At 39.2% G+C, this 576,716-nt stretch overlaps 1 annotated feature.

Moving 5' to 3' along the window:
* Nucleotides 1–576,716: part of a centromere (Linear centromere model derived predominantly from reads generated in PMID: 17803354. This region does not represent an actual centromere sequence, as long-range ordering of repeats and unmapped WGS contigs is not provided by the model. For details of model production, see http://arxiv.org/abs/1307.0035.) that runs on past both edges of the window.

The following is a 576,716-nucleotide window of genomic DNA, read 5'->3' on the forward strand; positions in this document are numbered from 1 at the left end:
GTTTTTGTGGAATTTGCAAGTGGAGATTTCAAGCACTTTGGGGCCAAAGGCAGAAAAGGAAATATCTTCGTATAAAAACTAGACAGAATCATTCTCAGAAACTGCTGCGTGGTGTGTGCGTTCAAATCTCAGAGTTTAACTTTTCTTTTCATTCAGCGGTTTGGAAACACTCTGTTTGTAAAGTCTACACGTGGATATTTTGACCACTTAGAGGCCTTCGTTGGAAACTGGTTTTCTTCATGTAAGGCTAGACAGAAGAATTCCCAGTAACTTCCTTGTGTTGTGTACATTCAACTCACAGAGTTGAACGTTCCCTTAGACAGAGCAGATTTGAAACACACTTTTTGTGCAATTGGCAAGTGGTGATTTCAGCCGCTTTGAGGTCAATGGTAGAAAAGGAAATATCTTCGTATAAAAACTAGACAGAATCATTCCCACAAACTGCGTTGTGATGTGCTCGTTCAACTCACAGAGTTTAACCTTTCTGTTCATAGAGCAGTTAGGAAACACTCTGTTTGTAAAGTCTGAAAGTGGATAATCTGACATCTTGTGGCCTTCGTTGGAAACGGGATTTCTTCATATTCTGCTAGACAGAAGAATTCTCAGTAACTTCCTTGTGTTGTGTGTATTCAACTCACAGAGTTGAAGGATCCTTTACAGAGAGCAGGCTTGAAACACTCTTTTTGTCGAATTTGAAAGTGGAGATTTCAGCCGCTTTGAGGTCAATGGTAGAATAGGAAATATCTTCTAATAGAAACTAGACAGAATGATTCTCAGAAACTCCTTTGTGATGTGTGCGTTCAACTCACAGAGTTTAACCTTTCTTTTCATGGAGCAGTTAGGAAACACTCTGTTTGTAAAGTCTGCAAGTGGATATTCAGACCTCCTAGAGGCCTTCTTTGGAAACAGGCTTTCTTCATATTATGCTAGACAGAAGAATTCCCAGTAACTTCCTTGTGTTGTGTGTGTTCAACTCACAGAGTTGAACTTTCTTTTACACAGAGCAGATTTGAAACACTCTTTTTGTGGAATTTGCAAATGGAGATTTCAAGCGCTTTGAGGCCAAAGGCAGAAAAGGAAATATCTTCGTATAAAAACTAGACAGAATCATTCTCAGAAACTGCTCTGCGATGTGTGCGTTCAACTCTCAGAGTTTAACTTTTCTTTTCATTCAGCAGTTTGGAAACACTCTGTTTGTAAAGTCTGCACGTGGATACTTTGACCACTTAGAGACCTTCGTTGGAAACGGGTTTTTTTCCTGTAAGGCTAGACAGAAGAATTCCCAGTAACTTCCTTGTGTTGTGTACATTCAACTCACAGAGTTGAACGTTCCCTTAGACAGAGCAGATTTGAAACACTCTTTTTGTGCAATTGGCAAATGGAGATTTCAAGCGCTTTAAGTTCAATGGCAGAAAAGGAAATATCTTCGTTTCAAAACTAGACAGAATCATTTCCACATACTGCGATGTGATGTGTTCGTTCAACTCACAGAATTTAACCTTTCTGTTCCTAGAGCAGTTAGGAAACACTCTGTTTGTAAAGACTGTAAGTGGATATTATGACATCATGTGGCCTTCGTTGGAAACGGGATTTCTTCATATTCTGCTGGACAGAAGAATTCTCAGTAACTTCCTTGTGTTGTGTGTATTTAACTCACAGAGTTGAATGATCCTTTACACAGAGCAGACTTGAAACACTCTTTTTGTGGAAATTGCAAGTGGAGATTTCAGCCGCTTTGAGGTCAATGGTAGAAAAGTAAATATCTTCGTATAAAGACTAGACAGAATGATTCTCAGAAACTCCTTTGTGATGTGTGCGTTCAACTCACAGAGTTTAACCTTTCTTTTCATAGAGCAGTTAGGAAACACTCTGTTTGTAAAGTCTGCAAGTGGATATTCAGACCTCTTTGAGGCCTTCGTTGGAAACGGGTTTTTTTCATATAAGGCTACACAGAAGAATTCTCAGTAACTTCCTTGTGTTGTGTGTATTCAACTGACAGAGTTGAACTATCATTTAGAGAGAGCAGATTTGAAACACTGTTTTTGTGGAATTTGCAAGTGGAGATTTCAAGCGCTTTGGGGCCAAAGGCAGAAAAGGAAATATCTTCGTATAAAAACTACACAGAATCATTCTCAGAAACTGCTGCGTGATGTGTGCGTTCAACTCTCAGAGTTTAACTTTTCTTTTCATTCAGCGGTTTGGAAACACTCTGTTTGTAAAGTCTGCACGTGGATATTTTGACCACTTAGAGGCCTTCGTTGGAAACGGCTTTTTTTCATGTAAGGCTAGACAGAAGAATTCCCAGTAACTTCCTTGTGTTGTGTGCATTCAACTCACAGAGTTGAACGTTCCCTTAGACAGAGCAGATTTGAAACACTCTATTTGTGCAATTTGCAAGTGTAGTTTTCAAGCTCTTTAAGGTCAACGGCAGAAAAGGAAATATCTTCGTTTCAAAACTAGACAGAATGATTCTCAGAAACTCCTTTGTGATGTGTGCGTTCAACTCACAGAGTTTAACCTTTCTTTTCATAGAGCAGTTAGGAAACACTCTGTTTGTAAAGTCTGCATGTGGATATTCAGACCTCTTTGAGGCCTTCGTTGGAAACGGGGTTTCTTCATATTATGCTAGACAGAAGAATTCTCAGTAACTTCCTTGTGTTGTGTGTATTCAACTCACAGAGTTGAACGATCCTTTACACAGAGCAGACTGGAAACACTCTTTTTGTGGAAATTGCAAGTGGAGATTTCAGCCGCTTTGAGGTCAATGGTAGAAAAGGAAATATCTTCGTATAAAAACTAGACAGAATGATTCTCAGAAACTCCTTTGTGATGTGTGCGTTCAAATCACAGAGTTTAACTTTTCTTTTCATATAGCAGTTAGGAAACACTCTGTTTGTAAAGTCTGCAAGTGGATATTCAGACCTCTTTGAGGCCTTCGTTGGAAACGGGATTTCTTCATATTATGCTAGACAGAAGAATTGTCAGTAACTTCCTTGTGTTGTGTGTATTCAACTGACAGAGTTGAACTTTCATTTCGAGAGAGCAGATTTGAAACACTGTTTTTGTGGAATTTGCAAGTGGAGATTTCAAGCGCTTTGGGGCCAAAGGCAGAAAAGGAAATATCTTCGTATAAAAACTAGACAGAATCATTCTCAGAAACTGCTGTGTGATGTGTGCGTTCAACTCTCAGAGTTTAACTTTTCTTTTCATTCAGCGGTTTGGAAACACTCTGTTTGTAAAGTCTGCACGTGGATATTTTGACCACTTAGAGGCCTTCGTTGGAAACGGGTTTTTTTCATGTAAGGCTAGACAGAAGAATTCCCAGTAACTTCCTTGTGTTGTGTGCATTCAACTCACAGAGTTGAACGTTCCCTTAGACAGAGCAGATTTGAAACACTCTATTTGTGCAATTTGCAAGTGTAGATTTCAAGCGCTTTAAGGTCAATGGCAGAAAAGGAAATATCTTCGTTTTAAAACTAGACAGAATCATTCCCACAAACTGCGTTGTGATGTGTTCGTTCAACTCACAGAGTTTAACCTTTCTTTTCATAGAGCAGTTAGGAAACAGTCTGTTTGTAAATTCTGTAAGTGGATATTCTGACATCTTGTGACCTTCGTTGGAAACGGGATTTCTTCATATTCTGCTAGACAGAAGAGTTCTCAGTAACTTCCTTCTGTTGTGTGTATTCAACTCACAGAGTTGAACGATCCTTTACACAGAGCAGACTTGAAACACTCTTTTTGTGGAATTTGCAAGTGGAGATTTCAGCCGCTTTTAGGTCAATAGTAGAAAAGGAAATATCTTCGTAGAAAAACTAGACAGAATGATTCTCAGAAACTCCTTTGTGATGTGTGCGTTCAACTCACAGAGTTCAACCTTTCTTTTCATAGAGCAGTTGGGAAACACTCTGTTTGTAAAGTCTGCAAGTGGATATTCAGACTTCTTTGAGGCCTTCTTTGGAAGCGGGATTTCTTCATATTCTGCTAGACAGAAGAATTCTCAGTAACTTCCTTGTGTTGTGTGTATTCAACTCACAGAGTTGAACTTTCATTTAGAGAGAGCAGATTTGAAGCACTGTTTTTGTGGAATTTGCAAGTGGAGACTTCAAGCGCTTTGGGGCCAAAGGCAGAAAAGGAAATACCTTCGTATAAAAACTAGACAGAATCATTCTCAGAAACTGCTGCGTGATGTGTGCGTTCAACTCTCAGAGTTTAAGTTTTCTTTTCATTCAGCGGTTTGGAAACACTCTGTTTGTAAAGTCTGCACGTGGATATTTTGACCACTTAGAGGCCTTCGTTGGAAACGGGTTTTTTCATGTAAGGCTAGACAGAAGAATTCCCAGTAACTTCCTTGTGTTGTGTGCATTCAACTCACAGAGTGGAACGTTCCCTTAGACAGAGCAGATTTGAAACACTCTATTTGTGCAATTTGCAAGTGTAGATTTCAAGCGCTTTAAGGTCAACGGCAGAAAAGGAAATATCTTCTTTTCAAAACTAGACAGAATCATTCCCACAAACTGCGTTGTGACGTGTTCGTTCAACTCACAGAGTTTAACCTTTCTGTTCATAGAGGAGTTAGGAAACACTCTGTTTGTAAAGTCTGTAAGTGGATATTCTGACATCTTGTGGCCTTCGTTGGAAACGGGATTTCTTTATATTCTGCTAGACAGAAGAATTCTCAGTAACTTCCTTGTGTTGTGTGTATTCAACTCACAGAGTTGAACGATCCTTTACACAGAGCAGACTTGTAACACTCTTTTTGTGGAATTTGCATGTGGAGATTTCAGCCACTTTGAAGTCAAAGGTAGAAAAGGAAATAACTTCCTATAAAAACTAGACAGAATGATTCTCAGAAACTCCTTTGTGATGTGTGCATTCAACTCACAGAGTTTAACTTTTCTTTTCATAGAGCAGTTGGGAAACACTCTGTTTGTAAAGTCTGCAACTGGATATTCAGACCTCTTTGAGGCCTTCGTTGGAAACGGGATTTCTTCATATTCTGCTAGACAGAAGAATTCCCAGTAACTTCATTGTGTTGTGTGTGTTCAACTCACAGAGTTGAACTTCCATTTACACAGAGCAGATTTGAAACACTCTTTTTGTGGAATTTGCAAGTGGAGATTTCAAGCGATTTGAGGCCAAAGGCAGAAAAGGAAATATACTTCGTTTCAAAACTAGACAGAATCATTCTCAGAAACTGCTCTGCGATGTGTGCACGTTCAACTCTCAGAGTTTAACTTTTCTTTTCATTCAGCAGTTTGGAAACACTCTGTTTGTAAAGTCTGCACGTGGATATTTTGACCACTTAGAGGCCTTCGTTGGAAATGGGTTTTTTTTCCTGTAAGGCTAGACAGAAGAATTCCCAGTAACTTCCTTGTGTTGTGTGCATTCAACTCACAGCAGTTGAACGTTCCCTTAGACAGAGCAGATTTGAAACACTCTATTTGTGCAATTTGCAAGTGTAGATTTCAAGCGCTTTAAGGTCAACGGCAGAAAAGGAAATATCTTCGTTTCAAAACTAGACAGAATCATTCCCACAAACTGCGTTGTGATGTGTGCGTTCAACTCAAAGAGTTTAACCTTTCTTTTCATAGAGCAGTTAGGAAACACTCTGTTTGTAAAGTCTGCAAGTGGATATTCAGACCTCCTTGAGGCCTTCGTTGGAAACGGGATTTCTTCATATTCTGCTAGACAGGAATAATTCTCAGTAACTTCCTTGTGTTGTGTGTATTCAACTCACAGAGTTGAAAGATCCTTTACAGAGAGCAGGCTTGAAACACTCTTTTTGTCGAATTTGCAAGTGGAGATTTCAGCCGCTTTGAGGTCAATGGTAGAATAGGAAATATCTTCTTATAGAAACTAGACAGAATGATTCTCAGAAAATCCTTTGTGATGTGTGCGTTCAACTCACAGAGTTTAACCTTTCTTTTCATAGAGCAGTTAGGAAACACTCTGTTTGTAAAGTCTGCAAGTAGATATTCAGACATTCTTTGAGGCCTTCGTTGGAAACGGGATTTCTTCATGTTCTGCTAGAAAGAAGAATTCTCAGTAACTTCCTTGTGTTGTGTGTATTCAACTCACAGAGTTGAACGATCCTTTACACAGAGCAGACTTGAAACACTCTTTTTGTGGAATTTGCAAGTGGAGATTTCAACCGCTTTGAGGTCAATGGTAGAAAAGTAAATATCTTCGTATAAAAACTAGACAGAGAATCATTCTCAGTAAACTGCTGCGTGATGTGTGCGTTCAACTCTCAGAGTTTAACTTTTCTTTTCATTCAGCGGTTTGGAAACACTCTGTTTGTAAAGTCTGCACGTGGATATTTTGACCACTTAGAGGCCTTCGTTGGAAACGGGTTTTTTTCATGTAAGGCTAGACAGAAGAATTCCCAGTAACTTCCTTGTGTTGTGTGCTTTCAACTCACAGAGTTGAACGTTCCCTTAGACAGAGCAGATTTGAAACACTCTATTTGTGCAATTTGCAAGTGTAGATTTCAAGCGCTTTAAGGTCAATGGCAGAAAAGGAAATATCTTCGTTTCAAAACTAGAAAGAATCATTCCCACAAACTGCGTTGTGATGTGTTCGTTCAACTCACAGAGTTTAACCTTTCTGTTCATAGAGCAGTTAGGAAACACTCTGTAAAGTCTGTAAGTGGATATTCTGACATCTTGTGGCCTTCGTTGGAAACGGGATTTCTTCATATTCTGCTAGACAGAATAATTCTCAATAACTTCCTTGTGTTGTGTGTATTCAACTCACAGAGTTGAAGGATCCTTTACAGAGAGCAGGCTTGAAACACTCTTTTTGTCGAATTTGCAAGTGGAGATTTCAGCCGCTTTGAGGTCAATGGTAGAATAGGAAATGTCTTCTTATAGAAACTAGACAAAATGATTCTCAGAAACTCCTTTGTGATGTGGGCGTTCAACTCACAGAGTTTAACCTTTCTTTTCATAGAGCAGTTAGGAAACACTCTGTTTGTAAGTCTGCACGTGGATATTTGGACTTCTTTGAGGCCTTCGTTGGAAACGGGTTTTTTTCATGTAAGGCTAGACAGAAGAATTCCCAGTAACTTCCTTGTGTTGTGTGTGTTCTACTCACAGAGTTGAACTTTGATTTACACAGAGCAGATTTGAAACACTCTTTTTGTGGAATTTGCAAGTGGAGATTTCAAGCGCTTTGAGGCCAAAGGCAGAAAAAGAAATATCTTCGTATAAAAACTAGACAGAATCATTCTCAGAAACTGCTCTGCGATGTGTGCGTTCAACTCTCAGAGTTTAACTTTTCTTTTCATTCAGCAGTTTGGAAAAACTCTGTTTGTAAAGTCTGCACGTGGATATTTTGACCACTTAGAGGCCTTCGTTGGAAACGGGTTTCTTTCCTGTAAGGCTACACAGAAGAATTCCCAGTAACTTCTTGTGTTGTGTGCATTCAACTCACAGAGTTGAACGTTCCCTTAGACAGAGCAGATTTGAAACACTCTATTTGTGCAATTTGCAAGTGTAGATTTCAAGCGCTTTAAGGTCAACGGCAGAAAAGGAAATATCTTCGTTTCAAAACTAGACAGAATCATTCCCACAAACTGCGTTGTGATGGGTTCGTTCAACTCACAGAGTTTAACCTTTCTGTTCATAGAGCAGTTAGGAAACACTCTGTTTGTAAAGTCTGTAAGTGGATATTCTGACATCTTGTGGCCTTCGTTGGAAACGGGATTTCTTCATATTCTGCTAGACAGAACAATTCTCAGTAACTTCCTTGTGTTGTGTGTATTCAACTCACAGAGTTGAACGATCCTTTACACAGAGCAGACTTGAAACACTCTTTTTGTGGAATTTGCAAGTGGAGATTTCAGCCGCTTTGAGTTCAATGGTAGAATAGGAAATATCTTCCTATAGAAACTAGACAGAATGATTCTCAGAAACTCCTTTGTGATGTGTGCCTTCAACTCACAGAGTTTAACCTTTCTTTTCATAGAGCAGTTAGGAAACACTCTGTTTGTAAAGTCTGCAAGTGGATATTCAGACCTCTTTGAGACCTTCGTTGGAAACGGGATTTCTTCATATTCTGCTAGACAGAATCATTCTCAGAAACTGCTCTGCGATGTGTGCGTTCAACTCTCAGAGTTTAACTTTTCTTTTCATTCAGCAGTTTGGAAACACTCTGTTTGTAAAGTCTGCACGTGGATATTTTGACCACTTAGAGGCCTTCGTTGGAAACGGGTTTTTTTCCTTTAAGGCTAGAGAGAAAAATTCCCAGTAACTTCCTTGTGTTGTGTGTATTCAACTCACAGAGTTGAACGTTCCCTTTGACAGAGCAGATTTGAAACACTCTTTTTCTGCAATTTGGAAGTGTAGATTTGAAGCGCTTTAAGGTCAATGGCAGAAAAGGAAATATCTTCGTTTCAAAACTAGACAGAACGATTCTCAGAAACTCCTTTGTGATGTGTGCGTTCAACTCACAGAGTTTAACCTTTCTTTTCATAGAGCAGTTAGGAAACACTCTGTTTGTAAAGTCTGTAAGTGGATATTCAGACCTGCTTTGAGGCCTTCGTTGGAAACGGGATTTCTTCATATTATGCTAGACAGAAGAATTCTCAGCAACTTCCTTGTGTTGTGTGTATTCAACTCAAGGAGTTGAACGATCCTTTACACAGAGCAGACTTGAAACACTCTTTTTGTGGAATTTGTAAGTGGAGATTTCAGCCGCTTTGAGGTTAATGGTAGAAAATGAAATATATTCGTATAGAAACTAGACAGAATGATTCTCAGAAACTCCTTTGTGATGTGTGCGTTCAACTCACAGAGTTTAACCTTTCTTTTCATAGAGCAGTTAGGAAACACTCTGTTTGTAATGTCTGCAAGTGGATATTCAGACATCTTTGAGGCTTTCGTTGGAAACGGGATTTCTTCATATTCTGCTATACAGAAGAATTCCCAGTAACTTCCTTGTGTTGTGTGTGTTCAACTCACCGAGTTGAACTTTCATTTACACAGAGCAGATTTGAAACACTCTTTTTGTGGTATTTGCAAGTGGAGATTTCAAGCGCTTTGAGGCCAAAGGCAGAAAAGGAAATATCTTCGTTTCAAAACTAGACAGAATCATTCTCAGAAACTGCTCTGCGATGTGTGCGTTCAACTCTCAGAGTTTAACTTTTCTTTTCATTCAGCAGTTTGGAAACACTCTGTTTGTAAAGTCTGCACGTGGATATTTTGACCACTTAGAGGCCTTCGTTGGAAAAGGGCTTTTCCCTGTAAGGCTAGACAGAAGAATTCCCAGTAACTTCCTTGTGTTGTGTGCATTCAACTCACAGAGTTGAACGTTCCCTTAGACAGAGCAGGTTTGAAACACTCTATTTGTGCAATTTGCAAGTGTAGATTTCAAGCGCATTAAGGTCAATGGCAGAAAAGGAAATATCTTCGTTTCAAAACTAGACAGAATCATTCCCACAAACAGCGTTGTGATGTGTTCGTTCAACTCACAGAGTTTAACCTTTCTTTTCATAGAGCAGTTAGGAAACAGTCTGTTTGTCAATTCTGTAAGTGGATATTCTGACATCTTGTGGCCTTCGTTGGAAACGGGATTTCTTCATATTCTGCTAGACAGAAGAAATCTCAGTAACTTCCTTGTGTTGTGTGTATTCAACTCACACAGTTGAACGATCCTTTTCAGAGAGCAGACTTGAAACACTCTTTTTGTGGAATTTGCAAGTGGAGATTTCAGCCGCTTTGAGGTCAATGGTAGAAAAGGAAATATCTTCGTATAAAGACTAGACAGAATGATTCTCAGAAACTCCTTTGTGATGTGTGTGTTCAACTCACAGAGTTTAACCTTTCTTTTCATACAGCAGTTAGGAAACACTCTGTTTGTAAATTCTGCAAGTGGATATTTTGACCGCTTTGAGGCCTTCGTTGGAAACAAGTTTTTTTCATGTAAGGCTAGACAGAAGAATTCTCAGTAACTGCCTTGTGTTGTGTGTATTCAACTCACAGAGTTGAACGATCCTTTACACAGAGCAGACTTGAAACACTCTTTTTGTGGAATTTGCAAGTGGAGATTTCAGCCGCTTTGAGGTCAATGGTAGAATAGGAAATATCTTCCTATAGAAACTAGAGAGAATCATTCTCAGAAACTGCTCTGCGATGTGTGCGTTCAACTCTCAGAGTTTTACTTTTCTTTTCATTCAGCAGTTTGGAAACACTCTGTTTGTAAAGTCTGCACGTGGATATTTTGACCATTTAGAGGCCTTCGTTGGAAACGGGTTTTTTTCCTGTAAGGCTAGACAGAAGAATTCTCAGTAACTTCCTTGTGTTGTGTGTATTCAACTCACACAGTTGAACGATCCTTTACACAGAGCAGACTTGTAACACTCTTTTTGTGGAATTTGCAAGTGGAGATTTCAGCCGCTTTGAAGTCAAATGTAGAAAAGGAAATATCTTCCTATAAAAACTAGACATAGTGATTCTCAGAAACTCCTTTGTGATGTCTGCGTTCAACTCACAGAGTTTAACCTTTCTTTTCATAGAGCAGTTAGGAAACACTCTGTTTGTAAAGTCTGCAAGTGGATATAGAGACCTCCTTTAGGCCTTCGTTGGAAATGGGATTTCTTCATATTCTGCTATACAGAAGAATTCTCAGAAACTTCCCTTGTGTTGTGTGTATTCAACTCACAGAGTTGAACGATCGTTTACACAGAGCAGACTTGAGACACTCTTTTTGTGGAATTTGTAAGTGGAGATTTCAGCCGCTTTGAGGTCAATGGTAGAAAAGGAAATATCTTCATATAAAAACTAGACAGAATGATTCTCAGAAACTTCTTTGTGATGTGTGCGTTCAACTCACAGAGTTTAACCTTTCTTTTCATAGAGCAGTTAGGAAACACTCTGTTTGTAAACTCTGCAAGTCGATATTCAGACCTCTTTGAGGCCTTCGTTGGAAACGGGATTTCTTCATACTATGCTAGACAGAAGAATTCCCAGTAACTTCCTTTTGTTGTGTGTGTTCAACTCACAGAGTTGAACTTTCATTTACACAGAGCAGATTTGAAACACTCTTTTTGTGAAATTTGCAAGTGGAGATTTCAAGCGCTTTGAGGCCAAAGGCAGAAAAGGAAATATCTTCGTTTCAAAACTAGACAGAATCATTCTCAGAAACTGCTGCGTGATGTGTGCGTTCAACTCTCAGAGTTTAACTTTTCTTTTCATTCAGCGGTTTGGAAACACTCTGTTTGTAAAGTCTGCACGTGGAAATTTTGACCACTTAGAGGCCTTCATTGGAAACGGGTTTTTTTCATGTAAGGCTAGACAGAAGAATTCCCAGTAACTTCCTTGTGTTGTGTGCATTCAACTCACAGAGTTGAACGTTCCCTTAGACAGAGCAGATTTGAAACAATCTATTTGTGCAATTTGCAAGTGTAGATTTCAAGCGCTTTAAGGTCAATGGCAGAAAAGGAAATATCTTCGTTTCAAAACTAGACAGAATGATTCCCACAAACTGCGTTGTGATGTGTTCGTTCAACTCACAGAGTTTAACCTTTCTGTTCATAGAGCAGTTAGGAAACACTCTGTTTGTAAAGTCTGTAAGTGGATATTCTGACATCTTGTGGCCTTCGTTGGAAACGGGATTTCTTCATATTATGCTAGACAGAAGAATTCTCAGTAACTTCCGCGTGTTGTGTGTATTCAACTCACAGAGTTGAACGATCCTTTACACAGAGCAGACTTGAAACACTCTTTTTGTGGAATTTGCCAGTGGAGATTTCAGCCGCTTTGAGGTCAATGGTAGAAAAGGAAATATCTTCCTGTAAAAACTAGACAGAATGATTCTCAGAAACTCCTTCGTGATGTGTGCGTTGAACTCACAGAGTTTAACCTTTCTTTTCATAGAGCAGTTAGGAAACACTCTGTTTGTAAAGTCTGCAAGTGGATATTCAGACCTCTTTGAGGCGTTCGTTGGAAACGGGTTTTTTTCATATAAGGCTAGAGAGAAGAATTCTCAGTAACTTCCATGTGTTGTGAGTATTCAACTCACAGAGTTGAACGATCCTTTACACAGAGCAGACTTGTAACAATCATTTTGTGGAATTTGCAATTGGAGATTTCAGCCGCTTTGAAGTCAAAGGTAGAAAAGGAAATATCTTCGTATAAAAACTAGACAGAATCATTCTCAGAAACTGCTGCGTGATGTGTGCGTTCAACTTCTCAGAGTTTAACTTTGCTTTTCATTCAGCGGTTTGGAAACACTCTGTTTGTAAAGTCTGCACGTGGATATTTTGACCACTTAGTGGCCTTCGTTGGAAACGGGTTTTTTTCATGTAAGGCTAGACAGAAGAATTCCCAGTAACTTCCTTGTGTTGTGTGCATTCAACTCACAGAGATGAACGTTCCCTTAGACAGAGCAGATTTGAAACACTCTATTTGTGCAATTTGCAAGTGTAGATTTCAAGCGCTTTAAGGTCAATGGCAGAAAAGGAAATATCTTCGTTTCAAAAGTAGACAGAATCATTCCCACAAACTGCGTTGTGATGTGTTCGTTCAACTCACAGAGTTTAACCTTTCTTTTCATAGAGCAGTTAGGAAACACTCTGTTGGTAAATTCTGTAAGTGGATATTCTGACATCTTGTGGCCTTCGTTGGAAACAGGATTTCTTCATATTCTGCTACACAGAAGAATTCTCAGAATCTTCCTTGTGTTGTGTGTATTCAACTCACAGAGTTGAACGATCCTTTACACAGAGCAGACTTGAAACACTCTTTTTGTGGAATTTGCAAGTGGAGATTTCAGCCGCTTTGAGGTCAAAGGTAGAAAATGAAGTATCTTCGTATAAAAACTAGACAGAATGATTCTCAGAAACTCCTTTGTGATGTGTGTGTTCAACTCACAGAGTTTAACCTTTCTTTTCATAGAGCAGTTAGGAAACACTCTGTTTGTAAAGTCTGCAAGTGGATATTCAGACCTCTTTGAGGCCTTCGTTGGAAACGGGTTTTTTCATATAAGGCTAGACAAAAAGAATTCTCAGTAACTTCCTTGTGTTGTGTGTATTCAACTGACAGAGTTGAACTTTCATTTAGACAGAGCAGATTTGAAACACTCTTTTTCTGGAATTTGCAAGTGGAGATTTCAAGCGCTTTGAGGCCAAAGGCAGAAAAGGAAATATCTTCGTATAAAAACTACACAGAATCATTCTCAGAAACTGCTCTGCGATGTGTGCGTTCTACTCTCAGAGTTTAACTTTTCTTTTCATTCAGCAGTTTGGAAACACTCTGTTTGTAAAGTCTGCACGTGGATAACTTGACCACTTAGAGGCCTTCATTGGAAACGGGTTTTTTTCATGTAAGGCTAGACAGAAGAATTCTCAGTAACTTCCTTGTGTTGTGTGTATTCAACTCACAGAGTTGAACGATCCTTTACACAGGGCAGACTTGAAACACTCTTTTTGTGGAATTTGCAAGTGGAGATTTCAGCCTCTTTGAGGTTAATGGTAGAAAATGAAATATCTTCCTATAGAAACTAGACAGATTGATTCTCAGAAACTCCTTTGTGATGTGTGCGTTCAAGTCACAGAGTTTAACCTTTCTTTTCATACAGCAGTTAGGAAACACTCTGTTTGTAAAGTCTGCAAGTGGATATTCAGACCTCTTTGTGGCCTTCGTTGGAAACGGGATTTCTTCATATTCTGCTAGACAGAAGAATTCTCAGTAACTTCCTTGTGTTGTGTGTATTCAACTCACAGAGTTGAACGATCCTTTACACAGAGCAGACTTGAAACACTCTTTTTGTGGAATTTGCAAGTGGAGATTTCAGCCGCTTTGAGGTCAATGGTAGAAAAGGGAATATCTTCGTATAGAAACTAGACAGAATGATTCTCAGAAACTCCTTTGTGATGTGTGTGTTCAACTCACAGGAGTTTAACCTTTCTTTTCATAGAGCAGTTAGGAAACACTCTGTTTGTAAAGTCTGCAAGTGGATATTCAGACCTCGTTGAGGCCTTCGTTGGAAACGGGATTTCTTCATATTCTGCTAGACAGAAGAATTCTCAGTAACTTCCTTGTGTTGTGTGTATTCAAACTGACAGAGTTGAACTTTCATTTAGAGAGAGCAGATTTGAAACACTGTTTTTGTGGAATTTGCAAGTGGAGATTTCAAGCGCTTTGGGGCCAAAGGCAGAAAAGGAAATATCTTCGTATAAAAACTAGACAGAATCATTCTCTGAAACTGCTCTGTGATGTGTGCGTTCAACTCTCAGAGTTTAACTTTTCTTTTCATTCAGCAGTTTGGAAACACTCTGTTTGTAAAGTCTGCACGTGGATATTTTGAACACTTAGAGGCCTTCGTTGGAAACGGGTTTTTTTCATGTAAGGCTAGACAGAAGAATTCCCAGTAACTTCCTTGTGTTGTGTGCATTCAACTCACAGAGTTGAACGTTCCCTTAGACAGAGCAGATTTGAAACACTCTATTTGTCCAATTTGCAAGTGTAGATTTCAAGCGCTTTAAGGTCAACGGCAGAAAAGGAAATATCTTCGTTTCAAAACTAGACAGAATCATTCCCACAAACTGCGTTGTGATGTGTTCGTTCAACACACAGAGTTTAACCTTTCTTTTCATAGAGCAGTTAGGAAACAGTCTGTTTGTAAATTCTGTAAGTGGATATTCTGACATCTTGTGGCCTTCGTTGGAAACGGGATTTCTTCATATTCTGCTAGACAGAAGAATTCTCAGTAACTTCCTTGTGTTGTGTGTATTCAACTCACAGAGTTGAACGATCCTTTACACAGAGCGGACTTGAAACACTCTTTTTGTGGAATTTGCAAGTGGAGATTTCAGCCGCGTTGAGGTCAATGGTAGAAAAGGAAATATCTTCGTATAGAAACTAGACAGAATGATTCTCAGAAACTCTTTTGTGATGTGTGCGTTCAACTCACAGAGTTCAACCTTTCTTTTCATAGAGCAGTTGGGAAACACTCTGTTTGTAAAGTCTGCAAGTGGATATTCAGACTTCTTTGAGGCCTTCGTTGGAAGCGGGATTTCTTCATATTCTGCTTGACAGAAGAATTCCCAGTAACTTCCTTGTGTTGTGTGTGTTCAACTCACAGAGTTGAACTTTCATTTACACAGAGCAGATTTGAAACACTCTTTTTGTGGAATTTGCAAGTGGAGATTTCAAGCAGTTTGAGGCCAAAGGTAGAAAAGGAAATATCTTCGTTTCAAAACTAGACAGAATCATTCTCAGAAACTGCTCTGCGATGTGTGCGTTCAACTCTCAGAGTTTAACTTTTCTTTTCATTCAGCAGTTTGGAAACACTTTGTTTGTAAAGTCTGCACGTGGATATTTTGACCACTTAGAGGCCTTCGTTGGAAACGGGTTTTTTTCCTGTAAGGCTAGACAGAAGAATTCCCAGTAACTTCCTTGTGTTGTGTACATTCAACTCACATAGTTGAACGTTCCCTTAGACAGAGCAGATTTGAAACACTCTTTTTGTGCAATTGGCAAATGGAGATTTCAAGCGCTTTAAGGTCAATGGCAGAAAAGGAAATATCTTCGTTTCAAAACTAGACAGAATCATTCCCACAAACTGCGTTGTGATGTGTTCATTCAACTCACAGAGTTTAACCTTTCTGTTCATAGAGCAGTTAGGAAACACTCTGTTTGTAAAGTCTGTAAGTGGATATTCTGACATCTTGTGGCCTTCGTTGGAAACGGGATTTCTTCATATTCTGCTAGACAGAAGAATTCTCAGAAACTTCCTTGTGTTGTGTGTTTTCAACTCACAGAGTTGAACGATCCTTTACACAGAGCAGACTTGCAACACTCCTTTTGTGGAATTTGCAAGTGGAGATTTCATCCGCTTTGAGGTCAATGGTAGAATAGGAAATATCTTCCTATAGAAAGTAGACAGAATGATTCTCAGAAACTCCTTTGTGATGTGTACGTTCAACTCACAGAGTTTAACTTTTCTTTTCATAGAGCAGTTAGGAAACACTCTGTTTGTAAAGTCTGCAAGTGGATATTCAGACCTCTTTGAGGCCTTCGTTGGAAACGGGTTTTTTTCATATAAGGCTAGACAGAAGAATTCCCAGTAACTTTCCTTGTGTTGTGTGTGTTCAACTCACAGAGTTGAACTTTCATTTACACAGAGCAGATTTGAAGCACTCTTTTTGTGGAATTTGCAAGTGGAGATTTCAAGCGCTTTGAGGCCAAAGGCAGAAAAGGAAATATCTTCGTTTCAAAACTAGACAGAATCATTCTCAGAAACTGCTCTGTGATGTGTGCGTTCAACTCTCAGAGTTTAACTTTTCTTTTCATTCAGCAGTTTGGAAACACTCTGTTTGTAAAGTCTGCACGTGGATATTTTGACCACTTAGAGGCCTTCGTTGGAAACGGGTTTTTTTCATGTAAGGCTAGACAGGAGAATTCCCAGTAACTTCCTTGTGTTGTGTACATTCAACTCACAGAGTTGAACGTTCCCTTAGACAGAGCAGATTTGAAACACTCTTTTTGGGCAATTGGCAAGTGGAGATTACAAGCGCTTTAAGGTCAATGGCAGAAAAGGAAATATCTTCGTATCAAAACTAGACAGAATCATTCCCACAAACTGCGTTGTGATGTGTTCGTTCAACTCACAGAGTTTAACCTTTCTGTTCATAGAGCAGTTAGGAATCACTCTGTTTGTAAACTCTGCAAGTGGATATTCAGACCTCTTTGAGGCCTTCGTTGGAAACGGGATTTCTTCATATTATGCTAGACAGAAGAATTCTCAGTAACTTCCTTGTGTTGTGTGTATTCAACTCACAGAGTTGAACGATCCTTTACACAGAGCAGACTTGTAACACTCTTTTTGTGGAATTTGCAAGTGGAGATTTCAAGCGCTTTGAGGCCAAAGGCAGAAAAGGAAATATCTTCGTTTCAAAACTAGACAGAATGATTCTCAGAAACTCCTTTGTGATGTGTGCGTTCAACTCACAGAGTTTTACCTTTCTTTTCATAGAGCAGTTAGGAAACACTCTGTTTCTAAAGTCTGCAAGTGAATATTCAGACCTCTTTGAGGCCTTCGTTGGAAACGGGTTTTTTCATATAAGGCTAGACAGAAGAATTCCCAGTAACTTCCTTGTGTTGTGTGTGTTCAACTCACAGAGTTCTACATTCATTTACACAGAGCAGATTTGAAACACTCTTTTTGTGGAATTTGCAAGTGGAGATTTCAAGCGCTTTGAGGCCAAAGGCAGAAAAGGAAATATCTTCGTATAAAAACTAGACAGAATCATGCTGAGAAACTGCTCTGCGATGTGTGCGTTCAACTCTCAGAAGTTTAACTTTTCTTTTCATTCAGCAGTTTGGAAACACTCTGTTTGTAAAGTCTGCACGTGGATAACTTGACCACTTAGAGGCCTTCGTTGGAAACGGGTTTTTTTCATGTAAGGCTAGACAGAGGAATTCCCAGTAACTTCCTTGTGTTGTGTACATTCAACTCACAGAGTTGAACGTTCCCTTAGACAGAGCAGATTTGAAACACTCTTTTTGTGCAATTGGCAAGTGGAGATTTCAAGCGCTTTAAAGTCAATGGCAGAAAAGGAAATATCTTCGTTTCAAAACTAGACAGAATCATTCCCACAAACTGCGTTGTGATGTGTTCGTTCAACTCACAGAGTTTAACATTTCTTTTCATAGAGCAGTTAGGAAACAGTCTGTTTGTCAATTCTGTAAGTGGATATTCTGACATCTTGTGGCCTTCGATGGAAACGGGATTTCTTCATATTCTGCTAGAGAGAAGAATTCTCAGTAACTTCCTTGTGTTGTGTGTATTCAACTCACAGAGTTGAACGATCCTTTACAGAGAGCAGACTTGAAACACTCTTTTTGTGGAATTCGCAAGTGGAGATTTCAGCCGCTTTGAGGTCAATGATAGAATAGGAAATATCTTCCTATAGAAACTAGACAGAATGATTCTCAGAAACTCCTTTGTGATGTGTGCGTTAAACTCACAGAGTTTAACCTTTCTGTTCATAGAGCAGTTAGGAAACACTCTGTTTGTAAAGTCTGCAAGTGGATATTCAGACCTCCTTGAGGCCTTCGTTGGAAACGGGATTTCTTCCTATTCTGCTAGACAGAAGAATTCTCAGTAACTTCCTTGTGTTGTGTGTATTCAACTGACAGAGTTGAACTTTCATTTAGAGAGAGCAGATTTGAAACACTGTTTTTGTGGAATTTGCAAGTGGAGATTTCAAGCGCTTTGCGGCCAAAGGCAGAAAAGGAAATATCTTCGTATAAAAACTAGACAGAATCATTCTCAGAAACTGCTGCGTGATGTGTGCGTTCAACTCTCAGACTTTAACTTTTCTTTTCATTCAGCCGTTTGGAAACACTCTGTTTGTAAAGTCTGCACGTGGATATTTTGACCACTTAGAGGCCTTCGTTGGAAACGGGTTTTTTTCCTGTAAGGCTAGACAGAAGAATTCCCAGTAACTTCCTTGTGTTGTGTGCATTCAACTCACAGAGTTGAACGTTCCCTTAGACAGAGCAGATTTGAAACACTCTATTTGTGCAATTTGTAGTGTAGATTTCAAGCGCTTTAAGGTCAATGGCAGAAAAGGAAATTTCTTCGTTTCAAAACTAGACAGAATCATTCCCACAAACTGCGTTGTGATGTTTTCGTTCAACTCACAGAGTTTAACCTTTCTGTTCATAGAGCAGTTAGGAAACACTCTGTTTGTAAAGTCTGTAAGTGGATATTCTGACATCTTGTGGCCTTCGTTGGAAACGGGATTTCTTCATATTCTGCTAGACAGAAGAATTCTCAGTAACTTCCTTGTGTTGTGTGTATTCAAATCACAGAGTGGAATGATCCTTTACACAGAGCAGACTTGAAACACTCTTTTTGTGGAATTTGCAAGTGGAGATTTCAGCCGCTTTGAGGTCAATGGTAGAAAAGGAAATATCTACGTATAAAGATTAGACAGAATGATTCTCAGAAACTCCTTTGTGATGTGTGCGTTCAACTCACAGAGTTTAACCTTTCTTTTCATAGAGCAGTTAGGAAACACTCTGTTTATAAAGTCTGCAAGTGGATATTCAGACCTCTTTGAGGCCTTCGTTGGAAACGGGATTTCTTCATATTCTGCTAGACAGAAGAATTCTCAGTAACTTCCTTGTGTTGTGTGTATTCAACTGACAGAGTTGAACTTTCATTTAGAGAGAGCAGATTTGAAACACTGTTTTTGTGGAATTTGCAAGTGGAGATTTCAAGCGCTTTGGGGCCAAAGGCAGAAAACGAAATATCTTCGTATATAAACTAGACAGAATCATTCTCAGAAACTGCTGCGTGATGTGTGCGTTCAACTCTCAGAGTTTAACTTTTCTTTTCATTCAGCGGTTTGGAGACACTCTGTTTGTAAAGTCTGCACGTGGATATTTTGACCACTTAGAGGCCTTCGTTGGAAACGGGTTTTTTTCATGTAAGGCTAGACAGAAGAATTCCCAGTAACTTCCTTCTGTTGCTTACATTCAGCTCACAGAGTTGAACGTTCCCTTAGACAGAGCAGATTTGAAACACTCTTTTTGTGCAATTGGCAAGTGGAGATTTCAAGCGCTTTAAGGTCAGTGGCAGAAAAGGAAATATCTTCGTTTCAAAACTAGACAGAATCATTCCCAAAAACTGCGTTGTGATGTGTTCGTTCAACTCACAGAGTTTAACCTTTCTGTTCATAGAGCAGTTAGGAAACACTCTGTTTGTAAAGTCTGTAAGTGGATATTCTGACATCTTGTGGCCTTCGTTGGAAACGGGATTTCTTCATATTCTGCTAGACAGAAGAATTCTCAGTAACTTCCTTGTGTTGTGTGTATTCAACTCACAGAGTTGAACGATTCTTTACACAGAGCAGACTTGAAACACTCTTTTTGTGAAATTTGCAAGTGGAGATTTCAGCCGCTTTGAGTTCAATGGTAGAATAGGAAATATCTTCCTATAGAAACTAGACAGAATGATTCTCAGAAACTCCTTTGTGATGTGTGCGTTCAACTCACAGAGTTCAACCTTTCTTTTCATAGAGCAGTTGGGAAACACTCTGTTCGTAAAGTCTGCAAGTGGATATTCAGACTTCTTTGAGGCCTTCGTTGGAAGCGGGATTTCTTCAAATTCTGCTAGACAGAAGAATTCCCAGTAACTTCCTTCTGTTGTGTGTGTTCAACTCACAGAGTTGAACTTTCATTTACACAGAGCAGATTTGAAACACTCTTTTTGTGGAATTTGCAAGTGGAGATTTCAAGCGCTTTGAGGCCAAAGGCAGAAAAGGAAATATCTTCGTATAAAAACTAGACAGAATCATTCTCAGAAACCGCTCTGTGATGTGTGCGTTCAACTCTCAGAGTTTAACTTTTCTTTTCATTTAGCAGTTTGGAAACACTCTGTTTGTAAAGTCTGCACGTGGATATTTTGAACACTTAGAGGCCTTCGTTGGAAACGGGTTTTTTTCATGTAAGGCTAGACAGAAGAATTCCCAGTAACTTCCTTGTGTTGTGTGCATTCAACTCACAGAGTTGAACCGTTCCCTTAGACAGAGCAGATTTGAAACACTCTATTTGTGCAATTTGCAAGTGTAGATTTCAAGCGCTTTAAGGTCAACGGCAGAAAAGGAAATATCTTCGTTTCAAAACTAGACAGAATCATTCCCACAAACTGCGTTGTGATGTGTTCGTTCAACTCACAGAGTTTAACCTTTCTGTTCATAGAGCAGTTAGGAAACACTCTGTTTGTAAAGTCTGTGAGTGGATATTCTGACATCTTGTGGCCTTCGTTGGAAACGGGATTTCTTCATATTCTGCTAGACAGAAGAATTCTCAGTAACTTCCTTGTGTTGTGTGTATTCAACTCACAGAGTTGAACGATCCTTTACACAGAGCAGACTTGAATCACTCTTTTTGTGGAATTTGCAAGTGGAGATTTCAGCCGCTTTGAGTTCAATGGTAGAATAGGAAATATCTTCCTATAGAAACTACACAGAATGATTCTCAGAAACTCCTTTGTGATGTGTGCGTTCAACTCACAGAGTTTAACCTTTCTTTTCATAGAGCAGTTAGGAAACACTCTGTTTGGAAAGTCTGCAAGTGGATATTCAGACCTCTTTGAGGCCTTCGTTGGAAACGGGTTTTTTTCATATAAGGCTAGACAGAAGAATTCTCAGTAACTTCCTTGTGTTGTGTGTATTCAACTCACAGAGTTGAACGATCCTTTACACAGAGCAGACTTGTAACACTCTTTTTGTGGAATTTGCAAGTGGAGATTTCAAGCGCTTTGAGGCCAAAGGCAGAAAAGGAAATATCTTCGTATAAAAACTAGACAGAATCATTCTCAGAAACTGCTCTGCGATGTGTGCGTTCAACTCTCAGAGTTTAACTTTTCTTTTCATTCAGCAGTTTGGAAACACTCTGTTTGTAAAGTCTGCACGTGGATATTTTGACCACTTAGAGGCCTTCGTTGGAAACGGGTTTTTTTCATTTAAGGCTAGACAGAAGAATTCCCAGTAACTTCCTTGTGTTGTGTGCATTCAAGTCACAGAGTTGAACGTTCCCTTAGACAGAGCAGATTTGAAACACTCTATTTGTGCAATCTCCAAGTGTAGATTTCAAGCGGTTTAAGGTCAACGGCAGAAAAGGAAATATCTTCGTTTCAAAACTAGACAGAATCATTCTCAGAAACTCCTTTGTGATGTGTGCGTTCAACTCACAGAGTTTAACTTTTCTTTTCATAGAGCCGTTAGGAAACACTCTGTTTGTAAAGTCTGCAAGTGGATATTCAGACCTCTTTGAGGCCTTCGTTGGAAACGGGATTTCTTCATATTATGCTAGACAGAAGAATTCTCAGTAACTTCCTTGTGTTGTGTGTATTCAACTCACAGAGTTGAACGATCCTTTACACAGAGCAGACTTGAAACATTCTTTCTGTGGAATTTGCAAGTGGAGATTTCAGCCGCTTTGAGGTCAATGGTAGAATAGGAAATATTTTCCTATAGAAACTAGACAGAATGATTCTCAGAAACTTCTTTGTGATGTGTGCGTTCAACTCACAGAGTTTAACTTTTCTTTTCATAGAGCAGTTAGGAAACACTCTGCTTGTAATCTCTGCAAGTGGATATTCAGTCCTCTTTGAGGCCTTCGTTGGAAACGGGATTTCATCATACTATGCTAGACAGAAGAATTCTCAGTAACTTCCTTGTGTTGTGTGTATTCAACTGACAGAGTTGAACTTTCATTTAGAGAGAGCAGATTTGAAACACTCTTTTTGTGGAATTTGCAAGTGGAGATTTCAAGCGCTTTGGGGCCAAAGGCAGAAAAGGAAATATCTTCGTATAAAAACTAGACAGAATCATTCTCAGAAACTGCTCTGCGATGTGTGCCTTCAGCGCTCAGAGTTTAACTTTTCTTTTCATTCAGCAGTTTGGAAACACTCTGTTTGTAAAGTCTGCACGTGTATATTTTGACCACTTAGAGGCCTTCGTTGGAAGCGGGTTTTTGTCATGTAAGGTTAGACAGAATAATTCCCAGTAACTTCCTTGTGTTGTGTACATTCAACTTACAGAGTTGAACGTTCCCTTGGACAGAGCAGATTTGAAACACTCTTTTTGTGCAATTGGCAAGTGGAGATTTCAAGCGCTTAAGGTCAATGGCAGAAAAGGAAATATCTTCGTTTCAAAACTAGACAGAATGATTCTCAGAAACTCCTTTGTGATGTGTGCGTTCAACTCACAGAGTTTAACCTTTCTTTTCATAGAGCAGTTAGGAAACACTCTGTTTGCAAAGTCTGCAAGTGGATATTCAGACCTCTTTGAGGCCTTCTTTGGAAACGGGATTTCTTCATATTATGCTATACACAAGAATTCTCAGTAACTTCCTTGTGTTGTGTGTATTCAACTCACAGAGTTGAACGATCTCTTACACAGAGCAGAGTTGAAACACTCTTTTTCTGGAATTTGCAAGTGGAGATTTCAGCCGCTTTGAGGTCAAAGGTAGAATAGGAAATATCTTCCTATAGAAACTAGACAGAATGATTCTCAGAAACTCCTTTGTGATGTGTGCGTTCAACACACAGAGTTTAACCTTTCTTTTCATAGAGCAGTTAGGGAACACTCTGTTTGTAAAGTCTGCAAGTGGATATTCAGACCTCTTTGAGGCCGTCGTTGGAAACGGGATTTCTTCATATTATGCTAGACAGAAGAATTCCCAGTAACTTCCTTGTGTTGTGTGTATTCAACTCACAGAGTTGAACTTTCATTTACACAGAGCAGATTTGAAACACTCTTTTTGTGGAATTTGCAAATGGAGATTTCAAGCGCTTTGAGGCCAAAGGCAGAAAAGGAAATATCTTCGTATAAAAACTAGACAGAATCATTCTCAGAAACTGCTCTGCGATGTGTGCGTTCAACTCTCCGAGTTTAACTTTTCTTTTCATTCAGCAGTTTGGAAACACTCTGTTTGTAAAGTCTGCACGTGGATAATTTGACCACTTAGAGGCCTTCGTTGGAAACGGGTTTTTTTTCATGTAAGGCTAGACAGAAGAATTCCCAGTAACTTCCTTGTGTTGTGTACATTCAACTCACAGAGTTGAACGTTCCCTTAGACAGAGCAGATTTGAAACACTCTTTTTGTGCAATTGGCAAGTGGTGATTTCAGCCGCTTTGAGGTCAATGGTAGAAAAGGAAATATCTTCGTATAAAAACTAGACAGAATGATTCTCATAAACTCCTTTGTGATGTGTGCGTTCAACTCACAGAGTTTAACCTTTCTGTTCATAGAGCAGTTAGGAAACACTCTGTTTGTAAAGTCTGTAAGTGGATATTCTGACATCTTGTGGCCTTCGTTGGAAACGGGATTTCTTCATATTCTGCTAGACAGAAGAATTCTCAGAATCTTCCTTGTGTTGTGTGTATTCAACTCACAGAGTTGAACGATCCTTTACACAGAGCAGACTTGAAACACTCTTTTTGTGGAATTTGCAAGTGGAGATTTCAGCCGCTTTGAGGTCCATGGTAGAAAAGGAAATATCTTCGTCTAAAAACTAGACAGAATGATTCTCATAAACTCCTTTGTGATGTGTGCGTTCAACTCACAGAGTTTAACTTTTCTTTTCATAGAGGAGTTAGGAAACACTCTGTTTGTAAAGTCTGCAAGTGGATATTCAGACCTCTTTGAGGCCTTCGTTGGAAACGGGATTTCTTCATATTCTGCTAGACAGAAGAATTCTCAGTAACTTCCTTGTGTTGTGTGTATTCAACTCACAGAGTTGAACGATCCTTTACACAGAGCAGACTTGAAACACTCTTTTTGTGGAATTTGCAAGTGGAGATTTCAGCCTCTTTGAGGTCAATAGTAGAAAAGGAAATATCTTCGTAGAAAAACTAGACAGAATCATTCTCAAAAACTGCTGCGTGATGTGTGCGTTCAACTCTCAGACTTTAACTTTTCTTTTCATTCAGCCGTTTGGAAACACTCTGTTTGTAAAGTCTGCACGTGGATATTTTGACCACTTAGAGGCCTTCGTTGGAAACGGGTTTTTTTCATGTAAGGCTAGACAGAAGAATTCTCAGTAACTTCCTTGTGTTGTGTGTATTCAACTCACAGAGTTGAACGATCCTTTACTCAGAGCAGGCTTGAAACACTCCTTTTGTGGAACTTGCAATTGGAGATTTCAGCCGCTTTGAGGTCAATGGTAGAATAGGAAATATCTTCCTATAGAAACTAGACAGAATGATTCTCAGAAACTCCTTTGTGCTGTGTGCGTTCAGCTCACAGAGTTTAACCTTTCTTTTCATAGAGCCGTTAGGAAACACTCTGTTTGTAAAGTCTGCAAGTGGATATTCAGACGTCTTTGAGGCCTTCGTTGGAAACGGGATTTCTTCATATTCTGCTAGACAGAAGAATTCTCAGAAACTTCCTTGTGTTGTGTGTTTTCAACTCACGGAGTTGAACGATGCTTTACACAGAGTAGACTTGAAACACTCTTTTTGTGTAATTTGCAAGTGGAGATTTCAGCCGCTTTGAGGTCAATGGTAGAAAAGGAAATATCTTCGTATAAAAACTAGACAGAATGATTCTCAGAAACTCCTTTGTGATGTGTGTGTTCAACTCACAGAGTTTAACCTATCTTTTCATAGAGCAGTTAGTAAACACTCTGTTTATAAAGTCTGCAAGTGGATATTCAGACCCCTTTGAGGCCTTCGTTGGAAACGGGATTTCTTCATATTATGCTAGACAGAAGAATTCTCAGTAACTTCCTTGTGTTGTGTGTATTCAACTGACAGAGTTGAACTTTCATTTAGAGAGAGCAGATTTGAAACACTGTTTTTGTGGAATTTGCAAATGGAGATTTCAAGCGCTTTGGTGCCAAAGGCAGAAAAGGAAATATCTTCGTATAAAAACTAGACAGAATCATTCTCAGAAACTGCTCTGCGATGTGTGCGTTCAACTCTCAGAGTTTAACTTTTCTTTTCATTCAGCAGTTTGGAAACACTCTGTTTGTAAAGTCTGCACGTGGATAATTTGACCTCTTAGAGGCCTTCATTTGAAACGGGTTTTTTTCATGTAAGGCTAGACAGAAGAATTCCCAGTAACTTCCTTGTGTTGTGTGCATTCAAGTCACAGAGTTGAACGTTTCCTTAGACAGAGCAGAATTGAAACACTCTATTTGTGCAATTTGCAAGTGTAGATTTCAACCGCTTTAAGGTCAACGGCAGAAAAGGAAATATCTTCGTTTCAAAACTAGACAGAATCATTCCCACAAACTGCGTTGTGATGCGTTTGTTCAACTCACAGAGTTTAACCTTTCTTTTCATAGAGCAGTTAGGAAACAGTCTGTTTGTAAATTCTGTAAGTGGATATTCTGACATCTTGTGGCCTCGCTGGAAACGGGATTACTTCATATTCTGCTAGACAGAAGAATTCTCAGTAACTTCCTTGTGTTGTGTGTATTCAACTCTCAGAGTTGAACGATCCTTTACACAGAGCAGACTTGAAACACTCTTTTTGTGGAATTTGCAAGTGGAGATTTCAGCCGCTTTGAGGTCAATAGTAGAAAAGGAAATATCTTCGTAGAAACACTAGACAGAATGATTCTCAGAAACTTCTTTGTGATGTGTGCGTTCAACTCACAGAGTTTAACCTTTCTTTTCATAGGGCAGTTAGGAAACACTCTGTTTGTAAACTCTGCAAGTGGATATTCAGACCTCTTTGAGGCCTTCGTTGGAAACGGGATTTCTTCATACTATGCTAGACAGAAGAATTCTCAGTAACTTCCTTGTGTTGTGCTTATTCAACTGACAGAGTTGAACATTCATTTAGAGAGAGCAGATTTGAAACACTGTTTTTGTGGAATTTGCAAGTGGAGATTTCAAGCGCTTTGGGGCCAAAGGCAGAAAACGAAATATCTTCGTATAAAAACTAGACAGAATCATTCTCAGAAACTGCTGCGTGATGTGTGCGTTCAACTCTCAGAGTTTAACTTTTCTTTTCATTCACCGGTTTGGAAACACTCTGTTTGTAAAGTCTGCACGTGGACATTTTGACCACTTAGAGGTCTTCTTTGGAAACGGGTTTTTTTCATGTAAGGCTAGACAGAAGAATTCCCAGTAACTTCCTTGTGTTGTGTGCATTCAACTCACAGAGATGAACGTTCCCTTAGACAGAGCAGATTTCAAACACTCTATTTGTGCAATTTGCAAGTGTAGATTTCAAGCGCTTTAAGGTCAATGGCAGAAAAGGAAATATCTTCGTTTCAAAACTAGACAGAATCATTCCCACAAACTGCGTTGTGAAGTGCTCGTTCAACTCACAGAGTTTAACCTTTCTGTTCATAGAGCAGTTAGGAAACACTCTGTTTGTAAAGTCTGTAAGTGGATATTCTGACATCTTGTGGCCTTCGTTGGAAACGGAATTTCTTCATATTCTGCTAGACAGAAGAATTCTCAGTAACTTCCTTGTGTTGTGTGTATTCAACTCACAGAGTTGAACGATCCTTTACACAGAGCAGACTTGAAACACTCTTTTTGTGGAATTTGCAAGTGGAGATTTCAGCCGCTTTGAGTTCAATGGTAGAATAGGAAATATCTTCCTGTAGAAACTAGACAGAATGATTCTCAGAAACTCCTTTGTGATGTGTGCGTTCAACTCACAGAGTTCAACCTTTCTTTTCATAGAGCAGTTGGGAAACACTCTGTTTGTAAAGTGTGCAAGTGGATATTCAGACTTCTTTGAGGCCTTCGTTGGAAGCGGGATTTCTTCATGTTCTGCTAGAAAGAAGAATTCTCAGTAACTTCCTTGTGTTGTGTGTTTTCAACTGACAGAGTTGAACTTTCATTTAGAGAGAGCAGATTTGTAACACTGTTTTTGTGGAATTTGCAAGTGGAGATTTCAAGCGCTTTGGGGCCAAAGGCAGAAAAGGAAATATCTTCGTATAAAAACTAGACAAAATCATTCTCAGAAACTGCTCTGCGATGTGTGCGCTCAACTCTCAGAGTTTAACTTTTCTTTTCATTCAGCAGTTTGGAAACACTCTGTTTGTAAAGTCTGCACGTGGATATTTTGACCACTTAGAGGCCTTCGTTGGAAACGGGTTTTTTTCCTGTAAGGCTAGACAGAAGAATTCCCAGGAACTTCCTTGTGTTGTGTACATTCAACTCACAGAGTTGAACGTTCCCTTAGACAGAGCAGATTTGAAACACTCTTTTTGTGCAATTGGCAAATGGAGATTTCAAGCGCTTTAAGTTCAATGGCAGAAAAGGAAATATCTTCGTTTCAAAACTAGACAGAATCAATCCCACAAACTGCGTTGTGATGTGTTCGTTCAACTCACAGAGTTTAACCTTTCTGTTCATAGAGCAGTTAGGAAACACTCTGTTTGTAAAGTCTGTAAGTGGATATTCTGACATTTTGTGGCCTTGGTTGGAAATGGCATTTCTTCATATACTCCAAGACAGAAGAATTCTCAGTAACTTCCTTGTGTTGTGTGTATTCAACTCACAGAGTTGAACGATCCTTTACACAGAGCGGACTTGTAACACTCTTTTTGTGGAATTTGCAAGTGGAGATTTCAGCCGCTTTGAAGTCAAAGGTAGAAAAGGAAATATCTTCCTATAAAAACTAGACAGAATGATTCTCAGAAACTCCTTTGTGATGTGTGCGTTCAACACACAGAGTTTAACTTTTCTTTTCATAGAGCAGTTAGGAAACACTCTGTTTGTAAAGTCTGCAAGTGGATATTCAGACCTCTTTGAGGCCTTCGTTGGAAACGGAATTTCTTCATATTATGCTAGACAGAAGAATTCCCAGTAACTTCCTTGTGTTGTGTGTATTCAACTCACAGAGTTGAACTTTCATTTACACAGAGCAGATTTGAAACACTCTTTTTGTGGAATTTGCAAGTGGAGATTTCAAGCGCTTTGAGGCCAAAGGCAGAAAAGGAAATATCTTCGTATAAAAACTAGACAGAATCATTCTCAGAAACTGCTCTGCGATGTGTGCGTTCAACTCTCAGAGTTTAACTTTTCTTTTCATTCAGCAGTTTGGAAACAATCTGTTTGTAAAGTCTGCACGTGGATAATTTGACCACTTAGAGGCCTTCGTTGGAAACGGGTTTTTTTCCTGTAAGGCTAGACAGAAGAATTCCCAGTAACTTCCTTGTGTTGTGTACATTCAACTCACAGAGTTGAACGTTCCCTTAGACAGAGCAGATTTGAAATACTCTTTTTGTGCAATTGGCAAGTGGAGATTTCAAGCGCTTTAAGGTCAATGGCAGAAAAGGAAATATCTGCGTTTCAAAACTAGACAGAATCATTCCCACAAACTGCGTTGTGATGTGTTCGTTCAACTCACAGAGTTTAACCTTTCTTTTCATAGAGCAGTTAGGAAACACTCTGTTTGTAAATTCTGTAAGTGGATATTCTGACATCTTGTGGCCTTCGTTTGAAACGGGATTTCTTCATATTCTGCTAGACAGAAGAATTCTCAGTAACTTTCCTTGTGTTGTGTGTATTCAACTCACAGAGTTGAACGATCCTTTACACAGAGCAGACTTGTAACACTCTTTTTGTGGAATTTCCAAGTGGAGATTTCAGCCGCTTTGAAGTCAAAGGTAGAAAAGGAAATATCTTCCTATAAAAACTAGACAGAATGATTCTCAGAAACTCCTTTGTGATGTGTACGTTCAACTCACAGAGTTTAACCTTTCTTTTCATAGAGTAGTTAGGAAACACTCTGTTTGTAAAGTCTGCAAGTGGATATTGAGACCTCTTTGAGGCCTTCGTTGGAAACGGGTTTTTTTCATATAAGGCTAGACAGAAGAATTCCCAGTAGCTTCCTTGTGTTGTGTGTGTTCAACTCACAGAGTTGAACTTTCATTTACACAGAGCAGATTTGAAACACTCTTTTTGTGGAAGTTGCAAGTGGAGATTTCAAGCGCTTTGAGGCCAAAGGCAGAAAAGGAAATATCTTCGTTTCAAAACTAGACAGAATCATTCTCAGAAACTGCTCTGTGATGTGTGCGTTCAACTCTCAGAGTTTAACTTTTCTTTTCATTCAGCAGTTTGGAAACTCTCTGTTTGTAAAGTCTGCACGTGCATATTTTGAACACTTAGAGGCCTTCGTTGGAAACGGGTTTTTTTCATGTAAGGCTAGACAGAAGAATTCCCAGTAACTTCCTTGTGTTGTTTGCATTCAACTCACAGAGTTGAACGTTCCCTTAGACAGAGCAGATTTGAAACACTGTATTTGTGCAATTTGCAAGTGTAGATTTCAAGCGCTTTAAGGTCAATGGCAGAAAAGGAAATATCTTCGTTTCAAAACTAGACAGAATCATTCCCACAAACTGCGTTGTGATGTGTTCGTTCAACTCACAGAGTTTAACCTTTCTGTTCATAGAGCAGTTAGGAAACACTCTGTTTGTAAAGTCTGTAAGTGGATATTCTGACATCTAGTGGCCTTCGTTGGAAACGGGATTTCTTCATATTCTGCTAGACAGAAGAATTCTCAGTAACTTCCGCGTGTTGTGTGTATTCAACTCACAGAGTTGAACGATCCTTTACACAGAGCAGACTTGTAACACTCTTTTTGTGGAATTTGCAAGTGGAGATTTCAGCCGCTTTGAAGTCAAAGGTAGAAAAGGAAATATGTTCCTATAAAAACTAGACAGAATGATTCTCAGAAACTCCTTTGTGATGTGTGCGTTCAACTCACAGAGTTTAACCTTTCTTTTCATAGAGCAGTTAGGAAACACTCTGTTTGTAAAGTCTGCAAGTGGATATTCAGACCTCTTAGAGGCCTTCGTTGGAAACGGTTTTTTTTCATATAAGGCTAGACAGAAGAATTCTCAGTAACTTTCCTTGTGTTGTGTGTATTCAACTCACAGAGTTGAACGATCCTTTACACAGAGCAGACTTGTAAAACTCTTTTTGTGGAATTTGCAAGTGGAGATTTCAGCCGCTTTGAAGTCAAAGGTAGAAAAGGAAATAACTTCCTATAAAAACTGGACAGAAATCATTCTCAGAAACTGCTCTGCGATGTGTGCGTTCAACTCTCAGCAGTTTAACTTTTCTTTTCATTCAGCAGTTTGGAAACACTCTGTTTGTAAAGTCTGCACGTGGATAATTTGACCACTTAGAGGTCTTCGTTGGAAACGGGTTTTTTTCATGTAAGGCTAGACAGAAGAATTCCCAGTAACTTCCTTGTGTTGTGCGCATTCAACTCACAGAGTTGAACGTTCCCTTAGACAGAGCAGATTTGAAACACTCTATTTGTGCAATTTGCAAGTGTAGATTTCAAGCGCTTTAAGGTCAACGCCAGAAAAGGAAATATCTTCATTTCAAAACTAGACAGAATCATTCCCACAAACTGCGTTGTGATGTGTTCGTTCAACTCACAGAGTTTAACTTTTCTTTTCATAGAGCAGTTAGGAAACACTCTGTTTGTAAAGTCTGTAAGTGGATATTCTGACATCTTGTGGCCTTCGTTGGAAACGAGGATTTTCTTCATATTCTGCTAGACAGAAGAATTCTCATTAACTTCCTTGTGTTGTGTGTATTCAACTCACAGAGTTGAACGATCCTTTACACAGAGCAGACTTGTAACACTCTTTTTGTGGAATTTGCAAGTGGAGATTTCAGCCGCTTTGAAATCAAAGGTAGAAAAGGAAATATCTTCCTATAAAAACTAGACAGAATGATTCTCAGAAACTCCTTTGTGATGCGTGCGTTCAACTCACAGAGTTTAACCTTTCTTTTCATAGAGCAGTTAGGAAACACTCTGTTTGTAAAGTCTGCAAGTGGATATTCAGACCTCTTTGAGGCCTTCGTTGGAAACGGGTTTTTTTCATAGAAGGCTAGACAGAAGAATTCTCAGTAACTTCCTTGTGTTGTGTGTATTCAACTGACAGAGTTGAACTTTCATTTAGAGAGAGCTGATTTGAAACACTGTTTTTGTGGAATTTGCAAGTGGAGATTTCAAGCGCTTTGGGGCCAAAGGCAGAAAAGGAAATATCTTCGTATAAAAACTAGACAGAATCATTCTCAGAAACTGCTGCGTGATGTGTGCGTTCAACTCTTAGAGTTTAACTTTTCTTTTCATTCAGCGGTTTGGAAACACTCTGTTTGTAAAGTCTGCACGTGGATATTTTGACCACTTAGAGGCCTTCGTTGGAAACGGGTTTTTTGCATGTAAGGCTAGACAGAAGAATTCCCAGTAACTTCCTTGTGTTGTGTGCATTCAACTCACAGAGTTGAACGTTCCCTTAGACAGAGCAGATTTGAAACACTCTATTTGTGCAATTTGCAAGTGTAGATCTCAAGCGCTTTAAGGTCAATGGCAGAAAAGGAAATATCTTCGTTTCAAAACTAGACAGAATGATTCTCATAAACTCCTTTGTGATGTGTGCGTTCAACACACAGAGTTTAACCTTTCTGTTCATAGAGCAGTTAGGAAACACTCTGTTTGTAAAGTCTGCAAGTGGATATTCAGACCTCCTTGAGGCCTTCGGTGGAAACGGGATTTCTTCATATTCTGCTAGACAGAATAATTCTCAGTAACTTCCTTGTGTTGTGTGTATTCAACTCACAGAGTTGTACGATCCTTTACAGAGAGCAGACTTGAAACACTCTTTTTGTGGAATTTGCAAGTGGAGATTTCAGCAGCTTTGAGGTCAACGGTAGAATAGGAAATATCTTCCTATAGAAACTAGACAGAATGATTCTCAGAAACTCCTTTGTGATGTGTGCGTTCAACTCACAGAGTTTAACCTTTCTTTTCATAGAGCAGTTAGGAAACACTCTGTTTGTAAAGTCTGCAAGTGGATATTCAGACCTCTTTGAGGCCTTCGTTGGAAACGGGTTTTTTCATATAAGGCTAGACAGAAGAATTCCCAGTAACTTCTTTGTGTTGTGTGTGTTCAACTCACAGAGTTGAACTTTCATTTACACAGAGCAGATTTGAAACACTCTTTTTGTGGAATTTGCAAATGGAGATTTCAAGCGCTTTGAGGCCAAAGGCAGAAAAGGAAATATCTTCGTATAAAAACTAGACAGAATCATTCTCAGAAACTGCTCTGCAATGTGTGCGTTCAACTCTCAGAGTTTAACTTTTCTTTTCATTCAGCAGTTTGGAAACACTCTGTTTGTAAAGTCTGCACGTGGATAATTTGACCACTTAGAGGCCTTCGTTGGAAACGGGTTTTTTTCATGTAAGGCTAGACAGAAGAATTCTCAGTAACTTCCTTGTGTTGTGTGTATTCAACTCACAGAGTTGAACGATCCTTTACACAGAGCAGACTTGTAACACTCTTTTTGTGGAATTTGCAAGTGGAGATTTCAGCCGCTTTGAAGTCAAAGGTAGAAAAGGAAATGTCTTCCTATAAAAACTAGACAGAATCATTCCCACAAACTGCATTGTGATGTGTTCGTTCAACTCACAGAGTTTAACCTTTCTTTTCATAGAGCAGTTAGGAAACACTCTGTTGGTAAATTCTGTAAGTGGATATTCTGACATCTTGTGGCCTTCGTTGGAAACGGGATTTCTTCATATTCTGCTACACAGAAGAATTCTCAGTAACTTCCTTGTGTTGTGTGTGTTCAACTCACAGAGTTGAACGATCCTTTACACAGAGCAGACTTGAAACACTCTTTTTGTGGAATTTGCAAGTGGAGATTTCAGCCGCTTTGAGTTCAATGGTAGAATAGGAAATATCTTCCTATAGAAACTAGACAGAATGATTCTCACAAAATCTTTTGTGATGTGTGCGTTCAACTCACAGAGTTTAACTTTTCTTCTCATAGAGCAGTTAGGAAACACTCTGTTTGTAAAGTCTGCAAGTGGATATTCAGACCTCTTTGAGGCCTTCGTTGGAAACGGGATTTCTTCATATTCTGCTAGACAGAAGAATTCCCAGTAACTTCCTTGTGTTGTGTGTGTTCAACTCACAGAGTTGAACTTTCATTTACACAGAGCAGATTTGAAACACTCTTTTTGTGGAATTTGCAAATGGAGATTTCAAGCGCTTTGACGCCAAAGGCAGAAAAGGAAATATCTTCGTATAAAAACTAGACAGAATCATTCTCAGAAACTGCTCTGCGATGTGTGCGTTCAACTCTCAGAGTTTAACTTTTCTTTTCATTCAGCAGTTTGGAAACACTCTGTTTGTAAAGTCTGCACGTGGATATTTTGACCACTTAGAGGCCTTCGTTGGAAACGGGTTTTTTTCCTGCAAGGCTAGACAGAAAAATTCCCAGTAACTTCCCGTGTGTTGTGTGCATTCAACTCACAGAGTTGAACGTTCCCTTAGACAGAGCAGATTTGAAAAACTCCTTTTGTGCAATTTGGAATTGGAGATTTCAAGCGCTTTAATGTCAATGGCAGAAAAGAAAATACCTTCGTTTCAAAACTAGACAGAATCATTCCCACAAACTGCGTTGTGATGTGTTCGTTCAACTCACAGAGTTTAACCTTTCTTTTCATAGAGCAGTTAGGAAACAGTCTGTTTGTCAATTCTGTAAGTGGATATTCTGACATCTTGTGGTCTTCGTTGGAAACGGGATTTCTTCATATTCTGCTAGACAGAAGAATTCTCAGTAACTTCCTTGTGTTGTGTGTATTCAACTCACAGAGTTGAACGATCCTTTACACTGAGCAGACTTGAAACATTCTTTTTGTGGAATTTGCAAGTGGAGATTTCAGCCGCTTTGAGGTCAATGGTAGAATAGGAAATATCTTCCTATAGAAATTAGACAGAATGATTCTCAGAAACTCCTTTGTGATGTGTGTGTTCAACTCACAGAGTTTAACCTTTCTTTTCATAGAGCAGTTAGTAAACACTCTGTTTATAAAGTCTGCAAGTGGATATTCAGACCCCTTTGAGGCCTTCGTTGGAAACGGCATTTCTTCATATTATGCTAGACAGAAGAATTCTCAGTAACTTCCTTGTGTTGTGTGTATTCAAGTGACAGAGTTGAACTTTCATTTAGAGAGAGCAGATTTGAAACAGTGTTTTTGTGGAATTTGCAAGTGGAGATTTCAAGCGCTTTGGGGCCAAAGGCAGAAAAGGAAATATCTTCGTATAAAAACTAGACAGAATCATTCTCAGAAACTGCTCTGCGATGTGTGCGTTCAACTCTCAGAGTTTAACTTTTCTTTTCATTCAGCAGTTTGGAAACACTCTGTTTGTAAAGTCTGCACGTGGATATTTTGACCATTTAGAGGCCTTCGTTGGAAACGGGTTTTTTTCTTGTAAGGCTAGACAGAAGAATTCCCAGTAACTTCCTTGTGTTGTGTACATTCAACTCACAGGGTTGAACGTTCCCTTAGACAGAGCAGATTTGAAACACTCTTTTTGTGCAATTGGCAAGTGGAGATTTCAAGCGCTTTAAGGTCAATGGCAGAAAAGGAAATATCTTCGTTTCAAAACTAGACAGAATCATTCCCACAAACTGCGTTGTGATGTGTTCGTTCAACTCACAGAGTTTAACCTTTCTTTTCATAGAGCAGTTAGGAAACAGTCTGTTTGAAAATTCTGTAAGTAGATATTCTGACAGCTTGTGGCCTTCGTTGGAAACGGGATTTCTTTATATTCTGCTAGACAGAAGAATTCTCAGTAACTTCCTTGTGTTGTGTGTATTCAACTCACAGAGTTGAACGATCCTTTACACAGACCAGACTTGTAACACTCTTTTTGTGGAATTTGCAAGTGGAGATTTCAGCCGCTTTGAAGTCATAGGTAGAAAAGGAAATATCTTCGTATAAAAACTAGACAGAATGATTCTCAGAAACTCGTTTGTGATGTGTGCGTTCAACTCACAGAGTTTAACCTTTCTTTTCATAGAGCAGTTAGGAAACACTCTGTTTGTAAAGTCTGCAAGTGGATATTCAGACCTCTTTGAGGCCTTCGTTGGAAACGGGGTTTTTTCATATAAGGCTAGACAGAAGAATTCCCAGTAACTTCCTTGTGTTGTGTGTGTTCAACTCACAGAGTTGAACTTTCAGTTACACAGAGCAGATTTGAAACACTCTTTTTGTGGAATTTGCAAGTGGAGATTTCAAGCGCTTTGAGGCCAAAGGCAGAAAAGGAAATATCTTCGTTTCAAAACTAGACAGAATGATTCTCAGAATCTCCTTTGTGATGTGTGCGTTCAACTCTCAGAGTTTAACTTTTCTTTTCATTCAGCGGTTTGGAAACACTCTGTTTGTTAAGTCTGCACGTGGATATTTTGACCACTTAGAGGCCTTCGTTGGAAACGGGTATTTTTCATGTAAGGCTAGACAGAAGAATTCCCAGTAACTTCCTTGTGTTGTGTGCATTCAACTCACAGAGTTGAACGTTCCCTTAGACAGAGCAGATTTGAAACACTCTATTTGTGCAATTGGCAAGTGGAGATTTCAAGCGCTTTAAGGTCAATGGCAGAAAAGGAAATATCTTCGTTTCAAAACTAGACAGAATCATTCCCACAAACTGCGTTGTGATGTGTTCGTTCAACTCACAGAGTTTAACATTTCTGTTCATAGAGCAGTTAGGAAACACTCTGTTTGTAAAGTCTGTAAGTGGATATTCAGACATCTTGTGGCCTTCGTTGGAAACGGGATTTCTTCCTATTCTGCTAGACAGAAGAATTCTCAGTAACTTCCTTGTGTTGTGTGTATTCAACTCACAGAGTTGAAGGATCCTTTACAGAGAGCAGGCTTGAAACACTCTTTTTGTCGAATTTGCAAGTGGAGATTTCAGCCGCTTTGAGGTCAATGGTAGAATAGGAAATATCTTCTTATAGAAACTAGACAGAAATGATTCTCAGAAACTCCTTTGTGATGTGTGTGTTCAACTCACAGAGTTTAACCTTTCTTTTCATAGAGCAGTTAGGAAACACTCTGTTTGTAAAGTCTGCAAGTGGATATTCAGACCTCTTTGAGGCCTTCGTTGGAAACGGGTTGTTTTCATATAAGGCTAGACAGAAGAATTCTCAGTAACTTCCTTGTGTTGTGTGTGTTCAATTCACAGAGTTGAACTTTCATTTACACAGAGCAGATTTGAAACACTCTTTTTGTGGAATTTGCAAGTGGAGATTTCACGCGCTTTGAGGCCAAAGGCAGAAAAGGAAATATCTTCGTTTCAAAACTAGACAGAATCATTCTCAGAAACTGCTCTGCGATGTGTGCGTTCCACTCTCAGAGTTTAACTTTTCTTTTCATTCAGCAGTTTGGAAACACTCTGTTTGTAAAGTCTGCACGTGGATATTTTGACCACTTAGAGGCCTTCGTTGGAAACGGGTTTTTTTCCTGTAAGGCTAGACAGAAGATTTCCCAGTAACTTCCTTGTGTTGTGTGCATTCAACTCACAGAGTTGAACGTTCCGTTAGACAGAGCAGATTTGAAACACTCTATTTGTGCAATTTGCAAGTGTAGATTTCAAGCGCTTTAAGGTCAATGGCAGAAAAGGAAATATCTTCGTTTCAAAACTAGACAGAACGATTCTCAGAAACTCCTTTGTGATGTGTGCGTTCAACTCACAGAGTTTAACCTTTCTTTTCATAGAGCAGTTAAGAAACACTCTGTTTGTAAAGTCTGCAAGTGGATATTCAGACCACTTTGAGGCCTTCGTTGGAAACGGGATTTCTTCATATTCTGCTAGACAGAAGAATTCTCAGTAACTTCCTTGTGTTGTGTGAATTCAACTCACAGAGTTGAACGATCCTTTACACAGAGCAGACTTGAAACACTCGTTTTGTGGAACTTGCAAGTGGAGATTTCAGCCGCTTTGTGGTCAATAGTAGAATAGGAAATATCTTCCTATAGAAACTAGACAGAATGATTCTCAGAAAATCCTTTGTGATGTGTGCGTTCAACTCACAGAGTTTAACATTTCTTTTCATAGAGCAGTTAGGAAACACTCTCTTTGTAAAGTCTGCAAGTGGATATTCAGACCTCTTTGAGGCCTTCGTTGGAAACGGGATTTCTTCATATTCTGCTAGACAGAAGAATTCTCAGTAACTTCCTTGTGTTGTGTGTATTCAACTGACAGAGTTGAACTTTCATTTAGAGAGAGCAGATTTGAAACACGGTTTTTGCGGAATTTGCAAGTGGAGATTTCAAGCGCTTTGGGGCCAAAGGCAGAAAAGGAAATATCTTCGTATAAAAACTAGACAGAATCATTCTCAGAAACTGCTCTGCGATGTGTGCGTTCAACTCTCAGAGTTTAACTTTTCTTTTCATTCAGCAGTTTGGAAACACTCTGTTTGTAAAGTCTGCACGTGGATAACTTGACCACTTAGAGGCCTTCGTTGGAAACGGGTTTTTTTCCTGTAAGGCTAGACAGAAGAATTCCCAGTAACTTCCTTGTGTTGTGTACATTCAACTCACAGAGTTGAACGTTCCCTTAGAGCAGATTTGAAACACTCTTTTTGTGCAATTGGCAAGTGGAGATTTCAAGCGCTTTAAGGTCAATGGCAGTAAAAGAAATATCTTCGTTTCAAAACTAGACAGAATGATTCTCATAAACTCCTTTGTGATGTGTGCGTTCAACACACAGAGTTTAACCTTTCTGTTCATAGAGCAGTTAGGAAACACTCTGTTTGTAAAGTCTGTAAGTGGATATTCTGACATCTTGTTGCCTTCGCTGGAAACGGGATTTCTTCATATTCTGCTAGACAGAAGAATTCTCAGTAACTTCCTTGTGTTGTGTGTATTCAACTCACAGAGTTGAACGATCCTTTACACAGAGCATACTTGAAACACTCTTCTTGTGGAATGTGCAAGTGGAGATTTCAGCCGCTTTGAGGTCCATGGTAGAATAGGAAATATCTTCCTATAGAAACTAGACAGAATGATTCTCATGAACTCCTTTGTGATGTGTGCGTTCAACTCACAGAGTTTAACCTTTCTTTTCATAGAGCAGTTAGGAAACACTCTGTTTGTAAAGTCTGCAAGTGGATATTCAGACCTCCTTGAGGCCTTCGTTGGAAACGGGATTTCTTCATATTCTGCTAGACAGAAGAATTCCCAGTAACTTCCTTGTGTTGTGTGTGTTCAACTCACAGAGTTGAACTTTCCTTTACACAGAGCAGATTTGAAACACTCTTTTTGTGGAATTTGCAAGTGGAGATTTCAAGCGCTTTGAGGCCAAAGGCAGAAAAGGAAATATCTTCGTATAAAAACTAGACAGAATCATTCTCAGAAACTGCTCTGCGATGTGTGCGTTCAACTCTCAGAGTTTAACTTTTCTTTTCATTCAGCAGTTTGGACACACTCTGTTTGTAAAGTCTGCACGTGGATAATTTGACCACTTAGAGGCCTTCGTTGGAAACGGGTTTTTTTCATGTAAGGCTAGACAGAAGAATTCCCAGTAACTTCCTTGTGTTGTGTACGGTTCAACTCACAGAGTTGAACGTTCCCTTAGACAGAGCAGATTTGAAACACTCTTTTTGTGCAATTGGCAAGTGGAGATTTCAAGCGCTTTAAGGTCAATGGCAGAAAAGGAAATATCTTCGTTTCAAAACTAGACAGAATCATTCCCACAAACTGCGTTGTGATGTGTTCGTTCAACTCACAGAGTTTAACCTTTCTGTTCATAGAGCAGTTAGGAAATACTCTGTAAAGTCTGTAAGTGGATATTCTGACATCTTGTGGCCTTCGTTGGAAACGGGATTTCTTCATATTCTGCTAGACAGAAGAATTCTCAGTAACTTCCTTGTGTTGTGTGTATTCAACTCACAGAGCTGAACGATCCTTTACACAGAGCAGACTTGAAACACTCTTTTTGTGGAATTTGCAAGTGGAGATTTCAGCCGCTTTGAGGTCAATGGTAGAAAAGGAAATATCTTCGTATAAAGACTAGACAGAATGATTCTCAGAAACTCCTTTGTGATGTGTGCGTTCAACTCACAGAGTTTAACTTTTCTTTTCATAGAGCAGTTAGGAAACACTCTGTTTGTAATGTCTGCAAGTGGATATTCAGACCTCTTTGAGGCCTTCGTTGGAAACGGGAATTCTTCATATTATGCTAGACAGAAGAATTCTCAGTAACTTCCTTGTGTTGTGTTTATTCAACTCACAGAGTTGAATGATCCTTTACACAGAGCAGTCTTGAAACACTCTTTTTGTGGAATTTGCAAGTGGAGATTTCAGCCGCTTTGAGGTCAATGGTAGAATAGGAAATATCTTCCTATAGAAAATAGACAGAATCATTCTCAGAAACTGCTGCGTGATGTGTGCGTTCAACTCTCAGAGTTTAACTTTTCTTTTCATTCAGCGGTTTGGAAACACTCTGTTTGTAAAGTCTGCACGTGGATATTTTGACCACTTAGAGGCCTTCGTTGGAAACGGGTTTTTTTTCATGTAAGGCTAGACAGAAGAATTCCCAGTAACTTCCCTTGTGTTGTGTGCATTCAACTCACAGAGTTGAACGTTCCCTTAGACAGAGCAGATTTGAAACACTCTATTTGTGCAATTTGAAAGTGTAGATTTCAAGCGCTTTAAGGTCAACGGCAGAAAAGGAAATATCTTCGTTTCAAAACTAGACAGAATCACTCCCACAAACTGCGTTGTGATGTTTTCGTTCAACTCACAGAGTTTAACCTTTCTTTTCATAGAGCAGTTAGGAAACAGTCTGTTTGAAAATTCTGTAAGTGGATATTCTGACATCTTGTGGCCTTCGTTGGAAACGGGATTTCTTCATATTCTGCTAGACAGAAGAATTCTCAGTAACATTCCTTGTGTTGTGTGTATTCAACTCACAGAGTTGAACGATCCTTTACACAGAGCAGACTTGAAACACTCTTTTTGTGGAATTTGCAAGTGGAGATTTCAGCCGCTTTGAGGTCAATGGTAGAATAGGAAATATCTTCCTATAGAAACTAGACAAAATGATTCTCATAAACTCCTTTGTGATGTGTGCGTTCAACTCACAGAGTTTAACCTTTCTTTTCTTAGAGCAGTTAGGAAACACTCTGTTTGTAAAGTCTGCAAGTGGATATTCAGACCTCTTTGAGGCCTTCGTTGGAAACGGGATTTCTTCATATTCTGCTAGACAGAAGAATTCTCAGTAACTTCCTTGTGTTGTGTGTATTCAACTGACAGAGTTGAACTTTCATTTAGAGACAGCAGATTTGAAACACTGTTTTTGTGGAATTTGCAAGTGGAGATTTCAAGCGCTTTGGGGCCAAAGGCAGAAAAGGAAATATCTTCGTATAAAAACTAGACAGAATCATTCTCAGAAACTGCTGCGTGATGTGTGCGTTCAACTCTCAGAGTTTAACTTTTCTTTTCATTCAGCGGTTTGGAAACACTCTGTTTGTAAAGTCTACACGTGGATATTCTGACCACTTAGAGGCCTTCGTTGGAAACGGGTTTTTTGCATGTAAGGCTAGACAGAAGAATTCCCAGTAACTTCCTTGTGTTGTGTGCATTCAACTCACAGAGTTGAACGTTCCCTTAGACAGAGCAGATTTGAAACACTCTATTTGTGCAATTTGCAAGTGTAGATTTCAAGCGCTTTAAGGTCAATGGCAGAAAAGGAAATATCTTCGTTTCAAAACTAGACAGAATCATTCCCACAAACTGTGTTGTGATGTGTTCGTTCATCTCACAGAGTTTAACCTTTCTTTTCATAGAGCAGTTAGGAAACACTATGTTTGTAAATTCTGTAAGTGGATATTCTGACATCTTGTGGCCTTCGTTGGAAACGGGATTTCTTCATATTCTGCTAGACAGAAGAATTCTCAAGTAACTTCCTTGTGTTGTGTGTATTCAACTCACAGAGTTGAACGATCCTTTACACAGAGCAGACTTGAAACATTCTTTTTGTGGAATTGGCAAGTGGAGATTTCAGCCGCTTTGAGGTCAATGGTAGAATAGGAAATATCTTCCTATAGAAACTAGACAGAATGATTCTCAGAAACTCCTTTGAGATGTGTGCTCTCAACTCACAGAGTTTAACCTTTCTTTTCATAGAGCAGTTAGGAAACACTCTGTTTGTAAAGTCTGCAAGTGGATATTCAGACCTCTTTGAGGCCTTCGTTGGAAACGGGTTTTTTTCATATAAGGCTAGACAGAAGAATTCTCAAGTAACTTCCTTGTGTTGTGTGTATTCAACTGACAGAGTTGAACTTTCATTTAGAGAGAGCAGATTTGAAACACTGTTTTTGTGGAATTTGCAAGTGGAGATTTCAAGCGCTTTGGGGCCAAAGGCAGAAAAGGAAATATCTTCGTATAAAAACTAGACAGAATCATTCTCAGAAACTGCTCTGCGATGTGTGCGTTCAACTCTCAGAGTTTAACTTTTCTTTTCATTCAGCAGTTTGGAAACACTCTGTTTGTAAAGTCTGCACGTGGATATTTTGACCACTTAGAGGCCTTCGTTGGAAACGGGTTTCTTTCCTGTAAGGCTAGACAGAAGAATTCCCAGTAAATTCCTTGTGTTGTGTGCATTCAACTCACAGAGTTGAACGTTCCCTTAGACAGAGCAGATTTGAAACACTCTATTTGTGCAATTTGCAAGTGTAGATTTCAAGCGCTTTAAAGGTCAATGGCAGAAAAGGGAATATCTTCGTTTCAAAACTAGACAGAATCATTCCCACAAACTGCGTTGTGATGTGTTCGTTCAACTCACAGAGTTTAACCTTTCTGTTCATAGAGCAGTTAGGAAACACTCTGTTTGTAAAGTCTGCAAGTGGATATTCAGACCTCTTGAAGGCCTTCGTTGGAAACGGGATTTCTTCATATTCTGCTAGACAGAAGAATACCTAGTAACTTCCTTGTGTTGTGTGCATTCAACTCACAGAGTTGAACGATCCTTTACAGAGAGCAGGCTTGAAACACTCTTTTTGTGGAATTTGCAAGTGGAGATTTCAGCCGCTTTGAGGTCAATGGTAGAATAGGAAATATCTTCCTATAGAAACTAGACAGAATGATTCTCAGAAACTCCTTTGTGATGTGTGCGTTCAACTCACAGAGTTTAACCTTTCTTTTCATAGAGCAGTTAGGAAACACCCTGTTTGTAAAGTCTGCAAGTGGATATTCAGACATCCTTGAGGCTTTCGTTGGAAACGGGATTTCTTCATATTATGCTAGACAGAAGAATTCCCAGTAACTCCCTTGTGTTGTGTGTGTTCAACTCACAGAGTTGAACTTTCATTTACACAGAGCAGATTTGAAACACTCTTTTTGTGGAATTTGCAAATGGAGGTTTCAAGCGCTTTGAGGCCAAAGGCAGAAAAGGAAATATCTTCGTATAAAAACTAGACAGAATCATTCTCAGAAACTGCTCTGCGATGTGTGCGTTCAACTCTCAGAGTTTAACTTTTCTTCTCATTCAGAAGTTTGGAAACACTCTGTTTGTAAAGTCTGCACGTGGATAACTTGACCACTTAGAGGCCTTCGTTGGAAACGGGTTTTTTTCATGTAAGGCTAGACAGAAGAATTCCCAGTAACTTCCTTGTGTTGTGTGCATTCAACTCACAGAGTTGAACGTTCCCTTAGACAGAGCAGATTTGAAACACTCTATTTGTGCAATTTGCAAGTGTAGATTTCAAGCGCTTTTAAGGTCAACGGCAGAAAAGGAAATATCTTCGTTTCAAAACTAGACAGAATCATTCCCACAAACTGCGTTGTGATGTGTTCGTTCAACTCACGGACTTTAACCTTTCTGTTCATAGAGCAGTTAAGAAACACTCTGTTTGTAAAGTCTGCAAGTGGATATTCAGACCTCCTAGAGGCCTTCATTGGAAACGGGATTTCTTCATATTCTGCTAGACAGAAGAATTCTCAGTAACTTCCTTGTGTTGTGTGTATTCAACTCACAGAGTTGAACGATCCTTTACACAGAGCAGACCTGTAACACTCTTTTTGTGGAATTTGCAAGTGGAGATTTCAGCCGCTTTGAAGTCAAAGGTAGAAAAGGAAATATCTTCCTATAAAAACTAGACAGAATGATTCTCAGAAACTCCTTTGTGATGTGTGCGTTCAACTCACAGAGTTCAACCTTTCTTTTCATAGAGCAGTTGGGAAACACTCTGTTTGTAAACTCTGCAAGTGGATATTCAGACTTCTTTGAGGCCTTCGTTGGAAGCGGGATTTCTTCATATTCTGCTAGACAGAAGAATTCTCAGTAACTTTCCTTGTGTTGTGTGTATTCAACTCACAGAGTTGAACGATCCTTTACACAGAGCAGACTTGAAACACTCTTTTTGTGGAATTTGCAAGTGGAGATTTCAAGCGCTTTGGGGCCAAAGGCAGAAAAGGAAATATCTTCGTATAAAAACTAGACAGAATCATTCTCAGAAACTGCTCTGCGATGTGTGCGTTCAACTCTCAGAGTTTAACGTTTCTTTTCATTCAGCAGTTTGGAAACACTCTGTTTGTAAAGTCTGCACGTGGATATTTTGACCACTTAGAGGCCTTCGTTGGAAACGGGTTTTTTTCCTGTAAGGCTAGACAGAAGAATTCCCAGTAACTTCCTTGTGTTGTGTACATTCAACTCACAGAGTTGAACGTTCCCTTAGACAGAGCAGATTTGAAACACACTTTTTGTGCAATTGGCAAGTGGAGATTTCAAGCGCTTTAAGGTCAATGGCATAAAAGGAAATATCTTCGTTTCAAAACTAGACAGAATCATTCCCACAAACTGCGTTGTGATGTGTTCGTTCAACTCACAGAGTTTAACCTTTCTTTTCATAGAGCAGTTAGGAAACAGTCTGTTTGTCAATTCTGTAAGTGGATATTCTGACATCTTGTGACCTTCGTTGGAAACGGGATTTCTTCATATTCTGCTAGACAGAAGAATTCTCAGTAACTTCCTTGTGTTGTGTGTATTCAACTCACAGAGTTGAACGATCCTTTACACAGAGCAGACTTGAAACACTCTTTTTGTGGAATTTGCAAGTGGAGATTTCAGCCGCTTTGAGGTCAATAGTAGAAAAGTAAATATCTTCGTAGAAAAACTAGACAGAATGATTCTCAGAAACTCCTTTGTGATGTGTGCGTTCAACTCACAGAGTTTAACCTTTCTGTTCATAGAGCAGTTAGGAAACACTCTGTTTGTAAAGTCTGCAAGTGGATATTCAGACCTCTTTGAGGCCTTCGTTGGAAACGGGAATTCTTCATATTCTGCTAGACAGAAGAATTCTCTGTAACTTCCTTGTGTTGTGTGTATTCAACTGACAGAGTTGAACTTTCATTTAGAGAGAGCAGATTTGAAACACTGTTTTTGTGGAATTTGCAAGTGGAGATTTCAAGCGCTTTGGGGCCAAAGGCAGAAAAGGAAATAACTTCGTATAAAAACTTGACAGAATGATTCTCAGAAACTCCTTTGTGATGTGTGTGTTCAACTCACAGAGTTTAACCTTTCTTTTCATAGAGCAGTTAGGAAACACTCTGTTTGTAAGGTCTGCAAGAGGATATTCAGACCTCTTTGAGGCCTTCGTTGGAAACGGGTTTTTTTCATATAAGGCTAGACAGAAGAATTCCCAGTAACTTCCTTGTGTTGTGTGTGTTCAACTCACAGCAGTTGAACTTTCATTTACACAGAGCAGATTTGAAACACTCTTTTTGTGGAATTTGCAAATGGAGATTTCAAGCGCTTTGAGGCCAAAGGCAGAAAAGGAAATATCTTCGTTTCAAAACTAGACAGAATCATTCTCAGAAACTGCTCTGCGATGTGTGCGTTCAACTCTCAGAGTTTAACTTTTCTTGTCATTCAGCAGTTTGGAAACACTCTTTTTGTAAAGTCTGCACGTGGATATTTTGACCACTTAGAGGCCTTCGTTGGAAACGGGTTTTTTTCATGTAAGGCTAGACAGAAGAATTCTCAGTAACTTCCTTGTGTTGTGTGTATTCAACTCACAGAGTTGAACGATCCTTTACACAGAGCAGACTTGAAACACTCTTTTTGTGGAATTTGCAACTGGAGATTTCAGCCGCTTTGAGGTCAAAGGTAGAAAAGGAAACTATCTTCGTAGAAAAATTAGACAGAATGATTCTCAGAAACTTCTTTGTGATGTGTGCGTTCAACTCACAGAGTTTAACCTTTCTTTTCATAGAGCAGTTAGGAAACACTCTGTTTGTAAAGTCTGCAAGTGGATATTCAGACCTCTTTGAGGCCTTCGTTGGAAACGGGATTTCTTCATACTATGCTAGACACAAGAATTCCCAGTAACTTCCTTGTGTTGTGTGTGTTCAACTCACAGAGTTGAACTTTCATTTACACAGAGCAGATTTGAAACACTCTTTTTGTGGAAATTGCAAATGGAGATTTCAAGCGCTTTGAGGCCAAAGGCAGAAAAGGAAATATCTTCGTATAAAAACTAGACAGAATCATTCTCTGAAACTGCTCTGCGATGTGTGCCTTCAGCGCTCAGAGTTTAACTTTTCTTTTCATTCAGCAGTTTGGAAACACTCTGTTTCTAAAGTCTGCACGTGGATATTTTGACCACTTAGAGGCCTTCGTTGGAAACGGGTTTTTGTCATGTAAGGCTAGACAGAAGAATTCCCAGTAACTCCCTTGTGTTGTGTACATTCAACTCACAGAGTTGAACGTTCCCTTAGACAGAGCAGATTTGAAACACTCTTTTTGTGCAATTGGCAAGTGGAGATTTCAAGCGCTTAAGGTCAATGGCAGAAAAGGAAATATTTCCGTTTCAAAACTAGACAGAAATGATTCTCAGAAACTCCTTTGTGATGTGTGTGTTCAACTCACAGAGTTTAACCTTTCTTTTCATAGAGCAGTTAGGAAACACTCTGTTTGTAAAGTCTGCAAGTGGATATTCAGACCTCCTTGAGGCCTTCGTTGGAAACGGGATTTCTTCATATTCTGCTAGACAGAAGAATTCTCAGTAACTTCCTTGTGTTGTGTGTATTCAACTCACAGAGTTGAACGATCCTTTACACAGAGCAGACTTGGAACACTCTTTTTGTGGAATTTTCAAGTGGAGATTTCAGCCGCGTTGAGGTCAATGGTAGAAAAGGAAATATCTTCGTATAAAAACTAGACAGAACGATTCTCAGAAACTCCTTTGTGATGTGTGCGTTCAACTCACAGACTTTAACCTTTCTTTTCATAGAGCAGTTAGGAAACACTCTGTTTGTAAAGTCTGCAAGTGGATATTCAGACCTCTTTGAGGCCTTCGTTGGAAACGGGATTTCTTCATATTCTGCTAGACAGAAGAATTCCTCAGTAACTTTCTTGTGTTGTGTGTATTCAACTGACAGAGTTGAACTTTCATTTAGAGAGACCAGATTTGAAACACTGTTTTTGTGGAATTTGCAAGTGGAGATTTCAAGCGCTTTGGGGCCAAAGGCAGAAAAGGAAATATCTTCGTATAAAAACTAGACAGAATCATTCTCAGAAACTGCTGCGTGATGTGTGCGTTCAACTCTCAGAGTTTAACTTTTCTTTTCATTCAGCGGTTTGGAAACACTCTGTTTGTAAAGTCTGTACGTGGATATTTTGACCACTTAGAGGCCTTCGTTGCAAACGGGTTTTTTGCATGTAAGGCTAGACAGAAGAATTCCCAGTAACTTCCTTGTGTTGTGTGCATTCAACTCACAGAGTTGAACGTTCCCTTAGACAGAGCAGATTTGAAACACTCTATTTGTGCAATTTGCAAGTGTAGATTTCAAGCGCTTTAAGGTCAATGGCAGAAAAGGAAATTTCTTCGTTTTAAAACTAGACAGAATCATTCCCACAAACTGCGTTGTGATGTGTTCGTTCAACTCACAGAGTTTAACCTTTCTTTTCATAGAGAAGTTAGGAAACACTCTGTTTGTAAAGTCTGCAAGTGGATATTCAGACCTCCTTGAGGCCTTCGTTGGAAACGGGATTTCTTCATATTCTGCTAGACAGAAGAATTCTCAGAATCTTCCTTGTGTTGTGTGTATTCAACTCACAGAGTTGAACGATGGTTTACACAGAGCAGATTTGAAACACTCATTTGGTGGAATTTGCAAGTGGAGATTTCAGCCGCATTGAGGTCAATGGTAGAAAAGGAAATATCTTCGTATAACAACTAGACAGAATGATTCTCATAAACTCCTTTGTGATGTGTGCGTTCAACTCACAGAGTTTAACCTTTCTTTTCATAGAGCAGTTAGGAAACACTCTGTTTGAAAAGTCTGCAAGTGGATATTCAGACCACCTTGAGGCCTTCGTTGGAAACGGGATTTCTTCATATTCTGCTAGACAGAAGAATTCTCTGTAACTTCCTTGTGTTGTGTGTATTCAACTGACAGAGTTGAACTTTCATTTAGAGAGAGCAGGTTTGAAACACTGTTTTTGTGGAATTTGCAAGTGGAGATTTCAAGCGCTTTGGGGCAAAAGGCAGAAAAGGAAATATCTTCGTATAAAAACTAGACAGAATCATTCTCAGAAACTGCGCTGCGATGTGTGCGTTGAACTCTCAGAGTTTAACTTTTCTTTTCATTCAGCAGTTTGGAAACACTCTGTTTGTAAAGTCTGCACGTGGATATTTTGACCACTTAGAGTCCTTCGTTGGAAACGGGTTTTTTTCCTGTAAGGCTAGACAGAAGAATTCCCAGGAACTTCCTTGTGTTGTGTACATTCAACTCACAGAGTTGAACGTTCCCTTAGACAGAGCAGATTTGAAACACTCTTTTTGTGCAATTGGCAAGTGGTGATTTCAGCCGCTTTGAGGTCAATGGTAAAAAAGGAAATAACTTCCTATAAAAACTAGACAGAATCATTACCACAAACTGCGTTGTGATGTGTTCGTTCAACTCACAGAGTTTAACCTTTCTGTTCATAGAGCAGTTAGGAAACACTCTGTTTGTAAAGTCTGTAAGTGGATATTCTGACATCTTGTGGCCTTCGTTGGAAACGGGATTTCTTCATATTCTGCTAGACAGAAGAATTCTCAGTAACTTCCTTGTGTTGTGTGTATTCAACTCACAGAGTTGAACGATCCTTTACACAGAGCAGACTTCAAACACTCTTTTTGTGGAATTTGCAAGTGGAGATTTCAGCCGCTTTGAGGTCAATGGTAGAATAGGAAATATCTTCCTATAGAAACTAGACAGAATGATTCTGAGAAACTCCTTTGTGATGTGTGCATTCAACTCACAGAGTTTAACCTTTCTTTTCATAGAGCAGTTAGGAAACACTCTGTTTGTAAAGTCTGCAAGTGGATATTCAGACCTCCTTGAGGCCTTCGTTGGAAACGGGATTTCTTCATATTATGCTAGACAGAAGAATTTTCAGTAACTTCCTTGTGTTGTGTGTATTCAACTCACAGAGTTGAACGATCCTTTACACAGAGCAGACTTGAAACACTCTTTTTGTGGAATTTGCAAGTGGAGATTTCAGCCGCTTTGAGTTCAATGGTAGAATAGGAAATATCTTCCTATAGAAACTAGACAGAATCATTCTCAGAAACTGCTCTGCGATGTGTGCGTTCAACTCTCAGAGTTTAACTTTTCTTTTCATTCAGCAGTTTGGAAACACTCTGTTTTTTAAAGTCTGCACGTGGATATTTTGACCACTTAGAGGCCTTCGTTGGAAACGGGTTTTTTTCCTGTAAGGCTAGACAGAAGAATTCCCAATAACTTCCTTGTGTTGTGTACATTCAACTCACAGAGTTGAACGTTCCCTTAGACAGAGCAGATTTGAAACACTCTTTTTGTGCAATTGGCAAGTGGAGATTTCAAGCGCTTTAAGGTCAATGGCAGAAAAGGAAATATCTTCGTTTCAAAACTAGACAGAATGATTCTCAGAAACTCCTTTGTGATGTGTGCACTCAACTCACAGAGTTTAGCCTTTCTTTTCATAGAGCAGTTAGGAAACACTCTGTTTGTAAAGTCTGCAAGTGGATATTCAGACCTCTTTGAGGCCTTCGTAGGAAATGGGATTTCTTCATATTATGCTAGACAGAAGAATTCTCAGTAACTTCCTTGTGTTGTGTGTATTCAACTCACAGAGTTGAACGATCCTTTACACAGAGCAGACTTGAAACACTCTTTTTCTGGAATTTGCAAGTGGAGATTTCAGCCTCTTTGAGGTCAATGGTAGAAAAGGAAATATCTTCGTATAAAAACTAGACAGAATGATTCTCAGAAACTCCTTTGTGATGTGTGCGTGCAACTCACAGAGTTTAACCTTTCTTTTCATAGAGCAGTTAGGAAACACTCTGTTTGTAAAGTCTGCAAGTGGATATTCAGACATCTTTGAGGCTTTCGTTGGAAACGGGATTTTTTCATATTCTGCTAGGCAGAAGAATTCTCAGTAACTTCCTTGTGTTGTGTGTATTCAACTGACAGAGTTGAACTTTCATTTGGAGAGAGCAGATTTGAAACACTGTTTTTGTGGAATTTGCAAGTGGAGATTTCAAGCGCTTTGGGGCCAAAGGCAGAAAAGGAAATATCTTCGTATAAAAACTAGAAAGAATCATTCTCAGAAACTGCTCTGCGATGTGTGCGTTCAACTCTCAGAGTTTAACTTTTCTTTTCATTCAGCAGTTTGGAAACACTCTGTTTGGAAAGTCTGCACGTGGATATTTTGACCACTTAGAGGCCTTCGTTGGAAACGGGTTTTTTTCCTGTAAGGCTAGACAGAAGAATTCCCAGTAACTTCCTTGTGTTGTGTGTGTTCAACTCACAGAGTTGAACTTTCATTTACACAGAGCAGATTTGAAACACTCTTTTTGTGCAATTGGCAAGTGGAGATTTCAAGCGCTTTAAGGTCAATGGCAGAAAAGGAAATATCTTCGTTTCAAAACTAGACAGAATGATTCTCAGAAACTTCTTTGTGATGTGTGCGTTCAACTCACAGAGTTTAACCTTTCTTTTCATAGAGGAGTTAGGAAACACTCTGTTTGTAAAGTCTGCAAGTGGATATTCAGACCTCTTTGAGGCCATCGTTGGAAACGGGATTTCTTCATACTATGCTAGACAGAAGAATTCTCAGTAACTTCCTTGTGTTGTGTGTATTCAACTCACAGAGTTGAACGATCCTTTACACAGAGCAGACTTGTAACACTCTTTTTGTGGAATTTGCAAGTGGAGATTTCAGCCGCGTTGAGGTCAATGGTAGAAAAGGAAATATCTTCGTATAAAAACTAGACAGAATGATTCTCAGAAACTCCTTTGTGATGTGTGCGTTCAACTCACAGAGTTTAACCTTTCTTTTCATAGAGCAGTTAGGAAACACTCCGTTTCTAAAGTCTGCAAGTGGATATTCAGACCTCTTTGAGGCCTTCGTTGGAAACGGGTTTTTTTCATATAAGGCTAGAGAGAAGAATTCCCAGTAACTTCCTTGTGTTGTGTGTGTTCAACTCACAGAGTTGAACTTTCATTTACACAGAGCAGATTTGAAATACTCTTTTTGTGGAATTTGCAAGTGGAGATTTCAAGCGCTTTGAGGCCAAAGGCCGAAAAGGAAATATCTTCGTATAAAAACTAGACAGAATGATTCTCAGAAATTTCTTTGTGATGTGTGCGTTCAACTCACAGAGTTTAACTTTTCTTTTCATTCAGCAGTTTGGAAACACTCTGTTTGTAAAGTCTGCAAGTGGATATTCAGACCTCTTTGAGGCCTTCCTTGGAAACGGGTTTTTTTTCATGTAAGGCTAGACAGAAGAATTCCCAGTAACTTCCTTGTGTTGTGTACATTCAACTCACAGAGTTGAACGTTCCCTTAGACAAAGCAGATTTGAAACACTCTTTTTGTGCAATTGGCAAGTGGAGATTTCAAGCGCTTTAAGGTCAATGGCAGAAAAGGAAATATCTTCGTTTCAAAACTAGACAGAATGATTCTCAGAACCTCCTTTGTGATGTGTGCGTTCAACTCACAGAGTTGAACCTTTCTTTTCATAGAGCAGTTAGGAAACACTCTGTTTGTAAAGTCTGCAAGTGGATATTCAGACATCCTTGAGGCTTTCGTTGGAAACGGGATTTCTTCATATTCTGCTAGAAAGAAGAATTCTCAGTAACTTCTTTGTGTTGTGTTTATTCAACTCACAGAGTTGAACGATACTTTACACAGAGCAGACTTGATACACTCGTTTTGTGGAATTTGCAAGTGGAGATTTCAGCCGCTTTGAGGTCCATGGTAGAAAAGGAAATATCTTCGTATAAAAACTTGACAGAATGATTCTCAGAAACTCCTTTGTGATGTGTGCGTTCAACTCACAGAGTTTAACCTTTCTTTTCATAGAGCAGTTAGGAAACACTCTGTTTGTAAAGTCTGCAAGTGGATATTCGGACCTCCTTGAGGCCTTCTTTGGAAACGGGATTTCTTCTTATTATGCTAGACAGAAGAATTCTCAGTAACTTCCTTGTGTTGTGTGTATTCAACTCACAGAGTTGAACTTTCATTTAGAGAGAGCAGATTTGAAACACAGTTTTTGTGGAATTTGCAAGTGGAGATTTCAAGCGCTTTGGGGCCAAAGGCAGAAAAGGAAATATCTTCGTATAAAAACTAGACAGAATCATACTCAGAAACTGCTGCGTGATGTGTGCGTTGAACTCTCAGAGTTTAACTTTTCTTTTCATTCAGCGGTTTGGAAACACTCTGTTTGTAAAGTCTGCACGTGGATATTTTGACCACTTAGAGGCCTTCGTTGGAAACGGGTTTTTTTCATGTAAGGCTAGACAGAAGAATTCCCAGTAACTTCCTTGTGTTGTGTACATTCAACTCACAGAGTTGAACGTTCCCTTAGACAGAGCAGATTTGAAATACTCTTTTTGTGCAATTGGCAAGTGGAGATTTCAAGCGCTTTAAGGTCAATGGCAGAAAAGGAAATATCTTCGTTTCAAAACTAGACAGAATCATTCCCAAAAACTGCGTTGTGATGTGTTCGTTCATCTCACAGAGTTTAACCTTTCTTTTCATAGAGCAGTTAGGAAACACTCTGTTTGTAAATTCTGTAAGTGGATATTCTGACATCTTGTGGCCTTCGTTGGAAACGGGATTTCTTCATATTCTGCTAGACAGAAAAATTCTCAGTAACTTCCTTGTGTTGTGTGTATTCAACTCACAGAGTTGAACGATCCTTTACACAGAGCAGACTTGAAACACTCTTTTTGTGGAATTTGCAAGTGGAGATTTCAGCCGCTTTGAGGTCAATGGTAGAAAAGGAAATATCTTCCTATAGAAACTGGACAGAAAGATTCTCAGAAACTCCTTTGTGATGTGTGCGTTCAACTCACAGAGTTTAACCTTTCTTTTCATAGAGCAGTTAGGAAACACTCTGTTTGTAAAGTCTGCAAGTTCATATTCAGACCTCTTTGAGGCCTTCGTTGGAAACGGGTTTTTTTCATATAAGGCTAGAGAGAAGAATTCCCAGTAACTTCCTTGTGTTGTGTGTGTTCAACTCACAGAGTTGAACTTTCATTTACACAGAGCAGATTTGAAACACTCTTTTTGTGGAATTTGCAAATGGAGATTTCAGCCGCGTTGAGGTCAACGGTAGAAAAGGATATATCTTCGTTTCAAAACTAGACAGAATCATTCTCAGAAACTGCTCTGCGATGTGTGCGTTGAACTCTCAGAGTTTAACTTTTCTTTTCATTCAGCAGTTTGGAAACACTCTGTTTGTAAAGTCTGCACGTGGATATTTTGACCACTTAGAGGCCTTTGTTGGAAACGGGTTTTTTTCCTGGAAGGCTAGACAGAAGAATTCCCAGTAACTTTCCTTGTGTTGTGTGCATTCAACTCACAGAGTTGAACGTTCCCTTAGACAGAGCAGATTTGAAACACTCTATTTGTGCAATTGGCAAGTGTAGATTTCAAGCGCTTTAAGGTCAATGGCAGAAAAGGAAATATCTTCGTTTCAAAACTAGACAGAATGATTCTCAGAAACTCCTTTGTGATGTGTGCCTTCAACTCACAGAGTTTAACTTTTCTTTTCATAGAGCAGTTAGGAAACACTCTGTTTCTAAAGTCTGCAAGTGGATATTCAGACCTCTTTGAGGCCTTCGTTGGAAACGGGATTTCTTCATATTCTGCTAGACAGAAGAATTCTCAGTAACTTCCGTGTGTTGCGTGTATTCAACTCACAGAGTTGAACGATCCTTTACACAGAGCAGACTTGAAACACTCTTTTTGTGGAATTTGCAAGTGGAGATTTCAGCCGCTTTGAGGTCAAAGTTAGAAAGGAAATATCTTCCTATAAAAACTAGACAGAATGATTCTCAGAAACTCCTTTGTGATGTGTGCGTTCAACTCACAGAGTTCAACCTTTCTTTTAATAGAGCAGTTGGGAAACACTCTGTTTGTAAAGTCTGCAAGTGGATATTCAGACTTCTTTGAGGCCTTCGTTGGAAGCGGGCTTTCTTCATATTCTGCTAGACAGAAGAATTCCCAGTAACTTCCATGTGTTGTGTGTGTTCAACTCACAGAGTTGAACGTTCCCTTAGACAGAGCAGATTTGAAACACTCTTTTTGTGGAATTTGCAAGTGGAGATTTCAAGCGCTTTGAGGCCAAAGGCAGAAAAGGAAATATCTTCGTATAAAAACTAGACAGAATCATTCTCAGAAACTGCTGCGTGATGTGTGCGTTCAAGTCTCAGAGTTTAACTTTTCTTTTCATTCAGCGGTTTGGAAACACTCTGTTTGTAAAGACTGCACGTGGATATTTTGACCACTTAGAGGCCTTCGTTGGAAACGGGTTTTTTTTCATGTAAGGCTAGACAGAAGAATTCCCAGGAACTTCCTTGTGTTGTGTACATTCAACTCACAGAGTTGAACGTTCCCTTAGACAGAGCAGATTTGAAACACTCTTTTTGTGCAATTGGCAAGTGGTGATTTCAGCCGCTTTGACGTCAATGGTAGAAAAGGAAATATCTTCGTATAAAAACTAGACAGAATCATTCCCACAAACTGCGTTGTGATGTGTTCGTTCAACTCACAGAGTTTAACCTTTCTTTTCATAGAGCACTTAGGAAACAGTCTGTTTGTAAATTCTGTAAGTGGATATTCTGACATCTTGTGGCCTTCGTTGGAAACGGGATTTCTTCATATTCTGCTAGACAGAATAATTCTCAGTAAGTTCCTTGTTTTGTGTGTATTCAACTCACAGAGTTGAAGGATCCTTTAGAGAGAGCAGGCTTGAAACACTCTTTTTGTCGAAATTGCAAGTGGAGATTTCAGCCGCTTTGAGGTCAATGGTAGAATAGGAAATATCTTCCTATAGAAACTAGACAGAATGATTCTCAGAAACTCCTTTGTGATGTGTGTGTTCAACTCACAGAGTTTAACCTTTCTTTTCATAGAGCAGTTAGGAAACACTCTGTTTGTAAAGTCTGCAAGTGGATATTCAGACCTCTTTGAGGCCTTCTTTGGAAACGGGATTTTTCATATAAGGCTAGACAGAAGAATTCCCAGTAACTTCCTTGTGTTGTGTGTGTTCAACTCACAGAGTTGAACTTTCATTTACACAGAGCAGATTTGAAACACTCTTTTTGTGGAATTTGCAGGTGGAGATTTCAAGCGCTTTGAGGCCAAAGGCAGAAAAGGAAATATACTTCGTATAAAAACTAGACAGAATCATTCTCAGAAACTGCTCTGCGATGTGTGCGTTCAACTCTCAGAGTTTAACTTTTCTTTTCATTCAGCAGTTTGGAAACACTCTGTTTGTAAAGTCTGCACGTGGATAATTTGACCACTTAGAGGCCTTCGTTGGAAACGGGTTTTTTTCATGTAAGGATAGACAGAAGAATTCCCAGTAACTTCCCTTGTGTTGTGTGCATTCAACTCACAGAGTTGAACGTTCCCTTAGACAGAGCAGATTTGAAACACTCTATTTGTGCAATTTGCAAGTGTAGATTTCAAGCGCTTTAAGGTCAATGGTAGAAAAGGAAATATCTTCGTTTTAAAACTAGACAGAATCACTCCCACAAACTGCGTTGTGATGTGTTCGTTCAACTCACAGAGTTTAACCTTTCTTTTCATAGAGCAGTTAGGAAACAGTCTGTTTGAAAATTCTGTAAGTGGATATTCTGACATCTTGTGGCCTTCGTTGGAAACGGGATTTCTTCATATTCTGCTAGACAGAAGAATTCTCAGAATCTTCCTTGTGTTGTGTGTATTCAACTCACAGAGTTGAACGATCCTTTACACAGAGCAGATTTGAAACACTCTTTTTGTGGAATTTGCAAGTGGAGATTTCAGCCGCTTTGAGGTCAATGGTAGAAAAGGAAATATCTTCCTATAAAAACTAGACAGAATGATTCTCAGAAACTCGTTTGTGATGTGTGCGTTCAACTCACAGAGATTAACTTTTCTTTTCATAGAGCAGTTAGGAAACACTCTGTTTGTAAAGTCTGCAAGTGGATATTCAGACCTCTTTGTGGCCTTCGTTGGAAACGGGATTTCTTCATATTATGCTAGACAGAAGAATTCTCAGTAACTTCCTTGTGTTGTGTGTATTCAACTGACAGAGTTGAACTTTCATTTAGAGAGAGCAGATTTGAAACACTGTTTTTGTGGAATTTGCAAGTGGAGATTTCAAGCGCTTTGGGGCCAAAGGCAGAAAAGGAAATATCTTCGTATAAAAAGTAGACAGAATCATTCTCAGAAACTGCTGCGTGATGTGTGCGTTCAACTCTCAGAGTTTAACTTTTCTTTTCATTCAGCAGTTTGGAAACACTCTGTTTGTAAAGTCTGCACGTGGAAATTTTGACCACTTAGAGGCCTTCGTTGGAAACGGGTTTTTTTCATGTAAGGCTAGACAGAAGAATTCCCAGTAACTTCCTTGTGTTATGTGCATTCAACTCACAGAGTTGAACGTTCCCTTAGACAGAGCAGATTTGAAACACTCTATTTGTGCAATTTGCAAGTGTAGATTTCAAGCGCTTTAAGGTCAATGGCAGAAAAGGAAATATCTTCGTTTCAAAACTAGACAGAATCATTCCCACAAACTGCGTTGTGATGTGTTCGTTCAACTCACAGAGTTTAACCTTTCTTTTCATAGAGCAGTTAGGAAACAGTCTGTTTGTAAATTCTGTAAGTGGATATTCTGATATCTTGTGGCCTTCGTTGGAAACGGGATTTCTTCATATTCTGCTAGACAGAAGAATTCTCAGTAACTTCTTTGTGTTGTGTGTATTCAACTCACAGAGTTGAGCGATCCTTTACACAGAGCAGACTTGAAACACTCGTTTTGTGGAATTTGCAAGTGGAGATTTCAGCCGCTTTGAGGTCAATGGTAGAAAAGGAAATATCTTCGTATAAAAACTAGACAGAATGATTCTCAGAAACTCCTTTGTGATGTGTGCGTTCAACTCACAGAGTTTAACCTTTCTTTTCATAGAGCAGTTAAGAAACACTCTGTTTGTAAAGTCTGCAAGTGGATATTCAGACCTCTTTGAGGCCTTCGTTGGAAACGGGATTTCTTCATATTCTGCTAGACAGAAGAATTCCCAGTAACTTCCCTTGTGTTGTGTGTGTTCAACTCACAGAGTTGAACTTTCATTTACACAGAGCAGATTTGAAACACTCTTTTTGTGGAATTTGCAAGTGGAGATTTCAAGCGCTTTCAGGCCAAAGGCAGAAAAGGAAATATCTTCGTATAAAAACTAGGCAGAATCATTCTCAGAAACTGCTCTGCGATGTGTGCGTTCAACTCTCAGAGTTTAACTTTTCTTTTCATTCAGCAGTTTGGAAACACACTGTTTGTAAAGTCTGCACGTGGATATTTTGACCACTTAGAGGCCTTCGTTGGAAACGGGTTTTTTTCCTGTAAGGCTAGACAGAAGAATTCCCAGTAACTTCCTTGTGTTGTGTACATTCAACTCACAGAGTTGAACGTTCCCTTAGACAGAGCAGATTTGAAACACTCTTTTTGTGCAATTGGCAAGTGGAGATTTCAAGCGCTTTGAGGTCAATGGCAGAAAAGGAAATATCTTCGTTTCAAAACTAGACAGAATGATTCTCAGAAACTCCTTTGTGATGTGTGCGTTCAACTCACAGAGTTTAAGTTTTCTTTTCATAGAGCAGTTAGGAAACACTCTGTTTGTAAAGTCTGCAGGTGGATATTCAGACCTCTTTGAGGCCTTCGTTGGAAAAGGGATTTCTTCATATTATGCTAGACAGAATAATTCTCAGTAACTTCCTTGTGTTGTGTGTATTCAACTCAGAGTTGTACGATCCTTTACAGAGAGCAGACTTGAAACACTCTTTTTGTGGAATTTGCAAGTGGAGATTTCAGCCGCTTTGAGGTCAATGGTAGAACTAGGAAATATCTTCCTATAGAAACTAGACAGAATGATTCTCAGAAACTCCTTTGTGATGTGTGTGTTCAACTCACAGAGTTTAACCTTTCTTTTCATAGAGCAGTTAGTAAACACTCTGTTTATAAAGTCTGCAAGTGGATATTCAGAGCCCTTTGTGGCCTTCGTTGGAAACGGGGTTTCTTCATATTATGCTAGACAGAAGAATTCCCAGTAACTTCCTTGTGTTGTGTGTGTTCAACTCACAGAGTTGAACTTTCATTTACACAGAGCAGATTTGAAACACTCTTTTTGTGGAATTTGCAAGTGGAGATTTCAAGCGCTTTAAGGCCAAAGGCAGAAAAGGAAATATCTTCGTTTCAAAACTAGACAGAATCATTCTCAGAAACTGCTGCGTGATGTGTGCGTTCAACTCTCAGAGTTTAACTTTTCTTTTCATTCAGCGGTTTGGAAACACTCTGTTTGTAAAGTCTGCAAGTGGATATTCAGACCTCTTTGAGGCCTTCGTTGGAAACGGGATTTCTTCATATTATGCTAGACAGAAGAATTCCCAGTAACTTCCTTGTGTTGTGTACATTCAACTCACAGAGTTGAACGTTCCCTTAGACAGAGCAGATTTGAAACACTTTTTTTGTGCAATTGGCAAGTGGTGATTTCAACCGCTTTGAGGTCAATGGTAGAAAAGGAAATATCTTCGTATAAAAACTAGACAGAATCATTCCCACAAACTGCGTTGTGATGTGTTCGTTCAACTCACAGAGTTTAACCTTTCTGTTCATAGAGCAGTTAGGAAACACTCTGTTTGTAAAGTCTGCAAGTGGATATTCAGACCTCCTTGAGGCTTTCGTTGGAAACGGGATTTGTTCATATTCTGCTAGACAGAAGAATTCTCAGTAACTTCCTTGTGTTGTGTGTATTCAACTCACAGAGTTGAACGATCCTTTACACAGAGCAGACTTGAAACACTCTTTTTCTGGAATTTGCAAGTGGAGATTTCAGCCGCTTTGAGGTCAATGGTAGAAAAGGAAATATCTTCGTATAAAAACTAGACAGAATGATTCTCAGAAACTCCTTTGTGATGTGTGCGTTCAACTCACAGAGTTTAACCTTTCTTTTCATAGAGCAGTTAGGAAACACTCTGTTTGTAAAGTCTGCAAGTGGATATTCAGACCTCTTTGAGGCCTTCGTTAGAAACGGGATTTCTTCATATTATGCTAGACAGAAGAATTCTCAGTAACTTCCTTGTGTTGTGTGTATTCAACTGACAGTGTTGAACTTTCATTTAGAGAGAGCAGATTTGAAACACTGTTTTTGTGGAATTTGCAAGTGGAGATTTCAAGCGCTTTGGGGCCAAAGGCAGAAAAGGAAATATCTTCGTATAAAAACTAGACAGAATCATTCTCAGAAACTGCTGCGTGATGTGTGCGTTCAACTCTCAGAGTTTAACTTTTCTTTTCATTCAGCGGTTTGGAAACACTCTGTTCGTAAAGTCTGCACGTGGATATTTTGACCACTTAGAGGCCTTCGTTGGAAACGGGTTTTTTTCATGTTAGGCTAGACAGAAGAATTCCCAGTAACTTCCTTGTGTTGTGTACATTCAACTCACAGAGGTGAACGTTCCCTTAGACAGAGCAGATTTGAAACACTCTTTTTGTGCAATTGGCAAGTGGAGATTTCAAGCGCTTTAAGGTCAATGGCAGAAAAGGAAATATCTTCGTTTCAAAACTAGACAGAATGATTCTCAGAAACTCCTTTGTGATGTGTGCATTCAACTCACAGAGTTTAACCTTTCTTTTCATAGAGCAGTTAGGAAACACTCTGTTTGTAAAGTCTGCAAGTGGATATTCAGACCTCCTTGAGGCCTTCGTTGGAAACGGGATTTCTTCATATTCTGCTATACAGAAGAATTCTCAGAAACTTCCTTGTGTTGTGTGTATTCAACTCACAGAGTTGAACGATCGTTTACACAGAGCAGACTTGAGACACTCTTTTTGTGGAATTTGTAAGTGGAGATTTCAGCCGCTTTGAGGTCAATGGTAGAAAGGGAAATATCTTCATATAAAAACTAGACAGAATGATTCTCAGAACCTCCTTTGTGATGTGTGCGTTCAACTCACAGAGTTTAACCTTTCTTTTCATAGAGCAGTTAGGAAACACTCTGTTTGTAAAGTCTGCAAGTGGATATTCAGACCTCTTTGAGGCCTTCGTTGGAAACGGGATTTCTTCATATTATGCTAGACAGAAGAATTCTCAGTAACTTCCTTGTGTTGTGTGTATTCAACTCACAGAGTTGAACTTTCATTTACACAGAGCAGATTTGAAACACTCTTTTTGTGGAATTTGCAAGTGGAGATTTCAAGCGCTTTGAGGCCAAAGGCAGAAAAGGAAATATCTTCGTTTCAAAACTAGACAGAATCATTCTCAGAAACTGCTCTGCGATGTGTGCGTTCAACTCTCAGAGTTTAACTTTTCTTTTCATTCAGCAGTTTGGAAACACTCTGTTTGTAAAGTCTGCACGTGGATAACTTGACCACTTAGAGGCCTTCGTTGGAAACGGGTTTTTTTCCTGTAAGGCTAGACAGAAGAATTCCCAGGAACTTCCTTGTGTTGTGTACATTCAACTCACAGAGTTGAACGTTCCCTTAGACAGAGCAGATTTGAAACACTCTTTTTGTGCAATTGGCAAGTGGTGATTTCAGCCGCTTTGAGGTCAATGGTAGAAAAGGAAATATCTTCGTTTCAAAACCAGACAGAATGATTCTCAGAAACTCCTTTGTGATGTGTGCGTTCAACTCACAGAGTTTAACCTTTCTTTTCATAGAGCAGTTAGGAAACACTCTATTTGTAAAGTCTGCAAGTGGATATTCAGACATCCTTGAGTCTTTCTTTGGAAACGGGATTTCTTCATATTCTGCTAGAAAGAATAATTCTCAGTAACTTCCTTGTGTTGTGTGTATTCAACTCACAGAGTTGAACGATCCTTTACACAGAGCAGACTTGAAACACTCTTTTTGTGGAATTTGCAATTGGAGATTTCAGCCGCTTTGAGGTCAATGGTAGAATAGGAAATATCTTCCTATAGAAACTAGACAGAATGATTCTCAGAAACTCCTTTCTGATGTGTGTGTTCAACTCACAGAGTTTAAACTTTCTTTTCATAGAGCAGTTAGGAAACACTCTGTTTATAAAGTCTGCAAGTGGATATTCAGACCCCTTTGTGGCCTTCGTTGGAAACGGGATTTCTTCATATTATGCTAGACAGAAGAATTCTCAGTAACTTCCTTGTGTTGTGTGTATTGAACTCGCAGAGTTGAACGATCCTTTACACAGAGCAGACTTGAAACACTCTTTTTGTGGAATTTGCAAGTGGAGATTTCAGCCGCATTGAGGTCAATAGTAGAAAAGGAAATATCTTCGTAGAAAAACTAGACAGAATCATTCTCAGAAACTGCTCTGCGATGTGTGCGTTCAACTCTCAGAGTTTAACTTTTCTTTTCATTCAGCAGTTTGGAAACACTCTGTTTGTAAAGTCTGCACGTGGATATTTTGACCACTTAGAGGCCTTCGTTGGAAACGGGTTTTTTTCCTGTAAGGCTACACAGAGGAATTCCCAGTAACTTCCTTGTGTTGTGTACATTCAACTCACAGAGTTGAACGTTCCCTTAGACAGAGCAGATTTGAAACACTCTTTTTGTGCAATTGGCAAATGGAGATTTCAAGCGCTTTAAGTTCAATGGCAGAAAAGGAAATATCTTCGTTTCAAAACTAGACAGAATCATTCCCACAAACTGCGTTGTGATGTGTTCGTTCAAATCACAGAGTTTAACCTTTCTGTTCATAGAGCAGTTAGGAAACACTCTGTTTGTAAAGTCTGTAAGTGGATATTCTGACATCTTGTGGCCTTCGTTGGAAACGGGATTTCTTCATATTCTGCTAGACAGAAGAATTCTCAGTAACTTCCTTGTGTTGTGTGTATTCAACTCACAGAGTTGAACGATCCTTTACACAGAGCAGACTTGAAACACTCTTTTTGTGGAATTTGCAAGTGGAGATTTCAGCCGCTTTGAGGTCAATGGTAGAATAGGAAATATCTTCCTATAGAAAATAGACAGAATGATTCTCAGAAACTCTTTTATGATGTGTGCGTTCAACTCACAGAGTTTAACTTTTCTTTTCATAGAGCAGTTAGGAAACACTCTGTTTGTAAACTCTGCAAGTGGATATTCAGACCTCTTTGAGGCCTTCGTTGCAAACGGGATTTGTTCATATTATGCCTGACAGAAGAATTCTCAGTAACTTCCTTGTGTTGTGTGTATTCAACTCACAGAGTTGAACTTTCATTCACACAGAGCAGATTTGAAACACGCTTTTTATGGAATTTGCAAGTGGAGATTTCAAGCGCTTTGAGGCCAAAGGCAGAAAAGGAAATATCTTCGTTTCAAAACTAGACAGAATCATTCTCAGAAACTGCTCTGCGATGTGTGCGTTCAACTATCAGAGTTTAACTTTTCTTTTCATTCAGCAGTTTGGAAACACTCTGTTTGTAAAGCCTGCACGTGGATAATTTGACCACATAGAGGCCTTCGTTGGAAACGGGTTTTTTTCATGTAAGGCTAGACAGAAGAATTCCCAGTAACTTCCTTGTGTTGTGTGCATTCAACTCACAGAGTTGAACGTTCCCTTAGACAGAGCAGATTTGAAACACTCTATTTGTGCAATTTGCAAGTGTAGATTTCAAGCGCTTTAAGGTCAATGGCAGAAAAGGAAATATCTTCGTTTCAAAACTAGACAGAATGATTCTCAGAAACTCCTTTGTGATGTGTGCGTTCAACTCACAGAGTTCAACCTTTCTTTTCCTAGAGCAGTTGGGAAACACTCTGTTTGTAAAGTCTGCATGTGGATATTCAGACATCCTTGAGGCTTTCGTTGGAAACGGGATTTCTTCATATTCTGCTAGAAAGAAGAATTCTCAGTAACTTCCTTGTGTTGTGTGTATTCAACTCACAGAGTTGAACGATCCTTTACAGAGAGCAGACTTGACACACTCTTTTTGTGGAATTTGCAAGTGGAGATTTCAGCCGCTTTGTGGTCAATGGTAGAATAGGAAATATCTTCCTATAGAAACTAGACAGAATGATTCTCAGAAACTCCTTTGTGATGTGTGCGTTCAACTCACAGAGTTTAACCTTTCTTTTCATAGAGCAGTTAGGAAACTCTCTGTTTGTAAAGTCTGCAAGTGGATATTCAGACATCCTTGAGGCTTTCGTTGGAAACGGGATTTCTTCATATTCTGCTAGAAAGAAGAATTCCCAGTAACTTCCTTGTGTTGTGTGTGTTCAACTCACAGAGTTGAACTTTCATTTACACAGAGCAGATTTGAAACACTCTTTTTGTGGAATTTGCAAGTGGAGATTTCAAGCGCTTTGAGGCCAAAGGCAGAAAAGTAAATATCTTCGTTTCAAAACTAGACAGAATCATTCTCAGAAACTGCTGCGTGATGTGTGCGTTCAACTCTCAGAGTTTAACTTTTCATTTCATTCAGCGGTTTGGAAACACTCTGTTTGTAAAGTCTGCACGTGGAAATTTTGACCACTTAGAGGCCTTCGTTGGAAACGGGTTTTTTTCATGTAAGGCTAGACAGAAGAATTCCCAGTAACTTCCCTTGTGTTGTGTACATTCAACTCACAGAGTTGAACGTTCCCTTAGACAGAGCAGATTTGAAACACTCTTTTTGTGCAATTGGCAAATGGAGATTTCAAGCGCTTTAAGGTCAATGGCAGGAAAGGAAATATCTTCGTTTCAAAACTAGACAGAATCATTCCCACAAACTGCGTTGTGATGTGTTCGTTCAACTCACAGAGTTTAACCTTTCTGTTCATAGAGCAGTTAGGAAACACTCTCTTTGTAAAGTCTGTAAGTGGATATTCTGATATCTTGTGGCCTTCGTTGGAAACGGGATTTCTTCATATTATGCTAGACAGAAGAATTCTCAGTAACTTCCTTGTGTTTTGTGTATTCAACTCACAGAGTTGAACGATCCTTTACACAGAGCAGACTAGAAACATTCTTTTTGTGGAATTTGCAAGTGGAGATTTCAGCCGCTTTGAGGTCAATCGTAGAATAGGAAATATCTTCCTATAGAAACTAGACAGAACGATTCTCAGAAACTCCTTTGTGATGTGAGCGTTCAACTCACAGAGTTTAACCTTTCTTTTCTTAGAGCAGTTAGGAAACACTCTGTTTGTAAAGTCTGCAAGTGGATATTCAGACCTCTTTGAGGCCTTCGTTGGAAACGGGATTTCTTCATATTCTGCTAGACAGAAGAATTCTCAGTAACTTCCCTTGTGTTGTGTGTATTCAACTGACAGAGTTGAACTTTCATTTAGAGAGAGCAGATTTGAAACACTGTTTTTGTGGAATTTGCAAGTGGAGATTTCATGCGCTTTGGGGCCAAAGGCAGAAAAGGAAATATCTTCGTATAAAAACTAGACAGAATCATTCTCAGAAACTGCTCTGCGATGTGTGCGTTCAACTCTCAGAGTTTAACTTTTCTTTTCATTCAGCAGTTTGGAAACACTCTGTTTGTAAAGTCTGCACGTGGATAACTTGACCACTTAGAGGCCTTCGTTGGAAACGGGTTTTTTTTCCTGTAAGGCTAGACAGAAGAATTCCCAGGAACTTCCTTATGTTGTGTACATTCAACTCAGAGAGTTGAACGTTCCCTTAGACAGAGCAGATTTGAAACACTCTTTTTGTGCAATTGGCAAGTGGTGATTTCAGCCGGTTTGAGGTCAATGGTAGAAAAGGAAATATCTTCGTATAAAAACTAGACAGAATCATTCCCACAAACTGCGCTGTGATGTGTTCGTTCAACTCACAGAGTTTAACCTTTCTTTTCATAGAGCAGTTAGGAAACAGTCTGTTTGTAAATTCTGTAAGTGGATATTCTGACATCTTGTGGCCTTCGTTGGAAACGGGATTTCTTCATATGCTGCTAGACAGAAGAATTCTCAGTAACTTCCTTTTGTTGTGTGTATTCAACTCACAGAGTTGAACGATCCTTTACACAGAGCAGACTTGAAACACTCTTTTTGTGGAATTTGCAAGTGGAGATTTCAGCCGCTTTGAGGTCAATCGTAGAAAAGGAAATATCTTCGTAGAAAAACTAGACAGAATGATTCTCAGAAACTCCTTTGGGATGTGTGCGTTCAACTCACAGAGTTTAACCTTTCTTTTCATAGAGCAGTTAGGAAACACTCTGTTTGTAAAGTCTGCAAGTGGATATTCAGACCTCTTTGAGGCCTTCGTTGGAAACGGGATTTCTTCATACTGTGCTAGACAGAAGAATTCTCAGTAACTTCCTTGTGTTGTGTGTATTCAACTCACAGAGTTGAACGATCCTTTACACAGAGCGGACTTGAAACACACTTTTTGTGGAATTTGCAAGTGGAGATTTCAGCCGCGTTGAGGTCAATGGTAGAAAAGCAAATATCTTCGTATAAAAAATAGACAGAATCATTCTCAGAAACTGCTCTGCGATGTGTGCGTTCAACTCTCAGAGTTTAACTTTGCTTTTCATTCAGCAGTTTGGAAACACTCTGTTTGTAAACTCTGCACGTGGATAATTTGACCACTTAGAGGCCTTCGTTGGAAACGGGTTTTTTTCATGTAAGGCTAGACAGAAGAATTCCCAGTAACTTCCTTGTGTTGTGTACATTCAACTCACAGAGTTGAACGTTCCCTCAGACAGAGCAGATTTGAAACACTCTTTTTGTGCAATTGGCAAATGGAGATTTCAAGCGCTTTAAGGTCAATGGCAGAAAAGGAAATATCTTCGTTTCAAAACTAGACAGAATCATTCCCACAAACTGCGTTGTGATGTGTTCGTTCAACTCACAGAGTTTAACCTTTCTGTTCATAGAGCAGTTAGGAAACAGTCTGTTTGTCAATTCTGTAAGTGGATATTCTGACATCTTGTGGCCTTCGTTGGAAACGGGATTTCTTCATATTCTGCTAGACAGAAGAATTCTCAGAAACTTCGTTGTGTTGTGTGTTTTCAACTCACAGAGTTCAACGATCCTTTACACAGAGTAGACTTGAAACACTCTTTTTGTGGAATTGGCAGGGTGGAGATTTCAGCCGCTTTGAGGTCAATGGTAGAAAAGGAAATATCTTCGTATAAAAACTAGACAGAACGATTCTCAGAAACTCCATTGTGATGTGTGCGTTCAACTCACAGAGTTTAACCTTTCTTTTCATAGAGCAGTTAGGAAACACTCTGTTTGTAAAGTCTGCAAGTGGATATTCAGACCTCCTTGAGGCCTTCGTTGGAAACGGGATTTCTTCATATTCTGCTAGACAGAAGAATTCCCAGTAACTTCCTTGTGTTGTGTGTGTTCAACTCACAGTGTTGAACTTTCATTTACACAGAGCAGATTTGAAACACTCTTTTTGTGGAATTTGCAAGTGGAGATTTCAAGCGCTTTGAGGCCAAAGGCAGAAAAGGAAATATCTTCGTTTCAAAACTAGACAGAATCATTCTCAGAAACTGCTCTGCGATGTGTGCGTTCAACTCTCAGAGTTTAACTTTTCTTTTCATTCAGCAGTTTGGAAACACTCTGTTTGTAAAGTCTGCACGTGGATATTTTGACCACTTAGAGGCCTTCGTTGGAAACGGGTTTTTTTCCTGTAAGGATAGACAGAAGAATTCCCAGTAACTTCCTTGTGTTGTGTGCATTCAACTCACAGAGTTGAACGTTCCCTTAGACAGAGCAGATTTGAAACACTCTATTTGTTCAATTTGCAAGTGTAGATTTCAAGCGCTTTAAGGTCAATGACAGAAAAGGAAATATCTTCGTTTCAAAACTAGACAGAATCATTCCCACAAACTGCGTTGTGATGTGTTCGTTCAACTCACAGAGTTTAACCTTTCTGTTCATAGAGCAGTTAGGAAACACTCTGTTTGTAAAGTCTGCAAGTGGATATTCAGACCTCCTTGAGGCCTTCGTTGGAAAAGGGATTTCTTCATATTCTGCTAGACAGAAGAATTCTCAGAAACTTCCTTGTGTTGTGTGTTTTCAACTCACAGAGTTGAACGATCCTTTACACAGAGCAGACTTGAAACACTCCTTTTGTGGAATTTGCAAGTGGAGATTTCAGCCGCTTTGAGGTCAGTGGTAGATTAGGAAATATCTTCCTATAGAAACTAGACAGAATGATTCTCAGAAACTCCTTTGTGATGTGAGCGTTCAACTCACAGAGTTTAACCTTTCTTTTCATAGAGCAGTTAGGAAACACTCTGTTTGTAAAGTCTGCAAGTGGATATTCAGACATCCTTGAGGCTTTCGTTGGAAACGGGATTTCTTCATATTCTGCTAGAAAGAAGAATTCTCAGTAACTTCCTTGTGTTGTGTGTATTCAACTGACAGAGTTGAGCTTTCATTTGGAGAGAGCAGATTTGAAACACTGTTTTTGTGGAATTTGCAAGTGGAGATTTCAAGCGCTTTGGGGCCAAAGGCAGAAAAGGAAATATCTTCGTATAAAAACTAGACAGAATCATTCTCAGAAACTGCTCTGCGATGTGTGCGTTCAACTCTCAGAGTTTAACTTTTCTTTTCATTCAGCAGTTTGGAAACACTCTGTTTGTAAAGTCTGCACGTGGATATTTTGACCACTTAGAGGCCTTCGTTGGAAACGGGTTTCTTTCCTGTAAGGCTAGACAGAAGAATTCCCAGTAACTTCCTTGTGTTGTGTACATTCAACTCACAGAGTTGAACGTTCCCTTAGACAGAGCAGATTTGAAACACTCTTTTTGTGCAATTGGCAAGTGGAGATTTCAAGCGCTTTGAGGCCAAAGGCAGAAAAGGAAATATCTTCGTATAAAAACTAGACAGAATCATTCCCACAAACTGCGTTGTGATGTGTTCGTTCAACTCACAGAGTTTAACCTTTCCGTTCATAGAGCAGTTAGGAAACACTCTGTTTGTAAAGTCTGTAAGTGGATATTCTGACATCTTGTGGCCTTCGTTGGAAACGGGATTTCTTCATATTATGCTAGACAGAAGAATTCTCAGTAACTTCCTTGTGTTGTGTGTATTCAACTCACAGAGTTGAACGATTCTTTACACAGAGCAGACTTGAAACACTCTTTTTGTGGAATTTGCAAGTGGAGATTTCAGCCACTTTGAGGTCAATAGTAGAAAAGGAAATATCTTCGTAGAAAAACTAGACAGAATGATTCTCAGAAACTCCTTTGTGATGTGTGCGTTCAACTCACAGAGTTTAACCTTTCTTTTCATAGAGCAGTTAGGAAACACTCTGTTTGTAAAGTCTGCAAGTGGATATTCAGTCCTCCTTGAGGCCTTCGTTGGAAACGGGTTTTTTTCATATAAGTCTAGACAGAAGAATTCTCAGTAATTTCCTTGTGTTGTGTGTATTCAACTGACAGAGTTGAACTTTCATTTAGAGAGAGCAGATTTGAAACACTGTTTTTGTGGTATTTGCAAGTGGAGATTTCAAGCGCTTTGGGGCCAAAGGCAGAAAAGGAAATATCTTCGTATAAAAACTAGACAGAATCATTCTCAGAAACTGCTCTGCGATGTGTGCGTTCAACTCTCAGAGTTTAACTTTTCTTTTCATTCAGCAGTTTGGAAACACTCTGTTTGTAAAGTCTGCACGTGCATAATTTGACCACTTAGAGGCCTTCGTTGGAAACGGGTTTTTTTCATGTAAGGCTAGACAGAAGAATTCTCAGTAACTTCCTTGTGTTGTGTGTATTCAACTCACAGAGTTGAACGATCCTTTACACAGAGCAGACTTGAAACACTCTTTTTGTGGAATTTGCAGGTGGAGATTTCAGCCGCTTTGAGGTCAATGGTAGAATAGGAAATATCTTCCTATAGAAACTAGACAGAATGATTCTCAGAAACTCCTTTGTGATGTGTGCGTTCAACTCACAGAGTTTAACCTTCCAATTCATAGAGCAGTTAGGAAACACTCTGTTTGTAAAGTCTGCAAGTGGATATTCAGACCTCTTTGAGGCCTTCTTTGGAAACGGGATTTCTTCATTTTCTGCTAGACAGAAGAATTCTCAGTAACTTCTTTGTGTTGTGTGTATTCAACTCACAGAGTTGAACGATCCTTTACACAGAGCAGACTTGAAACACTCTTTTTGTGGAATTTCAAGTGGAGATTTCAGCCGCTTTGAGGTCAATGGTAGAATAGGAAATATCTTCCTATAGAAACTAGACAGAATGATTCTCAGAAAATCTTTTGTGATGTGTGCTTTCAACTCACAGAGTTTAACTTTTCTTCTCATAGAGCAGTTAGGAAACACTCTGTTTGTAAAGTCTGCAAGTGGATATTCAGACCTGTTTGAGGCCTTCGTTGGAAACGGGATTTCTTCATATTATGCTAGACAGAAGAATTCTCAGTAACTTCCTTGTGTTGTGTGTATTCAGCTGACAGAGTTGAACTTTCATTTAGAGAGAGCAGATTTGAAACACTGTTTTTGTGGAATTTGCAATTGGAGATTTCAAGCGCTTTGGGGCCAAAGGCAGAAAAGGAAATATCTTCGTATAAAAACTAGACAGAATCATTCTCAGAAACTGCTGCGTGATGTGTGCGTTCAACTCTCAGAGTTTAACTTTTCTTTTCATTCAGCGGTTTGGAGACACTCTGTTTGTAAAGTCTGCAAGTGGATATTTTGACCACTTAGAGGCCTTCGTTGGAAACGGGTTTTTTTCATGTAAGGCTAGACAGAAGAGTTCTCAGTAACTTCCTTGTGTTGTGTGTATTCAACTCACACAGTTGAACGATCCTTTACAGAGAGCGGACTTGTAACACTCTTTTTGTGGAATTTGCAAGTGGAGATTTCAGCCGCTTTGAAGTCAAAGGTAGAAAAGGGAATATCTTCCTATAAAAACTAGACAGAATCATTCCCAGAAACTGCGTTGCGATGTGTTCGTTCAACTCACAGAGTTTAACCTTTCTTTTCATAGAGCACTTAGGAAACAGTCTGTTTGTAAATTCTGTAAGTGGATATTCTGACATCTTGTGGCCTTCGTTGGAAACGGGATTTCTTCATATTCTGCTAGACAGAAGAATTCTCAGTAACTTCCTTGTGTTGTGTGTATGCATCTCACAGAGTTGAACGATCCTTTACACAGAGCAGACTTGAAACACTCTTTTTGTGGAATTTGCAAGTGGAGATTTCAGCCGCTTTGAGGTCAATGGTAGAAAAGGAAATATCTTCCTATAAAAACTAGACAGAATGATTCTCAGAAACTCCTTTGTGATGTGTGTGTTCAACTCGCAGAGTTTAACCTTTCTTTTCATAGAGCAGTTAGTAAACACTCTGTTTATAAAGTCTGCAAGTGGATATTCAGACCCCTTTGAGGCCTTCGTTGGAAACGGGATTTCTTCATATTATGCTAGACAGAAGAATTCTCAGAATCTTCCTTGTGTTGTGTGTATTCAACTCACAGAGTTGAACGATGGTTTACACAGAGCAGATTTGAAACACACTTTTTGTGGAATTTGCAAGTGGAGATTTCAAGCGCTTTGAGGCCAAAGGCAGAAAAGGAAATATCTTCGTATAAAAACTAGACAGAATCACTCTCAGAAACTGCTCTGCGATGTGTGCGTTCAACTCTCAGAGTTTAACTTTTCTTTTCATTCAGCAGTTTGGAAACACTCTGTTTGTAAAGTCTGCACGTGGATATTTTGACCAATCAGAGGCCTTCGTTGGAAACGGGTTTTTTTCCTGTAAGGCTAGACAGAAGAATTCTCAGTAACTTCCTTGTGTTGTGTGTATTCAACTGACAGAGTTGAACTTTCATTTAGAGAGAGGAGATTTGAAACACTGTTTTTGTGGAATTTGCAAGTGGAGATTTCAAGCGCTTTAAGGTCAATGGCAGAAAAGGAAATATCTTCGTTTCAAAACTAGACAGAATCATTCCCACAAACTGCGTTGTGATGTGTTCCTTCAACTCACAGAGTTTAAGCTTTCTGTTCATAGAGCAGTTAGGAAACACTCTGTTTGTAAAGTCTGTAAGTGGATATTCTGACATCTTGTGGCCTTCGTTGGAAACGGGATTTCTTCATATTATGCTAGACAGAAGAATTCTCAGTAACTTCCTTGTGTTGTGTGTATTCAACTCACAGAGTTGAACGATCCTTTACACAGAGCAGACTTGTAACACTCTTTTTGTGGAATTTGCAAGTGGAGATTTCAGGGGCTTTGAAGTCAAAGGTACAAAAGGAAATATCTTCCTATAAAAACTAGACAGAATGATTCTCAGAAACTCCTTTGTGATGTGTGCGTTCAACTCACAGAGTTTAACCTTTCTTTTCATAGAGCAGTTAGGAAACACTCTGTTTGTAAAGTCTGCAAGTGGATATTCAGACCTCTTTGAGGCCTTCGTTGGAAACGGGTTTTTTACATATAACGCTAAACAGAAGAATTCCCAGTAACTTCCTTGTGTTGTGTGTGTTCAACTCACAGAGTTGAACTTTCATTTACACAGAGCAGATTTGAAACACTCTTTTTGTGGAATTTGCAAGTTTAGATTTCAAGCGCTTTGAGGCCAAAGGCAGAAAAGGAAATATCTTCGTATAAAAACTAGACAGAATCATTCTCAGAAACTGCTCTGCGATGTGTGCGTTCAACTCTCAGAGTTCAACTTTTCTTTTCATTCAGCAGTTTGGAAACACTCTGTTTGTAAAGTCTGCACGTGGATAATTTGACTACTTAGAGGCCTTCGTTGGAAACGGGTTTTTTTCATGTAAGGCTACACAGAAGAATTCCCAGTAACTTCCTTGTGTTGTGTACATTCAACTCACAGAGTTGAACGTTCCCTTAGACAGAGCAGATTTGAAACACTCTTTTTGTGCAATTGGCAAATGGAGATTTCAAGCGCTTTAAGTTCAATGGCAGAAAAGGAAATATCTTCGTTTCAAAACTAGACAGAATCATTCCCACAAACTGCGTTGTGATGTGTTCGTTCAACTCACAGAGTTTAACCTTTCTTTTCATAGAGCAGTTAGGAAACAGTCTGTCAATTCTGTAAGTGGATATTCTGACCTCTAGTGGCCTTCGTTGGAAACGGGATTTCTTCATATTCTGCTAGACAGAAGAATTCTCAGAATCTTCCTTGTGTTGTGTGTATTCAACTCACAGAGTTGAACGATCCTTTACACAGAGCAGACTTGAAACACTCTTTTTGTGGAATTTGCAAGTGGAGATTTCAGCCGCTTTGAGGTCAATGGTAGAAAAGGAAATATTTTCGTATAAAAACTAGACAGAATGATTCTCATAAACTCCTTTGTGATGTGTGCGTTCAACTCACAGAGTTTAACCTTTCTTTTCATAGAGCAGTTAGGAAACACTCTGTTTGTAAAGTCTGCAAGTCGATATTCAGACCTCTTTGAGGCCTTCGTTGGAAACGGGATTTCTTCATATTCTGCTAGACAGAAGAATTCTCAGTAACTTCCTTGTGTTGTGTGTATTCAACTGACAGAGTTGAACTTTCATTTAGAGAGAGCAGATTTGAAACACTGTTTTTGTGGAATTTGCAAGTGGAGATTTCATGCGCTTTCGGGCCAAAGGCAGAAAAGGAAATATCTTCGTATAAAAACTAGACAGAATCATTCTCAGAAACTGCTCTGCGATGTGTGCGTTCAACTCTCAGAGTTTAACTTTTCTTTTCATTCAGCAGTTTGGAAACACTCTGTTTGTAAAGTCTGCACGTGGATATTTTGACCACTTAGAGGCCTTCGTTGGAAACGGTTTTTTTCATGTAAGGCTAGACAGAAGAATTCCCAGTAACTTCCTTGTGTTGTGTGCATTCAACTCACAGAGTTGAACGTTCCCTTAGACAGAGCAGATTTGAAACACTCTATTTGTGCAATTTGCAAGTGTAGATTTCAAGCGCTTTAAGGTCAACGGCAGAAAAGGAAATACCTTCGTTTCAAAAGTAGACAGAATCATTCCCACAAACTGCGTTGTGATGTGTTCGTTCAACTCACAGAGTTTAACCTTTCTTTTCATAGAGCAGTTAGGAAACAGTCTGTTTGTAAATTCTGTAAGTGGATATTCTGACATCTTGTGGCCTTCGTTGGAAACGGGATTTTATCATATTCTGCTAGACAGAAGATTCTCAGTAACTTCCTTGTGTTGTGTGTATTCAACTCACAGAGTTGAACGATCCTTTACACAGAGCGGACTTGAAACAAACTTTTTGTGGAATTTGCAAGTGGAGATTTCAGCCGCGTTGAGGTCAATGGTAGAAAAGGAAATATCTTCGTATAAAAACTAGACAGAATGATTCTCAGAAACTCCTTTGTGATGTGTGCGTTCAACTCACAGAGTTTAACCTTTCTTTTCATAGAGCAGTTAGGAAACACTCTGCTTGTAAAGTCTGCAAGTGGATATTCAGCCCTCTTTGAGGCCATCGTTGGAAACGGGTTTTTTTCATATAAGGCTAGACAGAAGAATTCTCAGTAACTTCCTTGTGTTGTGTGTATTCAAGTGACAGAGTTGAACTTTCATTTAGAGAGAGCAGATTTGAAACACTGTTTTTGTGGAATTTGCAAGTGGAGATTTCAAGCGCTTTGGGGCCAAAGGCAGAAAAGGAAATATCTTCGTATAAAAACTAGACAGAATCATTCTCAGAAACTGCTCTGCGATGTGTGCGTTCAACTCTCAGAGTTTAACTTTTCATTCAGCAGTTTGGAAACACTCTGTTTGTAAAGTCTGCGCGTGGATAACTTGACCATTTAGAGGCCTTCGTTGGAAACGGGTTTTTTTCATGTAAGGCTAGACAGAAGAATTCCCAGTAACTTCCTTGTGTTGTGTGCATTCAACTCACAGAGTTGAACGTTCCCTTGGACAGAGCAGATTTGAAACACTCTATTTGTGCAATTTGCAAGTGTAGATTTCAAGCGCTTTATGGTCAATGGCAGAAAAGGAAATATCTTCGTTTCAAAACTAGACAGAATCATTCCCACAAACTGCGTTGTGATGTGTTCGTTCAACTCACAGAGTTTAACCTTTCTGTTCATAGAGCAGTTAGGAAACGCTCTGTTTGTAAAGTCTGTAAGTGGATATTCTGACATCTTGTGGCCTTCGTTGGAAACGGGATTTCTTCATATTCTGCTAGACAGAAGAATTCTCAGTAACTTCCTTGTGTTGTGTGTATTCAACTCACAGAGTTGAACGATGCTTTACACAGAGCATACTTGAAACACTCTTCTTGTGGAATTTGCAAGTGGAGATTTCAGCCGCTTTGAGGTCAATGGTAGAATAGGAAATATCTTCCTATAGAAACTAGACAGAATGATTCTCAGAAACTTCTTTGTGATGTGTGCGTTCAACTCACAGAGTTTAACCTTTCTTTTCATAGAGCAGTTAGGAAACACTCTGTTTGTAAACTCTGCAAGTGGATATTCAGACCTCTTTGAGGCCTTCGTTGGAAACGGGATTTCTTCATACTATGCTACACAGAAGAATTCCCAGTAACTTCCTTGTGTTGTGTGTGTTCAACTCGCAGAGTTGAACTTTCATTTACACAGAGCAGATTTGAAACACTCTTTTTGTGGAATTTGCAAATGGAGATTTCAAGCGCTTTGAGGCCAAAGGCAGAAAAGGAAATATCTTCGTATAAAAACCAGACAGAATCATTCTCAGAAACTACTGCGTGATGTGTGCGTTCAACTCTCAGAGTTTAACTTTTCTTTTCATTCAGCGGTTTGGAAACACTTTGTTTGTAAAGTCTGCACGTGGATATTTTGACCACCTAGAGGCCTTCGTTGGAAACGGGTTTTTTTCATGTAAGGCTAGACAGAAGAATTCCCAGTAACTTCCTTGTGTTGTGTACATTCAACTCACAGAGTTCAACGTTCCCTTAGACAGAGCAGATTTGAAACACTCTTTTTGTGCAATTGGCAAGTGGAGATTTCAAGCGCTTTAAGGTCAATGGCAGAAAAGGAAATATCTTCGTTTCAAAACTAGACAGAATCATTCCCACAAACTGCGTTGTGATGTGTTCGTTCAACTCACAGAGTTTAACCTTTCTTTTCATAGAGCAGTTAGGAAACACTCTGTTGGTAAATTCTGTAAGTGGATATTCTGACATCTTGTGGCCTTCGTTGGAAACAGGATTTCTTCATATTCTGCTACACAGAAGAATTCTCAGAAACTTCCTTGTGTTGTGTGTATTCAACTCTCAGAGTTGAACGACCCTTTACACAGAGCAGACTTGAAACACTCTTTTTGTGGAATTTGCAAGTGGAGATTTCAGCCGCTTTGAGGTCAATGGTAGAAAAGGAAATATCTTCGTATAAAAACTAGACAGAATGATTCTCAGAAACTCCTTTGTGATGTGTGTGTTCAACTCTGAGAGTTTAACCTTTCTTTTCATAGAGCAGTTAGGAAACACTCTGTTTATAGAGTCTGCAAGTGGATATTCAGACCCCTTTGTGGTCTTCTTTGGAAACGGATTTCTTCATATTATGCTAGACAGAAGAATTCTCAGTAACTTCCTTGTGTTGTGTGTATTCAACTGACAGAGTTGAACTTTCATTTAGAGGGAGCAGATTAGAAACACTGTTTTTGTGGAATTTGCAAGTGCAGATTTCAAGCGCTTTGTGGCCAAAGGCAGAAAAGGAAATATCTTCGTATGAAAACTAGACAGAATCATTCTCAGAAACTGCTCTGTGATGTGTGCGTTCAACTCTCAGAGTTTAACTTTTCTTTTCATTCAGCAGTTTGGAAACACTCTGTTTGTAAAGTCTGCACGTGGATAATTTGACCACTTAGAGGCCTTCGTTGGAAACGGGTTTTTTTCATGTAAGGCTAGACAGAAGAATTCCCAGTAACTTCCTTGTGTTGTGTGCATTCAACTCAGAGAGTTGAACTTTCCTTTAGACAGAGCAGATTTGAAACACTCTATTTGTGCAATTTGCAAGTGTAGATTTCAAGCGCTTTAAGGTCAATGGCAGAAAAGGAAATATCTTCGTTTCAAAACTAGACAGAATCATTCCCACAAACTGCGTTGTGATGTGTTCGTTCAACTCACAGAGTTTAACTTTTCTGTTCATAGAGCAGTTAGGAAACACTCTGTTTGTAAAGTCTACAAGTGGATATTCAGACCTCCTTGAGGCCTTCGTTGGAAACGGGATTTCTTCATATTCTGCTAGACCGAAGAATTCTCAGAATCTTCCTTGTGTTGTGTGTATTCAACTCACACAGTTGAACGATGGTTTACACAGAGCAGATTTGAAACACTCTTTTTGTGGAATTTGCAAGTGGAGATTTCAGCCGCGTTGAGGTCAATGGTAGAAAAGGAAATATCTTCGTATAAAAACTAGACAGCATGATTCTCAGAAACTCCTTTGTGATGTGTGCGTTCAATTCACAGAGTTTAACTTTTCTTTTCATAGAGCAGTTAGGAAACACTCTGTTTGTAAAGTCTGAAAGTGGATATTCAGACCTCTTTGTGGCCTTCGTTGGAAACGGGATTTCTTCATATTCTGCTAGACAGAAGAATTCTCAGTAACTTCCTTGTGTTGTGTGTATTCAACTCACAGAGTTGAACGATCCTTTACACAGAGCAGACTTGAAACACTCTTTTTGTGGAATTTGCAAGTGGAGATTTCAAGCGCTTCGGGGCCAAAGGCAGAAAAGGAAATATCTTCGTATAAAAACTAGACAGAATCATTCTCAGAAACTGCTGCGTGATGTGTGCGTTCAACTCTCAGAGTTTAACTTTTCTTTTCATTCAGCGGTTTGGAAACACTCTGTTTGTAAAGTCTGCACGTGGAAATTTTGACCACTTAGAGGCCTTCGTTGGAAACGGGATTTTTTCATGTAAGGCTAGACAGAATAATTCCCGGTAACTTCCTTGTGTTGTGTACATTCAACTTACAGAGTTGAACGTTCCCTTGGACAGAGCAGATTTGAAACACTCTTTTTGTGCAATTGGCAAGTGGAGATTTCAAGCGCTTAAGGTCAATGGCAGAAAAGGAAATATCTTCGTTTCAAAACTAGACAGAATCATTCCCACAAACTGCGTTGTGATGTGTTCGTTCAACTCACAGAGTTTAACCTTTCTGTTCATAGAGCAGTTAGGAAACACTCTGTTTGTAAAGTCTGTAAGTGGATATTCTGATATCTTGTGGCCTTCGTTGGAAACGGGATTTCTTCATATTCTGCTAGACAGAAGAATTCTCAGAAACTTCCTTGTGTTGTGTGTATTCAACTCACAGAGTTGAACGATCGTTTACACAGAGCAGACTTGAGACCCTCTTTTTGTGGAATTTGTAAGTGGAGATTTCAGCCGCTTTGAGGTCAATGGTAGAAAAGGAAATATCTTCATATAAAAACTAGACAGAATGATTCTCAGAAACTCCTTTGTGATGTGTGTGTTCAACTCACAGAGTTTAACCTTTCCTTTCATAGAGCAGTTAGTAAACACTCTGTTTATAAAGTCTGCAAGTGGATATTCAGACCCCTTTGAGGCCTTCGTTGGAAACGGGATTTCTTCATATTATGCTAGACAGAAGAATTCCCAGTAACTTCTTTGTGTTGTGTGTGTTCAACTCACAGAGTTGAACTTTGATTTACACAGAGCAGATTTGAAACACTCTTTTTGTGGAATTTGCAAGTGGAGATTTCAAGCGCTTTGAGGCCAAAGGCAGAAAAGGAAATATCTTCGTATAAAAACTAGACAGAATCATTCTCAGCAATCTGCTGCGTGATGTGTGCGTTCAACTCTCAGAGTTTAACTTTTCTTTTCATTCAGCGGTTTGGAAACACTCTGTTTGTAAAGTCTGCACGTGGATATTTTGACCACTTAGAGGCCTTCGTTGGAAACGGGTTTTTTTCATGTAAGGCTAGACAGAAGAATTCCCAGTAACTTCCTTGTGTTGTGTACATTCAACTCACAGAGTTGAACGTTCCCTTAGACAGAGCAGATTTGAAACACTCTTTTTGTGCAATTGGCAAGTGGAGATTTCAAGCGCTTTAAGGTCAATGGCAGAAAAGGAAATATCTTCGTTTCAAAACTAGACAGAATCATTCCCACAAACTGCGTTGTGATGTGTTCGTTCATCTCACAGAGTTTAACCTTTCTTTTCATAGAGCAGTTAGGAAACAGTCTGTTTGTAAATTCTTTAAGTGGATATTCTGACATCTTGTGGCCTTCGTTGGAAACGGGATTTCTTCATATTCTGCTAGACAGAAGGATTCTCAGTAACTTCCTTGTGTTGTGTGTATTCAACTCACAGAGTTGAACGATCCTTTACACAGAGCAGACTTGAAACACTCTTTTTGTGAAATTTGCAAGTGGAGATTTCAGCCGCTTTGAGGTCAATAGTAGAAAAGGAAATATCTTCGTAGAAAAACTAGACAGAATGATTCTCAGAAACTCCTTTCTGATGTGTGCATTCAACTCACAGAGTTTCACCTTTCTTTTCATAGAGCAGTTAGGAAACACTCTGTTTGTAAAGTCTGCAAGTGGATATTCAGACCTCCTTGAGGCCTTCGTTGGAAACGGGATTTCTTCATATTCTACTAGACAGAATCATTCTCAGAAACTGCTGCGTGATGTGTGCGTTCAACTCTCAGAGTTTAACTTTTCTTTTCATTCAGCGGTTTGGAAACACTCTGTTTCTAAAGTCTGCACGTGGAAATTTTGACCACTTAGAGGCCTTCGTTGGAAACGGGTTTTTTTCATGTAAGGCTAGACAGAAGAATTCCCAGTAACTTTCCTTGTGTTGTGTGCATTCAACTCACAGAGTTGAACGTTCCCTTAGACCGAGCAGATTTGAAACACTCTATTTGTGCAATTTGCAAGTGTAGTTTTCAAGCTCTTTAAGGTCAACGGCAGAAAAGGAAATATCTTCGTTTCAAAACTAGACAGAATCATTCCCACAAACTGCGTTGTGATGTGTTCGTTCAACTCACAGAGTTTAACCTTTCTGTTCATAGAGCAGTTAGGAAACACTCTGTTTGTAAAGTCTGCAAGTGGATATTCAGACCTCCTAGAGGCCTTCGTTGGAAACAGGATTTCTTCATATTCTGCTAGACAGAAGAATTCTCAGTAACTTCCTTGTGTTGTGTTTATTCAACTCACAGAGTTGAATGATCCTTTACACAGAGCAGACTTGAAACACTCTTTTTGTGGAATTTGCAAGTGGAGATTTCAGCCGCTTTGTGGTCAATGGTAGAAAAGGAAATATCTTCGTATAAAGACTAGACAGAATGATTCTCAGAAACTCCTTTGTGATGTGTGTGTTCAACTCACAGAGTTTAACCTTTCTTTTCATAGAGCAGTTAGGAAACACTCTGTTTGTAAAGTCTGCAAGTGGATATTCAGACCTCTTTGAGGCCTTCGTTGGAAACTGGTTTTTTTCATGTAAGGCTAGACAGAAGATTTCCCAGTAACTTCCTTGTGTTGTGTGTGTTCAACTCACAGAGTTGAACTTTCATTTACACAGAGCAGATTTGAAACACTCTTTTTGTGGAATTTGCAAATGGAGATTTCAAGCGCTTTGAGGCCAAAGGCAGAAAAGGAAATATCTTCGTATGAAAACTAGACAGAATCATTCTCAGAAACTGCTCTGCGATGTGTGCGTTCAACTCTCAGAGTTTAACTTTTCTTTTCATTCAGCAGTTTGGAAACACTCTGTTTGTAAAGTCTGCACGTGGATATGTTGACCACTTAGAGGCCTTCGTTGGAAACGGGTTTCTTTCCTGTAAGGCTAGATAGAAGAATTCCCAGTAACTTCCTTGTGTTGTGTACATTCAACTCACAGAGTTGAACGTTCCCTTAGACAGAGCAGATTTGAAACACTCTTTTTGTGCAATTGGCAAGTGGAGATTTCAAGCGCTTTAAGGTCAATGGCAGAAAAGGAAATATCTTCGTTTCAAAACTAGACAGAATCATTCCCACAAACTGCGTTGTGATGTGTTCGTTCAACTCACAGAGTTTAACCATTCTGTTCATAGAGCAGTTAGGAAACACTCTGTTTGTAAAGTCTGTAAGTGGATATTCTGACATCTTGTGGCCTTCGTTGGAAAAGGGATTTATTCATATTCTGCTAGACAGAAGAATTCTCAGTAACTTCCTTGTGTTGTGTTTATTCAACTCACAGAGTTGAATGATCCTTTACACAGAGCAGACTTGAAACACTGTTTTTGTGGAATTTGCAAGTGGAGATTTCAGCCGCTTTGAAGTCAATGGTAGAAAAGTAAATATCTTCGTATAAAAACTAGACAGAATGATTCTCAGAAACTCCTTTGTGATGTGTGCGTTCAACTCACAGAGTTTAACCTTTCTTTTCATAGAGCAGTTAGGAAACACTCTGTTTGTAAAGTCTGCAAGTGGATATTCAGACATCTTTGAGGCTTTCGTTGGAAACGGGATTTCTTCGTATTCTGCTATACAGAAGAATTCTCAGTAACTTCCTTGTGTTGTGTGTATTCAACTGACAGAGTTGAACTTTCATTTAGGTAGAGCAGATTTGAAACACTGTTTTTGTGGAATTTGCAAGTGGAGATTTCAAGCGCTTTGGGGCCAAAGGCAGAAAAGGAAATATCTTCGTATAAAAACTAGACAGAATCATTCTCAGAAACTGCTGCGTGATGTGTGCGTTCAACTCTCAGAGTTTAACTTTTCTTTTCATTCAGCGGTTTGGAAACACTCTGTTTGTAAAGTCTGCACGTGGAAATTTTGACCACTTAGAGGCCTTCGTTGGAAACGGGATTTTTTCATGTAAGGCTAGACAGAAGAATTCCCAGTAACTTCCTTGTGTTGTGTGCATTCAACTCACAGAGTTGAACGTTCCCTTAGACAGAGCAGATTTGAAACACTCTATTTCTGCAATTTGCAAGTGTAGTTTTCAAGCTCTTTAAGGTCAACGGCAGAAAAGGAAATATCTTCGTTTCAAAACTAGACAGAATGATTCTCAGAAACTCCTTTGTGATGTGTGCGTTCAACTCACAGAGTTTAACCTTTCTTTTCATAGAGCAGTTAGGAAACACTCTGTTTGTAAAGCCTGCAAGTGGATATTCAGACATCCTTGAGGCTTTCGTTGGAAACGGGATTTCTTCATATTCTGCTAGAAAGAAGAATTCTGAGTAACTTCCTTGTGTTGTGTGTATTCAACTCACAGAGTTGAACGATCCTTTACACAGAGCAGACTTGTAACACTCTTTTTGTGGAATTTGCAAGTGGAGATTTCAGCCACTTTGAAGTCAAAGGTAGAAAAGGAAATAAGTTCCTATAAAAACTAGACAGAATGATTCTCAGAAAATCCTTTGTGATGTGTGCGTTCAACTCACAGAGTTTAACTTTTGTTTTCATAGAGCAGTTAGGAAACACTCTGTTTGTAAAGTCTGCAAGTGGATATTCAGACCTCTTTGAGGCCTTCATTGGAAACGGGATTTCTTCATATTATGCTAGACAGAAGAATTCCCAGTAACTTCCTTGTGTTGTGTGTTTTTTAAGTCACAGAGTTGAACTTTCATTTACACAGAGCAGATTTGAAACACTCTTTTTGTGGAATTTGCAAGTGGAGATTTCAAGTGCTTTGAGGCCAATGGCAGAAAAGGAAATATCTTCGTATAAAAACTAGACAGAATCATTCTCAGAAACTGCTCTGCGATGTGTGCGTTCAACTCTCAGAGTTTAACTTTTCTTTTCATTCAACAGTTTGAAAACACTCTGTTTGTAAAGTCTGCACGTGGATATTTTGACCACTTAGAGGCCTTCGTTGGAAACGGGTTTTTTTCCTGTAAGGCTAGACAGAAGAATTCTCAGTAACTTCCTTCTGTTGTGTGTATTCAACTCACAGAGTTCAACGATCCTTTACACAGAGCAGACTTGAAACACTCTTTTTGTGGAATTTGCAAGTGGACATTTCAGCCGCTTTGAGGTCAATGGTAGAAAAGGATATATCTTCGTATAAAAACTAGACAGAATTATTCTCAGAAACTCCTTTGTGATGTGTGCGTTCAACTCACAGAGTTTAACCTTTCTTTTCGTAGAGCAGTTAGGAAACACTCTGTTTGTAAAGTCGGCAAGTGGATATTCAGACCTCTTTGGGGCCATCGTTGGAAATGGGATTTCTTCATATTCTGCTAGACAGAAGAATTCTCAGTAACTTCCTTGTGTTGTGTGTATTCAACTGACAGAGTTGAACGATCCTTTACACAGAGCAGACTTGAAACACACTTTTTGTGGATTTTGCAAGTGGAGATTTCAGCCTCTTTGAGATCAATGGTAGAATAGGAAATATCTTCCTATAGAAACTAGACAGAATGATTCTCAGAAACTCCTTTGTGATGTGTGCGTTCAAGTCACAGAGTTTAACCTTTCTTTTCATAGAGCAGTTAGGAAACACTCTGTTTGTAAAGTCTGCAAGTGGATATTCAGACCTCTTTGAGGCCTTCGTTGGAAACGGGTTTTTTTCATATAAGGCTAGACAGAAGAATTCTCAGTAACTTCCTTGTGTTGTGTGTATTCAACTGACAGAGTTGAACTTTCATTTAGAGAGAGCAGATTTGAAACACTGTTTTTGTGGAATTTGCAAGTGGAGATTTCAAGCCCTTTGGGGCCAAAGGCAGAAAAGGAAATATCTTCGTGTAAAAATTAGACAGAATCATTCTCAGAAACTGCTGCGTGATGTGTGCGTTCAACTCTCAGAGTTTAACTTTTCTTTTCATTCAGCGGTTTGGAAACACTCTGTTTGTAAAGTCTGCACGTGGATATTTTGACCACTTAGAGGCCTTCGTTGGAAACGGGTTTTTCTCATGTAAGGCTAGACAGAAGAATTCCCAGTAACTTCCTTGTGTTGTGTACATTCAACTCACAGAGTTGAACGTTCCCTTAGACAGAGGAGATTTGAAACACTCTTTTTGTGCAATTGGCAAGTGGAGATTTCAAGCGCTTTAAGGTCAATGGCAGAAAAGGAAATATCTTCGTTTCAAAACTAGACAGAATGATTCTCAGAAACTACTTTGTGATGTGTGCGTTCAACTCACAGAGTTTAACCTTTCTTTTCCTAGAGTAGTTAGGAAACACTCTGTTTGTAAAGTCTGCAAGTGGATATTCAGACCTCTTTGTGGCCTTCATTGGAAACGGGATTTCTTCATATTATGCTAGACAGAAGAATTCTCAGTAACTTCCTTGTGTTGTGTGCATTCATATCACAGAGTTGAACGATCCTTTACGCAGAGCAGATTAGAAACACTCTTTTTGTGGAACTTGCAATTGGAGATTTCAGCCGCTTTGAGGTCAATGGTAGAAAAGGAAATATCTTTGTATAAAAACTAGACAGAATGATTCTCAGAAACTCCTTTGTGATGTGTGCGTTCAACTCACAGAGTTTAACCTTTCTTTTCATAGAGCAGTTAGGAAACACTCTGTTTGTAAAGTCTGCAAGTGGATATTCAGACCTCTTTGAGGCCTTCGTTGGAAACGGGTTTTTTTCATATAAGCCTAGACAGAAGAATTCCCAGTAACTTCCTTGTGTTGTGTGTGTTCAACTCACAGAGTTGAACTTTCATTTACACAGAGCAGATTTGAAACACTCTTTTTGTGGAATTTGCAGGTGGAGATTTCAAGCGCTTTGAGGCCAAAGGCAGAAAACGAAATATCTTCGTATAAAAACTAGACAGAATCATTCTCAGAAAGTGCTCTGCGATGTGTGTGTTCAACTCTCAGAGTTTAACTTTTCTTTTCATTCAGCAGTTTGGAAGCACTCTGTTTGTAAAGTCTGCACGTGGATAATTTGACCACTTAGAGGCCTTCGTTGGAAACGGGTTTTTTTCCTGTAAGGCTAGACAGAAGAATTCCCAGTAACTTCCTTGTGTTGTGTACATTCAACTCACAGAGTTGAACGTTCCCTTAGACAGAGCAGATTTGAAACACTCTTTTTGTGCAATTGGCAAGTGGAGATTTCAAGCGCTTTGAGGTCAATGGCAGAAAAGGAAATATCTTCGTTTCAAAAGTAGACAGAATCATTCCCACAAACTGCGTTGTGATGTGTTCGTTCAACTCACAGAGTTTAACCTTTCTGTTCATAGAGCAGTTAGGAAACACTCTGTTTGTAAACTCTGTAAGTGGATATTCTGACATCTTGTGGCCTTCGTTGGAAACGGGATTTCTTCACATTCTGCTAGACAGAAGAATTCTCAGTAACTTCCTTGTGTTGTGTGTATTCAACTCACAGAGTTGAACGATCCTTTACACAGAGCAGACTTGTAACACTCTTTTTGTGGAATTTGCAAGTGGAGATTTCAGCCGCTTTGACGTCAAAGGTAGAAAAGGAAATATCTTCCTATAAAAACTAGGCAGAATGATTCTCAGAAAATCTTTTGTGATGTGTGCGTTCAACTCACAGAGTTTAACTTTTGTTCTCATAGAGCAGTTAGGAAACACTCTGTTTGTAAAGTGTGCAAGTGGATATTCAGACCTCTTTGAGGCCTTCGTTGGAAACGGGATTTCTTCATATTCTGCTAGACAGAAGAATTCCCAGTAACTTCCTTGTGTTGTGTGTGTTCAACTCACAGAGTTGAACGATCCTTTACACAGAGCAGACTTGTAACACTCTTTTTGTGGAATTTGCAAATGGAGATTTCAAGCGCTTTGAGGCCAAAGGCAGAAAAGGAAATATCTTCGTATAAAAACTAGACAGAATCATTCTCAGAAACTGCTCTGCGATGTGTGCGTTCAACTCTCAGTGTTTAACTTTTCTTTTCATTCAGCAGTTTGGAAACACTCTGTTTGTAAAGTCTGCACGTGGATAACTTGACCACTTAGAGGCCTTCGTTGGAAACGGGTTTTTTTCATGTAAGGCTAGACAGAAGAATTCTCAGTAACTTCCTTGTGTTGTGTGTATTCAACTGACAGAGTTGAACGATCCTTTACACAGAGCAGACTTGTAACACTCTTTTTGTGGAATTTGCAAGTGGAGATTTCAGCCGCTTTGAAGTCAAAGGTAGAAAAGGAAATATCTTCCTATAAACACTAGACAGAATCATTCCCACAAACTGCGTTGTGATGTGTTCGTTCATCTCACAGAGTTTAACCTTTCTTTTCATAGAGCAGTTAGGAAACAGTCTGTTTGAAAATTCTGTAAGGGGATATTCTGACATCTTGTGGCCTTCGTTGGAAACGGGATTTCTTCATATTCTGCTAGACAGAAGAATTCTCAGTAACTTCCTTGTCTTGTGTGTATTCAACTCACAGAGTTGAACGATCCTTTACACAGAGCAGACTTGAAACACTCTTTTTGTGGAATTTGCAAGTGGAGATTTCAGCCGCTTTGAGGTCAATGGTAGAAAAGGAAATATCTTCGTATAAAAACTAGACAGAATGATTCTCAGAAACTCCTTTGTGATGTGTGTGTTCAACTCACAGAGTTTAACCTTTCTTTTCATAGAGCAGTTAGTAAACACTCTGTTTATAAATTCTGCAAGTGGATATTCAGACCCCTTTGAGGCCTTCGTTGGAAACGGGATTTCTTCATATTATGCTAGACAGAAGAGTTCCCAGTAACTTCCTTGTGTTGTGTGTGTTCAACTCACAGAGTTGAACTTTCATTTACACAGAGCAGATTTGAAACACTCTTTTTGTGGAATTTGCAAGTGGAGATTTCAAGCGCTTTGAGGACAAAGGCAGAAAAGGAAATATCTTCGTATAAAAACTAGACAGAATCATTCTCAGAAACTGCTCTGTGATGTGTGCGTTCAACTCTCAGAGTTTAACTTTTCTTTTCATTCAGCAGTTTGGAAACACTCTGTTTCTAAAGTCTGCACGTGGATAATTTGACCACTTAGAGGCCTTCGTTGGAAACGGGTTTTTTTCATGTAAGGCTAGACAGAAGAATTCCCAGTAACTTCCTTGTGTTGTGTACATTCAACTCACAGAGTTGAACGTTCCCTTAGACAGAACACATTTGAAACACTCTTTTTGTGCAATTGGCAAGTGGTGATTTCAGCCGCTTTGAGGTCAATGGTAGAAAACGAAATATCTTCGTATAAAAACTAGACAGAATCATTCCCACAAACTGCGTTGTGATGTGTTCGTTCAACTCACAGAGTTTAACCTTTCTGTTCATAGAGCAGTTAGGAAACACTCTGTTTGTAAAGTCTGTAAGTGGATATTCTGACATCTTGTGGTCTTCGTTGGAAACGGGATTTCTTCATATTCTGCTAGACAGAAGAATTCTCAGTCACTTCCTTGTGTTGTGTGTATTCAACTCACAGAGTTGAACGATCCTTTACACAGAGCAGACTTGAAACACTCTTTTTGTGGAATTTGCAAGTGGAGATTTCAGCCGCTTTGAGGTCAATTGTAGAATAGGATATATCTTCGTATAGAAACTAGACAGAATGATTCTCAGAAACTCCTTAGTGATGTGTGCGTTCAACTCACAGAGTTTAACCTTTCTGTTCATAGAGCAGTTAGGAAACACTCTGTTTGTAAAGTCTGCAAGTGGATATTCAGACCTCCTTGAGGCCTTCGTTGGAAACGGGATTTCTTCATATTCTGCTAGACAGAAGAATTCCCAGTAACTTCCTTGTGTTGTGTGTGTTCAACTCACAGAGTTGAACTTTCATTTACACAGAGCAGATTTGAAACACTCTTTTTGTGGAATTTGCAAATGGAGATTTCAAGCGGTTTGAGGCCAAAGGCAGAAAAGGAAATATCTTCGTATAAAAACTAGACAGAATCATTCTCAGAAACTGCTGCGTGATGTGTGCGTTCAACTCTCAGAGTTTAACTTTTCTTTTCATTCAGCGGTTTGGAAACACTCTGTTTGTAAAGTCTGCACGAGGAAATTTTGACCACTTAGAGGCCTTCGTTGGAAACGGGTTTTTTTCATCTAAGGCTAGACAGAAGAATTCCCAGTAACTTCCTTGTGTTGTGTGCATTCAACTCACAGAGTTGAACGTTACCTTAGACAGAGCAGATTTGAAACACTCTATTTGTGCAATTTGCAAGTGTAGATTTCAAGCGCTTTAAGGTCAACGGCAGAAAAGGAAATATCTTCGTTTCAAAACTAGACAGAATCATTCCCACAAACTGCGTTGTGATGTGTTCGTTCAACTCACAGAGTTTAACCTTTCTGTTCATAGAGCAGTTAGGAAACACTCTGTTTGTAAAGTCTGTAAGTGGATATTCTGACATCTTGTGGCCTTCGTTGGAAACGGGATTTCTTCATATTCTGCTAGACAGAAGAATTCTCAGAAACTTCCTTGTGTTGTGTGTTTTCAACTCACAGAGTTGAACGATCCTTTACACAGAGCAGACTTGAAACACTCCTTTTGTGGAATTTGCAAGTGGAGATTTCATCCGCTTTGAGGTCAATGGTAGAATAGGAAATATCTTCCTATAGAAAGTAGACAGAATGATTCTCAGAAACTCCTTTGTGATGTGTGCGTACAACTCACAGAGTTTAACCTTTCTTTTCATAGAGCAGTTAGGAAACACTCTGTTTGTAAAGTCTGCAAGTGGATATTCAGACCTCTTTGAGGCCTTCGTTGGAAACGGGTTTTTTTCATATAAGGCTAGACAGAAGAATTCCCAGTAACTTCCTTGTGTTGTGTGTGTTCAACTCACAGAGTTGAACTTTCATTTACACAGAGCCGATTTGAAACACTCTTTTTGTGGAATTTGCAAGTGGAGATTTCAGCCGCTTTGAGGTCAATGGTAGAAAAGGAAATATCTTCGTATAAAAACTAGACAGAATGATTCTCAGAAAGTCCTTTGTGATGTGTTTGTTCAACTCACAGAGTTTAACCTTTCTTTTCATAGAGCAGTTAGGAAACACTCTGTTTGTAAAGTCTGCAAGTGGATATTCAGACCTCTTTGAGGCCTTCGTTGGAAACGGGATTTCTTCATATTCTGCTAGACAGAAGAATTCTCAGTAACTTCCTTGTGTTGTGTGTATTCAACTCACAGAGTTGAACGATCCTTTACACAGAGCAGACTTGAAACACTCTTTTTGTGGAATTTGCAACTGTAGATTTCAAGCGCTTTAAGGTCAATGGCAGAAAAGGAAATATCTTCGTTTCAAAACTAGACAGAATCATTCCCACAGACTGCGTTGTGATGTGTTCGTTCAAATCACAGAGTTTAACCTTTCTTTTCATAGAGCAGTTAGGAAACAGTCTGTTTGTAAATTCTGTAAGTGGATATTCTGACAACTTGTGGCCTTCGTTGGAAACGGGATTTCTTCATATTCTGCTAGACAGAATAATTCTCAGTAACTTCCTTGTGTTGTGTGTATTCAACTCACAGAGTTGAACGATCCTTTACACAGAGCAGAATTGAAACACTCTTTTTGTGGAATTTGCAAGTCGAGATTTCAGCCGCTTTGAGGTCAATAGTAGAAAAGGAAATATCTTCGTAGAAAAACTAGACAGAATGATTCTCAGAAACTCCTTTGTGATGTGTGCGTTCAACTCACAGAGTTTAACCTTTCTTTTCATAGAGCAGTTATGAAACACTCTGTTTGTAAAGTCTGCAAGTTGATATTCAGACCTCCTTGAGGCCTTCGTTGGAAACGGGATTTCTTCATATTATGCTAGACAGAAGAATTCCCAGTAACTTCCTTGTGTTGTGTGTGTTCAACTCACAGAGTTGAACTTTCATTTACACAGAGCAGATTTGAAACACTCTTTTTCTGGAATTTGCAAATGGAGATTTCAAGCGCTTTGAGGCCAAAGGCAGAAAAGGAAATATCTTCGTATAAAAACTAGACAGAATCATTCTCAGAAACTGCTCTGCGATGTGTGCGTTCAACTCTCAGAGTTTAACTTTTCTTTTCATTCAGCAGTTTGGAAACACTCTGTTTGTAAAGTCTGCACGTGGATATTTTGACCACTTAGAGGCCTTCGTTGGAAACGGGCTTTTTCCTGTAAGGCTAGACAGAAAGAATTCCCAGTAACTTCCTTGTGTTGTGTACATTCAACTCACAGAGTTGAACGTTCCCTTAGACAGAGCAGATTTGAAACACTCTTTTTGTGCAATTGGCAAATGGAGATTTCAAGCGCTTTAAGGTCAATGGCAGAAAAGGAAATATCTTCGTTTCAAAACTAGACAGATGATTCTCAGAAACTCCTTTGTGATGTGTGCGTTCAACTCACACAGTTTAACCTTTCTTTCCATAGAGCAGTTAGGAAACACTCTGTTTGTAAAGTCTGCAAGTGGATATTCAGACCTCCTACAGGCCTTCGTTGGAAACGGGATTTCTTCATATTATGCTAGACAGAAGAATTCTCAGTAACTTCCTTGTGTTCTGTGTATTCAACTCACAGAGTTGAACGATACTTTACACAGAGCAGACTTGAAACACTCTTTTTGTGGAATTTGCAAGTGGAGATTTCAGCCGCTTTGAGGTCAATTGTAGAAAAAGAAATATCTTCGTATAGAAACTAGACAGAATGATTCTCAGAAACTCCTTTGTGATGTGTGCGTTCAACTCAGAGAGTTTAACCTTTCTTTTCATAGAGCAGTTAGGAAACACGCTGTTTATAAAGTCTGCAAGTGGATATTCAGACCCCTTTGAGGCCTTCGTTGGAAACGGGATTTCTTCATATTATGCTAGACAGAAGAATTCCCAGTAACTTCCTTGTGTTGTGTGTGTTCAACTCACAGAGTTGAACTTTCATTTACACAGAGCAGATTTGAAACACTCTTTTTGTGGAATTTGCAAGTGGAGATTTCAAGCGCTTTGAGGCCAAAGGCAGAAAAGCAAATATCTTCGTATAAAAACTAGACAGAATCATTCTCAGAAACTGCTCTGCGATGTGTGCGTTCAACTCTCAGAGTTTAACTTTTCTTTTCATTCAGCAGTTTGGAAACACTCTGTTTGTAAAGTCTGCACGTGGATAATTTGACCACTTAGAGGCCTTCGTTGGAAACGGGATTTTTTCATGTAAGGCTAGACAGAAGAATTCCCAGTAACTTCCTTGTGTTGTGTACATTCAACTCACAGAGTTGAACGTTCCGTTAGACAGAGCAGATTTGAAACACTCTTTTTGTGCAATTGGCAAGTGGAGATTTCAAGCGCTTTGAGGTCAATGGCAGAAAAGGAAATATCTTCGTTTCAAAACTAGACAGAATCATTCCCACAAACTGCGTTGTGATGTGTTCGTTCAACTCACAGAGTATAACCTTTCTGTTCATAGAGCAGTTAGGAAACACTCTGTTTGTAAAGTCTGTAAGTGGATATTCTGACATCTTGTGGCCTTCGTTGGAAACGGGATTTCTTCATATTCTGCTAGACAGAAGAATTCTCAGAAACTTCCTTGTGTTCTGTGTTTTCAACTCACAGAGTTGAACGATGCTTTACACAGAGTAGACTTGAAACACTCTTTTTGTGGAATTTGCAAGTGGAGTTTTCAGCCGCTTTGAGGTCAATGGTAGAAAAGGAAATATCTTCGTATAAAAACTAGACAGAATGATTCTCAGAAACTACTTTGTGATGTGTGCGTTCAACTCACAGAGTTTAACCTTTCTTTTCATAGAGCAGTGAGGAAACACTCTGTTTGTAAAGTCTGCAAGTGGATATTCAGACCTCCTTGATGCCTTCGTTGGAAACGGGATTTCTTCATATTATGCTAGACAGAAGAATTCCCAGTAACTTCCCTTGTGTTGTGTGTGTTCAACTCACAGAGTTGAACTTTCATTTACACAGAGCAGATTTGAAACACTCTTTTTGTGGAATTTGCAAGTGGAGATTTCAAGCGCTTTGAGGCCAAAGGCAGAAAAGGAAATATCTTCGTATAAAAACTAGACAGAATCATTCTCAGAAACTGCTCTGCGATGTGTGCGTTCAACTCTCAGAGTTTAACTTTTCTTTTCATTCAGCAGTTTGGAAACACTCTGTTTGTGAAGTCTGCACGTCGATATTTTGACCACTTAGAGGCCTTCGTTGGAAACGGGTTTTTTTCCTGTAAGGCTAGAGAGAAGAATTCCCAGGAACTTCCTTGTGTTGTGTACATTCAACTCACAGAGTTGAACGTTCCCTTAGACAGAGCAGATTTGAAACACTCTTTTTGTGCAATTGGCAAGTGGTGATTTCAGCCGCTTTGAGGTCAATGGTAGAAAAGGAAATATCTTCGTATAAAAACTAGACAGAATGATTCTCAGAAACTTCATTGTGACGTGTGCGTTCAACTCACAGAGTTTAACCTTTCTTTTCATAGAGCAGTTAGGAAACACTCTGTTTGTAAAGTCTGCAAGTGGATATTCAGACCTCTTTGAGGCCTTCGTTGGAAACGGGATTTCTTCATAATGTGCTAGACAGAAGAATTCTCAGTAACTTCCTTGTGTTGTGTGTATTCAACTCACAGAGTTGAACGATCCTTTACACAGAGCAGACTTGAAACACTCTTTTTGTGGAATTTGCAAGTGGAGATTTCATCCGCTTTGAGGTCAATGGTAGAATAGGAAATATCTTCCTATAGAAACTAGACAGAATGATTCTCATAAACTCCTTTGTGATGTGTGCGTTCAACTCACAGAGTTTAACCTTTCTTTTCATAGAGCAGTTAGGAAACACTCTGTTTGTAAAGTCTGCAAGTGGATATTCAGACCTCCTTGAGGCCTTCGTTTGAAACGGGATTTCTTCATATTCTGCTAGACAGAAGAATTCCCAGTAACTTCCTTGTGTTGTGTGTGTTCAACTCACAGAGTTGAACTTTCATTTACACAGAGCAGATTTGAAACACTCTTTTTGTGCAATTTGCAAGTGGAGATTTCAAGCGCTTTGAGACCAAAGGCAGAAAAGGAAATATCTTCGTTTCAAAACTAGACAGAATCATTCTCAGAAACTGCTCTGCGATGTGTGCGTTCAACTCTCAGAGTTTAACTTTTCTTTTCATTCAGCAGTTTGGAAACACTCTGTTTGTAAAGTCTGCACGTGGATATGTTGACCACTTAGAGGCCTTCGTTGGAAACGGGTTTTTTTCATGTAAGGCTAGACAGAAGAATTCCCAGTAACTTCCTTGTGTTGTGTGCATTCAACTCACAGAGTTGAACTTTCCCTTAGACAGAGCAGATTTGAAACACTCTATTTGTGCAATTTGCAAGTGTAGATTTCAAGCGCTTTAAGGTCAACGGCAGAAAAGGAAATATCTTCGTTTCAAAACTAGACAGAATCATTCCCACAAACTGCGTTGTGATGTGTTCGTTCAACTCACAGAGTTTAACCTTTCTTTTCATAGAGCAGTTAGGAAACAGTCTGTTTGTCAATTCTGTAAGTGGATATTCTGACATCTTGTGGCCTTCGTTGGAAACGGGATTTCTTCATATTCTGCTAGACACAAGAATTTTCAGTAACTTCCTTGTGTTGTGTGTATTCTACTCACAGAGTTGAACGATCCTTTACACAGAGCAGACTTGAAACACTCTTTTTGTGGAATTTGCAAGTGGAGATTTCAGCCGCTTTGAGGTCAATGGTAGAAAAGGAAATATCTTCGTATAAAGACTAGACAGAATGATTCTCAGAAACTCCTTTGTGATGTGTGCGTTCAACTCACAGAGTTTAACCTTTCTTTTCATGGAGCTGTTAGGAAACACTCTGTTTGTAAAGTCTGCAAGTGGATATTCAGACCTCTTTGAGGCCTTCGTTGGAAACGGGATTTCTTCATACTGTGCTAGACAGAAGAATTCTCAGTAACTTTCTTGTGTTGTGTGTATTCAACTGACAGAGTTGAACTTTCATTTAGAGAGAGCAGATTTGAAACACTGTTTTTGTGGAATTTGCAAGTGGAGATTTCAAGCGCTTTGGGGCCAAAGGCAGAAAAGGAAATATCTTCGTATAAGCACTAGACAGAATCATTCTCAGAAACTGCTCTGCGATGTGTGCGTTCAACTCTCAGAGTTAAACTTTTCTTTTCATTCAGCAGTTTGGAAACACTCTGTTTGTAAAGTCTGCACGTGGATATTTTGACCACTTAGAGGCCTTCGTTGGAAACGGGTTTTTTTCCTGTAAGGCTAGACAGAAGAATTCCCAGTAACTTCCTTGTGTTGTGCGCATTCAACTCACAGAGTTGAACGTTCCCTTAGACAGAGCAGATTTGAAACAGCCTATTTGTGCAATTTGCAAGTGTACATTTCAAGCGCTTTAAGGTCAACGGCAGAAAAGGAAATATCTTCCTTTCAAAACTAGACAGAATCACTCCCACAAACTGCGTTGCGATGTGTTCGTTCAACTCACAGAGTTTAACATTTCTTTTCATAGAGCACTTAGGAAACAGTCTGTTTGTAAATTCTGTAAGTGGATATTCTGACATCTTGTGGCCTTCGTTGGAAACGGGATTTCTTCATATTCTGCTAGACAGAAGAATTCTCAGTAACTTCCTTGTGTTGTGAGTATTCAACTCACAGAGTTGAACGATCCTTTACACAGAGCAGACTTGAAACACTCTTTTTGTGGAATTTGCAAGAGGAGATTTCAGCCGCTTTGAGGTCAATAGTAGAAAAGGAAATATCTTCGTAGAAAAACTAGACAGAATGATTCTCAGAAACTCCTTTGTGATGTGTGCGTTCAACTCACAGAGTTTAACCTTTCTTTTCATAGAGCAGTTAGGAAACACTCTGTTTGTAAAGTCTGCAAGTGGATATTCAGACCTCTTTGAGGCCTTCGTTTTAAACGGGATTTCTTCATATTATGCTAGACAGAGGAATTCCCAGTAACTTCCTTGTGTTGTGTGTGTTCAACTCACAGAGTTGAACTTTCATTTACACAGAGCAGATTTGAAACACTCTTTTTGTGGAATTTGCAAGTGGAGATTTCAAGCGCTTTGAGGCCAAAGGCAGAAAAGGAAATATCTTCGTTTCAAAACTAGGCAGAATCATTCTCAGAAACTGCTCTGCGATGTGTGTGTTCAACTCTCAGAGTTTAACTTTTCTTTTCATTCAGCAGTTTGGAAACACTCTGTTTGTAAAGTCTGCACGTGGATAATTTGACCACTTAGAGGCCTTCGTTGGAAACGGGTTTTTTTCAGTAAGGCTAGATAGAAGAATTCCCAGTAACTTCCTTGTGTTGTGTGCATTCAACTCACAGAGTTGAACGTTCCCTTAGACAGAGCAGATTTGAAACACTCTATTTGTGCAATTTGCAAGTGTAGATTTCAACCGCTTTAAGGTCAACGGCAGAAAAGGAAATATCTTCGTTTCAAAACTAGACAGAAATCATTCCCACAAACTGCGTTGTGATGTGTTCGTTCAACTCACAGAGTTTAACCTTTCTTTTCATAGAGCAGTTAGGAAACAGTCTGTTTGTCAATTCTGTAAGTGGATATTCTGACATCTTGTGGCATTCGTTGGAAACGGGATTTCTTCATATTCTGCTAGACAGAAGAACTCTCAGAAACCTCCTGGTGTTGCGTGTTTTCAACTCACAGAGTTCAACGATCCGTTACACAGAGTAGACTTGAAAAACTCTTTTTGTTGAATTGGCCAGTGGAGATTTCAGCCGCTTTGAGGTCAATGGTAGAAAAGGAAATATCTTCGTATAAAAACTAGACAGAACGATTCTCAGAAACTCCTTTGTGATGTGTGTGTTCAACTCACAGAGTTTAACCTTTCTTTTCATAGAGCAGTTAGGAAACACTCTGTTTGTAAAGTCTGCAAGTGGATATTCAGACCTCTTTGAGGCCTTCGTTGGAAACGGGATTTCTCCATATTCTGCTAGACAGAAGAATTCTCAGTAACTTCCTTGTGTTGTGTGTATTCAACTGACAGAGTTGAACTTTCATTTAGAGAGAGCAGATTTGTAAGACTGTTTTTGTGGAATTTGCAAGTGGAGATTTCAAGCGCTTTGCGGCCAAAGGCAGAAAAGGAAATATCTTCGTATAAAAACTAGACAGAATCATTCTCAGAAACTGCTCTGTGATGTGTGCGTTCAACTCTCAGAGTTTAACTTTTCTTTTCATTCAGCAGTTTCGAAACACTCTGTTTGTAAAGTCTGCACGTGGATATTTTGACCACTTAGAGGCCTTCGTTGGAAACGGGTTTTCTTCATGTAAGGCTAGACAGAAGAATTCCCAGTAACTTCCTTGTGTTGTGTGCATTCAACTCACACAGATGAACGTTCCCTTAGACAGAGCAGATTTGAAACACTCTATTTGTGCAATTTGCAAGTGTAGATTTCAAGCGCTTTAAGGTCAATGGCAGAAAAGGAAATATCTTCGTTTCAAAACTAGACAGAATGATTCTCAGAAACTCCTTTGTGATGTGTGCGTTCAAGTCACAGAGTTTAACCTTTCTTTTCATAGAGCAGTTAGGAAACACTCTGTTTGTAAAGTCTGCAAGTGGATATTCAGACCTCCTTGAGGCCTTCGTTGGAAACGGGATTTCTTCCTATTATGCTAGACAGAAGAATTCTCAGTAACTTCCTTGTGTTGTGTGTATTCAACTCACAGAGTTGAACCATCCTTTACACAGAGCAGACTTGAAACACTCTTTTTGTGGAATTTGCAAGTGGAGATTTCAGCCGCTTTGAGGTCAATGGTAGAAAAGGAAATATCTTCGTATAAAAACTAGACAGAAATGATTCTCAGCAAACTCCTTTGTGAGGTGTGTGTTCAACTCACAGAGTTTAACCTTTCTTTTCATAGAGCAGTTAGTAAACACTCTGTTTATAAAGTCTGCAAGTGGATATTCAGACCCCTTTGAGGCCTTCGTTGGAAACGGGATTTCTTCATATTCTGCTAGACAGAAGAATTCTCAGTAACTTCCTTGTGTTGTGTGTATTCAACTGACAGAGTTGAACTTTCATTTAGAGAGAGCAGATTTGAAACACTGTTTTTGTGGAATTTGCAAGTGGAGATTTCAAGCGCTTTGGGGCCAAAGGCAGAAAAGGAAATATCTTCGTATAAAAACTAGTCAGAATCATTCTCAGAAACTGCTGCGTGATGTGTGCGTTCAACTCTCAGAGTTTAACTTTTCTTTTCATTCAGCGGTTTGGAAACACTCTGTTTGTAAAGTCTGGACGTGGAAATTTTGACCACTTAGAGGCCTTCGTTGGAAACGGGTTTTTTTCATGTAAGGCTAGACAGAAGAATTCCCAGTAACTTCCTTGTGTTGTGTGCATTCAACTCACAGAGTTGAACGTTCCCTTAGACAGAGCAGATTTGAAACACTCTATTTGTGCAATTTGCAAGTGTAGTTTTCAAGCTCTTTTAGGTCAACGGCAGAAAAGGAAATATCTTGGTTTCAAAACTAGACAGAATCATTCTCAGAAACTGCTCTGCGATGTGTGCGTTCAACTCTCAGAGTTTAACTTTTCTTTTCATTCAGCAGTTTGGAAACACTCTGTTTGTGAAGTCTGCACGTGGATAATTTGACCACTTAGAGGCCTACGTTGGAAACGGGTTTTTTTCATGTAAGGCTAGACAGAAGAATTCTCAGAAACTTCCTTGTGTTGTGTGTTTTCAACTCACAGAGTTAAACGATCCATTACACAGAGTAGACTTGAAACACTCTTTTTGTGGAATTGGCAAGTGGAGATTTCAGCCGCTTTGAGGTCAATGGTAGAATAGGAAATATCTTCCTATGGAAACTAGACAGAATGATTCTCAGAAACTCCTTTGTGATGTGGGCGTTCAACTCACAGAGTTCAACCTTTCTTTTCATAGAGCAGTTGGGAAACACTCTGTTTGTAAAGTCTGCAAGTGGATATTCAGACTTCTTTGAGGCCTTCGTTGGAAGCGGGATTTCTTCATATTCTGCTAGACAGAAGAATTCCCAGTAACTTCCTTGTGTTGTGTGTGTTCAACTCACAGAGTTGAACTTTCATTTACACAGAGCAGATTTGAAACACTCTTTTTGTGGAATTTGCAAGTGGAGATGTCAAGCGCTTTGAGGCCAAAGGCAGAAAAGGAAATACCTTCGTTTCAAAACTAGACAGAATCATTCTCAGAAACTGCTCTGCGATGTGTGCGTTCAACTCTCAGAGTTTAACTTTTCTTTTCATTCAGCAGTTTGGAAACACTCTCTTTGTAAAGTCTGCACTTGGATATTTTGACCACTTAGAGGCCTTCGTTGGAAACGGGTTTTTTTCCTGTAAGGCTAGACAGAAGAATTCCCAGTAACTTCCTTGTGTTGTGTACATTCAACTCACAGAGTTGAACGTTCCCTTAGACAGAGCAGATTTGAAACACTCTTTTTGTGCAGTTGGCAAATGGAGATTTCAAGCGCTTTAAGGTCAATGGCAGAAAAGGAAATATCTTCGTTTCAAAACTAGACAGAATCATTCCCACAAACTGCGTTGTGATGTGTTCGTTCAACTCACAGAGTTTAACAATTCTTTTCATAGAGCAGTTAGGAAACACTCTGTTTGTAAATTCTGTAAGTGGATATTCTGACATCTTTTGGCCTTCGTTGGAAACGGGATTTCTTCATATTCTGCTAGACAGAAGAATTCTCAGTAACTTCCTTGTGTTGTGTGTATTCAACTCACAGAGTTGAACGATCCTTTACACAGAGCGGACTTGAAACACTCGTTTTGTGGAATTTGCAAGTGGAGGTTTCTGCCGCGTTGAGGTCAATGGTAGAAAAGGAAATATCTTCGTATAAAAACTAGACAGAATGATTCTCAGAAACTCCTTTGTGATGTGTGAGTTCAACTCACAGAGTTTAACCTTTCTTTTCATAGAGCAGTTAGGAAACACTCTGTTTGTAAAGTCTGCAAGAGGATATTCAGACCTCTTTGAGGCCTTCGTTGGAAACGGGTTTTATTCATATAAGGCTAGACAGAAGAATTCTCAGTAACTTCCTTGTGTTGTGTGTATTCAACTCACAGAGTTGAACGATCCTTTACACAGAGCAGACTTGAAACACTCTTTTTGTGGAAATTGCAAGTGGAGATTTCAGCCGCTTTGAGGTCAATGATAGAAAAGGAAATATCTTCGTATAAAAACTAGACAGAATCATTCTCAGAAACTGCTGCGTGATGTGTGGGTTCAACTCTCAGAGTTTAACTTTTCTTTTCATTCAGCGGTTTGGAAACACTCTGTTTGTAAAGTCTGCACGTGGAAATTTTGACCACTTAGAGGCCTTCGTTGGAAACGGGTTTTTTTCATGTAAGGCTAGACAGAAGAATTCCCAGTAACTTCCTTGTGTTGTGTGCATTCAACTCACAGAGTTGAACGTTCCCTTAGACAGAGCAGATTTGAAACACTCTATTTGTGCAATTTGCAAGTGTAGATTTCAAGCGCATTAAGGTCAATGGCAGAAAAGGAAATATCTTCGTTTCAAAATTAGACAGAATCACTCCCACAAACTGCGTTGTGATGTGTTCGTTCAACTCACAGAGTTTAACCTTTCTTTTCTTAGAGCAGTTAGGAAACAGTCTGTTTGAAAATTCTGTAAGTGGATATTCTGACATCTTGTGGCCTTCGTTGGAAACGGGATTTCTTCATATTCTGCTAGACAGAATAATTCTCAGTAACTTCCTTGTGTTGTGTGTATTCAACTCACAGAGTTGAACGATCCTTTACAGAGAGCAGACTTGAAACACTCTTTTTGTGGAATTTGCAAGTGGAGAATTCAGCCGCTTTGAGGTCAATGGTAGAAAAGGAAATATCTTCGTATAAAGACTAGACAGAATGATTCTCAGAAACTCCTTTGTGATGTGTGCGTTAAACTCACAGAGTTTAACTTTTCTTTTCATAGAGCAGTTAGGAAACACTCTGTTTGTAAAGTCTGCAAGTGGATATTCAGACCTCTTTGACGCCTTCGTTGGAAACGGGATTTCTTCATATTCTGCTAGACAGAAGAATTCTAAGTAACTTCCTTGTGTTGTGTGTATTCAACTGACAGAGTTGAACTTTCATTTAGAGAGAGCAGATTTGAAACACTGTTTTTGTGGAATTTGCAAGTGGAGATTTCAAGCGCTTTGGGGCCAAAGGCCGAAAAGTAAATATCTTCGTATAAAAACTAGACAGAATCATTCTCAAAAACTGCTGCGTGATGTTTGCGTTCAACTCTCAGAGTTTAACTTTTCTTTTCATTCAGCGGTTTGGAAACACTCTGTTTGTAAAGTTTGCACGTGGATATTTTGACCACTTAGAGGCCTTCGTTGGAAACGGGTTTTTTTCATGTAAGGCTAGACAGAAGAATTCCCAGTAACTTCCTTGTGTTGTGTGCATTCAACTCACAGAGTTGAACAGTTCCCTTAGACAGAGCAGATTTGAAACACTCTATTTGTGCAATTTGCAAGTGTAGATTTCAAGCGCTTTAAGGTCAATGGCAGAAAAGGAAATATCTTCGTTTCAAAACTAGACAGAATGATTCTCAGAAACTCCTTTGTGATGTGTGCGTTCAACTCACAGAGTTTAACCTTTCTTCTCATAGAGCAGTTAGGAAACACTCTGTTTGTAAAGTCTGCAAGTGGATATTCAGACCTCTTTTAGGCCTTCGTTGGAAACGGGATTTCTTCATATTCTGCTAGACAGAAGAATTCTCAGTAACTTCCTTGTGTTGTGTATTCAACTCACAGAGTTCAACGATCCTTTACACAGAGCAGACTTGAAACACTCTTTTTGTGGAATTTGCAAGTGGGGATTTCAGCCGCTTTGAGGTCAATGTTAGAAAAGGAAATATCTTCGTATAAAAACTAGACAGAATGATTCTCAGAAACTCCTTTGTGATGTGTGCGTTCAACTCACAGAGTTCAACCTTTCTTTTCATAGAGCAGTTAGGAAACACTCTGTTTATAATGTCTGCAATTGGATATTCAGACCTCTTTGAGGCCTTCGTTGGAAACGGGATTTCTTCATATTCTGCTAGACAGAAGAATTCCCAGTAACTTCCTTGTGTTGTGTGTGTTCAACTCACAGAGTTGAACTTTCGTTTACACAGAGCAGATTTGAAACACTCTTTTTGTGGAATTTGCAAGTGGAGATTTCAAGCGCTTTGAGGCCAAAGGCAGAAAAGGAAATATCTTCGTATAAAAACTAGACAGAATCATTCTCAGAACCTGCTTCGTGATGTGTGCGTTCAACTCTCAGAGTTTAACTTTTCTTTTCATTCAGCGGTTTGGAAACACTCTGTTTGTAAAGTCTGCACGTGGAAATTTTGACCACTTAGAGGCCTTCGTTGGAAACGGGTTTTTTTCATGTAAGGCTAGACAGAAGAATTCCCAGTAACTTCCTTGTGTTGTGTGCATTCAACTCACAGAGTTGAACGTTCCCTTAGACAGAGCAGATTTGAAACACTCTATTTGTGCAATTTGCAAGTGTAGATTTCAAGCGCTTTAAGGTCAATGGCAGAAAAGGAAATATCTTCGTTTCAAAACTAGACAGAATCATTCCCACAAACTGCGTTGTGATGTGTTCGTTCAACTCACAGAGTTTAACCTTTCTATTCATAGAGCAGTTAGGAAACACTCTGTTTGTAAAGTCTGTAAGTGGATATTCTGACATCTTGTGGCCTTCGTTGGAAACGGGATTTCTTCATATTCTGCTAGACAGAAGAATTCTCAGTAACTTCCTTGTGTTGTGTGTATTCACCTCACAGAGTTGTATGATCCTTTACACAGAAGAGTCTTGAAACACTCTTTTTGTGGAATTTGCAAGTGGAGATTTCAGCCGCTTTGAAGTCAATGGTAGAATAGGAAATATCTTCCTATAGAAACTAGACAGAATGATTCTCATAAACTCCTTTGTGATGTGTGCGTTCAACTCACAGAGTTTAACCTTTCTTTTCATAGAGCAGTTAGGAAACACTCTGCTTGTAAAGTCTGCAAGTGGATATTCAGCCCTCTTTGAGGCCTTCGTTGGAAACGGGTTTTTTTCATATAAGGCTAGACAGAAGAATTCCCAGTAACTTCCTTGTGTTGTGTGTGTTCAACTCACAGAGTTGAACTTTCATTTACACAGAGCAGATTTGAAACACTCTTTTTGTGGAATTTGCAAATGGAGATTTCAAGTGCTTTGAGGCCAAAGGCAGAAAAGGAAATGTCTTCGTTTCAAAACTAGACAGAATCATTCTCAGAAACTGCTCTGCGATGTGTGCGTTCAACTCTCAGAGTTTAACTTTTCTTTTCATTCAGCAGTTTGGAAACACTCTGTTTGTAAAGTCTGCACCTGGATAACTTGACCACTTAGAGGCCTTCGTTGGAAACGGGTTTTTTTCCTGTAAGGCTAGACAGAAGAATTCCCAGTAACTTCCTTGTGTTGTGTGCATTCAACTCACAGAGTTGAACGTTCCCTTAGACAGAGCAGATTTGAAACACTCTATTTGTGCAATTTGCAAGTGTACATTTCAAGCGCTTTAAGGTCAACGGCAGAAAAGGAAATATCTTCGTTTCAAAACTAGACAGAATGATTCTAAGAAACTTCTTTGTGATGTGTGCGTTCAACTCACAGAGTTTAACCTTTCTTCTCATAGAGCAGTTAGGAAACACTCTGTTTGTAAACTCTGCAAGTGGATATTCAGACCTCTTTGAGGCCTTCGTTGGAAACGGGATTTCTCCATACTGTGCGAGACAGAAGAATTCTCAGTAACTTCCTTGTGTTGTGTGGATTCAACTCACAGAGTTGAACGATCCTTTACAGAGAGCGGACTTGAAACACTCGTTTTGTGGAATTTGCAAGTGGAGATTTCAGCCGCTTTGAGGTCAATGGTAGAAAAGGAAATATCTTCGTACAAAAACTAGACAGATAATCATTCCCACAAACTGCGTTGTGATGTGTTCGTTCAACTCACAGCGTTTTACCTTTCTGTTCATAGAGCAGTTAGGAAACACTCTGTTTGTCAAGTCTGTAAGTGGATATTCTGACATCTTGTGGCCTTCGTTGGAAATGGGATTTCTTCATATTCTGCTAGACAGAAGAATTCCCAGTAACTTCCTTGTGTTGTGTGTATTCAACTCACAGAGTTGAACTTTCATTTACACAGAGCAGATTGGAAACACTCTTTTTGTGGAATTTGCAAGTGGAGATTTCAAGCGCTTTGAGGCCAAATGCAGAAAAGGAAATATCTTCGTATAAAAACTAGACAGAATCATTCTCAGAAACTGCTCTGCGATGTGTGCGTTCAACTCTCAGAGTTTAACTTTTCTTTTCATTCAGCAGTTTGGAAACACTCTGTTTGTAAAGTCTGCACGTGGATATTTTGACCACTTAGAGGCCTTCGTTGGAAACGGGTTTCTTTCTTGTAAGGCTAGACAGAAGAATTCTCAGTAACTTCCTTGTGTTGTGTGTATTCAACTCACAGAGTTGAATGATCTTTTACACAGAACAGACTTGAAACACTCTTTTTGTGGAATTTGCAAGTGGAGATTTCAGCCGCTTTGAGGTCAATGGTAGAAAAGGAAATATCTTCGTATAAAAACTAGACAGAATGATTCTCAGAAACTCCTTTGTGATGTGTGCGTTCAACTCACAGAGTTTAACCTTTCTTTTCATAGAGCAGTTAGGAAACACTCTGTTTGTAAAGTCTGGAAGTGGATATTCAGACCTCTTTGAGGCCTTCGTTGGAAACGGGATTTCTTCATATTCTGCTAGAGAGAAGAATTCTCAGTAACTTCCTTGTGTTGTGTGTATTCAACTCACAGAGTTCAACGATCCTTTACACAGAGCAGACTTGAAACACTCTTTTTGTGGAATTTGCAAGTGGAGATTTCAGCCGCTTTGAGGTCAATGGTAGAATAGGAAATATCTTCCTATAGAAACTAGACAGAATGATTCTCAGAAACTCCTTTGTGATGTGTGCGTTCAACTCACAGACTTTAACCTTTCTTTTCATAGAGCAGTTAGGAAACACTCTGTTTGTAAAGTCTGCAAGTGGATATTCAGACCTCCTTGAGGCCTTCGTTGGAAACGGGATTTCTTCATATTATGCTAGACAGAAGAATTCTCAGTAACTTCCTTGTGTTGTGTGTATTCAACTGACAGAGTTGAACTTTCATTTGGAGAGAGCAGATTTGAAACACTGTTTTTGTGGAATTTGCAAGTGGAGATTTCAAGCGCTCTGGGGCCAAAGGCAGAAAAGGAAATATCTTCGTATAAAAACTAGACAGAATCATTCTCAGAAACTGCTGTGTGATGTGTGCGTTCAACTCTCAGAGTTTAACTTTTCTTTTCATTCAGCGGTTTGGAAACACTCTGTTTGTAAAGTCTGCACGTGGATATTTTGACCACTTAGAGGCCTTCGTTGGAAACGGGTTTTTTTCATGTAAGGCTAGACAGAAGAATTCTCAGTAACTTCCTTGTGTTGTGTGTATTCAACTCACAGAGTTGAACGATCCTTTACACAGAGCAGACTTGAAACACTCTTTTTGTGGAATTTGCAAGTGGAGATTTCAGCCGCTTTGAGTTCAATGGTAGAATAGGAAATATCTTCCTATAGACACTAGACAGAATGATTCTCAGAAACTCCTTTGTGATGTGTGCGTTCAACTCACAGAGTTCAACCTTTCTTTTCATAGAGCAGTTGGGAAACACTCTGTTTGTAAAATCTGCAAGTGGATATTCAGACTTCTTTGAGGCCTTCCTTGGAAGCGGGATTTCTTCATATTCAGCTAGACAGATTAATTCTCAATAACTTCCTTGTGTTGTGTGTATTCAACTCACAGAGTTGAACGATCCTTTACAGAGAGCAGACTTGAAACACTCTTTTTGTGGAATTTGCAAGTGGAGATTTCAGCCGCTTTGAGGTCAATGGTAGAATAGGGAATATCTTCCTATAGAAACTAGACAGAGTGATTCTCAGAAACTCCTTTGTGATATCTGCGTTCAACTAACAGAGTTTAAACTTTCTTTTCATAGAGCAGTTAGGAAACACTCTGTTTGTAAAGTCTGCAAGTGGATATTCAGACCTCCTTGAGGCCTTCGTTGGAAACGGGATTTCTTCATATTCTGCTATACAGAAGAATTCTCAGTAACTGCCTTGTGTTGTGTGTATTCAACTCACACAGTTGAACGATCCTTTACACAGAGCAGACTTGAAACACTCTTTTTGTGGAATTTGCAAGTGGAGATTTCAGCCGCTTTGAGGTCAATGGTAGAATAGGAAATATCTTCCTATAGAAACTAGACAGAATGATTCTCAGAAACTCCTTTGTGATGTGTGCGTTCAACTCACAGAGTTTATCCTTTCTTTTCATAGAGCAGTTGGGAAACACTCTGTTTGTAAAGTCTGCAAGTGGATATTCAGACATCCTTGAGGCTTTCGTTGGAAACGGGATTTCTTCATATTCTGCTAGAAAGAAGAATTCCCAGTAACTTCCTTGTGTTGTGTGCATTCAACTCACAGAGTTGAACGTTCCCTTAGAGAGAGCAGATTTGAAACACTCTATTTGTGCAATTTGCAAGTGTAGATTTCAAGCGCTTTAAGGTCAATGGCAGAAAAGGAAATATCTTCGTTTCAAAACTAGACAGAATCATTCCCACAAACTGCGTTGTGATGTGTTCGTTCAACTCACAGAGTTTAACCTTTCCGTTCATAGAGCAGTTAGGAAACACACTGTTTGTAAAGTCTGTAAGTGGATATTCTGACATCTTGTGGCCTTCGTTGGAAACGGGATTTCTTCATATTCTGCTAGACAGAAGAATTCTCAGTAACTTCCTTGTGTTGTGTGTATTCAACTCACAGAGTTGAACTGATCCTTTACACAGAGCAGACTTGAAACACTCTTTTTGTTGAATTTGCAAGTGGAGATTTCAGCCGCTTTGAGGTCAATAGTAGAAAAGGAAATATCTTCGTAGAAAAACTAGACAGAATGATTCTCAGAAACTCCTTTGTGATGTGTACGTTCAACTCACAGAGTTTAACCTTTCTTTTCTTAGAGCAGTTAGGAAACACTCTGTTTGTAAAGTCTGCAAGTGGATATTCAGACCTCTTTGAGTCCTTCGTTGGAAACGGGTTTTTTTCATATAAGGCTAGACAGAAGAATTCCCAGTAACTTCCTTGTGTTGTGTGTGTTCAACTCACAGAGTTGAACTTTCATTTACACAGAGCAGATTTGAAACACTCCTTTTGTGGAATTTGCAAGTGGAGATTTCAAGCGCTTTGAGGCCAAAGGCAGAAAAGGAAATATCTTCGTTTCAAAACTAGACAGAATCATTCTCAGAAACTGCTGCGTGATGTGTGCGTTCAACTCTCAGAGTTTAACTTTTCTTTTCATTCAGCGGTTTGGAAACACTCTGTTTGAAAAGTCTGCACGTGGATATTTTGACCACTTAGAGGCCTTCGTTGGAAACGGGTTTTTTTCATGTAAGGCTAGAGAGAAGAATTCCCACTAACTTCCTTGTGTTGTGTACATTCAACTCACAGAGTTGAACGTTCCCTTAGACAGAGCAGACTTGTAACACTCTTTTTGTGGAATTTGCAAGTGGAGATTTCAGCCGCTTTCAAGTCAAAGGTAGAAAAGGAAATATCTTCCTATAAAAACTAGACAGAATCATTCCCACAAACTGCGTTGTGATGTGTTCGTTCAACTCACAGAGTTTAACCTTTCTGTTCATAGAGCAGTTAGGAAACACTCTGTTTGTAAAGTCTGCAAGTGGATATTCAGACCTCTTTGAGGCCTTCGTTGGAAACGGGATTTCTTCATATTCTGCTAGACAGAAGAATTCTCAGTAACTTCCTTGTGTTGTGTGTATTCAACTCACACAGTTGAACGATCCTTTACACAGAGCAGACTTGTAACACTCTTTTTGTGGAATTTGCAAGTGGAGATTTCAGCCGCTTTTAAGTCAAAGGTAGAAAAGGAAATATCTTCCTATAAAAACTAGACAGAGTGATTCTCAGAAACTCCTTTGTGATGTCTGCGTTCAACTCACAGAGTTTAACCTTTCTTTTCATAGAGCAGTTAGGAAACACTCTGTTTGTAAAGTCTGCAAGTGCATATTCAGACCTCCTTGAGGCCTTCGTTGGAAACGGGATTTCTTCATATTCTGCTATACAGAAGAATTCTCAGAAACTTCCTTGTGTTTTGTGTGTTCAACTCACAGAGTTGAACGATCCTTTACACAGAGCAGACTTGAAACACTCTTTTTGTGGAATTTGCAAGTGGAGATTTCAGCCGCTTTGAGGTCAATGGTAGAAAAGGAAATATCTTCGTATAAAAACTAGACAGAATCATTCTCAGAAACTGCTGCGTGATGTGTGCGTTCAACTCTCAGAGTTTACCTTTTCTTTTCATTCAGCGGTTTGGAAACACTCTATTTGTTAAAGTCTGCACGTGGATATTTTGACCACTTAGAGGCCTTCGTTGGAAACGGGATTTTTTCATGTAAGGCTAGACAGAAGAATTCCCAGTAACTTCCTTGTGTTGTGTGCATTCAACTCACAGAGTTGAACGTTCCCTTAGACAGAGCAGATTTGAAACACTCTATTTGTGCAATTTGCAAGTGTAGATTTCAAGCGCTTTAGGGTCAAAGGCAGAAAAGGAAATATCTTCGTTTCAAAACTAGACAGAATCATTCCCACAAACTGCGTTGTGATGTGTTCGTTCAAATCACAGAGTTTAACCTTTCTTTTCATAGAGCAGTTAGGAAACAGTCTGCTTGTAAATTCTGTAAGTGGATATTCTGACATCTTGTGGCCTTCGTTGGAAACGGCATTTCTTCATATTCTGCTAGACAGAAGAATTCTCAGTAACTTCCTTGTATTGTGTGTATTCAACTCACAGAGTTGAACGATCCTTTACACAGAGCAGACTTGAAACACTCTTTTTGAGGAATTTGCAAGTGGAGATTTCAGCCGCTTTGAAGTCAATGGTAGAAAAGGAAATATCTTCGTATAAAAACTAGACAGAATGATTCTCAGAAACTCATTTGTGATGTGTGCGTTCAACTCACAGAGTTTAACCTTTCTTTTCATAGAGCAGTTAGGAAACACTCTGTTTGTAAAGTCTGCAAGTGGATATTCAGACCTTTTTGAGGCCTTCGTTGGAAACGGGATTTCTTCATATGATGCTACACAGAAGAATTCTCAGTAACTTCCTTGTGCTGTGTGTATTCAACTGACAGAGTTGAACTTTCATTTAGACAGAGCAGATTTGAAACACTCTTTTTGTGGAATTTGCAAGTGGAGATTTTAAGCGCTTTGAGGCCAAAGGCAGAAAAGGAAATATCTTCGTATAAAAACTAGACAGAATCATTCTCAGAAACTGCTCTGCGATGTGTGCGTTCAACTCTCAGAGTTTAACTTTTCTTTTCATTCAGCAGTTTGAAAACACTCTGTTTGTAAAGTCTGCACGTGGATATTTTGACCACTTAGAGGCCTTCGTTGGAAACGGGTTTTTTTGCCTGTAAGGCTAGACAGAAGAATTCCCAGTAATTTCCTTGTGTTGTGTGCATTCAACTCACAGAGTTGAACGTTCCCTTAGACAGAGCAGATTTGAAACACTCTATTTGTGCAATTTGCAAGTGTAGATTTCAAGCGCTTTAAGGTCAATGGCAGAAAAGGAAATATCTTCATTTCAAAACTAGACAGAATCATTCCCACAAACTGCATTGTGATGGGTTCGTTCAACTCACAGAGTTTAACCTTTCTGTTCATAGAGCAGTTAGGAAACACTCTGTTTGTAAAGTCTGTAAGTTGATATTCAGACCTCTTTGAGGCCTTCGTTGGAAATGGATTTCTTCATATTCTGTTAGACAGAAGAATTCTCAGAAACTTCGTTGTGTTGTGTGTTTTCAACTCACAGAGTTCAACGATCCTTTACACAGAGTAGACTTGAAACACTCTTTTTGTGGAATTGGCAGGGTGGAGATTTCAGCCGCTTTGAGGTCAATGGAAGAAAAGGAAATATCTTCGTATAAAAACTAGACAGAGTGATTCTCAGAAACTCCTTTGTGATGTCTGTGTTCAACTCACAGAGTTTAACCTTTCTTTTCATAGAGCAGTTAGGAAACACTCTGTTTGTAAAGTCTGCAAGTGGATATTCAGACCTCCTTGAGGCCTTCGTTGGAAACGGGATTTCTTCATATTCTGCTATACAGAAGAATTCCCAGTAACTTCCTTGTGTTGTGTGTGTTCAACTCACAGAGTTGAACTTTCATTTACACAGAGCAGATTTGAAACACTCTTTTTGTGGAATTTGCAAATGGAGATTTCAAGCGCTTTGAGGCCAAAGGCAGAAAAGGAAATATCTTCGTAGAAAAACTAGACAGAATCATTCTCAGAAACTGCTGCGTGATGTGTGCGTTCAACTCTCAGAGTTTAACTTTTCTTTTCATTTAGCGGTTTGGAAACACTCTGTTTGTAAAGTCTGCACGTGGATATTTTGACCACTTAGAGGCCTTCGTTGGAAACGGGTTTTTTTTCATGTAAGGCTAGACAGAAGAATTCCCAGTAACTTCCTTGTGTTGTGTGCATTCAACTCACAGAGTTGAACGTTCCCTTAGACAGAGCAGATTTGAAACACTCTATTTGTGCAATTTGCAAGTGTAGATTTCAAGTGCTTTCAGGTCAATGGCAGAAAAGGAAATATCTTCGTTTCAAAACTAGACAGAATCATTCCCACAAACTGCGTTGTGAGGTGTTCGTTCAACTCACAGAGTTTAAACTTTCTTTTCATAGAGCAGTTAGGAAACAGTCTGTTTGTAAATTCTGTACGTGGATATTCTGACATCTTGTGGCCTTCGTTGGAAACGGGATTTCTTCATATTCTGCTAGACAGAAGAATTCTCAGTAACTTCCTTGTGTTGTGTGTATTCAACTCACAGAGTTGAACGATCGTTTACACAGAGCAGACTTGAAACACTCCTTTTGTGGAATTTGCAAGTGGAGATTTCAGCCGCGTTGAGGTCAATGGTAGAAAAGGAAATATCTTCGTATAAAAACTAGACAGAATGATTCTCAGAAACTCCTTTGTGATGTGTGCGTTCAACTCACAGAGTTTAACCTTTCTTTTCATAGAGCAGTTAGGAAACACTCTGTTTGTAAAGTCTGCAAGTGGATATTCAGACCTGTTTGAGGCCTTCGTTGGAAACGGGTTTTTTTCATATAAGGCTAGACAGAATTCTCAGTAACTTCCTTGTGTTGTGTGTGTTCAACTCACAGAGTTGAACTTTCATTTACACAGAGCAGATTTGAAACACTCTTTTTGTGGAATTTGCAAGTGGAGATTTCAAGCGCTTTGAGGCCAAAGGCAGAAAGGGAAATATCTTCGTATAAAAACTAGACAGAATCATTCTCAGAAACTGCTCTGCGATGTGTGCGTTCAACTCTCAGAGTTTAACTTTTCTTTTCCTTCAGCAGTTTGGAAACACTCTGTTTGTAAAGTCTGCACGTGGATAATTTGGCCACTTAGAGGCCTTCGTTGGAAACGGGTTTTTTCATGTAAGGCTAGACAGAAGAATTCACAGTAACTTCCTTGTGTTGTGTGCATTCAACTCACATAGTTGAACGTTCCCTTAGACAGAGCAGATTTGAAACACTCTATTTGTGCAATTCGCAACTGTAGATTTCAAGCGCTTTAAGATCAATGGCAGAAAAGGAAATATCTTCGTTTCAAAACTAGACAGAATCATTCCCACAAACTGCGTTGTGATGTGTTCGTTCAACTCACAGAGTTTAACCTTTGTGTTCATAGAGCAGTTAGGAAACACTCTGTTTGTAAAGTCTGTAAGTGGATATTCTGACATCTTGTGGCCTTCGTTGGAAACGGGATTTCTTCATATTCTGCTAGACAGAATAATTCTCAGTAACTTCCTTGTGTTGTGTGTATTCAACTCACAGAGTTGAACGATCCTTTACAGAGAGGAGACTTGAAACACTCTTTTTGTGGAATTTGCAAGTGGAGATTTCAGCCGCTTTGAGGTCAATGGTAGAATAGGAAATATCTTCCTATAGAAACTAGACAGAATAATTCTCAGAAACTCCTTTGTGATGTGTGTGTCCAACTCACAGAGTTTAACCTTTCTTTTCATAGAGCAGTTAGGAAACACTCTGTTTGTAAAGTCTGCAAGAGGATATTCAGACCTCTTTGAGGCCTTCGTTGGAAACGGGTTTTTTTCATATAAGGCTAGACAGAATAATTCTCAGTAACTTCCTTGTGTTGTGTGTATTCAACTCACAGAGTTGAAGGATCCTTTACAGAGAGCAGGCTTGAAACACGCTTTTTGTCGAATTTGCAAGTGGAGATTTCAGCCGCTTTGAGGTCAATGGTAGAATAGGAAATATCTTCTTATAGAAACTAGACAGAATCATTCTCAGAAACTGCTCTGCGATGTGTGCGTTCAACTCTCAGAGTTTAACTTTTCTTTTCATTCAGCAGTGTGGAAACACTCTGTTTGTAAAGTCTGCACGTGGATATTTTGACCGCTTAGAGGCCTTCGTTGGAAACGGGTTTTTTTCCTGTAAGGCTAGACAGAAGAATTCCCAGTAACTTCCTTGTGTTGTGTACATTCAACTCACAGAGTTGAACGTTCCCTTAGACAGAGCAGATTTGAAACACTCTTTTTGTGCAATTGGCAAATGGAGATTTCAAGCGCTTTAAGGTCAATGGCAGAAAAGGAAATATCTTCGTTTCAAAACGAGACAGAATCATTCCCACAAACTGCGTTGTGATGTGTTCGTTCAACTCACAGAGTTTAACCTTTCTGTTCATAGAGCAGTTAGGAAACACTCTGTTTGTAAAGTCTGCAAGTGGATATTCAGACCTCCTTGAGGTCTTCGTTGGAAACGGGATTTCTTCATATTCTGCTAGACAGAAGAATTCTCAGTAACTTCCTTGTGTTGTGTGTATTCACCTCACAGAGTTGAACGATCCTTTACACAGAGCAGACTTGTAACACTCTTTTTGTGGAATTTGCAAGTGGTGATTTCAGCCGCTTTGAAGTCAAAGGTAGAAAAGGAAATATCTTCCTATAAAAACTAGACAGAGTGATTCTCAGAAACTCCTTTGTGATGTCTGCGTTCAACTCACAGAGTTTAAACTTTCTTTTCACAGAGCAGTTAGGAAACACTCTGTTTGTAAAGTCTGCAAGTGGATATTCAGACCTCCTTGAGGCCTTCGTTGGAAACGGGATTTCTTCATATTCTGCTATACAGAAGAATTCCCAGTAACTTCCTTGTGTTGTGTGTGTTCAACTCACAGAGCTGAACTTTCATTTACACAGAGCAGATTTGAAACACTCTTTTTGTGGAATTTGCAAATGGAGATTTCAAGCGCTTTGAGGCCAAAGGCAGAAAAGGAAATATCTTCGTTTCAAAACTAGACAGAATCATTCTCAGAAACTGCTGCGTGATGTGTGCGTTCAACTCTCAGAGTTTAACTTTTCTTTTCATTCAGCGGTTTGGAAACACTGTGTTTGTAAAGTCTGCACGTGGATATTTTGACCACTTAGAGGCCTTCGTTGGAAACGGGTTGTTTTCATGTAAGGCTAGACAGAAGAATTCCCAGTAACTTCCTTGTGTTGTGTGCATTCAACTCACAGAGTTGAACGTTCCCTTAGACAGAGCAGATTTGAAACACTCTATTTGTGCAATTTGCAAGTGTAGATTTCAAGCGCTTTAAGGTCAATGGCAGAAAAGGAAATATCTTCGTTTCAAAACTAGACAGAATGATTCTCAGAAACTTCTTTGTGATGTGTGCGTTCAACTCACAGAGTTTAACCTTTCTTTTCATAGAGCAGTTAGGAAACACTCTGTTTGTAAAGTCTGCAAGTGGATATTCAGACCTCTTAGAGGCCTTCGTTGGAAACGGTATTTCTTCATACTCTAGACAGAAGAATTCTCAGTAACTTCCTTGTGTTGTGTGCTTTCAACTCACAGAGTTGAACGATCCTTTACACAGAGCAGATTAGAAACACTCTTTTTGTGGAATTTGCAAGTGGAGATTTCAGCCGCTTTGAGGTCAATGGTAGAAAAGGAAATATCTTCGTATAGAAACTAGACAGAATGATTCTCAGAAACTCCTTTGTGATGTGTGCGTTCAACTCACAGAGTTTAACCTTTCTTTTCATAGAGCAGTTAGGAAACACTCTGTTTGTAATGTCTGCAAGTGGATATTCAGACATCCTTGAGGCTTTCGTTGGAAACGGGATTTCTTCATATTCTGCTAGAAAGAAGAATTCTCAGTAACTTCCTTGTATTGTGTGTATTCAACTGACAGAGTTGAACTTTCATGTAGAGAGAGCAGATTTGAAACACTGTTTTTGTGGAATTTGCAAGTGGAGATTTCAAGCGCTTTGGGGCCAAAGGCAGAAAAGGAAATATCTTCGTATAAAACTAGACAGAATCATTCTCAGAAACTGCTGTGTGATGTGTGCGTTCAACTCTCAGAGTTTAACTTTTCTTTTCATTCAGCGGTTTGGAAACACTCTGTTTGTAAAGTTTGCACGTGGAAATTTTGACCACTTAGAGGCCTTCGTTGGAAACGGGTTTTTTTCATGTAAGGCTCGACAGAAGAATTCCCAGTAACTTCCTTGTGTTGTGTGCATTCAACTCACAGAGTTGAACGTTCCCTTAGACAGAGCAGATTTGAAACACTCTATTTGTGCAATTTGCAAGTGTAGATTTCAAGCGCTTTAAGGTCAATGACAGAAAAGGAAATATTCTTCGTTTCAAAACTAGACAGAATCATTCCCACAAACTGCGTTGTGATGTGATCGTTCAACTCACAGAGTTTAACCTTTCTGTTCATAGAGCAGTTAGGAAACACTCTGTTTGTAAAGTCTGTAAGTGGATATTCTGACATCTTGTGGCCTTCGTTGGAAACGGGATTTCTTCATATTCTGCTGGACAGAAGAATTCTCAGTAACTTCCTTGTGTTGTGTGTATTCAACTCACAGACTTGAACGATCCTTTACAGAGAGCAGACTTGAAACACTCTTTTTGTGGAATTTGCAAGTGGAGATTTCAGCCGCTTTGAGCTCAATGGTAGAATAGGAAATATCTTCCTATAGAAACTAGACAGAATGATTCTCAGAAACTCCTTTGTGATGTGTGCGTTCAACTCACAGAGTTTAACCTTTCTTTTCATAGAGCAGTTAGGAAACTCTCTGCTTGTAAAGTCTGCAAGTGGATATTCAGCCCTCTTTGAGGCCTTCGTTGGAAACGGGTTTTTTTCATATAGGGCTAGACAGAAGAATTCCCAGTAACTTCCTTGTGTTGTGTGTGTTCAACTCACAGAGTTGAACTTTGATTTACACAGAGCAGATTCGAAACACTCTTTTTGTGGAATTTGCAAGTGGAGATTTCAAGCGCTTTGAGGCCAAAGGCAGAAAAGGAAATATTCTTCGTATAAAAACTAGACAGAATCATTCTCAGAAACCGCTCTGTGATGTGTGCGTTCAACTCTCAGAGTTTAACTTTTCTTTTCATTCAGCAGTTTGGAAACACTCTGTTTGTAAAGTCTCCACGTGGATATTTTGACCACTTAGAAGCCTTCGTTGGAAACGTGTTTTTTTTCATGTAAGGCTAGACAGAAGAATTCCCAGTAACTTCCTTTTGTTGTGTGCATTCAACTCACAGAGATGAACGTTCCCTTCGACAGAGCAGATTTGAAACACTCTATTTGTGCAATTTGCAAGTGTAGATTTAAAGCGCTTTAAGGTCAATGGCAGAAAAGGAAATATCTTCGTTTCAAAACTAGACAGAATCATTCCCACAAACTGCGTTGTGATGTGTTCGTTCAACTCACAGAGTTTAACCTTTCTGTTCATAGAGCAGTGAGGAAACACTCTGTTTGTAAAGTCTGTAAGTGGATATTCTGACATCTTGTGGCCTTCGTTGGAAACGGGATTTCTTCATATTCTGCTAGACAGAAGAATTCTCAGTAACTTCTTTGTGTTGTGTGTATTCAACTCACAGAGTTGAACGATCCTTTATACAGAGCAGACTTGAAACACTCTTTTTGTGGAATTTGCAAGTGGAGATTTCAGCCGCTTTGAGGTCAATGGTAGAACAGGAAATATCTTCCTATAGAAACTAGACAGAATGATTCTCAGAAACTCCTTTGTGATGTGTGCATTCAACTCACAGAGTTTAACCTTTCTTTTCATAGAGCAGTTAGGAAACACTCTGTTTGTAAAGTCTGCAAGTGGATATTCAGAACTCCTTGAGGACTTCGTTGGAAACGGGATTTCTACATATTATGCTAGACAGAAGAATTCTCAGAAACTTCCTTGGGTTGTGTGTATTCAACTCACAGAGTTGAACGATCGTTTACACAGAGCAGACTTGAAACACTCTTTTTGTGGAATTTGCAAGTGGAGATTTCAGCCGCTTTGAGGTCAATGGTAGAAAAGGAAATATCTTTGTATAAAAACTAGACAGAATGATTCTCAGAAACTCCTTTGTGATGTGTGCGTTCAACTCACAGAGTTTAACCTTTCTTTTCATAGAGCAGTTAGGAAACACTCTGCTTGTAAAGTCTTCAAGTGGATATTCAGCCCTCTTTGAGGCCTTCGTTGGAAACGGGTTTTTTTCATATAAGGCTAGACAGAAGAATTCCCAGTAACTTCCTTGTGTTGTGTGTGTTCAACTCACAGAGTTGAACTTCCATTTACACAGAGCAGATTTGAAACACTCTTTTTGTGGAATTTGCAAGTGGAGATTTCAAGCGCTTTGAGGCCAAAGGCAGAAAAGGAAATATCTTTCGTTTCAAAACTAGACAGAATCATTCTCAGAAACTGTTCTGTGATGTGTGCGTTCAACTCTCAGAGTTTAACTTTTCTTTTCATTCAGCAGTTTGGAAACACTCTGTTTGTAAAGTCTGCACGTGGATAATTTGACCACTTAGAGGCCTTCGTTGGAAACGGGTTTTTTTCATGTAAGGCTAGACAGAAGAATTCCCGGTAACTTCCTTGTGTTGTGTGTATTCAACTCACAGAGTTGAACGTTCAGTTAGACAGAGCAGATTTGAAACACTCTTTTTGTGCAATTTGGAAGTGGAGATTTCAGCCACTTTGAGGTCAATGGCAGGAAAGGAAATATCTTCTTTTCAAAACTATACAGAATGTTTCTCAGTAAGTTCTTTGTGATGTGTGCGTTCAACTCACAGGGTTTAACCTTTCTTTTCATAGAGCAGTTAGAAAGCACTCTGTTTGTAAAGTCTTCAAGTGGATATTCAGACCTCTTTTAGGCCCTCGTTGGAAACGAGATTTCTTCATATTATGCTAGACAGAAGAATTCTCAGTAACTTCCTTGTGTTGTGTGTATTCAACACACAGAGTTGAACGATCCTTTACACAGAGCAGACTTGAAACACTCTTTTTGTGGAATTTGCAAGTGGAGATTTCAGCCGCTTTGAGGTCAATGGTAGAAAAGGAAGTATCTTCGTATAAAAACCAGACAGAATGATTCTCAGAAACTCCTTTGTGATGTGTGCGTTCAACTCACAGAGTTTAACCTTTCTTTTCATAGAGCAGTTAGAAAACACTCTGTTTGTAAAGTCTGCAAGTGGATATTCAGACCTCTTTGAGGCCTTCGTTAGAAACGGGATTTCTTCATATTCTGCTAGACAGAAGAATTCCCAGTAACTTCCTTGTGTTGTGTGTGTTCAACTCACAGAGTTGAACTTTCATTTACACAGAGCAGATTTGAAACACTCTTTTTGTGAAATTTGCAAGTGGAGATTTCAAGCGCTTTGAGGCCAAAGGCAGAAAAGGAAATATCTTCGTTTCAAAACTAGACAGAATCATTCTCAGAAACTGCTGTGTGATGTGTGCAGTTCAACTCTCAGAGTTTAACTTTTCTTTTCATTCAGCGGTTTGGAAACACTCTGTTTGTAAAGTCTGCACGTGGATATTTTGACCACTTAGAGGCCTTCGTTGGAAACGGGATTTTTTCATGTAAGGCTAGACAGAAGAATTCCCAGTAACTTCCTTGTGTTGTGTGCATTCAACTCACAGAGACGAACGTTCCCTTAGACAGAGCAGATTTGAAACACTCTATTGGTGTAATTTGCAAGTGTAGATTTCAAGCGCTTTAAGGTCAATGGCAGAAAAGGAAATATCTCCGTTTCAAAACTAGACAGAATGATTCTGAGAAACTCCTTTGTGATGTGTGCGTACAACTCACAGAGTTTAACCTTTCTTTTCATAGAGCAGATAGGAAACACTCTGTTTGTAAAGTCTGCAAGTGGATATTCAGACCTCCTTGAGGCCTTCGTTGGAAACGGCTTTTCTTCCTATTATGCTAGACAGAAGAATTCTCAGTAACTTCCTTGTGTTGTGTGTATTCAACTCACAGAGTTGAATGATCCTTTACACAGAGCAGACTTGAAACACTCTTTTTGTGGAATTTGCAAGTGGAGATTTCAGCCGCTTTGAGTTCAATGGTAGAATAGGAAAAATCTTCCTATAGAAACTAGACAGAATGATTCTCAGAAACTTCTTTGTGATGTGTGCGTTCAACTCACCGAGTTTAACCTTTCTTTTCATAGATCAGTTAGGAAACACTCTGTTTGTAAACTCTGCAAGTGGATATTCAGACCTCTTGGAGGCCTTCGTTGGAAACGGGATTTCTTCATACTATGCTAGACAGAAGAATTCTCAGAAACTTCCTTGTGTTGTGTGTATTCAACTCACAGAGTTGAACGATCCTTTACACAGAGCAGACTTGAAACACTCTTTTTGTGGAATTTGCAAGTGGAGATTTCAGCCGCTTTGTGGTCAATGGTAGAAAAGGAAATATCTTCGTATAGAAACTAGACAGAATGATTCTCAGAAACTCCTTTGTGATGTGGGCGTTGAACTCACAGAGTTTAACCTTTCTTTTCATAGAGCAGTTAGGAAACACTCTGTTTGTAAAGTCTGCACATGGATATTTTGACCACTTAGAGGCCTTCGTTGGAAACGTGTTTTTTTCATGTAAGGCTAGACAGAAGAATTCCCAGTAATTTCCTTGTGTTGTGTGCAGTCAACTCACAGAGTTCAACGTTCCCTTAGACAGAGCAGATTTGAAACACTCTATTTGTGCAATTTGCAAGTGTAGATTTCAAGCGCTTTAAGGTCAATGGCAGAAAAGGAAATATCTTCGTTTCAAAACTAGACAGAATCATTCCCACAAACTGCGTTGTGATGTGTTCGTTCAACTCACAGAGTTTAACCTTTCTTTTCATAGAGCAGTTAGGAAACACTCTGTTGTAAATTCTGTAAGTGGATATTCTGACATCTTGGGGCCTTCGTTGGAAACGGGATTTCTTCATATTCTGCTAGACAGAATAATTCTCAGTAACTTCCTTGTGTTGTGTGTATTCAACTCACAGATTTGAACGATCCTTTACAGAGAGCAGACTTGAAACACTCTTTTTGTGGAATTTGCAAGTGGAGATTTCAGCCGCTTTGAGGTCAATGTTAGAAAAGGAAATATCTTCGTATAAAGACTAGACAGAATGATTCTCAGTAAACTCCTTTGTGATGTGTGTGTTCAACTCACAGTATTTTAACCTTTCTTTTCATAGAGCAGTTAGGAAACACTCTGTTTGTAAAGTCTGCAAGTGGATACTCATACCTCTTTGAGGCCTTCGTTGGAAACGGGTTTTTTTCATATAAGGCTAGACAGAAGAATTCTCAGTAACTTCCTTGTGTTGTGTGTATTCAACTGACAGAGTTGAACTTTCATTAAGAGAGAGCAGATTTGAAACACTGTTTTTGTGGAATTTGCAAGTGGAGATTTCAAGCGCTTTGGGGCCAAAGCAGAAAAGGAAATATCTTCGTATAAAAACTAGACAGAATCGTTCTCAGAAACTGCTCTGCGATGTGTGCGTTCAACTCTCAGAGTTTAACTTTTCTTTTCATTCAGCAGTTTGGAAACACTCTGTTTGTAAAGTCTGCACGTGGATAATTTGACCACTTAGAGGCCTTCGTTGGAAACAGGTTTTTTTCATGTAAGGCTAGACAGAAGAATTCCCAGTAACTTCCTTGTGTTGTGTGCATTCAACTCACAGAGTTGAACGTTCCCTTAGACAGAGCAGATTTGAAACACTCTATTTGTGCAATTTGCAAGTGTAGATTTCAAGCGCATTAAGGTCAATGGCAGAAAAGGAAATATCTTCGTTTCAAAATTAGACAGAATCATTCCCACAAACTGCGTTGTGATGTGTTCGTTCAACTCACAGAGTTTAACCTTTCTGTTCATAGAGCAGTTAGGAAACACTCTGTTTGTAAAGTCTGCAAGTGGATATTCAGACCTCCTTGAGGCCTTCGTTGGAAGCGGGATTTCTTCATATTCTGCTAGACAGAAGAATTCCCAGTAACTTCCTTGTGTTGTGTGTGTTCAACTCACAGAGTTGAACTTTCATTTACACAGAGCAGATTTGAAACACTCTTTTTGTGGAATTTGCAAATGGAGTTTTCAGCCGCGTTGAGGTCAATGGTAGAAAAGGAAATATCTTCGTTTCAAAACTAGACAGAATGATTCTCAGAAACTCCTTTGTGATGTGTCTGTTCAACTCACAGAGTTTAACATTTCTTTTCATAGAGCAGTTAGGAAACACTCTGTTTGTAAAGTCTGCAAGTGGATATTCAGACCTCTTTGAGGCCTTCGTTGGAAACGGGTTTTTTTCATATAAGGCTAGACAGAAGAATTCTCAGTAACTTCCTTGTGTTGTGTGTATTCAACTGACAGAGATGAACTTTCATTTAGAGAGAGCAGATTTGAAACACTGTTTTTGTGGAATTTGCAAGTGGTGATTTCAAGCGCTTTGGGGCCAAAGGCAGAAAAGGAAATATCTTCGTATAAAAACTAGACAGAATCATTCTAAGAAACTGCTCTGCGATGTGTGTGTTCAACTCTCAGAGTTTAACTTTTCTTTTCCTTCAGCAGTTTGGAAACACTCTGTTTGTAAAGTCTGCACGTGGATAATTTGACCACTTAGAGGCCTTCGTTAGAAACGGGTTTTTTTCATGTAAGGCTAGACAGAAGAATTCCCGGTAACTTCTTTGTGTTGTGTGCATTCAACTCACAGAGTTGAACGTTCCTTTAGACAGAGCAGATTTGAAACACTCTTTTTGTGCAATTTGCAAGTGGAGATTTCAAGCGCTTTAAGGTCAATGGCAGAAAAGGAAATAACTTCGTTTCAAAACTAGACAGTATCATTCCCACAAACTGCGTTGTGATGTGTTCGCTCAACTCACAGAGTTTAACCTTTCTTTTCATAGAGCAGTTAGGAAACAGTCTGTTTGTAAATTCTGTAAGTGGATATTCTGACATCTTGTGGCCTTCGTTGGAAACGGGATTTCTTCATATTCTGCTAGACAGAAGAATTCTCAGTAACTTCCCTTGTGTTGTGTGTATTCAACTCACAGAGTTGAACGATCCTTTACAGAGAGCAGACTTGAAACACTCTTTTTGTGGAATTTGCAAGTGGAGATTTCAGCCGCTTTGAGGTCAATGGTAGAAAAGGAAATATCTTCCTATAAAGACTAGACAGAATGATTCTCAGAAACTCCTTTGTGATGTGTGCGTTCAACTCACAGAGTTCAACCTTTCTTTTCATAGAGCAGTTGGGAAACGCTCTGTTTGTAAAGTCTGCAAATGGATATTCAGACTTCTTTGAGGCCTTCGTTGGAAGCAGGATTTCTTCATATTCTGCTAGACAGAAGAATTCTCAGTAACTTCCTTGTTTTGTGTGTATTCAACTGACAGAGTTGAACTTTCGTTTAGAGAGAGCAGATTTGAAACACTGTTTTTGTGGAATTTGCAAGTGGAGATTTCAAGCGCTTTGGGGCCAAAGGCAGAAAAGGAAATATCTTCGTATAAAAACTAGACAGAATCATTCTCAGAAAATGCTTTGTGATGTGTGCGTTCAACTCTCAGAGTTTAACTTTTGTTTTCATTCAGCAGTTTGGAAACACTCTGTTTGTAAAGTCTGCACGTGGATATTTTGACCACTTAGAGGCCTTCGTTGGAAACGGGTTTTTTTCATGTAAGGGTAGACAGAAGAATTCCCAGTAACTTCCTTGTGTTGTGTGCATTCAACTCACAGAGTTGAACATTCCCTTAGACAGAGCAGATTTGAAACACACTATTTGTGCAATTTGCAAGTGTAGATTTCAAGCGCTTTAAGGTCAATGGCAGAAAAGGAAATATCTTCGTTTCAAAACTAGACAGAATGATTCTCAGAAACTCCTTTGTGATGTGTGCGTTCAACTCACATAGTTGAACCTTTCTTTTCATAGAGCAGTTAGGAAACACTCTGTTTGTAAAGTCTGTAAGTGGATATTCAGACATCTTTGAGGCTTTCGTTGGAAACGGGATTTCTTCATATTCTGCTATACAGAAGAATTCTCAGTAACTTCCTTGTGTTGTGTTTATTCAACTCACAGGAGTTGAATGATCCTTTACACAGCAGCAGACTTGAAACACTCTTTTTGTGGAATTTGCAAGTGGAGATTTCAGCCGCTTTGTGGTCAATGGTAGAAAAGGAAATATCTTCGTATAAAGACTAGACAGAATGATTCTCAGAAACTCCTTTGTGATGTGTGCGTTCAACTCACAGAGTTTAACCTTTCTTTTCATAGAGCAGTTAGGAAACACTCTGTTTGTAAAGTCTGCAAGTGGATATTCAGACCTCTTTGAGGCCTTCGTTGGAAACGGGATTTCTTCATATTCTGCTGGACAGAAGAATTCTCAGTAACTTTCCTTGTGTTGTGTGTATTCAACTCACAGAGTTGAACGATCCTTTACACAGAGCAGACTTCAAACACTCTTTTTGTGGAATTTGCAAGTGGAGATTTCAGCCGCTTTGAGGTCAATAGTAGAAAAGGAAATATCTTCGTAGAAAAACTAGGCAGAAATCATTCTCAGAAACTGCTCTGCGATGTGTGCGTTCAACTCTCAGGAGTTTAACTTTTCTTTTCATTCAGCAGTTTGGAAACACTCTGTTTGTAAAGTCTGCACGTGGATATTTTGACCACTTAGAGGCCTTCGTTGGAAACGGGTTTTTTTCCTGTAAGGCTAGACAGAAGAATTCCCAGTAACTTCCTTGTGTTGTGTACATTCATCTCACAGAGTTGAACGTTCCCTTAGACAGAGCAGATTTGAAACACTCTTTTTGTGCAATTGGCAAATGGAGATTTCAAGCGCTTTAAGGTCAATGGCAGAAAAGGAAATATCTTCGTTTCAAAACTAGACAGAATCATTCCCACAAACTGCGTTGTGATGTGTTCGTTCAACTAACAGAGTTTAACCTTTCTTTTCATAGAGCAGTTAGGAAACAGTCTGTTTGTAAATTCTGTATGTGGATATTCTGACATCTTGTGGCCTTCGTTGGAAACGGGATTTCTTCATATTCTGCTTGACAGAAGAATTCTCAGAATCTTCCTTGTGTTGTGTGTATTCAACTCACAGAGTTGAATGATGGTTTACACAGAGCAGATTTGAAACACTCATTTGGTGGAATTTGCAAGTGGAGATTTCAGCCGCTTTGAGGTCAATGGTAGAAAAAGAAATATCTTCGTATAACAACTAGACAGAATGATTCTCAGAAACTCCTTTGTGATGTGTGCGTTCAACTCACAGAGTTTAACCTTTCTTTTCATAGAGCAGTTAGGAAACACTCTTTCTGAAAAGTCTGCAAGTGGATATTCAGACCTCTTTGAGGCCTTCGTTGGAAACGGGATTTCTTCATATTCTGCTAGACAGAGGAATTCCCAGTAACTTCCTTGTGTTGTGTGTGTTCAACTCACAGAGTTGAACTTTCATTTACACAGAGCAGATTTGAAACACTCTTTTTGTGGAATTTGCAAGTGGAGATTTCAAGCGCTTTGAGGCCAAAGGCAGAAAAGGAAATATCTTCGTTTCAAAACTAGACAGAATCATTCTCAGAAACTGCTGCATGATGTGTGCGTTCAACTCTCAGAGTTTAACTTTTCTTTTCATTCAGCGGTTTGGAAACACTCTGTTTGTAAAGTCTGCACGTGGATATTTTGACCACTTAGAGGCCTTCGTTGGAAACAGGTTTTTTGCATGTAAGGCTAGACAGAAGAATTTCCAGTAAATTCCTTGTGTTGTGTACATTCAACTCACAGAGTTGAACGTTCCCTTAGACAGAGCAGATTTGAAACACTCTTTTTGTGCAATTGGCAAGTGGAGATTTCAAGCGCTTTAAGGTCAATGGCAGAAAAGGAAATATCTTCGTTTCAAAACTAGACAGAATCATTCCCACAAACTGCGTTGTGATGTGTTCGTTCAACTCACAGAGTTTAACCTTTCTGTTCATAGAGCAGTTAGGAAACACTCTGTTTGTAAAGTCTGCAAGTGGATATTCAGACCTCTTTGAGGCCTTCGTTGGAAACGGGATTTCTTCATATTCTGCTAGACAGAAGAATTCTCAGAATCTTCCTTGTGTTGTGTGTATTCAACTCACAGAGTTGAACGATCCTTTACACAGAGCAGACTTGATGCACTCTTTTTGTGGAATTTGCAAGTGGAGATTTCAGCCGCTTTGAGGTCCATGGTAGAAAAGGAAATATCTTCGTATAAAAACTAGACAGAATGATTCTCAGAAACTTCTTTGTGATGTGTGCGTTCAACTAACAGAGTTTAACATTTCTTTTCATAGAGCAGTTAGGAAACACTCTGTTTGTAAACTCTGCAAGTGGATATTCAGACCTCTTTGAGGCCTTCGTTGGAAACGGGATTTCTTCATACTGTGCTAGACAGAAGGATTCCCAGTAACTTCCTTGTGTTGTGTGTGTTCAACTCACAGAGTTGAACTTTCATTTACAATGAGCAGATTTGAAACACTCTTTTTGTGGAATTTGCAAGTGGAGATTTCAAGCGCTTTGAGGCCAAAGGCAGAAAAGGAAATATCTTCGTATAAAAACTAGACAGAATCATTCTCAGAAACTGCTCTGCGATGTGTGCGTTCAACTCTCAGAGTTTAACTTTTCTTTTCATTCAGCAGTTTGGAAACACTCTGTTTGTAAAGTCTGCACGTGCATAATTTGACCACTTAGAGGCCTTCGTTGGAAACAGGTTTTTTTCATGTAAGGCTAGACAGAAGATTCCCAGTAACTTCCTTGTGTTGTGTACATTCAACTCACAGAGTTGAACGTTCCCTTAGACAGAGCAGATTTGAAACACTCTTTTTGTGCAATTGGCAAATGGAGATTTCAAGCGCTTTAAGGTCAATGGCAGAAAAGGAAATATCTTCGTTTCAAAACTAGACAGAATCATTCCCACAAACTGCGTTGTGATGTGTTCGTTCAACTCACAGGGTTTAACCTTTCTATTCATAGAGCAGTTAGGAAACACTCTGTTTGTAAAGTCTGTAAGTGGATATTCTGACATCTTGTGGCCTTCGTTGGAAACGGGATTTCTTCACATTCTGCTAGACAGAAGAATTCTCAGTAACTTCCTTGTGTTGTGTTTATTCAACTCACAGAGTTGAATGATCCTTTACACAGAGCAGACTTGAAACACTGTTTTTGTGGAATTTGCAAGTGGAGATTTCAGCCGCTTTGAAGTCAATGGTAGAAAAGTAAATATCTTCGTATAAAGACTAGACAGAATGATTCTCAGAAACTTCATTGTGATGTGTGCGTTCAACTCACAGAGTTTAACCTTTCTTTTCATAGAGCAGTTAGGAAACACTCTGTTTGTAAACTCTGCAAGTGGATATTCAGACCTCTTTGAGGCCTTCGTTGGAAACGGGTTTTTTCATGTAAGGCTAGACAGAAGAATTCCCAGTAACTTCCTTGTGTTGTGTGTGTTCAACTCACAGAGTTGAACTTTCAGTTACACAGAGCAGATTTGAAACACTCTTTTTGTGGACTTTGCAAATGGAGATTTCAAGCGCTTTGAGGCCAAAGGCAGAAATGGAAATATCTTCGTATAAAAACTAGACAGAATCATTCTCAGAAACTGCTCTGCGATGTGTGCGTTCAACTCTCAGAGTTTAACTTTTCTTTTCATTCAGCAGTTTGGAAACACTCTGTTTGTAAAGTCTGCACGTGGATAACTTGACCACTTAGAGGCCTTCGTTGGAAACGGGTTTTTTTCCTGTAAGGCTAGACAGAAGAATTCCCAGTAACTTCCTTGTGTTGTGTGCATTCAACTCACAGAGTTGAACGTTCCCTTAGACAGAGCAGATTTGAAACACTCTATTTCTGCAATTTGCAAGTGTAGTTTTCAAGCACTTTAAGGTCAACGGCAGAAAAGGAAATATCTTCGTTTCAAAACTAGACAGAATCATTCCCACAAACTGCGTTGTGATGTGCTCGTTCATCTCACAGAGTTTAACCTTTCTTTTCATAGAGCAGTTTGGAAACAGTCTGTTTGTAAATTCTGTAAGTGGATATTCTGACATCTTGTGGCCTTCGTTGGAAACGGGATTTCTTCATATTCTGCTAGACAGAAGAATTCTCAGTAACTTCCTTGTGTTGTGTGTATTCAACTCACAGAGTTCAACGATCCTTTACACAGAGCAGACTTGAAACACTCTTTTTGTGGAATTTGCAAGTGGAGATTTCAGCCGCTTTGAGGTCAATGGTAGAAAAGGAAATATCTTCGTATAAAAACTAGACAGAATGATTCTCAGAAACTCCTTTGTGATGTGTGCGTTCAACTCACAGAGTTTAACCTTTCTTTTCATAGAGCAGTTGGGAAACACTCTGTTTGTAAAGTCTGCAAGTGGATATTCAGACTTCCTTTGAGGCCTTCGTTGGAAGCGGGATTTCTTCATGTTCTGCTAGACAGAAGAATTCCCAGTAACTTCCTTCTGTTGTGTGTGTTCAACTCACAGAGTTGAACTTTCATTTACACAGAGCAGATTTGAAAAACTCTTTTTGTGGAATTTGCAAGTGGAGATTTCAAGCGCTTTGAGGCCAAAGGCAGAAAAGGAAATATCTTCGTATAAAAACTAGACAGAATCATTCTTAGAAACTGCTCTGCGATGTGTGTGTTCAACTCTCAGAGTTTAACTTTTCTTTTCATTCAGCAGTTTGGAAACACTCTGTTTGTAAAGTCTGCACGTGGATATTTTCACCACTTAGAGGCCTTCGTTGGAAACGGGTTTTTTTCCTGTAAGGCTAGACAGAAGAATTCCCAGTAACTTCCTTGTGTTGTGTGCATTCAACTCACAAAGTTGAACGTTCCCTTAGACAGAGCAGATTTGAAACACTCTATTTGTGCAATTTGCAAGTGTAGATTTCAAGCGCTTTAAGGTCAACGGCAGAAAAGGAAATATCTTCGTTTCAAAACTAGACAGAATCATTCCCACAAACTGCGTTGTGATGTGCTCGTTCAACTCACAGAGTTTAACCTTTCTTTTCATAGAGTAGTTAGGAAACAGTCTGTTTGAAAATTCTGTAAGTGGATATTCTGACATCTTGTGGCCTTCGTTGGAAACGGGATTTCTTCATATTCTGCTAGACAGAAGAATTCTCAGTAACTTCCCTTGTGTTGTGTGTATTCAACTCACAGAGTTGAACGATCCTTTACACAGAGCAGACTTGAAACACTCTTTTTGTGGAATTTGCAAGAGGAGATTTCAGCCGCTTTGAGGTCAATAGTAGAAAAGGAAATATCTTCGTAGAAAAACTAGACAGAATGATTCTCAGAAACTCCTTTGTGATGTGTGCGTTCAACTCACAGAGTTTAACCTTTCTTTTCATAGAGCAGTTAGGAAACACTCTGTTTGTAAAGTCTGCAAGTGGATATTCAGACCTCTTTGAGGCCTTCGTTGGAAACGGGTTTTTGTCATATAAGGCTAGACAGAAGAATTCTCAGTAACTTCCTTGTGTTGTGTGTATTCAACTGACAGGGTTGAACTTTCATTTAGAGAGAGCAGATTTGAAACACTGTTTTTGTGGAATTTGCAAGTGGAGATTTCAGGCGCCTTGGGGCCAAAGGCAGAAAAGGAAATATCTTGGTATAAAAACTAGACAGAATCATTCTCAGAAACTGCTGCGTGATGTGTGCGTTCAACTCTCAGAGTTTAACTTTTCTTTTCATTCAGCGGTTTGGAAACACTCTGTTTGTAAAGACTGCACGTGGATATTTTGACCACTTAGAGGCCTTCGTTGGAAACGGGTTTTCTTCATGTAAGGCTAGACAGAAGAATTCTCAGTAACTTCCTTGTGTTGTGTTTATTCAACTCACAGAGTTGAATGATCCTTTACACAGAGCAGACTTGAAACACTCTTTTTGTGGAATTTGTAAGTGGAGATTTCAGCCGCTTTGAAGTCAATGGTAGAAAAGTAAATATCTTCGTATAAAGACTGGACAGAATGATTCTCAGAAACTCCTTTGTGATGTGTGCGTTCAACTCACAGAGTTTAACCTTTCTGTTCATAGAGCAGTTAGGAAACACTCTGTTTGTAAAGTCTGTAAGTGGATATTCTGACATCTTGTGGCCTTCGTTGGAAACGGGATTTCTTCATATTCTGCTAGACAGAATAATTCTCAGTAACTTCCTTGTGTTGTGTGTATTCAACTCACAGAGTTGAACGATCCTTTACAGAGAGCAGACTTGAAACACTCTTTTTGTGGAATTTGCAAGTGGAGATTTCAGCCGCTTTGAGGTCAAAGGTAGAATAGGAAATATCTTCCTATAGAAACTAGACAGAATGATTCTCATAAACTCCTTTGTGATGTGTGCGTTCAACTCACAGAGTTTAACCTTTCTTTTCATAGAGCAGTTAGGAAACACTCTGTTTGTAAAGTCTGCAAGTGGATATTCAGACCTCTTTGAGGCCTTCGTTGGAAACGGGATTTCTTCATATTCTGCTAGACGGAAGAATTCTCAGTAACTTCCTTGTGTTGTGTGTATTCAACTGACTGAATTGAACTTTCATTTAGAGAGAGCAGATTTGAAACACTGTTTTTGTGGAATTTGCAAGTGGAGATTTCAAGCGCTTTGGGGCCAAAGGCAGAAAAGGAAATATCTTCGTATAAAAACTAGACAGAATCATTCTCAGAAACTGCTCTGCGATGTGTGCGTTCAACTCTCAGAGTTTAACTTTTCTTTTCATTCAGCAGTTTGGAAACACTCTGTTTGTAAAGTCTGCACGTGGATAATTTGACCACTTAGAGGCCTTCGTTAGAAACGGGTTTTTTTCATGTAAGGCTAGACAGAAGAATTCCCAGTAACTTCCTTGTGTTGTGTGCATTCAACTCACAGAGTTGAACGTTCCCTTAGACAGAGCATATTTGAAACACTCTATTTGTGCAATTTGCAAGTGTAGATTTCAAGCGCTTTAAGGTCAATGGCAGAAAAGGAAATATCTTCGTTTCAAAACTAGACAGAATCATTCCCACAAACTGCGTTGTGATGTGTTCGCTCAACTCGCAGAGTTTAACGTTTCTTTTCATAGAGCAGTTAGGAAACAGTCTGTTTGTAAATTCTGTAAGTGGATATTCTGACATCTTGTGGCCTTAGTTGGAAACGGGATTTCTTCATATTCTGCTAGACAGAAGAATTCTCAGAAACTTCCTTGTGTTGTGTGTATTCAACTCACAGAGTTGAACGATCCTTTACACAGAGCAGACTTGAAACACACTTTTTTTGGTATTTTCAAGTGGAGATTTCAGCCAATTTGAGGTAAATGGTAGAAAAGGAAATATCTTCGTATAAAAACTAGACAGAGTGATTCTCAGAAACTCCTTTGTGATGTCTGCGTTCAACTCACAGAGTTTAACCTTTCTTTTCATAGAGCAGTTAGGAAACACTCTGTTTGTAAAGTCTGCAGGTGGATATTCAGACCTCCTTGAGGCCTTCGTTGGAAACGGGATTTCTTCATATTCTGCTATACAGAAGAATTCCCAGTAACTTCCTTGTTTTGTGTGTGTTCAACTCACAGAGTTGAACTTTCATTTACACAGAGCAGATTTGAAACACTCTTTTTGTGGAATTTGCAAATGGAGATTTCAAGCGCTTTGAGGCCAAAGGCAGAAAAGGAAATATCTTCGTATAAAAACTAGACAGAATCATTCTCAGAAACTGCTCTGCGATGTGTGCGTTCAACTCTCAGAGTTTAACTTTGCTTTTCATTCAGCAGTTTGGAAACACTCTGTTTGTAAAATCTGCACGTGGATAATTTGACCACTTAGAGGCCTTCGTTGGAAACGGGTTTTTTTCATGTAAGGCTAGACAGAAGAATTCCCAGTAACTTCCTTCTGTTGCGTACATTCAGCTCACAGAGTTGAACGTTCCCTTAGACAGAGCAGATTTGAAACACTCTTTTTGTGCAATTGGCAAGTGGAGATTTCAAGCGCTTTAAGGTCAGTGGCAGAAAAGGAAATATCTTCGTTTCAAAACTAGACAGAATGATTCTCATAAACTCCTTTGTGATGTGTGCGTTCAACTCACAGAGTTTAACCTTTCTTTTCATAGAGCAGTTAGGAAACACTCTGCTTGTAAAGTCTGCAAGTGGATATTCAGACCTCCTTGAGGCCTTCGTTGGAAACGGGATTTCTTCATATTCTGCTAGACAGAAGAATTCTCAGTAACTTCCTTGTGTTGTGTGTATTCAACTCACAGAGTTGAACGATCCTTTACACAGAGCAGACTTGAAACCCTCTTTTTGTGGAATTTGCAAGTGGAGATTTCAGCCGCTTTGAGGTCAATGGTAGAAAAGGAAACTATCTTCGTATAAAGACTAGACAGAGTGATTCTCAGAAACTCCTTTGTGATGTCTGCGTTCAACTCACAGAGCTTAACCTTTCTTTTCATAGAGCAGTTAAGAAACACTCTGTTTGTAAAGTCTGCAAGTGGATATTCAGACCTCCTTGAGGCCTTCGTTGGAAACGGGATTTCTTCATATTCTGCTATACAGAAGAATTCTCAGAAACTTCCTTGTGTTGTGTGTTTTCAACTCACAGAGTTCAACGATCCTTTACACAGAGTAGACTTGAAACACTCTTTTTGTGGAATTGGCAGGGTGGAGATTTCAGCCGCTTTGAGGTCAATGGTAGAAAAGGAAATATCTTCGTATAAAAACTAGACAGAATGATTCTCAGAAACTCCTTTGTGATGTGTGCGTTCAACTCGCATAGTTTAACCTTTCTTTTCATAGAGCAGTTAGGAAACACTCTGTTTGTAATGTCTGCACGTGGATATTTGGACTTCTTTGAGGCCTTCGTTGGAAACGGGTTTTTTCCATGTAAGGCTAGACAGAAGAATTCCCAGTAACTTCCTTGTGTTGTGTACATTCAACTCACAGAGTTGAACGTTCCCTTAGACAGAGCAGATTTGAAACACTCTTTTTGTGCAATTGGCAAGTGGAGATTTCAAGCGCTTTAAGGTCAATGGCAGAAAACGAAATATCTTCGTTTCAAAACTACACAGAATCATTCCCACAAACGGCGTTGTGATGTGTTCGTTCAACTCACAGAGTTTAACCTTTCTGTTCATAGAGCAGTTAGGAAACACTGTTTGTAAAGTCTGTAAGTGGATATTCTGACATCGTGTGGCCTTCGTTGGAAACGGGATTTCTTCATATTCTGCTAGACAGAATAATTCTCAGTAACTTCCTTGTGTTGTGTGTATTCAACTCACAGAGTTGAACGATCCTTTACACAGAGCAGACTTGAAACATTCTTTTTGTGGAATTTGCAACTGGAGATTTCAGCCGCTTTGAGGTCAATTGTAGAATAGGAAATATCTTCCTATAGAAACTAGACAGAATGATTCTAAGAAACTCCTTTGTGATGTGTGTGTTCAACTCACAGAGATTAACCTTTCTTTTCATAGAGCAGTTAGTAAACACTCTGTTTATAAAGTCTGCAAGTGGATATTCAGACCCCTTTGAGGCCTTCGTTGGAAACGGGATTTCTTCATATTATGCTAGACAGAAGAATTCTCAGTAACTTCCTTGTGTTGTGTGTATTCAACTGACAGAGTTGAACTTTCATTTAGAGAGAGCAGATTTGAAACACTGTTTTTGTGGAATTTGCAAGTGGAGATTTCAAGCGCTTTGGGGCCAAAGGCAGAAAAGGAAATATCTTCGTATGAAAACTAGACAGAATCATTCTCAGAAACTGCTCTGTGATGTGTGCGTTCCACTCTCAGAGTTTAACTTTTCTTTTCATTCAGCAGTATGGAAACACTCTGTTTGTAAAGTCTGCACGTGGATGTTTTGACCACTTAGTGGCCTTCGTTGGAAACGGGTTTTTTTCATGTAAGGCTAGACAGAAGAATTCTCAGTAACTTCCTTGTGTTGTGTGTATTCAACTCACAGAGTTGAATGATCCTTTACACAGAGCAGACTTGTAACACTATTTTTGTGGAATTTGCAAGTGGAGATTTCAGCCACTTTGAAGTCAAAGTAGAAAAGGAAATAACTTCCTATAAAAACTAGACAGAATCATTCCCACAAACTGCGTTGTGATGTGTTTGTTCAACTCTCAGAGTTTAACCTTTCTGTTCATAGAGCAGTTAGGAAACACTCTGTTTGTAAAGTCTGCAAGTGGATATTCTGACATCTTGTTGCCTTCGTTGGAAACGGGATTTCTTCATATTCTGCTAGACAGAAGAATTCTCAGAATCTTCCATGTGTTGTGTGTATTCAACTCACAGAGTTGAACGATCCTTTACACAGAGCAGACTTGAAACACTCTTTTTGTGGAATTTGCAAGTGGAGATTTCAGCCGCTTTGAGGTCCATGGTAGAAAAGGAAATATCTTCGTATAAAAACTAGACAGAATGATTCTCAGAAACTCCTTTGTGATGTGTGTCTGCAACTCACAGAGTTTAACCTTTCTTTTCATAGAGCAGTTAGTAAACACTCTGTTTATAAAGTCTGCAAGTGGATATTCAGACCCCTTTTAGGCCCTCGTTGGAAACGGGATTTCTTCATATTCTGCCAGACAGAAGAATTCCCAGTAACTTCCTTGTGTTGTGTGTGTTCAACTCACAGAGTTGAACTTTCATTTACACAGAGCAGATTTGAAACACTCTTTTTGTGGAATTTGCAAGTGGAGATTTCAAGCGCTTTGAGGCCAAATGCAGAAAAGGAAATATCTTCGTTTCAAAACTAGACAGAAATCATTCTCAGAAACTGCTGTGTGATGTGTGCGTTCAACTCTCAGAGTTTAACTTTTCTTTTCATTCAGCGGTTTGGAAACACTCTGTTTGTAAAGTCTGCACGTGGAAATTTTGACCACTTAGAGGCCTTCGTTGGAAACGGGTTTTTTTCATGTAAGGCTCGACAGAAGAATTCCCAGTAACTTCCTTGTGTTGTGTACATTCAACTCACAGAGTTGAACGTTCCCTTAGACAGAGCAGATTTGAAACACTCTTTTTGTGCAATTGGCAAGTGGTGATTTCAGCCGCTTTGAGGTCAATGGTAGAAAAGGAAATATCTTCGTATAAAAACTAGACAGAATCATTCCCACAAACTGCGTTGTGATGTGTTCGTTCAACTCACAGAGTTTAACCTTTCTTTTCATAGAGCAGTTAGGAAACACTCTGTTGGTAAATTCTGTAAGTGGATATTCTGACATCTTGTGGCCTCCGTTGGAAACGGGATTTCTTCATATTCTGCTAGACAGAAGAATTCTCAGTAACTTCCTTGTGTTGTATGTATTCAACTCACAGAGTTGAACGATCCTTTACACAGAGCAGACTTGAAACACTCTTTTTGTGGAATTTGCAAGTGGAGATTTCAGCCGCTTTGAGGTCAATGGTAGAATAGGAAATATCTTCCTATAGAAACTAGACAGAATGATTCTCAGAAACACCTTTGTGATGTGTGCGTTCAACTCACAGAGTTTAACTTTTCTTTTCATAGAGCAGTTAGGAAACACTCTGTTTGTAAAGTCTGCAAGTGGATATTCAGACCTCTTTGAGGCCTTCGTTGGAAACGGGATTTCTTCATATTCTGCTAGACAGAAGAATTCTCAGTAACTTCCTTGTGTTGTGTGTATTCAACTCACAGAGTTGAATGATCCTTTACACAGAACAGACTTGAAACACTCTTGTTGTGGAATTTGCAAGTGGAGAATTCAGGCGCTTTGAGGTCAACGGTAGAATAGGAAATATCTTCCTATAGAAACTAGACAGAATCATTCTCAGAAACTGCTCTGTGATGTGTGCGTTCAACTCTCAGAGTTTAACTTTTCTTTTCATTCAGCAGTTTGGAAACACTCTGTTTGTAAAGTCTGCACGTGGATATTTTGACCACTTAGAGGCCTTCGTTGGAAACGGGTTTTTTTCCTGTAAGGCTAGACAGAAGAATTCTCAGTAACTTCCTTGTGTTGTGTACATTCAACTCACAGAGTTGAACGTTCCCTTAGACAGAGCAGATTTGAAACACTCTTTTTGTGCAATTGGCAAATGGAGATTTCAAGCGCTTTAAGGTCAATGGCAGAAAAGGAAATATCTTCGTTTCAAAACTAGACAGAATGATTCTCAGAAACTCCTTTGTGATGTGTGCGTTCAACTCACAGAGTTTAACCTTTCTTTTCATAGAGCAGTTAGGAAACACTCTGTTTGTGAAGTCTGCAAGTGGATATTCAGACCTCTTTGAGGCCTTTGTTGGAAACGGGATTTCTTCATATTCTGCTAGACAGAAGAATTCTCAGAAACTTCCTGGTGTTGTGTGTTTTCAACTCACAGAGTTCAACGATCCTTTACACAGAGTAGACTTGAAACACTCTTTTTGTTGAATTGGCAAGTGGAGATTTCAGCCGCTTTGAGGTCAATGGTAGAAAAGGAAATATCTTCGTATAAAAACTAGACAGAGTGATTCTCAGAAACTCCTTTGTGATGTCTGCGTTCAACTCACAGAGTTTAACCTTTCTTTTCATAGAGCAGTTAGGAAACACTCCGTTTGTAAAGTCTGCAAGTGGATATTCAGACCTCCTTGAGGCCTTCATTGGAAACCGGATTTCTTCATATTTTGCTATACAGAAGAATTCTCAGTAACTTCCTTGTGTTGTGTGTATTCAACTGACAGAGTTGAACTTTCATTTAGAGAGAGCAGATTTGAAACACTGTTTTTGTGGAATTTGCAAGGGGAGATTTCAAGCGCTTTGGGGCCAAAGGCAGAAAAGGAAATATCTTCGTATAAAAACTAGACAGAATCATTCTCAGAAACTGCTCTGCGATGTGTGCGTTCAACTCTCAGAGTTTAACTTCTCTTTTCATTCAGTAGTTTGGAAAAACTCTGTTTGTAAAGTCTGCACGTGGATAACTTGACCACTTAGAGGCCTTCGTTGGAAACGGGTTTTTTTCATGTAAGGCTAGACAGAAGAATTCTCAGTAACTTCCTTGTGTTGTGTGTATTCAACTGACAGAGTTGAACGATCCTTTACACAGAGCATACTTGAAACACTCTTCTTGTGGAATTTGCAAGTGGAGATTTCAGCCGCTTTGAGGTCAATGGTAGAATAGGAAATATCTTCGTATAAAAAGTAGACAGAATGATTCTCAGAAACTCCTTTGTGATGTGTGCGTTCAAATCACAGAGTTTAACCTTTCTTTTCATAGAGCAGTTAGGGAACACTCTGTTTGTAAAGTCTGCAAGTGGATATTCAGACCTCCTTGAGGCCTTCGTTGGAAACGGGATTTCTTCATATTCTGCTAGACAGAAGAATTCTCAGTAACTTCCTTGTGTTGTGTGTATTCAACTCACAGATTTGAACGATCCTTTACACAGAGCAGACTTGAAACACTCTTTTTGTGGAATTTGCAAGTGGAGATTTCTGACGCTTTGAGGTCAATGGTAGAATAGGAAATATCTTCCTATAGAAACTAGACAGAATGATTCTGAGAAACTCCTTTGTGATGTGTGCGTTCAACTCACAGAGTTTAACCTTTCTTTTCATAGAGCAGTTAGGAAACACTCTGTTTGTAAAGTGTGCAAGTGGATATTCAGAACTCCTTGAGGCCTTCGTTGGAAACGGGATTTCTTCATATTATGCTAGACAGAAGAATTCCCAGTAACTTCCTTCTGTTGTGTGTGTTCAACTCACAGAGTTGAACTTTGATTTACACAGAGCAGATTTGAAACACTCTTTTTGTGGAATTTGCAAGTGGAGATTTCAAGCGCTTTGAGGCCAAAGGCAGAAAAGGAAATATCTTCGTATAAAAACTAGACAGAATCATTCTCAGAAACTGCTCTGCGATGTGTGCGTTCAACTCTCAGAGCTTAACTTTTCTTTTCATTCAGCAGTTTGGAAACACTCTGTTTCTAAAGTCTGCACGTGGATAACTTGACCACTTAGAGGCCTTCGTTGGAAACGGGTTTTTTTCCTGTAAGGCTAGACAGAAGAATTCCCAGTAACTTCCTTGTGTTGTGTACATTCAACACACAGAGTTGAACGTTCCCTTAGACAGAGCAGATTTGAAACACTCTTTTAGTGCAATTGGCAACTGGAGATTTCAAGCGATTTAAGGTCAATGGCAGAAAAGTAAATATCTTCGTTTCAAAACTAGACAGAATCATTGCCACAAACTGCGTTGTGATGTGTTCGTTCAACCCACAGAGTTTAACCTTTCTGTTCATAGAGCAGTTAGGAAACACTCTGTTTGTAAAGTATGAAAGTGGATATTCTGACATGTTGTGGCCTTCGTTGGAAACGGGATTTCTTCATATTCTGCTAGACAGAAGAATTCTCAGAAACTTCCTTGTGTTGTGTGTTTTCAACTCACAGAGTTGAACGATCCTTTACACAGAGCAGACTTGAAACACTCTTTTTGTGGAATTTGCAAGTGGAGATTTCAGCCGCTGTGAGGTCAATGGTAGAATAGGAAATATCTTCCTATAGAAACTAGACAGAATGATTCTCAGAAACTCCTTTGTGATGTGTGTGTTCAACTCACAGAGTTTAACCTTTCTTTTCATACAGCAGTTAGGAAACACTCTGTTTGTAAATTCTGCAAGTGGATATTTTGACCGCTTTGAGGCCTTCGTTGGAAACGGGTTTTTTTCATGTAAGGCTAGACAGAAGAATTCCCAGTAACTTCCTTGTGTTGTGTGTGTTCAACTCACAGAGTTGAACTTTCATTTACCCAGAGCAGATTTGAAACACTCTTTTTGTGGAATTTGCAAGTGGAGATTTCAAGCACTTTGAGGCCAAAGGCAGAAAAGGAAATATCTTCGTTTCAAAACTAGACAGAATCATTCTCAGAAACTGCTCTGCGATGTGTCCGTTCAACTCTCAGAGTTTAACTTTTCTTTTCATTCAGCAGTTTGGAAACACTCTGTTTGTAAAGTCTGCACGTGGATATTTTGACCACTTAGAGGCCTTCGTTGGAAACGGGTTTTTTTCCTGTAAGGCTAGACAGAAGAATTCCCAGTAACTTCCTTGTGTTGTGTACATTCAACTCACAGAGTTGAACGTTCCCTTAGACAGAGCAGATTTGAAACACTCTTTTTGTGCAATTGGCAAGTGGAGATTTCAAGCGCTTTGAGGTCAATGGCAGAAAAGGAAATATCTTCGTTTCAAAACTAGACAGAATCATTCCCACAAACTGCGTTGTGATGTGTTCGTTCTACTCACAGAGTTTAACCTTTCTTTTCATAGAGCAGTTAGGAAACAGTCTGTTTGAAAATTCTGTAAGGGGATATTCTGACATCTTGTGGCCTTCGTTGGAAACGGGATTTCTTCATATTCTGCTAGACAGAAGAACTCCCAGTAACTTCCTTGTGTTGTGTGTGTTCAACTCACAGAGTTGAACTTTCATTTACACAGAGCAGATTTGAAACACTCTTTTTGTGGAATTTGCAAATGGAGATTTCAGCCGCGTTGAGGTCAATGGTAGAAAAGGAAATATTCTTCGTTTCAAAACTAGACAGAATGATTCTCAGAAACTCCTTTGTGATGTGTGCGTTCAACTCACAGAGTTTAACCTTTCTTTTCATAGACCAGTTAGGAAACACTCTGTTTGTAAAGTCTGCAAGTGGATATTCAGACCTCCTTGAGGCCTTCGTTGGAAGCGGGATTTCTTCATGTTCTGCTAGACAGAAGAATTCTCAGAAACTTCCTTGTGTTGTGTGTTTTCAACTCACAGAGTTGAACGATCCTTTACACAGAGCAGACTTGAAACACTCTTTTTGTGGTATTTGCAAGTGGAGATTTCAGCCGCTTTGAGTTCAATGGTAGAATAGGAAATATCTTCCTATAGAAACTAGACAGAATCATTCCCACAAACTGCGTTGTGATGTGTTCGTTCAACTCACAGAGTTTAACCTTTGTTTTCAGAGAGGAGTTAGGAAACTGTCTGTTTGTAAATTCTGTAAGTGGATATTCTGAAATCTTGTGGCCTTCGTTGGAAACGGGATTTCTTCATATTCTGCTAGACAGAAGAATTCTCAGAATCTTCCTTGTGTTGTGTGTATTCAACTCACAGAGTTTAACGATGGTTTACACAGAGCGGATTTGAAACACTCTTTTTGTGGAATTTGCAAGTGGAGATTTCAGCCGCTTTGAGGTCAATGGTAGAAAAGGAAATATCTTCGTATAAAAACTAGACAGAATGATTCTCAGAAACTTCTTTGTGATGTGTGCGTTCAACTCACAGAGTTTAACCTTTCTTTTCATAGAGCAGTTAGGAAACACTCTGTTTGTAAACTCTGCAAGTGGATATTCAGACCTCTTTGAGGCCTTCTTTGGAAACGGGATTTCTTCATACTGTGCTAGACAGAAGAATTCTCAGTAACTTCCTTGTGTTGTGTGTATTCATCTCACAGAGTTGAACGATCCTTTACACAGAGCGGACTTGAAACACTCTTTTGATGGAATTTGCAAGTGGAGATTTCAGCCGCGTTGAGGTCAATGGTAGAAAAGGAAATATCTTCGTATAAAAACTAGACAGAATGATTCTCAGAAACTTCTTTGTGATGTGTGCGTTCAACTCACAGAGTTTAACCTTTCTTTTCATAGAGCAGTTAGGAAACACTCTGTTTGTAAACTCTGCAAGTGGATATTCAAACCTCTTTGAGGCCTTCGTTGGAAACGGGATTTCTTCATACTATGCTAGACAGAAGAATTCCCAGTAACTTCCTTGTGTTGTGTGTGTTCAACTCACAGAGTTGAACTTTCATTTACACAGAGCAGATTTGCAACACTCTTTTTGTGGAATTTGCAAATGGAGATTTCAAGCGCTTTGAGGCCAAAGCCAGAAAAGGAAATATCTTCGTTTCAAAACTAGACAGAATCATTCTCAGAAACTACTGCGTGATGTGTGCGTTCAACTCTCAGAGTTTAACTTTTCTTTTCATTCAGCGGTTTGGAAACACTCTGTTTGTAAAGTCTGCACGTGGATATTTTGACCACTTAGAGGCCTTCGTTGGAAACGGGTTTTTTTCATGTAAGGCTAGACAGAAGAATTCTCAGAAACTCCCTTGTGTGGTGTGTATTCAACTGACAGGGTTGAACTTTCATTTAGACAGAGCAGATTTGAAACCCTCTTTATGTGGAATTGGCAAGTGGAGATTTCAAGCGCTTTGAGACCAAAGGCAGAAAAGGAAATATCTTCGTTTCAAAACTAGACAGAATCATTCCCACAAACTGCGTTGTGATGTGTTCGTTCAACTCACAGGGTTTAACCTTTCTTTTCATAGAGCAGTTAGGAAACACTCTGTTTGTAAAGTCTGTAAGGGGATATTCTGACATCTTGTGGCCTTCGTTAGAAACGGGATTTCTTCATATTCTGCTAGACACAAGAACTCTCAGTAACTTCCTTGTGTTGTGTGTATTCAACTCACAGAGTTGAACGATCCTTTACACAGAGCAGACTTGAAACATTCTTTTCGTGGAATTTGCAACTGGAGATTTCAGCCGCTTTGAGGTCAATGGTAGAATAGGAAATATCTTCCTATAGAAACTAGACAGAACGATTCTCAGAAACTCCTTTGTGATGTGTGCGTTCAACTCACAGAGTTTAAACTTTCTTTTCATAGAGCAGTTAGGAAACACTCTGTTTGTAAAGTCTGCAAGTGGATATTCAGACCTCTTTGAGGCCTTCGTTGGAAACGGGATTTCTTCATATTCTGCTAGACAGAAGAATTCTCAGTAACTTCCTTGTGTTGTGTGTATTCAACTGACAGAGTTGAACTTTCATTTAGAGAGAGCAGATTTGAAACACTGTTTTTGTGGAATTTGCAAGTGGAGATTTCAAGCGCTTTGGGACCAAAGGCAGAAAAGGAAATATCTTCGTATAAAAACTAGACAGAATCATTCTCAGAAACTGCTCTGCGATGTGTGCGTTCAACTCTCAGAGTTTAACTTTTCTTTTCATTCAGCAGTTTGGAAACACTCTGGTTGTAAAGTCTGCACTTGGATAACTTGACCACTTAGAGGACTTCGTTGGAAACGGGTTTTTTTCCTGTAAGGCTAGACAGAAGAATTCCCAGTAACTTCCTTGTGTTGTGTGCATTCAACTCACAGACTTGAACGTTCCCTTAGACAGAGCAGATTTGAAACACTCTATTTGTGCAATTTGCAAGTGTAGATTTCAAGCGCTTTATGGTCAACGGCAGAAAAGGAAATATCTTCGTTTCAAAACTAGACAGAATGATTCTCAGAAACTCCTTTGTGATGTGTGCGTTCAACTCACAGAGTTTAACCTTTCTTTTCATAGAGCAGTTAGGAAACACTCTGTTTGTAAAGTGTGCAAGTGGATATTCAGACCTCCTTGAGGCCTTCGTTGGAAACGGGATTTCTTCATATTATGCTAGACAGAAGAATTCTCAGTAAGTTCCTTGTGTTGTGTGTATTCAACTCACAGAGTTGAACGATCCTTTACACAGAGCAGACTTGAAACACTCTTTTTGTGGAATTTGCAAGTGGAGATTTCAGCCGCTTTGAGGTCAATGGTAGAATAGGAAATATCTTCCTATAGAAACTAGACAGAATGATTCTCAGAAACTCCTTTGTGATGTGTGCGTTCAACTCACAGAGTTTAACCTTTCTTTACATAGAGCAGTTAGGAAACACTCAGTTTGTAAAGTCTGCAAGAGGATATTCAGACATCTTTGAGGCTTTCGTTGGAAACGGGATTTCTTCATATTCTGCTAGAGAGAAAGAATTCCCAGTAACTTCCTTGTGTTGTGTGTGTTCAACTCACAGAGTTGAACTTTCATTTACACAGAGCAGATTGGAAACACTCTTTTTGTGGAATTTGCAAGTGGAGATTGCAAGCGCTTTGAGGCCAAAGGCAGAAAAGGAAATATCTTCGTATAAAAACTAGACAGAATCATTCTCAGAAACTGCTCTGCGATGTGTGCGTTCAACTCTCAGAGTTTAACTTTGCTTTTCATTCAGCAGTTTGGAAACACTCTGTTTGTAAAGTCTGCACGTGGATATTTTGACCACTTAGAGGCCTTCGTTGGAAACGGTTTTCTTTCCTGTAAGGCTAGACAGAAGAATTCCCAGTAACTTCCTTGTGTTGTGTACATTCAACTCACAGAGTTGAACGTTCCCTTAGACAGAGCAGATTTGAAACACTCTTTTTGTGCAATTGGCAAGTGGAGATTTCAAGCGCTTTAAGGTCAATGGCAGAAAAGGAAATATCTTCGTTTCAAAACTAGACAGAATCATTCCCACAAACTGCGTTGTGATGTGTTCGTTCAACTCACAGAGTTTAACCTTTCTGTTCATAGAGCAGTTAGGAAACACTCTGTTTGTAAAGTCTGTAAGTGGATATTCTGACATCTTGTGGCCTTTGTTGGAAACGGGATTTCTTCATATTCTGCTAGACAGAAGAATTCTCAGTAACTTCCTTGTGTTGTGTGTATTCAACTCATAGAGTTGAACGATCCCTTACACAGAGCAGACTTGTAACACTCTTTTTGTGGAATTTGCAAGTGGAGATTTCACCCGCTTTGACGTCAAAGGTAGAAAAGGAAATATCTTCCTATAAAAACTAGACAGAATGATTCTCAGAAACTCCTTTGTGATGTGTGCGTTCAACTCACAGAGTTTAACTTTTCTTTTCATAGAGCAGTTAGGAAACACTCTGTTTATAAAGTCTGCAAGTGGATATTCAGACCTCTTTGAGGCCTTCGTTGGAAACGGGATTTCTTCATATTATGCTAGACAGAAGAATTCCCAGTAACTTCCTTGTGTTGTGTGTGTTCAACTCACAGAGTTTAACTTTCATTTACCCAGAGCAGATTTGAAACACTCTTTTTGTGGAATTTGCAAGTGGAGATTTCAAGCGCTTTGAGGCCAAAGGCAGAAAAGGAAATATCTTCGTTTCAAAACTAGACAGAATCATTCTCAGAAACTGCTGCGTGATGTGTGCGTTCAACTCTCAGAGTTTAACTTTTCTTTTCATTCAGCGGTTTGGAAACACTCTGTTTGTAAAGTCTGCACGTGGAAATTTTGACCACTTAGAGGCCTTCGTTGGAAACGGGTTTTTTTCATGTAAGGCCAGACAGAAGAATTCCCAGTAACTTCCTTGTGTTGTGTACATTCAACTCACAGAGTTGAACGTTCCCTTAGACAGAGCAGATTTGAAACACTCTTTTTGTGCAATTGGCAAGTGGAGATTTCAAGCGCTTTAAGGTCAAAGCAGAAAAGGAAATATCTTCGTTTCAAAACTAGACAGAATCATTCCCACAAACTGCGTTGTGATGTGTTCGTTCAACTCACAGAGTTTAACCTTTCTTTTCATAGAGCAGTTAGGAAACAGTCTGTTTGTCAATTCTGTAAGTGGATATTCTGACATCTTGTGGCCTTCGTTGGAAAAGGGATTTCTTCATATTCTGCTAGACAGAAGAATTCTCAGTAACTTCCTTGTGTTGTGGGTATTCAACTCACAGAGTTGAACGATCCTTTACACAGAGCAGACTTGGAACACTCTTTTTGTGGAATTTGCAAGTGGAGATTTCAGCCGCGTTGAGGTCAATGGTAGAAAAGGAAATATCTTCGTATAAAAACTAGACAGAATGATTGTCAGAAACTCCTTGGTGCTGTGTGCGTTCAACTCACAGAGTTTAAAGTTTCTTTTCATAGAGCAGTTAGGAAACACTCTGTTTGTAATGTCTGCAGGTGGATATTCAGACATCATTGAGGCTTTTTTTGGAAACGGGATTTCTTCATATTCTGCTATATAGAAGAATTCTCAGTAACTTCCTTGTGTTGTGTGTATTCAACTCACAGAGTTGAACGATCCTTTACACAGAGCAGACTTGAAACACTCTTTTTGTGGAATTTGCAAGTGGAGATTTCAGCCGCTTTGAGGTCTATAGTAGAAAAGGAAATATCTTCGTAGAAAAACTAGACAGAATGATTCTCAGAAACTCCTTTGTGATGTGTGCGTTCAACTCACAGAGTTTAACCTTTCTTTTCATAGAGCAGTTAGGAAACACTCTGTTTGTAAAGTCTGCAGGTAGATATTCAGACATCTTTGAGGCTTTCGTTGGAAACGGGATTTCTTCATATTCTGCTAGACAGAAGAATTCCCAGTAAATTCCTTGTGTTGTGTGTGTTCAACTCACAGAGTTGAACTTTCATTTACACAGAGCAGATTTGAAACACTCTTTTTGTGGAATTTGCAAGTGGAGATTTCAAGCGCTTTGAGGCCAAAGGCAGAAAAGGAAATATCTTCGTTTCAAAACTAGACAGAATCATTCTCAGAAACTGCTGCGTGATGTGTGCGTTCAACTCTCAGAGTTTAACTTTTCTTTTCATTCAGCGGTTTGGAAACACTCTGTTTGTAAAGTCTGCACGTGGAAATTTTGACCACTTAGAGGCCTTCGTTGGAAACGGGTTTTTTTCATGTAAGGCTTGACAGAAGAATTCCCAGTAACTTCCTTGTGTTGTGTGCATTCAACTCACAGAGTTGAACGTTCCCTTAGACAGAGCAGATTTGAAACACTCTATTTGTGCAATTTGCAAGTGTAGATTTCAAGCGCTTTAAGGTCAACGGCAGAAAAGGAAATATCTTCGTTTCAAAACTAGACAGAATGATTCTCAGAAACTTCATTGTGATGTGTGCGTTCAACTCACAGAGTTTAACCTTTCTTTTCATAGAGCAGTTGGGAAACAGTCTGTTTGTAAATTCTGTAAGTGGATATTCTGACATCTTGTGGCCTTCGTTGGAAACGGGATTTCTTCATATTCTGCTAGACAGAAGAATTCTCAGTAACTTCCTTGTGTTGTGTGTATTCAACTCACAGAGTTGAAAGATCCTTTACACAGAGCAGACTTGAAACACTCTTTTTGTGGAATTTGCAAGTGGAGATTTCAGCCGCTTTGAGGTCAATGGTAGAAAAGGAAATATCTTCGTATAAAAACTAGACAGAATGATTCTCAGAAACTCCTTTGTGATGTGTGCGTTCAACTCACAGAGTTCAACCTTTCTTTTCATAGAGCAGTTGGGAAACACTCTGTTTGTAAAGTCTGCAAGTGGATATTCAGACCTCTTTGAGGCCTTCGTTGGAAGCGGGATTTCTTCATATTCTGCTAGACAGAAGAATTCCCAATAACTTCCTTGTGTTGTGTGTGTTCAACTCACAGAGTTGAACTTTCATTTACACAGAGCAGATTGGAAACACTCTTTTTGTGGAATTTGCAAGTGGAGATTTCAAGTGCTTTGAGGCCAAAGGCAGAAAAGGAAATATCTTCTTATAAAAACTAGACAGAATCATTCTCAGAAACTGCTGCATGATGTGTGCGATCAACTCTCAGAGTTTAACTTTTCTTTTCATTCAGCGGTTTGGAAACACTCTGTTTGTAAAGTCTGCACGTGGAAATTTTGACAACTTAGAGACCTTCGTTGGAAACGGGATTTTTTCATGTAAGGCTAGACAGAAGAATTCTCAGTAACTTCCTTGTGTTGTGTTTATTCAACTCACAGAGTTGAATGATCCTTTACACAGAGCAGACTTGAAACACTCTTTTTGTGGAATTTGCAAGTGGAGATTTCAGCCGCTTTGAGGTCAATGGTAGAATAGGAAATATCTTACTATAGAAACTAGACAGAATGATTCTCAGAAACTCCTTTGTGATGTGTGCATTCAACTCACAGAGTTTAACCTTTCTTTTCATAGAGCAGTTAGGAAACACTCTGTTTGTAAAGTCTGCAAGTGGATATTCAGACCTCTTTGAGGCCTTCGTTGGAAACGGGTTTTCTTCATATTCTGCTAGACAGAAGAATTCTCAGTAACTTCCTTGTGTTGTGTGTATTCAACTCACAGAGTTGAACGATCCTTTACACAGAGCAGAGTTGTAACACTCTTTTTGTGGAATTTGCAAGTGGAGAATTCAGCCGCTTTGAAGTCAAAGGTAGAAAAGGAAATATCTTCCTATAAAAACTAGACAGAATGATTCTCAGAAACTCCTTTGTGATGTGTGCGTTCAACTCACAGAGTTTAACCTTTCTTTTCATAGAGCAGTTAGGAAACACTCTGTTGGTAAAGTCTGCAAGTGGATATTCAGACCTCCTTGAGGCCTTCGTTGGAAACGGGATTTCTTCATATTATGCTAGACAGAACTATTCTCAGTAACTTCCTTGTGTTGTGTGTATTCAACTGACAGAGTTGAAATTTCATTTAGAGAGAGCAGATTTGAAACACTGTTTTTGTGGAATTTGCAAGTGGAGATTTCAAGCGCTTTGGGGCCAAAGGCAGAAAAGGAAATATCTTCGTATAAAAACTAGACAGAATAATTCTCAGAAACTGCTGCGTGATGCGTGCGTTCAACTCTCAGAGTTTAACTTTTCTTTTCATTCAGCGGTTTGGAAACACTCTGTTTGTAAAGTCTGCAAGTGGATATTCAGACCTCTTTGAGGCCTTCGTTGGAAACGGGATTTCTTCCTATTATGCTAGACAGAAGAATTCCCAATAACTTCCTTGTGTTGTGTACATTCAACTCACAGAGTTGAACGTTCCCTTAGACAGAGCAGATTTGAAACACTCTTTTTGTGCAATTGGCAAGCGGAGATTTCAAGCGCTTTAAGGTCAATGGCAGAAAAGGAAATATCTTCGTTTCAAAACTAGACAGAATCATTCCCACAAACTGCGTTGTGATGTGTTCGTTCAACTCACAGAGTTTAACCTTTCTTTTCATAGAGCAGTTAGGAAACAGTCTGTTTGTCAATTCTGTAAGTGGATATTCTGACATCTTGTGGCCTTCGATGGAAACGGGATTTCTTCATATTCTGCTAGACAGAAGAATTCTCAGTAACTTCCTTGTGTTGTGTGTATTCAACTCACAGAGTGGAACGATCCTTTACACAGAGCAGACTTGAGACACTCTTTTTGTGGAATTTGCAAGTGGAGATTTCAGCCGCTTTGAGGTCAATAGTGGAAAAGGAAATATCTTCATAGAAAAACTAGACAGAATGATTCTCAGAAACTCCTTTGTGATGTGTGCGTTCAACACACAGAGTTAAACTTTTCTTTTCATAGAGCAGTTAGGAAACACTCTGTTTGTAAAGTCTGCAAGTGGATATTCAGACCTCTTTGAGGCCTTCGTTGGAAACAAGATTTCTTCATATTATGCTAGACAGAAGAATTCTCAGTAACTTCCTTGTGTTGTGTGTATTCAACTGACAGAGTTGAACTTTCATTTAGAGAGAGCAGATTTGAAACACTGTTTTTGTGGAATTTGCAAGTGGAGATTTCAAGCGCTTTCGGGCCAAAGGCAGAAAAGGAAATATCTTCGTATAAAAACTAGACAGAATCATTCTCAGAAACTGCTGCGTGATGTGTGCGTTCAACTCTCAGTGTTTAACTTTTCTTTTCATTCAGCGGTTTGGAAACACTCTGTTTGTAAAGTCTGCACGTGGATATTTTGACCACTTAGAGGCCTTCGTTGGAAACGGGTTTATTTCATGTAAGGCTAGACAGAAGAATTCCCAGTAACTTCTTTGTGTTGTGTGCATTCAACTCACACAGTTGAACGTTCCCTTAGACAGAGCAGATTTGAAACACTCTATTTGTGCAATTTGCAAGTGTAGATTTCAAGCGCTTTAAGGTCAATGGCAGAAAAGGAAATATCTTCGTTTCAAAACTAGACAGAATCATTCCCACAAACTGCGTTGTGATGTGTTTGTTCAACTCACAGAGTTTAACCTTTCTTTTCATAGAGCAGTTAGGAAACAGTCTGTTTGTTAATTCTGTAAGTGGATATTCTGACATCTTGTGGCCTTCGTTGGAAACGGGATTTCTTCATATTCTGCTAGACAGAAGAATTCTCAGAAACTTCCTTGTGTTGTGTGTTTTCAACTCACAGAGTTGAACGATCCTTTACACAGAGTAGACTTGAAACACTCTTTTTGTGTAATTTGCAAGTGGAGATTTCAGCCGCTTTGAGGTCAATGGTAGAAAAGGAAATATCTTCGTATAAAAACTAGACAGAGTGATTCTCAGAAACTCCTTTGTGATGTCTGCGTTCAACTCACAGAGTTGAACCTTTCTTTTCATAGAGCAGTTAGGAAACACTCTGTTTGTAAAGTCTGCAAGTGGATATTCAGACATCTTTGAGGCCTTCGTTGGAAACGGGATTTCTTCATATAATGCTAGAGAGAAGAATTCTCAGTAACTTACCTTGTGTTGTGTGTATTCAACTGACAGAGTTGAACTTTCATTTAGAGAGAGCAGATTTGAAACACTGTTTTTGTGGAATTTGCAAGTGGAGATTTCAAGCACTTTGGGGCCAAAGGCAGAAAAGGAAATATCTTCGTATAAAAACTAGACAGAATCATTCTCAGAAACTGCTCTGCGATGTGTGCGTTCAACTCTCAGAGTTTAACTTTTCTTTTCATTCAGCAGTTTGGAAACACTCTGTTTGTAAAGTCTGCACGTGCATAATTTGACCACTTAGAGGCCTTCGTTGGAAACGGGTTTTTTTCATGTAAGGCTAGACAGAAGAATTCTCAGTAACTTCCTTGTGTTGTGTGTATTCAACTCACAGAGTTGAACGATCCTTTACACAGAGCAGACTTGAAACGCTCGTTTTGTGGAATTTGCAAGTGGAGATTTCAGCCGCTTTGAGGTCAATGGTAGAAAAGGAAATATCTTCGTATAAAAACTAGACAGAATGATTCTCAGAAACTCCTTTGTGATGTGTGCGTTCAACTCACAGAGTTTACCCTTTCTTTTCATAGAGCAGTTAGGAAACACTCTGTTTGTAAAGTCTGCAAGTGGATATTCAGACATCCTTGAGGCTTTCGTTGGAAACGGGATTTCTTCATATTCTGCTAGACAGAAGAATTCTCAGTAACTTCCTTGTGTTGTGTGTATTCAACTCACAGAGTTGAACGATCCTTTACACAGAGCGGAGTTGAAACACTCTTTTTGTGGAATTTGCAAGTGGAGATTTCAGCCGCTTTGAGGTCAATGGTAGAAAAGGAAATATCTTCTTATACAGACTATACAGAATGATTCTCAGAAACTCCTTTGTGATGTGTGCGTTCAACTCACAGAGTTTAACCTTTCTGTTCATAGAGCAGTTAGGAAACACTCTGTTTGTAAAGTCTGCAAGTGGATATTCAGACCTCCTTGAGGCCTTCGTTGGAAACGGGATTTCTTCCTATTCTGCTAGACAGAAGAATTCTCAGTAACTTCCTTGTGTTGTGTGTATTCAACTCACAGAGTTGAACGATCCTTTACACAGAGCAGACTTGAAACACTCTTTTTGTGGAATTTGCAAGTGGAGATTTCAGCCGCGTTGAGGTCAATAGTAGAAAAGGAAATATCTTCGTAGAAAAACTAGACAGAATGATTCTCAGAAACTGCTCTGCGATGTGTGCGTTCAACTCTCAGAGTTTAACTTTTCTTTTCATTCAGCAGTTTGGAAACACTCTGTTTGTAAAGTCTGCACGTGGATATTTTGACCACTTAGAGGCCTTCGTTGGAAACGGGTTTTTTTTCCTGTAAGGCTAGACAGAAGAATTCCCAGTAACTTGCTTGTGTTGTGTACATTCAACTCACAGAGTTGAACGTTCCCTTAGACAGAGCAGATTTGAAACACTCTTTTTGTGCAATTGGCAAGTGGAGATTTCAAGCGCTTTAAGGTCAATGGCAGAAAAGGAAATATGTTCGTTTCAAAACTAGACAGAATCATTCCCACAAACTGCGTTGTGATGTGTTCGTTCACCTCACAGAGTTTAACCTTTCTGTTCATAGAGCAGTTAGGAAACACTCTGTTTGTAAAGTCTGCAAGTGGATATTCAGACCTCTTTGAGGCCTTCGTTGGAAACGGGATTTCTTCATATTCTGCTAGACAGAAGAATTCTCAGTAACTTCCTTGTGTTGTGTGTATTCAACTCACAGAGTTGAACGATCCTTTACACAGAGCAGACTTGAAACACTCTTTTTGTGGAATTTGCAATTGGAGATTTCAGCCGCTTTGAGGTCAATAGTAGAAAAGGAAATATCGTCGTAGAAAAACTAGACAGAATGATTCTCAGAAACTCCTTTGTGATGTGTGTGTTCAACTCACAGAGTTTAACCTTTCTTTTCATAGAGCAGTTAGGAATCACTCTGTTTGTAAAGTCTGCAAGTGGATATTCAGACCTGTTTGAGGCCTTCGTTGGAAACGGGTTTTTTTCATATAAGGCTAGACAGAAGAATTCTCAGTAACTTCCTTGTGTTGTGTGTATTCAACTGACAGAATTGAACTTTCATTTAGAGAGAGCAGATTTGAAACACTGTTTTTGTGGAATTTGCAAGTGGAGATTTCAAGCGCTTTGGGGCCAAAGGCAGAAAAGGAAATATCTTCGTATAAAAAGTAGACAGAATGATTCTCAGAAACTCCTTTGTGATGTGTACGTTCAACACACAGAGTATAACTTTTCTTTTCATAGAGCAGTTAGGAAACACTCTGTTTGTAAAGTCTGCAAGTGGATATTCAGACCTCCTTTGAGGCCTTCGTTGGAAACGGGATTTCTTCATATTATGCTAGACAGAAGAATTCCCAGTAACTTCCTTGTGTTGTGTACATTCAACTCACAGAGTTGAACGTTCCCTTAGACAGAGCAGATTTGAAACACTCTTTTTGTGCAATTGGCAAGTGGAGATTTCAAGCGCTTTAAGGTCAATGGCAGAAAAGGAAATATCTTCGTTTCAAAACTAGACAGAATGATTCTCAGAAACTCCTTTGTGATGTGTGCCGTTCAACTCAGAGAGTTTAACCTTTCTTTTCATAGAGCAGTTAGGAAACACGCTGTTTATAAAGTCTGCAAGTGGATATTCAGACCCCTTTGAGGCCTTCGTTGGAAACGGGATTTCTTCATATTATGCTAGACAGAAGAATTCTCAGTAACTTCCTTGTGTTGTGTGTATTCAACTCACAGAGTTGAACGATCCTTTACACAGGAGCAGACTTGAAACACTCTTTTTGTGGAATTTGCAAGTGGAGATTTCAGCCGCTTTGAGGTCAATGGTAGAATAGGAAATATCTTCCTATAGAAAATAGACAGAATGATTCTCAGAAACTCCTTTGTGATGTGTGCGTTCAACTCACAGAGTTTAACCTTTCTTTTCATAGAGCAGTTAGGAAACACTCTGTTTGTAAAGTCTGCAAGTGGATGTTCAGACCTCTTTGAGGCCTTCGTTGGAAACGGGTTTTTTTCATATAAGGCTAGACAGAAGAATTCCCACTAACATCCTTGTGTTGTGTGTGTTCAACTCACAGAGTTGAACTTTCATTTACACAGAGCAGATTTGAAAGACTCTTTTTGTGGAATTTGCAAATGGAGATTTCAAGCGCTTTGAGGCCAAAGACAGAAAAGGAAATATCTTCGTTTCAAAACTAGACAGAATCATTCTCAGAAACTGCTGCGTGATGTGTGCGTTCAACTCTCAGAGTTTAACTTTTCTTTTCATTCAGCGGTTTGGAAACACTCTGTTTGTAAAAACTGCACGTGGATATTTTGACCACTTAGAGGCCTTCGTTGGAAACGGGTTTTTTTTCATGTAAGGCTAGACAGAAGAATTCCCAGTAACTTCCTTGTGTTGTGTGCATTCAACTCACAGAGTTGAACGTTCCCTTAGACAGAGCAGATTTGAAACACTCTATTTGCGCAATTTGCAAGTGTAGATTTCAAGCGCTTTCAGGTCAATGGCAGAAAAGGAAATATCTTCGTTTCAAAACTAGACAGAATGATTCTCAGAAACTCCTTTGTGATGTGTGTGTTCAACTCACAGAGTTTAACCTTTCTTTTCATAGAGCAGTTAGGAAACACTCTGTTTGTAAAGTCTGCAAGTGGATATTCAGACCTCGTTGAGGCCTTCGTTGGAAACTGGATTTCTTCATATTCTGCTAGACAGAAGAATTCTCACAATCTTCCTTGTGTTGTGTGTATTCAACTCACAGAGTTGAACGATGGTTTACACAGAGCAGATTTGAAACACTCTTTTTGTGGAATTTGCAAGTGGAGATTTCAGCCGCTTTGAGGTCAATGGTAGAAAAGGAAATATCTTCATATAAAAACTAGACAGAATGATTCTCATAAACTCCTTTGTGATGTGTGCGTTCAACTCACAGAGTTTAACTTTTCTTTTCATAGAGCAGTTAGGAAACACTCTGTTTGTAAAGTCTGCAAGTGGATATTCAGACCTCTTTGAGGCCTTCGTTGGAAACGGGATTTCTTCATATTATGCTACACAGAAGAATTTTCAGTAACTTCCTTGTGTTGTGTGTATTCAACTCACAGAGTTGAACTTTCATTTAGAGAGAGCAGATTTGAAACACTGTTTTTGTGGAATTTGCAAGTGGAGATTTCAAGCGCTTTGGGGCCAAAGGCAGAAAAGGAAATATCTTCGTATAAAAACTAGACAGAATCATTCTCAGAAACTGCTGCGTGATGTGTGCGTTCAACTCTCAGAGTTTAACTTTTCTTTTCATTCAGCGGTTTGGAAACACTCTGTAAAGTCTGCACGTGGATATTTTGACCACTTAGAGGCCTTCGTTGGAAACGGTTTTTTTTTATGTAAGGCTAGACAGAAGAATTCCCAGTAACTTCCTTGTGTTGTGTGCATTCAACTCACAGAGTTGAACGTTCCCTTAGACAGAGCAGATTTGAAACACTCTATTTGTGCAATTTGCAAGTGTAGTTTTCAAGCTCTTTAAGGTCAACGGCAGAAAAGGAAATATCTTCGTTTCAAAACTAGACAGAATCATTCCCACAAACTGCGTTGTGATGTGTTCGTTCAACTCACAGAGTTTAACCTTTCTGTTCATAGAGCAGTTAGGAAACACTCTGTTTGTAAAGTCTGTAAGTGGATATTCTGACATCTTGTGGCCTTCGTGGGAATCGGGATTTCTTCATATTCTGTTAGACAGAAGAATTCTCAGAATCTTCCTTGTGTTGTGTGTATTCAACTCACAGAGTTGAACGATGGTTTACACGAGCAGATTTGAAACACTCTTTTTGTGGAATTTGCAAGTGGAGATTTCAGCCGCTTTGAGGTCAATGGTAGAAAAGGAAATATCTTCGTATAAAAACTAGACAGAATGATTCTCAGAAACTTCATTGTGATGTGTGCGTTCAACTCACAGAGTTTAACCTTTCTTTTCATAGAGCGGTTAGGAAACACTCTGTTTGTAAACTCTGCAAGTGGATATTCAGACCTCTTTGAGGCCTTCGTTGGAAACGGGATTTCTTCATACTGTGCTAGACAGAAGAATTCTCAGTAACTTCCTTGTGTTGTGTGTATTCAACTGACAGAGTTGAACTTTCATTTAGAGAGAGCAGATTTGAAACACTGTTTTTGTGGAATTTGCAAATGGAGATTTCAAGCGCTTTGGGGCCAAAGGCAGAAAAGAAATATCTTCGTATAAAAACTAGACAGAATCATTCTCAGAAACTGCTCTACGATGTGTGCGTTCAACTCTCAGAGTTTAACTTTTCTTTTCATTCAGCAGTTTGGAAACACTCTGTTTGTAAAGTCTGCACGTGGATAATTTGACCACTTAGAGGCCTTCGTTGGAAACGGGTTTTTTTCATGTAAGGCTAGACAGAAGAATTCTCAGTAACTTCCTTGTGTTGTGTGTATTCAACTCACACAGTTGAACGATCCTTTACACAGAGCAGACTTGTAACACTCTTTTTGTGGAATTTGCAAGTGGAGATTTCAGCCGCTTTGAAGTCAAAGGTAGAAAAGGAAATATCTTCCTATTAAAACTAGACAGAATGATTCTCAGAAACTCCTTTGTGATGTGTGCGTTCAACTCACAGAGTTTAACCTTTCTTTTCATAGAGCAGTTAGGAAACACTCTGTTTGTAAAGTCTGCAAGTGGATATTCAGACATCCTTGAGGCCTTCGCTGGAAAAGGGATTTCTTCATATTATGCTGGACAGAAGAATTCTCAGTAACTTCCTTGTGTTGTGTTTATTCAACTCACAGAGTTGAATGATCCTTTACAAAGAGCAGACTTGAAACACTCTTTTTGTGGAATTTGCAAGTGGAGATTTCAGCCGCTTTGAGGTCAACGGTAGAAAAGTAAATATCTTCGTATAAAGACTAGACAGAATGATTCTCAGAAACTTCATTGTGATGTGTGCAGTTCAACTCACAGAGTTTAACCTTTCTTTTCATAGAGCAGTTAGGAAACACTCTGTTTGTGAACTCTGCAAGTGGATATTCAGACGTCTTTGAGGCCTTCGTTGGAAATGGGATTTCTTCATACTGTGCTAGACAGAAGAATTCTCAGTAACTTCCTTGTGTTGTGTGTATTCAACTGACAGAGTTGAACTTTCATTTGGAGAGAGCAGATTTGAAACACTGTTTTTGTGGAATTTGCAAGTGGAGATTTCAAGCGCTTTGCGGCCAAAGGCTGAAAAGGAAATATCCTCGTATAAAAACAAGACAGAATCATTCTCAGAAACTGCTCTGCGATGTGTGCGTTCAACTCTCAGAGTTTAACTTTTCTTTTCATTCAGCAGTTTGGAAACACTCTGTTTGTAAAGTCTGCACGTGGATATTTTGACCACTTAGAGGCCTTCGTTGGAGACGGGTTTTTTTCCTGTAAGGCTAGACAGAAGAATTCCCAGTAACTTCCTTGTGTTGTGTACATTCAACTCACAGAGTTGAACGTTCCCTTAGACAGAGCAGATTTGAAACACACTTTTTGTGCAATTGGCAAGTGGAGATTTCAAGCGCTTTAAGGTCAATGGCAGAAAAGCAAATATCTTCGTTTCAAAACTAGACAGAATCATTCCCACAAACTGCGTTGTGATGTGTTCGTTCAACTCACAGAGTTTAACCTTTCTGTTCATAGAGCAGTTAGGAAACACTCTGTTTGTAAAGTCTGCAAGTGGATATTCTGACATCTTGTGGCCTTCGTTGGAAACGGGATTTCTTCATATTCTGCTAGACAGAAGAATTCTCAGTAACTTCCTTGTGTTGTGTGTATTCAACTCACAGAGTTGAACGATCCTTTACACAGAGCAGACTTGTAACACTCTTTTTGTAGAATTTGGAAGTGGAGATTTCAGCCGCTTTGAAGTCAAAGGTAGAAAAGGAAATATCTTCCTATAAAAACTAGACAGAATGATTCTCAGAAATTCCTTTCTGATGTGTGCGTTCAACTCACAGAGTTCAACCTTTCTTTTCATAGAGCAGTTGGGAAACACTCTGTTTGTAAAGTCTGCAAGTGGATATTCAGACTTCTTTGAGGCCTTCGTTGGAAGCGGGATTTCTTCATGTTCTGCTTGACAGAAGAATTCCCAGTAACTTCCTTGTGTTGTGTGTGTTCAACTCACAGAGTTGAACTTTCATTTACACAGAGCAGATTTGAAACACTCTTTTTGTGGAATTTGCAGGTGGAGATTTCAAGCGCTTTGAGGCCAAAGGCAGAAAAGGAAATATCTTCCTATAAAAACTAGACAGAATGATTCTCAGAAACTCCTTTGTGATGTGGGCGTTCAACTCACAGAGTTTAACCTTTCTTTTCATAGAGCAGTTAGGAAACACTCTGTTTGTAACGTCTGCACGTGGATATTTGGACTTCTTTGAGGTCTTCGTTGGAAACGGGTTTTTTTCATGTAAGGCTAGACAGAAGAATTCCCAGTAACTTCCTTGTGTTGTGTGCATTCAACTCACAGAATTGAACGTTCCCTTAGACAGAGCAGATTTTAAACACTCTATTTGTGCAATTTGCAAGTGTAGATTTCAAGCGCTTTAAGGTCAACGGCAGAAAAGAAAATATCTTCGTTTCAAAACTAGACAGAATCATTCCCACAAACTGCGTTGTGATGTGCTCGTTCAACTCACAGAGTTTAACCTTTCTTTTCATAGAGCAGTTAGGAAACACTCTGTTTGTAAAGTCTGTAAGTGGATATTCTGACATCTTGTGGCCTTCGTTGGAAACGGGATTTCTTCATATTATGCTAGACAGAAGAATTCTCAGAATCTTCCTTGTGTTGTGTGTATTCAACTCACACAGTTGAACGATTGTTTACACAGAGCAGATTTGAAACACTCTTTCTGTGGAATTTGCAAGTGGAGATTTCAGCCGCTTTGAGGTCCATGGTAGAAAAGGAAATATCTTCGTATAACAACTAGACAGAATGATTCTGAGAAACTCCTTTGTCATGTGTGCGTTCAACTCACATAGTTTAACCTTTCTTTTCATAGAGCAGTTAGGAAACACTCTGTTTGTAAAGTCTGCAAGTGGATATTCAGACCTCCTTGAGGCATTCGTTGGAAACGGGATTTCTTCATATTATGCTAGACAGAAGAATTCCCAGTAACTTCCTTGTGTTGTGTGTGTTCAACTCACAGAGTTGAACTTTCATGTACACAGAGCAGATTTGAAACACTCTTTTCGTGGAATTTGCAAATGGAGATTTCAAGCGCTTTGAGGCCAAAGGCAGAAAAGGAAATATCTTCGTATAAAAACTAGACAGAATCATTCTCAGAAACTGCTGCGTGATGTGTGCGTTCAACTCTCAGAGTTTAACTTTTCTTTTCATTCAGCGGTTTGGAAACACTCTGTTTGTAAAGTCTGCACGTGGATATTTTGACCACTTAGAGGCCTTCATTGGAAACGGGTTTTTTTCATGTAAGGCTAGACAGAAGAATTCCCAGTAACTTCCTTGTGTTGTGTGCATTCAACTCACAGAGTTGAACGTTCCCTTAGACAGAGCAGATTTGAAACACTCTATTTGTGCAATTTGCAAGTGTAGATTTCAAGCGCTTTAAGGTCAATGGCAGAAAAGGAAATATCTTCGTTTCAAAACTACACAGAACGATTGTCAGAAACTCCTTTATGATGTGTGCGTTCAACTCACAGAGTTTAACCTTTCTTTTCATAGAGCAGTTAGGAAACACTCTGTTTGTAAATTCTGCAAGTGGATAATGAGACCTCTTTGAGGCCTTCGTTGGAAACGGGATTTCTTCATATTCTGCTAGACAGAAGAATTCTCAGTAACTTCCTCGTGTTGTGTGTATTCAACTCACAGAGTTGAACGATCCTTTACACAGAGCAGACTTGAAACACTCTTTTTGTGGAATTTGCATATGGAGATTTCAGCCGCTTTGAGGTCAATGGTTGAAAAGGAAATATCTTCATATAAAAATTAGACAGAATGATTCTCAGAAACTCCTTTGTGATGTGTGCGTTCAACTCACAGAGTTTAACCTTTCTTTTCATAGAGCAGTTAGGAAACACTCTGTTTGTAAAGGCTGCACGTGGATATTTGGACTTCTTTGAGGCCTTCATTGGAAACGGGTTTTTTTCATGTAAGGCTAGACAGAAGAATTCTCAGTAACTTCCTTGTGTTGTGTGTATTCAACTGACAGAGTTGAACTTTCATTTATAGAGAGCAGATTTGAAACACTGTTTTTGTGGAATTTGCAAGTGGAGATTTCAAGCGCTGTGGGGCCAAAGGCAGAAAAGGAAATATCTTCGTATAAAAACAAGACAGAATCATTCTCAGAAACTGCTCTGTGATGTGTGCGTTCAACTCTCAGAGTTTAACTTTTCTTTTCATTCAGCAGTTTGGAAACACTCTGTTTGTAAAGTCTGCACGTGGATATTTTGAACACTTCGAGGCCTTCGTTGGAAACGGGTTTTTTTCATGTAAGGCTAGACAGAAGAATTCCCAGTAACTTCCTTGTGTTGTGTGCATTCAACTCACAGAGTTGAACGTTCCCTTAGACAGAGCAGATTTGAAACACTCTATTTGTCCAATTTGCAAGTGTAGATTTCAAGCGCTTTAAGGTCAACGGCAGAAAAGGAAATATCTTCGTTTCAAAACTAGACAGAATGATTCTCAGAAACTCCTTTGTGATGTGTGCATTCAACTCACAGAGTTTAACCTTTCTTTTCATAGAGCAGTTAGGAAACACTCTGTTTGTAAAGTCTGCAAGTGGATATTCAGACCTCCTTGAGGCCTACGTTGGAAACGGGATTTCTTCATATTATGCTAGACAGAAGAATTCTCAGTAACTTCCTTGTGTTGTGTGTATTCAACTCACAGAGTTGAACGATCCTTTACACAGAGCAGACTTGAAACACTCTTTTTGTGGAATTTGCAAGTGGAGATTTCAGCCGATTTGAGGTCAATGGTAGAATAGGAAATATCTTCCTTTAGAAACTAGACAGAATGATTCTCAGAATCTTCTTTGTGATGTGTGCGTTCAACTCACAGAGTTTAACCTTTCTTTTCATAGAGCAGGTAGGAAACACTCTGTTTGTAAACTCTGCAAGTGGATATTCAGACCTCATTGAGGCCTTCGTTGGAAACGGGATTTCTTCATACTATGCTAGACAGAAGAATTCCCAGTAACTTCCTTGTGTTGTGTGTGTTCAACTCACAGAGTTGAGCTTTCATTTACACAGAGCAGATTTGAAACACTCTTTTTGTGGAATTTGCAAGTGGAGATTTCAAGCGCTTTGAGGCCAAAGGCAGAAAAGGAAATATCTTCGTATAAAAACTAGACAGAATCATTCTCAGAAACTGCTGCGTGATGTGTGCGTTCAACTCTCAGAGTTTAACTTTTGTTTTCATTCAGCGGTTTGGAAACACTCTGTTTGTAAAGTCTGCACGTGGATATTTTGACCACTTAGAGGCCTTCGTTGGAAACGGGTTTTTTTTCATGTAAGGCTACACAGAAGAATTCCCATTAACTTCCTTGTGTTGTGTGCATTCAACTCACAGAGTTGAACGTTCCCTTAGACAGAGCAGATTTGAAACACTCTATTTGTGCAATTTGCAAGTGTAGATTTCAAGCGCTTTAAGGTCAACGGCAGAAAAGGAAATATCTTCGTTTCAAAACTAGACAGAATGATTATCATAAACTCCTTTGTGATGTGTGCCTTCAACTCACAGAGTTTAACCTTTCTTTTCATAGAGCAGTTAGGAAACACTCTGTTTGTAAAGTCTGCAAGTGGATATTCAGACCTCCTTGAGGCCTTCGTTGGAAACGGGATTTCTTCATATTCTGCTAGACAGAAGAATTCTCAGTAACTTCCTTGTGTTGTGTGTATTCAACTCACAGAGTTGAACGATCCTTTACACAGAGCAGACTTGAAACACTCTTTTTGTGGAATTTGCAAGTGGAGATTTCAGCCGCTTTGAGGTCAATGGTAGAAAAGGAAACTATCTTCGTATAAAGACTAGACAGAACGATTCTCAGAAACTCCTTTGTGATGTGTGCGTTCAACTCACAGAGTTTAACCTTTCTTTTCATAGAGCAGTTAGGAAACACTCTGTTTGTAAAGTCTGCAAGTGGATATTCAGACCTCCTTGAGGCCTTCGTTGGAAACGGGATTTCTTCATATTCTGCTAGACAGAAGAATTCTCAGTAACTTCCTTGTGTTGTGTGTATGCAACTCACAGAGTTGAACGATCCTTTACACAGAGCAGACTTGAAACACTCTTTTTGTGGAATTTGCAAGTGGAGATTTCAGCCGCTTTGAGGTCAATAGTAGAAAAGGAAATATCTTCGTAGAAAAACTACACAGAATCATTCTCAGAAACTGCTGTGTGATGTGTGCGTTCAACTCTCAGAGTTTAACTTTTCTTTTCATTCAGCGGTTTGGAAACACTCTGTTTGTAAAGTCTGCACGTGGATATTTTGACCACTTAGAGGCCTTCGTTGGAAACGGGTTTTTTTCATGTAAGGCTAGACAGAAGAATTCTCAGTAACTTCCTTGTGTTGTGTGTATTCAACTCACAGAGTTGAACGATCCTTTACACAGAGCAGACTTGAAACACTCTTTTTGTGGAATTTGCAAGTGGAGATTTCAGCCGCTTTGAGGTCAATGGTAGAAAAGAAAATATCTTCGTAGAAAAACTAGACAGAATGATTCTCAGAAACTCCTTTGTGATGTGTGTGTTCAACTCACAGAGTTTAACCTTTCTTTTCATACAGCAGTTAGTAAACACTCTGTTTATAAAGTCTGCATGTGGATATTCAGAACCCTTTGAGGCCTTCGTTGGAAACGGGATTTCTTCATATTATGCTAGACAGAAGAATTCTCAGTAACTTCCTTGTGTTGTGTGTATTCAACTCACAGAAGTTGAACGATCCTTTACACAGAGCAGACTTGAAACATTCTTTTTGTGGAATTTGCAAGTGGAGATTTCAGCCGCTTAGAGGTCAATGGTAGAATAGGAAATATCTTCCTATAGAAACTAGACAGAATGATTCTCAGAAACTCCTTTGTGATGTGTGCGTTCAACTCACAGAGTTTAACCTTTCTGTTCATAGAGCAGTTAGGAAACACTCTGTTTGTAAAGTCTGCAAGTGGATATTCAGACCTCCTTGAGGCCTTCTTTGGAAACGGGATTTCTTCATATTCTGCTAGACAGAAGAATTCCCAGTAACTTCCTTGTGTTGTGTGTGTTCAACTCACAGAGTTGAACTTTCATTTACACAGAGCAGATTTGAAACACTCTTTTTGTGGAATTTGAAAGTGGAGATTTCAAGCGCTTTGAGGCCAAAGGCAGAAAAGGAAATATCTTCGTATAAAAACTAGACAGAATGATTCTCAGAAACTGCTCTGCGATGTGTGCGTTCAACTCTCAGAGTTTAACTTTTCTTTTCATTCAGCAGTTTGGAAACACTCTGTTTGTAAAGTCTGCACGTGGATATTTTGACCACTTAGAGGCCTTCGTTGGAAACGGGTTTTTTTCCTTTAAGGCTAGACAGAAGAATTCCCAGTAACTTCCTTGTGTTGTGTACATTCAACTCACAGAGTTGAACGTTCCCTCAGACAGAGCAGATTTGAAACACTCTTTTTGTGCAATTGGCAAGTGGTGATTTCAGCCGCTTTGAGGTCAATGGTAGAAAAGGAAATATCTTCGTATAAAAACTAGACAGAATGATTCTAAGAAAATATTTTGTGATGTGTGCGTTCAACTCACAGAGTTTAACTTTTCTTCTCATAGAGCAGTTAGGAAACACTCTGTTTGTAAAGTGTGCAAGTGGATATTCAGACCTCTTTGAGGCCTTCGTTGGAAAAGGGATTTCTTCATATTATGCTAGACAGAATAATTCTCAGTAACTTGCCTTGTGTTGTGTGTATTCAACTCACAGAGTTGAAAGACCCTTTACAGAGAGCAGGCTTGAAACACTCTTTTTGTCGAATTTGCAAGTGGAGATTTCAGCCGCTTTGAGGTCAATGGTAGAATAGGAAATATCTTCTTATAGAAACTAGACAGAATCATTCTCAGAAACTCCTTTGTGATGTGTGTGTTCAACTCACAGAGTTTAACCTTTCTTTTCATAGAGCAGTTAGTAAACACTCTGTTTATAAAGTCTGCAAGTGGATATTCAGACCCCTTTGAGGCCTTCGTTGGAAACGGGGATTTCTTCATATTATGCTAGACAGAAGAATTCTCAGTAACTTCCTTGTGTTGTGTGTATTCAACTGACAGAGTTGAACTTTCATTTAGAGAGAGCAGATTTGAAACACTGTTTTTGTGGAATTTGCAAGAGGAGATTTCAAGCGCTTTGGGGCCAAAGGCAGAAAAGGAAATATCTTCGTATAAAAACTAGACAGAATCATTCTCAGAAACTGCTGCGTGATGTGTGCGTTCAACTCTCAGAGTTTAACTTTTCTTTTCATTCAGCGGTTTGGAAACACTCTGTTTGTAAAGACTGCACGTGGATATTTTGACCACTTAGAGGCCTTCGTTGGAAAGGGGTTTTTTTTCATGTAAGGCTAGACAGAAGAATTCCCAGTAACTTCCTTGTGTTGTGTGCATTCAACTCACAGAGTTGAACGTTCCCTTAGACAGAGCAGATTTGAAACACTCTATTTGTGCAATTTGCAAGTGTAGATTTCAAGCGCTTTAAGGTCAATGGCAGAAAAGGAAATATCTTCGTTTGAAAACTAGACAGAATGATTCTCAGAAACTCCTTTGTGATGTGTGCGCTCAACTCACAGAGTTTAACCTTTCTTTTCATAGAGCAGTTAGGAAACACTCTGTTTGTAAAGTCTGTAAGTGGATATTCTGACATCTTGTGGCCTTCGTTGGAAACGGGATTTCTTCATATTCTGCTAGACAGAAGAATTCTCAGTAACTTCCTTGTGTTGTGTGTATTGAACTCACAGAGTTGAACGATCCTTTACACAGAGCAGACTTGAAACACTCTTTTTGTGGAATTTGCAAGTGGAGATTTCAGCCGCTTTGAGGTCAACAGTAGAAAAGGAAATATCTTCGTAGAAAAACTAGACAGATTGATTCTCATAAACTCCTTTGTGATGTGTGCGTTCAACTCACAGAGTTTAACCTTTCTTTTCATAGAGCAGTTAGGAAACACTCTGTTTGTAAAGTCTGCAAGTGGATATTCAGACCTCTTTGAGGCCTTCGTTGGAAACGGGATTTCTTCATATTCTGCTAGACAGAAGAATTCCCAGTAACTTCCTTGTGTTGTGTGTGTTCAACTCACAGAGTTGAACTTTCATTTACACAGAGCAGATTTGAAACACTCTTTTTGTGGAATTTGCAAATGGAGATTTCAAGCACTTTGAGGCCAAAGGCAGAAAAGGAAATGTCTTCGTTTCAAAACTAGACAGAATCATTCTCAGAAACTGCTGCGTGATGTGTGCGTTCAACTCTCAGAGTTTAACTTTTCTTTTCATTCAGCGGTTTGGAAACACTCTGTTTGTAAAGTCTGCACGTGGATATTTTGACCACTTAGAGGTCTTCGTTGGAAACGGGTTTTTTTTAATGTAAGGCTAGACAGAAGAATTCCCAGTAACTTCCTTGTGTTGTGTGTATTCAACTCACAGAGTTGAACGTTCCCTTAGACAGAGCAGATTTGAAACACTCTATTTGTGCAATTTGCAAGTGTAGATTTCAAGCGCTTTAAGGTCAATGGCAGAAAAGGAAATATCTTCGTTTGAAAACTAGACAGAATCATTCCCACAAACTGCGTTGTGATGTGTTCGTTCAACTCACAGAGTTTAACCTTTCTTTTCATAGAGCAGTTAGGAAACAGTCTGTTTGTCAATTCTGTAAGTGGATATTCTGACATCTTGTGGCCTTAGTTGGAAACGGGATTTCTTCATATTCTGCTAGACAGAAGTATTCTCTTTAACTTCCTTGTGTTGTGTGTATTCAACTCACAGAGTTGAACGATCCTTTACACAGAGCAGACTTGAAACACTCTTTTTGTGGAATTTGCAAGTGGAGATTTCAGCCGCTTTGAGGTCAATGTTAGAATAGGAAATATCTTCCTATAGAAACTAGACAGAATGATTCTCAGAAACTCCTTTGTGATGTGTGCGTTCAACTCACAGAGTTTAACCTTTCTTTTCATAGAGCAGTTAGGAAACACTCTGTTTGTAAAGTCTGCAAGTGGATATTCAGACCTCTTTGAGGCCTTCGCTGGAAACGGGTTTTTTTCATATAAGGCTAGACAGAAGAATTCCCAGTAACTTCCTTGTGTTGTGTGTGTTCAACTCACAGAGTTGAACTTTCATTTACACAGAGCAGATTTGAAACACTCTTTTTGTGGAATTTGCAGGTGGAGATTTCAAGCGCTTTGAGGCCAAAGGCAGAAAAGGAAATATCTTCGTTTCAAAACTAGACAGAATCATTCTCAGAAACTGCTGCGTGATGTGTGCGTTCAACTGTCAGAGTTTAACTTTTCTTTTCATTCAGCGGTTTGGAAACACTCTGCAAAGTCTGCACGTGGATATTTTGACCACTTAGAGGCCTTCGTTGGAAACGGGTTTTTTTTATGTAAGGCTAGACCGAAGAATTCCCCGTAACTTCCTTGTGTTGTGTGCATTCAACTCACAGAGTTGAACGTTCCCTTAGACAGAGCAGATTTGAAACACTCTATTTGTGCAATTTGCAAGTGTAGTTTTCAAGCTCTTTAAGGTCAACGGCAGAAAAGGAAATATCTTCGTTTCAAAACTAGACAGAATCATTCCCACAAACTGCGTTGTGATGTGTTCGTTCAACTCACAGAGTTTAACCTTTCTTTTCATAGAGCAGTTAGGAAACAGTCTGTTTGTCAATTCTGTAAGTGGATATTCTGACATCTTGTGGCCTTAGTTGGAAACGGGATTTCTTCATATTCTGCTAGACAGAAGAATTCCCAGTAATTTCCTTGTGTTGTGTGGATTCAACTCACAGAGTTGAACGATACTTTAAACAGAGCAGATTAGAAACACTCTTTTTGTGGAATTTGCAAGTGGAGATTTCAGCCGCTTTGAGGTCAATGGTAGAAAAGGGAATATCTTCGTATAAAAACTAGACAGAATGATTCTCAGAAACTCCTTTGTAATGTGTGTGTTCAACTCACAGAGTTTAACCTTTCTGTTCATAGAGCAGTTAGGAAACACTCTGTTTGTAAAGTCTGCAAGTGGATATTCAGACCTCTTTGAGGCCTTCGTTGGAAACGGGATTTCTTCATATTCTGCTAGACAGAAGAATTCTCAGAAACTTCCTTGTGTTGTGTGTTTTCAACTCACAGAGTTGAACGATGCTTTACACAGAGTAGACTTGAAACACTCTTTTTGTGTAATTTGCAAGTGGAGATTTCAGCCGCTTTGAGGTCAATGGTAGAAAAGGAAATATCTTCGTATAAAAACTAGACAGAATGATTCTCAGAAACTCCTTTGTGATGTGTGCGTTCAACTCACAGAGTTTATCCTTTCTTTTCATAGAGCAGTTAGGAAACACTCTGTTTGTAAAGTCTGCAAGAGAATATTCAGACATCTTTGAGACTTTCGTTGGAAACGGGATTTCATCATATTCTGCTAGACAGAAGAATTCTCAGTAACTTCCTTGTGTTGTGTGTATTCAACTGACAGAGTTGAACTTTCATTTAGAGAGAGCAGATTTGAAACACTGTTTTTGTGGAATTTGCAAGTGGAGATTTCAAACGCTTTGGGGCCAAAGGCAGAAAAGGAAATATCTTCGTATAAAAACTAGACAGACTCATTCTCAGAAACTGCTCTGCGATGTGTGCGTTCAACTCTCAGAGTTTAACTTTTCTTTTCATTCAGCAGTTTGGAAACACTCTGTTTGTAAAATCTGCACGTGGATATTTTGACCACTTAGAGGCCTTCGTTGGAAACGGGTTTCTTTCCTGTAAGGCTAGACAGAAGAATTCCCAGTAACTTCCTTGTGTTGTGTACATTCAACTCACAGAGTTGAACGTTCCCTTAGACAGAGCAGATTTGAAACACTCTTTTTGTGCAATTGGCAAGTGGAGATTTCAAGCGCTTTAAGGTCAATGGCAGAAAAGGAAATATCTTCGTTTCAAAACTAGACAGAATCATTCCCAAAAACTGCGTTGTGATGTGTTCGTTCATCTCACAGAGTTTAACCTTTCTTTTCATAGAGCAGTTAGGAAACAGTCTGTTTGTAAATTCTGTAAGTGGATATTCTGACATCTTGTGGCCTTCGTTGGAAACGGGATTTCTTCATATTCTGCTAGACAGAAGAATTCTCAGTAACTGCCTTGTGTTGTGTGTATTCAACTCACAGAGTTGAACGATCCTTTACACAGAACAGACTTGAAACACTCTTTTTGTGGAATTTGCAAGTGGAGATTTCAGCCGCTTTGAGGTCAATGGTAGAATAGGAAATATCTTCCTGTAGAAACTAGACAGAATGATTCTCAGAAACTCCTTTGTGATGTGTGCGTTGAACTCACAGAGTTTAACCTTTCTTTTCATAGAGCAGTTAGGAAACACTCTGTTTGTAAAGTCTGCAAGTGGATATTCAGACCTCCTTGAGACCTTCGTTGGAAACGGGATTTCTTCATATTATGCTAGACAGAAGAATTCTCAGTAACTTCCTTGTGTTGTGTGTATTCAACTGACAGAGTTGAACTTTCATTTAGAGAGAGCAGATTTGAAACACTCTTTTTGTGGAATTTGCAAGTGGAGATTTCAAGCGCTTTGTGGCCAAAGGCAGAAAACGAAATATCTTCGTATAAAAACTAGACAGAATCATTCTCAGAAACTGCTGAGTGATGTGTGCGTTCAACTCTCAGAGTTTAACTTTTCTTTTCATTCAGCGGTTTGGAAACACTCTGTTTGTAAAGTCTGCACGTGGACATTTTGACCACTTAGAGGCCTTCGTTGGAAACGGGTTTTTTTCATGTAAGGCTAGACAGAAGAATTCCCAGTAACTTCCTTGTGTTGTGTGCATTCAACTCACAGAGTTGGACGTTCCCTTAGAAAGAGCAGATTTGAAACACTCTATTTGTGCAATTTGCAAGTGTAGATTTCAAGCTCTTTAAGGTCAATGGCAGAAAAGGAAATATCTTCGTTTCAAAACTAGACAGAATCATTCCCACAAACTGCGTTGTGAGGTGTTCGTTCAACTAACAGAGTTTAACCTTTCTGTTCATAAAGCAGTTAGGAAATACTCTGTTTGTAAAGTCTGAAAGTGGATATTCTGACATCTTGTGGCCTTCGTTGGAAACGGGATTTCTTCATATTCTGCTAGACAGAAGAATTCTCAGAAACTTCCTTGTGTTGTGTGTATTCAACTCACACAGTTGAACGATGGTTTACACAGAGCAGATTTGAAACACTCTTTTTGTGGAATTTGCAAGTGGAGATTTCAGCCGCTTTGAGGTCAATGGTAGAAAAGGAAATATCTTCGTATAAAAACTAGACAGAATGATTCTCAGAAACTCCTTTGTGATGTGTGCGTTCAACTCACAGAGTTTAACCTTTCTGTTCATAGAGCCGTTAGGAAACACTCTGTTTGTAAAGTCTGCAAGTGGATATTCAGACCTCTTTGAGGCCTTCGTTGGAAACGGGATTTCTTCATATTCTGCTAGACAGAAGAATTCCCAGTAACTTCCTTGTGTTGTGTGTGTTCAACTCACAGAGTTGAACTTTCATTTACACAGAGCAGATTTGAAACACTCTTTTTGTGGAATTTGCAAGTGGAGATTTCAAGCGCTTTGAGGCCAAAGCAGAAAAGGAAATATCTTCGTATAAAAACTAGACAGAATCATTCTTAGAAACTGCTCTGCGATGTGTGCGTTCAACTCTCAGAGTTTAACTTTTCTTTTCATTCAGCAGTTTGGAAACACTCTGTTTGTAAAGTCTGCACGTGGATAACTTGACCACTTAGAGGCCTTCGTTGGAAACGGGTTTTTTTCATGTAAGGCTAGACAGAATTCCCAGTAACTTCCTTGTGTTGTGTACATTCAACTCACAGAGTTGAACGTTCCCTTAGACAGAGCAGATTTGAAACACTCTTTTTGTGCAATTGGCAAGTGGAGATTTCAAGCGCTTTAAGGTCAATGGCAGAAAAGGAAATATCTTCGTTTCAAAACTAGACAGAATCATTCCCACAAACTGCGTTGTGATGTGTTCGTTCATCTCACAGAGTTTAACCTTTCTTTTCATAGAGCAGTTAGGAAACAGTCTGTTTGTAAATTCTGTAAGTGGATATTCTGACATCTTGTGGCCTTCGTTGGAAACGGGATTTCTTCATATTCTGCTAGACGGAAGAATTCTCAGTAACTTCCTTGTGTTGTGTGTATTCAACTCACAGAGTTGAACGATCCTTTACACAGAGCAGACTTGAAACACTCTTTTTGTGGAATTTGCAAGTGCAGATTTCAGCCGCTTTGAGGTCAATGGTAGAAAAGGAAACTATCTTCATATAAAGACTAGACAGAATGATTCTCAGAAACTCCTTTGTGATGTGTGTGTTCAACTCACAGAGTTTAACCTTTCTTTTCATAGAGCAGTTAGTAAACACTCTGTTTATAAAGTCTGCAAGTGGATATTCAGACCCCTTTGTGGCCTTCGTTGGAAACGGGATTTCTTCATATTATGCTAGACAGAAGAATTCCCAGTAACTTCCTTGTGTTGTGTGTGTTCAACTCACAGAGTTGAACTTTCATTTACACAGAGCAGGTTTGAGACACTCTTTTTGTGGAATTTGCTAATGGAGATTTCAAGCGCTTTGAGGCCAAAGGCAGAAAAGGAAATATCTTCGTATAAAAACTAGACAGAATCATTCTCAGAAACTGCTCTGCGATGTGTGCGTTCAACTCTCAGAGTTTAACTTTTCTTTTCATTCAGCAGTTTGGAAACACTCTGTTTGTAAAGTCTGCACGTAGATAATTTGACCACTTAGAGGCCTTCATTGGAAACGGGTTTTTTTCCTGTAAGGCTAGACAGAAGAATTCCCAGTAACTTCCTTGTGTTGTGTACATTCAACTCACAGAGTTGAACGTTCCCTTAGACAGAGCAGATTTGAAACACTCTTTTTGTGCAATTGGCAAGTGGAGATTTCAAGCGCTTTGAGGTCAATGGCAGAAAAGGAAATATCTTCGTTTCAAAACTAGACAGAATCATTCCCACAAACTGCGTTGTGATGTGTTCGTTCAACTCACAGAGTTTAACCTTTCTGTTCACAGAGCAGTTAGGAAACACTCTGTTTCTAAAGTCTGTAAGTGGATATTCTGACATCTTGTGGCCTTCGTTGGAAACGGGATTTCTTCATATTCTGCTAGACAGAAGAATTCTCACTAACTTCCTTGTGTTGTGTGTATTCAACTCACAGAGTTGAACGATCCTTTACAGAGAGCAGACTTGAAACACTCTTTTTGTGGAATTTGCAAGTGGAGATTTCAGCCGCTTTGAGGTCAATGGTAGAAAAGGAAATATCTTCGTATAAAGACTAGACAGAATGATTCTCAGAAACTCCTTTGTGATGTGTACGTTCAACTCACAGAGTTTAACCTTTCTTTTCTTAGAGCAGTTAGGAAACACTCTGTTTGTAAAGTCTGCAAGTGGATATTCAGACCTCCTTGAGGCCTTCGTTGGAAACGGGTTTTTTTCATATAAGGCTAGACAGAAGAATTCCCAGTAACTTCCTTGTGTTGTGTGTGTTCAACTCACAGAGTTGAACTTTCATTTACACAGAGCAGATTTGAAACACTCTTTTTGTGGAATTTGAAAGTGGAGATTTCAAGCGCTTTGAGGCCAAAGGCAGAAAAGGAAATATCTTCGTTTCAAAACTAGACAGAATCATTCTCAGAAACTGCTGCGTGATGTGTGCGTTCAACTCTCAGAGTTTAACTTTTCTTTTCATTCAGCGGTTTGGAAACACTCTGTTTGTAAAGTCTGCACGTGGATATTTTGACCACTTAGAGGCCTTCATTGGAAACGGGTTTATTTCATGTAAGGCTAGACAGAAGAATTCTCAGTAACTTCCTTTTGTTGTGTACATTCAACTCACAGAGTTGAACGTTCCCTTACACAGAGCAGATTTGAAACACTCTTTTTGTGCAATTGGCAAGTGGAGATTTCAAGCGCTTTGAGGCCAAAGGCAGAAAAGGAAATATCTTCGTATAAAAACTAGACAGAATCATTCCCACAAACTGCGTTGTAATGTGTGCGTTCAACTCACAGAGTTTAACCTTTCTTTTCATAGAACAGTTAGGAAACACTCTGTTTGTAAAGTCTGCAAGTGGATATTCAGACCTCTTTGAGGCCTTCGTTGGAAACGGGATTTCTTCATATTCTGCTAGACAGAAGAATTCTCAGTAACTTCCTTGTGTTGTGTGTATTCAACTCCCAGAGTTGAACGTTCCCTTAGACAGAGCAGATTTGAAACACTCTTTTTGTGCAATTGGCAAGTGGTGATTTCAGCCGCTTTGGGGTCAATGGTAGAAAAGGTAATATCTTCGTATAAAAACTAGACAGAATGATTCTCAGAAACTTCATTGTGACGTGTGCGTTCAACTCAGAGAGTTTAACCTTTCTTTTCATAGAGCAGTTAAGAAACACTCTGTTTGTAAAGTCTGCAAGTGGATATTCAGACCTCTTTGAGGCCTTCGTTGGAAACGGGATTTCTTCATACTGTGCTAGACAGAAGAATTCCGAGTAACTTCCTTGTGTTGTGTGTGTTCAACTCACAGAGTTGAACTTTCATTTACACAGAGCAGATTTGAAACACTCTTTTTGTGGAATTTGCAAGTGGAGATTTCAAGCGCTTTGAGGCCAAAGGCAGAAAAGGAAATATCTTCGTTTCAAAACTAGACAGAATCATTCTCAGAAACTGCTCTGTTATGTGTGCGTTCAACTCTCAGAGTTTAACTTTTCTTTTCATTCAGCAGTTTGGAAACACTCAGTTTGTAAAGTCTGCACGTGGATATTTTGACCACTTAGAGGTCTTCGTTGGAAACGGGTTTTTTTCATGAAAGGCTAGACAGAAGAATTCCCAGTAACTTCCTTGTGTTGTGTACATTCAACTCACAGAGTTGAACGTTCCCTTAGACAGAGCAGATTTGAAACACTCTTTTTGTGCAATTGGCAAATGGAGATTTCAAGTGCTTTAAGGTCAATGGCAGAAAAGGAAATATCTTCGTTTCAAAACTAGACAGATTGATTCTCAGAAACTCCTTTGTGATGTGTGCGTTCAACTCACAGAGTTTAACCTTTCTTTTCATAGAGCAGTTAGGAAACACTCTGTTTGTAAAGTCTGCAAGTGGATATTCAGACCTCTTTGAGGCCTTCGTTGGAAACGGGATTTCTTCCTATTATGCTAGACAGAAGAATTCTCAGTAACTTCCTTGTGTTGTGTGTATTCAAATCACAGAGTTGAACGATCCTTTACACAGAGCAGACTTCAAACACTCTTTTTGTGGAATTTGCAAGTGGAGATTTCAGCCGCTTTGAGGTCAATAGTAGAAAAGGAAATATCTTCGTAGAAAAACTAGACAGAATGATTCTCAGAAACTCCTTTGTGATGTGTGCGTTCAACTCACAGAGTTTAACCTTTCTGTTCATAGAGCTGTTAGGAAACACTCTGTTTGTAAAGTCTGCAAGTGGATATTCAGACCTCCTTCAGGCCTTCGTTGGAAACGGGATTTCTTCATATTCTGCTAGACAGAAGAATTCTCAGTAACTTCCTTGTGTTGTGTGTGTTCAACTCACAGAGTTGAACTTTCATTTACACAGAGCAGATTTGAAACACTCTTTTTGTGGAATTTGCAAGTGGAGATTTCAAGCGCTTTGAGGCCAAAGGCAGAAAAGGAAATATCTTCGTTTCAAAACTAGACAGAATCATTCTCAGAAACTGCTCTGCGATGTGTGCGTTTAACTCTCAGAGTTTAACTTTTCTTTTCATTCAGCAGTTTGGAAACACTCTGTTTGTAAAGTCTGCACGTGGATAATTTGACTACTTAGAGGCCTTCGTTGGAAACGGGTTTTTTTCATGTAAGGCTAGACAGAAGAATTCCCAGTAACTTCCTTGTGTTGTGTACATTCAACTCACAGAGTTGAACGTTCCCTTAAACAGAGCAGATTTGAAACACTCTTTTTGTGCAATTGGCAAGTGGAGATTTCAAGCGCTTTGAAGTCAATGGCAGAAAAGGAAATATCTTCGTTTCAAAACTAGATAGAATCATTCCCACAAACTGCGTTGTGATGTGTTCGTTCAACTCACAGAGTTTAACCTTTCTTTTCATAGAGCAGTTAGGAAACAGTCTGTTTGTAAATTCTGTAAGTGGATATTCTGACAGCTTGTGGCCTTCGTTGGAAACGGGATTTCTTCATACTATGCTAGACAGAAGAATTCTCAGTAACTTCCTTGTGTTGTGTGTATTCAACTCACAGTGTTGAACGATCCTTTACACAGAGCATACTTGAAACACTCTTGTTGTGGAATTTGCAAGTGGAGAATTCAGCCGCTTTGAGGTCAATGGTAGAATAGGAAATATCTTCCTATAGAAACTAGACAGAATGATTCTCAGAAACTTCATTGTGATGTGTGCGTTCAACTCACAGTTTAACCTTTCTTTTCATAGAGCAGTTAGGAAACACTCTGTTTGTAAACTCTGCAAGTGGATATTCAGACCTCTTTGAGGCCTTCGTTGGAAACGGGTTTTTTTCATATAAGGCTAGACAGAAGAATTCCCAGTAACTTCCTTGTGTTGTGTGTGTTCAACTCACAGAGTTGTACTTTCATTTACACAGAGCAGATTTGAAACACTCTTTTTGTGGAATTTGCAAATGGAGATTTCAAGCGCTTTGAGGCCAAAGGCAGAAAAGGAAATATCTTCGTATAAAAACTAGACAGAATCATTCTCAGAAACTGCTCTGCGATGTGTGCGTTCAACTCTCAGAGTTTAACTTTTCTTTTCATTCAGCAGTTTGGAAACACACTGTTTGTAAAGTCTGCACGTGGATACTTTGACCACTTAGAGGCCTTCGTTGGAAACGGGTTTTTTTCCTGTAAGGCTAGACAGAATAATTCCCAGTAACTTCCTTGTGTTGTGTACATTCAACTCACAGAGTTGAACGTTCCCTTGGACAGAGCAGATTTGAAACACTCTTTTTGTGCAATTGGCAAGTGGAGATTTCAAGCGCTTAAGGTCAATGGCAGAAAAGGAAATATCTTCGTTTCAAAACTAGACAGAATCATTCCCACAAACTGCGTTGTGATGTGTTCGTTCAACTCACAGAGTTTAACCATTCTTTTCATAGAGCAGTTAGGAAACACTCTGTTTGTAAATTCTGTAAGTGGATATTCTGACATCTTTTGGCCTTCGTTGGAAACGGGATTTCTTCATATTCTGCTAGACAGAAGAATTCTCAGTAACTTCCTTGTGTTGTGTGTATTCAACTCACAGAGTTGAACGATCCTTTACACAGAGCGGACTTGAAACACTCGTTTTGTGGAATTTGCAAGTGGAGATTTCAGCCGTGTTGAGGTAAATAGTAGAAAAGGAAATATCTTCGTATAAAAACTAGACAGAATGATTCTCATAAACTCCTTTGTGATGTGTGCGTTCAACTCACAGAGTTTAACCTTTCTTTTCATAGAGCAGTTAGGAAACACTCTGTTTGTAAAGTCTGCAAGTGGATATTCAGACCTCTTTGAGGCCTTCGTTGGAAACGGGATTTCTTCCTATTCTGCTAGACAGAAGAATTTCCAGTAACTTCCTTTTGTTGTGTGTGTTCAACTCACAGAGTTGAACTTTCATTTACACAGAGCAGATTTGAAACACTCTTTTTGTGGAATTTGCAAGTGGAGATTTCAAGCGCTTTGAGGCCAAAGGCAGAAAAGGAAATATCTTCGTATAAAAACTAGACAGAATCATTCTCAGAAACTGCTGCGTGATGTGTGCGTTCAACTATCAGAGTTTAACTTTTCTTTTCATTCAGCGGTTTGGAAACACTCTGTTTGTAAAGTCTGCACGTGGATATTTTGACCACTTAGAGGCCTTCGTTGGAAACGGGTTTTTTGCATGTAAGGCTAAACAGAAGAATTCCCAGTAACTTCCTTGTGTTGTGTACATTCAACTCACAGAGTTGAACGTTCCCTTAGACAGAGCAGATTTGAAACACTCTTTTTGTGCAATTGGCAAGTGGTTATTTCAGCCGCTTTGAGGTCAATGGTAGAAAAGGAAATATCTTCGTATAAAAACTAGACAGAATGATTCTCAGAAACTTCATTGTGATGTGTGCGTTCAACTCACAGAGTTTAACCTTTCTTTTTATAGAGCAGTTAGGAAACACTCTGTTTGTAAACTCTGCAAGTGGATATTCAGACCTCTTTGAGGCCTTCGTTGGAAACGGGTTTTCTTCATACTGTGCTAGACAGAAGAATTCTCAGTAACTTCCTTGTGTTGTGTGTATTCAACTCACAGAGCTGAACGATCCTTTACACAGGGCGGACTTGAAACACTCTTTTTGTGGAATTTGCAAGTGGAGATTTCAGCCGCTTTGAGGTCAATGTTAGAAAAGGAAATATCTTCGTATAAAAACTAGACAGAATGATTCTCAGAAACTCCTTTGTGATGTGTGCGTTCAACTCATAGAGTTTAACTTTTCTTTTCATAGAGCAGTTAGGAAACACTCTGTTTGTAAAGTCTTCAAGTGGATATTCAGACCTCTTTGAGGCCTTCGTTGGAAACGGGATTTCTTCATATTCTGCTAGACAGAAGAATTCTCAGTAACTTCCTTGTGTTGTGTGTATTCAACTCACAGAGTTGAACTTTCATTTAGAGAGAGCAGATTTGAAACACTGTTTTTGTGGAATTTGCAAGTGGAGATTTCAAGCGCTTTGGGGCCAAAGGCAGAAAAGGAAATATCTTCGTATAAAAACTAGACAGAATCATTCTCAGAAACTGCTGCATGATGTGTGCGTTCAACTCTCAGAGTTTAACTTTTCTTTTCATTCAGCGGTTTGGAAACACTCTGTTTGTAAAGTCTGCACGTGGATATTTTGACCACTTAGAGGCCTTCGTTAGAAACGGGTTTTTTTCATGTAAGGCTAGACAGAAGAATTCCCAGTAACTTCCTTGTGTTGTGTGCATTCAACTCACAGAGTTGAACGTTCCCTTAGACAGAGCAGATTTGAAACACTCTATTTGTGCAATTTACAAGTGTAGATTTCAAGCGCTTTAAGGTCAACGGCAGAAAAGGAAATATCTTCGTTTCAAACCTAGACAGAATCATTCCCACAAACTGCGTTGTGATGTGTTCGTTCAACTCACAGAGTTTAACCTTTCTGTTCATAGAGCAGTTAGGAAACACTCTGTTTGTAAAGTCTGCAAGTGGATATTCAGACCTCCTAGAGGCCTTCGTTGGAAACGGGATTTCTCCATATTCTGCTAGACAGAAGAATTGTCAGAAACTTCGTTGTGTTGTGTGTTTTCAACTCACAGAGTTGAACGATCCTTTACACAGAATAGACTTGAAACACTCTTTTTGTGGAATTTGCAAGTGGAGATTTCAGCCGCTTTGAGGTCAATGGTAGAAAAGGAAATATCTTCGTATAAAAACTAGACAGAATGATTCTGAGAAACTCCTTTGTGATGTGTGCGTTCAACACACAGAGTTTAACCTTTCTTTTCATAGAGCAGTTAGGAAACACTCTGTTTGTAAAGTCTGCAAGTGGATATTCAGACCTCCTTGAGGCCTTCGTTGGAAACGCGATTTCTTCATATTATGCTAGACAGAAGAATTCTCAGTAACTTCCTTGTGTTGTGTGTATTCAACTGACAGAGTTGAACTTTCATTTGGAGAGAGCAGATTTGAAACACTGTTTTTGTGGAATTTGCAAGTGGAGATTTCAAGCGCTTTGGGGCCAAAGGCAGAAAAGGAAATATCTTCGTAGAAAAACTAGACAGAATCATTCTCAGAAACTGCTGCGTGATGTGTGCGTTGAACTCTCAGAGTTTAACTTTTCTTTTCATTCAGCGGTTTGGAAACACTCTGTTTGTAAAGTCTGCACGTGGATATTTTGACCACTTAGAGGCCTTCGTTGGAAACGGGTTTTTTTCATGTAAGGCTAGACAGAAGAATTCCCAGTAACTTCCCTTGTGTTGGGTGCATTAAACTCACAGAGTTGAACGTTCCCTTAGACAGAGCAGATTTGAAACACTCTATTTGTGCAATTTGCAAGTGTAGATTTCAAGCGCTTTAAGGTCAATGGCAGAAAAGGAAATATCTTCGTTTCAAAACTAGACAGAATCATTCCCACAAACTGCGTTGCGATGTGTTCGTTCAACTCACACAGTTTAACATTTCTTTTCATAGAGCACTTAGGAAACAGACTGTTTGTAAATTCTGTAAGTGGATATTCTGACATCTTGTGGCCTTCGTTGGAAACAGGATTTCTTCATATTCTGCTAGACAGAATAATTCTCAGTAACTTCCTTGTGTTGTGTGTATTCAACTCACAGAGTTGAATGATCCTTTACACAGAGCAGACTTGAAACACTCTTTTTGTGGAATTTGCAAGTGGAGATTTCAGCCGCTTTGAGGTCAATGGTAGAAAAGGAAACTATCTTCATATAAAGACTAGACAGAATGATTCTGAGAAACTCCTTTGTGATGTGTGCATTCAACTCACAAAGTTTAACCTTTCTTTTCATAGAGCAGTTAGGAAACACTCTGTTTGTAAAGTCTGCAAGTGGATATTCAGACCTCCTTGAGGCCTTCGTTGGAAACGGGATTTCTTCATATTATGCTAGACAGAAGAATTGTCAGTAACTTCCTTGTGTTGTGTGTATTCAACTCACAGAGTTGAACGATCCTTTACACAGAGCAGACTTGAAACACTCTTTTTGTGGAATTTGCAAGTGGAGATTTCAGCCGCTTTGAGTTCAAGGGTAGAATAGGAAATATCTTCCTATAGAAACTAGACAGAATCATTCTCAGAAACTGCTCTGCGATGTGTGCGTTCAACTCTCAGAGTTTAACTTTTCTTTTCATTCAGCAGTTTGGAAACACTCTGTTTGTAAAGTCTGCACGTGGATATTTTGACCACTTAGAGGCCTTCGTTGGAAACGGGTTTCTTTCTTGTAAGGCTAGACAGAAGAATTCCCAGTAACTTTCCTTGTGTTGTGTGCGTTCAACTCACAGAGTTGAACTTTCATTTACACAGAGCAGATTTGAAACACTCTTTTTGTGGAATTTGCAAATGGAGATTTCAAGCGCTTTGAGGCCAAAGGCAGAAAAGGAAATGTACTTCGTTTCAAAACTAGACAGAATCATTCCCACAAACTGCGTTGTGATGTGTTCGTTCAACTCACAGAGTTTAACCTTTCGGTTCATAGAGCAGTTAGGAAACACTCTGTTTGTAAAGTCTGTAAGTGGATATTCTGACGTCTTGTGGCCTTCGTTTGAAAAGGGATTTCTTCATATTCTGCTAGACAGAAGAATTCTCGGTAACTTCCTTGTGTTGTGTGTATTCAACTCACAGAGTTGAACGATCCTTTACACAGAGCAGACTTGAAACACTCTTTTTGTGGAATTTGCAAGTGGAGATTTCAGCCGCTTTGAGGTCAATGTTAGAATAGGAAATATCTTCATATAGAAACTAGACAGAATGATTCTCAGAAACTCCTTTGTGATGTGTGCGTTCAACTCACAGAGTTTAACCTTTCTTTTCATAGAGCAGTTAGGAAACACTGTGTTTGTAAAGTCTGCAAGTGGATATTCAGACCTCCTTGAGGCATTCGTTGGAAACGGGATTTCTTCATATTATGCTAGACAGAAGAATTCCCAGTAACTTCCTTGTGTTGTGTGTGTTCTACTCACAGAGTTGAACTTTGATTTACACAGAGCAGATTTGAAACACTCTTTTTGTGGAATTTGCAAGTGGAGATTTCAAGCGCTTTGAGGCCAAAGGCAGAAAAGGAAATATCTTCGTATAAAAACTAGACAGAATCATTCTCAGAATCTGCTGCGTGATGTGTGCGTTCAACTCTCAGAGTTTAACTTTTCTTTTCATTCAGCGGTTTGGAAACACTCTGTTTGTACAGTCTGCACGTGGATATTTTGACCACTTAGAGGCCTTCGTTGGAAACGGGTTTTTTTCATGTAAGGCTAGACAGAAGAATTCCCAGTAACTTCCTTGTGTTGTGTGCATTCAACTCACAGAGTTGAACGTTCCCTTAGACAGAGCAGATTTGAAACACTCTATTTGTGCAATTTGCAAGTGTAGTTTTCAAGCTCTTTAAGGTCAACGGCAGAAAAGGAAATATCTTGGTTTCAAAACTAGACAGAATCATTCCCACAAACAGCGTTGTGATGTGTTCGCTCAACTCACAGAGTTTAACCTTTCTTTTCATAGAGCAGTTAGGAAACAGTCTGTTTGTCAATTCTGTAAGTGGATATTCTGACATCTTGTGGCCTTCGTTGGAAACGGGATTTCTTCATATTCTGCTAGACAGAAGAATTCTCAGTAACTTCCTTGTGTTGTCTGTATTCAACTCACAGAGTTGAACGATCCTTTACACAGAGCAGACTTGAAACACTCTTTTTGTGGAATTTGCAAGTGGAGATTTCAGCCGCTTTGAGGTCAATAGTAGAAAAGGAAATATCTTCGTATAAAGACTAGACAGAATGATTCTCAGAAACTCCTTTGTGATGTGTGCGTTCAACTCACAGAGTTTAACCTTTCTTTTCATAGAGCAGTTGGGAAACACTCTGTTTGTAAAGTCTGCAAGTGGATATTCAGACATCCTTGAGGCTTTCGTTGGAAACGGGATTTCTTCATATTCTGCTAGAAGGAAGAATTCTCAGTAACTTCCTTGTGTTGTGTGTATACAACTCACAGAGTTGAACGATCCTTTACACAGAGCGGACTTGAAACACACTTTTTGTGGAATTTGCAAGTGGAGATTTCAAGCGCTTTGAGGCCAAAGGCAGAAAAGGAAATATCTTCGTATAAAAACTAGACAGAATCATTCTCAGAAACTGCTGTGTGATGTGTGCCTTCAACTCTCACAGTTTAACTTTTCTTTTCATTCAGCGGTTTGGAAACACTCTGTTTGTAAAGTCTGCACGTGGATATTTTGACCACTTAGAGGCCTTCGTTGGAAACGGGTTTTTTTCATGTAAGGCTAGACAGAAGAATTCTCAGTAACTTCCTTGTGTTGTGTGTATTCAACTCACACAGTTGAACGATCCTTTACACAGAGCAGACTTGTAACACTCTTTTTGTGGAATTTGCAAGTGGAGATTTCAGCCGCTTTGAAGTCAAATGTAGAAAAGGAAATATCTTCCTATAAAAACTAGACAGATGATTCTGAGAAACTCCTTTGTGATGTGTGCGTTCAACTCACAGAGTTCAACCTTTCTTTTCATAGAGCAGTTAGGAAACACTCTGTTTGTAAAGTCTGCAAGTGGATATTCAGACATCTTTGAGGCTTTCGTTGGAAACAGGATTTCTTCATATTCTGCTAGACAGAAGATTCTCAGTAACTTCCTTGTGTTGTGTGTATTCAACTCACAGAGTTGAACGATCCTTTACACAGAGCAGACTTGAAACACTCTTTTTGTGGAATTTGCAAGTGGAGATTTCAGCCGCTTTGAGGTCAATGGTAGAATAGGAAATATCTTCCTATAGAAACTAGACAGAATGATTCTCAGAAACTCCTTTGTGATGTGTGTGTTCAACTCACAGAGTTTAACCTTTCTTTTCATAGAGCAGTTAGGAAACACTCTGTTTGTAAAGTCTGCAAGTGGATATTCAGACCTCTTTGAGGCCTTCGTTGGAAACGGGATTTTTTCGTATAAGGCTAGACAGAAGAATTCCCAGTAACATCCTTGTGTTGTGTGTGTTCAACTCACAGAGTTGAACTTTCATTTACACAGAGCAGATTTGAAACACTCTTTTTGTGGAATTTGCAAATGGAGATTTCAAGCGCTTTGAGGCCAAAGGCAGAAAAGGAAATATCTTCGTATAAAAACTAGACAGAATCATTCTCAGAAACTGCTCTGCGATGTGTGCGTTCAACTCTCAGAGTTTAACTTTTCTTTTCATTCAGCAGTTTGGAAACACTCTGTTTGTAAAGTCTGCACGTGGATATTTTGACCACTTAGAGGCCTTCGTTGGAAACGGGTTTTTTTCCTGTAACGCTAGACAGAAGAATTCCCAGTAACTTCCTTGTGTTGTGTACATTCAACTCACAGAGTTGAACGTTCCCTTAGACAGAGCAGATTTGAAACACTCTTTTTGTGCAATTGGCAAGTGGAGATTTCAAGCGCTTTGAGGTCAATGGCAGAAAAGGAAATATCTTCGTTTCAAAACTAGACAGAGTGATTCTCAGAAACTCCTTTGTGATGTCTGCGTTCAACTGACAGAGTTTAACCTTTCTTTTCATAGAGCAGTTAGGAAACACTCTGTTTGTAAAGTCTGCAATTGGATATTGAGACCTCCTTGAGGCCTTCGTTGGAAACGGGATTTCTTCATATTCTGCTATACAGAAGAATTCTCAGAAACTTCCTTGTGTTGTGTGTATTCAACTCACAGAGTTGAACGATCCTTTACACAGAGCAGACTTGAAACACTCTTTTTGTGGAATTGGCAAGTGGAGATTTCAGCCGCTTTGAGGTCAATGGCAGAAAAGGAAATATCTTCGTATAAAAACTAGACAGAATGATTCTCAGAAACTTCATTGTGATGTGTGCGTTCAACTCACAGAGCTTAACCTTTCTTTTCATAGAGCAGTTAGGAAACACTCTGTTTGTAAACTCTGCAAGTGGATATTCAGACCTCTTTGAGGCCTTCGTTGGAAACGGGATTTCTTCATACTGTGCTAGACAGAAGAATTCCCAGTAACTTCCTTGTGTAGTGTGTGTTCGACTCACAGAGTTGAACTTTCCTTTACACAGAGCAGATTTGAAACACTCTTTTTGTGGAATTTGCAAGTGGAGATTTCAAGCGCTTTGAGGCCAAAGGCAGAAAAGGAAATATCTTCGTTTCAAAACTAGACAGAATCATTCTCAGAAACTGCTGCGTGATGTGTGCGTTCAACTCTCAGAGTTTAACTTTTCTTTTCATTCAGCGGTTTGGAAACACTGTGTTTGTAAAGTCTGCACGTGGATATTTTGACCACTTAGAGGCCTTCGTTGGAAACGGGTTTCTTTCATGTAAGGCTAGACAGAAGAATTCCCAGTAACTTCCTTGTGTTGTGTGCACTCAACTCACAGAGTTGAACGTTCCCTTAGACAGAGCAGATTTGAAACACTCTATTTGTGCAATTTGCAAGTGTAGATTTCAAGCGCTTTAAGGTCAATGGCAGAAAAGGAAATATCTTCGTTTCAAAACTAGACAGAATCATTCCCACAAACTGCGTTGTGATGTGTTCGTTCAACTCACAGAGTTTAACCTTTCTGTTCATAGAGCAGTTAGGAAACACTGTGTTTGTAAAGTCTGTAAGTGGATATTCTGACATCTTCTGGCCTTCGTTGGAAACGGGATTTCTTCATATTCTGCTAGACAGAAGAATTCTCAGAATCTTCCTTGTGTTGTGTGTATTCAACTCACAGAGTTGAACGATGGTTTACACAGAACAGATTTGAAACACTCTTTTTGTGGAATTTGCAAGTGGAGATTTCAGCCGCTTTGAGGTCCGTGGTAGAAAAGGAAATATCTTCGTATAAAAACTAGACAGAATGATTCTCAGAAACTCCTTTGTGATGTGTGCGTTCAACTCACAGAGTTTAACCTTTCTTTTCATAGAGCAGTTAGGAAACACTCTGTTGGTAAAGTCTGCAAGTGGATATTCAGACCTCTTTGAGGCCTTCGTTGGAAACGGGTTTTTTTCATATAAGGCTAGACAGAAGAATTCCCAGTAACTTCCTTGTGTTGTGTGTGTTCAACTCACAGAGTTGAACTTTCATTTACACAGAGCAGATTTGAAACACTCTTTTTGTGGAATTTGCAAGTGGAGATTTCAGGCGCTTTGAGGCCAAAGGCAGAAAAGGAAATATCTTCGTATAAAAACTAGACAGAATCATTCTCAGAAACTGCTGTGTGATGTGTACGTTCAACTCTCAGAGTTCAACTTTTCTTTTCATTCAGCGGTTTGGAAACACTCTGTTTGTAAAGTCTGCACGTGGATATTTTGACCACTTAGAGGCCTTCGTTGGAAACGGTTTTTTTTCATGTAAGGCTAGACAGAAGAATTCCCAGTAACTTCCTTGTGTTGTGTGTGTTCAACTCACAGAGTTGAACTTTCATTTACACAGAGCAGATTTGAAACACTCTTTTTGTGGAATTTGCAAATGGAGATTTCAAGCGCTTTGAGGCCAAAGGCAGAAAAGGAAATATCTTCGTTTCAAAACTAGACAGAATCATTCTCAGAAACTTCTTTGTGATGTGTGCGTTCAACTCACAGAGTTTAACCTTTCTTTTCATAGAGCAGTTAGGAAACACTCTGTTTGTAAAGTCTGCAAGTGGATATTCATACCTCTTTGAGGCCTTCGTTGGAAACGGGATTTCTTCATACTATGCTAGACAGAAGAATTCTCAGTAACTTCCTTGTGTTGTGTGTATTCAACTCACAGTAGTTGAACGATCCTTTACACAGAGCAGTCTTGAAACACTCTTTTTGTGGAATTTGCAAGTGGAGATTTCTGCCGCTTTGAGGTCAATGGTAGAATAGGAAATATCTTCCTATAGAAACTAGACAGAATGATTCTCAGAAAATCTTTTGTGATGTGTGCGTTCAACTCACAGAGTTTCACTTTTCTTCTCATGGAGCAGTTAGGAAACACTCTGTTTGTAAAGTCTGCAAGTGGATATTCAGACCCCTTTGAGGCCTTCGTTGGAAACGGGATTTCTTCATATTCTGCTAGACAGAAGAATTCTCAGTAACTTCCTTGTGTTGTGTGTATTCAACTGACAGAGTTGAACTTTCGTTTAGAGAGAGCAGATTTGAAACACTGTTTTTGTGGAATTTGCAAGTGGAGATTTCAAGCGCTTTGGGGCCAAAGGCAAAAAACGAAATATCTTCGTATAAAAACTAGACAGAATCATTCTCAGAAACTGCTGCGTGATGTGTGCGTTCAACTCTCAGAGTTTAACTTTTCTTTTCATTCAGCGGTTTGGAAACACTCTGTTTGTAAAGTCTGCACGTGGACATTTTGACCACTTAGAGGCCTTCGTTGGAAACGGGTTTTTTTCATGTAAGGCTAGACAGAAGAATTCCCAGTAACTTCCTTGTGTTGTGTACATTCAACTCACAGAGTTGAACGTTCCCTTAGACAGAGCAGATTTGAAACACTCTTTTTGTGCAATTGGCAAGTGGAGATTTCAAGCGCTTTAAGGTCAATGGCAGAAAAGGAAATATCTTCGTTTCAAAACTAGACAGAATCATTCCCACAAACTGCGTTGTGATGTGTTCGTTCATCTCACAGAGTTTAACCTTTCTTTTCATAGAGCAGTTAGGAAACACTCTGTTTGTAAATTCTGTAAGTGGATATTCTGACATCGTGTGGCCTTCGTTGGAAACGGGATTTCTTCATATTCTGCTAGACAGAAGAATTCTCAGTAACTTCCTTGTGTTGTGTGTATTCAACTCACAGAGTTGAACGATCCTTTACACAGAGCAGACTTGAAACACTCTTTTTGTGGAATTTGCAAGTGGAGAATTCAGCCGCTTTGAGGTCAATGGTAGAAAAGGAAACTATCTTCGTATAAAGAATAGACAGAATGATTCTCAGAAACTCCTTTGTGATGTGTGCGTTCAACTCACAGAGTTTAACCTTTCTTGTTCATAGAGCAGTTAGGAAACACTCTGTTTGTAAAGTCTGCAAGTGGATATTCAGACATCCTTGAGGCTTTCGTTGGAAACGGGATTTCTTCATATTCTGCTAGACAAGATAATTCTCAGTAACTTCCTTGTGTTGTGTGTATTCAACTGACAGAGTTGAACGTTCATTTAGAGAGAGCAGATTTGAAACACTGTTTTTGTGGAATTTGCAATTGGAGATTTCAAGCGCTTTGGGGCCAAAGGCAGAAAAGGAAATATCTTCGTATAAAAACTAGACAGAATCATTCTCAGAAACTGCTGCGTGATGTTTGCGTTCAACTCTCAGAGTTTAACTTTTCTTTTCATTCAGCGGTTTGGAAACACTCTGTTTGTAAAGTCTGCACGTGGAAATTTTGACCACTTAGAGGCCTTCGTTGGAAAAGGGTTTTTTTCATGTAAGGCTAGACAGAAGAATTCTCAGTAACTTCCTTGTGTTGTGTGTATTCAAGTGTCACAGTTGAACTTTCATTTAGGCCAAGCAGATTTGAAACACTCTTTTTGTGCAATTGGCAAGTGCAGATTTCAAGCGCTTTAAGGTCAATGGCAGAAAAGGAAATATCTTCGTTTCAAAACTAGACAGAATCATTCCCACAAACTGCGTTGTGAGGTGTTCGTTCAACTCACAGAGTTTAACCTTTCTTTTCATAGAGCAGTTAGGAAACAGTCTGTTTGTAAATTCTGTAAGTGGATATTCTGACATCTTGTGGCCTTCGTTGGAAACGGGATTTCTTCATATTCTGCTAGACAGAATAATTCTCAGTAACTTCCTTGTGTTGTGTGTATTCAACTCACAGAGTTGAAGGATCCTTTACAGAGAGCAGGCTTGAAACACTCTTTTTGTGGAATTTGCAAGTGGAGATTTCAGCCGCTTTGAGGTCAATGGTAGAATAGGAAATATCTTCCTATAGAAACTAGACAGAATGATTCTCAGAAACTCCTTTGTGATGTGTGCGTTCAACTCACAGAGTTTAACCTTTCTTTTCATAGAGCAGTTAGGAAACACTCTGTTTGTAAAGTCTGCAAATGGATATTCAGACCTCTTTGAGGCCTTCGTTGGAAACGGGATTTCTTCATATTCTGCTAGACAGAAGAATTCTCAGTAACTTCCTTGTGTTGTGTGTATTCAACTGACAGAGTTGAACTTTCATTTAGAGAGAGCAGATTTGAAACACTGTTTTTGTGGAATTTGCAAGTGGAGATTTCAAGCGCTTTGGGGCCAAGGGCAGAAAAGGAAATATCTTCGTATAAAAACTAGACAGAAGCATTCTCAGAAACTGCTGCGTGATGTGTGCGTTCAACTCTCAGAGTTTAACTTTTCTTTTCATTCAGCGGTTTGGAAACACTCTGTTTGTAAAGTCTGCACGTGGATATTTTGACCACTTAGAGGCCTTCGTTGGAAACGGGTTTTTTGCAAGTAAGGCTAGACAGAAGAATTCTCAGTAAATTCCTTGTGTTGTGTGTATTCAACTCACAGAGTTGAACGATCCTTTACACAGAGCAGACTTGAAACACTCTTTTTGTGGAATTTGCAAGTGGAGATTTCAGCCGCTTTGAGGTCAATGGCAGAAAAGGAAATATCTTCGTATAAAGACTAGACAGAATTATTCTCAGAAACTCCTTTGTGATATGTGCGTTCAACTCACAGAGTTTAACCTTTCTTTTCATAGAGCAGTTAGGAAACACTCTGTTTGTAAAGTCTGCAAGTGGATATTCAGACCTCTTTGAGGCCTTCGTTGGAAACGGGATTTCTTCATATTCTGCTAGAGAGAAGAATTCTCAGTAACTTCCTTGTGTTGTGTGTATTCAACTCACAGAGTTCAACGATCCTTTACACAGAGCAGACTTGAAGCACTCTTTTTGTGGAATTTGCGAGTGGAGATTTCAGCCGCTTTGAGGTCAATGGTAGAATAGGAAATATCTTCCTATAGAAACTAGACAGAGTGATTCTCAGAAACTCCTTTGTGATGTTTGCGTTCAACTCACAGAGTTTAACCTTTCTTTTCATAGAGCAGTTAGGAAACACTCTGTTTGTAAAGTCTGCAAGTGGATATTCAGACCTCCTTGTGGCCTTCGTTGGAAACGGGATTTCTTCATATTCTGCTATACAGAAGAATTCTCAGTAACTTCCTTGTGTTGTGTGTATTCAACTGACAGAGTTGAACTATCATTTAGAGAGAGCAGATTTGAAACACTGTTTTTGTGGAATTTGCAAGTGGAGATTTCAAGCGCTTTGGGGCCAAAGGCAGAAAAGGAAATATCTTCGTATAAAAACTAGACAGAATCATTCTCAGAAACTGCTGCGTGATGTGTGCGTTCAACTCTCATAGTTTAACCTTTCTTTTCATTCAGCGGTTTGGAAACACTCTGTTTGTAAAGTCTGCACGTGGATATTTTGACCACTTAGAGGCCTTCGTTGGAAACGGGTTTTTTTCATGTAAGGCTAGACAGAAGAATTCCCAGTAACTTCCTTGTGTTGTGTGCATTCAACTCACAGAGATGAACATTCCCTTAGACACAGCAGATTTGAAACACTGTATTTGTGTAATTTGCAAGTGTAGATTAAAAGCGCTTTAAGGTCAATGGCAGAAAAGGAAATATCTTCGTTTCAAAACTAGACAGAATCATTCCCACAAACTGCGTTGTGATGTGTTCGTTCAACTCACAGAGTTTAACCTTTCTGCTCATAGAGCAGTTAGGAAACACTCTGTTTGTAAAGTCTGTAAGTGGATATTCTGACCTCTTGTGGCCTTCGTTGGAAACGGGATTTCTTCATATTCTGCTAGACAGAATAATTCTCAGTAACTTCCTTGTGTTGCGTGTATTCAACTCACAGAGTTGAACGATCCTTTACAGAGAGCAGACTTGAAACACTCTTTTTGTGGAATTTGCAAGTGGAGATTTCAGCCGCTTTGAGGTCAATGATAGAATAAGAAATATCTTCCTATAGAAACTAGACAGAATGATTCTCAGAAACTCCTTTGTGATGTGTGCGTTCAACTCACAGAGTTCAAACTTTCTTTTCATAGAGCAGTTGGGAAACACTCTGTTTGTAAAGTCTGCAAGTGGATATTCAGACTTCTTTGAGGCCTTCGTTGGAAGCGGGATTTCTTCATATTCTGCTAGACAGAAGAATTCTCAGTAACTTCCTTGTGTTGTGTGTATTCAACTGACAGAGCTGAACTTTCATTTAGAGAGAGCAGATTTGAAACACTGTTTTTGTGGAATTTGCAAGTGGAGATTTCAAGCGCTTTGGGGCCAAAGGCAGAAAAGGAAATATCTTCGTATAAAAACTAGACAGAATCATTCTCAGAAACTGCTCTGCGATGTGTGCGTTCAACTCTCAGAGTTTAACTTTTCTTTTCATTCAGCAGTTTGGAAACACTGTGTTTGTAAAGTCTGCACGTGGATATTTTGACCACTTAGAGGCCTTCGTTGGAAACGGGTTTTTTTCCTGTAAGGCTAGAGAGAAGAATTCCCAGTAACTTCCTTGTGTTGTGTACATTCAACTCACAGAGTTGAACGTTCCCTTAGACAGAGCAGATTTGAAACACTCTTTTTGTGCAATTGGCAAGTGCTGATTTCAGCCGCTTTGAAGTCAATGGTAGAAAAGGAAATATCTTCGTATAAAAACTAGACAGAATCATTCCCACAAACTGCGTTGTGATGTGTTCGTTCAACTCACAGCAGTTTAACCTTTCTGTTCATAGAGCAGTTAGGAAACACTCTGTTTGTAAAGTCTGTAAGTGGATATTCTGACATCTTGTGGCCTTCGTTGGAAACGGGATTTCTTCATTTTCTGCTAGACAGAAGAATTCTCAGAAACTTCCTTGTGTTGTGTGTTCTCAACTCACAGAGTTGAACGATGCTTTACACAGAGTAGACTTGAAACACTCTTTTTGTGTAATTTGCAAGTGGAGATTTCAGCCGCTTTGAGGTCAATGGTAGAAAAGGAAATATCTTCGTATAAAAACTAGACAGAATGATTCTCAGAAACTCCTTTGTGATGTGTGCATTCAACTCACAGAGTTTAACTTTTCTTTTCATAGAGCAGTTAGGAAACACTCTGTTTGTAAAGTCTGCAAGAGGATATTCAGACCTCTTTGAGGCCTTCGTTGGAAACGGGTTTTTTTCATATAAGGCTAGACAGAAGAATTCCCAGTAACTTCCTTGTGTTGTGTGTGTTCAACTCACAGAGTTGAACTTTCATTTACACAGAGCAGATTTGAAACACTCTTTTTGTGGAATTTGCAAATGGAGGTTTGAAGCGCTTTGAGGCCAAAGGCAGAAAAGGAAATATCTTCGTATAAAAACTAGACAGAATCATTCTCAGAAACTGCTCTGCGATGTGTGCGTTCAACTCTCAGAGTTTAACTTTTCTTTACATTCAGCAGTTTGGGAACACTCTGTTTGTAAAGTCTGCACGTGGATATTTTGACCACTTAGAGGCCTTCGTTGGAAACGGGTTTTTTTCCTGTAAGGCTAGACAGAAGAATTCTCAGTAACTTCCTTGTGTTGTGTGTATTCAACTCACAGAGTTGAACGATCCTTTACAGAGAGCAGACTTGAAACACTCTTTTTGTGGAATTTGCAAGTGGAGATTTCAGCCGCTTTGAGGTCAATAGTAGAAAAGGAAATATCTTCGTATAAAGACTAGACAGAATGATTCTCAGAAACTCCTTTGTGATGTGTGCGTTCAACACACAGATTTTAACTTTTCTTTTCATACAGCAGTTAGGAAACACTCTGTTTGTAAAGTCTGCAAGTGGATATTCAGACCTCTTTGAGGCCTTCGTTGGAAACGGGATTTCTTAATATTATGCTAGACAGAATAATTCTCAGTAAATTCCTTGTGCTGTGTGTATTCAACTCACAGAGTTGAACGATCCTTTACAGAGAGCAGACTTGAAACACTCTTTTTGTGGAATTTGCAAGTGGAGATTTCAGCCTCTTGGAGGTCAATGGTAGAATAGGAAATATCTTCCTATAGAAACTAGACAGAATGATTCTCAGAAACTCCTTTGTGATGTGTGCGTTCAACTCACAGAGTTTAACCTTTCTTTTCATAGAGCAGTTCAGGAAACACTCTGTTTGTAAAGTCTGCAAGTGGATATTCAGACTTCTTTGAGGCCTTCGTTGGAAACGGGATTTCTTCATATTCTGCTAGACAGAAGAATTCTCAGTAACTTCCTTGTGTTGTGTGTATTCAACTCACGGAGTTGAATGATCCTTTACACAGAGCAGACTTGAAACACTCTTTTTGTGGAATTTGCAAGTGGAGATTTCAGCCGCTTTGAGGTCAATAGTAGAAAAGGAAATATCTTCGTAGAAAAACTAGACAGAATCATTCTCAGAAACTGCTCTGCGATGTGTGCGTTCAACTCTCAGAGTTTAACTTTGTTTTTCATTCAGCAGTTTGGAAACACTCTGTTTGTAAAGTCTGCACGTGGATAATTTGACCACTTAGAGGCCTTCGTTGGAAACGGGTTTTTTTCATGTAAGGCTAGACAGAAGAATTCCCAGTAACTTCCTTGTGTTGTGTGCATTCAACTCACAGAGTTGAACGTTCCCTTAGACAGAGCAGATTTGAAACACTCTATTTGTGCAATTTGCAAGTGTAGTTTTCAAGCTCTTTAAGGTCAACGGCAGAAAAGGAAATATCTTCGTTTCAAAACTAGACAGAATCATTCCCAAAAACTGCGTTGTGATGTGTTGGTTCAACTCACAGAGTTTAACCTTTCTGTTCATAGAGCAGTTAGGAAACACTCTGTTTGTAAAGTCTGTAAGTGGATATTCTGACATCCTGTGGCCTTCGTTGGAAACGGGATTTCTTCATATTCTGCTAGACAGAAGAATTCTCAGTAACTTCCTTGTGTTGTGTGTATTCAACTCACAGAGTTGAACGATCCTTTACACAGAGCGGACTTGAAACACTCTTTTTGTGGAATTTGCAAGTGGAGATTTTAGCCGATTTGAGGTCAATGGTAGAATAGGAAATATCTTCCTATAGAAACTAGACAGAATGATTCTCATAAACTCCTTTGTGATGTGTGCGTTCAACTCACAGAGTTTAACTTTTCTTTTCATAGAGCAGTTAGGAAACACTCTGTTTGTAAAGTCTGCAAGTGGATATTCAGACCTCTTTGAGGCCTTCGTTGGAAACGGGATTTCTTCATATTATGGTAGACAGAATAATTCTCAGTAACTTCCTTGTGTTGTGTGTATTCCACTCACAGAGTTGAACGATCCTTTACAGAGAGCAGACTTGAAACACTCTTTTTGTGGAATTTGCAAGTGGAGATTTCAGCCGCTTTGAGGTCAATGGTAGAAAAGGAAATATCTTCGTATAAAGACTAGACAGAATCATTCTCAGAAACTGCTCTGCAATGTGTGCGTTCAACTCTCAGAGTTTAACTTTTCTTTTCATTCAGCAGTTTGGAAACACTCTGTTTGTAAAGTCTGCACGTGGATATTTTGACCACTTAGAAGCCTTGGTTGGAAACGGGTTTTTTTCCTGTAAGGCTAGACAGAAGAATTCCCAGTAACTTCCTTGTGTTGTGTACATTCAACTCACAGAGTTGAACGTTCCCTTAGACAGAGCAGATTTGAAACACTCTTTTTGTGCAATTGGCAAATGGAGATTTCAAGCGCTTTAAGGTCAATGGCAGAAAAGGAAATATCTCCGTTTCAAAACTAGACAGAATCATTCCCACAAACTGCGTTGTGATGTGTTCGTTCAACTCACAGAGTTTAACCTTTCTTTTCATAGAGCAGTTAGGAAACAGTCTGTTTGTCAATTCTGTAAGTGGATATTCTGACATCTTGTGGCCTTCGTTGGAAACGGGATTTCTTCATATTCTCCTAGACAGAAGAATTCTCAGTAACTTCCTTGTGTTGTGTGTATTCAACTCACAGAGTTGAACGACCCTTTACACAGAGCAGATTACAAACACTCTTTTTGTGGAATTTGCAAGTGGAGATTTCAGCCGCTTTGAGGTCAATGGTAGAAAAGGAAATATCTTCGTACAAAAACTAGACAGAATGTTTCTCAGAAACTTCTTTGTGATGTGTGCGTTCAACTCACAGAGTTTCACCTTTCTTTTCATAGAGCAGTTAGGAAACACTCTGTTTGTAAACTCTGCAAGTGGATATTCAGACCTCTTTGAGGCCTTCGTTGGTAACGGGATTTCTTCATACTGTGCTACACAGAAGAATTCTCAGTAACTTCCTTGTGTTGTGTGTATTCAACTGACAGAGTTGAACTTTCATTTAGAGAGAGCAGATTTGAAGCACTGTTTTTGTGGAATTTGCAAGTGGAGACTTCAAGCGCTTTGGGGCCAAAGGCAGAAAAGGAAATACCTTCGTATAAAAACTAGACAGAATCATTCTCAGAAACTGCTCTGCGATGTGTGCGTTCAACTCTCAGAGTTTAACTTTTCTTTTCATTCAGCAGTTTGGAAACACTCTGTTTGTAAAGTCTGCACGTGGATAATTTGACCACTTAGAGGCCTTCGTTGGAAACGGTTTTTTTTCATGTAAGGCTAGACAGAAGAATTCCCAGTAACTTCCTTGTGTTGTGTGCATTCAACTCACAGAGATGAACGTTCCCTTAGACAGAGCAGATGTGAAACACTCAATTTGTGCAATTTGCAAGTGTAGATTTCAAGCACTTTAAGGTCAATGGCATAAAAGGAAATATCTTCGTTTCAAAACTAGACAGAATGATTCTCATGAACTCCTTTGTGATGTGTGCGTTGAACTCACAGAGTTTAACCTTTCTTTTCATAGAGCAGTTAGGAAACACTCTGTTTGTAAAGTCTGCAAGTGGATATTCAGACCTCCTTGAGGCCTTCGTTGGAAACGGGCTTTCTTCATATTCTGCTAGACAGAAGAATTCTCAGTAACTTCCTTGTGTTGTGTTTATTCAACTCACAGATTTGAATGATCCTTTACACAGAGCAGACTTGAAACACTCTTTTTGTGTAATTTGCAAGTGGAGATTTCAGCCGATTTGAAGTCAATGGTAGAAAAGTAAATATCTTCGTATAAAGACTAGACAGAATGATTCTCAGAAACTTCTTTGTGATGTGTGTGTTCAACTCACAGAGTTTAACCTTTCTTTTCATAGAGCAGTTAGGAAACACTGTGTTTTTAAACTCTGCAAGTGGATATTCAGACCTCTTTGAGGCCTTCGTTGGAAACGGGATTTCTTCATACTGTGCTAGACAGAAGAATTCTCAGTAACTTCCTTGTGTTGTGTGTATTCAACTCACAGAGTTGAACGATCCTTTACACAGAGCAGACTTGAAACACTCTTTTTGTGGAATTTGCAAGTGGAGATTTCAGCCGCCTTGAGGTCAATGGTAGAAAAGGAAATATCTTCGTATAAAAACTAGACAGAATCATTCTCAGAAACTGCTCTGCGATGTGTGCGTTCAATTCTCAGAGTTTAACTTTTCTTTTCATTCAACAGTTTGGAAACACTCTGTTTGTAAAGTCTGCACGTGGATATTTTGACCACTTAGAGGCCTTCGTTGGAAACGGGTTTCTTTCCTGTAAGGCTAGACAGAATAATTCTCAGTAACTTCCTTGTGTTGTGTGTATTCAACTCACAGAGTTGAAGGATCCTTTACAGAGAGCAGGCTTGAAACACTCTTTTTGTCGAATTTGCAAGTGGAGGTTTCAGCCGCTTTGAGGTCAATGGTAGAATAGGAAATATCTTCTTATAGAAACTAGACAAAATGATTCTCATGAACTCCTTTGTGATGTGTGCGTTCAACTCACAGAGTTTAACCTTTCTTTTCATAGAGCAGTTAGGAAACACTCTGTTTGTAAAGTCTGCAAGTGGATATTTAGACCTCCTTGAGGCCTTCGTTGGAAACGGGATTTCTTCATATTCTGCTAGACAGAAGAATTCTCAGTAACTTCCTTGTGTTGTGTTTATTCAACTCACAGAGTTGAATGATCCTTTACACAGAGCAGACTTCAAACACTCTTTTTGTGGAATTTGCAAGTGGAGATTTCAGCCGCTTTGAGGTCAATGGTAGAAAAGTAAATATCTTCGTATAAAGACTAGACAGAATGATTCTCAGAAACTCCTTTGTGATGTGTGCGTTCAACTCACAGAGTTTAACCTTTCTTTTCATAGAGCAGTTGGGAAACACTCTGTTTGTAAAGTCTGCAAGTGGATATTCAGACTTCTTTGAGGCCTTCGTTGGAAGCGGGATTTCTTCATATTCTGCTAGACAGAAGAATTCTCAGTAACTTCCTTGCGTTGTGTGTATTCAACTCACAGAGTTGAACGATCCTTTACACAGAGCAGACTTGAAACACTCTTTTTGTGGAATTTGCAAGTGGAGATTTCAGCCGCTTTGAGGTCAATGGTAGAATAGGAAATATCTTCCTATAGAAACTAGACAGAATCATTCTCAGAAACTGCTGCGTGATGTGTGCGTTCAACTCTCAGAGTTTAACTTTTCTTTTCATTCAGCGCTTTGGAAACACTCTGTTTGTAAAGTCTGCACGTGGATATTTTGACCACTTAGAGGCCTTCGTTGGAAACGGGTTTTTTTCATGTAAGGCTAGACAGAAAAATTCCCAGTAACTTCCTTGTGTTGTGTGCATTCAACTCACAGAGTTGAACGTTCCCTTAGACAGAGCAGATTTGAAACACTCTATTTGTGCAATTTGCAAGTGTAGATTTCAAGCGCTTTAAGGTCAACGGCAGAAAAGGAAATATCTTCGTTTTAAAACTAGACAGAATCATTCCCACAAACTGTGTTGTGATGTGTTCGTTCAACTCACAGAGTTTAACCTTTCTTTTCATAGAGCAGTTAGGAAACAGTCTGTTTGTCAATTCTGTAAGTGGATATTCTGACATCTTGTGGCCTTCGTTGGAAACGGGATTTCTTCATATTCTGCTAGACAGAAGAATTCTCAGTAACTTCCTTGTGTTGTGTGTATTCAACTCACAGAGTTGAACGATCCTTTAAACAGAGCAGACTTGAAACACTCTTTTTCTGGAATTTGCAAGTGGAGATTTCAGCCGCTTTGAGGTCAATGTTAGAATAGGAAATATCTTCCTATAGAAACTAGACAGAATGATTCTCAGAAACTCCTTTGTGATGTGTGCGTTCAACTCACAGAGTTCAAACTTTCTTTTCATAGAGCAGTTGGGAAAAACTCTGTTTGTAAAGTCTGCAAGTGGATATTCAGACTTCTTTGAGGCCTTCGTTGGAAGCGGGGTTTCTTCATATTCTGCTAGACAGAAGAATTCTCAGTAACTTCCCTTGTGTTGTGTGTATTCAACTGACAGAGTTGAACTTTCATTTAGAGAGAGCAGATTTGAAACACTGTTTTTGTGGAATTTGCAAGTGGAGATTTCAAACGCTTTGGGGCCAAAGGCAGAAAAGGAAATATCTTCGTATAAAAACTAGACAGAATCATTCTCAGAAACTGCTCTGCGATGTGTGCATTCAACTCTCAGAGTTTAACTTTTCTTTTCATTCAGCAGTTTGGAAACACTCTGTTTGTAAAGTCTGCACGTGGATAACTTGACCACTTAGAGGCCTTCGTTGGAAACGGGTTTTTTTCATGTAAGGCTAGACAGAAGAATTCCCAGTAACTTCCTTGTGTTGTGTGCATTCAACTCACAGAGTTGAACGTTCCCTTAGACAGAGCAGATTTGAAACACTCTATTTGTGCAATTTCCAAGTGTAGATTTCAAGCGCTTTAAGGTCAACGGCAGAAAAGGAAATATCTTCGTTTCAAAACTAGACAGAATGATTCTGAGAAACTCCTTTGTGATGTGTGCGTTCAACTCCCACAGTTTAACCTTTCTTTTCATAGAGCAGTTAGGAAACACTCTGTTTGTAAAGTCTGCAAGTGGATATTCAGGACCTCCTTGAGGCCTTCGTTGGAAACGGGATTTCTTCATATTATGCTAGACAGAAGAATTCTCAGTAACTTCCTTGTGTTGTGTGTATTCAACTCACAGAGTTGAACGATCCTTTACACAGAGCAGACTTGAAACACTCTTTCTGTGGAATTTGCAAGTGGAGATTTCAGGCGCTTTGAGGTCAATAGTAGAAAAGGAAATATCTTCGTAGAAAAACTAGACAGAATGATTCTCAGAAACTCCTTTGTGATGTGTGTGTTCAACTCACAGAGTTTAACCTTTCTTTTCATAGAGCAGTTAGTAAACAGTCTGTTTATAAAGTCTGCAAGTGGATATTCAGACCCCTTTGAGGCCTTCGTTGGAAACGGGATTTCTTCATATTATGCTAGACAGAAGAATTCTCAGTAACTTCCTTGTGTTGTGTGTATTCAACTGACGGAGTTGAACTATCATTTAGAGAGAGCAGATTTGAAACACTGTTTTTGTGGAATTTGCAAGTGGAGATTTCAAGCGCTTTGGGGCCAAAGGCAGAAAAGGAAATATCTTCGTATAAAAACTAGACAGAATCATTCTCAGAAACTGCTCTGCGATGTGTGCGTTCAACTCTCAGAGTTTAACTTTTCTTTTCATTCAGCAGTTTGGAAACACTCTGTTTGTAAAGTCTGCATGTGGATATTTTGACCACTTAGAGGCCTTCGTTGGAAACGGGTTTTTTTCCTGTAAGGCTAGACAGAAGAATTCCCAGTAACTTCCTTGTGTTGTGTACATTCAACTCACAGAGTTGAACGTTCCCTTAGACAGAGCAGATTTGAAACACTCTTTTTGTGCAATTGGCAAATGGAGATTTCAAGCGCTTGAAGGTCAATGGCAGAAAAGGAAATATCTTCGTTTCAAAACTAGACAGAATCATTCCCACAAACTGCGTTGTGATGTGTGCGTTCAACTCAAAGAGTTTAACCTTTCTTTTCATAGAGCAGTTAGGAAACACTCTGTTTGTAAAGTCTGCAAGTGGATATTCAGACCTCCTTGAGGCCTTCGTTGGAAACGGGATTTCTTCATATTCTGCTAGACAGAATAATTCTCAGTAACTTCATTGTGTTGTGTGTATTCAACTCACAGAGTTGAAGGATCCTTTACAGAGAGCAGGCTTGAAACACTCTTTTTGTCGAATTTGCAAGTGGAGATTTCAGCCGCTTTGAGGTCAATGGTAGAATAGGAAATATCTTCTTATAGAAACTAGACAGAATGATTCTCAGAAACTCCTTTGTGATGTGTGTGTTCAACTCACAGAGTTTAACCTTTCTTTTCATAGAGCAGTTAGTAAACACTCTGTTTATAAAGTCTGCAAGTGGATATTCAGACCCCTTTGAGGCCTTCGTTGGAAACGGGATTTCGTCATATTATGCTAGACAGAAGAATTCTCAGTAACTTCCTTGTGTTGTGTGTATTCAACTCACAGAGTTGAACGATCCTTTACACAGAGCAGATTAGAAACACTCTTTTTGTGGAATTTGCAGGTGGAGATTTCAGCCGCTTTGAGGTCAATAGTAGAAAAGGGAATATCTTCGTATAAAAACTAGACAGAAATCATTCTCAGAAACTGCTCTGCGATGTGTGCGTTCAACTCTCAGGAGTTTAACTTTTCTTTTCATTCAGCAGTTTGGAAACACTCTGTTTGTAAAGTCTGCACGTGGATATTTTGACCACTTAGAGGCCTTCGTTGGAAACGGGTTTTTTTCCTGTAAGGCTAGACAGAAGAATTCCCAGTAACTTCCTTGTGTTGTGTACATTCAACTCACAGAGTTGAACGTTCCCTTAGACAGAGCAGATTTGAAACACTCTTTTTGTGCAATTGGCAAATGGAGATTTCAAGCGCTTTAAGTTCAATGGCAGAAAAGGAAATATCTTCGTTTCAAAAGTAGACAGAATGATTCTCAGAAACTCCTTTGTGATGTGTGCGTGCAACTCACAGAGTTTAACTTTTCTTTTCATAGAGCAGTTAGGAAACACTCTGTTTGTAAAGTCTGTAAGTGGATATTCTGACATCTTGTGGCCTTCGTTGGAAACGGGATTTCTTCATATTCTGCTAGACAGAAGAGTTCTCAGTAACTTCCTTGTGTTGTGTGTATTCAACTCACAGAGTTGAACGATCCTTTACACAGAGCAGACTTGAAACACTCTTTTTGTGGAATTTGCAAGTGGAGATTTCAGCCGCTTTGAGGTCAATAGTAGAAAAGGAAATATCTTCGTAGAAAAACTAGACAGAGTGATTCTCAGAAACTCCTTTGTGATGTCTGCGTTCAACTCACAGAGTTTAACGTTTCTTTTCATAGAGCAGTTAGGAAACACTCTGATTGTAAAGTCTGCAAGTGGATATTCAGACCTCCTTGAGGCCTTCGTTGGATACGGGATTTCTTCATATTCTGCTATACAGAAGAATTCTCAGTAACTTCCTTGTGTTGTGTGTATTCAACTGACATAGCTGAACTTTCATTTAGAGAGAGCAGATTTGAAACACTGTTTTTGTGGAATTTGCAAGTGGAGATTTCAAGCGCTTTGGGGCCAAAGGCAGAAAAGGAAATATCTTCGTATAAAAACTAGACAGAATCATTCTCAGAAACTGCTGCGTGATGTGTGCGTTCAACTCTCAGAGTTTAACTTTTCTTTTCATTCAGCGGTTTGGAAACACTCTGTTTGTAAAGTCTGCACGTGGGTATTTTGACCACTTAGAGGCCTTCGTTGGAAACGGGTTTTTTTCATGTAAGGATAGACAGAAGAATTCCCAGTAACTTCCTTGTGTTGTGTGCATTCAACTCACAGAGTTGAACGTTCCCTTAGACAGAGCAGATTTGAAACACTCTATTTGTGCAATTTGCAAGTGTAGATTTCAAGCGCTTTAAGGTCAACGGCAGAAAAGGAAATATCTTCGTTTCAAAACTAGACAGAATCATTCCCACAAACTGCGTTGTGATCTGTTCGTTCAACTCACAGAGTTTAACCTTTCTGTTCATAGAGCAGTTAGGAAACACTCTGTTTGTAAAGTCTGTAAGTGGATATTCTGACATCTTGTGGCCTTCGTTGGAAACGGGATTTCTTCATATTCTGCTAGACAGAAGAATTCTCAGAAACTTCCTTGTGTTGTGTGTTTTCAACTCACAGAGTTGAACGATGCTTTACACAGAGCAGACTTGAAACACTCATTTTGTGGAATTTGCAAGGGGAGATTTCAGCCGCTTTGAGGTCAATGGTAGAATAGGAAATATCTTCCTATAGAAACTAGCCAGAATGATTCTCAGAAACTCCTTTGTGATGTGTGCGTTCAACTCACGGAGTTTAACCTTTCTTTTCATAGAGCAGTTAGGAAACACTCTGTTTGTAAAGTCTGCAAGTGGATATTCAGACATCCTTGAGGCTTTCGTTGGAAACGGGATTTCTTCATATTCTGCTAGAAAGAAGAATTCCCAGTAACTTCCTTGTGTTGTGTGTGTTCAACTCACAGAGTTGAACTTTCATTTACACAGAGCAGATTTGAAACACTCTTTTTGTGGAATTTGCAAGTGGAGATTTCAAGCGCTTTGAGACCAAAGGCAGAAAAGGAAATATCTTCGTTTCAAAACAAGACAGAATCATTCTCAGAAACTGCTGCGTGATGTGTGCGTTCAACTCTCAGAGTTTAACTTTTCTTTTCATTCAGCGGTTTGGAAACACTCTGTTTGTAAAGTCTGCACGTGGAAATTTTGACCACTTAGAGGCCTTCGTTGGAAACGGGATTTTTTCATGTAAGGCTAGACAGAAGAATTCCCAGTAACTTCCTTGTGTTGTGTGCATTCAACTCACAGAGTTGAACGTTCCTTAGACACAGCAGATTTGAAACACTCTATTTGTGCAATTTGCAAGTGTAGATTTCAAGCGCTTTAAGGTCAATGGCAGAAAAGGAAATATCTTCGTTTCAAAACTAGACAGAATCATTCCCACAAACTGCGTTGTGATGTGTTCGTTCAACTCACAGAGTTTAACCTTTCTTTTCATAGAGCAGTGAGGAAACAGTCTGTTTGTCAATTCTGTAAGTGGATATTCTGACATCTTGTGGCCTTCGTTGGAAACTGGATTTCTTCATATTCTGCTAGACAGAATAATTCTCAGTAACTTCCTTGTGTTGTGTGTATTCAACTCACAGAGTTGAACGATCCTTTACACAGAGCAGACTTGAAACACTCTTTTTGTGGGATTTGCAAGTGGAGATTTCAGCCGCTTTGAGGTCAATGGTAGAATAGGAAATATCTTCCTATAGAAACTAGACAGAATGATTCTCAGAAACTCCTTTGTGATGTGTGTGTTCAACTCACAGAGTTTAACCTTTCTTTTCATAGAGCAGTTAGGAAACACTCTGTTTGTAAAGTCTGCAAGTGGATATTCAGACCTCGTTGAGGCCTTCGTTGGAAACGGGATTTCTTCATATTCTGCTAGACAGAAGAATTCCCAGCTAACTTCCATGTGTTGTGTGTGTTCAACTCACAGAGTTGAACTTTCATTTACACAGAGCAGATTTGAAACACTCTTTTTGTGGAATTTGCAAATGGAGATTTCAAGCGCTTTGAGGCCAAAGGCAGAAAAGGAAATATCTTCGTATAAAAACTAGACAGAAATCATTCTCAGTAAACTGCTGCGTGATGTGTGCGTTCAACTCTCAGAGTTTAACTTTTCTTTTCATTCAGCGGTTTGGAAACACTCTGTTTGTAAAGTCTGCACGTGGAAATTTTGACCACTTAGAGGCCTTCGTTGGAAACGGGTTTTTTTCATGTAAGGCTAGACAGAAGAATTCTCAGTAACTTCCTTGTGTTGTGTGTATTCAACTCACAGAGTTGAACGATCCTTTACACAGAGCAGACTTGAAACACTCTTTTTGTGGAATTTGCAAGTGGAGATTTCAGCCGCTTTGAGGTCAATGGTAGAAAAGGAAATATCCTCGTATAGAAACAAGACAGAATGATTCTCAGAAACTCCTTTGTGATGTTTGCGTTCAACTCACAGAGTTTAACCTTTCTTTTCATAGAGCAGTTAGGAAACACACTGTTTATAAAGTCTGCAAGTGGATATTCAGACCTCCTTGAGGCCTTCGTTGGAAACGGGATTTCTTCATATTCTGCTAGACAGAAGAATTCCCAGTAACTTCCTTGTGTTGTGTGTATTCAACTCACAGAGTTGAACGATCCTTTACACAGAGCAGACTTGAAACACTCTTTTTGTTGAATTTGCAAGTGGAGATTTCAGCCGCTTTGAGGTCAATGGTAGAATAGGAAATATCTTCCTATAGAAACTAGACAGAATGATTCTCAGAAACTCGTTTGTGATGTGTGTGTTCAACTCACAGAGTTTAACCTTTCTTTTCATAGAGCCGTTAGTAAACACTCTGTTTATAAAGTCTGCATGTGGATATTCAGACCCCTTTGAGGCCTTCGTTGGAAACGGGATTTCTTCATATTATGCTAGACAGAAGATTTCTAAGTAACTTCCTTGTGTTGTGTGTATTCAACTGACAGAGTTTAACTTTCATTTAGAGAGAGCAGATTTGAAACACTGTTTTCGTGGAATTTGCAATTGGAGATTTCAAGCGCTTTGGGGCCAAAGGCAGAAAAGGAAATATCTTCGTATAAAAACTAGACAGAATCATTCTCAGAAACTGCTCTGCGATGTGTGCGTTCAACTCTCAGAGTTTAACTTTTCTTTTCATTCAGCAGTTTGGAAACACTCTGTTTCTAAAGTCTGCACGTGGATAATTTGACCACTTAGAGGCCTTCGTTGGAAACGGGTTTTTTTCATGTAAGGCTAGACAGAAGAATTCCCAGTAACTTCCTTGTGTTGTGTGCATTCAACTCACAGAGATGAACATTCCCTTAGACAGAGCAGATTTGAAACACTCTATTTGTGTAATTTGCAAGTGTAGATTTCAAGCGATTTAAGGTCAATGGCCGAAAAGGAGATATCTTCGTTTCAAAACTAGACAGAATGATTCTCTGAAACTCCTTTGTGATGTGTGCGTTCAACTCACAGAGTTTAACCTTTCTTTTCATAGAGCAGTTAGGAAACACTCTGTTTGAAAAGTCTGCAAGTGGATATTCAGACCTCTTTGAGGCCTTCGTTGGAAACGGGATTTCTTCATATTATGCTAGACAGAAGAATTCTCAGTAACTTCCTTGTGTTGTGTGTATTCAACTCACAGAGTTGAACGATCCTTTACACAGAGCAGACTTGAAACACTCTTTTTGTGGAATTTGCAATTTGAGATTACAGCCGCTTTGAGGTCAATAGTAGAAAAGGAAATATCTTCGTAGAAAAACTAGACAGAATGATTCTCAGAAACTCCTTTATGATGTGTGTGTTCAACTCACAGAGTTTAACCTTTCTTTTCATAGAGCAGTTAGTAAACACTCTGTTTATAAAGTCTGCAAGTGGATATTCAGATCCCTTTGTGGCCTTCGTTGGAAACGGGATTTCTTCATATTATGCTAGACAGAAGAATTCCCAGTAACTTCCCTTGTGTTGTGTGTGTTCAACTCACAGAGTTGAACTTTGATTTACACAGAGCAGATTTGAAACACTCTTTTTGTGGAATTTGCAAGTGGAGATTTCAAGCGCTTTGAGGCCAAAGGCAGAAAAGGAAATATCTTCGTATAAAAACTAGACAGAATCATTCTCAGAAACTGCTGCGTGATGTGTGCGTTCAACTCTCAGAGTTTAACTTTTCTTTTCATTCAGCGGTTTGGAAACACTCTGTTTGTAAAGTCTGCAAGTGGATATTTTGACCACTTAGAGGCCTTCGTTGGAAACGGGTTTTTTTCACGTAAGGCTAGACAGAAGAATTCCCAGTAACTTCCTTGTGTTGTGTGCATTCAACTCACAGAGTTGAACGTTCCCTTAGACAGAGCAGATTTGAAACACTCTATTTGTGCAATTGGCAAGTGTAGATTTCAAGCGCTTTAAGGTCAATGGCAGAAAAGGAAATATCGTCGTTACAAAACTAGACAGAATGATTCTCAGAAACTTCTTTGTGATGTGTGCGTTCAACTCACAGAGTTTAACCTTTCTTTTCATAGAGCAGTTAGGAAACAGTCTGTTTGTCAATTCTGTAAGTGGATATTCTGACATCTTGTGGCCTTCGTTGGAAACGGGATTTCTTCATATTCTGCTAGACAGAAGAATTCTCAGTAACTTCCTTGTGTTGTGTGTATTCAACTCACAGGAGTTGAACGATCCTTTACACAGAGCAGACTTGAAACACTCTTTTTGTGGAATTTGCAAGTGGAGATTTCAGCCGCTTTGAGGTCAATGGTAGAAAAGGAAATATCTTCGTATAAAAACTAGACAGAATGATTCTCAGAAACTCCTTTGTGATGTGTGTGTTCAACTCACAGAGTTTAACCTTTCTTTTCATAGAGCAGTTAGTAAACACTCTGTTTATAAAGTCTGCAAGTGGATATTCAAACCCCTTTGAGGCCTTCGTTGGAAACGGGATTTCTTCATATTCTGCTAGACAGAAGGATTCCCAGTAACTTCCTTGTGTTGTGTGTGTTCAACTCACAGAGTTGAACTTTCATTTACAAAGAGCAGATTTGAAACACTCTTTTTGTGGAATTTGCAAGTGGAGATTTCAAGCGCTTTGAGGCCAAAGGCAGAAAAGGAAATATCTTCGTATAAAAACTAGACAGAATCATTCTCAGAAACTGCTCTGCGATGTGTGCGTTCAACTCTCAGATTTTAACTTTTCTATTCATTCAGCAGTTTGGAAACACTCTGTTTGTAACGTCTGCACGTGGATAATTTGACCACTTAGAGGCCTTCGTTGGAAACGGGTTTTTTTCATGTAAGGCTAGACAGAAGAATTCTCAGTAACTTCCTTGTGTTGTGTGCATTCAACTCAAAGAGTTGAACGTTCCCTTAGACAGAGCAGATTTGAAACACTCTACTTGTGCAATTTGCAAGTGTAGATTTCAAGCGCTTTAAGGTCAATGACAGAAAAGGAAATATCTTCGTTTCAAAACTAGACAGAATCATTCCCAGAAACTGCGTTGTCATGTGTTCGTTCAACTCACAGAGTTTAACCTTTCTGTTCATAGAGCAGTTAGGAAACACTCTGTAAAGTTTGTAAGTGGATATTCTGACATCTTGTGGCCTTCGTTGGAAACGGGATTTCTTCATATTCTGCTAGACAGAAGAATTCTCAGTAACTTCCTTGTGTTGTGTGTATTCAACTCACAGAGTTGAACGATCCTTTTCACAGAGCAGACTTGAAACACTCTTTTTGTGGAATTTGCAAGTGGAGATTTCAGCCGCTTTGAGGTCAATGGTAGAAAAGGAAATATCTTCGTATAAAGACTAGACTGAAAGATTCTCAGAAACTCCTTTGTGATGTGTGTGTTCAACTCACAGAGTTTAACATTTCTTTTCGTAGTGCAGTTAGTAAACACTCTGTTTATAAAGTCTGCAAGTGGATATTCAGACCCCTTTGAGGCCTTCGTTGGAAACGGGATTTCTTCATATTCTGCTAGACAGAAGAATTCTCAGTAACTTCCTTGTGTTGGGTGTATTCAACTGACAGAGTTGAACTTTCATTTAGAGAGAGCAGATTTGAAACACTGTTTTTGTGGAATTTGCAAGTGGAGATTTCAAGCGCTTTGGGGCCAAAGGCAGAAAAGGAAATATCTTCGTATAAAAACTAGACAGAATCATTCTCAGAAACTGCTGCGTGATGTGTGCGTTCAACTCTCAGAGTTTAACTTTTCTTTTCATTCAGCGGTTTGGAAACACTCTGTTTGTAAAGTCTGCACGTTGATATTTTGACCACTTAGAGGCCTTCGTTGGAAACGGGTTTTTTTCATATAAGGCTAGATAGAAGAATTCCCAGTAACTTCCTTGTGTTGTGTGCATTCAACTCACAGAGTTGAACGTTCCCTTAGACAGAGCAGATTTGAAACACTCTATTTGTGCAATTTGCAAGTGTAGATTTCAAGTGTTTAAGGTCAATGGCAGAAAAGGAAATATCTTCGTTTCAAAACTAGACAGAATCATTCCCACAAACTGCGTTGTGATGTGTTCTTTCAACTCACAGAGTTTAACCTTTCTGTTCATAGAGCAGTTAGGAAACACTCTGTTTGTAAAGTCTGTAAGTGGATATTCTGACATCTTGTGGCCTTCGTTGGAAACGGGATTTCTTCATATTCTGCTAGACAGAAGAATTCTCAGTAACTTCCTTGTGTTGTGTGTATTCAACTCACAGAGTTGAACGACCCTTTACACAGAGCAGACTTGTAACACTCTTTTTGTGGAATTTGCAAGTGGAGATTTCAGCCACTTTGAAGTCAAAGGTAGAAAAGGAAATAACTTCCTATAAAAACTAGACAGAATGATTCTCAGAAACTCCTTTGTGATGTGTGCGTTCAACTCACAGAGTTTAACCTTTCTTTTCATAGAGCAGTTAGGAAACACTCTGTTTGTAAAGTCTGCAAGTGGATATTCAGACCTCTTTGAGGCCTTCGTTGGAAATGGGTTTTTTTCATATAAGGCTAGACAGAAGAATTCCCAGTAACTTCCCTTGTGTTGTGTGTGTTCAACTCACAGAGTTGAACTTTCATTTACACAGAGCAGATTTGAAACACTCTTTTTGTGGAATTTGCAAATGGAGATTTCAAGCGCTTTGAGGCCAAAGGCAGAAAAGGAAATATCTTCGTATAAAAACTAGACAGAATCGTTCTCAGAAACTGCTCTGCGATGTGTGCGTTCAACTCTCAGAGTTTAACTTTTCTTTTCATTCAGCAGTTTGGAAACACTCTGTTTGTAAAGTCTGCATGTGGATAATTTGACCACTTAGAGGCCTTCGTTGGAAACGGGTTTTTTTCATGTAAGGCTAGACAGAAGAATTCCCAATAACTTCCTTGTGTTGTGTGCATTCAACTCACAGAGTTGAACGTTCTTTTAGACAGAGCAGATCGGAAACAATCTTTTTGTGCAATTTGCAGGTGGAGATTTCAAGCGCTTTAAGGTCAATGGCAGAAAAAGATATATATCTTCATTTCAAAACTAGACAGAATCATTCCCACAAACTGCGTTCTGATGTGTTCGTTCAACTCACAGAGTTTAACCTTTCTTTTCATAGAGCAGTTAGGAAACAGTCTGTTTGTCAATTCTGTAAGTGGATATTCTGACATCTTGTGGCCTTCGTTGGAAACGGGATTTCTTCATATTCTGCTAGACAGAAGAATTCTCAGTAACTTCCGCGTGTTGTGTGTATTCAACTCACAGAGTTGAACGATCCTTTACACAGAGCAGAGTTGAAACACTCTTTTTGTGGAATTTGCAAGTGGAGATTTCAGCCGCTTTGAGGTCAATGGTAGAAAAGGAAATATCTTCGTATAAAAACTAGACAGAGATGATTCTCAGAACTCCTTTGTGATGTGTGCGTTCAACTCACAGAGTTTAACCTTTCTTTTCATAGAGCAGTTAGGAAACACTCTGTTTGTAAAGTCTGCAAGTGGATATTCAGACCTCTTTGAGGCCTTCGTTGGAAACGGGTTTTTTTCCTATAAGGCTAGACAGAGAATTCTCAGTAACTTCCTTGTGTTGTGTGTATTCAACTGACAGAGTTGAACTTTCATTTAGAGAGAGCTGATTTGAAACACTGTTTTTGTGGAATTTGCAAGTGGAGATATCAAGCGCTTTGGGGCCAAAGGCAGAAAAGGAAATATCTTCGTATAAAAACTAGACAGAATCATTCTCAGAAACTGCTGCGTGATGTGTGCGTTCAACTCTCAGAGTTTAACTTTTCTTTTCATTCAGCGGTTTGGAAACACTCTGTTTGTAAAGACTGCACGTGGATATTTTGACCACTTAGAGGCCTTCGTTGGAAACGGGTTTTTTTTCATGTAAGGCTAGACAGAAGAATTCCCAGTAACTTCCTTGTGTTGTGTGCATTCAACTCACAGAGTTGAACGTTCCCTTAGACAGAGCAGATTTGAAACACTCTATTTGTGCAATTTGCAAGTGTAGTTTTCAAGCTCTTTAAGGTCAACGGCAGAAAAGGAAATATCTTCGTTTCAAAACTAGACAGAATCATTCCCAGAAACTGCGTTGTGATGTGTTCGTTCAACTCACAGAGTTTAACCTTTCTTTTCATAGAGCAGTTAGGAAACAGTCTGTTTGTCAATTCTGTAAGTGGATATTCTGACATCTTGTGGCCTTCGTTGGAAACGGGATTTCTTCATATTCTGCTAGACAGAAGAATTCTCAGTAACTTCCTTGTGTTGTGTGTATTCTACTCACAGAGTTGAACGATCCTTTACACAGAGCAGACTTGAAACACTCTTTTTGTGGAATTTGCAAGTGGAGATTTCAGCCGCTTTGAGGTCAATGGTAGAATAGGAAATATCTTCCTATAGAAACTAGACAGAACGATTCTCAGAAACTCCTTTGTGATGTGTGCGTTCAACTCACAGAGTTTAACTTTTCTTTTCATAGAGCAGTTAGGAAACACTCTGTTTGTAAAGTCTGCAAGTGGATATTCAGACCTCTTTGAGGCCTTCGTTGGAAACGGGATTTCTTCATATTCTGCTAGACAGAAGAATTCTCAGTAACTTCCTTGTGTTGTGTGTATTCAACTGACAGAGTTGAACTTTCATTTAGAGAGAGCAGATTTGAAACACTGTTTTTGTGGAATTTGCAAGTGGTGACTTCAAGCGCTTTGGGGCCAAACGCAGAAAAGGAAATATCTTCGTATAAAAACTAGACAGAATCATTCTCAGAAACTGCTGCGTGATGTGTGCGTTCAACTCTCAGACTTTAACTTTTCTTTTCATTCAGCGGTTTGGAAACACTCTGTTTGTAAAGTCTGCACGTGGATATTTTGACCACTTAGAGGCCTTCGTTGGAAACGGGTTTTTTTCATATAAGGCTAGACAGAAGAATTCCCAGGAACTTCCTTGTGTTGTGCACATTCAACTCACAGAGTTGAACGTTCCCTTAGACAGAGCAGATTTGAAACACTCTTTTTGTGCAATTGGCAAGTGGTGATTTCAGCCGCTTTGAGGTCAATGGTAGAAAAGGAAATATCTTCGTATAAAAACTAGACAGAATCATTCCCACAAACTGCGTTGTGATGTGTTCGTTCAACTCACAGAGTTTAACCTTTCTTTTCATAGAGCAGTTAGGAAACACTCTGTTTGTAAATTCTGTAAGTGGATATTCTGACATCTTTTGGCCTTCGTTGGAAACGGGATTTCTTCATATTCTGCTAGACAGAAGAATTCTCAGAATCTTCCTTGTGTTGTGTGTCTTCAACTCACAGAGTTGAACGTTGGTTTACACAGAGCAGATTTGAAACACTCTTTTTGTGGAATTTGCAAGTGGAGATTTCAGCCGCTTTGAGGTCAATGGTAGAAAAGGAAATGTCTTCGTATAAAAACTAGACAGAATGATTCTCAGAAACTCCTTTGTGATGTGTGCGTTCAACTCACAGAGTTTAACCTTTCTTTTCATAGAGCAGTTAGGAAACACTGTGTTTGTAAAGTCTGCAAGTGGATATTCAGACCTCTTTGAGGCCTTCGTTGGAAACGGGATTTTTTCATATAAGGCTAGACAGAAGAATTCCCAGTAACTTCCTTGTGTTGTGTTTGTTCAACTCACAGAGTTGAACTTTCATTTACCCAGAGCAGATTTGAAACACTCTTTTTGTGGAATTTGCAAGTGGAGATTTCAAGCGCTTTGAGGCCAAAGGCAGAAAAGGAAATATCTTCGTTTCAAAACTAGACAGAATCATTCTCAGAAACTGCTCTGCGATGTGTGCGTTCAACTCTCAGAGTTTAACTTTTCTTTTCATTCAGCAGTTTGGAAACACTCTGTAAAGTCTGCACGTGGATATTTTGACCATTTAGAGGCTTTCGTTGGAAACGGGTTTTTTTCTTGTAAGGCTAGACAGAAGAATTCCCAGTAACTTCCTTGTGTTGTGTGCATTCAACTCACAGAGTTGAACGTTCCCTTAGACAGAGCAGATTTGAAACACTCTATTTGTGCAATTTGCAAGTGTAGATTTCAAGCGCTTTAAGGTCAATGGCAGAAAAGGAAATTTCTTCGTTTTAAAACTAGACAGAATGATTCTCAGAAAATCTTTTGTGATGTGTGCGTTCAACTCACAGAGTGTAACTTTTCTTCTCATAGAGCAGTTAGGAAACACTCTGTTTGTAAAGTCTGCAAGTGGATATTCAGACCTCTTTGAGGTCTTCGTTGGAAACGGGATTTCTTCATATTATGCTAGACAGAAGAATTCTCAGTAACTTCCTTGTGTTGTGTGTATTCAACTCACCGAGTTGAACGATCCTTTACACAGAGCAGACTTGAAAGACTCTTTTTGTGGAATTTGCAAGTGGAGATTTCAGCCGCTTTGAGGTCAATGGCAGAAAAGGAAATATCTTCCTATAGAAACTAGACAGAATGATTCTCAGAAACTTCTTTGTGATGTGTGCGTTCAACTCACAGAGTTTAACCTTTCTTTTCATGGAGCAGTTAGGAAACACTCTGTTTGTAAACTCTGCAAGTGGATATTCAGACCTCTTTGAGGCCTTCGTTGGAAACGGGATTTCTTCATACTGTGCTAGACAGAAGAATTCCCAGTAACTTCCTTGTGTTGTGTGTGTTCAACTCACAGAGTTGAACTTTCATTTACAGAGAGCAGATTTGAAACACTCTTTTTGTGGAATTTGCAAGTGGAGATTTCAAGCGCTTTGAGGCCAAAGGCAGAAAAGGAAATATCTTCGTATAAAAACTAGACAGAATCATTCTCAGAAACTGCTGCGTGATGTGTGCGTTCAACTCTCAGAGTTTAACTTTTCTTTTCATTCAGCGGTTTGGAAACACTCTGTTTGTAAAGTCTGCACGTGGAAATTTTGACCACTTAGAGGCCTTCGTTGGAAACGGGTTTTTTTCATGTAAGGCTAGACAGAAGAATTCCCAGTAACTTCGTTGTGTTGTGTACATTCAACTCACAGAGTTGAACGTTCCCTTAGACAGAGCAGATTTGAAACACTCTTTTTGTGCAATTGGCAAGTGGAGATTTCAAGCGCTTTAAGGTCAATGGCAGAAAAGGAAATATCTTCGTTTCAAAACTAGACAGAATCATTCCCACAAACTGCGTTGTGATGTGTTCGTTCAACTCACAGAGTTTAACCTTTCTTTTCATAGAGCAGTTAGGAAACACTCTGTTGGTAAATTCTGTAAGTGGATATTCTGACATCTTGTGGCCTTCGTTGGAAACGGGATTTCTACATATTCTGCTAGACAGAAGAATTCTCAGAAACTTCCTTGTGTTGTGTGTTTTCAACTCACAGATTTGAACGATGCTTTACAAAGAGTAGACTTGAAACACTCTTTTTGTGGAATTTGCAAGTGGAGATTTCAGCCGCTTTGAGGTCAATGGTAGAATAGGAAATATCTTCCTATAGAAACTAGACAGAATGATTCTCAGAAAATCCTTTGTGATGCGTGCGTTCAACTCACAGAGTTTAACTTTTCTTTTCATAGAGCAGTTAGGAAACACTCTGTAAAGTCTGCAAGTGGATATTGAGACCCCTTTGAGGCCCTCGTTGGAAACGTGATTTCTTCATATTCTGCTAGACAGAAGAATTCCCAGTAACTTCCTTGTGTTGTGTGTGTTCAACTCACAGAGTTGAACGTTCCCTTAGACAGAGGAGATTTGAAACACTCTTTTTGTGGAATTTGCAAGTGGAGATTTCAAGCGCTTTGAGGCCAAAGGCAGAAAAGGAAATATCTTCGTATAAAAACTAGACAGAATCATTCTCAGAAACTGCTCTGTGATGTGTGCGTTCAACTCTCAGAGTTTAACTTTTCTTTTCATTCAGCAGTTTGGAAACACTCTGTTTGTAAAGTCTGCACGTGGATAATTTGACCACTTAGAGGCCTTCGTTGGAAACGGGTTTTTTTCATGTAAGGCTATACAGAAGAATTCCCAGTAACTTCCTTGTGTTGTGTACATTCAACTCACAGAGTTGAACGTTCCCTTAGACAGAACAGATTTGAAACACTCTTTTTGTGCAATTGGCAAGTGGTGATTTCAGCCGCTTTGAGGTCAATGGTAGAAAAGGAAATATCTTCGTATAAAAACTAGACAGAATGATTCTCAGACACTCCTTTGTGATGTGTGCGTTCAACTCACAGAGTTTAACCTTTCTTTTCATAGAGCAGTTAGGAAACACTCTGTTTGTAAAGTCTGCAAGTGGATATTCAGACCTCTTTGAGGCCTTCGTTGGAAACGGGATTTCTTCATATTATGCTAGACAGAAGAATTCTCAGTAACTTCCTTTTGTTGTGTGTATTCAACTCACAGAGTTGAACGATCCTTTACACAGAGCAGACTTGAAACACTCTTTTTGTGGAAATTGCAAGTGGAGATTTCAGCCGCTTTGAGGTCAATGGTAAAAAAGGAAATATCTTCGTATAAAAACTAGACAGAATGATTCTCAGAAACTCCTTTGTGATTTGTGTGTTCAACCCACAGAGTTTAACATTTCTTTTCATAGAGCAGTTAGGAAACACTCTGTTTGTAAAGTCTGCAAGTGGATATTCAGACCTCTTTGAGGCCTTCGTTGGAAACGGGTTTTTTTCATATAAGGCTAGACAGAAGAATTCCCAGTAACTTCCTTGTGTTGTGTGTGTTCAACTCACAGAGTTGAACTTTCATTTACACAGAGCAGATTTGAAACACTCTTTTTGTGGAATTTGCAAGTGGAGATTTCAAGCGCTTTGAGGCCAAAGGCAGAAAAGGAAATATCTTCGTTTCCAAACTAGACAGAATCATTCTCAGAAACTGCTCTGTGATGTGTGCGTTCAACTCTCAGAGTTTAACTTTTCTTTTCATTCAGCAGTTTGGAAACACTCTGTTTCTAAAGTCTGCACGTGGATAATTTGACCACTTAGAGGCCTTCGTTGGAAACGGGTTTTTTTCATGTAAGGCTAGACAGAAGAATTCCCAGTAACTTCCTTGTGTTGTGTGCATTCAACTCACAGAGTTGAACGTTCCCTTAGACAGAGCAGATTTGAAACAGCCTATTTGTGCAATTTGCAAGTGTAGATTTCAAGCTCTTTAAGGTCAACGGCAGAAAAGGAAATATCTTCGTTTCAAAACTAGACAGAATTATTCCCACAAACTGCGATGTGATGTGTTCGGTCAACTCACAGAGTTTAACCTTTCTGTTCATAGAGCAGTTAGGAAACACTCTGTTTGTAAAGTCTGTAAGTGGATATTATGACATCATGTGGCCTTCTTTGGAAACGGGATTTCTTCATATTATGCTAGACAGAAGAATTCTCAGTAACTTCCTTGTGTTGTGTGTATTCAACTCACAGAGTTGAACCATCCTTTACACAGAGCAGACTTGAAACACTCTTTTTGTGGAATTTGCAAGTGGAGATTTCAGCCGCTTTGAGGTCAATAGTAGAAAAGGAAATATCTTCGTAGAAAAACTAGACAGAATGATTCTCAGAAACTCCTTTGTGATGTGGGTGTTCAACTCACAGGGTTTAACCTTTCTTTTCATAGAGCAGTTAGGAAACACTCTGTTTGTAAAGTCTGCAAGTGGATATTTTCACCTCTTTGAGGCCTTCGTTGGAAACGGGTTTTTTTTCATGTAAGGCTAGACAGAAGAATTCTCAGTAACTTCCTTGTGTTGTGTGTATTCAACTGACAGAGTTGGACTTTCATTTAGAGAGAGCAGATTTGAAACACTGTTTTTGTGGAATTTGCAAGTGGAGATTTCAAGCGCTTTGGGGCCAAAGGCAGAAAAGGAAATATCTTCGTATAAAAACTAGACAGAATCATTCTCAGAAACTGCTGCGTGATGTGTGCGTTCAACTCTCAGAGTTTAACTTTTCTTTTCATTCAGCGGTTTGGAAACACTCTGTTTGTAAAGTCTGCACGTGGATATTTTGACCACTTAGAGGCCTTCGTTGGAAACGGGTTTTTTTCATGTAAGGCTAGACAGAAGGAATTCCCAGTAACTTCCTTGTGTTGTGTGCATTCAACTCACAGAGTTGAACGTTCCCTTAGACAGAGCAGATTTGAAACACTCTATTTGTGCAATTTGCAAGTGTAGATTTCAAGCGCTTTAAAGTCAATGGCAGAAAAGGAAATATCTTCGTTTCAAAACTAGACAGAATCATTCCCACAAACTGCGTTGTGATGTGTTCGTTCAACTCACAGAGTTTAACCTTTCTTTTCATAGAGCACTTAGGAAACAGTCTGTTTGTAAATTCTGTAAGTGGATATTCTGACATACTTGTGGCCTTCGTTGGAAACGGGATTTCTTCATATTCTGCTAGACAGAATAATTCTCAGTAACTTCCTTGTGTTGTGTGTATTCAACTCTCAGAGTTGAACGATCCTTTACAGAGAGCAGACTTGAAACACTCTTTTTGTGGAATTTGCAAGTGGAGATTTCAGCCGCTTTGAGGTCAATGGTAGAATAGGAAATATCTTCCTATAGAAACTAGACAGAATGATTCTCAGAAACTCCTTTGTGATGTGTGCGTTCAACTCACAGAGTTTAACCTTTCTTTTCATAGAGCAGTTAGGAAACACTCTGTTTGTAAAGTCTGCAAGTGGATATTCAGACCTCTTTGAGGCCTTCGTTGGAAACGGGTTTTTTTCATGTAAGGCTAGACAGAAGAATTCCCAGTAACTTCCTTGTGTTGTGTGTGTTCAACTCACAGAGTTGAACTTTCATTTACACAGAGCAGATTTGAAACACTCTTTTTGTGGAATTTGCAAGTGGAGATTACAAGCGCTTTGAGGCCAAAGGCAGAAAAGGAAATATCTTCGTTTCAAAACTAGACAGAATAATTCTCAGAAACTGCTGCGTGATGTGTGCGTTCAACTCTCAGAGTTTAACTTTTCTTTTCATTCAGCGGTTTGGAAACACTCTGTTTGTAAAGTCTGCACGTGGATATTTTGGCCACTTAGAGGCCTTCGTTGGAAACGGGTTTTTTTCATGTAAGGCTAGACAGAAGAATTCCCAGTAACTTCCTTGTGTTGTGTGCATTCAACTCACAGAGTTGAACGTTCCCTTAGACAGAGGAGATTTGAAACACTCTATTTGTGCAATTTGCAAGTGTAGTTTTGAAGCTCTTTAAGGTCAACGGCAGAAAAGGAAATATCTTCGTTTCAAAACTAGACAGAATCATTCCCACAAACTGCGTTGTGATGTGTTCGTTCAACTCACAGAGTTTAACCTTTCTGTTCATAGAGCAGTTAGGAAACACTCTGTTGTAAAGTCTGTAAGTGGATATTCTGACATCTTGTGGCCTTCGCTGGAAACGGGATTTCTTCATATTCTGCTAGACAGAAGAATTCTCAGTAACTTCCTTGTGTTGTGTGTATTCAACTCACAGAGTTGAACGATCCTTTACACAGTGCAGACTTCAAACACTCTTTTTGTGGAATTTGCAAGTGGAGATTTCAGCCGCTTTGAGGTCAATGGTAGAAAAGGAAACTATCTTCATATAAAGACTAGACAGAATGATTCTCATAAACTCCTTTGTGATGTGTGCGTTCAACTCACAGAGTTTAACCTTTCTTTTCATAGAGCAGTTAGGAAACACTCTGTTTGTAAAGTGTGCAAGTGGATATTCAGACCTCCTTGAGGCCTTCGTTGGAAACGGGATTTCTTCATATTCTGCTAGACAGAAGAATTCTCAGTAACTTCCTTGTGTTGTGTGTATTCAACTCACAGAGTTGAACGATCCTTTACACAGAGCAGACTTGAAACACTCCTTTTGTGGAATTTGCAAGTGGAGATTTCAGCCGCTTTGAGGTCAATGGTAGAAAAGGAAACTATGTTCTTACAAAGACTAGACAGAATCATTCTCAGAAACTGCTCTGCGATGTCTGCGTTCAACTCTCAGAGTTTAACTTTTCTTTTCATTCAGCAGTTTGGAAACACTCTGTTTGTAAAGTCTGCACGTGGATATTTTGACCACTTAGAGGCCTTCGTTGGAAACGGGTTTTTTTCCTGTAAGGCTAGACAGAAGAATTCCCAGTAACTTCCTTGTGTTGTGTGCATTCAACTCACAGAGTTGAACGTTCCCTTAGACAGAGCAGATTTGAAACACTCTATTTGTCCAATTTGCAAGTGTAGATTTCAAGCGCTTTAAGGTCAACGGCAGAAAAGGAAATATCTTCGTTTCAAAACTAGACAGAATCATTCCCACAAACTGCGTTGTGATGTGTTCGTTCAACTCACAGAGTTTAACTTTTCTGTTCATAGAGCAGTTAGGAAACACCCTGTTTGTAAAGTCTGCAAGTGGATATTCAGACCTCCTTGAGGCCTTCGTTGGAAACGGGATTTCTTCATATTCTGCTAGACAGAAGAATTCTCAGTAACTTCCTTTTGTTGTGTGTATTCAACTCACAGAGTTGAACGATCCTTTACACAGAGCAGACTTGAAACACTCTTTTTGTGGAATTTGCAAGTGGAGATTTCAGCCGCTTTGAGTTCAATGGTAGAATAGGAAATATCTTTCTATAGAAACTAGACAGAATGATTCTCAGAAACTCCTTTGTGATGTGTGCGTTCAACTCACAGAGTTTAACCTTTCTTTTCATAGAGCAGTTAGGAAACACTCTGTTTGTAAAGTCTGCAAGTGGATATTCAGACATCTTTGAGGCTTTCGTTGGAAACGGGATTTCTTCATATTCTGCTAGACAGAAGAATTCTCAGAAACTTCCTTGTGTTGTGCGTTTTCAACTCACAGAGTTGAACGATCCTTTACACAGAGCAGACTTGAAACACTCCTTTTGTGGAATTTGCAAGTGGAGATTTCAGCCGCTTTGAGGTCAATGTTAGAATAGGAAATATCTTCCTATAGAAACTAGACAGAATCATTCTCAGAAACTGCTGCGTGATGTGTGCATTCAACTCTCAGAGTTTAACTTTTCTTTTCATTCAGCGGTTTGGAAACACTCTGTTTGTAAAGTCTGCACGTGGAAATTTTGACCACTTAGAGGCCTTCGTTGGAAACGGGTTTTTTTCATGTAAGGCTAGACAGAAGAATTCCCAGTAACTTCCTTGTGTTGTGTGCATTCAACTCACAGAGTTGAACGTTCCCTTAGACAGAGCAGATTTGAAACACTCTATTTGTGCAATTTCCAAGTGTAGATTTCAAGCGCTTTAAGGTCAACGGCAGAAAAGGAAATATCTTCGTTTCAAAACTAGACAGAATCATTCCCACAAACTGCGTTGTGAGGTGTTCGTTCAACTCACAGAGTTTAACCTTTCTTTTCATAGAGCAGTTAAGAAACAGTCTGTTTGTAAATTCTGTAAGTGGATATTCTGACATCTTGTGGCCTTCGTTGGAAACGGGATTTCTTCATATTCTGCTAGACAGAAGAATTCTCAGAATCTTCCTTGTGTTGTGTGTATTCAACTCACACAGTTGAACGATTGTTTACACAGAGCAGATTTGAAACACTCCTTTTGTGGAATTTGCAAGTGGAGATTTCAGCCGCTTTGAGGTCCATGGTAGAAAAGGAAATATCTTCGTATAAAAACTAGACAGAAGGATTCTCAGAAACTTCATTGTGACGTGTGCGTTCAACTCACAGAGTTTAACCTTTCTTTTCATAGAGCAGTTAGGAAACACTCTGTTTGTAAAGTCTGCAAGTGGATATTCAGACCTCTTTGAGGCCTTCGTTGGAAAAGGGATTTCTTCATACTGTGCTAGACAGAAGAATTCTCAGTAACTTCCTTGTGTTGTGTGTATTCAACTGACAGAGTTGTAATTTCGTTTAGAGAGAGCAGATTTGAAACACTGTTTTTGTGGAATTTGCAAGTGGAGATTTCAAGCGCTTTGGGGCCAAAGGCAGAAAAGGAAATATCTTCGTATAAAAACTAGACAGAGTCATTCTCAGAAACTGCTGTGTGATGTGTGCGTTCAACTCTCAGAGTTTAACTTTTCTTTTCATTCAGCGGTTTGGAAACACTCTGTTTGTAAAGTCTGCACGTGGAAATTTTGACCACTTAGAGGCCTTCGTTGGAAACGGGTTTTTTTCATGTAAGGCTAGACAGAAGAATTCCCAGTAACTTCCTTGTGTTGTGTACATTCAACTCACAGAGTTGAACGTTCCCTTAGACAGAGCAGATTTGAAACACTCTTTTTGTGCGATTGGCAAGTGGAGATTTCAAGCGCTTTGAGGTCAATGGCAGAAAAGGAAATATCTTCGTTTCAAAACTAGACAGAATGATTCTCAGAAACTCCTTTGTGATGTGTGCGTTCAACTCACAGAGTTTAACATTTCTTTTCATAGAGCAGTTAGGAAACACTTTGTTTGTAAACTCTGCAAGTGGATATTCAGACCTCATTGAGGCCTTCTTTGGAAACGGGATTTCTTCATACTATGCTAGACAGAAGAATTCTCAGTAACTTCCTTGTGTTGTGTGTATTCAACTCAAAGAGTTGAACGATCCTTTACACAGAGCAGACTTGAAACACTCTTTTTGTGGAATTTGCAATTGGAGATTTCAGCCGCGTTGAGGTCAATGGTAGAAAAGGAAATATCTTCGTATAAAAACTAGACAGAATGATTCTCAGAAACTCCTTTGTGATGTGTGTGTTCAACTCACAGAGTTTAACCTTTCTTTTCATAGAGCAGTTAGGAAACACTCTGTTTGTAAAGTCTGCAAGTGGATATTCAGACCTCTTTGGGGCCTTCGTTGGAAACGGGTTTTTTTCATGTAAGGCTAGACAGAAGAATTCTCAGTAACTTCCTTGTGTTGTGTGTATTCAACTCACAGAGTTGAACGATCCTTTACACAGAGCAGACTTGAAACACTCTTTTTGCGGAATTTGCAAGTGGAGATTTCAGCCGCTTTGAAGTCCATGGTAGAAAAGGAAATATCTTCGTATAAAAACTAGACAGAATCATTCTCAGAAACTGCTCTGCGATGTGTGCGTTCAACTCTCAGAGTTTAACTTTTCTTTTCATTCAGCAGTTTGGAAACACTCTGTTTGTAAAGTCTGCACGTGGATATTTTGACCATTTAGAGGCCTTCGTTGGAAACGGGTTTTTTTCTTGTAAGGCTAGACAGAAGAATTCCCAGGAACTTCCTTGTGTTATGTACATTCAACTCACAGAGTTGAACGTTTCCTTAGACAGAGCAGATTTGAAACACTCTTTTTGTGCAATTGGCAAGTGGTGATTTCACCCGCTTTGAGGTCAATGGTAGAAAAGGAAATATCTTCGTATAAAAACTAGACATAATCATTCCCACAAACTGCGTTGTGATGTGTTCGTTCAACTCACAGAGTTTAACCTTTCTGTTCATAGAGCAGTTAGGAAACACTCTGTTTGTAAAGTCTGTAAGTGGATATTCTGACATCTTGTGGCCTACGTTGGAAACGGGATTTCTCCATATTCTGCTAGACAGAAGAATTCTCAGTAACTTCCTTGTGTTGTGTGTATTTAACTCACAGAGTTGAACGATCCTTTACACAGAGCAGAGTTGAAACACTCTTTTTGTGGAATTTGCAAGTGGAGATTTCAGCCGCTTTGAGGTCAATGGTAGAAAAGGAAATATCTTCGTATAAAGACTAGACAGAATGATTCTCAGAAACTCCTTTGTGATGTGTGCGTTCAACACACAGAGTTTAACTTTTCTTTTCATAGAGACGTTAGTAAACACTCTGTTTATAAAGTCTGCAAGTGGATATTCAGACCCCTTTGAGGCCTTCGTTGGAAACGGGATTTCTTCATATTATGCTAGACAGAAGAATTCCGAGTAACTTCCTTGTGTTGTGTGTGTTCAACTCACAGAGTTGAACTTTCATTTACACAGAGGAGATTTGAAACACTCTTTTTGTGGAATTTGCAAGTGGAGATTTCAAGCGCTTTGAGGCCAAAGGCAGAAAAGGAAATATCTTCGTATAAAAACTAGACAGAATCATTTTCAGAAACTGCTGCGTGATGTGTGCGTTCAACTCTCAGAGTTTAACTTTTCTTTTCATTCAGCGGTTTGGAAACACTCTGTTTGTAAAGTCTGCACGTGGATATTTTGACCACTTAGAGGCTTTCGTTGGAAACGGGTTTTTTTCATGTAAGGCTAGACAGAAGAATTCCCAGTAACTTCATTGTGTTGTGTGCATTCAACTCACAGAGTTGAACGTTCCCTTAGACAGAGCAGATTTGAAACACTCTATTTGTGCAATTTGCAAGTGTAGATTTCAAGCGCTTTAAGGTCAATGGCAGAAAAGGAAATATCTTCGTTTCAAAACTAGACAGAATGATTCTCAGAACCTCCTTTGTGATGTGTGCGTTCAACTCACAGAGTTTAACCTTTCTTTTCATAGAGCAGTTAGGAAACACTCTGTTTGTAAAGTCTGCAAGTGGATATTCAGACCTCCTTGAGGCCTTCGTTGGAAACGGGATTTCTTCATATTATGCTAGACAGAATAATTCTCAGTAACTTCCTTGTGTTGTGTGTATTCAACTCACAGAGTTGAACGATCCTTTACACAGAGCAGACTTGAAACACTCTTTTTGTGGAATTTGCAAGTGGAGATTTCAGCCGCTTTGAGGTTAATGGTAGAAAAGGAAATATCTTCGTATAAAGACTAGACAGAATGATTCTCAGAAACTCCTTTGTGATGTGTGTGTTCAACTCACAGAGTTTAACCTTTCTTTTCATAGAGCAGTTAGGAAACACTCTGTTTGTAAAGTCTGCAAGTGGATATTCAGCCCTCTTTGAGGCCTTCGTTGGAAACGGGTTTTTTTCATATAAGGCTAGACAGAAGAATTCTCAGTAACTTCCTTGTGTTGTGTGTATTCAACTGACAGAGTTGAACTTTCATTTAGAGAGAGCAGATTTGAAACACTGTTTTTGTGGAATTTGCAAGTGGAGATTTCAAGCGCTTTGGGCCAAAGGCAGAAAAGGAAATATCTTCGTATAAAAACTAGACAGAATCATTCTCAGAAACTGCTGCGTGATGTGTGCGTTCAACTCTCAGAGTTTAACTTTTCTTTTCATTCAGCGGTTTGGAAACACTCTGTTTGTAAAGTCTGCAAGTGGATATTTTGACCACTTAGAGGCCTTCGTTGGAAACGGGTTTTTTTCATGTAAGGCTAGACAGAAGAATTCCCAGTAACTTCCTTGTGTTGTGTGCGTTCAACTCACAGAGTTGAACTTTCATTTACACAGAGCAGATTTGAAACACTCTTTTTGTGGAATTTGCAAATGGAGATTTCAAGCGCTTTGAGGCCAAAGGCAGAAAAGGAAATGTCTTCGTTTCAAAACTAGACAGAATCATTCCCACAAACTGCGTTGTGATGTGTTCGTTCAACTCACAGAGTTTAACCTTTCTGTTCATAGAGCAGTTAAGAAACACTCTGTTTGTAAAGTCTGCAAGTGGATATTCAGACCTCCTAGAGGCCTTCGTTGGAAACGGGATTTCTTCATATTCTGCTAGACAGAAGAATTCTCAGTAACTTCCTTGGGTTGTGTGTATTCAACTCACAGAGTTGAACGATCCTTTACACAGAGCAGACTTGAAACACTCTTTTTGTGGAATTTGCAAGTGGAGATTTCAGCCGCTTTGAGGTCAATGGTAGAAAAGGAAATATCTTCGTATAAAGACTAGACATTATGATTCTCATAAACTCCTTTGTGATGTGTGCGTTCAACTCACAGTGTTTAACCTTTCTTTTCATAGAGCAGTTAGGAAACACTCTGTTTGTAAAGTCTGCAAGTGGATATTCAGACCTCTTTGAGGCCTTCGTTGGAAACGGGATTTCTTCATATTCTGCTACACAGAAGAATTCTCAGTAACTTCCCTTGTGTTGTGTGTATTCAACTCAGAGAGTTGAACGATCCTTTACACAGAGCAGACTTGAAACACTCTTTTTGTGGAATTTGCAATTGGAGATTTCAGGCGCTTTGAGGTCAATAGTAGAAAAGGAAATATCTTCGTAGAAAAACTAGACAGAATCATTCTCAGAAACTGCTCTGCGATGTGTGCGTTCAACTCTCAGAGTTTAACTTTTCTTTTCATTCAGCAGTTTGGAAACACTCTGTTTGTAAAGTCTGCACGTGGATATTTTGACCACTTAGAGGCCTTCGTTGGAAACGGTTTTTTTTCCTGTAAGGCTAGACAGAAGAATTCCCAGTAACTTCCTTGTGTTGTGTACATTCAACTCACAGAGTTGAACGTTCCCTTAGACAGAGCAGATTTGAAACACTCTTTGTGCAATTGGCAAGTGGAGATTTCAAGCGCTTTAAGGTCAATGGCAGAAAAGGAAATATCTTCGTTTCAAAACTAGACAGAACGATTCTCAGAAACTCCTTTGTGATGTGTGCGTTCAACTCACAGAGTTTAACCTTTCTTTTCATAGAGCAGTTAGGAAACACTCTGTTTGTAAAGTCTGCAAGTGGATATTCAGACCTCTTTGAGGCCTTCGTTGGAAACGGGATTTCCTCATATTCTGCTAGACAGAAGAATTCTCAGTAACTTCCTTGTGTTGTGTGTATTCAACTCACAGAGTTGAACGATCCTTTACACAGAGCAGACTTGAAACTCTCTTTTTGTGGAATTTGCAAGTGGAGATTTCAGCCGCTTTGAGGTCAATAGTAGAAAAGGAAATATCTTCGTAGAAAAACTAGACAGAATGATTCTCAGAAACTCCTTTGTGATGTGTGCGTTCAACTCACAGAGTTTAACCTTTCTTTTCATAGAGCAGTTAGGAAACACTCTGTTTGAAAAGTCTGCAAGTGGATACTCAGACCTCCTTGAGGCCTTCGTTGGAAACGGGATTTCTTCATATTATGCTAGACAGAAGAATTCTCAGTAACTTCCTTGTGTTGTGTGTATTCAACTGACAGAGTGGAACTTTTATTTAGAGAGAGCAGATTTGAAACACTGTTTTTGTGGAATTTGCAAGTGGAGATTTCAAGCGCTATGGGGCCAAAGGCAGAAAAGGAAATATCTTTGTATAAAAACTAGACAGAATCATTCTCAGAAACTGCTCTGTGATGTGTGCGATCAACTCTCAGAGTTTAACTTTTCTTTTCATTCAGCAGTTTGGAAACACTCTGTTTGTAAAGTCTGCACGTGGATAATTTGACCACTTAGAGGCCTTCATTGGAAACGGGTTTTTTTCATGTAAGGCTAGACAGAAGAGTTCTCAGTAACTTCCTTGTGTTGTGTGTATTCAACTCACACAGTTGAACGATCCTTTACAGAGAGCAGACTTGTAACACTCTTTTTGTGGAATTTGCAAGTGGAGATTTCAGCCGCTTTGAAGTCAAAGTAGAAAAGGAAATATCTGCCTATAAAAACTAGACAGAATCATTCCCACAAACTGCGTTGTGATGTGTTCGTTCAACTCACAGAGTTTAACCTTTGTTTTCATAGAGCAGTTAGGAAACACTCTGTTTGTAAAGTCTGTAAGTGGATATTCTGACATCTTGTGGCCTTCGTTGGAAACGGGATTTCTTCATATTCTGCTAGACAGAGAATTCTCAGTAACTTCCTTGTGTTGTGTGTATTCAACTCACAGAGTTGAACGATCCTTTACACAGAGCAGACTTGAAACACTCTTTTTGTGGAATTTGCAAGTGGAGATTTCAGCCGCTTTGAGGTCAATGGTAGAATAGGAAATATCTTCCTATAGAAACTAGACAGAATGATTCTCAGAAACTACTTTGTGATGTGTGCGTTCAACTCACAGAGTTTAACCTTTCTTTTCATAGAGCAGTTAGGAAACACTCTGTTTGTAAAGTCTGCAAGTGGATATTCAGACCTCTTTGAGGCCTTCGTTGGAAACGGGATTTCTTCATATTCTGCTAGACAGAAGAATTCCCAGTAACTTCCTTGTGTTGTGTGTGTTCAACTCACGGAGTTGAACTTTGATTTACACAGAGCAGATTTGAAACACTCTTTTTGTGGAATTTGCAAGTGGAGATTTCAAGCGCTTTGAGGCCAAAGGCAGGAAAGGGAATATCTTCATATAAAAACTAGACAGAATCATTCTCAGAAACTGCTCTGCGATGTGTGCGTTCAACTCTCAGAGTTTAACTTTTCTTTTCATTCAGCAGTTTGGAAACACTCTGTAAAGTCTGCACGTGGATATTTTGACCACTTAAAGGCGTTCGTTGGAAACGGGTTTTTTTCCTGTAAGGCTAGACAGAAGAATTCCCAGTAACTTCCTTGTGTTGTGTACATTCAACTCACAGAGTTGAACGTTCCCTTAGACAGAGCAGATTTGAAACACTCTTTTTGTGCAATTGGCAAGTGGAGATTTCAAGCGCTTTGAGGTCAATGGCAGAAAAGGAAATATCTTCGTTTCAAAACTAGACAGAATCATTCCCACAAACTGCGTTGTGATGTGTTCGTTCAACTCACAGTTTAACCTTTCTGTTCATAGAGCAGTTAGGAAACACTCTGTTTGTAAAGTCTGTAAGTGGATATTCTGACATCTTGTGGCCTTCGTTGGAAACGGGATTTCTTCATATTCTGCTAGACAGAAGAATTCTCAGTAACTTCCTTTTGTTGTGTGTATTCAACTCACAGAGTTGAACGATCCTTTACACAGAGCAGACTTGAAACACTCTTTTTGTGGAATTTCCAAGTGGAGATTTCAGCCGCTTTGAGGTCAATGGTAGAATAGGAAATATCTTCGTAGAAAAACTAGACAGAATGATTCTCAGAAACTCCTTTGTGATGTGTGCGTTCAACTCACAGAGTTTAACCTTTCTTTTCATAGAGCAGTTAGGAAACACTCTGTTTGTAAAGTCTGCAAGTGGATATTCAGACCTCTTTGAGGCCTTCGTTGGAAACGGGTTTTTTTCATATAAGGTTAGACAGAAGAATTCCCAGTAACTTCCTTGTGTTGTGTGTGTTCAACTCACAGAGTTGAACTTTCATTTACACAGAGCAGATTTGAAACACTCTTTTAGTGGAATTTGCAAATGGAGATTTCAAGCGCTTTGAGGCCAAAGGCAGAAAAGGAAATATCTTCGTATAAAAACTAGACAGAATCATTCTCAGAAACTGCTGCGTGATGTGTGCGTTCAACTCTCAGAGTTTAACTTTTCTTTTCATTCAGCGGTTTGGAAACACTCTGTTTGTAAAGTCTGCACGTGGATATTTTGACAACTTAGAGGCCTTCGTTGGAAACGGGTTTTTTTCATGTAAGGCTAGACAGAAGAATTCTCAGTAACTTCCTTGTGTTGTGTGTATTCAACTCACAGAGTTGAACGATCCTTTACACAGAGCAGACTTGTAACACTCTTTTTGTGGAATTTGCAAGTGGAGATTTCAGCCGCTTTCAAGTCAAAGGTCGAAAAGGAAATATCTTCCTATAAAAACTAGACAGAATGATTCTCAGAAACTCCTTTGTGATGTGTGCGTTCAACTCACAGAGTTTAACCTTTCTGTTCATAGAGCTGTTAGGAAACACTCTGTTTGTAAAGTCTGCAAGTGGATATTCAGAACTCCTTGAGGCCTTCGTTGGAAACGGGATTTCTTCATATTCTGCTAGACAGAAGAATTCTCAGTAACTTCCTTGTGTTGTGTGTATTCAACTCACAGAGTTGAACAATCCTTTACACAGAGCAGACTTGAAACACTCTTTTTGTGGAATTTGCAAGTGGAGATTTCAGCCGCTTTGAGGTCAATGGTAGAAAAGGAAACATCTCCGTATAAAGACTAGACAGAATGATTCTCAGAAACTCCTTTGTGATGTGTGCGTTCAACTCAAAGAGTTTAACCTTTCTTTTCATAGAGCAGTTAGGAAACACTCTGTTTGTAAAGTCTGCAAGTGGATATTCAGACATCCTTGAGGCTTTCTTTGGAAACGGGATTTCTTCATATTCTGCTAGAAAGAAGAATTCTCAGAAACTTCCTTGTGTTGTGTGTTTTCAACTCACAGAGATGAACGATCCTTTACACAGAGCAGACTTGAAACACTCCTTTTGTGGAATTTGCAAGTGGAGATTTCAGCCGCTTTGAGGTCAATGGTAGAATAGGAAATATCTTCCTATAGAAAGTAGACAGAATCATTCTCAGAAACTGCTCTGCGATGTGTGCGTTCAACTCTCAGAGTTTAACTTTTCTTTTCATTCAGCAGTTTGGAAACACTCTGTTTGTAAAGTCTGCACGTTGATAATTTGACCACTTAGAGGCCTTCGTTGGAAACGGGTTTTTTTCATATAAGGCTAGACAGAAGAATTCCCAGTAACTTCCTTGTGTTGTGTGTATTCAACTCACAGAGTTGAACGATCCTTTACACAGAGCAGACTTGTAACACTCTTTTTCTGGAATTTGCAAGTGGAGATTTCAGCCTCTTTGAAGTCAAAGGTAGAAAAGGAAATATCTTCCTATAAAAACTAGACAGAACGATTCTCAGAAACTCCTTTGTGATGTGTGCGTTCAACTCACAGAGTTTAACCTTTCTTTTCATAGAGCAGTTAGGAAACACTCTGTTTGTAAAGTCTGCAAGTGGATATTCAGACCTCCCTGAGGCCTTCGTTGGAAACGGGATTTCTTCATATTCTGCTACACAGAAGAATTCTCAGTAACTTCGTTGTGTTGTGTGTATTCAACTCACAGAGTTGAACGATCCTTTACACAGAGCAGACTTGAAACACTCTTTTTGTGGAATTTGCAAGTGGAGATTTCAGCCGCTTTGAGGTCAAAGGTAGAAAAGGAAATATCTTCGTATAAAGACTAGACAGAATGATTCTCAGAAACTCCTTTGTGATGTGTGCGTTCAACTCACAGAGTTTAACCTTTCTTTTCATAGAGCAGTTAGGAAACACTCTGATTGTAAAGTCTGCAAGTGGATATTCAGACCTCCTTGAGGCCTTCGTTGGAAACGGGATTTCTTCATATTCTGCTAGACAGAAGAATTCTCAGTAACTTCCTTGTGTTGTGTGTATTCAACTCACAGAGTTGAACGATCCTTTACACAGAGCAGACTTGAAACACTCTTTTTGTGGAATTTGCAAGTGGAGATTTCAGCCGCTCTGAGGTCAATGGTAGAATAGGAAATATCTTCCTATAGAAAATAGACAGAATCATTCTCAGAAACTGCTCTGTGATGTGTGCGTTCAACTCTCAGAGTTTAACTTTTCTTTTCATTCAGCAGTGTGGAAAAACTCTGTTTGTAAAGTCTGCACGTGGATATTCTGACCACTTAGAGGCCTTCGTTGGAAACGGGTTTTTTTCCTGTAAGGCTAGACAGAAGAATTCCCAGTAACTTCCCTGTGTTGTGTACATTCAACTCACAGAGTTGAACGTTCCCTTAGACAGAGCAGATTTGAAACACACTTTTTGTGCAATTGGCAAATGGAGATTTCAAGCGCTTTAAGTTCAATGGCAGAAAAGGAAATATCTTCGTTTCAAAACTAGACAGAATCATTCCCACAAACTGCGTTGTGATGTGTTCGTTCAACTCACAGAGTTTAACATTTCTGTTCATAGAGCAGTTAGGAAACACTCTGTTTGTAAAGTCTGCAAGTGGATATTCAGACCTCCTTGAGGCCTTCGTTGGAAACGGGATTTCTTCTTATTCTGCTAGACAGAAGAATTCCCAGTAACTTCCTTGTGTTGTGTGTATTCAACTCACAGAGTTGAATGATCCTTTACACAGAGAGGACTTGAAACACTCTTTTTGTGGAATTTGCAAGTGGAGATTTCAGCCGCTTTGAAGTCAAAGGTAGAAAAGGAAATATCTTCGTATAAAAACTAGACAGAATGATTCTCAGAAACTCCTTTGTGATGTGTGCGTTCAACTCACAGAGTTTAACCTTTCTTTTCTTAGAGCAGTTAGGAAACACTCTGTTTGTAATGTCTGCAAGTGGATATTCATACCTCCTTTAGGCCTTCGTTGGAAACGGGTTTTTTTCATATAAGGCTAGACAGAAGAATTCTCAGTAACTTACCTTGTGTTGTGTGTATTCAACTGACAGAGTTGAACTTTCATTTAGAGAGAGCAGATTTGAAACACTGTTTTTGTGGAATTTGCAAGTGGAGATTTCAAGCGCTTTGCGGCCAAAGGCAGAAAAGGAAATATCTTCGTATAAAAACTAGACAGAATCATTCTCAGAAACTACTGCGTGATGTGTGCGTTCAACTCTCAGAGTTTAACTTTTCTTTTCATTCAGCGGTTTGGAAACACTTTGTTTGTAAAGTCTGCACGTGGATATTTTGACCACCTAGAGGCCTTCGTTGGAAACGGGTTTTTTTCATGTAAGGCTAGACAGAAGAATTCCCAGTAACTTCCTTGTGTTGTGTACATTCAACTCACAGAGTTGAACGATCCCTTAGACAGAGCAGATTTGAAACACTCTTTTTGTGGAATTTGCAAATGGAGATTTCAAGCGCTTTGAGGCCAAAGGCAGAAAAGGAAATATCTTCGTATAAAAACTAGACAGAATCATTCCCACAAACTGCGTTGTGATGTGTTCGTTCAACTCACAGAGTTTAACCTTTCTGTTCATAGAGCAGTTAGGAAACACTCTGTTTGTAAAGTCTGCAAGTGGATATTCAGACCTCCTTGAGGCCTTCGTTGGAAACGGTATTTCTTAATATTCTGCTAGACAGAAGAATTCTCAGTAACTTCCTTGTGTTGTGTGTATTCAACTCACAGAGTTGAACGATCCTTTACACAGAGCAGACTTGAAACACTCTTTTTGTGGAATTCGCAAGTGGATATTTCAGCCGCTTTGAGGTCAATGGTAGAATAGGAAATATCTTCCTATAGAAACTAGACAGAATGATTCTCAGAAACTCCTTTGTGATGTGTGCGTTCAACTCACAGAGTTCAACTTTTCTTTTCATAGAGCAGTTAGGAAACACTCTGTTTGTAAAGTCTGCAAGTGGATATTCAGACCTCTTTGAGGCCTTCGTTGGAAGCGGGATTTCTTCATATTATGCTAGACAGAAGAATTCTCAGTAACTTCCTTGTGTTGTGTGTATTCAACTAACAGAGTTGAACTTTCATTTAGAGAGAGCAGATTTGAAACACTGTTTTTGTGGAATTTGCAAGTGGAGATTTCAAGCGCTTTGGGGCCAAAGGCAGAAAAGGAAATATCTTCGTATAAAAACTAGACAGAATCATTCTCACAAACTGCTCTGCGATGTGTGCGTTCAACTCTCAGAGTTTAACTTTTCTTTTCATTCAGCAGTTTGGAAACACTCTGTTTGTAAAGTCTGCACGTGGATATTTTGACCACTTAGAGGCCTTCGTTGGAAACGGGTTTTTTTCCTGTAAGGCTAGACAGAAGAATTCCCAGTAACTTCCCTTGTGTTGTGTACATTGAACTCACAGAGTTGAACGTTCCCTTAGACAGAGCAGATTTGAAACACTCTTTTTGTGCAATTGGCAAGTGGAGATTTCAAGCGCTTTAAGGTCAATGGCAGAAAAGGAAATATCTTCGTTTCAAAACTAGACAGAATCATTCCCACAAACTGTATTGTGATGTGTTCGTTCAACTCACAGAGTTTAACCTTTCTTTTCATAGAGCAGTTAGGAAACAGTCTGTTTGTAAATTCTGTAAGTGGATATTCTGACATCTTGTGGCCTTCGTTGGAAACGGGATTTCTTCATATTCTGCTAGTCAGAAGAATTCTCAGTAACTTCCTTGTGTTGTGTGTTTTCAACTCACAGAGTTGAACGATCCTTTACACAGAGCAGACTTGAAACACTCTTTTTTTGGAATTTGAAAGTGGAGATTTCAGCCGCTTTGAGGTCAATGGTAGAAAAGGAAACTATCTTCGTATAAAGACTAGACAGAATGATTCTCAGAAACTCCTTTGTGATGTGTGCGTTCAACTCACAGAGTTTAACCTTTCTTTTCATAGAGCAGTTAGGAAACACTCTGTTTGTAAAGTCTGCAAGTGGATATTCAGACCTCTTTGAGGCCATCGTTGGAAACGGGATTTGTTCATATTCTGCTAGAGAGAAGAATCCCCAGTAACTTCCTTGTGTTGTGTGTGTTCAACTCACAGAGTTGAACTTTCATTTACACAGAGCAGATTTGAAACACTCTTTTTGTGGAATTTGCAAGTGGAGATTTCAAGCGCTTTGAGGCCAAAGGCAGAAAAGGAAATATCTTCGTTTCAAAACTAGACAGAATCATTCTCAGAAACTGCTGCGTGATGTGTGCGTTCAACTCTCAGAGTTTAACTTTTCCTTTTCATTCAGCGGTTTGGAAACACTCTGTTTGTAAAGTCTGCACGTGGATATTTTGACCACTTAGAGGCCTTCGTTGGAAACGGGTTTTTTTCATGTAAGGCTAGACAGAAGAATTCTCAGTAACTTCCTTGTGTTGTGTGTATTCAACTCACAGAGTTGAACGATCCTTTACACAGAGCAGAACGATCCTTTACACAGAGCAGACTTGAAACATTCTTTTTGTGGAATTTGCAAGTGGAGATTTCAACCGCTTTGAGGTCAATGGTAGAATAGGAAATATCTTCCTATAGAAACTAGACAGAACGATTCTCAGAAACTCCTTTCTGATGTGTGCGTTCAACTCACAGAGTTTAACCTTTCTTTTCATATAGCAGTTAGGAAACACTCTGTTTGTAAAGTCTGCAAGTGGATATTCAGACCTCTTTGAGGCCTTCGTTGGAAACGGGATTTCTTCATATTCTGCTAGACAGAATAATTCTCAATAACTTCCTTGTGTTGCGTGTATTCAACTCTTAGAGTTGAACGATCCTTTACAGAGAGCAGACTTGAAACACTCTTTTTGTGGAATTTGCAAGTGGAGATTTCAGCCGCTTTGAGGTCAATGGTAGAATAGGAAATATCTTCCTATAGAAACTAGACAGAATGATTCTCATAAACTCCTTTGTGATGTGTGCGTTCAACTCACAAAGTTTAACTTTTCTTTTCATAGAGCAGTTAGGAAACACTCTGTTTGTAAAGTCTGCAAGTGGATATTCAGACCTCTTTGAGGCCTTCGTTGGAAACGGGATTTCTTCATATTATGCTAGACAGAAGAATTCTCAGTAACTTCCTTGTGTTGTGTGTATTCAACTCACAGAGTTGAACGATCCTTTACACAGAGCAGACTTGAAACATTCTTTTTGTGGAATTTGCAACTGGAGATTTCAGCCGCTTAGAGGTCAATGGTAGTATAGGAAATATCTTCCTATAGAAACTAGACACAATCATTCTCAGAAAGTGCTCTGCGATGTGTGCGTTCAACTCTCAGAGTTTAACTTTGCTTTTCATTCAGCAGTTTGGAAACACTCTGTTTGTAAAGTCTGCACGTGGATAATTTGACCACTTAGAGGCCTTCGTTGGAAACGGGTTTTTTTCATGTAAGGCTAGACAGAATAATTCCCAGTAACTTCCTTGTGTTGTGTACATTCAACTCACAGAGATGAACGTTCCCTTAGACAGAGCAGATTTGAAACACTCTTTTTGTGCAATTGACAAGTGGAGATTTCAAGCGCTTTAAGGTCACTGGCAGAAAAGGAAATATCTTCGTTTCAAATGTAGACAGAATGATTCCCACAAACTGCGTTGTGATGTGTTCGTTCAACTCACAGAGTTTAACCTTTCTTTTCATAGAGCAGTTAGGAAACACTCTGTTTGTAAATTCTGCAAGTGGATATTCAGACCTCTTTGAGGCCTTCGTTGCAAACGGGATTTCTTCATATTATGCCTGACAGAAGAATTCTCAGTAACTTCCTTGTGTTGTGTGTATTCAACTCACAGAGTTGAACGATCCTTTACACAGAGCAGACTTGAAACTCTCTTTTTGTGGAATTTGCAAGTGGAGATTTCAGCCGCTTTGAGTTCAATGGTAGAATAGGAAATATCTTCCTATAGAAACTAGACAGAATGATTCTCAGAAACTCCTTTGTGATGTGTGCGTTCAACTCACAGTAGTTTAACGTTTCTTTTCATAGAGCAGTTAGGAAACACTCTGTTTCTAAAGTATGCAAGTGGATATTCAGACCTCTTTGAGGCCTTCGTTGGAAACGGGTTTTTTTCATATAAGGCTAGAGAGAAGAATTCTCAGTAACTTCCTTGTGTTGTGTGTATTCAACTGACAGAGTTGAACTTTCATTTAGAGAGAGCTGATTTGAAACACTGTTTTTGTGGAATTTGCAAGTGGAGATTTCAAGCGCTTTGGGGCCAAAGGCAGAAAAGGAAATATCTTCGTATAAAAACTAGACAGAATCATTCTCAGAAACTGCTGCATGATGTGTGCGTTCAACTCTCAGAGTTTAACTTTTCTTTTCATTCAGCGGTTTGGAAACACTCTGTTTGTAAAGTCTGCACGTGGATATTTTGACCACTTAGAGGCCTTCGTTGGAAACGGGTTTTTTTTCATGTAAGGCTAGACAGAAGAATTCCCAGTAACTTCCTTGTGTTGTGTACATTCAACTCACAGAGTTGAACGTTCCCTTAGACAGAGCAGATTTGAAACACTCTTTTTGTGCAATTGGCAAGTGGAGATTTCAAGCGCTTTGAGGTCAATGGCAGAAAAGGAAATATCTTCGTTTCAAAACTAGACAGAATGATTCTCAGAAACTCCTTTGTGATGTGTGCGTTCATCTCACAGAGTTTAACTTTTCTTTTCATAGAGCAGTTAGGAAACACTCTGTTTGTAAAGTCTGCAAGTGGATATTCAGACCTCTTTGAGGCCTTCGTTGGAAACGGGATTCTTCATATTATGCTAGACAGAATAATTCTCAGTAACTTCCTTGTGTTGTGTGTATTCAACTCACAGAGATGAACGATCCTTTACAGAGAGCAGACTTGAAACACTCTTTTTGTGGAATTTGCAAGTGGAGATTTCAGCCGCTTTGAGGTCAATGGTAGAAAAGGAAATATCTTCGTATAAAGACTAGACAGAATGATTCTCAGAAACTCCTTTCTGATGTGTGTGTTCAACTCACAGAGTTTAACCTTTCTTTTCATAGAGCAGTTAGTAAACAGTCTGTTTATAAAGTCTGCAAGTGGATATTCAGACCCCTTTGAGGCCTTCGTTGGAAACGGGATTTCTTCATATTATGCTAGACAGAAGAATTCCCAGTAACTTCCTTGTGTTGTCTGTGTTCAACTCACGGAGTTGAGCTTTCATTTACACAGAGCAGATTTGAAACACTCTTTTTGTGGAATTTGCAAGTGGAGATTTCAAGCGCTTTGAGGCCAAAGGCAGAAAAGGAAATATCTTCGTATAAAATCTAGACAGAATCATTCTCAGAAACTGCTCTGTGATGTGTGCGTTCAACTCTCAGAGTTTAACTTTTCTTTTCATTCAGCAGTTTGGAAACACTCTGTTTGTAAAGTCTGCACGTGGATATTTTGACCACTTAGAGGCCTTCGTTGGAAACGGGTTTTCTTCATGTAAGGCTAGACAGAAGAATTCCCAGTAACTTCCTTGTGTTGTGTGCATTCAACTCACAGAGTTGAACGTTCCCTTAGACAGAGCAGATTTGAAACAGCCTATTTGTGCAATTTGCAAGTGTAGATTTCAAGCGCTTTAAGGTCAACGGCAGAAAAGGAAATATCTTCCTTTCAAAACTAGACAGAATCATTCCCACAAACTGCGTTGTGATGTGTTCGTTCAACTCACAGGGTTTAACCTTTCTGTTCATAGAGCAGTTAGGAAACACTCTGTTTGTAAAGTCTGCAAGTGGATATTCAGACCTCCTTGAGGCCTTCGTTGGAAACGGGATTTCTTCATATTCTGCTAGACAGAAGAATTCTCAGTAACTTCCTTGTGTTGTGTGTATTCAACTCACAGAGTTGAACGATCCTTTACACAGAGCAGACTTGAAACACTCTTTTTGTGGAATTTGCAAGTGGAGATTTCAGCCGCTTTGAGTTCAATGGTAGAATAGGAAATATCATCCTATAGAAACTAGACAGAATGATTCTCAGAAACTCCTTTGTGATGTGTGCGTTCAACTCACAGAGTTTAACCTTTCTTTTCATAGAGCAGTTAGGAAACACTCTGTTTGTAAAGTCTGCAAGTGGATATTCAGACCTCTTTGAGGTCTTCGTTGGAAACGGGTTTTTTTCATATAAGGCTAGACAGAAGAATTCCCAGTAACTTCCCTTGTGTTGTGTGTGTTCAACTCTGTGAGTTGAACTTTCATTTACACAGAGCAGATTGGAAACACTCTTTTTGTGGAATTTGCAAGTGGAGATTTCAAGCGCTTTGAGGCCAAAGGCAGAAAAGGAAATATCTTCGTATAAAAACTAGACAGAATCATTCTCAGAAACTGCTCTGCGATGTGTGCGTTCAACTCTCAGAGTTTAACTTTTGTTTTCATTCAGCAGTTTGGAAACACTCTGTTTGTAAAGTCTGCACGTGGATATTTTGAGCACTTAGAGGCCTTCGTTGGAAACGGGTTTTTATCCTGTAAGGCTAGACAGAAGAATTCCCAGTAACTTCCTTGTGTTGTGTACATTCAACTCACAGAGTTGAACGTTCCCTTAGACAGAGCAGATTTGAAACACTCTTTTTGTGCAATTGGCAAGTGGAGATTTCAAGCGCTTTAAGGTCAATGGCAGAAAAGGAAATATCTTCGTTTCAAAACTAGACAGAATGATTCTCAGAAACTCCTTTGTGATGTGTGCGTTCAACTCACAGAGTTTAACTTTTCTTTTCATAGAGCAGTTAGGAAACACTCTGTTTGTAAAGTCTGCAAGTGGATATTCAGACCTCTTTGAGGCTTTCGTTGGAAACGGGATTTCTTCATATTCTGCTAGACAGAAGAATTCTCAGAATCTTCCTTGTGTTGTGTGTATTCAACTCACAGAGTTGAACGATCCTTTACACAGAGCAGACTTGTAACACTCTTTTTGTGGAATTTGCAAGTGGAGATTTCAGCCGCTTTGAGGTCCATGGTAGAAAAGGAAATATCTTCGTATAAAAACTAGACAGAATGATTCTCAGAAACTCCTTTGTGATGTGTGCGTTCAACTCACAGAGTTTAACCTTTCTTTTCATAGAGCAGTTAGGAAACACTCTGTTTGTAAAGTCTGCAAGTGGATATTCAGACCTCCTTGAGGCCTTCGTTGGAAACGGGTTTTGTTCATATTATGCTAGACAGAAGAGTTCTCAGTAACTTCCTTGTGTTGTGTGTATTCAACTCACACAGTTGAACTTTCATTTACACAGAGCAGATTTGAAACACTCTTTTTGTGGAATTTGCAGGTGGAGATTTCAAGCGCTTTGAGGCCAAAGGCAGAAAAGGAAATATCTTCGTATAAAAACTAGACAGAATGATTCTCAGAAACTTCTTTGTGATGAGTGCGTTCAACTCACAGAGTTTAACCTTTCTTTTCATCGAGTAGTTAGGAAACACTCTGTTTGTAAAGTCTGCAAGTGGATATTTTGACCTCTTTGAGGCTTTCGTTGGAAACGGGTTTTTTTCCTGTAAGGCTAGACAGAAGAATTCCCAGTAACTTCCTTGTGTTGTGTACATTCAACTCACAGAGTTGAACGTTCCCTTAGACAGAGCAGATTTGAAACACTCTTTTTGTGCAATTGGCAAGTGGAGATTTCAAGCGCTTTAAGGTCAATGGCAGAAAAGGAAATATCTTCGTTTCAAAACTAGACAGAATGATTCTCAGAAACTCCTTTGTGATGTGTGCGTTGAACTCACAGAGTTTAACCTTTCTGTTCATAGAGCAGTTAGGAAACACTCTGTTTGTAAAGTCTGTAAGTGGATATTCTGACATCTTGTGGCCTTCGTTGGAAACGGGATTTCTTCATATTCTGCTAGACAGAAGAATTCTCAGTAACTTCCTTGTGTTGTGTGTATTCAACTCACAGAGTTGAACAATCCTTTACACAGAGCAGACTTGAAACACTCTTTTTGTGGAATTTGCAAGTGGAGATTTCAGCCGCTTTGAGGTCAATGGTAGAAAAGGAAACTATCTTCATATAAAGACTTGACAGAATGATTCTCAGAAACTCCTTTGTGATATGTGCGTTCAACTCACAGAGTTTAACCTTTCTTTTCATAGAGCAGTTAGGAAACACTCTGTTTGTAAAATCTGCATGTGGATATTTGGACTTCTTTGAGGCCTTCGTTGGAAACGGGTTTTTTTCATGTAAGGCTAGACAGAAGAATTCCCAGTAACTTCCTTGTGTTGTGTGTGTTCAACTCACAGAGTTGAACTTTGATTTACACAGAGCAGATTTGAAACACTCTTTTTGTGGAATTTGCAAATGGAGATTTCAAGCGCTTTGAGGCCAAAGGCAGAAAAGGAAATATCTTTGTATAAAAACTAGACAGAATGATTCTCAGAAACTCCTTTGTGATGTGTGCGTTCAACTCACAGAGTTCAACCTTTCTTTTCATAGAGCAGTTGGGAAACACTCTGTTAGTAAAGTCTGCTAGTGGATATTCAGACCTCTTTGAGGCCTTCGTTGGAAGCGGGATTTCTTCATATTCTGCTAGACAAAAGAATTCTCAGTAACTTCCTTGTGTTGTGTGTATTCAACTCACAGAATTGAACGATCCTTTACACAGAGCAGACTTCAAACACTCTTTTTGTGGAATTTGCAAGTGGAGATTTCAGCCGCTTTGAGGTCAATGGTAGAAAAGGAAATATCTTCGTATAAAAACTAGACAGAATGATTCTCAGAAACTCCTTTGTGATGTGTGCGTTCAACTCACAGAGTTTAACCTTTCTTTTCATAGAGCAGTTAGGAAACACTCTGTTTGTAAAGTCTGCAAGTTGATATTCAGACCTCCTTGAGGCCTTCGTTGGAAACGGGATTTCTTCATATTATGCTAGACAGAAGAATTCTCAGTAACTTCCTTGTGTTGTGTGTATTCAACTCACAGAGTTGAACGATCCTTTACACAGAGCAGACTTGAAACACTCTTTTTGTGGAATTTGCAAGTGGAGATTTCAGCCGCTTTGAGGTCAATGGTAGAAAAGGAAATATCTTCGTATAAAAACGAGACAGAATGATTCTCAGAAACTTCTTTGTGATGTGTGCGTTCAACTCACAGAGTTTAACCTTTCTGTTCATAGTGCAGTTAGGAAACACTCTGTTTGTAAACTCTGCAAGTGGATATTCAGACCTCTTTGAGGCCTTCGATGGAAACGGGATTTCTCCATACTGTGCTAGACAGAAGAATTCCCAGTAACTTCCTTGTGTTGTGTGTGTTCAACTCACAGAGTTGAACTTTCATTTACACAGAGCAGATTTGAAACACTCTTTTTGTGGAATTTGCAAGTGGAGATTTCAAGCGGTTTGAGGCCAAAGGTAGAAAAGGAAATATCTTCGTTTCAAAACTAGACAGAATCATTCTCAGAAACTGCTCTGCGATGTGTGCGTTCAACTCTCAGAGTTTAACTTTTCTTTTCATTCAGCAGTTTGGAAACACTCTGTTTGTAAATTCTGCACGTGGATATTTTGACCACTTAGAGGCCTTCGTTGGAAACGGGTTTTTTTCCTGTAAGGCTAGACAGAAGAAATCCCAGTAACTTCCTTGTGTTGTGTGCATTCAACTCACAGAGTTGAACGTTCCCTTAGACAGAGCAGATTTGAAACACTCTATTTGTGCAATTTCCAAGTGTAGATTTGAAGCGCTTTAAGGTCAACGGCAGAAAAGGAAATATCTTCGTTTCAAAACTAGACAGAAATCATTCTCATAAACTGCTCTGCGATGTGTGCGTTCAACTCTCAGAGTTTAACTTTTCTTCTCATTCAGCAGTTTGGAAACACTCTGTTTGTAAAGTCTGCACGTGGATAATTTGACCACTTAGAGGCCTTCGTTGGAAACGGGTTTTTTTCATGTAAGGCTAGACAGAAGAATTCTCAGTAACTTCCTTGTGTTGTGTGTATTCAACTCACAGAGTTGAACGATCCTTTACACAGAGCAGACTTGTAACACTCTTTTTGTGGAATTTGCAAGTGGAGATTTCAGCCGCTTTGAAGTCTAAGGTAGAAAAGGAAATATCTTCCTATAAAAACTAGACAGAATGATTCTCAGAAACTCCTTTGTGATGTGTGCGTTCAACTCACAGAGTTTAACCTTTCTTTTCATAGAGCAGTTAGGAAACACTCTGTTTGTAAAGTCTCCAAGTGGATATTCAGACCTCTTTGAGGCCTTCGTTGGAAACGGGTTTTTTTCATATAAGGCTAGACAGAAGAATTCCCAGTAACTTCCTTGTGTTGTGTGTGTTCAACTCACAGAGTTGAACTTTCGTTTACACAGAGCAGATTTGAAACACTCTTTTTGTGGAATTTGCAAATGGAGATTTCAAGCGCTTTGAGGCCAAAGGCAGAAAAGGAAATATCTTCGTATAAAAACTAGACAGAATCATTCTCAGAAACTGCTGCGTGATGTGTGCGTTCAACTCTCAGAATTTAACTTTTCTTTTCATTCAGCGGTTTGGAAACACTCTGTTTGTAAAGTCTGCACGTGGAAATTTTGACCACTTAGAGGCCTTCGTTGGAAACGGGTTTTTTTCATGTAAGGCTAGACAGAAGAATTCCCAGTAACTTCCTTGTGTTGTGTGCATTCAACTCACAGAGTTGAACGTTCCCTTAGACAGAGCAGATTTGAAACACTCTATTTGTGCAATTTGCAAGTGTAGATTTCAAGCGCTTTAAGGTCAATGGCAGAAAAGGAAATATCTTCGTTTCAAAACTAGAGAGAATGATTCTCAGAAACTCCTTTGTGATGTGTGCGTTCAACTCACAGAGTTTAACCTTTCTTTTCATAGAGCAGTTAGGAAACACTCTGTTGGTAAAGTCTGCAAGTGGATATTCAGACCTCTTTGAGGCCTTCGTTGGAAGCGGGATTTCTTCATGTTCTGCTAGACAGAAGAATTCTCAGAAACTTCCTTGTGTTGTGTGTTTTCAACTCACAGAGTTGAACGATGCTTTACACAGAGTAGACTTGAAACACTCTTTTTGTGTAATTTGCAAGTGGAGATTTCATCCGCTTTGAGGTCAATGGTAGAAAAGGAAATATCTTCGTATAAAAACTAGACAGAATGATTCTCAGAAACTCCTTTGTGATGTGTGTGTTCAACTCACAGAGTTTAACGTTTCTTTTCATAGAGCAGTTAGTAAACACTCTGTTTATAAAGTCTGCAAGTGGATATTCAGACCCCTTTGAGGCCTTCGTTGGAAACGGGATTTCATCATATTATGCTAGACAGAAGAATTCTCAGTAACTTCCTTGTGTTGTGTGTATTCAACTGACAGAGTTGAACTTTCATTTAGAGAGAGCAGATTTGAAACACTGTTTTTGTGGAATTTGCAAGTGGAGATTTCAAGCGCTTTGGGGCCAAAGGCAGAAAAGGAGATATCTTCGTATAAAAACTAGACAGAATGATTCTCAGAAACTCCTTTGTGATGTGTGCGTTCAACTCTCAGAGTTTAACTTTTCTTTTCATTCAGCAGTTTGGAAACACTCTGTTTGTAAAGTCTGCACGTGGATATTTTGACCACTTAGAGGCCTTCGTTGGAAACGGGTTTTTTTACCTGTAAGGCTAGACAGAAGAATTCCCAGTAACTTCCTTGTGTTGTGTGCATTCAACTCACAGAGATGAACGTTCCCTTAGACAGAGCAGATTTGAAACACTCTATTTGTGTAATTTGCAAGTGTAGATTTCAAGCGCTTTAAGGTCAATGGCAGAAAAGGAAATATCTCCGTTTCAAAACTAGACAGAATCATTCCCACAAACTGCGTTGTGATGTGTTCGTTCAACTCACAGAGTTTAACCTTTCCGTTCATAGAGCAGTTAGGAAACACACTGTTTGTAAAGTCTGTAAGTGGATATTCTGACATCTTGTGGCCTTCGTTGGAAACGGGATTTCTTCATATTCTGCTAGACAGAAGAATTCTCAGTAACTTCCTTGTGTTGTGTGTATTCAACTCACAGAGTTGAACGATCCTTTACACAGAGCAGACTTGTAACACTCTTTTTGTGGAATTTGCAATTGGAGATTTCAGCCGCTTTGAAGTCAAAGGTAGAAAAGGAAATATCTTCCTATAAAAACTAGACAGAATGATTCTCAGAAACTCCTTTGTGATGTGTGCGTTCAACTCACAGAGTTTAACCTTTCTTTTCATAGAGCAGTTAGGAAACACTCTGTTTGTAAAGTCTGCAAGTGGATATTCAGACCTCTTTGAGGCCTTCGTTGGAAATGGGTTTTTTTCATATAAGGCTAGAGAGAAGAATTCTCAGTAACTTCCTTGTGTTGTGTGTATTCAACTGACAGAGTTGAACTTTCATTTAGAGAGAGCAGATTTGAAACACTGTTTTTGTGGAATTTGCAAGTGGAGATTTCAAGCGCTTTGGGGCCAAAGGCAGAAAACGAAATATCTTCGTATAAAAACTAGACAGAATCATTCTCAGAAACTGCTCTGCGATGTGTGCGTTCAACTCTCAGAGTTTAACTTTGCTTTTCATTCAGCAGTTTGGAAACACTCTGTTTGTAAAGTCTGCACGTGGATATTTTGACCACTTAGAGGCCTTCGTTGGAAACGTGTTTTTTTCCTGTAAGGCTAGACAGAAGAATTCCCAGTAACTTCCTTGTGTTGTGTACATTCAACTCACAGAGTTGAACGTTCCCTTAGACAGAGCAGATTTGAAACACTCTTTTTGTGCAATTGGCAAGTGGAGATTTCAAGCGCTTTAAGGTCAATGGCAGAAAAGGAAATATCTTCGTTTCAAACTAGACAGAATCATTCTCAGAAACTGCTCTGTGATGTGTGCGTTCAACTCTCAGAGTTTAAATTTTCTTCTCATTCAGCAGTTTGGAAACACTCTGTTTGTAAAGTCTGCACGTGGATAATTTGACCACTTAGAGGCCTTCGTTGGAAACGGGTTTTTTTCATGTAAGGCTAGACAGAAGAATTCTCAGTAACTTCCTTGTGTTGTGTGTATTCAACTCACAGAGTTGAAAGACCCTTTACACAGAGCAGACTTGAAACACTCTTTTTGTGGAATTTGCAAGTGGAGATTTCAGCCGCTTTGAAGTCAAAGGTAGAAAAGGAAATATCTTCGTATAAAAACTAGATAGAATGATTCTCATAAACTCCTTTGTGATGTGTGCGTTCAACTCACAGAGTTTAACCTTTCTTTTCATAGAGCAGTTAGGAAACACTCTGTTTGTAAAGTCTGCAAGTGGATATTCAGACCTCTTTGAGGCCTTCGTTGGAAACTGGATTTCTTCATATTCTGCTAGACAGAAGAATTCCCAGTAACTTCCTTGTGTTGTGTGTGTTCAACTCACAGAGTTGAACTTTCATTTACACAGAGCAGATTTGAAACACTCTTTTTGTGGAATTTGCAAATGGAGATTTCAAGCGCTTTGAGGCCAAAGGCAGAAAAGGAAATATCTTAGTATAAAAACTAGACAGAATGATTCTCAGAAACTGCTCTGTGATGTGTGCGTTCAACTCTCAGAGTTTAACTTTTCTTTTCATTCAGCAGTTTGGAAACACTCTGTTTGTAAAGTCTGCACGTGGATAATTTGACCACTTAGAGGCCTTCGTTGGAAACGGGTTTTTTTCAAGTAAGGCTAGACAGAAGAATTCCCAGTAACTTCCTTGTGTTGTGTGCATTCAACTCACAGAGTTGAACGTTCCCTTAGACAGAGCAGATTTGAAACACTCTATTTGTGCAATTTGCAAGTGTAGATTTCAAGCGCTTTAAGGTCAACGGCAGAAAAGGAAATATCTTCGTTTCAAAACTAGACAGAATCATTCCCACAAACTGCGTTGTGATGTGTTCGTTCAACTCACAGAGTTTAACCTTTCTTTTCATAGAGCAGTTAGGAAACAGTCTGTTTGTCAATTCTGTAAGTGGATATTCTGACATCTTGTGGCCTTTGTTGGAAACGGGATTTCTTCATATTCTGCTAGACAGAAGAATTCTCAGAATCTTCCTTGTGTTGTGTGTATTCAACTCACAGAGTTTAACGATCCTTTACACAGAGCAGACTTGAAACACTCTTTTTGTGGAATTTGCAAGTGGAGATTTCAGCCGCTTTGAGGTCCATGGTAGAAAAGGAAATATCTTCGTATAAAAACTAGACAGAATGATTCTCAGAAACTCCTTTGTGATGTGTGCGTTCAACTCACACAGTTTAACCTTTCTTTTCATAGAGCAGTTGGGAAACACTCTGTTTGTAAAATCTGCAAGTGGATATTCAGACCTCCTTGCGGCCTTCGTTGGAAACGGGATTTCTTCATATTATGCTAGACAGAATAATTCTCAGTAACTTCCTTGTGTTGTGTGTATTCAACTCACGGAGTTGAACGATCCTTTACACAGAGCAGACTTGAAACACTCTTTTTGTGGAATTTGCAAGTGGAGATTTCAGCCGCTTTGAAGTCAATGGTAGAATAGGAAATATCTTCCTATAGAAACTAGGCAGAATCATTCTCAGAAACTGCTGCGTGATGTGTGCGTTCAACTCTCAGAGTTTAACTTTTCTTTTCATTCAGCGGTTTGGAAACACTCTGTTTGTAAAGTCTGCACGTGGATATTTTGACCACTTAGAGGCCTTCGTTGGAAACGGGTTTTTTTCATGTAAGGCTAGACAGAAGAATTCCCAGTAACTTCCTTGTGTTGTGTGCATTCAACTCACAGAGTTGAACGTTCCCTGAGACAGAGCAGATTTGAAACACTCTATTTGTGCAATTTGCAAGTGTAGATTTCAAGCGCTTTAAGGTCAACGGCAGAAAAGGAAATATCTTCGTTTCAGAACTAGACAGAATCATTCCCACAAACTGCGTTGTGATGTGTTCGTTCAACTCACAGCAGTTTAACCTTTCTGTTCATAGAGCAGTTAGGAAACACTCTGTTTGTAATGTCTGTAAGTGGATATTCTGACATCTTGTGGCCTTCGTTGGAAACGGGATTTCTTCATATTCTGCTAGACAGAAGAATTCTCAGTAACTTCCTTGCGTTGTGTTTATTCAACTCACAGAGTTGAATGATCCTTTACACAGAGCAGACTTGAAACACTCTTTTTGTGGAATTTGCAAGTGGAGATTTCAGCCGCTTTGAGGTCAATGGTAGAAAAGTAAATATCTTCGTATAAGGACTAGACAGAATGATTCTCAGAAACTCCTTTGTGATGTGTGCGTTCAACTCACAGAGTTCAACCTTTCTTTTCATAGAGCAGTTGGGAAACACTCTGTTTGTAATGTCTGCAAGTGGATATTCAGACTTCTTTGAGGCCTTCGTTGGAAGCGGGATTTCTTCATATTCTGCTAGACAGAAGAATTCCCAGTAACTTCCTTGTGTTGTGTGTGTTCAACTCACAGAGTTGAACTTTCATTTACCCAGAGCAGATTTGAAACACTCTTTTTGTGGAATTTGCAAGTGGAGATTTCAAGCGCTTTGAGCCCAAAGGCAGAAAAGGAAATATCTTCGTTTCAAAACTAGACAGAATCATTCTCAGAAACTGCTGCGTGATGTGTGCGTTCAACTCTCAGAGTTTAACTTTTCTTTTCATTCAGCGGTTTGGAAACACTCTGTTTGTAAAGTCTGCACGTGGAAATTTTGACCACTTAGAGACCTTCATTGGAAACGGGTTTTTTTCATGTAAGGCTAGACAGAAGAATTCCCAGTAACTTCCTTGTGTTGTGTACATTCAACTCACAGAGTTGAACGTTCCCTTAGACAGAGCAGATTTGAAACACTCTTTTTGTGCAATTGGCAAGTGGAGATTTCAAGCGCTTTAAGGTCAATGGCAGAAAAGGAAATATCTTCGTTTCAAAACTAGACAGAATGATTCTCAGAAACTCCTTTGTGATGTGTGCGTTCAACTCACAGAGTTTAACCTTTCTTTTCATAGAGCAGTTAGGAAACACTCTGTTTGTAAAGTCTGCAAGTGGATATTCAGACCTCCTTGAGTCCTTCGTTGGAAACGGGATTTCTTCATATTATGCTAGACAGAAGAATTCTCAGTAACTTCCTTGTGTTGTGTGTATTCAACTCACAGAGTTGAACGATCCTTTACACAGAGCAGACTTGAAACACTCTTTTTGTGGAATTTGCAAGTGGAGATTTCAGCCGCTTTGAGGTCAATTGTAGAATAGGAAATATCTTCCTATAGAAACTAGACAGAATGATTCTCAGAAACTCCTTTGTGATGTGTGCGTTCAACTCACAGAGTTCAACCTTTCTTTTCATAGAGCAGTTGGGAAACACTCTGTTTGTAAAGTCTGCAAGTGGATATTCAGACTTCTTAGAGGCCTTCGTTGGAAGCGGGATTTCTTCATATTCTGCTAGACAGAAGAATTCCCAGTAACTTCCTTGTGTTGTGTGTGTTCAACTCACAGAGTTGAACTTTCATTTACACAGAGCAGATTTGAAACACTCTTTTTGTGGAATTTGCAAGTGGAGATTTCAAGCGCTTTGAGGCCAAAGGCAGGAAAGGAAATATCTTCGTATAAAAACTAGACAGAATCATTCTCAGAAACTGCTCTGCGATGTGTGCGTTGAACTCTCAGAGTTTAACTTTTCTTTTCATTCAGCAATTTGGAAACACTCTGTTTGTAAAGTCTGCACGTGGATATTTTGACCACTTAGAGGCCTTCGTTGGAAACGGGTTTTTTTCCTGTAAGGCTAGACAGAAGAATTCTCAGTAACTTCCTTGTGTTGTGTGTATTCAACTCACAGAGTTGAACGATCCTTTACACAGAGCAGACTTGTAACACTCTTTTTCTGGAATTTGCAAGTGGAGATTTCAGCCGCTTTGAAGTCAAAGGTAGAAAAGGAAATAACTTCCTATAAAAACTAGACAGAATGATTCTCAGAAACTTCTTTGTGATGTGTGCGTTCAACTCACAGAGTTTAACCTTTCTTTTCATAGAGCAGTTAGGAAACACTCTGTTTGTAAACTCTGCAAGTGGATATTCAGACCTCTTTGAGGCCTTCGTTGCAAACGGGATTTCTTCATGCTATGCTAGACAGAAGAATTCTCACTAACTTCCTTGTGTTTTGTGTATTCAACTCACAGAGTTGAACGATCCTTTACACAGAGCAGACTTGAAACACTCTTTTTGTGGAATTTGCAAGTGGAGATTTCAGCCGCTTTGAGGTCAATGGTAGAAAAGGAAATATCTTCGTATAAAGACTAGACAGATAGATTCTCAGAAACTCCTTTGTGATGTGTGCGTTCAACTCACAGAGTTTAACCTTTCTTTTCATAGAGCAGTTAGGAAACACTCTGTTTGTAAAGTCTGCAAGTGGATATTCAGACCTCTTTGAGGCCATCGTTGGAAACGGGTTTTTTTCATATAAGGCTAGACAGAAGAATTCCCAGTAACTTCCTTGTGTTGTGTGTGTTCAACTCACAGAGTTGAACTTTCATTTACACAGAGCAGATTGGAAACACTCTTTTTGTGGAATTTGCAAATGGAGATTTCAAGCGCTTTGAGGCCAAAGGCAGAAAAGGAAATATCTTCGTATAAAAACTAGACAGAATCATTCTCAGAAACTGCTCTGCGATGTGTGCGTTCAACTCTCAGAGTTTAACTTTTCTTTTCATTCAGCAGTTTGGAAACACTCTGTTTGTAAAGTCTGCACGTGGATATTTTGACCACTTAGAGGCCTTCGTTGGAAACGGGTTTTTTTCCTGTAAAGCTAGACAGAAGAATTCCCAGTAACTTCCTTGTGTTGTCTACATTCAACTCACAGAGTTGAACGTTCCCTTAGACAGAGCAGATTTGAAACACTCTTTTTGTGCAATTGGCAAGTGGTGATTTCAGCCGCTTTGGGGTCAATGGTAGAAAAGGAAATATCTTCGTATAAAAACTAGACAGAATGATTCTCAGAAACTTCATTGTGAAGTGTGCGTTCAACTCACAGAGTTTAACCTTTCTTTTCATAGAGCAGTTAGGAAACACTCTGTTTGTAAAGTCTGCAAGTGGATATTCAGACCTCTTTGAGGCCTTCGTTGGAAACGGGATTTCTTCATACTGTGCTATACAGAAGAATTCTCAGTAACTTCATTGTGTTGTGTGTATTCAACTCACAGAGTTGAACGATCCTTTACACAGAGCATACTTGAAACACTCTTGTTGTGGAATTTGCAAGTGGAGATTTCAGCCGCTTTGAGGTCAATGGTAGAATAGGAAACATCTTCCTATAGAAACTAGACAGAATGATTCTCAGAAACTCCTTAGTGATGTGTGTGTCCAACTCACAGGGTTTAACCTTTCTTTTCATAGAGCAGTTAGCAAACACTCTGTTTGTAAAGTCTGCAAGAGGATATTCAGACCTTTTTGAGGCCTTCGTTGGAAACGGGTTTTTTTCATATAAGGCTAGACAGAAGAATTCCCAGTAACTTCCTTGTGATGTGTGTGTTCAACTCACAGAGTTGAACTTTCATTTACATAGAGCAGATTTGAAACACTCTTTTTGTGGAATTTGCAAGTGGAGATTTCAAGCGCTTTGAGGCCAAAGGCAGAAAAGGAAATATCTTCGTATAAAAACTACACAGAATCATTCTCAGAAACTGCTGCGTGATGTGTGCGTTCAACTCTCAGAGTTTAACTTTTCTTTTCATTCAGCAGTTTGGAAACACTCTGTTTGTAAAGTCTGCACGTGGAAATTTTGACCACTTAGAGGCCTTCGTTGGAAACGGGTTTTTTTCATGTAAGGCTAGACAGAAGAATTCCCAGTAACTTCCTTGTGTTGTGTACATTCAACTCACAGAGTTGAACGTTCCCTTAGACAGAGCAGATTTGAAACACTCTTTTTGTACAATTGGCAAGTGGAGATTTCAAGCGCTTTAAGGTCAAAGGCAGAAAAGAAAATATCTTCGTTTCAAAACTAGACAGAATCATTCCCACAAACTGCGTTGTGACGTGTTCGTTCAACTCACAGAGTTTAACCTTTCTGTTCATAGAGCAGTTAGGAAAAACTCTGTTTGTAAAGTCTGTAAGTGGATATTCTGACATCTTGTGGCCTTCGTTGGAAACGGGATTTCTTCATATTCTGCTAGACAGAAGAATTCTCAGTAACTTCCTTGTGTTGTGTCTATTCAACTCACAGAGTTGAACGATCCTTTACACAGAGCAGACTTGAAACACTCTTTTTGTGGAATTTGCAAGTGGAGATTTCAGCCGCTTTGAGGTCAATGGTAGAAAAGGAAATATCTTCGTATAAAGACTAGACAGAATGATTCTCAGAAACTCCTTTGTGATGTGTGCGTTCAACTCACAGAGTTTAACGTTTCTGTTCATAGAGCTGTTAGGAAACACTCTGTTTGTAAAGTCTGCAAGTGGATATTCAGACCTCCTTGAGGCCTTCGTTGGAAACGGGATTTCTTCATATTCTGCTAGACAGAGTAATTCTCAGTAACTTCCTTGTGTTGTGTGTATTCAACTCACAGAGTTGAACGATCCTTTACACAGAGCAGATTTGTAACACTCTTTTTGTGGAATTTGCAAGTGGAGATTTCAAGCGCTTTGAGGCCAAAGGCAGAAAAGGAAATATCTTCGTTTCAAAACTAGACAGAATCATTCTCAGAAACTGCTCTGCGATGGGTGCGTTCAACTCTCAGAGTTTAACTTTTCTTTTCATTCAGCAGTTTGGAAACACTCTGTTTGTAAAGTCTGCACGTGGATAACTTGACCACTTAGAGGACTTCGTTGGAAACGGGTTTTTTTCCTGTAAGGCTAGACAGAAGAATTCCCAGTAACTTCCTTGTGTTGTGTACATTCAACTCACAGAGTTGAACGTTCCCTTAGACAGAGCAGATTTGAAACACTCTTTTTGTGCAATTGGCAAATGGAGATTTCAATCGCTTTAAGGTCAATGGCAGAAAAGGAAATATCTTCGTTTCAAAACTAGACAGAATCATTCCCACAAACTGCGTTGTGATGTGTTCGTTCAACTCACAGAGTTTAACCTTTCTTTTCTTAGAGCAGTTAGGAAACAGTCTGTTTGTCAATTCTGTAAGTGGATATTCTGACATCTTGTGGCCTTCGTTGGAAACGGGATTTCTTCATATTCTGCTAGACAGAATAATTCTCAGTAACTTCCCTTGTGTTGTGTGTATTCAACTCACAGAGTTGAACGATCCTTTACACAGAGCAGACTTGAAACACTCTTTTTGTGGAATTTGTAAGTGGAGATTTCAGCCGCTTTGAGGTCAATGGTAGAATAGGAAATATCTTCCTATAGAAACTAGACAGAATGATTCTCAGAAACTCCTTTGTGATGTGTGCGTTCAACTCACAGAGTTTAACCTTTCTTTTCATAGAGCAGTTAGGAAACACTCTGTTTGTAAAGTCTGTAAGTGGATATTCAGACCTCCTTGAGGCCTTCGTTGGAAACGGGATTTCTTCCTATTATGCTAGACAGAAGAATTCTCAGTAACTTCCTTGTGTTGTGTGTATTCAACTCACAGAGTTGAACGATCCTTTACACAGAGCAGACTTGAAACACACTTTTTGTGGAATTTGCAAGTGGAGATTTCAGCCGCTTTGGGTTCAATGGTAGAATAGGAAATATCTTCCTATAGAAACTAGACAGAATCATTCTCAGAAACTGCTCTGCGATGTGTGCGTTCAACTCTCAGAGTTTAACTTTTCTTTTCATTCAGCAGTTTGGAAACACTCTGTTTGTAAAGTCTGCACGTGGATACTTTGACCACTTAGAGGCCTTCGTTGGAAACGGGTTTTTTTCCTGTAAGGCTAGACAGAAGAATTCCCAGTAACTTCCTTGTGTTGTGTGCATTCAACTCACAGAGTTGAACGTTCCCTTAGACAGAGCAGATTTGAAACATCCTATTTGTGCAATTTGCAAGTGTAGATTTCAAGCGCTTTAAGGTCAACGGCAGAAAAGGAAATATCTTCCTTTCAAAACTAGACAGAATCATTCCCACAAACTGCGTTGTGATGTGTTCGTTCAACTCACAGAGTTTAACCTTTCTTTTCATAGAGCAGTTAGGAAACAGTCTGTTTGTAAATTTTGTAAGTGGATATTCTGACATCTTGTGGCCTTCGTTGGAAACGGGATTTCTTCATATTCTGCTAGACAGAAGAATTCTCAGTAACTTCCTTGTGTTGCGTGTATTCAACTCACAGAGTTGAACGATCCTTTACCCAGAGCGGACTTGAAACACTCTTTTTGTGGAATTTGCAAGTGGAGATTTCAGCCGCTTTGAGGTCAATGGTAGAAAAGGAAATATCTTCTTATACAGACTAGACAGAATGATTCTCAGAAACTCCTTTGTGATGTGTGCGTTCAACTCACAGAGTTCAACCTTTCTTTTCATAGAGCAGTTGGGAAACACTCTGTTTGTAAAGTCTGCAAGTGGATATTCAGACCTCCTTGAGGCCTTCGTTGGAAACGGGATTTCTTCATATTCTGCTAGACAGAAGAATTCCCAGTAACTTCCTTGTGTTGTGTGTGTTCAACTCACAGAGTTAAACTTTCATTTACCCAGAGCAGATTTGAAACACTCTTTTTGTGGAATTTGAAAGTGGAGATTTCAAGCGCTTTGAGGCCAAAGGCAGAAAAGGAAATATCTTCGTTTCAAAACTAGACAGAATCATTCTCAGAAAGTGCTCTGCGATGTGTGCGTTCAACTCTCAGAGTTTAACTTTGCTTTTCATTCAGCAGTTTGGAAACACTCTGTTTGTAAAGTCTGCACGTGGATAATTTGACCACTTAGAGGCCTTCGTTGGAAACGGGTTTTTTTCATGTAAGGCTAGACAGAAGAGTTCTCAGTAACTTCCTTGTGTTGTGTGTATTCAACTCACACAGTTGAACGATCCTTTACAGAGAGCAGACTTGTAACACTCTTTTTGTGGAATTTGCAAGTGGAGATTTCAGCCGCTTTGAAGTTAAAGTAGAAAAGGAAATATCTTCCTATAAAAACTAGACAGAATGATTCTCAGAAACTCCTTTGTGATGTGTGCGTTCAACTCACAGAGTTTAACCTTTCTTTTCATGGAGCAGTTAGGAAACACACTGTTTGTAAAGTCTGCAAGTGGATATTCAGACCTCCTTGAGGCCTTCTTTGGAAACGGGATTTCTTCATATTCTGCTAGACAGAATAATTCTCAGTAACTTCCTTGTGTTGTGTGTATTCAACTCACAGAGTTGAACGATCCTTTACACAGAGCAGACTTGAAACACTCTTTTTGTGGAATTTGCAAGTGGAGATTTCAGCCGCTTTGAGGTCAATGGTAGAAAAGGAAATATCTTCGTATAAAGACTAGACAGAATGATTCTCAGAAACTCCTTTTTGATGTGTGCGTTCAACTCACAGAGTTTAACCTTTCTTTTAATAGAGCAATTAGGAAACACTCTGTTTCTAAAGTCTGCAAGTGGATATTCAGACCTCTTAGCGGCCTTCGTTGGAAACGGGATTTCTTCATATTTTGCTAGACAGAAGAATTCTCAGTAACTTCCTTGTGTTGTGTGCATTCAACTCACAGAGTTGAACGATCCTTTACACAGAGCAGATTGGAAACACTCTTTTTGTGGAACTGCAAGAGGAGATTTCAGCCGCTTTGAGGTCAATGGTAGAAAAGGAAATATCTTCGTATAAAAACTAGACAGAATCATTCTCAGAAACTGCTCTGCGATGTGTGCGTTCAACTCTCAGAGTTTAACTTTTCTTTTCATTCAGCAGTTTGGAAACACTCTGTTTGTAAAGTCTGCACGTGGATATTTTGACCACTTAGAGGCCTTCGTTGGAAACGGGTTTTTTTCCTGTAAGGCTAGAGAGAAGAATTCCCAGGAACTTCCTTGTGTTGTGTACATTCAACTCACAGAGTTGAACGTTCCCTTAGACAGAGCAGATTTGAAACACTCTTTTTGTGCAATTGGCAAGTGGTGATTTCAGCAGCTTTGAGGTCAATGGTAGAAAAGGAAATATCTTCGTATAAAAACTAGACAGAATGATTCTCAGAAACTCCTTTGTGATGTGTGCGTTCAACTCACAGAGTTCAACCTTTCCTTTCATAGAGCAGTTGGGAAACACTCTGTTTGTAAAGTCTGCAAGTGGATATTCAGACTTTGAGGCCTTCGTTGGAAGCGGGATTTCTTCATATTCTGCTAGACAGAAGAATTCTCAGTAACTGCCTTGTGTTGTGTGTATTCAACTCACAGAGTTGCACGATCCTTTACACAGAGCAGACTTGAAACACTCTTTTTGTGGAATTTGCAAGTGGAGATTTCAGCCGCTTTGAGGTCAATGGTAGAATAGGAAATATCTTCCTATAGAAACTAGACAGAATGATTCTCAGAAACTTCTTTGTGATGTGTGCGTTCAACTCACAGAGTTTAACCTTTCTTTTCATAGAGCAGTTAGGAAACACTCTGTTTGTAAAGTCTGCAAGTGGATATTCAGACCTCCTTGAGGCCTTCGTTGGAAGCGGGATTTCTTCATGTTCTGCTAGACAGAAGAATTCTCAGAAACTTTCTTGTGTTGTGTGTTTTCAACTCACAGAGTTGAACGATCCTTTACACAGAGCAGACTTGAAACACTCCTTTTGTGGAATTTGCAAGTGGAGATTTCAGCCGCTTTGAGGTCAATGGTAGAATAGGAAATATCTTCCTATAGAAAGTAGACAGAATCATTCTCAGAAACTGCTGCGTGATGTGTGCGTTCAACTCTCAGAGTTTAACTTTTCTTTTCATTCAGCGGTTTGGAAACACTCTGTTTGTAAAGTCTGCACGTGGATATTTTGACCACTTAGACGCCTTCGTTGGAAACGGGTTTTTTTCATGTAAGGCTAGACAGAAGAATTCCCAGTAACTTTCCTTGTGTTGTGTGCATTCAACTCACAGAGTTGAACGTTCCCTTAGACAGAGCAGATTTGAAACACTCTATTTGTGCAATTTGCAATTGTAGATTTCAAGCGTTTTAAGGTCAATGGCAGAAAAGGAAATATCTTCGTTTCAAAACTAGACAGAATCATTCTCAGAAACTGCTCTGCGATGTGTGCGTTCAACTCTCAGAGTTTAACTTTTCTTTTCATTCAGCAGTTTGGAAACACTCTGTTTGTAAAGTCTGCACGTGGATAATTTGACCACTTAGAGGTCTTCGTTGGAAACGGGTTTTTTTCATGTAAGGATAGACAGAAGAATTCTCAGTAACTTCCTTGTGTTGTGTGTATTCAACTCACAGAGTTGAACGATCCTTTACACAGAGCAGACTTGTAACACTCTTTTTGTGGAATTTGCAAGTGGAGATTTCAGCCGCTTTGAAGTCAAAGGTAGAAAAGGAAATATCTTCCTATAAACACTAGACAGAATGATTCTCAGAAACTCCTTTGTGCTGTGTGCGTTCAACTCACAGAGTTTAACCTTTCTTTTCATAGAACAGTTAGTAAACACTCTGTTTGTAAAGTCTGCAAGTGGATATTCAGACACCTTTGAGGCTTTCGTTGGAAACGGGATTTCTTCATATTCTGCTAGACAGAAGAATTCTCAGTAACTTCCTTGTGTTGTGTGTATTCAACTGACAGAGTTGAACTTTCATTTAGAGAGAGCAGATTTGAAACACTGTTTTTGTGGAATTTGCCAGTGGAGATTTCAAGCGCATTGGGGCCAAAGGCAGAAAAGGAAATATCTTCGTATAAAAACTAGACAGAATCATTCTCAGAAACTGCTGCGTGATGTGTGCGTTCAACTCTCAGAGTTTAACTTTTCTTTTCATTCAGCGGTTTGGAAACACTCTGTTTGTAAAGTCTGCACGTGGATATTTTGACCACTTAGAGGCCTTCGTTGGAAACGGGTTTTTTTTCATGTAAGGCTAGACAGAAGAATTCCCAGTAACTTCCTTGTGTTGTGTGCATTCAACTCACAGAGTTGAACGTTCCCTTAGACAGAGCAGATTTGAAACACTCTATTTGTGCAATTTGCAAGTGTAGATTTCAAGTGCTTTAAGGTCAACGGCAGAAAAGGAAATATCTTCGTTTCAAAACTAGACAGAATCATTCCCACAAACTGCGTTGTGATGTGTTCGTTCAACTCACAGAGTTTAACCTTTCTTTTCATAGAGCAGTTAGGAAACAGTCTGTTTGTAAATTCTGTAAGTGGATATTCTGACATCCTGTGGCCTTCGTTGGAAACGGGATTTCTTCATATTCTGCTAGACAGAAGAATTCTCAGTAACTTCCTTGTGTTGTGTTTATTCAACTCACAGAGTTGAATGGTCCTTTACACAGAGCAGACTTGAAACACTCTTTTTGTGGAATTTGCAAGTGGAGATTTCAGCCGCTTTGAGGTCAATGGTAGAAAAGTAAATATCTTCCTATAAAGACTAGACAGAATGATTCTCAGAAACTCCTTTATGATGTGTGCATTCAACTCACAGAGTTTAACCTTTCTTTTCATAGAGCAGTTAGGAAACACTCTGCTTGTAAAGTCTGCAAGTGGATATTCAGCCCTCTTTGAGGCCTTCGTTGGAAACGGGTTTTTTTCATATAAGGCTAGACAGAAGAATTCCCAGTAACTTCCTTGTGTTGTGTGTGTTCAACTCACAGAGTTGAACTTTCATTTACACAGAGCAGATTTGAAACACTCTTTTTGTGGAATTTGCAAGTGGAGATTTCAAGCGCTTTGAGGCCAAAGGCAGAAAAGGAAATATCTTCGCATAAAAACTAGACAGAATCATTCTCAGAAACTGCTCTGCGATGTGTGCGTTAAACTCTCAGAGTTTAACTTTTCTTTCATTCAGCAGTTTGGAAACACTCTGTTTGTAAAGTCTGCACGTGGATATTTTGACCACTTAGAGGCCTTCGTTGGAAACGGTTTTTTTTCCTGTAAGGCTAGACAGAAGAATTCCCAGTAACTTCCTTGTATTGTGTACATTCAACTCACAGAGTTGAACGTTCCCTTAGACAGAGCAGATTTGAAACACTCTTTTTGTGCAATTGGCAAATGGAGATTTCAAGCGCTTTAAGGTCAATGGCAGAAAAGGAAATATCTTCGTTTCAAAACTAGACAGAATCATTCCCACAAACTGCGTTGTGATGTGTTCGTTCAACTCACAGAGTTTAACCTTTCTGTTCATAGAGCAGTTAGGAAACACTCTGTTTGTAAAGTCTGCAAGTGGATATTCAGACCTCCTAGAGGCCTTCGTTGGAAACGGGATTTCTCCATATTCTGCTAGACAGAAGAATTCTCAGTAACTTCCTTGTGTTGTGTGTATTCAACTCACAGAGTTGAACGATCCCTTTACACAGAGCAGACTTGTAACACTCTTTTTGTGGAATTTGCAAGTGGAGATTTCAGCCGCTTTGAAGTCAAAGGTAGAAAAGGAAATATCTTCCTATAAAAACTAGACAGAATGATTCTCAGAAAATCCTTTGTGATGTGTGCGTTCAACTCACAGAGTTTAACTTTTCTTTTCATAGAGCAGTTAGGAAACACTCTGTTTGTAAAGTCTGCAAGTGGATATTCAGACCTCTTTGAGGCCTTCGTTGGAAACGGGATTTCTTCATATTCTGCTAGACAGAAGAATTCTCAGTAACTTCCTTGTGTTGTGTGTATTCAACTGACAGAGTTGAACTTTCATTTAGAGAGAGCAGATTGAAACACTGTTTTTGTGGAATTTGCAAGTGGAGATTTCAAGCGCTTTGTGGCCAAAGGCAGAAAACGAAATATCTTCGTATAAAAACTAGACAGAATCATTCTCAGAAACTGCTGCGTGATGTGTGCGTTCAACTCTCAGAGTTTAACTTTTCTTTTCATTCAGCGGTTTGGAAACACTCTGTTTGTAAAGTCTGCACGTGGATATTTTGACCACTTAGAGGCCTTCGTTGGAAACGGGTTTTTTTCATGTAAGGTTAGACAGAAGAATTCTCAGTAACTTCCTTGTGTGGTGTGTATTCAACTCACAGAGGTGTACGATCCTTTACACAAAGCAGACTTGAAACACTCTTTTTGTGGAATTTGCAAGTGGAGATTTCAGCCGCTTTGAGGTCAATGGTAGAAAAGGAAATATCTTCGCATAAAGAATAGACAGAATGATTCTCAGAAACTCCTTTGTGATGTGTGCGTTCAACTCACAGAGTTTAACCTTTCTGTTCATAGAGCAGTTAGGAAACACTCTGTTTGTAAAGTCTGCAAGTGGATATTCAGACCTCCTTGAGGCCTTCGGTGGAAACGGGATTTCTTCATATTATGCTAGACAAAAGAATTCTCAGTAACTTCCTTGTGTTGTGTGTATTCAACTCACAGAGTTGAACGATCCTTTACACAGAGCAGACTTGAAACACTGTTTTTGTGGAATTTGCAAGTGGAGATTTCAGCCGCTTTGAGGTCAATGGTAGAATAGGAAATATCTTCCTATAGAAACTAGACAGAATGATTCTCAGAAACTCCTTTGTGATGTGTGCGTTCAACTCACAGAGTTTAACCTTTCTTTTCATAGAGCAGTTAGGAAACACTCTGTTTGTACAGTCTGCAAGTGGATATTCAGACATCCTTGAGGCTTTTGTTGGAAACGGGATTTCTTCATATTCTGCTAGAAAGAAGAATTCTCAGTAACTTCCTTGTGTTGTGTGTATTCAACTGACAGAATTGAACTTTCATTTAGAGAGAGCAGATTTGAAACACTGTTTTTGTGGAAATTGCAAGTGGAGATTTCAAGCGCTTTGGGGCCAAAGGCAGAAAAGGAAATATCTTCGTATAAAAAGTAGACAGAATCATTCTCAGAAACTGCTGCGTGATGTGTGCGTTCAACTCTCAGAGTTTAACTTTTCTTTTCATTCAGCGGTTTGGAAACACTCTGTTTGTAAAGTCTGCACGTGGATATTTTGACCACTTAGAGGCCTTCGTTGGAAACGGGTTTTTTTCATGTAAGGCTAGACAGAAGAATTCCCAGTAACTTCCTTGTGTTGTGTGCATTCAACTCACAGAGTTGAACGTTACCTTAGACAGAGCAGATTTGAAACACTCTATTTGTGCAATTTGCAAGTGTAGATTTCAAGCGCTTTAAGGTCAATGGCAGAAAAGGAAATATCTTCGTTTCAAAACTAGACAGAATCATTCCCACAAACTGCGTTGTGATGTGTTCGTTCAACTCACAGAGTTTAACCTTTCTTTTCATAGAGCAGTTAGGAAACAGTCTGTTTGTCAATTCTGTAAGTGGATATTCTGACATCTTGTGGCCTTCGTTGGAAACGGGATTTCTTCATATTCTGCTAGAAAGAAGAATTCTCAGTAACTTCCTTGTGTTGTGTGTATTCAACTCACAGAGTTGAACGATCTTTTACACAGAGCAGACTTGAAACACTCTTTTTGTGGAATTTGCAAGTGGAGATTTCAGCCCTTTTGAGGTCAATGGTAGAAAAGGAAATATCTTCGTATAAAGACTAGACAGAATGATTCTCAGAAACTCCTTTGTGATGTGTGCGTTCAACTCACAGAGTTTAACCTTTCTTTTCATAGAGCAGTTGGGAAACACTCTGTTTGTAAAGTCTGCAAGTGGATATTCAGACATCCTTGAGGCTTTCGTTGGAAACAGGATTTCTTCATATTCTGCTAGAAAGAAGAATTCCCAGTACCTTCCTTGTGTTGTGTGTGTTCAACTCACAGAGTTGAACTTTCATTTACACAGAGCAGATTTGAAACACTCTTTTTGTGGAATTTGCAAGTGGAGATTTCAAGCGCTTTGAGGCCAAAGGCAGAAAAGGAAATATCTTCGTTTCAAAACTAGACAGAATCATTCTCAGAAACTGCAGCGTGATGTGTGTGTTCAACTCTCAGAGTTTAACTTTTCTTTTCATTCAGCGGTTTGGAAACACTCTGTTTGTAAAGTCTGCACGTGGAAATTTTGACCACTTAGAGGCCTTCGTTGGAAACGGGTTTTTTTCATGTAAGGCTAGACAGAAGAATTCCCAGTAACTTCCTTGTGTTGTGTGCATTCAACTCACAGAGTTGAACGTTCCCTTAGACAGAGCAGATTTGAAACACTCTATTTGTGCAATTTGCAAGTGTAGATTTCAAGCGCTTTAAGGTCAATGGCAGAAAAGGAAATACCTTCGTTTCAAAACTAGACAGAATCATTCCCACAAACTGCGTTGTGATGTGTTCGTTCATCTCACAGAGTTTAACCTTTCTTTTCATAGAGCAGTTAGGAAACATTCTGTTTGTAAATTCTGTAAGTGGATATTCTGACATCTTGTGGCCTTCGTTGGAAACGGGATTTCTTCATATTCTGCTAGACAGAAGAATTCTCAGAATCTTCCTTGTGTTGTGTGTATTCAACTCACACAGTTGAACGATGGTTTACACAGAGCAGATTTGAAACACTCTTTTTGTGGAATTTGCAAGTGGAGATTTCAGCCGCTTTGAGGTCAATGGTAGAAAAGGAAATATCTTCGTATAAAAACTAGAGAGAATGATTCTGAGAAACTCCTTTGTGATGTGTGCGTTCAACTCACACACTTTAACCTTTCTTTTCATAGAGCAATTAGGAAACACTCTGTTTGTAAAGTCTGCAAGTGGATATTCAGACCTCCTTGAGGCCTTCTTTGGAAACGGGATTTCTTCATATTCTGCTAGACAGAAAAATTCTCAGAATCTTCCTTGTGTTGTGTGTATTCAACTCACAGAGTTGAACGATCCTTTACACAGAGCAGATTTGAAACACTCTTTTTGTGGAATTTGCAAGTGGAGATTTCAAGCGCTTTGAGGCTAAAGGCAGAAAAGGAAAATATCTTCGTATAACAACTAGACAGAATCATTCTCAGAAACTGCTGCGTGATGTGTGCGTTCAACTCTCAGAGTTTAACTTTTCTTTTCATTCAGCGGTTTGGAAACACTCTGTTTGTAAAGTCTGCACATGGATATTTTGCCCACTTAGAGGCCTTCGTTGGAAACGGGTTTTTTTCATGTAAGGCTAGACAGAAGAATTCCCAGTAACTTCCTTGTGTTGTGTGCATTCAACTCACAGAGTTGAACGTTCCCTTAGACAGAGCAGATTTGAAACACTCTATTTGTGCAATTTGCAAGTGTAGTTTTCAAGCTCTTTAAGGTCAACGGCAGAAAAGGAAATATCTTGGTTTCAAAACTAGACAGAATCATTCCCACAAACTGCGTTGTGATGTATTCGTTCAACTCACAGAGTTTAACCTTTCTGTTCATAGAGCAGTTAGGAAACACTCTGTTTGTAAAGTCTGTAAGTGGATATTCTGACATCTTGTGGCCCTTCGTTGGAAACGGGATTTCTTCATATTCTGCTAGACAGAAGAATTCTCAGTAACTTCCTTGTGTTGTGTGTATTCAACTCACAGAGTTGAACGATCCTTTACACAGAGCAGACTTGAAACACTCTTTTTGTGGAATTTGCAAGTGGAGATTTCAGCCGCTTTGAGGTCAATGGTAGAATAGGAAATATCTTCCTATAGAAACTAGACAAACGATTCTCAGAAACTCCTTTGTGATGTGTGCGTTCAACTCACAGAGTTTAACCTTTCTGTTCATAGAGCAGTTAGGAAACACTCTATTTGTAAAGTCTGCAAGTGGATATTCAGACCTCTTTGAGGCCTTCGTTGGAAACGGGATTTCTTCATATTCTGCTAGACAGAAGAATTCCCAGTAACTTCCTTGTGTTGTGTGTGTTCAACTCACAGAGTTGAACTTTCATTTACAAAGAGCATATTTGAAACACTCTTTTTGTGGAATTTGCAAGTGGAGATTTCAAGCGCTTTGAGGCCAAAGGCAGAAAAGGAAATATCTTCGTATAAAAACTAGACAGAATCATTCTCAGAAACTGCTCTGCGATGTGTGCGTTCAACTCTCAGAGTTTAACTTTTCTTTTCATTCAGCAGTTTGGAAACACTCTGTTTGTAAAGTCTGCACGTGGATATTTTGACCACTTACAGGCCTTCGTTGGAAACGGGTTTTTTTCCTGTAAGGCTAGACAGAAGAATTCCCAGTAACTTCCTTGTGTTGTGTGCTTTCAACTCACAGAGTTGAACGTTCCCTTAGACAGAGCAGATTTGAAACACTCTATTTGTGCAATTTGCAAGTGTAGATTTCAAGCGCTTTAAGGTCAATGGCAGAAAAGGAAATATCTTCGTTTCAAAACTAGACAGAATCATTCCCACAAACAGCGTTGTGATGTGTTCGTTCAACTCACAGAGTTTAACCTTTCTTTTCATAGAGCAGTTAGGAAAGAGTCTGTTTGTCAATTCTGTAAGTGGATATTCTGACATCTTGTGGCATTCGTTGGAAACGGGATTTCTTCATATTCTGCTAGACAGAAGAATTCTCAGTAACTTCCTTGTGTTGTGTGTATTCAACTCACAGAGTTGAACGATCCTTTACACAGAGCAGACTTGAAACATTCTTTTTGTGGAATTTGCAAGTGGAGATTTCAGCCGCTTTGTGGTCAATGGTAGAATAGGAAATATCTTCCTATAGAAACTAGACAGAATGATTCTCAGAAACTTCTTTGTGATGTGTGCGTTCAACTCACAGAGTTTAACCTTTCTTTTCATAGAGCAGTTAGGAAACACTCTGTTTGTAAACTCTGCAAGTGGACATTCAGACCTCTTTGAGGCCTTCGTTGGAAACGGGATTTCTTCATACTGTGCTAGACAGAAGAATTCTCAGAATCTTCCTTGTGTTGTGTGTATTCAACTCACACAGTTGAACGATCCTTTACACAGAGCAGACTTGGAACACTCTTTTTGTGGAATTTGCAAGTGGAGATTTCAGCCGCTTTGAAGTCAAATGTAGAAAAGGAAATATCTTCCTATAAAAACTAGACAGAATCATTCTCAGAAAATCCTCTGTGATGTGTGCGTTCAACTCTCAGAGTTTAACTTTTCTTTTCATTCAGCAGTTCAGAAACACTCTGTTTGTAAAGTCTGCACGTGGATATTTTGACCACTTAGAGGCCTTCGTTGGAAACGGGTTTTTTTCATATAAGGGTAGACAGGAGAATTCCCAGTAACTTCCTTGTGTTGTGTGCATTCAACTCACAGAGTTGAACGTTCCCTTAGACAGAGCAGATTTGAAACACTCTATTTGTGCAATTTGCAAGTGTAGATTTCAAGCGCTTTAAGGTCAACGGCAGAAAAGGAAATATCTTCGTTTCAAAACTAGACAGAATCATTCCCACAAACTGCGTTGTGATGTGTTCGTTCAACTCACAGAGTTTAACCTTTCTGTTCATAGAGCAGTTAGGAAACACTCTGTTTGTAAAGTCTGTAAGTGGATATTCAGACATCTTGTGGCCTTCGTTGGAAACGGGATTTCTTCATATTCTGCTAGACAGAAGAATTGTCAGAAACTTCCTTGTGTTGTGTGTCTTCAACTCACAGAGTTAAACGATGCTTTACACAGAGTAGACTTGAAACACTCTTTTTCTGGAATTTGCAAGTGGAGATTTCAGCCGCTTTGAGGTCAATGGTAGAAAAGGAAATATCTTCGTATAAAAACTAGACAGAATGATTCTCAGAAACTCCTTTGTGATGTGTGCGTTCAACTCACAGAGTTTAACTTTTCTTCTCATAGAGCAGTTAGGAAACACTCTGTTTGTAAAGTCTGCAAGTGGATATTCAGACCTCTTTGAGGTCTTCGTTGGAAACGGGATTTCTTCATATTATGCTAGACAGAAGAATTCTCAGTAACTTCCTTGTGTTGTGTGTATTCAACTGACAGAGTTGAACTTTCATTTAGACAGAGCAGATTTGAAACACTCTTTTTCCGGAATTTGCAAGTGGAGATTTCAAGCGCTTTGAGGCCAAAGGCAGAAAAGGAAATATCTTCGTATAAAAACTAGACAGAATCATTCTCAGAAACTGCTCTGTGATGTGTGCGTTCAACTCTCAGAGTTTAACTTTTCTTTTCATTCAGCAGTTTGGAAACACTCTGTTTGTAAAGTCTGCACGTGGATATTTTGACCACTTAGAGGCCTTCGTTGGAAACGGGTTTTTTTCATGTAAGGCTAGACAGAAGAATTCCCAGTAATTTCCTTGTATTGTGTGCATTCAACTCACAGAGTTGAACGTTCCCTTAGACAGAGCAGATTTGAAACACTCTATTTGTGCAATTTGCAAGTGTAGATTTCAAGCGCTTTAAGGTCAATGGCAGAAAAGGAAATATCTTCGTTTCAAAACTAGACAGAATCATTCCCACAAACTGCGTTGTGATGTGTGCGTTCAACTCACAGAGTTTAACCTTTCTTTTCATAGAGCAGTTAGGAAACAGTCTGTTTGTCAATTCTGTAAGTGGATATTCTGACATCTTGTGGCCTTCGTTGGAAACGGGATTTCTTCATATTCTCCTAGACAGAAGAATTCTCAGTAACTTCCTTGTGTTGTGTGTATTCAACTCACAGAGTTGAACGATCCTTTACACAGAGCAGACTTGAAACACTCTTTTTCTGGAATTTGCAAGTGGAGATTTCAGCCGCTTTGAGGTCAATGGTAGAATAGGAAATATCTTTCTATAGAAACTAGACAGAATGATTCTGAGAAACTCCTTTGTGATGTGTGCGTACAACTCACAGAGTTTAACCTTTCTTTTCATAGAGCAGTTGGGAAACACTCCGTTTGTAAACTCTGCAAGTGGATATTCAGACCTCCTTGAGGCCTTCGTTGGAAACGGGATTTCTTCATATTATGCTAGACAGAAGAATTCTCAGTAACTTCCTTGTGTTGTGTGTATTCAACTGACAGCAGTTGAACTTTCATTTAGAGAGAGCAGATTTGAAACACTGTTTTTGTGGAATTTGCAATTGGAGATTTCAAGCGCTTTGGGGCCAAAGGCAGAAAAGGAAATATCTTCGTATAAAAACTACACAGAATCATTCTCCGAAACTGCTCTGCGATGTGTGCGTTCAACTCTCAGAGTTTAACTTCTCTTTTCATTCAGCAGTTTGGAAACACTCTGTTTGTAAAGTCTGCACGTGGATAACTTGACCACTTAGAGGCCTTCGTTGGAAACGGGTTTTTTTCATGTAAGGCTAGACAGAAGAATTCTCAGTAACTTCCTTCTGTTGTGTGTATTCATCTCACAGAGTTGAACGATCCTTTACACAGAGCAGACTTGTAACACTCTTTTTGTGCAATTGGCAAATGGAGATGTCAAGCGCTTTAAGGTCAATTGCAGAAAAGAAAATATCTTCGTTTCAAAACTAGACAGAATGATTCTCAGAAACTTCTTTGTGATGTGTGCGTTCAACTCACAGAGTTTAACCTTATTTTTCATAGAGCAGTTAGGAAACACTCTGTTTGTAAACTCTGCAAGTGGATATTCAGACCTCTTTGGGGCCTTCGTTGGAAACGGGATTTCTTCATACTATGCTAGACAGAAGAATTCTCAGTAACTTCCTTGTGTTGTGTGTATTCAACTCACAGAGTTGAACGATCCTTTACACAGAGCAGACTTGAAACACTCTTTTTGTGGAATTTGCAAGTGGAGATTTCAAGCGCTTTGAGGCCAAAGGCAGAAAAGGAAATATCTTCGTATAAAAACTAGACAGAATGATTCTCAGAAACTTCTTTGTGATGTGTGTGTTCAACTCACAGAGTTTAACCTTTCTTTTCATAGAGCAGTTAGGAAACACTGTGTTTTTAAACTCTGCAAGTGGATATTCAGACCTCTTTGAGGCCTTTCCTTGGAAACGGGTTTCTTCATACTGTGCTAGACAGAAGAATTCTCAGTAACTTCCTTGTGTTGTGTGTATTCAACTGACAGAGTTGAACTTTCATTTAGAGAGAGCAGATTTGAAACACTGTTTTTGTGGAATTTGCAAGTGGAGATTTCAAGCGCTTTGGGGCCAAAGGCAGAAAAGGAAATATCTTCGTATAAAAATTAGACAGAATCATTCTCAGAAACTGCTGCGTGATGTGTGCGTTCAACTCTCAGAGTTTAACTTTTCTTTTCATTCAGCGGTTTGGAAACACTCTGTTTGTAAAGTCTGCACGTGGATATTTTGCCCACTTAGAGGCCTTCGTTGGAAACGGGTTTTTTTCATGTAAGGCTAGACAGAAGAATTCCCAGTAACTTCCTTGTGTTGTGTACATTCAACTCACAGAGTTGAACGTTCCCTTAGACAGAGCAGATTTGAAACACTCTTTTTGTGCAATTGGCAAATGGAGATTTCAAGCGCTTTAAGGTCAATGGCAGAAAAGGGAATATCTTCGTTTCAAAACTAGACAGAATCATTCCCACAAACTGCGTTGTGATGTGTTCGTTCAACTCACAGAGTTTAACCTTTCTGTTCATAGAGCAGTTAGGAAACACTCTGTTTGTAAAGTCTGTAAGTGGATATCCTGACATCTTGTGGCCTTCGTTGGAAAAGGGATTTCTTCATATTCTGCTAGACAGAAGAATTCTCAGAAACTTCCTGGTGTTGCGTGTTTTCAACTCACAGAGTTCTACGATCCTTTACACAGAGTAGACTTGAAAAACTCTTTTTGTTGAATTGGCCAGTGGAGATTTCAGCCGCTTTGAGGTCAATGGTAGAAAAGGAAATATCTTCGTATAAAAACTAGACAGAATGATTCTCAGAAACTCCTTTGTGATGTGTGCGTTCAACTCACAGAGTTTAACCTTTCTTTTCATAGAGCAGTTAGGAAACACTCTGTTTGTAAAGTCTGCAAGTGGATATTCAGACATCTTTGAGGCTTTCGTTGGAAACGGGATTTCATCATATTCTGCTAGACAGAAGAATTCCCAGTAACTTCCTTGTGTTGTGTGTGTTCAACTCACAGAGTTGAACTTTCATTTACACAGAGCAGATTTGAAACACTCTTTTTGTGGAATTTGCAAGTGGAGATTTCAAGCGCTTTGAGGCCAAAGCAGAAAAGGAAATATCTTCGTTTCAAAACTAGACAGAATCATTCTCAGAAACTGCTGCGTGATGTGTGCGTTCAACTCTCAGAGTTTAACTTTTCTTTTCATTCAGCGGTTTGGAAACACTCTGTTTGTAAAGACTGCACGTGGATATTTTGACCCCTTAGAGGTCTTCGTTGGAAACGGGTTTTTTTCATGTAAGGCTAGACAGAAGAATTCCCAGTAACTTCCTTGTGTTGTGTGCATTCAACTCACAGAGTTGAACGTTCCCTTAGACAGAGCAGATTTGAAACACTCTATTTGTGCAATTTGCAAGTGTAGTTTTCAAGCTCTTTAAGGTCAACGGCAGAAAAGGAAATATCTTCGTTTCAAAACTAGACAGAATCATTCCCACAAACTGCGTTGTGATGTGTTCGTTCAACTCACAGAGTTTAACCTTTGTTTTCATAGAGGAGTTAGGAAACAGTCTGTTTGTAAATTCTGTAAGTGGATATTCTGACATCTTGTGGCCTTCGTTGGAAACGGGATTTCTTCATATTCTGCTAGACAGAAGAATTCTCAGTTACTTCCTTGTGTTGTGTGTATTCAACTCAAAGAGTTCAACGATCCTTTCTACAGGGCAGACTTGAAACACTCTTTTTGTGGAATTTGCAAGTGGAGATCTCAGCCGCTTTGTGGTCAATAGTAGAAAAGGAAATATCTTCGTATAAAAACTAGACAGAATGATTCTCAGAAACTCCCTTGTGATGTGTGCGTTCAACTCACAGAGTTTAACCTTTCTTTTCATAGAGCAGTTAGGAAACACTCTGTTTGTAAAGTCTGCAAGTGGATATTCAGACTTCTTTGAGGCCTTCGTTGGAAACGGGATTTCTTCATATTCTGCTAGACAGAAGAATTCTCAGTAACTTCCTTGTGTTGTGTGTATTCAACTGACAGAGTTGAACTTTCATTTAGAGACAGCAGATTTGAAACACTGTTTTTGTGGAAGTTGCAAGTGGAGATTTCAAGCGCTTTGGGGCCAAAGGCAGAAAAGGAAATATCTTCGTATAAAAACTAGACAGAATCATTCTCAGAAAATGCTCTGTGATGTGTGCGTTCAACTCTCAGAGTTTAACTTTTCTTTTCATTCAGCAGTTTGGAAACACTCTGTTTGTAAAGTCTGCACGTGGATATTTTGACCACTTAGAGGCCTTCGTTGGAAACGGGTTTTTTTCATGTAAGGGTAGAAAGAAGAATTCCCAGTAACTTCCTTGTGTTGTGTGCATTCAACTCACAGAGTTGAACGTTCCTTTAGACAGAGCAGATTTGAAACACTCTATTTGTGCAATTTGCAAGTGTAGTTTTCAAGCTCTTTAAGGTCAACGGCAGAAAAGGAAATATCTTGGTTTCAAAACTAGACAGAATCATTCCCACAAACTGCGTTGTGATGTGTTCGTTCAACTCACAGAGTTTAACCTTTCTTTTCATAGACCAGTTAGGAAACAGTCTGTGTGTAAATTCTGTAAGTGGATATTCTGACATCTTGTGGCCTTCGTTGGAAACGGGATTTCTTCATATTCTGCTAGACAGAAGAATTCTCAGAATCTTCCTTGTGTTCTGTGTATTCAACTCACAGAGTTGAACGATCCTTTACACAGAGCAGACTTGAAACACTCTTTTTGTGGAATTTGCAAGTGGAGATTTCAGCCGCTTTGAGGTCCATGGTAGAAAAGGAAATATCTTCGTATAAAAACTAGACAGAATGATTCTCAGAAACTTCATTGTGATGTGTGCGTTCAACTCACAGAGTTTAACCTTTCTTTTCATAGAGCAGTTAGGAAGCACTCTGTTTGTCAACTCTGCAAGTGGATATTCAGACCTCTTTGAGGCCTTCGTTGGAAACGGGATTTCTTCATACTGTGCTAGACAGAAGAAATCTCACTAACTTCCTTGTGTTGTGTGTATTCAACTCACAGAGTTGAACGATCCTTTACACAGAGCGGACTTGAAACACTCATTTTGTGGAATTTGCAAGTGGAGATTTCAGCCGCGTTGAGGTCAATGGTAGAAAAGGAAATATCTTCGTATAAAAACTAGACAGAATCATTCTCAGAAACTGCTGCGTGATGTGTGCGTTCAACTCTCAGAGTTTAACTTTTCTTTTCATTCAGCGGTTTGGAAACACTCTGTTTGTAAAGTCTGCACGTGGATATTTTGACCACTTAGAGGCCTTCGTTGGAAACGGGTTTTTTTCATGTAAGGCTAGACAGAAGAATTCCCAGTAACTTCCTTGTGTTGCGTGCATTCAACTCACAGAGTTGAACGTTCCCTTAGACAGAGCAGATTTGAAACACTCTATTTGTGCAATTTGCAAGTGTAGATTTCAAGCGCTTTAAGGTCAACGGCAGAAAAGGAAATATCTTCGTTTCAAAACTAGACAGAATCATTCCCACAAACTGCGTTGTGATGTGTTCGTTCAACTCACAGAGTTTAACCTTTCTTTTCATAGTGCAGTTAGGAAACAGTCTGTTTGTAAATTCTGTAAGTGGATATTCTGACATCTTGTGGCCTTCGTTGGAAACGGGATTTCTTCATATTCTGCTAGACAGAAGAGTTCTCAGTAACTTCCTTGTGTTGTGTGTATTCAACTCACAGAGTTGAACGATCCTTTACACAGAGCAGACTTGTAACACTCTTTTTGTGGAATTTGCAAGTGGAGATTTCAGCCGCTTTGAAGTCAAAGGTAGAAAAGGAAATATCTTCCTATAAAAACTAGACAGAATGATTCTCAGAAACTCCTTTGTGATGTGTGCGTTCAACTCACAGAGTTTAACCTTTCTTTTCATAGAGCAGTTAGGAAACACTCTGTTTGTAAAGTCTGCAAGTGGATATTCAGACCTCTTTGAGGCCTCCGTTGGAAACGGGTTTTTTTCATATAAGGCTAGACAGAAGAATTCCCCAGTAACTTCCCTTGTGTTGTGTGTGTTCAACTCACAGAGTTGAACTTTCATTTACACAGAGCAGATTTGAAACACTCTTTTTGTGGAATTTGCAGGTGGAGATTTCAAGCGCTTTGAGGCCAAAGGCAGAAAAGGAAATATCTTCGTATAAAAACTAGACAGAATCATTCTCAGAAACTGCTCTGCGATGTGTGCGTTCAACTCTCAGAGTTTAACTTTTCTTTTCATTCAACAGTTTGAAAACACTCTCTTTGTAAAGTCTGCACGTGGATATTTTGACCACTTAGAGGCCTTCGTTGGAAACGGGTTTTTTTCTTGTAAGGCTAGACAGAAGAATTCCCAGTAACTTCCTTGTGTTGTGTGCATTCAACTCACAGAGTTGAACCTTCCCTTAGACAGAGCAGATTTGAAACACTCTATTTGTGCAATTTGCAAGTGTAGATTTCAAGCGCTTTAAGGTCAATGGCAGAAAAGGAAATATCTTAGTTTCAAAACTAGACAGAATGATTCTCAGAAACTCTTTTGTGATGTGTGCGTTCAACTCACAGAGTTTAACCTTTCTGTTCATAGAGCTGGTAGGAAACACTCTGTTTGTAAAGTTTGCAAGTGGATATTCAGACCTCCTTGAGGCCTTCGTTGGAAACGGGATTTCTTCATATTCTGCTAGACAGAAGAATTCTCAGTAACTTCCTTGTGTTGTGTGTTTTCAACTCACAGAGTTGAACGATCCTTTACACAGAGCAGACTTGAAACACTCTTTTTGTGGAATTTGCAAGTGGAGATTTCAGCCGCTTTGAGGTCAATGGTAGAATAGGAAATATCTTCCTGTAGAAACTAGACAGAATGATTCTCAGAAACTCCTTTGAGATGTGTGCGTTCAACTCACAGAGTTTAACCTTTCTTTTCATAGAGCAGTTAGGAAACACTCTGTTTGTAAAGTCTCCAAGTGGATATTCAGACCTCTTTGAGGCCTTCGTTGGAAACGGGTTTTTTTCATATAAGGCTAGACAGAAGAATTCTCAGTAACTTCCTTCTGTTGTATGTATTCAACTGACAGAGTTGAACTTTCATTTAGAGAGAGCAGATTTGAAACACTGTTTTTGTGGAATTTGCAAGTGGAGATTTCAAGCGCTTCGGGGCCAAAGGCAGAAAAGGAAATATCTTCGTATAAAAACTAGACAGAATCATTCTCAGAAACTGCTGCGTGATGTGTGGGATTACCTCTCAGAGTTTTACTTTTCTTTTCATTCAGCGGTTTGGAAACACTCTGTTTGTAAAGTCTGCACGTGGATATTTTGACCACTTAGAGGCCTTCGTTGGAAACGGGTTTTTTTCATGTAAGGCTAAACAGAAGAATTCCCAGTAACTTCCTTGTGTTGTGTACATTCACCTCACAGAGTTGAACGTTCCCTTAGACAGAGCAGATTTGAAACACTCTTTTTGTGCAATTGGCAAATGGAGATTTCAAGCGCTTTAAGGTCAATGGCAGAAAAGGAAATATCTTCGTTTCAAAACTAGACAGAATCATTCCCACAAACTGCGTTGTGATGTGTTCGTTCAACTCACAGAGTTTAACCTTTCTTTTCATAGAGCAGTTAGGAAACAGTCTGTTTGTCAATTCTGTAAGTGGATATTCTGACATCTTGTGGCCTTCGTTGGAAACGGGATTTCCTCATATTCTGCTAGACAGAAGAATTCCCAGTAACTTCCTTGTGTTGTGTACATTCAACTCACAGAGTTGAACGTTCCCTTAGACAGAGCAGACTTGTAACACTCTTTTTGTGGAATTTGCAAGTGGAGATTTCAGCCGCTTTGAAGTCAAATGTAGAAAAGGAAATATCTTCCTATAAAAACTAGACAGAATGATTCTCAGAAACTCCTTTGTGATGTGTGTGTTCAACTCACAGAGTTTAACGTTTCTTTTCATAGAGCAGTTAGTAAACACTCAGTTTATAAAGTCTGCAAGTGGATATTCAGACCCCTTTGAGGCCTTCGTTGGAAACGGGATTTCTTCATATTATGCTACACAGAAGAATTCCCAGTAACTTCCTTGTGATGTGTGTGTTCAACTCACAGAGTTGAACTTTCATTTACACAGAGCAGATTGGAAACACTCTTTTTGTGGAATTTGCAAGTGGAGATTTCAAGCGCTTTGAGGCCAAAGGCAGAAAAGGATATATCTTCGTATAAAAACTACACAGAATCATTCTCAGAAACTGCTCTGCGATGTGTGCGTACAACTCTCAGAGCTTAACTTTTCTTTTCATTCAGCAGTTTGGAAACACTCTGTTTGTAAAGTCTGCACGTGGATAATTTGACCACTTAGAGACCTTCGTTGGAAACGGGTTTTTTTCATGTAAGGCTAGACAGAAGAATTCCCAGTAACTTCCTTGTGTTGTGTACATTCAACTCACAGAGTTGAAGGTTCCCTTAGACAGAGCAGATTTGAAACACTCTTTTTGTGCAATTGGCAAGTGGAGATTTCAAGCGCTTTAAGGTCAATGGCAGAAAAGGAAATATCTTCGTTTCAAAACTAGACAGAATAATTCTCAGAAACTCCTTTGTGATGTGTGCGTTCAACTCACAGAGTTTAACCTTTCTTTTCATAGAGCAGTTCGGAAACACTCTGTTTGTAAAGTCTGCAAGTGGATATTCAGACCTCCCTGAGGCCTTCTTTGGAAACGGGATTTCTTCATATTATGCTAGACAGAAGAATTCTCAGTAACTTCCTTGTGTTGTGTGTATTCAACTCACAGAGTTGAACAATCCTTTACACAGAGCAGACTTGAAACACTCTTTTTGTGGAATTTGCAAGTGGAGATTTCAGCCGCTTTGAGGTCAATGTTAGAATAGGAAATATCTTCCTATAGAAACTAGACAGAACGATTCTCAGAAACTCCTTTGTGATGTGTGCGTTCAACTCACAGAGTTTAACCTTTCTTTTCATAGAGCAGTTAGGAAACACTCTGTTTGTAACGTCTGCAAGTGGATATTCAGACCTCCTTGAGGCCTTCGTTGGAAACGGGATTTCTTCATATTCTGCTAGACAGAAGAATTCCCAGTAACTTCCTTGTGTTGTGTGTGTTCAACTCACAGAGTTGAACTTTCATTTACACAGAGCAGATTTGAAACACTCTTTTTGTGGAATTTGCAAATGGAGATTTCAAGCGCTTTGAGGCCAAAGGCAGGAAAGGAAATATCTTCGTATAAAAACTAGACAGAATCATTCTCAGAAACTGCTCTGCGATGTGTGCGTTCAACTCTCAGAGTTTAACTTTGCTTTTCATTCAGCAGTTTGGAAACACTCTGTTTGTAAAGTCTGCACCTGGATAATTTGACCACTTAGAGGCCTTCGTTGGAAACGGGTTTTTTTCATGTAAGGCTAGACAGAAGAATTCCCAGTAACTTCCTTGTTTTGCGTGTGTTCAACTCACAGAGTTGAACTTTCATTTACACAGAGCAGATTTGAAACACTCTTTTTGTGGAATTTGCAAGTGGAGATTTCAAGCGCTTTGAGGGCAAAGGCAGAAAAGGAAATATCTTCGTTTCAAAACTAGACAGAATCATTCCCACAAACTGCGTTGTGATGTGTTCGTTCAACTCACAGAGTTTAACCTTTCTTTTCATAGAGCAGTTAGGAAACACTCTGTTGGTAAATTCTGTAAGTGGATATTCTGACATCTTGTGGCCTTCGTTGGAAACGGGATTTCTTCATCTTCTGCTAGACAGAACAATTCTCAGTAACTTCCTTGTGTTGTGTGTATTCAACTCACAGAGTTGAATGATCCTTTACACAGAACAGTCTTGAAACACTCTTTTTGTGGAATTTGCAAGTGGAGATTTCAGCCGCTTTGAGGTCCATGGTAGAATAGGAAATATCTTCCTATAGAAACTAGACAGAATGATTCTCAGAAACTCCTTTGTGATGTGTGCGTTCAACTCAGAGAGTTTAACTTTTCTTTTCATAGAGCAGTTAGGAAACACTCTGTTTGTAAAGTCTGCAAGTGGATATTCCGACCTCTTTGAGGCCTTCGTTGGAAACGGGATTTCTTCATATTATGCTAGACAGAAGAATTCCCAGTAACTTCCTTGTGTTGTGTGTGTTCAACTCACAGAGTTGAACTCTCATTTACACAGAGCAGATTTGAAACACTCTTTTTGTGGAATTTGCAAGTGGAGATTTCAAGCGCTTTGAGGTCAAAGGCAGAAAAGGAAATATCTTCGTATAAAAACTAGACAGAATCATTCTCAGCAACTGCTGCGTGATGTGTGCGTTCAACTCTCAGAGTTTACCTTTTCTTTTCATTCAGCGGTTTGGAAACACTATGTTTGTAAAGTCTGCACGTGGATATTTTGACCACTTAGAGGCCTTCGTTGGAAACGGGATTTTTTCATGTAAGGCTAGACAGAAGAATTCCCAGTAACTTCCTTGCGTTGTGTACATTCAACTCACAGAGTTGAACGTTCCCTTAGACAGAGCAGATTTGAAACACTCTTTTTGTGCAATTGGCAAGTGGAGATTTCAAGCGCTTTAAGGTCAATGGCAGAAAAGGAAATATCTTCGTTTCAAAACTAGACAGAATCATTCCCACAAACTGCGTTGTGATGTGTTCGTTCAACTCACAGAGTTTAACCTTTCTTTTCATAGAGCAGTTAGGAACCAGTCTGTTTGTAAATTCTGTAAGTGGATATTCTGACATCTTGTGACCTTCGTTGGAAACGGGATTTCTTCATATTCTGCTAGACAGAAGAATTCTCAGTAACTTCCTTGTGTTGTGTGTATTGAACTCACAGAGTTGAACGATCCTTTACACAGAGCAGACTTGAAACATTCTTTTTGTGGAATTTGCAAGTGGAGATTTCAGCCGCTTTGAGGTCAATGGTAGAATAGGAAATATCTTTCTATAGAAACTAGACAGAATGATTCTGAGAAACTCCTTTGTGATGTGTGCGTTCAACTCACAGAGTTTAACCTTTCTTTTCATAGAGCAGTTAGGAAACACTCTGTTTGTAAAGTCTGCAAGTGGATATTCAGACCTCTTTGAGGCCTTCGTTGGAAACGGGATTTCTTCATATTCTGCTAGACAGAAGAATTCTCAGTAACTTCCTTGTGTTGTGTGTATTCAACTGACAGAGTTGAACTTTCATTTAGAGAGAGCAGATTTGAAACACTGTTTTTGTGGAATTTGCAAGTGTATATTTCAAGCGCTTTGGGGCCAAAGGCAGAAAAGGAAATATCTTCGTATAAAAACTAGACAGAATCATTCTCAGAAACTGCTCTGCGATGTGTGCGTTCAACTCTCAGAGTTTAACTTTTCTTTTCATTCAGCAGTTTGGAAACACTCTGTTTGTAAAGTCTGCACCTGGATAACTTGACCACTTAGAGGCCTCCGTTGGAAACGGGTTTTTTTCCTGTAAGGCTAGACAGAAGAATTCCCAGTAACTTCCTTGTGTTGTGTACATTCAACTCACAGAGTTGAACGTTCCCTTATACAGAGCAGATTTGAAAAACTCTTTTTATGCAATTGGCAAGTGGTGATTTCAGCCGCTTTGAGGTCAATGGTAGAAAAGGAAATAACTTCGTATAAAAATTAGACAGAATCATTCCCAAAAACTGCGTTGTGATGTGTTCGTTCATCTCACAGAGTTTAACCTTTCTTTTCATAGAGCAGTTAGGAAACAGTCTGTTTGTAAATTCTGTAAGTGGATATTCTGACATCTTGTGGCCTTCGTTGGAAACGGGATTTCTTCATATTCTGCTAGACAGAAGAATTCTCAGGAACTTCCTTGTGTTGTGTGAATTCAACTCACAGAGTTCAACGATCCTTTACACAGAGCAGACTTGAAACACTCTTTTTGTGGAATTTGCAAGTGGAGATTTCAGCCGCTTTTAGGTCAATGGTAGAATAGGAAATATCTTCCTATAGAAACTAGACAGATGATTCTCAGAAACTCCTTTGTGATGTGTGCGTTCAACTCACAGAGTTTAACCTTTCTTTTCTTAGAGCAGTTAGGAAACACTCTGTTTATAATGTCTGCAAGTGGATATTCAGACCCCTTTGAGGCCTTCGTTGGAAACGGGATTTCTTCATATTATGCTAGACAGAAGAATTCTCAGTAACTTCCTTGTGTTGTGTGTATTCAACTGACAGAGTTGAACTTTCATTTAGAGAGAGCAGATTTGAAACACTGTTGTTGTGGAATTTGCAAGTGGAGATTTCAAGCGCTTTGGGACCAAAGGCAGAAAAGGAAATATCTTCGTATAAAAACTAGACAGAATCATTCTCAGAAACTGCTGCGTGATGTTTGCGTTCAACTCTCAGAGTTTAACTTTTCTTTTCATTCAGCGGTTTGGAAACACTCTGTTTGTAAAGTCTGCACGTGGAAATTTTGACCACTTAGAGGCCTTCGTTGGAAAAGGGTTTTTTTCATGTAAGGCTAGACAGAAGAATTCCCAGTAACTTCCTTGTGTTGTGTACATTCAACTCACAGAGTTGAACGTTCCCTTAGACAGAGCAGATTTGAAACACTCTTTTTGTGCAATTGGCAAATGGAGATTTCAAGCGCTTTAAGTTCAATGGCAGAAAAGGAAATATCTTCGTTTCAAAACTAGACAGAATCATTCCCACAAACTGCGTTGTGATGTGTTCGTTCAACTCACAGAGTTTAAACTTTCTGTTCATAGAGCAGTTAGGAAACACTCTGTTTGTAAAGTCTGTAAGTGGATATTCCGACATCTTTTGGCCTTCGTTGGAAACGGGATTTCTTCATATTCTACTAGACAGAAGAATTCTCAGTAACTCCTTTGTGTTGTGTGTATTCAACTCACAGAGTTGAACGATCCTTTACACAGAGCAGACTTGAAACACTCTTTTTGTGGAATTTGCAAGTGGAGATTTCAGCCGCTTTGAGGTCAATGGTAGAATAGGAAATATCTTCCTATAGAAACTAGACAGAATGATTCTCAGAAACTTCTTTGTGATGTGTGCGCTCAACTCACAGAGTTTAACCTTTCTTTTCATAGAGCAGTTAGGAAACACTCTGTTTGTAAACTCTGCAAGTGGATATTCAGACCTCTTTGAGGCCTTCGTTGGAAACGGGATTTCTTCATATTATGCCTGAGAGAAGAATTCTCAGTAACTTCCTTGTGTTGTGTGTATTCAACTCACAGAGTTGAACGATCCTTTACACAGAGCAGACTTGGAACACTCTTTTTGTGGAATTTGCAAGTGGAGATTTCAGCCGCGTTGAGATCAATGGTAGAAAAGGAAATATCTTCGTATAAAAACTAGACAGAATGATTCTCAGAAACTCCTTTGAGATGTGTGTGTTCAACTCACAGAGTTTAACCTTTCTTTTCATAGAGCAGTTAGGAATCACTCTGTTTGTAAAGTCTGCAAGTGGATATTCAGACCTCTTTGAGGCCTTCGTTGGAAACGGGTTTTTTTCATATAAGGCTAGACAGAAGAATTCTCAGTAACTTCCTTGTGTTGTGTGTATTCAACTGACAGAGTTGAACTTTCATTTAGAGAGAGCAGATTTGAAACACTGTTTTTGTGGAATTTGCAAGTGGAGATTTCAAGCGCTTTGTGGCCAAAGGCAGAAAACGAAATATCTTCGTATAAAAACTAGACAGAATCATTCTCAGAAACTGCTGCGTGATGTGTGCGTTCAACTCTCAGAGTTTAACTTTTCTTTTCATTCAGCGGTTTGGAAACACTCTGTTTGTAAAGTCTGCACGTGGACATTTTGACCACTTAGAGGCCTTAGTTGGAAACGGGTTTTTTTCATGTAAGGCTAGACAGAAGAATTCCCAGTAACTTCCTTGTGTTGTGTACATTCAACTCACAGAGTTGAACGTTCCCTTAGACAGAGCAGATTTGAAACACTCTTTTTGTGCAATTGGCAAGTGGAGATTTCAAGCGCTTTGAGGTCAATGGCAGAAAAGGAAATATCTTCGTTTCAAAACTAGACAGATTCATTCCCACAAACTGCGTTGTGATGTGTTCGTTCAACTCACAGAGTTTAACCTTTCTGTTCATAGAGCAGTTAGGAAACACTCTGTTTGTAAAGTCTGCCAGTGGATATTCAGACCTCCTTGAGGCCTTCGTTGGAAACGGGATTTCTTCATATTCTGCTAGACAGAAGAATTCTCAGTAACTTCCTTGTGTTGTGTGTATTCAACTCACAGAGTTGAACGATCCTTTACAGAGAGCAGACTTGAAACACTCTTTTTGTGGAAATTGCAAGTGGAGATTTCAGCTGCTTTGAGGTCAATGGTAGAATAGGAAATATCTTCCTATAGAAACTAGACAGAATGATTCTCAGAAACTCCTTTGTGATGTGTGCGTTCAACTCACAGAGTTTAACCTTTCTTTTCATAGAGCAGTTAGGAAACACTCTGTTTGTAAAGTCTGCAAGTGGATATTCAGACCTCCTTGAGGGTTCGTTGGAAACGGGATTTCTTCATATTATGCTAGACAGAAGAATTCCCAGTAACTTCCTTGTGTTGTGTGTGTTCAACTCACAGAGTTGAACTTTCATTTACACAGAGCAGATTTGAAACACTCTTTTTGTGGAATATGCAAGTGGAGATTTCAAGCGCTTTGAGGCCAAAGGCAGAAAAGGAAATATCTTCGTTTGAAAACTAGACAGATATCATTCTCAGAAACTGCTGCGTGATGTGTGCGTTCAACTCTCAGAGTTTAACTTTTCTTTTCATTCAGCGGTTTGGAAACACTCTGTTTGTAAAGTCTGCACGTGGATATTTTGACCACTTAGAGGCCTTCGTTGGATACGGGTTTTTTTTCATGTAAGGCTAGACAGAAGAATTCCCAGTAACTTCCTTGTGTTGTGTGCATTCAACTCACAGAGTTGAACGTTCCCTTAGACAGAGCAGATTTGAAACACTCTATTTGTGCAATTTGCAAGTGTAGATTTCAAGCGCTTTAAGGTCAACGGCAGAAAAGGAAATATCTTCGTTTCAAAACTAGACAGAATCATACCCACAAACTGCGTTGTGATGTGTTCGTTCAACTCACAGAGTTTAACCTTTCTGTTCATAGAGCAGTTAGGAAACACTCTGTTTGTAAAGTCTGTAAGTGGATATTCTGACATCTTGTGGCCTTCGTTGGAAACGGGATTTCTTCATATTCTGCTAGACAGAAGAATTCTCAGAATCTTCCTTGTGTTGTGTGTATTCAACTCACAGAGTTGAACGATCCTTTACACAGAGCAGACTTGAAACACTCTTTTTGTGGAATTTGCAAGTGGAGATTTCAGCCGCTTTGAGGTCCATGGTAGAAAAGGAAATATCTTCGGTATAAAAACTAGACAGAATGATTCTCAGAAACTCCTTTGAGATGTGTGTGTTCAACTCACAGAGTTTAACCTTTCTTTTCATAGAGCAGTTAGGAATCACTCTGTTTGTAAAGTCTGCAAGTGGATATTCAGACCTCTTTGAGGCCTTCGTTGGAAACGGGTTTTTTTCATATAAGGCTAGAGAGAAGAATTCCCAGTAACTTCCTTGTGTTGTGTGTGTTCAACCCACAGAGTTGAACTTCCATTTACACAGAGCAGATTTGAAACACTCTTTTTGTGGAATTTGCAAGTGGAGATTTCAAGCGCTTTGAGGCCAAAGGCAGAAAAGGAAATATCTTCGTTTCAAAACTAGACAGAATCATTCTCAGAAACTGCTCTGCGATGTGTGCGTTCAACTCTCAGAGTTTAACTTTTCTTTTCATTCAGCAGTTTGGAAACACTCTGTTTGTAAAGTCTGCACGTGGATAATTTGACCACTTAGAGGCCTTCTTTGGAAACGGGTTTTTTTCATATAAGGCTAGACAGAAGAATTCCCAGTAACTTCCTTGTGTTGTGTACATTCAACTCACAGAGTTGAACGTTCCCTTAGACAGAGCAGATTTGAAACACTCTTTTTGTGCAATTAGCAAGTGGAGATTTCAAGCGCTTTAAGGTCAATGGCAGAAAAGGAAATATCTTACTTTCAAAACTAGACAGAATGATTCTCAGAAACTTCTTTGTGATGTGTGCGTTCAACTCACAGAGTTTAACCTTTCTTTTCATAGAGCAGTTAGGAAACACTCTGTTTATAAACTCTGCAAGTGGATATTCAGACCTCTTTGAGGCCTTCGTTGGAAACGGGATTTCTTCATACTGTGCTAGACAGAAGAATTCTCAGTAACTTCCTTGTGTTGCGTGTATTCAACTCACAGAGTTGAACGATCCTTTACACAGAGCGGGCTTGAAACACTCTTTTTGTGGAATTTGCAAGTGGAGATTTCAGCCGCGTTGAGGTCAATGGTAGAAAAGGAAATATCTTCGTATAAAAACTAGACAGAATGATTCTCATAAACTCCTTTGTGATGTGTGAATTCAACTCACAGAGTTTCACCTTTCTTTTCATAGAGCAGTTAGGAAACACTCTGTTTGTAAAGTCTGCAAGTGGATATTCAGACCTCCTTGAGGCCTTCGTTGGAAACGGGATTTCTTCATATTCTGCTAGACAGAAGCAATTCCCACTAACTTCCTTGTGTTGTGTGTGTTCAACTCACAGGAGTTGAACTTTCATTTACACAGAGCAGATTTGAAACACTCTTTTTGTGGAATTTGAAAGTGGAGATTTCAAGCGCTTTGAGGCCAAAGGCAGAAAAGGAAATATCTTCGTTTCAAAACTAGACAGAATCATTCTCTGAAACTGCTGCGTGATGTGTGCGTTCAACTCTCAAAGTTTAACTTTTCTTTTCATTCAGCTGTTTGGAAACACTCTGTTTGTAAAGTCTGTACGTGGAAATTTTGACCACTTAGAGGCCTTCGTTGGAAACGGGTTTTTTTCATGTAAGGCTAGACAGAAGAATTCCCAGTAACTTCCTTGTGTTGTGTACATTCAACTCACAGAGTTGAACGTTCCCTTAGACAGAGCAGATTTGAAACACTCTTTTTGTGCAATTGGCAAGTGGAGATTTCAAGCGCTTTAAGGTCAATGGCAGAAAAGGAAATATCTTCGTTTCAAAACTACACAGAATGATTCTCAGAAACTCCTTTGTGATGTGTGCATTCAACTCACAGAGTTTAACCTTTCTTTTCATAGAGCAGTTAGGAAACACTCTGTTTGTAAAGTCTGCAAGTGGATATTCAGACATCTTTGAGGCTTTCGTTGGAAACGGGATTTCTTCATATTCTGCTAGAAAGAAGAATTCTCAGTAACTTCCTTGTGTTGTGTGTATTCAACTCACAGACTTGAATGATCCTTTACACAGAACAGTCTTGAAAGACTCTTTTTGTGGAATTTGCAAGTGGAGATTTCAGCCGCTTTGAGGTCAATGGTAGAATAGGAAATATCTTCCAATAGAAACTAGACAGAATGACTCTCAGAAACTCCTTTGTGATGTGTGTGTTCAACTCACAGAGTTTAACCTTTCTTTTCATAGAGCAGTTAGTAAACACTCTGTTTATAAAGTCTGCAAGTGGATATTCAGACCCCTTTGAGGCCTTCGTTGGAAACGGGATTTCTTCATATTCTGCTAGACAGAAGAATTCCCAGTAACTTCCTTGTGTTGTGTGTGTTCAACTCACAGAGTTGAACTTTCATTTACACAGAGCAGATTTGAAACAGTCTTTTTGTGGAATTTGCAAGTGGAGATTTCAAGCGCTTTGAGGCCAAAGGCAGAAAAGGAAATATCTTCGTATAAAAACTAGACAGAATCATTCTCAGAAACTGCTGCGTGATGTGTGCGTTCAACTCTCAGAGTTTAACTTTTCTTTTCATTCAGCGGTTTGGAAACACTCTGTTTGTAAAGTCTGCACGTGGATATTTTGACCACTCAGAGGCCTTCGTTGGAAACGGGTTTTTTTCATGTAAGGCTAGACAGAAGAATTCCCAGTAACTTCCTTGTGTTGTGTACATTCAACTCACAGAGTTGAACGTTCCCTTAGACAGAACAGATTTGAAACACTCTTTTTGTGCAATTGGCAAGTGGTGATTTCAGCCGCTTTGGGGTCAATGGTAGAAAAGGAAATATCTTCGTATAAAAACTAGACAGAATGATTCTCAGAAACTCCTTTGTGATGTGTGCGTTCAACTCACAGAGTTTAACCTTTCTTTTCATAGAGCAGTTAGGAAACACTCTGTTTGTAAAGTCTGCAAGTGGATATTCAGACCTCTTTGAGGCCTTCTTTGGAAACGGCATTTCTTCATATTATGCTAGACAGAAGAATTCTCAGTAACTTCCTTGTGTTGTGTGTATGCAACTCACAGAGTTGAACGATCCTTTACACAGAGCAGACTTGAAACACTCTTTTTGTGGAATTTGCAAGTGGAGATTTCAGCCGCTTTGAGGTCAATGGTAGAATAGGAAATATCTTCCTATAGAAACTAGACAGAATGATTCTCATAAACTCCTTTGTGATGTGTGCGTTCAACTCACAGAGTTTAACCTTTCTTTTCATAGAGCAGTTAGGAAACACTCTGTTTGTAAAGTCTGCAAGTGGATATTCAGACCTCCTTGAGACCTTCGTTGGAAACGGGATTTCTTCATATTATGCTAGACAGAGGAATTCTCAGTAACTTCCTTGTGTTGTGTGTATTCAACTGACAGAGTTGAACTTTCATTTAGAGAGAGCAGATTTGAAACACTGTTTTTGTGGAATTTGCAAGTGGAGATTTCAAGCGCTTTGGGGCCAAAGGCAGAAAAGGAAATATCTTCGTATAAAAACTAGACAGAATGATTCTCAGAAACTGCTCTGCGATGTGTGCGTTCAACTCTCAGAGTTTAACTTTTCTTTTCATTCAGCAGTTTGGAAACACTCTGTTTGTAAAGTCTGCACGTGGATATTTTGACCACTTGGAGGCCTTCGTTGGAAACGGGTTTTTTTCCTGTAAGGCTAGACAGAATAATTCCCAGTAACTTCCTTGTGTTGAGTACATTCAACTCACAGAGTTGAACGTTCCCTTAGACAGAGCAGATTTGAAACACTCTTTTTGTGCAATTGACAAGTGGAGATTTCAAGCGCTTTAAGGTCACTGGCAGAAAAGGAAATATCTTCGTTTCAAAAGTAGACAGAATGATTCCCACAAACTGCGTTGTGATGTGTTCGTTCAACTCACAGAGTTTAACCTTTCTTTTCATAGAGCAGTTAGGAAACACTCTGTTTGTAAATTCTGTAAGTGGATATTCTGAAATCTTGTGGCCTTCGTTGGAAACGGGATTTCTTCATATTCTGCTAGACAGAAGAATTCCCAGTAACTTCCTTGTGTTGTGTACATTCAACTCACAGAGTTGAACGTTCCCTTAGACAGAGCAGACTTGTAACACTCTTTTTGTGCAATTTGCAAGTGGAGATTTCAGCCGCTTTGAAGTCAAAGGTAGAAAAGGAAATATCTTCCTATAAAAACTAGACAGAATGATTCTCATAAACTCATTTGTGATGTGTGCATTCAACTCACAGAGTTTCACCTTTCTTTTCATAGAGCAGTTAGGAAACACTCTGTTTGTAAAGTCTGCAAGTGGATATTCAGACCTCCTTGAGGCCTTCGTTGGAAACGGGATTTCTTCATATTCTGCTAGACAGAAGAATTCTCAGTAACTTCCTTGTGTTGTGTGTATTCAACTGACAGAGTTGAACTTTCATTTAGAGAGAGCAGATTTGAAACACTGTTTTTTTGGAATTTGCAAGTGGAGATTTCAAGCGCTTTTGGGCCAAAGGCAGAAAAGGAAATATCTTCGTATAAAAACTAGACAGAATGATTCTCAGAAACTCCTTTGTGATGTGTGCATTCAACTCACAGAGTTTAACCATTCCTTTCATAGAGCAGTTAGGAAACACTCTGTTTGTAAAGTCTGCAAGTGGATATTCAGACCTCTTTGAGGCCTTCGTTGGAAACGGGATTTCTTCATATTCTGCTAGACAGAAGAATTCTCAGTAACTTCCTTGTGTTGTGTGTATTCAACTCACAGAGTTGAACGATCCTTTACACAGAGCAGACTTGAAACACTCTTTTTGTGGAATTTGAAAGTGGAGATTTCAGCCGCTTTGAGGTCAATGGTAGAAAAGGAAATATCTTCGTATAAAAACTAGACAGAATGATTCTCAGAAACTCCTTTGTGATGTGTGCGTTCAACTCACAGAGTTTAACCTTTCTTTTCATAGAGCAGTTAGGAAACACTCTGTTTGTAAAGTCTGCAAGTGGATATTCAGACCTCCTTGAGGCTTTCGTTGGAAACGGGATTTCTTCATATTCTGCTATACAGAAGAATTCTCAGAAACTTCCTTGTGTTGTGTGTTTTCAACTCACAGAGTTGAACGATGCTTTACACAGAGTAGACTTGAAACACTCTTGTTGTGGAATTTGCAAGTGGAGATTTCAGCCGCTTTGAGGTCAATGGTAGAATAGGAAATATCTTCCTATAGAAACTAGACAGAATGATTCTCAGAAACTCCTTTGTGATGTGTGTGTTCAACTCACAGAGTTTAACCTTTCTTTTCATAGAGCAGTTAGTAAACACTCTGTTTATAAAGTCTGAAAGTGGATATTCAGACCCCTTTGAGGCCTTCGTTGGAAAAGGGATTTCTTCATATTATGCTAGACAGAAGAATTCCCAGTAACTTCCTTGTGTTGTGTGTGTTCAACTCACAGAGTTGAACTTTCATTTACACAGAGCAGATTTGAAACACTCTTTTTGTGGAATTTGCAAGAGGAGATTTCAAGCGCTTTGAGGCCAAAGGCAGAAAAGGAAATATCTTCGTATAAAAACTAGACAGAATCATTCTCAGAAACTGCTCTGCGATGTGTGCGTTCAACTCTCAGAGTTTAACTTTTCTTTTCATTCAGAAGTTTGGAAACACTCTGTTTGTAAAGTCTGCACGTGGATAACTTGACCACTTAGAGGCCTTCGTTGGAAACGGTTTTTTTTCATGTAAGGCTAGACAGAAGAATTCCCAGTAACTTCCTTGTGTTGTGTACATTCAACACACAGAGTTGAACGTTTCCTTAGAGAGAGCAGATTTGAAACACTCTTTTTGTGCAATTGGCAAGTGGTGATTTCAGCCGCTTTGAGGTCAATGGTAGAAAAGGAAATATCTTCGTATAAAAACTAGACAGAATCATTCCCACAAACTGCGTTGTGATGTGTTCGTTCATCTCACAGAGTTTAACCTTTCTTTTCGTAGAGCAGTTAGGAAACAGTCTGTTTGTAAATTCTGTAAGTGGATATTCTGACATCTTGTGGCCTTCGTTGGAAACGGGATTTCTTCATATTCTGCTAGACAGAGGAATTCTCAGAATCTTCCTTGTGTTGTGTGTATTCAACTCACAGAGTTGAACGATCCTTTACACAGAGCAGACTTGAAACACTCTTTTTGTGGAATTTGCAAGTGGAGATTTCAGCCGCTTTGAGGTCCATGGTAGAAAAGGAAATATCTTCGTATAAAAACTAGACAGAATGATTCTCAGAAACTCCTTTGTGATGTGTGCGTTCAACTCACAGAGTTTAACCTTTCTTTTCATAGAGCAGTTAGGAAACACTCTGTTTGTAAAGTCTGCAAGTGGATATTCAGACCTCTTTGAGGCCTTCGTTGGAAACGGGTTTTTTTCCTGTAAGGCTAGACAGAAGAATTCCCAGTAACTTCCTTGTGTTGTGTACATTCAACTCACAGATTTGAACGTTCCCTTAGACAGAGCAGATTTGAAACACTCTTTTTGTGCAATTGGCAAGTGGAGATTTCAAGCGCTTTAAGGTCAATGGCAGAAAAGGAAATATCTTCGTTTCAAAACTAGACAGAATCATTCCCACAAACTGCGTTGTGCTGTGTTCGTTCAACTCACAGAGTTTAACCTTTGTTTTCATAGAGCAGTTAGGAAACAGTCTGTTTGTAAATTCTGTAAGTGGATATTCTGACATCTTGTGGCCTTCGTTGGAAACGGGTTTTCTTCATATTCTGCTAGACAGAAGAATTCCCAGTAACTTCCTTGTGTTGTGTACATTCAACTCACAGAGTTGAACGTTCCCTTAGACAGAGCAGATTTGAAACACTCTTTTTGTGCAATTGGCAAATGGAGATTTCAAGCGCTTTAAGTTCAATGGCAGAAAAGGAAATATCTTCGTTTCAAAACTAGACAGAATCATTCCCACAAACTGCGTTGTGATGTGTTCGTTCAACTCACAGAGTTTAACCTTTCCGTTCATAGAGCAGTTAGGAAACACACTGTTTGTAAAGTCTGTAAGTGGATATTCTGACATCTTGTGGCCTTCGTTGGAAACGGGATTTCTTCATATTCTGCTAGACGGAAGGAATTCTCAGTAACTTCCTTGTGTTGTGTGTATTCAACTTACAGAGTTGAACGATTTCTTACACAGAGCAGAGTTGAAACACTCTTTTTCTGGAATTTGCAAGTGGAGATTACAGCCGCTTTGAGGTCAATGGTAGAATAGGAAATATGTTCCTATAGAAACTAGACAGAACGATTCTCAGAAACTCCTTTGTGATGTGTGCGTTCAACTCACAGAGTTTAACCTTTCTTTTCATAGAGCAGTTAGGAAACACTCTGTTTGTAAAGTCTGCAAGTGGATATTCTGACCTCTTTGAGGCCTTCGTTGGAAACGGGATTTCTTCATATTCTGCTAGACAGAAGAATTCCCAGTAACTTCCTTGTGTTGTGTGTGTTCAACTCACAGAGTTGAACTTTCATTTACACAGAGCAGATTTGAAACACTCTTTTTGTGGAATTTGCAAGTGGAGATTTCAAGCGCTTTGAGACCAAAGGCAGAAAAGGAAATATCTTCGTTTCAAAACTAGACAGAATCATTCTCAGAAACTGCTCTGTGATGTGTGCGTTCAACTCTCAGAGTTTAACTTTTCTTTTCATTCAGCAGTTTGGAAACACTCAGTTTGTAAAGTCTGCACGTGGATATTTTGACCACTTAGAGGTCTTCGTTGGAAACGGGTTTTTTTCATGTAAGGCTAGACAGAAGAATTCACAGTAACTTCCTTGTGTTGTGTACATTCAACTCACAGAGTTGAACGTTCCCTTAGACAGAGCAGATTTGAAACACTCTTTTTGTGCAATTGGCAAGTGGAGATTTCAAGCGCTTTAAGGTCAATGGCAGAAAAGGAAATATCTTCCTTTCAAAACTAGACAGAATGATTCTCAGAAACTCCTTTGTGATGTGTGCGTTCAACTCACAGAGTTTAACCTTTCTTTTCATAGAGCAGTTAGGAAACACTCTGTTTGTAAAGTCTGCAAGTGGATATGCAGACATCCTTGAGGCTTTCGTTGGAAACGGGATTTCTTCATATTCTGCTAGAAAGAAGAATTCTCAGTAACTTCCTCGTGTTGTGTGTATTCAACTCACAGAGTTGAACGATCCTTTACACAGAGCAGACTTGAAACACTCTTTTTGTGGAATTTGCAAGTGGAGATTTCAGCCGCTTTGAGGTCAATGGTAGAATAGGAAATATCTTCCTATAGAAACTAGACAGAATGATTCTCAGAAACTCCTTTGTGATGTGTGCGTTCAACTCACAGAGTTTAACCTTTCTGTTCATAGAGCAGTTAGGAAACACTCTGTTTGTAAAGTCTGCAAGTGGATATTCAGACCCCTTTGAGGCCTTCGTTGGAAACGGGATTTCTTCATATTCTGCTAGACAGAAGAATTCGCAGTAACTTCCTTGTGTTGTGTGTATTCAACTCACAGAGTTTAACGATCCTTTACACAGAGCGGACTTGAAACACTCTTTTTGTGGAATTTGCAAGTGGAGATTTCAGCCGCTTTGAGGTCAATGGTAGAAAAGGAAATATCTTCGTATAAAGACTAGACAGAATGATTCTCATAAACTCCTTTGTGATGTGTGCGTTCAACTCACAGAGTTTAACTTTTCATTTCATAGAGCAGTTAGGAAACACTCTGTTTGTAATGTCTGCAAGTGGATATTCAGACCTCTTTGAGGCCTTCATTGGAAACGGGATTTCTTCATATTATGCTAGACAGAAGAATTCTCAGTAACTTCCTTGTGTTGTGTGTATTCAACTCACAGAGTTGAACGATCCTTTACACAGAGCAGACTTGGAACACTCTTTTTGTGGAATTTGCAAGTGGAGATTTCTGCCGCGTTGAGGTCAATGGTAGAAAAGGAAATATCTTCGTATAAAAACTAGACAGAATGATTCTCAGAAACTCCTTTGAGATGTGTGTGTTCAACTCACAGTTTAACCTTTCTTTTCATAGAGCAGTTAGGAATCACTCTGTTTGTAAAGTCTGCAAGTGGATATACAGACCTCTTTGAGGCCTTCGTTGGAAACGGGTTTTTTTCATATAAGGCTAGACAGAAGAATTCCCAGTAACTTCCTTGTGTTGTGTGTGTTCAACTCACAGAGTTGAACTTTCATTTACACAGAGCAGATTTGAAACACTCTTTTTGTGGAATTTGCAAGTGGAGATTTCAGCCGCTTTGAAGTCAAATGTAGAAAAGGAAATATCTTCCTATAAAAACTAGACAGAATGATTCTCAGAAACTCCTTTGTGATGTGTGCGTTCAACTCACAGAGTTTAACCTTTCTTTTCATAGAGCAGTTAGGGAACACTCTGTTTGTAAAGTCTGCAAGTGGATATTCAGACCTCTTTGAGGCCTTCGTTGGAAACGGGATTTCTTCATATTATGCTAGACAGAAGAATTCCCAGTAACTTGCCTTGTGTTGTGTGTGTTCAACTCACAGAGTTGAACTTTCATTTACACAGAGCAGATTTGAAACACTAATTTTGTGGAATTTGCAAGTGGAGATTTCAAGCGCTTTGAGGCCAAAGGCAGAAAAGGAAATATCTTCGTATAAAAACTAGACAGAATCATTCTCAGAAACTGCTGCGTGATGTGTGCGTTCAACTCTCAGAGTTTAACTTTTCTTTTCATTCAGCGGTTTGGAAACACTCTGTTTGTAAAGTCTGCACGTGGATATTTTGACCACTTAGAGGCCTTCGTTGGAAACGGGTTTTTTTCATGTTAGGCTAGACAGAAGAATTCCCAGGAACTTCCTTGTGTTGTGTACATTCAACTCACAGAGTTGAACGTTCCCTTAGACAGAGCAGATTTGAAACACTCTTTTTGTGCAATTGGCAAGTGGTGATTTCAGCAGCTTTGAGGTCAATGGTAGAAAAGGAAATATCTTCGTATAAAAACTAGACAGAATCATTCCCACAAACTGCGTTGTGATGTGTTCGTTCAACTCACAGAGTTTAACCTTTCTTTTCATAGAGCAGTTAGGAAACAGTCTGTTTGTCAATTCTGTAAGTGGATATTCTGACATCTTGTGGCCTTAGTTGGAAACGGGATTTCTTCATATTCTGCTAGACAGAAGAATTCTCAGTAACTTCCTTGTGTTGTGTGTATTCAACTCACAGAGTTGAACGATCCTTTACACAGAGCAGACTTGAAACACTCTTTTTGTGGAATTTGCAAGTGGAGATTTCAGCCGCTTTGGGTTCAATGGTAGAATAGGAAATATCTTCCTATAGAAACTGGACAGAATGATTCTCAGAAACTCCTTTGTGAAGTGTGCGTTCAACTCACAGAGTTTAACCTTTCTTTCCATAGAGCAGTTAGGAAACACTCTGTTTGTAAAGTCTGCAAGTGGATATTCAGACCTCTTTGAGGCCTTCGTTGGAAACGGGATTTCTTCATATTCTGCTAGACAGAAGAATTCTCAGTAACTTCCTTGTGTTGTGTGTATTCAACTGACAGAGTTGAACTTTCATTTAGAGAGAGCAGATTTGAAACACTGTTTTTGTGGAATTTGTAAGTGGAGATTTCAAGCGCTTTGGGGCCAAAGGCAGAAAAGGAAATATCTTCGTATAAAAACTAGACAGAATCGTTCTCAGAAACTGCTCTGCGATGTGTGCGTTCAACTCTCAGAGTTTAACTTTTCTTTTCATTCAGCAGTTTGGAAACACTCTGTTTCTAAAGTCTGCACGTGGATAATTTGACCACTTAGAGGCCTTCGTTGGAAACGGGTTTTTTTCATGTAAGGCTAGACAGAAGAATTCTCAGTAACTTCCTTGTGTTGTGTGTATTCAACTCACAGAGTTGAACGATCCTTTACAAAGAGCAGATTTGTAACACTCTTTTTGTGGAATTTGCAAGTGGAGATTTCAAGCGCTTTAAGGTCAATGGCAGAAAAGGAAATATCTTCGTTTCAAAACTAGATAGAATCATTCCCACAAACTGCGTTGTGATGTGTTCGTTCAACTAACAGAGTTTAACCTTTCTTTTCATAGAGCAGTTAGGAAACAGTCTGTTTGTAAATTCTGTAAGTGGATAATCTGACATATTGTGGCCTTTGTTGGAAACAGGATTTCTTCTTATTCTGCTAGACAGAAGAATTCTCAGTAACTTCCTTGTGTTGTGTGTATTCAACTCACAGAGTTGAACGATCCTTTACACAGAGCAGACTTGAAACACTCTTTTTGTGGAATTTGCAAATGGAGATTTCAGCCGCTTTGAGGTCAATGGTAGAATAGGAAATATCTTCCTATAGAAACTAGACAGAATGATTCTCATAAACTCCTTTGTGATGTGTGCGTTCAACTCACAGAGTTTAACCTTTCTTTTCATAGAGCAGTTAGGAAACACTCTGTTTGTAAAGTCTGCAAGTGGATATTCAGACCCTCTTGAGGCCTTCGTTGGAAACGGGATTTCTTCATATTCTGCTAGACAGAAGAATTCTCAGTAACTTCCCTTGTGTTGTGTGTGTTCAACTCACAGAGTTGAACTTTCATTTACACAGAGCAGATTGGAAACACTCTTTTTGTGGAATTTGCAAGTGGAGATTTCAAGCGCTTTGAGGCCAAAGGCAGAAAAGGAAATATCTTCGTATAAAAACTAGACAGAATCATTCTCAGAAACTGCTCTGCGATGTGTGCGTTCAACTCTCAGAGTTTTACTTTGCTTTTCATTCAGCAGTTTGGAAACACTCTGTTTGTAAAGTCTGCACGTGGATAATTTGACCACTTAGAGGCCTTCGTTGGAAACGGGTTTTTTTCATGTAAGGCTAGACAGAAGAATTCCCAGTAACTTCCTTGTGTTGTGTACATTCAACTCACAGAGTTGAACGTTCCCTTAGACAGAGCAGATTTGAAACACTATTTTTGTGCAATTGGCAAATGGAGATTTCAAGGGCTTTAAGGTCAATGGCAGAAAAGGAAATATCTTCGTTTCAAAACTAGACAGAATGATTCTCATAAACTCCTTTGTGATGTGTGCGTTCAACTCACAGAGTTTAACCTTTCTGTTCATAGAGCAGTTAGGAAACACTCTGTTTGTAAAGTCTGCAAGTGGATATTCAGACCTCCTTGAGGCCTTCGTTGGAAAAGGGATTTCTTCATATTCTGCTAGACAGAAGAATTCTCAGTAACTTCCTTGTGTTGTGTGTATTCAACTCACAGAGTTGAACGATCCTTTACACAGAGCAGACTTCAAACACTCTTTTTGTGGAATTTGCAAGTGGAGATTTCAGCCGCTTTGAGGTCAATAGTAGAAAAGGAAATATCTTCGTAGAAAAACTAGGCAGAATGATTCCCAGAAACTCCTTTGTGATGTGTGCATTCAACTCACAGAGTTTAACTTTTCTTTTCATAGAGCAGTTAGGAAACACTCTGTTTGTAAAGTCTGCAAGTGGATATTCAGACCTCTTTGAGGCCTTCGTTGGAAACGGGATTTCTTCATATTATGCTAGACAGAAGAATTCCCAGTAACTTCCTTGTGTTGTGTGTGTTCAACTCACAGAGTTGAACTTTCATTTAGACAGAGCAGATTTGAAGCACTCTTTTTGTGGAATTTGCAAGTGGAGATTTCAAGCGCTTTGAGGCCAAAGGCAGAAAAGGTAATATCTTCGTTTCAAAACTAGCCAGAATCATTCTCAGAAACTGCTCTGCGATGTGTGCGTTCAACTCTCAGAGTTTAACTTTTCTTTTCATTCAGCAGTTTGGAAACACTCTGTTTGTAAAGTCTGCACGTGGATAATTTGACCACTTAGAGGCCTTCGTTGGAAACGGGTTTTTTTCATGCAAGGCTAGACAGAAGAATTCCCAGTAACTTCCTTGTGTTGTGTACATTCAACTCACAGAGTTGAACGTTCCCTTAGACAGAGCAGATTTGAAACACTCTTTTTGTGCAATTGGCAAGTGGAGATTTCAAGAGTTTTAAGGTCAATGGCAGAAAAGGAAATATCTTCGTTTCAAAACTAGACAGAATCATTCCCACAAACTGCGTTGTGATGTGTTCGTTCAAATCACAGAGTTTAACCTTTCTTTTCATAGAGCAGTTAGGAAACAGTCTGTTTGTAAATTCTGTAAGTGGATATTCTGACATCTTGTGGCCTTCGTTGGAAGCGGGATTTCTTCATATTCTGCTAGACAGAAGAATTCTCAGTAACTTCCTTGTGTTGTGTGTATTCAACTCACAGAGGTGAACGATCCTTTACAGAGAGCAGACTTGAAACACTCTTTTTGTGGAATTTGCAAGTGGAGATTTCAGCCGCTTTGAGGTCAATGGTAGAATAGGAAATATCTTCCTATAGAAACTAGACAGAATGATTCTCAGAAACTCCTTTGTGATGTGTGCGTTCAACTCACAGAGTTTAACCTTCCTTTTCATAGAGCAGTTAGGAAACACTCTGTTTGTAAAGTCTGCAAGTGGATATTCAGACCTCTTTGAGGCCTTCGTTGGAAACGGGTTTTTTTCATATAAGGCTAGACAGAAGAATTCCCAGTAACTTCCTTGTGTTGTGTGTGTTCAACTCACAAAGTTGAACTTTCATTTACACAGAGCAGATTTGAAACACTCTTTTTGTGGAATTTGCAAGTGGAGATTTCAAGCGCTTTGAGGCCAAAGGCAGAAAAGGAAATATCTCCGTTTCAAAACTAGACAGAATCATTCTCAGAAACTGCTCTGTGATGTGTGCGTTCATCTCACAGGGTTTAACTTTTCTTTTCTTTCAGCAGTTTGGCAACACTCTGTTTGTAAAATCTGCACGTGGATATTTTGACCACTTAGAGGCCTTCGTTGGAAACGAGTTTTTTTCATGTAAGGCAATACAGAAGAATTCCCAGTAACTTCCCTTGTGTTGTGTGCATTCAACTCACACAGATGAACGTTCCCTTAGACAGAGCAGATTTGAAACACTCTATTTGTGCAATTTGCAAGTGTAGATTTCAAGCGCTTTAAGGTCAATGGCAGAAAAGGAAATATCTTCGTTTCAAAACTAGACAGAATCATTCCCACAAACTGCGTTGTGATGTGTTCGTTCAACTCACAGAGTTTAACCTTTCTGTTCATAGACCAGTTAGGAACCACTCTGCTTGTAAAGTCTGTAAGTGGATATTCTGACGTCTTGTGGCCTTAATTGGAAATGGGATTTCTTCGTATTCTGCTAGACAGAGAATTCTCAGTAACTGCCTTGTGTTGTGTGTATTCAACTCACAGAGTTGAACGATCCTTTACACAGAGCAGACTTGAAACACTCTTTTTGTGGAATTTGCAAGTGGAGATTTCAGCCGCTTTGAGGTCAATGGTAGAATAGGAAATATCTTCCTATAGAAACTAGACAGAATGATTCTCAGTAAGTTCTTTGTGATGTGTGCGTTCAACTCACAGGGTTCAACCTTTCTTTTCATAGAGCAGTTAAGAAACACTCTGTTTGTAAAGTCTTCAAGTGGATATTCATACCTCTTTGAGGCCCTCGTTGGAAACGGGATTTCTTCATATTATGCTAGACAGAAGAATTCTCAGTAACTTCCTTGTGTTGTGTGTATTCAACTGACAGAGTTGAACTTTCATTTAGAGAGAGCAGATTTGAAACTCTGTTTTTGTGGAATTTGCAAGTGGAGATTTCAAGCGCTTTGGGGCCAAAGGCAGAAAAGGAAATATCTTCGTATAAAAACTAGACAGAATCATTCTCAGAAACTGCTCTGCGATGTGTGCGTTCAACTCTCAGAGTTTAACTTTTCTTTTCATTCAGCAGTTTGGAAACACTCTGTTTGTAAAGTCTGCACGTGGATATTTTGACCATTTAGAGGCCTTCGTTGGAAACGGGTTTTTTTCTTGTAAGGCTAGACAGAAGAATTCCCAGTAACTTTCCTTGTGTTGTGTACATTCAACTCACAGAGTTGAACGTTCCCTTAGACAGAGCAGATTTGAAACACTCTTTTTGTGCAATTGGCAAATGGAGATTTCAAGCGCTTTAAGTTCAATGGCAGAAAAGGAAATATCTTCGTTTCAAAACTAGACAGAATGATTCTCAGAAACTCCTTTGAGATGTGTGCGTTCAACTCACAGAGTTTAACCTTTCTTTTCATAGAGCAGTTAGGAAACACTCTGTTTGTAAACTCTGCAAGTGGATATTCAGACCTCTTTGAGGCTTTCGTTGGAAACGGGATTTCTTCATACTATGCTAGACAGAAGAATTCTCAGTAACTTCCGCGTGTACAGAGCAGACTTGAAACACTCTTTTTGTGGAATTTGCAAGTGGAGATTTCAGCCGCTTTGAGGTCAATGGTAGAAAAGGAAATATCTTCCTATAAAAACTAGACAGAATGATTCTCAGAAACTCCTTTGTGATGTGTGCGTTCAACTCACAGAGTTCAACCTTTCTTTTCATAGAGCAGTTGGGAAACACTCTGTTTGTAAAGTCTGCAAGTGGATATTCAGACTTCTTTGAGGCCTCCGTTGGAAGAGGGATTTCTTCATATTCTGCTAGACAGAAGAATTCCCAGTAACTTCCTTGTGTTGTGTGTGTTCAACTCACAGAGTTGAACTTTCATTTACCCAGAGCAGATTTGAAACCCTCTTTTTGTGGAATTTGCAAGTGGAGATTTCAAGCACTTTGAGGCCAAAGGCAGAAAAGGAAATATCTTCGTTTCAAAACTAGACAGAATCATTCTCAGAAACTGCTCTGCGATGTGTGCGTTCAACTCTCAGAGTTTAACTTTTCTTTTCATTCAGCAGTTTGGAAACACTCTGTTTGTAAAGTCTGCACGTGGATATTTTGACCACTTATAGGCCTTCGTTGGAAACGGGTTTTTTTCCTGTAAGGCTAGACAGAAGAATTCTCAGTAACTTCCTTGTGTTGTGTACATTCAACTCACAGAGTTGAACGTTCCCTTAGACAGAGCATATTTGAAACACTCTTTTTGTGCAATTGGCAAGTGGAGATTTCAAGCGCTTTAAGGTCAATGGCAGAAAAGGAAATATCTTCGTTTCAAAACTAGACAGAATCATTCCCACAAACTGCGTTGTGATGTGTTCGTTCAACTCACAGAGTTTAACTTTTCTGTTCATAGAGCAGTTAGGAAACACTCTGTTTGTAAAGTCTGTAAGTGGATATTCTGACATCTTGTGGCCTTCGTTGGAAACGGGATTTCTTCCTATTCTGCTAGACAGAAGAACTCTCAGTAACTTCCTTGTGTTGTGTGTATTCAACTCACAGAGTTGAACGATCCTTTACACAGAGCAGACTTGAAACATTCTTTTCGTGGAATTTGCAACTGGTGATTTCAGCCGCTTTGAGGTCAATGGTAGAATAGGAAATATCTTCCTATAGAAACTAGACAGAATGATTCTCAGAAACTCCTTTGTGATGTGTGCGTTCAACTCACAGAGTTTAACCTTTTTTTTCATAGAGCAGTTAGGAAACACTCTGTTTGTAAAGTCTGCAAGTGGATATTCAGACGTCTTTGAGGCCTTCGTTGGAAACGGGATTTCTTCATACTATGCTAGACAGAAGAATTCCCAGTAACTTCCTTGTGTTGTGTGTGTTCGACTCACAGAGTTGAACTTTCATTTACACAGAGCAGATTTGAAACACTCTTTTTGTGGAATTTGCAAGTGGAGATTTCAAGCGCTTTGAGGCCAAAGGCAGAAAAAGAAATATCTTCGTTTCAAAACTAGACAGAATCATTCTCAGAAACTGTTCTGCGATGTGTGCGTTCAACTCTCAGAGTTTAACTTTTCTTTTCATTCAGCAGTTTGGAAACACTCTGTAAACTCTGCATGTGGATATTTTGACCACTTAGAGGCCTTCGTTGGAAACGGGTTTTTTTCCTGTAAGGCTAGACAGAAGAATTCCCAGTAACTTCCTTGTGTTGTGTACATTCAACTCACAGAGTTGAACGTTCCCTTAGACAGAGCAGATTTGAAACACTCTTTTTGTGCAATTGGCAAGTGGTGATTTCAGCCGCTTTGAGGTCAATGGTAGAAAAGGACATATCTTCGTATAAAAACTAGACAGAATCATTCCCACAAACTGCGTTGTGATGTGTTCGTTCAACTCACAGAGTTTAACCTTTCTTTTCATAGAGCAGTTAGGAAACAAGTCTGTTTGTCAATTCTGTAAGTGGATATTCTGACATCTTGTGGCCTTCGTTGGAAACGGGATTTCTTCATATTCTGCTAGACAGAAGAATTCTCAGAATCTTCCTTGTGTTGTGTGTATTCAACTCACACAGTTGAACGATGGTTTACACAGAGCAGATTTGAAACACTCTTTTTGTGGAGTTTGGAAGTGGAGATTTCAGCCGCTTTGAGGTCAATGGTAGAAAAGGAAATATCTTCGTATAAAAACTAGACAGAATGATTCTCACAAACTCCTTTGTGATGTGTGCGTTCAACTCACAGAGTTTAAGCTTTCTTTTCATAGAGCAGTTGGGAAACACTCTGTAAAGTCTGCAAGTGGATATTCAGACCTCTTTGAGGCTTTCGTTGGAAACGGGATTTCTTCATATTCTGCTAGACAGAAGAATTCTCAGTAACTTCCTTGTGTTGTGTGTATTCAACTCACAGAGTTGACCGATCCTTTACACAGAGTAGACTTGTAACACTCTTTTTGTGGAATTTGCAAGTGGAGATTTCAGCCGCTTTGAAGTCAAAGGTAGAAAAGGGAATATCTTCCTATAAAAACTAGACAGAATCATTCTCATAAACTGCTGCGTGATGTGTGCGTTCAACTCTCAGAGTTTAACTTTTCTTTTCATTCAGCGGTTTGGAAACACTCTGTTTGTAAAGTCTGCACGTGGATATTTTGACCACTTAGACGCCTTCGTTGGAAACGGGTTTTTTTCATGTAAGGCTAGACAGAAGAATTCCCAGTAACTTCCTTGTGTTGTGTACATTCAACTCACAGAGTTGAACGTTCCCTTAGACAGAGCAGATTTGAAACACTCTTTTTGTGCAATTGGCAAGTGGAGATTTCAAGCGCTTTGAGGTCAATGGCAGAAAAGGAAATATCTTCGTTTCAAAACTAGACAGAATCATTGCCACAAACTGCGTTGTGATGTGTTCGTTCAACTCACAGAGTTTAACCTTTCTTTTCATAGAGCAGTTAGGAAACAGTCTGTTTGTAAATTCTGTAAGTGGATATTCTGACAGCTTGTGGCCTTCGTTGGAAACGGGATTTCTTCATACTATGCTAGACAGAAGAATTCTCAGAATCTTCCTTGTGTTGTGTGTATTCAACTCACCGAGTTGAACGATCCTTTACACAGAGCAGACTTGAAACACTCTTTTTGTGGAATTTGCAAGTGGAGATTTCAGCCGCTTTGAGGTCCATGTTAGAAAAGGAAATATCTTCGTACAAAAACTAGACAGAATGATTCTCAGAAACTTCTTTGTGATGTGTGCCTTCAACTCACAGAGTTTAACCTTTCTTTTCATAGAGCAGTTAGGAAACACTCTGCTTGTAAACTCTGCAAGTGGATATTCAGACCTCTTTGAGGCCTTCGTTGGAAACGGGATTTCTCCATACTATGCTAGACAGAAGAATTCCCAGTAACTTCCTTGTGTTGTGTGTGTTCAACTCACAGAGTTGAACTTTCATTTACACAGAGCAGATTTGAAACACTCTTTTTGTGGAATTTGCAAATGGAGATTTCAAGCGCTTTGAGGCCGAAGGCAGAAAAGGAAATATCTTCGTATAAAAACTAGACAGAATCATTCTCAGAAACTGCTCTGCGATGTGTGCGTTCAACTCTCTGAGTTTAACTTTTCTTTTCATTCAGCAGTTTGGAAACACTCTGTTTGTAAAGTCTGCACGTGGATAACTTGACCACTTAGAGGCCTTCATTGGAAACGGGTTTTTTTCATGTAAGGCTAGACAGAAGAATTCCCAGTAACTTCCTTGTGTTGTGTGCATTCAACTCACAGAGTTGAACGTTCCTTAGACAGAGCAGATTTGAAACACTCTATTTGTGCAATTTGCAAGTGTAGGTTTCAAGCGCTTTAAGGTCAATGGCAGAAAAGGAAATATCTTCGTTTCAAAACTAGACAGAATCATTCCCACAAACTGCGTTGTGATGTGTTCGTTCAACTCACAGACTTTAACCTTTCTTTTCATAGAGCAGTTAGGAAACACTCTGTTTGTAAAGTCTGTAAGTGGATATTCTGACATCTTGTGGCCTTCGTTGGAAACGGGATTTCTTCATATTCTGCTAGACAGAAGAATTCTCAGTAACTTCCTTGTGTTGTGTGTATTCAACTCACAGAGTTGAACGATCCTTTACACAGAGCAGACTTGAAACACTCTTTTTGTGGAATTTGCAAGTGGAGATTTCAGCCGCTTTGAGGTCAATGATAGAAAAGGAAATATCTTCGTATAAAGACTAGACAGAATGATTCTCAGAAACTCCTTTGTGATGTGTGCGTTGAATTCACAAAATTTAACATTTCTTTTCATAGAGCAGTTAGGAAACACCCTGTTTGTAAAGTCTGCAAGTGGATATTCAGACCTCTTTGAGGCCTTCGTTGGAAACGGGATTTCTTCATATTCTGCTAGACAGAAGAATTCCCAGTAACTTCCTTGTGTTGTGTGTGTTCAACTCACAGAGTTGAACTTTCATTTACACAGAGCAGATTTGAAACACTCTTTTTGTGGAATTTGCAAGTGGAGATTTCAAGCGCTTTGGGGCCAAAGGCAGAAAAGGAAATATCTTCGTATAAAAACTAGACAGAATCATTCTCAGAAACTGCTCTGCGATGTGTGCGTTCAACTCTCAGAGTTTAACTTTTCTTTTCATTCAGCAGTTTGGAAACACTCTGTTTGTTAAGTCTGCACGTGGATATTTTGACCACTTAGAGGCCTTCGTTGGAAACGGGTTTTTTTCCTGTAAGGCTTGACAGAAGAATTCCCAGTAACTTCCTTGTGTTGTGTACATTCAACTCACAGAGTTGAACGTTCCCTTAGACAGAGCAGATTTGAAACACTCTTTTTGTGCAATTGGCAAGTGGTGATTTCAGCCGCTTTGAGGTCAATGGTAGAAAAGGAAATATCTTCGTATAAAAACTAGACAGAATGATTCTCAGAAACTTCATTGTGATGTGTGCGTTCAACTCACAGAGTTTAACCTTTCTTTTCATAGAGCAGTTAGGAAACACTCTGTTTGTGAACTCTGCAAGTGGATATTCAGACGTCTTTGAGGCCTTCGTTGGAAATGGGATTTCTTCATACTGTGCTAGACAGAAGAATTCTCAGTAACTTCCTTGTGTTGTGTGTATTGAACTCGCAGAGTTGAACGATCCTTTACACAGAGCAGACTTGAAACACTCTTTTTGTGGAATTTGCAAGTGGAGATTTCAGCCGCTTTGAGGTCAATAGTAGAAAATGAAATATCTTCGTAGAAAAACTAGACAGAATGATTCTCATAAACTCCTTTGTGATGTGTGCGTTCAACTCACAGAGTTTAACTTTTCTTTTCATAGCAGCAGTTAGGAAACACTCTGTTTGTAAAGTCTGCAAGTGGATATTCAGACCTCTTTGAGGCCTTCGTTGGAAACGGGATTTCTTCATATTCTGCTAGACAGAAGAATTCTCAGTAACTTCCTTGTGTTGTGTGTATTCAACTCACAGACTTGAACGATCCTTTACACAGAGCAGACTTGAAACACTCTTTTTGTGGAATTTGCAAATGGAGATTTCAGCCGCTTTGAGGTCAATAGTAGAAAAGGAAATATCTTCGTAGAAAAACTAGACAGAATGATTCTCAGAAAATCTTTTGTGATCTGTGCGTTCAACTCACAGAGTTTAACTTTTCTTCTCATAGAGCAGTTAGGAAACACTCTGTTTGTAAAGTCTGCAAGTGGATATTCAGACCTCTTTGAGGCCTTCGTTGGAAACGGGATTTCTTCATATTCTGCTAGACAGAAGAATTCCCAGTAACTTCCTTGTGTTGTGTGCATTCAACTCACAGAGTTGAACGTTCACTTAGACAGAGCAGATTTGAAACACTCTATTTGTGCAATTTGCAAGTGTAGATTTCAAGCGCTTTAAGGTCAACGGCAGAAAAGGAAATATCTTCGTTTCAAAACTAGACAGAATCATTCCCACAAACTGCGTTGTGATGTGTTCGTTCAACTCACAGAGTTTAACCTTTCTTTTCATAGAGCAGTTAGGAAACAGTCTGTTTGTCAATTCTGTAAGTGGATATTCTGACATCTTGTGTCCTTAGTTGGAAACGGGATTTCTTCATATTCTGCTAGACAGAAGAATTCTCAGTAACTTCCTTGTGTTTTGTGTATTCAACTCACAGAGTTGAACGATCCTTTTCACAGAGCAGACTTGAAACACTCTTTTTGTGGAATTTGCAAGTGGAGATTTCAGCCGCTTTGAGGTCAATAGTAGAAAAGGAAATATCTTCGTAGAAAAACTAGACAGAATGATTCTCAGAAACTCCTTTGTGATGTGTGCGTTCAACTCACAGAGTTTAACCTTTCTTTTCATAGAGCAGTTAGGAAACACTCTGTTTGTAAAGTCTGCAAGTGGATATTCAGACCTCTTTGAGGCCTTCGTTGGAAACGGGATTTTTTCATATAAGGCTAGACAGAAGAATTCTCAGTAACTTCCTTGTGTTGTGTGTATTCAACTGACAGAGTTGAACTTTCATTTAGAGAGAGCAGATTTGTAAGACTGTTTTTGTGGAATTTGCAAGTGGAGATTTCAAGCGCTTTGCGGCCAAAGGCAGAAATGGAAATATCTTCGTATAAAAACTAGACAGAATCATTCTCAGAAAATCCTCTATGATGTGTGCGTTCAACTCTCAGAGTTTAACTTTTCTTTTCATTCAGCAGTTTGAAAACACTCTGTTTGTAAAGTCTGCACGTGGATATTTTGACCACTTAGAGGCCTTCGTTGGAAACGGGTTTTTTTCATGTAAGGGTAGACAGAAGAATTCCCAGTAACTTCCTTGTGTTGTGTGCATTCAACTCACAGAGTTGAAAGTTCCCTTAGACAGAGCAGATTTGAAACACTCTATTTGTGCAATTTGCAAGTGTAGACTTCAAGCGCTTTAAGGTCAACGGCAGAAAAGGAAATATCTTCGTTTCAAAACTAGACAGAATGATTCTCAGAAACTCCTTTGTGATGTGTGCGTTCAACTCACAGAGTTTAACCTTTCTTTTCATAGAGCAGTTAGGAAACACTCTGTTTGTAAAGTCTGCAAGTGGATATTCAGACCTCTTTGAGGCCTTCGTTGGAAACGGGTTTTCTTCATATTCTGCTAGACAGAAGAATTCTCAGTAACTTCCTTGTGTTGTGTGTATTCAACTCACAGAGTTGAACGATCCTTTACACAGAGCAGTCTTGAAACACTCTTTTTGTGGAATTTGCAAGTGGAGATTTCAGCCGCTTTGAGGTCAATAGAAGAAAAGGAAATATCTTCGTAGAAAAACTAGGCAGAATGATTCTCAGAAACTCCTTTGTGATGTGTGCGTTCAACTCACAGAGTTTAACCTTTCTTTTCATAGAGCAGTTAGGAAACACTCTGTTTGTAAAGTCTGCAAGTGGATATTCAGACATCCTTGAGGCTTTCGTTGGAAACGGGATTTCTTCATATTCTGCTAGAAAAAAGAATTCTCAGTAACTTCCTTGTGTTGTGTGTATTCAACTCATAGAGTTGAACGATCCTTTACACAGAGCAGACTTGTAACACTCTTTTTGTGGAATTTGCAAGTGGAGATTTCAAGCGCTTTGAGGCCAAAGGCAGAAAAGGAAATATCTTCGTTTCAAAACTAGACAGAATCATTCTCAGAAACTGCTCTGCGATGTGTGCGTTCAACTCTCAGAGTTTAACTTTTCTTTAGCATTCAGCAGTTTGGAAACACTCTGTTTGTAAAGTCTGCACGTGGATATTTTGACCACTTAGAGGCCTTCGTTGGAAACGGGTTTTTTTCCTGTAAGGCTAGACAGAAGAATTCCCAGTAACTTCCTTGTGTTGTGTGCATTCAACTCACAGAGTTGAACGTTCCCTTGGACAGAGCAGATTTGAAACACTCTATTTGTGCAATTTGCAAGTGTAGATTTCAAGCGCTTTAAGGTCAACGGCAGAAAAGGAAATATCTTCGTTTCAAAACTAGACAGAATCATTCCCACAAACTCGCGTTGTGATGTGTTCGTTCAACTCACAGAGTTTAACCTTTCTGTTCATAGAGCAGTTAGGAAACACTCAGTTTGTAAAGTCTGTAAGTGGATATTCTGACATCTTGTGGCCTTCGTTGGAAACGGGATTTCTTCATATTCTGCTAGACAGAAGAATTCTCAGAATCTTCCTTGTGTTGTGTGTATTCAACTCACACAGTTGAACGATGGTTTACACAGAGCAGATTTGAAACACTCTTTTTGTGGAATTTGCAAGTGGAGATTTCAGCCGCTTTGAGGTCAATGGTAGAAAATGAAATATCTTCGTATAAAAACTAGACAGAATGATTCTCATAACTCCTTTGTGATGTGTGCGTTCAACTCACAGAGTTCAACCTTTCTTTTCATAGAGCAGTTGGGAAACACTCTGTTTGTAAAGTCTGCAAGTGGATATTCAGACTTCTTTGAGGCCTTCGTTGGAAGCGGGATTTCTTCATATTCTGCTAGACAGAAGAATTCTCAGTAACTGCCTTGTGTTGTGTGTATTCAACTCACAGAGTTGAACGATCCTTTACACAGAGAAGACTTGAAACACTCTTTTTGTGGAATTTGCAAGTGGAGATTTCAGCCGCTGTGAGGTCAATGGTAGAATAGGAAATATCTTCCTATAGAAACTAGACAGAATCATTCTCAGAAACTGCTGCGTGATGTGTGCGTTCAACTCTCAGAGTTTAACTTTTCTTTTCATTCAGCGGTTTGGAAACACTCTGTTTGTAAAGTCTGCACGTGGATATTTTGACCACTTAGAGGCCTTCGTTGGAAACGGGTTTTTTTCATGTAAGGCTAGACAGAAGAATTCCCAGTAACTTTCCTTGTGTTGTGTGCATTCAACTCACAGAGCTGAACGTTCCCTTAGACAGAGCAGATTTGAAACACTCTATTTGTGCAATTTGCAAGTGTAGATTTCAAGCGCTTTAAGGTCAATGGCAGAAAAGGAAATATCTTCGTTTCAAAACTAGACAGAATCATTCCCAGAAACTGCGTTGTGATGTGTTCGTTCAACTCACAGAGTTTAACCTTTCTGTTCATAGAGCAGTTAGGAAACACTCTGTTTGTAAAGTCTGTAAGTGGATATTCTGACATCTTGTGGCCTTCGTTGGAAACGGGATTTCATAATATTCTCCTAGACAGAAGAATTCTCAGAATCTTCCTTGTGTTGTGTGTATTCAACTCACAGAGTTGAACGATGGTTTACACAGAGCAGATTTGAAACACTCTTTTGGTGGAATTTGCAAGTGGAGATTTCAGCCGCTTTGAGGTCAATGGTAGAAAAGGAAATATCTTCGTATAAAAACTAGACAGAATGATTCTCAGAAACTCCTTTGTGATGTGTGCGTTCAACTCACAAAGTTTAACCTTTCTTTTCATAGAGCAGTTAGGAAACACTCTGTTTGTAAAGTCTGCAAGTGGATATTCAGACCTCTTTGAGGCCTTCGTTGGAAACGGGATTTCTTCATATTCTGCTAGACAGAAGAATTCTCAGTAACTTCCTTGTGTTGTGTGTATTCAACTGACAGAGTTGAACTTTCATTTAGAGAGAGCAGATTTGAAACACTGTTTTTGTGGAATTTGCAAGTGGAGATTTCAAGCGCTTTGGGGCCAAAGGCAGAAAAGGAAATATCTTCGTATAAAAACTAGACGGAATCATTCTCAGAAACTGCTGCGTGATGTGTGCGTTCAACTCTCAGAGTTTAACTTTTCTTTTAATTCAGCGGTTTGGAAACACTCTGTTTGTAAAGTCTGCACGTGGATATTTTGACCACTTAGAGGCCTTCGTTGGAAACTGGTTTTTTGCATGTAAGGCTAGACAGAATAATTCCCAGTAACTTCCTTGTGTTGTGTGCATTCAACTCACAGAGTTGAACGTTCCCTTAGACAGAGCAGATTTGAAACACTCTATTTGTGCAATTTGCAAGTGTAGATTTCAAGCGCTTTAAGGTCAATGGCAGAAAAGGAAATATCTTCGTTTCAAAAGTAGACAGAATGATTCTGAGAAACTCCTTTGTGATGTGTGCGTTCAACACACAGAGTTTAACCTTTCTTTTCATAGAGCAGTTAGGAAACACTCTGTTTGTAAAGTCTGCAAGTGGATATTCAGACCTCCTTGAGGCCTTCGTTGGAAACGGGATTTCTTCATATTCTGCTAGACAGAAGAATTCTCAGTAACTTCCTTGTGTTTTGTGTATTCAACTCACAGAGTTGAATGATCCTTTACACAGAACAGACTTGAAACACTCTTGTTGTGGAATTTTCAAGTGGAGATTTCAGCCGCTTTGAGGTCAACGGTAGAATAGGAAATATCTTCCTATAGAAACTAGACAGAATGATTCTCAGAAACTCCTTTGTGATGTGTGCGTTCAACTCACAGAGTTTAACTTTTCTTTTCATAGAGCAGTTAGGAAACACTCTGTTTGTAAAGTCTGCAAGTGGATATTCAGACCTCTTTGTGGCCTTCGTTGGAAACGGGATTTCTTCATATTATGCTAGACAGAATAATTCTCAGTAACTTCCTTGTGTTGTGTGTATTCAACTCTCAGAGTTGAACGATCCTTTACAGAGAGCAGACTTGAAACACTCTTTTTCTGGAATTTGCAAGTGGAGATTTCAGCCGCTTTGAGGTCAATGGTAGAATAGGAAATATCTTCCTATAGAAACTAGACAGAATCATTCTCAGAAACTGCTCTGCGATGTGTGCGTTCATCTCTCAGAGTTTAACTTTTCTTTTCATTCAGCAGTTTGGAAACACTCTGTTTGTAAAGTCTGCACGTGGATATTTTGACCACTTAGAGGCCTTCGTTGGAAACGGGTTTTTTTCCTGTAAGGCTAGACAGAAGAATTCCCAGTAACTTCCCTTGTGTTGTGTACATTCAACTCACAGAGTTGAACGTTCCCTTAGACAGAGCAGAGTTGAAACACTCTTTTTGTGCAATTGGCAAGTGGAGATTTCAAGCGCTTTAAGGTCAATGGCAGAAAAGGAAATATCTTCGTTTCAAAACTAGAGAGAATCATTCCCACAAACTGTGTTGTGATGTGTTCGTTCAACTCACAGAGTTTAACCTTTCTTTTCATAGAGCAGTTAGGAAACAGTCTGTTTGTAAATTCTGTAAGTGGATATTCTGACATCTTGTGGCCTTCGTTGGAAACGGGATTTCTTCATATTCTGCTAGACAGAAGAATTCTCAGTAACTGCCTTGTGTTGTGTGTATTCAACTCACAGAGTTGAACGATCCTTTACACAGAGCAGACTTGAAACACTCCTTTTGTGGAATTTGCAAGTGGAGATTTCAGCCGCTTTGAGGTCAATGGTAGAATAGGAAATATCTTCCTATAGAAACTAGACAGAATGATTCTCAGAAACTTCTTTGTGCGTTCAACTCACAGAGTTTAACCTTTCTTTTCATAGAGCAGTTAGGAAACACTCTGTTTGTAAAGTCTGCAAGTGGATATTCAGACCTGTTTGAGGCCTTCGTTGGAAACGGGATTTCTTCATACTATGCTAGACAGAAGAATTCCCAGTAACTTCCTTGTGTTGTGTGTGTTCAACTCACAGAGTTGAACTTTCATTTAAACAGAGCAGATTTGAAACACTCTTTTTGTGGAATTTGCAAGTGGAGATTTCAAGCGCTTTGAGGCCAAAGGCAGAAAAGGAAATATCTTCGTAAAAAAATAGACAGAATCATTCTCAGAAACTGCTCTGCGATGTGTGCGTTCAACTCTCAGAGTTTAACTTTTCTTTTCATTCAGCAGTTTGAAAACCCTCTGTTTGTAAAGTCTGCACGTTGATAATTTGACCACATAGAGGCCTTCGTTGGAAACGGGTTTTTCTCATGTAAGGCTAGACAGAAGAATTCCCAGTAACTTCCTTGTGTTGTGTGCATTCAACTCACAGAGTTGAACGTTCCCTTTGACAGAGCAGATTTGAAACACTGTATTTGTGCAATTTGCAAGTGTAGATTTCAAGCGCTTTAAGGTCAATGGCAGAAAAGGAAATTTCTTCGTTTCAAAACTAGACAGAATCATTCCCACAAACTGCGTTGTGATGTGTTCGTTCAACTCACAGAGTTTAACCTTTCTGTTCATAGAGCAGTTAGGAAACACTCTGTTTGTAAAGTCTGTAAGTGGATATTCTGACATCTTGTGGCCTTCGTTGGAAACGGGATTTCTTCGTATTCTGCTAGACAGAAGAATTCTCAGTAACTTCCTTGTGTTGTGTGTATTCAACTCACAGAGTTGAACGATCCTTTACACAGAGCAGACTTGAAACACTCTTTTTGTGGAATTTGCAAGTGTAGATTTCAGCCGCTTTGAGGTCAATGGTAGAATAGGAAATATCTTCCTATAGAAACTAGACAGAATGATTCTCATAAACTCCTTTGTGATGTGTGCGTTCAAATCACAGAGTTTAACTTTTCTTTTCATAGAGCAGTTAGGAAACACTCTGTTTGTAAAGTCTGCAAGTGGATATTCAGACCTCTTTGAGGCCTTCGTTGGAAACGGGATTTCTTCATATTATGCTAGACAGAAGAATTCCCAGTAACTTCCTTGTGTTGTGTGTGTTCAACTCACAGAGTTGAACTTTCATTTACACAGAGCAGATTTCAAACACTCTTTTTGTGGAATTTGCAAGTGGAGATTTCAAGCGCTTTGAGGCCAAAGGCAGAAAAGGAAATATCTTCGTATAAAAACTAGACAGAATCATTCTCAGAAACTGCTCTGCGATGTGTGCATTCAACTCTCAGAGTTTAACTTTTCTTTTCATTCAGCAGTTTGGAAACACTCTGTTTGTAAAGTCTGCACGTGGATATTTTGACCACTTAGAGGCCTTCGTTGGAAACGGGTTTTTTTCCTGTAAGGCTAGACAGAAGAATTCCCAGTAACTTCCTTGTGTTGTGTATATTCAACTCACAGAGTTGAACGTTCCCTTAGACAGAGCAGATTTGAAACACTCTTTTTGTGCAATTGGCAAGTGGACATTTCAAGCGCTTTGAGGTCAATGGCAGAAAAGGAAATATCTTCGTTTCAAAACTAGACAGAATCATTCCCACAAACTGCGTTGTGATGTGTTCGTTCAACTCACAGAGTTTAACCTTTCTGTTCATAGAGCAGTTAGGAAACACTCTGTTTGTAAAGTCTGTAAGTGGATATTCTGACATCTTGTGGCCTACGTTGGAAACGGGATTTCTCCATATTCTGCTAGACAGAAGAATTCTCAGTAACTTCCTTGTGTTGTGTGTATTCAACTCACAGAAGTTGAGCGATCCTTTACACAGAGCAGACTTGAAACACTCTTTTTGTGGAATTTGCAAGTGGAGATTTCAGCCGCTTTGAGGTCAATGGTAGAATAGGAAATATCTTCGTATAGAAACTAGACAGAATGATTCTCAGAAAATCCTTTGTGATGTGTGCGTTCAACTCACAGAGTTTAACTTTTCTTTTCATATAGCAGTTAGGAAACACTTTGTTTGTAAAGTCTGCAAGTGGATATTCAGACCTCTTTGAGGCATTCGTTGGAAACGGGATTTCTCCATATTATGCTAGAGTGAAGAATTCTCAGTAACTTCCTTGTGTTGTGTGTATTCAACTGACAGAGTTGAACTTTCATTTAGAGAGAGCAGATTTGAAACACTGTTTTTGTGGAATTTGCAATTGGAGATTTCAAGCGCTTTGGGGCCAAAGGCAGAAAAGGAAATATCTTCGTATAAAAACTAGACGGAATCATTCTCAGAAACTGCTCTGCGATGTGTGCGTTCAACTCTCAGAGTTTAACTTTTCTTTTCATTCAGCAGTTTGGAAACACTCTGTTTGTAAAGTCTGCACGTGGATATTTTGACCACTTAGAGGCCTTCGTTGGAAACGGGTTTTTTTCCCGTAAGGCTAGACAGAAGAATTCTCAGTAACTTCCTTGTGTTGTGTGTATTCAACTCACAGAGTTGAACGTTCCCTTAGACAGAGCAGATTTGAAACACTCTATTTGTGCAATTTGCAAGTGTAGTTTTCAAGCTCTTTAAGGTCAACGGCAGAAAAGGAAATATCTTCGTTTCAAAACTAGACAGAATCATTCCCACAAACTGCGTTGTGATGTGTTCGTTCAACTCACAGAGTTTAACCTTTCTGTTCATAGAGCAGTTAGGAAACACTCTGTTTGAAAAGTCTGCACGTGGATATTCAGACCTCTTTGAGGCCTTCGTTGGAAACGGGATTTCTTCCTATTCTGCTAGACAGAAGAATTCTCAGTAACTTCCCTTGTGTTGTGTGTATTCAACTCACAGAGTTGAACGATCCTTTACACAGAGCAGACTTGAAACACTCCTTTTGTGGAATTTGCAAGTGGAGATTTCAGCCGCTTTGAGGTCAATGGTAGAATAGGAAATATCTTCCTATAGAAACTAGACAGAATGATTCTCAGAAACTCCTTTGTGATGTGTGCGTTCAACTCACAGAGTTCAACCTTTCTTTTCATAGAGCAGTTAGGAAACACTCTGTTTGTAAAGTCTGCAAGTGGATATTCAGACTTCTTTGAGGCTTTCGTTGGAAACGGGATTTCTTCATATTCTGCTAGACAGAAGAATTCTCAGTAACTTCCTTGTGTTGTGTGTATTCAACTGACAGAGTTGAACTTTCATTTAGAGAGAGCAGATTTGAAACACTGTTCTTGTGGAATTTGCAAGTGGAGATTTCAAGCGCTTTGGGGCCAAAGGCAGAAAAGGAAATATCTTCGTATAAAAACTAGACAGAATCATTCTCCGAAACTGCTCTGCGATGTGTGCGTTCAACTCTCAGAGTTTAACTTTTCTTTTCATTCAGCAGTTTGGAAACACTCTGTTTGTAAAGTCTGCACGTGGATAACTTGACCACTTAGAGGCCTTCGTTGGAAACGGGTTTTTTTCCTGTAAGGCTAGACAGAAGAATTCCCAGTAACTTCCTTGTGTTGTGTACATTCAACTCACAGAGTTGAACGTTCCCTTAGACAGAGCAGATTTGAAACACTCTTTTTGTGCAATTGGCAAATGGAGATTTCAAGCGCTTTAAGTTCAATGGCAGAAAAGGAAATATCTTCGTTTCAAAACTAGACAGAATGATTCTCAGAAACTCCGTTGTGATGTGTGCGTTCAACTCACAGAGTTTAACCTTTCTTTTCATAGAGCAGTTAGGAAACACTCTGTTTGTAAAGTCTGCAAGTGGATATTCAGACCTCTTTGAGGCCTTCGTTGGAAACGGGATTTCTTCATATTCTGCTACAGAGAAGAATTCTCAGTAACTTCCTTGTGTTGTGTGTATTCAACTCACAGAGTTCAACGATCCTTTACACAGAGCAGACTTGAAACACTGTTTTTGTGGAATTTGCAAGTGGAGATTTCAGCCGCTTTGAGGTCAATGGTAGAAAAGGAAATATCTTCCTATAAAAACTAGACCGAATGATTCTCAGAAACTCCTTTGTGATGTGTGTGTGTTCAACTCACAGAGTTTAACATTTCTTTTCATAGAGCAGTTAGGAAACACTCTGTTTCTAAAGTCTGCAAGTGGATATTCAGACCTCTTTGAGGCCTTCGTTGGAAACGGGTTTTTTTCATATAAGGCTAGACAGAAGAATTCCCAGTAACTTTCCTTGTGTTGTGTGTGTTCAACTCACAGAGTTGAACTTTCATTTACACAGAGCAGATTTGAAACACTCTTTTTGTGGAATTTGCAAATGGAGATTTCAAGCGCTTTGAGGCCAAAGGCAGAAAAGGAAGTATCTTCGTATAAAAACTAGACAGAATCATTCTCAGAAACTGCTCTGCGATGTGTGCGTTCAACTCTCAGAGTTTAACTTTTCTTTTCATTCAGCAGTTTGGAAACACTCTGTTTGTAAAGTCTGCACGTGGATAACTTGACCACTTAGAGGCCTTCGTTGGAAACGGGTTTTTTTCATGTAAGGCTAGACAGAAGTATTCTCAGTAACTTCCTTGTGTTGTGTGTATTCAACTCACAGAGTTGAACGATCCTTTACACAGAGCAGACTTGTAACACTCTTTTTGTGGAATTTGCAAGTGGAGATTTCAGCCGCTTTGAAGTCAAAGGTAGAAAAGGAAATAACTTCCTATAAAAACTAGACAGAGTGATTCTCAGAAACTCCTTTGTGATGTCTGCGTTCAACTCACAGAGTTTAACCTTTCTTTTCATAGAGCAGTTAGGACACACTCTGTTTGTAAAGTCTGCAAGTGGATATTCAGACATCTTTGAGGCCTTCGTTGGAAACGGGATTTCTTCATGTTCTGCTAGACAGAATTCTCAGTAACTTCCTTGTGTTGTGTGTATTCAACTCACAGAGTTGAACGATCCTTTACACAGAGCATACTTGGAACACTCTTTTTGTGGAATTTGCAAGTGGAGATTTCAGCCGCTTTGAAGTCAAAGGTAGAAAAGGAAATATCTTCCTATAAAAACTAGACAGAATGATTCTCAGAAACTCCTTTGTGATGTGTGCATTCAACTCACAGAGTTTAACCTTTCTTTTCATAGAGCAGTTAGGAAACACTCTGTTTGTAAAGTCTGCAAGTGGATATTCAGACCTCTTTGAGGCCTTCGTTGGAAACGGGTTTTTTTCATATAAGGCTAGACAGAAGAATTCTCAGTAACTTCCTTCTGTTGTGTGTATTCAACTGACAGAGTTGAACTTTCATTTAGAGAGAGCAGATTTGAAACACTGTTTTTGTGGAATTTGCAAGTGGAGATTTCAAGCGCTTTGGGGCCAAAGGCAGAAAAGGAAATATCTTCGTATAAAAACTAGACAGAATCATTCTCAGAAACTGCTGCGTGATGTGTGCGTCCAACTCTCAGAGTTTAACTTTTCTTTTCATTCAGCGGTTTGGAAACACTCTGTTTGTAAAGTCTGCACGTGGATATTTTGACCACTTAGAGGTCTTCATTGGAAACGGGTTTTTTTCATGTAAGGCTAGACAGAAGAATTCCCAGTAACTTCCTTGTGTTGTGTACATTCAACTCACAGAGTTGAACGTTCCCTTAGACAGAGCAGATTTGAAACACTCTTTTTGTGCAATTGGCAAGTGGTGATTTCAGCCTCTTTGAGGTCAATGGTAGAAAAGGAAATATCTTCGTATAAAAACTAGACAGAATCATTCCCACAAACTACGTTGTGATGTGTTCGTTCAACTCACAGAGTTTAACCTTTCTGTTCATAGAGCAGTTAGGAAACACTCTGTTTGTAAAGTCTGTAAGTGGATATTCTGACATCTTGTGGCCTTCGTTGGAAACGGGATTTCTTCATATTCTGCTAGACAGAAGAATTCTCAGAATCTTCCTTGTGTTGTGTGTATTCAACTCACAGAGTTGAACGATCCTTTACACAGAGCAGACTTGAAACACTCTTTTTGTGGAATTTGCAAGTGGAGATTTCAGCCGCTTTGAGGTCCATGGGAGAAAAGGAAATATCTTCGTATAAAAACTAGACAGAATGATTCTCAGAAACTCCTTTGTGATGTGTGCGTTCAACTCACAGAGTTTAACCTTTCTTTTCATAGAGCAGTTAGGAAACACTCTGTTTGTAAAGTCTGCAAGTGGATATTCAGACCTCTTTGAGGCCTTCGTTGGAAACGGGTTTTTTTCATACTATGCTAGACAGAAGAATTCCCAGTAACTTCCTTGTGTTGTGTGTGTTCAACTCACAGAGTTGAACTTTCATTTACACAGAGCAGATTTGAAACACTCTTTTTTTGGAATTTGCAAGTGGAGATTTCAAGCGATTTGAGGCCAAAGGCAGAAAAGGAAATATCTTCGTTTCAAAACTAGACAGAATCATTCTCAGAACTGCTCTGCGATGTGTGCGTTCAACTCTCAGAGTTTAACTTTTCTTTTCATTCAGCAGTTTGGAAACACTCTGTTTGTAAAGTCTGCACGTGGATATTTTGACCATTTAGAGGCTTTCGTTGGAAACGGGTTTTTTTCTTGTAAGGCTAGACAGAAGAATTCCCAGTAACTTCCTTGTGTTGTGTGCATTCAACTCACAGAGTTGAACGTTCCCTTAGACAGAGCAGATTTGAAACACTCTATTTGTGCAATTTGCAAGTGTAGATTTCAAGCGCTTTAAGGTCAACGGCAGAAAAGGAAATATCTTCGTTTCAAAACTAGACAGAATCATTCCCACAAACTGCGTTGTGATGGTTCGTTCAACTCACAGAGTTTAACCTTTCTTTTCATAGAGCAGTTAGGAAACAGTCTGTTTGTCAATTCTGTAAGTGGATATTCTGACATCTTGTGGCCTTCGTTGGAAACGGGATTTCTTCATATTCTCCTAGACAGAAGAGTTCTCAGAAACTTCCTTGTGTTGTGTGTATTCAACTCACAGAGTTGAACGATCCTTTACGCAGAGCAGACTTGAAACACTCTTTTTGTGGAATTTGCAAGTGGAGATTTCAGCCGCTTTGAGGTCAATGGTAGAATAGGAAATATCTTCCTATAGAAACTAGACAGAATGATTCTCAGAAACTCCTTTGTGATGTGTGCGTTCAACTCACAGAGTATAACCTTTCTTTTCATAGAGCAGTTAGGAAACACTCTGTTTGTAAAGTGTGCAAGTGGATATTCAGACCTCTTTGAGGCCTTCGTTGGAAACGGCATTTCTTCATAATATGCTAGACAGAAGAATTCTCAGTAACTTCCTTGTGTTGTGTGTATTCAACTCACAGAGTTGAACGATCCTTTACACAGAGCAGACTTGAAACACTCTTTTTGTGGAATTTGCAAGTGTAGATTTCAGCCGCTTTGAGTTCAATGGTAGAATAGGAAATATCTTCCTATAGAAACTAGAGAGAATCATTCTCCGAAGCTGCTGCGTGATGTGTGCGTTCAACTCTCAGAGTTTAACTTTTCTTTTCATTCAGCGGTTTGGAAACACTCTGTTTGTGAAGTCTGCACGTGGATATTTTGACCACTTAGAGGCCTTCGTTGGAAACGGGTTTTTTTCATGTAAGGCTAGACAGAAGATTTCCCAGTAACTTCCTTGTGTTGTGTGCATTCAACTCACAGAGTTGAACGTTCCCTTAGACAGAGCAGATTTGAAACACTCTATTTGTGCAATTTGCAAGTGTAGATTTCAAGCGCTTTAAGGTCAATGGCAGAAAAGGAAATATCTTCGTCTTCAAAACTAGACAGAATGATTCTGTGAAACTCCTTTGTGATGTGTGCGTTCAACTCACACAGTTTAACCTTTCTTTTCATAGAGCAGTTAGGAAACACTCTGTTTGTAAAGTCTGCAAGTGGATATTCAGACCTCCTTGAGGCCTTCGTTGGAAACGGGATTTCTTCATATTATGCTAGAAAGAAGAATTCCCAGTAACTTCCTTGTGTTGTGTGTATACAACTCACAGAGTTGAACGATCCTTTACACAGAGCAGACTTGAAACACTCTTTTTGTGGAATTTGCAAGTGGAGATTTCAGCCGCTTTGAGTTCAATGGTAGAATAGGAAATATCTTCCTATAGAAACTAGACAGAAATGATTCTCAGGAAACTCCTTTGTGATGTGTGCGTTCAACTCACAGAGTTTAACCTTTCTTTTCATAGAGCAGTTAGGAAACACTCTGTTTGTAAAGTCTGCAAGTGGATATTCAGACCTCTTTGAGGCCTTCGTTGGAAACGGGTTTTTTTCATATAAGGCTAGACAGAAGAATTCCCTGTAACTTCCTTGTGTTGTGTGTGTTCAACTCACAGAGTTGAACTTTCATTTACACAGAGCAGATTTGAAACTCTCCTTTTGTGGAATTTGCAAGTGGAGATTTCAAGCGCTTTGAGGCCAAAGGCAGAAAAGGAAATATCTTCGTTTCAAAACTAGACAGAATCATTCTCAGAAACTGCTCTGCGATGTGTGCGTTCAACTCTCAGAGTTTAACTTTTCTTTTCATTCAGCAGTTTGGAAACACTCTGTTTGTAAAGTCTGCACGTGGATATTTTGACCATTTAGAGGCCTTCGTTGGAAACGGGTTTTTTTCTTGTAAGGCTAGACAGAAGAATTCCCAGTAACTTCCATGTGTTGTGTGCATTCAACTCACAGAGTTGAACGTTCCCTTGAACAGAGCAGATTTGAAACTCTCTATTTGTGCAATTTGCAAGTGTAGATTTCAAGCGCTTTAAGGTCAATGGCAGAAAAGGAAATATCTTCGTTTCAAAACTAGACAGAATGATTCTGAGAAACTCCTTTGTGATGTGTGCGTTCAACTCACAGAGTTTAACCTTTCTTTTCATAGAGCAGTTAGGAAACACTCTGTTTGTAAAGTCTGCAAGTGGATATTCAGACATCTTTGAGGCTTTCTTTGGAAACGGGATTTCTTCATATTCTGCTAGACAGAAGAATTCTCAGAAACTTCGTTGTGTTGTGTGTTTTCAACTCACAGAGTTCAACGATCCTTTACACAGAGTAGACTTGAAACACTCTTTTTGTGGAATTGGCAGGGTGGAGATTTCAGCCGCTTTGAGGTCAATGGTAGAAAAGTAAATATCTTCGTATAAAAACTAGACAGAATGATTGTCAGAAACTCCTTTGTGATGTGTGTGTTCAACTCACAGAGTTTAACCTTTCTTTTCATAGAGCAGTTAGTAAACACTCTGTTTATAAAGTCTGCAAGTGGATATTCAGACCCCTTTGAGGCCTTCGTTGGAAACGGGATTTCTTCATATTATGCTAGACAGAAGAATTCCCAGTAACTTCCTTGTGTTGTGTGTGTTCAACTCACAGAGTTGAACTTTCATTTACCCAGAGCAGATTTGAAACACTGTTTTTGTGGAATTTGCAAGTGGAGATTTCAAGCGCTTTGAGGCCAAAGGCAGAAAAGGAAATATCTTCGTTTCAAAACTAGACAGAATCATTCTTTGAAACTGCTGCGTGATGTGTGCGTTCAACTCTCAGAGTTTAACTTTTCTTTTCATTCAGCGGTTTGGAAACACTCTGTTTGTAAAGTCTGCACGTGGAAATTTTGACCACTTAGAGGCCTTCGTTGGAAACGGGTTTTTTTCATGTAAGGCTAGACAGAAGAATTCCCAGTAACTTCCTTGTGTTGTGTGCATTCAACTCACAGAGTTGAACGTTCCCTTAGACAGAGCAGATTTGAAACACTCTATTTGTGCAATTTGCAAGTGTAGTTTTCAAGCTCTTTAAGGTCAACGGCAGAAAAGGAAATATCTTCGTTTCAAAACTAGACAGAATCATTCCCACAAACTGCGTTGTGATGTGTTCGTTCAACTCACAGAGTTTAACCTTTCTGTTCATAGAGCAGTTAGGAAACACTCTGTTTGTAAAGTCTGCAAGTGGATATTCAGACCTCTTTGAGGCCTTCGTTGGAAACGGGATTTCTTCATATTATGCTACACAGAAGAATTCTCAGTAACTTCCTTGTGTTGTTTGTATTCAACTCACAGAGTTGAACGATCCTTTACACAGAGCAGACTTGAAACACTCTTTTTGTGGAATTTGCAAGTGGAGATTTCAGCCGCTTTGAGGTCAATGGTAGAAAAGGAAACTATCTTCATATAAAGACTAGACAGAATGATTCTGAGAAATCCTTTGTGATGTGTGCGTACAACTCACAGAGTTTAACCTTTCTTTTCATAGAGCAGTTAGGAAACACTCTGTTTGTAAAGTCTGCAAGTGGATATTCAGACCTCCTTGAGGCCTTCGTTGGAAACGGGATTTCTTCATATTATGCTAGACAGAAGAATTCCCAGTAACTTCCTTGTGTTGTGTGTGTTCAACTCACAGAGTTGAACTTTCATTTACACAGAGCAGATTTGAAACACTCTTTTTGTGGAATTTGCAAATGGAGATTTCAAGCGCTTTGAGGCCAAAGGCAGAAAAGGAAATATCTTCATATAAAAACTAGACAGAATCATTCTCAGAAACTGCTCTGTGATGTGTACGTTCAACTCTCAGAGTTTAACTTTTCTTTTCATTCAGCAGTTTGGAAACACTCTGTTCGTAAAGTCTGCACGTGGATAATTTGACCACTTAGAGGCCTTCGTTGGAAACGGGTTTTTTTCATGTAAGGCTAGACAGAAGAATTCCCAGTAACTTCCTTGTGTTGTGTGCTTTCAACTCACAGAGTTGAACGTTCCCTTAGACAGAGCAGATTTGAAACACTCTATTTGTGCAATTTGCAAGTGTAGATTTCAAGCGCTTTAAGGTCAATGGCAGAAAAGGAAATATCTTCGTTTCAAAACTAGACAGAATCATTCCCACAAACTGCGTTGTGATGTGTTCGTTCAACTCACAGAGTTTTACCTTTCTGTTCATAGAGCAGTTAGGAAACACTCTGTTTGTAAAGTCTGCAAGTGGATATTCAGACCTCCTTGAGGCCTTCGTTGGAAACGGGATTTCTTCATATTCTGCTAGACAGAAGAATTCTGAGTAACTTCCTTGTGTTGTGTGTATTCAACTCACAGAGTTGAACGATCCTTTACAGAGAGCAGACTTTAAACACTCTTTTTGTGGAATTTGCAAGTGGAGATTTCAGCCGCTTTGAGGTCAATGGTAGAAAAGGAAATATCTTCGTATAAAGACTAGACAGAATGATTCTCAGAAACTCCTTTGTGATGTGTGCGTTCAACTCACAGAGTTTAACTTTTCTTTTCATAGAGCAGTTAGGAAACACTCTGTTTGTAAAGTCTGCAAGTGGATATTCAGACCTCTTTGAGGCCTTCGTTGGAAACGGCATTTCTTCATATTATGCTAGACAGAAGAATTCTCAGTAACTTCCTCGTGTTGTGTGTATTCAACTGACAGAGTTGAACTTTCATTTAGAGAGAGCAGATTTGAAACACTCTTTTTGTGGAATTTGCAAGTGGAGATTTCAAGCGCTTTGGGGCCAAAGGCAGAAAAGGAAATATCTTCGTATAAAAACTAGACAGAATCATTCTCAGAAACTGCTGTGTGATGTGTGCGTTCAACTCTCAGAGTTTAACTTTTCTTTTCATTCAGCGGTTTGGAAACACTCTGTTTGTAAAGTCTGCACGTGGATATTTTGACCACTTAGAGGCCTTCGTTGGAAACGGGTTTTTTTCATGTAAGGCTAGACAGAAGAATTCCCAGTAACTTCCTTGTGTTGTGTACATTCAACTCACAGAGTTGAACGTTCCCTTAGACAGAGCAGATTTGAAACACTCTTTTTGTGCAATTGGCAAATGGAGATTTCAAGCGCTTTAAGGTCAATGGCAGGAAAGGAAATATCTTCGTTTCAAAACTAGACAGAATCATTCCCACAAACTGCGTTGTGATGTGTTCGTTCATCTCACAGAGTTTAACCTTTCTTTTCATAGAGCAGTTAGGAAACACTCTGTTTGTAAATTCTGTAAGTGGATATTCTGACATCTTGTGGCCTTCGTTGGAAACGGGATTTCTTCATATTCTGCTAGACAGAAGAATTCTCAGCAACTTCCTTGTGTTGTGTGTATTCAACTCACAAAGTTGAACGATCCTTTGAGCAGACTTGAAACACTCTTTTTGTGGAATTTGCAAGTGGAGATTTCAGCCGCTTTGAGGTCAATGGTAGAAAAGGAAATATCTTCGAATAAAAACTAGACAGAATGATTCTAAGAAACTCCTTTGAGATGTGTGCGTTCAACTCACAGAGTTTAACCTTTCTTTTCATAGAGCAGTTAGGAAACACTCTGTTTGTAAAGTCTGCAAGTGGATATTCAGACCTCTTTGAGGCCTTCGTTGGAAACGGGATTTCTTCATATTCTGCTAGAAAGAAGAATTCTCATTAACTTCATTGTGTTGTGTGTATTCAACTCACAGAGTTCAACGATCCTTTACACAGAGCAGACTTGAAACACTCTTTTTCTGGAATTTGCAAGTGGAGATTTCAGCCGCTTTGAGGTCAATGGTAGAAAAAGAAATATCTTCCTATAAAAACTAGACAGAATCATTCTCAGAAACTGCTCTGCGAGGTGTGCGTTCAACTCTCAGAGTTTAACTTTTCTTTTCATTCAGCAGTTTGGAAACACTCTGTTTGTAAAGTCTGCACGTGGATATTTTGACCACTTAGAGGCCTTCGTTGGAAACGGGTTTTTTTCCTGTAAGGCTAGACAGAAGAATTCCCAGTAACTTCCTTGTGTTGTGTACATTCAACTCACAGAGTTGAACGTTCCCTTAGACAGAGCAGATTTGAAACACTCTTTTTGTGCAATTGGCAAGTGGAGATTTCAAGCGCTTTAAGGTCAATGGCAGAAAAGGAAATATCTTCGTTTCAAAACTAGACAGAATCATTCCCACAAACTGCGTTGTGATGTGTTCGTTCAACTCACAGAGTTTAACCTTTCTGTTCATAGAGCAGTTAGGAAACACTCTGTTTGTAAAGTCTGTAAGTGGATATTCTGACATCTTGTGCCCTTCGTTGGAAACGGGATTTCTTCCTATTCTGGTAGACAGAAGAATTCTCAGTAACTTCCTTGTGTTGTGTGCATTCAACTCACAGAGTTGAACGATCCTGTACACAGAGCAGACTTGAAACACTCTTTTTGTGGAATTTGCAAGTGGAGATTTCAGCCGCTTTGAGGTCAATGGTAGAAAAGGGAATATCTTCGTATAGAAACTAGACAGAATGATTCTCAGAAACTTCTTGGTGATGTGTGCGTTCAACTCACAGAGTTTAACCTTTCTTTTCATAGAGCAGTTAGGAAACACTCTGTTTGTAAACTCTGCAAGTGGATATTCAGACCTGTTTGAGGCCTTCGTTGGAAACGGGATTTCTTCATACTATGCTAGACAGAAAAATTCCCAGTAACTTCCTTGTGTTGTGTGTGTTCAACTCACAGAGTTGAACTTTCATTTACACAGAGCAGATTTGAAACACTCTTTTTGTGGAATTTGCAAGTGGAGATTTCAAGCGCTTTGAGGCCAAAGGCAGAAAAGGAAATATCTTCGTTTCAAAACTAGACAGAATCATTCTCAGAAACTGCTCTGCGATGTGTGCGTTCAACTCTCAGAGTTTAACTTTTCTTTTCATTCAGCAGTTTGGAAACACTCTGTTTGTAAAGTCTGCACGTGGATATTTTGACCACTTAGAGGCCTTCGTTGCAAACGGGTTTTTTTCCTGTAAGGCTAGACAGAAGAATTCCCAGTAACTTCCTTGTGTTGTGTGCATTCAACTCACAGAGTTGAACGTTCCCTTAGACAGAGCAGATTTGAAACACTCTATTTGTGCAATTTGAAAGTGTAGATTTCAAGCGCTTTAAGGTCAACGGCAGAAAAGGAAATATCTTCGTTTCAAAACTAGACAGAATCATTCCCACAAACTGCGTTGTGATGTGTTCGTTTAACTCACGGAGTTTAACCTTTCTGTTCATAGAGCAGTTAGGAAACACTCTGTTTGTAAATTCTGCAAGTGGATATTCAGACCTCTTTGAGGCCTTCGTTGGAAACGGGATTTCTTCATATTATGCTAGACAGAAGAATTCTCAGTAACTTCCTTGTGTTGTGTGTATTCAACTCACAGAGTTGAATGATCCTTTACACAGAACAGTCTTGAAACACTCTTTTTGTGGAATTTGCAAGTGGAGATTTCAGCCGCTTTGAGGTCTATGGTAGAATAGGAAATATCTTCCTATAGAAACTAGACAGAATGATTCTCAGAAACTCCTTTGTGATGTGTGCGTTCAACTCACAGAGTTTAACCTTTCTTTTCATAGAGCAGTTAGGAAACACTCTGTTTGTAAAGTCTACAAGTGGATATTCAGACATCTTTGAGGCTTTCGTTGGAAACGGGATTTCTTCATATTCTGCTAGACAGAAGAATTCTCAGTAACTTCTTGTGTTGTGTGTATTCAACTGACAGAGTTGAACTTTCATTTAGACAGATCAGATTTGAAACACTGTTTTCGTGGAATTTGCAAGTGGAGGTTTCAAGCGCTTTGAAGCCAAAGGCAGAAAAGGAAATATCTTCCTATAAAAACCAGACAGAAACATTCTCAAAAACTGCTCTGTGATGTGTGCGTTCAACTCTCAGAGTTTAATTTTCTTTTCATTCAGCAGTTTGTAAACACTCTGTTTGTAAAGTCTGCACGTGGATATTTTGACCACTTAGAGGCCTTCGTTGGAAACGAGTTTTTTTCATGTAAGGCTAGACAGAAGAATTCCCAGTAACTTCCTTGTGTTGTGTTCATTCAACTCACAGAGTTGAACGTTCCCTTAGACAGAGTAGATTTGAAACACTCTTTTTGTGCAATTGGCAAGTGGAGATTTCAAGCGCTTTAAGGTCAATGGCAGAAAAGGAAATATCTTCGTTTCAAAACTAGACAGAATGATTCTCAGAAACTTCATTGTGACGTGTGCGTTCAACTCACAGAGTTTAACCTTTCTTTTCATAGAGCAGTTAGGAAACAGTCTGTTTGTCAATTCTGTAAGTGGATATTCTGACATCTTCTGGCCTTCGTTGGAAACGGGATTTCTTCATATTCTGCTAGACAGAAGAATTCTCAGAAACTTCCTTGTGTTGTGTGTTTTCAACTCACAGAGTTGAACGATCCTTTACACAGAGCAGACTTGAAACACTCCTTTTGTGGAATTTGCAAGTGGAGATTTCAGCCGCTTTGAGGTCAATGGTAGAATAGGAAATATCTTCCTATAAAAACTAGACAGAATGATTCTCAGAAACTTCATTGTGATGTGTGCGTTCAACTCACAGACTTTAACCTTTCTTTTCATAGAGCAGTTAGGAAACACTCTGTTTGTAAAGTCTGCAAGTGGATATTCAGACCTCTTTGAGGCCTTCGTTGGAAACTGGTTTTTTTCATGTAAGGCTAGACAGAAGAATTCCCAGTAACTTCCTTGTGTTGTGTGTGTTCAACTCACAGAGTTGAACTTTCATTTACACAGAGCAGATTTGAAACACTCTTTTTGTGGAATTTGCAAATGGAGATTTCAAGCGCTTTGAGGCCAAAGGCAGAAAAGGAAACATCTTCGTATAAAAACTACACAGAATCATTCTCAGAAACTGCTCTGCGATGTGTGCGTTCAACTCTCAGAGTTTAACTTTGCTTTTCATTCAGCAGTTTGGAAACACTCTGTTTGTAAAGTCTGCACGTGGATAATTTGACCACTTAGAGGCCTTCGTTGGAAACGGGTTTTTTTCATGTAAGGCTAGACAGAAGAATTCCCAGTAACTTCATTGTGTTGTGTGCATTCAACTCACAGAGTTGAACGTTCCCTTAGACAGAGCAGATTTGAAACACTCTATTTGTGCAATTTGCAAGTGTAGATTTCAAGCGCTTTATGGTCAACGGCAGAAAAGGAAATATCTTCGTTTCAAAACTAGACAGAATCATTCCCACAAACTGCGTAGTGATGTGTTCGTTCAACTCACAGAGTTTAACCTTTCTGTTCATAGAGCAGTTAGGAAACACTCTGTTTGTAAAGTCTGTAAGTGGATATTCTGACATCTTGTGGCCTTCGTTGGAAACGGGATTTCTTCATATTCTGCTAGACAGAAGAATTCTCAGAAACTTCCTTGTGTTGTGTGTATTCAACTCACAGAGTTGAACGATCCTTTACAGAGAGCAGACTTGAAACACTCTTTTTGTGGAATTTGCAAGTGGAGATTTCAGCCGCTTTGAGGTCAAAGGTAGAATAGGAAATATCTTCCTACAGAAACTAGACAGAATGATTCTCAGAAACTCCTTTGTGATGTGTGCGTTCAACTCACAGAGTTTACCCTTTCTTTTCATAGAGCAGTTAGGAAACACTCTGTTTGTAAAGTCTGCAAGTGGATATTCAGACGTCCTTGAGGCTTTCGTTGGAAACGGGATTTCTTCATATTCTGCTAGAAAGAAGAATTCCCAGTAACTTCCTTGTGATGTGTGTGTTCAACTCACAGAGTTGAACTTTCATTTACACAGAGCAGATTTGAAACACTCTTTTTGTGGAATTTGCAAGTGGAGATTTCAAGCGCTTTGAGGCCAAAGGCAGAAAAGGAAATATCTTCGTATAAAAACTACACAGAAATCATTCTCAGTAAACTGCTGCGTGATGTGTGCGTTCAACTCTCAGAGTTTAACTTTTCTTTTCATTCAGCAGTTTGGAAACACTCTGTTTGTAAAGTCTGCACGTGGAAATTTTGACCACTTAGAGGCCTTCGTTGGAAACGGGTTTTTTTCATGTAAGGCTAGACAGAAGAATTCCCAGTAACTTCCTTGTGTTGTGTACATTCAACTCACAGAGTTGAACGTTCCCTTAGACAGAGCAGATTTGAAACACTCTTTTTGTGCAATTGGCAAGTGGTGATTTCAGCCGCTTTGAGGTCAATGGTATAAAAGGAAATATCTTCGTATTAAAACTAGACAGAATCATTCTCAGAAACTGCTCTGCGATGTGTGCGTTCAACTCTCACAGTTTAACTTTTCTTTTCATTCAGCAGTTTGGAAACACTCTGTTTGTAAAGTCTGCACGTGGATAATTTGACCACTTAGAGGCCTTCGTTGGAAACGGGTTTTTTTCATGTAAGGCTGGACAGAAGAATTCTCAGTAACTTCCTTTTGTTGTGTGTATTCAACTCACAGAGTTGAACGATCCTTTACACAGAGCAGACTTGTAACACTCTTTTTGTGGAATTTGCAAGTGGAGATTTCAGCCGCTTTGAAGTCAAAGGTAGAAAAGGAAATATCTTCCTATAAAAACTAGACAGAATGATTCTCAGAAACTTCTTTGTGATGTGTACGTTCAACTCACAGAGTTTAACCTTTCTTTTCATAGAGCAGTTAGGAAACACTCTGTTTGTAAACTCTGCAAGTGGATATTCAGACCTCTTTGAGGCCTTCGTTGGAAACGGGATTTCTTCATACTATGCTAGACAGAAGAATTCTCAGTAACTTCCTTGTGTTGTGTGTATTCAACTCACAGAGTTGAACGATCCTTTACACAGAGCAGTCTTGAAACACTCTTTTTGTGGAATTTGCAAGTGGAGATTTCAGCCGCTTTGAGGTCAATAGTAGAAAAGGAAATATCGTCGTAGAAAAACTAGACAGAAATCATTCTCAGAAACTGCTCTGCGATGTGTGCGTTCAACTCTCAGCGTTTAACTTTTCTTTTCATTCAGAAGTTTGGAAACACTCTGTTTGTAAAGTCTGCACGTGGATAACTTGACCACTTAGAGGCCTTCGTTGGAAACGGGTTTTTTTCATGTAAGGCTAGACAGAAGAATTCCCAGGAACTTCCTTGTGTTGTGTACATTCAACTCACAGAGTTCAACGTTCCCTTAGACAGAGCAGATTTGAAACACTCTTTTTGTGCAATTGGCAAGTGGTGATTTCAGCCTCTTTGAGGTCAATGGTAGAAAAGGAAATATCTTCGTATAAAAACTAGACAGAATGATTCTCAGAAACTTCTTTGTGAAGTGTGCGTTCAACTCACAGTGTTTAACCTTTCTTTTCATAGAGCAGTTAGGAAACACTCTGTTTGTAAACTCTGCAAGTGGATATTCAGACCTCTTTGAGGCCTTCGTTGGAAACGGGATTTCTTCATACTGTGCTAGACAGAAGAATTCTCAGTAGCTTCATTGTGTTGTGTGTATTCAACTCACAGATTTCAACGATCCTTTACACAGAGCAGACTTGAAACCCTCTTTTTCTGGAATTTGCAAGTGTAGATTTCAGCCGCTTTGAGGTCAATGGTAGAATAGGAAATATCTTCCTATAGAAACTAGACAGAATGATTCTCAGAAACTCCTTTGAGATGTGTGTGTTCAACTCACAGAGTTTAACCTTTCTTTTCATAGAGCAGTTAGGAATCACTCTGTTTGTAAAGTCTGCAAGTGGATATTCAGACCTCTTTGAGGCCTTCGTTGGAAACGGGTTTTTTCATATAAGGCTAGACAGAAGAATTCTCAGTAACTTCCTTGTGTTGTGTGTATTCAACTCACAGAGTTGAACGATCCTTTACACAGAGCAGATTTGTAACACTCTTTTTGTGGAATTTGCAAGTGGAGATTTCAAGCGCTTTGAGGCCAAAGGCAGAAAAGGAAATATCTTCGTTTCAAAACTAGACAGAATCATTCTCAGAAACTGCTCTGTGATGTGTGCGTTCAACTCTCAGAGTTTAACTTTTCTTTTCATTCAGCAGTTTGGAAACACTCTGTTTGTAAAGTCTGCACGTGGATAATTTGACCACTTAGAGGCATTCGTTGGAAACGGGTTTTTTTCATGTAACGCTAGACAGAAGAATTCCCAGTAACTTCCTTGTGTTTTGTGCATTCAACTCACAGAGTTGAACGTTCCCTTAGACAGAGCAGATTTGAAACACTCTATTTGTGCAATTTGCAAGTGTAGATTTCAAGCGCTTTAAGGTCAATGGCAGAAAAGGAAATATCTTCGTTTCAAAACTAGACAGAATGATTCTCAGAAACTCCTTTGTGATGTGTGCGTTCAACTCACAGAGTTTAACCTTTCTTTTAATAGAGCAATTAGGAAACACTCTGTTTCTAAAGTCTGCAAGTGGATATTCAGACCTCTTAGCGGCCTTCGTTGGAAACGAGATTTCTTCATATTTTGCTAGACAAAAGAATTCTCAGTAACTTCCTTGTGTTGTGTGCATTCAACTCACAGAGTTGAACGATCCTTTACACAGAGCAGATTGGAAACACTCTTTTTGTGGAATTGCAAGAGGAGATTTCAGCTGCTTTGAGGTCAATGGTAGAAAAGGAAATATCTTCGTATGAAAACTAGACAGAATGATTCTCATAAACTCCTTTGTGATGTGTGCGTTCAACTCACAGAGTTTAACCTTTCTTTTCATAGAGCAGTTAGGAAACACTCTGTTTGTAAAGTCTGCAATTGGATATTCAGACCCCTTTGAGGCCTTTGTTGGAAACGGGATTTCTTCATATTATGCTAGACAGAAGAATTCTCAGTAACTTCCTTGTGTTGTGTGTATTCAACTGACAGAGTTGAACTTTCATTTAGAGAGAGCAGATTTGTAACACTGTTTTTGTGGAATGTGCAAGTGGAGATTTCAAGCGCTTTGGGGCCAAAGGCAGAAAAGGAAATATCTTCGTATAAAAACTAGACAGAATCATTCTCAGAAACTGCTCTGCGATGTGTGCGTTCAACTCTCAGAGTTTAACTTTTCTTTTCATTCAGAAGTTTGGAAACACTGTGTTTGTAAAGTCTGCACGTGGATAACTTGACCACTTAGAGGCCTTCGTTGGAAACGGGTTTTTTTCATGTAAGGCTAGACAGAAGAATTCCCAGTAACTTCCTTGTGTTGTGTGCATTCAACTCACAGAGTTGAACGTTCCCTTAGACAGAGCAGATTTGAAACACTCTATTTGTGCAATTTGCAAGTGTAGATTTCAAGCGCTTTAAGGTCAATGACAGAAAAGGAAATATCTTCGTTTCAAAACTAGACAGAATCATTCCCACAAACTGCGTTGTGATGTGTTCGTTCAACTCACAGAGTTTAACCTTTCTGTTCATAGAGCAGTTAGGAAACACTCTGTTTGTAATGTCTGTAAGTGGATAATCTGACATCTTGTGGCCTTCGTTGGAAACGGGATTTCTTCATATTCTGCTAGACAGAAGAATTCTCAGTAACTTCCTTGTGTTGTGTGTATTCAAATCACAGAGTTGCACGATCCTTTACACAGAGCAGACTTGAAACACTCTTTTTGTGGAATTTGCAAGTGGAGATTTCAGCCGCTTTGAGGTCAATGGTAGAATAGGAAATATCTTCCTATAGAAACTAGACAGAATGATTCTCAGAAACTCCTTTGTGATGTGTGTGTTCAACTCACAGAGTTTAACCTTTCTTTTCATAGAGCAGTTAGTAAACACTCTGTTTATGAAGTCTGCAAGTGGATATTCAGACCCCTTTGAGGCCTTCGTTGGAAACGGGATTTACTTCATATTCTGCTAGACAGAAGAATTCCCAGTAACTTCCTTGTGTTGTGTGTGTTCAACTCACAGAGTTGAACTTTCATTTACACAGAGCAGATTTGAAACACTCTTTTTGTGGAATTTGCAAATGGAGATTTCAAGCGCTTTGATTCCAAAGGCAGAAAAGGAAATATCTTCGTTTCAAAACTAGACAGAATCATTCTCAGAAACTGCTCTGCGATGTGTGCCTTCAACTCTCAGAGTTTAACTTTTCTTTTCATTCAGCAGTTTGGAAACACTCTGTTTGTAAAGTCTGCACGTGGATATTTTGACCACTTAGAGGCCTTCGTTGGAAATGGGTTTTTTTCCTGTAAGGCTAGACAGAAGAATTCCCAGTAACTTCCTTGTGTTGTGTACATTCAACTCACAGAGTTGAACGTTCCCTTAGACAGAGCAGATTTGAAACACTCTTTTTGTGCAATTGGCAATTGGAGATTTCAAGCGCTTTAAGGTCAATGGCAGAAAAGGAAATATCTTCGTTTCAAAACTAGACAGAATCATTCCCAAAAACTGCGTTGTGATGTGTTCGTTCATCTCACAGAGTTTAACCTTTCTTTTCATAGAGCAGTTAGGAAACAGTCTGTTTGTAAATTCTGTAAGTGGATATTCTGACATCTTGTGGCCTTCGTTGGAAACGGGATTTCTTCATATTCTGCTAGACAGAAGAATTCTCAGTAACTCCCTTGTGTTGTGTGTATTCAACTCACAGAGTTGAACGATCCTTTACACAGAGCAGACTTGAAACACTCTTTTTGTGGAATTTGCAAGTGGAGATTTCAGCCGCTTTGAGGTCAATAGTAGAAAAGGAAATATCTTCGTAGAAAAACTAGACAGAATGATTCTCATAAACTCCTTTGTGATGTGTGCGTTCAACTCACAGAGTTTAACCTTTCTTTTCATAGAGCAGTTAGGAAACACTCTGTTTGTAAAGTCTGCAAGTGGATATTCAGACCTCCTTGAGGCCTTCGTTGGAAACGGGATTTCTTCATATTATGCTAGACAGAAGAATTCTCAGTAACTTCCCTTGTGTTGTGTGTATTCAACTGACAGAGTTGAACTTTCATTTAGAGAGAGCAGATTTGAAACACTGTTTTTGTGGAATTTGCAATTGGAGATTTCAAGCGCTTTGGGGCCAAAGGCAGAAAAGGAAATATCTTCGTATAAAAACTAGACAGAATCATTCTCAGAAACTGCTGCGTGATGTGTGCGTTCAACCCTCAGAGTTTAACTTTTCTTTTCATTCAGCGGTTTGGAAACACTCTGTTTGTATAGTCTGCACGTGGATATTTTGACCACTTAGAGGCCTTCGTTGGAAACGGGATTTTTTCATGTAAGGCTAGACAGAAGAATTCCTAGTAACTTCCTTGTGTTGTGTACATTCAACTCACAGAGTTGAACGTTCCCTTAGACAGAGCAGATTTGAAACACTCTTTTTGTGCAATTGGCAAATGGAGATTTCAAGCGCTTTAAGGTCAATGGCAGAAAAGGAAATATCTTCGTTTCAAAACTAGACAGAATGATTCTCAGAAACTCCTTTGTGATGTGTGCGTTCAACTCACAGAGTTTAACTTTTCTTTTCATAGAGCAGTTAGCAAACACTCTGTTTGTAAAGTCTGCAAGTGGATATTCAGACCTCTTTGAGGCCTTCGTTGGAATCGGGATTTCTTCAAATTCTGCTAGGCAGAAGAATTCTCAGTAACTTCCTTGTGTTGTGTGTATTCAACTCACAGAGTTGAACGATCCTTTACACAGAGCAGACTTGATACACTCTTCTTATGGAATTTGAAAGTGTAGATTTCAGCCGCTTTGAGGTCAATGGTAGAATAGGAAATATCTTCCTATGGAAACTAGACAGAATGATTCTCAGAAACTCCTTTGTGATGTGTGCGTTCAACTCATAGAGTTTAACCTTTCTTTTCATAGAGCAGTTAGGAAACACTCTGTTTGTAAAGTCTGCAAGTGGATATTCAGACCTCTTTGAGGCCTTCGTTGGAAACGGGTTTTTTTCATATAAGGCTAGACAGAAGAATTCTCAGTAACTTCCTTGTGTTTTGTGTATTCAACTGACAGAGTTGAAGTTTCATTTAGAGAGAGCAGATTTGAAACACTGTTTTTGTGGAATTTGCAAGTGGAGATTTCAAGCGCTTTGGGACCAAAGGCAGAAAAGGAAATATCTTCGTATAAAAACTAGACAGAATCATTCTCAGAAACTGCTCTGCGATGTGTGCGTTCAACTCTCAGAGTTTAACTTTTCTTTTCATTCAGCAGTTTGGAAACACTCTGTTTGTAAAGTCTGCACCTGGATATTTTGACCACTTAGAGGCCTTCTTTGGAAACGGGTTTTTTTCATGTAAGGCTAGACAGAAGAATTCCCAGTAACTTCCTTGTGTTGTGTGCATTCAACTCACAGAGTTGAATGTTCCTTTAGACAGAGCAGATTTGAAACACTCTTTTTGTGCAATTTGCAAGTGGAGATTTCAAGCGCTTTAAGGTCAATGGCAGAAAATGAAATATCTTCGTTTCAAAACTACACAGAATCATTCCCACAAACTGCGTTGTGATGTGTTCGTTCAACTCACAGAGTTTAACCTTTCTTTTCATAGAGCAGTTAGGAAACAGTCTGTTTGTAAATTCTGTAAGTGGATATTCTGACATCTTGTGGCCTTCGTTGGAAACGGGATTTCTTCATACTGTGCTAGACAGAAGAATTCTCAGTAACTTCTTTGTGTTGTGTGTATTCAACTCACAGAGTTGAACGATCCTTTACACAGAGCAGACTTGAAACACTCTATTTGTGGAATTTGCAAGTGGAGATTTCAGCCGCTTTGAGGTCAATGGTAGAATAGGAAATATCTTCCTATAGAAACTAGACAGAATGATCCTCAGAAACTCCTTTGTGATGTGTGCGTTCAACTCACAGAGTTTAACCTTTCTTTTCATAGAGCAGTTAGGAAACACTCTGTTTGTAAAGTCTGCAAGTGGATATTCAGACCTCCTTGAGGCCTTCGTTGGAAACGGGATTTCTTCATATTATGCTAGACAGAAGAATTCTCAGTAACTTCCTTGTGTTGTGTGTATTCAACTGACAGAGTTGAACTTTCATTTAGAGAGAGCAGATTTGAAACACTGTTTTTGTGGAATTTGCAAGTGGAGATTTCAAGCGCTTCGGGGCCAAAGGCAGAAAAGGAAATATCTTCGTATAAAAACTAGACAGAATCATTCTCAGAAACTGCTCTGCGATGTGTGCGTTCAACTCTCAGAGTTTAACTTTTCTTTTCATTCAGCAGTTTGGAAACACTCTGTTTGTAAAGTCTGCACGTGGATAATTTGACCACTTAGAGGCCTTCTTTGGAAACGGGTTTTTTTCATATAAGGCTAGACAGAAGAATTCCCAGTAACTTCCTTGTGTTGTGTGCATTCAACTCACAGAGTTGAACGTTCCCTTAGACAGAGCAGATTTGAAACACTCTATTTGTGCAATTTGCAAGTGTAGATTTCAAGCGCTTTAAGGTCAACGGCAGAAAAGGAAATATCTTCGTTTCAAAACTAGACAGAATCATTCCCACAAACTGCGTTGTGATGTGTTCGTTCAACTCACAGAGTTTAACCTTTCTGTTCATAGAGCAGTTAGGAAACACTCTGTTTGTAAAGTCTGTAAGTGGATATTCTGACATCTTGTGGCCTTCGTTGGAAACGGGATTTCTTCATATTCTTCTAGACAGAAGAATTCTCAGTAACTTCCTTGTGTTGTGTGTATTCAACTCACAGAGTTGAACGATCCTTTACACAGAGCAGACTAGTAACACTCTTTTTGTGGAATTTGCAAGTGGAGATTTCAGCCGCTTTGAAGTCAAAGGTAGAAAAGGAAATATCTTCCTATAAAAACTAGACAGAATGATTCTGAGAAACTCCTTTGTGCTGTGTGCATTCAACTCACAGAGTTTAACCTTTCTTTTCATAGAGCAGTTAGGAAACACTCTGCTTGTAAAGTCTGCAAGTGGATACTCAGACCTCCTTGAGGCCTTCGTTGGAAACGGGATTTCTTCCTATTATGCTAGACAGAAGGATTCCCAGTAACTTCCTTGTGTTGTGTGTGTTCAACTCACAGAGTTGAACTTTCATTTACAAAGAGCAGATTTGAAACACTCTTTTTGTGGAATTTGCCAGTGGAGATTTCAAGCGCTTTGAGGCCAAAGGCAGAAAAGGAAATATCTTCGTATAAAAACTAGACAGAATCATTCTCAGAAACTGCTCTGCAATGTGTGCGTTCAACTCTCAGAGTTTAACTTTTCTTTTCATTCAGCAGTTTGTAAACACTCTGTTTGTAAAGTCTGCACGTCGATGTTTTGACCACTTAGAGGCCTTCGTTGGAAACGGGTTTTTTTCCTGTAACGCTAGACAGAAGAATTCCCAGTAACTTCCTTGTGTTGTGTACATTCAACTCACAGAGTTGAACGTTCCCTTAGACAGAGCAGATTTGAAACACTCTTTTTGTGCAATTGGCAAGTGGTGATTTCAGCCGCTTTGAGGTCAATGGTAGAAAAGGAAATATCTTCGTATAAAAACTAGACAGAATCATTCCCACAAACTGCGTTGTGATGTGTTCGTTCAACTCACAGGGTTTAACCTTTCTGTTCATAGAGCAGTTAGGAAACACTCTGTTTGTAAAGTCTGTAAGTGGATATTCTGACATACTTGTGGCCATCGTTGGAAACGGGATTTCTTCATATTCTGCTAGACAGAAGAATTCTCAGTAACTTCCTTGTGTTGTGTGTATTCTACTCACAGAGTTGAACGATCCTTTACACACAGCAGACTTGAAACACTCTTTTTGTGGAAATTGCAAGTGGAGATTTCAGCCGCTTTGAGGTCAATGGTAGAATAGGAAATATCTTCCTATAGAAACTAGACAGAATGATTCTCAGAAACTCCTTTGTGATGTGTGTGTTCAACTCACAGAGTTTCACCTTTCTTTTCATAGAGCAGTTAGGAAACACTCTGTTTGTAAAGTCTGCAAGTGGATATTCAGACCTCCTTGAGGACTTCGTTGGAAACGGGATTTCTTCATATTCTGCTAGACAGAAGAATTCTCAGTAACTTCCTTGTGTTGTGTTTATTGAACTGACAGAGTTGAACTTTCATTTAGAGAGAGCAGATTTGAAACACTGTTTTTGTGGAATTTGCAAGTGGAGATTTCAAGCGCTTTGGGGCCAAAGGCAGAAAACGAAATATCTTCGTATAAAAACTAGACAGAATCATTCTCAGAAACTGCTGCGTGATGTGTGCGTTCAACTCTCAGAGTTTAACTTTTCTTTTCATTCAGCGGTTTGGAAACACTCTGTTTGTAAAGTCTGCACGTGGATATTTTGACCACTTAGAGGCCTTCGTTGGAAACGGGTTTTTTTCATGTAAGGCTAGACAGAAGAATTCCCAGTAACTTCCTTGTGTTGTGTACATTCAACTCACAGAGTTGAACGTTCCCTTAGACAGAGCAGATTTGAAACACTCTTTTTGTGCAATTGGCAAGTGGAGATTTCAAGCGCTTTAAGGTCAATGGCAGAAAGGGAAATATCTTCGTTTCAAAACTAGACAGAATCATTCCCACAAACTGCGTTGTGATGTGTTCGTTCAACTCACAGAGTTTAACCTTTCTTTTCATAGAGCAGTTAGGAAACACTCTGTTGGTAAATTCTGTAGGTGGATATTCTGACATCTTGTGGCCTTCGTTGGAAACGGGATTTCTTCATATTCTGCTAGACAGAAGAATTCTCAGAATCTTCCTTGTGTTGTGTGTATTCAACTCACAGAGTTGAACGATCCTTTACACAGAGCAGACTTGAAACACTCTTTTTGTGGAATTTGCAAGTGGACATTTCAGCCGCTTTGAGGTCCATGGTAGAAAAGGAAATATCTTCGTACAAAAACTAGACAGAATGATTCTCAGAATCTTCTTTGTGATGTGTGCGTTCAACTCACAGAGTTTAACCTTTCTTTTCATAGAGCAGTTAGGAAACACTCTGTTTGTAAATTCTGCAAGTGGATATTCAGACCTCATTGAGGCCTTCGTTGAAAACGGGATTTCTTCATACTATGCTAGACAGAAGAATTCCCAGTAACTTCCTTGTGTTGTGTGTGTTCAACTCACAGAGTTGAACTTTCATTTACACAGAGCAGATTTGAAACACTCTTTTTGTGGAATTTGCAAATGGAGATTTCAAGCGCTTTGAGACCAAAGGCAGAAAAGGAAATATCTTCGTATAAAAACTAGACAGAATCATTCTCAGAAACTGCTGCGTGATGTGTGCGTTCAACTCTCAGAGTTTAACTTTTCTTTTCATTCAGCAGTTTGGAAACACTCTGTTTGTAAAGTCTGCACGTGGAAATTTTGACCACTTAGAGGCCTTCGTTGGAAACGGGTTTTTTTCATGTAAGGCTAGACAGAAGAATTCCCAGTAACTTCCTTGTGTTGTGTACATTCAACTCACAGAGTTGAACGTTCCCTTAGACAGAGCAGATTTGAAACACTCTTTTTGTGCAATTGGAAAGTGGAGATTTTAAGCGCTTTAAGGTCAATGGCAGAAAAGGAAATATCTCCGTTTCAAAACTAGACAGAATCATTCCCACAAACTGCGTTGTCATGTGTTCGTTCAACTCACAGAGTTTAACCTTTCTTTTCATAGAGCAGTTAAGAAACAGTCTGTTTGTAAATTCTGTAAGTGGATATTCTGACATCTTGTGGCCTTCGTTGGAAACGGGATTTCTTCATATTCTGCTAGACAGAATAATTCTCAGTAACTTCCTTGTGTTGTGTGTATTCAACTCACAGAGTTGAACGATCCTTTACAGAGAGCAGACTTGAAAAACTCTTTTTGTGGAATTTGCAAGTGGAGATTTCAGCCGCTTTGAGGTCAATGGTAGAAAAGGAAATATCTTCGTATAAAGAATAGACAGAATGATTCTCAGAAACTTCATTGTGATGTGTGCGTTCAACTCACAGAGTTTAACCTTTCTTTTCATAGAGCAGTTAGGAAACACTCTGTTTGTAAACTCTGCAAGTGGATATTCACACCCCTTTGAGGCCTTCGTTGGAAACGGGATTTCTTCATACTGTGCTAGACAGTAGAATTCTCAGTAACTTCCTTGTGTTGTGTGTATTCAACTCACAGAGTTGAACGATCCTTTACACAGAGCGGACTTGAAACACTCTTTTTGTGGAATTTGCAAGTGGAGATTTCAGCCGCTTTGAGGTCAATGGTAGAAAAGGAAATATCTTCGTATAAAAACTAGACAGAATCATTCTCAGAAACTGCTCTGCGATGTGTGCGTTCAACTCTCAGAGTTTAACTTTTCTTTTCATTCAGCAGTTTGGAAACACTCTGTTTGTAAAGTCTGCACGTGGATATTTTGACCACTTAGAGGCCTTTGTTGGAAACGGGTTTTTTTCCTGTAAGGCTAGACAGAAGAATTCCCAGTAACTTCCTTGCGTTGTGTACATTCAACTCACAGAGTTGAACGTTCCCTTAGACAGAGCAGATTTGAAACACTCTTTTTGTGCAATTGGCAAGTGGAGATTTCAAGCGCTTTAAGGTCAATGGCAGAAAAGGAAATATCTTCGTTTCAAAACTAGACAGAATCATTCCCACAAACTGCGTTGTGATGTGTTCGTTCAACTCACAGAGTTTAACCTTTCTGTTCATAGAGCAGTTAGGAAACACTGTGTAAAGTCTGTTAGTGGATATTCTGACATCCTTGTGGCCTTCGTTGGAAACGGGATTTCTTCATATTCTGCTAGACAGAATAATTCTCAGTAACTCCCTTGTGTTGTGTGTATTCAACTCACAGAGTTGAACGATCCTTTACACAGAGCAGACTTGAAACACACTTTTGGTGGAATTTGCAAGTGGAGATTTCAGCCGCTTTGAGGTCAATGGTAGAAAAGGAAATATCTTCGTATAAAGACTAGACAGAATGATTCTCAGAAACTCCTTTGTGATGTGTGTGTTCAACTCACAGAGTTTAACCTTTCTTTTCATAGAGCAGTTAGGAAACACTCTGTTTGTAAAGTCTGCAAGTGGATATTCAGACCTCTTTGAAGCCTTCGTTGGAAACGGGTTTTTTTCATATAAGGTTAGACAGAAGAATTCTCAGTAACTTCCTTGTGTTGTGTGTATTCAACTGACAGAGTTGAACTTTCAGTTGGAGAGAGCAGATTTGAAACACTGTTTTTGTGGAATTTGCAAGTGGAGATTTCAAGCGCTTTGGGGCCAAAGGCAGAAAAGGAAATATCTTCGTATAAAAACTAGACAGAATCATTCTCAGAAACTGCTGCGTGATGTGTGCGTTCAACTCTCAGAGTTTAACTTTTCTTTTCATTCAGCGGTTTCGAAACACTCTGTTTGTAAAGTCTGCACGTGGATATTTTGACCACTTAGAGGCCTTCGTTGGAAACGGGTTTTTTGCATGTAAGGCTAGACAGAAGAATTCTCAGTAACTTCCGTGTGTTGTGTGTATTCAACTCAAAGAGTTGAACGATCCTTTACACAGAGCAGACTTGTAACACTCTTTTTGTGGAATTTGCAAGTGGTGATTTCAGCCGCTTTGAAGTCAAAGGTAGAAAATGAAATATCTTCCTATAAAAACTAGACAGAATCATTCCCACAAACTGCGTTGTGATGTGTTCGTTCAACTCACAGAGTTTAACCTTTCTTTTCATAGAGCACTTAGGAAACAGTCTGTTTGTAAATTCTGTAAGTGGATATTCTGACATCTTGTGGCCTTCGTTGGAAACGGGATTTCTTCATATTCTGCTAGACAGAAGAATTCTCAGAAACTTCCTTGTGTTGTGTGTTTTCAACTCACAGAGTTGAACGATCCTTTACACAGAGCAGACTTGAAACACTCTTTTTGTGGAATTTGCAAGTGGAGACTTCAGCCGCTTTTAGGTCAATGGTAGAATAGGAAATATCTTCCTATAAAAACTAGACAGAATGATTCTCAGAAACTCCTTTGTGATGTGTGCGTTCAACTCACAGAGTTTAACCTTTCTTTTCATAGAGCAGTTAGGAAACACTCTGTTTGTAAAGTCTGCAAGTGGATATTCAGACCTCTTTGAGGCCTTCGTTGGAAACGGGTTTTTTACAAGATAAGGCTTGACAGAAGAATTCCCAGTAACTTCCTTGTGTTGTGTGTGTTCAACTCACAGAGTTGAACTTTCATTTACACAGAGCAGATTTGAAACACTCTTTTTTTGGAATTTGCAAGTGGAGATTTCAAGCGCTTTGAGGCCAAAGGCAGAAAAGGAAATGTCTTCGTTTCAAAACTAGACAGAATCATTCTCAGAAACTGCTCTGCGATGTGTGCGTTCAACTCTCAGAGTTTAACTTTTCTTTTCATTCAGCAGTTTGGAAACACTCTGTTTATAACGTCTGCACGTGGATAACTTGACCACTTAGAGGACTTCGTTGGAAACGGTTTTTTTTCCTGTAAGGCTAGACAGAAGAATTCCCAGTAACTTCCTTGCGTTGTGTACATTCAACTCACAGAGTTGAACGTTCCCTTAGACAGAGCAGATTTGAAACACTCTTTTTGTGCAATTGGCAAGTGGAGATTTCAAGCGCTTTAAGGTCAATGGCAGAAAAGGAAATATCTTCGTTTCAAAACTAGACAGAATGATTCTCATGAACTCCTTTGTGATGTGTGCGTTCAACTCACAGAGTTTAACCTTTCTTTTCATAGAGCAGTTAGGAAACACTCTGTTTGTAAAGTCTGCAAGTGGATATTCAGACCTCCTTTTGGCCTTCGTTGGAAACGGGATTTCTTCATATTCTGCTAGACAGAAGAATTCTCAGTAACTTCCTTGTGTTGTGTTTATTCAACTCACAGAGTTGAATGATCCTTTACACAGAGCAGACTTGAAACACACTTTTTGTGGAAATTGCAAGTGGAGATTTCAGCCGCTTTGAGGTCAATGGTAGAAAAGTAAATATCTTCGTATAAAGACTAGACAGAATGATTCTCAGAAACTCCTTTGTTATGTGTGCGTTCAACTCACAGAGTTTAACCTTTCTTTTCATAGAGCAGTTAGGAAACACTCTGTTTGTAAAGTCTGCAAGTGGATATTCAGACCTCTTTGAGGCCTTCGTTGGAAACGGGTTTTTTTCATATAAGTCTAGACAGAAGAATTCCCAGTAACTTCCTTGTGTTGTGTGTGTTCAACTCACACAGTTGAACTTTCATTTACACAGAGCAGATTTGAAACACTCTTTTTGTGGAATTTGAAAATGGAGATTTCAAGCGCTTTGAGGCCAAAGGCAGAAAAGGAAATATGTTCGTATAAAAACTAGACAGAATCATTCTCAGAAACTGCTCTGCGATGTGTGCGTTCAACTCTCAGAGTTTAACTTTTCTTTTCATTCAGCAGTTTGGAAACACTCTGTTTGTAACGTCTGCACGTGAATAATTTGACCACTTAGAGGCCTTCGTTGGAAACGGGTTTTTTTCATGTAAGGCTAGACAGAAGAATTCCCAGTAACTTCCTTGTGTTGTGTGCATTCAACTCACAGAGTTGAACGTTCCCTTAGACAGAGCAGATTTGAAACACTCTATTTGTGCAATTTGCAAGTGTAGATTTCAAGCGCTTTAAGGTCAATGGCAGAAAAGGAAATATCTTCGTTTCAAAACTAGACAGAATGATTCTCATAAACTCCTTTGTGATGTGTGCATTCAACTCACAGAGTTTCACCTTTCTTTTCATAGAGCAGTTAGAAAAAACTCTGTTTGTAAAGTCTGCAAGTGGATATTCAGACCTCCTTGAGGCCTTCGTTGGAAACGGGATTTCTTCATATTATGCTAGACAGAACAATTCTCAGTAACTTCCTTGTGTTGCGTGTATTCAACTCACAGAGTTGAACGATCCTTTACACAGAGCAGACTTGAAACACTCTTTTTGTGGAATTTGCAAGTGGAGATTTCATCCGCTTTGAGGTCAATGGTGGAAAAGGAAATATCTTCGTATAAAGACTAGACAGAATGATTCTCAGAAACTCCTTTGTGATGTGTGTGTTCAACTCACAGAGTTTAACCTTTCTTTTCATAGAGCAGTTCGTAAACACTCTGTTTATAAAGTCTGCAAGTGGATATTCAGACCCCTTTGAGGCCTTCTTTGGAAACGGGATTTCTTCATATTATGCTAGACAGAAGAATTCCCAGTAACTTCCTTGTGTTGTGTGTGTTCAACTCACACAGTTGAACTTTCATTTACACTGAGCAGATTTGAAACACTCTTTTTGTGGAATTTGCAAATGGAGATTTCAAGCGCTTTGAGGCCAAAGGCAGAAAAGGAAATATCTTCGTATAAAAACTAGACAGAATCATTCTCAGAAACTGCTCTGCGATGTGTGCGTTCAACTCTCAGAGTTTAACTTTTCTTCTCATTCAGCAGTTTGGAAACACTCTGTTTGTAAAGTCTGCACGTGGATAATTTGACCACTTAGAGGCCTTCGTTGGAAACGGGTTTTTTTCATGTAAGGCTAGACAGAAGAATTCCCAGTAACTTCCTTGTGTTGTGTGCATTCAACTCACAGAGTTGAACGTTCCCTTAGACAGAGCAGATTTGAAACACTCTATTTGTGCAATTTGCAAGTGTAGATTTCAAGCGCTTTAAGGTCAACGGCAGAAAAGGAAATATCTTCGTTTCAAAACTAAACAGAATCATTCCCACAAACTGCGTTGTGATGTGTTCGTTCAACTCACAGAGTTTAACCTTTCTGTTCATAGCGCAGTTAGGAAACACTCTGTTTGTAAAGTCTGTAAGTGGATATTCTGACATTTTGTGGCCTTCGTTGGAAATGGGATTTCTTCATATTCTCCTAGACAGAAGAATTCTCAGTAACTTCCTTGTGTTGTGTGTATTCAACTCACAGATTTGAACGATCCTTTACACAGAGCAGACTTGAAACGCTCTTTTTGTGGAATTTGCAAGTGGAGATTTCACCCGCGTTGAAGTCAATGGTAGAAAAGGAAATATCTTCGTATAAAAACTAGACAGAATGATTCTCAGAAACTCCTTTGTGATGTGTGCGTTCAACTCACAGAGTTTAACCTTTCTTTTCATAGAGCAGTTGGGAAACACTCTGTTTGTAAAGTTTGCAAGTGGATATTCAGACATCCTTGAGGCTTTCGTTGGAAACGGGATTTCTTCATATTCTGCTAGAAGGAAGAATTCCCAGTAACTTCCCTTGTGTTGTGTGTGTTCAACTCACAGAGTTGAACTTTCATTTACACAGAGCAGATTTGAAACTCTCTTTTTGTGGAATTTGCAAATGGAGATTTCAAGCGCTTTGAGGTCAAAGGCAGAAAAGGAAATATCTTCGTATAAAAACTAGACAGAATCATTCTCAGAAACTGCTCTGCGATGTGTGCGTTCAACTCTCAGAGTTTAACTTTTCTTTTCATTCAGCAGTTTGGAAACACTCTGTTTGTAAAGTCTGCACGTGGATATTTTGACCACTTAGAGGCCTTCATTGGAAACGGGTTTTTTTCCTGTAAGGCTAGACAGAAGAATTCCCAGTAACTTCCTTGTGTTGTGTGCATTCAACTCACAGAGTTGAACGTTCCCTTAGACAGAGCAGATTTGAAACACTCTATTTGTGCAATTTGCAAGTGTAGATTTCAAGCGCTTTAAGGTCAAGGGCAGAAAAGGAAATATCTTCGTTTCAAAACTAGACAGAATCATTCCCACAAACTGCGTTGTGATGGGTTCGTTCAACTCACAGAGTTTAACCTTTCTGTTCATAGAGCAGTTAGGAAACACTCTGTTTGTAAAGTCTGTAAGTGGATATTCTGACATCTTGTGGCCTTCGTTGGAAACGGGATTACTTCATATTCTGCTAGACAGAAGAATTCTCAGTAACTTCCTTGTGTTGTGTTTATTCAACTCACAGAGTTGAATGATCCTTTACACAGAGCAGACTTGAAACACTCTTTTTGTGGAATTTGTAAGTGGAGATTTCAGCCGCTTTGAGGTCAATAGTAGAAAAGGAAATATCTTCGTAGAAAAACTACACAGAATGATTCTCAGAAACTCCTTTGTGATGTGTGTTTTCAACTCACAGAGTTTAACCTTCCTTTTCATAGAGCAGTTAGTAAACACTCTGTTTATAAAGTCTGCAAGTGGATATTCAGACCCCTTTGAGGCCTTCGTTGGAAACGGGATTTATTCATATTCTGCTACACAGAAGAATTCTCAGTAACTTCCTTGTGTTGTGTGTATTCAACTGACAGAGTTGAACTTTCATTTAGAGACAGCAGATTTGAAACACTGTTTTTGTGGAATTTGCAAGTGGAGATTTCAAGCGCTTTTGGGCCAAAGGCAGAAAAGGAAATATCTTCGTATAAAAACTAGACAGAATCATTCTCAGAAACTGCTCTGCGATGTGTGCGTTCAACTCTCACAGTTTAACTTTTCTTTTCATTCAGCAGTTTGGAAACACTCTGTTTGTAAAGTCTGCACGTGGATAATTTGACCACTTAGAGGCCTTCATTGGAAACGGGTTTTTTTCATGTAAGGCTAGACAGAAGAATTCCCAGTAACTTCCTTGTGTTGTGTGCATTCAACTCACAGAGTTGAACGTTCCCTTAGACAGAGCAGATTTGAAACACTCTATTTGTCCAATTTGCAAGTGTAGATTTCAAGCGCTTTAAGGTCAACGGCAGAAAAGGAAATATCTTCGTTTCAAAACTAGACAGAATCATTCCCACAAACTGCGTTGTGATGTGTTCGTTCAACTCACAGAGTTTAACCTTTCTTTTCATAGAGCAGTTAGGAAACACTCTGTTTGTAAAGTCTCTAAGTGGATATTCTGACATCTTGTGGCCTTCGTTGGAAACGGGATTTCTTCATATTATGCTATACAGAAGAATTCTCAGTAACTTCCTTGCGTTGTGTGTATTCAACTCACAGAGTTGAACGATCCTTTACACAGAGCAGACTTGAAACATTCTTTTTGTGGAATTTGCAAGTGGAGATTTCAGCCGCTTTGAGGTCAATGGTAGAATAGGAAATATCTTCCTATAGAAACTAGACAGAACGATTCTCAGAAACTCCATTGTGATGTGTGCGTTCAACTCACAGAGTTTAACCTTTCTTTTCATAGAGCAGTTAGGAAACACTCTGTTTGTAAAGTCTGCAAGTGGATATTCAGACCTCTTTGAGGCCTTCGTTGGAAACGGGATTTCTTCCTATTCTGCTAGACAGAAGAATTCCCAGTAACTTCCTTGTGCTGTGTGTGTTCAACTCACAGAGTTGAACTTTCATTTACACAGAGCAGATTTGAAACACTCTTTTTGTGGAATTTGCAAATGGAGATTTCAAGCGCTTTGAGGCCAAAGGCAGAAAAGGAAATATCTTCGTTTCAAAACTAGACAGAATGATTCTCAGAAACTGCTCTGCGATGTGTGCGTTCACCTCTCAGAGTTTAACTTTTCTTTTCATTCAGCAGTTTGGAAACCCTCTGTTTGTAAAGTCTGCACGTGCATAATTTGACCACTTAGAGGCCTTCGTTGGAAACGGGTTTTTTTCATGTAAGGCTAGACAGAAGAATTCCCAGTAACTTCCTTGTGTTGTGTACATTCAATTCACAGAGTTGAACGTTCCCTTAGACAGAGCAGATTTGAAACACTCTTTTTGTGCAATTGGCAAATGGAGATTTCAAGCGCTTTAAGGTCAATGGCAGAAAAGGAAATATCTTCGTTTCAAAACTAGACAGAATCATTCCCACAAACTGCGTTGTGAAGTGTTCGTTCAACTCACAGAGTTTAACCTTTCTTTTCATAGAGCAGTTAGGAAACACTCTGTTTGTAAATTCTGTAAGTGGATATTCTGACATCTTGGGGCCTTCGTTGGAAACGGGATTTCTTCATATTCTGCTAGACAGAAGAATTCTCAGTAACTTCCTTGTGTTGTGTGTATTCAACTCACAGAGTTGAATGATCCTTTACACAGTAGCAGACTTGAAACACTCTTTTTGTGGAATTTGCAAGTGGAGATTTCAGCCGCTTTGAAGTCAAAGGTAGAAAAGGAAATATCTTCCTATAAAAACTAGACAGAATGATTCTCAGAAACTCCTTTGTGATGTGTGCGTTCAACTCACAGAGTTTAACCTTTCTTTTCATAGAGCAGTTAGGAAACACTCTGTTTGTAAAGTCTGCAAGTGGATATTCAGACCTCTTTGAGGCCTTCGTTGGAAACGGTATTTCTTCATATTATGCTAGACAGAAGGATTCCCAGTAACTTCCTTGTGTTGTGTGTGTTCAACTCACAGAGTTGAACTTTCATATACAAAGAGCAGATTTGAAACACTCTTTTTGTGGAATTTGCAAGTGGAGATTTCAAGCGCTTTGAGGCCAAAGGCAGAAAAGGAAATATCTTCGTATAAAAACTAGACAGAATCATTCTCAGAAACTGCTCTGCGATGTGTGCGTTCAACTCTCAGAGTTTAACTTTTCTTTTCATTCAGCAGTTTGTAAACTCTCTGTTTGTAAAGTCTGCACGTGGATATTTTGACCACTTAGAGGCCTTCGTTGGAAACGGGTTTTTTTCCTGTAAGGCTAGACAGAAGAATTCCCAGTAACTTCCTTGTGTTGTGTACATTCAACTCACAGAGTTGAACGTTAACTTAGACAGAGCAGATTTGAAACACTCTTTTTGTGAAATTGGCAAGTGGAGATTTCAAGAGTTTTAAGGTCAATGGCAGAAAAGGAAATATCTTCGTTTCAAAACTAGACAGAATCATTCCCACAAACTGCGTTGTGATGTGTTCGTTCAACTCACAGAGTTTAACCTTTCTGTTCATAGAGCAGTTAGGAAACACTCTGTTTGTAAAGTCTGTAAGTGGATATTCAGACATCTTGTGGCCTTCGTTGGAAACGGGATTTCTTCATATTCTGCTAGACAGAAGAATTCTCAATAACTTCCTTGTGTTGTGTTTATTCAACTCACAGAGTTGAATGATCCTTTACACAGAGCAGACTTGAAACACACTTTTTGTGGAAATTGCAAATGGAGATTTCAGCCGCTTTGAGGTCAATGGTAGAAAAGTAAATATCTTCGTATAAAGACTAGACAGAATGATTCTCAGAAACTCCTTTGTGATGTGTGCGTTCAACTCACAGAGTTTAACCTTTGTTTTCATAGAGCAGTTAGGAAACACTCTGTTTGTAAAGTCTGCAAGTGGATATTCAGACCTCTTTGAGGCCTTCGTTGGAAACGGGTTTTTTTCATATAAGGCTAGACAGAAGAATTCTCAGTAACTTCCTTGTGTTGTGTGTATTCAACTGACAGAGTTGAACTTTCATTTAGAGAGAGCAGATTTGAAACACTGTTTTTGTGGAATTTGCAAATGGAGATTTCAAGAGCTTTGGGGCCAAAGGCAGAAAAGGAAATATCTTCGTATAAACACTAGACAGAATCATTCTCAGAAACTGCTGCGTGATGTGTGCGTTCAACTCTCAGAGTTTAACTTTTCTTTTCATTCAGCGGTTTGGAAACACTCTGTTTGAAAAGTCTGCACGTGGATATTTTGACCACTTAGAGGCCTTCGTTGGAAACGGGTTTTTTTCATGTAAGGCTAGACAGAAGAATTCCCAGTAACTTCCTTGTGTTGTGTGCATTCAACTCACAGAGTTGAACGTTCCCTTAGACAGAGCAGGTTTGAAACACTCTATTTGTGCAATTTGCAAGTGTAGATTTCAAGCGCTTTAAGGTCAATGGCAGAAAAGGAAATATCTTCGTTTCAAAACTAGACAGAATCATTCCCACAAACTGCGTTGTGATGTGTTCGTTCAACTCACAGAGTTTAACCTTTCTGTTCATAGAGCAGTTAGGAAACACTCTGTTTGTAAAGTCTGTAAGTGGATATTCTGACATCTTGTGGCCTTCGTTGGAAACGGGATTTCTTCGTATTCTGCTAGACAGAAGAATTCTCAGTAACTTCCTTGTGTTGTGTGTATTCAACTCACAGAGTTGAACGATCCTTTACACAGAGCAGACTTGAAACACTCTTTTTGTGGAATTTGCAAGTGGAGATTTCAGCCGCTTTGAGGTCAATGGTAGAAAAGTAAATATCTTCGTATAAAGACTAGACAGAATGATTCTCAGATACTCCTTTGTGATGTGTGCATTCAACTCACAGAGTTTAACCTTTCTTTTCATAGAGCAGTTAGGAAACACTCTGTTTGTAAAGTCTGCAAGTGGATATTCAGACCTCCTTGTGGCCTTCGTTGGAAACGGGATTTCTTCATATTATGCTAGACAGAAGAATTCCCAGTAACTTCCTTGTGTTGTGTGTGTTCAACTCACAGAGTTGAACTTTCATTTACACAGAGAAGATTTGAAACACTCTTTTTGTGGAATTTGCAAGTGGAGATTTCAAGCGCTTTGAGGCCAAAGGCAGAAAAGGAAATATCTTCGTTTCAAAACTAGACAGAATCATTCTCAGAAACTGCTCTGCGATGTGTGCGTTCAACTCTCAGAGTTTGACTTTTCTTTTCATTCAGCAGTTTGGAAACACTCTGTTTGTAAAGTCTGCACGTGGATATTTTGACCACTTAGAGGCCTTCGTTGGAAACGGGTTTTTTTCCTGTAAGGCTAGACAGAAGAATTCCCAGTAACTTCCTTGTGTTGTGTGCATTCAACTCACAGAGTTGAACGTTCCCTTAGACAGAGCAGATTTGAAACACTCTATTTGTGCAATTTGCAAGTGTAGATTTCAAGCGCTTTAAGGTCAACGGCAGAAAAGGAAATATCTTCGTTTCAAAACTAGACAGAATTATTCTGAGAAACTCCTTTGTGATGTGTGCGTTCAACTCACAGAGTTTAACCTTTCTTTTCATAGAGCAGTTAGGAAACACTCTGTTTGTAAAGTCTGCAAGTGGATATTCAGACCTCCTTGAGGCCTTCGTTGGAAACGGGATTTCTTAATATTATGCTAGACAGAAGAATTCTCAGTAACTTCCTTGTGTTGTGTGTATTCAACTCACAGAGTTGAACGATCCTTTACACAGAGCAGACTTGAAACACTCTTTTTGTGAAATTTGCAAGTGGAGATTTCAGCCGCTTTGAGTTCAATGGTAGAATAGGAAATATCTTCCTATAGAAACTAGACAGAATGATTCTCAGAAACTCCTTTGTGATGTGTGCGTACAACTCACAGAGTTTAACCTTTCTTTTCATAGTGCAGTTAGGAAACACTCTGTAAAGTCTGCAAGTGGATATTCAGACCTCTTTGAGGCCTTCGTTGGAAACGGGATTTCTTCATATTATGCTAGACAGAAGAATTCTCAGTAAATTCCTTGTGTTGTGTGTATTCAACTGACAGAGTTGAACTTTCATTTGGAGAGAGCAGATTTGAAACACTATTTTTGTGGAATTTGCAAGTGGAGATTTCAAGCGCTTTGGGGCCAAAGGCAGAAAAGGAAATATCTTCGTATAAAAACTAGACAGAAATCATTCTCAGAAACTGCTGCGTGATGTGTGCGTTCAACTCTCAGAGTTTAACTTTTCTTTTCATTCAGCGGTTTGGAAACACTCTGTTTGTAAAGTCTGCACGTGGATATTTTGACCACTTAGAGGCCTTCGTTGGAAACGGGTTTTTTTCATGTAAGGCTAGACAGAAGAATTCCCAGTAACTTCCTTGTGTTGTGTGCATTCAACTCACAGAGTTGAACGTTCCCTTAGACAGAGCAGATTTGAAACACTCTATTTGTGCAATTTGCAAGTGTAGATTTCAAGCGCTTTAAAGTCAATGGAAGAAAAGGAAATATCTTCGTTTCAAAACTAGACAGAATCATTCCCACAAACTGCGTTGTGATGTGTTCGTTCAACTCACAGAGTTTAACCTTTCTGTTCATAGAGCAGTTAGGAAACACTCTGTTTGTAAAGTCTGTAAGTGAATGTTCTGACATCTTGTGGCCTTCGTTGGAAACGGGATTTCTTCATATTCTGCTAGACAGAAGAATTCTCAGTAACTTCCTTGTGTTGTGTGTATTCAACTCACAGAGTTGAACGATCCTTTACACAGAGCAGACTTGAAACACTCTTTTTGTGGAATTTGCAAGTGGAGATTTCAGCCTCTTTGAGGTCAATGGTAGAATAGGAAATATCTTCCTATAGAAACTAGGCAGAATGATTCTCAGAAACTTCATTGTGATGTGTGCGTTCAACTCACAGAGTTTAACCTTTCTTCTCATAGAGCAGTTAGGAAACACTCTGTTTGTAAACTGTGCAAGTGGATATTCAGACCTCTTTGAGGCCTTCGTTGGAAACGGAATTTCTTCATACTATGCTAGACAGAAGAATTCTCAGTAACTTTCTTGTGTTGTGTGTATTCAACTCACAGAGTTGAACGATCCTTTACACAGAGCAGACTTGAAACACTCTTTTTGTGGAATTTGCAAGTGGAGATTTCAAGCGCTTTGGGGCTAAAGGCAGAAAAGGAAATATCTTCGTATAAAAACTAGACAGAATCATTCTCAGAAACTGCTGCGTGATGTGTGCCTTCAACTCTCAGAGTTTAACTTTTCTTTTCATTCAGCGGTTTGGAAACACTCTGTTTGTAAAGTCTGCACGTGGAAATTTTGACCACTTAGAGGCCTTCGTTGGAAACGGGTTTTTTTCATGTAAGGCTAGACAGAAGAATTCCCAGTAACTTCCTTGTGTTGTGTGTATTCAACTCACAGAGTTGAACTTTCCCTTAGACAGAGCAGATTTGAAACACTCTTTTTGTGCAATTTGGAAGTGGAGATTTCAAGCGCTTTAGGGTCAATGGCAGAAAAGAAAATATCTTCATCTCAAAACTAGACAGAATCATTCCCACAAACTGCGTTGTGATGTGTTCGTTCAACTCACAGCAGTTTAACCTTGCTTTTCATAGAGCAGTTAGGAAACAGTCTGTTTGTAAATTCTGTAAGTGGATATTCTGACATCTTGTGGCCTTCCTTGGAAACGGGATTTCTTCATATTCTGCTAGACAGAAGAATTCTCAGTAACTTCCTTGTGTTGTGTGCATTCAAATCACAGAGTTGAAAGATCCTTTACACAGAGCAGATTAGAAACACTCTTTTTGTGGAACTTGCAATTGGATATTTCAGCCGCTTTGAGGTCAATGGTAGAAAAGGAAATATCTTCGTATAAAAACTAGACAGAATGATTCTCAGAAACTCCTTTGTGATGTGTGCGTACAACTCACAGAGTTTAACCTTTCTTTTCATAGAGTAGTTAGGAAACACTCTGTTTGTAAAGTCTGCAAGTGGATATTCAGACCTCTTTGAGGCCTTCGTTGGAAACGGGTTTTTTTCATATAAGGCTACACAGAAGAATTCCCAGTAACTTCCTTGTGTTGTGTGTGTTCAACTCACAGAGTTGAACTTTCATTTACACAGAGCAGATTTGAAACACTCTTTTTGTGGAATTTGCAACTGGAGATTTCAAGCGATTTGAGGCCAAAGGCAGAAAAGGAAATATCTTCGTTTCAAAACTAGACAGAATCATTCTCAGAAACTGCTGTGCGATGTGTGCGTTCAACTCTCAGAGTTTAACTTTTCTTTTCATTCAGCAGTTTGGAAACACTCTGTTTGTAAAGTCTGCACGTGGATATTTTGACCACTTAGAGGCCTTCGTTGGAAACGGGTTTTTTTCCTGTAAGGCTAGACAGAAGAATTCCCAGTAACTTCCTTGTGTTGTGTACATTCAACTCACAGAGTTGAACGTTCCCTTAGACAGAGCAGATTTGAAACACTCTTTTTGTGCAATTGGCAAGTGGAGATTTCAAGCGCTTTAAGGTCAATGGCAGAAAAGGAAATATCTTCGTTTCAAAACTAGACAGAATCATTCCCACAAACTGCGTTGTGATGTGTTCGTTCAACTCACAGAGTTTAACCTTTCTTTTCATAGAGCAGTTAGGAAACAATCTGTTTGTAAATTCTGTAAGTGGATATTCTGACATCTTGTGGCCTTCGTTGGAAACGGGATTTCTTCATATTGCTGCTAGACAGAAGAATTCTCAGTAACTTCCTTGTGTTGTGTGTATTCAACTCAAAGAGTTGAACGATCCTTTACACAGAGCAGACTTGAAACACTCTTTTTGTGGAATTTGCAAGTGGAGATTTCAGCCTCTTTGAGGTCAATGGTAGAATAGGAAATATCTTCCTATAGAAACTAGACAGAACGATTCTCAGAAACTCCTTTGTGATGTGTGCGTTCAACTCACAGAGTTTCACCTTTCTTTTCATAGAGCAGTTAGGAAACACTCTGTTTGTAAAGTCTGCAAGTGGATATTCAGACCTCTTTGAGGCCTTCGTTGGAAACGGGATTTCTTCATATTCTGCTAGACAGAAGAATTCCCAGTAACTTCCTTGTGTTGTGTGTGTTCAACTCACAGAGTTGAACTTTCATTTACACAGAGCATCTTTGAAACACTCTTTTTGTGGAATTTGCAAGTGGAGATTTCAAGCGCTTTGAGGCCAAAGGCAGAAAAGGAAATATCTTCGTTTCAAAACTAGACAGAATCATTCTCAGAAACTGCTCTGCGATGTGTGCGTTCAACTCTCAGAGTTTAACTTTTCTTTTCATTCAGCAGTTTGGAAACACTCTGTTTGTAAAGTCTGCACGTGGATAACTTGACCACTTAGAGGCCTTCGTTGGAAACGGGTTTTTTTCCTGTAAGGCTAGACAGAAGAATTCCCAGTAACTTCCTTGTGTTGTGTGCATTCAACTCACAGAGTTGAACGTTCCCTTAGACAGAGCAGATTTGAAGCACTCTATTTGTGCAATTTGCAAGTGTAGATTTCAAGCGCTTTATGGTCAATGGCAGAAAAGGAAATATCTTCATTTCAAAACTAGACAGAATCATTCCCACAAACTGCGTTGTGATGTGTTCGTTCAACACACAGAGTTTAACCTTTCTGTTCATAGAGCAGTTAGGAAAAACTCTGTTTGTAAAGTCTGTAAGTAGATATTCTGACATCTTGTGGCCTTCGTTGGAAACGGGATTTCTTCATATTCTGCTAGACAGAAGAATTCTCAGTAACTTCCTTGTGTTGTGTGTATTCCTCTCACAGAGTTGAACGATCCTTTACACAGAGCAGACTTGAAAACAGTCTCTTTTGTGGAATTTGCAAGTGGAGATTTCAGCCGCTTTGAGGTCAATGGTAGAAAAGGAAATATCTTCGTATAAAGACTAGACAGAATGATTCTCAGAAACTCCTTTGTGATGTGTGTGTTCAACTCACAGAGTTTAACCTTTCTTTTCATAGAGCAGTTAGGAAACACTCTGTTTATAAAGTCTGCAAGTGGATATTCAGACCCATTTGAGGCCTTCGTTGGAAACGGGATTTCTTCATATTATGCTAGACAGAAGAATTCTCAGTAACTTCCTTGTGTTGTGTGTATTCAACTGACAGAGTTGAACTTTCATTTACAGAGAGCAGATTTGAAACACTGTTTTTGTGGAATTTGCAAGTGGAGATTTCAAGCGCTTTGCGGCCAAAGGCAGAAAAGGAAATATCTTCGTATAAAGACTAGACAGAATCATTCTCAGAAACTGCTCTGCGATGTGTGCGTTCAACTCTCAGAGTTTAACTTTTCTTTTCATTCAGCAGTTTGGAAACACTCTGTTTGTAAAGTCTGCACGTGGATATTTTGACCACTTAGAGGCCTTCTTTGGAAACGGGTTTTTTTCCTGTAAGGCTAGACAGAAGAATTCCCAGGAACTTCCTTGTGTTGTGTACATTCAACTCACAGAGTTGAACGTTCCCTTAGACAGAGCAGATTTGAAACACTCTTTTTGTGCAATTGGCAAATGGAGATTTCAAGCGCTTTAAGGTCAATGGCAGAAAAGGAAATATCTTCGTTTCAAAACTAGACAGAATGATTCTCATAAACTCCTTTGTGATGTGTGCGTTCAACTCACAGAGTTTAACCTTTCTTTTCATAGAGCAGTTAGGAAACACTCTGTTTGAAAAGTCTGCAAGTGGATATTCAGACCTCCTTGAGGCCTTCGTTGGAAACGGGAATTCTTCATATTCTGCTAGACAGAAGAATTCTCAGTAACTTCCTTGTGTGGTGTGTATTCAACTCACAGAGTTGAACGATCCTTTACACAGAGCAGACTTGAAACACTCTTTTTGTGGAATTTGCAAGTGGAGATTTCAGCCGCTTTGAGGTCAATGGTAGAAAAGGAAATATCTTCGTATAAAGACTAGACAGAATGATTCTCAGAAACTCCTTTGTGATGTGTGCGTTCAACTCACAGAGTTTAACCTTTCTTTTCATAGAGCAGTTAGGAAACACTCTGTTTGTAAAGTCTGCAAGTGGATATTCAGACCTCCTTGAGGCCTTCGTTGGAAACGGGATTTCTTCATATTATGCTAGACACAAGAATTCTCAGTAACTTCCTTGTGTTGTGTGTATTCAACTCACAGAATTGAACGATCCTTTACACAGAGCAGACTTGAAACACTCTTTTTGTGGAATTTGCAAGTGGAGATTTCAGCCGCTTTGAGGTCAATGGTAGAATAGGAAATATCTTCCTATAGAAACTAGACAGAGATCATTCTCAGAAACTGCTGCGTGATGTGTGCGTTCAACTCTCAGAGTTTAACTTTTCTTTTCATTCAGCGGTTTGGAAACACTCTGTTTGTAAAGTCTGCACGTGGATATTTTGACCACGTAGAGGCCTTCGTTGGAAACGGGTTTTTTTCATGTAAGGCTAGACAGAAGAATTCCCAGTAACTTCCTTGTGTTGTGTGCATTCAACTCACAGAGTTGAACGTTCCCTTAGACAGAGCAGATTGGAAACACTCTGTGCAATTTGCAAGTGTAGATTTCAAGCGCTTTAAGGTCAACGGCAGAAAAGGAAATATCTTCGTTTCAAAACTAGACAGAATCATTCTCAGAAACTGCTCTGCGATGTGTGCGTTCAACTCTCAGAGTTCAACTTTTCTTTTCATTCAGCAGTTTGGAAACATTCTGTTTGTAAAGTCTGCACGTGGATAATTTGACTACTTAGAGGCCTTCGTTGGAAACGGGTTTTTTTCATGTAAGGCTAGACAGAAGAATTCTCAGTAACTTCCTTGTGTTGTGTGTATTCAACTCACAGAGTTGAACGATCCTTTACACAGAGCAGACTTGTAACACTCTTTTTGTGGAATTCGCAAGTGGAGATTTCAGCAGCTTTGAAGTCAAAGGTAGAAAAGGAAATATCTTCCTATAAAAACTAGACAGAATGATTCTCAGAAACTCCTTTGTGATGTGTGCGTTCAACTCACAGAGTTTAACCATTCTTTTCATAGAGCAGTTAGGAAACACTCTGTTTGTAAAGCCTGCAAGTGGATATTCTGACCTCCTTGAGGCCTTCGTTGGAAACGGGATTTCTTCATATTCTGCTAGACAGAAGAATTCTCAGTAACTTCCTTGTGTTGTGTGTATTCAACTCACAGAGTTGAACGATCCTTTACACAGAGCAGACTTGAAACACTCTTTTTGTGTAATTTGCAAGTGGAGATTTCATCCGCTTTGAGGTCAATAGTAGAAAAGAAAATATCTTCATAGAAAAACTAGACAGAATCATTCTCAGAAACTGCTGCGTGATGTGTGCGTTCAACTCTCACAGTTTAACTTTTCTTTTCATTCAGCGGTTTGGAAACACTCTGTTTGTAAAGTCTGCACGTGGATATTTTGACCACTTAGAGTCCTTCGTTGGAAACGGGTTTTTTTCATGTAAGGCTAGACAGAAGAATTCCCAGTAACTTCCTTGTGTTGTGTGCATTCAACTCACAGAGTTGAACGTCCATTAGACAGAGCAGATTTGAAACACTCTATTTGTGCAATTTGCAAGTGTAGATTTCAAGCGCTTTAAGGTCAATGGCAGAAAAGGAAATATCTTCGTTTCAAAACTAGACAGAATCATTCCCACAAACTGCCTTGTGATATGTTCGTTCAACTCACAGAGTTTAACCTTTCTGTTCATAGAGCAGTTAGGAAACACTCTGTAACGTCTGTAAGTGGATATTCTGACATCTTGTGGCCTTCGTTGGAAACGGGATTTCTTCATATTCTGCTAGACAGAAGAATTCTCAGTAACTTCCTTGTGTTGTGTGTATTCAACTCACAGAGTTGAACGATCCTTTACACAGAGCAGACTTGAAACACTCTTTTTGTGGAATTTGCAAGTGGAGATTTCAGCCGCTATGGGGTCAATGGTAGAATAGGAAATATCTTCCTATAGAAACTAGACAGAATGATTCTCATAAACTCCTTTGTGATGTGTGCGTTCAACTCACAGAGTTTAACCTTTCTTTTCATAGAACAGTTAGGAAACACTCTGTTTGTAAAGTCTGCAAGTGGATATTCAGACCTCCTTGAGGCCTTCGTTGGAAACGGGATTTCTTCATATTCTGCTAGACAGAAGAATTCCCAGTAACTTCCTTGTGATGTGTGTGTTCAACTCACAGAGTTGAACTTTCATTTACACAGAGCAGATTGGAAACACTCTTTTTGTGGAATTTGCAAGTGGAGATTTCAAGCGCTTTGAGGCCAAAGGCAGAAAAGGAAATATCTTCGTATAAAAACTACACAGAATCATTCTCAGAAACTGCTCTGCGATGTGTGCGTTCAACTCTCAGAGTTTAACTTTTCTTTTCATTCAGCAGTTTGGAAACACTCTGTTTGTAAAGTCTGCACGTGGATAATTTGACCACTTAGAGGCCTTCGTTGGAAACGGGTTTTTTTCCTGTAAGGCTAGACAGAAGAATTCCCAGTAACTTCCTTGTGTTGTGTGCATTCAACTCACAGAGTTGAACGTTCCCTTAGACAGAGCAGATTTGAAACACTCTATTTGTGCAATTTGCAAGTGTAGATTTCAAGCGCTTTAAGGTCAATGGCAGAAAAGGAAATATCTTCGTTTCAAAACTAGACAGAATCATTCCCACAAACTGCGTTGTGATGTGTTCGTTCAACTCACAGAGTTTAACCTTTCTGTTCATAGAGCAGTTAGGAAACACTCTGTTTGTAAAGTCTGTAAGTGGATATTCTGACGTCTTGTGGCCTTCGTTGGAAACGGGATTTCTTCATATTCTGCTAGACAGAAGAATTCTCAGTAACTTCCTTGTGTTGTGTGTATTCAACTCACAGAGTTGAACGATCCTTTACACAGAGCAGACTTGAAACATTCTTTTTGTGGAATTTGCAAGTGGAGATTTTAGCCGCTTTGAGGTCAATGGTAGAATAGGAAATATGTTCCTATAGAAACTAGACAGAATGATTGTCAGAAACTCCTTTGTGATGTGTGCGTTCAACTCACAGAGTTTAACCTTTCTGTTCATAGAGCAGTTAGGAAACACTCTGTTTGTAAAGTCTGCAAGTGGATATTCAGACCTCCTTGAGGCCTTCGTTGGAAACGGGATTTCTTCATATTCTGCTAGACAGAAGAATTCTCAGTAACTTCCTTGTGTTGTGTGTATTCAACTGACAGAGTTGAACTTTCATTTAGAGAGAGCAGATTTGAAACACTGTTTTTGTGGAATTTGCAAGTGGAGATTTCAAGCGGTTTGGGGCCAAAGGCAGAAAAGGAAATATCTTCGTATAAAAACTAGACAGAATCATTCTCAGAAACTGCTGCGTGATGTGTGCGTTCAACTCTCAGAGTTTAACTTTTCTTTTCATTCAGCGGTTTGGAAACACTCTGTTTGTAAAGTCTGCACGTGGATATTTTGACCACTTAGAGGCCTTCGTTGGAAACGGGTTTTTTTCATGTAAGCCTAGACAGAAGAATTCCCAGTAACTTCCTTGTGTTGTGTGCATTCAAGTCACAGAGTTGAACGTTTCCTTAGACAGAGCAGAATTGAAACACTCTATTTGTGCAATTTGCAAGTGTAGATTTCAACCGCTTTAAGGTCAACGGCAGAAAAGGAAATATCTTCGTTTCAAAACTAGACAGAATGATTCTCAGAAACTCCTTTGTGATGTGTGCATTCAACTCACAGTTTAACCTTTCTTTTCATAGAGCAGTTAGGAAACACTCTGTTTGTAAAGTCTGCAAGTGGATATTCAGACCTCCTTGAGGCCTTCGTTGGAAACGGGATTTCTTCATATTATGCTAGACAGAAGAATTCTCAGTAACTTCCTTGTGTTGTGTGTATTCAACTCACAGAGTTGAACGATGCTTTACACAGAGCAGACTTGAAACACTCTTTTTGTGGAATTTGCAAGTGGAGATTTCAGCCGCTTTGAGGTCAATGGTAGAAAAGGAAATATCTTCGTATAAAAACTAGACAGAATGATTCTCAGAAACTCCTTTGTGATGTGTGCGTTCAACTCACAGAGTTTAACCTTTCTTTTCATAGAACAGTTAGGAAACACTGTGTTTGTAAAGTCTGCAAGTGGATATTCAGACCTCCTTAAGGCCTTCGTTGGAAACGGGATTTCTTCATATTATGCTAGACAGAAGAATTCTCAGTAACTTCCTTGTGTTGTGTGTATTCAACTGACAGAGTTGAACTTTCATTTAGAGAGAGCAGATTTGAAACACTGTTTTTGTGGAATTTGCAAGTGGAGATTTCAAGCGCTTTGGGGCCAAAACTAGACAGAATGATTCTCAGAAACTCCTTTGTGATGTGTGCGTTCAACTCACAGAGTTTAACCTTTCTTTTCATTCAGCGGTTTGGAAACACTCTGTTTGTAAAGTCTGCACGTGGATATTCAGACCTCTTTGAGGCCTTCGTTGGAAACGGGTTTTTTTCATGTAAGGCTAGACAGAAGAATTCCCAGTAACTTCCTTGTGTTGTGTGCATTCAACTCACAGAGTTGAACGTTCCTTTAGACAGAGCAGATTTGAAACACTCTATTTGTGCAATTTGCAAGTGTAGTTTTCAAGCTCTTTAAGGTCAACGGCAGAAAAGGAAATATCTTGGTTTCAAAACTAGACAGAATCATTCCCACAAACTGCGTTGTGATGTGTTCGTTCATCTCACAGAGTTTAACCTTTCTTTTCATAGAGCAGTTAGGAAACAGTCTGTTTGTACATTCTGTAAGTGGATATCCTGACATCTTGTGGCCTTCGTTGGAAACGGGATTTCTTCATATTCTGCTAGACAGAAGAATTCTCAGTAACTTCCTTGTGTTGTGTGTATTCAACTCACAGAGTTGAACGATCCTTTACACAGAGCAGACTTGAAACACTCTTTTTGTGGAATTTGCAAGTGGAGATTTCAGCCGCTTTGATTTCAATGGTAGAAAAGGAAATATCTTCGTATAAAGACTAGACAGAATGATTCTCAGAAACTCCTTTGTGATGTGTGCGTTCAACTCACAGAGTTTAACCTTTCTTTTCATAGAGCAGTTAGGAAACACTCTGTTTGTAAAGTCTGCAAGTGGATATTCAGACATCTATGAGGCCTTCGTTGGAAACGGGATTTCTTCATGTTCTGCTAGACAGAAGAATTCTCAGTAACTTTCCTTGTGTTGTGTGTTTTCAACTCACAGAGTTGAACGATCCTTTACACAGAGCAGACTTGAAACACTCCTTTTGTGGAATTTGCAAGTGGAGATTTCAGCCGCTTTGAGGTCAATGGTACAATAGGAAATATCTTCCTATAGAAAGTAGACAGAATGATTCTGAGAAACTCCTTTGTGATGTGTGCGTTCAACTCACAGAGTTTAACCTTTCTTTTCATAGAGCAGTTAGGAAACACTCTGTTTGTAAAGTCTGCAAGTGGATATTCAGACATCTTTGAGGCTTTCTTTGGAAACGGGATTTCTTCATATTCTGCTATACAGAAGAATTCTCAGAAACTTCCTTGTGTTGTGTGTATTCAACTCACAGAGTTCAACGATCGTTTACACAGAGCAGACTTGAGACACTCTTTTTGTGGAATTTGCAAGTGGAGATTTCAGCCGCTTTGAGGTCAATGGTAGAAAAGGAAATATCTTCATATAAAAAATAGACAGAATCATTCCCACAAACTGCGTTGTGATGTGTTCGTTCAACTCACAGAGTTTAACCTTCCTGTTCATAGAGCAGTTAGGAAACACTCTGTTTGTAAAGTCTGTAAGTGGATATTCTGACATCTTGTGGCCTTCGTTGGGAACGGGATTTCTTCATATTCTGCTAGACAGAAGAATTCTCAGAATCTTCCTTGTGTTGTGTGTATTCAACTCACAGAGTTGAACGATGGTTTACTCAGAGCAGATTTGAAACACTCTTTTTGTGGAATTTGCAAGTGGAGATTTCAGCCGCTTTGAGGTCAATGGTAGAAAAGGAAATATCTTCGTACAAAAACTAGACAGAATGATTCTCAGAAACTCCTTTGTGATGTGTGCGTTCAACTCACACAGTTTAACCTTTCTTTTCATAGAGCAGTTAGGAAACACTCTGTTTGTAAAGTCTGCAAGTGGATATTCACACCTCCTTGAGGCCTTCGTTGGAAACGGGATTTCTTCATATTATGCTAGACAGAAGAATTCCCAGTAACTTCCTTGTGTTGTGTGTGTTCAACTCACAGAGATGAACTCTCATTTACACAGAGCAGATTTGAAACTCTCTTTTTGTGTAATTTGCAAATGGAGATTTCAAGCGCTTTGAGGCCAAAGGCAGAAAAGGAAATATCTTCGTATAAAAACTAGACAGAATCATTCTCAGAAACTGCTCTGCGATGTGTGCGTTCAACTCTCAGAGTTTAACTTTTCTTTTCATTCAGCAGTTTGGAAACACTCTGTTTGTAAAGTCTGCACGTGGATATTTTGACCACTTAGAGGCCTTCGTTGGAAACGGGATTTTTTCCTGTAAGGCTAGACAGAAGAATTCCCAGTAACTTCCTTGTGTTGTGTGTGTTCAACTCACTGAGTTGAACTTTCATTTACCCAGAGCAGATTTGAAACACTCTTTTTGTGGAATTTGCAAGTGGAGATTTCAAGCGCTTTGAGGCCAAAGGCAGAAAAGGAAATATCTTCGTTTCAAAACTAGACAGAATCATTCTCAGAAACTGCTCTGCAATGTGTGCGTTCAACTCTCAGAGTTTAACTTTTCTTTTCATTCAGCAGTTTGGAAACACTCTGTTTGTAAAGTCTGCACGTGGATAATTTGACCACTTAGAGGCCTTCTTTGGAAACGGGTTTTTTTCATGTAAGGCTAGACAGAAGAATTCTCAGTAACTTCCTTCTGTTGTGTGTATTCAACTCACAGAGTTGAACGTTCCTTTACACACAGCAGACTTGAAACACTCTTTTTGTGGAATTTGCAAGTGGAGATTTCAGCCGCTTTGTGGTCAATGGTAGAAAAGGAAATATCTTCGTATAAAAACTAGACAGAATGATTCTCAGAAACTCCTTTGTGATGTGTGTGTTCAACTCACAGAGTTTAACCTTTCTTTTCATAGAGCAGTTAGGAAACACTCTGTTTGTAAAGTCTGCAAGTGGATATTCAGACCTCTTTGAGGCCTTCGTTGGAAACGGGTTTTTTTCATGTAAGGCTAGACAGAAGAATTCTCAGTAACTTCCTTGTGTTGTGTGTATTCAACTGACAGAGTTGTACTTTCGTTTAGAGAGAGCAGATTTGAAACACTGTTTTTGTGGAATTTGCAAGTGGAGATTTCAAGCGCTTTGGGGCCAAAGGCAGAAAAGGAAATATCTTCGTATAAAAACTAGACAGAATCATTCTCAGAAACTGCTGCGTGATGTGTGCTTTCAACTCTCAGAGTTTAACTTTTCTTTTCATTCAGCGGTTTGGAAACACTCTGTGTGTAAAGTCTGCACGTGGATATTTTGACCACTTAGAGGCCTTCGTTGGAAACGGGTTTTTTTCATGTAAGGCTAGACAGAAGAATTCTCAGTAACTTCCTTGTTTTGTGTGTATTCAACTCACAGAGTTGAACGATCCTTTACACAGAGCAGACTTGTAACACTCTTTTTGTGGAATTTGCAAGTGGAGATTTCAGCCGCTTTGAAGTCAAAGGTAGAAAAGGAAATATCTTCTTATAAATACTAAACAGAATCATTCGCACAAACTGCGTTGTGATGTGTTCGTTCAACTCACAGAGTTTAACCTTTCTTTTCATAGAGCAGTTAGGAAACAGTCTGTTTGAAAATTCTGTAAGTGGATATTCTGACATCTTGTGGCCTTCGTTGGAAACGGGATTTCTTCATATTCTGCTAGACAGAAGAATTCTCAGAATCTTCCTTGTGTTGTGTGTATTCAACTCACAGAGTTGAACGATGGTTTACACAGAGCAGATTTGAAACACTCATTTGGTGGAATTTGCAAGTGGAGATTTCAGCCGCTTTGAGGTCAATGGTAGAAAAGGAAATATCTTCGTATAACAACTAGACAGAATTATTCTCAGAAACTCCTTTGTGATGTGTGCGTTCAACTCACAGAGTTTAACCTTTCTTTTCATAGAGCAGTTAGGAAACACTCTGTTTGTAAGGTCTGCAAGTGGATATTCAGAGATCCTTGAGGCCTTCTTTGGAAACGGGATTTCTTCATATTATGCTGGACAGAAGAATTCTCAGTAACTTCCTTGTGTTGTGTGTATTCAACTGACAGAGTTGAACTTTCATTTAGAGAGAGCAGATTTGAAACACTGTTTGTGTGGAATTTGCAAGTGGAGATTTCAAGCGCTTTGGGGCCAAAGGCAGAAAAGGTAATATCTTCGTATAAAAACTAGACAGAATCATTCTCAGAAACTGCTCTGCGATGTGTGCGTTCAACTCTCAGAGTTTAACTTTTCTTTTCATTCAGCAGTTTGGAAACACTCTGTTTGTAAAGTCTGCACGTGGATAATTTGACCACTTAGAGGCCTTCATTGGAAACGGGTTTTTTTCCTGTAAGGCTAGACAGAAGAATTCCCAGTAACTTCCCTTGTGTTGTGTACATTCAACTCACAGAGTTGAACGTTCCCTTAGACAGAGCAGATTTGAAACACTCTTTTTGTGCAATTGGCAAGTGGTGATTTCAGCCTCTTTGAGGTCAATGGTAGAAAAGGAAATATCTTCGTATAAAAACTAGACAGAATGATTCTCAGAAACTCCTTTGTGATGTGTGTGTTCAACTCACAGAGTTTAACCTTTCTTTTCATAGAGCAGTTAGGAAACACTCTGTTTGTAAAGTCTGCAAGTGGATATTCAGACCTGCTTTGAGGCCTTCGTTGGAAACGGGTTTTTTTCATATAAGGCTAGACAGAAGAATTCCCAGTAACTTCCTTGTGTTGTGTGTGTTCAACTCACAGAGTTGAACTTTCATTTACACAGAGCAGATTTGAAACACTCTTTTTGTGGAATTTGCAAGTGGAGATTTCAGCCGCTTTGAGGTCAATGGTAGAAAAGGAAATATCTTCGTATAAAAACTAGACAGAATGATTCTCAGAAACTCCTTTGTGATGTGTGCGTTCAACTCACAGAGTTTAACCTTTCTTTTCATAGAGCAGTTAGGAAACACTCTGTTTGTAAACTCTGCAAGTGGATATTCAGACCTCTTTGAGGCCTTCGTTGGAAACGGGATTTCTTCATACTATGCTAGACAGAAGAATTCTTAGTAACTTCCGCGTGTTGTGTGTATTCAACTCACAGAGTTGAACGATCCTTTACACAGAGCAGACTTGAAACACTCTTTTTGTGGAATTTGCAAGTGGAGATTTCCGCCGCTATGTGGTCAATGGTAGAAAAGGAAATATCTTCCTATAAAAACTAGACAGAATCATTCTCAGAAACTGCTGCGTGATGTGTGCGTTCAACTCTCAGAGTTTAACTTTTCTTTTCATTCAGCCGTTTGGAAACACTCTGTTTGTAAAGTCTGCACGTGGATATTTTGACCACTTAGAGGCCTTCGTTGGAAACGGGTTTTTTGCATGTAAGGCTAAACAGAAGAATTCCCAGTAACTTCCTTGTGTTGTGTGCATTCAACTCACAGAGTTGAACGTTCCCTTAGGCAGAGCAGATTTGAAACACTCTATTTGTGCAATTTGCAAGTGTAGATTTCAAGCGCTTTAAGGTCAATGGCAGAAAAGGAAATATCCTCGTTTCAAAACTAGACAGAATGATTCTCAGAAAATTCTTTGTGATGTGTGCGTTCCACTCACAGAGTTTAACCTTTCTTTTCATAGAGCAGTTAGGAAACACTCTGTTTGTAAACTCTGCAAGTGGATATTCAGACCTCTTTGAGGCCTTCTTTGCAAACGGGATTTCTTCATATTATGCCTGAGAGAAGAATTCTCAGTAACTTCCCTTGTGCTGTGTGTATTCAACTCACAGAGTTGAACGATCCTTTACACAGAGCAGACTTGATACACTCTTTTTGTGGAATTTGCAAGTGGAGATTTCAGCCGCTTTGAGGTCAATGGTAGAAAAGGAAATATCTTCGTATAAAAACTAGACAGAAATGATTCTCATAAACTCCTTTGTGATGTGTGCGTTCAACTCACAGAGTTTAACCTTTCTTTTCATAGAGCAGTTAGGAAACACTCTGTTTGTAAAGTGTGCAAGTGGATATTCAGACCTCCTTGAGGCCTTCGTTGGAAACGGGATTTCTTCATATTCTGCTAGACAGAGAATTCCCAGTAACTTCCTTGTGTTGTGTGTGTTCAACTCACACAGTTGAACTTTCATTTACACAGAGCAGATTTGAAACACTCTTTTTGTGGAATTTGCAAATGGAGATTTCAGCCGCGTTGAGGTCAACGGTAGAAAAGGAAATATCTTCGTTTCAAAACTAGACAGAATCATTCTCAGAAACTGCTGCATGATGTGTGCGTTCAACTCTCAGAGTTTAACTTTTCTTTTCATTCAGCGGTTTGGAAACACTCTGTTTGTAAAGTCTGCACGTGGATATTTTGACCACTTAGAGGCCTTCGTTGGAAACGGGTTTTTTTCATATAAGGCTAGACAGAAGAATTCCCAGTAACTTCCTTGTGTTGTGTGCATTCAACTCACAGAGTTGAACGTTCCCTTAGACAGAGCAGATTTGAAACACTCTATTTGTGCAATTTCCAAGTGTAGATTTCAAGCGCTTTAAGGTCAACGGCAGAAAAGGAAATATCTTCGTTTCAAAACTAGACAGAATGATTCTCAGAAACTTCTTTGTGATGTGTGCGTTCAACTCACAGAGTTTAACCTTTCTTTTCATAGAGCAGTTAGGAAACAGTCTGTTTGAAAATTCTGTAAGTGGATATTCTGACATCTTGTGGCCTTCGTTGGAAACGGGATTTCTTCATATTCTGCTAGACAGAAGAATTGTCAGTAACTTCCTTGTGTTGTGTGTATTCAACTCACAGAGTTGAATGATCCTTTACACAGAGCAGACTTGAAACACTCTTTATGTGGAATTTGCAAGTGGAGATTTCAGCCGCTTTGAGTTCAATGGTAGAATAGGAAATATCTTCCTATAGAAACTAGACAGAATGATTCTCAGAAACTCCTTTGTGATGTGTGCGTTCAACTCACAGAGTTTATCCTTTCTTTTCATAGAGCAGTTAGGAAACACTCTGTTTGTAAAGTCTGCATGTGGATATTCAGACATCATTGAGGCCTTCGTTGGAAACGGGATTTCTTCATGTTCTGCTAGACAGAAGAATTCTCAGTAACTTCCTTGTGTTGTGTGTATTCAACTGACAGAGTTGAACTTTCATTTAGAGAGAGCAGATTTGAAACACTGTTTTTGTGGAATTTTCAAGTGGAGATTTCAAGCGCTTTGGGGCCAAAGGCAGAAAAGGAAATATCTTCGTATAAAAACTAGACAGAATCATTCTCAGAAACTGCTCTGCGATGTGTGCGTTCAACTATCAGAGTTTAACTTTGCTTTTCATTCAGCAGTTTGGAAACACTCTGTTTGTAAAGTCTGCACGTGGATAATTTGACCACTTAGAGGCCTTCGTTGGAAACGGGTTTTTTTCATGTAAGGCTAGACAGAAGAATTCCCAGTAACTTCCTTGTGTTGTGTACATTCAACTCACAGAGTTGAACGTTCCTTTAGACAGAGCAGATTTGAAACACTCTTTTTGTGCAATTGGCAAATGGAGATTTCAAGCGCTTTAAGGTCAATGGCAGAAAAGGAAATATCTTCGTTTCAAAACTAGACAGAATCATTCCCACAAACTGCGTTGTGATGTGTTCGTTCAAATCACAGAGTTTAAACTTTCTTTTCATAGAGCAGTTAGGAAACAGTCTGTTTGTAAATTCTGTAAGTGGATATTCTGACATCTTGTGGCCTACGTTGGAAACGGGATTTCTTCAAATTCTGCTAGACAGAATAATTCTCAGTAACTTCCTTGTGTTGTGTGTATTCAACTCACAGAGTTGAACGATCCTTTACAGAGAGCAGGCTTGAAACAGTCTTTTTGTCGAATTTGCAAGTGGAGATTTCAGCCGCTTTGAGGTCAATGGTAGAATAGGAAATATCTTCTTATAGAAACTAGACAGAATGATTCTCAGAAACTCCTTTGTGATGCGTGCGTTCAACTCACAGAGTTTAACCTTTCTTTTCATAGAGCAGTTAGGAAACACTCTGTTTGTAAAGTCTGCAAGTGGATATTCAGACATCCTTGAGGCTTTCGTTGGAAACGGGATTTCTTCATATTCTGCTAGAAAGAAGAATTCTCAGTAACTTCCTTGTGTTGTGTGTATTCAACTGACAGAGTTGAACTTTCATTTAGAGAGAGCAGATTTGAAACACTGTTTTTGTGGAATTTGCAAGTGGAGATTTCAAGCGCTTTGTGGCCAAAGGCAGAAAAGGAAATATCTTCGTATAAAAACTAGACAGAATCATTCTCAGAAACTGCTGCGTGATGTGTGCGTTCAACTCTCAGAGTTTAACTTTTCTTTTGATTCAGCGGTTTGGAAACACTCTGTTTGTAAAGTCTGCACGTGGATATTTTGACCACTTAGAGGCCTTCGTTGGAAACGGGTTTTTTTCATGTAATGCTAGACAGAAGAATTCCCAGTAACTTCCTTGTTTTGTGTGCATTCAACTCACAGAGTTTAACGTTCCCTTAGACAGAGCAGATTTGAAACACTCTATTTGTGCAATTTGCAAGTGTAGATTTCAAGCGCTTTAAGGTCAACGGCAGAAAAGGAAATATCTTCGTTTCAAAACTAGACAGAATCATTCCCACAAACTGCGTTGTGATGTGTTCGTTCAACTCACAGAGTTTAACCTTTCTGTTCATAGAGCAGTTAGGAAACACTCTGTTTGTAAACTCTGTAAGTGGATATTCTGACATCTTGTGGCCTTCGTTGGAAACGGGATTTCTTCACATTCTGCTAGACAGAAGAATTCTCAGTAACTTCCTTGTGTTGTGTGTATTCAACTCACAGAGTTGAATGATCCTTTACACAGAACAGTCTTGAAACACTCTTTTTGTGGAATTTGCTAGTGGAGATTTCAGCCGCTTTGATGTCAATGGTAGAATAGGAAATATCTTCCTATAGAAACTAGACAGAATGATTCTCAGAAACTCCTTTGTGATGTGTGCGTTCAACTCACAGAGTTTAACCTTTCTTTTCATAGAGCAGTTAGGAAACACTCTGTTTGTAAAGTCTGCAAGTGGATATTCAGACCTCTTTGAGGCCTTCGTTGGAAACGGGTTTTTTTCATATAAGGCTAGAGAGAAGAATTCCCAGTAACTTCCTTGTGTTGTGTGTGTTCAACTCACAGAGTTGAACTTTCATTTACACAGAGCAGATTTGAAACACTCTTTTTGTGGAATTTGCAAATGGAGATTTCAAGCGCTTTGAGGCCAAAGGCAGAAAAGGAAATATCTTCGTATAAAAACTGGACAGAATCATTCTCAGAAACTGCTCTGCGATGTGTGCGTTCAACTCTCAGAGTTTAACTTTTCTTTTCATTCAGCAGTTTGGAAACACTCTGTTTGTAAAGTCTGCACGTGGATAACTTGACCGCTTAGAGGCCTTCGTTGGAAACGGGTTTTTTTCACGTAAGGCTAGACAGAAGAATTCCCAGTAACTTCCTTGTGTTGTGTGCATTCAACTCACAGAGTTGAACGTTCCCTTAGACAGAGCAGATTTGAAACACTCTACTTGTGCAATTTGCAAGTGTAGATTTCAAGCGCTTTAAGGTCAATGGCAGAAAAGGAAATATCTTCGTTTCAAAACTAGACAGAATCATTCCCACAAACTGCGTTGTGATGTGTTCGTTCAACTCACAGAGTTTAACCTTTCTGTTCATAGAGCAGTTAGAAAACACTCTGTTTGTAAAGTCTGTAAGTGGATATTCTGACATTTTGTGGCCTTCGTTGGAAATGGGATTTCTTCATATTCTGCTAGACAGAAGAATTCTCAGTAACTTCCTTGTGTTGTGTGTATTCAACTCACAGAGTTGAACTATCCTTTACACAGAGCAGACTTGAAACACTCGTTTTGTGGAATTTGCAAGTGGAGATTTCAGCCGCTTTGAGGTCAATGGTAGAAAAGGAAATATCTTCGTATAAAAACTAGACAGAATGATTCTCAGAAACTCCTTTGTGATGTGTGTGTTCAACTCACAGAGTTTAACCTTTCTTTTCATAGAGCAGTTAGGAAACACTCTGTTTGTAAAGTCTGCAGGTGGATATTCAGACCTCTTTGAGGCCTTCGTTGGAAACGGGTTTTTTTCATATAAGGCTAGACAGAAGAATTCCCAGTAACTTCCTTGTGTTGTCTGTGTTCAACTCACAGAGTTGAACTTTCATTTACACAGAGCAGATTTGAAACACTCTTTTTGTGGAATTTGCAAGTGGAGATTTCAAGCGCTTTGAGGCCAAAGGCAGAAAAGGAAATATCTTCGTTTCAAAACTAGACAGAATCATTCTCAGAAACTGCTCTGCGATGTGTGCGTTCAACTCTCAGAGTTTAACTTTTCTTTTCATTCAGCAGTTTGGAAACACTCTGTTTGTAAAGTCTGCACGTGGATAACTTGACCACTTAGAGGCCTTCGTTGGAAACGGGTTTTTTTCATGTAAGGCTAGACAGAAGAATTCTCAGTAACTTCCTTGTGTTGTCTGTATTCAACTCACAGAGTTGAACGATCCTTTACAGAGAGCAGACTTGTAACACTCTTTTTGTGGAATTTGCAAGTGGAGATTTCAGCCACTTTGAAGTCAAAGGTAGAAAAGGAAATAACTTCCTATAAAAACTAGACAGAATCATTCCCACAAACTCCGTTGTGATGTGTTCGTTCAACTCACAGAGTTTAACCTTTCTGTTCATAGAGCAGTTAGGAAACACTCTGTTTGTAAAGTCTGTAAGTGGATATTCTGACATCTTGTGGCCTTCGTTGGAAACGGGATTTCTTCATATTCTGCTAGACAGAAGAATTCTCAGTAACTTCCTTGTGTTGTGTGTATTCAACTCACAGAGTTGAACGATCCTTTACACAGAGCAGACTTGAAACACTCTTTTTGTGGAATTTGCAAGTGGAGATTTCAGCCGCTTTGAGGTCAATGGTAGAAAAGGAAATATGTTCGTATAAAGATTAGACAGAATGATTCTCAGAAACTCCTTTGTGATGTGTGTGTTCAACTCACAGAGTTTAACCTTTCTTTTCATAGAGCAGTTAGTAAACACTCTGTTTATAAAGTCTGCATGTGGATATTCAGACCCCTTTGAGGCCTTCGTTGGAAACGGGATTTCTTCATATTATGCTAGACAGAAGAATTCCCAGTAACTTCCTTGTGTTGTGTGTGTTCAACTCACAGAATTGAACTTTCATTTACCCAGAGCAGATTTGAAACACTCTTTTTGTGGAATTTGCAAGTGGAGATTTCAAGCGCTTTGAGGCCAAAGGCAGAAAAGGAAATATCTTCGTTTCAAAACTAGACAGAATCATTCTCAGAAACTGCTCTGCGATGTGTGCGTTCAACTCTCAGAGTTTAACTTTTCTTTTCATTCAGCAGTTTGGAAACACTCTGTTTGTAAAGTCTGCACGTGGATATTTTGACCATTTAGAGGCCTTCGTTGGAAACGGGTTTTTTTCTTGTAAGGCTAGACAGAAGAATTCCCAGTAACTTCCTTGTGTTGTGTACATTCAACTCACAGAGTTGAACGTTCCCTTAGACAGAGCAGATTTGAAACACTCTTTTTGTGCAATTGGCAAGTGGAGATTTCAAGCGCTTTAAGGTCAATGGCAGAAAAGGAAATATCTTCGTTTCAAAACTAGAGAGATAATCATTCCCACAAACTGCGTTGTGATGTGTTCGTTCAACTCACAGAGTTTAACCTTTCTTTTCATAGAGCAGTTAGGAAACAGTCTGTTTGTCAATTCTGTAAGTGGATATTCTGACATCTTGTGGCCTTCGTTGGAAACGGGATTTCTTCATATTCTGCTAGACAGAAGAATTCTCAGTAACTTCCTTGTGTTGTGTGTATTCAACTCACAGAGTTGAACGATCCTTTACACAGAACAGACTTATAACACTCTTTTTGTGGAATTTGCAAGTGGAGATTTCAGCCACTTTGAAGTCAAAGGTAGAAAAGGAAATAACTTCCTATAAAAACTAGACAGAATGATTCTCAGAAACTTCTTTGTGATGTGTGCGTTCAACTCACAGAGTTTAACCTTTCTTTTCATAGAGCAGTTAGGAAACACTCTGTTTGTAAACTCTGCAAGTGGAAATTCAGACCTCTTTGAGGCCTTCGTTGGAAACGGGATTTCTTCATACTATGCTAGACAGAAGAATTCCCAGTAACTTCCTTGTGTTGTGTGTGTTCAAGTCACAGAGTTGAACTTTCATTTACACAGAGAAGATTTGAAACACTGTTTTTGTGGAATTTGCAAGTGGAGATTTCAAGCGCTTTGAGGCCAAAGGCAGAAAAGGAAATATCTTCGTTTCAAAACTAGACAGAATCATTCTCAGAAACTGCTCTGCGATGTGTGCGTTCAACTCTCAGAGTTTAACTTTTCTTTTCATTCAGCAGTTTGGAAACACTCTGTTTGTAAAGTCTGCACGTGGATATTTTGACCACTTAGAGGCCTTCGTTGGAAACGGGTTTTTTTCATGTAAGGCTAGACAGAAGAATTCTCAGTAACTTCCTTGTGTTGTGTGTATTCAACTCACAGAGTTGAACGATCCTATACACAGAGCAGACTTGTAACACTCTTTTTGTGGAATTTGCAAGTGGAGATTTCAGCCGCTTTGAAGTCAAAGGTAGAAAAGGAAATATCTTCCTATAAAAACTAGACAGAATGATTCTCAGCAAACTCCTTTGTGATGTGTGCGTTCAACTCACAGAGTTTAACTTTTTTTTTCATAGAGCAGTTAGGAAACACTCTGTTTGTAAAGTCTGCAAGTGGATATTCAGACCTCTTTGAGGCCTTCGTTGGAAACGGGTTTTTTTCATATAAGGCTAGACAGAAGAATTCTCAGTAACTTCCTTGTGTTGTGTGTATTCAACTCACAGAGTTGAACGATCCTTTACACAGAGCAGACTTGAAACACTCTTTTAGTGGAATTTGCAAGTGGAGATTTCAGCCGCTTTGAGGTCAATGGTAGAATAGGAAATATCTTCCTATAGAAACTAGACAGAATGATTTTCAGAAACTCCTTTGTGATGTGTGCGTTCAATTCACAGACTTTAACTTTTCATAGAGCAGTTAGGAAACACTCTGTTTGTAAAGTCTGCAAGTGGATATTCAGACCTCTTTGAGGCCTTCGTTGGAAACGGGATTTCTTCATATTATGCTAGACAGAAGAATTCTCAGTAACTTCCTGGTGTTGTGTGTATTCAACTGACAGAGTTGAACTTTCATTTAGAGAGGGCAGATTTGAAACACTGTTTTTGTGGAATTTGCAAGTGGAGATTTCAAGCGCTTTGGGGCCAAAGGCAGAAAAGGAAATATCTTCGTATAAAAACTAGACAGAATCATTCTCAGAAACTGCTCTGCGATGTGTGCGTTCAACTCTCAGAGTTTAACTTTGCTTTTCATTCAGCAGTTTTGAAACACTCTGTTTGTAAAGTCTGCACGTGGATAATTTGACCACTTAGAGGCCTTCGTTGGAAACGGGTTTTTTTCATGTAAGGCTAGACAGAAGAATTCCCAGTAACTTCCTTGTGTTGTGTGCATTCAACTCACAGAGTTGAACGTTCCCTTAGACCGAGCAGATTTGACACACTCTATTTGTGCAATTTGCAAGTGTAGATTTCAAGCGCTTTAAGGTCAACGGCAGAAAAGGAAATATCTTCGTTTCAAAACTAGACAGAATCATTCCCACAAACTGCGTTGTGATGTGTTCGTTCAACTCACAGAGTTTAACCTTTCTTTTCATAGAGCACTTAGGAAACAGTCTGTTTGTAAATTCTGTAAGTGGATATTCTGACATCTTGTGGCCTTCGTTGGAAACGGGATTTCTTCATATTCTGCTAGACAGAAGAATTCTCAGAATCTTCCTTGTGTTGTGTGTATTCAACTCACAGAGTTGAACGATCCTTTTCACAGAGCAGACTTGAAACACTGTTTTTGTGGAATTTGCAAGTGGAGATTTCAGCCGCGTTGAGGTCAATGGTAGAAAAGGAAATATCTTCGTATAAAAACTAGACAGAATGATTCTCAGAAACTTCTTTGTGACGTGTGCGTTCAACTCACAGAGTTTAACCTTTCTTTTCATAGAGCAGTTAGGAAACACTCTGTTTGTAAACTGTGCAAGTGGATGTTCAGACCTCTTTGAGGCCTTCGTTGGAATCGGGATTTCTTCATACTGTGCTAGACAGAAGATTTCTCAGTAACTTCCTTGTGTTGTGTGTATTCAACTCACAGAGTTGAACGATCCTTTACACAGAGCGGACTTGAAACACTCTTTTTGTGGAATTTGCAAGTGGAGATTTCAGCCGCGTTGAGGTCAATGGTAGAAAAGGAAATCTCTTCGTATAAAAACTAGACAGAATCATTCTCAGAAACTGCTCTGCGATGTGTGCGTTCAACTCTCAGAGTTTAACTTTTCTTTTCATTCAGCAGTTTGGAAACACTCTGTTTGTAAAGTCTGCACGTGGATATTTTGACCACTTAGAGGACTTCGTTGGAAACGGGTTTTTTTCCTGTAAGGCTAGACAGAAGAATTCCCAGTAACTTCCTTGTGTTGTGTACATTCAACTCACAGAGTTGAACGTTCCCTTAGACAGAGCAGATTTGAAACACTCTTTTTGTGCAATTGGCAAGTGGAGATTTCAAGCGCTTTAAGGTCAATGGCAGAAAAGGAAATATCTTCGTTTCAAAACTAGACAGAATCATTCCCACAAACTGCGTTGTGATGTGTTCGTTCAACTCACAGAGTTTAACTTTTCTTTTCATAGAGCAGTTAGGAAACACTCTGTTTGTAAAGTCTGCAAGTGGATATTCAGACCTCCTTGAGGCCTTCGTTGGAAACGGGATTTCTTCATATTCTGCTAGACAGAAGAATTCTCAGTAACTTCCTTGTGTTGTGTGTATTCAACTCACAGAGTTGAACGATCCTTTACACAGAGCAGACTTGAAACACTCTATTTGTAGAACTTGCAAGTGGAGATTTCAGCCGCTTTGAGGTCAATAGTAGAAAAGGAAATATCTTCGTAGAAAAACTAGACAGAATGATTCTCAGATACTCCTTTGTGATGTGTGCGTTCAACTCACAGAGTTTAACCTTTCTTTTCATAGAGCAGTTAGGAAACACTGCGTTTGTAAAGTCTGCAAGTGGATATTCAGACCTCCTTGAGGCCTTCGTTGGAAACGGGATTTCTTCATATTATGCTAGACAGAAGAATTCCCAGTAACTTCCTTGTGTTGTGTGTGTTTAACTCACAGAGTTGAACTTTGATTTACACAGAGCAGATTTGAAACACTCTTTTTGTGGAATTTGCAAGTGGAGATTTCAAGCGCTTTGAGGCCAAAGGCAGAAAAGGAAATATCTTCGCATAAAAACTAGACAGAATCATTCTCAGAAACTGCTGCGTGATGTGTGCGTTCAACTCTCAGAGTTTAACTTTTCTTTTCATTCAGCGGTTTGGAAACACTCTGTTTGTGAAGTCTGCCCGTGGATATTTTGACCCCTTAGAGGCCTTCGTTGGAAACGGGTTTTTTTCATGTAAGGCTAGACAGAAGAATTCTCAGTAACTTCCTTGTGTTGTGTACATTCAACTCACAGAGTTGAACGTTCCCTTAGACACAGCAGATTTGAAACACTCTTTTTGTGCAATTGGCAAGTGGAGATTTCAAGCGCTTTGAGGTCAATGGCAGAAAAGGAAATATCTTCGTTTCAAAACTAGACAGAATCATTCCCACAAACTGCGTTGTGATGTGTGCGTTCAACTCAAAGAGTTTAACCTTTCTTTTCATAAAGCAGTTAGGAAACACTCTGTTTGTAAAGTCTGCAAGTGGATATTCAGACCTCCTTGAGGCCTTCGTTGGAAACGGGATTTCTTCATATTCTGCTAGACAGAAGAATTCTCAGTAACTTCCTTGTGTTGTGTGTATTCAACTCACAGAGTTGAAGGATCCTTTACACAGAGCAGACTTGAAACACTCTTTTTGTGGAATTTGCAAGTGGAGATTTCAGCCGCTTTGAGGTCAATGGTAGAAAAGGAAACTATCTTCATATAAAGACTAGACAGAATGATTCTCAGAATCTCCTTTATGATGTGTGCGTTCAACTCACAGAGTTTAACCTTTCTTTTCATAGAGCAGTTAGGAAACACTCTGTTTGTAAAGTCTGCAAGTGGATATTCAGACCTCTTTGAGGCCTTCGTTGGAAACGGGTTTTTTTCATATAAGACTAGACAGAAGAATTCTCAGTAACTTCCTTGTGTTGTGTGTATTCAACTCACAGAGTTGAACTTTCATTTACACAGAGCAGATTTGAAACACTCTTTTTGTGGAATTTGCAAATGGAGATTTCAAGCGCTTTGAGGCCAAAGGCAGAAAAGGAAATATCTTCGTATAAAAACTAGACAGAATCATTCTCAGAAACTGCTCTGCGATGTGTGCGTTCAACTCTCAGATTTTAACTTTTCTTTTCATTCAGCAGTTTGGAAACACTCTGTTTGTAAAGTCTGCACGTGGATATTTTGACCACTTAGAGGCCTTCGTTGGAAACGGGGTTCTTTCCTGTAAGGCTAGACAGAATAATTCCCAGTAACTTCCTAGTGTTGTGTGCATTCAACTCACAGAGATGAACGTTCCCTTAGACAGAGCAGATTTGAAACACTCTGTGCAATTTGCAAGTGTAGATTTCAAGCGCTTTAATGTCAATGGCAGAAAAGGAAATATCTTCGCTTCAAAACTAGACAGAATCATTCCCACAAACTGCGTTGTGATGTGTTCGTTCAACTCACAGAGTTTAACCTTTCTTTTCATAGAGCAGTTAGGAAACAGTCTGTTTGTCAATTCTGTAAGTGGATATTCTGACATCTTGTGGCATTCGTTGGAAACGGGATTTCTTCATATTCTGCTAGACAGAAGAATTCTCAGTAACTTCCTTGTGTAGTGTGTATTCAACTCACAGAGTTGAACGATCCTTTACACAGAGCAGAGTTGAAACACTCTTTTTGTGGAATTTGCAAGTGGAGATTTCAGGCGCTTTGAGGTCAATGGTAGAAAAGGAAATATCTTCGTATAAAGACTAGACAGAATGATTCTCAGAAACTCCTTTGTGATGTGTGCGTTCAACTCACAGAGTTTAACCTTTCTATTCATAGAGCAGTTAGGAAACACTCTGTTTGTCAAGTCTGCAAGTGGATACTCAGACCTCTTTGAGGCCTTCGTTGGAAACGGGTTTTTTTCATATAAGGCTAGACAGAAGAATTCTCAGTAACTTCCTTGTGTTGTGTGTATTCAACTGACAGAGTTGAACTTTCATTTAGAGAGAGCAGATTTCAAACACTGTTTTTGTGGAATTTGCAAGTGGAGATTTCAAGCGCTTTGGGGCCAAAGGCAGAAAAGGAAATATCTTCGTATAAAAACTAGACAGAATCATTCTCAGAAACTGCTCTGTGATGTGTGCGTTCAACTCTCAGAGTTTAACTTTTCTTTTCATTCAGTACTTTGGAAACACTCTGTTTGTAAAGTCTGCACGTGGATATTTTGACCACTTAGAGGCCTTCGATGGAAACGGGGTTTTTTCATTTAAGGCTAGACAGAAGAATTCCCAGTAACTTCCTTGTGTTGTGTGCATTCAACTCACAGAGATGAACGTTCCCTTAGACAGAGCAGATTTGAAACACTCTATTTGTGCAATTTGCAAGTGTAGATTTCAAGCTCTTTAAGGTCAATGGCAGAAAAGGAAATATCTTTGTTTCAAAACTAGACAGAATCATTCCCACAAACTGCGTTGCGATGTGTTCGTTCAACTCACAGAGTTTAACATTTCTTTTCATAGAGCACTTAGGAAACAGTCTGTTTGTAAATTCTGTAAGTGGATATTCTGACATCTTGTGGCCTTCGTTGGAAACAGGATTTCTTCATATTCTGCTAGACAGAAGAATTCTCAGTAACTTCCTTGTGTTGTGTGTATTCAACTCACAGACTTGAAGGATCCTTTACAGAGAGGAGGCTTGAAACCCTCTTTTTGTCGAATTTGCAAGTGGAGATTTCAGCCGCTTTGAGGTCAATGGTAGAATAGGAAATATCTTCTTATAGAAACTAGACAAAATGATTCTCAGAAACTCCTTTGTGATGTGTGCGTTCAACTCACAGAGTTTAACCTTTCTTCTCATAGAGCAGTTAGGAAACACTCTGTTTGTAAAGTCTGCAAGTGGATATTCAGACCTCTTTGAGGCCTTCGTTGGAAACGGGTTTTTTTCATATAAGGCTAGACAGAAGAATTCCCAGTAACTTCCTTGTGTTGTGTGTGTTCAACTCACAGAGTTGAACTTTCATTTACACAGAGCAGATTTGAAACACTCTTTTTGTGGAATTTGCAAGTGGAGATTTCAAGCGCTTTGAGGCCAAAGGCAGAAAAGGAAATATCTTCGTTGCAAAACTAGACAGAAATCATTCTCAGCAAACTGCTGCGTGATGTGTGCGTTCAACTCTCAGAGTTTAACTTTTCTTTTCATTCAGCGGTTTGGAAACACTCTGTTTGTAAAGACTGCACGTGGATATTTTGACCACTTAGAGGCCTTCGTTGGAAAGGGGTTTTTTTTCATGTAAGGCTAGACAGAAGAATTCCCAGTAACTTCCTTGTGTTGTGTACATTCAACTCACAGAGTTGAACGTTCCCTTAGACAGAGCAGATTTGAAACACTCTTTTTGTGCAATTGGCAAGTGGAGATTTCAAGCGCTTTGAGGTCAATGGCAGAAAAGGAAATATCTTCCTTTCAAAACTAGACAGAATCATTCCCACAAACTGCGTTGTGATGTGTTCGTTCAACTCACAGAGTTTAACCTTTCTGTTCATAGAGCAGTTAGCAAACACTCTGTTTGTAAAGTCTGTAAGTGGATATTCAGACATCTTGTGGCCTTCGTTGGAAACAGGATTTCTTCATATTCTGCTAGACAGAAGAATTCTCAGAATCTTCCTTGTGTTGTGTGTATTCAACTCACAGAGTTGAACGATGGTTTACACACAGCAGATTTGAAACACTCTTTTTGTGGTATTTGCAAGTGGAGATTTCAGCCGCTTTGAGGTCAATGGTAGAAAAGGAAATATCTTCGTATAAAAACTAGACAGAACGATTCTCAGAAACTCCTTTGTGATGTGTGCGTTCAACTCACAGAGTTTAACCTTTCTGTTCATAGAGCAGTTAGGAAACACTCTGTTTGTAAAGTCTGCAAGTGGATATTCAGACCTCTTTGAGGCCTTCGTTGGAAACGGGATTTCTTCATATTCTGCTAGACAGAAGAATTCCCAGTAACTTCCTTGTGTTGTGTGTGTTCAACTCACAGAGTTGAACTTTCATTTACGCAGAGCAGATTTGAAACACTCTTTTTGTGGAATTTGCAAGTGGAGATGTCAAGCGCTTTGAGGCCAAAGGCAGAAAAGGAAATATCTTCGTTTCAAAACTAGACAGAATCATTCTCAGAAACTGCTCTGCGATGTGTGCGTTCAACTCTCAGAGTTTAACTTTTCTTTTCATTCAGCAGTTTGAAAACACTCTGTTTGTAAAGTCTGCACGTGGATATTTTGACCACTTAGAGGCCTTCGTTGGAAACGGGTTTTTTTCCTGTAAGGCTAGACAGAAGAATTCCCAGTAACTTCCTTGTGTTGAGTACATTCAACTCACAGAGTTGAACGTTCCCTTAGACAGAGCAGATGTGAAACACTCTTTTTGTACAATTGGCAAGTGGAGATTTCAAGCGCTTTAAGGTCAATGGCAGAAAAGGAAATATCTTCGTTTCAAAACTAGACAGAATGATTCTCAGAAACTTCTTTGTGATGTGTGCGTTCAACTCACAGAGTTTAACCTTTCTTTTCATAGAGCAGTTAGGAAACACTCTGTTTGTAAACTCTGCAAGTGGATATTCAGACCTCTTTGAGGCCTTCGTTGGAAACGGGATTTCTTCATACTGTGCTAGACATAAGAATTCTCAGTAACTTCCTTGTGTTGTGTGTATTCAACTCACAGACTTGAATGATCCTTTACACAGAGCAGACTTGAAACACTCTTTTTGTGGAATGTGCAAGTGGAGATTTCAGCCGCTTTGTGGTCAATGGTAGAATAGGAAATATCTTCCTATAGAAACTAGACAGAATGATTCTCAGAAACTCCTTTGTGATGTGTACGTTCAACTCACAGAGTTTAACCTTTCTTTTCATAGAGCAGTTAGGAAACACTCTGTTTGTAAAGTCTGCAAGTGGATATTGAGACCTCTTTGAGGCCTTCGTTGGAAACGGGTTTTTTACATATAAGGCTAGACAGAAGAATTCCCAGTAAGTTCCTTGTGTTGTGTGTGTTCAACTCACAGAGTTGAACTTTCATTTACACAGAGCAGATTTGAAACACTCTTTTTGTGGAATTTGCAAATGGAGATTTCAAGCGCTTTGAGGCCAAAGGCAGAAAAGGAAATATCTTCGTATAAAAACTAGACAGAATCATTCTCAGAAACTGCTCTGCGATGTGTGCGTTCAACTCTCAGAGTTTAACTTTTCTTTTCATTCAGCAGTTTGGAAACACTCTGTTTGTAAAGTCTGCACGTGGATAATTTGACCACTTAGAGGCCTTCGTTGGAAACGGGTTTTTTTCCTGTAAGGCTAGACAGAAGAATTCTCAGTAACTTCCTTGTGTTGTGTGTATTCAACTCACAGAGTTGAACGATCCTTCACACAGAGCAGACTTGGAAAACTCTTTTTGTGGAATTTGCAAGTGGAGATTTCAGCCGCTTTGAAGTCAAAGGTAGAAAAGGAAATATATTCCTATAAAAAGTAGACAGAATCATTCCCACAAACTGCGTTGTGATGTTTTCGTTCAACTCACAGAGTTTAACCTTTCTTTTCATAGAGCAGTTAGGAAACACTCTGTTGGTAAATTCTGTAAGTGGATATTCTGACATCTTGTGGCCTTCGTTGGAAACGGGATTTCTTCATATTCTGCTAGACAGAAGAATTCTCAGTAACTTCCTTGTGTTGTGTGTATTCAACTCACAGAGTTGAACGATCCTTTACACAGAGCAGACTTGAAACACTCTTTTTGTGGAATTTGCAAGTGGAGATTTCAGCCGCTTTGAGCTCAATGGTAGAATAGGAAATATCTTCCTATAGAAACTAGACAGAACGATTCTCAGAAACTCCTTTGTGATGTGTGCGTTCAACTCACAGAGTTTAACTTTTCTTTTCATAGAGCAGTTAGTAAACACTCTGTTTATAAAGTCTGCAAGTGGATATTCAGACCCCTTTGAGGCCTTCGTTGGAAACGGGATTTCTTCATATTATGCTAGACAGAAGAATTCTCAGTAACTTCCTTGTGTTGTGTGTATTCAACTGACAGAGTTGAACTTTGATTTAGAGAGAGCAGATTTGAAACACTGTTTTTGTGGAATTTGCAAGTGGAGATTTCAAGCGCTTTGGGGCCAAAGGCAGAAAAGGAAATATCTTCGTATAAAAACTAGACAGAATCATTCTCAGAAACTCCTTTGTGATGTGTGCGTTCAACTCTCAGAGTTTAACTTTTCTTTTCATTCAGCGGTTTGGAAACACTCTGTTTGTAAAGTCAGCACGTGGAAATTTTGACCACTTAGAGGCCTTCGTTGGAAACGGGTTTTTTTCATGTAAGGCTAGACAGAAGAATTCCCAGGAACTTCCTTGTGTTGTGTACATTCAACTCACAGAGTTGAACGTTCCCTTAGACAGAGCAGATTTGAAACACTCTTTTTGTGCAATTGGCAAGTGGTGATTTCAGCCGCATTGAGGTCAATGGTAGAAAAGGAAATATCTTCGTATAAAAACTAGACAGATAATCATTCCCACAAACTGCGTTGTGATGTGTTCGTTCAACTCACAGAGTTTAACCTTTCTTTTCATAGAGCAGTTAGGAAACACTCTGTTGGTAAATTCTGTAAGTGGATATTCTGACATCTTGTGGCCTTCGTTGGAAACGGGATTTCTACATATTCTGCTAGACAGAAGAATTCTCAGTAACTTCCTTGTGTTGTGTGTATTCAACTCACAGAGTTGACCGATCCTTTACACAGAGCAGACTTGTAACACTCTTTTTGTGGAATTTGCAAGTGGAGATTTCAGCCGTTTTGAAGTCAAAGGTAGAAAAGGGAATATCTTCCTATAAAAACTAGACAGAATGATTCTCAGAAACTCCTTTGTGATGTGTGCGTTCAACTCACAGAGTTTAACTTTTCTTTTCATAGAGCAGTTAGGAAACACTCTGTTTGTAAAGTCTGCAAGTGGATATTCAGACCTCCTTGAGGCCTTCATTGGAAACGGGATTTCTTCATATTCTGCTAGACAGAAGAATTCTCAGTAACTTCCTTGTGTTGTGTGTATTCAGCTCACAGGGTTGAACGATCCTTTATACAGAGCAGACTTGAAACACTCTTTTTGTGGGACTTGCAAGTGGAGATTTCAGCCGCTTTGAGGTCAATAATTGAAAAGGAAATATCTTCGTAGAAAAACTAGACAGAATCATTCTCAGAAACTGCTGCGTGATGTGTGCGTTCAACTCTCAGAGTTTAACTTTTCTTTTCATTCAGCGGTTTGGAAACACTCTGTTTGTAAAGACTGCACGTGGATATTTTGACCACTTAGAGGCCTTCGTTGGAAACGGGTTTTTTTTCATGTAAGGCTAGACAGAAGAATTCCCAGTAACTTCCTTGTGTTGTGTGCATTCAACTCACAGAGTTGAACGTTCCCTTAGGCAGAGCAGATTTGAAACACTCTATTTGTGCAATTTGCAAGTGTAGATTTCAAGCGCTTTAAGGTCAACGGCAGAAAAGGAAATATCTTCGTTTCAAAACTAGACAGAATCATTCCCACAAACTGCGTTGTGATGTATTCGTTCAACTCACAGAGTTTAACCTTTCTGTTCATAGAGCAGTTAGGAAACACTCTGTTTGTAAAGTATGCAAGTGGATATTCAGACCTCCTTGAGGCCTTCGTTGGAAACGGGATTTCTTCATATTCTGCTAGACAGAAGAATTCTCAGTAACTTCCTTGTGTTGTGTGTATTCAACTCACAGGGTTGAACGATCCTTTATACAGAGCAGACTTGAAACACTCTTTTTGTGGGACTTGCAAGTGGAGATTTCAGCCGCTTTGAGGTCAATAATAGAAAAGGAAATATCTTCGTAGAAAAACTAGACAGAATGATTCTCAGAAACTTCATTGTGACGTGTGCGTTCAACTCACAGAGTTTAACATTTCTTTTCATAGAGCAGTTAGGAAACACTCTGTTTGTAAAGTCTGCAAGTGGATATTCAGACCTCTTTGAGGCCTTCGTTGGAAACGGGATTTTCTTCATACTGTGCTAGACAGAAGAATTCTCAGTAACTTCCTTGTGTTGTGTGTATTCCACTGACAGAGTTGAACTTTCATTTAGAGAGAGCAGATTTGAAACACTGTTTTTGTGGAATTTGCAAGTGGAGATATCAAGCGCTTTGGGGCCAAAGGCAGAAAAGGAAATATCTTCGTATAAAAACTAGACAGAATCATTCTCAGAAACTGCTGTGTGATGTGTGCGTTCAACTCTCAGAGTTTAACTTTTCTTTTCATTCAGCGGTTTGGAAACACTCTGTTTGTAAAGTCTGCACGTGGATATTTTGACCACTTAGAGGCCTTCGTTGGAAACGGGATTTTTTCATGTAAGGCTAGACAGAAGAATTCCCAGTAACTTCCTTGTGTTGTGTACATTCAACTCACAGAGTTGAACGTTCCCTTAGACAGAGCAGATTTGAAACACTCTTTTTGTGCAATTGGCAAGTGGAGATTTCAAGCGCTTTAAGGTCAATGGCAGAAAAGGAAATATCTTCGTTTCAAAACTAGACAGAATCATTCCCACAAACTGCGTTGTGATGTGTTCGTTCAACTCACAGAGTTTAACCTTTCTGTTCATAGAGCAGTTAGGAAACACTCTGTTTGTAAAGTCTGAAAGTGGATATTCTGACATCTTGTGGCCTTCGTTGGAAACGGGATTTCTTCATATTCTGCTAGACAGAAGAATTCTCAGTAACTTCCTTGTGTTGTGTGTATTCAACTCACAGAGTTGAACGATCCTTTACACAGAGCAGACTAGAAACACTCTTTTTGTGGAATTTGCAAGTGGAGATTTCAGCCGCTTTGAGGTCAATAGTAGAAAAGGAAATATCTTCGTAGAAAAACTAGACAGAATGATTCTCAGAAACTCCTTTGTGATGTGTGTGTTCAACTCACAGAATTTAACCTTTCTTTTCATAGAGCAGTTAGTAAACACTCTGTTTATAAAGTCTGCAAGTGGATATTCAGACCCCTTTGAAGCCTTCGTTGGAAACGGGATTTCTTCATATTATGCTAGACAGAAGAATTCTCAGTAACTTCCCTTGTGTTGTGTGTATTCAACTGACAGAGTTGAACTTTCATTTAGAGAGAGCAGATTTGAAACACTGTTTTTGTGGAATTTGCAAGTGGAAATTTCAAGCGCTTTGGGGTCAAAGGCAGAAAAGGAAATATCTTCGTATAAAAACTAGACAGAATCATTCTCAGAAACTGCTCTGCGATGTGTGCGTTCAACTCTCAGAGTTTAACTTTTCTTTTCATTCAGCAGTTTGGAAACACTCTGTTTGTAAAGTCTGCAGGTGGATATTTTGACCACTTAGAGGCCTTCGTTGGAAACGGGTATTTTTTCCTGTAAGGCTAGAAAGAATAATTCCCAGTAACTTCCTTGTGTTGTGTGCATTCAACTCACAGAGTTGAACGTTCCCTTAGACAGAGCAGATTTGAAACACTCTATTTGTGCAATTTGCAAGTGTAGATTTCAAGCGCTTTAAGGTCAATGGCAGAAAAGGAAATATCTTCGTTTCAAAACTAGACAGAATCATTCCCACAAACTGCGTTGTGATGTGTTCGTTCAACTCACAGAGTTTAACCTTTCTGTTCATAGAGCAGTTAGGAAACACTCTGTTTGTAAAGTCTGAAAGTGGATATTCTGACATCTTGTGGCCTTCGTTGGAAACGGGATTTCTTCATATTCTGCTAGACAGAAGAATTCTCAGTAACTTCCTTGTGTTGTGTGTATTCAACTCACAGAGTTGAACGATCCTTTACACAGAGCAGACTTCAAACATTCTTTTTGTGGAATTTGCAAGTGGAGATTTCAGCCGCTTTGAGGTCAATGGTAGAAAAGGAAACTATCTTCATATAAAGACTAGACAGAATGATTCTCAGAAACTCCTTTGTGATGTGTGCGTTCAACTCACAGAGTTTAACCTTTCTTTTCATAGAGCAGTTAGGAAACACTCTGTTTGTAAAGTCTGGAAGTGGATATTCAGACCTCCTTGAGGCCTTCGTTGGAAACGGGATTTCTTCATATTATGCTTGACAGAAGAATTCCCAGTAACTTCCTTGTGTTGTGTGTGTTCAACTCACAGAGTTGAACTTTCATTTACACAGAGCAGATTTGAAACACTCTTTTTGTGGAATTTGCAAATGGAGATTTCAAGCGCTTTGAGGCCAAAGGCAGAAAAGGAAATATCTTCGTTTCAAAACTAGACAGAATCATTCTCAGAAACTGCTCTGCGATGTGTGCGTTCAACTCTCAGAGTTTAACTTTTCTTTCCATTCTGCAGTTTGGAAACACTCTGGTTGTAAAGTCTGCACGTGGATAACTTGACCACTTAGAGGCCTTCGTTGGAAACGGGTTTTTTTCCTGTAAGGCTAGACAGAAGAATTCCCAGTAACTTCCTTGTGTTGTGTGCATTCAACTCACAGAGTTGAACGTTCCCTTAGACAGAGCAGATTTGGAACACTCTATTTGTGCAATTTGCAAGTGTAGATTTCAAGCGCTTTATGGTCAACGGCAGAAAAGGAAATATCTTCGTTTCAAAACTAGACAGAATCACTCCCACAAACTGCGTTGTGATGTGTTCGTTCAACTCACAGAGTTTAACCTTTCTGTTCATAGAGCAGTTAGGAAACACTCTGTTTGTAAAGTCTGCAAGTGAATATTCAGACCTCCTTGAGGCCTTCGTTGGAAACGGGATTTCTTCATATTCTGCTAGACCGAATAATTCTCAGTAACTTCCTTGTGTTGTGTGTATTCAACTCACAGAGTTGAACGATCCTTTACACAGAGCAGATTTGAAACACTCTTTTTGTGGAATTTGCAAGTGGAGATTTCAGCCGCTTTGAGGTCAATGGTAGAAAAGGAAACTACCTTCATATAAAGACTAGACAGAATGATTCTCAGAAACTCCTTTGTGATGTGTGTGTTCAACTCACAGAGTTTAACCTTTCTTTTCATAGAGCAGTTAGTAAACACTCTGTTTATAAAGTCTGCACGTGGATATTTTGACCACTTAGAGGCCTTCGTTGGAAACGGGTTTTTTTCATGTAAGGCTAGACAGAAGAATTCCCAGTAACTTCCTTGTGTTGTGTGTGTTCGACTCACAGAGTTGAACTTTCATTTACACAGAGCAGATATGAAACACTCTTTTTGTGGAATTTGCAAGTGGAGATTTCAAGCGCTTTGAGGCCAAAGGCAGAAAAGGAAATATCTTCGTTTCAAAACTAGACAGAATCATTCTCAGAAACTGCTGTGTGATGTGTGCGTTCAACTCTCAAAGTTTAACTTTTCTTTTCATTCAGCGGTTTGGAAACACTCTGTTTGTAAAGTCTGCACGTGGATATTTTGACCACTTAGAGGCCTTCGTTGGAAACGGGATTTTTTCATGTAAGGCTAGACAGAAGAATTCCCAGTAACTTCCTTGTGTTGTGTGCATTCAACTCACAGAGTTGAACGTTCCCTTAGACAGAGCAGATTTGAAACACTCTATTTGTGCAATTTGCAAGTGTAGATTTCAAGCGCTTTAAGGTCAATGGCAGAAAAGGAAATATCTTCGTTTCAAAACTAGACAGAATCATTCCCACAAACTGCGTTGTGATGTGTTCGTTCAACTCACAGAGTTTAACCTTTCTGTTCATAGAGCAGTTAGGAAACACTGTGTTTGTAAAGTCTGTAAGTGGATATTCTGACATCTTGTGGCCTTCGTTGGAAAAGGGATTTCTTCATATTCTGCTAGACAGAAGAATTCTCAGTAACTTCCTTGTGTTGTGTGTATTCAACTCACAGAGTTGAACGATCCTTTACAGAGAGCAGACTTTAAGGACTCTTTTTGTGGAATTTGCAAGTGGAGATTTCAGCCGCTTTGAGGTCAATGGTAGAAAAGGAAATATCTTCGTATAAAGACTAGACAGAATGATTCTCAGAAACTCCTTTGTGATGTGTGTGTTCAACTCACAGAGTTTAACATTTCTTTTCATAGAGCAGTTAGGAAACACTCTGTTTGTAAAGTCTCCAAGTGGATATTCAGACCTCTTTGAGGCCTTCGTTGGAAACGGGTTTTTTTCATATAAGGCTAGACAGAAGAATTCCCAGTAACTTCCTTGTGTTGTGTGTGTTCAACTCACAGAGTTGAACTTTCATTTACACAGAGCAGATTTGAAACACTCTTTTTGTGGAATTTGCAAGTGGAGATTTCAAGCGCTTTGAGGCCAAAGGCAGAAAAGGAAATATCTTCGTTTCGAAACTAGACAGAATCATTCTCAGAAACTGCTCTGCGATGTGTGCGTTCAACTCTCAGAGTTTAACTTTTCTTTTCATTCAGCAGTTTGGAAACACTCTGTTTGTAAAGTCTGCACGTGGATATTTTGACCACTTAGAGGCCTTCGTTGGAAACGGGTTTTTTTCCTGTAAGGGTAGACAGAAGAATTCCCAGTAACTTCCTTGTGTTGTGTGCATTCAACTCACAGAGTTGAACGTTCCCTTAGACAGAGCAGATTTGAAACACTCTATTTGTGTAATTTGCAAGTGTACATTTCAAGCGCTTTAAGGTCAACGGCAGAAAAGGAAATATCTTCGTTTCAAAACTAGACAGAATCATTCCCACAAACTGCGTTGTGATGTGTTCGTTCAACTCACAGAGTTTAACTTTTCCGTTCATAGAGCAGTTAGGAAACACTCTGTTTGTAAAGTCTGCAAGTGGATATTCAGACCTCCTTGAGGCCTTCGTTGGAAATGGGATTTCTTCATATTCTGCTAGACAGAAGAATTCTCAGTAACTTCCCTTGTGTTGTGTGTATTCAACTCACACAGTTGAACGATCCTTTACACAGAGCAGACTTGTAACACTCTTTTTGTGGAATTTGCAAGTGGAGATTTCAGCCGCTTTGAAGTCAAAGGTAGAAAAGGAAATATCTTCCTATAAAAACTAGACAGAATGATTCTCAGAAACTCCTTTGTGATGTGTGCGTTCAACTCACAGAGTTTAACCTTTCTTTTCATAGAGCAGTTAGGAAACACTCTGTTTGTAAAGTCTGCAAGTGGATATTCAGACCTCCTTTAGGACTTCGTTGGAAACGGGATTTCTTCATATTATGCTAGACAGAAAGAATTCCCAGTAACTTCCTTGTGTTGTGTGTGTTCAACTCACAGAGTTGAACTTTCATTTACACAGAGCAGATTTGAAACACTCTTTTTGTGGAATTTGCAAGTGGAGATTTCAAGCGCTTTGAGGCCAAAGGCAGAAAAGGAAATATCTTCGTTTCAAAACTAGACAGAATCATTCTCAGAAACTGCTGCGTGATGTGTGCGTTCAACTCTCAGAGTTTAACTTTTCTTTTCATTCAGCGGTTTGGAAACACTCTGTTTGTAAAGACTGCACGTGGATATTTTGACCACTTAGAGGCCTTCGTTGGAAACGGGTTTTTTTTCATGTAAGGCTAGACAGAAGAATTCCCAGTAACTTCCTTGTGTTGTGTGCATTCAACTCACAGAGTTGAACGTTCCCTTAGACAGAGCAGATTTGAAACACTCTATTTGTGCAATTTGCAAGTGTAGATTTCAAGCGCTTTAAGGTCAGTGGCAGAAAAGGAAATATCTTCGTTTCAAAACTAGACAGAGTGATTCTCAGAAACTCCTTTGGGATGTCTGCGTTCAACTCACAGAGTTTAACCTTTCTTTTCATAGAGCAGTTAGGAAACACTCTGTTTGTAAAGTCTGCAAGTGCATATTCAGACCTCCTTGAGGCCTTCGTTGGAAACGGGATTTCTTCATATTCTGCTATACAGAAGAATTCTCAGAAACTTCCTTGTGTTGTGTGTATTCAACTCACAGAGTTGAACGATCGTTTACACAGAGCAGACTTGAGAAACTCTTTTTGTGGAATTTGCAAGTGGAGATTTCAGCCGCTTTGAGGTCAATGGTAGAAAAGGAAATATCTTCATATAAAAACTAGACAGAATGATTCTCATAAACTCCTTTGTGATGTGTGCGTTCAACTCACAGAGTTTAACTTTTCTTTTCATAGAGCAGTTAGGAAACACTCTGTTTGTAAAGTCTGCAAGTGGATATTCAGACCTCTTTGGGGCCTTCGTTGGAAACGGGATTTCTTCATATTCTGCTAGACAGAATAATTCTCAGTAACTTCCTTGTGTTGTGTGTATTCAACTCACAGAGTTGAACGATCCTTTACAGAGAGCAGACTTGAAACACTCTTTTTGTGGAATTTGCAAGTGGAAATTGCAGCCGCTTTGAGGTCAATGGTAGAAAAGGAAATATCTTCCTATAGAAACTAGACAGAATCATTCTCAGAAACTGCTGCGTGATGTGTGCGTTCAACTCTCAGAGTTTAACTTTTCTTTTCATTCAGCGGTTTGGAAACACTCTGTTTGTAAAGTCTGCACGTGGAAATTTTGACCACTTAGAGGCCTTCGTTGGAATCGGGTTTTTTTCATGTAAGGCTAGACAGAAGAATTCCCAGTAACTTCCTTGTGTTGTGTGCATTCAACTCACAGAGTTGAACGTTCCCTTAGACAGAGCAGATTTGAAACACTCTATTTGTGCAATTTGCAAGTGTAGATTTCAAGCGCTTTAAGGTCAATGGCAGAAAAGGAAATAACTTCGTTTCAAAACTAGACAGAATCATTCCCACAAACTGCCTTGTGATGTGTTCGTTCAACTCACAGAGTTTAACCTTTCTATTCATAGAGCAGTTAGGAAACACTCTGTAACGTCTGTAAGTGGATATTCTGACATCTTGTGGCCTTCGTTGGAAACGGGATTTCTTCATATTCTGCTAGACAGAAGAATTCTCAGTAACTTCCTTGTGTTGTGTGTATTCAACTCACAGAGTTGAAGGATCCTTTACAGAGAGCAGGCTTCAAACACTCTTTTTGTCGAATTTGCAAGTGGAGATTTCAGCCGCTTTGAGGTCAATGGTAGAATAGGAAATATCTTCGTATAAAGAATAGACAGAATGATTCTCAGAAACTCCTTTGTGATGTGTGCGTTCAACTCACAGAGTTTAACCTTTCTTTTCATAGAGCAGTTAGGAAACACTCTGTTTGTAAAGTCTGCAAGTGGATATTCAGACCTCTTTGAGGCCTTCGTTGGAAACGGGTTTTTTTCATATAAGGCGAGACAGAAGAATTCTCAGTAACTTCCTTGTGTTGTGTGTATTCAACTGACAGAGTTGAACTTTCATTTAGAGAGAGCAGATTTGAAACACTCTTTTTGTGGAATTTGCAAGTGGAGATTTCAAGCGCTTTGGGGCCAAGGGCAGAAAAGGAAATATCTTCGTATAAAAACTAGACAGAATCATTCTCAGAAACTGCTGCGTGATGTGTGCGTTCAACTCTCAGAGTTTAACTTTTCTTTTCATTCAGCGGTTTGGAAACACTCTGTTTGTAAAGTCTGCACGTGGATATTTTGACCACTTAGAGGCTTCGTTGGAAACGGGTTTTTTTCATGTAAGGCTAGACAGAAGAATTCCCAGTAACTTCCTTGTGTTGTGTACATTCAACTCACAGAGTTGAACGTTCCCTTAGACAGAGCAGATTTGAAACACTCTTTTTGTGCAATTGGCAAATGGAGATTTCAAGCGCTTTAAGGTCAATGGCAGAAAAGGAAATATCTTCCTTTCAAAACTAGACAGAATCATTCCCACAAGCTGCGTTGTGATGTGTTCGTTCAACTCACAGAGTTTAACCTTTCTGTTCATAGAGCAGTTAGGAAACCCTCTGTTTGTAAAGTCTGCAAGTGGATATTCAGACCTCTTTGAGGCTTTCGTTGGAAACGGGATTTCCTCATATTCTGCTAGACAGAAGAATTCTCAGTAACTTCCTTGTATTGTGTGTATTCAACTCACAGAGTTGAACGATCCTTTACACAGAGCAGACTTGAAACACTCTTTTTGTGGAATTTGCAAGTGGAGATTTCAGCCGCTTTGTGATCAATGGTAGAATAGGAAATATCTTCCTATAGAAACTAGACAGAATGATTCTCATAAACTCCTTTGTGATGTGTGCGTTCAACTCACAGAGTTTAACTTTTCTTTTCATAGAGCAGTTAGGAAACACTCTGTTTGTAAAGTCTGCAAGTGGATATTCAGACCTCCTTGAGGCCTTCGTTGGAAACGGGATTTCTTCATATTATGCTAGACAGAAGAATTCCCAGTAACTTCCTTGTGTTGTGTGTGTTCAACTCACAGAGTTGAACTTTCATTTACACAGAGCAGATTTGAAACACTCTTTTTGTGGAATTTGCAAGTGGAGATTTCACGCGCTTTGAGGCCAAAGGCAGAAAAGGAAATATCTTCGTTTGAAAACTAGACAGAATCATTCTCAGAAACTGCTCTGCATTGTGTGCGTTCAACTCTCAGAGTTTAACTTTTCTTTTCATTCAGCAGTTTGAAAACACTCTGTTTGTAAAGTCTGTACGTGGATAATTTGACCACATAGAGGCCTTCGTTGGAAACGGGTTTTTTTCATGTAAGGCTAGACAGAAGAATTCCCAGTAACTTCCTTGTGTTGTGGACATTCAACTCACAAAGTTGAACGTTCCCTTAGACAGAGCAGACTTGTAACACTCTTTTTGTGGAATTTGCAAGTGGAGTTTTCAGCCGCTTTTAAGTCAATGGTAGAAAAGGTAATATCTTCCAATAAAAACTAGACAGAATCATTCCCACAAACTGCGTTGTGATGTGTTCGTTCAACTCACAGAGTTTAACCTTTCTGTTCATAGAGCAGTTAGGAAACACTCTGTTTGTAAAGTCTGCAAGTGGATATTCAGACCTCTTTGAAGCCTTCGTTGGAAACGGGATTTCTTCATATTCTGCTAGACAGAAGAATTCTCAGTAACTTCCTTGTGTTGTGTGTATTCAACTCACAGAGTTGAACGATCCTTTACACAGAGCAGACTTGAAACACTTTTTTTGTGGAATTTGCAAGTGGAGGTTTCAGCCGCTTTGAGGTCAATAGTAGAAAAGGAAATATCTTCGTAGAAAAAGTAGACAGAATGATTCTCAGAAACTCCTTTGTGATGTGTGCGTTCAACTCACAGAGTTTAACCTTTCTTTTCATAGAGCAGTTAGGAAACACTCTGTTTGTAAAGTCTGCAAGTGGATATTCAGACCTCCTTGAGGCCTTCGTTGGAAACGGTATTTCTTCATATTCTGCTAGACAGAAGAATTCCCAGTAACTTTCCTTGTGTTGTGTGTGTTCAACTCACAGAGTTGAACTTTCATTTACACAGAGCAGATTTGAAACACTCTTTTTGTGGAATTTGCAAGTGGAGATTTCAAGCGCTTTGAGGCCAAAGGCAGAAAAGGAAATAGTCTTCGTTTCAAAACTAGACAGAATCACTCTCAGAAACTGCTCTGCGATGTGTGCGTTCAACTCTCAGAGTTTAACTTTTCTTTTCATTCAGCAGTTTGGAAACACTCTGTTTGTAAAGTCTGCACGTGGATATTTTGACCACTCAGAGGCCTTCGTTGGAAACGGGTTTTTTTCCTGTAAGGCTAGACAGAAGAATTCCCAGTAACTTCCTTGTGTTGTGTACATTCAACTCACAGAGTTGAACGTTCCCTTAGACAGAGCAGATTTGAAACACTCTTTTTGTGCAATTGGCAAGTGGAGATTTCAAGAGATTTAAGGTCAATGGCAGAAAAGGAAATATCTTCGTTTCAAAACTAGACAGAATCATTCCCACAAACTGCGTTGTGATGTGTTCGTTCAACTCACAGAGTTTAACCTTTCTGTTCATAGAGCAGTTAGGAAACACTCTGTTTGTAAAGTCTGTAAGTGGATATTCTGACATCTTGTGGCCTTCGTTGGAAAGGGGATTTCTTCATATTCCGCTAGACAGAAGAATTCTCAGTAACTTCCTTGTGTTGTGTGTATTCAACTCACAGTAGTTGAACGACCCTTTACACAGAGCAGACTTGTAACACTCTTTTTGTGGAATTTGCAAGTGGAGATTTCAGCCACTTTGAAGTCAAAGGTAGAAAAGGAAATAACTTCCTATAAAAACTAGACAGAATGATTCTCAGAAACTCCTTTGTGATGTCTGCGTTCAACTCACAGAGTTTAACCTTTCTTTTCATAGAGCAGTTAGGAAACACTCTGTTTGTAAAGTCTGCAAGTGGATATTCAGACCTCCTTGAGGCCTTCGTTGGAAACGGGATTTCTTCATATTCTGCTATACAGAAGAATTCCCAGTAACTTCCTTGTGTTGTGTGTGTTCAACTCACAGAGTTGAACTTTCATTTACACAGAGCAGATTTGAAACACTCTTTTTGTGGAATTTGCAAGTGGAGATTTCAAGCGCTTTGAGGCCAAAGGCAGAAAAGGAAATATCTTCGTATATAAACTAGACAGAATCATTCTCAGAAACTGCTCTGTGATGTGTGCGTTCAACTCTCAGAGTTTAACTTTTCTTTTCATTCAGCAGTTTGGAAACACTCTGTTTGTAAAGTCTGCACGTGGATAATTTGATCACTTAGAGGCCTTCGTTGGAAACGGGTTTTTTTCATGTAAGGCTAGACAGAAGAATTCCCAGTAACTTCCTTGTGTTGTGTGCATTCAACTCACAGAGTTGAACGTTCCCTTAGACAGAGCAGATTTGAAACACTCTATTTGTGCAATTTGCAAGTGTAGATTTCAAGCGCATTAAGGTCAATGGCAGAAAAGGAAATATCTTCGTTTCAAAATTAGACAGAATCATTCCCACAAACTGCGTTGTGATGTGTTCGTTCAACTCACAGAGTTTAACCTTTCTGTTCATAGAGCAGTTAAGAAACACTCTGTTTGTAAAGTCTGCAAGTGGATATTCAGACCTCCTTGAGGCCTTCGTTGGAAACGGGATTTCTTCATATTCTGCTAGACAGAAGAATTCTCAGAAACTTCCTTGTGTTGTGTGTTTTCAACTCACAGAGTTGAACGATCCTTTACACAGAGCAGACTTGAAACACTCCTTTTGTGGAATTTGCAAGTGGAGATTTCAGCCGCTTTGAGGTCAATGATAGAATAGGAAATATCTTCCTATAGAAAGTAGACAGAGAACGATTCTCAGAAACTCCTTTGTGATGTGTGCGTTGAACTCACAGAGTTTAACCTTTCTTTTCATAGAGCAGTTAGGAAACACTCTGTTTGTAAAGTCTGCAAGTGGATATTCAGACCTCTTTGAGGCCTTCGTTGGAAACGGGATTTCTTCATATTCTGCTAGACAGAAGAATCCCCAGTAACTTCCTTGTGTTGTGTGTGTTCAACTCACAGAGTTGAACTTTGATTTACACAGAGCAGATTTGAAACACTCTTTTTGTGGAATTTGCAAGTGGAGATTTCAAGCGCTTTGAGGCCAAAGGCAGAAAAGGAAATATCTTCGTATAAAAACTAGACAGAATCATGCTCAGAAACTGCTCTGCGATGTGTGCGTTCAACTCTCAGAGTTTAACTTTTCTTTTCATTCAGCAGTTTGGAAACACTCTGTTTGTAAAGTCTGCACGTGGATAACTTGACCACTTAGAGGCCTTCGTTGGAAACGGGTTTTTTTCATGTAAGGCTAGACAGAAGAATTCCCAGTAACTTCCTTGTGTTGTGTGCATTCAACTCATAGAGTTGAACGTTCCCTTAGACAGAGCAGATTTGAAACACTCTATTTGTGCAATTTGCAAGTGTAGTTTTCAAGCTCTTTAAGGTCAACGGCAGAAAAGGAAATATCTTGGTTTCAAAACTAGACAGAATCATTCCCACAAACTGCGTTGTGATGTGTTCGTTCAACTCACAGAGTTTAACCTTTCTTTTCATAGAACAGTTAGGAAACAGTCTGTTTGTAAATTCTGTAAGTGGATATTCTGACATCTTGTGACCTTCGTTGGAAACGGGATTTCTTCATATTCTGCTAGACAGAAGAATTCTCAGAATCTTCCTTGTGTTGTGTGTATTCAACCCACAGTAGTTGAACGATAGTTTACACAGAGCAGATTTGAAACACTCATTTGGTGGAATTTGCAAGTGGAGATTTCAGCCGCTTTGAGGTCAATGGTAGAAAAGGAAATATCTTCGTATAACAACTAGACAGAATGATTCTCAGAAACTTCTTTGTGATGTGTGTGTTCAACTCACAGAGTTTAACCTTTCTTTTCATAGAGCAGTTAGGAAACACTGTGTTTTTAAACTCTGCAAGTGGATATTCAGACCTCTTTGAGGCCTTCGTTGGAAACGGGTTTCTTCATACTGTGCTAGACAGAAGAATTCCCAGTAACTTCCTTGTGTTGTGTGTGTTCAACTCACAGAGTTGAACTTTCATTTACACAGAGCAGATTTGAAACACTCTTTTTGTGGAATTTGCAAGTGGAGATTTCAAGAGCTTTGAGGCCAAAGGCAGAAAAGGAAATATCTTCGTATAAAAACTAGACAGAATGATTCTCAGAAACTGCTCTGCGATGTGTGCGTTCAACTCCCAGAGTTTAACTTTTCTTTTCATTCAGCAGTTTGGAAACACTCTGTTTGTAAAGTCTGCACGTGGATAACTTGACCACTTAGAGGCCTTCGTTGGAAACGGGTTTTTTTCATGTAAGGCTAGACAGAAGAATTCCCAGTAACTTCCTTGTGTTGGGTGCATTCAACTCACAGAGTTGAACGTTCCCTTAGACAGAGCAGATTTGAAACAGCCTATTTGTGCAATTTGCAAGTGTAGATTTCAAGCGCTTTAAGGTCAACGGCAGGAAAGGAAATATCTTCCTTTCAAAACTAGACAGAATCATTCTCAGAAACTGCTCTGCGATGTGTGCGTTCAACTCTCAGAGTTTAACTTTGCTTTTCATTCAGCAGTTTGGAAACACTCTGTTTCTAAAGTCTGCACGTGGATAATTTGACCACTTAGAGGCCTTCGTTGGAAACGGGTTTTTTTCATGTAAGGCTAGACAGAAGAATTCTCAGTAACTTCCTTGTGTTGTGTGTATTCAACTCACAGAGTTGAACGATCCTTTACACAGAGCAGACTTGTAACACTCTTTTTGTGGAATTTGCAAGTGGAGATTTCAGCCGCTTTGAAGTCAAAGGTAGAAAAGGAAATATCTTCCTATAAAAACTACACAGAATGATTCTCAGAAACTCCTTTGTGATGTGTGCGTTCAACTCACAGAGTTTAACCTTCCTTTTCATAGTGCAGTTAGGAAACACTCTGTTTGTAAAGTCTGCAAGTGGATATTCAGACCTCTTTGAGGCCTTCGTTGGAAACGGGTTTTTTTCATATAAGGCTAGACAGAAGAATTCCCAGTAACTTCCTTGTGTTGTGTGTGTTCAACTCACAGAGTTGAACTTTCATTTACACAGAGCAGATTTGAAACACTCTTTTTCTGGAATTTGCAAATGGAGATTTCAAGGGATTTGAGGCCAAAGGCAGAAATGGAAATATCTTCGTATAAAAACTAGACAGAATCATTCTCAGAAACTGCTGCGTGATGTGTGCGTTCAACTCTCAGAGTTTAACTTTTCTTTTCATTCAGCGGTTTGGAAACACTCTGTTTGTAAAGTCTGCACGTGGACATTTTGACCACTTAGAGGCCTTCGTTGGAAACGGGTTTTTTTCATGTAAGGCTAGACAGAAGAATTCCCAGTAACTTGCCTTGTGTTGTGTACATTCAACTCACAGAGTTGAACGTTCCCTTAGACAGAGCAGATTTGAAACACTCTTTTTGTGCAATTGGCAAATGGAGATTTCAAGCGCTTTAAGGTCAATGGCAGAAAAGGAAATTGTTCGTTTCAAAACTAGACAGAATGATTCTCAGAAACTCCTTTGTGATGTGTGCGTTCAACTCACAGAGTTTAACCTTTCTGTTCATAGAGCAGTTAGGAAACACTCTGTTTGTAAAGTCTGCAAGTGGATATTCAGACCACCTTGAGGCCTTCGGTGGAAACGGGATTTCTTCATATTCTGCTAGACAGAAGAATTCTCAGTAACTTCCTTGTGTTGTGTGTATTCAACTCACAGAGTTGAACGATCCTTTACACAGAGCAGAGTTGAAACACTCTTTTTGTGGAATTTGCAAGTGGAGATTTCAGCCGCTTTGAGGTCAATGGTAGAAAAGGAAATATCTTCGTATAAAGACTAGACAGAGTGTTTCTCAGAAACTCCTTTGTGATGTCTGCGTTCAACTCACAGAGTTTAACCTTTCTTTTCATAGAGCAGTTAGGAAACACTCTGTTTGTAAAGTCTGCAAGTGGATATTCAGACCTCCTTGAGGCCTTCGTTGGAAACGGGATTTCTTCATATTCTGCTATACAGAAGAATTCTCAGAAACTTCCTTCTATTGTGTGTATTCAACTCACAGAGTTGAACGATCGTTTACACAGAGCAGACTAGAGACACTCTTTTTGTGGAATTTGTAAGTGGAGATTTCAGCCGCTTTGAGGTCAATGGTAGAAAAGGAAATATCTTCGTATAAAAACTAGACAGAATCATTCTCAGAAACTGCTCTGCGATGTGTGCGTTCAACTCTCAGAGTTTAACTTTTCTTTTCATTCAGCAGTTTGGAAACACTCTGTTTGTAAAGTCTGCACGTGGATAACTTGACCACTTAGAGGCCTTCGTTGGAAACGGGTTTTTTTCATGTAACGCTAGACAGAAGAATTCCCAGTAACTTCCTTGTGTTGTGTACATTCAACTCACAGAGTTGAACGTTCCCTTAGACAGAGCAGATTTGAAACACTCTTTTTGTGCAATTGGCAAATGGAGATTTCAAGCGCTTTAAGGTCAATGGCAGAAAAGGAAATATCTTCGTTTCAAAACTAGACAGAATCATTCCCACAAACTGCGTTGTGATGTGTTCGTTCAACTCACAGAGTTTAACCTTTCTTTTCATAGAGCAGTTAGGAAACAGTCTGTTTGAAAATTCTGTAAGTGGATATTCTGACATCCTTGTGGCCTTCGTTGGAAACGGGATTTCTTCATATTCTGCTAGACAGAAGAATTCTCAGTAACTTCCTTGTGTTGTGTGTATTCAACTCACAGAGTTGAACGATCCTTTACACAGAGCATACTTGAAACACTCTTGTTGTGGAATTTGCAAGTGGAGATTTCAGCCGCTTTGAGGTCAATGGTAGAATAGGAAACATCTTCCTATAGAAACTAGACAGAATGATTCTCAGAAACTCCCTTGTGATGTGTGCGTTCAACTCACAGAGTTTAACCTTTCTTTTCATAGAGCAGTTAGGAAACACTCTGTTTGTAAAGTCTGCAAGTGGATATTCAGACCTCTTTGAGGCCTTCGTTGGAAACGGGATTTCTTCATATTATGCTAGACAGAAGAATTCTCAGTAACTTCCTTGTGTTGTGTGTTTTCAACTCACAGAGTTCAACGATCCTTTACATAGAGTAGACTTGAAACACTCTTTTTGTGGAATTGGCAAGTGGAGATTTCAGCCGCTTTGAGGTCAATGGTAGAAAAGGAAATATCTTCGTATAAAAAATAGACAGAAATGATTCTCAGAAACTCCTTTGTGATGTCTGCGTTCAACTCACAGAGTTTAACCTTTCTTTTCATAGAGCAGTTAGGAAACACTCTGTTTGTAAAGTCTGCAAGTGGATATTCAGACATCCTTGAGGCCTTCGTTGGAAACGGGATTTCTTCATGTTCTGCTAGACAGAAGAATTCCCAGTAACTTCCTTGTGTTGTGTGTGTTCAACTCACAGAGATGAACTCTCATTTACACAGAGCAGATTTGAAACACTCTTTTTGTGGAATTTGCAAATGGAGATTTCAAGCGCTTTGAGGCCAAAGGCAGAAGAGGAAATATCTTCGTATAAAAACTAGACAGAATCATTCTCAGAAACAGCTCTGCGATGTGTGCGTTCAACTCTCAGAGTTTAACTTTTCTTTTCATTCAGCAGTTTGGAAACACTCTGTTTGTAAAGTCTGCACGTACATAATTTCACCACTTAGAGGCCTTCGTTGGAAACAGGTTTTTTTCATGTAAGGCTAGACAGAAGAATTCTCAGTAACTTCCTTGTGTTGTGTGTATTCAACTCACAGAGTTGAACGATCCTTTACACAGAGCAGACTTGAAACACTCTATTTGTAGAATTTGCAAGTGGAGATTTCAGCTGCTTTGAGGTCAATAGTAGAAAAGGAAATATCTTCGTAGAAAAACTAGACAGAAAGATTCTCAGAAACTCCTTTGTGATGTGTGCGTTCAACTCACAGAGTTTAACCTTTCTTTTCATAGAGCAGTTAGGAAACACTCTGTTTGTAAAGTCTGCAAGTGGATATTAAGACCTCCTTGAGGCCTTCGTTGGAAACGGGATTTCTTCATATTCTGCTAGACAGAAGAATTCTCAGTAACTTCCTTGTGTTCTGTGTATTCAACTGACAGAGTTGAACTTTCATTTAGAGAGAGCAGATTTGAAACACTGTTTTTGTGGAATTTGCAAGTGGAGATTTCAAGCGCTTTGGGGCCAAAGGCAAAAAAGGAAATATCTTCGTATAAAAACTAGACAGAATGATTCTCAGAAACTCCTTTGTGATGTGTGCGTTCAACTCACAGAGTTTAACCTTTCTTTTCATAGAGCAGTTAGGAAACACTCTGTTTGTAAAGTCTGCACGTGGATATTTTGACCACTTAGAGGCCTTCGTTGGAAACGGGTTTTTTTCCTGTAAGGCTAGACAGAAGAATTCCCAGTAACTTCCTTGTGTTGTGTACATTCAACTCACAGAGTTGAACGTTCCCTTAGACAGAGCAGATTTGAAACACTCTTTTTGTGCAATTGGCAAATGGAGATTTCAAGCGCTTTAAGGTCAATGGCAGAAAAGGAAATATCTTCGTTTCAAAACTAGACAGAATGATTCTCAGAAACTCTTTTGTGATGTGTGCGTTCAACTCACAGAGTTTAACTTTTCTTTTCATAGAGCAGTTAGGAAACACTCTGTTTGTAAAGTCTGCAAGTGGATATTCAGACCTCCTTGTGGCCTTCGTTGGAAACGGGATTTCTTCATATTCTGCTAGACGGAAGAAATCTCAGTAACTTCCTTGTGTTGTGTGTATTCAACTCACAGAGTTGAACGATCCTTTACACAGAGCAGACTTGAAACACTCTTTTTGTGGAATTTGCAAGTGGAGATTTCAGCCGCTTTGAGGTCAATGGTAGAATAGGAAATATCTTCCTATAGAAACTAGACAGAATGATTCTCATAAACTCCTTTGTGATGTGTGCGTTCAACTCACAGAGTTTAACGTTTCTTTTCATAGAGCAGTTAGGAAAAACTCTGTTTGTAAAGTCTGCAAGTGGATATTCAGACCTCTTTGAGGCCTTCGTTGGAAACGGGATTTCTTCATATTATGCTAGACAGAACAATTCTCAGTAACTTCCTTGTGTTGTGTGTATTCAACTCACAGAGTTGAACGATCCTTTACACAGAGCAGACTTGAAACACTCTTTTTGTGGAATTTGCAAGTGGAGATTTCAGCCGCTTTGAGGTCAATGGTAGAAAAGGAAACTATCTTCGTATAAAGACTAGACAGAATCATTCTCAGAAACTGCTGCGTGATGTGTGCGTTCAACTCTCAGAGTTTAACTTTTCTTTTCATTCAGCGGTTTGGAAACACGCTGTTTGTAAAGTCTGCACGTGGAAATTTTGACCACTTAGAGGCCTTCGTTGGAAACGGGTTTTTTTCATGTAAGGCTAGACAGAAGAATTCCCAGTAACTTCCTTGTGTTGTGTGCATTCAACTCACAGAGTTGAACGTTCCCTTAGACAGAGCAGATTTGAAACACTCTATTTGTCCAATTTGCAAGTGTAGATTTCAAGCGCTTTAAGGTCAACGGCAGAAAAGGAAATATCTTCGTTTCAAAACTAGACAGAATCATTCCCACAAACTGCGTTGTGATGTGTTCGTTCAACTCACAGAGTTTAACCTTTCTGTTCATAGAGCAGTTAGGAAACACTCTGTTTGTACAGTCTGTAAGTGGATATTCTGACATCTTGTGGCCTTCGTTGGAAACTGGATTTCTCCATATTCTACTAGACAGAAGAATTCTCACAATCTTCCTTGTGTTGTGTGTATTCAACTCACAGAGTTGAACGATGGTTTACACAGAGAAGATTTGAAACACTCTTTTTGTGGAATTTGCAAGTGGAGATTTCACCCGCTTTGAGGTCAATGGTAGAAAAGGAAATATCTTCGTATAAAAACTAGACAGAATGATTCTCAGAAACTCCTTTGTGATGTGTGCGTTCAACTCACAGAGATTAACCTTTCTTTTCATAGAGCAGTTAGGAAACACTCTGTTTGTAAAGTCTGCAAGTGGATATTCAGACCTCTTTGAGGCCTTCGTTGGAAACGGGATTTCTTCATATTCTGCTAGACAGAAGAATTCCCAGTAACTTCCTTGTGTTGTGTGTGTTCAACTCACAGAGTTGAACTTTCATTTACACAGAGCAGATTTGAAACACTCTTTTTGTGGAATTTGCAACTGGAGATGTCAAGCGCTTTGAGGCCAAAGGCAGAAAAGGAAATATCTTCGTTTCAAAACTAGACAGAATCATTCTCAGAAAATGCTCTGTGATGTGTGCGTTCAACTCTCAGAGTTTAACTTTTCTTTTCATTCAGCAGTTTGGAAACACTCTGTTTGTAAAGTCTGCACGTGGATATTTTGACCACTTAGAGGCCTTCGTTGGAAACGGGTTTTTTTCATGTAAGGGTAGACAGAAGAATTCCCAGTAACTTCCTTGTGTTGTGTGCATTCAACTCACAGAGTTGAACGTTCCCTTAGACACAGCAGATTTGGAACACTCTATTTGTGCAATTTGCAAGTGTAGATTTCAAGCGCTTTAAGGTTAACGGCAGAAAAGGAAATATCTTCGTTTCAAAACTAGACAGAATGATTCTCAGAACCTCCTTTGTGATGTGTGCGTTCAACTCACAGAGTTGAACCTTTCTTTTCATAGAGCAGTTAGGAAACACACTGTTTGTAAAGTCTGCAAGTGGATATTCAGACATCCTTGAGGCTTTCGTTGGAAACGGGATTTCTTCATATTCTGCTAGAAAGAAGAATTCTCAGTAACTTCCTTGTGTTGTGTGTATTCAACTCACAGAGTTGAACGATCCTTTACACAGAGCAGACTTGAAACACTCTTTTTGTGGAATTTGCAAGTGGAGATTTCAGCCGCTTTGAGGTCAATGGAAGAATAGGAAATATCTTCCTATAGAAACTAGACAGAATGATTCTCAGAAACTCCTTTGTGATGTGTGTGTTCAACTCACAGAGTTTAACCTTTCTTTTCATAGAGCAGTTAGTAAACACTCTGTTTATAAAGTCTGCAAGTGGATATTCAGACCCCTTTGAGGCCTTCGTTGGAAACGGGATTTCTTCATATTCTGCTAGACAGAAGAATTCTCAGTAACTTCCTTGTGTTGTGTGTATTCAACTCACAGAGTTGAAGGATCCTTTACAGAGAGCAGCCTTGAAACACTCTTTTTGTCGAATTTGCAAGTGGAGATTTCAGCCGCTTTGAGGTCAATGGTAGAATAGGAAATATCTTATTATAGAAACTAGACAGAATCATTCTCAGAATCTGCTGCGTGATGTGTGCGTTCAACTCTCAGAGTTTAACTTTTCTTTTCATTCAGCGGTTTGGAAACACTCTGTTTGTAAAGTCTGCACGTGGATATTTTGACCACTTAGAAGCCTTCTTTGGAAACGGGTTTTCTTCATGTAAGGCTAGACAGAAGAATTCCCAGTAACTTCCTTGTGTTGTGTGCATTCAACTCACAGAGTTGAACGTTCACTTAGACAGAGCAGATTTGAAACACTCTATTTGTGCAATTTGCAAGTGTAGATTTCAAGCGCTTTAAGGTCAATGGCAGAAAAGGAAATTTCTTCGTTTCAAAACTAGACAGAAATCATTCTCAGAAACTGCTCTGCGATGTGTGCGTTCAACTCTCAGAGTTTAACTTTGCTTTTCATTCAGCAGTTTGGAAACACTCTGTTTGTAAAGTCTGCACGTGGATAATTTGACCACTTAGAGGCCTTCGTTGGAAACGGGTTTTTTTCATGTAAGGCTAGACAGAAGAATTCTCAGTAACTTCCTTGTGTTGTGTGTATTCAACTCACAGAGTTGAACGATCCTTTACACAGAGCAGACTTGGAACACTCTTTTTGTGGAATTTGCAAGTGGAGATTTCAGCCGCTTTGAAGTCAAAGGTAGAAAAGGAAATATCTTCCTATAAAAACTAGACAGAATGATTCTGAGAAACTCCTTTGTGATGTGTGCGTTCAACTCACAGAGTTTATCCTTTCTTTTCATAGAGCAGTTAGGAAACACTCTGTTTGTGAAGTCTGCAAGTGGATATTCAGACCTCTTTGAGGCCTTCGTTGGAAACGGGATTTCTTCATATTCTGCTAGACAGAAGAATTCCCAGTAACTTCCTTGTGTTGTGTGTGTTCAACTCACAGAGTTGAACTTTCATTTACACAGAGCAGATTTGAAACACTCTTTTTGTGGAATTTGCAATTGGAGATTTCAAGCGCTTTGAGGCCAAAGGCAGAAAAGGAAATATCTTCGGTATAAAAACTAGACAGAATCATTCTCAGAAACTGCTCTGCGATGTGTGCGTTCAACTCTCAGAGTTTAACTTTGCTTTTCATTCAGCAGTTTGGAAACACTCTGTTTGTAAAGTCTTCACGTGGATATTTTGACCACTTAGAGGCCTTCGTTGGAAACGGGTTTCTTTCCTGTAAGGCTAGACAGAAGAATTCCCAGTAACTTCCTTGTGTTGTGTACGGTTCAACTCACAGAGTTGAACGTTCCCTTAGACAGAGCAGATTTGAAACACTCTTTTTGTGCAATTGGCAAGTGGAGATTTCAAGCGCTTTAAGGTCAATGGCAGAAAAGGAAATATCTTCGTTTCAAAACTAGACAGAATCATTCCCACAAACTGCGTTGTGATGTGTTCGTTCAACTCACAGACTTTAACCTTTCTTTTCATAGAGCAGTTAGGAAACAGTCTGTTTGTAAATTCTGTAAGTGGATATTCTGACATACTTGTGGCCTTCGTTGGAAACGGGATTTCTTCATATTCTGCTAGACAGAAGAATTCTCAGTAACTTCCTTGTGTTGTGTGTATTCAACTCACAGAGTTGAACGATCCTTTACACAGAGCAGACTTGAAACACTCTTTTTGTGGAATTTGCAAGTGGAGATTTCAGCCGCTTTGAGGTCAATGGTAGAATAGGAAATATCATCCTATAGAAACTAGACAGAATGATTCTCAGAAACTCCTTTGTGATGTGGGCGTTCAACTCACAGAGTTTAACCATTCTTTTCATAGAGCAGTTAGGAAACACTCTGTTTGTAAAGTATGCATGTGGATATTTGGACTTCTTTGAGGCCTTCGTTGGAAACGGGTTTTTTTCATGTAAGGCTAGACAGAAGAATTCTCAGTAACTTCCTTGTGTTGTGTGTATTCAACTCACAGAGTTGAACGATCCTATACACAGAGCAGACTTGAAACACTCTTTTTGTGGAATTTGCAAGTGGAGATTTCAGCCGCTTTGAGGTCAATGGTAGAATAGGAAATATCTTCCTATAGAAACTAGACAGAATCATTCTCAGAAACTGCTGCGTGATGTGTGCGTTCAACTCTCAGAGTTTAACTTTTCTTTTCATTCAGCGGTTTGGAAACACTCTTTTTGTAAGTCTGCACGTGGATATTTTGACCACTTAGAGGCCTTCGTTGGAAACGGGTTTTTTTCATGTAAGGCTAGACAGAAGAATTCCCAGTAACTTCCTTGTGTTGTGTACATTCAACTCACAGAGTTGAACGTTCCCTTAGACAGAGCAGATTTGAAACACTCTTTTTGTGCAATTGGCAAATGGAGATTTCAAGCGCTTTAAGTTCAATGGCAGAAAAGGAAATATCTTCGTTTCAAAACTAGACAGAATCATTCCCACAAACTGCGTTGTGATGTGTTCGTTCAACTCACAGAGTTTAACCTTTCTGTTCATAGAGCAGTTAGGAAACACTCTGTTTGTAAAGTCTGAAAGTGGATATTCTGACATCTTGTGGCCTTCGTTGGAAACGGGATTTCTTCATATTCTGCTAGACAGAAGAATTGTCAGTAACTTCCTTGTGTTGTGTGTATTCAACTCACAGAGTTGAACGATCCTTTACACAGAGCAGACTTGAAACACTCTTTTTGTGGAATTTGCAAGTGGAGATTTCAGCCGCTTTGAGTTCAATGGTAGAATAGGAAATATCTTCCTATAGAAACTAGACAGAACGATTCTCAAAAACTCCTTTGTGATGTGTGCGTTCAACTCACAGAGTTTAACCTTTCTTTTCATAGAGCAGTTAGGAAACACTCTGTTTATAAAGTCTGCAAGTGGATATTCAGACCCCTTTGAGGCCTTCGTTGGAAACGGGATTTCTTCATATTATGCTAGACAGAAGAATTCTCAGTAACTTCCTTGTGTTGTGTGTATTCAACTGACAGAGTTGAACTTTCATTTAGAGAGAGCAGATTTGAAACACTGTTTTTGTGGAATTTGCAAGTGGAGATTTCAAGCGCCTTGGGGCCAAAGGCAGAAAAGGAAATATCTTCGTATAAAAACTAGACAGAATCATTCTCAGAAACTGCTCTGCGATGTGTGCGTTCAACTCTCAGAGTTTAACTTTTCTTTTCATTCAGCAGTTTGGAAACACTCTGTTTGTAAAGTCTGCACGTGGATAATTTGACCACTTAGAGACCTTCGTTGGAAACGGGTTTTTTTCATGGAAGGCTAGACAGAAGAATTCCCAGTAACTTCCTTGTGTTGTGTACATTCAACTCACAGAGTTGAAAGTTCCCTTAGACAGAGCAGATTTGAAACACTCTTTTTGTGCAATTGGCAAATGGAGATTTCAAGCGCTTTAATGTCAATGGCAGAAAAGGAAATATCTTCGTTTCAAAACTAGACAGAATCATTCCCACAAACTGCGTTGTGATGTGTTCGTTCAACTCACAGAGTTTAACCTTTCTTTTCATAGAGCAGTTAGGAAACAGTCTGTTTGTAAATTCTGTAAGTGGATATTCTGACATTTTGTGGCCTTCGTTGGAAACGGGATTTCTTCATATTCTGCTAGACAGAAGAATTCTCAGTAACTTCCTTGTGTTGTGTGTATTCAACTCACAGAGTTGAACGATCCTTTACACAGAGCAGACTTGTAACACTCTTTTTGTGGAATTTGCAAGTGGAGATTTCAGCCGCTTTGAGGTCAACGGTAGAAAAGGAAATCTCTTCGTATAAAAACTAGACAGAATGATTCTCAGAAACTTCTTTGTGATGTGTGTGTTCAACTCACAGAGTTTAACCTTTCTTTTCATAGAGCAGTTAGGAAACACTCTGCCTGTAAAGTCTGCAAGTGGATATTCAGACCTCGTTGAGGCCTTCGTTGGAAACGGGATTTCTTCATATTCTGCTAGACAGAAGAATTCTCAGTAACTTCCTTGTGTTGTGTGTATTCAACTGACAGAGTTGAACTTTCATTTAGAGAGAGCAGATTTGAAACACTGTTTTTGTGGAATTTGCAAGTGGAGATTTCAAGCGCTTTGGGGCCAAAGGCAGAAAAGGATATATCTTCGTATAAAAACTAGACAGAATCATTCTCAGAAACTGCTGCGTGATGTGTGCGTTCAACTCTCAGAGTTTAAAGTTTCTTTTCATTCAGCGGTTTGGAAACACTCTGTTTGTAAAGTCTGCAAGTGGATATTCAGACCTCTTGGAGGCTTTCGTTGGAAACGGGATTTCTTCATATTCTGCTAGACAGAAGTAATTCCCAGTAACTTCCTTGTGTTGTGTGCATTCAACTCACAGAGTTGAACGTTCCCTTAGACAGAGCAGATTTGAAACACTCTATTTGTGCAATTTGCAAGTGTAGATTTCAAGCGCTTTAAGGTCAATGGCAGAAAAGGAAATATCTTCGTTTCAAAACTAGACAGAATCATTCCCACAAACTGCGTTGTGATGTGTTCGTTGAACTCACAGAGTTTAACCTTTCTTTTCATAGAGCAGTTAGGAAACAGTCTGTTTGTCAATTCTGTAAGTGGATATTCTGACATCTTGTGGCCTTCGTTGGAAACGGGATTTCTTCATATTCTGCTAGACAGAAGAATTCTCAGTAACTTCCTTGTGTTGTGTGTATTCAACTCACAGAGTTGAACGATCTTTTACACAGAGCAGACTTGAAACACTCTTTTTGTGGAATTTGCAAGTGGAGATTTCAGCCGCTTTGAGGTCAATGGTAGAAAAGGAAATATCTTCGTATAAAGACTAGACAGAATGATTCTTAGAAACTCCTTTGTGATGTGTGCGTTCAACTCACAGAGTTTAACCTTTCTGTTCATAGAGCAGTTAGGAAACACTCTGTTTGTAAAGTCTGCAAGTGGATATTCAGACCTCCTTTAGGCCTTCGTTGGAAACGGGATTTCTTCATATTCTGCTAGACAGAAGAATTCTCAGTAACTTCCTTGTGTTGTGTGTATTCAACTCACAGAGTTGAACTATCCTTTACACAGAGCAGACTTGAAACACTCTTTTTGTGGAATTTGCAAGTGGAGATTTCAGCCGCTTTGAGGTCAATGGTAGAAAAGGAAATATCTTCGTATAAAAACTAGACAGAATCATTCTCAGAAACTGCTCTGTGATGTGTGCGTTCAACTCTCAGAGTTTACCTTTTCTTTTCATTCAGCAGTTTGGAAACACTCTGTTTGTAAAGTCTGCACGTGGATAATTTGACCACTTAGAGGCCTTCGTTGGAAACGGGTTTTTTTCATGTAAGGCTAGACAGAAGAATTCCCAGTAACTTCCTTGTGTTGTGTGCATTCAACTCACAGAGTTGAACGTTCCCTTAGACAGAGCAGATTTGAAACACTCTATTTGTGCAATTTGCAAGTGTAGATATCAAGCGCTTTAAGGTCAATGGCAGAAAAGGAAATGTCTTAGTTTCAAAACTAGACAGAATGATTCTCAGAAACTTCTTTGTGATGTGTGCGTTCAACTCACAGAGTTTAACCTTTCTTTTCATAGAGCAGTTAGGAAACACTCTGTTTGTAAACTCTGCAAGTGGATATTCAGACCTCTTGGAGGCCTTCGTTGGAAACGGGATTTCTTCATAGTATGCTAGACAGAAGAATTCTCAGTAACTTCCTTGTGTTGTGTGTATTCAACTCACAGAGTTGAAAGATCCTTTACACAGAGCAGACTTGAAACACTCTTTTTGTGGAATTTGCAAGTGGAGATTTCAGCCGCTTTGAGGTCAATAGTAGAAAAGGAAATATCTTCGTAGAAAAACTAGACAGAATGATTCTCAGAAACTCCTTTGTGATGTGTGCGTTCAACTCACACAGTTTAACCTTTCTTTTCATAGAGCAGTTGGGAAACACTCTGTTTGTAAAGTCTGCAAGTTGATATTCAGACCTCTTTGAGGCCTTCGTTTGAAACGGGATTTCTTCATATTCTGCTAGAAAGAAGAATTCTCAGTAACTTCCTTGTGTTGTGTGTATTCAACTGACAGAGTTCAACTTTCACTTAGAGAGAGCAGATTTGTAACACTGTTTTTGTGGAATTTGCAAGTGGAGATTTCAAGCGCTTTGGGGCCAAAGGCAGAAAACGAAATATCTTCGTATAAAAACTAGACAGAATCATTCTCAGAAAATCCTCTGTGATGTGTGGGTTCAACTCTCAGAGTTTAACTTTTCTTTTCATTCAGCAGTTTGGAAACACTCTGTTTGTAAAGTCTGCACGTGGATATTTTGACCACTTAGAGGCCTTCGTTGGAAACGGGTTTTTTTCATGTAAGGGTAGACAGAAGAATTCCCAGTAACTTCCTTGTGTTGTGTGCATTCAACTCACAGAGTTGAACGTTCCCTTAGACAGAGCAGATTTGAATCACTCTATTTGTGCAATTTGCAAGTGTAGATTTCAAGCGATTTAAGGTCAATGGCAGAAAAGGAAATATCTTCGTTTCAAAACTAGACAGAAATCATTCCCACAAACTGCGTTGTGATGTGTTCGTTCAACTCACAGAGTTTAACCTTTCTGTTCATAGAGCAGTTAGGAAACACTCTGTTTGTAAAGTCTGTAAGTGGATATTCTGACATCTTGTGGCCTTCGTTGGAAACGGGATTTCTTCATATTCTGCTAGACAGAAGAATTCTCAGTAACTTCCTTGTGTTGTGTGTATTCAACTCACAGAGTTGAACGATCCTTTACACAGAGCAGACTTGAAACACTCTTCTTGTGGAATTTGCAAGTGGAGATTTCAGCCGCTTTGAGGTCAATGGTAGAAAAGTAAATATCTTCGTATAAAGACTAGACAGAATGATTCTCAGAAACTCCTTTGTGATGTGTGCGTTCAACTCACAGAGTTTAACCTTTCTTTTCATAGAGCAGTTAGGAAACACTCTGCTTGTAAAGTCTGCAAGTGGATATTCAGACCTCTTTGAGGCCTTCGTTGGAAACGGGTTTTTTTCATATAAGGCTACACAGAAGAATTCCCAGTAACTTCCTTGTGTTGTGTGTGTTCAACTCACAGAGTTGAACTTTCATTTACACAGAGCAGATTTGAAACACTCTTTTTGTGGAATTTGCAAGTGGAGATTTCAAGGGCTTTGAGGCCAAAGGCAGAAAAGGAAATATCTTCGTATAAAAACTAGACAGAATCATTCTCAGAAACTGCTCTGCGATGTGTGCGTTCAACTCTCAGAGTTTAACTTTTCTTTTCATTCAGCAGTTTGGAAACACTCTGTTTCTAAAGTCTGCACGTGGATAATTTGACCACTTAGAGGCCTTCGTTGGAAACGGGTTTTTTTCCTGTAAGGCTAGACAGAAGAATTCCCAGTAACTTCCTTGTGTTGTGTACATTCAACTCACAGAGTTGAACGTTCCCTTAGACAGAGCAGATTTGAAACACTCTTTTTGTGCAATTGGCAAGTGGAGATTTCAAGCGCTTTAAGGTCAATGGCAGAAAAGGAAATATCTTCGTTTCAAAACTAGACAGAATCATTCCCACAAACTGCGTTGTGATGTGTTCGTTCAACTCACAGAGTTTAACCTTTCTGTTCATAGAGCAGTTAGGAAACACTCTGTTTGTAAAGTCTGCAAGTGGATATTCAGACCTCCTAGAGGCCTTCGTTGGAAACGGGATTTCTCCATATTCTGCTAGACAGAAGAATTCTCAGTAACTTCCTTGTGTTGTGTGTATTCAACTCACAGAGTTGAACGATCCTTTACAAAGAGCAGACTTGAAACATTCTTTTTGTGGAATTTGCAAGTGGAGATTTCAGCCGCTTTGAGGTCAATGGTAGAATAGGAAATATGTTCCTATAGAAACTAGACAGAATGATTCTCAGAAACTCCATTGTGATGTGTGCGTTCAACTCAAAGAGTTTAACTTTTCTTTTCATAGAGCAGTTAGGAAACACTCTGTTTGTAAAGTCTGCAAGTGGATATTCAGACCCCTTTGAGGCCTTCGTTGGAAACGGGATTTCTTCATATTATGCTAGACAGAAGAATTCCCAGTAACTTCCTTGTGTTGTGTGTGTTCAACTCACAGCAGTTGAACTTTCATTTACACAGAGCAGATTTGAAACACTCTTTTTGTGGAATTTGCAAGTGGAGATTTCAAGCGCTGTGAGGCCAAAGGCAGAAAAGGAAATATCTTCGTATAAAAACTAGACAGAATCATTCTCAGAAACTGCTCTGCGATGTGTGCGTTCAACTCTCAGAGTTTAACTTTTCTTTTCATTCAGCAGTGTGGAAACACTCTGTTTGTAAAGTCTGCACGTGGATATTTTGACCACTTATAGGCCTTCGTTGGAAACGGGTTTTTTTCCTGTAAGGCTAGACAGAAGAATTCCCAGTAACTTCCTTGTGTTGTGTACATTCAACTCACAGAGTTGAACGTTCCCTTAGACAGAGCAGATTTGAAACACTCTTTTTGTGCAATTGGCAAATGGAGATTTCAAGCGCTTTAAGGTCAATGGCAGAAAAGGAAATATCTTCGTTTCAAAACTAGACAGAATCATTCCCACAAACTGCGTTGTGATGTGTTCGTTCAACTCACAGAGTTTAACCTTTCTGTTCATAGAGCAGTTAGGAAACACTCTGTTTGTAAAGTCTGTAAGTGGATATTCAGACATCTTGTGGCCTTCGTTGGAAACGGGATTTCTTCATATTCTGCTAGACAGAAGAATTCTCAGTAACTTCCTTGTGTTGTGTGTATGCAACTCACAGAGTTGAACGATCCTTTACACAGAGCAGACTTGAAACACTCTTTTTGTGGAATTTGCAATTGGAGATTTCAGCCGCTTTGAGGTCAATGGTAGAAAAGGAAACTATCTTCATATAAAGACTAGACAGAATGATTCTCAGAAACTCCTTTGTGATGTGTGCGTTCAACTCACAGAGTTTAACCTTTCTTTTCATAGACCAGTTAGGAAACACTCTGTAAAGTCTGCAAGTGGATATTCAGACATCCTTGAGGCCTTCGTTGGAAGCGGGATTTCTTCATATTCTGCTACAAAGAAGAATTCTTAGTAACTTCCTTGTGTTGTGTGTATTCAACTCACAGAGTTGAACGATCCTTTACACAGAGCAGACTTGAAACATTCTTTTTGTGGAATTTGGAAGTGGAGATTTCAGCCGCTTTGAGGTCAATGGTAGAATAGGAAATATCTTCCTATAGAAACTAGACAGAATCATTCTCAGAAACTGCTGCGTGATGTGTGCGTTCAACTCTCAGAGTTTAACTTTTCTTTTCATTCAGCGGTTTGGAAACACTCTGTTTGTAAAGTCTGCACGTGGATATTTTGACCACTTAGAGGCCTTCGTTGGAAACGGGTTTTTTTCATGTAAGGCTCGACAGAAGAATTCCCAGTAAATTCCTTGTGTTGTGTACATTCAACTCACAGAGTTGAACGTTCCCTTAGACAGAGCAGATTTGAAACACTCTTTTTGTGCAATTGGCAAGTGGAGATTTCAAGCGCTTTAAGGTCAATGGCAGAAAAGGAAATATCTTCGTTTCAAAACTGGACAGAATCATTCCCACAAACTGCGTTGTGATGTGTTCGTTCAACTCACAGAGTTTAACCTTTCTTTTCATAGAGCAGTTAGGAAAGAGTCTGTTTGTAAATTCTGTAAGTGGATATTCTGACATCTTGTGGCCTTCGTTGGAAACGGGATTTCTTCATATTCTGCTAGACAGAAGAATTCTCAGAAACTTCCTTGTGTTGTGTGTTTTCAACTCACAGAGTTGAACGATCCTTTACACAGAGCAGACTTGAAACACTCTTTTTGTGGAATTTGCAAGTGGAGATTTCAGCCGCTTTGAGGTCAATGGTAGAATAGGAAATATCTTCCTATAGAAACTAGACAGAACGATTCTCAGAAACTCCTTTGTGATGTGTGCGTTCAACTCACAGAGTTTAACCTTTCTTTTCATAGAGCAGTTAGGAAACACTCTGTTTGTAAAGTCTGCAAGTGGATATTCAGACCTCTTTGAGGCCTTCGTTGTAACGGGATTTCTTCCTATTCTGCTAGACAGAAGAATTCCCAGTAACTTCCATGTGTTGTGTGTGTTCAACTCACAGAGTTGAACTTTCATTTACACAGAGCAGATTTGAAACACTCTTTTTGTGGAATTTGCAAATGGAGATTTCAAGCGCTTTGAGGCCAGAGGCAGAAAAGGAAATATCTTCGTATAAAAACTAGACAGAATCATTCTCAGAAACTGCTCTGCGATGTGTGCGTTCAACTCTCAGAGTTTAACTTTTCTTTTCATTCAGCAGTTTGGAAACACTCTGTTTGTAAAGTCTGCATGTGGATAATTTGACCACTTAGAGGTCTTCGTTGGAAACGGGTTTTTTTCATGTAAGGCTAGACAGAAGAATTCCCAGTAACTTCCTTGTGTTGTGTGCATTCAACTCACAGAGTTGAACGTTCCCTTAGACAGAGCAGATTTGAAACACTCTATTTGTGCAATTTGCAAGTGTAGTTTTCAAGCTCTTTAAGGTCAACGGCAGAAAAGGAAATATCTTGGTTTCAAAACTAGACAGAATCATTCCCACAAACTGCGTTGTGATGTGTTCGTTCAACTCACAGAGTTTAACCTTTCTGTTCATAGAGCAGTTAGGAAACACTCTGTTTGTAAAGTCTGCAAGTGGATATTCAGACCTCCTTGAGGCCTTCGGTGGAAACGGGATTTCTTCATATTCTGCTAGACAGAAGAATTCTCAGTAACTTCCTTGTGTTGTGTGTATTCAACTCACAGAGTTGAACGATCCTTTACACAGACCAGACTTGAAACACTCTTTTTGTGGAATTTGCAAGTGGAGATTTCAGCCGCTTTGAGGTCAATGGTAGAAAAGGAAATATCTTCGTATAAAGACTAGACAGAATGATTCTCAGAAACTCCTTTGTGATGTGTGTGTTCAACTCACAGAGTTTAACCTTTCTTTTCATAGAGCAGTTAGGAAACACTCTGTTTGTAAAGTCTGCAAGTGGATATTCAGACCTCTTTGAGGCCTTCGTTGGAAACAGTTTTTTTTCATATAAGGCTAGACAGAAGAATTCCCAGTAACTTCCTTGTGTTGTGTGTGTTCAACTCACAGAGTTGAACTTTCATTTACACAGAGCAGATTGGAAACACTCTTTTTGTGGAATTTGCAAGTGGAGATTTCAAGCGCTTTGAGGCCAAAGACAGAAAAGGAAATATCTTCGTATAAAAACTAGACAGAATCATTCTCAGAAACTGCTCTGCGATTTGTGCGTTCAACTCTCAGAGTTTAACTTTGCTTTTCATTCAGCAGTTTGGAAACACTCTGTTTGTAAAGTCTGCACGTGGATATTTTGACCACTTAGAGGCCTTCGTTGGAAACGGGTTTCTTTCCTGTAAGGCTAGACAGAAGAATTCTCAGTAACTTCCTTGTGTTGTGTGTATTCAACTCACAGAGTTGAACGATCCTTTACAGAGAGCAGACTTGAAACACTCTTTTTGTGGAATTTGCAAGTGGAGATTTCAGCCGCTTTGTGGTCAATGGTAGAATAGGAAATATCTTCCTATAGAAACTAGACAGAATGATTCTCAGAAACTCCTTTGTGATGTGTGCGTTCAACTCACAGAGTTTAACCTTTCTTTTCATAGAGCAGTTAGGAAACACTCTGTTTGTAAAGTCTGCAAGTGGATATTCAGACCTCTTTGAGGCCTTCGTTGGAAACGGGATTTCTTCATGTTCTGCTACACAGAAGAATTCTCAGTAACTTCCTTGTGTTGTGTGTATTCAACTCACAGAGTTGAACGATCCTTTACACAGAGCAGACTTGAAACACTCTTTTTGTAGAATTTCCAAGTGGAGATTTCAGCCGCTTTGAGGTCAATAGTGGAAAAGGAAATATCTTCGTAGAAAAACTAGACAGAATGATTCTCAGAAACGCCTTTGTGATGTGTGCGTGCAACTCACAGAGTTTAACCTTTCTTTTCATAGAGCAGTTAGGAAACACTCTGTTTGTAAAGTCTGCAAGTGGATATTCAGACCTCTTTGAGGCCTTCGTTGGAAACGGGTTTTTTTCATATAAGGCTAGACAGAAGAATTCTCAGTAACTTCCTTGTGTTGTGTGTATTCAACTGACAGAGTTGAACTTTCATTTAGAGAGAGCAGGTTTGAAACACTGTTTTTGTGGAATTTGCAAGTGGAGATTTCAAGCGCTTTGGGGCCAAAGGCAGAAAAGGAAATATCTTCGTATAAAAACTAGACAGAATCATTCTCAGAATCTGCTGCGTGATGTGTGCGTTCAACTCTCAGAGTTTAACTTTTCTTTTCATTCAGCGGTTTGGAAACACTCTGTTTGTAAAGTCTGCACGTGGATATTTTGACCACTTAGAGGCCTTCGTTGGAAACGGGTTTTTTTCATGTAAGGCTAGACAGAAGAATTCCCAGTAACTTCCTTCTGTTGTGTGCATTCCACTCACAGAGTTGAACGTTCCCTTAGACAGAGCAGATTTGAAACACTCTATTTGTGCAATTTGCAAGTGTAGATTTCAAGCGCTTTAAGGTCAATGGCAGAAAAGGAAATATCTTCGTTTCAAAACTAGACAGAATCATTCCCACAAACTGCGTTGTGATGTGTTCGTTCAACTCACAGAGTTTAACCTTTCTGTTCATAGAGCAGTTAGGAAACACTCTGTTTGTAAAGTCTGTAAGTGGATATTCTGACATTTTTTGGCCTTCGTTGGAAAAGGGATTTCTTCATATTCTCCTAGACAGAAGAATTCTCAGTAACTTCCTTGTGTTGTGTGTATTCAACTCACAGAGTTGAACGATCCTTTACACAGAGTAGACTTGAAACACTCTTTTTGTGGAATTTGCAAGTGGAGATTTCAGCCGCTTTCAGGTCAATAGTAGAAAAGGAAATATCTTCGTAGAAAAACTAGACAGAATGATTCTCAGAAACTCCTTTGTGATGTGTGCGTTCAACTCACAGAGTTTAACCTTTCTTTTCATAGCGCAGTTGGGAAACACTCTGTTTGTAAAGTCTGCAAGTGGATATTCAGACCTCCTTGAGGCTTTCGTTGGAAACGGGATTTCTTCATATTCTGCTAGAAAGAAGAATTCCCAGTAACTTCCTTGTGTTGTGTGTGTTCAACTCACAGAGTTGAACTTTCATTTACACAGAGCAGACTTGAAACACTCTTTTTGTGGAATTTGCAAGTGGAGATTTCAAGCGCTTTGAGGCCAAAGGCAGAAAAGGAAATATCTTCGTTTCAAAACTAGACAGAATCATTCTCAGAAACTGCTCTGCGATGTGTGCGTTCAACTCTCAGAGTTTAACTTTTCTTTTCATTCAGCAGTTTGGAAACACTCTGTTTGTAAAGTCTGCACGTGGATATTTTGACCACTTAGAGGCCTTCATTGGAAACGGGTTTTTTTCCTGTAAGGCTAGACAGAAGAATTCCCAGTAACTTCCTTGTGTTGTGTGCATTCAACTCACAGAGTTGAACGTTCCCTTAGACAGAGCAGATTTGAAACACTCTATTTGTGCAATTTGCAAGTGTAGTTTTCAAGCGCTTTAAGGTCAACGGCAGAAAAGGAAATTCTTCGTTTCAAAACTAGACAGAATGATTCTCAGAAACTCCTTTGTGATGTGTGCGTTCAACTCACAGAGTTCAACCTTTCTTTTAATAGAGCAGTTGGGAAACACTCTGTTTGTAAAGTCTGCAAGTGGATATTCAGACCTCCTTGAGGCCTTCGTTGGAAACGGGATTTCTTCATATTATGCTAGACAGAATAATTCTCAGTAACTTCCTTGTGTTGTGTGTATTCAACTCACAGAGTTGAACGATCCTTTACACAGAGCAGACTTGAAACATTCTTTTTGTGGAATTTGCTAGTGGAGATTTCAGCCGCTTTGAGGTCAATGGTAGAATAGGAAATATCTTCCTATAGAAACTAGACAGAATGATTCTCAGAAACTCCTTTGTGATGTGTGCGTTCAACTCACAGAGTTTAACCTTTCTTTTCATAGAGTAGTTAGGAAACACTCTGTTTGTAAAGTCTGCAAGTGGATATTCAGACATCCTTGAGGCTTTCGTTGGAAACGGGATTTCTTCATATTCTGTTAGAAAGAAGAATTCCCAGTAACTTCCCTTGTGTTGTGTGTGTTCAACTCACAGAGTTGAACTTTCATTTACACAGAGCAGATTTGAAACACTCTTTTTGTGGAATTTGCAAATGGAGGTTTCAAGCGCTTTGAGGCCAAAGGCAGAAAAGGAAATATCTTCGTATAAAAACTAGACAGAATCATTCTCAGAAACTGCTGCGTGATGTGTGCGTTCAACTCTCAGAGTTTAACTTTTCTTTTCATTCAGCGGTTTGGAAACACTCTGTTTGTAAAGTCTGCACGTGGATATTTTGACCACTTAGAGGCCTTCGTTGGAAACGGGTTTTTTGCATGTAAGGCTAGACAGAAGAATTCCCAGTAACTTCCTTGTGTTGTGTACATTCAACTCACAGAGTTGAACGTTCCCTTAGACAGAGCAGATTTGAAACACTCTTTTTGTGCAATTGGCAAATGGAGATTTCAAGCGCTTTAAGGTCAATGGCAGAAAAGGAAATATTCTTCGTTTCAAAACTAGACAGAATGATTCTCAGAAAATCTTTTGTGATGTGTGCGTTCAACTCACAGAGTTTAACTTTTCTTCTCATAGAGCAGGTAGGAAACACTCTGTTTGTAAAGTCTGCAAGTGGATATTCAGACCTCTTTGAGGCCTTCGTTGGAAACGGGATTTCTTCATATTATGCTAGACAGAATAATTCTCAGAAACTTCCTTGTGTTGTGTGTATTCAACTCACAGAGTTGAAGGATCCTTTACAGAGAGCAGGCTTGAAACACTCTTTTTGTCGAATTTGCAAGTGGAGATTTCAGCCGCTTTGAGGTCAATGGTAGAATAGGAAATATCTTCTTATAGAAACTAGACAGAATGATTCTCAGAAACTCCCTTGTGATGTGTGCGTTCAACTCACAGAGTTTAAGCTTTCTTTTCATAGAGCAGTTAGGAAACACTCTGTTTGTAAAGTCTGCAAGTGGATATTCAGACCTCCTTGAGGCCTTCGTTGGAAACAGGATTTCTTCATATGATGCTAGACAGAAGAATTCCCAGTAACTTCCTTGTGTTGTGTGTGTTCAACTCACAGAGTTGAACTTTCATTTACCCAGAGCAGATTTGAAACACTCTTTTTGTGGAATTTGCAAGTGGAGATTTCAAGCGCTTTGAGGCCAAAGGCAGAAAAGGAAATATCTTCGTTTCAAAACTAGACAGAATCATTCTCAGAAACTGCTCTGCGATGTGTGCGTTCAACTCTCAGAGTTTAACTTTTCTTTTCATTCAGCAGTTTGGAAACACTCTGTTTGTAAAGTCTGCACGTGGATATTTTGACCACTTAGAGGCCTTCGTTGGAACCGGGTTTTTTTCCTGTAAGGCTAGACAGAAGAATTCCCAGTAACTTCCTTGTGTTGTGTACATTCAACTCACAGAGTTGAACGTTCCCTTAGACAGAGCAGATTTGAAACACTCTTTTTGTGCAATTGGCAAATGGAGATTTCAAGCGCTTTAAGTTCAATGGCAGAAAAGGAAATATCTTCGTTTCAAAACTAGACAGAATGATTCTCAGAAACTCCTTTGTGATGTGTGCGTTCAACTCACAGAGTTTAACCTTTCTGTTCATAGAGCAGTTAGGAAACACTCTGTTTGTAAAGTCTGCAAGTGGATATTCAGACCTCCTTGAGGCTTTCGTTGGAAACGGGATTTCTTCATATTCTGCTAGACAGAAGAATTCTCAGAAACTTCCTTGTGTTGTGTGTATTCAACTCACAGAGTTGAACGATCGTTTACACAGAGCAGACTTGAGACACTCTTTTTGTGGAATTTGTAAGTGGAGATTGCAGCCGCTTTGAGGTCAATGGTAGAAAAGAAAATATCTTCATATAAAAACTAGACAGAATGATTCTCAGAAACTCCTTTGTGATGTGTGCGTTCAACTCACAGAGTTTAACTTTTGTTTTCATAGAGCAGTTAGGAAACACTCTCTTTGTATAGTCTTCAAGTGGATATTCAGACCTCTTTGAGGCCTTCGTTGGAAACGGGATTTCTTCATATTCTGCTAGACAGAAGAATTCCCAGTAACTTCCTTGTGTTGTGTGTGTTCAACTCACAGAGTTGAACTTTCATTTACACAGAGCAGATTTGAAACACTCTTTTTGTGGAATTTGCAAGTGGAGATTTCAAGCGCTTTGAGGGCAAAGGCAGAAAAGGAAATATCTTCGTTTCAAAACTAGACAGAATCATTCTCAGAAACTGCTGCGTGATGTGTGCGTTCAACTCTCAGAGTTTAAATTTTCTTTTCATTCAGCGGTTTGGAAACACTCTGTTTGTAAAGTCTGCACGTGGAAATTTTGACCACTTAGAGGCCTTCGTTGGAAACGGGATTTTTTCATGTAAGGCTAGACAGAAGAATTCCCAGTAACTTCCTTGTGTTGTGTGCATTCAACTCACAGAGTTGAACGTTCCTTAGACACAGCAGATTTGAAACACTCTATTTGTGCAATTTGCAAGTGTAGATTTCAAGCGCTTTAAGGTCAATGGCAGAAAAGGAAATATCTTCGTTTCAAAACTAGACAGAATGATTCTCAGAAACTCCTTTGTGATGTGTGTGTTCAACTCACAGAGTTTAACTTTTCTTCTCATAGAGCAGTTAGGAAACACTCTGTTTGTAAAGTCTGTAAGTGGATATTCTGACATCTTGTGGCCATCGTTGGAAACGGGATTTCTTCATATTCTGCTAGACAGAAGAATTCTCAGTAACTTTCCTTGTGTTGTGTGTATTCAACTCACAGAGTTGAACGATCCTTTACACAGAGCAGACTTGAAACACTCTTTTTGTGGAATTTGCAAGTGGAGATTTCAGCCGCTTTGAGGTCAATGGTAGAAAAGGAAACTATCTTCATATAAAGACTAGACAGAATGATTCTCAGAAACTCCTTTGTGATGTGTGCGTTCAACTCACAGAGTTTAACCTTTCTTTTCATAGAGCAGTTAGGAAACACTCTGTTTGTAAAGTCTACAAGTGGATATTCAGACCTCCTTGAGGCCTTCGTTGGAAACGGGATTTCTTCATATTATGCTAGACAGAATAATTCTCAGTAACTTCCTTGTGTTGTGTGTATTCAACTCACAGAGTTGAAGGATCCTTTACAGAGAGCAGGCTTGAAATACTCTTTTTGTCGAATTTGCAAGTGGAGATTTCAGCCGCTTTGAGGTCAATGGTAGAATAGGAAATATCTTCTTATAGAAACTAGACAGAATCATTCTCAGAAACTGCTGCGTGATGTGTGCGTTCAACTCTCAGAGTTTAACTTTTCTTTTCATTCAGCGGTTTGGAAACACTCTGTTTGTAAAGTCTGCACGTGGGTATTTTGACCACTTAGAGGCCTTCGTTGGAAACGGGTTTTTTTCATGTAAGGCTAGACAGAAGAATTCCCAGTAACTTCCTTGTGTTGTGTGCATTCAACTCACAGAGTTGAACGTTCCCTTAGACAGAGCAGATTTGAAACACTCTATTTGTGCAATTTGCAAGTGTAGATTTCAAGCGCTTTAAGGTCAATGGCAGAAAAGGAAATATCTTCGTTTCAAAACTAGACAGAATGATTCTCAGAAAATCCTTTGTGATGTGTGCGTTCAACTCACAGAGTTTAACTTTTCATATAGCAGTTAGGAAACACTTTGTTTGTAAAGTCTGCAAGTGGATATTCAGACCTCTTTGAGGCATTCGTTGGAAACGGGATTTCTTCATATTCTGCTAGACAGAAGAATTCTCAGAAACTTCCTTGTGTTGTGTGTATTCAACTCAGAGAGTTGAACGATCCTTTACACAGAGCAGACTTGAAACACACTTTTTTTGGTATTTTCAAGTGGAGATTTCAGCCACTTTGAGGTCAATGGTAGAAAAGGAAATATCTTCGTATAAAAACTAGACAGAATGATTCTCAGAAACTCCTTTGTGATGTGTGCGTTCAACTCACAGAGTTTAACTTTTCTTTTCATAGAGCAGTTAGGAAACACTCTGTAAAGTCTGCAAGTGCATATTCAGACCTCTTTGAGGCCTTCGTTGGAAACGGGATTTCTTCATATTATGCTAGACAGAATAATTCTCAGTAACTTCCTTATGTTGTGTGTATTCAACTCACAGAGTTGAACGATCCTTTACAAAGAGCAGACTTGAAACACTCTTTTTGTGGAATTCGCAAGTGGAGATTTCAGCCGCTTTGAGGTCAACAGTAGAAAAGGAAATATCTTCGTAGAAAAACTAGACAGAATCATTCTCAGAAACTGCTGTGTGATGTGTGCTTTCAACTCAGAGAGTTTAACTTTTCTTTTCATTCAGCAGTTTGGAAACACTCTGTTTGTAAAGTCTGCAAGTGGATATATTGACCTCTTAGGGTCCTTCGTTGGAAACGGGTTTTTTTTCATGTAAGGCTAGACAGAAGAATTCTCAGTAACTTCCTTGTGTTGTGTGTATTCAACTCACAGAGTTGAACGATCCTTTACACTGAGCAGACTTGTAACACTCTTTTTGTGGAATTTGCAAGTGGAGATTTCAGCCGCTTTGAAGTCAAAGGTAGAAAAGGAAATATCTTCCTATAAAGACTAGACAGAACGATTCTCAGAAACTCCTTTGTGATGTGTGCGTTCAACTCACAGAGTTTAACCTTTCTTTTCATAGAGCAGTTAGGAAACACTCTGTTTGTAAAGTCTGCAAGTGGATATGCAGACCTCTTTGAGGCCTTCGTTGGAAACGGGATTTCTTCATATTCTGCTAGACAGAAGAATTCTCAGTAACTTACCTTGTGTTGTGTGTATTCAACTCACAGAGTTCAACGATCCTTTACACAGAGCAGACTTGAAACACTCTTTTTGTGGAATTTGCAAGTGGAGATTTCAGCCGCTTTGAGGTCAATGGTAGAAAAGGAAATATCTTCGTATAAAAACTAAACAGAACGATTCTCAGAAACTCCTTTGTGATGTGTGCGTTCAACTCACAGAGTTTAACCTTTCTTTTCATAGAGCAGTTAGGAAACACTCTGTTTGTAAAGTCTGCAAATGGATATTCAGACCTCTTTGAGGCCTTCGGTGGAAACGGGATTTCTTCATATTCTGCTAGACAGAAGAATTCTCAGTAACTTTCCTTGTGTTGTGTGTATTCAACTGACAGAGTTGAACTTTCATTTAGAGAGAGCAGATTTGAAACACTGTTTTTGTGGAATTTGCAAGTGGTGATTTCAAGCGCTTTGGGGCCAAAGGCAGAAAAGGAAATATCTTCGTATAAAAACTAGACAGAATCATTCTCAGAAACTGCTGCGTGATGTGTGCGTTCAACTCTCAGAGTTTAACTTTTCTTTTCATTCAGCGGTTTGGAAACACTCTGTTTGTAAAGTCTGCACGTGGAAATTTTGACCACTTAGAGGCCTTCGTTGGAAACGGGATTTTTTCATGTAGGGCTAGACAGAAGTATTCTCAGTAACTTCCTTGTGTTGTGTGTATTCAACTCACAGAGTTAAACGATCCTTTACACAGAGCAGACTTGTAACACTCTTTTTGTGGAATTTGCAAGTGGAGATTTCAGCCGCTTTGAAGTCAAAGGTAGAAAAGGAAATAACTTCCTATAAAAACTAGACAGAATGATTCTCAGAAACTTCTTTGTGATGTGTGCGTTCAACTCACAGAGTTTAACATTTCTTTTCATAGAGCAGTTAGGAAACACTCTGTTTGTAAACTCTGCAAGTGGATATTCAGACCTCTTTGAGGCCTTCGTTGGAAACGGGATTTCTTCATACTGTGCTAGACAGAAGAATTCTCAGTAATTTCCTTGTGTTGTGTGTATTCAACTCACAGAGTTCAACGATCCTTTACACAGAGCAGACTTGAAACACTCTTTTTGTGGAATTTGCAAGTGGAGATTTCAGCCGCTTTGAGGTCAATGGTAGAAAAGTAAATATCTTCGTATAAAAACTAGACAGAATGATTCTCAGAAACTCCTTTGTGATGTGTGCGTTCAACTCACAGAGTTTAACTTTTCTTTTCATAGAGCAGTTAGTAAACACTCTGTTTATAAAGTCTGCAAGTGGATATTCAGACCCCTCTGAGGACTTCGTTGGAAACGGGATTTCTTCATATTATGCTAGACAGAAGAATTCCCAGTAACTTCCTTGTGTTGTGTGTGTTCAACTCACAGAGTTGAACTTTCATTTACACAGAGCAGATTTAGAACACACTTTTTGTGGAATTTGCAAGTGGAGATTTCAAGCGCTTTGAGGCCAAAGGCAGAAAAGGAAATATCTTCGTATAAAAACTAGACAGAATAATTCTCAGAAACTGCTGCGTGATGTGTGCGTTCAACTCTCAGAGTTTAACTTTTCTTTTCATTCAGCAGTTTGGAAACACTCTGTTTGTAAAGTCTGCACGTGGATAATTTGACCACTTAGAGGTCTTCGTTGGAAACGGGTTTTTTTCATGTAAGGCTAGACAAAAGAATTCTCAGTAACTTCCTTGTGTTGTGTTTATTCAACTCACAGAGTTGAACGATCCTTTACACAGAGCAGACTTGTAACACTCTTTTTGTGGAATTTGCAAGTGGAGATTTCAGCCGCTTTGAAGTCAAAGGTAGAAAAGGAAATATCTTCCTATAAAAACTAGACAGAATGATTCTGAGAAACTCCTTTGTGATGTGTGCGTTAAACTCACACAGTTTAACCTTTCTTTTCATAGAGCAGTTAGGAAACACTCTGTTTGTAAAGTCTGCAAGTGGATATTCAGACCTCCTTGAGGCCTTCGTTGGAAACGGGATTTCTTCATATTATGCTAGACAGAAGTAATTCTCAGTAACTTCCTTGTGTTGTGTGTATTCAACTCACAGAGTTAAACGATCCTTTACACAGAGCAGACGTGAAACACTCTTTTTGTGGAATTTGGAAGTGGAGATTTCAGCCGCTTTGAGGTCAATGGTAGAAAAGGAAACTATCTTCATATAAAGACTAGACAGAATGATTCTCAGAAACTCCTTTGTGATGTGTGCGTTCAACTCACAGAGTTTAACCTTTCTTTTCAGAGAGCAGTTAGGAAACACTCTGTTTGTAAAGTCTGCAAGTGGATATTCAGACATCTTTGAGGCTTTCGTTGGAAACGGGATTTCTTCATATTCTGCTAGACAGAAGAATTCCCAGTAACTTCCTTGTGTTGTGTGTGTTGAACTCACAGAGTTGAACTTTCATTTACACAGAGCAGATTTGAAACACTCTTTTTGTGGAATTTGCAAGTGGAGATTTCAAGCGCTTTGAGGCCAAAGGCAGAGAAGGAAATATCTTCGTTTGAAAACTAGACAGAATCATTCTCAGAAACTGCTCTGCGATGTGTGCGTTCAACTCTCCGAGTTTAACTTTTCTTTTCATTCAGCAGTTTGAAAACACTCTGTTTGTAAAGTCTGCACGTGGATAATTTGACCACTTAGAGGCCTTCGTTGGAAACGGTTTTTTTTTCATGTAAGGCTAGACAGAAGAATTCCCAGTAACTTCCTTGTGTTGTGTACATTCAACTCACAGAGTTGAACGTTCCCTTAGACAGAGCAGATTTGAAATACTCTTTTTGTGCAATTGGCAAGTGGAGATTTCAAGCGCTTTAAGGTCAATGGCAGAAAAGGAAATATCTTAGTTTCAAAACTAGACAGAATCATTCCCACAAACTGCGTTGTGATGTGTTCGTTCAACTCACAGAGTTTAACCTTTCTTTTCATAGAGCAGTTAGGAAACACTCTGTTTGTAAAGTCTGTAAGTGGATATTCTGACATCTTGTGGCCTTCGTTGGAAACGGGATTTCTTCATATTCTGCTAGACAGAAGAATTCTCAGTAACTTCCTTGTGTTGTGTGTATTCAACTCACAGAGTTGAACGATCCTTTACACAGAGCAGACTTGGAACACTCTTTTTGTGGAATTTGCAAGTGGAGATTTCAGCCGCGTTGAAGTCAATGGTAGAAAAGGAAATATCTTCGTATAAAAACTAGACAGAATGATTCTCAGAAACTCCTTTGTGATGTGTGCGTTCAACTCACAGAGTTTAACTTTTCTTTTCATAGAGCAGTTAGGAAACACTCTGTTTATAAAGTCTGCAAGTGGATATTCAGACCTCTTTGTGGCCTTCGTTGGAAACGGGATTTCTTCATATTATACTAGACAGAAGAATTCTCAGTAACTTCCTTGTGTTGTGTGTATTCAACTGACAAAGTTGAACTTTCATTTAGAGGGAGCAGATTTGAAACACTGTTTTTGTGGAATTTGCAAGTGGAGATTTCAAGCGCTTTGGGGCCAAAGGCAGAAAAGGATATATCTTCGTATAAAAACTAGACAGAATCATTCTCAGAAACTGCTGCGTGATGTGTGCGTTCAACTCTCAGAGTTTAACTTTTCTTTTCATTCAGCGGTTTGGAAACACTCTGTTTGTGAAGTCTGCCCGTGGATATTTTGACCCCTTAGAGGCCTTCGTTGGAAACGGGTTTTTTTCATGTAAGGCTAGACAGAAGAATTCCCAGTAACTTCCTTGTGTTGTGTACATTCAACTCACAGAGTTGAACGTTCCCCTTAGACAGAGCAGATTTGAAACACTCTTTTTGTGCAATTGGCAAGTGGAGATTTCAAGCGCTTTAAGGTCAATGGCAGAAAAGGAAATATCTTCGTTTCAAAACTAGACAGAATGATTCTCAGAAACTACTTTGTGATGTGTGCGTTCAACTCACAGAGTTTAACCTTTCTTTTCATAGAGCAGTTAGGAAACACTCTGTTTGTAAAGTCTGCAAGTGGATATTCAGACCTCCTTGAGGCCTTCGTTGGAAACGGGATTTCTTCATATTATGCAAGACAGAAGAATTCTCAGTAACTTCCTTGTGTTGTGTGTATTCAACTCACAGAGTTGAACGATCCTTTACACAGAGCAGACTTGAAACACTCTTCTTGTGGAATTTGCAAGTGGAGATTTCAGCCGCTTTGAGGTCAATGGTAGAATAGGAAATATCTTCGTATAGAAACTAGACAGAATGATTCTCAGAAACTCCTTTGTGATGTGTGCGTTCAACTCACAGACTTTAACCTTTCTTTTCATAGAGCAGTTAGGAAACACTCTGTTTGTAAAGTCTGCAAATGGATATTCAGACCTCTTTGAGGCCTTCGTTGGAAACGGGTTTTTTTCATATAAGGCTAGACAGAAGAATTCCCAGTAACTTCCTTGTGTTGTGTGTGTTCAACTCACAGAGTTGAACTTTCATTTACACAGAGCAGATTTGAAACACTCTTTTTGTGGAATTTGCAAGTGGAGATTTCAAGCGCTTTGAGGCCAAAGGCAGAAAAGGAGATATCTTCGTATAAAAACTAGACAGAATCATTCTCAGAAACTGCTGCGTGATGTGTGCGATCAACTCTCAGAGATTAACTTTTCTTTTCATTCAGCGGTTTGGAAACACTCTGTTTGTAAAGTCTGCACGTGGAAATTTTGACCACTTAGAGACCTTCGTTGGAAACGGGATTTTTTCATGTAAGGCTAGACAGAAGAATTCCCAGTAACTTTCCTTGTGTTGTGTGCATTCAACTCACAGAGTTGAACGTTCCCTTAGACAGAGCAGATTTGAAACACTCTATTTGTGCAATTTGCAAGTGTAGATTTCAAGCGCTTTAAGGTCAATGGCAGAAAAGGAAATGTCTTCGTTTCAAAACTAGACAGAATCATTCCCAAAAACTGCGTTGTGATGTGTTCGTTCAACTCACAGCAGTTTAACCTTTCTTTTCATAGAGCAGTTAGGAAACAGTCTGTTTGTAAATTCTGTAAGTGGATATTCTGACATCTTGTGGCCTTCGTTGGAAACGGGATTTCTTCATATTCTGCTAGACAGAATAATTCTCAGTAACTTCCTTGTGTTGTGTGTATTCAACTCACAGAGTTGAACGATCCTTTACACAGAGCAGACTTGAAACACTGTTTTTGTGGAATTTGCAAGTGGAGATTTCAGCCGCTTTGAGCTCAATGGTAGAATAGGAAATATCTTCCTATAGAAACTAGACAGAATGATTCTCAGAAACTCCTTTGTGATGTGTGCGTTCAACTCACAGAGTTTAACCTTTCTTTTCATAGAGCAGTTAGGAAACACTCTGTTTGTAAAGTCTGCAAGTGGATATTCAGACCTCTTTGAGGCCTTCGTTGGAAACGGGATTTCTTCATATTCTGCCAGACAGAAGAATTCCCAGTAACTTCCTTGTGTTGTGTGTGTTCAACTCACAGAGTTGAACTTTCATTTACACAGAGCAGATTTGAAACACTCTTTTTGTGGAATTTGCAAGTGGAGATTTCAAGCGCTTTGAGGCCAAAGGCAGAAAAGGAAATATCTTCGTATAAAAACTACACAGAATCATTCTCAGAAACTGCTGCGTGATGTGTGCGTTCAACACTCAGAGTTTAACTTTTCTTTTCATTCAGCGGTTTGGAAACACTCTGTTTGTAAAGTCGGAACGTGCATATTTTGACCACTTAGAGGCCTTCGTTGGAAACGGGTTTTTTTCATGTAAGGCTAGACAGAAGAATTCCCAGTAACTTCCTTGTGTTGTGTACATTCAACTCACAGAGTTGAACGTTCCCTTAGACAGAGCAGATTTGAAACACTCTTTTTGTGCAATTGGCAAGTGGAGATTTCAAGCGCTTTAAGGTCAATGGCAGAAAAGGAAATAACTTCGTTTCAAAACTAGACAGAATCATTCCCACAAACTGCGTTGTGATCTGTTAGGTAAACTCACAGAGTTTAACCATTCTTTTCATAGAGCAGTTAGGAAACAGTCTGTTTGTAAATTCTGTAAGTGGATATTCTGACATCTTGTGGCCTTCGTTGGAAACGGGATTTCTTCATATTCTGCTAGACAGAAGAACTCTCAGAATCTTCCTTGTGTTGTGTGTATTCAACTCACAGAGTTGAACGATGGTTTACACAGAGCAGATTTGAAACACTCTTTTTGTGGAATTTGCAAGTGGAGATTTCAGCCGCTTTGAGGTCAATGGTAGAAAAGGAAATATCTTCGTATAAAAACTAGACAGAATGATTCTCAGAAACTCCTTTGTGATGTGTGTGTTCAACTCACAGAGTTTAACCTTTCTATTCATAGAGTAGTTAGGAAACACTCTGTTTGTAATGTCTGCAAGTGGATATTTTGACCTCTTTGAGGCCTTCGTTGGAAACGGGTTTTTTTCATGTAAGGCTAGACAGAAGAATTCTCAGTAACTTCCTTGTGTTGTGTGTATTCAACTGACAGAGTTGAACTTTCATTTAGAGAGAGCAGATTTGAAACACTGTTTTTGTGGAATTTGCAAGTGGAGATTTCAAGCGCTTTGGGGCCAAAGGCAGAAAACGAAATATCTTCGTATAAAAACTAGACAGAATCATTCTCAGAAACTGCTGCGTGATGTGTGCGTTCAACTCTCAGAGTTTAACTTTTCTTTTCATTCAGCGGTTTGGAAACACTCTCGTTTGTAAAGCCTGCACGTGGATATTTTGACCACTTAGAGGCCTTCGTTGGAAACGGGTTTTTTTCATGTAAGGCTAGACAGAAGAATTCCCAGTAACTTCCTTGTGTTGTGTGCATTCAACTCACAGAGTTGAACGTTCCCTTAGACAGAGCAGATTTGAAACACTCTATTTGTGCAATTTGTAAGTGTAGTTTTCAAGCTCTTTAAGGTCAACGGCAGAAAAGGAAATATCTTCGTTTCAAAACTAGATCAGAATCATTCCCACAAACTGCGTTGTGATGTGTTCGTTCAACTAACAGAGTTTAACCTTTCTTTTCATAGAGCAGTTAGGAAACACTCTGTTGGTAAATTCTGTAAGTGGATATTCTGACATCTTGTGGCCTTCGTTGGAAACGGGATTTCTACATATTCTGCTAGACAGAGGAATTCTCAGTAACTTCCTTGTGTTGTGTGTATTCAACTCACGGAGTTGAACGATCCTTTACACAGAGCAGACTTGAAACACTCTTTTTGTGGAATTTGCAAGTGGAGATTTCAGCCGCTTTGAGGTCAATAGTAGAAAAGGAAATATCTTCGTAGAAAAACTAGACAGAATGATTCTCAGAAACTCCTTTGTGATGTGTGTGTTCAACTCACAGAGTTTAACCTTTCTTTTCATAGAGCAGTTAGTAAACACTCTGTTTATAAAGTCTGCAAGTGGATATTCAGACCCATTTGAGGCCTTCGTTGGAAACGGGATTTCTTCATATTCTGCTAGACAGAAGAATTCCCAGTAACTTCCTTGTGTTGTGTGTGTTCAACTCACAGAGTTGAACTTTCATTTACACAGAGCAGATTTGAAACACTCTTTTTGTGGAATATGCAAGTGGAGATTTCAAGCGCTTTGAGACCAAAGGCAGAAAAGGAACTATCTTCGTTTGAAAACTAGACAGAATCATTCTCAGAAACTGCTCTGCGATGTGTGCGTTCAACTCTCAGAGTTTAACTTTTCTTTTCATTCAGCAGTTTGGAAACACTCTGTTTGTAAAGTCTGCACGTGGATATTTTGACCACTTAGAGGCCTTCGTTGGAAACGGGTTTTTTTCCTATAAGGCTAGACAGAAGAATTCCCAGTAACTTCCTTGTGTTGTGTACATTCAACTCACAGAGTTGAACGTTCCCTTAGACAGAGCAGATTTGAAACACTCTTTTTGTGCAATTGGCAAGTGGAGATTTCAAGCGCTTTAAGGTTAATGGCAGAAAAGGAAATATCTTCGTTTCAAAACTAGACAGAATCATTCCCACAAACTGCGTTGTGATGTGTTCGTTCAACACACAGAGTTTAACCTTTCTTTTCATAGAGCAGTTAGGAAACAGTCTGTTTGTAAATTCTGTAAGTGGATATTCTGACATCTTGTGGCCTTCGTTGGAAACGGGATTTCTTCATATTCTGCTAGACAGAAGAATTCTCAGTAACTTCCTTGTGTTGTGTGTATTCAACTCACAGAGTTGAACGATCCTTTACACAGAGCAGATTTGAAACACTCTTTTTCTGGAATTTGCAAGTGGAGATTTCAGCCGCTTTGTGGTCAATGGTAGAAAAGGAAATATCTTCATATAAAAACTAGACAGAATGATTCTCAGAAACTCCTTTGAGATGTGTGTGTTCAACTCACAGAGTTTAACCTTTCTTTTCATAGAGCAGTTAGGAATCACTCTGTTTGTAAAGTCTGCAAGTGGATATTCAGACCTCTTTGAGGCCTTCGTTGGAAAAGGGTTTTTTTCATATAAGGCTAGAGAGAAGAATTCCCAGTAACTTCCTTGTGTTGTGTGTGTTCAACTCACAGAGTTGAACTTCCATTTACACAGAGCAGATTTGAAACACTCTTTTTGTGGAATTTGCAAGTGGAGATTTCAAGCGCTTTGAGGCCAAAGGCAGAAAAGGAAATATCTTCGTTTCAAAACTAGACAGAATCATTCTCAGAAACTGCTCTGCGATGTGTGCGTTCAACTCTCAGAGTTTAACTTTTCTTTTCATTCAGCAGTTTGGAAACACTCTGTTTGTAAAGTCTGCACGTGGATATTTTGACCACTTAGAGGCCTTCGTTGGAAACGGGTTTTTTTCCTGTAAGACTAGACAGAAGAATTCCCAGTAACTTCTTTGTGTTGTGTACATTCAACTCACAGAGTTGAACGTTCCCTTAGACAGAGCAGATTTGAAACACTCTTTTTGTGCAATTGGCAAGTGGAGATTTCAAGCGCTTTAAGGTCAATGGCAGAAAAGGAAATATCTTCGTTTCAAAACTAGACAGAATGATTCTCAGAAACTCCTTTGTGATGTGTGCGTTCAACTCACAGAGTTTAACCTTTGTTTTCATAGAGCAGTTAGGAAACACTCTGTTTGTAAAGTCTGAAAGTGGATATTCAGACCTCTTTGAGGCCTTCGTTGGAAACGGGTTTTTTTCATATAAGGCTAGAGAGAAGAATTCCCAGTAACTTCCTTGTGTTGTGTGTATTCAACTCACAGAGTTGAACGATCCTTTACACAGAGCAGACTTGTAACACTCTTTTTGTGGAATTTGCAAGTGGAGATTTCTGCCGCTTTGAAGTCAAAGGTAGAAAAGGAAATATCTTCCTATAAAAACTAGACAGAATGATTCTCAGAAACTCCTTTGTGATGTGTGCGTTCAACTCACAGAGTTTACCCTTTCTTTTCATAGAGCAGTTAGGAAACACTCTGTTTGTAAAGTTTGCAAGTGGATATTCAGACATCCTTGAGGCTTTCGTTGGAAACGGGATTTCTTCATATTCTGCCAGAAAGAAGAATTCCCAGTAACTTCCTTGTGTTGTGTGTGTTCAACTCACAGAGTTGAACATTCATTTACACAGAGCAGATTTGAAACACTCTTTTTGTGGAATTTGCAAGTGGAGATTTCAAGCGCTTTGAGGCCAAAGGCAGAAAAGGAAATATCTTCGTTTCAAAACTAGACAGAATCATTCTCAGAAACTGCTCTGCGATGTGTGCGTTCAACTCTCAGAGTTTAACTTTTCTTTTCATTCAGCAGTTTGGAAACACTCTGTTTGTAAAGTCTGCACGTGGATATTTTGACCACTTAGAGGCCTTCGTTGGAAACGGTTTTTTTTCCTGTAAGGCTAAAAAGAAGAATTCTCAGTAACTTCCTTGTGTTGTGTGTATTCAACTCACACAGTTGAACGATCCTTTACACAGAGCAGACTTGTAACACTCTTTTTGTGGAATTTGCAAGTGGGGATTTCAGCCGCTTTGAAGTCAAAGGTAGAAAAGGAAATATCTTCCTATAAAAACTAGACAGAATGATTCTCAGAAACTCCTTTGTGATGTGTGCTTTCAACTCACAGAGTTTAACCTTTCTTTTCATAGAGCAGTTAGGAAACACTCTGTTTGTAAAGTCTGCAAGTGGATATTCAGACCTCTTTGAGGCCTTCGTTGGAAACGGGTTTTTTTCATATAAGGCTAGACAGAAGAATTCTCAGTAACTTCCTTGTGTTGTGTGTATTCAACTCACAGTGTTGAACGATCCTTTACACAGAGCAGACTTGAAACACTCTTTTTGTGGAATTTGCAAGTGGAGATTTCAGCCGCTTTGAGGTCAATAGTAGAAAAGGAAATATCTTCGTAGAAAAACTAGACAGAATGATTCTCAGAAACTCCTTTGTTATGTGTGCGTTCAACTCACAGAGTTTAACCTTTCTTTTCATAGAGCAGTTAGGAAACACTCTGTTTGTAAAGTCTGCAAGTGGATATTCAGACATCCTTGAGGCTTTCGTTGGAAACGGGATTTCTTCATATTCTGCTAGAAAGAAGAATTCCCAGTAACTTCCTTGTGTTGTGTGTGTTCAACTCACAGAGTTGAACTTTCATTTACACAGAGCAGATTTGAAACACTCTTTTTGTGGAATTTGCAAATGGAGATTTCAAGCGCTTTGAGGCCAAATGCAGAAAAGAAAATATCTTCGTATAAAAACTAGACAGAATCATTCTCAGAAACTGCTCTGCGATGTGTGCGTTCAACTCTCAGAGTTTAACTTTTCCTTTCATTCAGCAGTTTGGAAACACTCTGTTTGTAAAATCTGCACGTGCATAATTTGACCACTTAGAGGCCTTCGTTGGAAACGGGTTTTTTCCATGTAAGGCTAGACAGAAGAATTCCCAGTAACTTCCTTGTGTTGTGTTCATTCAACTCACAGAGTTGAACGTTCCCTTAGACAGAGTAGATTTGAAACACTCTTTTTGTGCAATTGGCAAGTGGAGATTTCAAGCGATTTAAGGTCAATGGCAGAAAAGGAAATATCTTCGTTTCAAAACTAGACAGAATCATTCCCACAAACTGCGTTGTGATGTGTTCGTTCAACTCACAGAGTTTAACCTTTCTGTTCATAGAGCAGTTAGGAAACACTCTGTTTGTAAAGTCTCTAAGTGGATATTCTGACATCTTGTGGCCTTCGTTGGAAACGGGATTTCTTCATATTCTGCTAGACAGAAGAATTCTCAGTAACTTCCTTGTGTTGTGTGTATTCAACTCACAGAGTTGAACGATCCTTTACACAGAGCAGACTTGAAACACTCTTTTTGTGGAATTTGCAAGTGGAGATTTCAGCCGCTTTGAGGTCAATGGTAGAAAAGGAAATCTCTTCGTATAAAGACTAGACAGAATGATTCTCAGAAACTCCTTTGTGATGTGTGCGTTCAACTCACAGAGTTTAACCTTTCTTTTCATAGAGCAGTTAGGAAACACTCTGTTTGTAAAGTCTGCAAGTGGATATTCAGACTTCTTTGAGGCTTTCGTTGGAAACGGGATTTCTTCATATTCTGCTATACAGAAGAATTCCCAGTAACTTCCTTGTGTTGTGTGTGTTCAACTCACAGAGTTGAACTTTCATTTACACAGAGCAGATTTGAAACACTCTTTTTGTGGAATTTGCAAATGGAGATTTCAAGCGCTTTGAGGCCAAAGGCAGAAAAGGAAATATCTTCGTATAAAAACTCGACAGAATCATTCTCAGAAACTGCTCTGCGATGTGTGCGTTCAACTCTCAGAGTTTAACTTTTCTTTTCATTCAGCAGTTTGGAAACACTCTGTTTGTAAAGTCTGCACATGGAAAACTTGACCACTTAGAGGCCTTCGTTGGAAACGGGTTTTTTTTATGTAAGGCTAGACAGAAGAATTCTCAGTAACTTCCTTGTGTTGTGTGTATTCAACTCAAAGAGTTGAACGATCCTTTACACAGAGCAGACTTGTAACACTCTTTTTGTGGAATTTGCAAGTGGAGATTTCAGCCGCTTTGAAGTCAAAGGTAGAAAATGAAATATCTTCCTATAAAAACTAGACAGAATCATTCCCACAAACTGCGTTGTGATGTGTTCGTTCAACTCACAGAGTTTAACCTTTCTGTTCATAGAGCAGTTAGGAAACACTCTGTTTGTAAAGTCTGTAAGTGGATATTCTGACATCTTGTGGCCTTCGTTGGAAACGGGATTTCTTCGTATTCTGCTAGACAGAAGAATTCTCAGTAACTTCCTTGTGTTGTGTGTATTCAACTCACAGGATTTGAACGATCCTTTACACAGAGCGGACTTGAAACACTCTTTTTGTGGAATTTGCAAGTGGAGATTTCAGCCGCGTTGAGGTCAATGGTAGAAAAGGAAATATCTTCGTATAAAAACTAGACAGAGTGATTCTCAGAAACTCCTTTGTGATGTCTGCGTTCAACTGACAGAGTTTAACCTTTCTTTTCATAGAGCAGTTAGGAAACACTCTGTTTGTAAAGTCTGCAAGTGGATATTCAGACCTCCTTGAGGCCTTCGTTGGAAACGGGATTTCTTCATATTCTGCTATACAGAAGAATTCCCAGTAACTTCCTTGTGTTGTGTGTGTTCAACTCACAGAGATGAACTCTCATTTACACAGAGCAGATTTGAAACACTCTTTTTGTGGAATTTGCAAGTGGAGATTTCAAGCGCTTTGAGGCCAAAGGCAGAAAAGGAAATATCTTCGTATAAAAACTAGACAAAATCATTCTCAGAAACTGCTCTGCGATGTGTGTGTTCAACTCTCAGAGTTTAACTTTTCTTTTCATTCAGCAGTTTGGAAACACTCTGTTTGTAAAGTCTGCACGTGGATAATTTGACCACTTAGAGGCCTTCGTTGGAAACGGGTTTTTTTCATGTAAGGCTAGACAGAAGAATTCCCAGTAAATTCCTTGTGTTGTGTACATTCAACTCACAGAGTTGAACGTTCCCTTAGACAGAGCAGATTTGATACACTCTTTTTGTGCAATTGGCAAGTGGAGATTTCAAGCGCTTTAAGGTCAATGGCAGAAAAGGAAATATCTTCGTTTCAAAACTAGACAGAATGATTCTCAGAAACTCCTTTGTGATGTGTGCGTTCAACACACAGAGTTTAACTTTTCTTTTCATAGAGCAGTTAGGAAACACTCTGTTTGTAAAGTCTGCAAGTGGATATTCAGACCTCTTTGAGGCCTTCTTTGGAAACGGGATTTCTTCATATTATGCTAGACAGAATAATTCTCAGTAACTTCCTTGTGTTGTGTGTATTCAAGTCACAGAGTTGAACGATCCTTTACAGAGAGCAGACTTGAAACACTCTTTTTGTGGAATTTGCAAGTGGAGATTTCAGCCGCTTTGAGGTCAATAGTAGAAAAGGAAATATCTTCGTAGAAAAACTAGAAAGAATGATTCTCAGAAACTCCTTTGTGATGTGTGTGTTCAACTCACAGAGTTTAACCTTTCTTTTCATAGAGCAGTTTGGAAACACTCTGTTTGTAAAGTCTGCAAGTGGATATTCAGACCTCGTTGAGGCCTTCGTTGGAAACGGGATTTCTTCATATTCTGCTAGACAGAAGAATTCCCAGTAACTTCCTTGTGTTGTGTGTGTTCAACTCACAGAGTTGAACTTTGATTTACACAGAGCAGATTTGAAACACTCTTTTTGTGGAATTTGCAAGTGGAAATTTCAAGCGCTTTGAGGCCAAAGGCAGAAAAGGAAATATCTTCGTATAAAAACTAGACAGAATCATTCTCAGAAACTGCTGTGTGATGTGTGCGTTCAACTCTCAGAGTTTAACTTTTCTTTTCATTCAGCGGTTTGGAAACACTCTGTTTGTAAAGTCTGCACGTGGATATTTTGACCACTTAGAGGCCTTCGTTGGAAACGGGTTTTTTTCATGTAAGGCTAGACAGAAGAATTCCCAGTAACTTCCTTGTGTTGTGTGCATTCAACTCACAGAGATGAACGTTCCCTTAGACAGAACAGATTTGAAACACTCTATTTGTGCAATTTGCAAGTGTAGATTTCAAGCGCTTTAAGGTCAATGGCAGAAAAGGAAATATCTTCGTTTCAAAACTAGACAGAATCATTCCCACAAACTGCGTTGTGATGTGTTCGTTCAACTCACAGAGTTTAACCTTTCTGTTCATAGAGCAGTTAGGAAACACTCTGTTTCTAAAGTCTGTAAGTGGATATTCTGACATATTGTGGCCTTCGTTGGAAACGGGATTTCTTCATATTCTGCTAGACAGAAAAATTCTCAGTAACTTCTTTGTGTTGTGTGTATTCAACTCACAGAGTTGAACGATCCTTTACACAGAGCAGACTTGAAACACTCTTTTTGTGGAATTTGCAAGTGGAGATTTCAGCCGCTTTGAGGTCAACGGTAGAATAGGAAATATCTTCCTATAGAAACTAGACAGAATTATTCTCAGAAACTCCTTTGTGATGTGTGCGTTCAACTCACAGAGTTTAACCTTTCTTTTCATAGAGCAGTTAGGAAACACTCTGTTTGTAAGGTCTGCAAGTGGATATTCAGAGCTCCTTGAGGCCTTCTTTGGAAACGGGATTTCTTCATATTATGCTGGACAGAAGAATTCTCAGTAATTTCCTTGTGTTGTGTGTATTCAACTCACAGAGTTGAACGATCCTTTACACAGAGCAGACTTGAAACACTCTTTTTGTGGAATTTGCAAGGAGATTTCAGCCGCTTTGAGGTCAATGGTAGAATAGGAAATATGTACCTATAGAAACTAGACAGAATGATTCTCAGAAACTCCTTTGTGATGTGTGCGTTCAACTCACAGAGGTTAACCTTTCTTTTCATAGAGCAGTTAGGAAACACTCTGTTTGTAAAGTCTGCAAGTGGATATTCAGACCTCCTTGAGGCCTTCGTTGGAAACGGGATTTCTTCATATTATGCTAGACAGAAGAATTCCCAGTAACTTCCTTGTGTTGTGTACATTCAGCTCACAGAGTTGAACGTTCCCTTAGACAGAGCAGATTTGAAACACTCTTTTTGTGCAATTGGCAAATGGAGATTTCAAGCGCTTTAAGGTCAATGGCAGAAAAGGAAATATCTTCGTTTCAAAACTAGACAGAAGCATTCCCACAAACTGCGTTGTGATGTGTTCGTTCAACTCACAGAGTTTAACCTTTCTTTTCATAGAGCAGTTAGGAAACAGTCTGTTTGTCAATTCTGTAAGTGGATATTCTGACATCTTGTGGCCTTCGTTGGAAACGGGATTTCTTCATATTCTGCTAGACAGAAGAATTCTCAGTAACTTCCTTGTGTTGTGTGTATTCAACTCACAGAGTTGAACGATCCTTTACACAGAGCAGACTTGAAACACTCTTTTTGTGGAATTTGCAAGTGGAGATATCAGCCGCTTTGAGGTCAATGGTAGAATAGGAAATATCTTCCTATAGAAAATAGACAGAATGATTCTCAGAAACTCCTTTGTGATGTGTGTGTTCAACTCACAGCAGTTTAACCTTTCTTTTCATAGAGCAGTTAGTAAACACTCTGTTTATAAAGTCTGCAAGTGGATATTCAGACCCCTTTGAGGCCTTCGTTGGAAACGGGATTTCTTCATATTATGCTAGACAGAAGAATTCCCAGTGACTTCCTTGTGTTGTGTGTGTTCAACTCACAGAGTTGAACTTTCATTTACCCAGAGCAGATGTGAAACACTCTTTTTGTGGAATTTGCAAGTGGAGATTTCAAGCGCTTTGAGGCCAAAGGCAGAAAAGGAAATATCTTCGTTTCAAAACTAGACAGAATCATTCTCAGAAACTGCTGCGTGATGTGTGCGTTCAACTCTCAGAGTTTAACTTTTCTTTTCATTCAGCGGTTTGGAAACACTCTGTTTGTAAAGTCTGCACGTGGATATTTTGACCACTTAGAGGCCTTCGTTGGAAACGGAATTTTTTCATGTGAGGCTAGACAGAAGAATTCCCAAGTAACTTCCTTGTGTTGTGTACATTCAACTCACAGAGTTGAACGTTCCCTTAGACAGAGCAGATTTGAAACACTCTTTTTGTGCAATTGGCAAATGGAGATTTCAAGCGCTTTAAGGTCAATGGCAGAAAAGGAAATATCTTCGTTTCAAAACTAGACAGAATCATTCCCACAAACTGCGTTGTGATGTGTTCGTTCAACTCACAGAGTTTAACCTTTCTGTTCATAGAGCAGTTAGGAAACACTCTGTTTGTAAAGTCTGTAAGTGGCTATTCTGACATCTTGTGGCCTTTGTTGGAAACGGGATTTCTTCATATTCTGCTAGACAGAAGAATTCTCAGTAACTTCCTTGTGTTGTGTGTATTCAACTCACAGAGTTGAACGATCCTTTACACAGAGCAGACTTGAAACACACTTTTTGTGGAATTTGCAAGTGGAGATTTCAGCCGCTTTGAGGTCAATGGTAGAAAAGGAAATATCTTCGTATAAAGACTAGACAGAATGATTCTCAGAAACGCCTTTGTGATGTGTGCTTTCAACTCACAGAGTTTAACTTTTCTTTTCATAGAGCAGTTAGGAAACACTCTGTTTATAAAGTCTGCAAGTGGATATTCAGACCTCTTTGAGGTCTTCGTTGGAAACGGGATTTCTCCATACTATGCTAGACAGAAGAATTCCCAGTAACTTCCTTGTGTTGTGTGTGTTCAACTCACAGAGTTGAACTTTCATTTACACAGAGCAGATTTGAAACACTCTTTTTGTGGAATTTGCAAGTGGAGATGTCAAGCGCTTTGAGGCCAAAGGCAGAAAAGGAAATATCTTCGTTTCAAAACTAGACAGAATCATTCTCAGAAACTGCTCTGCGATGTGTGCGTTCAACTCTCAGAGTTTAACTTTTCTTTTCATTCAGCAGTTTGGAAACACTGTGTTTGTAAAGTCTGCACGTGGATAATTTGACCACTTAGAGGTCTTCGTTGGAAACGGGTTTTTTTCATGTAAGGCTAGACAGAAGAATTCTCAGTAACTTCCTTGTGTTGTGTGTATTCAACTCACAGAGTTGAACGATCCTTTACACAGAGCAGACTTGTAACACTCTTTTTGTGGAATTTGCAAGTGGAGATTTCATCCGCTTTGAAGTCAAAGGTAGAAAAGGAAATCTCTTCGTATAAAAACTAGACAGAATGATTCTCAGAAACTTCTTTGTGATGTGTGCGTTCAACACATAGAGTTTAACCTTTCTTTTCATAGAGCAGTTAGGAAACACTCTGTTTGTAAAGTCTGCAAGTGGATATTCAGACCTCTTTGGGGCCTTCGTTGGAAAAGAGATTTCTTCATACTGTGCTAGACAGAAGAATTCTCAGTAACTTCCTTGTGTTGTGTGTATTCAACTCACAGAGTTGAACGATCCTTTACACAGAGCAGACTTGTCACACTCTTTTTGTGGAATTTGCAAGTGGAGATTTCAGCCGCTTTGAAGTCAAAGGTAGAAAAGGAAATATCTTCCTATAAAAACTAGACAGAATGATTCTCAGAAACTCCTTTGTGATGTGTGCGTTCAACTCACAGAGTTTAACCTTTCTTTTCATACAGCAGTTAGGAAACACTCTGTTTCTAAAGTCTGCAAGTGGATATTCAGACCTCCTTGAGGCCTTCGTTGGAAACGGGATTTCTTCATATTATGCTAGACAGAAGAATTCTCAGTAACTTCCTTGTGTTGTGTGTATTCAACTGACAGAGTTGAACTATCATTTACAGAGAGCAGATTTGAAACACTGTTTTTGTGGAATTTGCAAGTGGAGATTTCAAGCGCTTTGGGGCCAAAGGAAGAAAAGGAAATATCTTCGTATAAAAACTAGACAGAATCATTCTCAGAAACTGCTCTGCGATGTGTGCGTTCAACTCTCAGAGTTTAACTTTTCTTTTCATTCAGCAGTTTGGAAACACTCTGTTTGTAAAGTCTGCACGTGGATATTTTGACCACTTAGAGGCCTTCGTTGGAAACGGGTTTTTTTCTTGTAAGGCTAGACAGAAGAATTCCTAGTAACTTCCTTGTGTTGTGTACATTCAACTCACAGAGTTGAACGTTCCCTTAGACAGAGCAGATTTGAAACACTCTTTTTGTGCAATTGGCAAGTGGAGATTTCAGCCGCTTTGAGGTCCATGGTAGAAAAGGAAATATCTTCGTATAAAAACTAGACAGAATCATTCCCACAAACTGCGTTGTGATGTGTTCGTTCAACTCACAGAGTTTAACCTTTCTGTTCATAGAGCAGTTAGGAAACACTCTGTTTGTAAAGTCTGTAAGTGGATATTCTGACATCTTGTTGCCTTGTTGGAAAAGGGATTTCTTCATATTCTGGTAGACAGAAGAATTCTCAGTAACTTCCCTTGTGTTGTGTGTATTCAACTCACAGAGTTGAACGATCCTTTACACAGAGCAGACTTGAAACACTCTTTTTGTGGAATTTGCAAGTGGAGATTTCAGCCGCTTTGAGGTCAATGGTAGAATAGGAAATATCTTCCTATAGAAACTAGACAGAATGATTCTCAGAAACTCCTTTGTGATGTGTGCGTTCAACTCAAAGAGTTTAACCTTTCTTTTCATAGAGCAGTTAGGAAACACTCTGTTTGTAAAGTCTGCAAGTGGATATTCAGACATCCTTGAGGCTTTCGTTGGAAACGGGATTTCTTCATATTCTGCTAGAAAGAAGAATTCCCAGTAACTTCGTTGTGTTGTGTGTGTTCAACTCACAGAGTTGAACTTCCATTTACACAGAGCAGATTTGAAACACTCTTTTTGTGGAATTTGCAAGTGGAGATTTCAAGCACTTTGAGGCCAAAGGCAGAAAAGGAAATATCTTCGTTTCAAAACTAGACAGAATCATTCTCAGAAACTGCTGCGTGATGTGTGCGTTCAACTCTCAGAGTTTAACTTTTCTTTTCATTCAGCGGTTTGGAAACACTCTGTTTGTAAAGTCTGCACGTGGATATTTTGACCACTTAGAGGCCTTCGTTGGAAACGGGTTTTTTTTATGTAAGGCTAGACAGAAGAATTCCCAGTAACTTCCTTGTGTTGTGTGCATTCAACTCACAGAGTTGAACGTTCCCTTAGACAGAGCAGATTTGAAACACTCTATTTGTGTAATTTGCAAGTGTAGATTTCAAGCGCTTTCAGGTCAACGGCAGAAAAGGAAATATCTTCGTTTCAAAACTAGACAGAATCATTCCCACAAACTGCGTTGTGATGTGTTCGTTCAACTCACAGAGTTTAACCTTCCTGTTCATAGAGCAGTTAGGAAACACTCTGTTTGTAAAGTCTGCAAGTGGATATTCAGACCTCCTTGAGGCCTTCGTTGGAAACGGGATTTCTTCATATTCTGCTAGACAGAAGAATTCTCAGTAACTGCCGTCTGTTGTGTGTATTCAACTCACAGAGTTGAACGATCCTTTACACAGAGCAGACTTGAAACACTCTTTTTGTGGAATTTGCAAGTGGAGATTTCAGCCGCTTTGAGGTCAATGGTAGAATAGGAAATATCTTCCTATAGAAACTAGACAGAATGATTCTCAGTAAACTCCTTTGTGATGTGTGTGTTCAACTCACAGAGTTTAACCTTTCTTTTCATAGAGCAGTTAGGAAACACTCTGTTTGTAAAGACTGCAGGTGGATATTCAGGCCTCTTTGAGGCCTTCGTTGGAAACGGGTTTTTTTCATATAAGGCTAGACAGAAGAATTCCCAGTAACTTCCTTGTGTGTGTTCAACTCACAGAGTTGAACTTTCATTTACACAGAGCAGATTTGAAACACTCTTTTTGTGGAATTTGCAAATGGAGATTTCAAGCGCTTTGAGGCCAAAGGCAGAAAAGGAAATATCTTCGTATAAAAACGAGACAGAATCATTCTCAGAAACTCCTTTGTGATGTGTGCGTTCAACTCTCAGAGTTTAACTTTTCTTTTCATTCAGCGGTTTGGAAACACTCTGTTTGTAAAGTCTGCACGTGGAAATTTTGACCACTTAGAGGCCTTCGTTGGAAACGGGTTTTTTTCATGTAAGGCTAGACAGAAGAATTCCCAGTAACTTCCTTGTGTTGTGTGCATTCAACTCACAGAGTTGAACGTTCCCTTAGACAGAGCAGATTTGAAACACTCTATTTGTGCAATTTGCAAGTGTAGTTTTCAAGCTCTTTAAGGTCAACGGCAGAAAAGGAAATATCTTCGTTTCAAAACTAGACAGAATGATTCTCAGAAACTCCTTTGTGCTGTGTGCGTTCAGCTCACAGAGTTTAACCTTTCTTTTCATAGAGCAGTTAGGAAACACTCTGTTTGTAAAGTCTGCAAGTGGATATTCAGACATCTTTGAGGCCTTCGTTGGAAACGGGATTTCTTCATATTCTGCTAGACAGAAGAATTCTCAGAAACTTCCTTGTGTTGTGTGTTTTCAACTCACAGAGTTGAACGATGCTTTACACAGAGTAGACTTGAAACACTCTTTTTGTGTAATTTGCAAGTGGAGATTTCAGCCGCTTTGAGGTCAATGCTAGAAAAGGAAATATCTTCGTATAAAAACTAGACAGAATGATTCTCAGAAACTCCTTTGTGATGTGTGCGTTCAACTCACAGAGTTTAACCTTTCTTTTCATAGAGCAGTTAGGAAACACTCTGTAAAGTCTGCAAGTGGATATTCAGACCTCCTTGAGGCCTTCGTTGGAAACGGGATTTCTTCATATTTTGCTAGACAGAAGAATTCCCAGTAACTTCCTTGTGTTGTGTGCGTTCAACTCACAGAGTTGAACTTTCATTTACACAGAGCAGATTTGAAACACTCTTTTTGTGGAATTTGCAAGTGGAGATTTCAAGCGCTTTGAGGCCAAAGGCAGAAAAGGAAATATCTTGGTATAAAAACTAGACAGAATGATTCTCAGAAACTCCTTTGTGATGTGTGCGTTCAACTCATCAGAGTTTAACTTTTCTTTTCATTCAGCAGTTTGGAAACACTCTGTTTGTAAAGTCTGCACGTGGATATTTTGACCACTTAGAGGCCTTCGTTGGAAACGGGTTTTTTTCATGTAAGGCTAGACAGAAGAATTCCCAGTAACTTCCTTGTGTTGTGTACATTCAACTCACAGAGTTGAACGTTCCCTTAGACAGAGCAGATTTGAAACACTCTTTTTGTGCAATTGGCAAATGGAGATTTCAAGCGCTTTAAGGTCAATGGCAGAAAAGGAAATATCTTCGTTTCAAAACTAGACAGAATCATTCCCACAAACTGCGTTGTGATGTGTTCGTTCAACTCACAGAGTTTAACCTTTCTTTTCATACAGCAGTTAGGAAACAGTCTGTTTGTCAATTCTGTAAGTGGATATTCTGACATCTTGTGGCCTTCGTTGGAAACGGGATTTCTTCATATTCTGCTAGACAGAAGAATTCTCAGTAACTTCCTTGTGTTGTGTGTATTCAACTCACAGAGTTGAATGATCCTTTACACAGAGCAGACTTGAAACACTCTTTTTGTGGAATTTGCAAGTGGAGATTTCAGCCGCTTTGAAGTCAATGGTAGAAAAGAAAATATCTTCGTATAAAGACTAGACAGAATGATTCTGAGAAATCCTTTGTGATGTGTGCGTTCAACTCACAGAGTTTAACCTTTCTTTTCATAGAGCAGTTAGGAAACACTCTGTTTGTAAAGTCTGCAAGTGGATATTCAGACCTCCTTGAGGCCTTCGTTGGAAACGGGATTTCTTCATATTATGCTAGACAGAAGAATTCTCAGTAACTTCCTTGTGTTGTGTGTATTCAACTGACAGAGTTGAACTTTCATTTAGAGAGAGCAGGTTTGAAACACTGTTTTTGTGGAATTTGCAAGTGGAGATTTCAAGCGCTTTGGGGCCAAAGGCAGAAAACGAAATATCTTCGTTTAAAAACTAGACAGAATCATTCTCAGAAACTGCTCTGCGATGTGTGCGTTCAACTCTCAGAGTTTAACTTTTCTTTTCATTCAGCAGTTTGGAAACACTCTGTTTGTAAAGTCTGCAGGTGGATATTTTGACCACTTAGAGGCCTTCGTTGGAAACGGGTTTTTTTCCTGTAAGGCTAGACAGAAGAATTCCCAGTAACTTCCTTGTGTTGTGTGCATTCAACTCACAGAGTTGAACGTTCCCTTAGACAGAGCAGATTTGAAACACTCTATTTGTGCAATTTGCAAGTGTAGATTTCAAGCGCTTTAAGGTCAATGGCAGAAAAGGAAATATCTTCGTTTTAAAACTAGACAGAATCATTCCCACAAACTGCGTTGTGACGTGTTCGTTCAACTCACAGAGTTTAACCTTTCTGTTCATAGAGCAGTTAGGAAACACTCTGTTTGTAAAGTCTGCAAGTGGATATTCAGACCTCCTTGAGGCCTTCGTTGGAAACGGGATTTCTTCATATTCTGCTAGACAGAATAATTCTCAGTAACTTCCTTGTGTTTTGTGTTTTCAACTCACCGAGTTGAAGGATCCTTTACAGAGAGCAGGCTTGAAACACTCTTTTTCTCGAATTTGCAAGTGGAGATTACAGCCGCTTTGAGGTCAATGGTAGAAAAGGAAATATCTTCGTATAAAGACTAGACAGAATGATTCTCAGAAACTCCTTTGTGATGTGTGCGTTCAACTCACAGAGTTTAACCTTTCTTTTCATAGAGCAGTTAGGAAACACTCTGTTTGTGAAGTCTGCAAGTGGATATTCAGACATCCTTGAGGCTTTCGTTGGAAACGGGATTTCTTCATATTCTGCTAGAAAGAAGAATTCTCAGTAACTTCCTTGTGTTGTGTGTATTCAACTGACAGAGTTGAACTTTCATTTAGAGTGAGCAGATTTGAAACACTGTTTTTGTGGAATTTGCAAGTGGAGATTTCAAGCGCTTTGGGGCCAAAGGCAGAAAAGGAAATATCTTCGTATAAAAACTAGACAGAATCATTCTCAGAAACTGCTGCGTGATGTGTGCGTTCCACTCTCAGAGTTTAACTTTTCTTTTCATTCAGCGGTTTGGAAACACTCTGTTTGTAAAGTCTGCACGTGGATATTTTGACCACTTAGAGGCCTTCGTTGGAAACGGGTTTTTTTTCATGTAAGGCTAGACAGAAGAATTCCCAGTAACTTCCTTGTGTTGTGTGCATTCAACTCACAGAGATGAACATTCCCTTAGACAGAGCAGATTTGAAACACTCTATTTGTGTAATTTGCAAGTGTAGATTTCAATCGCTTTAAGGTCAATGGCAAAAAAGGAAATATCTGCGTTTCAAAACTAGACAGACTCATTCCCAAAAACTGCGTTGTGATGTGTTCGTTAAACTCACAGAGTTTAACCTTTCTGTTCATAGAGCAGTTAGGAAACACTCTGTTTGTGAAGTCTGTAAGTGGATATTCAGACCTCCTTGAGGCCTTCGTTGGAAACGGGATTTCTTCATATTCTGCTAGACAGAAGAATTCTCAGAATCTTCCTTGTGTTGTGTGTATTCAACTCACAGAGTTGAACGATCCTTTACACAGAGCAGACTTGAAACACTCTTTTTGTGGAATTTGCAAGTGGAGATTTCAAGCGCTTTGAGGCCAAAGGCAGAAAAGGAAATATCTTCGTTTCAAAACTAGACAGAATGATTCTCAGAAACTCCTTTGTGATGTGTGCGTTCAACTCACAGAGTTTAACCTTTCTTTTCATAGAGCAGTTAGGAAACACTCTGTTTGTAAAGTCTGCAAGTGGATATTCAGACATCCTTGAGGCTTTCGTTGGAAACGGGATTTCTTCATATTCTGCCAGAAAGAAGAATTCCCAGTAACTTCCTTGTGTTGTGTGTGTTCAACTCACAGAGTTGAACTTTCATTTACACAGAGCACATTTGAAACACTCTTTTTGTGGAATTTGCAAGTGGAGATTTCAAGCGCTTTGAGGCCAAAGGCAGAAAAGGAAATATCTTCGTATAAAAACTAGACAGAATCATTCTCAGAAACTGCTCTGCGATGTGTGCGTTCAACTCTCAGAGTTTAACTTTTCTTTTCATTCAGCAGTTTGGAAACACTCTGTTTGTAAAGTCTGCACGTGGATATTTTGACCACTTAGAGGCCTTCGTTGGAAAGGGGTTTTTTTCCTATAAGGCTAGCCAGAAGAATTCCCAGTAACTTCCTTGTGTTGTGTGCATTCAACTCACAGAGTTGAACGTTCCCTTAGACAGAGCAGATTTGAAACACTCTATTTGTGCAATTTGCAAGTGTAGTTTTCAAGCTCTTTAAGGTCAACGGCAGAAAAGGAAATATCTTGGTTTCAAAACTAGACAGAATCATTTCCACAAACTGCGTTGTGATGTGTTCGTTCAACTCACAGAGTTTAACCTTTCTGTTCATAGAGCAGTTAGGAAACACTCTGTTTGTAAAGTCTGTAAGTGGATATTCTGACATCTTGTGGCCTTCGTTGGAAACGGGATTTCTTCATATTCTGCTAGACAGAAGAATTCTCAGTAACTTCCTTGTGTTGTGTGTATTCAACTCACAGAGTTGAACGATCCTTTACACAGAGCGGACTTGAAACACTCGTTTTGTGGAATTTGCAAGTGCAGATTTCAGCCGCGTTGAGGTCAATGGTAGAAAAGGAAATATCTTCGTATAAAAACTAGACAGAATGATTCTCATAAACTCCTTTGTGATGTGTGCGTTCAACTCACAGAGTTTAACCTTTCTTTTCATAGAGCAGTTAGGAAACACTCTGTTTGTAAAGTCTGCAAGTGGATATTCAGACCTCCTTGAGTCCTTCGTTGGAAACGGGATTTCTTCATATTCTGCTAGACAGAAGAATTCTCAGTAACTTCCTTCTGTTGTGTGTATTCAACTGACAGAGTTGAACTTTCATTTAGAGAGAGCAGATTTGAAACACTGTTTTTGTGGAATTTGCAAGTGGAGATTTCAAGCGCTTTGGGGCCAAAGGCAGAAAAGGAAATAACTTCGTATAAAAACTTGACAGAATCATTCTCAGAAACTGCTGCGTGATGTGTGCGTTCAACTCTCAGAGTTTAACTTTTCTTTTCATTCAGCGGTTTGGAAACACTCTGTTTGTAAAGTCTGCACGTGGATATTTTGACCACTTAGAGGCCTTCGTTGGAAACGGGTTTTTTTCATGTAGGGCTAGACAGAAGAATTCCCAGTAACTTCCTTGTGTTGTGTACATTCAACTCACAGAGTTGAACGTTCCCTTAGAGCAGATTTGAAACACTCTTTTTGTGCAATTGGCAAGTGGAGATTTCAAGCGCTTTAAGGTCAATGGCAGAAAAGGAAATATCTTCGTTTCAAAACTAGACAGAATCATTCCCACAAACTGCGTTGTGAGGTGTTCGTTCAACTCACAGAGTTTAACCTTTCTTTTCATAGAGCAGTTAGGAAACAGTCTGTTTGTAAATTCTGTAAGAGTATATTCTGAAATATTGTGGCCTTCGTTGGAAACGGGATTTCTTCATATTCTGCTAGACAGAAGAATTCTCAGTAACTTCCTTGTGTTGTGTGTATTCAACTCACAGAGTTGAACGATCCTTTCCAGAGAGCAGACTTGAAACACTTTTTGTGGAATTTGCAAGTGGAGATTTCTGTCGCTTTGAGGTCAAAGGTAGAATAGGAAATATCTTCCTATAGAAACTAGACAGAGTGATTCTCAGAAACTCCTTTGTGATGTCTGCGTTCAACTCACAGAGTTTAACCTTTCTTTTCATAGAGCAGTTAGGAAACACTCTGTTTGTAAAGTCTGCAAGTGGATATTCAGACCTCCTTGAGGCCTTCGTTGTAAACGGGATTTCTAAATATTATGCTAGACAGAAGAATTCTCAGTAAATTCCTTGTGTTGTGTGTATTCAACTGACAGAGTTGAACTTTCATTTGGAGAGAGCAGATTTGAAACACTGTTTTTGTGGAATTTGCAAGTGGAGATTTCAAGCGCTTTGGGGCCAAAGGCAGAAAAGGAAATATCTTCGTATAAAAACTAGACAGAATCATTCTCAGAAAATGCTCTGTGATGTGTGCGTTCAACTCTCAGAGTTTAACTTTTGTTTTCATTCAGCAGTTTGGAAACACTCTGTTTGTAAAGTCTGCACGTGGATATTTTGACCACTTAGAGGCCTTCGTTGGAAACGGGTTTTTTTCATGAAAGGGTAGACAGAAGAATTCCCAGTAACTTCCTTGTGTTGTGTGCATTCAACTCACAGAGTTGAACGTTCCCTTAGACAGAGGAGATTTGAAACACTCTATTTGTGCAATTTGCAATTGTAGATTTCAAGCGCTTTAAGGTCAATGGCAGAAAAGGAAATATCTTCGTTTCAAAACTAGACAGAATCATTCCCACAAACTGCATTGTGATGTGTTCGTTCAACTCACAGAGTTTAACCTTTCTTTTCATAGAGCAGTTAGGAAACAGTCTGTTTGTCAATTCTGTAAGTGGATATTCTGACATCTTGTGGCCTTCGTTGGAAACGGGATTTCTTCATATTCCGCTAGACAGAAGAATTCTCAGTAACTTCCTTGTGTTGTGTGTATTCAACTCACAGAGTTGAACGATCCTTTACACAGAGCAGACTTGTAACACTCTTTTTGTGGAATTTGCAAGTGGAGAATTCAGCCGCTTTGAAGTCAAAGGTAGAAAAGGAAATAACTTCCTATAAAAACTAGACAGAAGAATTCCCAGTAACTTCCTTGTGTTGTGTGTGTTCAACTCACAGAGTTGAACTTTCATTTACACAGAGTAGATTTGAAACACTCTTTTTGTGGAATTTGCAAGTGGAGATTTCAAGCGCTTTGAGGCCAAAGGCAGAAAAGGAAATATCTTCGTATAAAAACTAGACAGAATCATTCTCAGAAACTGCTGCGTGATGTGTGCGTTAAACTCTCAGAGTTTAACTTTTCTTTTCATTCAGCGGTTTGGAAACACTCTGTTTGTAAAGTCTGCACGTGGATATTTTGACCACTTAGAGGCCTTCGTTGGAAACGGGTTTTTTTCATGTAAGGCTAGACAGAAGAATTCCCAGTAACTTCCTTGTGTTGTGTGCATTCCACTCACAGAGTTGAACGTTCCCTTAGACAGAGCAGATTTGAAACACTCTATTTGTGCAATTTGCAAGTGTAGATTTCAAGCGCTTTAAGGTCAATGGCAGAAAAGGAAATATCTTCGTTTCAAAACTAGACAGAATCATTCCCACAAACTGCGTTGTGATGTGTTCGTTCAACTCACAGAGTTTAACCTTTCTTTTCATAGAGCAGTTAGGAAACAGTCTGTTTGTAAATTCTCTAAGTGGATATTCTGACATCTTGTGGCCTTCGTTGGAAACGGGATTTCTTCATATTCTGGTAGACAGAAGAATTCTCAGTAACTTCCTTGTGTTGTGTGTATTCAACTCACAGAGTTGAATGATCCTTTACACAGAACAGACTTGAAACACTCTTTTTGTGGAATTTGCAAGTGGAGATTTCAGCCGCTTTGAGGTCAATGGTAGAATAGGAAATATCTTCCTATAGAAACTAGACAGAATGATTCTCAGAAACTCCTTTGTGATGTGTGCGTTCAACTCACAGAGTTTAACCTTTCTGTTCATAGAGCCGTTAGGAAACACACTGTTTGTAAAGTCTGCAAGTGGATATTCAGACCTCTTTGAGGCCTTCGTTGGAAACGGGATTTCTTCATATTATGCTAGACAGAAGAATTCTCAGTAACTTCCTTGTGTTGTGTGTATTCAACTGACAGAGTTGAACTTTCATTTAGAGAGAGAAGATTTGAAACACTGTTTTTGTGGAATTTGCAATTGGAGATTTCAAGCGCTTTGGGGCCAAATGCAGAAAAGGATATATCTTCGTATAAAAACTAGACAGAATGATTCTCAGAAACTTCTTTGTGATGTGTGCGTTCAACTCACAGAGTTTAAACTTTCTTTTCATAGAGTAGTTAGGAATCACTCTGTTTGTAAAGTCTGCAAGTAGATATTTTGACCTCTTTGAGGCCTTCGTTGGAAACGGGTTTTTTTCCAGTAAGGCTAGACAGAAGAATTCCCAGTAACTTCCTTGTGTTGTGTACATTCAACTCACAGAGTTGAACGTTCCCTTAGACAGAGCTGATTTGAAACACTCTTTTTGTGCAATTGGCAAGTGGAGATTTCTAGCGCTTTAAGGTCAATGGCAGAAAAGGAAATATCTTCGTTTCAAAACTAGACAGATAATCATTCCCACAAACTGCGTTGTGATGTGTTCGTTCATCTCACAGAGTTTAACCTTTCTTTTCGTAGAGCAGTTAGGAAACAGTCTGTTTGTAAATTCTGTAAGTGGATATTCTGACATCTTGTGGCCTTCGTTGGAAACGGGATTTCTTCATATTCTGCTAGACAGAAGAATTCTCAGAATCTTCCTTGTGTTGTGTGTATTCAACTCACACAGTTGAACGATGGTTTACACAGAGCAGATTTGAAACACTCTTTTTGTGGAATTTGCAAGTGGAGATTTCAGCCGCTTTGAGGTCAATGGTAGAAAAGGAAATATCTTCGTATAAAAACTAGACAGAATGATTCTCAGAAACTCCTTTGTGATGTGTGTGTTCAACTCACAGAGTTTAACCTTTCTTTTCATAGAGCAGTTAGTAAACACTGTTTATAAAGTCTGCAAGTGGATATTCAGACCCCTTTGAGGCCTTCGTTGGAAACGGGATTTCTTCATATTATGCTAGACAGAAGAATTCCCAGTAACTTTCCTTGTGTTGTGTGTGTTCAACTCACAGAGTTGAACTTTCATTTACACAGAGCAGATTTGAAACACTCTTTTTGTGGAATTTGCAAGTGGAGATTTCAAGCGCTTTGAGGCCAAAGGCAGAAAAGGAAATAGTCTTCGTTTCAAAACTAGACAGAATCATTCTCAGAAACTGCTCTGCGATGTGTGCGTTCAACTCTCAAAGTTTAACTTTTCTTTTCATTCAGCAGTTTGGAAACACTCTGTTTGTAAAGTCTGCACGTGGATAACTTGACCACTTAGAGGCCTTCGTTGGAAACAGGTTTTTTTCCTGTAAGGCTAGACAGAATAATTCCCAGTAACTTCCTTGTGTTGTGTACATTCAACTCACAGAGTTGAACGTTCCCTTAGAGAGAGCAGATTTGAAACACTCGTTTTGTGAAATTGGCAAGTGGAGATTTCAAGGGCTTTAAGGTCAATGGCAGAAAAGGAAATATCTTCGTTTCAAAACTAGACAGAATCATTCCCACAAACTGCGTTGTGATGTGTTCGTTCAACTCACAGAGTTTAACCTTTCTTTTCATAGAGCAGTTAGGAAACACTCTGTTTGTAAATTCTGTAAGTGGATATTCTGACATCTTGTGGCCTTCGTTGGAAACGGGATTTCTTCATATTCTGCTAGACAGAAGAATTCTCAGTAACTGCCTTGTGTTGTGTGTATTCAACTCACAGAGTTGAACGATCCTTTACACAGAGCAGACTTGAAACACTCTTTTTGTGGAATTTGCAAGTGGAGATTTCAGCCGCTTTGACGTCAATGGTAGAATAGGAAATATCTTCCTATAGAAACTAGACAGAATGATTCTCAGAAACTCCTTTGTGGTGTGTGTGTTCAACTCACAGAGTTTAACCTTTCTTTTCATAGAGCAGTTAGTAAACACTCTGTTTATAAAGTCTGCAAGTGGATATTCAGACCCCTTTGAGGCCTTCGTTGGAAACGGGATTTCTTCATATTATGCTAGACAGAAGAATTCTCAGTAACTTCCTTGTGTTGTGTGTATTCAACTGACAGATTTGAACTTTCATTTAGAGAGAGTAGATTTGAAACACTGTTTTTGTGGAATTTGCAAGTGGAGATTTCAAGCGCTTTGGGGCCAAAGGCAGAAAAGGAAATATCTTCGTATAAAAACTAGACAGAATCATTCTCAGAAACTGCTGCGTGATGTGTGCGTTCACCTCTCAGAGTTTAACTTTTCTTTTCATTCAGCGGTTTGGAAACACTCTGTCTGTAAAGTCTGCACGTGGATATTTTGACCACTTAGAGGCCTTCGTTGGAAACGGGTTTTTTTCATGTAAGGCTAGACAGAAGAATTCTCAGTAACTTCCTTGTGTTGTGTGTATTCAACTCACACAGTTGAACGATCCTTTACACAGAGCAGACTTGTAACACTCCTTTTGTGGAATTTGCAAGTGGAGATTTCAGCCGCTTTGAAGTCAAATGTAGAAAAGGAAATATCTTCCTATAAAAACTAGACAGAATGATTCTCAGAAACCCCTTTGTGATGTGTGCGTTCAACTCACAGAGTTTAACCTTTCTGTTCATAGAGCAGTTAGGAAACACTCTGTTTGTAAAGTCTGTAAGTGGATATTCTGACATCTTGTGGCCTTCGTTGGAAAAGGGATTTCTTCCTATTCTGCTAGACAGAAGAATTCTCAGAATCTTCCTTGTGTTGTGTGTATTCAACTCACAGAGTTGAACGATCCTTTACACAGAGCAGACTTGAAACACTCTTTTTGTGGAATTTGCAAGTGGAGATTTCAGCCGCTTTGAGGTCCATGGTAGAAAAGGAAATATCTTCGTACAAAAACTAGACAGAAATGATTCTCAGAAACTCCTTTGTGATGTGTGTGTTCAACTCACAGAGTTTCACCTTTCTTTTCATAGAGCAGATAGGAAACACTCTGTTTGTAAAGTCTGCAAGTGGATATTCAGACCTCTTTGAGGCCTTCGTTGGAAACGGGTTTTTTTCATATAAGGCTAGACAGAAGAATTCCCGGTAACTTCCTTGTGTTTTGTGTGTTCAACTCACAGAGTTGAACTTTCATTTACACAGAGCAGATTTGAAACACTCTTTTTGTGGAATTTGCAAGTGGAGATTTCAAGCGCTTTGAGGCCAAAGGCAGAAAAGGAAATATCTTCGTTTCAAAACTAGACAGAATCATTCTCAGAAACTGCTCTGCGATGTGTGCGTTCAACTCTCAGAGTTTAACTTTTCTATTCATTCAGCAGTTTGGAAACACTCTGTTTGTAAAGTCTGCACGTGGATATTTTGACCACTTAGAGGCCTTCGTTGGAAACGGGTTTCTTTCCTGTAAGGCTAGACAGAAGAATTCCCAGTAACTTCCTTGTGTTGTGTACATTCAACTCACAGAGTTGAACGTTCCCTTAGACAGAGCAGATTTGAAACACTCTTTTTGTGCAATTGGCAAGTGGTGATTTCAGCCGCTTTGAGGTCAATGGTAGAAAAGGAAATATCTTCGTATAAAAACTAGACAGAATGATTCTCAGAAACTCCTTTGTGATGTGTGCGTTCAACTCACAGAGTTTAACCTTTCTTTTCATAGAGCAGTTAGGAAACACTCTGTTTGTAAAGTCTGCAAATGGATATTCAGACCTCCTTGAGGCCTTCGTTGGAAACGGGATTTCTTCATATTATGCTAGACAGAAGAATTCTCAGTAACTTCCTTGTGTTGTCTGTATTCAACTCACAGAGTTCAACGATTCTTTACACAGAGCAGACTTGAAACAGTCTTTTTGTGGAATTTGCAAGTGGAGATTTCAGCCGCTTTGAGGTCAATTGTAGAAAAGGAAATATCTTCGTATAAAAACTGGACAGAATGATTCTCATAAACTCCTTTGTGATGTGTGCGTTCAACTCACAGAGTTTAACCTTTCTTTTCATAGAGCAGTTAGTAAACACTCTGTTTATAAAGTCTGCAAGTGGATATTCAGACCCCTTTGAGGCCTTCGTTGGAAACGGGATTTCTTCATATTATGCTAGACAGAAGAATTCTCAGTAACTTCCTTGTGTTGTGTGTATTCAACTGACAGAGTTGAACTTTCATTTAGAAAGAGCAGATTTGAAACACTGTTTTTGTGGAATTTGCAAGTGGAGATTTCAAGCGCTTTGGGGCCAAAGGCAGAAAAGGAAATATCTTCGTATAAAAACTAGACAGAATCATTCTCAGAAACTGCTGCGTGATGTGTGCGTTCAACTCTCAAGAGTTTAACTTTTCTTTTCATTCAGCGGTTTGGAAACACTCTGTTTGTAAAGTCTGCACGTGGATATTTTGACCACTTAGAGGCCTTCGTTGGAAACGGGTTTTTTTCATGTAAGGCTAGACAGAAGAATTCCCAGTAACTTCCTTGTGTTGTGTACATTCAACTCACAGAGTTGAACGTTCCCTTAGACAGAGCAGATTTGAAACACTCTTTTTGTGCAATTGGCAAATGGAGATTTCAAGCGCTTTAAGGTCAATGGCAGAAAAGGAAATATCTTCGTTTCAAAACTAGACAGAATGATTCTCAGAAACTCCTTTGTGATGTGTGGGTTCAACTCACAGAGTTTAACCTTTCTTTTCATAGAGCAGTTAGGAAACACTCTGTTTGTAAAGTCTGCAAGTGGATATTCAGACATCCTTGAGGCTTTCGTTGGAAACGGGATTTCTTCATATTCTGCTAGAAAGAAGAATTCTCAGTAACTTCCTTGTGTTGTGTGTATTCAACTCACAGAGTTGAACGATCCTTTACACAGAGCAGACTTGAAACACTCTTTTTGTGGAATTTGCAAGTGGATATTTCAGCCGCTTTGAGTTCAATGGTAGAATAGGAAATATCTTCCTATAGAAACTAGACAGAATGATTCTCAGAAACTCCTTTGTGATGTGTGTGTTCAACTCACAGAGTTTAACCTTTCTTTTCATAGAGCAGTTAGTAAACACTCTGTTTATAAAGTCTGCAAGTGGATATTCAGACCCATTTGAGGCCTTCGTTGGAAACGGGATTTCTTCATATTATGCTAGACAGAAGAATTCCCAGTAACTTCCCTTGTGTTGTGTGTGTTCAACTCACAGAGTTGAACTTTCATTTACACAGAGCAGATTTGAAACACTCTTTTTGTGCAATTTGCAAGTGGAGATTTCAAGCGCTTTGAGGCCAAAGGCAGAAAAGGAAATATCTTCGTTTCAAAACTAGACAGAATCATTCTCAGAAACTGCTGCGTGATGTGTGCGTTCAACTCTCAGAGTTTAACTTTTCTTTTCATTCAGCGGTTTGGAAACACTCTGTTTGTAAAGTCTGCACGTGGATATTTTGACGACTTAGAGGCCTTCGTTGGAAACGGGTTTTTTTCATGTAAGGCTAGACAGAAGAATTCCCAGTAACTTCCTTGTGTTGGGTGCATTCAACTCACAGAGTTGAACGTTCCCTTAGACAGAGCAGATTTGAAACACTCTATTTGTGCAATTTGCAAGTGTAGATTTCAAGCGCTTTAAGGTCAATGGAAGAAAAGGAAATATCTTCGTTTCAAAACTAGACAGAATCATTCCCACAAACTGCGTTGTGATGTGTTCGTTCAACTCACAGAGTTTAACCTTTCTGTTCATAGAGCAGTTAGGAAACACTCTGTTTTTAAAGTCTGTAAGTGGATATTCTGACATCTTGTGGCCATCGTTGGAAACGGGATTTCTTCATATTCTGCTAGACAGAAGAATTCTCAGTAACTTCCTTGTGTTGTGTGTATTCAACTCACAGAGTTGAACGATCCTTTACACAGAGCAGACTTGAAACACTCGTTTTGTGGAATTTGCAAGTGGAGATTTCAGCTGCTTTGAGGTCAATGGTAGAAAAGGAAATATCTTCGTATAAAAACTAGACAGAATGATTCTCAGAAACTCCTTTGTGATGTAAGCGTTCAACTCACAGAGTTTAACCTTTCTTTACATAGAGCAGTTAGGAAACACTCTGTTTGTAAAGTCTGCAAGTGGATATTCAGACCTCCTTGAGGCCTTCGTTGGAAACGGGATTTCTTCATATTATGCTAGACAGAAGAATTCCGAGTAACTTCCTTGTGTTGTGTGTGTTCAACTCACAGAGTTGAACTTTCATTTACACAGAGCAGATTTGAAACACTCTTTTTGTGGAATTTGCAAGTGGAGATTTCAAGCGCTTTGAGGCCAAAGGCAGAAAAGGAAATATCTTCGTATAAAAACTAGACAGAATCACTCTCAGAAACTGCTCTGCGATGTGTGCGTTCAACTCTCAGAGTTTAACTTTTCTTTTCATTCAGCAGTTTGGAAACACTCTGTTTGTAAAGTCTGCACGTGGATAACTTGACCACTTAGAGGCCTTCGTTGGAAACGGGTTTTTTTCCTGTAAGGCTAGACAGAAGAATTCCCAGTAACTTCCTTGTGTTGTGTACATTCAACTCACAGAGTTGAACGTTCCCTTAGACAGAGCAGATTTGAAACACTCTTTTTGTGCAATTGGCAAATGGAGATTTCAAGCGCTTTAAGGTCAATGGCAGAAAAGGAAATATCTTCGTTTCAAAACTAGACAGAATCATTCCCACAAACTGCGTTGTGATGTGTACGTTCAACTCACAGAGTTTAACCTTTCTGTTCATAGAGCAGTTAGGAAACACGCTGTTTGTAAAGTCTGTAAGTGGATATTCTGACATCTTGTGGCCTTCGTTGGAAACGGGATTTCTTCATATTCTGCTAGACAGAAGAATTCTCAGTACCTTCCTTGTGTTGTGTGTATTCAACTCACAGAGTTGAACGATCCTTTACACAGAGCAGACTTGTAACACTCTTTTTGTGGAATTTGCAAGTGGAGATTTCAGCCGCTTTGAAGTCAAAGGTAGAAAAGGAAATATCTTCCTATAAAAACTAGACAGAATGATTCTGAGAAACTCGTTTGTGATGTGTGCGTTCAACTCACAGAGTTTAACCTTTCTTTTCATAGAGCAGTTAGGAAACACTCTGTTTGTAAAGTCTGCAAGTGGATATTCAGACCTCCTTGAGGCCTTCGTTGGAAACGGGATTTCTTCATATTATGCTAGACAAAAGAATTCTCAGTAACTTCCTTGTGTTGTGTGTATTCAACTGAAAGAGTTGAACTTTCATTTAGAGAGAGCAGATTTGAAACACTGTTTTTATGGAATTTGCAAGTGGAGATTTCAAGCGCTTTGGGGCCAAAGGCAGAAAAGGAAATATCTTCGTATAAAAACTAGACAGAATCATTCTCAGAAACTGCTGCGTGATGTGTGCGTTCAACTCTCAGAGTTTAACTTTTCTTTTCATTCAGCGGTTTGGAAACACTCTGTTTGTAAAGACTGCAGGTGGATATTTTGACCACTTAGAGGCCTTCGTTGGAAACGGGTTTTTTTTCATGTAAGGCTAGACAGAAGAATTCCCAGTAACTTCCTTGTGTTGTGTGCATTCAACTCACAGAGTTGAACGTTCCCTTAGACAGAGCAGATTTGAAACACTCTATTTGTGCAATTTGCAAGTGTAGATTTCAAGCGCTTTAAGGTCAATGGCAGAAAAGGAAATATCTTCGTTTCAAAACTAGACAGAATCATTCCCACAAACTGCGTTGTGATGTGTTCGTTCAACTCACAGAGTTTAACCTTTCCGTTCATAGAGCAGTTAGGAAACACTCTCTAAAGTCTGTAAGTGGATATTCAGACCTCCTTGAGGTCTTCGTTGGAAACGGGATTTCTTCATATTCTGCTAGACAGAAGAATTCTCAGTAACTTCCTTGTGTTGTGTGTATTCAACTCACAGAGTTGAACGATCCTTTACACAGAGCAGACTTGAAACACTCTTTTTGTGGAATTTGCAAGTGGAGATTTCAGCCGCTTTGAGGTCAATGGTAGAAAAGAAAATATCTTCGTATAAAGACTAGACAGAATGATTCTCAGAAACTCCTTTGTGATGTGTGCGTTGAACTCACACAGTTTAACCTTTCTTTTCATAGAGCAGTTAGGAAACACTCTGTTTGTAAAGTCTGCAAGTGGATATTCAGACCTCCTTGAGGCCTTCGTTGGAAACGGGATTTCTTCATATTATGCTAGACAGAAGAAATCCCAGTAACTTCCTTGTGTTGTGTGTGTTCAACTCACAGAGTTGAACTTTCATTTACACAGAGCAGATTTGAAACACTCTTTTTGTGGAATTTGCAAGTGGAGATTTCAAGCGCTGTGAGGCCAAAGGCAGAAAAGGAAATATCTTCGTATAAAAACTAGACAGAATCATTCTCAGAAACTGCTCTGCGATGTGTGCGTTCAACTCTCAGAGTTTAACTTTTCTTTTCATTCAGCAGTTTGGAAACACTCTGTTTGTAAAGTCTGCACGTGGATATTTCGACCACTTAGAGGCCTTCGTTGGAAACGGGTTTCTTTCCTGTAAGGCTAGACAGAAGAATTCCCAGTAACTTCCTTGTGTTGTGTACATTCAACTCACAGAGTTGAACGTTCCCTTAGACAGAGCAGATTTGAAACACTCTTTTTGTGCAATTGGCAAGTGGAGATTTCAAGCGCTTTGAGGTCAATGGCAGAAAAGGAAATATCTTCGTTTCAAACTAGACAGAATCATTCCCACAAACTGCGTTGTGATGTGTTCGTTCAACTCACAGAGTTTAACCTTTCTTTTCATAGATCAGTTAGGAAACAGTCTGTTTGTCAATTCTGTAAGTGGATATTCTGACATCTTGTGGCCTTCGTTGGAAACGGGATTTCTTCATATTCTGCTAGACAGAATAATTCTCAGTAACTTCCTTGTGTTGTGTGCATTCAACTCACAGAGTTGAACGATCCTTTACAGAGAGCAGAGTTGAAACACTTTTTGTGGAATTTGCAAGTGGAGATTTCAGCCGCTTTGAGGTCAAAAGTAGAATAGGAAATATCTTCCTATAGAAACTAGACAGAATGATTCTCAGAAACTCCTTTGTGATGTGTGTGTTCAACTCACAGAGTTTAACCTTTCTTTTCATAGAGCAGTTAGTAAACACTCTGTTTATATAGTCTGTAAGTGGATATTCTGACATTTTGTGGCCTTGGTTGGAAATGGGATTTCTTCATATTCTCCAAGACAGAAGAATTCCCAGTAACTTCCTTGTGTTGTGTGTGTTCAACTCTGTGAGTTGAACTTTCATTTACACAGAGCAGATTTGAAACACTCTTTTTGTGGAATTTGCAAGTGGAGATTTCAAGCGCTTTGAGGCCAAAGGCAGAAAAGGAAATATCTTCGTATAAAAACTAGACAGAATCATTCTCAGAAACTGCTGCGTGATGTGTGCGTTCAACTCTCAGAGTTTAACTTTTCTTTTCATTCAGCGGTTTGGAAACACTCTGTTTGTAAAGTCTGCACGTGGATATTTTGACCACTTAGAGGCCTTAGTTGGAAACGGGTTTTTTGCATGTAAGGCTAGACAGAAGAATTCCCAGTAACTTCATTGTGTTGTGTGAATTCAACTCACAGAGTTGAACGTTCCCTTAGACAGAGCAGATTTGAAACACTCTATTTGTGCAATTTGCAAGTGTAGATTTCAAGCGCTTTAAGGTCAATGGCAGAAAAGGAAATATCTTCGTTTCAAAACTAGACAGAATCATTCCCACAAACTGCGTTGTGATGTGTTCGTTCAACTCACAGAGTTTAACCTTTCTGTTCATAGAGCAGTTAGGAAACACTCTGTTTGTAAAGTCTGCAAGTGGGTATTCAGACCTCCTTGAGGCCTTCGTTGGAAACGGGATTTCTTCATATTCTGCTAGACAGAAGAACTCTCAGTAACTTCCTTGTGTTGTGTGTATTCAACTCACAGAGTTGAACGATCCTTTACACAGAGCAGACTTGAAACACTCTATTTGTGGAATTTGCAAGTGGAGATTTCAGCCGCTTTGAGTTCAATGGTAGAATAGGAAATATCTTCCTATAGAAACTAGACAGAATGATTCTCAGAAACTCCTTTGTGATATGTGCGTTCAACTCACAGAGTTAAACCTTTCTTTTCATAGAGCAGTTGGGAAACACTCTGTTTGTAAAGTCTGCAAGTGGATATTCAGACTTCTTTGAGGCCTTCGTTGGAAGCGGGATTTCTTCATATTCTGCTAGACAGAAGAATTCTCAGTAACTTCCTTGTGTTGTGTGTATTCAACTCACAGAGTTGAACGATCCTTTACACAGAGCGGACTTGAAACACACTTTTTGAGGAATTTGCAAGTGGAGATTTCAGCCGCGTTGAGGTCAATGGTAGAAAAGGAAATATCTTCGTATAAAAACTAGACAGAATCATTCTCAGAAACTGCTGCGTGATGTGTGCGTTCAACTCTCAGAGTTTAACTTTTCTTGTCATTCAGCGGTTTGGAAACACTCTGTTTGTAAAGTCTGCACGTGGATATTTTGACCACTTAGTGGCCTTCGTTGGAAACGGGTTTTTTTTCATGTAAGGCTAGACAGAAGATTTCCCAGTAAATTCCTTGTGTTGTGTACATTCAACTCACAGAGTTGAACGTTCCCTTAGACAGAGCAGATTTGAAACACTCTTTTTGTGCAATTGGCAAGTGGAGATTTCAAGCGCTTTAAGGTCAATGGCAGAAAAGGAAATATCTTCGTTTCAAAACTAGACAGAATCATTCCCACAAACTGCGTTGTGATGTGTTTGTTCAACTCACAGAGTTTAACCTTTCTGTTCATAGAGCAGTTAGGAAACACTCTGTTTGTAAAGTCTGCAAGTGGATATTCAGACCTCCTTGAGGCCTTCGTTGGAAACGGGATTTCTTCATATTCTGCTAGACAGAAGAATTCTCAGAATCTTCCCTTGTGTTGTGTGTATTCAACTCACAGAGTTGAACGATCCTTTACACAGAGCAGACTTGAAACACTCTTTTTGTGGAATTTGCAAGTGGAGATTTCAGCCGCTTTGAGGTCCATGGTAGAAAAGGAAATATCTTCGTATAAAAACTAGACAGAATGATTCTCAGAAACTCCTTTGTGATGTGTGCGTTCAACTCACAGAGTTTAACCTTTCTTTTCATAGAGCAGTTAGGAAACACTCTGTTTGTAAAGTCTGCAAGTGGATATTCAGACCTCTTTGAGGCCTTCGTTGGAAACGGGTTTTTTACATATAAGGCTTGACAGAAGAATTCCCAGTAACTTCCTTGTGTTGTGTGTGTTCAACTGACAGAGTTGAACTTTCATTTACACAGAGCAGATTTGAAACACTCTTTTTGTGGAATTTGCAAGTGGAGATTTCAAGCGCTTTGAGGCCAAAGGCAGAAAAGGAAATATCTTCGCATAAAAACTAGACAGAATCATTCTCAGAAAATCCTCTGTGATGTGTGCGTTCAACTCTCAGAGTTTAACATTTCTTTTCATTCAGCAGTTTGAAAACACTCTGTTTGTAAAGTCTGCACGTGGATATTTTGACCACTTAGAGGCCTTCGTTGGAAACGGGTTTTTTTCATGTAAGTGTAGACAGAAGAATTCCCAGTAACTTCCTTGTGTTGTGTGCATTCAACTCACAGAGTTGAACGTTCCCTTAGACAGAGCAGATTTGAAACAGTCTATTTGTGTAATTTGCAAGTGTAGATTTCAAGCGCTTTCAGGTCAACGGCAGAAAAGGAAATATCTTCGTTTCAAAACTAGACAGAATCATTCCCACAAACTGCGTTGTGATGGGTTCGTTCAACTCACAGAGTTTAACCTTTCTTTTCATAGAGCAGTTAGGAAACAGTCTGTTTGTCAATTCTGTAAGTGGATATTCTGACATCTTGTGGCCTTCGTTGGAAACGGGATTTCTTCATATTCTGCTAGACAGAAGAATTCTCAGTGACTTCCTTGTGTTGTGTGTATTCTACTCACAGAGTTGAACGATCCTTTACACAGAGCAGACTTGAAACACTCTTTTTGTGGAATTTGAAAGTGGAGATTTCAGCCGCTTTGAGGTCAATGGTAGAAAAGGAAATATCTTCGTATAAAGACTAGACAGAATGATTCTCATAAACTCCTTTGTGATGTGTGCGTTCAACTCACAGAGTTTAACTTTTCTTTTCATAGAGCAGTTAGGAAACACTCTGTTTGTAAAGTCTGCAAGTGGATATTCAGACCTCTTTGAGGCCTTCGTTGGAAACGGGATTTCTTCATATTATGCTAGACAGAAGAATTCCCAGTAACTTCCTTGAGTTGTGTGTGTTCAACTCACAGAGTTGAACATTCATTTACCCAGAGCAGATTTGAAACACTCTTTTTGTGGAATTTGCAAGTGGAGATTTCAAGCGCTTTGAGGCCAAAGGCAGAAAAGGAAATATCTTCGTTTCAAAACTAGACAGAATCATTCTCAGAATCTGCTCTGCGATGTGTGCGTTCAACTCTCAGAGTTTAACTTTTCTTTTCATTCAGCAGTTTGGAAACACTCTGTTTGTAAAGTCTGCACGTGGATATTTTGACCACTTAGAGGCCTTCGTTGGAAACGGGTTTTTTTCCTGTAAGGCTAGACAGAAGAATTCCCAGTAACTTCCTTGTGTTGTGTACGGTTCAACTCACAGAGTTGAACGTTCCCTTAGACAGAGCAGATTTGAAACACTCTTTTTGTGCAATTGGCAAGTGGAGATTTCAAGCGCTTTAAGGTCAATGGCAGAAAAGGAAATATCTTCGTTTCAAAACTAGACAGAATCATTCCCACAAACTGTGTTGTGATGTGTTCGTTCAACTCACAGAGTTTAACCTTTCTGTTCATAGAGCAGTTAGGAAACACTCTGTTTGTAAAGTCTGTAAGTGGATATTCTGACATCTTGTGGCCTTCGTTGGAAACGGGATTTCTTCATATTCTGCTAGACAGAAGAATTCTCAGTAACTTCCTTGTGTTGTGTGTATTCAACTCACAGAGTTGAACGATCCTTTACACAGAGCAGACTTGAAACACTCTTTTTGTGGAATTTGCAAGTGGAGATTTCAGCCGCTTTGAGGTCAATAGTAGAAAAGGAAACTATCTTCATATAAAGACTAGACAGAATGATTCTCAGAAACTCCTTTGTGATGTGTGCGTTCAACTCACAGAGTTTAACTTTTCTTTTCATAGAGCAGTTAGGAAACACTCTGTTTGTAACGTCTGCAAGTGGATATTCAGACCTCTTTGAGGCCTTCGTTGGAAACGGGATTTCTTCATATTATGCTAGACAGAAGAATTCTCAGTAACTTCCTTGTGTTGTGTGTATTCAACTCACAGAGTTGAACGATCCTTTACACGAGAGCAGAGCTTGAAACACTCTTTTTGTGGAATTTGCAAGTGGAGATTTCATGCCGCTTTGAGGTCAGTGGTAGAAAAGGAAATATCTTCGTATAAAGACTAGACAGAATCATTCTCAGAAACTGCTCTGCGATGTGTGCGTTCAACTCTCAGAGTTTAACTTTGCTTTTCATTCAGCAGTTTGGAAACACTCTGTTTGTAAAGTCTGCACGTGGATATTTTGACCACTTAGAGGCCTTCGTTGGAAACGGGTTTCTTTCCTGTAAGGCTAGACAGAAGAATTCCCAGTAACTTCCTTGTGTTGTGTACATTCAACTCACAGAGTTGAACGTTCCCTTAGACAGAGCAGATTTGAAACACTCTTTTTGTGCAATTGGCAAGTGGTGATTTTAGCCGCTTTGAGGTCAATGGTATAAAAGGAAATATCTTCGTATTAAAACTAGACAGAATCATTCCCACAAACTGCGTTGTGAGGTGTTCGGTAAACTCACAGAGTTTAACCTTTCTTTTCATAGAGCAGTTAGGAAACAGTCTGTTTGTAAATTCTGTAAGTGGATATTCTGACATCTTGTGGCCTTCGTTGGAAACGGGATTTCTTCATATTCTGCTATACAGAATAATTCTCAGTAACTTCCTTGTGTTGTGTGTATTCAACTCACAGAGTTGAACGATCCTTTACAGAGAGCAGACTTGAAACACTCTTTTTGTGGAATTTGCAAGTGGAGATTTCAGCCGCTTTGAGGTCAAAGGTAGAATAGGAAATATGCTTCCTACAGAAAATAGACAGAATGATTCTCATAAACTCCTTTGTGATGTGTGCGTTCAACACACAGAGTTTAACCTTTCTGTTCATAGAGCAGTTAGGAAACACTCTGTTTGTAAAGTCTGTAAGTGCATATTCTGACATCTTGAGGCCTTCGTTGGAAACGGGATTTCTTCATATTCTGCTAGACAGAAGAATTCCCAGTAACTTCCTTGTGTTGTGTGTGTTCAACTCACAGAGTTGAACTTTCATTTACACAGAGCAGATTTGAAACACTCTTTTTGTGGAATTTGCAAGTGGAGATTTCAAGCGCTTTGAGGCCACAGGCAGAAAAGGAAATATCTTCGTTTCAAAACTAGACAGAATCATTCTCAGAAACTGCTGCGTGATGTGTGCGTTCAACTCTCAGAGTTTAACTTTTCTAGTCATTCAGCGGTTTGGAAACACTCTGTTTGTAAAGTCTGCACGTGGATATTTTGACCACTTAGAGGCCTTCGTTGGAAACGGGATTTTTTCATGTAAGGCTAGACAGAAGAATTCTCAGTAACTTCCTTGTGTTGTGTGTATTCAACTCACAGAGTTGAACGAATCCTTTACAGAGAGCAGACTTGAAACACTCTTTTTGTGGAATTTGCAAGTGGAGATTTCAGCCGCTTTGAGGTCAATGGTAGAATAGGAAATATCTTCCTATAGAAAATAGACAGAATGATTCTCAGAAACTCCTTTGTGATGTGTGCGTTCACCTCACAGAGATTAACCTTTCTTTTCATAGAGCAGTTAGGAAACACTCTGTTTGTAAAGTCTGCAAGTGGATATTCAGACCTCTTTGAGGCCTTCGTTGGAAACGGGATTTCTTCATATTCTGCTACACAGAAGAATTCTCAGTAACTTCCTTGTGTTGTGTGTATTCAACTCACAGAGTTGAACGATCCTTTACACAGAGCAGTCTTGAAACACTCTTTTTGTGGAATTTGCAAGTGGAGATTTCAGCCGCTTTGAGGTCAATAGTAGAAAAGGAAATATCTTCGTAGAAAAACTAGACAGAATGATTCTCAGAAACTCCTTTGTGATGTGTGCGTTCAACTCACAGAGTTTAACCTTTCTTTTCATAGAGCAGTTAGGAAACACTCTGTTTGTAAAGTCTCTAAGTGGATATTCAGACCTCTTTGAGGCCTTCGTTGGAAACGGGTTTTTTTCATATAAGGCTAGACAGAAGAATTCCCAGTAACTTCCATGTGTTGTGTGTGTTCAACTCACAGAGTTGAACTTTCATTTACACAGAGCAGATTTGAAACACTCTTTTTGTGGAATTTGCAAATGGAGATTTCAAGCGCTTTGAGGCCAAAGGCAGAAAAGGAAATATCTTCGTATAAAAACTAGACAGAATCATTCTCAGAAACTGCTATGCGATGTGTGCGTTCAACTCTCTGAGTTTAACTTTTCTTTTCATTCAGCAGTTTGGAAACACTCTGTTTGTAAAGTCTGCACGTGGATAATTTGACCACTTAGAGGTCTTCGTTGGAAACGGGTTTTTTTCATGTAAGGGTAGACAGAAGAATTCCCAGTAACTTCCTTGTGTTTTGTGCATTCAACTCACAGAGTTGAACGTTCCCTTAGACAGAGCAGATTTGAAACACTCTATTTGTGCAATTTGCAAGTGTAGATTTCAAGCGCTTTAAGGTCAATGGCAGAAAAGGAAATATCTTCGTTTCAAAACTAGACAGAATCATTCCCACAAACTGTGTTGTGATGTGTTCGTTCATCTCACAGAGTTTAACCTTTCTTTTCATAGAGCAGTTAGGAAACACTATGTTTGTAAATTCTGTAAGTGGATATTCTGACATCTTGTGGCCTTCGTTGGAAACGGGATTTCTTCATATTCTGCTAGACAGAAGAATTCTCAGTAACTTCCTTGTGTTGTGTGTATTCAACTCACAGAGTTGAACGATCCTTTACAGAGAGCAGACTTGAAACACTCTTTTTGTGGAATTTGCAAGTGGAGATTTCAGGGGTTTTGAGGTCAATGGTAGAAAAGGAAATATCTTCGTATAAAGACTAGACAGAATGATTCTCAGAAACTCCTTTGTGATGTGTGCGTTCAACTCAAAGAGTTTAACTTTTCTTTTCATAGAGCAGTTAGGAAACACTCTGTTTGTAAAGTCTGCAAGTGGATATTCAGACCTCTTTGAAGCCTTCGTTGGAAACGGGATTTCTTCATATTATGCTAGACAGAAGAATTCCCAGTAACTTCCTTGTGTTGTGTGTGTTCAACTCACAGAGTTGAACTTTCATTTACACAGAGCAGATTTGAAACACTCTTTTTGTGGAATTTGCAAATGGAGATTTCAAGCGCTTTGAGGCCAAAGGCAGAAAAGGAAATATCTTTGTATAAAAACTAGACAGAATCATTCTCAGAAACTGCTCTGCGATGTGTGCGTTCAACTCTCAAAGTTTAACTTTGCTTTTCATTCAGCAGTTTGGAAACACTCTGTTTGTAAAGTCTGCACGTGGATAATTTGACCACTTAGAGGCCTTCGTTGGAAACGGGTTTTTTTCATGTAAGGCTAGACAGAAGAATTCCCAGTAACTTCCTTGCGTTGTGTACATTCAACTCACAGAGTTGAACGTTCCCTTAGACAGAGCAGATTTGAAACACTCTTTTTGTGCAATTGGCAAGTGGAGATTTCAAGCGCTTTAAGGTCAATGGCAGAAAAGGAAATATCTTCGTTTCAAAACTAGACAGAATGATTCTCATAAACTCCTTTGTGATGTGTGCGTTCAACTCACAGAGTTTAACCTTTCTTGTCATAGAGCAGTTAGGAAACACTCTGTTTGAAAAGTCTGCAAGTGGATATTCAGACCTCCTTGAGGCCTTCGTTGGAAACGGGATTTCTTCATATTCTGCTAGACAGAAGAATTCTCAGTAACTTCCTTGTGTTGTGTGTATTCAACTCACAGAGTTGAACGATCCTTTACACAGAGCAGACTTGAAACACTCTTTTTGGGGAATTTGCAAGTGGAGATTTCAGCCGCTTTGAGGTCAATGGTAGAAAAGGAAATATCTTCGTATAAAGACTAGACAGAATGATTCTCAGAAACTCCTTTGTGATGTGTGCGTTCAACTCACAGAGTTTAACTTGTCTTTTCATAGAGCAGTTAGGAAACACTCTGTAAAGTCTGCAAGTGGATATTCAGACCTCTTTGAGGCCTTCGTTGGAAACGGGATTTCTTCATATTATGCTAGACAGAAGAATTCTCAGTAACTTCCTTGTGTTGTGTGTATTCAACTGACAGAGTTGAACCTTCATTTAGAGAGAGCAGATTTGAAACACTGTTTTTGTGGAATTTGCAAGTGGAGATTTCAAGCGCTTTGGGGCCAAAGGCAGAAAAGGAAATATCTTCGTATAAAAACTAGACAGAATCATTCTCAGAAACTGCTCTGCGATGTGTGCGTTCAACTCTCAGAGTTTAACTTTTCTTTTCATTCAGCAGTTTGGAAACACTCTGTTTGTAAAGTCTGCACGTGGATATTTTGACCTCTTAGAGGCCTTCGTTGGAAACGGGTTTTTTTCCTGTAAGGCTAGACAAGAAGAATTGCCAGTAACTTCCTTGTGTTGTGTGCATTCAACTCACAGAGTTGAACGTTCCCTTAGACAGAGCAGATATGAAACACTCTATTTGTGCAATTTGCAAGTGTAGATTTCAAGCGCTTTAAGGTCAATGGCAGAAAAGGAAATATCTTCGTTTCAAAACTAGACAGAATCATTCTCAGAAACTGCTCTGCGATGTGTGCGTTCAACTCTCAGAGTTTAACTTCTCTTTTCATTCAGTAGTTTGGAAACACTCTGTTTGTAAAGTCTGCACGTGGATAACTTGACCACTTAGAGGCCTTCGTTGGAAACGAGTTTTTTTCATGTAAGGCTAGACAGAAGAATTCTCAGTAACTTCCTTGTGTTGTGTGTATTCATCTCACAGAGTTGAACGATCCTTTACACAGAGCAGACTTGTAAAACTCTTTTTGTGGAATTTGCAAGTGGAGATTTCAGCCGCTTTGAAGTCAAAGGTAGAAAAGGAAATATCTTCCTATAAAAACTAGACAGAATGATTCTCAGAAACTCCTTTGTGATGTGTGTGTTCAACTCACAGAGTTTAACCTTTCTTTTCATAGAGCAGTTAGGAAACACTCTGTTTGTAAAGTCTGCAAGTGGATATTCTGACCTCTTTGAGGCCTTCTTCGGAAACGGGTTTTTTTCATATAAGGCTAGACAGAAGAATTCCCAGTAACTTCCTTGTGTTGTGTGTGTTCAACTGACAGAGTTGAACTTTCATTTACACAGAGCAGATTTGAAACACTCTTTTTGTGGAATTTGCAGGTGGAGATTTCAAGCGCTTTGAGGCCAAAGGCAGAAAAGGAAATATCTTCGTATAAAAACTAGACAGAATCATTCTCAGAAACTGCTGCGTGATGTGTGCGTTCAACTCTCAGAGTTTAACTTTTCTTTTCATTCAGCGGTTTGGAAACACTCTCTTTGTAAAGTCTGCACGTGGATATTTTGACCACTTAGAGGCCTTCGTTGGAAACGGGTTTTTTTCATGTAAGGCTAGACAGAAGAATTCCCAGTAACTTCCTTGTGTTGTGTACATTCAACTCACAGAGTTGAACGTTCCCTTAGACAGAGCAGATTTGAAACACTCTTTTTGTGCAATTGGCAAATGGAGATTTCAAGCGCTTTAAGGTCAATGGCAGAAAAGGAAATATTCTTCGTTTCAAAACTAGACAGAATGATTCTCATAAACTCCTTTGTGATGTGTGCGTTCAACACACAGAGTTTAACCTTTCTGTTCATAGAGCTGTTAGGAAACACTCTGTTTGTAAAGTCTGTAAGTGGATATTCTGACATCTTTTGGCCTTCGTTGGAAACGGGATTTCTTCATATTCTGCTAGACAGAAGAATTCTCAGTAACTTCCTTGTGTTGTGTGTATTCAACTCACAGAGTTGAACGATCCTTTACACAGAGCAGACTTGTAACACTCTTTTTGTGGAATTTGCAAGTGGAGATTTCAGCCGCTTTGAGGTCAAAGGTAGAAAAGGAAATATCTTCCTATAAAAACTAGACAGAATGATTCTCAGAAACTCCTTTGTGATGTGTGCGTTCAACTCACAGAGTTTAACCTTTCTTTTCATAGAGCAGTTAGGAAACACTCTGTTTGTAAAGTCTGCAAGTGGATATTCAGACCTCCTTGAGGCCTTCGTTGGAAATGGGATTTCTTCATATTCTGCTAGACAGAAGAATTCCCAGTAACTTCCTTGTGTTGTGTGTGTTCAACTCACAGAGTTGAACTTTCATTTACACAGAGCAGATTTGAAACACTCTTTTTGTGGAATTTGCAAGTGGAGATTTCAAGCGCTTTGAGGCCAAAGGCAGAAAAGGAAATATGTTCGTTTCAAAACTAGACAGAATCATTCTCAGAAACTGCTCTGCGATGTGTGCGTTCAACTCTCAGAGTTTAACTTTTCTTTTCATTCAGCAGTTTGGAAACACTGTGTTTGTAAAGTCTGCACGTGGATATTTTGACCACTTAGAGGCCTTCGTTGGAAACGGGTTTTTTTTCCTGTAAGGCTAGAGAGAAGAATTCCCAGTAACTTCCTTGTGTTGTGTGCATTCAACTCACAGAGTTGAACGTTCCCTTAGACAGAGCAGATTTGAAACACTCTATTTGTGCAATTTGCAAGTGTAGATTTCAAGCGCTTTAAGGTCAATGGCAGAAAAGGAAATATCTTCGTTTCAAAACTAGACAGAATCATTCCCACAAACTGCGTTGTGACGTGTTCGTTCAACTCACAGAGTTTAACCTTTCTGTTCATAGAGCAGTTAGGAAACACTCTGTTTGTAAAGTCTGTAAGTGGATATTCTGACATCTTGTGGCCTTCGTTGGAAACAGGATTTCTTCGAATTCTGCTAGACAGAAGAATTCTCAGTAACTTCCTTGTGTTGTGTGTATTCAACTCACAGAGTTGAACGATCCTTTACACAGAGCAGATTTGTAACACTCTTTTTGTGGAATTTGCAAGTGGAGATTTCAGCCGCTTTGAAGTCAAAGGTAGAAAAGGAAATAACTTCCTATAAAAACTAGACAGAATGATTCTCAGAAACTCCTTTGTGATGTGTACGTTCAACTCACAGAGTTTAACCTTTCTTTTCATAGAGCAGTTAGGAAACACTCTGTTTGTAAAGTCTGCAAGTGGATATTGAGACCTCTTTGAGGCCTTCGTTGGAAACGGGTTTTTTTCATGTAAGGCTAGACAGAAGAATTCTCAGTAACTTCCTTGTGTTGTGTGTATTCAACTGACAGAGTTGAACTTTCATTTAGAGAGAGCAGATTTGAAACCCTGTTTTGTGGAATTTGCAAGTGGAGATTTCAAGCGCTTTGGGGCCAAAGGCAGAAAAGGAAATATCTTCGTATAAAAACTAGACAGAATGATTCTCAGAAACTGCTCTGCGATGTGTGCGTTCACCTCTCAGAGTTTAACTTTTCTTTTCATTCAGCAGTTTGGAAACCCTCTGTTTGTAAAGTCTGCACGTGCATAATTTGACCACTTAGAGGCCTTCGTTGGCAACGGGTTTTTTTCATGTAAGGCTAGACAGAAGAATTCCCAGTAACTTCCCTTGTGTTGTGTACATTTAACTCACAGAGTTGAACGTTCCCTTAGACAGAGCAGATTTGAAACACTCTTTTTGTGCAATTGGCAAGTGGAGATTTCAAGCGCTTTAAGGTCAATGGCAGAAAAGGAAATATCTTATTTTCAAAACTAGACAGAACGATTCTCAGAAACTCCTTTGTGATGTGTGCGTTCAACTCACAGAGTTTAACCTTTCTTTTCATAGAGCAGTTAGGAAACTGTCTGTTTGTAAAGTCTGCAAGTGGATATTCAGACCTCTTTGAGGCCTTCGTTGGAAACGGGATTTCTTCATATTCTGCTAGACAGAAGAATTCTCAGTAACTTCCTTGTGTTGTGTGTATTGAACTCGCAGAGTTGAACGATCCTTTACAGAGAGCAGACTTGAAACACTCTTTTTGTGGAATTTGCAAGTGGAGATTTCAGCCGCTTTGAGGTCAATGGTAGAAAAGGAAATATCTTCGTATAAAGACTAGACAGAATGATTCTCAGAAACTCCTTTGTGATGTGTGCGTTCAACACACAGAGTTTAACTTTTCTTTTCATAGAGAAGTTAGTAAACACTCTGTTTATAAAGTCTGCAAGTGGATATTCAGACCCCTTTGAGGCCTTCGTTGGAAACGGGATTTCTTCATATTATGCTAGACAGAAGAATTCCAAGTAACTTCCTTGTGTTGTGTGTGTCCAACTCACAGAGTTGAACTTTCATTTACACAGAGCAGATTTGAAACACTCTTTTTGTGGAATTTGCAAATGGAGATTTCAAGCGCTTTGAGGCCAAAGGCAGAAAAGGAAATATCTTCGTATAAAAACCAGACAGAATCATTCTCAGAAACTGCTCGTGCGATGTGTGCGTTCGACTCTCAGAGTTTAACTTTTCTTTTCATTCAGCAGTTTGGAAACACTCTGTTTGTAAAGTCTGCACGTGGATAATTTGACCACTTAGAGGCCTTCGTTGGAAACGGGTTTTTTTCATGTAAGGCTAGACAGAAGAATTCCCAGTAACTTCCTTGTGTTGTGTACATTCAACTCACAGAGTTGAACCGTTCCCTTAGACAGAGCAGATTTGAAACACTCTTTTTGTGCAATTGGCAAGTGGAGATTTCAAGCGCTTTAAGGTCAATGGCAGAAAAGGAAATATCTTCGTTTCAAAACTAGGCAGAATGATTCTCAGAAACTCCTTTGTGATGTGTGCGTTCAACTCACAGAGTTTAACCTTTCTTTTCATAGAGCAGTTAGGAAACGCTCTGTTTGTAAAGTCTGCAAGTGGATATTCAGACATCCTTGAGGCTTTCGTTGGAAACGGGATTTCTTCATATTCTGCTAGAAAGAAGAATTCTCAGTAACTTCCTTGTGTTGTGTGCATTCAACTCACAGAGTTGAACGATCCTTTACACAGAGCAGACTTGAAACACTCTTTTTGTGGAATTTGCAAGTGGAGATTTCAGCCGCTTTGAGGTCAATGGTAGAAAAGGATACTATCTTCGTATAAAGACTAGACAGAATGATTCTCAGAAACTCCTTTGTGATGTGTGCGTTCAACTCACAGAGTTTAACCTTTCTTTTCATAGAGCAGTTAGGAAACACTCTGTTTGTAAAGTCTGCAAGTGGATATTCAGACATCTTTGAGGCTTTCGTTGGAAACGGGATTTCTTCATATTCTGCTAGACAGAAGAATTCTCAGTAACTTCCTTCTGTTGTGTGTATTCAACTCACAGAGTTGAACGATCCTTTACACAGAGCAGACTTGAAACACTCTTTTTGTGGAATTTGCAAGTGGAGATTTCAGCCGCTTTGAGGTCAATGGTAGAATAGGAAATATCTTCCTATAGAAACTAGACAGAATCATTCTCAGAAACTGCTCTGCGATGTGTGCGTTCAACTCTCAGAGTTTAACTTTTCTTTTCATTCAGCAGTTTGGAAACACTCTGTTTGTAAATTCTGCACGTGGATAACTTGACCACTTAGAGGCCTTCGTTGGAAACGGGTTTTTTTCCTGTAAGGCTAGACAGAAGAATTCCCAGTAACTTCCTTGTGTTGTGTACATTCAACTCACAGAGTTGAACGTTCCCTTAGACAGAGCAGATTTGAAACACTCTTTTTGTGCAATTGGCAAATGGAGATTTCAAGCGCTTTAAGGTCAATGGCAGAAAAGGAAATATCTTCGTTTCAAAACTAGACAGAATCATTCCCACAAACTGCGTTGTGATGTGTTCGTTCAACTCACAGAGTTTAACCTTTCTGTTCATAGAGCAGTTAGGAAACACTGTGTTTGTAAAGTCTGTAAGTGGATATTCTGACATCTTGTGGCCTTCGTTGGAAACGGGATTTCTTCATTTTCTGCTAGACAGAAGAATTCTCAGTAACTTCCTTGTGTTGTGTTTATTCAACTCACAGAGTTGAACGATCCTATACACAGAGCAGACTTGAAACACTCTTTTTGTGGAATTTGCAAGTGGAGATTTCAGCCGCTTTGAGGTCAATGGTAGAATAGGAAATATCTTCCTATAGAAACTAGACAGAGTGATTCTCAGAAACTCCTTTGGGATGTCTGCGTTCAACTCACAGAGTTTAACCTTTCTTTTCATAGAGCAGTTAGGAAACACTCTGTTTGTAAAGTCTGCAAGTGGATATTCAGACCTCCTTGAGGCCTTCGTTGGAAACGGGATTTCTTCATATTCTGCTATACAGAAGAATTCTCAGAAACTTCCTTGTGTTGTGTGTATTCAACTCACAGAGTTGAACGATCGTTTACACAGAGCAGACTTGAGACACTCTTTTTGTGGAATTTGTAAGTGGAGATTTCAGCCGCTTTGAGGTCAATGGTAGAAAAGGAAATATCTTCATATAAAGACTAGACAGAATCATTCTCAGAAACTGCTCTGCGATGTGTGCGTTCAACTCTCAGAGTTTAACTTTTCTTTTCATTCAGCAGTTTGGAAACACTCTGGTTGTAAAGTCTGCACGTGGATAACTTGACCACTTAGAGGCCTTCGTTGGAAACGGGTTTTTTTCCTGTAAGGCTAGACAGAAGAATTCCCAGTAACTTCCTTGTGTTGTGTACATTCAACTCACAGAGTTGAACGTTCCCTTAGACAGAGCAGATTTGAAACACTCTTTTTGTGCAATTGGCAAGTGGAGATTTCAAGCGCTTTGAGGTCAATGGCAGAAAAGGAAATATCTTCGTTTCAAAACTAGACAGAATGATTCTCAGAAACTCCTTTGTGATGTGTGAGTTCAACTCACAGAGTTTATCCTTTCTTTTCATAGAGCAGTTAGGAAACACTCTGTTTGTAAAGTGTGCAAGTGGATATTCAGACCTCTTTGAGGCCTTCGTTGGAAACGGGATTTCTTCATATTCTGCTAGACAGAAGAATTCTCAGTAACTTCCTTGTGTTGTGTGCATTGAACTCACAGAGTTGAACGATCCTTTACACAGGGCAGACTTGAAACACTCTTTTTGTGGAATTTGCAAGCGGAGATTTCAGCCTCTTTGAGGTTAATGGTAGAAATTGAAATATCTTCGTATAGAAACTAGACAAAATGATTCTCAGAAACTCCTTTGTGATGTGTGCGTTCAACTCACAGAGTTTAACTTTTCTTTTCATAGAGCAGTTAGGAAACACTCTGTTTGTAAAGTCTGCAAGTGGATATTCAGACCTCTTTGAGGCCTTCGTTGGAAACGGGATTCTTCATATTATGCTAGACAGAAGTATTCTCAGTAACTTCCTTGTGTTGTGTGTATTCAACTGACAGAGTTGAACTTTCATTTAGAGAGAGCAGATTTGAAACACTGTTTTTGTGGAATTTGCAAGTGGAGATTTCAAGCGCTTTGGGGCCAAAGGCAGAAAAAGAAATATCTTCGTATAAAAACTAGACAGAATCATTCTCAGAAACTGCTCTGCGATGTGTGCGTTCAACTCTCAGAGTTTAACTTTTCTTTTCATTCAGCAGTTTGGAAACACTCTGTTTGTAAAGTCTGCACGTGGATATTTTGAGCACTTAGAGGCCTTCGTTGGAAACGGGTTTTTTTCCTGTAAGGCTAGACAGAAGAATTCCCAGTAACTTCCTTGTGTTGTGTACATTCAACTCACAGAGTTGAACGTTCCCTTAGACAGAGCAGATTTGAAACACTCTTTTTGTGCAATTGGCAAATGGAGATTTCAAGCGCTTTAAGGTCAATGGCAGAAAAGGAAATATCTTCGTTTCAAAACTAGACAGAATCATTCCCACAAACTGCGTTGTGATGTGTTCGTTCAACTCACAGAGTTTAACCTTTCTTTTCATAGAGCAGTTAGGAAACAGTCTGTTTGTCAATTCTGTAAGTGGATATTCTGACATCTTGTGGCCTTCGTTGGAAACGGGATATTCTTCATATTCTGCTAGACAGAAGAATTCTCAGTAACTTCCTTGTGTTGTGTGTATTCAACTCACAGAGTTGAACGATCCTTTACACAGAGCAGACTTGAAACACTCTTTTTGTGGAATTTGCAAGTGGAGATTTCAGGCGCTTTGAGGTCAATAGTAGAAAAGGAAATATCTTCGTAGAAAAACTAGACAGAATGATTCTCAGAAACTCCTTTGTGATGTGTGTGTTCAACTCACAGAGTTTAACCTTTCTTTTCATAGAGCAGTTAGTAAACACTCTGTTTATAACGTCTGCAAGTGGATATTCAGACCCCTTTGAGGCCTTCGTTGGAAACGGGATTTCTTCATATTATGCTAGACAGAAGAATTCTCAGTAACTTCCTTGTGTTGTGTGTATTCAACTGACAGAGTTGAACTTTCTTTTAGAGAGAGCAGATTTGAAACACTGTTTTTGTGGAATTTGCAAGTGGAGATTTCAAGCGCTTTGGGGCCAAAGGCAGAAAAGGAAATATCTTCGTATAAAAACTAGACAGAATCATTCTCAGAAACTGCTCTGCGATGTGTGCGTTCAACTCTCAGAGTTTAACTTTTCTTTTCATTCAGCAGTTTGGAAACACTCTGTAAACTCTGCATGTGGATATTTTGACCACTTAGAGGCCTTCGTTGGAAACGGGTTTTTTTCCTGTAAGGCTAGACAGAAGAATTCCCAGTAACTTCCTTGTGTTGTGTACATTCAACTCACAGAGTTGAACGTTCCCTTAGACAGAGCAGATTTGAAACACTCTTTTTGTGCAATTGGCAAGTGGTGATTTCAGCCGCTTTGAGGTCAATGGTAGAAAAGGAAATATCTTCGTATAAAAACTAGACAGAATGATTCTCAGAAACTTCATTGTGATGTGTGCGTTCAACTCACAGAGTTTAACCTTTCTTTTCATACAGCAGTTAGGAAACACTCTGTTTGTAAACTCTGCAAGTCGATATTCACACCTCTTTGAGGCCTTCGTTGGAAACGGGATTTCTTCATACTATGCTAGACAGAAGAATTCTCAGTAACTTCCTTGTGTTGTGTGTATTCAACTCACAGAGTTGAACGATCCTTTACACAGAGCAGACTTGTAACACTCTTTTTGTGGAATTTGCAAGTGGAGATTTCAGCCGCTTTGAAGTCAAAGGTAGAAAAGGAAATAACTTCCTATAAAAACTAGAAAGAATGATTCTCAGAAACTCCTTTGTGATGTGTGTGTTCAACTCACAGAGTTTAACCTTTCTTTTCATAGAGCAGTTAGTAAACACTCTGTTTATAAAGTCTCCAAGTGGATATTCAGACCCCTTTGAGGCCTTCGTTGGAAACGGGATTTCTTCATATTATGCTAGACAGAAGAATTCCCAGTAACTTCTTTGTGTTGTGTGTGTTCAACTCACAGAGTTGAACTTTCATTTACACAGAGCAGATTTGAAACACTCTTTTTGTGGAATTTGCAAGTGGAGATTTCAAGCGCTTTGAGGCCAAAGGCAGAAAAGGAAATATCTTTGTATAAAAACTAGACAGAATCATTCTCAGAAACTGCTCTGCGATGTGTGTGTTCAACTCTCAGAGTTTAACTTTTCTTTTCATTCAGCAGTTTGGAAACACTCTGTTTGTAAAGTCTCCACGTGGATAATTTGACCACTTAGAGGCCTTCGTTGGAAACGGGTTTTTTTCATGTAAGGCTAGACAGAAGAATTCTCAGAATCTTCCTTGTGTTGTGTGTATTCAACTCACACAGTTGAACGACGGTTTACACAGAGCAGATTTGAAACACTCTTTTTGTGGAATTTGCAAGTGGAGATTTCAGCTGCTTTGAGGTCAATGGTAGAAAAGGAAATATCTTCGTATAAAAACTAGACAGAATGATTCTCAGAAACTTCTTTGTGATGTGTGCGTTCAACTCACAGAGTTTAACCTTTCTTTTCATAGAGCAGTTAGGAAACACTCTGTTTGTAAACTCTGCAAGTGGATATTCAGACCTTTTTGAGGCCTTCGTTGGAAACGGGATTTCTTCATACTGTGCTAGACAGAATAATTCTCAGTAACTTCCTTGTGTTGTGTGTATTCAACTCACAGAGTTGAAGGATCCTTTACAGAGAGCAGGCTTGAAACACTCTTTTTGTCGAATTTGCAAGTGGAGATTTCAGCCGCTTTCAGGTCAATGGTAGAATAGGAAGTATCTTCTTATAGAAACTAGACAGAATGATTCTCAGAAACTCTTTTGTGATGTGTGCGTTCAACTCACAGAGTTTAACCTTTCTTTTCATAGAGCAGTTAGGAAACACTCTGTTTGTAAAGGCTGCACGTGGATATTTGGACTTCTTTGAGGCCTTCATTGGAAACGGGTTTTTTTCATGTAAGGCTAGACAGAAGAATTCCCAGTAACTTCCTTGTGTTGTGTGTGTTCAAATCACAGAGTTGAACTTTCATTTACACAGAGCAGATTTGAAACACTCTTTTTGTGGAATTTGCAAATGGAGATTTCAAGCGCTTTGAGGCCAAAGGCAGAAAAGGAAATATCTTCGTATAAAAACTAGACAGAATCATTCTCAGAAACTGCTCTGCGATGTGTGCGTTCAACTCTCAGAGTTTAACTTTTCTTTTCATTCAGCAGTTTGGAAACACTCTGTTCGTAAAGTCTGCACGTGGATAACTTGACCACTTAGAGGCCTTCGTTGGAAACGGGTTTTTTTCCTGTAAGGCTAGACAGAAGAATTCCCAGTAACTTCCTTGTGTTGTGTGCATTCAACTCACAGAGTTGAACGTTCCCTTAGACAGAGCAGATTTGAAACACTCTGTGCAATTTGCAAGTGTAGATTTCAAGCGCTTTAAGGTCAACGGCAGAAAAGGAAATATCTTCGTTTCAAAACTAGACAGAAATCATTCCCACAAACTGCGTTGTGATGTGTTCGTTCAACTCACAGAAGTTTAACCTTTCTTTTCATAGAGCAGTTAGGAAACAGTCTGTTTGTAAATTCTGTAAGTGGATATTCTGACATCTTGTGGCCTTCGTTGGAAACGGGATTTCTTCATATTCTGCTAGACAGAAGAATTCTCAGTAACTTCCTTGTGTTGTGTGTATTCAACTCACGGAGTTGAACGATCGTTTACACAGAGCAGACTTGAAACACTCTTTTTGTGGAATTTGCAAGTGGAGATTTCAGCCGCGTTGAGGTCAATGGTAGAAAAGGAAATATCTTCGTATAAAAACTAGACAGAATGATTCTCAGAAACTTCATTGTGATGTGTGCGTTCAACTCACAGAGTTTAACCTTTCTTTTCATAGAGCAGTTAGGAAACACTCTGTTTGTAAACTCTGCAAGTGGATATTCAGACCTCTTTCAGGCCTTCGTTGGAAACGGGATTTCTTCATACTGTGCTAGACAGAAGATTTCCCAGTAACTTCCTTGTGTTGTGTGTGTTCAACTCACAGAGTTGAACTTTCATTTACACAGAGCAGATTTGAAACACTCTTTTTGTGGAATTTGCAAATGGAGATTTCAAGCGCTTTGAGGCCAAAGGCAGAAAAGGAAATATCTTCGTATAAAAACTAGACAGAATCATTCTCAGAAACTGCTCTGCGATGTGTGCGTTCAACTCTCACAGTTTAACTTTTCTTTTCATTCAGCAGTTTGGAAACACTCTGTTTGTAAAGTCTGCACGTGGATAATTTGACCACTTAGAGGCCTTTGTTGGAAACGGGTTATTTTCATGTAAGGCTAGACAGAAGAATTCCCAGTAACTTCCTTGTGTTGTGTGCAATCAAATCACAGAGTTGAACGTTCCCTTAGACAGAGTAGATTTGAAACACTCTATTTGTGCAATTTGCAAGTGTAGATTTCAAGCGCTTTAAGGTCAAAGGCAGAAAAGGAAATATCTTCGTTTCAAAACTAGACAGAACGATTCTCAGAAACTCCTTTGTGATGTGTGCGTTGAACTCACAGAGTTTAACCTTTCTTTTCATAGAGCAGTTAGGAAACACTCTGTTTGTAAAGTCTGCAAGTGGATATTCAGACCTCTTTGAGGCCTTCGTTGGAAACGGGATTTCTCCATATTCTGCTAGACAGAAGAATTCTCAGTAACTTCCTTGTGTTGTGTGTATTCAACTCACAGAGTTGAACGATCCTTTAAACAGAGCAGACTTGAAACACTCTTTTTGTGGAATTTGCAAGTGGAGATTTCAGCCGCTTTGAGGTCAATGGTAGAAAAGGAAACTACCTTCATATAAAGACTAGACAGAATGATTCTCAGAAACTCCTTTGTGATGTGTGCGTTCAACTCACAGAGTTTAACCTTTCTTTTCATAGAGCAGTTAGGAAACACTCTGCTTGTAAAGTCTGCAAGTGGATATTCAGTCCTCTTTGAGGCCTTCGTTGGAAACGGGTTTTTTTCATATAAGGCTAGACAGAAGAATTCCCAGTAACTTCCCTTGTGTTGTGTGTGTTCAACTCACAGAGTTGAACTTTCATTTACACAGAGCAGATTTGAAACACTCTTTTTGTGGAATTTGCAGGTGGAGATTTCAAGCGCTTTGAGGCCAAAGGCAGAAAAGGAAATATCTTCGTATAAAAACTAGACAGAATCATTCTCAGAAACTGCTCTGCGATGTGTGCGTTCAACTCTCAAGAGTTTAACTTTTCTTTTCATTCAGCAGTTTGGAAACACTCTGTTTGTAAAGTCTGCACGTGGATATTTTGACCACTTAGAGGCCTTCGTTGGAAACGGGTTTTTTTCCTGTAAGGCTAGACAGAAGAATTCCCAGTAACTTCCTTGTGTTGTGTACATTCAACTCACAGAGTTGAACGTTCCCTTAGACAGAGCAGATTTGAAACACTCTTTTTGTGCAATTGGCAAGTGGTGATTTCAGCCGCTTTGAGGTCAATGGTAGAAAAGGAAATATCTTCGTATAAAAACTAGACAGAATGATTCTGAGAAACTCCTTTGTGATGTGTGCGTTAAACTCACAGAGTTTACCCTTTCTTTTCATAGAGCAGTTAGGAAACACTCTGTTTGTAAAGTCTGCAAGTGGATATTCAGACATCCTTGAGGCTTTCGTTGGAAACGGGATTTCTTCATATTCTGCCAGAAAGAAGAATTCTCAGTAACTTCCTTGTGTTGTGTGTATTCAACTCACACAGTTGAACGATCCTTTACACAAAGCAGACTTGTAACACTCTTTTTGTGGAATTTGCAAGTGGGGATTTCAGCCGCTTTGAAGTCAAATGTAGAAAAGGAAATATCTTCCTATAAAAACTAGACAGAATGATTCTCAGAAACTTCTTTGTGATGTGTGCGTTCAACTCACAGAGTTTAACCTTTCTTTTCATAGAGCAGTTAGGAAACACTCTGTTTGTAAACTCTGCAAGTGGATATTCAGACCTACTTTGAGGCCTTCGTTGGAAACGGGATTTCTTCATACTGTGCTAGACAGAAGAATTCTCAGTAACTTCCTTGTGTTGTGTGTATTCAACTCACAGAGTTGAACGATCGTTTACACAGAGCGGACTTGAAACACTCTTTTTGTGGAATTTGCAATTGGAGATTTCAGCCGCGTTGAGGTCAATGGTAGAAAAGGAAATCTCTTCGTATAAAAACTAGACAGAACCATTCTCAGAAACTGCTCTGCGATGTGTGCGTTCAACTCTCAGAGTTTAACTTTTCTTTTCATTCAGCAGTTTGGAAACACTCTGTTTGTAAAGTCTGCACGTGGATATTTTGACCACTTAGAGGCCTTCGTTGGAAACGGGTTTTTTTCCTGTAAGGCTAGACAGAAGAATTCCCAGTAACTTCCTTGTGTTGTCTACATTCAACTCACAGAGTTGAACGTTCCCTTAGACAGAGCAGATTTGAAACACTCTTTTTGTGCAATTGGTAAGTGGTGATTTCAGCCGCTTTGAGGTCAAAGGTAGAAAAGGAAATATCTTCGTATAAAAACTAGACAGAATCATTCCCAAAAACTGCGTTGTGATGTGCTCGTTCAACTCACAGAGTTTAACCTTTCTTTTCATAGAGCAGTTAGGAAACAGTCTGTTTGTAAATTCTGTAAGTGGATATTCTGACATCTTGTGGCCTTCGTTGGAAACGGGATTTCTTCATATTCTGCTAGACAGAAGAATTCTCAGTAACTTCCGCGTGTTGTGTGTATTCAACTCACAGAGTTGAACGATCCTTTACACAGAGCAGACTTGACACACTCTTTTTGTGGAATTTGCAAGTGGAGATTTCAGCCGCTTTGAGGTCAATGGTAGAAAAGGAAATATCTTCGTATAAAAACTAGACAGAATGATTCTCAGAAACTCCTTTGTGATGTGTGCGTTCAACTCACAGAGTTTAACCTTTCTTTTCATAGAGCAGTTAGGAAACACTCTGTTTGTAAAGTCTGCAAGTGGATATTCAGCCCTCTTTGAGGCCTTCGTTGGAAACGGTTTTTTTTCATATAAGGCTAGACAGAAGAATTCTCAGTAACTTCCTTGTGTTGTGTGTATTCAACTCACAGAGTTGAACTTTCATTTAGAGAGAGCAGATTTGAAACACTGTTTTTGTGGAATTTGCAAGTGGAGATTTCAAGCGCTTTGCGGCCAAAGGTAGAAAACGAAATATCTTCGTATAAAAACTAGACAGAATCATTCTCAGAAACTGCTGCGTGATGTGTGCGCTCAACTCTCAGAGTTTAACTTTTCTTTTCATTCAGCGGTTTGGAAACACTCTGTTTGTAAAGTCTGCACGTGGACATTTTGACCACTTAGAGGCCTTCGTTGGAAACGGGTTTTTTTCATGTAAGGCTAGACAGAAGAATTCTCAGTAACTTCCTTGTGTTGTGTGTATTCAACTCACAGAGTTCAACGATGCTTTACACAGAGTAGACTTGAAACACACTTTTTGTTGAATTTGCAACTGGAGATTTCAGCCGCTTTGAGGTCAATGGTAGAATAGGTAATATCTTCCTATAGAAACTAGACAGAATGATTCTCAGAAACTCCTTTGTGATGTGTGCGCTCAACTCACAGAGTTTAGCCTTTCTTTTCATGGAGCAGTTAGGAAACACTCTGTTTGTAAAGTCTGCAAGTGGATATTCAGACCTCTTTGAGGCCTTCGTTGGAAACGGGATTTCTTCATATTCTGCTAGACAGAAGAATTCTCAGAAACTTCCTTGTGTTGTGTGTATTCAACTCACAGAGTTGAACGATCCTTTACACAGAGCAGACTTGAAACACTCTTTTTGTGGAATTTGCAAGTGGAGATTTCAGCCGCTTTGAGGTCAATGTTAGAATAGGAAATATCTTCCTATAGAAACTAGACAGAATGATTCTCAGAATCTCCTTTGTGATGTGTGCGTTCAACTCACAGAGTTTAACCTTTCTTTTCATAGAGCAGTTAGGAAACACTCTGTTTGTAAAGTCTGCAAGTGGATATTCAGACCTCTTTGAGGCCTTCGTTGGAAACGGGTTTTTTTCATATAAGGCTAGACAGAAGAATTCCCAGTAACTTCCTTGTGTTGTGTGTGTTCAACTCACAGAGTTGAACTTTGATTTACACAGAGCAGATTTGAAACACTCTTTTTGTGGAATTTGCAGGTGGAGATTTCAAGCGCTTTGAGGCCAAAGGCAGAAAAGGAAATATCTTCGTATAAAAACTAGACAGAATCATTCTCAGAAACTGCTCTGCGATGTGTGCGTTCAACTCTCAGAGTTTAACTTTTCTTTTCATTCAGAAGTTTGGAAACACTCTGTTTGTAAAGTCTGCACGTGGATAACTTGACCACTTAGAGGCCTTCGTTGGAAACGGGTTTTTTTCATGTACGGCTAGACAGAAGAATTCCCAGTAACTTCCTTGTGTTGTGTGCATTCAACTCACAGAGTTGAACGTTCCCTTAGACAGAGCAGATTTGAAACACTCTATTTGTGCAATTTGCAAGTGTAGATTTCAACCGCTTTAAGGTCAATGGCAGAAAAGGAAATATCTTCGTTTCAAAACTAGACAGAATCATTCTCAGAAACTGCTCTGCGATGTGTGCGTTCAACTCTCAGAGTTTAACTTTTCTTTTCATTCAGCAGTTTGGAAACACTCTGTTTGTAAAGTCTGCACGTGGATAATTTGTCCACTTAGAGGCCTTCGTTGGAAACGGGTTTTTTTCATGTAAGGCTAGACAGAAGAATTCTCAGTAACTTCCTTGTGTTGTGTGTATTCAACTCACAGAGTTGAACGATCCTTTACACAGAGCAGACTTGTAACACTCTTTTTGTGGAATTTGCAAGTGGAGATTTCAGCTGCTTTGAAGTCAAAGGTAGAAAAGGAAATATCTTCCTATAAAAACTAGACAGAATGATTGTCAGAAACTCCTTTGTGATGTGTGCGTTCAACTCACAGAGTTTAACCTTTCTTTTCATAGAGCAGTTAGGAAACACTCTGTTTGTAAAGTCTGCAAGTGGATATTCAGACTTCTTTGAAGCCTTCGTTGGAAGCGGGATTTCTTCATATTCTGCTAGAAAGAAGAATTCCCAGTAACTTCCCTTGTGTTGTGTGTGTTCAACTCACAGAGTTGAACTTTCATTTACACAGAGCAGATTTGAAACACTCTTTTTGTGGAATTTGCAAGTGGAGATTTCAAGCGCTTTGAGGCCGAAGGCAGAAAAGGAAATATCTTCGTTTCAAAACTAGACAGAATCATTCTCAGAAACTGCTCTGCGATGTGTGTGTTCAACTCTCAGAGTTTAACTTTTCTTTTCATTCAGCAGTTTGGAAACACTCTGTTTGTAAAGTCTGCACGTGGATATTTTGACCACTTAGAGGCCTTCGTTGGAAACGGGTTTTTTTCCTGTAAGGCTAGACAGTAGAATTCCCAGTAACTTCCTTGTGTTGTGTGCATTCAACTCACAGAGTTGAACGTTCCCTTAGACAGAGCAGATTTGAAACACTCTATTTGTGCAATTTGCAAGTGTAGTTTTCAAGCTCTTTAAGGTCAACGGCAGAAAAGGAAATATCTTGGTTTCAAAACTAGACAGAATCATTCCCACAAACTGCGTTGTGATGTGTTCGTTCAACTCACAGAGTTTAACCTTTCTTTTCATAGAGCAGTTAGGAAACAGTCTGTTTGTAAATTCTGTAAGTGGATATTCTGACATCCTTGTGGCCTTCGTTGGAAACGGGATTTCTTCATATTCTGCTAGACAGAAGAATTCTCAGTAACTTCCTTGTGTTGAGTGTATTCAACTCACAGAGTTGAACGATCCTTTACACAGAGCAGACTTGTAACACTCTTTTTGTGGAATTTGCAAGTGGAGATTTCAGCCGCTTTGAAGTCAAAGGTAGAAAAGGAAATATCTTCCTATAAAAACTAGACAGAATGATTCTCAGAAACTCCTTTGAGATGTGTGTGTTCAACTCACAGAGTTTAACCTTTCTTTTCATAGAGCAGTTAGGAATCACTCTGTTTGTAAAGTCTGCAGGTGGATATTCAGACCTCTTTGAGGCCTTCGTTGGAAACGGGTTTTTTTCATATAAGGCTAGAGAGAAGAATTCCCAGTAACTTCCTTGTGTTGGCTGTGTTCAACTCACAGAGTTGAACTTTCATTTACACAGAGCAGATTTGAAACACTCTTTTTGTGGAATTTGCAAATGGAGATTTCAAGCGCTTTGAGGCCAAAGGCAGAAAAGGAAATATCTTCGTATAAAAACTCGACAGAATCATTCTCAGAAACTGCTCTGCGATGTGTGCGTTCAACTCTCAGAGTTTAACTTTTCTTTTCATTCAGCAGTTTGGAAACACTCTGTTTGTAAAGTCTTCACGTGGATAATTTGACCACTTAGAGGCCTTCGTTGGAAACGGGTTTTTTTCATGTAAGGCTAGACAGAAGAATTCCCAGTAACTTCCTTGTGTTGTGTACATTCAACTCACAGAGTTGAACGTTCCCTTAGACAGAGCAGATTTGAAACACTCTTTTTGTGCAATTGGCAAGTGGAGATTTCAAGCGCTTTAAGGTCAATGGCAGAAAAGGAAATATCTTCGTTTCAAAACTAGACAGAATCATTCTCAGAAACTGCTCTGCGATGTGTGTGTTCAACTCTCAGAGTTTAACTTTTCTTTTCATTCAGCAGTTTGGAAACACTCTGTTTGTAAAGTCTGCACGTGGATAATTTGACCACTTAGAGGCCTTCATTGGAAACGGGTTTTTTTCATGTAAGGCTAGACAGAAGAATTCTCAGTAACTTCCTTGTGTTGTGTGTATTCAACTCACAGAGTTGACCGATCCTTTACACAGAGCAGACTTGTAACACTCTTTTTGTGGAATTTGCAAGTGGAGATTTCAGCCGCTTTGAAGTCAATGGTAGAAAAGGAAATATCTTCCTATAAAAACTAGACAGAATGATTCTCAGAAACTCCTTTGTGATGTGTGCGTTCAACTCACAGAGTTTAACCTTCCTTTTCATAGAGCAGTTAGGAAACACTCTGCTTGTAAAGTCTGCAAGTGGATATTCAGACCTCTTTGAGGCCTTCCTTGGAAACGGGATTTTTTCATATAAGGCTAGACAGAAGAATTCCCAGTAACTTCCTTGTGTTGTGTGTATTCAACTCACAGAGTTGAACTTTCATTTACACAGAGCAGATTTGAAACACTCTTTTTGTGGTATTTGCAAGTGGAGATTTCAGCCGCTTTGATGTCAATGATAGAAAAGGAAATATCTTCGTATAAAAACTAGACAGAATCATTCTCAGAAACTGCTGCGTGATGTGTGCGTTCAACTCTCAGAGTTTAACTTTTCTTTTCATTCAGCGGTTTGGAAACACTCTGTTTGTAAAGTCTGCACGTGGATATTTTGACCACTTAGAGGTCTTCGTTGGAAACGGGTTTTTTTTAATGTAAGGCTAGACAGAAGAATTCCCAGTAACTTCCTTGTGTTGTGTACATTCAACTCACAGAGTTGAACGTTCCCTTAGACAGAGCAGATTTGAAACACTCTTTTTGTGCAATTGGCAAATGGAGATTTCAAGCGCTTTAAGGTCAATGGCAGAAAAGGAAATATCTTCGTTTCAAAACTAGACAGAATCATTCCCACAAACTGCGTTGTGATGTGTTCGTTCAACTCACAGAGTTTAACCTTTCTGTTCATAGAGCAGTTAGGAAACACTCTGTTTGTAAAGTCTGCAAGTGGATATTCAGACCTCCTTGAGGCTTTCGTTGGAAACGGGATTTCTTCATATTCTGCTAGACAGAGAAGATTCTCAGAAACTTCCTTGTGTTGTGTGTTTTCAACTCACAGAGTTGAACGATCCTTTACACAGAGCAGACTTGAAACACTCCTTTTGTGGAATTTGCAAGTGGAGATTTCAGCCGCTTTGAGGTCAATGGTAGAATAGGAAATATCTTCCTATAGAAACTAGACAGATGATTCTCAGAAACTCCTTTGAGATGTGTGCGTTCAACTCACAGAGTTTAACCTTTCTTTTCATAGAGCAGTTAGGAAACACTCTGTTTGTAAAGTCTGCAAGTTGATATTCAGACCTCCTTGAGGCCTTCGTTGGAAACGGGATTTCTTCATATTATGCTAGACAGAAGAATTCCCAGTAACTTCCCTTGTGTTGTGTGTGTTCAACTCACAGAGTTGAACTTTCATTTACACAGAGCAGATTTGAAACACTCTTTTTGTGGAATTTGCAAATGGAGATTTCAAGCGCTTTGCGGCCAAAGGCAGAAAAGGAAATATCTTCGTATAAAAACTAGACAGAATCATTCTCAGAAACTGCTCTGCGATGTGTGCGTTTAACTCTCAGAGTTTAACTTTTCTTTTCATTCAGCAGTTTGGAAACACTCTGTTTGTAAAGTCTGCACGTGGATAACTTGACCACTTAGAGGCCTTCGTTGGAAACGGGTTTTTTTCATGTAAGGCTAGACAGAAGAATTCCCAGTAACTTCCTTGTGTTGTGTGCATTCAACTCACAGAGTTGAACGTTCCCTTAGACAGAGCAGATTTGAAACACTCTATTTGTGCAATTTGCAAGTGTAGTTTTCAAGCTCTTTAAGGTCAACGGCAGAAAAGGAAATATCTTGGTTTCAAAACTAGACAGAATCATTCTCAGAAACTGCTCTGCGATGTGTGCTTTCAACTCTCAGAGTTTAACTTTTCTTTTCATTCAGCAGTTTGGAAACACTCTGTTTGTAAAGTCTGCACGTGGATAACTTGACCACTTAGAGGCCTTCGTTGGAAACGGGTTTTTTTCATGTAAGGCTAGACAGAAGAATTCTCAGTAACTTCCTTGTATTGTGTGTATTCAACTCACATAGTTGAACGATCCTTTACACAGAGCATACTTGAAACACTCTTCTTGTGGAATTTGCAAGTGGAGATTTCAGCCGCTTTGAGGTCAATGGTAGAATAGGAAATATCTTCCTATAGAAACTAGACAGAATGATTCTCAGAAACTCCTTTGTGATGTGTGCGTTCAACTCACAGAGTTTAACCTTTGTTTTCATAGAGCAGTTAGGAAACACTCTGTTTGTAAAGTCTGCAAGTGGATATTCAGACCTGCTTGAGGCCTTCTTTGGAAACGGGATTTCTTCTTATTATGCCAGACAGAAGAATTCCCAGTAACTTCCTTGTGTTGTGTGTGTTCAACTCACAGAGTTGAACTTTCATTTACACAGAGCAGATTTGAAACACTCTTTTTGTGGAATTTGCAAATGGAGATTTCAAGCGCTTTGAGGCCAAAGGCAGAAAACGAAATATCTTCGTATAAAAACTAGACAGAATCATTCTCAGAAACTGCTGCGTGATGTGTGCGTTCAACTCTCAGAGTTTAACTTTTCTTTTCATTCAGCGGTTTGGAAACATTCTGTTTGTAAAGTCTGCACGTGGATATTTTGACCACTTAGAGGCCTTCGTTGGAAACGGGTTTTTTTCATGTAAGGCTAGACAGAAGAATTCCCAGGAACTTCCTTGTGTTGTGTACATTCAACTCACAGAGTTGAACGTTCCCTTAGACAGAGCAGATTTGAAACACTCTTTTTGTGCAATTGGCAAATGGAGATTTCAAGCGCTTTAAGTTCAATGGCAGAAAAGGAAATATCTTCGTTTCAAAACTAGACAGAATCATTCCCACAAGCTGCGTTGTGATGTGTTCGTTCAACTCACAGAGTTTAACCTTTCTGTTCATAGAGCAGTTAGGAAACACTCTGTTTGTAAAGTCTGTAAGTGGATATTCTGACATCTTGTGGCCTTCGTTGGAAACGGGATTTCTTCATATTCTGCAAGACAGAAGAATTCTCAGTTACTTCCTTGTGTTGTGTGTATTCAACTCACAGAGTTGAACGATCCTTTACACAGAGCAGACTTGAAACACTCTTTTTATGGAATTTGCAAGTGGAGATTTCAGCCGCTTTGAGGTCAATGGTAGAAAAGGAAATATCTTCGTATAAAGACTAGACAGAATGATTCTCAGAAACTCCTTTGTGATGTGTGCGTTCAACTCACAGAGTTTCACTTTTCTTTTCATAGAGCAGTTAGGAATCACTCTGTTTGTAAAGTCTGCAAGTGGATATTCAGACCTCTTTGAGGCCTTCGGTGGAAACGGGATTTCTTCATATTATGCTAGACAGAAGAATTCTCAGTAACTTCCTTGTGTTGTGTGTATTCAACTCACAGAGTTGAAAGATCCTTTACAGAGAGCAGGCTTGAAACACTCTTTTTGTCGAATTTGCAAGTGGAGATTTCAGCCGCTTTGAGGTCAATGGTAGAATAGGAAATATCTTCTTATAGAAACTAGACAGAATCATTCTCAGAAACTGCTGCGTGATGTGTGCGTTCAACTCTCTGAGTTTAACTTTTCTTTTCATTCAGCGGTTTGGAAACACTCTGTTTGTAAAGTCTGCACGTGGATATTTTGACCACTTAGAGGCCTTCGTTGGAAACGGGTTTTTTTCATGTAAGGCTAGACAGAAGAATTCCCAGTAACTTCCTTGTGTTGTGTGCATTCAACTCACAGAGTTGAACGTTCCCTTAGACAGAGCAGATTTGAAACACTCTATTTGTGCAATTTGCAAGTGTAGATTTCAAGCGCTTTAAGGTCAACGGCAGAAAAGGAAATATGTTCGTTTCAAAACTAGACAGAATGATTCTCAGAAACTCCTTTGTGATGTGTGCGTTCAACTCACAGAGTTTCACCTTTCTTTTCATAGAGCCGTTAGGAAACACTCTGTTTGTAAAGTCTGCAAGTGGATATTCAGACCTCCTTGAGGCCTTCGTTGGAAGCGGGATTTCTTCATATTATGCTAGACAGAAGAATTCTCAGTAACTTCCTTGTGTTGTGTGTATTCAACTCACAGAGTTGAACGATCCTTTACACAGAGCATACTTGAAACACTCTTGTTGTGGAATTTGCAAGTGGAGATTTCAGCCGCTTTGAGGTCAATGGTAGAATAGGAAGTATCTTCCTATAGAAACTAGACAGAATGATTCTCAGAAACTCCTTTGTGATGTGTGCGTTCAACTCACAGAGTTTAACCTTTCTTTTCATAGAGCAGTTAGGAAACACTCTGTTTGTAATGTCTGCAAGTGGATATTCAGACCTCTTTGAGGCCTTCGTTGGAAACGGGATTTCTTCATATTATGCTAGACAGAAGAATTCCCAGTAACTTCCTTGTGTTGTGTGTGTTCAACTCACAGAGTTGAACTTTCATTTACCCAGAGCAGATTTGAAACACTCTTTTTGTGGAATTTGCAAGTGGAGATTTCAAGCGCTTTGAGGCCAAAGGCAGAAAAGGAAATATCTTCGTTTCAAAACTAGACAGCATCATTCTCAGAAACTGCTCTGCGATGTATGCGTTCAACTCTCAGAGTTTAACTTTTCTTTTCATTCAGCAGTTTGGAAACACTCTGTTTGTAAAGTCTGCACGTGGATATTTTGACCACTTAGAGGCCTTGGTTGGAAACGGGTTTTTTTCATGTAAGGCTAGACAGAAGAATTCCCAGTAACTTCCTTGTGTTGTGTACATTCAACTCACAGAGTTGAACGTTCCCTTAGACAGAGCAGATTTGAAACACTCTTTTTGTGCAATTGGCAAGTGGAGATTTCAAGCGCTTTAAGGTCAATGGCAGAAAAGGAAATATCTTCGTTTCAAAACTAGGCAGAATCATTCCCACAAACTGCGTTGTGATGTGTTCGTTCAACTCACAGAGTTTAACCTTTCCGTTCATAGAGCAGTTAGGAAACACACTGTTTGTAAAGTCTGTAAGTGGATATTCTGACATCTTGTGGCCTTCGTTGGAAACGGGATTTCTTCATATTCTGCTAGACAGAAGAATTCTCAGTAACTTCCTTGTGTTGTGTGTATTCAACTCACAGAGTTGCACGATCCTTTACACAGAGCAGACTTGAAACACTCTTTTTGTGGAATTTGCAAGTGGAGATTTCAGCCGCTTTGAGTTCAATGGTAGAATAGGAAATATCTTCCTATAGAAACTAGACAGAATGATTCTCAGAATCTCCTTTGTGATGTGTGCGTTCAACTCACAGAGTTCAACCTTTCTTTTAATAGAGTAGTTGGGAAACACTCTGTTTGTAAAGTCTGCAAGTGGATATTCAGACTTCTTTGAGGCCTTCGTTGGAAGCGGGATTTCTTCATATTCTGCTAGACAGAAGAATTCTCAGTAACCTCCTTGTGTTGTGTGTATTCAACTCACAGAGTTGAACGACCCTTTACACAGAGCAGACTTGAAACACTCTTTTTGTGGAATTTGCAAGTGGAGATTTCAGCCGCTTTGAGGTCAATGGTAGAATAGGAAATATCTTCCTATAGAAACTAGACAGAATCATTCTCAGAAACTGCTGCGTGATGTGTGCGTTCAACTCTCAGAGTTTAACTTTTCTTTTCATTCAGCGGTTTGGAAACCCTCTGTTTGTAAAGTCTGCACGTGGATATTTTGACCACTTAGAGGCCTTCGTTGGAAACGGGTTTTTTGTATGTAAGGCTAGACAGAAGAATTCCCAGTAACTTCCTTGTGTTGTGTGCATTCAACTCACAGAGTTGAACGTTCCCTTAGACAGAGCAGATTTGAAACACTCTATTTGTGCAATTTGCAAGTGTAGATTTCAAGCGCTTTAAGGTCAACGGCAGAAAAGGAAATATCTTCGTTTCAAAACTAGACAGAATGATTCTCAGTAAACTCCTTTGTGACGTGTGCGTTCAACTCACAGAGTTTAACCTTTCTGTTCATAGAGCAGTTAGGAAACACTCTGTTTGTAAAGTCTGCAAGTGGATATTCAGACCTCCTTGAGGCCTTCGTTGGAAACGGGATTTCTTCATATTCTGATAGACAGAAGAATTCTCAGTAACTTCCCTTGTGTTGTGTGTATTCAACTCACAGAGTTGAACGATCCTTTACACAGAGCAGACTTGAAACACTCTTTTTGTGGAATTTGCAAGTGGAGATTTCAGCCGCTTTGAGGTCAATGTTAGAATAGGAAATATCTTCCTATAGAAACTAGACAGAAATGATTCTCAGAAACTCCTTTGTGATGTGTGCGTTCAACTCACAGAGTTTAACCTTTCTTTTCATAGAGCAGTTAGGAAACACTCTGTTTGTAAAGTCTGCAAGTGGATATTCAGACCTGTTTGAGGCCTTCGTTGGAAACGGGTTTTTTTCATATAAGGCTAGACAGAAGAATTCTCAGGAACTTCCTTGTGTTGTGTGTATTCAACTGACAGAGTTGAACTTTCATTTAGAGAGAGCAGATTTGAAACACTGTTTTTGTGGAATTTGCAAGTGGAGATTCCAAGCGCTTTGGGGCCAAAGGCAGAAAAGGAAATATCTTCGTAGAAAAACTAGACAGAATCATTCTCAGAAACTGCTCTGCGATATGTGCGTTCAACTCTCAGAGTTTAACTTTTCTTTTCATTCAGCAGTTTGGAAACACTCTGTTTGTAAAGTCTGCACGTGGATATTTTGACCACTTAGAGGCCTTCGTTGGAAACGGGTTTCTTTCCTGTAAGGCTAGACAGAAGAATTCCCAGTAACTTCCTTGTGTTGTGTACATTCAACACACAGATTTGAACGTTCCCTTAGACAGAGCTGATTTGAAACACTCTTTTTGTGCAATTGGCAAGTGGAGATTTCAAGCGCTTTAAGGTCAATGGCAGAAAAGTAAATATCTTCGTTTCAAAACTAGACAGAATCATTCCCACAAACTGCGTTGTGATGTGTTCGTTCAACTCACAGAGTTTAACCTTTCTTTTCATAGAGCAGTTAGCAAACAGTCTGTTTGTCAATTCTGTAAGTGGATATTCTGACATCTTGTGGCCTTCGTTGGAAACGGGATTTCTTCATATTCTGCTAGACAGAAGAATTCTCAGTAACTTCCTTGTGTTGTGTGTATTCAACTCACAGAGTTGAATGATCCTTTACACAGAGCAGACTTGAAACACTCTTTTTGTGGAATTTGCAAGTGGAGATTTCAGCCGCTTTGAGGTCAATAGTAGAAAAGGAAATATCTTCGTAGAAAAACTAGACAGAATGATTCTCAGAAAATCCTTTGTGATGTGTGCGTTCAACTCACAGAGTTTAACTTTTCTTTTCATAGAGCAGTTTGGAAACACTCTGTTTGTAAAGTCTGCAAGTGGATATTCAGACCTCTTTCAGGCCTTCGTCGGAAACGGGATTTCTTCATATTATGCTAGACAGAAGAATTCCCAGTAACTTCCTTGTGTTGTGTGTGTTCAACTCACAGAGTTGAACTTTCATTTACACAGAGCAGATTTGAAACACTCTTTTTGTGGAATTTGCAAATGGAGATTTCAAGCGCTTTGAGGCCAAAAGCAGAAAAGGAAATATCTTCGTATAAAAACTAGACAGAATCATTCTCAGAAACTGCTGCGTGATGTGTGCGTTCAACTCTCAGAGTTTAACTATTCTTTTCATTCAGCGGTTTGGAAACACTCTGTTTGTAAAGTCTGCACGTGGAAATTTTGACCACTTAGAGGCCTTCGTTGGAAACGGGTTTTTTTCATGTAAGGCTAGACAGAAGAATTCCCAGTAACTTCCTTGTGTTGTGTACATTCAACTCACAGAGTTGAACGTTCCCTTAGACAGAGCAGATTTGAAATACTCTTTTTGTGCAATTGGCAAGTGGAGATTTCAAGCGCTTTAAGGTCAATGGCATAAAAGGAAATATCTTGGTTTCAAAACTAGACAGAATCATTCCCACAAACCGCGTTGTGATGTGTTCGTTCAACTCACAGAGTTTAACCTTTCTGTTCATAGAGCAGTTAGGAAACACTCTGTTTGTAAAGTCTGTAAGTGGATATTCTGACAACTTGTGGCCTTCGTTGGAAACGGGATTTCTTCATATTCTGCTAGACAGAAGAATTCTCAGTAACTTCCCTTGTGTTGTGTGTATTCAACTCACAGAGTTGAATGATCCTTTACACAGAACAGTCTTGAAACACTCTTTTTGTGGAATTTGCAAGTGGAGATTTCAGCCGCTTTGAGGTCAATGGTAGAATAGGATATATCTTCCTATAGAAACTAGACAGAATGATTCTCAGAAACTACTTTGTGATGTGTGCGTTCAACTCACAGAGTTTAACCTTTCTTTTCATAGAGCAGTTAGGAAACACTCTGTTTGTAAAGTCTGCAAGTGGATATTCAGACCTCTTTGAGGCCTTCGTTGGAAACGGGATTTCTTCATACTGTGCTAGACAGAAGAATTCTCAGTAACTTCCCTTGTGTTGTGTGTATTCAACTCACAGAGTTGAACGATCCTTTACACAGAGCGGACTTGAAACACACTTTTTGTGGAATTTGCAAGTGGAGATTTCAAGCGCTTTGAGGCCAAAGGCAGAAAAGGAAATATCTTCGTATAAAAACTAGACAGAATGATTCTCAGAAACTCCTTTGTAATGTGTGCGTTCAACTCACAGAGTTTAACCTTTCTTTTCATAGAGCAGTTAGGAAACACTCTGTTTGTAAAGTCTGCAAGTGGATATTCAGACCTCTTTGAGGCCTTCGTTGGAAACGGGTTATTTTCATATAAGGCTAGACAGAAGAATTCCCTTTAAATTGCTTGTGTTGTGTGTATTCAACTGACAGATTTGAACTTTCATTTAGACAGAGCAGATTTGAAACACTCTTTTTGTGCAATTTGCAAGTGGAAATTTCAAACGCTTTAAGGTCAATGGCAGAAAAGGAAATATCTTCGTTTCAAAACTAGACAGAATCATTCCCACAAACTGCGTTGTGCTGTGTTCGTTCAACTCACAGAGTTTAACCTTTCTTTTCATAGAGCAGTTAGGAAACACTCTGTTTGTAAACTCTGCAAGTGGATATTCACACCTCTTAGAGGCCTTCGTTGGAAACGGTATTTCTTCATATTATGCTAGATAGAAGAAATCTCAGTAACTTCCTTGTGTTGTGTTTATTCAACTCACAGAGTTGAACGATCCTTTACACAGAGCAGACTTGAAACACTCTTTTTGTGGAATTTGCAAGTGGAGATTTCAGCCGCTTTGAGGTCAATGGTAGAAAAGTAAATATCTTCGTATAAAGACTAGACAGAATGATTCTCAGAAACTTCTTGGTGATGTGTGCGTTCAACTCACAGAGTTTAACCTTTCTTTTCATAGAGCAGTTAGGAAACACTCTGTTTGTAAACTCTGCAAGTGGATATTCACACCTCTTTGAGGCCTTCGTTGGAAACGGGATTTCTTCATACTGTGCTACACAGAAGAATTCTCAGTAACTTCCTTGTGTAGTGTGTATTCAACTGACAGAGTTGAACTTTCATTTAGAGAGAGCAGATTTGAAACACTGTTTTTGTGGAATTTGCAAGTGGAGATTTCAAGCGCTTTGGGGCCAAAGGCAGAAAAGGAAATATCTTCGTATAAAAACTAGACAGAAACATTCTCAGAAACTGATGCGTGATGTGTGCGTTCAACTCTCAGAGTTTAACTTTTCTTTTCATTCAGCGGTTTGGAAACACTCTGTTTGTAAAGTCTGCACGTGGAAATTTTGACCACTTAGAGGCCTTCGTTGGAAACGGGTTTTTTTCATGTAAGGCTAGACAGAAGAATTCCCAGTAACTTCCTTGTGTTGTGTGCATTCAACTCACAGAGTTGAACGTTCCCTTAGACAGAGCAGATTTGAAACACTCTATTTGTGCAATTTGCAAGTGTAGTTTTCAAGCTCTTTAAGGTCAACGGCAGAAAAGGAAATATCTTCGTTTCAAAACTAGACAGAATCATTCCCACAAACTGCGTTGTGATGTGTACGTTCAACTCACAGAGTTTAACCTTTCCGTTCATAGAGCAGTTAGGAAACACTCTGTTTGTAAAGTCTGTAAGTGGATATTCTGACATCTTGTGGCCTTCGTTGGAAACGGGATTTCTTCATATTCTGCGAGACAGAAGAATTCTCAGTAACTTCCTTGTGTTGTGTGTATTCAACTCACAGAAGTTGAACGATCCTTTACACAGAGCAGACTTGTAACACTCTTTTTGTGGAATTTGCAAGTGGAGATTTCAGCCGCTTTGAAGTCAAAGGTAGAAAAGGAAATATCTTCCTATAAAAACTAGACAGAACGATTCTCAGAAACTCCTTTGTGATGTGTGCGTTCAACTCACAGAGTTTAACCTTTCTTTTCATAGAGCAGTTAGGAAACACTCTGTTTGTAAAGTCTGCAAGTGGATATTCAGACCTCTTTGAGGCCTTCGTTGGAAACGGGGATTTCTTCATATTCTGCTAGACAGAAGAATTCTCAGTAACTTCCTTGTGTTGTGTGTATTCAACTGACAGAGTTGAACTTTCATTTAGAGAGAGCAGATTTGAAACACTGTTTTTGTGGAATTTGCAAGTGGAGATTACAAGCGCTTTGGGGCCAAAGGCAGAAAAGGAAATATCTTCGTATAAAAACTAGACAGAATCATTCTCAGAAACTGCTGCGTGATGTGTGCGTTCAACTCTCAGAGTTTAACTTTTCTTTTCATTCAGCGGTTTGGAAAAACTCTGTTTGTAAAGACTGCACGTGGATATTTTGACCACTTAGAGGCCTTCGTTGGAAACGGGTTTTTTTTCATGTAAGGCTAGACAGAAGAATTCCCAGTAACTTCCTTGTGTTGTGTACATTCAACTCACGGAGTTGAACGTTCCCTTAGACAGAGCAGATTTGAAACACTCTTTTTGTGCAATTGGCAAATGGAGATTTCAAGCGCTTTAAGTTCAAAGGCAGAAAAGGAAATATCTTCGTTTCAAAACTAGACAGAATCATTCCCACAAACTGCGTTGTGATGTGTTCGTTCAACTCACAGAGTTTAACCTTTCTGTTCATAGAGCAGTTAGGAAACACTCTGTTTGTAAAGTCTGTAAGTGGATATTCTCACATCTTGTGGCCTTCGTTGGAAACGGGATTTCTTCATATTCTGCTAGACAGAAGAATTCTCAGTAACTTCCTTGTGTTGTGTGTATTCAACTCACAGAGTTGAACGATCCTTTACACAGAGCAGACTTGTAACACTCTTTTTGTGGAATTTGCAAGTGGAGATTTCAGCCGCTTTGAAGTCAAAGTAGAAAAGGAAATTTCTTCCTATAAAAACTAGACAGAATGATTCTCAGAAACTCCTTTGACATGTGTGCGTTCAACTCACAGAGTTTAACCTTTCTTTTCATAGAGCAGTTAGGAATCACTCTGTTTGTAAAGTCTGCAAGTGGATATTCAGACCTCTTTGAGGCCTTCGTTGGAAACGGGTTTTTTTCATATAAGGCTAGACAGAAGAATTCCCAGTAACTTCCTTGTGTTGTGTGTGTTCAACTCACAGAGTTGAACTTTCATTTACACAGAGCAGATTTGAAACACTCTTTTTGTGGAATTTGCAAGTGGAGATTTCAATTGCTTTGAGGCCAAAGGCAGAAAAGGAAATATCTTCGTATAAAAACTAGACAGAATCATTCTCAGAAACTGCTCTGTGATGTGTGCGTTCAACTCTCAGAGTTTAACTTTGCTTTTCATTCAGCAGTTTGGAAACACTCTGTTTGTAAAGTCTGCACGTGGATAATTTGACCACTTAGAGGCCTTCGTTGGAAACGGGTTTTTTTCATGTAAGGCTAGACAGAAGAATTCCCAGTAACTTCCTTGTGTTGTGTGCATTCAACTCACAGAGTTGAACGTTCCCTTAGACAGAGCAGATTTGAAACACTCTATTTGTGCAATTTCCAAGTGTAGATTTCAAGCGCTTTAAGGTCAACGGCAGAAAAGGAAATATCTTCGTTTCAAAACTAGAGAGAATCATTCCCACAAACTGCGTTGTGATGTGTTCGTTCAACTCACAGAGTTTAACCTTTCTGTTCATAGAGCAGTTAGGAAACACTCTGTTTGTACAGTCTGCCAGTGGATATTCAGACCTCCTTGAGGCCTTCGTTGGAAACGGGATTTCTTCATATTCTGCTAGACAGAAGAATTCTCAGTAACTTCCTTGTGTTGTGTGTATTCAACTCACAGAGTTGCACGATCCTTTACACAGAGCAGACTTGTAACACTCTTTTTGTGGAATTTGCAAGTGGAGATTTCAGCCGCTTTGAAGTCAAAGGTAGAAAAGGAAATATCTTCCTATAAAAACTAGACAGAATGATTCTCAGAAACTCCTTTGTGATGTGTGCGTTCAACTCACAGAGTTTAACCTTTCTTTTCATAGAGCAGTTAGGAAACACTCTGTTTGTACAGTCTGCAAGTGGATATTCAGACATCCTTGAGGCTTTCGTTGGAAACGGGATTTCTTCATATTCTGCTAGACAGAAGAATTCTCAGTAACTTCCTTGTGTTGTGTGTATTCAACTGTCAGAGTTGAACTTTCATTTAGAGAGAGCACATTTGAAACACTGTTTCTGTGGAATTTGCAAGTGGAGATTTCAAACGCTTTGGGGCCAAAGGCAGAAAAGGAAATATCTTCGTATAAAAACTAGACAGAATCATACTCAGAAACTGCTGCGTGATGTGTGCGTTCAACTCTCAGAGTTTAACTTTTCTTTTCATTCAACGGTTTGGAAACACTCTGTTTGTAAAGTCTGCACGTGGATATTTTGACCACTTAGAGGCCTTCGTTAGAAACGGGTTTTTTCATGTAAGGCTAGACAGAAGAATTCTCAGAAACTTCGTTGTGTTGTGTGTTTTCAACTCACAGAGTTCAACGATCCTTTACACAGAGTAGACTTGAAACACTCTTTTTGTGGAATTGGCAGGGTGGAGATTTCAGCCGCTTTGAGGTCAGTGGTAGAAAAGGAAATATCTTCGTATAAAAACTAGACAGAGTGATTCTCAGAAACTCCTTTGTGATGTCTGCGTTCAACTCACAGAGTTTAACCTTTCTTTTCATAGAGCAGTTAGGAAACACTGTGTTTGTAAAGTCTGCAAGTGGATATTCAGACCTCCTTGAGGCCTTCGTTGGAAACGGGATTTCTTCATATTCTGCTATACAGAAGAATTCTCAGAAACTTCCTTGTGTTGTGTGTATTCAACTCACAGAGTTGAACGATCCTTTACACAGAGCAGACTTGAAACACTCTTTTTGTGGAATTTGCAAGTGGAGATTTCAGCCGCTTTGAGGTCAATGGTAGAATAGGAAATATCTTCCTATAGAAACTAGACAGAATGATTCTCAGAAACTCCTTTGTGATGTGTGCGTTCAACTCACAGAGTTCAACCTTTCTTTTCATAGAGCAGTTGGGAAAAACTCTCTTTGTAAAGTCTGCAAGTGGATATTCAGACTTCTTTGAGGCCTTCGTTGGAAGCGGGGTTTCTTCATATTCTCCTAGACAGAAGAATTCCCAGTAACTTCCTTGTGTTGTGTGTGTTCAACTCACAGAGTTGAACTTTCATTTACACAGAGCAGATTTGAAACACTCTTTTTGTGGAATTTGCAAGTGGAGATTTCAAGCGCTTTGAGGCCAAAGGCAGAAAAGGAAATATCTTCGTTTGAAAACTAGACAGAATCATTCTCAGAAAATGCTCTGTGATGTGTGCGTTCAACTCTCAGAGTTTAACTTTTGTTTTCATTCAGCAGTTTGGAAACACTCTGTTTGTAAAGTCTGCACGTGGATATTTTGACCACTTAGAGGCCTTCGTTGGAAACGGGTTTTTTTCATGTAAGGGTAGACAGAAGAATTCCCAGTAACTTCCTTGTGTTGTGTACATTCAACTCACAGAGTTGAACGTTCCCTTAGACAGAGCAGATTTGAAACACTCTTTTTGTGCAATTGGCAAATGGAGATTTCAAGCGCTTTAAGGTCAATGGCAGAAAAGGAAATATCTTCGTTTCAAAACTAGACAGAATCATTCCCACAAACTGCGTTGTGATGTGTTCGTTCAACTCACAGAGTTTAACCTTTCTTTTCATAGAGCAGTTAGGAAACAGTCTGTTTGTAAATTCTGTAAGTGGATATTCTGACATCCTTGTGGCCTTCGTTGGAAACGGGATTTCTTCATATTCTGCTAGACAGAAGAATTCTCAGTAACTTCCTTGGGTTGTGTTTATTCAACTCACAGAGTTGAATGATCCTTTACACAGAGCAGACTTGAAACACTCTTTTTGTGGAATTTGCAAGTGGAGATTTCAGCCGCTTTGAGGTCAATGGTAGAAAAGTAAATATCTTCGTATAAAGACTAGACAGAATGATTGTCAGAAACTCCTTTGTGATGTGTGCGTTCAACTCACAGAGTTTAACCTTTCTTTTCATAGAGCAGTTAGGAAACACTCTGTTTGTAAAGTCTGCAAGTGGATATTCAGACCTCCTTGAGGCCTTCGTTGGAAACGGGATTTCTTCATATTCTGCTAGACAGAAGAATTCTCAGTAACTTCCTTGTGTTGTGTGTATTCAACTGACAGAGTTGAACTATCATTTAGAGAGAGCAGATTTGAAACACTGTTTTTGTGGAATTTGTAAGTGGAGATTTCAAGCGCTTTGGGGCCAAAGGCAGAAAAGGAAATATCTTCGTATAAAAACTAGACAGAATCATTCTCAGAAACTGCTGCGTGATGTGTGCGTTCAAGTCTCAGAGTTTAACTTTTCTTTTCATTCAGCGGTTTGGAAACACTCTGTTTGTAAAGTCTGCACGTGGAAATTTTGACCACTTAGAGGCCTTCGTTGGAAACGGGTTTTTTTCATGTAAGGCTAGACAGAAGAATTCCCAGTAACTTCCTTGTGTTGTGTGCATTCAACTCACAGAGTGGAACGTTCCCTTAGACAGGGCAGATTTGAAACACTCTATTTGTGCAATTTGCAAGTGTAGATTTCAAGCGCTTTAAGGTCAACGGCAGAAAAGGAAATATCTTCTTTTCAAAACTAGACAGAATCATTCCCACAAACTGCGTTGTGATGTGTTCGTTCATCTCACAGAGTTTAACCTTTCTTTTCGTAGAGCAGTTAGGAAACAGTCTGTTTGTAAATTCTGTAAGTGGATATTCTGACATCTTGTGGCCTTCGTTGGAAACGGGATTTCTTCATACTGTGCTAGACAGAAGAATTCTCAGTAACTTCCTTGTGTTCTGTGTATTCAACTCACAGAGTTGAACGATCCTTTACACAGAGCAGACTTGAAACACTCTTTTTGTGGAATTTGCAAGTGGAGATTTCAGCCGCTTTGAGGTCAATGGTAGAATAGGAAATATCTTTCTATAGAAACTAGACAGAGTGATTCTCAGAAACTCCTTTGTGATGTCTGCGTTCAACTCACAGAGTTTAACCTTTCTTTTCATAGAGCAGTTAGGAAACACTCTGTTTGTAAAGTCTGCAAGTGGATATTCAGACCTCCTTGAGGCCTTCGTTGGAAATGGGATTTCTTCATATTCTGCTATACAGAAGAATTCTCAGTAACTTCCTTGTGTTGTGTGTATTCAACTCACAGAGTTGAACGATCCTTTACACAGAGCATACTTGGAACACTCTTCTTGTGGAATTTGCAAGTGGAGATTTCAGCCGCTTTGAGATCAATGGTAGAATAGGAAATATCTTCGTATAAAAACTAGACAGAATCATTCTCAGAAACTGCTCTGTGATGTGTGCGTTCAACTCTCAAAGTTTAACTTTTCTTTTCATTCAGCAGTTTGGAAACACTCTGTTTGTAAAGTCTGCACGTGGATATTTTGACCACTTAGAGGCCTTCGTTGGAAACGGGTTTTTTTTCATGTAAGGCTAGACGGTAGAATTCCCAGTAACTTCCTTGTGTTGTGTGCATTCAACTCACAGAGTTGAACGTTCCCTTAGACAGAGCAGATTTGAAACACTCTATTTGTGCAATTTGCAAGTGTAGATATCAAGCGCTTTAAGGTCAATGGCAGAAAAGGAAATGTCTTAGTTTCAAAACTAGACAGAATGATTCTGAGAAAATCCTTTGTGATTTGTGCGTTCAACTCACAGAGTTTAACCTTTCTTTTCATAGAGCAGTTAGGAAACACTCTGTTTGTAAAGTCTGCAAGTGGATATTCAGACCTCCTTGAGGCCTTCGTTGGAAACGGGATTTCTTCATATTATGCTAGACAGAAGAATTCTCAGTAACTTCCTTGTGTTGTGTGTATTCAACTCACAGAGTTGAACGATCCTTTACACAGAGCAGACTTGAAACACTCTTTTTGTGGAATTTGCAAGTGGAGATTTCAGCCGCTTTGAGGTCAATGGTAGAATAGGAAATATCTTCCTATAGAAAGTAGACAGAATGATTCTCAGAAATTACTTTGTGATGTGTGCGTTCAACTCACAGAGTTTAACCTTTCTTTTCATAGAGCAGTTAGGAAACACTCTGTTTGTAAAGTCTGCAAGTGGATATTCAGACATCTTTGAGGCTTTCGTTGGAAACGGGATTTCTTCTTATTCTGCTATACAGAAGAATTCTCAGTAACTTCCTTTTGTTGTGTGTATTCAACTGACAGAGTTGAACTTTCATTTAGACAGAGCAGATTTGAAACATTCTTTTTGTGGAATTTGCAAGTGGAGATTTCAAGCGCTTTGAGGCCAAAGGCAGAAAAGGATATATCTTCGTATAAAAACTAGACAGAATCATTCTCAGAAACTGCTGCGTGATGTGTGCGTTCAACTCTCAGAGTTGAACTTTTCTTTTCATTCAGCGGTTTGGAAACACTCTGTTTGTAAAGTCTGCACGTGGAAATTTTGACCACTTAGAGGCCTTCGTTGGAAACGGGTTTTTTTCATGTAAGGCTAGACAGAAGAATTCCCAGTAACTTCCTTGTGTTGTGTACATTCAACTCACAGAGTTGAACGTTCCCTTAGACAGAGCAGATTTGAAACACTCTTTTTGTGCAATTGGCAAATGGAGATTTCAAGCGCTTTAAGGTCAATGGCAGAAAAGGAAATATCTTCGTTTCCAAACTAGACAGAATCATTCCCACAAACTGCGTTGTGATGTGTTCGTTCATCTCACAGAGTTTAACCTTTCTTTTCGTAGAGCAGTTAGGAAACAGTCTGTTTGTAAATTCTGTAAGTGGATATTCTGACATCTTGTGGCCTTCGTTGGAAACGGGATTTCTTCATATTCTGCTAGACAGAAGAATTCTCAGTAACTTCCTTGTGTTGTGTGTATTCAACTCACAGAGTTGAACGATCCTTTACACAGAGCAGACTTGAAACACTCTTTTTGTGGAATTTGCAAGTGGAGATTTCAGCCACTTTGAGGTCAATGTTAGAATAGGAAATATCTTCCTATAGAAACTAGACAGAATGATTCTCAGAAACTCCTTTGTGATGTGTGTGTTCAACTCACAGAGTTTAACCTTTCTTTTCATAGAGCAGTTAGTAAACACTCTGTTTATAAAGTCTGCAAGTGAATATTCAGACCCCTTTGAGGGCTTCGTTGGAAACGGGATTTCTTCATATTATGCTAGACAGAAGAATTCCCAGTAACTTCCTTGTGTTGTGTGTGTTCAACTCACAGAGTTGAACTTTCATTTACACAGAGCAGATTTGAAGCACTCTTTTTGTGGAATTTGCAAGTGGAGATTTCAAGCGCTTTGAGGCCAAAGGCAGAAAAGGAAATATCTTCGTTTCAAAACTAGACAGAATCATTCTCAGAAACTGCTCTGCGATGTGTGCGTTCAACTCTCAGAAGTTTAACTTTTCTTTTCATTCAGCAGTTTGAAAACACTCTGTTTGTAAAGTCTGCACGTGGATAATTTGACTACTTAGAGGCCTTCGTTGGACACGGGTTTTTTTCATGTAAGGCTAGACAGAAGAATTCCCAGTAACTTCCTTGTGTTGCGTACATTCAGCTCACAGAGTTGAACGTTCCCTTAGACAGAGCAGATTTGAAACACTCTTTTTGTGCAATTGGCAAGTGGAGATTTCAAGCGCTTTAAGGTCAATGGCAGAAAAGGAAATATCTTCGTTTCAAAACTAGACAGAATCATTCCCACAAACTGCGTTGTGATGTGTTCGTTCAACTCACAGAGTTTAACCTTTCTTTTCATAGAGCAGTTAGGAAACAGTCTGTTTGTAAATTCTGTAAGTGGATATTCTGACATCTTGTGGCCTTCGTTGGAAACAGGATTTCTTCATATTCTGCTAGACAGAAGAATTCTCAGTAACTTCCTTGTGTTGTGTGTATTCAACTCAGAGAGTTGAACGATCCTTTACACAGAGCAGACTTGAAACACTCTTTTTGTGGAATTTGCAAGTGGAGATTTCAGCCGCTTTGAGGTCAATGGTAGAATAGGAAATATCTTCCTATAGAAACTAGACAGAATGATTCTCAGAAACTCCTTTGTGATGTGTGCGTTCAACTCACAGACTTTAACCTTTCTTTTCATAGAGCAGTTAGGAAACACTCTGTTTGTAAAGTCTGCAAGTGGATATTCAGACATCTTTGAGGCTTTCGTTGGAAACGGGTTTTCTTCATATTCTGCTATACAGAAGAATTCTCAGAAACTTCCTTGTGTTGTGTGTCTTCAACTCACAGAGTTGAACGATGCTTTACACAGAGCAGACTTGAAACACTCTATTTGTGGAATTTGCAAGTGGAGATTTCAGCCGCTTTGAGGTCAATGGTAGAATAGGAAATATCTTCTTATAGAAACTAGACAGAATCATTCTCAGAAACTGCTCTGTGATGTGTGCGTTCAACTCTCAGAGTTTAACTTTTCTTTTCATTCAGTAGTTTGGAAACACTCTGTTTGTAAATCTGCACGTGGATATTTTGACCACTTAGAGGCTTTCGTTGGAAACGGGTTTTTTTCATGTAAGGCTAGACAGAAGAATTCCCAGTAACTTCCTTGTGTTGTGTGCATTCAACTCACAGAGTTGAACGTTCCCTTAGACAGAGCAGATTTGAAACACTCTATTTGTGCAATTTGCAAGTGTAGATTTCAAGCGCTTTAAGGTCAACGGCAGAAAAGGAAATATCTTCGTTTCAAAACTAGATAGAATCATTCCCACAAACTGCGTTGCGATGTGTTCGTTCAACTCACAGAGTTTAACATTTCTTTTCATAGAGCACTTAGGAAACAGTCTGTTTGTAAATTCTGTAAGTGGATATTCTGACATCTTGTGGCCTTCGTTGGAAACAGGATTTCTTCATATTCTGCTAGACAGAAGAATTCTCAGTAACTTCTTTGTGTTGTGTGTATTCAACTCACAGAGTTGAACGATCCTTTACACAGAGCAGACTTGAAATACTCGTTTTGTGGAATTTGCAAGTGGAGATTTCAGCCACTTTGAGGTCAATGGTAGAAAAGGAAATATCTTCGTATAAATACTAGACAGAATGATTCTCAGAAACTCCTTTGTGATGTGTGCGTTCAACTCACAGAGTTTAACTTTTCTTTTCATAGAGCAGTTAGGAAACACTCTGTTTGTAAAGTCTGCAAGTGGATATTCAGAGCTCCTTTGAGGCCTTCGTTGGAAACGGGATTTCTTCATATTCTGCTAGACAGAATAATTCTCAGTAACTTCCTTGTGTTGTGTGTATTCAAGTCACAGAGTTGAACGATCCTTTACAGAGAGCAGACTTGAAACACTCTTTTTGTGGAATTTGCAATTGGAGATTTCAACCGCTTTGAGGTCAATAGTAGAAAAGGAAATATCTTCGTAGAAAAACTAGAAAGAATCATTCTCAGAAACTGCTCTGCGATGTGTGCGTTCAACTCTCAGAGTTTAACTTTTCTTTTCATTCAACAGTTTGGAAACACTCTGTTTGTAAAGTCTGCACGTGGATAATTTGACCACTTAGAGGCCTTCGTTGGAAACGGGTTTTTTTCCTGTAAGGCTAGACAGAAGAATTCCCAGTAACTTCCTTGTGTTGTGTACATTCAACTCACAGAGTTGAACGTTCCCTTAGACAGAGCAGATTTGAAACACTCTTTTTGTGCAATTGGCAAGTGGTGATTTCAGCCGCTTTGAGGTCAATGGTAGAAAAGGAAATATCTTCGTATAAAAACTAGACAGAATGATTCTCAGAAACTTCTTTGTGACGTGTGCGTTCAACTCACAGAGTTTAACCTTTCTTTTCATAGAGCAGTTAGGAAACACTCTGTTTGTAAAGTCTGCAAGTGGATATTCAGACCTCCTCGAGGCTTTCGTTGGAAACGGGATTTCTTCATATTGTGCTAGACAGAAGAATTCTCAGTAACTTCCTTGTGTTGTGTGTATTCAACTCACAGAGTTGAACGATCCTTTACACAGAGCCGACTTGAAACACTCTTTTTGTGGAATTTGCAAGTGGAGATTTCAGCCGCTTTGAGGTCAATGGTGGAAAAGGAAATATCTTCGTATAAAAACTAGACAGAATGATTCTCAGAAACTCCTTTGTGATGTGTGCGTTCAACTCACAGAGGTTAACCTTTCTTTTCATAGAGCAGTTAGGAAACACTCTGTTTGTAAAGTCTGCAAGTGGATATTCAGACCTCTTTGAGGCCTTCGTTGGAAAAGGGTTTTTTTCATATAAGGCTAGACAGAAGAATTCCCAGTAACTTCCTTGTGTTGTGTGTGTTCAACTCACAGAGTTGAACTTTCATTTACACAGAGCAGATTTGAAACACTCTTTTTGTGGAATTTGCAAGTGGAGATTTCAAGCGCTTTGAGGCCAAATGCAGAAAAGGAAATATCTTCATATAAAAACTAGACAGAATCATTCTCAGAAACTGCTCTGCGAATGTGTGCGTTCAACTCTCAGAGTTTAACTTTTCTTTTCATTCAGCAGTTTGGAAACACTCTGTTTGTAAAGTCTGCACGTGGATAATTTGACCACTTAGAGGCCTTCGTTGGAAACGGGTTTTTTTCATGTAAGGCTAGACAGAAGAATTCCCAGTAACTTTCCTTGTGTTGTGTACATTCAACTCACAGAGTTGAACGTTCCCTTAGACAGAGCAGATTTGAAACACTCTTTTTGTGCAATTGGCAAGTGGTGATTTCAGCCGCTTTGAGGTCAATGGTAGAAAAGGAAATATCTTCGTATAAAAACTAGACAGAATCATTCCCACAAACTGCGTTGTGATGTGTTCGTCCAACTCACAGAGTTTAACCTTTCTGTTCATAGAGCAGTTAGGAAACACTCTGTTTGTAAAGTCTGTAAGTGGATATTCTGATATCTTGTGGCCTTCGTTGGAAACGGGATTTCTTCATATTCTGCTAGACAGAATAATTCTCAGTAACTTCCTTGTGTTGTGTGTATTCTACTCACAGAGTTGAACGATCCTTTACACAGAGCAGACTTGAAACACTCTTTTTGTGGAATTTGCAAGTGGAGATTTCAGCCGCTTTGAGGTCAATGGTAGAATAGGAAATATCTTCCTATAGAAACTAGACCGAATGATTCTCAGAAACTCCTTTGTGATGTGTGCGTTCAACTCACAGAGTTTAACCTTTCTTTTCATTGAGCAGTTAGGAAACACTCTGTTTGTAAAGTCTGCAAGTGGATATTCAGACCTCCTTGAGGACTTCGTTGGAAACGGGATTTCTTCATATTATGCTAGACAGAAGAATTCCCAGTAACTTCCTTGTGTTGTGTGTGTTCAACTCACAGAGTTGAACTTTCATTTACACAGAGCAGATTTGAAACACTCTTTTTGTGTAATTTGCAAGTGGAGATTTCAAGCGCTTTGAGGCCAAAGGCAGAAAAGGAAATATCTTCGTTTCAAAACTAGACAGAATCATTCTCAGAAACTGCTCTGTGATGTGTGCGTTCAACTCTCAGAGTTTAACTTTTCTTTTCATTCAGCAGTTTGGAAACACTCTCTTTGTAAAGTCTGCACGTGGATATTTTGACCACTTGGAGGCCTTCGTTGGAAACGGGTTTTTTTCATGTAAGGCTAGACAGGAGAATTCTCAGTAACTTCCTTGTGTTGTGTACATTCAACTCACAGAGTTGAACGTTCCCTTAGACAGAGCAGATTTGAAACACTCTTTTTGTGCAATTGGCAAGTGGTGATTTCAGCCGCTTTGAGGTCAATGGTAGAAAAGGAAATATCTTCGTATAAAAACTAGACAGAATGATTCTCAGAAACTCCTTTGTGATGTGTGCGTTCAACTCACAGAGTTTAACATTTCTTTTCATAGAGCAGTTAGGAAAAACTCTGTTTGTAAGGTCTGCAAGTGGATATTCAGACATCTTTGAGGCTTTCGTTGGAAACGGGTTTTCTTCATATTATGCTAGACAGAAGAATTCTCAGAAACTTCCTTGTGTTGTGTGTTTTCAACTCACAGAGTTGAACGATGCTTTACACAGAGTAGACTTGAAACACTCTTTTTGTGGAATTTGCAAGTGGAGATTTCAGCCGCTTTGAGGTCAATGGTAGAATAGGAAATATCTTCCTATAGAAACTAGACAGAACGATTCTCAGAAACTCCTTTGTGATGTGTGCGTTCAACTCACAGAGTTTAACCTTTCTTTTCATAGAGCAATTAGGAAACACTCTGTTTGTAAAGTCTGCAAGTGGATATTCAGACCTCTTTGAGGCCTTCGTTGGAAACGGGATTTCTTCATATTCTGCTAGACAGAAGAATTCCCAGTAACTTTCTTGTGTTGTGTGTGTTCAACTCACAGAGTTGAACTTTCATTTACACAGAGCAGATTTGAAACACTCTTTTTGTGGAATTTGCAAATGGAGATTTCAAGCGCTTTGAGGCCAAAGGCAGAAAAGGAAATATCTTCGTATAAAAACTAGACAGAATGATTCTCAGAAACTCCTTTGTGATGTGTGCGTTCAACTCACCGAGTTTAACCTTTCTTTTCATAGAGCAGTTAGGAAACACTCTGTTTGTAAAGTCTGCAAGTGGATATTCAGACCTCTTTGAGGCCTTCGTTGGAAACGGCTATTTTTCATATAAGGCTAGACAGAAGAATTCCCAGTAACTTCCTTGTGTTGTGTACATTCAACTCACAGAGTTGAACGTTCCCTTAGACAGAGCAGATTTGAAACACTCTTTTTGTGCAATTGGCAAGTGGAGATTTCAAGCGCTTTGAGGTCAATGGCAGAAAAGGAAATATCTTCGTTTCAAAACTAGACAGAATCATTCCCACAAACTGCGTTGTGATGTGTTCGTTCAACTCACAGAGTTTAACCTTTCTGTTCATAGAGCAGTTAGGAAACACTCTGTTTGTAAAGTCTGTAAGTGGATACTCTGACATCTTGTGGCCTTCGTAGGAAACGGGATTTCTTCATATTCTGCTAGACAGAAGAATTGTCAGTAACTTCCTTGTGTTGTGTGTATTCAACTCACAGAGTTGAACGATCCTTTACAGAGAGCAGACTTGAAACACTCTTTTTGTGGAATTTGCAAGTGGAGATTTCAGCCGCTTTGAGGTCAATAGTAGAAAAGGAAATATCTTCACAGAAAAACTAGACAGAATGATTCTCAGAAACTTCTTTGTTATGTGAGCATTCAACTCACAGAGTTGAACCTATCTTTTGATTGAGCAGTTTTGAATCTCTCATTTTGCAGAATCTGCAAGGGGATATTTGGAGCCCTTTGCGGCCTATGGTGGAAAAGGAAATACCTTCAAATGAAAAGCACACAGAAGAATTCTCAGTAACTTCCTTGTGTTCTGTGTATTCAACTGACAGAGTTGTACTTTCGTTTAGAGAGAGCAGATTTGAAACACTGTTTTTGTGGAATTTGCAAGTGGAGATTTCAAGCGCTTTGGGGCCAAAGGCAGAAAAGGAAATATCTTCGTATAAAAACTAGACAGAATCATTCTCAGAAACTGCTCTGCGATGTGTGCGTTCAACTCTCAGAGTTTAATTTTTCTTTTCATTCAGCAGTTTGGAAACACTCTGTTTGTAAAGTCTGCACGTGGATAACTTGACCACTTAGAGGCCTTCGTTGGAAACGGGTTTTTTTCACGTAAGGCTAGACAGAAGAATTCCCAGTAACTTCATTGTGTTGTGTGCATTCAACTCACAGAGTTGAACGTTCCCTTAGACAGAGCAGATTTGAAACACTCTATTTATGCAATTTGCAAGTGTAGATTTCAAGCGCTTTAAGGTCAATGGCAGAAAAGGAAATATCTTCGTTTCAAAACTAGACAGAATGATTCTCAGAAACTCCTTTGTGATGTGTGCGTTCAACTCACAGAGTTTAACCTTTCTTTTCATAGAGCAGTTAGGAAACACTCTGTTTGTAAATTCTGTAAGTGGATATTCTGACATCTTGTGGCCTTCGTTGGAAACGGGATTTCTTCATATTCTGCTAGACAGAAGAATTCTCAGTAACTTCCTTGTGTTGTGTGTATTCAACTCACAGAGTTGAATGATCCTTTACACAGAACAGACTTGAAACACTCTTGTTGTGGAATTTGCAAGTGGAGAATTCAGCCGCTTTGAGGTCAACGGTAGAATAGGAAATATCTTCCTATAGAAACTAGACAGAATGATTATCAGAAACTCCTTTGTGATGTGTGCGTTCAACTCACAGAGTTTAACCTTTCTTTTCATAGAGCAGTTAGGAAACACTCTGTTTGTAAAGTCTGCAAGTGGATATTCAGACATCCTTGAGGCTTTCGTTGGAAACGGGATTTCTTCATATTCTGCTAGAAAGAAGAATTCTCAGTAACTTCCTTGTGTTGTGTGTATTCAACTCACAGAGTTGAACGATCCTTTACACAGAGCAGACTTGAAACACTCTTTTTGTGTAATTTGCAAGTGGAGATTTCAGCCGCTTTGAGGTCAATGGTAGAAAAGGAAATATCTTCGTATAAAAACTAGACAGAATGATTCTCAGAAACTCCTTTGTGATGTGTGCGTTCAACTCACAGAATTTAACCTTTCTTTTCATAGAGCAGTTAGGAAACACTCTGTTTGTAAAGTCTGCAAGTGGATATTCAGACCTCCTTGAGGCCTTCGTTGGAAACGGGATTTCTTCATATTATGCTAGACAGAAGAATTCCCAGTAACTTCCTTGTGTTGTGTGCATTCAACTCACAGAGTTGAACGTTCCCTTAGACAGAGCAGATTTGAAACACTCTATTTGTGCAATTTCCAAGTGTAGATTTCAAGCGCTTTAAGGTCAACGGCAGAAAAGGAAATATCTTCGTTTCAAAACTAGACAGAATCATTCCCACAAACAGCGTTGTGATGTGTTCGTTCAACTCACAGAGTTTAACCCTTTCTGTTCATAGAGCAGTTAGGAAACACTCTGTTTGTAAAGTCTGTAAGTGGATATTCTGACATCTTGTGGCCTTCGTTGGAAACGGGATTTCTTCATATTCTGCTAGACAGAAGAATTCTCAGTAACTTCCTTGTGTTGTGTGTATTCAACTCACAGAGTTGAACGATCCTTTACACAGAGCAGACTTGAAACACTCTTTTTGTGGAATTTGCAAGTGGAGATTTCAGCCGCTTTGAGGTCAACGGTAGAAAAGGAAATATCTTCGTATAAAAACTAGACAGAATGATTCTCAGAAACTCCTTTGTGATGTGTGTGTTCAACTCACAGATTTTAACCTTTCTTTTCATAGAGCAGTTAGGAAACACTCTGTTTGTAAAGTCTGCAAGTGGATATTCAGACCTCTTTGAGGTCTTCGTTGGAAACGGGTTTTTTTCATATAAGGCTAGACAGAAGAATTCCCAGTAACTTCCTTGTGTTGTGTGTGTTCAACTCACAGAGTTGAACTTTCATTTACACAGAGCAGATTTGAAACACTCTTTTTGTGGAATTTGCAAGTGGAGATTTCAAGCGTTTTGAGGCCAAAGGCAGAAAAGGAAATATCTTCGTTTCAAAACTAGACAGAATCATTCTCAGAAACTGCTCTGCGATGTGTGCGTTCAACTCTCAGAGTTTAACTTTTCTTTTCATTTAGCAGTTTGGAAACACTCTGTTTGTAAAGTCTGCACGTGGATATTTTGACCACTTAGAGGCCTTCGTTGGAAACGGGTTTTTTTCCTGTAAGGCTAGACAGAAGAATTCCCAGTAACTTCCTTGTGTTGTGTACATTCATCTCACAGAGTTGAACGTTCCCTTAGACAGAGCAGATTTGAAACACTCTTTTTGTGCAATTGGCAAGTGGAGATTTCAAGCGCTTTAAGGTCAATGGCAGAAAAGGAAATATCTTCGTTTCAAAACTAGACAGAATCATTCCCACAAACTGCGTTGTGATGTGTTCGTTCAACTCACAGAGTTTAACCTTTGTTTTAATAGAGGAGTTAGGAAACAGTCTGTTTGTAAATTCTGTAAGTGGATATTCTGACATCTTGTGGCCTTCGTTGGAAACGGGATTTCTTCATATTCTGCTAGACAGAAGAATTCTCAGAAACTTTCCTTGTGTTGTGTGTTTTCAACTCACAGAGTTGAACGATGCTTTACACAGAGTAGACTTGAAACACTCTTTTTGTGTAATTTGCAAGTGGAGATTTCAGCCGCTTTGAGGTCAATGGTAGAAAAGGAAATATCTTCGTATAAAAACTAGACAGAATGATTCTAAGAAACTCCTTTGTGATGTGTGCGTTCAACTCACAGAGTTTAACCTTTCTTTTCATAGAGCAGTTAGGAAACACTCTGTTTGTAAAGTCTGCAAGTGGATATTCAGACATCTTTGAGGCTTTCGTTGGAAACGGGATTTCTTCATATTCTGCTAGACAGAAGAATTCTCAGAAACTTCGTTGCGTTGTGTGTTTTCAACTCACAGAGTTCAACGATCCTTTACACAGAGTAGACTTGAAACACTCTTTTTGTGGAATTGGCAGGGTGGAGATTTCAGCCGCTTTGAGGTCAATGGTAGAAAAGGAAATATCTTCGTATAAAAACTAGACAGAATCATTCTCAGAAACTGCTGCGTGATGTGTGCGTTCAACTCTCAGAGTTTAACTTTTCTTTTCATTCAGCGGTTTGGAAACACTCTGTTTGTAAAGTCTGCATGTGGAAATTTTGACCACTTAGAGGCCTTCGTTGGAAACGGGTTTTTTTCATGTAAGGCTAGACAGAAGAATTCTCAGTAACTTCCTTGTGTTGTGTGTATTCAACTCACAGAGTTGAACGATCCTTTACACAGAGCAGACTTGAAACACTCTTTTTGTGGAATTTACAAGTGGAGATTTCAGCCGCTTTGAGGTCAATGGTAGAAAAGGAAATATCTTCGTATAAAGACTAGACAGAATGATTCTCAGAAACTCCTTTGTGATGTGTGCGTTCAACTCACAGAGTTTAACTTTTCTTTTCATAGAGCAGTTAGGAAACACTCTGTTTGTAAAGTCTGCAAGTGGATATTCAGACCTCTTTGACGCCTTCGTTGGAAACGGGATTTCTTCATATTATGCTAGACAGAAGAATTCTCAGTAACTTCCTTGTGTTGTGTGTATTCAACTCACAGGAGTTGAACGATCCTTTACACAGAGCAGACTTGAAACACTCTTTTTGTGGAATTTGCAAGTGGAGATTTCAGCCGCTTTGAGGTCAATGGTAGAAAAGGAAACTATCTTCATATAAAGACTAGACAGAATGATTCTCATAAACTCCTTTGTGATGTGTGCGTTCAACTCACAGAGTTTAACCTTTCTTTTCATAGAGCAGTTAGGAAACACTCTGTTTGTAAAGTCTGCAAGTGGATATTCAGACCCCTTTGAGGCCTTCGTTGGAAACGGGATTTCTTCATATTATGCTAGACAGAAGAATTCCCAGTAACTTCCTTGTGTTGTGTGTGTTCAACTCACAGAGTTGAACTTTCATTTACACAGAGCAGATTTGAAACACTCATTTTGTGGAATTTGCAAGTGGAGATTTCAAGCGCTTGTGAGGCCAAAGGCAGAAAAGGAAATATCTTCAGTATAAAAACTAGACAGAATCATTCTCAGAAACTGCTCTGCGATGTGTGCGTTCAACTCTCAGAGTTTAACTTTTCTTTTCATTCAACAGTTTGGAAACACTCTGTTTTTAAAGTCTGCACGTGGATAACTTGACCACTTAGAGGCCTTCGTTGGAAACGGGTTTTTTTCATGTAAGGCTAGACAGAAGAATTCCCAGTAACTTCCATGTGTTGTGTGCATTCAACTCACAGAGTTGAACGTTCCCTTAGACAGAGCAGATTTGAAACACTCTATTTGTGCAATTTGCAAGTGTAGATTTCAAGCGCTTTAAGATCAATGGCAGAAAAGGAGATATCTTCGTTTCAAAACTAGACAGAATCATTCCCACAAACTGCGTTGTGATGTGTTCGTTCAACTCACAGAGTTTAACCTTTCTTTTCATAGAGCAGTTAGGAAACAGTCTGTTTGTCAATTCTGTAAGTGGATATTGTGACATCTTGTGGCCTTCGTTGGAAACGGGATTTCTTCATATTCTCCTAGACAGAAGAATTCTCAGTAACTTCCTTGTGTTGTGTGTATTCAACTCACAGAGTTGAACGATCCTTTACAGAGAGCAGGCTTGAAACACTCTTTTTGTCGAATTTGCAAGTGGAGATTTCAGCCGCTTTGAGGTCAATGGTAGAATAGGAAATGTCTTCTTATAGAAACTAGACAGAATGATTCTCAGAAAATCTTTTCTGTGTGTGCGTTCAACTCACAGAGTTTAACTTTTCTTCTCATAGAGCAGTTAGGAAACACTCTGTTTGTAAAGTGTGCAAGTGGATATTCAGACCTCTTTGAGGCCTTCGTTGGAAACGGGATTTCTTCATATTATGCTAGACAGAAGAATTCTCAGTAACTTCCTTGTGTTGTGTGTATTCAACTGACAGAGTTGAACTTTCATTTAGAGAGAGCAGATTTGAAACACTGTTTTTGTGGAATTTGCAAGTGGAGATTTCAAGTGCTTTGGGGCCAAAGGCAGAAAACGAAATATCTTCGTATAAAAAGTAGACAGAATCATTCTCAGAAACTGCTCTGCGATGTGTGCGTTCAACTCTCAGAGTTTAACTTTTCTTATCATTCAGCAGTTTGGAAACACTCTGTTTGTAAAGTCTGCACGTGGATAATTTGACCACTTAGAGGCCTTCGTTGGAAACGGGTTTTTTTCCTGTAAGGCTAGACAGAAGAATTCCCAGTAACTTCCTTGTGTTGTGTACATTCAACTCACAGAGTTGAACGTTCCCTTAGACAGAGCAGATTTGAAACACTCTTTTTGTGCAATTGGCAAGTGGAGATTTCAAGCGCTTTAAGGTCAATGGCAGAAAAGGAAATATCTTCGTTTCAAAACTAGACAGAATCATTCCCACAAACTGCGTTGTGATGTGTTCGTTCATCTCACAGAGTTTAACCTTTCTTTTCGTAGAGCAGTTAGGAAACAGTCTGTTTGTAAATTCTGTAAGTGGATATTCTGACATCTTGTGGCCTTCGTGGGAAACGGGATTTCTTCATATTCTGCTAGACAGAAGAATTCTCAGAAACTTCCTTGTGTTGTGTGTATTCAACTCAAAGAGTTGAACGATCGTTTACACAGAGCAGACTTGAGACACTCTTTTTGTGGAATTTGTAAGTGGAGATTTCAGCCGCTTTGAGGTCAATGGTAGAAAAGGAAATATCTTCATATAAAAACTAGACAGAATGATTCTCAGAAACGTCCTTTGTGATGTGTGCGTTCAACTCACAGAGTTTAACCTTTCTTTTCATAGAGCAGTTAGGAAACACTCTGTGTGTAAAGTCTGCAAGTGGATATTCAGACCTCCTTGAGGCCTTCGTTGGAAACGGGATTTCTTCATATTCTGCTAGACAGAAGAATTGTCAGTAACTTCCTTGTGTTGTGTGTATTCACCTCACAGAGTTGAACGATCCTTTACACAGAGCAGACTTGAAACACTCTTTTTGTGGAATTTGCAAGTGGAGATTTCAGCCGCTTTGAGGTCAATGGTAGAAAAGGAAACTATGTTCGTATACAGACTAGACAGAATCATTCTCAGAAACTGCTGCGTGATGTGTGCGTTCAACTCACAGAGTGTAAGTTTTCTTTTCATTCAGCGGTTTGGAAACACTCTGTTTGTAAAGTCTGCACGTGGATATTTTGACCACTTAGAGGCCTTCGTTGGAAACGGGATTTTTTCATGTAAGGCTAGACAGAAGAATTCCCAGTAACTTCCTTGTGTTGTTTGCATTCAACTCACAGAGTTGAACGTTCCCTTAGACAGAGCAGATTTGAAACACTCTATTTGTGCAATTTGCAAGTGTAGATTTCAAGCGCTTTAAGGTCAATGGCAGAAAAGGAAATATCTTCGTTTCAAAACTAGACAGAATCATTCTCAGAAACTGCTCTGCGATGTGTGCGTTCAACTCTCAGAGTTTAACTTTTCTTTTCATTCAGCAGTTTGGAAACAGTCTGTTTGTAAAGTCTGCACATGGATAACTTGACCACTTAGAGGCCTTCGTTGGAAACGGGTTTTTTTCATGTAAGGCTAGACAGAAGAATTCTCAGTAACTTCCTTGTGTTGTGTGTATTCAACTCACAGAGTTGAACGATCCTTTACACAGAGCAGACTTGTAACACTCTTTTTGTGGAATTTGCAAGTGGAGATTTCAGCCACTTTGAAGTCAAAGGTAGAAAAGGAAATAACTTCCTATAAAAACTAGACAGAATGATTCTCAGAAAATCTTTTGTGATGTGTGCGTTCAACTCACAGAGTTTAACTTTTCTTCTCATAGAGCAGTTAGGAAACACTCTGTTTGTAAAGTCTGCAAGTGTATATTCAGACCTCTTTGAGGCCTTCGTTGGAAACGGGATTTCTTCATATTATGCTAGACAGAAGAATTCTCAGTAACTTCCTTGTGTTGTGTGTATTCAACTCACAGAGTTGAAGGATCCTTTACAGAGAGCAGGCTTGAAACACTCTTTTTGTCGAATTTGAAAGTGGAGATTTCAGCCGCTTTGAGGTCAATGGTAGAATAGGATATATCTTCTTATACAAACTAGACAGAATCATTCTCAGAAACTGCTCTGCGAAGTGTGCGTTCAACTCTCAGAGTTTAACTTATCTTTTCATTCAGCAGTTTGGAAACACTCTGTTTGTAAAGTCTGCACGTGGATAATTTGACCACTTAGAGGTCTTCGTTGGAAACGGGTTTTTTTCATGTAAGGCTAGACAGAAGAATTCCCAGTAATTTCCTTGTGTTGTGTACATTCAACTCACAGAGTTGAACGTTCCCTTAGACAGAGCAGACTTGTAACACTCTTTTTGTGGAATTTGCAAGTGGAGATTTCAGCCGCTTTAAAGTCAAAGGTAGAAAAGGAAATATCTTCCTATAAAAACTAGACAGAATCATTCCCACAAACTGCGTTGTGAAGTGTTCGTTCAACTCACAGAGTTTAACCTTTCTGTTCATAGAGCAGTTAGGAAACACTCTGTTTGTAAAGTCTGAAAGTGGATATTCTGACATCTTGTGGCCTTCGTTGGAAACGGGATTTCTGCATATTCTGCTAGACAGAAGACTTCTCAGTAACTTCCTTGTATTGTGTGTATTCAGCTCACAGAGTTGAACGATCCTTTACACAGAGCAGACCTGAAACACTCTTTTTGTGGAATTTGCAAGTGGAGATTTCAGCCGCTTTGAGGTCAATGGTAGAATAGGAAATATCTTCCTATAGAAACTAGACAGAATGATTCTCAGAAACTTCTTTGTGATGTGTGCGTTCAACTCACACAGTTTAACCTTTCTTTTCATAGAGCAGTTAGGAAACACTCTGTTTGTAAAGTCTGCAAGTGGATATTCAGACCTCCTTGAGGCCTTCGTTGGAAACGGGATTTCTTCATATTATGCTAGACAGAAGAATTCTCAGTAACTTCCTTGTGTTGTGTGTATTCAACTGACAGAGTTGAACTTTCATTTAGAGAGAGTAGATTTGTAACACTGTTTTTGTGGAATTTGCAAGTGGAGATTTCAAGCGCTTTGGGGCCAAAGGCAGAAAAGGAAATATCTTCGTATAAAAACTAGACAGAATCATTCTCAGAAACTGCTCTGCGATGTGTGCGTTCAACTCTCAGAGTTTAACTTTTCTTTTCATTCAGCAGTTTGGAAACACTCTGTTTGTAAAGTCTGCACGTGGATATTTTGACCACTTAGAGGCCTTCGTTGGAAACGGGTTTTTTTCCTGTAAGGCTAAAAAGAAGAATTCCCAGTAACTTCCTTGTGTTGTGTGCATTCAACTCACAGAGTTGAACGTTCCCTTAGACAGAGCAGATTTGAAACACTCTATTTGTGCAATTTGCAAGTGTAGATTTCAAGCGCTTTAAGGTCAACGGCAGAAAAGGAAATATCTTCGTTTCAAAACTAGACAGAATGATTCTCAGAAACTCCTTTGTGATGTGTACGTTCAACACACAGAGTTTAACTTTTCTTTTCATAGAGCAGTTAGGAAACACTCTGTTTGTAAAGTCTGCAAGTGGATATTCAGACCTCTTTGAGGCCTTCGTTGGAAACGGGATTTCTTCATATTATGCTAGACAGAAGAATTCTCAGTAACTTCCTTCTGTTGTGTGTATTCAACTCACAGAGTTGAACGATCCTTTACAGAGAGCAGACTTGAAACATTCTTTTTGTGGAATTTGCAAGTGGAGATTTCAGCCGCTTTGAGGTCAATTGTAGAAAAGGAAATATCTTCGTATAAAGACTAGACAGAATGATTCTCAGAAACTCCTTTGTGATGTGTGCGTTCAACTCACAGAGTTTAACCTTTCTTTTCATAGAGCAGTTAGGAAACACTCTGTAAAGTCTGCAAGTGGATATTCAGACCTCCTTGAGGCCTTCGTTGGAAACGGGATTTCTTCATATTCTGCTATACAGAAGAATTCCCAGTAACTTCCTTGTGTTGTGTGTGTTCAACTCACAGTGTTGAACTTTCATTTATACAGAGCAGATTGGAAACACTCTTTTTGTGGAATTTGCAAGTGGAGATTTCAAGCGCTTTGAGGCCAAAGGCAGAAAAGGAAATATCTTCGTATAAAAACTAGACAGAAATCATTCTCAGAAACTGCTGCGTGATGTGTGCGTTCAACTCTCAGAGTTTAACTTTTCTTTTCATTCAGCGGTTTGGAAACACTCTGTTTGTAAAGTCTGCATGTGGAAATTTTGACCACTTAGAGGCCTTCGTTGGAAACGGGTTTTTTTCATGTAAGGCTAGACAGAAGAATTCCCAGTAACTTCCTTGTGTTGTGTGCATTCAAGTCACAGAGTTGAACGTTCCCTTAGACAGAGCAGATTTGAAACACTCTATTTGTGCAATTTGCAAGTGTAGATTTCAAGCGCTTTAAGGTCAACGGCAGAAAAGGAAATATCTTCGTTTCAAAACTAGACAGAATCATTCCCACAAACCGCGTTGTGATGTGTTCGTTCAACTCACAGAGTTTAACCTTTCTGTTCATAGAGCAGTTAGGAAACACTCTGTTTGTAAAGTCTGCCAGTGGATATTCAGACCTCCTTGAGGCCTTCGTTGGAAACGGGATTTCTTCATATTCTGCTAGACAGAAGAATTCTCAGTAACTTCCTTGTGTTATGTGTATTCAACTCACAGAGTTGAACGATCCTTTACACAGAGCACACTTGAAACACTCTATTTGTAGAATTTGCAAGTGGAGATTTCAGCCGCTTTGAGGTCAATAGTAGAAAAGGAAATATCTTCGTAGAAAAACTAGACAGAATGATTCTCAGAAACTCCTTTGTGATGTGTGTGTTCAACTCACAGAGTTCAACCTTTCTTTTCATAGAGCAGTTAGTAAACACTCTGTTTATAAAGTCTGCAAGTGGATATTCAGACCCCTTTGAGGCCTTCGTTGGAAACGGGATTTCTTCATATTATGCTAGACAGAAGAATTCTCAGTAACTTCTTTGTGTTGTGTGTATTCAACTGACAGATTTGAACTTTCATTTAGAGAGAGCAGATTTGAAACACTGTTTTTGTGGAATTTGCAAGTGGAGATTTCAAGCGCTTTGGGGCCAAAGTCAGAAAAGGAAATATTCTTCGTATAAAAACTAGACAGAATCATTCTCAGAAACTGCTCTGCGATGTGTCTGTTCAAAGCTCAGAGTTTAACTTTTCTTTTCATTCAGCAGTTTGGAAACACTCTGTTTGTAAAATCTGCACGTGGATAACTTGACCACTTAGAGGCCTTCGTTGGAAACGGGTTTTTTTCATGTAAGGCTAGACAGAAGAATTCCCAGTAACTTCCTTCTGTTGTGTACATTCAACTCACAGAGTTGAACGTTCCCTTAGACAGAGCAGATTTGAAACACTCTTTTTGTGCAATTGGCAAATGGAGATTTCAAGCGCTTTAAGGTCAATGGCAGAAAAGGAAATATCTTCGTTTCAAAACTAGACAGAATGATTCTCAGAAACTTCTTTGTGATGTGTGCGTCCAACTCACAGAGTTTAACCTTTCTTTTCATAGAGCAGTTAGGAAACACTCTGTTTGTAAAGTCTGCAAGTGGATAATCAGACCTCTTTGAGGCCTTCGTTGGAAACGGGATTTCTTCATACTATGCTAGACAGAAGAATTCTCAGTAACTTCCTTGTGTTGTGTGTATTCAACTCACAGAGTTGAACGATCCTTTACACAGAGCAGACTTGTAACACTCTTTTTGTGGAATTTGCAAGTGGAGATTTCAGCCGCTTTGAAGTCAAAGTTAGAAAAGGAAATATCTTCCTATAAAAACTAGACAGAATGATTCTCAGAAACTCCTTTGTGATGGGTGCTTTCAACTCACAGAGTTTAACCTTTCTTTTCATAGAGCAGTTAGGAAACACTCTGTTTGTAAAGTCTGCAAGTGGATATTCAGACCTCTTAGAGGCCTTCGTTGGAAACGGGATTTCTTCATATTATGCTAGACAGAAGAATTCTCAGTAACTTCCCTTGTGTTGTGTGTATTCAACTGACAGAGTTGAACTTTCATTTAGAGAGAGTAGTTTTGAAACACTGTTTTTGTGGAATTTGCAAGTGGAGATTTCAAGCGCTTTGGGGCCAAAGGCAGAAAAGGAAATATCTTCGTATAAAAACTAGACAGAATCATTCTCAGAAACTGCTGCGTGATGTGTGCGTTCAACTCTCAGAGTTTAACTTTTCTTTTCATTCAGCGGTTTGGAAACACTCTGTTTGTAAAGTCTGCACGTGGAAATTTTGACCACTTAGAGGCCTTCGTTGGAAACGGGTTTTTTTCATGTAAGGCTAGACAGAAGAATTCCCAGTAACTTCCTTGTGTTGTGTGCATTCAACTCACAGAGTTGAACGTTCCCTTAGACAGAGCAGATTTGAAACACTCTATTTGTGCAATTTGCAAGTGTAGATTTCAAGCGCTTTAAGGTCAAAGGCAGAAAAGGAAATATCTTCGTTTCAAAACTAGACAGAATCATTCCCACAAACTGCGTTGTGATGTGTTCGTTCAACTCACAGAGTTTAACCTTTCTGTTCATAGAGCAGTTAGGAAACACTCTGTTTGTAAAGTCTGTAAGTGGATATTCTGACATCTTGTGGCCTTCGTTGGAAACGGGATTTCTTCATATTTCGCTAGACAGAAGAATTCTCAGTAACTTCCTTGTGTTGTGTGTATTCAACTCACAGAGTTGAACGATCCTTTACACTGAGCAGACTTGAAACATTCTTTTTGTGGAATTTGCAAGTGGAGATTTCAGCCGCTTTGAGGTCAATGGTAGAATAGGAAATATCTTCCTATAGAAACTAGACAGAACGATTCTCAGAAACTCCTTTGTGATGTGTGTGTTCAACTCACAGAGTTTAACCTTTCTTTTCATAGAGCAGTTAGGAAACACTCTGTTTGTAAAGTCTGCAAGTGGATATTCAGACCTCTTTGAGGCCTTCGTTGGAAACGGGATTTCTTCATATTCTGCTAGACAGAAGAATTCTCAGTAACTTCCTTGTGTTGTGTTTATTCAACTGACAGAGTTGAACTTTCATTTAGAGAGAGCAGATTTGAAACACTGTTTTTGTGGAATTTGCAAGTGGAGATTTCAAGCGCTTTGGGGCCAAAGGCAGAAAACGAAATATCTTCGTATAAAAACTAGACAGAATCATTCTCAGAAACTGCTGCGTGATGTGTGCGTTCAACTCTCAGAGTTTAACTTTTCTTTTCATTCAGCGGTTTGGAAACACTCTGTTTGTAAAGTCTGCACGTGGATATTTTGACCACTTAGAGGCCTTCGTTGGAAACGGGTTTTTTGCATGTAAGGCTAGACAGAAAGAATTCCCAGTAACTTCCTTGTGTTGTGTGCATTCAACTCACAGAGTTGAACGTTCCCTTAGACAGAGCAGATTTGAAACACTCTATTTGTGCAATTTGCAAGTGTAGATTTCAAGCGCTTTAAAGTCAATGGCAGAAAAGGAAATATCTTCGTTTCAAAACTAGACAGAATGATTCTCAGAAACTCCTTTGTGATGTGTGTGTTCAACTCACAGAGTTTAACTTTCCTTTTCATAGAGCAGTTAGGAAACACTCTGTTTGTAAAGTCTGCAAGTGGATATTCAGACCTCTTTGAGGCCTTCGTTGGAAACGGGATTTCTTCATATTATGCTAGACAGAAGAATTCTCAGTAACTTCCTTGTGTTGTGTGTATTCAACTCACAGAGTTGAACGATCCTTTACACAGAGCAGACTTGAAACAGTCTTTTTGTGGAATTTGCAAGTGGAGATTTCAGCCGCTTTGAGGTCAATGGTAGAAAAGGAAATCTCTTCGTATAAAGACTAGACAGAATGATTCTCAGAAACTCCTTTGTGATGTGTGCGTTCAACTCACAGAGTTTAACCTTTCTTTTCATAGAGCAGTTAGGAAACACTCTGTTTGTAAAGTCTGCAAGTGGATATTCAGACCTCCTTGAGGCCTTCTTTGGAAACGGGATTTCTTCTTATTCTGCTAGGCAGAAGATTTCCCAGTAACTTCCTTGTGTTGTGTGTGTTCAACTCACAGAGTTGAACTTTCATTTACACAGAGCAGATTTGGAACACTCTTTTTGTGGAATTTGCAAATGGAGATTTCAAGCGCTTTGAGGCCAAAGGCAGAAAAGGAAATATCTTCGTATAAAAACTAGACAGAATCATTCTCAGAAACTGCTGCGTGATGTGTGCGTTCAACTCTCAGAGTTTAACTTTTCTTTTCATTCAGCGCTTTGGAAACACTCTGTTTGTAAAGTCTGCACGTGGAAATTTTGACCACTTAGAGGCCTTCGGTTGGAAACGGGTTTTTTTCATGTAAGGCTAGACAGAAGAATTCCCAGTAACTTCCTTGTGTTGTGTGCATTCAACTCACAGAGTTGAACGTTCCCTTAGACAGAGCAGATTTGAAACACTCTATTTGTGCAATTTGCAAGTGTAGATTTCAAGCGCTTTAAGGTCAATGGCAGAAAAGGAAATATCTTCGTTTCAAAACTAGGCAGAATCATTCCCACAAACTGCGTTGTGATGTGTTTGTTCAACTCACAGAGTTTAACCTTTCTTTTCATAGAGCAGTTAGGAAACAGTCTGTTTGTAAATTCTGTAAGTGGATATTCTGACATCTTGTGGCCTTCGTTGGAAACGGGATTACTTCATATTCTGCTAGACAGAAGAATTCTCAGTAACTTCCTTGTGTTTTGTGTATTCAACTCACAGAGTTGAACGATCATTTACACAAAGCAGACTTGAAACACACTTTTTGTGGAATTTGCAAGTGGAGATTTAAGCCGCTTTGAGGTCAATGGTAGAATAGGAAATATCTTCCTATAGAAACTAGACAGAATGATTCTCAGAAACTCCTTTGTGATGTGTGCGTTCAACTCACAGAGTTCAACCTTTCTTTTCATAGAGCAGTTGGGAAACACTCTGTTTGTAAAGTCTGCAAGTGGATATTCAGACTTCTTTGAGGTCTTCGTTGGAAGCGGGATTTCTTCATATTCTGCTAGACAGAAGAATTCTCAGTAACTTCCTTGTGTTGTGTGTATTCAACTGACAGAGTTGAACTTTCATTTAGAGAGAGTAGATTTGAAACACTGTTTTTGTGGAATTTGCAAGTGGAGATTTCAAGCGCTTTGGGGCCAAAGGCAGAAAAGGAAATATCTTCATATAAAAACTAGACAGAATCATTCTCAGAAAACTGCTGCGTGATGTGTGCGTTCAACTCTCAGAGTTTAACTTTTCTTTTCATTCAGCGGTTTGGAAACACTCTGTTTGTAAAGTCTGCACGTGGAAATTTTGACCACTTAGAGGCCTTCGTTGGAAACGGGTTTTTTTCATGTAAGGCTAGACAGAAGATTTCCCAGTAAATTCCTTGTGTTGTGTACATTCAACTCACAGAGTTGAACGTTCCCTTAGACAGAGCAGATTTGAAACACTCTTTTTGTGCAATTGGCAAGTGGAGATTTCAAGCGCTTTAAGGTCAATGGCAGAAAAGGAAATATCTTCGTTTCAAAACTAGACAGAATCATTCCCACAAACTGCGTTGTGATGTTTTCGTTCAACTCACAGAGTTTAACCTTTCCGTTCATAGAGCAGTTAGGAAACACACTGTTTGTAAAGTCTGTAAGTGGATATTCTGACATCTTGTGGCCTTCGTTGGAAACGGGATTTCTTTATATTCTGCTAGACAGAAGAATTCTCAGAAACTTCCTTGTGTTGTGTGTTTTCAACTCACAGTGTTGAACGATCCTTTACACAGAGCAGACTTGAAACACTCTTTTTGTGGGATTTGCAAGTGGAGATTTCAGCCGCTTTGAGGTCTATGGTAGAAAAGGAAATATCTTCGTATAAAAACTAGACAGAATGATTCTCAGAAACTCCTTTGTAATGTGTGCGTTCAACTCACAGAGTTTAACGTTTCTTTTCATAGAGCAGTTAGGAAACACTCTGTTTGTAAAGTCTGCAAGTGGATATTCAGACCTCTTTGAGGCCTTCGTTGGAAACGGGTTTTTTTCATATAAGGCTAGACAGAAGAATTCTCAGTAACTTCCTTGTGTTGTGTGTATTCAGCTGACAGAGTTGAACTTTCATTTAGAGAGAGCAGATTTGAAACACTGTTTTTGTGTAATTTGCAATTGGAGATTTCAAGCGCTTTGGGGCCAAAGGCAGAAAAGGAAATATCTTCGTATAAAAACTAGACAGAATCATTCTCAGAAACTGCTGCGTGATGTGTGCGTTCAACTCTCAGAGTTTAACCTTTCTTTTCATTCAGCGGTTTGGAAACACTCTGTTTGTAAAGTCTGCACGTGGATATTTTGACCACTTAGAGGCCTTCGTTGGAAACGGGTTTTTTTCATGTAAGGCTAGACAGAAGAATTCCCAGTAACTTCCTTGTGTTGTGTACATTCAACTCACAGAGTTGAACTGTTCCCTTAGACAGAGCAGATTTGAAACACTCTTTTTGTGCAATTGGCAAATGGAGATTTCAAGCGCTTTAAGGTCAATGGCAGAAAAGGAAATATCTTCGTTTCAAAACTAGACAGAATCATTCTCAGAAACTGCTCTGCGATGTGTGCGTTGAACTCTCAGAGTTTAACTTTTCTTTTCATTCAGCAGTTTGGAAACACTCTGTTTGTGAAGTCTGCACGTGGATATTTTGACCATTTAGAGGCCTTCGTTGGAAACGGGTTTTTTTCCTGTAAGGCTAGACAGAAGAATTCCCAGTAACTTCCTTGTGTTGTGTACATTCAACTCACAGAGTTGAACGTTCCCTTAGACAGAGCAGACTTGTAACACTCTTTTTGTGGAATTTGCAAGTGGAGATTTCAGCCGCTTTCAAGTCAAAGGTAGAAAAGGAAATATCTTCCTATAAAAACTAGACAGAATGATTCTCAGAAACTCCTTTGAGATGTGTGCGCTCAACTCACAGAGTTTAACCTTTCGTTTCATAGAGCAGTTAGGAAACACTCTGTTTGTAAAGTCTGCAAGTGGATATTCAGACCTCTTTGAGGCCTTCGTTGGAAACGGGTTTTTTTCAAATAAGGCTAGACAGAAGAATTCTCAGTAACTTCCTTGTGTTGTGTGTATTCAACTGACAGAGTTGAACTTTCATTTAGAGAGAGCAGATTTGAAACACTGTTTTTGTGGAATTTGCAAATGGAGATTTCAAGCGCTTTGGGGCCAAAGGCAGAAAAGGAAATATCTTCGTATAAAAACTAGACAGAATCATTCTCAGAAACTGCTCTGCGATGTGTGCGTTCAACTCTCAGAGTTTAACTTTTCTTTTCATTCAGCAGTTTGGAAACACTCTGTTTGTAAAGTCTGCACGTGGATATTTTGACCACTTAGAGGCCTTCGTTGGAAACGGGTTATTTTCCTGTAAGGCTAGACAGAAGAATTCCCAGTAACTTCCTTGTGTTGTGTGCATTCAACTCACAGAGTTGAACGTTCCCTTAGACAGAGCAGATTTGAAACACTCTATTTGTGCAATTTGCAAGTGTAGATTTCAGGCGCTTTAAGGTCAACGGCAGAAAAGGAAATATCTTCGTTTCAAAACTAGACAGAATGATTCTCAGAAACTCCTGTGTGAAGTGTGTGTTCAACTCACAGAGTTTAACCTTTCTATTCATAGAGTAGTTAGGAAACACTCTGTTTGTAAAGTCTGCAAGTGGATATTTTGACCTCTTTGAGGCCTTCGTTGGAAACGGGTTTTTTTCATGTAAGGCTAGACAGAAGAATTCTCAGTAACTTTCCTTGTGTTGTGTGTATTCAACTCACAGAGTTGAACGATCCTTTACACAGAGCAGACTTGTAACACTCTTTTTGTGGAATTTGCAAGGGGAGATTTCAGCCGCTTTGAAGTCAAAGGTAGAAAAGGAAATATCTTCCTATAAAAACTAGACAGAATGATTCTCACAAACTCCTTTGTGATGTGTGCGTTCAACTCACAGAGTTTAACCTTTCTTTTCATAGAGCAGTTAGGAAACACTCTGTTTGTAAAGTCTGCAAGTGGATATTCAGACCTCCTTGAGGCCTTCGTTGGAAACGGGATTTCTTCATATTCTGCTAGACAGAAGAATTCCCAGTAACTTCCTTGTGTTGTGTGTGTTCAACTCACAGAGTTGAACTTTGATTTACACAGAGCAGATTTGAAACACTCTTTTTGTGGAATTTGCAAGTAGAGATTTCAAGCGCTTTGAGGCCAAAGGCAGAAAAGGAAATATCTTCGTATAAAAACTAGACAGAATCATTCTCAGAAACTGCTCTGCGATGTGTGCGTTCAACTCTCAGAGTTTAACTTTTCTTTTCATTCAGCAGTTTGGAAACACTCTGTTTGTAAAGTCTGCACGTGGATATTTTGACCACTTAGAGGCCTTCGTTGGAAACGGGTTTTTTTCCTGTAAGGCTAGATAGAAGAATTCCCAGTAACTTCCTTGTGTTGTGTACATTCAACTCACAGAGTTGAACGTTCCCTTAGACAGAGCAGATTTGAAACACTCTTTTTGTGCAATTAGCAAGTGGAGATTTCAAGCGCTTTAAGGTCAATGGCAGAAAAGGAAATATCTTACTTTCAAAACTAGACAGAATGATTCTCAGAAACTCCTTTGTGATGTGTGCGTTCAACTCAAAGAGTTTAACTTTTCTTTTCACAGAGCAGTTAGGAAACACTCTGTTTGTAAAGTCTGCAAGTGGATATTCAGACCTATTTGAGGCCTTCGTTGGAAACGGGATTTCTTCATATTATGCTAGACAGAAGAATTCTCAGTAACTTCCTTGTGTTGTGTGTATTCAAATCACAGAGTTGAACGATCCTTTACACAGAGCAGACTTGAAACATTCTTTTTGTGGAATTTGCAAGTGGAGATTTCAGCCGCTTTGAGGTCAATGGTAGAATAGGAAATATCTTCCTATAGAAACTAGACAGAATGATTCTCAGAAACTCCTTTGTGATGTGTGCGTTCAACTCACAGAGTTTAACCTTTCTTTTCATAGAGCAGTTAGGAAACAATCTGTTTGTAAAGTCTGCAAGTGGATATTCAGACCTCTTTGAGGCCTTCGTTGGAAACGGGTTTTTTTCATATAAGGCTAGACAGAAGAATTCCCAGTAACTTCCTTGTGTTGTGTGTGTTCAACTCACAGAGTTGAACTTTCATTTACACAGAGCAGATTTGAAACACTCTTTTTGTGGAATTTGCAAGTGGGGATTTCAAGCGCTTTGAGGCCAAAGGCAGAAAAGGAAATATCTTCGTATAAAAACTAGACAGAATCATTCTCAGAAACCGCTCTGTGATGTGTGCGTTCAACTCTCAGAGTTTAACTTTTCTTTTCATTTAGCAGTTTGGAAACTCTCGGGTTGTAAAGTCTGCACGTGGATATTTTGAACACTTAGAGGCCTTCGTTGGAAACGGGTTTTTTTCATGTAAGGCTAGACAGAAAAATTCCCAGTAACTTCCTTGTGTTGTGTGCATTCAACTCACAGAGATGAACGTTCCCTTCGACAGAGCAGATTTGAAACACTCTATTTGTGCAATTTGCCAGTGTAGATTTCAAGCGCTTTAAGGTCAATGGCAGAAAAGGAAATATCTTCGTTTCAAAACTAGACAGAACGATTCTCAGAAACTCCTTTGTGATGTGTGCGTTCAACTCACAGAGTTTAACCTTTCTTTTCATAGAACAGTTAGGAAACACTCTGTTTGTAAAGTCTGCAAGTGGATATTCAGACCTCTATGAGGCCTTCGTTGGAAACGGGATTTCTTCATATTCTGCTAGACAGAAGAATTCTCAGTAACTTCCTTGTGTTGTGTGTATTCAACTCACAGAGTTGAACGATCCTTTACACAGAGCAGACTTGAAACACTCTTTTTGTGGAATTTGCAAGTGGAGGTTTCAGCCGCTTTGAGGTCAATAGTAGAAAAGGAAATATCTTCGTAGAAAAACTAGACAGAATGATTCTCAGAAACTCCTTTGGGATGTGTGCGTTCAACTCACAGAGTTTAACCTTTCTGTTCATAGAGCAGTTAGGAAACACTCTGTTTGTAAAGTCTGCAAGTGGATATTCAGACCTCCTTGAGGCCTTCGGTGGAAACGGGATTTCTTCATATTCTGCTAGACAGAAGAATTCCCAGTAACTTCCTTGTGTTGTGTGTGTTCAACTCACAGAGTTGAACTTTCATTTACACAGAGCAGATTTGAAACACTCTTTTTGTGGAATATGCAAGTGGAGATTTCAAGCGCTTTGAGGCCAAAGGCAGAAAAGGAAATATCTTCGTTTCAAAACTAGACAGAATCATTCTCAGAAACTGCTCTGCGATGTGTGCGTTCAACTCTCAGAGTTTAACTTTTCTTTTCATTCAGCAGTTTGGAAACACTCTGTTTGTAAAGTCTGCACGTGGATAATTTGACCACTTAGAGGCCTTCGTTGGAAACGGTTTTTTTCATGTAAGGCTAGACAGAAGAATTCTCAGTAACTTCCTTGTGTTGTGTGTATTCAACTCACAGAGTTGAACGATCCTTTACACAGAGCAGACTTGTAACACTCTTTTTGTGGAATTTACAAGTGGAGATTTCAGCCGCTTTGAAGTCAAAGGTAGAAAAGGAAATATCTTCCTATAAAAACTAGACAGAATCATTCCCACAAACTGCGTTGTGATGTGTTCGTTCAACTCACAGAGTTTAACCTTTCTTTTCATAGAGCAGTTAGGAAACAGTCTGTTTGTCAATTCTGTAAGTGGATATTCTGACATCTTGTGGCCTTCGTTGGAAACAGGATTTCTTCATATTCTGCTAGACAGAAAGAATTCTCAGTAACTTCCTTGTGTTGTGTGTATTCAACTCACAGAGTTGAACGATCCTTTACACAGAGCAGACTTGAAACACTCTTTTTGTGGAATTTGCAAGTGGAGATTTCAGCCGCTTTGAGGTCAATAGTAGAAAAGGAAATATCTTCGTAGAAAAACTAGACAGATGATTCTCAGAAACTCCTTTGTGATGTGTGCGTTCAACTCACAGAGTTTAACCTTTCTTTTCATAGAGCAGTTAGGAAACACTCTGTTTGTAAACTCTGCAAGTGGATATTCAGACCTCTTTGAGGCCTTCGTTGGAAACGGGTTTTCTTCATATTATGCCTGACAGAAGAATTCCCAGTAACTTCCTTGTGTTGTGTGTGTTCAACTCACAGAGTTGAACTCTCATTTACACAGAGCAGATTTGAAACACTCTTTTTGTGGAATTTGCAAGTGGAGATTTCAAGCGCTTTGAGGCCAAAGACAGAAAAGGAAATATCTTCGTATAAAAACTAGACAGAATCATTCTCAGAAACTGCTCTGCGATGTGTGCGTTCAACTCTCAGAGTTTAACTTTTCTTTTCATTCAGCAGTTTGGAAACACTCTGTTTGTAAAGTCTGCACGTGGATATTTTGACCACTTAGAGGCCTTCGTTGGAAACGGGTTTTTTTCCTGTAAGGCTAGTCAGAAGATTTCCCAGTAACTTCCTTGTGTTGTGTACATTCAACTCACAGAGTTGAACGTTCCCTTAGACAGAGCAGATTTGAAACACTCTTTTTGTGCAATTGGCAAATGGAGATTTCAAGCGCTTTAAGGTCAATGGCAGAAAAGGAAATATCTTCGTTTCAAAACTAGACAGATTCATTCCCACAAACTGCGTTGTGATGTGTTCGTTCAACTCACAGAGTTTAACCTTTCTGTTCATAGAGCAGTTAGGAAACACTCTGTTTGTAAAGTCTGCCAGTGGATATTCAGACCTCCTTGAGGCCTTCGTTGGAAACGGGATTTCTTCATATTCTGCTAGAAAGAAGAATTCTCAGTAACTTCCTTGTGTTGTGTGTATTCAACTCACAGAATTGAACGATCCTTTACACAGAGCAGACTTGAAACATTCTTTTTGTGGTATTTGCAAGTGGAGATTTCAGCCGCTTTGAGGTCAATGGTAGAATAGGAAATATCTTCCTATAGAAACTAGACAGAATGATTCTCAGAAACTCCTTTGTGATGTGTGCGTTCAACTCACAGAGTTTAACCTTTCTTTTCATAGAGCAGTTAGGAAACACTCTGTTTGTAAACTCTGCAAGTGGATATTCAGACCTCTTTGAGGCCTTCGTTGGAAACGGGATTTCTTCATACTGTGCTAGACAGAAGAATTCTCAGTAACTTCCTTGTGTTGTGTGTATTCAACTCACAGAGTTGAACGATCCTTTACACAGAGCAGACTTGAAACACTCTTCTTGTGGAATTTGCAAGTGGAGATTTCAGCCGCGTTGAGGTCAATGGTAGAAAAGGAAATATCTTCGTATAAAAACTAGACAGAATCATTCTCAGAAACTGCTCTGTGATGTGTGCGTTCAACTCTCAGAGTTTAACTTTTCTTTTCATTCAGCAGTTTGGAAACACTCTGTTTGTAAAGTCTGCACGTGGATATTTTGACCACTTAGAGGCCTTCGTTGGAAACGGGTTTTTTCATGTAAGGCTAGACAGAAGAATTCCCAGTAACTTCCTTGTGTTGTGTACATTCAACTCACAGAGTTGAACGTTCCCTTAGACAGAGCAGATTTGAAACACTCTTTTTGTGCAATTGGAAAGTGGAGATTTCAAGCGCTTTAAGGTCAATGGCAGAAAAGGAAATATCTCCGTTTCAAAACTAGACAGAATCATTCCCACAAGCTGCGTTGTGATGTGTTCGTTCATCTCACAGAGTTTAACGTTTCTTTTCATAGAGCAGTTAGGAAACAGTCTGTTTGCAAATTCTATAAGTGGATATTCTGACATCTTGTGGCCTTCGTTGGAAACGGGATTTCTTCATATTCTGCTAGACAGAAGAATTCTCAGTAACTTCCTTGTGTTGTGTGTATTCAACTCACACAGTTGAACGATCCTTTACACAGAGCAGACTTGAAACACTCTTTTTGTGGAATTTGCAAGTGGAGATTTCAGCCGCTTTGAGGTCAACAGTAGAAAAGGAAATATCTTCGTAGAAAAACTAGACAGAATGATTCTCAGAAACTCCTTTGTGATGTGTGCGTTCAACTCACAGAGTTTAACCTTTCTTTTCATAGATCAGTTAGGAAACACTCTGTTTGTAAAGTCTGCAAGTGAATATTCAGACATCCTTGAGGCTTTCGTTGGAAACGGGATTTCTTCATATTCTGCTAGAAAGAAGAATTCCCAGTAACTTCCTTGTGTTGTGTGTGTTCAACTCACAGAGTTGAACTTTCATTTACACAGAGCAGATTTGAAACAGTCTTTTTGTGGAATTTGCAAATGGAGATTTCAAGCGCTTTGAGGTCAAAGGCAGAAAAGGAAATATCTTCGTATAAAAACTAGACAGAATCATTCTCAGAAACTGCTGCGTGATGTGTGCGTTCAACTCTCAGAGTTTAACTTTTCTTTTCATTCAGCGGTTTGGAAACACTCTGTTTGTAAAGTCTGCACGTGGATATTTTGTCCACTTAGAGGCCTTCGTTGGAAACGGGTTTTTTTCATGTAATTCTAGACAGAAGAATTCCCAGTAACTTCCTTGTGTTGTGTGCATTCAACTCACAGAGTTGAACGTTCCCTTAGACAGAGCAGATTTGAAACACTCTATTTGTGCAATTTGCAAGTGTAGTTTTCAAGCTCTTTAAGGTCAACGGCAGAAAAGGAAATATCTTCGTTTCAAAACTAGACAGAATCATTCCCACAAACTGCGTTGTGATGTGTTCGTTCAACTCACAGAGTTTAACCTTTCTGTTCATAGAGCAGTTAGGAAACACTCTGTTTGTAAAGTCTGCAAGTGGATATTCAGACCTCTTTGTGGCCTTCGTTGGAAACGGGATTTCTTCATATTATGCTAGACAGAAGAATTCTCAGTAACTTCCTTGTGTTGTGTGTATTCAACTCACAGAGTTGAACGATCCTTTACACAGAGCAGACTTGTAACACTCTTTTTGTGGAATTTGCAAGTGGAGATTTCAGCCGCTTTGAAGTCAAAGGTAGAAAAGGAAATATCTTCCTATAAAACTAGACAGAATGATTCTCAGAAACTCCTTTGTGATGTGTGCGTTCAACTCACACAGTTTAACCTTCCTTTTCATAGAGCAGTTAGGAAACACTCTGTTTGTAAAGTCTGCAAGTGGATATTCAGACCTCTTTGAGGCCTTCGTTGGAAACGGGTTTTTTTCATATAAGGCTAGACAGAAGAATTCTCCGTAACTTCCTTGTGTTGTGTGTATTCAACTGACAGAGTTGAACTTTCATTTAGAGAGATCAGATTTGAAACACTCTATTTGTGCAATTTGCAAGTGTAGATTTCAAGCGCATTAAGGTCAATGGCAGAAAAGGAAATATCTTCGATTCAAAACTAGACAGAATCATTCTCAGAAACTGCTCTGCGATGTGTGCGTTCAACTCTCAGGGTTTAACTTTTCTTTTCATTCAGCAGTTTGGAAACACTCTGTTTGTAAAGTCTGCACGTGGATATTTTGACCACTTAGAGGCCTTCGTTGGAAACGGGTTTTCTTCCTGTAAGGCTAGACAGAAGAATTCTCAGTAACTTCCTTGTGTTGTGTACATTCAACTCACAAGAGTTGAACGTTCCCTTAGACAGAGCAGATTTGAAACACTCTTTTTGTGCAATTGGCAAGTGGTGATTTCAGCCGCTTTGAGGTCAATGGTAGAAAAGGAAATATCTTCGTATAAAAACTAGACAGAATCATTCCCAGAAACTGCGTTGTGATGTGTTCGTTCAACTCACAGAGTTTAACCTTTCTTTTCATAGAGCAGTTAGGAAACAGTCTGTTTGTCAATTCTGTAAGTGGATATTCTGACATCTTGTGGCGTTCGTTGGAAACGGGATTTCTTCATATTCTGCTAGACAGAAGAATTCTCAGTAACTTCCTTGTGTTGTGTGTATTCAACTCACAGAGTTGAACGATCCTTTACACAGAGCAGACTTGAAACACTCTTTTTTTGGAATTTGCAAGTGGAGATTTCAGCCGCTTTGAGGTCAATGGTAGAAAAGGAAACTATCTTCATATAAAGACTAGACAGAATGATTCTCAGAAACTTCTTTGTGATGTGTGCGTTCAACTCACAGAGTTTAACCTTTCTTTTCATAGAGCAGTTAGGAAACACTCTGTTTGTAAAGTCTGCAAGTGGATATTCAGACCTCTTTGAGGCCTTCGTTGGAAACGGGATTTCTTCATACTATGCTAGACAGAAGAATTCTCAGTAACTTCCTTGTGTTGTGTGTATTCAACTCGCAGAGTTGAACGATCCTTTACACAGAGCAGACTTGTAACACTCTTTTTGTGGAATTTGCAAGTGGAGATTTCAGCCGCTTTGAAGTCAAAGGTAGAAAAGGAAATATCTTCCTATAAAAACTAGACAGAAATCATTCTCAGAAACTGCTGCGTGATGTGTGCGTTCAACTCTCAGAGTTTAACTTTTCTTTTCATTCAGCGGTTTGGAAACACTCTGTTTGTAAAGTCTGCACGTGGATATTTTGACCACTTAGAGGCCTTCCTTGGAAACGGGTTTTTTTCATGTAAGGCTAGACAGAAGAATTCCCAGTAACTTCCTTGTGTTGTGTGCATTCAACTCACAGAGTTGAACGTTCCCTTAGACAGAGCAGATTTGAAACACTCTATTTGTGCAATTTGCAAGTGTAGATTTCAAGCGCTTTAAGGTCAACGGCAGAAAAGGAAATATCTTCGTTTCAAAACTAGACAGAATGATTCTCAGAAACTCCTTTGTGATCTGTGCGTTCAACTCACAGAGTTTAACTTTTCTTTTCATAGAGCAGTTAGGAAACACTCTGTTTGTAAAGTCTGCAAGTGGATATTCAGAGCTCTTTGAGGCCTTCGTTGGAAACGGGATTTCTTCATATTCTGCTAGACAGAAGAATTCTCAGTAGCTTCCTTGTGTTGTGTGTATTCAACTCACAGAGTTGAACGATCCTTTACAGAGAGCAGACTTGAAACACTCTTTTTGTGGAATTTGCAAGTGGAGATTTCAGCCGCTTTGAGGTCAATGGTAGAATAGGAAATATCTTCCTATAGAAACTGGACAGAATGATTCTCAGAAACTCCTTTGTGATGTGGGCGTTCAACTCACAGAGTTTAACCTTTCTTTTCATAGAGCAGTTAGGAAACACTCTGTTTGTAAAGTCTGCACGTGGATATTTGGACTTCTTTGAGGCCTTCGTTGGAAACGGTTTTTTTTCATGTAAGGCTAGACAGAAGAATTCTCAGTAACTTTCCTTGTGTTGTGTGTATTCAACTGACAGAGTTGAACTTTCATTTAGAGAGAGCTGATTTGAAACACTGTTTTTGTGGAATTTGCAAGTGGAGATTTCAAGCGCTTTGGGGCCAAAGGCAGAAAAGGAAATATCTTTGTATAAAAACTAGACAGAAGCATTCTCAGAAACTGCTCTGCGATGTGTGCGTTCAACTCTCAGAGTTTAACTTTTCTTTTCATTCAGCAGTTTGGAAACACTCTGTTTGTAAAGTCTGCACGTGGATAATTTGACCACTTAGAGGCCTTCGTTGGAAACGGGTTTTTTTCATGTAAGGCTAGACAGAAGAATTCCCAGTAACTTCCTTGTGTTGTGTACATTCAACTCACAGAGTTGAACGTTCCCTTAGACAGAGCAGATTTGAAACACTCTTTTTGTGCAATTGGCAAGTGGAGATTTCAAGCGCTTTAAGGTCAATGGCAGAAAAGGAAATATCTTCGTTTCAAAACTAGACAGAATCATTCCCACAAACTGCGTTGTGATGTGTTCGTTCAACTCACAGAGTTTAACCTTTCTTTTCATAGAGCAGTTAGGAAACAGTCTGTTTGTCAATTCTGTAAGTGGATATTCAGACCTCTTTGAGGCCTTCGTTGGAAACGGGATTTCTTCATACTATGCTAGACAGAGGAATTCTCAGGAACTTCCTTGTGTTGTGTGTATTCAACTCACAGAGTTGAACGATCCTTTACACAGAGCAGACTTGAAACACTCTTTTGGTGGAATTTGCAAGTGGAGATTTCAGCCGCTTTGAGTTCAATGGTAGAATAGGAAATATCTTCCTATAGAAACTACACAGAATGATTCTCAGAAACTGCTTTGTGATGTGTGCGTTCAACTCACAGAGTTCAACCTTTCTTTTCATAGAGCAGTTGGGAAACACTCTGTTTGTAAAGTCTGCAAGTGGATATTCAGACTTCTTTGAGGCCTTCGTTGGAAGCGGGATTTCTTCATGTTCTGCTAGACAGAAGAATTCCCAGTAACTTCCTTGTGTTGTGTGTGTTCAACTCACAGAGTTGAACTTTCATTTACACAGAGCAGATTTGAAACACTCTTTTTGTGGAATTTGCAGGTGGAGATTTCAAGCGCTTTGAGGCCAAAGGCCGAAAAGGAAATATCTTCGTATAAAAACTAGACAGAATCATTCTCAGAAACTGCTCTGCGATGTGTGCGTTCAACTCTCAGAGTTTAACTTTGCTTTTCATTCAGCAGTTTGGAAACACTCTGTTTGTAAAGTCTGCACGTGGATAATTTGACCACTTAGAGGCCTTCGTTGGAAACGAGTTTTTTTCATGTAAGGTTAGACAGAAGAATTCTCAGTAACTTCCTTGTGTTGTGTACATTCAACTCACAAGAGTTGAACGTTCCCTTAGACAGAGCAGATTTGAAACACTCTTTTTGTGCAATTGGCAAGTGGTGATTTCAGCCGCTTTGAGGTCAATGGTAGAAAAGGAAATATCTTCGTATAAAAACTAGACAGAATGATTCTCAGAAACTCCTTTGTGATGTGTGCGTTCAACTCACAGAGTTCAACCTTTCTTTTCATAGAGCAGTTGGGAAACATTCTGTTTGTAAAGTCTGCAAGTGGATATTCAGACTTCTTTGAGGCCTTCGTTGGAAGCGGGATTTCTTCATATTCTGCTAGACAGAAGAATTCTCAGAAACTTCCTTGTGTTGTGTGTTTTCAACTCACAGAGTTGAACGATCCTTTACACAGAGCAGACTTGAAACACTCCTTTTGTGGAATTTGCAAGTGGAGATTTCAGCCGCTTTGAGGTCAATGGTAGAATAGGAAATATCTTCCTATAGAAACTAGACAGAATGATTCTCAGAAACTCCTTTGTGATGCGTGCGTTCAACTCACAGAGTTTAACTTTTCTTTTCATAGAGCAGTTAGGAAACACTCTGTTTGTAAAGGCTGCAAGTGGATATTCAGACCCCTTTGAGGCCTTCGTTGGAAACGGGATTTCTTCATATTATGCGAGACAGAAGAATTCTCAGTAACTTCCTTGTGTTGTGTGTATTCAACTCACAGAGTTAAACGATCCTTTACACAGAGCAGACTTGAAACACTCTTTTTGTGGAATTTGCAAGTGGAGATTTCAGCCGCTTTGAGGTCAATAGTAGAAAAGGAAATATCTTCGAAGAAAAACTAGACAGAATCATTCTCAGAAACTGCTCTGCGATGTGTGCGTTCAACTCTCAGAGTTTAACTTTTCTTTTCATTCAGCAGTTTGGAAACACTCTGTTTGTAAAGTCTGCACGTGGATATTTTGACCACTTAGAGGCCTTCGTTGGAAACGGGTTTCTTTCCTGTAAGGCTAGACAGAAGAATTCCCAGTAACTTCCTTGTGTTGTGCGCATTCAACTCACAGAGTTGAACGTTCCCTTAGACAGAGCAGATTTGAAACAGCCTATTTGTGCAATTTGCAAGTGTACATTTCAAGCACTTTAAGGTCAACGGCAGAAAAGGAAATATCTTCGTTTCAAAACTAGACAGAATGATTCTCAGAAACTCCTTTGTGATGTGTGCGTTCAACTCACAGAGTTTAACCTTTCTTTTCACAGAGCAGTTAGGAAACACTCTGTTTGTAAAGTCTGCAAGTAGATATTCAGACCTCTTTGAGGCCTTCGTTGGAAAAGGGATTTCTTCATATTATGCTAGACAGAAGAATTCTCAGAAACTTCCTTGTGTTGTATGTATTCAACTCACAGAGTTGAACGATCCTTTACACACAGCAGACTTGAAACACTCTTTTTGTGGAATTTGCAAGTGGAGATTTCAGCCGCTTTGTGTTCAATGGTAGAAAAGGAAATATCTTCGTATAAAAACTAGACAGAATGATTCTCAGAAACTCCTTTGTGATGTGTGCGTTCAACTCACAGAGTTTAACCTTTCTTTTCATAGAGCAGTTGGGAAACACTCTGTTTGTAATGTCTGCAAGTGGATATTCAGACATCCTTGAGGCTTTCGTTGGAAACGGGATTTCTTCATATTCTGCTAGAAAGAAGAATTCTCAGTAACTTCCTTGTGTTGTGTGTATTCAACTGACAGAGTTGAACTTTCATTTAGAGAGAGCAGATTTGAAACACTGTTTTTGTGGAATTTGCAAGTGGAGATTTCAAGCGCTTTGGGGCCAAAGGCCGAAAAGGAAATATCTTCGTATAAAAACTAGACAGAATCATTCTCAGAAACTGCTGCGTGATGTGTGCGTTCAACTCTCAGAGTTTAACTTTTCTTTTCATTCAGCGGTTTGGAAACACTCTGTTTGTAAAGTCTGCACGTGGATATTTTGACCACTTAGAGGCCTTCGTTGGAAACGGGTTTTTTTCATGTAAGGCTAGACAGAAGAATTCCCAGTAACTTCCTTGTGTTGTGTACATTCAACTCACAGAGTTGAACGTTCCCTTAGACAGAGCAGATTTGAAACACTCTTTTTGTGCAATTGGCAAGTGGAGATTTCAAGCGCTTTAAGGTCAATGGCAGAAAAGGAAATATCTTCGTTTCAAAACTAGAGAGAATGATTCTCATGAACTCCTTTGTGATGTGTGCGTTCAACTCACAGAGTTTAACCTTTGTTTTCATAGAGCAGTTAGGAAACACTCTGTTTGTAAAGTCTGCAAGTGGATATTCAGACCTCCTTGAGGCCTTCTTTGGAAAAGGGATTTCTTCATATTCTGCTAGACAGAAGAATTCTCAGTAACTTCCTTGTGTTGTGTGTATTCAACTCACAGAGTTGAATGATCCTTTACACAGAGCAGACTTGAAACACTCTTTTTGTGGAAATTGCAAGTGGAGATTTCAGCCGCTTTGAGGTCAATGGTAGAAAAGTAAATATCTTCGTATAAAGACTAGACAGAATGATTCTCAGAAACTCCTTTGTGATGTGTGCGTTCAACTCACAGAATTTAACATTTCTTTTCATAGAGCAGTTAGGAAACACTCTGTTTGTAAAGTCTGTAAGTGGATATTCAGACCTCTTTGAGGCCTTCGTTGGAAACGGGATTTCTTCGTATTCTGCTGGACAGAAGAATTCTCAGTAACTTCCCTTGTGTTGTGTGTATTCAACTGACAGAGTTGAACTTTCATTTAGAGAGAGCAGATTTGAAACACTGTTTTTGTGGAATTTGCAAGTGGAGATTTCAAGCGCTTCGGGGCCAAAGGCAGAAAAGGAAATATCTTCGTATAAAAACTAGACAGAATCATTCTCAGAAACTGCTGCGTGATGTGTGCGTTCAACTCTCAGAGTTTAACTTTTCTTTTCATTCAGCGGTTTGGAAACACTCTGTTTGTAAAGTCTGCACGTGGATATTTTGACCACTTAGAGGCCTTCTTTGGAAACGGGTTTTTTTCATATAAGGCTAGACAGAAGATTTCCCATTAAATTCCTTGTGTTGTGTACATTCAACTCACAGAGTTGAACGTTCCCTTAGACAGAGCAGATTTGAAACACTCTTTTTGTGCAATTGGCAAGTGGAGATTTCAAGCGCTTTAAGGTCAATGGCAGAAAAGGAAATATCTTCGTTTCAAAACTAGACAGAATCATTCCCACAAACTGCGTTGTGATGTGTTCGTTCAACTCACAGAGTTTAACCTTTCCGTTCATAGAGCGGTTAGGAAACACTCTGTTTGTAAAGTCTGTAAGTGGATATTCTGACATCTTCTGGCCTTCGTTGGAAACGGGATTTCTTCATATTCTGCTAGACAGAAGAATTCTCAAGTAACTTCCTTGTGTTGTGTGTATTCAACTCACAGAGTTGAACGATCCTTTACACAGAGCAGACTTGTAACACTCTTTTTGTGGAATTTGCAAGTGGAGATTTCAGCCGCTTTGAAGTCAAAGGTAGAAAAGGAAATATCTTCCTATAAAAACTAGACAGAATGATCCTCAGAAACTCCCTTGTGATGTGTGCGTTCAACTCACAGACTTTAAACTTTCTTTTCATAGAGCAGTTAGGAAACACTCTGTTTGTAAAGTCTGCAAGTGGATATTCAGACCTCCTTGAGGCCTTCGTTGGAAACGGGATTTCTTCATATTATGCTAGACAGAAGAATTCTCAGTAACTTCCTTGTGTTGTGTGTATTCAACTGACAGAGTTGAACTTTCATTTAGAGAGAGCAGATTTGAAACACTGTTTTTGTGGAATTTGCAAGTGGAGATTTCAAGCGCTTTGGGGCCAAAGGCAGAAAAGGAAATATCTTCGTATGAAAACTAGGCAGAATCATTCTCAGAAGCTGCTGCGTGATGTGTGCGTTCAACTCTCAGAGTTTAACTTTTCTTTTCATTCAGCGGTTTGGAAACACTCTGTTTGTGAAGTCTGCACGTGGATATTTTGACCACTTAGAGGCCTTCGTTGGAAACGGGTTTTTTGCATGTAAGGCTAGACAGAAGAATTCCCAGTAACTTCCTTGTGTTGTGTGCATTCAACTCACAGAGTTGAACGTTCCCTTAGACAGAGCAGATTTGAAACACTCTATTTGTGCAATTTGCAAGTGTAGATTTCAAGCGCTTTAAGGTCAATGGCAGAAAAGGAAATATCTTCGTTTGAAAAATAGACAGAATCATTCCCACAAACTGCGTTGTGATGTGTTCGTTCAACTCACAGAGTTTAACTTTTCTTTTCATAGAGCAGTTAGGAAACACTCTGTTTGTAAAGTCTGTAAGTGGATATTCAGACCTCTTTGAGGCCTTCGTTGGAAACGGGATTTATTCATATTCTGCTAGACAGAAGAATTCTCAGTAACTGCCTTGTGTTGTGTGTATTCAACTCACAGAGTTGAACGATCCTTTACACAGAGCAGACTTGAAACACTCTTTTTGTGGAATTTGCAAGGGGAGATTTCAGCCGCTTTGAGGTCAATGGTAGAATAGGAAATATCTTCCTATAGAAACTAGACAGAATGATTCTCAGAAACTCCTTTGTGATGTGTGCGTTCAACTCACAGAGTTTAACCTTTCTTTTCATAGAGCAGTTAGGAAACACTCTGTTTGTAAAGTCTGCAAGTGGATATTCAGACCTCTTTGAGGCCTTCGTTGGAAACGGGATTTCTTCATATAAAATCTAGACAGAAGAATTCCCAGTAACTTCCTTGTGTTGTGTGTGTTCAACTCACAGAGTTGAACTTTCATTTACACAGAGCAGATTTGAAACACTCTTTTTGTGGAATTCGCAAGTGGAGATTTCAAGCGCTTTGAGGCCAAAGGCAGAAAAGGAAATATCTTCGTTTCAAAACTAGACAGAATCATTCTCAGAAACTGCTGCGTGATGTGTGCGTTCAACTCTCAGAGTTTAACTTTTCTTTTCATTCAGCGGTTTTGAAACACTCTGTTTGTAAAGTCTGCACGTGGATATTTTGACCACTTAGAGGCCTTCGTTGGAAACGGGTTTTTTTCATGTAAGGCTAGACAGAAGAATTCCCAGTAACTTCCTTGTGTTGTGTGCATTCAACTCACAGAGTTGAACGTTTCCTTAGACAGAGCAGATTTGAAACAATCTATTTGTGCAATTTGCAAGTGTAGATTTCAAGCGCTTTAAGGTCAATGGCAGAAAAGGAAATATCTTCGTTTCAAAACTAGACAGAATCATTCCCACAAACTGCGTTGTGATGTGTGCGTTCAACTCAAAGAGTTTAACCTTTCTTTTCATAGAGCAGTTAGGAAACACTCTGATTGTAAAGTCTGCAAGTGGATATTCAGACCTCCTTGAGGCCTTCGTTGGAAACGGGATTTCTTCATATTCTGCTAGACAGAAGAATTCTCAGTAACTATCTTGTGTTGTGTGTATTCAACTCACAGAGTTCAACGATCCTTTACACAGAGCAGACTTGAAACACTCTTTTTGTGGAATTTGCAAGTGGAGATTTCAGCCGCTTTGAGGTCAATGGTAGAATAGGAAATATCTTCCCATAGAAACTAGACAGAATGATTCTCAGAAACTCCTTTGTGATGTGTGCGTTCAACTCACAGAGTTCAACCTTTGTTTTCCTAGAGCAGTTGGGAAACACTCTGTTTGTAAAGTCTGCAAGTGGATATTCAGACTTCTTTGAGGCCTTCGTTGGAAGCGGGATTTCTTCATGTTCTGCTGGACAGAAGAATTCCCACTAACTTCCTTGTGTTGTGTGTGTTCAACTCACAGAGTTGAACTTTCATTTACACAGAGCAGATTTGAAACACTCTTTTTGTGGAATTTGCAAGTGGAGATTTCAAGCGCTGTGAGGCCAAAGGCAGAAAAGGAAATATCTTCGTATAAAAACTAGACAGAATCATTCTCAGAAACTGCTCTGCGATGTGTGCGTTCAACTCTCAGAGTTTAACTTTTCTTTTCATTCAGCAGTTTGGAAACACTCTGTTTGTAAAGTCTGCACGTGGATATTTTGACCACTTAGAGGCCTTCGTTGGAAACGGGTTTTTTTCCTGTAAGGCATAGACAGTAGAATTCCCAGTAACTTCCTTGTGTTGTGTACATTCAACTCACAGAGTTGAACGTTCCCTTAGACAGAGCAGATTTGAAACACTCTTTGTGCAATTGGCAAGTGGAGATTTCAAGCGCTTTAAGGTCAATGGCAGAAAAGGAAATATCTTCGTTTCAAAACTAGACAGAATCATTCCCACAAACTGCGTTGTGATGTGTTCGTTCAACTCACAGCAGTTTAACCTTTCTGTTCATAGAGCAGTTAGGAAACACTCTGTTTGTAAAGTCTGTAAGTGGATATTCTGACATCTTGTGGCCTTCGTTGGAAACGGGATTTCTTCATTTTCTGCTAGACAGAAGAATTCTCAGTAACTGCCTTGTGTTGTGTGTATTCAACTCACAGAGTTGAACGATCCTTTACACAGAGCAGACTTGAAACAATCTTTTTGTGGAATTTGCAAGTGGAGATTTCAGCCACTTTGAGGTCAATGGTAGAATAGGAAATATCTTCCTATAGAAACTAGACAGAATGATTCTCAGAAACTCCTTTGTGATGTGTGTGTTCAACTCACAGAGTTTAACCTTTCTTTTCATAGAGCAGTTAGTAAACACTCCGTTTATAAAGTCTGCAAGTGGATATTCAGACCCCTTTGAGGCCTTCGTTGGAAACGGGATTTCTTCATATTATGCTAGACAGAAGAATTCCCAGTAACTTCCTTGTGTTGTGTGTGTTCAACTCACAGAGTTGAACTTTCATTTACACAGAGCAGATTTGAAACACTCTTTTTGTGGAATTTGCAGGTGGAGATTTCAAGCGCTTTGAGGCCAAAGGCAGAAAAGGAAATATCTTCGTATAAAAACTAGACAGAAATCATTCTCAGAAACTGCTCTGCGATGTGTGCGTTCAACTCTCAGAGTTTAACTTTTCTTTTCATTCAGCAGTTTGGAAACACTCTGTTTGTAAAGTCTGCACGTGGATAATTTGACCACTTAGAGGCCTTCGTTGGAAACGGGTTTTTTTCATGTAAGGCTAGACAGAAGAATTCCCAGTAACTTCCTTGTGTTGTGTACATTCAACTCACAGAGTTGAACGTTCCCTTAGACAGAGCAGATTTGAAACACTCTTTTTGTGCAATTGGCAAGTGGAGATTTCAAGCGCTTTAAGGTCAATGGCAGAAAAGGAAATATCTTCGTTTCAAAACTAGACAGAATGATTCTGAGAAACTCCTTTGTGATATGTGCGTTCAACTCACAGAGTTTAACCTTTCTTTTCATAGAGCAGTTAGGAAACACTCTGATTGTAAAGTCTGCAAGTGGATATTCAGACCTCCTTGAGGCCTTCGTTGGAAACGGGATTTCTTCCTATTATGCTAGACAGAAGAATTCTCAGTAACTTCCTTGTGTTGTGTGTATTCAACTCACAGAGTTGAATGATCCTTTACACAGAGCAGACTTGAAACACTCTTTTTGTGGAATTTGCAAGTGGAGATTTCAGCCGCTTTGAGTTCAATGGTAGAATAGGAAATATCTTCCTATAGAAACTAGACAGAATGATTCTCAGAAACTCCTTTGTGATGTGTGCGTTCAACTCACAGAGTTTAACCTTTCTTTTCATAGAGCAGTTAGGAAACACTCTGTGTGTAAAGTTTGCAAGTGGATATTCAGACCTCTTTGAGGCCTTCGTTGGAAACGGGTTTTTTTCATATAAGGTTAGACAGAAGAATTCTCAGTAACTTCCTTGTGTTGTGTGTATTCAACTCACAGAGTTGAATGATCCTTTACACAGAACAGACTTGAAACACTCTTTTTGTGGAATTTGCAAGTGCAGATTTCAGCCGCTTTGAGGTCAAGGGTAGAAAAGGAAATATCTTCGTACAAAAACTAGACAGAATCATTCTCAGAAACTGCTGCGTGATGTGTGCGTTCAACTCTCAGAGTTTAACTTTTCTTTTCATTCAGCGGTTTGGAAACACTCTGTTTGTAAAGTCTGCACGTGGAAATTTTGACCACTTAGAGGCCTTCGTTGGAAACGGGTTTTTTTCATGTAAGGCTAGACAGAAGAATTCCCAGTAACTTCCTTGTGTTGTGTGCATTCAACTCACAGAGTTGAACGTTCCCTTAGACAGAGAAGATTTGAAACACTCTATTTGTGCAATTTGCAAGTGTAGATTTCAAGCGCTTTAAGGTCAACGGCAGAAAAGGAAATATCTTCGTTTCAAAACTAGACAGAATCATTACCACAAACTGCGTTGTGATGTGTTCGTTCAACTCACAGAGTTTAACCTTTCTCTTCATAGAGCAGTTAGGAAACACTCTGTTTGTAAAGTCTGCAAGTGGATATTCAGACCTCCTTGAGGCCTTCGTTGGAAACGGGATTTCTTCATATTATGCTAGACAGAAGAATTCCTCAGTAACTTCCTTGTGTTGTGTGTATTCAACTCACAGAGTTGAATGATCCTTTACACAGAGCAGACTTGAAACACTCTTTTTGTGGAATTTGCAAGTGGAGATTTCAGCCGCTTTGAGGTCAATGGTAGAATAGGAAATAACTTCCTATAGAAACTAGACAGAATGATTCTCAGAAACTCCTTTGTGATGTGTGTGTTCAACTCACAGAGTTCAACCTTTCTTTTCATAGAGCAGTTGGGAAACACTCTGTTTGTAAAGTCTGCAAGTGGATATTCAGACCTCCTTGAGGCCTTCGTTGGAAACGGGATTTCTTCATATTATGCTAGACAGAAGAATTCTCAGTAACTTCCTTGTGTTGTGTGTATTCAACTGACAGAGTTGAACTTTCATTTGGAGAGAGCAGATTTGAAACACTGTTTTTGTGGAATTTGCAAGTGGAGATTTCAAGCGCTTTGGGGCCAAAGGCAGAAAAGGAAATATCTTCGTATAAAAACTAGACAGAATCATTCTCAGAAAATCCTCTGTGATGTGTGCTTTCAACTCTCAGAGTTTAACTTTTCTTTTCATTCAGCAGTTTGGAAACACTCTGTTTGTAAAGTCTGCACGTGGATATTTTGACCACTTAGAGGCCTTCGTTGGAAACGGGTTTTTTTCATGTAAGGGTAGACAGAAGAATTCCCAGTAACTTCCTTGTGTTGTGGGCATTCAACTCACAGAGTTGAACGTTCCCTTAGACAGAGCAGATTTGAAACACTCTATTTGTGTAATTTGCAAGTGTAGATTTCAAGCGCTTTAAGGTCAACGGCAGAAAAGGAAATATCTTCGTTTCAAAACTAGACAGAATCATTCCCACAAACGGCGTTGTGATGTGTTCGTTCAACTCACAGAGTTTAACCTTTCTGTTCATAGAGCAGTTAGGAAACACTCTGTTTGTAAAGTCTGTAAGTGGATATTCTGACATCTTGTGGCCTTCGTTGGAAACGGGATTTCTTCATATTCTGCTAGACAGAAGAATTCCCAGTAACTTCCTTGTGTTGTGTACATTCAACTCACAGAGTTGAACGTTCCCTTAGACAGAGCAGACTTGTAACACTCTTTTTGTGGAATTTGCAAGTGGAGATTTCAGCCGCTTTGAAGTCAAAGGTAGAAAAGGAAATATCTTCCTATAAAAACTAGACAGAATGATTCTCAGAAACTCCTTTGTGATGTGTGCGTTCAACTCACAGAGTTTAACTTTTCTTTTCATAGAGCCGTTAGGAAACACTCTGTTTGTAAAGTCTGCAAGTGGATATTCAGACCTCTTTGAGGCCTTCGTTGGAAACGGGATTTCTTCATTTTATGCTAGACAGAAGAATTCTCAGTAACTTCCTTGTGTTGTGTGTATTCAGCTGACAGAGTTGAACTTTCATTTAGAGAGAGCAGATTTGAAACACTGTTTTTGTGTAATTTGCAATTGGAGATTTCAAGCGCTTTGGGGCCAAACCCAGAAAAGGAAATATCTTCGTATAAAAACTAGACAGAATCATTCTCAGAAACTGCTCTGCGATGTGTGCTTTCAACTCTCAGAGTTTAACTTTTCTTTTCATTCAGCAGTTTGGAAACACTCTGTTTGTAACGTCTGCACGTGGATATTTTGACCACTTAGAGGCCTTCGTTGGAAACGGGTTTTTTTCCTGTAAGGCTAGACAGAAGAATTCCCAGTAACTTCCTTGTGTTGTGTACATTCAACTCACAGAGTTGAACGTTCCCTTAGACAGAGCAGATTTGAAACACTCTTTTTGTGCAATTGGCAAGTGGAGAATTCAAGCGCTTTAAGGTCAATGGCAGAAAAGGAAATATCTTCGTTTCAAAACTAGACAGAATGATTCTCAGAAACTCCTTTGTGATGTGTGCGTTCAACTCACAGAGTTTAACCTTTCTTTTCATAGAGCAGTTAGGAAACACTCTGTTTGTAAAGTCTGCAAGTGGATATTCAGACCTCCTTGAGGCCTTCGTTGGAAACGGGATTTCCTCATATTATGCTAGACAGAAGAATTCCCAGTAACTTCCTTGTGTTGTGTGTATTCAACTCACAGAGTTGAACGATCCTTTACACAGAGCAGACTTGAAACACTCTTTTTGTGGAATCTGCAAGTGGAGATTTCAGCCGCTTTGAGGTCAATGGTAGAATAGGAAATATCTTCCTATAGAAACTAGATAGAATGATTCTCAGAAACTCCTTTGTGATATGTGTGTTCAACTCACAGATTTTAACCTTTCTTTTCATAGAGCAGTTAGTAAACACTCTGTTTATAAAGTCTGCAAGTGGATATTCAGACCCCTTTGAGGCCTTCGTTGGAAACGGGATTTCTTCATATTCTGCTAGACAGAAGAATTCTCAGTAACTTTCCTTGTGTTGTGTGTATTCAACTGACAGAGTTGAACTTTCATTTAGAGAGAGCAGATTTGAAACACTGTTTTTGTGGAATTTGCCAGTGGAGATTTCAAGCGCATTGGGGCCAAAGGCAGAAAAGGAAATATCTTCGTATAAAAACTAGACAGAATCATTCTCAGAAACTGCTCTGCGATGTGTGCATTCAACTCTCAGAGTTTAATTTTTCTTTTCATTCAGCAGTTTGGAAACACTCTCTTTGTAAAGTCTGCACGTGGATATTTTGACCACTTAGAGGCCTTCGTTGGAAACGGGTTTTATTCCTGTAAGGCTAGACAGAAGAATTCCCAGTAACTTCCTTGTGTTGTGTACATTCAACTCACAGAGTTGAACGTTCCCTTAGACAGAGCAGATTTGAAACACTCTTTTTGTGCAATTGGCAAGTGGAGATTTCAAGCGCTTTAAGGTCAATGGCAGAAAAGGAAATATCTTCGTTTCAAAACCAGACAGAATCATTCCCAAAAACTGCGTTGTGATGTGTGCGTTCAACTAACAGAGTTTAACCTTTCTTTTCATAGAGCAGTTAGGAAACACTCTGTTTGTAAACTCTGCAAGTGGATATTCAGACCTCTTTGAGGCCTTCGTTGGAAACGGGATTTCTTCATACTGTGCTAGACAGAAGAATTCTCAGTAACTTCCTTGTGTTGTGTGTATTCAACTCACAGAGTTGAACGATCCTTTACACAGAGCAGACTTGTAACACTCTTTTTGTGGAATTTGCAAGTGGAGATTTCAGCCGCTTTGAAGTCAAAGGTAGAAAAGGAAATAACTTCCTATAAAAACTAGACAGAATGATTCTCAGAAACTCCTTTGTGATGTGTGCGTTCAACTCACAGAGTTTAACCTTTCTTTTCATAGAGCAGTTAGGAAACACTCTGTTTGTAAAGTCTGCAAGTGGATATTCAGACCTCCTTGAGGCTTTCGTTGGAAACGGGATTTCTTCATATTATGCTAGAAAGAAGAATTCTCAGTAACTTCCTTGTGTTGTGCGTATTCAACTGACAGAGTTGAACTTTCATTTAGAGAGAGCAGATTTGAAACACTCTTTTTGTGGAATTTGCAAGTGGAGATTTCAAGCGCTTTGGGGCCAAAGGCAGAAAAGGAAATATCTTCGTATAAAAACTAGACAGAATCATTCTCAGAAACTGCTGCGTGATGTGTGCGTTCAACTCTCAGAGTTTAACCTTTCTTTTCATTCAGCGGTTTGGAAACACTCTGTTTCTAAAGTCTGCACGTGGATATTTTGACCACTTAGAGGCCTTCGTTGGAAACGGGTTTTTTTCATGTAAGGCTAGACAGAAGAATTCCCAGTAACTTCCTTGTGTTGTGTGCATTCAACTCACAGAGTTGAACGTTCCCTTAGACAGAGCAGATTTGAAACACTCTATTTGTGCAATTTGCAAGTGTAGATTTCAAGCGCTTTAAGGTCAACGGCAGAAAAGGAAATATCTTCGTTTCAAAACTAGACAGAATGATTCTCAGAAACTCCTTTGTGATGTGTGCCTTCAAGTCACAGAGTTTAACCTTTCTTTTCATACAGCAGTTAGGAAACACTCTGTTTGTAAAGTCTGCAAGTGGATTTTCAGACCTCTTTGTGGCCTTCGTTGGAAACGGGATTTCTTCATATTCTGCTAGACAGAAGAATTCTCAGTAACTTCCTTGTGTTGTGTGTATTCAACTCACAGAGTTGAACGATCCCTTACACAGAGCAGACTTGAAACACTCTTGTTGTGGAATTTGCAAGTGGAGATTTCAGCCGCTTTGAGGTCAATGGTAGAAAAGGGAATATCTTCGTATAGAAACTAGACAGAATGATTCTCAGAAACTTCTTTGTGATGTGTGCGTTCAACTCACAGAGTTTAACCTTTCTTTTCATAGAGCAGTTAGGAAACACTCCGTTTGTAAACTCTGCAAGTGGATATTCAGACCTCTTTGAGGCCTTCATTGGAAACGGGATTTCTCCATACTATGCTAGACAGAAGAATTCTCAGTAACTTCCTTGTGTTGTGTGTATTCAGCTGACAGAGTTGAACTTTCATTTAGAGAGAGCAGATTTGAAACACTGTTTTTGTGTAATTTGCAATTGGAGATTTCAAGTGCTTTGGGGCCAAACGCAGAAAAGGAAATATCTTCGTATAAAAACTAGACAGAATCATTCTCAGAAACTGCTCTGCGATGTGTGCGTTCAACTCTCAGAGTTTAACTTTTCTTTTCATTCAGCAGTTTGGAAACACTCTGTTTTTAAAGTCTGCACGTGGATAATTTGACCACTTAGAGGCCTTCGTTGGAAACGGGTTTTTTTCATGTAAGGCTAGACAGAAGAATTCCCAGTAACTTCCTTGGGTTGTGTACATTCAACTCACAGAGTTGAACGTTTCCTTAGACAGAGCAGATTTGAAACACTCTTTTTGTGCAATTGGCAAGTGGTGATTTCAGCCGCTTTGAGGTCAATGGTAGAAAAGGAAATATCTTCGTATAAAAACTAGACAGAATGATTCTCAGAAACTCCTTTGTGATGTGTGCGTTCAACTCACAGAGTTTAACTTTTCTTTTCATAGAGCAGTTAGGAAACACTCTGTTTGTAAAGTCTGCAAGTGGATATTCAGACCTCCTTGAGGCCTTCGTTGGAAATGGGATTTCTTCATATTCTGCTAGACAGAAGAATTCTCACTAACTTCCTTGTGTTGTGTGTATTCAACTCACAGAGTAGAACGATCCTTTACACAGAGCAGACTTGAAACACTCTTTTTGTGGAATTTGCAAGTGGAGATTTCAGCCGCTTTGAGGTCAATGGTAGAAAAGGAAATATCTTCGTATAAAGACTAGACAGAATGATTCTCAGAAACTCCTTTGTGATGTGTGCGTTCAACTCACAGAGATTAACTTTTCTTTTCATAGAGCAGTTAGGAAACACTCTGTTTGTAAAGTCTGCAAGTGGATATTCAGACCTCTTTGTGGCCTTCGTTGGAAACGGGATTTCTTCATATTATGCTAGACAGAAGAATTCTCAGTAACTTCCTTGTGTTGTGTGTATTCAACTGACAGAGTTGAACTTTCATTTAGAGAGAGCAGATTTGAAACACTGTTTTTGTGGAATTTGCAAGTGGAGATTTCAAGCGCTTTGGGGTCAAAGGCAGAAAAGGAAATATCTTCGTATAAAAACTAGACAGAATCATTCTCAGAAACTGCTCTGCGATGTGTGCGTTCAACTCTCAGAGTTTAACTTTTCTTTTCATTCAGCAGTTTGGAAACACTCTGTTTGTAAAGTCTGCACGTGGATAATTTGACCACATAGAGGCCTTCGTTGGAAACGGGTTTTTTTCATGTAAGGCTAAACAGAAGCATTCCCAGTAACTTCCTTGTGTTGTGTGCATTCAACTCACAGAGATGAACGTTCCCTTAGACAGAGCAGATTTGAAACGCTCTATTTGTGCAATTTGCAAGTGTAGATTTCAAGCGCTTTAAGGTCAATGGCAGAAAAGGTAATATCTTCGTTTCAAAACTAGACAGAATGATTCTCAGAAACTTCTTTGTGATGTGTGCGTTCAACTCACAGAGTTTAACCTTTCTTTTCATAGAGCAGTTAGGAAACACTCTGTTTGTAAACTCTGCAAGTGGATATTCAGACCTCTTTGAGGCCTTCGTTGGAAACGGGATTTCTCCATACTTTGCTAGACAGAAGAATTCTCAGTAACTTCCTTGTGTTGTGTGTATTCAACTCACAGAGTTGAACGATCCTTTACACAGAGCGGACTTGAAACACTCGTTTTGTGGAATTTGCAAGTGGAGATTTCAGCCGCTTTGAGGTCAATGGTAGAAAAGGAAATATCTTCGTATAAAAACTAGACAGAATGATTCTCAGAAACTCCTTTGTGATGTGTGCTGTTCAACTCACAGAGTTTAACCTTTCTGTTCATAGAGCAGTTAGGAAACACTCTGTTTGTAAAGTCTGCAAGTGGATATTCAGACCTCCTTGAGGCCTTCGTTGGAAACGGGATTTCTTCATATTCTGCTAGACAGAAGAATTCCCAGTAACTTCCTTGTGTTGTGTGTGTTCAACTCACAGAGTTGAACTTTCATTTACACAGAGCAGATTTGAAACACTCTTTTTGTGGCATTTGCAAGTGGAGATTTCAAGGGCTTTGAGGCCAAAGGCAGAAAAGGAAATATCTTCGTTTCAAAACTAGACAGAATCATTCTCAGAAACTCCTTTGTGATGTGTGCGTTCAACTCACAGAGTTTAACCTTTCTTTTCATAGAGCAGTTAGGAAACACTCTGTTTGTAAAGTCTGCAAGTGGATATTCAGACCTCCTTGAGGCCTTCGTTGGAAACGGGATTTCTTCATATTCTGCTAGACAGAAGAATTCCCAGGAACTTCCTTGTGTTGTGTACATTCAACTCACAGAGTTGAACGTTCCCTTAGACAGAGCAGATTTGAAACACTCTTTTTGTGCAATTGGCAAGTGGTGATTTCAGCCGCTTTGAGGTCAATGGTAGAAAAGGGAATATCTTCGTATAAAAACTAGACAGAATCAATCCCACAAACTGCGTTGTGATGTGTTCGTTCAACTCACAGAGTTTAACCTTTTTGTTCATAGAGCAGTTAGGAAACACTCTGTTTGTAAAGTCTGTAAGTGGATATTCTGACATTTTGTGGCCTTGGTTGGAAATGGGATTTCTTCATATTCTCCTAGACAGAAGAATTCTCAGTAACTTCCTTGTGTTGTGTGTATTCAACTCACAGAGTTGAAAGATCCTTTACACAGAGCAGACTTGAAACACTCTTTTTGTGGAATTTGAAAGTGGAGATTTCAGCCGCTTTGAGGTCAATGGTAGAAAAGGAAATATCTTCGTATAGAAACTAGACAGAATGATTCTCAGAAACTCCTTTGTGATGTGTGCGTTCAACTCACAGAGTTTAACTTTTCTTTTCATAGAGCAGTTAGGAAACACTCTGTTTGTAAAGTCTGCAAGTGGATATTGAGACCTCTTTGAGGCCTTCGTTGGAAACGGGATTTCTTCATATTCTGCTAGACAGAAGAATTCCCAGTAACTTCCTTGTGTTGTGTGTGTTCAACTCACAGAGTTGAACTTTCATTTACACAGAGCAGATTTGAAACACTCTTTTTGTGGAATTTGCAAGTGGAGATTTCAAGGGCTTTGAGGCCAAAGGCAGAAAAGGAAATATCTTCGTTTCAAAACTAGACAGAATCATTCTCAGAAACTGCTCTGTGATGTGTGCGTACAACTCTCAGAGTTTAACTTTTCTTTTCATTCAGCAGTTTGGAAACACTCTGCAAAGTCTGCACGTAGATATTTTGACCACTTAGAGGCCTTCGTTGGAAACGGGTTTTTTTCATGTAAGGCTAGACAGAAGAATTCCCAGTAACTTCCTTGTGTTGTGTGCATTCAACTCACAGAGATGAACGTTCCCTTAGACAGAGCAGATTTGAAACACTCTATTTGTGTAATTTGCAAGTGTAGATTTCAAGCGCTTTAAGGTCAATGGCAGAAAAGGAAATATCTCCGTTTCAAAACTAGACAGAATGATTCTCAGAAACTCCTTTGTGATGTGTGTGTTCAACTCACAGAGTTTAACATTTCTTTTCATAGAGCAGTTAGGAAACGCTCTGTTTGTAAAGTCTGCAAGTGGATATTCAGACCTCGTTGAGACCTTCGTTGGAAACGGGATTTCTTCATATTCTGCTAGACAGAAGAATTCTCAGTAACTTCCTTGTGTTGTGTTTATTCAACTCACAGAGTTGAACGATCCTTTACACAGAGCAGACTTGAAACACTCTTTTTGTGGAATTTGCAAGTGGAGATTTCAGCCGCTTTGTGGTCAATGGTAGAAAAGGAAATATCTTCGTATAAAGACTAGACAGAATGATTCTCAAAACTCCTTTGTGATGTGTGCGTTCAACTCACAGAGTTTAACCTTTCTTTTCATAGAGCAGTTAGGAAACACTCTGTTTGTAAAGTCTGCAAGTGGATATTCAGACCTCTTTGAGGCCTTCGTTGGAAACGGGATTTCTTCATATTCTGCTAGACAGAAGAATTCCCAGTAACTTCCTTGTGTTGTGTGTGTTCAACTCACAGAGTTGAACTTTCATATACACAGAGCAGATTTGAAACACTCTTTTTGTGGAATTTGCAAGTGGAGATTTCAAGCGCTTTGAGGCCAAAGGCAGAAAAGGAAATATCTTCGTATAAAAACTAGACAGAATCATTCTCAGAAACTGCTCTGCGATGTGTGCGTTCAACTCTCAGAGTTTAACTTTTCTTTTCATTCAGCAGTTTGAAAACACTCTGTTTGTAAAGTCTGCACGTGGATATTTTGACCACTTAGAGGCCTTCGTTGGAAACGGGTTTTTTTGCCTGTAAGGCTAGACAGAAGAATTCCCAGTAACTTCCTTGTGTTGTGTGCATTCAACTCACAGAGTTGAACGTTCCCTTAGACAGAGCAGATTTGAAACACTCTATTTGTGCAATTTGCAAGTGTAGATTTCAAGCGCTTTAAGGTCAACGGCAGAAAAGGAAATATCTTCGTTTCAAAACTAGACAGAATGATTCTCAGAAACTCCTTTGTGATGTGTGCGTTCAACTCACAGAGTTTAACCTTTCTGTTCATAGAGCAGTTAGGAAACACTCTGTTTGTAAAGTCTGTAAGTGGATATTCTGACATCTTGTGGCCTTCGTTGGAAACGGGATTTCTTCATATTCTGCTAGACAGAAGAATTCTCAGAATCTTCCTTCTGTTGTGTGTATTCAACTCAGAGAGTTGAATGATCCTTTACACAGAGCACACTTGAAACACTCTTTTTGTGGAATTTGCAAGTGGAGATTTCAGCCGCTTTGAGGTCCATGGTAGAAAAGGAAATATCTTCGTATAAAAACTAGACAGAATGATTCTGAGAAACTCCTTTGTGATGTGTGCGTTCAACTCACAGAGTTTAACCTTTCTTTTCATAGAGCAGTTTGGAAACACTCCGTTTGTAAACTCTGCAAGTGGATATTCAGACCTCCTTGAGGCCTTCCTTGGAAACGGGATTTCTTCATATTATGCTAGACAGAAGAATTCCCAGTAACTTCCTTGTGTTGTGTGTGTTGAACTCACAGAGTTGAACTTTCATTTAGACAGAGCAGATTTGAAACACTCTTTTTGTGGAATTTGCAAATGGAGAATTCATGCACTTTGAGGCCAAAGGCAGAAAAGGAAATATCTTCGTATAAAAACTAGACAGAATCATTCTCAGAAACTGCTCTGCGATGTGTGCGTACAAATCTCAGAGTTTAACTTTTCTTTTCATTCAGCAGTTTGGAAACACTCTGTTTGTAAAGTCTGCACGTGGATAATTTGACAACTTAGAGACCTTCGTTGGAAACGGGTTTTTTTCATGTAAGGCTAGACAGAAGAATTCCCAGTAACTTCCTTGTGTTGTGTACATTCAACTCACAGAGTTGAACGTTCCCTTAGACAGAGCAGATTTGAAACACTCTTTTTGTGCAATTGGCAAGTGGAGATTTCAAGCGCTTTGAGGTCAATGACAGAAAAGGAAATATCTTCGTTTCAAAACTAGACAGAAATCATTCCCACAAACTGCGTTGTGATGTGTTCGTTCATCTCACAGAGTTTAACCTTTCTTTTCATAGAGCAGTTAGGAAACAGTCTGTTTGAAAATTCTGTAAGTGGATATTCTGACATCTTGTGGCCTTCGTTGGAAACGGGATTTCTTCATATTCTGCTAGACAGAGCAATTCTCAGTAAACTTCCTTGTGTTGTGTGTTTTCAACTCACAGAGTTCAACGATCCTTTACACAGAGCAGACTTGAAACACTCTTTTTGTGGAATTTGCAAGTGGAGATTTCAGCCGCTTTGAGGTCAATGGTAGAATAGGAAATATCTTCCTATAGAAACTAGACAGAATGATTCTCAGAAACTCCTTTGTGATGTGTGCGTTCAACTCACAGAGTTTAACCTTTCTTTTCATAGAGCAGTTAGGAAACACTCTGATTGTAAAGTCTGCAAGTGGATATTCAGAACTCCTTGAGGCCTTCGTTGGAAACGGAGATTTCTTCATATTATGCTAGACAGAAGAATTCTCAGTAACTTCCTTGTGTTGTGTGTATTCAACTCACAGAGTTGAACGATCCTTTACAGAGAGCAGACTTGAAACACTCTTTTTGTGGAATTTGCAAGTGGAGACTTCAGCCGCTTTGAGGTCAATGGTAGAAAAGGAAACTATCTACGTATAAAGACTAGACAGAATCATTCTCAGAAACTGCTCTGCGATGTGTGTGTTCAACTCACAGAGTTTCACCTTTCTTTTCATAGAGCAGATAGGAAACACTCTGTTTGTAAAGTCTGCAAGTCGATATTCAGACCTCTTTGAGGCCTTCGTTGGAAACGGGTTTTTTTCATATAAGGCTAGACAGAAGAATTCCCAGTAACTTCCTTGTGTTGTGTGCATTCAACTCACAGAGTTGAACGTTCCCTTAGACAGAGCAGATTTGAAACACTCTATTTGTGCAATTTGCAAGTGTAGATTTCAAGCGCTTTAAGGTCAATGGCAGAAAAGGAAATTTCTTCGTTTTAAAACTAGACAGAATCATTCCCAGAAACTGCGTTGTGATGTGTTCGTTCAACTCACAGAGTTTAACCTTTCTGTTCATAGAGCAGTTAGGAAACACTCTGTTTGTAAAGTCTGTAAGTGGATATTCTGACGTCTTGTGGCCTTCGTTGGAAACGGGATTTCTTCATATTCTGCTAGACAGAAGAATTCTCAGAAACTTCGTTGTGTTGTGTGTTTTCAACTCACAGAGTTGAACGATCCTTTACACAGAGCAGACTTGAAACACTCTTTTTGTGGAATTTGCAAGTGGAGATTTCAGCCGCTTTGAGGTCAATGGTAGAAAAGGAAATATCTTCGTATAAAAACTAGACAGAATGATTCTCAGAAACTTCATTGTGATGTGTGCGTTCAACTCACAGAGTTTAACCTTTCTTTTCATAGAGCAGTTAGGAAACACTCTGTTTGTAAACTCTGCAAGTGGATATTCAGACCTCTTTGAGGCCTTCGTTGGAAACGGGATTTCTCCATACTGTGCTAGACAGAAGAATTCTCAGTAACTTCCTTGTGTTGTGTGTATTCAACTGACAGAGTTGAACTTTCATTTCGAGAGAGAGCAGATTTGAAACACTGTTTTTGTGGAATTTGCAAGTGGAGATTTCAAGCGCTTTGGGGCCAAAGGCAGAAAAGGAAATATCTTCGTATAAAAACTAGACAGAATCATTCTCAGGAACTACTGCGTGATGTGTGGGTTCAACTCTCAGAGTTTAACTTTTCTTTTCATTCAGCGGTTTGGAAACACTCTGTTTGTAAAGTCTGCACGTGGAAATTTTGACCACTTAGAGGCCTTCGTTGGAAACGGGTTTTTTTCATGTAAGGCTAGACAGAAGAATTCCCAGTAACTTCCTTGTGTTGTGTGCATTCAACTCACAGAGTTGAACGTTCCCTTAGACAGAGCAGATTTGAAACACTCTATTTGTGCAATTTGCAAGTGTAGTTTTCAAGCTCTTTAAGGTCAACGGCAGAAAAGGAAATATCTTCGTTTCAAAACTAGACAGAATGATTCTCATAAACTCCTTTGTGATGTGTGCATTCAACTCACAGAGTTTCACCTTTCTTTTCATAGAGCAGTTAGGAAACACTCTGTTTGTAAAGTCTGCAAGTGGATATTCAGACCTCCTTGAGGCCTTCGTTGGTAACGGGATTTCTTCATATTCTGCTAGACAGAAGAATTCTCAGTAACTTCCTTGTGTTGTCTGTATTCAACTCACAGAGTTGAACGATCCTTTACACAGAGCAGACTTGAAACACTCTTTTTGTGGAATTTGCAAGTGGAGATTTCAGCCGCTTTGAGGTCAATGGTAGAAAAGGAAACTATCTTCGTATAAAGACTAGACAGAATGATTCTCAGAAACTTCTTTGTGATGTGTGCGTTCAACTCACAGAGTTTAACCTTTCTTTTCATAGAGCAGTTAGGAAACACTCTGTTTGTAAACTATGCAAGTGGATATTCAGACCTCTTTGAGGCCTTCGTTGGAAACGGGATTTCTTCATACTATGCTAGACAGAAGAATTCCCAGTAACTTCCTTGTGTTGTGTGTGTTCAACTCACAGAGGTGAACGGTCCTTTACACAGAGCAGATTTGAGACACTCTTTTTGTGGAATTTGCTAATGGAGATTTCAAGCGCTTTGAGGCCAAAGGCAGAAAAGGAAATATCTTCGTATAAAAACTAGACAGAATCATTCTCAGAAACTGCTGCGTGATGTGGGCGTTCAACTCTCAGAGTTTAACTTTTCTTTTCATTCAGCGGTTTGGAAACACTCTGTTTGTAAAGTCTGCACGTGGATATTTTGACCACTTAGAGGCCTTCGTTGGAAACGGGTTTTTTTCATGTAAGGCTAGACAGAAGAATTCCCAGTAACTTCCTTGTGTTGTGTGCATTCAACTCACAGAGTTGAACGTTCCCTTAGACAGAGCAGATTTGAAACACTCTATTTGTGCAATTTGCAAGTGTAGATTTCAAGCGCTTTAAGGTCAACGGCAGAAAAGGAAATATCTTCGTTTCAAAACTAGACAGAATCATTCCTACAAACTGCGTTGTGATGTGTTCGTTCAACTCACAGAGTTTAACCTTTCTGTTCATAGAGCAGTTAGGAAACACTCTGTTTGTAAAGTCTGCAAGTGGATATTCAGACCTCCTTGAGGCCTTCGTTGGAAACGGGATTTCTTCATATTCTGCTAGACAGAAGAATTCTCAGTAACTTCCTTGTGTTGTGTGTATTCAACTCACAGAGTTGAACGATCCTTTACACAGAACAGACTTGAAACACTCTTTTTGTGGAATTTGCAAGCGCAGATTTCAGCCGCTTTGAGGTCAATGGTAGAACAGGAAATATCTTCCTATAGAAACTAGACAGAATGATTCTCATAAACTCCTTTGTGATGTGTGCATTCAACTCACAGAGTTTCACCTTTCTTTTCATAGAGCAGTTAGGAAACACTCTGTTTGTAAAGTCTGCAAGTGGATATTCAGACCTCCTTGAGGCCTTCGTTGGAAACGGGATTTCTTCATATTCTGCTAGACAGAAGAATTCTCAGTAACTTCCTTGTGTTGTGTGTATTCAACTCACAGAGTTGAACGATCCTTTACAAAGAGCAGACTTGAAAAACTCTTTTTGTGGAATTTGCAAGTGGAGATTTCAGCCGCTTTGAGGTCAATGGTAGAAAAGGAAACTATCTTCGTATAAAGACTAGACAGAATCATTCTCAGAAACTGCTCTGCGATGTGTTCGTTCAACTCTCAGAGTTTAACTTTTCTTTTCATTCAGCAGTTTGGAAACACTCTGTTTGTAAAGTCTGCACGTGGATATTTTGACCACTTAGAGGCCTTCGTTGGAAACGGGTTTTTTTCCTGTAAGGCTAGACAGAAGAATTCCCAGCAACTTCCTTGTGTTGTGTGCATTCAACTCACAGAGTTGAACGTTCCCTTAGACAGAGCAGATTTGAAACACTCTATTTGTGCAATTTGCAAGTGTAGATTTCAAGCGCTTTAAGGTCAATGGCAGAAAAGGAAATATCGTCGTTTCAAAACTAGACAGATAATCATTCCCACAAACTGCGTTGTGATGTGTTCGTTCAACTCACAGGGTTTAACCTTTCTGTTCATAGAGCAGTTAGGAAACACTCTGTTTGTAAAGTCTGTAAGTGGATATTCTGACATCTTGTGGCCTTCGTTGGAAACGGGATTTCTTCATATTCTGCTAGACAGAAGAATTCTCAGTAACTTCCTTGTGTTGTGTGTATTCAACTCACCAGAGTTGAATGATCCTTTACACAGAACAGTCTTGAAACACTCTTTTTGTGGAATTTGCAAGTGGAGATTTCAGCCGCTTTGAGGTCAATGGTAGAATAGGAAATATCTTCCTATAGAAACTAGACAGAATGATTCTCAGAAACTCCTTTGTGATGTGTGCGTTCAACTCACAGAGTTTAACCTTTCTTTTCATAGCGCAGTTGGGAAACACTCTGTTTGTAAAGTCTGCAAGTGGATATTCAGACATCCTTGAGGCTTTCGTTGGAAACGGGATTTCTTCATATTCTGCTATAAAGAAGAATTCTCAGTAACTTCCTTGTGTTTTGTGTATTCAACTGACAGAGTTGAACTTTCATTTAGAGAGAGCAGATTTGAAACACTGTTTTTGTGGAATTTGCAAGTGGAGATTTCAAGCGCTTTGGGACCAAAGGCAGAAAAGGAAATATCTTCGTATAAAAACTAGACAGAATCATTCTCAGAAACTGCTGCGTGATGTGTGCGTTCAACTCTCAGAGTTTAACTTTTCTTTTCATTCAGCGGTTTGGAAACACTCTGTTTGTAAAGTCTGCACGTGGATATTTTGACCACTTAGAGGCCTTCGTTGGAAACGGGTTTTTTTCATGTAAGGCTAGACAGAAGAATTCCCAGTAACTTCCTTGTGTTGTGTGCATTCAACTCACAGAGTTGAACGTTCCCTTAGACAGAGCAGATTTGAAACACTCTATTTGTGCAATTTGCAAGTGTAGATTTCAAGCGCATTAAGGTCAATGGCAGAAAAGGAAATATCTTCGTTTCAAAATTAGACAGAATGATTCTGAGAAACTCCTTTGTGATGTGTGCGTTCAACTCACAGAGTTCAACCTTTCTTTTCATAGAGCAGTTGGGAAACACTCTGTTTGTAAAGTGTGCAAGTGGATATTCAGACCTCCTTGAGGCCTTCGTTGGAAACGGGATTTCTTCATATTATGCTAGACAGAAGAATTCTCAGTAACTTCCTTGTGTTGTGTGAATTCAACTCACAAAGTTGAACGATCCTTTACACAGAGCAGACTTGAAACACTCTTTTTGTGGAATTTGCAGGTGTAGATTTCAGCCGCTTTTTATTCAATGGTAGAATAGGAAATATCTTCCTATAGAAACTAGACAGAATGATTCTCAGAAACTCCTTTGTGATGTGTGCGTTCAACTCACAGAGTTTAACCTTTCTTTTCATAGAGCAGTTAGGAAACACTCTGTTTGTAAAGTCTGCAAGAGGATATTCAGACCTCTTTGAGGCCTTCGTTGGAAACGGGTTTTTTTCATATAAGGCTAGACAGAAGAATTCCCAGTAACTTCCTTGTGTTGTGTGTGTTCAACTCACAGAGTTGAACTTTCATTTACACAGAGCAGATTTGAAACACTCTTTTTGTGGAATTTGCAAGCGGAGATTTCAAGCGCTTTGAGGCCAAAGGCAGAAAAGGAAATATCTCCGTTTCAAAACTAGACAGAATCATTCTCAGAAACTGCTCTGCGATGTGTGCATTCAACTCTCAGAGTTTAATTTTTCTTTTCATTCAGCAGTTTGGAAACATTCTCTTTGTAAAGTCTGCACGTGGATATTTTGACCACTTAGAGGCCTTCGTTGGAAACGGGTTTTATTCTTGTAAGGCTAGACAGAAGAATTCCCAGTAACTTCCTTGTGTTGTGTACATTCAACTCACAGAGTTGAACGTTCCCTTAGACAGAGCAGATTTGAAACACTCTTTTTGTGCAATTGGCAAATGGAGATTTCAAGCGCTTTAAGGTCAATGGCAGAAAAGGAAATATCTTCGTTTCAAAACTAGACAGAATGATTCTCAGAAACTCCTTTGAGATGTGTGTGTTCAACTCACAGAGTTTAACCTTTCTTTTCATAGAGCAGTTAGGAAACACTCTGTTTGTAAACTCTGCAAGTGGATATTCAGACCTCTTTGAGGCCTTCGTTGGAAACCGGATTTCTTCATACTGTGCTAGACAGAAGAATTCTCAGAATCTTCCTTGTGTTGTGTGTATTCAACTCACAGAGTTGAACGATCCTTTACACAGAGCAGACTTGAAACACTCTTTTTGTGGAATTTGCAAGTGGAGATTTCAGCCGCTTTGAGGTCCACGGTAGAAAAGGAAATATCTTCGTATAACAACTAGACAGAATGATTCTCAGAAACTTCTTTGTGATGTGTGCGTTCAACTCACAGAGTTTAACCTTTCTTTTCATAGAGCAGTTACGAAACACTCTGTTTGTAAACTCTGCAAGTGGATATTCAGACCTCTTTGAGGCCTTCGTTGGAAACGGGATTTCTTCATACTATGCTAGACAGAAGAATTCTCAGTAACTTCCTTGTGTTGTGTGTATTCAACTGACAGAGTTGAACTTTCATTTAGAGAGAGCAGACTTGAAACACTGTTTTTGTGGAATTTGCAAGTGGAGATTTCAAGCGCTTTGGGGCCAAAGGCAGAAAAGGAAATATCTTCGTATAAAAACTAGACAGAATCATTCTCAGAAACTGCTCTGCGATGTGTGCGTTCAACTCTCAGAGTTTAACTTTTCTTTTCATTCAGAAGTTTGGAAACACTCTGTTTGTAAAGTCTGCACGTGGATAACTTGACCACTTAGAGGCCTTCGTTGGAAACGGGTTTTTTTCATGTAAGGCTAGACAGAAGAATTCTCAGTAACTTCCTTGTGTTGTGTGTATTCAACTCACATAGTTGAACGATCCTTTACACAGAACAGACTTGTAACACTCTTTTTGTGGAATTTGCAAGTGGAGATTTCAGCCACTTTGAAGTCAAAGGTAGAAAAGGAAATAACTTCCTATAAAAACTAGACAGAATGATTCTCAGTAAACTCCTTTGTGATGTGTGCGTTCAACACACAGAGTTTAACTTTTCTTTTCATAGAGCAGTTAGGAAACACTCTGTTTGTAAAGTCTGCAAGTGGATATTCAGACCTCTTTGAGGCCTTCGTTGGAAACGGGATTTCTTCATATTCTGCTAGACAGAATAATTCTCAGTAACTTCCTTTTGTTGTGTGTATTCAACTCACAGAGTTGAACGATCCTTTACAGAGAGCAGACTTGAAACACTCTTTTTGTGGAATTTGCAAGTGGAGATTTCAGCCGCTTTGAGGTCAATGGTAGAATAGGAAATATCTTCCTATAGAAACTAGACAGAATGATTCTCAGAAACTCCTTTGTGATGTGTGCGTTCAACTCACAGAGTTTAACCTTTCTTTTCATAGAGCAGTTGGGAAACACTCTGTTTGTAAAGTCTGCAAGTGGATATTCAGACATCCTTGAGGCTTTCGTTGGAAAAGGGATTTCTTCATATTCTGCTAGAAAGAAGAATTCTCAGTAACTTCCTTGTGTTGTCTGTATTCAACTCACAGAGTTGAACGATCCTTTACACAGAGCAGACTTGAAACACTCTTTTTGTGGAATTTGCAAGTGGAGATTTCAGCCGCTTTGAGGTCAATGGTAGAATAGGAAATATCTTGCTATAGAAACTATACAGAATCATTCTCAGAAACTGCTGCGTGATGTGTGCGTTCAACTCTCAGAGTTTAACTTTTCTTTTCATTCAGCGGTTTGGAAACACTCTGTTTGTAAAGTCTGCACGTGGAAATTTTGACCACTTAGAGGCCTTCGTTGGAAACGGGTTTTTTTCATGTAAGGCTAGACAGAAGAATTCCCAGTAACTTCCTTGTGTTGTGTGCATTCAACTCACAGAGTTGAACGTTCCCTTAGACAGAGCAGATTTGAAACACTCTATTTGTGCAATTTGCAAGTGTAGATTTCAAGCGCTTTAAGGTCAATGGCAGAAAAGGAAATATCTTCGTTTCAAAACTAGACAGAATCATTCCCACAAACTGCGTTGTGATGTGTTCGTTCAACTCATAGAGTTTAACCTTTCTGTTCATAGAGCAGTTAGGAAACACTCTGTTTGTAAAGTCTGTAAGTGGATATTCTGACATCTTGTGGCCTTCGTTGGAAACGGGATTTCTTCATATTCTGCTAGACAGAAGAATTCTCAGTAACTTCCTTGTGTTGTGTGTATTCAACTCACAGAGTTCAACGATCCTTTACACAGAGCAGACTCGAAACACTCTTTTTGTGGAATTTGCAATTGGAGATTTCAGCCGCTTTGAGGTCAATGGTAGAAAAGGAAATATCTTCGTATAAAAACTAGACAGAATGATTCTCAGAAACTCCTTTGTGATGTGTGCGTTCAACTCACAGAGTTTAACCTTTCTTTTCATAGAGCAGTTAGGAAACACTCTGTTTGTAAAGTCTGCACGTGGATATTTGGACTTCTTTGAGGCCTTCGTTGGCAACGGGGTTTTTTCATGTAAGGCTAGACAGAAGAATTCTCAGTAACTTCCTTGTGTTGTGTGTATTCAACTGACAGAGCTGAACTTTCATTTAGAGAGAGCACATTTGAAACACTGTTTTTGTGGAATTTGCAAGTGGAGATTTCAAGCGCTTTGGGGCCAAAGGCAGAAAAGGAAATATCTTCGTATAAAAACTAGACAGAATCATTCTCAGAAACTGCTCTGCGATGTGTGCATTCAACTCTCAGAGTTTAATTTTTCTTTTCATTCAGCAGTTTGGAAACACTCTCTTTGTAAAGTCTGCACGTGGATATTTTGACCACTTAGAGGCCTTCGTTGGAAACGGGTTTTATTCCTGTAAGGCTAGACAGAAGAATTCCCAGTAACTTCCTTGTGTTGTGTACATTCAACTCACAGAGTTGAACGTTCCCTTAGACAGAGCAGATTTGAAACACTCTTTTTGTGCAATTGGCAAATGGAGATTTCAAGCGCTTTAAGGTCAATGGCAGAAAAGGAAATATCTTCGTTTCAAAACTAGACAGAATCATTCCCACAAACTGCGTTGTGATGTGTTCGTTCAACTCACAGAGTTTAACCTTTCTTTTCATAGAGCAGTTAGGAAACAGTCTGTTTGTCAATTCTGTAAGTGGATATTCTGACATCTTGTGGCCTTCGTTGGAAACGGGATTTCTTCACATTCTGCTAGACAGAAGAATTATCAGTAACTTCCTTGTGTTGTGTGTATTCAACTCACAGAGTTGAACGATCCTTTACACAGAGCAGACTTGAAACACTCTTTTTGTGGAATTTGCAAGTGGAGATTTCAGCCGCTTTGAGGTCAATAGTAGAAAAGGAAATATCTTCGTAGAAAAACTAGACAGAATGATTCTCAGAAACTCCTTTGTGATGTGTGCGTTCAACTCACAGAGTTTAACCTTTCTTTTCATAGAGTAGTTAGGAAACACTCTGTTTGTAAAGTCTGCAAGTGGATATTCAGACATCCTTGAGGCTTTCGTTGGAAACGGGATTTCTTCATATTCTGCTAGAAAGAATAATTCTCAGTAACTTCCTTGTGTTGTGTGTATTCAACTCACAGAGTTGAATGATCCTTTACACAGAGCAGACTTGAAACACTCTTTTTGTGGAATTTGCTTGTGGAGATTTCAGCCGCTTTGAGGTCAATGGTAGAATAGGAAATATCTTCTTATAGAAACTAGACAGAATCATTCTCAGAAACTGCTCTGCGATGTGTGCGTTCAACTCTCAGAGTTTAACTTTTCTTTTCATTCAGCAGTTTGGAAACACTCTGTTTGTAAAGTCTGCACGTGGATAACTTGACCACTTAGAGGCCTTCGTTGGAAACGGGTTTTTTTCATGTAAGGCTAGACAGAAGAATTCCCAGTAACTTCCTTGTGTTGTGTGCATTCAACTCACAGAGTTGAACGTTCCCTTAGACAGAGCAGATTTGAAACACTCTATTTGTGCAATTTGCAAGTGTAGATTTCAAGCGCTTTAAGGTCAATGGCAGAAAAGGAAATGTCTTCGTTTCAAAACTAGACAGAATCATTCCCACAAACTGCGTTGTGATGTGTTCGTTCAACTCACAGAGTTTAACCTTTCTGTTCATAGAGCAGTTAGGAAACACTCTGTTTGTAAAGTCTGTAAGTGGATATTCTGACATCTTGTGGCCTTGGTTGGAAACGGGATTTCTTCATATTCTGCTAGACAGAAGAATTCTCAGTAACTTCCTTGTGTTGTGTGTATTCAACTCACAGAGTTGAACGATGGTTTACACAGAGCAGATTTGAAACACTCTTTTTGTGGAATTTGCAAGTGGAGATTTCAGCCTCTTTGAGGTCAATGGTAGAAAAGGAAATATCTTCGTATAAAAACTAGACAGAATGATTCTCAGAAACTCCTTTGTGATGTGTGCGTTCAAATCACAGAGTTTAACTTTTCTTTTCATAGAGCAGTTAGGAAACACTCTGTTTGTAAAGTCTGCAAGTGGATATTCAGACCTCTTTGAGGCCTTCGTTGGAAACGGGATTTTTTCATATTATGCTAGACAGAAGAATTCTCAGTAACTGCCTTGTGTTGTGTTTATTCAACTCACAGAGTTGAACGATCCTTTACACAGAGCAGACTTGAAATACTCTTTTTGTGGAATTTGCAAGTGGAGATTTCAGCCGCTTTGAGGTCAATGGTAGAATAGGAAATATCTTCCTATAGAAACTAGACAGAATGATTCTCAGAAACTCATTTGTGATGTGTGCGTTCAACTCACGGAGTTTAACCTTTCTTTTCATAGAGCAGTTAGGAAACACTCTGTTTGTAAAGTCTGCAAGTGGATATTCAGACCTCTTTGAGGTCTTCGTTGGAAACGGGATTTCTTCATATTCTGCTAGACAGAAGAATTCCCAGTAACTTCCCTTGTGTTGTGTACATTCAACTCACAGAGTTGAACGTTCCCTTAGACAGAGCAGATTTGAAACACTCTTTTTGGGCAATTGGCAAGTGGAGATTACAAGCGCTTTAAGGTCAATGGCAGAAAAGGAAATATCTTCGTTTCAAAACTAGACAGAATCATTCCCACAAACTGCGTTGTGATGTGTTCGTTCAACTCACAGAGTTTAACCTTTCGGTTCATAGAGCAGTTAGGAAACACTCTGTTTGTAAAGTCTGTAAGTGGATATTCTGACATCTTGTGGCCTTCGTTGGAAACGGGATTTCTTCATATTCTGCTAGACAGAAGAATTCTCAGTAACTTCCTTGTGTTGTGTGTATTCAACTCACAGAGTTGAACGATCCTTTACACAGAGCAGACTTGAAACACTCTTTTTGTGGAATTTGCAAGTGGAGATTTCAGCCGCTTTGAGGTCAATGGTAGAATAGGAAATATCTTCCAATAGAAACTAGACAGAATGATTCTCAGAAACTCCTTTGTGATGTGTGCGTTCAACTCACAGAGTTTAACCTTTCTTTTCATAGAGCAGTTAGGAAACACTCTGTTTGTAAAGTCTGCAAGTGGATATTCAGACCTCTTTGAGTCCTTCGTTGGAAACGGGATTTCTTCATATTCTGCTAGACAGAAGAATTCCCAGTAACTTCCTTGTGTTGTGTGTGTTCAACTCACAGAGTTGAACTTTCATTTACACAGAGCAGATTTGAAACACTCTTTTTGTGGAATTTGCAAGTGGAGATTTCAAGCGCTGTGAGGCCAAAGGCAGAAAAGGAAATATCTTCGTATAAAAACTAGACAGAATCATTCTCAGAAACTGCTCTGCGATGTGTGCGTTCAACTCTCAGAGTTTAACTTTTCTTTTCATTCAGCAGTTTGAAAACACTCTGTTTGTAAAGTCTGCACGTGGATAATTTGACCACTTAGAGGCCTTCGTTGGAAACGGGTTTTTTTCATGTAAGGCTAGACAGAAGAATTCCCAGTAACTTCCTTGTGTTGTGTACATTCAACTCACAGAGTTGAACGTTCCCTTAGACAGAGCAGATTTGAAATACTCTTTTTGTGCAATTGGCAAGTGGAGATTTCAAGCGCTTTAAGGTCAATGGCAGAAAAGGAAATATCTTCGTTTCAAAACTAGACAGAATCATTCCCACAAACTGCGTTGTGATGTGTTCGTTCAACTCACAGAGTTTAACCTTTCTTTTCATAGAGCAGTTAGGAAACAGTCTGTTTTTCAATTCTGTAAGTGGATATTCTGACATCTAGTGGCCTTCGTTGGAAACGGGATTTCTTCATACTGTGCTAGACAGAAGAATTCTCAGTAACTTCCTTGTGTTGTGTGTATTTAACTCACAGAGTTGAACGATCCTTTACACAGAGCAGACTTGAAACACTCTTTTGGTGGAATTTGCAAGTGGATATTTCAGCCGCTTTGAGGTCAATGGTAGAATAGGAAATATCTTCCTATAGAAACTAGACAGAATGATTCTCAGAAACTCCTTTCTGATGTGTGCATTCAACTCACAGAGTTTAACCTTTCTTTTCATAGAGCAGTTAGGAAACACTCTGTTTGTAAAGTCTGCAAGTGGATATTCAGACCTCTTTGAGGCCTTCGTTGGAAACGGGATTTCTTCATATTCTGCTAGAGAGAAGAATTCCCAGTAACTTCCTTGTGTTGTGTGTGTTCAACTCACAGAGTTTGAACTTTCATTTACACAGAGCAGATTTGAAACACTCTTTTTGTGGAATTTGCAAGTGGAGATTTCAAGCGCTTTGAGGCCAAAGGCAGAAAAGGAAATATCTTCGTTTGAAAACTAGACAGAATCATTCTCAGAAACTGCTCTGCGATGTGTGCCTTCAACTCTCAGAGTTTAACTTTTCTTTTCATTCAGCAGTTTGGAAACACTCTGTTTGTAAAGTCTGCACGTGGATATTTTGACCACTTAGAGGCCTTCGTTGGAAATGGGTTTTTTTCCTGTAAGGCTAGACAGAAGAATTCCCAGTAACTTCCTTGTGTTGTGTGCATTCAACTCACAGAGTTGAACGTTCCCTTAGACAGAGCAGATTTGAAACACTCTATTTGTGCAATTTGCAAGTGTAGATTTCAAGCGCTTTAAGGTCAATGGCAGAAAAGGAAATATCTTCGTTTCAAAACTAGACAGAATCATTCCCACAAACTGCGTTGAGATGTGTTCGTTCAACTCACAGAGTTTAACCTTTCCGTTCATAGAGCAGTTAGGAAACACACTGTTTGTAAAGTCTGTAAGTGGATATTCTGACATCTTGTGGCCTTCGTTGGAAACGGGATTTCTTCATATTCTGCTAGACAGAATAATTCTCAGTAACTTCCTTGTGTTGTGTGTATTCAACTCACAGAGTTGAACGATCCTTTACAGAGAGCAGACTTGAAACACTCTTTTTGTGGAATTTGCAAGTGGAGATTTCGGCCGCTTTGAGGTCAATGGTAGAATAGGAAATATCTTCCTATAGAAACTAGACATAATGATTCTCAGAAACTCCTTTGTGATGTGTGCGTTCAACTCACAGAGTTTAACCTTTCTTTTCCTAGAGCAGTTAGTAAACACTCTGTTTATAAAGTCTGCAAGTGGATATTCAGACCCCTTTGAGGCCTTCGTTGGAAACGGGATTTCTTCATATTATGCTAGACAGAAGAATTCTCAGTAACTTCCTTGTGTTGTGTGTATTCAACTGACAGAGTTGAACTTTCATTTAGAGAGAGCAGATTTGAAACACTGTTTTTGTGGAATTTGCAAGAGGAGATTTCAAGCGCTTTGGGGCTAAAGGCAGAAAAGGAAATATCTTCGTATAAAAACTAGACAGAATCATTCTCAGAAACTGCTGCGTGATGTGTGCGTTCAACTCTCAGAGTTTAACTTTTCTTTTCATTCAGCAGTTTGGAAACACTCTGTTTGTAAAGTCTGCACGTGGAAATTTTGACCACTTAGAGGCCTTCGTTGGAAACGGGTTTTTTTCATGTAAGGCTAGACAGAAGAATTCCCAGTAACTTCCTTGTGTTGTGTGCATTCAACTCACAGAGTTGAACGTTCCCTTAGACAGAGCAGATTTGGAACACTCTATTTGTGCAATTTGCAAGTGTAGATTTCAAGCGCTTTAAGGTCAACGGCAGAAAAGGAAATATCTTCGTTTCAAAACTAGACAGAATCATTCCCACAAACTGCGTTGTGATGTGTTCGTTCAACTCACAGAGTTTAACCTTTCTGTTCATAGAGCAGTTAGGAAACACTCTGTTTGTAAAGTCTGTAAGTGGATATTCTGACATCTTGTGGCCTTCGTTGGAAACTGGATTTCTCCATATTCTACTAGACAGAATAATTCTACAGTAACTTCCTTGTGTTGTGTGTATTCAACTCACAGAGTTGAAGGATCCTTTACAGAGAGCAGGCTTGAAACACTCTTTTTGTCGAATTTGCAAGTGGAGATTTCAGCCGCTTTGAGGTCAATGGTAGAATAGGAAATATCTTCTTATAGAAACTAGACAGAATGATTCTCATAAACTCCTTTGTGATGTGTGCGTTCAACTCACAGAGTTTAACCTTTCTGTTCATAGAGCAGTTAGGAAACACTCTGTTTGTAAAGTCTGCAAGTGGATATTCAGACCTCCTTGAGGCCTTCGTTGGAAACGGGATTTCTTCATATTCTGCTAGACAGAAGAATTCTCAGTAACTTCCTTGTGTTGTGTGTATTCAACTCACAGAGTTGAATGATCCTTTACACAGAGCAGACTTGAAACACTCTTTTTGTGGAATTTGCAAGTGGAGATTTCAGCCGCTTTGAGGACAATGGTAGAAAAGTAAATATCTTCGTATAAAGACTAGACAGAATCATTCTCAGAAACTGCTGCGTGATGTGTGCGTTCAACTCTCAGAGTTTAACTTTTCTTTTCATTCAGCGGTTTGGAAACACTCTGTTTGTAAAGTCTGCACGTGGATATTTTGACCACTTAGAGGCCTTCGTTGGAAACGGGTTTTTTTCATGTAAGGCTGGACAGAAGAATTCCCAGTAACTTCCTTGTGTTGTGTGCATTCAACTCACAGAGTTGAACGTTCCCTTAGACAGAGCAGATTTGAAACACTCTATTTGTGCAACTTGCAAGTGTAGATTTCAAGCCCTTTAAGGTCAACGGCAGAAAAGGAAATATCTTCGTTTCAAAACTAGACAGAATCATTCCCACAAACTGCGTTGTGATGTGTTCGTTCAACTCACAGAGTTTAACCTTTCTGTTCATAGAGCAGTTAGGAAACACTCTCTTTGTAAAGTCTGTAAGTGGATATTCTGATATCTTGTGGCCTTCGTTGGAAACGGGATTTCTTCATATTCTGCTAGACAGAAGAATTCTCAGTAACTTCCTTGTGTTGTGTGTATACATCTCACAGAGTTGAACGATCCTTTACACAGAGCAGACTTGAAACACTCTTTTTGTGGAATTTGCAAGTGGAGATTTCAGCCGCTTTGAGGTCCATGGTAGAAAAGGAAATATCTTCGTATAAAAACTAGACAGAATGATTCTCAGAAACTCCTTTGTGATGTGTGCGTTCAACTCACAGAGTTTAACCTTTCTTTTCATAGAGCAGTTAGGAAACACTCTGTTTGTAAAGTCTGCAAGTGAATATTCAGACATCCTTGAGGTTTTCGTTGGAAACGGGATTTCTTCATATTCTGCTAGAAAGAAGAATTCTCAGTAACTTCCTTGTGTTGTGTGTATTCAACTCACAGAGTTGAATGATCCTTTACACAGAACAGTCTTGAAACACTCTTTTTGTGGAAATTGCAAGTGGAGATTTCAGCCGCTTTGAGGTCAATGGTAGAATAGGAAATATCTTCCTATAGAAACTAGACAGAATCATTCTCAGAAACTGCTCTGCGATGTGTGCGTTCAACTCTCTGAGTTTAACTTTGCTTTTCATTCAGCAGTTTGGAAACACTCTGTTTGTAAAGTCTGCACGTGGATAATTTGACCACTTAGAGGTCTTCGTTGGAAACGGGATTTTTTCATGTAAGGCTAGACAGAAGAATTCCCAGTAACTTCCTTGTGTTGTGTACATTCAACTCACAGAGTTGAACGGTTCCCTTAGACAGAGCAGATTTGAAACACTCTTTTTGTGCAATTGGCAAATGGATATTTCAAGCGCTTTAAGGTCAATGGCAGAAAAGGAAATATCTTCGTTTCAAAACTGGACAGAATCATTCCCACAAACTGCGTTGTGATGTGTTCGTTCAACTCACAGAGTTTAACCTTTCTTTTCATAGAGCAGTTAGGAAACACTCTGTTTGTAAATTCTGTAAGTGGATATTCTGACATCTTGTGGCCTTCGTTTGAAACGGGATTTCTTCATATTCTGCTAGACAGAATAATTCTCAGTAACTTCCTTGTGTTGTGTTTATTCAACTCACAGAGTTGAATGATCCTTTACACAGAGCAGACTTGAAACACTCTTTTTGTGGAATTTGCAAGTGGAGATTTCAGCCGCTTTGAGGTCAATGGTAGAAAAGTAAATATCTTCCTATAAAGACTAGACAGAATGATTCTCAGAAACTCCTTTGTGATGTGTGCGTTCAACTCACAGAGTTTAACCTTTCTGTTCATAGAGCCGTTAGGAAACACTCTGTTTGTAAAGTCTGCAAGTGGATATTCAGATCTCTTTGAGGCCTTCGTTGGAAACGGGATTTCTTCATATTATGCTAGACAGAAGAATTCCCAGTAACTTCCATGTGTTGTGTGTGTTCAACTCACAGAGTTGAACTTTCATTTACACAGAGCAGATTTGAAACACTCTTTTTGTGGAATTTGCAAATGGAGGTTTCAAGCGCTTTGAGGCCAGAGGCAGAAAAGGAAATATCTTCGTATAAAAACTAGACAGAATCATTCTCAGAAACTGCTCTGCGATGTGTGCGTTCAACTCTCAGAGTTTAACTTTTCTTTTCATTCAGCAGTTTGGAAACACTCTGTTTGTAAAGTCTGCATGTGGATAATTTGACCACTTAGAGGTCTTTGTTGGAAACGGGTTTTTTTCATGTAAGGCTAGACAGAAGAATTCTCAGTAACTTCCTTGTGTTGTGTGTATTCAACTCACAGAGTTGAACGTTCCTTTACACAGAGCAGACTTGTAACACTCTTTTTGTGGAATTTGCAAGTGGAGATTTCAGCCGCTTTGAAGTCAAAGGTAGAAAAGGAAATATCTTCCTATAAACACTAGACAGAATCATTGGCACAAACTGCGTTGTGATGTGTTCGTTCAACTCACAGAGTTTAACCTTTCTTTTCATAGAGCAGTTAGGAAACAGTCTGTTTGTAAATTCTGTAAGTGGATATTCTGACATCTTGTGACCTTCGTTGGAAACGGGATTTCTTCATATTCTGCTAGACAGAAGAATTCTCAGTAACTTCCTTGTGTTGTGTGTATTCAACTCACAGAATTGAACGATCCTTTACACAGAGCAGACTTGAAACATTCTTTTTGTGGAATTTGCAAGTGGAGATTTCAGCCGCTTTGAGGTCAATCGTAGAATAGGAAATATCTTCCTATAGAAACTAGACAGAATGATTCTCAGAAACTCCTTTGTGATGTGTGCGTTCAACTCACAGAGTTTAACCTTTCTTTTCATAGAGCAGTTAGGAAACACTCTGTTTGTTAAGTCTGCAAGTGGATATTCAGTCCTCTTTGAGGCCATCGTTGGAAACGGGATTTCTTCATATTATGCTAGACAGAAGAATTCTCAGTAACTTCCTTGTGTTGTGTGTATTCAACTCACAGAGTTGAACGATCCTTTACACAGAGCAGACTTGAAACACTCTTTTTGTGGAATTTGCAAGTGGAGATTTCAGCCGCTTTGAGGTCAATGGTTGAATAGGAAATATCTTCCAATAGAAACTAGACAGAATGATTCTCAGAAACTCCTTTGTGATGTGTGCGCTCAACTCACAGAGTTTAACTTTTCTTTTCATAGAGCAGTTAGGAAACACTCTGTTTATAAAGTCTGCAAGTGGATATTCAGACCTCTTTGAGGCCTTCGTTGGAAACGGGAGTTCTTCATATTCTGCTAGACAGAAGAATTCTCAGAAACTCCCTTGTGTTGTGTGTATTCAACTGACAGAGTTGAACTTTCATTTAGACAGAGCAGATTTGAAACACTCTTTATGTGGAATTGGCCAGTGGAGATTTGAAGCGCTTTGAGACCAAAGGCAGAAAAGGAAATATCTTCGTTTCAAAACTAGACAGAATCATTCCCACAAACTGCGTTGTGATGTGTTCGTTCAACACACAGGGTTTAACCTTTCTTTTCATAGAGCAGTTAGGAAACACTCTGTTTGTAAAGTCTGTAAGTGGATATTCTGACATCATGTGGCCTTCGTTGGAAACGGGATTTCTTCATATTCTGCTAGACAGAAGAATTCTCAGTAACTTCCTTGTGTAGTGTGTATTCAACTCACAGAGTTGAACGATCCTTTACACAGAGCAGACTTGTAACACTCTTTTTGTGGAATTTGCAAGTGGAGATTTCAGCCACTTTGAAGTCAAAGGTAGAAAAGGAAATAACTTCCTATAAAAACTAGACAGAATGATTCTCAGAAACTCCTTTGTGATGTGTGCGTTCAACTCACAGAGTTTAACCTTTCTTTTCATAGAGCAGTTAGGAAACACTCTGTTTGTAAAGTCTGCAAGTGGATATTCAGACCTCTTTGAGGCCTTCGTTGGAAACGGGTTTTTTTCATATAAGGCTAGATAGAAGAATTCTCAGTAACTTCCTTGTGTTGTGTGTATTCAACTGACAGAGTTGAACTTTCATTTAGAGAGAGCAGATTTGAAACACTGTTTTTGTGGAATTTGCAAGTGGAGATTTCAAGCGCTTTGGGGCCAAAGGCAGAAAACGAAATGTCTTCGTATAAAAACTAGACAGAATCATTCTCAGAAACCGCTCTGTGATGTGTGCGTTCAACTCTCAGAGTTTAACTTTTCTTTTCATTCAGCAGTTTGGAAACACTCTGTTTGTAAAGTCTGCACGTGGATATTTTGACCACTTAGAGGCCTTCGTTGGAAACGGGTTTTTTTTCATGTAAGGCTAGACAGAAGAATTCCCAGTAACTTCCTTGTGTTGTGTACATTCAACTCACAGAGTTGAACGTTCCCTTAGACAGAGCAGATTTGAAACACTCTTTTTGTGCAATTGGCAAGTGGAGATTTCAAGCGCTTTGAGGTCAATGGCAGAAAAGGAAATATCTTCGTTTCAAAACTAGACAGAATGATTCTCATAAACTCCTCTGTGATGTGTGCGTTGAACTCACAGAGTTTAACTTTTCTTTTCATAGAGCAGTTAGGAAACACTCTGTTTGTAAAGTCTGCAAGTGGATATTCAGACGTCTTTGAGGCCTTCGTTGGAAACGGGATTTCTTCATATTATGCTAGACAGAATAATTCTCAGTAACTTCCTTGTGTTGTGTGTATTCAACTCACAGAGTTGAACGATCCTTTACAGAGAGCAGACTTGAAACACTCTTTTTGTGGAATTTCCAATTGGAGATTTCAGCCGCTTTGAGGTCAATCGTAGAATAGGAAATATCTTCCTATAGAAATTAGATAGAATGATTCTCAGAAACTCCTTTGTGATGTGTGCGTTCAACTCACAGAGTTTAACCTTTCTTTTCATAGAGCAGTTAGGAAACACTCTCTAAAGTCTGCAAGTGGATATTCAGACCTCCTTGAGGTCTTCGTTGGAAACGGGATTTCTTCATATTCTGCTAGACAGAAGAATTCCCAGTAACTTCCTTGTGTTGTGTGTGTTCAACTCACAGAGTTGAACTTTCATTTACACAGAGCAGATTGGAAACACTCTTTTTGTGGAATTTGCAAGTGGAGATTTCAAGCGCTTTGAGGCCAAAGGCAGAAAAGGAAATATCTTCGTATAAAAACTAGTCAGAATCATTCTCAGAAACTGCTCTGTGATGTGTGCGTTCAACTCTCAGAGTTTAACTTTTCTTTTCATTCAGCAGTTTGGAAACACTCTGTTTGTAAAGTCTGCACGTGGATATTTTGACCACTTAGAGGCCTTCGTTGGAAACGGGTTTTTTTTCATGTAAGGCTAGACGGTAGCATTCCCAGTAACTTCCTTGTGTTGTGTGCATTCAACTCACAGAGATGAACGTTCCCTTAGACAGAGCAGATTTGAAACGCTCTATTTGTGCAATTTGCAAGTGTAGATTTCAAGCACTTTAAGGTCAATGGCAGAAAAGGAAATATCTTCGTTTCAAAACTAGACAGAATGATTCTCAGAAAATCTTTTGTGATGTGTGCGTTCAACTCACAGAGTTTAACTTTTCTTTTCATAGAGCAGTTAGGAAACACTCTGTTTGTAAAGTCTGCAAGTGGATATTCAGACCTGTTTGAGGCCTTCGTTGGAAACGGGATTTCTTCATATTCTGCTAGACAGAAGAATTCTCAGTAACTTCCTTGTGTTGTGTGTATTCAACTCACAGAGTTGAAGGATCCTTTACAGCGAGCAGGCTTGAAACACTCTTTTTGTCGAATTTGCAAGTGGAGATTTCAGCCGCTTTGAGGTCAATGGTAGAATAGGAAATATCTTCTTATAGAAACTAGACAAAATGATTCTCAGAAACTCCTTTGTGATGTGTGCGTTCAACTCACAGAGTTTAACCTTTCTTTTCATAGAGCAGGTAGGAAACACTCTGTTTGTAAAGTCTGCAAGTGGATATTCAGACCTCCTTGAGGCCTTCGTTGGAAACGGGATTCCTTCATATTCTGCTATACAGAAACAATTCCCAGTAACTTCCTTGTGTTGTGTGTGTTCAACTCACAGAGTTGAACTTTCATTTACACAGAGCAGATTTGAAACACTCTTTTTGTGGAATTTGCAAGTGGAGATTTCAAGCGCTTTGAGGCCAAAGGCAGAAAAGGAAATATCTTCGTATAAAAACTAGACAGAATCATTCTCAGAAACTGCTCTGCGATGTGTGCGTTCAACTCTCAGAGTTTAACTTTTCTTTTCATTCAGCAGTGTGGAAACACTCTGTTTGTAAAGTCTGCACGTGGATATTTTGACCACTTAGAGGCCTTCATTGGAAACGGGTTTTTTTCCTGTAAGGCTAGACAGAAGAATTCTCAGTAACTTCCTTGTGTTGTGTGTATTCAACTCACAGAGTTGAACGATCCTTTACACAGAGCAGACTTGTAACACTCTTTTTGTGGAATTTGCAAGTGGAGATTTCAGCCGCTTTGAAGTCAAAGGTAGAAAAGGAAATATCTCCCTATAAAAACTAGACAGAATGATTCTCAGAAACTTCTTTGTGATGTGTGCGCTCAACTCACAGAGTTTAACCTTTCTTTTCATAGAGCAGTTAGGAAACACTCTGTTTGTAAAGTCTGCAAGTGGATATTCAGACCTCTTTGAGGCCTTCGTAGGAAACGGGATTTCTTCATATTATGCTAGACAGAAGAATTCTCAGTAACTTCCTTGTGTTGTGTGTATTCAACTCACAGAGTTGAACGATCCTTTACACAGAGCAGACTTGAAACACTCTTTTTCTGGAATTTGCAAGTGGAGATTTCAGCCGCTTTGAGGTCAATGGTAGAATAGGAAATATCTTCCCATAGAAACTAGACAGAGTGATTCTCAGAAACTCCTTTGTGATGTCTGCGTTCAACTCACAGAGTTTAACCTTTCTTTTCGTAGAGCAGTTAGGAAACACTCTGTTTGTAAAGTCTGCAAGTGGATATTCAGACCTCCTTGAGGCCTTCGTTGGAAACGGGATTTCTTCATATTCTGCTATACAGAAGAATTCTCAGAATCTTCCTTGTGTTGTTTGTATTCAACTCACAGAGTTGAACTTTCATTTACACAGAGCAGATTTGAAACACTCTTTTTGTGGAATTTGCAAATGGAGATTTCAAGCGCTTTGAGGCCAAAGGCAGAAAAGGAAATATCTTCGTATAAAAACTAGACAGAATCATTCTCAGAAACTGCTGCGTGATGTGTGCGTTCAACTCTCAGAGTTTAACTTCTCTTTTCATTCAGCGGTTTGGAAACACTCTGTTTGTAAAGTCTGCACGTGGAAATTTTGACCACTTAGAGGCCTTCGTTGGAAACGGGTTTTTTTCATTTAAGGCTAGACAGAAGAATTCCCAGTAACTTCCTTGTGTTGTGTGCATTCAACTCACAGACTTGAACGTTCCCTTAGACAGAGCAGATTTGAAACACTCTATTTGTGCAATTTGCAAGTGTAGATTTCAAGCGCTTTCAGGTCAATGGCAGAAAAGGAAATATCTTCGTTTCAAAACTAGACAGAATCATTCCCACAAACAGCGTTGTGATGTGTTCATTCAACTCACAGAGTTTAACCTTTCTTTTCATAGAGCAGTTAGGAAACAGTCTGTTTGTAAATTCTGTAAGTGGATATTCTGACATCTTGTGGCCTTCGTTGGAAACGGGATTTCTTCATATTCTGCTAGACAGAAGAATTCTCAGTAACTTCCTTGTGTTGTGTGAATTCAACTCACAGAGTTGAACGATCCTTTACACAGAGCAGACTTGAAACACTCTTTTTGTGGAATTTGCAAGTGGAGATTTCAGCCGCTTTGAGGTCAATGGTAGAAAAGGAAACTATCTTCATATAAAGACTAGACAGAATGATTCTCAGAAACTCCTTTGTGATGTGTGCGTTCAACTCACAGAATTTAACCTTTCTTTTCATAGAGCAGTTAGGAAACACTCTGTTTGTAAAGTCTGCAAGTGGATATTCAGACCTCTTTGAGGCCTTCGTTGGAAACGGGTTTTTTTCATATAAGGCTAGACAGAATCATTCTCAGAAACTGCTCTGCGATGTGTGCGTTCAACTCTCAGAGTTTAACTTTTCTTTTCATTCAGCAGTTTGGAAACACTCTGTTTGTAAAGTCTGCACGTGGATAATTTGACCACTTAGAGGCCTTCGTTGGAAACGGGTTGTTTTCATGTAAGGCTAGACAGAAGAATTCCCAGTAACTTACCTTGTGTTGTGTACATTCAACTCACAGAGTTGAACGTTCCCTTAGACAGAGCAGATTTGAAACACTTTTTTTGTGCAATTGGCAAATGGAGATTTCAAGCGCTTTAAGGTCAATGGCAGAAAAGGAAATATCTTCGTTTCAAAACTAGACAGAATCATTCCCACAAACTGCGTTGTGATGTGTTCGTTCAACTCACAGAGTTTAACCTTTCTGTTCATAGAGCAGTTAGGAAACACTCTGTTTGTAAAGTCTGCAAGTGGATATTCTGACATCTTGTGGCCTTCGTTGGAAACGGGATTTCTTCATCTTCTGCTAGACAGAAGAATTCTCAGTAACTTCCTTGTGTTGTGTGTATTCAACTCACAGAGTTGAACGATCCTTTACACAGAGCGCACTTGAAACACTCGTTTTGTGGAATTTGCAAGTGGAGATTTCAGCCGTGTTGAGGTAAATGGTAGAAAAGGAAATATCTTCGTATAAAAACTAGACAGAATGATTCTCAGAAACTCCTTTGTGATGTGTGCGTTCAACTCACAGAGTTTAACCTTTCTTTTCATAGAGCAGTTAGGAAACACTCTGTTTGTAAAGTCTGCAAGTGGATATTCAGACCTCCTTGAGGCCTTCGTTGGAAACGGGATTTCTTCATATTCTGCTATACAGAAGAATTCTCAGAAACTTCCTTGTGTTGTGTGTATTCAACTCACAGAGTTGAACGATCGTTTACACACAGCAGACTTGAGACACTCTTTTTGTGGAAATTGTAAGTGGAGATTTCAGCCGCTTTGAGGTCAATGGTAGAAAAGGAAATATCTTCATATAAAAACTAGACAGAATCATTCTCAGAAACTGCTGTGTGATGTGTGCGTTCAACTCTCAGAGTTTAACTTTTCTTTTCATTCAGCGGTTTGGAAACACTCTGTTTGTAAAGTCTGCACGTGGATATTTTGACCACTTAGAGGCCTTCGTTGGAAACGGGTTTTTTTCATGTAAGGCTAGACAGAAGAATTCCCAGTAACTTCCTTGTGTTGTGTGCATTCAACTCACAGAGTTGAACGTTCCCTTAGACAGAGCAGATTTGAAACACTCTATTTGTGAATTTGCAAGTGTAGATTTCAAGCGCTTTAAGGTCAAAGGCAGAAAAGGAAATATCTTCGTTTCAAAACTAGACAGAATTATTCCCACAAACTGCGTTGTGATGTGTTCGTTCAACTCACAGAGTTTAACCTTTCTGTTCATAGAGCAGTTAGGAAACACTCTGTTTGTAAAGTCTATAAGTGGATATTCTGACATCTTGTGGCCTTCGTTGGAAACGCGATTTCTTCATATTCTGTTAGACAGAAGAATTCTCAGAATCTTCCTTGTGTTGTGTGTATTCAACTCACACAGTTGAACGATGGTTTACACAGAGCAGATTTGAAACACTATTTTTGTGGAATTTGCAAGTGGAGATTTCAGCCGCTTTGAGGTCAATGGTAGAAAAGGAAATATCTTCGTATAAAAACTAGAGAGAATGATTCTCAGAAACTCCTTTGTGATGTGTGTGTTCAACTCACAGAGTTTAACCTTTCTTTTCATAGAGCAGTTAGTAAACACTCTGTTTATAAAGTCTGCAAGTGGATATTCAGACCCCTTTGAGGCCTTCGTTGGAAATGGGATTGCTTCATATTATGCTAGACAGAAGAATTCTCAGTAACTTCCTTGTGTTGTGTGTATTCAACTGACAGAGTTGAACTTTCATTTGGAGAGAGCAGATTTGAAACACTGTTTTTGTGGAATTTGCAAGTGGAAATTTCAAGCGCTTTGGGGTCAAAGGCAGAAAAGGAAATATCTTCGTATAAAAACTAGACAGAATCATTCTCAGAAACTGCTGCGTGATGTGTGCGTTCAACTCTCAGAGTTTAACTTTTCTTTTCATTCAGCGGTTTGGAAACACTCTGTTTGTAAAGTCTGCACGTGGATATTTTGACCACTTAGAGGCCTTCGTTGGAAACGGGTTTTTTTTCATGTAAGGCTAGACAGAAGAATTCCCAGTAACTTCCTTGTGTTGTGTGCATTCAACTCACAGAGTTGAACGTTCCCTTAGACAGAGCAGATTTGAAACACTCTAGTTGTGCAATTTGCAAGTGTAGATTTCAAGCGCTTTAAGGTCAATGGCAGAAAAGGAAATATCTTCGTTTCAAAACTAGACAGAATCATTCCCACAAACTGCGTTGTGATGTGTTCGTTCAACTCACAGAGTTTAACCTTTCCGTTCATAGAGCAGTTAGGAAACACTCTGTTTGTAAAGTCTGTAAGTGGATATTCTGACATCTTGTGGCCTTCGTTGGAAACGGGATTTCTTCATATTCTGCTAGACAGAAGAATTCTCAGTAACTTCCTTGTGTTGTGTGTATTCAGCTCACAGAGTTGAACGATCCTTTACACCGAGCAGACTTGAAACACTCTTTTTGTGGAATTTGCAAGTGGTGATTTCAGCCGCTTTGAGGTCAATGGTAGAAAAGGAAACTATTTTCGTATAAAGACTAGACAGAATGATTCTCAGAAACTCCTTTGTGATGTGTGCGTTCAACTCACAGAAGTTTAACCTTTCTTTTCATAGAGCAGTTATGAAACACTCTGTTTGTAAAGTCTGCAAGTGGATATTCAGACCTCTTTGAGGCCTTCGTTGGAAACGGGTTTTTTTCATATAAGGCTAGACAGAAGAATTCTCAGTAACTTCCTTGTGTTGTGTGTATTCAACTGACAGAGTTGAACTTTCATTTAGAGAGAGCAGATTTGAAACACTGTTTTTGTGGAATTTGCAAGTGGAGATTTCAAGCGATTTGGGGCCAAAGGCAGAAAAGGAAATATCTTCGTATAAAAACTAGACAGAATCATTCTCAGAAACTGCTGCGTGATGTGTGCGTTCAACTCTCAGAGTTTAACTTTTCTTTTCATTCAGCGGTTTGGAAACACTCTGTTTGTAAAGACTGCACGTGGATATTTTGACCACTTAGAGGCCTTCGTTGGAAACGGGATTTTTTCATGTAAGGCTAGACAGAAGAATTCCCAGTAACTTCCTTGTGTTGTGTGCATTCAACTCACAGAGTTGAACGTTCCCTTAGACAGAGCAGATTTGAAACACTCTATTTGTCCAATTTGCAAGTGTAGATTTCAAGCGCTTTAAGGTCAACGGCAGAAAAGGAAATATCTTCGTTTCAAAACTAGACAGAATCATTCCCACAAACTGCGTTGTGATGTGTTCGTTCAACCCACAGAGTTTAACCTTTCTGTTCATAGAGCAGTTAGGAAACACACTGTTTGTAAAGTATGAAAGTGGATATTCTGACATCTTGTGGCCTTCGTTGGAAACGGGATTTCTTCATATTCTGCTAGACAGAAGAATTCTCAGTAACTTCCTTGTGTTGTGTGTATTCAACTCACAGAATTGAACGATCCTTTACACAGAGCAGACTTGAAACACTCTTTTTGTGGAATTTGCAAGTGGAGATTTCAGCCGCTTTGAGGTCAATGGTAGAAAAGGAAATATCTTCGTATAGAAACAAGACAGAATGATTCTCAGAAACTTCATTGTGATGTGTGCGTTCAACTCACAGAGTTTAACCTTTCTTTTCATAGAGCAGTTAGGAAACACTCTGTTTGTAAACTCTGCAAGTCGATATTCACACCTCTTTGAGGCCTTCGTTGGAAACGGGATTTCTTCATACTGTGCTAGACAGAAGAATTCCCAGTAACTTCCTTGTGTTGTGTGTGTTCAACTCACAGAGTTGAACTTTCATTTACCCAGAGCAGATTTGAAACACTTTTTTTGTGGAATTTGCAAGTGGAGATTTCAAGCGCTTTGAGGCCAAAGGCAGAAAAGGAAATATCTTCGTTTCAAAACTAGACAGAATCATTCTCAGAAACTGCTGCGTGATGTGTGCGTTCAACTCTCAGAGATTAACTTTTCTTTTCATTCAGCGGTTTGGAAACACTCTGTTTGTAAAGTCTGCACGTGGATATTTTGACCACTTAGAGGCCTTCGTTGGAAACGGGTTTTTTTCATGTAAGGCTAGACAGAAGAATTCCCAGTAACTTCCTTGTGTTGTGTGCATTCAACTCACAGAGCTGAACGTTCCCTTAGACAGAGCAGATTTGAAACACTCTATTTGTGCAATTTGCAAGTGTAGATTTCAAGCGCTTTAAGGTCAACGGCAGAAAAGGAAATATCTTCGTTTCAAAACCAGACAGAATCATTCCCACAAACTGCGTTGTGATGTGTGCGTTCAACTCACAGAGTTCAACTTTTCTTTTCATAGAGCAGTTAGGAAACACTCTGTTTGTAAAGTCTGCAAGTGGATATTCAGACCTATTTGAGGCCTTCGTTGGAAACGGGATTTCTTCATATTCTGCTAGACAGAATAATTCTCAGTAACTTCCTTGTGTTGTGTGTATTCAACTCACAGAGTTGAATGATCCTTTACAGAGAGCAGACTTGAAACATTCTTTTTGTGGAATTTGCAAGTGGAGATTTCAGCCGCTTTGAGGTCAATGGTAGAAAAGGAAATATCTTCGTATAAAGACTAGACAGAATGATTCTCAGAAACTCCTTTGTGATGTGTGCGTTCAACTCACAGAGTTTAACTTTTCTTTTCATAGAGCAGTTAGGAAACACTCTGTTTGTAAAGTCTGCAAGTGGATATTCAGACCTCTTTGAGGCCTTCGTTGGAAATGGGATTTCTTCGTATTCTGCTAGACAGAAGAATTCTCAGTAACTTCCTTGTGTTGTGTGTATTCAACTGACAGAGTTGAACTTTCATTTAGAGAGAGCAGATTTGAAACACTGTTTTTGTGGAATTTGCAAGTGGAGATTTCAAGCGCTTTTGGGCCAAAGGCCGAAAAGGAAATATCTTCGTATAAAAACTAGACAGAATCATTCTCAGAAACTGTGGCGTGATGTGTGCGTTCAACTCTCAGAGTTTAACTTTTCTTTTCATTCAGCGGTTTGGAAACACTCTATTTGTAAAGTCTGCCCGTGGATATTTTGACCACTTAGAGGCCTTCGTTGGAAACGGGTTTTTTTCATGTAAGGCTAGACAGAAGAATTCCCAGTAACTTCCTTGTGTTGTGTGCATTCAACTTGCAGAGTTGAACGTTCCCTTAGACAGAGCAGATTTGAAACACTCTATTTGTGCAATTTGCAAGTGTAGATTTCAAGCGCTTTAAGGTCAATGGCAGAAAAGGAAATATCTTCGTTTCAAAACTAGACAGAAATCATTCCCACAAACTGCGTTGTGATGTGTTCGTTCAACTCACAGGAGTTTAACCTTTCTTTTCATAGAGCAGTTAGGAAACAGTCTGTTTGTCAATTCTGTAAGTGGATATTCTGACATCTTGTGGCCTTCGTTGGAAACGGGATTTCTTCATATTTGGCTAGACAGAAATAATTCTCAGTAACTTCCTTGTGTTGTGTGTATTCAACTCACAGAGTTGAAGGATCCTTTACAGAGAGCAGGCTTGAAACACTCTTTTTGTCGAATTTGCAAGTGGAGATTTCAGCCGCTTTGAGGTCAATGGTAGAATAGGAAATATCTTCTTATAGAAACTAGACAGAATGATTCTCAGAAACTCCTTTGAGATGTGTGTGTTCAACTCACAGTTTAACCTTTCTTTTCATAGAGCAGTTAGGAATCACTCTGTTTGTAAAGTCTGCAAGTGGATATTCAGACCTCTTTGAGGCCTTCGTTGGAAACGGGTTTTTTTCATATAAGGCTAGACAGAAGAATTCTCAGTAACTTCCTTGTGTTGTGTGTATTCAACTGACAGGGTTGAACTTTCATTTAGAGAGAGCAGATTTGAAACACTGTTTTTGTGGAATTTGCAAGTGGAGATTTCAAGCGCTTTGGGGCCAAAGGCAGAAAAGGAAATATCTTCGTATAAAAACTAGACAGAATCATTCTCAGAAACTGCTGCGTGATGTGTGCGTTCAACTCTCAGAGTTTAACTTTTCTTTTCATTCAGCGGTTTGGAAACACTCTGTTTGTAAAGTCTGCACGTGGAAATTTTGACCACTTAGAGGCCTTCGTTGGAAACGGGTTTTTTTCATGTAAGGCTAGACAGAAGAATTCCCAGTAACTTCCTTGTGTTGTGTGCATTCAACTCACAGAGTTGAACGTTCCCTTAGACAGAGCAGATTTGAAACACTCTATTTGTGCAATTTGCAAGTGTAGATTTCAAGCGCTTTAAGGTCAATGACAGAAAAGGAAATATCTTCGTTTCAAAACTAGACAGAATCATTCCCACAAACTGCGTTGTGATGTGTTCGTTCAACTCACAGAGTTTTACCTTTCTGTTCATAGAGCAGTTAGGAAACACTCTGTTTGTAAAGTCTGCAAGTGGATATTCAGACCTCCTTGAGACCTTCGTTGGAAACGGGATTTCTTCATATTCTGCTAGACAGAAGAATTCTCAGTAACTTCCTTGTGTTGTGAGTATTCAACTCACAGAGTTGAACGATCCTTTACACAGAGCAGACTTGAAACACTCTTTTTGTGGAATTTGCAAGAGGAGATTTCAGCCGCTTTGAGGTCAATGGTAGAAAAGGAAATATCTTCGTATAAAGACTAGACAGAATGATTCTCAGAAACTCCTTTGTGATGTGTGCGTTCAACTCACAGAGTTCAACCTTTCTTTTCATAGAGCAGTTGGGAAACACTCTGTTTGTAATGTCTGCAAGTGGATATTCAGACTTCCTTGAGGCCTTCGTTGGAAGCGGGATTTCTTCAAATTCTGCTAGACAGAATAATTCTCAGTAACTTCCTTGTGTTGTGTGTATTCAACTCACAGATTTGAACGATCCTTTACACAGAGCAGACTTGAAACATTCTTTTTGTGGAATTTGCAAGTGGAGATTTCAGCCGCTTTGAGGTCAATGGTAGAATAGGAAATATCTTCCTATAGAAACTAGACAGAATCATTCTCGGAAACTGCTCTGTGATGTGTGCGTTCAAGTCTCAGAGTTTAACTTTTCTTTTCATTCAGCAGTTTGGAAACACTCTGTTTGTAAAGTCTGCACGTGGATATTTTGACCACTTAAAGGCCTTCGTTGGAAACGTGTTTTTTTCCTGTAAGGCTAGACAGAAGAATTCCCAGTAACTTCCTTGTGTTGTGTACATTCAACTCACAGAGTTGAACGTTCCCTTAGACAGAGCAGATTTGAAACACTCTTTTTGTGCAATTGGCAAGTGGTGATTTCAGCCGCTTTGTGGTCAATGGTATAAAAGGAAATATCTTCGTATAAAAACTAGACAGAATCATTCTCAGAAACTGCTCTGCGATGTGTGCGTTCAACTCTCAGAGTTTAACTTTTCTTTTCATTCAGCAGTTTGGAAACACTCTGTTTCTAAAGTCTGCACGTGGATAACTTGACCACTTAGAGGCCTTCTTTGGAAACGGGTTTTTTTCCTGTAAGGCTAGACAGAAGAATTCCCAGTAACTTCCTTGTGTTGTGTACATTCAACTCACAGAGTTGAACCGTTCCCTTAGACAGAGCAGATTTGAAACACTCTTTTTGTGCAATTGGCAAGTGCTGATTTCAGCCGCTTTGAAGTCAATGGTAGAAAAGGAAATATCTTCGTATAAAAACTAGACAGAATGATTCTCAGAAACTTCATTGTGATGTGTGCCGTTCAACTCACAGAGTTTAACCTTTCTTTTCATAGAGCAGTTAGGAAACACTCTGTTTGTAAACTCTGCAAGTGGATATTCAGACCTCTTTGAGGCCTTCGTTGGAAACGGGATTTCTTCATACTGTGCTAGACAGAAGAATTCTCAGTAACTTCATTGTGTTGTGTGTATTCAACTCACAGATTTCAACGATCCTTTACACAGAGCAGACTTGAAATACTCTTTTTATGGAATTTGCAAGTGGAGATTTCAGCCGCTTTGAGGTCAATGTAGAATAGGAAATATCTTCCTATAGAAATTAGACAGAATCATTCTCAGAAACTGCTGCGTGATGTGTGCGTTCAACTCTCAGAGTTTAACTTTTCTTTTCATTCAGCGGTTTGGAAACACTCTGTTTGTAAAGTCTGCACGTGGATATTTTGACCACTTAGAAGCCTTCGTTGGAAACGGGTTTTTTTCATGTAAGGCTAGACAGAAGAATTCCCAGTAACTTCCTTGGGTTGTGTACATTCAACTCACAGAGTTGAACGTTCCCTTAGACAGAGCAGATTTGAAACACTCTTTTTGTGCAATTGGCAAGTGGAGATTTCAAGCGCTTTAAGGTCAATGGCAGAAAAGGAAATATCTTCGTTTCAAAACTAGACAGAATCATTCCCACAAACTGTGTTGTGATGTGTTCGTTCAACTCACAGAGTTTAACCTTTCTTTTCATAGAGCAGTTAGGAAACACTCTGTTGGTAAATTCTGTAAGTGGATATTCTGACATCTTGTGGCCTTCGTTGGAAACGGGATTTCTTCATATTCTGCTACACAGAAGAATTCTCAGTAACTTCCTTGTGTTGTGTGTATTCAACTCACAGAGTTGAACGATCCTTTACACAGAGCAGACTTGAAACACTCTTTTTGTGGAATTTGCAAGTGGAGATTTCAGCCGTTTTGAGGTCAATGGTAGAAAAGGAAATATCTTCGTATAAAGACTAGACAGAATGATTCTAAGAAAATCTTTTGTGATGTGTGCGTTCAACTCACAGAGTTTAACTTTTCTTCTCATAGAGCAGTTAGGAAACACTCTGTTTGTAAAGTGTGCAAGTGGATATTCAGACCTCTTTGAGGCCTTCGTTGGAAACGGGATTTCTTCATATTATGCTAGACAGAAGAATTCCCAGTAACTTCCTTGTGTTGTGTGTGTTCAACTCACAGAGTTGAACTTTCATTTACACAGAGCAGATTTGAAACACTCTTTTTGTGGAATTTGCAAATGGAGATTTCAAGCGCTTTGAGGCCAAAGGCAGAAAAGGAAATATCTTCGTTTCAAAACTAGACAGAATCATTCTCAGAAACTGCTCTGCGATGTGTTCGTTCAACTCTCAGAGTTTAACTTTTCTTTTCATTCAGCAGTTTGGAAACACTCTGTTTGTAAAGTCTGCACGTGCATAATTTGACCACTTAGAGGCCTTCGTTGGAAACGGGTTTTTTTTCATGTAAGGCTAGACAGAAGAATTCCCAGTAACTTCCTTGCGTTGTGTACATTCAACTCACAGAGTTGAACGTTCCCTTAGACAGAGCAGATTTGAAACACTCTTTTTGTGCAATTGGCAAGTGGAGATTTCAAGCGCTTTAAGGTCAATGGCAGAAAAGGAAATATCTTCGTTTCAAAACTAGACAGAATCATTCCCAAAAACTGCGTTGTGATGTGTTCGTTCATCTCACAGAGTTTAACCTTTCTTTTCATAGAGCAGTTAGGAAACAGTCTGTTTGTAAATTCTGTAAGTGGATATTCTGACATCTTGTGGCCTTCGTTGGAAACGGGATTTCTTCATATTCTGCTAGACAGAAGAATTCTCAGTAACTTCCTTGTGTTGTGTGTATTCAACTCATAGAGGTGAACGATCCTTTACACAGAACAGACTTGAAACACTCTTTTTGTGGAATTTGCAAGTGGAGATTTCAGCCGCTTTGAGTTCAATGGTTGAATAGGAAATATCTTCCTATAGAAACTAGACAGAATGATTCTCAGAATCTCCTTTGTGATGTGTGCGTTCAACTCACAGAGTTTAACCTTTCTTTTCATAGAGCATTTAGGAAACACTCTGTTTGTAAAGTCTGCAAGTGGATATTCAGACCTCCTTGAGGCCTTCGTTGGAAACGGGATTTCTTCATATTATGCTAGACAGAAGAATTCTCAGTAACTTCCTTTTGTTGTGTGTATTCAACTGACAGAGTTGAACCTTCCCTTAGACAGAGCAGATTTGAAACACTCTTTTTGTGGAGTTTGCAAGTGGAGATTTAAAGCGCTTTGAGGCCAAAGGCAGAAAAGGAAATATCTTCGTATAAAAACTAGACAGAATCATTCTCAGAAACTGCTGCGTGATGTGTGCGTTCAACTCTCAGAGTTTAACTTTTCTTTTCATTCAGCGGTTTGGAAACACTCTGTGTGTAAAGTCTGCACGTGGATATTTTGACCACTTAGAGGCCTTCGTTGGAAACGGGTTTTTTTCATGTAAGGCTAGACAGAAGAATTCCCAGTAACTTCCTTGTGTTGTGTGCATTCAACTCACAGAGTTGAACGTTCCCTTAGACAGAGCAGATTTGAAACACTCTATTTGTGCAATTTGCAAGTGTAGATTTCAAGCGCTTTAAGGTCAACGGCAGAAAAGGAAATATCTTCGTTTCAAAACTAGACAGAATGATTCTCAGAAACTCCTTTGTGATGTGTGCGTTCAACTCACAGAGTTTAACCTTTCTTTTCGTAGAGCAGGTAGGAAACACTCTGTTTGTAAAGTCTGCAAGTGGATATTCAGACCTCTTTGAGGCCTTCGTTGGAAATGGGATTTCTTCATATTCTGCTAGACAGAATAATTCTCAGTAACTTCCTTGTGTTGTGTGTATTCAACTCACAGATTTGAACGATCCTTTACAGAGAGCAGACTTGAAACACTCTTTTTGTCGAATTTGCAAGTGGAGATTTCAGCCGCTTTGAGGTCAATAGTAGAAAAGGAAATATCTTCGTAGAAAAACTAGACAGAATGATTCTCAGAAACTGCTTTGTGATGTGTGCGTTCAACTCACAGAGTTTAACCTTTCTTTTCATAGAGCAGTTGGGAAACACTCTGTTGGTAAAGTCTGCATGTGGATATTCAGACATCCTTGAGGCTTTCGTTGGAAACGGGATTTCTTCATATTCTGCTAGAAAGAAGAATTCTCAGTAACTTCCTTGTGTTGTGTGTGTTCAACTCACAGAGTTGAACTTTCATTTACACAGAGCAGATTGGAAACACTCTTTTTGTGGAATTTGCAAGTGGAGATTTCAAGCGCTTTGAGGCCAAAGGCAGAAAAGGAAATATCTTCGTATAAAAACTAGACAGAGTCATTCTCAGAAACTGCTCTGTGATGTGTGCGTTCAACTGTCATAGTTTAACTTTTCTTTTCATTCAGCAGTTTGGAAACACTCTGTTTGTAAAGTTTGCACGTGGACATTGTGACCACTTAGAGGCCTTTGTTGGAAACGGGTTTTTTTCATGAAAGGCTAGACAGAAGAATTCCCAGTAACTTCCTTGTGTTCTGTGCACTCAACTCACAGAGATGAACGTTCCCTTAGACAGAGCAGATTTGAAACACTCTATTTGTGCAATTTGCAAGTGTAGATTTCAAGCGCTTTAAGGTCAATGGCAGAAAAGGAAATATTTTCGTTTCAAAACTAGACAGAATGATTCTCACAAACTCCTTTGTGATGTGTGCGTTCAACTCACAGAGTTTAACCTTTCTTTTCATAGAGCAGTTAGGAAACACTCTGTTTGTAAAGTCTGCAAGTGGATATTCAGACCTCTTTGAGGCCTTCGTTGGAAACGGGATTTCTTCATATTCTGCTAGACAGAAGAATTCTCAGTAACTTCCTTGTGTTGTGTTTATTCAACTCACAGAGTTGAATGATCCTTTACACAGAGCAGACTTGAAACACTCTTTTTGTGGAATTTGCAAGTGGAGATTTCAGCCGCTTTGAGGTCAATGGTAGAAAAGGAAATATCTTCGTATAAAGACTAGACAGAATGATTCTCAGAAACTCCTTTGTGATGTGTGCGTTCAACTCACAGAGTTTAACCTTTCTTTTCATAGAGCAGTTAAAAACACTCTGTTTGTAAAGTCTGCAAGTGGATATTCAGACCTCTTTGAGGCCTTCATTGGAAACGGGTTTTTTTCATATAAGGCTAGACAGAAGAATTCCCAGTAACTTCCTTGTGTTGTGTGTGTTCAACTCACAGAGTTGAACTTTCATTTACACAGAGCAGATTTGAAACACTCTTTTTGTGGAATTTGCAAATGGAGATTTCAAGCGCTTTGAGGCCAAAGGCAGAAAAGGAAATGTCTTCGTTTCAAAACTAGACAGAATCATTCTCAGAAACTGCTCTGCGATGTGTGCGTTCAACTCTCAGAGTTTAACTTTTCTTTTCATTCAGCAGTTTGGAAACACTCTGTTTGTAAAGTCTGCACGTGGATAACTTGACCAGTTAGAGGCCTTCGTTGGAAACGGGTTTTTTTCCTGTAAGGCTAGACAGAAGAATTCCCAGTAACTTCCTTGTGTTGTGTGCATTCAACTCACAGAGTTGAACGTTCCCTTAGACAGAGCAGATTTGAAACACTCTATTTGTGCAATTTGCAAGTGTAGTTTTCAAGCTCTTTAAGGTCAACGGCAGAAAAGGAAATATCTTCGTTTCAAAACTAGACAGAATCATTCCCACAAACTGCGTTGTGATGTGTTCGTTCAACTAACAGAGTTTAACCTTTCTTTTCATAGAGCAGTTAGGAAACAGTCTGTTTGTCAATTCTGTAAGTGGATATTCTGACATCTTGTGGCCTTCGTTGGAAACGGGATTTCTTCATATTCTACTAGACAGAAGAATTCCCAGTAACTTCCTTGTGTTGTGTGTGTTCAACTCACAGAGTTGAACTTTCATTTACACAGAGCAGATTTGAAACACTCTTTTTGTGGAATTTGCAAATGGAGATTTCAGCCGCGTTGAGGCCAATGGTAGAAAAGGAAATATCTTCGTTTCAAAACTAGACAGAATGATTCTCAGAAACTCCTTTGTGATGTGTGCGTTCAACTCACACAGTTTAACCTTTCTTTTCATAGAGCAGTTAGGAAACACTCTGTTTGTAAAGTCTGCAAGTGGATATTCAGACCTCCTTGAGGCCTTCGTTGGAAACGGGATTTCTTCATATTCTGCTAGAAAGAAAAATTCTCAGAATCTTCCTTGTGTTGTGTGTATTCAACTCACAGAGTTGAACGATCCTTTACACAGAGCAGATTTGAAACACTCTTTTTGTGGAATTTGCAAGTGGAGATTTCAAGCGCTTTGAGGCTAAAGGCAGAAAAGGAAATATCTTCGTATAACAACTAGACAGAATCATTCTCAGAAACTGCTCTGCGATGTGTGCGTTCAACTCTCAGAGTTTAACTTTTCTTTTCATTCAGCAGTTTGGAAACACTCTGTTTGTAAAGTCTGCACGTGGATATTTTGACCATTTAGAGGCCTTCGTTGGAAACGGGTTTTTTTCTTGTAAGGCTAGACAGAAGAATTCCCAGGAACTTCCTTGTGTTGTGTACATTCAACTCACAGAGTTGAACGTTCCCTTAGACAGAGCAGATTTGAAACACTCTTTTTGTGCAATTGGCAAGTGGTGATTTCAGCAGCTTTGAGGTCAATGGTAGAAAAAGAAATATCTTCGTATAAAAACTAGACAGAATCATTCCCACAAACTGCGTTGTGAGGTGTTCGTTCAACTCACAGAGTTTAACCTTTCTTTTCATAGAGCAGTTAGGAAACAGTCTGTTTGTAAATTCTGTAAGTGGATATTCTGACATCTTGTGGCCTTCGTTGGAAACGGGATTTCTTCATATTCTGCTAGACAGAAGAATTCTCAGAAACTTTCCTTGTGTTGTGTGTATTCAACTCACAGAGTTGAACGATCGTTTACACAGAGCAGACTTGAGACACTCTTTTTGTGGAATTTGTAAGTGGAGATTTCAGCCGCTTTGAGGTCAATGGTAGAAAAGGAAATATCTTCATATATAAACCAGACAGAATGATTCTCAGAAACTCCTTTGTGATGTGTGTGTTCAACTCACAGAGTTTAACCTTTCTTTTCATAGAACAGTTAGTAAACACTCTGTTTTTAAAGTCTGCAAGTGGATATTCAGACCCCTTTGAGGCCTTCGTTGGAAACGGGATTTCTTCATATTCTGCTAGACAGAAGAATTCCCAGTAACTTCCTTGTGTTGTGTGTGTTCAACTCACAGAGTTGAACTTTCATTTACACAGAGCAGATTTGAAACACTCTTTTTGTGGAATTTGCAAATGGAGATTTCAAGCGCTTGGAGGCCAAAGGCAGAAAAGGAAATATCTTCGTATAAAAACTAGACAGAATCATTCTCAGAAACTGCTCTGCGATGTGTGCGTTCAACTCTCAGAGTTTAACTTTTCTTTTCATTCAGCAGTTTGGAAACACTCTGTTTGTAAAGTCTGCACGTGGATAATTTGACCACTTACAGGCCTTCGTTGGAAACGGGTTTTTTTCATGTAAGGCTAGACAGAAGAATTCCCAGTAACTTCCTTGTGTTGTGTACATTCAACTCACAGAGTTGAACGTTCCCTTAAACAGAGCAGATTTGAAACACTCTTTTTGTGCAATTGGCAAGTGGAGATTTCAAGCGCTTTGAGGTCAATGGCAGAAAAGGAAATATCTTCGTTTCAAAACTAGACAGAATGATTCTCAGAAACTCCTTTGTGATGTGTGCGTTCAACTCACAGAGTTTAACCTTTCTTTTCATAGAGCAGTTAGGAAACACTCTGTTTGTAAAGTCGGCAAGTGGATATTCAGTCCTCATTGAGGCCTTCGTTGGAAACGGGATTTCTTCATATTCTGCTAGACAGAAGAATTCTCAGTAACTTCCTTGTGTTGTGTGTATTCAACTCACAGAGTTGAACGATCCTTTACACAGAGCAGACTTGAAACACACTTTTTGTGGATTTTGCAAGTGGAGATTTCAGCCTCTTTGAGATCAATGGTAGAATAGGAAATATCTTCCTATAGAAACTAGACAGAATGATTGTCAGAAACTCCTTTGTGATGTGTGCGTTCAACTCACAGAGTTTAACCATTCCTTTCATAGAGCAGTTAGGAAACACTCTGTTTGTAAAGTCTGCAAGTGGATATTCAGACATCTTTGAGGCCTTCGTTGGAAACGGGATTTCTTCATATTCTGCTAGACAGAAGAATTCTCAGTAACTTCCTTGTGTTGTGTGTATTCAACTGACAGAGTTGAACTTTCATTTAGAGAGAGCAGATTTGAAACACTGTTTTTGTGGA

This window comes from Homo sapiens, chromosome 1, assembly GCF_000001405.40.
Source record: "Homo sapiens chromosome 1, GRCh38.p14 Primary Assembly".
Classification (NCBI taxonomy): domain Eukaryota; kingdom Metazoa; phylum Chordata; class Mammalia; order Primates; family Hominidae; genus Homo; species Homo sapiens.